General features: G+C 36.4%; 23 protein-coding genes and 1 long non-coding RNA gene across 36 annotated transcripts; 9 read left to right on the forward strand and 15 right to left on the reverse strand.

Annotated features, from left to right (window-relative positions):
* Positions 1–2,184: 2,184 nt before the first annotated feature.
* On the reverse strand, positions 2,185–3,918 carry LOC110379021 (uncharacterized). The gene is made up of 2 exons (XM_021338516.3): positions 3,759–3,918; positions 2,185–2,571 (listed from the first exon to the last, which is right to left on the reverse strand). Exons 1-2 carry the CDS (start codon positions 3,790–3,792, stop codon positions 2,294–2,296), a joined length of 312 nt encoding a protein of 103 aa, XP_021194191.1. The 5' UTR covers positions 3,793–3,918; the 3' UTR covers positions 2,185–2,293.
* An 856-nt stretch (positions 3,919–4,774) lies between these two features.
* On the reverse strand, positions 4,775–8,350 carry LOC110379017 (trypsin, alkaline C). The gene is made up of 4 exons (XM_064040874.1): positions 8,233–8,350; positions 7,234–7,408; positions 5,492–5,747; positions 4,775–5,115 (listed from the first exon to the last, which is right to left on the reverse strand). The coding sequence occupies exons 1-4, from the start codon at positions 8,267–8,269 to the stop codon at positions 4,810–4,812; spliced, it is 774 nt and encodes a 257-aa protein (XP_063896944.1). The 5' UTR covers positions 8,270–8,350; the 3' UTR covers positions 4,775–4,809.
* Positions 8,351–12,652: 4,302 nt separating this feature from the next.
* LOC110379024 (trypsin, alkaline C) lies at positions 12,653–14,815 on the reverse strand. The gene is made up of 4 exons (XM_021338518.3): positions 14,657–14,815; positions 14,073–14,238; positions 13,298–13,553; positions 12,653–13,027 (listed from the first exon to the last, which is right to left on the reverse strand). The coding sequence occupies exons 1-4, from the start codon at positions 14,694–14,696 to the stop codon at positions 12,719–12,721; spliced, it is 771 nt and encodes a 256-aa protein (XP_021194193.3). The 5' UTR covers positions 14,697–14,815; the 3' UTR covers positions 12,653–12,718.
* A 6,415-nt stretch (positions 14,816–21,230) lies between these two features.
* Positions 21,231–25,905, reverse strand: LOC110379025 (trypsin CFT-1). The gene is made up of 4 exons (XM_049837524.2): positions 25,760–25,905; positions 25,082–25,244; positions 22,084–22,339; positions 21,231–21,674 (listed from the first exon to the last, which is right to left on the reverse strand). The coding sequence occupies exons 1-4, from the start codon at positions 25,794–25,796 to the stop codon at positions 21,360–21,362; spliced, it is 771 nt and encodes a 256-aa protein (XP_049693481.1). The 5' UTR covers positions 25,797–25,905; the 3' UTR covers positions 21,231–21,359.
* A 3,204-nt stretch (positions 25,906–29,109) lies between these two features.
* LOC126054009 (trypsin, alkaline C) lies at positions 29,110–31,037 on the reverse strand. The gene is made up of 4 exons (XM_049837521.2): positions 30,879–31,037; positions 30,366–30,549; positions 29,896–30,151; positions 29,110–29,536 (listed from the first exon to the last, which is right to left on the reverse strand). Exons 1-4 carry the CDS (start codon positions 30,916–30,918, stop codon positions 29,231–29,233), a joined length of 786 nt encoding a protein of 261 aa, XP_049693478.1. The 5' UTR covers positions 30,919–31,037; the 3' UTR covers positions 29,110–29,230.
* A 1,594-nt stretch (positions 31,038–32,631) lies between these two features.
* On the reverse strand, positions 32,632–34,720 carry LOC110379016 (trypsin, alkaline C). Its single transcript, XM_021338512.3, has 4 exons — positions 34,562–34,720; positions 33,888–34,068; positions 33,260–33,515; positions 32,632–33,100 (listed from the first exon to the last, which is right to left on the reverse strand). The coding sequence occupies exons 1-4, from the start codon at positions 34,644–34,646 to the stop codon at positions 32,795–32,797; spliced, it is 828 nt and encodes a 275-aa protein (XP_021194187.3). The 5' UTR covers positions 34,647–34,720; the 3' UTR covers positions 32,632–32,794.
* A 590-nt stretch (positions 34,721–35,310) lies between these two features.
* LOC110379026 (trypsin, alkaline C) lies at positions 35,311–37,549 on the reverse strand. Its single transcript, XM_021338520.3, has 4 exons — positions 37,420–37,549; positions 36,702–36,888; positions 35,966–36,221; positions 35,311–35,675 (listed from the first exon to the last, which is right to left on the reverse strand). Exons 1-4 carry the CDS (start codon positions 37,457–37,459, stop codon positions 35,370–35,372), a joined length of 789 nt encoding a protein of 262 aa, XP_021194195.3. The 5' UTR covers positions 37,460–37,549; the 3' UTR covers positions 35,311–35,369.
* Positions 37,550–44,480: 6,931 nt separating this feature from the next.
* On the reverse strand, positions 44,481–48,341 carry LOC110379022 (transient receptor potential channel pyrexia). Its single transcript, XM_021338517.3, has one exon. The coding sequence runs from the start codon at positions 48,135–48,137 to the stop codon at positions 45,093–45,095; it is 3,045 nt and encodes a 1,014-aa protein (XP_021194192.2). The 5' UTR covers positions 48,138–48,341; the 3' UTR covers positions 44,481–45,092.
* Positions 48,342–68,749: 20,408 nt separating this feature from the next.
* LOC110379020 (uncharacterized) lies at positions 68,750–70,501 on the reverse strand. The gene is made up of 2 exons (XM_021338515.3): positions 70,418–70,501; positions 68,750–70,067 (listed from the first exon to the last, which is right to left on the reverse strand). The coding sequence occupies exons 1-2, from the start codon at positions 70,446–70,448 to the stop codon at positions 68,788–68,790; spliced, it is 1,311 nt and encodes a 436-aa protein (XP_021194190.3). The 5' UTR covers positions 70,449–70,501; the 3' UTR covers positions 68,750–68,787.
* Positions 70,502–73,696: 3,195 nt separating this feature from the next.
* On the reverse strand, positions 73,697–75,162 carry LOC126054007 (uncharacterized). Its single transcript, XM_049837519.2, has 2 exons — positions 75,096–75,162; positions 73,697–74,987 (listed from the first exon to the last, which is right to left on the reverse strand). Exons 1-2 carry the CDS (start codon positions 75,124–75,126, stop codon positions 73,738–73,740), a joined length of 1,281 nt encoding a protein of 426 aa, XP_049693476.2. The 5' UTR covers positions 75,127–75,162; the 3' UTR covers positions 73,697–73,737.
* Positions 75,163–87,654: 12,492 nt separating this feature from the next.
* Positions 87,655–276,655, forward strand: Smash (smallish). Of its 6 annotated transcripts, none has more exons than XM_064040792.1 (17): positions 87,655–87,938; positions 116,461–116,503; positions 176,452–176,681; positions 225,861–226,061; positions 233,324–233,475; positions 261,179–261,311; positions 261,412–263,016; positions 265,345–265,629; positions 266,019–266,351; positions 267,383–267,535; positions 269,708–269,764; positions 270,311–270,762; positions 272,040–272,148; positions 273,006–273,119; positions 273,538–273,728; positions 274,155–274,261; positions 274,710–276,655. In XM_064040792.1, the coding sequence occupies exons 3-17, from the start codon at positions 176,577–176,579 to the stop codon at positions 274,895–274,897; spliced, it is 4,185 nt and encodes a 1,394-aa protein (XP_063896862.1). In that variant the 5' UTR covers positions 87,655–87,938; positions 116,461–116,503; positions 176,452–176,576; the 3' UTR covers positions 274,898–276,655. The 6 variants fall into 6 exon arrangements, with proteins under 6 accessions (XP_063896862.1, XP_063896866.1, XP_063896864.1 ...); XM_064040796.1 differs by having other exon boundaries at positions 261,412–262,857; XM_064040794.1 differs by having other exon boundaries at positions 233,324–233,463.
* On the forward strand, positions 155,167–156,439 carry LOC135118579 (uncharacterized). The gene is made up of 3 exons (XR_010277671.1): positions 155,167–155,327; positions 155,599–155,760; positions 156,326–156,439. It is a non-coding gene; the product is annotated as an uncharacterized LOC135118579 (long non-coding RNA).
* On the forward strand, positions 208,005–209,573 carry LOC135118552 (tigger transposable element-derived protein 4-like). The gene has a single exon (XM_064040925.1). The coding sequence runs from the start codon at positions 208,005–208,007 to the stop codon at positions 209,571–209,573; it is 1,569 nt and encodes a 522-aa protein (XP_063896995.1).
* A 3,865-nt stretch (positions 276,656–280,520) lies between the features above and the next one.
* Positions 280,521–284,033, forward strand: Wtrw (water witch). Its single transcript, XM_021338514.3, has one exon. It carries the CDS (start codon positions 280,559–280,561, stop codon positions 283,475–283,477), a length of 2,919 nt encoding a protein of 972 aa, XP_021194189.3. The 5' UTR covers positions 280,521–280,558; the 3' UTR covers positions 283,478–284,033.
* A 1,482-nt stretch (positions 284,034–285,515) lies between these two features.
* Positions 285,516–341,528, forward strand: LOC110379012 (protein unc-79 homolog). The gene is made up of 58 exons (XM_064040956.1): positions 285,516–285,827; positions 285,907–286,012; positions 290,279–290,398; positions 290,711–290,872; positions 291,262–291,432; positions 291,720–291,812; positions 293,001–293,186; positions 293,635–293,794; positions 294,139–294,211; positions 294,284–294,366; positions 295,128–295,259; positions 295,452–295,577; positions 296,312–296,433; positions 296,799–296,988; positions 298,250–298,349; positions 298,833–298,988; positions 299,557–299,662; positions 300,051–300,178; positions 301,286–301,391; positions 301,946–302,055; positions 302,607–302,777; positions 303,762–303,842; positions 304,938–305,075; positions 305,500–305,652; positions 305,969–306,105; positions 307,095–307,277; positions 307,736–307,892; positions 309,477–309,678; positions 310,042–310,230; positions 310,638–310,769; positions 315,948–316,080; positions 316,351–316,482; positions 316,835–316,940; positions 317,455–317,571; positions 317,875–318,013; positions 318,491–318,668; positions 330,448–330,553; positions 330,973–331,062; positions 331,505–331,581; positions 332,048–332,154; positions 332,362–332,469; positions 332,843–332,972; positions 333,261–333,355; positions 333,541–333,655; positions 333,905–333,969; positions 334,284–334,400; positions 334,713–334,851; positions 336,093–336,247; positions 336,575–336,702; positions 336,982–337,194; positions 337,361–337,589; positions 337,883–338,046; positions 338,445–338,635; positions 339,158–339,320; positions 339,675–339,899; positions 340,248–340,370; positions 340,811–340,993; positions 341,378–341,528. The coding sequence occupies exons 2-57, from the start codon at positions 285,952–285,954 to the stop codon at positions 340,982–340,984; spliced, it is 7,647 nt and encodes a 2,548-aa protein (XP_063897026.1). The 5' UTR covers positions 285,516–285,827; positions 285,907–285,951; the 3' UTR covers positions 340,985–340,993; positions 341,378–341,528.
* A 42,626-nt stretch (positions 341,529–384,154) lies between these two features.
* On the reverse strand, positions 384,155–384,565 carry LOC126056930 (uncharacterized). Its single transcript, XM_049851795.2, has one exon. It carries the CDS (start codon positions 384,563–384,565, stop codon positions 384,155–384,157), a length of 411 nt encoding a protein of 136 aa, XP_049707752.2.
* A 1,084-nt stretch (positions 384,566–385,649) lies between these two features.
* LOC110378669 (mucin-2) lies at positions 385,650–446,093 on the forward strand. The gene is made up of 8 exons (XM_049837514.2): positions 385,650–385,777; positions 386,717–386,817; positions 402,547–402,588; positions 433,191–433,267; positions 440,605–440,645; positions 440,780–440,939; positions 441,209–441,324; positions 441,436–446,093. The coding sequence occupies exons 4-8, from the start codon at positions 433,198–433,200 to the stop codon at positions 444,982–444,984; spliced, it is 3,936 nt and encodes a 1,311-aa protein (XP_049693471.2). The 5' UTR covers positions 385,650–385,777; positions 386,717–386,817; positions 402,547–402,588; positions 433,191–433,197; the 3' UTR covers positions 444,985–446,093.
* A 906-nt stretch (positions 446,094–446,999) lies between these two features.
* LOC110378662 (ribosome biogenesis protein NOP53) lies at positions 447,000–451,070 on the reverse strand. Its single transcript, XM_064040856.1, has 8 exons — positions 450,864–451,070; positions 450,334–450,499; positions 449,709–449,922; positions 449,215–449,396; positions 448,774–448,893; positions 448,202–448,422; positions 447,666–447,862; positions 447,000–447,259 (listed from the first exon to the last, which is right to left on the reverse strand). The coding sequence occupies exons 1-8, from the start codon at positions 450,983–450,985 to the stop codon at positions 447,090–447,092; spliced, it is 1,392 nt and encodes a 463-aa protein (XP_063896926.1). The 5' UTR covers positions 450,986–451,070; the 3' UTR covers positions 447,000–447,089.
* Positions 451,071–451,529: 459 nt separating this feature from the next.
* Positions 451,530–461,239, reverse strand: LOC110378656 (uncharacterized). 3 transcript variants are annotated; one of them, XM_049837515.2, is made up of 7 exons: positions 461,102–461,239; positions 460,846–460,895; positions 458,405–458,907; positions 455,230–455,433; positions 454,428–454,521; positions 452,141–452,725; positions 451,715–451,839 (listed from the first exon to the last, which is right to left on the reverse strand). In XM_049837515.2, the coding sequence occupies exons 2-6, from the start codon at positions 460,877–460,879 to the stop codon at positions 452,160–452,162; spliced, it is 1,401 nt and encodes a 466-aa protein (XP_049693472.2). In that variant the 5' UTR covers positions 460,880–460,895; positions 461,102–461,239; the 3' UTR covers positions 451,715–451,839; positions 452,141–452,159. The 3 variants fall into 3 exon arrangements, with proteins under 3 accessions (XP_049693473.2, XP_049693472.2, XP_063896987.1); XM_049837516.2 differs by lacking the exon at positions 452,141–452,725 and having other exon boundaries at positions 451,530–451,839; XM_064040917.1 differs by lacking the exons at positions 451,715–451,839; positions 452,141–452,725 and having other exon boundaries at positions 454,261–454,521.
* Positions 461,240–469,503: 8,264 nt separating this feature from the next.
* Positions 469,504–476,397, reverse strand: LOC110378659 (gamma-taxilin). The gene is made up of 8 exons (XM_021338016.3): positions 476,223–476,397; positions 475,046–475,381; positions 473,957–474,154; positions 473,380–473,557; positions 473,061–473,167; positions 472,367–472,540; positions 471,827–471,964; positions 469,504–471,504 (listed from the first exon to the last, which is right to left on the reverse strand). The coding sequence occupies exons 1-8, from the start codon at positions 476,289–476,291 to the stop codon at positions 470,782–470,784; spliced, it is 1,923 nt and encodes a 640-aa protein (XP_021193691.3). The 5' UTR covers positions 476,292–476,397; the 3' UTR covers positions 469,504–470,781.
* A 1,213-nt stretch (positions 476,398–477,610) lies between these two features.
* Positions 477,611–496,934, forward strand: LOC110378652 (jupiter microtubule associated homolog 1). 2 transcript variants are annotated; one of them, XM_021338000.3, is made up of 4 exons: positions 477,611–477,758; positions 484,556–484,658; positions 495,016–495,188; positions 495,574–496,934. In XM_021338000.3, exons 1-4 carry the CDS (start codon positions 477,704–477,706, stop codon positions 495,771–495,773), a joined length of 531 nt encoding a protein of 176 aa, XP_021193675.1. In that variant the 5' UTR covers positions 477,611–477,703; the 3' UTR covers positions 495,774–496,934. The 2 variants fall into 2 exon arrangements, with proteins under 2 accessions (XP_021193675.1, XP_021193676.1); XM_021338001.3 differs by having other exon boundaries at positions 477,732–477,871.
* An 860-nt stretch (positions 496,935–497,794) lies between these two features.
* Positions 497,795–501,964, forward strand: LOC110378657 (uncharacterized). Of its 4 annotated transcripts, none has more exons than XM_021338011.3 (9): positions 497,795–497,963; positions 498,308–498,450; positions 498,752–499,000; positions 499,269–499,388; positions 499,759–499,922; positions 500,322–500,425; positions 500,802–500,919; positions 501,250–501,392; positions 501,802–501,964. In XM_021338011.3, the coding sequence occupies exons 2-9, from the start codon at positions 498,341–498,343 to the stop codon at positions 501,934–501,936; spliced, it is 1,143 nt and encodes a 380-aa protein (XP_021193686.1). In that variant the 5' UTR covers positions 497,795–497,963; positions 498,308–498,340; the 3' UTR covers positions 501,937–501,964. The 4 variants fall into 4 exon arrangements, 3 of the variants coding, with proteins under 3 accessions (XP_021193686.1, XP_021193683.1, XP_021193687.1); XR_007510608.2 differs by having other exon boundaries at positions 497,796–497,963; positions 500,307–500,425; positions 501,240–501,392; XM_021338008.3 differs by having other exon boundaries at positions 497,796–497,963; positions 500,307–500,425.
* Positions 501,965–504,922: 2,958 nt separating this feature from the next.
* LOC110378658 (outer membrane protein H.8) lies at positions 504,923–507,253 on the reverse strand. The gene is made up of 3 exons (XM_021338014.3): positions 507,093–507,253; positions 505,557–505,673; positions 504,923–505,140 (listed from the first exon to the last, which is right to left on the reverse strand). Exons 1-3 carry the CDS (start codon positions 507,138–507,140, stop codon positions 505,021–505,023), a joined length of 285 nt encoding a protein of 94 aa, XP_021193689.1. The 5' UTR covers positions 507,141–507,253; the 3' UTR covers positions 504,923–505,020.
* Positions 507,254–509,024: 1,771 nt separating this feature from the next.
* LOC110378668 (protein jagunal) lies at positions 509,025–515,903 on the forward strand. 2 transcript variants are annotated; one of them, XM_021338029.3, is made up of 4 exons: positions 509,025–509,285; positions 512,934–513,075; positions 513,435–513,674; positions 514,358–515,903. In XM_021338029.3, exons 1-4 carry the CDS (start codon positions 509,197–509,199, stop codon positions 514,487–514,489), a joined length of 603 nt encoding a protein of 200 aa, XP_021193704.1. In that variant the 5' UTR covers positions 509,025–509,196; the 3' UTR covers positions 514,490–515,903. The 2 variants fall into 2 exon arrangements, with proteins under 2 accessions (XP_021193704.1, XP_021193705.1); XM_021338030.3 differs by having other exon boundaries at positions 509,026–509,285; positions 513,435–513,668.
* The last annotated feature ends 2,664 nt before the right edge of the window (positions 515,904–518,567 follow it).

Genomic DNA, 518,567 nt, shown 5'->3' on the forward strand with positions numbered 1-518,567 from the left:
CATTTGAGTCACCTCCGTTAAATCTTTTAATCATTTTACGGCACCAATCCACACTATGGAGTTTTTGAGCCTCAGTCAAATTATGAGGTATCCACCAGGCGCAAAGCTTCCTGACCGCTTAATGTTCGTGGAGGATTTTATGCACTTGACTCATAACGATGCCTAAGCTTGTCCGAATCTGCTGATAGGTCACTCTTCTATCAGTCTCTATCATACGCCGCACAACACAGATGTTATCTTCAGTCGTCGCCGTAGAAGGCCGTCCCTCACGTAAATCATCAGTGAGATTAGTGCGACCACGTTTAAACTCATTAAACCAGTTGTAAACAGTCGCACGAGATGGGGCTTCATCGTGAAAGGCCAATCGTAGTCTATCACAACTTTCTTGTTGACTTAAATGACATCGAAAGTCATAAAAAATCATTGCACGAAAATTTTCTCGTGTTAAATTCATGTTGACGTGACACAGACAATTTTCAATTTGCCGCCAAATCGTAAAACAAATGTCAAATGAATTAAAATATACTCAGTAATATTGGTAAAGAGTTCTATTTTCGAATTTTCGAATTATTTTTTTATTATATTGTTTATAAGTGGCCAGTTCTAAAAACTTTCAGTGTGACCCTCGTATGTTTAGTTGAGGGAACTTAGTAAAAAAACTTGCAAGTTTTAATAGTTTTCTTTAAGGTCTTTAATATTCTCCAATTCACAATCTCTATCATCTTTACCAGTAATACAAAACAGTTTTCTAAGAATAGTTAATACTCACTTAAAAGACTTTAGATTTATAATTCAATGTCATTGGCAACTTCAGACTTGTTATTCCAGGTCTCCATGCTATAACATTTTCTTCCGAGAGTCTTAAAACTGTTTTTACTATTGCAGGATTGTTCGAAAGAGTAATGCCCTGGTACATAAAGGGAAGAAGAAACATGGTGAGTTTTAGTTAGTAAGAGTTTGATACTACCTCACGCTGCATCGGCAGCGTCTTTTTCCACAAAAAAGACGTGTTAACTGCCTAACCACACTGAAACTTTTCAGGCTTCAAACTTCGAAGTAGTGTTTAGAAAACAATTTTTACAATCACCTAGTCCTATCCTACCTAGGCCTATCTTAACTTTTAAAATAAATTCTTTCGAAAATAGGAATTTCGGAGGAATACTTCGACGCCTGATCGATGTTCTTTTATATATGTTTTATGTTTATATATATTTTGTATATCTATAGTATTTTATTTTTAGATTTGTATAAAACTAAGTAGTTTAAGTTTGTATATATAGTTCGAAAAGCCAAATATCAAAATTGCACACGAAAACCACTGTGCAAAAGTGCTTATACCATACTAAAATGTTTCTGAACGGAACACAAAGTTAAACGCAACACCAACAGTATTCACATCATACTGAAAATTAGACGAATTTGCAATATGCATTATGCATTTATCAGAATAGCTTATTTCAACTTTAGCATCAACATTTACAGTGCAACTCTCAACCTTACCGACTAGACTTTAGAGAACATTTTCGCTTGTGTTGTTACTGTGACTTATGTCATATAGTGGTGCATTCGTATTTAACATCAGAAGCTGAAATAGGTTTTATTCACGACCCTGTTATTACTGAGTTTACAAATGAATGTGGTGTGGCTGTTTGGTTCTCTTCTGCATGAATTTGTTGGTATTGAAGCGAGATATAATTTGCATAAATCGATACATTTGTGTGTATTTATGCGAGCTTATTTATCATGACTAACTACACCTATGTTAACTTAGATGGGGAGCTGGTAGACACTTTTGAATAGGTATTTTAGGCAAGCTCTCTAAGTTCTCTATACTCCTCAGATGTTTTACGGTTGCTCGTTTTTGTAACAGTCCATTATTTTGCAGTTATGCGCTTCGTTTAGTCAACGAGACTGATTAAATACTTACTATCTTGATAACGGATTGCAAGTTTTGTCAAAAAAGTAAATTGAATGACTGTGTAAGGTACAAGCATTTGAGACATTTAAACTTAAATAGTTGGTTATAGTTGGTGGTGTAATAGTGCTAAACTAATTAAAAAAAAACTAGAGACGGGTTATATTCCTAATCTAAAGTAACATTATCTTGCAAGGACTTACGAGGCAGCTCGGCAGTCATTATTACAAAAAAATAACTTCACAATAGATTATAATAAAACAACACCAAAAAGTTACTCATACTTTAATCATTCCGAACTAAGAAAACATATTGTCCGTTCTCACACAATTTACGAGAATCACAAATGAACCTTGTTGCGTTTCAATAGAGTTCAAATTACAACTCCGTGTGGGTCGAGGGGAATTTCTTAAGGACCGCGTGGTATAAATTGTAGAAGGCATATACTGACACACTGATGATCACGAAAAGGGACCCTCCGAAGACAAAACTGAGGAAATTGCCATCAATCATGGTGGTTCCTTGAAGACTGGAAGCCTGGCCTTGGAACAACTCCTTGGTGCCAGTGCCAGCAGCTTTCCTTTCCTCCATCATCTTCTTCATGACTGAGAGTCTTTCTTTTAACTCGTCTATTGATTCCACCATGTCTTCTGAAACTGTCAAAATATATATTTTAGCATCACCTTCAACATAAAAGCCGGCATCATGGAAAATGGGTGAGAGATGTTGGGTATTATCTCTGTGACATAAAATATATAAGTACCTAAAAAATTTCGACTGAAAAACCTATGGTCACTTTTCGGACCCTCTTGTCCGACCTAAAAGAAAATTCTTCATCAAAATTCTACATTTTCATAAGTTAGAGTATCTACAATTACGGTCTAAAATATCCTTTATGTTCACGAAACTCGTCACCAAAAACCTGACAGCGAAAATTCATTTAAAGTTAGTTTAAACCCCAGTTAGTTGCAATTTGTGACCGTCACCAAACCGCTGTAGTTCCCACATTTCTATTATTCTCATTCTATTATTCAAAAGCTTGCGTCAGTCTAAATTAGAAATGTTCCACTAAACTAAGACTAACTTCTAAATCTGATTTAGCTGAGTCTGGATTAGTTCTCAACTTCTGTATTAACTTTGTTGGTTTACCAACTTCGGAAATAAATGATTAGTCCGGTGAACTAATGATTACAAAAAGATCTGGGCTGTAAGAATCATAGATTAATGTAACTTAGTTGATGAGCTAGACAAAAGAAGTACCTATAAATAGACCCTCAAAAAGTTATATGAGATCAAAGTATCTAAATAGCGCATACTAATAAAGGTCTTGTCTCATTAGTAAAAGCAGTTTTGGGCTCGGGAGTACAGTGCTACAAGTAACTCATTACGTTAGCAAGGTAAACTCAATGAAAGAAAATGCCAAGAAGATATACTTACCAACAGAAACAAATAACACATAGAAAAGAAAATATTCATAATGGTACCTATATGTAGCTAGCAAAAATCCCCTTAAGCCAATAATGCCAATAATAATGTAGGTACACTCTGGCCATTCTTAAGCCAATCTCACTTATTAGCTACCTAGGTCAACAACCCTTATGAAACAAACAAAATAACGTACAACACAACGTTCTTGCTTAATATACATAAGTTAACTACATAAAGAAGATATGAAACTAACACAAAAACTAAAGATAGGTTAACTACGGCATCGTAAAAAATGTTCTGCATAGAAAACAACCCCAATCCTGTCAGAAATCACTCAAACACGCCGCAAACACACTTTACGAACACAACTATCGACATATCTATAGAAATAAAGACTAATTAGCTTAAATCTTACCTTCAGGGTCTCTGTCAGAATTAATTTTGCCCATTTTGTGTAATATTTAGCGCGCACCGTGTCAATATTTTGTTTTTACTGTTGCAATGTATCCCGTCGCACCGGGACTGAGGGAAGATGGCCGCCGCGCATGCGTGGTGCGCGTCGGGATAGGCGGGAACTATTGATCGCGCGCCCGGGACGTTTACCTGGAATTTGAGTCTAGATTCCTACTGCCTTTGTTTCATGTTTTTTTGTTTAGGTTATGAATTAGCTTAATTATTTTGGAAACTGTTTTAGAAGAGCTTTTTGCATAGGTATTTTTTTTTCAATCAAACCGTTTAGTAACAAAAATGCTAGAAAAATTCGTAATAGACATTGTTTATAAATTGTGTATAGACAGCATTTATTAATTACCTACATGGGGGAAATGTGGTTTCCCGTTTGTGAAAAACTGGAAAACCCCGAGTTGCAACTTCGTAAATAGACGAAAAATAATATTAAAATGTCACCTTCGGATGCAAAAATAAAAATACAAGGAAACACATTAAGAGTTGGTTTCGAAAATGTGAGTTCCACGAAAATAAGGTTTTGAATTTCATTTTATGCCTCTCCATTCTCCCGTCAATTATATTTCTTTGAAAAATTATCTGTAACGTTATCAACTTTCCATTGAGCAATTATTTTACACTTCACATGAAGCTTTTAAAAATTACTTTGATGATGAACAAAATTATTTTGGTAAAATCATTTATTATGAAAATGAGATTTTTGCTTTCCATATTGTAAATACTTTGGCATTTATTTTGGTAAAATTAAGCCAATTCTATGCATAAGTTACTTAATTTCTCGCATGAATAATAGGTCTAAATTAAAAACAAAACTCATAAAACTAACTCCTTAATTTAAAAAACAATTAACAATGTGGTTTTTGAGGTCCATGTAATGTTGTTTCGTTATTTTCGAAAAATTAAGCCAGTCCTACGTATCACTCGCTTAATTTCTCGTAGTATTGGTGTAAATAAAAACACAGCACATAATACACACTTCTTGTTTTAATCTCAATCAATATTTAGACAGCATTAGACACAATCCAGTCGGTATAGGAAGACACAGCGGTGCTCACTCCCGGATAGTGCGAGTCAGCGCACCCACGACCCCAAGACACCACTCCTATGAGGATATCCTCGTAATACAGGGGCCCTCCCGAGTCTCCTTGGCACGCGTCCTTGCCTCCTACGTCCAGGATACCGGCACAGATCATGTTCTCTGTCACCCTTTGAGGGATGAAGAGGCTGGCGTAGCGAGCAGTGCACAGGTCACGGTTGATGGTGTAGATTTGCACGTCTCGGAGGATTGAGGATGAGACGCCTCCAGCCTGTAAGGACAGAAAAAAAATATAGTATAAAGATGCTTTTTTATTTGATGTGAGCGGATATAAATTAGTACCTAGTTGTGTATGAAGCTTACTGGGAAAAATATAGAGCTGTTAAAATTACTACGAGAAGCAAGCTGAATTTATTGCTTGCGAAGTCCTTGCTTTAAGTTTTTAGTATTTATGTCATAATTTAATGACAAATATGTGGAGTGGAGTACATGGAGTTTTGGAAAAAATATACGATAGCACAACCAGGCATTTCATCATTAGTAATCATCTATTCTAGAATGACCCCTTTAGTTTGGGGTTAATTGTCTAGCTTCCTGCGGCATTAAAAATGACAATAACTTATTTAATTTGATAACTAGTCACTCACCTGAGTAGTACCCCACCCAGCATGAACAACTGGCAAGCCATCGGGCATCTGGAAGCCTTGCGGCAAGATCGACACCTGGGCGATGCTGTCACTCCACACGAGGGGAGAGCTCAGCTGCACCAAACTGATGTCTCCGTCATAACCGAGGCTTCCATAGCTGGGGTGGTTGATACGACGAGTGAGGGAGATCACGGTGCCTCCGGAGCCGCGGGTGGAGGTGCCCGCGCGGATACGTCGGTTGTTGATGCTGAAGAGTCTGGAAGAAAAGGGTTTTTAGAAGATAGTTACGTGGTCGGAGTTTTAGTAGACTGTTAATCGGACGGTATTTATGGTAGATTAAAGTAGTATGCTAAATAACAGCAGTGCCAACTATTAACTAATATGTGGCAGTATTTATGTCGAAGAAATGAAGCTACAAAGTTAACCCTACTAATGAAGCTAATTAAAAGTAATATCTATAAGTTTATTTTAGAAATAAAAAATATTTTCATTGATTCATCATCTGCCTTTTCCCTAACTAAGTTGGGGAGGGATCCACATATAACAGAATATCCGACTGAAATAAATTTGATAATGTGTATGAATTTTTTTAATGCCTTGCTTACTTTTAGGAATTTACCTATAAAATTCAGAGGGTTCTTTTTTTCAGCATGATGGTAATAGAGCTATTTTTTTTTTTATAAAAACCCCACCACGCTTTAGTTGTAAAAATTATTTATTCAGTAGAACACCGACAGTCGCGTGCGAACTATCTTATCAGTTATCAATTATCGTCTAAACATAGTCTGACTATCTGCTTACATAACTGGCGTGTTTAAATCCCTTGTTTTTTGGTCATTCTTATCACGTTAATTCCTTGAATTAGGGTTAGTCGAACAATGACAACAAGGAAAGTTTTTAATGCCTAACTAAAATATTGACGTCATTAACACGTAAATCCGTTTTACATATTATTTTCCAAGCTTTTTCCTTACCATGGCTTTCAGTCTAACCAGATGCAGCTGAGTACCAGTGTTTTACATGGATTGACTGCCTATCGGACCTCCCTAACTCTGGCAACCCGATATAACTTGAATATCAAACTTTCTGCCATCTGATTACTAGTAACGAATGTCAAGTGTTCAAATGACAACCAGGAACTACCAATTTAAAGTGCTTTCCGAAACACGGAGAAACTAGTCAAGACAAGATCGTCACCTATTCACGGGCTGACCGCGCCTTAGGGTGCGTCTTCACGGTGCAAGTAGCTTACACGTATTGAGACACATACACAGGTTATATGTATCTTAAAAATGTATATCTAGCGAATCGAGCATGTACCAAAGCAAGATACCTAGCGTGTTCTTTTGCGTGCGCGTATGTCACCTGCGCATGTCAACTTGCTCCAGCTACATTCACCGTGTAGACACACACTTACTTTGTACAACTTTATGATCGACTAGCCGTTTTCCCGCGGTTTTACCCGCGTCCCGTGGGCTATACTGCCCGTACCGGGATAAAATATAGCCTATGTTACTCGTGGATAATGTAGCTTTCGAATGGTGAAAGAATTTTTTAAAACGGTCCAGTAGTTTTTGAGCCTATTCATTACAACCAAACAAACAAACAAACAAACAAAGTTTTCCTCTTTATAATATTAGTATAGATGTACAAAAATTGGCGGACTTGATGCCACAAGGCATTCTTTACCAGTCATTGAAGTAATCATTCTTCTAATGCAGTCTACACTTCTGAATACTCACAATCCCTCAAAGCAATGTGCAGCAGACAGCACATATCTGCTGTTGAGGATGTTGGCAGCGCATGACTGGCTCCACAGGATGCCGGTGCGGAACTCCACTTGCACTATGCTGGGGTACTCCTGGATGGTCGTTGGGTTGCCACCGACGATACGCGCGGCGTCCGTGCAGACCGACGCTGTAAGAGCAAAGGATAATTTTAATGACAATATTAAGGAGTATTATGTCTAGCAGGTAATGGGGAGGAAGTCATATAGGCTGCATGTCTCTAGGTACATGTATAAAATACAGGTGCATCTTGATTCGCGTTGCGTTCTGTTGATTTGCCTACAACAGATATATTTAAGTTTGTAATTAGCCCCACACAGAGAATGTCAAATTCCTATTTCTATTAAGCAAATAGAGAAATAGGTTATAGAAATACGCGCTATATAGACAAATCTTTGTGGTCTTGGTTGCCACCATTATCTTTACTATTTATGGAGCTACTATCGAAAAGGCTTTTGTATGTGGAGTTTTAGCATTCAGCCATTCCTACAAACATGGTACTGGGTCAGAAATCAGAAATATTTATTTGTCAAACATAGGTATGAAATGAGGATCTTATCATTAAAAAAAAAGTGCACTATGTTTTGCCGTGAAGGCGTAGGTACAAATATTAAACAATGTTACAAAACAAACAATGTTACAAAACAAACAAAAAAAAATAGAACACAGTAAAGAAAAACAAAAACTTAGTAAGGCTGATTTTCTTGACGCAAGGGTGAGTTGCACCTTTTTATAGGTACTAACAAATCATAACCAGCCATGAAATTGCTGCCCATTGAACAAACCGGCAATTCAACAACTGACAATTGATCGGTTGTTGTTACAGTCATACGGTGCAACCCACCTTAAGTAAATATGGCATTAACAGTACCTATTAACCGAAGTTAACCCGTGAAAATATACAAACTAAATTACTTGCATGGATGTTAATTAAGAAAACAAATTACTACTAACCTGCTACTAATAACAGTACAAAAGCCAGCTTCGCCATTTTGTTAGAAAACGTAATGAACTAATTAACGCAGATTCCTTTTTATAGTACTATACTACGATTTGTGGGGTTCCGTCGGCGGATATTAATACCATAATGTTATGCTCCATCCTTTAAGATAAAACTATCTATTCATATTGCAGTACAACTAGCTAGGCGTTTTGAAATAGCTTTCAAAGCCTATTTGAAAAAAAGTTGAGTTAAGGCGGGGTCTACGCTAGACGAACCGAGCACGAGCGAAGCACAAGCGGAGCCGTTCTCGGCTTGTCGTTCGCGGCGTCAAGTGTGGACGTACAACGAACCTACAACGATCACTGTTAGCAAAACCCTTTGTGTTCGTCAAAAACCGACAACAAGCGGAACGCAGCCGAGCACGAACGAAATGCTCGCAGCGCGCTCATTAGAGGCTTGTAAGTTGGTCCACACTAAACGAATTGCGTTCTGCTCGTGCTCCGCTCGTGCTCGGCTCTCCTAGCATAGACGCAGCTCTAGGTAGTTTATGTTTATAGAATTTTTAAATCACTTTTGAGTTACAGAGAGGATAGGAAGCAAACGGTCAATAAAATAGTTCGATTTTTGTATGTGTTTAAACGTTTCTTGTAATTGATTAAATACCTAATGTTATTTTTAGAGGCGTAGGTACATATAACGATTTCGTGCATATTGCATTTACATTAGTTATTATAAGTTATTTAGTAATTTGCAATTTTTGTGAAAATTGTCCTTCAATACTTATTTTTTATCGTACGGAACCTTTATTGCTTATCTCACGTTACAATTGACTTTATCTTCGTATCAATACAATTTACCACCAGGATTTGCGGATTATTAGTTTGTTAATTATTTTATTGTATTTTATTACAAGGATTATAATTAACTACCTTACCTATACCTAGAAATTATCGTTAGTATATTGCAACAAAAACTTTGGAATTTAAACTTTGGATTTTGGACTTGATAATTATTATAAAACTAGCTTTTGCCCGCGACTTCATTCGTGTGGAATAGTGACTTCCGGCAGATTTTTGGTTTGACCAATAGATGACGCTATATGTCCAGAATATTTTTATTTTGTTGTAATAAAAACTATCCTATGTCCTTCCTCAAGTTCCAAACTATGTCTGTACCAAAGGACAATGGGCACAAATATATAGGGTCATATATACCATTGGATAGGTCCTTTTAAGTAGAACAATAATTACTATGACAGCTTTGTTGAAATGTTTGTCCGTTCTGAGATATAGATCAAAAACTGTGCAAAAGTTAGAACTAAATAATCTATTGATAACATAAGTTTTTAAAGGAAAATCTAAGTACTACCAAGTGTAAGTCTTGTAAGTGCTACCTGCTGTGCCCGTTAGGGTCCATAATTGTTACTATTAGGTATGTAGCATTTCAACCTTTTATAACGGACAAACAAAAGAACAAAGCTGTCATAGTAAATATTGTTCCAATTAAAAAGACCTATCCAACGATATATATGACTTTGCTATTGGTGCGGTTTCTCATTACGCCCAAAATCCAGTTGATACAATAAAAGGTTGAAATGCTACATAATAGTAACAATTATGGACCCTAACGGGCACAGCAGGTAGCACTTACAAGACTTACACTTGGTAGTACTTAGATTTTCCTTTAAAAACTTGAGTTATCAATAGATTACTTAGTTCTAACTTTTGCACAGTTTTTGATCTATATCTCAGAACGGACAAACATTTCAGCAAAGCTGTCATAGTAAATGTTGTTCTACATAAAAAGGCCTATCCAATGATATATATGACATTGCTATTGGTGGGGTATACCAATCTGCCCATTGTCCTTTCACACAAATCGGTTCAGTAGTTTAGGCGTGAAGAAAAGACAGACAGAGTTACTTACACATTTATAATATTAGTTAGGATGTAACTAATTAAATTACGATATAGGTAAAAATATTTGCATGCCAAGTTGAGCAGAATATAGCTAGAACTTCTAACCACTGTAAAAACTGTTCTATGCAAATGTTTCTTTCTTTCTTAAAAGCTGAAGAGTTCATTTGCTTGAATAATCTAATCCTAGAAACTGATGAACCAATTTGAAAAAATATTTCAGTGCTAGATACCCAGTCTAGCTATCGAGAAAGGTTTGAAGCTACTTTTTGTCCGGGTATGAAAAGTAGTTTCCTTACGTCGCGGGATAAACTGATCGCAAAAGCTAGTTTATTAGTAGGCTCAATAGTAAGAATTCAATACATTGTGTCACAAATTATTCCCTATTTGTTATTATGCTGCTAAAAACGTCAAAAAATGTTCTCTGTATCAAGAGAGTCCAGCATTATTTTTCTTTTATGTAGGTACCTTAGTAGATTCTTGGAAGGGTTTTCCGAAACTGCGTAGTTTCTAGGCCGAATCTCAAGAGAGCATTATTTTTCGTCGGAATTGAACAGGCCGAACAAAATGGCCGATTACTTTAGCGATGCTTCAGTGAATCGGAAAACAAAAGTAAAACGATGATTGTTATTATTCGATTGTTTATCGATGTTGTGTAATGATAAGTTAATATCGATATATAGGGTGTCCCAAAATTAACGCAAGATTTGAATTAAATAGAAAACACAGTTTTTAGTCTTTTGATTGTAATTTTTTTATTGATTCATAAAGTACATAGGATAGGGTTATTTATGGAATAACACATCGGGCAAAATTCAACAAACTCTCTTCGCTGTGCATGGTCATTGGGCTTCAGTAGTTGTGTTAATTGAATTTTGTAAGCATGGAGACACAGATCTTTAGTGAGTATCCGCTGTAGAGAGCTTCTTGAAATTTGCAATTCTTGTCCTCGACGCCGAATTGAGGTTCCTGGATTGTCACCGACACTCGCACGCACTGCCTCTATATTGACATGCTTGTTTTTGGACGACCAGTGTGTTTGGCGTCTCCCACGGATCCTATCTCTCGGAATTTTACAATTAATCGCTTCACAGTTGACGAAGTTAAAACACTATTCCGACCATATTTTGTATGAAATTTTCGAACTACGGCCGCCAAGCATTCATTATTTTTGAAATATTGCTCAACAATGAAGACACGTTGTTCTATTGCGTAACACTCCATTTTTACTAACCCTAAACTGTCAACTGTCGATTTATTTTGTTTTTAGAGTTGGCAAAACTGTACTGCATAAATGGCGGCAAATTCAAATCTTGCGTTAATTTTGGGATACCCTTTATATATATGAAAATAAGATAAATAAGGAAATTGAGGAAAAGTATTGTGTGCTCCAAAACTTCAAATATAAAACTATTGTTGAAATTATTAATAAATTAGAAATGAGAAAATGTATCATTTACGTGCATAAGTACGTGAAGTTTTAGAGTATCAGCAACTGCAAACTTTAAGTCGGCCGATAGTTTTGTCAGACTCATAAATCAGTCTATCGATGAATGGTTATATGCTAAAATGCCTAGCAAAACAAAAAGTGAAAAGTTGCATAACATCACATTGCTTTTATTTTACAGCAGGCATTATTATTTATCTCTAGCTCGCTGGTTTAGTTAGATTGTTCGCAAGAGTTATCGTGACGGTAAAATTGTCTTCATTTTAAGTCGAAGAAAAACCCAAAGCAACCTTACCTTATCTTAGAAAATTATTGTACAAAGAAATATTACAAAAAAATATATTAGTTCAGAATTTAGAATTTAAAAAGGCACCCATCGTCAGGAGCTTTCTCTCTATGCTCTGACTGCTTTTACTTGGCCATATTCCCAAATATTCTATATCAATATGTTTTTAAAGTAATCATTATGTTTATAATGTTGTTTTAATAAACTAATTATTCATAAGGGTAATATATTATAATGTTTTGATAAACGAATGTAAATGGTCGGATAATCTTAATTATATAATATTATTTATTGTTGTCAATTAATTGTTACTAATCAGAAGATTAATTTATAGCAGTTGCCAAGCTGCGCGTATTTTCCAAAATTTTAATGAATGAAATAATGTTAAGATATGTATTGATAATCGCGCGATGTTATTATCAAGGTATTTGGTTGTTTTGCAACACAATTATCTATTTTGACCTGTCTATGAAGGGATTACATATTGGTTCGAGATTTTAAATTGTTTTGATCATGAGATTATAAAGGAAAGGTAGCATTCCTCTGCCCGTATCTCAATTTCTTATTTGTAGTCGGTGCATCATGTCTTTTTGACATTATCCCAGAAGTAACATTCTTCCAGCCATATCGTCTATCACACAATCGTCTTTTTCCTCTATAGTAATGCACATGTATCCTCAAAACCATTACAAACTTAAACAGTTTATATACCCTTCACCTCTTTCAAATCATGAGCGGTCAGATGTCTCATTCAACAAAATGGAAAATTAAAACCAAAAAAATAGAAAACAAATAACCGAAAAATATATTAGTAAATAAAAAATGAGACAATCATTTTAACCAGGACTTTAAACAGCGTTTTCAACGATCCAGTCGGAGTAGGGAGAGACAGCAGTAGCGACCAAGGGGTACTCGGTAGCACTAAGAGGGCTGCCGAAGGACACGAAGCCAACCAGGATTCCGTCATAGAAGACGGGAGAACCACCATCCCTGACACCGAAGTTAGCGCCAGTAGTGCCGAGGGTAGCAGCACAGATCATGTTCTCAGTAACGGCAATGGGAACCTTGAGGTCTCCGTACTTCTCGACGCAGAGGCTGTGGTCGACGGTGTAAAGTTGAGTGCTGTGGAGGTCGCGGTCAGCCCAGAGGTCTTCTTGCTGTTGGTGAAAGAGAATTGAAAATCTTAGTGATGGGAAATAAGTAAGTCAAAAAACGTGCTTAAAGTTGAAGATGTCTGCAATATGTAGAGCCAAGAAACGAGGCAAAGACTACTCACTACTCGTTAGTTTCAATAATATCTCTTTAGTCTATCAGTTAAATTGCACGTAGCTTGCCAAGACAAATGAAATGACAAATGAATGAAACTTAGCTGTACTACTGTTTTCACCAACGAATAAAACTAGATTATTAAAGAAAATACTACTAACCGAGGTGCGGCCCCATCCAGCCAGGGTCACGGGGACATTAGCGGGGAAAGCGACACCAGAAGCGGTGATCCTAGCCTGTTGGATGGCAGCGCCGAACCAGAGGGCGGTCTGCAGACGAACAATGCCGACGTTGCCTTCGAAAGCCTTCAAGCTGTAGTCAGGGTGTCTGATGACGCTGTTGACCTCCCAGACGTCGCCGCCACGGCCGCGCTCGCTGGTGCCGGCGCGGACACGGCTTATGCGGGGAGTGAGGGCGCTGAAATGAAACACATATGTTTGAGCTACAGAATGAATTAAGACTATGTTACTTTAGGTTAGTTACAAGGGTAAGATTGTTTTAACGATGCTTCAGTAGATACTTAAAATGATAATTGACATAATACTGATACTTAAAAAGGTCATATAATTTAAAGCCAGGTTGAATTATCTGTGCAAGACAAGATCGTCATCCGAAGAATTTCCTCTACTTTATGATAACAGTATTATTTAATTGTATTGTGACTAAAAAAAAACCCGATTTATATCAGTGAAGAACTGTTATTTAATTCGGAAAGACTTTTTATAATTGGCACACTCTTAAATTAAGACGGATCAGGTTACTTTAGAATCAATTTTCATCTCAAATGGACCAATTGCTTAAGCATGTCAGCGAAAAACTCGAATTTATAATATTAAATAATATGAAAACATGCTGCGCTGACCCGAAAAAATTGGGATAAGGGCAGGACGATTTTGATGAATATTAAATACATTGTAAGAAAGCAATAGTACTTACGTTCCAATAAGGCAGTGAGCGGCGGTCAGAACATGGCGGGAGGTCAGAACGGAACCAACACAGGTTTGCAGCCAGACACGGCCGATTCCAGTCTCCAGCTGAACGGTGCTGGGGTAGTCCTCAATCCTGGCAGGAGAGCTGCTGGAGAAGGCGCTGGCCAGGAATCCTACATATTGCAAGATGAAATACAGAAGAATTGTATAAATCAGGAAGAATATAGGGGGATAGCTCCATTTTGGCAATGGATGACGTAGTTTGAACACCATTTTGAACCTTTGAGAAAGATTCAAAATGAAATACGAGATGGAGAGTTATTGAAATGGCTGTTGTCTTCGACTTAAGGTCGGAGACAGTAAAATTAGATTTTTCTATAGAACAGTGAGAGAGACTTTGAATAACAATCCAGGCTAATAGACCAAGTTACAAGAGCATTCAATACCTATAAGGAGTAAATTAGAGAATGTATAATATGAATGGCCTGGAATCATGAGTAAGCACATTTCAACCATCAGCCCCTTTTTCAATTCCACAAATATGAGTGAGGTAAGAACTGAAACAGGTCATGAAGATAACTTTATATTTACCAGCGAGGACGAGAAGGGTGAAGGTAGCGTAGGAAGCCATTGTAGTTCTGCAGGTGACAACTCGATGTCTCGAACGAATGTGCCGAAGAAGTCTCAGTGCGATTATTTATACCAATTTCCTTGCAACTCCTATCGCGATTATCTCAAACATCATACCCTATATTTTTATTAATTGTAATTTAAGGCTCATTGTTGGCTTTATCTTTGGTATCATTGACATATTAAATTCGTGTTGCAAGTGGGGTGCATTTTATCAGATCAGAAATAGCATTATATGCTTGTATATTGGCTATATTGTTGTTAATTGCATAATCGTTATGTGGGCTAATAAATATACTGGAATCTTTCTGTTTGGTCGCTTCTTTGGTTAATAAAGTAAAAAATAAATAAGTATAGGTATTGCTTTCTCCGCCTTCTTGTCGTGTTTGCTTACAATCTAACAGGCCTCTCAGGATATCAAAGATTTCTCAAATCTGCCAACTTCCTGCCCTGTTCCCAAGTCATTTGGGATCGGCGCAATATGTTTTATCCTTTCATTTCACTCTGCCTTTTGAACTACGGTGTCTAAACTAAAATCGATTATCGAGATAGCTAGTAGGCACTTATTGGTGGTTGACATCGACGGGGTGTCATTGTAAGTTATTTCGGTCCAAACCATGACATGAATCCGAGACCCCATACCAAGCATTAGTGACCTATAACCTCTTGTATGTGGCTAATTATAAAACAATGAAAAATCAATTGTGTCTCGCGTATATCTGCGCTCCGACATACAACGGGTTACGCTGCGAGTTGATGTGGCTTTCTGAGGATTCTACTTCCCGCAACCAGGTAAAAAGTAGCCTGTATGTTATACTGATGTACCTATTATCTATACTCGAGTTCGTCGTTGTAATCGAGTTCCATCAGAAAAAAAAATCAGAAGTATCTCCGTGATAGAGGCACAAACCATTCGTACATACAAACTTTCACGTTTACAATATCATCATCGTCTGCCTGGCCTTTTACGTTCACAGCATTAGTAGGATTTCTTTATTCGTGACCTAAAAAAAATTTTTTTTGTGTTTCTTTTCTGTTCAAAGAAAACAAAGAAATATACGAGCTTTTATTTATGACCTAATTTCCTTAGCGTTTTCCTCGGTTTTGTAACTTACAACTGAGGTTTTCTGTACTTTCTGCAAGTAAGCAGATTACTTAGTACAAGAAAAATTGTTTTAATATGCCTGGTAAAGAAAAAAGTGTATTTACCTACGTTTATTGTGGTAGAATTGAGTTCTAGATGTTATTCATAGTGTGTCATACCTAATCACGTTAATTAAGTACAACTCAGCATAATGATTTTTTTAAATGAATTTTTGAACAAAGTAAAAAGAATAAAAATGTGCCAGAATTAGAACACCTTTTAAGAGTCAGTCAGTACAAACAACTGTAATTCTCCCTTGAAAACTGACAGCTGTCAACTGGTCAAAAAATTCGATACTCCTAACTTTATCTCTGCTTAACACCATGATTGCAAATAAATTGAATTGATTTGTTGATTGAATCAGGAAAACGAAAAATGACTCCTGTGGCTAAACAACTACGTTATTTTTTTTTGCAATTCGGCGTAGAACATCATACCCGATACGTAAATGATGAAATTGGTAATAACAAAAATGAATGAATAATAAAGGCTAATACGCAGTTTTCTTTTTTATTGCCATATACTTAGTCATCAGTACTCTCTTTTACTGCCGAGGCTAAACCTAATCTGGCAATAACTTCAAATAAGTATTCATTAATGTGCTACCTACATTTTACCTAAACTGCTATCAGTGAACATCTTTGGGAGTCGTACAGATGATCAGAAGCAAGTGTGACAGCCTTATTCTGTTGCCCGGGTAACTGGCTTGAGGAGGTCAGATAGGCAGTCGCTCCTTGTAAAACATTGGTACTCAGCTGCAGCCGGTTAGACTGAGAAGAAGATGATGTCTATACACTCATTGTCCTTAATATACGACCAGTCTATTACACTTTAACATAAATAATTTTATTTTTAAAGTTGTTTTTGCGTTTGTAAAGAATTTTGCACATTCTAGAAAATAGCAAAGTTTTAATTTCAGTTACTTAGGCAGCGTAATGAAGCCTTTATCTGCAATAAACGTCAGATAAATATTAAACTCCCTTTATTACGTTAGGGAATTAAAAGAAAAATATTTTGTTTACTCATTTGAAAATGCTATTTTCCAGCTCTAAGAACCTGTATTTTATAAATGTTAAATATTATAATGTGCAGACCAGACATGAAAAATAAAAGTTTTTTTTTCTGTAATGATTCGAAGGTGTTTATATACGTATCTAGATTCCTTTGCTACCAGACAGTTATGAAAACCGACCCCCAAGAGGTTATTTTTGGAAAAATGTAAATAAATATTAACTGGATATATCAGAAGTATCTTTAGTCACTCTATATGCAGTCTTTATGCAGTAGGCCTATCCAACTTTCTATCTAATATTCGCTTTCGTTATGTCTTGACCACTCTGACAAAATTCACCACCAACGAATGTTTTACAATAATTTATTAGCCTGTTTACCCCACACGCATAAGCCCTTCGATACATCAAACACAGATAATCTCAAAAACAAAATATTAATCAAAAGAAGCACATGACTTTGACGTCATATCAATAATAATGATTGTCAATTATTCCCCTCTGAATCGAAGATAAAAATATTATCATTATATCAAATTGCAGCTGCAGACAAAATTGTGTATCTAAATACATTTATTAGACATTTCCTTTAGGTTCTAGAAGTAGGTAACTTTCCTCAACTTATGTATAAATTATGGCTCCATATAAGTTATCTGTAGATAAACAGTATATTTTTACAACTAGCGCAGTGGGGTAAGTCATCTGTTGAAAACTGCATTGACGTCGGCTTTGAATGTTGAAGAAGTTATATTAATGTTATTTAAAGATTGAGTAGCAATAGCATCTTTGGCAGTGGTTACGGGTAGTCAGAAGCTAAGTAGTAAGTCTGACATCCAGTCTTACCTAGGGGTATTGGGTTAAACGGGGTCCTTGTAAAACACTGATACTCAACTGCATCCGGTAAGACTGAAAGCCAGCCCCAACATGTTGTTCGGCAGATGATGAGTAGCATTACGAGTTGCAATAAAAGTAGGTAATGTAAAGTCAGTGTTTTTTTTCCAACTAAATAAAATAAAAGAAACTCTAGGTAATAATTTGAATGATGAACTAGCAAAAATGACCATTTAATTAGTGGTTAGTAAAATATAAATATTTTTTTTTATTTCCCATCTAAAAAAATATTCATAAACCTACGGATAACAAAATCAGAAGATCAAAAAAAAATACTGAGAGGACGGATGACGATTAAATATAATTGGAACAACGGTGTGAAATGCCACTTTTTATTAACATACAAAACACGTTAGCTACAATGCAACCTATGACATTTTGTGTTCATGTTCCAGGCTCCATAATAGTATGGACGTGTAAATGGACTTTCGGTAATGTGTAAACGGCCTTAATGTCGCATCTAGGCATATGATAATAGGTATGCCACCTCTTGTTGCTTAGCAGATCAAACAAGATATCAATTAAAAACAAACAACAATTATCTCTCAAAGAAAGGCTAAGCATTGCCCAGTTCACAGGATTATTTAATGTTCTTATCATCTGTTATGAAATAGATTTAGTAAGGATAAGCCAGGTGTGCGATTATTTCATTCAAAACTTCGAGAATCTATCTGATATGATTATCTTGATCCAATTAAGAATTATTTGTATTAATGTTCATCGGATGACTCGCATGGTACGAGTGTATCAACCAATTAGAAGCGTTTATAGTCTCAAAATATTTTGAGCTACTTTGTCAGATCTTTAGAATTTATCTGTGAAAATATATTAATCTTTTATTGCTCTTTGCAGCTGGGCAATCAATCTTGCGATAGGCATTTTATTCATAAGTAAATAACTGTGGATGTATATAAGCTTGTTGCTGTCGAGTATTTAATCAGTGGTAAGTTAAATTGCTAAAGCATTCATGTCTCAGTCATTAAATATTATTAAAAAATAAATTTATAGCTCGTACTTAAAAAAATGCGTAAAAAAGAAACTGGCTATAAAAACAATATTTAAATACAATACAATAATAATGGCAATTTAAAAACAATAATAATTAAAATGTTTTAATCAATAGTAGTAATATATTTTAGGCATTAATAAGTGTTCATATATTCTTATTTAGGTACATAGATTATGTAAAAAGTGACAACTTTTTTTTAACGATGTCAGACTTTTACTGTCTAAAAATCTATCGTGTTCCTTCGTAGGCTTTTATGTTATTTTTTTTTTATTAGAACCACCACGACTCCTCCGGTCGCCCATGCGGACCAGCTGGCTAGTTTCTAAATAAAACATGATCAGTGGCAGTATTAGCTTACACAATCCAAAACTAGTGCTGCCTATGAGAGCCCTTCTAGAAAATATCAACCCTATGCGTAAAACTTAGAATTAGTTTTGTAACAATAGAAACTATTACTTATGTGTTTCCTGAAAATTGCTTTTAATATTTATCTCTGTCTAATTTATAAATCTATCCCTTTCATTTCGTGCGTGACGTCATTGACGTGTTTTTTGTTTCATTAAACATTTTTTATAATAAAAGTCGTGGTGGCCTAGTGGCCAAAGAACCAACCTCTCGAGTATGAGGGCGCGGGTTCGATTCCAGGTCAGGCAAGTACCAATGCAACTTTTCTAAGTTTGTATGTACTTTCTAAGTATATCTTAGACACCAATGACTGTGTTTCGGATGGCACGGTAAACTGTAAGTCCCGGCTGTTATTGAACATCCTTAGCAGTCGTTACGGGTAGTCAGGAGCCAGTAAGCCTGACACCAGTCTATCCAAGGGGTGTCGGGTTGCCCGGGTAACTGGGTTGAGGAGGTCAGATAGGCAGTCGCTTCTTGTAAAGCACTGGTACTCAGCTGAATCCGGTTAGACTGGAAGCCGACCCCAACATAGTTGGGAAAAGGCTCGGAGAATGATGAAACATTTTTTTTATCTTTCTCACATCAGTCCATCTCTTTTATTTCGTGCATGACGTCATTGACGTGTCTTTTGTTTCGAATGTAAAAGTCAAGGTTTGAGAACAACTGAAAACCAATGCCAAGGAAAACTTGACTCTCAAACAGACTTTAAGCCGGAGTTATAGCAAATAGAGAACCATTAACATGATGCTAAAAGGAAGACAATTGTGTCTGCAGAACTAAAATTGTGTCTAGTCGATAATCGGGTCGGGAAAACCTGTAGGTCATGGGTATCGGATGATGTTACTTTTGAAAAAGAATGTCCCTACTGCCGTGTGTCCATACTGTAGTTGGCGTTTTCTATCAAATGTGAAAACTGCACTGGACAAGTGTTCATAAATGTATTTTCATCATATACAAGGTGTTGATTTGCATTTGTGCCATAGTTCAGGAGGAGGACATACAATACGTAAATAATCGATTGGAATTACACTAGATGGGAAATAACTAATATGCACTGCTTTTTTTGTCATTGTAATGTCGTGGTATTTCCGAAGTAATCCAATTTTATGAATGAAATTTATGAGTGATCGTTGCGTATGCTTTGTGTTTGCGTTTGTGTGAGGGTGCAGCACGGTTTTAACGCCAGTAACATACGCGCCAAGTTTAAATAAGACTAGATAACATTTACGGAATTCCGAAAAAAATTAAAGAAAAAAAATTACGTACCAATTTTTTTATTGAATTGGGTCGAAAATCATTAGCATAATTACCTCCTTGAATATGGCCCGGATGCAAATCAACAGCTTGTATATCATAAGTGTTTGTATAAAGGGAGTACATAAGGGTGTATACAACGGGAATTTATAAGAGTACGTATAAGGGGAGAACATAAGAGAGTATATAAAAGGAGAACATATGAAGGGGAGTTCATAAGATTAGGTATGTATAAGGGAGTATATAAGAGAGTATATAAAAGAACATATGATTTATATAAGGGGAGTAAATAAGAGTATGTATAAAGGAGTACATAAGAGAGTATATAAGGGGAGTAAATAAGCGTACGTATAAGGGAGTACATAAGAGAGTATATAAGGGGAGTAAATAAGAGAATGTATAAAGGAGTACATAAGAGAGTATATAAGGGGAGTAAATAAGAGTATGCATAAAGGAGTACATAAGAGAGTATATAAGGGGAGTATGAATTAAAAACCAATGGCGATATTGGTTGTTGTGGTCAGAACAACTGATACCTTGGATTAACATAGGTAGACTACTTTTTATCAACACACCACGCGGGCGAAGCCGCTGGCGGAAGCTAGTTATAAAATATAAACATCAAAGTATTTAATACATTACAATCTTACGTGAACACATCTCACAGATTTCTAAACAAAACAAAACAAATTCGTTTCATCATCTCAGCCATAGGACGTCCACTACTGAACATAGGCCTCCCCCTTAAATCTCCACAGATACCTGTTGGAGGCGACCTGCATCCAGCGTCTTCCGGGTTAAATTTAAATTCGTTCCGTTAAATTCGTTCAAAAAAGTTTAATATTCCAAAACTCTATAAACATAAACCTTAAAATTAATCTTAACCAATTCTTGATACCAGTCAAATATTCAGATTAACAGTTCAAAATGAACCATCCTAAAAAGGAAGGTTTAATATCTAGCTGCTTCTACGATCCAGTTACTATAAGTACCGATGTTCGTGCTGACGATGGGTATACTGTCATCTCCTCTTGAGACTCCGAAGGAAACCACTCCTACAGTGACGCCAGAGTAGAAGATAGGAGCTCCCTCATCTCTCGTGTCAAGGTCACGACCCTGGGTGTTCCGCAGACCAGCGCAGATCATGTTTTCTGTGATAGTGTTGTTCTCCAAGTCTAAACCGAGGTAGGTTTCCAGGCAGTCGTCGGTGTTGACTGTGTATAGGTCCAATTCGTAAAGGTTGCTGTTTCCTAGGTTGCCGCCCTCCTGTAACACAATAGAGGTCACTTTAGTTAAAGAAATACTGATTTTGTCCTTCTATCAAGAAGGTGAAAGGTACTGTTACAATATTTGAACTGTTCAGTCTACATTAGTTATACATACGATGTCACATTTCATATATTTCCCCGTACCTATATGTTTCATTTATCAACTCTCTAATCCTAATCATTTTGTTATTGGTTTTTTATCTGGATTCCTACTAGTATATTGTCTAAGCGTCATGTTTTTGTGAATATGTGTAGTTTCACTATTTATTCTGCTATTTATATGTATTTTAGGCAAACAAAGAACCATTATAATTGTCTTTTGAGAAATATTTTTGTTTGTTTTGAATAATACCAATATTTCTAAATCCCGAAAACCGAGTCATAAATATTAGTTTAAAACTACTTACAGCAGTAGTTCCCCATCCCACCAGCTGAATATTCAGTCCATAAGGCAAGTAGATGCCTTCTCCAAGAATGGCCGCCTGCTGGATATTAGCGCCCAGAGTCAGGGCTGTCTCCAATCGAACTACGGCGATGTCCCCATCATTGTCCAGTAGACCCCAGGAGGGGTTGTAGTAGACCCTCTGGACCTCGCGCACGAGGCCATCGGTGCCACGGTAGGAGGTACCTGCTCTGATGCGGCGGTTGCTGTCTGAGTAGTTGCTGGAATGAGATACAGGACATATATAAGTTTTTTTACACTTTTCGGATTGATGTTCTGTCACAGTGCTTAATTGAACCTAACTGAAGATAGGCTAAATGACCAGTTAATCCAAAATATTTTTTTTATCCAGTTATATTTGTCAGTGTGGTCAAGTGGTCTTGTACTTCAAAGATCCATATTTAATTCAGTTCATGTTCGCATTGGTTTCAGCAGATTTTTCTAAAGGACATTGTTCCGGCTCCATACATGTTCTGCCTAAGAACCGTTCGAATTTAAAGTGACTTCTATAAACTCTTAAAATTATATGGAATCCTATGAAATAAGTTTTCACGAACGGACACTTCAGGAAACTAAAATAATTACGAAAAAAGTTAATATTTTGAGGTTATAAATAAAAAATAACCAAGCTTGCGTGAAATATCAGAGTAGTATTATCAAACTACACTATACAAAATATCAACAATACTATGTACAGCTCTATGTTCTCTTCTAGATCTAGGAAAAGACTACTCTATTAGATACTAGGAAAAGAGATACTACCTAGTCAAGTTTAAGATAATTCTTTGACAATTATCATTTTACAAAGTTGCATTTTCTGTCTGTCCCTATGAATGCTTAGATTTGGGTGCGATTTTTTTTAATAGATAGAGTAGGTCAAGAGGAAGGTTTGTACACTAAGGTTTTACATTGCCACCGTGCGAAGACGGGCGTGTGGCTAGTTTTCATAAATGCTTAGAATTTTTATGAAAATCAACTACCTAAACGCTTTTGCTTTCAACGTTACGTTTCTTAATATAACCCGCGGTCCAAGAAGGCACTGAAGGCACTGAAGGTCCGGAACCAAGAAGGCACAGACAGACCATACTAAAAATATCATTACCACACAAAATAATTTAACAGTTAAAGTAAGGTTTACCAATAACAATGAAAGAGGTTTTCGAAGATGTGTAATAAAACAATATTTATATTCAATTAAAGGTTTTTAATCATCAATATTTCTCAATAATATATTATCTAAGAACTGTGCAGGGGGTTCAATTGAATTTTGGTATCTCGCCCAGCTTATCCATTGTTGTATGCAACGAAGTATTTCTTCGTTTTCTAATACCAAAGAACCTCCAGCAGATCCACAATTCACACAATATAAACTATATTCTGCATCCATTGTTGTAATTATAATACAACTAAATTCGATCACAGACAGAGCAATATCCGAAAATGCCAGGAAAATCCTTTTCCTTTACACACAGCCGAGTCTACCAAGTACGCAATCTAATCGGAGTCCGTAATCAAGCCAAAGTTGTTAGAATAAAACCATGAAACGCATAGAAAATCACAAAAGAAACGATAGTTGCAAAGCAATCAAACCATTGACATAATTATATTCTAATCAAACTGACTACTAGCAAACTGACTGAAGTACACCAGTGTTGCCAATTACGAAAGTATAAAGCCCCAGTACACATTGGCCCAAGCGTGGCCAATACACGCCATCACCAATGTGTACACGGGGTATTGGTGCATGTTGGTGGACATTTGTCAAGGTTGGCGCGCATTCGGCGAGGTTTTTTGGGCACACATCAAAGGAATCGTGGCCCAGCTTGGCGTGTGGTGTTTACACATTCGGCCAATGTTTAGTTCGTCACCGACCGCTGAGAATAGTACACTTTTGTGTTGCGTGTAAAATGAATATAGTAGTAAATATAGTAGTGTAGTATAATACGATTAGATTGCGTATTAAAGATAGAAGTGTATGGAAGAAGAAAACATGCTGCGCCGACCCCAAATAAAATTGGGATAAGGGCAGGAGGATGATGATGATAGTAGTGTAGTATAATATAAATATATACATATAGTAGATAGTGTACAGATAAATAGCCGCAGCCTTAATTACTTCGACGTCCATCGCAAGTGGTTTGCCAGGCAGCAATGAGCCATGCTCCAATGTGTTAACACTATTTGATCGTGGCACTACATTTGTGCATCGCAAAGGTTGGCCCAACACAGGCCAATGTGTGCTGGGGGCTTAATACTCGAATGCCAAGCTAGAAATTCGCGATTTCGCTTAAAAAAATATAGAATACTAGTATTTTTCTAGCTAGTCAGTTTAGGTATTTAAATGAATAAAGTGTTACCAACTAATTTTAATAACCGATTTCGGAAAGGAGGTTCTCAATTCGATCCGTATTTACCGAAATTGCGAAATCTTCCGAAACTGGCAGCACTGGCTGACGGAAACATTTTATAAGGCATCAATAATTGTGACCCTACTTTTTATTTGGAATTTATTTATTTGAAGTGTCCGTGGAATACTAAAATATGTTTTAAACAATGTAAAAATAAATAAAAATTATAGTATAATTTATATTCACATCGGTTCTTAGGCCAAAATTGAACAATGTCCTTTGATATTTAACTTGTGTGTTATCGACCAATTCTCTAATTTATTTGCTGCAAACCACACTATCAGCATGACAAATATATTCCAAATTAAAAGATTAGGAATCACCATACCAATGACTGTGTTTGTGGGCAGTGTAGTCAGAAGCCAGTAAGTCGGACACCAGTCTTTCAAGGAATTGAGAAGGTCAGATAGGGCAGTCACTCCTTGTAAAACATTGGTACTCAGCTGCATCCGGTTAGACTGGAAGCCGACCCCAACATAATTGGGAAAAGGCTCGGGTGATGACGATGAAAAGATTAGGATTCTACAGTTACTTGAACATAAGTGAAATACTTACACTCCTGAGAAGCACCTAGCGGTGGACAGAACGTGGTAGGAGGTGAGGACGCTGGAGACGCACTGCTGCAGCCACAGCAGACCAGCTCGGCTCTCCACCTGCGCCAGGCTCGGGTACTTCTCTATTGAGGTCTGAGTACCCAGTTCTGAGGAGTACGCTACTCCTGAAATTTAGAGAATGTTGGTTTGAGAATTTTGGGTAGATATTTCTTTAAGCTTAGTATTGGCAGGATAGAATACTCACACTACATGTCGTGAAAACCTAAATATTAGAGTTGTTTTCTCAGTGAAAGTTAGGAACCAACAGTTGGCCATTATAGTAATTTAAGGGATCACATAACATAGGCATATGAGTAGTTCTCTACTCACGTGCCATTTGTGAATTTGGATAACTACAGAACGCAAATCTATTATCTGTTTCGCCTGCAGCTTGACCTAATTTAATACCACTTGACCTCCAAACTTTAAACGTCCCAGCTATTTGTTGCTAAATCCTGGCTTAACTGGCAAGTAACTGTTGTACGAGTGGTTTAAAGTGTTCTCCAAGGAGGAATGTTGGGTACATCTAACTTTGGAACTAGAGCAATCAGATGTATGCTAAGTTGAGATTCAATCAGATTTCTACTGATCCACGAGCTTTCTTTAACCTCAATGTATGTATATTATTTCTAATTATTACCTGCTAATAGAAGAACAGCCCAGCACAGTGACGCCATCTTTGTTCCACCACGAATGTAACTTTAATCTTTTGCTTGCTCACTTTATATAAGGAATTAACTTGGAACATAAATAATAGTTATCGCTACTGTACTTAGTTTTTGATAAAAAATAAATATCGATTGTAATTTTTGGTTTTGGGGCCCGTACCTCCATGCCAAAGAGAAACAGTAAAGACAAGTTGAAAAATACTTAGAAGTTGTAAAGCAGTCTATCTATTGGATATTGTAGACCCGAGCCAAACTAGTGATAGAAAGTTACAGTAGAAAAGGAAAAACAAGTAAAAAGTCAATAGGTACCTACTTGTAAAATACAGGTTCAAATCTTTGTATCAAGCATTTTGACATTGTAGAGATAGGTACTGTAACTATAACATAATTATCTAACTAGATTACTGAATAGATTATCTTTACATAGACTCATCGGTAGTAGATAAGTAAAGTAGTAAATATAGCTAAAACTAGATTCACTCTAATATACTTCTAGCTATAACTAGATTCAATTTTATTAGGTTTTATGAAATTAAACTAACACCAAAGCAGACCCCTAAAATTATTCAAACTGTGATAACAGCCTACTACACTTCAAAGTTTGATGATAATCATGCACTAGGAGTTTGCACTGATACATAAGTAATGCTGACTGTACAATAATAAAATCTATAGTTGAAGAAGAATATTAAAGTCCAAATAATATAATATTGAAACTAAGAACTTTTCACGTCAATACTTACAAAATAACAGCCCGCAAAACATTTCATCACTTCATAGTGTTATGGCTGGAGAGAAGAATTTTCTTACTTACATATAATGAATATTATCCGTGGCTAGTTTTCTGCTTTCGTGCTGCTGTTACTGTTACAGCCTTTTTATTGTCCCACTGCTGGGTACAGGCCTCCTCTCACACGGAGAAGGATTGAGCATTAAAGCTCTGCCTCACTAGGACGCCATGGCGACGTCGCCAGCGGCTCAGGTCTGGCTACTTTTGGCATCCAAAAGTCGCCAAGTCGAGTGGCCATGGCGTCTCGACAGTCAATTGTTTACGTCGTCGCTGAAGAAATCGCACGCTGACTGGCGACCACACTGGCGACTGAGTGAGGGAGGTGCACGTTACCGTGTACATTTGAATGGCAACCGTGGCAACGTCGCCAAGCTGCCAGAGTAGCCAGAAGCCACGTAGGGAATTGTAGCTCGTGGCCACGCTTCGAATTTGGCGACGTTGCCAAACCGTCGCCAAGTAAGTTAGGTTCCATACATTTCAATACTAACTGCTTGGATACGTAGCCGGCGACGTCGCCACTGGCGTCCTAGTGAGGCAGGGCTCTTAATCACCACGCTTGCTCAATGCGGGTTGGTGATTTCAGATTTTATAGTCCAGGTTTCCTCAAGATGCCTTCACCTTTATGCTTTATGCTGCTTCGTGCTGCTATTAGTACTTTATCGTTCGATACAATAATTCTGTGTTTGACCCCAGGGGGGACCACCAGGGCCAAAGTCAACCTTGGCTGCGGGATTGTTCGAAAGAGTTACCGCGGCCCTGGTACATAAAGGGCTCCAGGAGGAACATTTAGGCACTCCCTCACGCTGCACTCAAAAAATGCCTTGTAGTGAAGTTGCTTAGATATTGTTTTAGTAATCTAACAGCACAAAACAAAGAATGAAGATAGAAGTAAAGAAACTTCCTTCTCTTTGGACGACTTTACAGTGTGCACATACCCTTAAGCTGTTTTCTTTCTGAAGGATTTATTAGGCTTAGTTTACAAGATATGGCCAAGCGTGTTACGCACAACAATCACTCAAGTATTGTACTGATAACAGTAACTCGTCATAATGCGCTACTGAATTAAGTAAATTATCTTTTATCAGCGTTTTATTGTTTATTTATTGCTTAGATTGCCTGATTGTTCGTCATGATAATAATGTAACACGCCTTCGATAATATTATAAGTAGTTTTATGAGCATAGGTGTGTTGGGCCCGTTCAGCATTACCTACCGTAAAGAATCGTTCAATGCAAAAAACAACAACCATTTAAAAGGTTATCAATTTTCTTCTTTATAAGTGGAAAACTCCATGGGCGAAAATCATTCGCAAACCTTTGTGGGAAGTCAGCGAATGACCCATCGATGTGGATGCAGCGGCTGTCAAATAGAGACGAGGTCTTATGTAGCCACTTATTTCAAAATTCTAACCAGCCAGGCAGGCATCTTCTTCCTCCTGCCCTGTTCCCAATTTTATTTGGGGTCGGCGGAATATGTCATCCTCTTCCATTTTCCCCTGTCACTCGTAATACTGACACGCACTCCCTTCCTATTCATGTCATCTTTCAGGCAATCTTTCAGCCAAGCAGGCATCAAACTGTTTAAATCGAAAAATAAGCCAAAAAAACTGAACCCATAGTAGGTACTGCTATCATGTTTATCACTCTTGCCTGAAAGTTTTTAGTAAGAGCCACCTATTAAAAAAACCTGAAAGCTTGTAGTGTATAGGTACAGTTGCCAAAGATTATCATGTAAGTAAGCGTCGTATACAATTCGTTCTGTAATACGCTGCTAGATGGCGTTTTATGAAATCAAAAAACAATTTTTGATAATAAAATTCAATTGTTTTATTAGTGTTTTGTACAAATGTAGATGATAGAGTAGAAAGAGTACTTGCCCAAGTCGTTTCATTATCAATCATAATTTATTATTTAATGATAGCAACGTTTTATTTTAGAATAGTAAATATGAGTACCTAACCTACAATCTAGTACATATCCCATAAATCGGAGAACATACATATGTGATTCTTTTTAACCGGAAACTACATCAATACTAATGGGAACCATAATAACTCGGAACTGGAGAAACATGAATGAAGATTAGATTTATAGAAACAAAGCTTTCAAATAGGATAGCTAATAGGCTCCTTGTAAATAATCTTGATTTATACTTTAAAACTAAACCACCATAAAAAATATCTATTCATGACAAAGTACACGACACGCGCTTATTATTCGTTTACACTGTTTCAGATAATATCAACCTAAACAATTCGATAAACATAGTTAATGCAGGAAATTAATAAGCCTTTGATACCTTCATTTACAAAAAAAACCTTTATCTAGGTACATACCTATGTAGTAGGTAAACATGTTATTGTAATGTAGGTACCTAATTATTTTTAGGCAAGGTGCACGTTTGTATGCTTAGGTAATGGGATGCTATATTCAGGAATGCGTTCTTCATCTTGTTGCGAGCAAAAGTCATTAAACAGTATTACAATCAATCTGGAACATTAATCTAAATCTTTACTCAAGTAAGAAAACACAATTATGTATTAAATAATAATTTATTCACCAAACTCTGCAACTCCATTAAAAACGTCTTCATCTTTCACATACCCTTCAAGACACATCTCATCTTCTTTCCTCATCTATTTACGAAGGCCACTTTAAACAGCAGTATCAATAATCCAGTTGGTATAAGAAGCTACGGCAGTGCTGACTCCAGGCAAAGTCTTGTTAGAACAACCCTCACCCCAGGATAAGACTCCGACAAGGATACCATCATAGTACAAAGGACCTCCAAAGTCACCGGCACAGGCCGTCCTGCCGCCGACATCCAAATGACTAGCGCAGATCATGTTCTCAGTGACACTGCGAGGGATGGATAAGCTAGCATAACGTTCAGCACAGACTTCCCTGGACACTATGTAGGTGGAAGTTTCCAGAAGCTCGTTGGAAGGTAAAGAGCCGAGCTGAAAGAAGAAATAGGTGTTTTATTGTATTGATGAAATTCATTTTGCTGATTGATTCACGGTCAAGGATGTACCTAAGTAACTAAAGTCATAGAGTCATCAAAGAAGAGTAATTTGTTATCTTCCACGACCTTCCGTTTTGTTTCCACTATCTTGATAGGTAGCTAAGTAAAACTGTCAAAGTGCAAATGAGAAATTGACGATAATCTGACTGACAGTATGTTTTGACTTGACTGATAGATACGCTTATATCTTCAAAATAGATGTAATACCTACTTATGTTTATCATTTACGACTAGCCATAATGGTAGATACATTAGCAATATAAATGAATTGTCAAAGATTTAGAAAATACTAACCTCGGTGGCGCCCCAACCAGCCAACACAACAGGTAACCCATCAGGCAAGTTAAAATCAGCAGGAATGATGGGACCCTGTTGGATCACAGGGCTGTATTCCAGAGAACCCAGGAGTCTGACAATGCTGATGTCACCATCCATGTCATTGACGCCATAGGTTGGGTGGTTGATCTCAACATCTACTTGGATGACCACACCGCCGGTGTTGCGCTCTGAGGAACCGGCCCTTATGCGACGGTTCTTGGGCTCGTAGAATCTGTAATGGGCAAAGTAACACATGATAATTTTTGCATAATTATTAACGAATTAATCACACAGCGTATGCGCACATTGTTAATTTCTTATAGGATATCCATTTAAACTGTAATTATATCTAGATCAAGTTTGACTGTGGCATATTTACGTAGCATAACACTTGTAACCTATGATCTATTGCATCTGTATATCATGGATGGCATCGAAGTACTCACATTCCATGGAAACAGTGTGCAGCTGACACAACGTATCTGGCAGTCAGGATGTTGCCTCCACAGGATTGAGCCCAGATACCTGATGCCGATCCCATAGACTCCACTTGGACGATGGAGGGGTGTTTCTCCACCGAGGATGGAGTGCCACCCAGGATCCGGGATGAAGGCGAGGCGCACGCCAGGCCTGGAAAGAAAATATATGTTAGATTAGAGGAAATTTTCTGATGAAGGAACTCTTAATAAAACCAACCAAAAAAGTGATCAAGAAATAAAAACATTGATTAAATACATCATTAGCAGAATAGCGACTTTAATAGCGCCTGCCAAATGTATTGTAGGATAGTGTAAGAGAGAGACTTGCTATAAGAAATCAATGAATGTTCTTTATGGGTAACCAGTACCCACAACAAGTTTACATATTTCAGAGACACAACGTTTCATTTCTCACTTTATCCGATTGCCTCCAACTTGAACTTGTAAGAATAAGGACTTAAAGATTAACATGATAATTACCTGCAAAGAGGGCGAAGACAAGAACTATCTGCGTTGCCATGTCAAACTCAAATGCCACACAGCAAGTCCTCACCCAATTTTATAACCTGATAATAGTCATTGTAAAAATATAAAGATTACCAAAGCCCCAGGAGTCGTAATATTGGAAAACTACTGATTAACGATAAGCGATTCTTTCTAGTACTTTTTTGTCTAAATAGGTGACAATAAAAACAGTAGGTTTGTTAGATTTTGCCACACGGGTTCTTTAAGTGCGGTGTAATAAAGAAGCTATCGTGAGGGGTAATAATTACGTCACGTCAGACAGCTATCCTGATACTCTATAATTGATAATTTCCACGGAGATAATTTCTGAAGACCTATTTCTGTCATGACAACTACTTAATCAGTCAATTGAGAATAGTCATCTACGAAGGGGATTTTAAGATAAGGCGCACTTTATAATTTCAAATAAATTGATAGAAATCAAGGATTCAAAGTTATCTGACTACCTGTAACGACTGCCAAAGATGAAATATGACAGCCGGTACCAATTTATAGTGCCTTCCAAAACACAGAAGAACTCATCATGAAAAGATGTGTCACGGACACCCACGGACCAACCGTTTTGACTTACTCACGAGCTTTTCGCTTATTTTAGAATCATCTTAAGACGAGCAGTGCTGATGGACTCTCACATTTTATGTAAAGGAAAATACATCTCTACTTATTTTTAAGAAAGTCCGCATGGACTACTCCATGCGCTCGGATAAAAAGCAGTTTTCCTCGATAAGTGGTGCTATCTGACCGATATAATTTTCCAAATAAGACCAATAGTTTCTGAGCGCATTCAAACAAACAAAAACATATTTAGCTTTATAACAGTTGTATAGATAGGCGTCATCAGGATAAGATATATTTGAGCTTATGTAACATTTATATATTAATATGGCACTCTAAAAATAGAAGGGAGGCAAGTATTGAACCCTGAAGCACATCCATATCCTGCCGCTTAGGTTTTTGTACAGCAGCTGACTGCTGGGCACAGGCATCCTCTCACAAGGAGAAGGATTGAGCATCAATCACCAAGCTTGCTCAATGCGGGTTGGTGATTTCAGACTATAGTCCAGGTTTCCTCAAGATGTTTTCCTTTACCTTTTTATCAGCCATTGGCGTCCAGGATATACTTAGAAAGTACATACAAACTTAGAAAAGTTGCATTGGTACTTGCCTGACCTGGAATCGAACCCACACCCACATACTCGAGAGGTTCGTTCTTTAGCCACGAGGTTGGTTCTAAGGTAAGACAGAGCTTCAACATTATTGTGTAGTGCCGTACCTAGCACACAAATAATAAATTGCGTGTCATGATCAACGTAATCAAATGCTTAGTCAGCATCGTATGAATCCACACAAATCGTTTAAAATGCTGCTTCGAGAATAGTCTGTTCACCACTGTATTTTCTCTTTTATTTTTTGATTTGGAGATCATTGGAGATAATTCCTTGTAGGTAAGGAGAACATACTCATAAAAACCAATAATCATCCAGTAGGAACTACTGTCGTATTGAGATAAAATACAGCCTTAGTAACCATTACAAAAAAATAAAAAAATACTCTTTTTTAGTAAGTGTAGATAGCATAGATTACTGTGTTGACAGTCGACAGCCTAATTCTAAACCACTTTTTTGGAATGTTCGTCCAGATTTCTGAGACAGACTACTAATATATTTAAAGTGAATTCATTTCACAGGTACATAAACAAATAAAGATAAATGTTTTCAAAGTTTTTATTAAGAAATATCAAAACATCCTTAATCAACTCTTATACAAAAAAAAAAATCTTCCGGCAGCTGGTAATACATATAAATTTAGACGTTCTGTACAAAAAAGTTGGAAGAATAGAATTTAACTTAGACAGGAACATAAAGAATAATTTAGACGGCAGTTTGGATGATCCAGTCGGTGTAAGGACTGACAGCAGTGCTGACTCCAGGGAAGGTAGCGTTAGCGCAGCCGTGACCCCAGGAGACGACACCCACGGTGACATTACCATAGTAGAGAGGACCACCAGAGTCACCCTGGCAGGCGTCCTTGCCACCGACGTCCAAAATACCAGCGCAGATCATGTTCTCAGTCACAATTTGGGGCCATGGCAGGGTCAAGTAACGAGCAGCACATAGCTGGTTGTTGATAGTGAAGATCGTGGTCTCCAAGAGCACTGGAGATAAGGGTCCTCCTTGCTGTAAAAAATAATATTATGAAATTATTAACATGTAACATATCTACGTAGTTATTATTACAATCACATGAGGATTAGTTTGAGATATCGTTACATTCTGTCCCTTTCCACTTTTCGTTCTAATTTGCCACAATATAGCTACAGATGCAATATTGCTTACCGAAATAGCGCCCCAACCGGCGTGGACGACGGGTAGGTTGTCGGGAATCTGGAATCCTTGGTTGACGATAACGGACTGCTGGACGACGGGGCTGTACACCAAGGGAGTCCTCAGCCTGATGACGGAGATGTCACCATCGTATCCATTGAGACCGTAAGTGGGGTGGTTGTAGGCGTGGTCAGCGTCAGCCAAGATGCCTCCGGTGTTGCGGTAAGAAGAGCCAGCGCGAACACGACGGTAGTTGATGTCGAATAAGCTGTAAAGAAATGTCTGTATAGTCATAAGCATTCCAGCGTTCGGAGGCTAAACATTAAGTATGAGTATGCACAGGCATGGATACACTTACATTTCATTTTGGACCGTTTAGAACGCGGGTATGGCCAACGTAAGATACCTTAAGGGAGATCAGGCTCAGGAGGACAATCTTTAAGGCGCAAAAGACCCTTTCACCCACTTCTACGCATTGCAAGCTTATCATTCTGATTGAATGTTATCAGATCTAAAATCCAATACTAGTAGCACTTTCCACATGTTTTGACAGTTTCGTCACATTGTGCAATATTGGTTCAAAGTAAAAAAAAAATCATCACATTATCTTGAAAAATTGGAAATTTTACTTCATACTTACAATCCATCAAAGCAGTGAGCCGCAGACAAAACGTAACGGGCTGTCAGGATGTTAGCAGCGCACGACTGACTCCAGGTGCCTGACCAGATGCTGTAGAACTCCACCGCTACGATGGAGGGGAACTTGTCGATGGAGGTGACTGTTCCTCCAACGATACGGGATGGAGAAGAGTAGGCGGAGCCTGAGAACAATACAATTTGTTTAGATGATGTAACCTCCCAAAGATGAAAAGACTAAAAGAGACCAAAGGGTATAAAATTTGAAATATGAACTTTTTGATCATGATATATATATGTATGTTTGATGCTCCCTCCGTGTAAACAGTGATATTCGGTTTTTCTATATCTTCGGCGATTTATTGGTTTCAAAATAGTATTTTCAATTTATTTGTTAAGAAACTTATTTGTAAACCTAACTTAGCTTTATACTTGAAGTAACTACGTGGATTACGTATTTTTTAGATGATTATTTACAACTTATGAGGTGTGAAAGATATAATAGCAAGGGTATTTAGAGGTATAAAATGAAATGAACTAGAAAGGAATAAAACCACTGGTCGCTTCAAACCCAAAACGTATGACCAGGGAACGTATCAACAAGATGATAATAAAGATGAAGATATTAATTAGAAAAACGATAATCCTGGACTAAAAATAGTTAAAGGACATAAATACCTGCCAAAAGGGCGAGAATCAGAAGGGGTAGCACCGCCATGTTTGTGTCTGTATGAACTGCAAGATTCTTAATCCCCCAACCCATATATATTGACTAGACTAAATCCGTTGTAAATCAATAAAGATAGCTTAAGCTGGCTAGAACTACCGCACTTTGAAGCAAAGATAAAAGATAAGAGTATGTTCAAAGAATTAGATAGCATAACATTTAAGTCTTTTAAATAAATTATCGAATATTATTATCATTATCCTAATATAATTATCTGTATCAGGTTATCCGCTTTTCTAACTCATGTTTTTGTATATCTAGATTTTTCTCTAAGTCATCAACGTTATTTGTCTTTTTTATAATGAGTAAAGTTATTCCTAGTGAAATGTATTATTTCTAAACATACAACCTTATTCACCATCATCAAGCTTTTTATACTAGCTTACTGCGGGTTACGGTCCTCTTCTCATACAAAAAACGAATTAGCCCTTTCGAAGCCTCATCGGATATTCCAGATTTTTTCCTTTACCTTTCCTTAATCATTGGTATGCAAGATAATCGTGATAGGAAATATAGCTTTATTTAATAATTTGACTAGATTCAGTTTTATAATGAATAACCTCTATTGAATCGTGCCCAAAATCGAGAGATATATGAAAAAACAGATTGACGTTAGCTTTTAAAGTTGTTTTTAATTTGTATAAATAATAACCTATCATTACTACATACTATAGGATGATCATTAAATCAACACAAAAACTGATATGTACATAAAATATATTTTTACAAGTTATTAAGTTACACAGTTATTTTAAGACATTAAATAGCTGTGGACAAGATCCAGTTAGTGTAAGGGCTGACAGCAGTGCTGACTCCAGGGAAAGTTTCATTAGCGCAGCCGTGACCCCAGGAGACGACACCCACGAGGACATCACCAAAGTACAGAGGACCTCCAGAGTCACCCTGGCAAGCGTCCTTGCCACCGATGTCCAGGATACCAGCGCAGATCATGTTCGAAGTCACCACTCGAGGGATAGGCAGGGTCAAGTAACGAGCAGCACATAGCTGGTTGTTGATAGTGAAGATCGTGGTCTCCAAGAGCACTTCGGAAGATGATCCTCCTTCCTGAAAAGGTATATTAGTATTTAAATACATAAATAGAAATTGATTTGGAAAACTGCGACTTGGTTTCTGATTACCCAGAACAATAGTCAAAGATGTTCAAATGACTATCTACAATTTAGCGTGTCTTCCGAAGGACGGATATGAACATCTCGTCATGACATGATGATCACCCATTTAAAGAATGACCTTTCCAAGCGTTGTTTAAGGTGGATTTACGTTAGCGACGGACTCCTTAAAATAACATTGCTACCAAAGCTTGTATATTAATAAATAAATTGCTATAAACTTACAGTAGTGTGGCCCCAACCAGCGTGAACGACGGGTAGGTTATCAGGAATCTGGAAGCCCTGAGGGGGGATGGCAGCTTGTTGGATGACGGGGCTGTAGGTCAGTGGCCCCATCAGCCTGACGACAGAGATGTCACCATCGGCACCCAACTGCCCATAGCTAGGGTGGTTGAAGGCCGCTTCAGCGTAGATCACCACACCGCCTTGGTGTCGGATTGAGGAACCGGCACGGAAACGGCGGTAACTGATGTGGTAGAATCTGCAATGAGAAATTATTGTCTGGTTAATTTCTGTGGCAAAATATAATTAAATTCACGCTTTTTATTAAGTAAAAATTGTGATTATGAAGGCAACATTCATTTGACTATTTATAGTCATTAAGTGTATAAGGATATTCAGACTTAAGATTAAGTTGGCGAAGAGTTCCATATTCTATTCTATGATTGTTGTGTGATCAGCTACATTTCACAATGTAAGCAAATTAATATTGTGGTATAAATGACGCCCATCCGAAGATGCTTTAAATATTGAGTAGCCTTGGCATGACTTCGTCCATATCCCAAAGAAACTGCATCCCCACTTTATGAAGCAGCCTATCTCATTCTTCAGTATAAAACCTATCTATGTGACAAAAATATTCTCTCGGTTCAGCTAACTAAGCAACTCCCTAGTACATAAATAGACAAATTAACTCAAACATTTATGATATTAGCAAGAATAACGACAGTTAAATACTTACAATCCAGCGAAGCAATGAGCAGCAGACAGAACATATCTGGAGGTCAGGACATTGGCAGCACAGGACTGGCCCCAGGTCCCAGAGAATATGCTATAGTGTTCTATAGCTACGATGGATGGGAACTTCTCAATGGAAGTCACCGTGCCTCCGACGATACGGGAGGCATTAGGCGAGGAGTAGGCAGATCCTGAAATAGTTATGTTTTGATTAAGCAAGAGTTACTGTGTGGTTTGGGGCAAACGATCACGAAGTTACAAATCAGCATTGACCTTGGTGCGGTTGGTCCGCGGAATAGTGACTTTGTCATGTCGAATTCTACCGTGTTTTAGAAGGCACAATAACTTGGTGGATCCAGGTTGTCATATTATGCATATCTTTGGCAGTTGTTACAACCAGATTTTCTAAGAAGTATTGGGTCGCCCAGGTATCTAGGTTAAGGAGGTCAAAGACAGTCGCTTTACATAAAACACTTATTCTGAGGTGCCTCCGCTTAATCTGGAACCGAACCCAAGCTGTTTATCGGAAAATTCAGACTTGGTACAGTACCTATTAAATGCTCGTGCGGGACTCAAATCAACTTTGTGGTTAAATACGAGTAATACATATAAATATGGATGGAACTCCAATTTTCAAGAGCCTTTTTTCACAAAGCCGTATGATTCTCTACATAAATATAAACAACTTGAAAGCACATAACAAAAACCAAACAAGCACATACCTGCCAAAAGGGCGACCGTGAGAAGGGCTAACACTGCCATTATGTTTGATTCAGAATGAATGTGGGACTACCCCCTACGCTTTTATATTCGTCCTAATATCATAAAATGATTATGATAGCTAAATCCTCATCTAGCTACCCGAAGAAGATAAAGAGCTAGGGTTTCCCATACAACATAAATCTTGTATGTCATAGTAAAGGTATATTTTCAAGTCACGCGGACAATCGCAACCTCCGGACAAATTCATACAGTCGCTGCGCGCTTCAGTCTATTAGTCGCACATGAACATAGTTTAGTTTAAAATATTGGTGCATTTAGAGAGTATTAAAGCTGATACCTATTCTGTCTCATGCATCTTTACGTGCCTTCGATGATCAAGGGTTTACGACTGACTCATGCAGCCTGGTCATCAAGCATGGGAATCTAAGGGTCGATGTCGACTGCGCGAGTCCCTGATTCCTTGGAAATGGCGCTATACATTTCCATATTGCAACTTTTCACGCATAGCTGTCGGCCGTAGGCCGCGCGCGATCGTCGCGTGTTTCGGAATCGCAGCTTTATAGTTTCGTAATTGATCGATAAAGTAATTCAGATTAATATAGAAGAACTATACGTGTGAAATTTTGGGTGAAACCCAGTTAAATGTTGTAAACATCCGTTGGCAAAAAAATATGAAATGTCATTCAATGAAGCTACTATGTAGATGTTAGACGAAGATACATAATTGATTTTAATATTTTATATATCTTATTTATTTTTGAAGCATCTCAATATAATGTCACGTTTACTTGTTGTTTTGGTGAAAACAAAAATTTGGTAAGTAGGGAATGACAGCTACTTGTGAAGAATCAGTGATATCACAGTTTTCATAGTCATTGCATAAAAAGGTGATAGAAAGTGACTGTTTTTGACAGTTCAATGCAAGTATACTGAATTTGACGATTTGTCAACCACCATATTTGTCGATACTGGCAATATGTAGGTACCCTAGTTATGTACATCCCAGAGGGGCCCACCTGGGCCTGCCGGGGCTCCGGGATTGTTCGAGAGAGTTACCGCTACCCTGGTACATAAGGTGCTTCAGAAGAAAGATGATAGGTTTTGAGGTAAGAGTCTGACACTCCCTCATGCTGCTAACCCACAGCGGAGGGGTCATTTGATGATTTCCCATAAAAAAGGGTGTTACCTACACTTTAGGTTAAATGATGATGAATCAGTCGAACGGTACTAAGTACCTATAGTACAAATTACATATAGATTAAATATAATTCCTTACGATAATATTGTAATTACCGTAATTCGTGTTATTAAATGTCACCTGAAACAGATATGGAGTGGAATTCCCTACTTGAGCCTGTTTCCCAGTTTCTTAGACCAGGGTGTTTTCAAGTCAAAAATGTATAGGTTACTGCTAGGCTCCTTCTTTGACCCCATCGTCGTTTACCATGAGATGAAATCGTAAAATGATTTTCTTTCGATTATGTTTTTAGGGTTAATAAAAAAAGGGAATTCTCCTAAAATCTGTTTCATCCATCTTCATCTTTCATGAAATTAGCTCTATCAGTGTTCAATTTGGAAAACATGATTAACCAGATAGACAGACTCATCTTTTCATTTATGCTATCAATATGTTCTGTTAATCCCTTTCTAGTAAACTTAATAATACTTGTGTCTGGGGTGGAATTACGTCAACAGTTAACGTTAATGGGTATGGATTGAATTCACGCCCTCTTGGTCGCCAGCCCAACTCCAAACCCATTGAACTACCGGCACCTCAATTTTTGTTATTTCTAGTTCCGACATTCCCCACCATATTTAACCAAGTGCATTCGATTTATAAACGTATCGTAACGAGTTAGGGACACTAAAATTGGCGCGTGAGTCTGATGCGTACTCGCATCTATTTGTGCCCACTGATTCAGTGTACGCCCCGCTTTATAATTAGACACAACGAGTATGTACCGGCCGATTTATGATCACAACAAATTGCGAAGTACTTTATTAGATCATTTTCATTAATTTTGTGGTTAGGTACATTGTTTTTCGTTGGAAATGTCGCGTCTTATGGTACATTGCGTTGGAACATTTAATTAAATACAGCCGATCTATCATCTGTCTCGTTCTTTCCCAAGCGTATTTCATCACTTATCTCCTAGACTACTGGTTTAAAATTTACAACTTTTCTTCTATTCATCATCATCTTCCTGCCCTGTTCAAAGTCATTTGGGGTCGGCACAACATGTCATTTTCTTCCATTCCTCTCTGTCAGACGGCATACTTACATCCACTCCCTTCTGCTTCATGTCTCATCTTTCAGGCAATCAATCCATCTTTTCTAATACAGCTTTTCTTCTATTATTGCACCTAAAATAACCAGGACTATATAACCTGTGAGGAATGCAAGAAATGTCTCATAATATCTTCAAAAACATTCCGTGATGATGCATAGGTATTAGCACGAGCTATGTATTACCTGTCCCATTAGTTAGCTCAGGAATAGCCCAGGAATGTCTTATTGACGGTCAGACAGAAATATGGCAGTAATAACGTATGAGCTCCTGGTATTTTTGAGGAGAATTGCTAGGAGGAAGCTTTTTGAAGTATGGTTAAAAATTTTTGTTTAAAAAAGTGATTAAATGAAGTAAAAATATATTAATCTTAAGGTAAAAGAGTTGATTAGATAATATATATTATAACTAGGTTCCGCCAGCGGAGTCATCCAGGTCCCGGAATTTCTTAAGTAGATGTATGGAAAAAGTTGTCTATTTGTTACTCTGATATGTAAGCTATATAACTATCAAGTTACAACAAAATCCATCTATTATTTTTAGCGTGAAATAGTGACAATCATACAGTGGCTTATATGCATACCTACTTTCTAATGTGCGTACTGATCCAATGACCTAACTTATGTACCTACTCTGCTAAGGTCAATATTGAAATCTGTTCAGTTCGTCATTTGTAGCTTTATTAAATCTCGCTTAGTACATCTCAGTTAAAAAATCGATTGTTGGCTCGAAAACGAAAACCAGATTCGGAATTTTCAGCTACTTCGAATAGCAATCATACATAGGTTCATCTTTACAAACTTCAGTATTTATAAATTAGTATTGTCGAAGAAAAATCATGTCGGGAAAACCGTCTTTCTGATAAACTGATAATATTTGATAGCTCTAATTAGTGGTAATCCCTTTATCACTTGCAGACTTCCGAAGATAGGTATTATTAATATAAATAACTGAATTTATTTTTAAATCGTTTTTATTTCTTCAGTAAGTCAACGTTAAACACCTGTTTTGGGCGTGATAACAATCGCATGAGTCGATTGATCAAAGGTTAGTAGCCCCAAACTTCTAGGCGGCCAATAGTTTAATTGAACTCATAAATCAGTATGGATATGAAATATTGTGCAGCGCACGGTACAAAGATCAGGTACCAAAATTTCTGGCTTCCTGACTAAGGTAACAGTGGTTTATTACAATTGAACGTTTCTGACTGGTAAAGATATTCAAATAACAGCCGGCAATTTAACGCACTTTCCGAAATCTATGGACCGGGTTGCTTAATCTTCTGATCGATCGACTTGTGTGGTTGTTACTCAGCCACTATTGCTCGTTAGGTTAACAAACCCACAACTACTAAACTAAGAAGGCACAGACCAGCACAGATTAGAATGTCAATTTTACAAAACTAAAACTAAACAACAAACTAATTAACTGAAATAAACCAGCAGTAATTGAAAGTTCCCATACCGTTCCAGGTCAGTATATACTTTGGAGTCAACGCGGTGATTAAATTGAGCATTCATTTGATTAACACACATGCCACCGCGGCTTCAAATAGATTGGCGCCGACTTAAATACCAGGCATAGTGGGCCGGTAATAATATATCATATTTATCATAGATTTCTGTGGCTCGTGGCTAAGTAACAGCAGTCAGTTTGTAGATGGGTTACCAAGGATCTAAGAGAGACAGCACGTTAATGTCGGTCTTGCGTCTGATCTCTCTCCGGTCGTGTCGCATTGCCGTCAAATCGAACTAAGAGAGTGAAGGAGTAGACTAGTAGAGAGTAAACTTTGCGGCATATTGCAGACTAAAATGTCAGCCTATAGTTGGTCCGATGGTCAGTTGAAGGTGACTTAAATCAAACGTAAAGGGGTAGTTGCAGGGGTAGCAAGTGTAAGGGGTACCGAGTTGCCTGGTTACTTGCATAGGTTGAGGAAATAAGAAAGGCACCCAATAAAGAATGGAAGCCAACATATCTTGAAAGAGGCTAACCAGATAATGAAGTCACAATTGCAAAGTTTTTCAGTTAGTCACATTTGTAATCAATTTGTAACAAAACTAACCATTACAGATTTTAACATCACTAAAATACCTCCTCCTCCTTCTCACAAGTCGGTTAAAACGCGCTAAACTCCACCTTAACCGCTTTTCCAGATCGCTAAGTTAATTACTGGCCAGCAGTTTAGTTCAAACAGTTATTATTTAGTTCAAACCGGCAGTAGTACTGGTAGGCATAGGTTATGCGGCGGTGCCTTTGATGTGGTTAATAAAAACATTTAGAATGGAAGCCGACCGTGTTTGTACGAACGATGGTAAACGGTACTGTCGGGTGCTCGAGTGTTCGCTAATTTGTTATATTAGAAAATATGGATATATGTATACTAACATTGTTATATATCTGAGCTAATCATGTTGTATCGTAGGCTCCATATCCCACAGAAAATACCTATTTAAAAGCTTCATAAATATACACAATCGCACTGAAATATAACTGAAAATATTAACATAATACAATACATATTTTATGTAAGGCTTATTGTTATTAAAGTTTTCGTTCATTTGAACTATGGCAACTAATTAAAGCATTTCCACTAACATAAATACCAGTCCTCTCTTACTTATTTTTGACATATCAAATATTGTCTTTAAAGATATGACAATTGTGTTACATATCAGCGATTACTTGCGTGCGCGACTGTGCTGCGTACGCGCAAGGTCGGCGGCGCGCCTGCGACTGCATTGCGTTTTAATTGTTATCGACATAGGCTAAACACACACAGAACGTAATTAGGTACAGTGTTTTGAGGGAATTTGGCAATGTTTTATTTTATTTTGCCACCAAACTATTTCTACATACATATATGTATGTATACACCTCTTTACAACAACAAAAGTATAAACATTTATAGAAACACAAAAAAATATTTATGCACCAGCGAAATATAGTAATAAGATGCCTAGCAATAGTCTACTTGATAGCCAAATTCGTATACTAAACTTATATTACCTCTTTCTTTGGAGAAATCGGTTAAAAAATAAATACCTTGAGCCTTCCAAGGCGGTTTTGAAAACAGGTGGGGATAGTAGCAACTACACCACCTCATGGCATAAATCGCAAATGGCGTAAACCGCACATGTGTACTCAGCCTTACCAAGGCCCGGTTTACTTAGCAAGTACTCGATATTGCTGAGATTCTTTTGATACTATGTATAACGCTGTATTTAAGTAATAATTGAAACCATCGTAAATTAGTTCTATATTATTTTCTTACTAGCTAAAGTAAAGTAGCCTATGGTCCTCTTCTAAACTTTTTATGTACCTACCAAATATCATAAAAATTGGTAAAGTATTACTACTTAGTTATGAAAAAGCATTTTTACGAAATAAAGTAGGGGTTCTGAGGAATTATCCGAAAGGCAGAAAAAAATATTTCAAAGTAGGACGCGGAACAAACTGAAATTAATAAGAATTTTATTCGACATACCTATTTATATAATTATATTTATATATTCGACATACTACTTATTTAAGTGCAAGGATATTCGAAAGTTAGTTATAAATATTAATTAATTGCTTGCTATGCACTTCAATCAACAATCATTATTGTCACAACGCACTCAGGCGCATAAAAATAGCATTTTAATGCAAGCAATGTTTTAGTACCGGTTTTTTTATTTTAATCAGATATAGGAAATAACGGTTCCCGCGTTCCGATATAAATACTTACTTCCAGCACGCGAATAAGCAGTAGCTTATGCCTAGCTTGCTGAACCTTTCTCAGGCTCTAGACTTCAAATTGTTCCAGTTTTGGCATCGAAACGACAGACAGTCAGTGACTTTTAATTTAGAATAATAGTTAAGCTGGTTCGTCATATCACTATCATCGTAATCAATGCTTTACCTAATTAAGGAACAGATTACCTTTTTTACTTTTACAGCCTTTTTATCGTCCCACTGCTGGGCACAGGCCTCCTCTCACGCGGAGAAGGATTGAGCATTAATCACCACGCTTGCTCAATGCGGGTTGGTGATTTCAGACTTTATAGTCCAGGTTTCCTCAAGATGTTTTCCTTCACCTTTTTATCAGCCATTGGCGTCTAAGATATACTTAGAAAGTACATACAAACTTAGAAAAGTTGCATTGGTACTTGCCTGACCACCACCAAAGTTGCCTACCAAAGTTGTTTTTTTTTTTTAATTTTCTGTCATTTTAAGACAAGGAAATACTAACATCCAAATTAAGAACCTCCTCCTTTTTGGGAAGTCGGTTGAAAATATCCGATTTTGGGGCGATATGTATACGAGATAAAGACAATAGAGTCATAATAATAGTAGTGTTTATACTACAGTTTCTAAATATCTTTGTGTTTATAACCGTGATAAATCGAGCCCTTTCGATTAACGTCAACACAAATACAAGGTCAAGTATAGGAACGCGGATAAAGTTGTGCTAATTGATCTTTAAAGCAATTATTGTGCTACCCTAATTGAGTAAATAAGTTACAGTTTTTAGTACATTGATCTTATTTTGTCCATAGACTTTCTACAAAAATGTTTACTATATTGAATTCAAATTATTTTAGGAGAGATGGCAAGACATCAAAAGGCTAAATACCTTAGCTACAGTGACCACCAACAGTGTTGAAAACGGCCACTCTGTAAAGAGTGCTCTACGGCTGAGATGATAGTGACTTTATTTATAAATTCATTGCACTAATTATTGTCAATATGACACCTTCCTAATTTATAAGGAAAATAACAGGAAACAAAACATAAAAAGTAAAATTTTAATGACATACCAACATGACAGCGGACTATAGTTTTATCACGAATTGTATGTAAAGTACATAAGGCACTATTTACTTCTTTATCTTAACATTATCATCTCATCAAAATAAACCAAACAAGTTACTTAATTTTAAGAATGTGACAACTGTTTCCGTGATAAGATATAACAAGCACGTTTCGTGAAACTAGAAAAAATACTTTAAAAAGTATACATAAGATATTATTTTTGGTGCAAACAATTACTGGCTTGGCTACTAAAGAATTAAATTTTAAAGTAAAATAAGTACCTAAAATTTTACATGCTGGCAGTCAATTAAAAATAAATTACATCTACACTTAAGTGTGTGAGATTACAGTCTAAAACAATATTAAATCTATCACAAAAATACCCTGACTTAAATGACAATTTCTCTTCTTTCGAAAACATTAAAAAAATACAATTTTGATCTACACTTTCATTTCACAACTTACAATCATCAGGATAACTTTTATAAGCTTTTTCAAAGCATGCACAGATCTGAAATATTTTCTACCATCCCATCAGACCTGCAAAAAGCTTCCTGCTTCAGTGTTCCAATTGGAAAATGCCCATAAACTCATTTTTCATACTTCATGTTATCAGAGTACTGACTCTGACTTGTATTACTGGAGAAGAATATCGGAGACTCCGGAGAATAAGCTGGAGTAGACACATGAGGAGCTCGATAAGGTATGATATCAGTGTTCTTGAAGAAATTATGCAGAAGAGTCTGTTGGTCCATCAACAGAGTATTCAAGTGCCTTATTTCCTGATCAATCTTCTTCATATTAAACGTAGCCTGATCTATCTTTTCCTGCATTCCTCTTATCTCCAGACTGAAGTTGTGATCCTGGGCAAATTGACCCTCATTCTTCAATTTTGATGTGTACTTATTTTTGTACAAAATTTCCTTTATAGATCTGCCTGACTTCACTTTGTTTAACTGCGCTAATTCGTAGGCAGCCATCATGATGTCAGTAGGCAGTCGCTTTTCACGAGGATTCAGTGGCTTCACACTCAAAATAACTTTCCCAGCTTCAGGAGATACAAGTGCAGTCCTGTATACATACTTGTGAAGACATTTCGGAAGCCAAGCACTGAACATGCCCATTTCCACGAATAGAATCAACTTTGTCTGACGAACTAACTTCGAAAGACCAGCAGTTTTCCGAAGACCTTGAATGTCGTGAACAGCAATACCAACAAGCAAGTTCATTAGAATAATAGTAACGAACATAAGAAAGAGGATGAATATGATTTGTGATGAGAGCTCAAATATCAAAGGCGGGTCATCTTTCGTTGGGTCGTTGATCAGAATATTCAGGTTCAATTCACCGACCATCATGGATAATGTACTAATGAAACCCATCAAAGGATTGGAAAACATCTCCTCGTTAGGAAATACAACACAGAAGCAAATTGTGAACCCGAGTAGAAGACAAATGTATGCCAGAAGTAGTTTTAAGAATTCTGTGAGTACTTTTTGATACATGGCCACATAATCACCGAACATGGGTAGCTGGCCCATCATTAGCATGAGATTAGTCCAGGCTCCTAGGACTGCATACCCTCCAACATGGTTCTGCCAACTGTAATCATTATGTATTTTGTACAGAGAAAACACAGACAGCAAGACAAACCATTCCATCAAATTCTCGAACGTTGTGAAGTACTGATAGAAACTTGAATATCCCGTTATGCCTGTTAATTTCCGAAGAATTTCAAACGCTGTGATGGCCATGAGCACCCATCTTTCAAATTCTATAGGATTGTTAGTGAGAATAAGACCTAGTAGCGACTGTTTTTGACAAAGTTCATTAAGAACACCATATTTTTCAGCATATTTTCCCTTACAAGTCTTGACGACAGCAGTCAACACATAAATAGACAAAAATGACACAAATAGAAAACAAAATATGAGTCTCGCCAAATAAAATTTCCTTATCTTCCTCCATTTCATAAACAAAAATGCGGAGCAAAGCGGATGCAGTAATATATCTTTTTGACCTTCATCTATCAAACTGTTCAAATATGTGATCTCACGGGGATATGAAAATTTCAACATTCTACCGAAGTCAAACTCAATTTGCACTTCTTCATTGGCTTCACTTGGTTGGTTCAGGGATATTCCACAATCTAAATTATGCCTTAGTATCGCTAGAGATTTTGGAGTTTTTCTTGCAATAACACTTAAAGCAGTATGACCCTTTTTAGATTTTGATGTCACATCAGCACCAAGAAATATTAGAGTCTCAACACATTGAGTTAAATTATCCATGGCTGCTAGATGTAATGGTGAATAACCGTATTCATCCTTTTTGTTTACCTGAGCTCCCCAACTTACAAGCATGTCGATGATGTCACAGGCTCGCTCGGCACGACCGATGGCGGCATGCAATGGTGTTCTTTTGTCGTAATCCTCAACGTTGGGATCAGCATTTCCATCTCTGAGTAGAACTTCAACACATTCAATACTTGAACAGCGGGCTGCAAGATGCAAAGCAGTGAATCCTCTGTAATTCTTCGTGTTTGCTTTTGCACCTTCTGCTAAAAGCAGTTCTAAACACTCGGCGTAGCCTCTTGCCGCCGCCAAATGAATAGCCGTACACTCCTTATCTCTTTGTTTGGTAACACCGTTTACACTTATTTTTGTTTCTTTTAGCAAAAATGATAGACATCTTTGAGCACCCAGTTCAGCGGCTAGATGTAAGGCATTCAATCCTCCTGAAGTAACATACGCCGGATCCACACCTCTTTCTATGAAGAGTTCCATACATTCCACTGCATCAGCTCGTACTGCACAATGCACAAGATTATCTTCACAGCCAGCTCTTTGAACAACAGCGTGTAGTGAAGCACCATTGGCTATAAGTAATTCAGCTACTTCAAGTGAATTTCCAAATGCGGCACAGTGGAGGGGTGCGAAGTATTTTGGAGCAAAATCAACGTCAGCACCGCGGGTTAGTAAGAAGACTGCCGCTCTTCCTGCACCACTAAACGCTGCTAGATGTAAGGCCGTCAATCCAGCTGGTTCCGAATAATGGATATCAGCTCCAGCTTCCAAAATAGCTGGTAATAACTCATCTCTAGCTAACAACGCGGCCCACAACAAAGTTAAATTCACAACCACTTCAGGCGCAGAACTTATATGCTCCTCAATATTATCCGTAGTAATCAATCCACATTCGACATCATCAAAAAATCTGGCAGCACCCAGAGTCAACGCTTTTTCACACAAACTTCTTCGTGCTGCGTCTTCTGTTAACCTGGCTTCAGGATCCGGAGCGAGGACATCAAAACTGTGGTACATGTTAGGCGCATCTTCGGCGGGTGGTGATGGACCAACGAAGAGATATTCCTTTGCTTTCCCAGGCTCTCGGGCCGATTCCAACAAATCGATGTTGCGGACATGTTTGTAGTTGGTATTTAGTGGGAACTCCTCAGGTTCTCTCGGTGCTCTGGACCTGATGCTGCTGGCTCGGTAGCGAGACCTCGTGGGCGTGGTTGGCGAGGTCGGGGAGGGCGTCTGGAGGGGAGAAGGCCACCCCATCTCGCGGTACCCGAAGTTGTCCATCGCCTGAGCGTGACTGACGACCGACGCGCGCGTTATCTTATCTGCCATGTTTGAGAGCTCAGACACTGCGAGATGTGCCTGACATCATGATTTATGAAGCTATTTTTATTGCGACGCGCAATTATATTAAGATTAGTTTCTTTGCATGTTTTTGTGGCAGCCTATGTTGTATTATTTAACAAGTGTACTGCATGAGCCATATAAGCTCGTATTCAAATGAAGCAAAGTATTTTTCTGTTTGAAGTGATCATGCGACATTTTATTTATAGTGAGTTCTGCCTCCTCTATTGTTATCGGAAGTGTTAGTTTACTTCACGATATCTCGGCAATAGTTAGAACTTGGAAATATCAGAATCTTGATTTGAATGAAACAGCTAGACAAACGTTTGTCAAACATTTGTGTCGTAACATCTGGGTCGAGTTTTACTTTGCAGAATGTATGGAGGTCATGGTAAGCTTCTGTCTTATCAAAACGTGATCGTCTAGTGATATCCAAAAGGAGAAACAAGAGTAACAATACCTACCTCTGTTTTTTTATATTTCTGGATTGTTGTATTATTCTGACACAGTTGATCCAAGACCCCACGGGAAATGACCTAAGTATAGCAGTAAGCACCAATCATATCTTGTTTTAAAAGGCTAGAATGTACTTAGTTACTCAACACTCTGAACCAAATGATAAAAAGAGGCACCCCAAACCACTAACAAAATACAAGCAAACTAAGAAGAAAAATTTGTATATAAAAATACTCTAGTAATAAGAAAGCAATCTCTGTATATAATTATTTTTCAGGATGTTATCTACTACATGTTTTAACAAAGACACGTGAATTTCATCAACTTATCTTATTTTTTTAGGCTTTTGGGCTTAAAAACATTTGTTCTGTTGGTGTAGATTGCGGATTCGCGTCATTAACTTTATATAATTTAGCTGTAACAGTGAACATGGAAATAATAGTGAAAAACATCACGTTTCTTATACTTGATATGATAAATATGCTATTGTTTTTAGGTTTATTTACTAGGTAGTCATGACAAAAGATTTAAATGAAACTTCCAAAAATACACAAGAGTACTTAAGCCGTTTATAACTGCCTTAACAAAAAAAAAACAATTCGGATGTAACCCATAGTAATGACCACTAAGAAGTAAATTAAATCAACTTTTTGCAAAAACAAATGCGACTGATTATCGCAATATATCACAACTTTTCTGCAACAGCAGCCTGACCCATTTACCGAGGAAACTTCTTCCCGCACCCGAATAAAAAGTAGCCCATCCTATAACATTTTAATGTATAAATAAACCATATTAGGTACCATCTATAAAGTTTAATTGGAATTTTCTTTATTAGCAGTTTCTACGTCGTTTCAAAAAAGTATTTCAATACTTGCATCCAAACATCCAAGTTTTCTAATTTTCTACGAATTCTAAAGGAAAATCACACTAGACATATACTCGTAACAATGAATGACAATAGTTCTCATTTGCCACATTACCTAGAACCGTGACGGTTGTCAGTACATCAACCTCGTGTTGCGATACTGCGCGCGCGCAAATATTTGTTACCATGTTACCTTTGTGTTATCTTGGTAGTTAGGGATGTTTTACATTTGTCTTAATGTTTTTGACATTCTTTATAAGTATAGATATCGGCACGAATCTTGAGCTCTGACCTTCACCTGCACAGAAGTAATTTATTGGGTCCCTTTTGTGGTATGAAGTGAGGCGCGGAGGCGGGCTAAAGCGTAATTGGCCCGCAGTGCATCGCGTCATAGCCGTCACTCAGGATTTGTTCTTTGCTAGTAAATCACTTCTGCGCAGATGTAGGTCAGAGCTCAAGATTCGTGCCGATAACTATATCTATCTTCATTTCAATAATAATAGCTAGTAAGTGTCCGTAGAGTCAAAACAGCCAATGTTGTACACCGGAAAAAAGGGAACAATCATCACTCTATCAACTTTAGGACCATGATCCCATCCACGGATAGACCGCTTCAATCATAGCTTAGCTTCGAGCAAGTCCTGCAATATTACATTTCTAATAGTCAAACATTTGTGCCGACCCGGTACCCCTTTGTAAGACTGGATGTCAAATTTTCTGACTTCTAACTACCTATAACGACTGCCATAGATGTTTAAAAGACAGCCTGGCCAGAGAGCCATCAATTTATCGTGCCTTACGATACACGACGGAACTCGTCATGATTTGGTCACCAATCCATGGACATACCACGCTTAGAATTACCTAAACTCGATCGACTCGTGCGGCTGTCACTTACCTACAAACTCCACGACTAATTATAATAGTATAGTTACAAAATAATTAAAAATCAGCGTCAATTAACTAATTAGTCGTGCGTTAACCGACAACACATACGGGAGTATGCAATGTCTCTTACTACACGCGACGGAGGCATGGCCGTGTGTCAATTATATCACGACTTTGCACTTGTTTGACTAATATCACTTTCTATGCTTATTTACATAAATATACTAAACATAATTGCACCATATTAAGTGCAGTAGCAGTTTGTGAATTGCAGAAACAAATATGTTACGCAAAGAGTACGTCATTAATTCTATCAACCGTCAAAATATTTTTTTTACATCACACTAATATTGTAAACGTGAAGCTTCGATACTGATCATAATATGATGAAACTATTCAGTAATATGTTTACAGTACTCTTTATCCATGTGTGGAAAGAAATTCCCTCGGGGCACAGTTTCAAGTTAAGTATTTAAAAACCATCCTCCGAGCCTTTTTCCCAACTATTGGGGTCGGCTTCCAGTCTAACTGGCTGTACCTAGTATTTAAAAAATACCTACTTAAGACAAACAGTTCCCAAAACGTCTACCAGTTTTCTTGGAAACAAGAGCCTACATTATTTTGACAGGACCTGATTAGGAGCACCCACTTCTCTTCACTTAGTGGTCCATAAATGGGCATAATAAGCAGCTTTAAGCTAAACTGACAAGGACTTAGAAAGCTAGGACGTTATACACCATATTCGATTTTAAGTACATAATTGATTCGATTGATAAGTATAGCTCGATATATCTACTAAGGGATCGTCCACTACTTACGTGAAGCTCATAAAAGAGTGGGATTTAGGGAACATGCATGTATTGTAGTTAGTAACTAGTAACCCCCCTCACCTTAGCACTTTTCAGATTTCCTAATAAGAAAGAAATTGATGGATGCATGGATGTTTGTTCTTCTTTCATGAAAAATTGTAGAATTGATTTTGATCCAACTTGGCAGCTTAAGATATAATACTTATAAGTAGTTGATACATCAGAATAACATATAGACTACTTCTTATTCCGGTGCGAGCAGTAAGTAGGTACCTAGTTCCCGCGGGAATCGGGCGAAACCGTTGGCAGGCTGGCACAAGCCAGTACCATAAATATTCTTAAACAACAATATCGGTATTCATTTTACATATTGATAGGTATTAACGGGGAGGATGATAGGTTAAATATGTAAATCTAATACCTTAATTCATATTTTACTCAACCTGTAGTAACTACTTTCCTATTAGCTTTGGTTAAAAACATCTTGTTAAATGGACAACCCCTAACTAAATAGAAGATTTACCGTAAAAGTATTTACAGCATCATTAAGTGCACTTAATCGTATTTATTTCACTTTATTAAACCACGTCAATAGTCGTAGACTTTTGCGAACAGACCAGTGAATTTAAACTAGTTTTAGAAGTTATTTAGTATAAGCGTTTTGTCGTGATCGTGTCGCTGTCGTGTGTGTTTCGAAGAAAATTATTAGCGCTCAAAGGCCTCTACCTGACCTTACCTAACTCTTAATACCTAACCTATTAATTAATTCTTATCAATTAATATCGTTGCTATTCCGGAATTAGCTGTTATTAAAAAGTAAATAGACATGATTAGTAAATACAAGATGTTGATTTGCATTTGTGCCATACTTCAGGAGGAGGTCATAAAATACGTGAATAATCGATTGGAATTACAGTGGACGGGAAATGCCTAATATGTACTGCTTTTTTTGTTATTGTAATGTCGTAGTATTTCAGAAGTAATCCAATTTTATGAATGAAAATTATGAATAATCGTTGCGTATGCTTTGTGTTTGCGTTTGTGTGAGGGCGCAGCACGGTTTTAAGGCCAGTAACAAACGCGTCAAGTTCAAATACGGCTAGATGACATTGACAAAAAAATTACGTGCCAATTTTCTTATTGATTTGGGTTGAGAATCATTAGCATAAGTATGTCCTTGACTATGACACGGATGCAAATCAACAGCTTGTATAATAAACTAATTTACTATCCCTGGGTGACATGGGCTATATTTTAACCGTTTACGTGAAATAGTTTCCACGGGGCGTGGTCCGTAGGTTCATAATTTAATGATTATTTAAAATCAAAGAATGAAATAATCGTCGCTTCTAAAACGTCCATGAACTTTCTACATTTCGTAGCTAGCAAAATAATATAGATTAAAATAATGTAGATGACCAACACAGACAATGGTTATTGCTGTACATTAAATGTTATGTTTTGGTCATACTGTTTAGTGTACTTTGATTAGACTGTGACATTATTCGAAAGCTGGTATTTGTGACTTCTCAATTTGGTTTGTATAATCTCTAATCCTGGTTTTGTTTGGATGCATTTTGGAACTAAGATCACAGATTACTGAATATTTGTAGCTTTGGTATAATAATAGAGGGTTCGCTTTAGGTTGACAGTTTTACTGTATAAATTAAATTAGTAATAATATAATCTTTATTTATCAGACTATACACAGTCCAGTTAATGAACTGTTTTTGAAGTTGTAATAATTGTGTAGAGTCAGTGTGGTCCTCATCTGCGGTTATAAGATACGCCATTCAACTTCAATCTTTGTGTCATTGTAATATTTACCTCCTTAACAAAGATAATATTTGCAACGTTTTCTCGGAATCACATCTGGATTTCTAAAAATGTAAGTTTGTACGGAGATATCATGATCCTTGTAAATTGTTTCAGTGTGTGTAGTGTGGTAGTGTGATTGGTCGATTTGTAATGTTAAATTCTTAATACTTGCCTCTTCAATGTACAAAACCCCCCTACAACAATGTACAACCTTTCTACACAAAACTTACTCTATGACCTTTCACAAAAATCAAGTTCACAGTACACCCAGTATTTATCAGGTGATCAGCGACAATTAGTCAGACGGCTCACTCGACCGGGAATCGAACCGACGGCCCCGAGGTGACGGGTCCGTTACTGCCGCTATTTTCTGAGGATATTTGATATTGCTTGCTTTGTTTATTAGACTGTGATAAGAGATTAGTGTATGAGGATAATATTTGTGTCTGAGTTTGAGGAAAATAGTGGCAGGAAGCTTCATAACTGTTTGAGAACTTCATGTTTGTCAGTCTTCAAATAAAATATGTAGATAGACAACACTTCTATTCAGCATAAACGAGGCACAAGTATACTTAAAAAGAAATAAGTGGGATTAAAGATTATCGATGACAAATAAAAAAACATACTATAAAACTTGTATTAGAACATACAACTTAAGTGTTTATAAAATAACAAAGACCAAAGCGCAGTAGAAAGATACATATATTAATTTAATGCAACGAACATCCTACAAAAACAACTATACCGTACCTACATAATACTTGAAATACCTATCAAATATCACCTTCATCAATATCGGAATCAAATGTTAAATAAAGAAAAGCAAATACATCCTATTAAACCACAAAACAACTAAAAGTCTACTTATTTATATGTATGTACCTATGTACAAAAATCTATTGCCATGGCGCCAATGTAAATATTCCCCTACATAGATAAGAAAGAAGTTGACCACATTTAAAATGCTCATTTTATATGTTCTACGCGTAATATTTTACTGATAAATCTACTAGCGAAGATTTTGCACACTTTGAAATTGAAATTACTTCAGTATATTTCCATAAACCTAATATGTACCTGTAAACTAACAAACTGCTTGTGTATAGTAATAGAAACCGTTTTCCGCAATTTGACCTCCTTACCGGGACAACTTCTTCCCGCAACTGGGTAAAAAGTAGCTTATGACCCTTTTCAGGCTCTATTTTAGACTATGTCCGAGTAACGATTAAATCGGTCCAGTAGTTTTGGCGTGAAAGTGCCACAGACAGACAGCTTTACTCTTACAATTACAGTCATCATCATCATCATCATCTCAGCCATAGAACGTCCACTGAACATAGGCCTCCCCCTTAGATCTCCACAGATACCTGTTGGAGGCGACCTGCATCCAGCGTCTTCCGGCAACCTTTATAAGGTCGTCTGTCCACCTTGCTGGTGGACGTCCTACGCTGCACTTGCTAGTCCGTGGTCTCCACTCCAGCACTTTACAGTACAAGTATCTATTAGTAAGGATATTAATAGCTCGTATAAAAACTTCTTCCAACACACTTTCTTTAATCAGTACATCCTATCAGCATGCCTTCCAAACATTTTAACGATGACTATAACATACAAAATGGCGTCGATAGCATCCATTTTATCTTGTAATGCACATTAGTATTTACACAAATTTATTTCTGATAACACATTTACATACTAGCTTACTAGACCGGTGAAGTCTATAGATATTACTATTTTATGAGATAGTAAAATAGTTTTAAAATATTTATTGCTTTTTGATTTGTGAAACAAAATACCTAGGACCTTTTATAAATGTGAAAGGTTGTGTATAAGAATATTAATACCTAAGTACATGTCACAACCAATTTGGATGTAATGGAACTATTTCCCGCACCAGGATAAAAAGTACTGTTTGTCCCTTTTCAGGTTCAAATTAGATACTAATTATCTACGAAACTTTCATATCAGTCGGTTCAGTAGTTTTGGTATGAAAATGTCATAGAGGGACATAGTTATTTTTGGCATGCTTAATATTTGTAAGGGTGAGTCCTGCGTGGGCAAAATCAACGAAAACGCGATGCGTAGCGATCCGAAGCCAATTCATACAAATGTATGTAATCTTCACTTCTTCAAAACAAATCGACTTTTTGTTGTTTTCGCTTCGCACGTAAGACGCACCATAAAAAATCAGTTTAAAAAAACGACTTAACCTTTATAAGTACAAAACAACACACAAATTAAAAACAAAGATTAACCTTGTTCCCCCGATACCAGAATTATTAGCTGTCACAAATTGACAGAACGCACAATGCTCAGTTGTTTTATGTCATCACAACTCTTGCGCATGTTTGCTTATGCTGAATTCAGTGGTTAATGAAAGGATTGTTTTGGTTGTAAATCCGTTTGTAAAGAAATGTTTTTTTTTCTCAAAGTTTCTTTTGTCTTTATTGACTCAAAGTTTTTTCAAGAGTGCTTTTTCCCGATTTTGATTGCACTCCTTCATGTATTCGGATTGGGACTACCTGAATACTGGGACTAAATAGGTTTAATTTAGCAGGCAAGCAATGTGAGTCAGAATAAAAGTGAGAAGGCCCATAGGCTAATTTCCTAAAAAATAATAATTAGTCCGTCTTGTAGATTGTCCAAAATTAAGCGATACGTATTTTTTCTTTTTTAAATTGGATCAGAACTTGTTAAGATATAGCGTGTTAAAGTTGAGTGTGACGTCACAAGTTGCTACAATTTTCAGGACACTGTGACGTAAAAGGCCCCCACTCCTAATTTTTGAAGTGTATTATCTTTGTCATTTTATGTTTAATTAAAAAAAGAAAAAATACGTATCCAATATTTTTTGATTATCTAAAAAGCGGACTAAATATTATTTCATTATTTCGACCCTGGACACTACCCTATTGCTTTTTCCCGCACCCGAATAAAAAGTTGACTATAGCATTCCTGGATACATGTACTATCAGTAGTTACTTATCGCTGAAACTTTAGCCTACCAGCTAGTAACTAAGATTACCATTCGACAGATAAAACTCTTCACTTTTAATACCAATTAACTTAGAGATTAATCTGTGTACCATAAATTCAAAGTCATTTATTATTTGCAATATAAATAAATGTTCCATCTGAATCAATATTCCGTTACTTAAAATATCAATAACGAAAATGTCAATGTGTCAGTCACAACAATTAATTAATGCATTGCATTTTATATAAGCTGTGATTGAATTGAATATTCATTAAGGTATTCTATAAACTTGCACGTTGTAGGTACAGATATGCGAGCATTTTTTATATTAAAATCTATTTTTTTTTTGTATTTCCTGAAGAAGAATAGTGAAGAATAGTAGTGAAGTGTCTCAACTGTCACCTCATTGCTGTAATAATATTGAATAAAATAGACGGAAATAAGAATAGATACCTATAGTACAATTGTATAGTTCTTTTCAAATAAATTCTCCTGAGCGCAGTAGGAAGTTAAAAAAAAAGTATTAAACAAATATGTATTTTAATAAAAAAAAACTACTGAAGGCATGTTAAAGGAGTAGTAGGTTCTACGCTTTGCAGATGAATACGCTTACATCTAATATTTATTAGGACACTAAGTAACTGCGACCTCTTATCATAAAACCAAAATATAAAAATTGCAAGATTTTTTTGTCTCACTGTACAACACAGATTAACACTGACATTTGCAAACCAGTTGTTAGGTCACAATTGAAACACGTCTAAAATTCTAGATCCAGATTTATAGCATAATGTGGAATTTTAATAGAAATGTCGTTTGGCCTTGCCCGACACTGTAGAGAGGTATTATGACATTCATATACCACGCCCACCGCTGTGCTTATTTTATTAATAGTATTCTTATTGTATTCATGTATACTGTGGATCAAGATAAGTATTTAAAGGCAGCATATATTTTGTTTCTAACTGATCCGAATACAAAATCATCATCTGCTTAGCCTTTCCTAAATATGTAGGGATGCAGCTGAGTACCAGTGTTTTACATAGAACGACTGGCTATTCGACCTCCTCAACCCAGTTACCCGGGCCACATGATAACCATTTGTAAGACTGGTTGTCAGACTTTCCGGCTTCTGACTGCCAATGACATTCAAAGGACATTTTTGATACTCACCATGCCTTCCAACATGTAGAATGCTTGAACCTATTTTTTAAAATAATACTAAATTCCTGCCAAAGAATGGACTTGTTCTAACTCTTACTTTTCTGTTGGTTTTGTCTGAACGCACCTATAGATACCGATAATACGGCACTGTTCACAAATGTTTATAAGGTCACAAGCTTATTTACCAGTAAATCACGAAAAAAACAGTTTAGGTACCACCTTCCTTCAGCAAAGCTGAAAAACAAAAATACGATCGTAATTCCTGAATTACAAATCCCTGGAACCTTTATATTTACAAAAGCATAAATTACATGAATTCCTCAATGGAGCAAACATAACTTCGTTTTGCGCAGTTGGTTAAGTTCAATGCTCTTTGTAAGGTTAAACGGCTGATCGCTCTCGGTCCAAAATAAACATTGTTTGGGTTTAACCGGGATGTATATAGACATAAATAACTTTATATATAGGTACAATCGTATTAATAGCGTGACGTATACGTATTAATTAGATTGTTCACCACAGTATTGAGAACTACTCGCCGCACCTGGATAAAAAGCTTTTCTACTAGACTGTCTAATTGTCCAAAATTCTGTTAGTTTTGAAAAGAGTGGTTCATAGTAGTTCTTCTTCATAACTTTAAAGTAACTTCTTGTAAATTCTTCTCCATAAAACCCATTCCTTGGAGCTATTGACGTTTCGTACTACTCAACTAGAACTAGGTTTTATGAATTAAAACCTTGTAAGTACTGTGAAAAATATTTATATCAGTTCTGTATAGTTCTGGCGTAAAAGCACGATACACAGAGTTATTTTCGCATTTTTAATATCAGTTAAGATTTAATAGGTTAAAAAACACCTGTATCTATTAATTCCCTTACAATGTAACGTATATAGTTGTAGAGTACAGCATCAATCTATCTCGATGATGAATAGCCTATGTGGACCATCTGCCGCAGATTTTAATTAAACCAGATCGATAAACGTCTGGTTATAGGACTCGCTAATGCTTGTGTTACACTAAAAGCTAGTACAAATATTATCATATCTGCCTACTATGCATGGGAGAAAGTTGCCTACTATAGGCAGATATTCATCATCCTCCGAGCCTTTTTCCCAACTATGTTGGGGTCGGCTTCTAGTCTACCCAGAAACAGCTGAGTATCAGTGTTTTCCAAGGAGCAGTCGCCTATCTGACTTCCTCAACCCAGTAAACCTATCCGAATCGTATTCGATAAAATATAGCGGGCGTACCTTTACTAGCCCGGCGATAGTAAGCTACCCAACTGTGAAATAATTTCTATCTAGGTTCAGTAGTTTCGGAGCTCTTAAGGTACAAAAAGATTTTTTTTATTTGTAATAATTTGCTACACAAGAGGTAGGTATGTAAAATGTAACGTTTTAAACATTTAAGGCTTTCTTCGCATAACGCCTGAGTTGACACAGATAAGGGACTATTGTTATTAAAATAACTTCAGGCGCTTTGTGTTCTATAGTTACGTTTTTGGTTGCAGTTCGTTCTTACCCATGGTTTCATCCACGTCCTATTATCTCTGCTAATCTATCCAGCTAATTATAGCATAGCGTAGCTTTCAGTGGAGCGTCTTAAATTCACACGGGATGTAGTTTTTGCATTTATTACGAACCTAGCATTAAGATGTATGGTATCGTAATTTAAATCTGAATGAATACTATTAATAATATATTTGCTGCTAAGGGACGATTCATACTGAAAGTAGAGTAGCCGACTTTGAGCGCGCTCAATTTGAGTTTTACTAGAGTGTTTAATGATACAACATGTGAAAATAACTTGTTGTGAACATTTTTTATAGCTACAGACACTAGCTTCCGCCGTCCTTTAGAACAAACCAGATAACCACCATAATTCGGGTCAAAATAGCCAAATCCTTCTTCAGGTACGACCTATGCTTAAATATGCCATCTCAATCAGTTCAGCCGTTTAGAGTGATTGCGGAACACACAGACCAAATTACTTTTTTTATAAGTTTTCACTTTAAGTAGGCACTTTTATCGTATGAAAATATACTTAGGCGGAAAGTCATTACTCTATAAATAGGTAATTGATCGCTTAAAGTCAGCAACTTTCCGTAACGTACGTTTGAAGTGCCCTTAACTCGTCAGTTAGCGTGGCTGGCAATTTTCATATGATGTAGATCGACTATCGACTTTTGATCTACTTACGTTTTTATCTTTAAGTATACTAAAAATAGTGTACTAAAATGAAATTGGACTTTTCTATAGATATTAGATTTTTCTAATAGACATGCATGTTCGTAGAATTTATTCTGACAGACGGGATGCGTGTCGGATCAGATCCAGACGGGCAAGTCAATAAGTATTAGGGTCATTAGTGTGCAGTTTTAATTTAGAACATTGATAAAATATAGTGCTTTGTATGCTAAAGTTTATTAGTAGGTAGGTATGTGATTATTATCATTCAGACACCAACCGGATCAGGAAATAACGTAGAAACTAAATCTATTTCATGAAACCATCTGTCATATTCGCACTGATCAAGCAACCAACTCAAATATATTCACGGTCAAGTAAAATCGAATCCAAACCAAAACCCACTCTTAATCCGAGCCCAAAACAAGCTTATTTATACTTCTTCTAAATAAGGACTTAATCAAAAGGTAGAGAGTAAAAACATGAGTTCGAATGCTAGCCGACCGAATCGAAGTCGAAAAATAAACAATTGACTGTAAAACCGAATAGCAATCAAAACCTTACATTCCTACGTTTTGCTCGAAATAAAGTTTGTAGCAAGTAGAGGTAGAATAAGAGTGTCGACTCTGTTACGTTTTCGAACTTAATCTTTGTTCTTTGAGATAATGGGGAATAGTTTCGTTGATTATTGGGCCACTTTTTAACCGACTTAACAAAAGGAGGAGGTTCTCAAGTCGACCGTGTTTGTTTTTTGCGATCCAATGATTTTTACGTATAAAAGAAAAGTTTCTTTAGAAGAAAAACAATAATATATCATTAACATAGCTGACTTTTTATGGGTAAATAACTTTAACCTTTGATAAAAAACCTTTGGATACACACGTTGTAGCAGAGATTTAAATATCTGACATACAAACAGACAACGTCATGATCAGATTATCCTACCATTTCTTCCTCAACTTCCTAAATGAACCTTCTACCCAAAACCCTACACATCGCTACTAACCATTTAGTTATTTACGTATAAAGTGCAAGATTGCCGGTCGTAAAGCATTGTTAGTCGCACGTGCCCACAAATACCAGCCGTCTTGTTTACTGCCGGCCTCAACTTACATGCTCACTTCAACACCCCTTTTCGTTCTACTGGTTAAACTCAATGAAAAAATATTTTTTTTTTTTGTACGGAAGTATATATGTATTATGCTGTTGTACTTTGACCATGTTTGACAGGAACTACAAAATACCAGCAAGAAATATATTGATCTTTTATATCAATTTTCTGAAATGACTTTCGTTTTATTTTTTTTATTCTTAAATGTTCACTGGATCATCATCATCCTTCGAGCCTTTTTCCCAAACTATGTTGGGGTCGGCTTCCAGTCTTATCGGATTCAGCTGAGTACCAGTGCTTTACAAGAAGCGACTGCCTATCTGACCTCCTCAACCCAGTTACCCGGGCAATCCGATACCCCTTGATTAGACAGGTGTCAGACTTACTGGCTTCTGACTACCCGTAACGACTGCCAAGGATGTTCAATGACAGCCGGGACCTACAGTTTAACGTGCCATCCGAAACACAGTCATTTGGTGTCTAAGATATACTTAGAAAGTACATACAAACTTAGAAAAGTTGCATTGGTACTTGCCTGACCTGGAATCGAACCCGCGCCCTCATACTCGATATGTTCACTGGATAGTAAAACCTTAAGTCAAAAACGTTTATTCAAATAGTGCTGCTAAATCAGCAGAATGTAAAAACAAGAGACAGCCTCACTTACTTATGTATGCCGAGAAGAAGAAGAAATGGCTCAACAGATTCTCCAGACACAAAAGGTTAGGCAGATGATGAGTTTTCAAAAATCAAAATCAATTTATTTTAATTCAAATAGGCTTTTGCAGGCTCCTATGAAACGTCACACTATGCACGGTTCCAAAAAGTTGGTCTCATGGAGAAGAGCCAGCAAGAAACTCCATAGAGAAAAAACACTTTTAAAAAGTAATATTTTCACGAACTGTCTATTACATAATTGATTTTAAACATATAGGTACCTTCTTACATATTGTAAAACACGATGAAATGGCAATATTAAGTAAGTTCTTCAAACATGAGATGTGCATGATTCATCAGGGGTCACTGCAGAGAAATGTGGGCGTTAGGATCCATAATACCTAAACAGTTTTGTTGTTCGAGTTATATTATTGCAGAGAAAGACATATTTGCTTAAGTAAATATTTTTGTTTTAACTTTGTATTATCATCATCATCAGCATCATAATCTCAGCCATAGGACGTCCACTGCTAAACATAGGCCTCCTCCTTTGATCTCCACAGATACCTGTTGGAAACGACCTGCATTACTTTGTATTAAACTTATCTTATAATAGGTTCTTTTTAAAGTAAAAGCACGTAAAAGTGTTGCACCATTTTGTCAGCTAGGTTTATATTGCTATCAACCAGAAACAAGCCCTGAATGAGAAGTTGGTAACATATTTTCAATGATGCTTTGTTGACTTGAGAATTAAATCCAACCAGGTCCAACGCATATAGGTCATTAGTTTTGGTTTCATCAATGAAATTTTCCGGTTTTTAACAATGCTAAGTAGCAACCGATAAAATCGATCTCAGTGGCGTGCACTTGGAGAGGCCTATGTCCAGCAGTGGACTGCGATAGGCTGATGATGATGATGATGATGAAGTAGCAACCGCTGGTATCGATAGCCACAGTTGTAGTTACGGATAGTCAGGAGCCAAAGCATGACAATTAGTATTACCAAGACGTACCACGTTGCCGGCTAGTTGAGTTGAGGAGGACAAATGTTTAGTCACTCCATGTAAAATATTGGTACTCATCTGCATCCAATTAAGACAGGAAGCCGACATCAATAAACACAGTTTGGGAAAAAGGCTAGGCGATGAATGGAAATTTCCGATTTCCCTTTCGAATAAAGTTTTACATGCACACTTTTGCAAAAAAGTCGTTTGCATTCATTCAAGGTTGGAATGCAAAAAGTATTAAAAATCCAAGTATATGTATGAGTCACGTGCAAAACTTGCCGCATGACATTTTGTCTCAACCAGCAACATTCTAAATGTCGCTCTTAATATAAATATAATGATATAATTGTCGTAAATCCGCGAATCGGACTTGATGACACTTTTTTGTGGAAAACAAAAGAAGTGCTATAATCACGGTGATAAAATGTATCATGGTTATTATGCCAACTAGTTGACGATCAAATAAACAGCTTGTTTTTGTTACGTTAATTATGATCTCACTACAATTTTGCTAACTAGATTGGACTAGATTGACAGTCTAGTGTTAGTTAGCCATAGGTAGGTTCAGTATTATGTTGACAATCTGCAACGTGTCTTGTAAAAATGACAAAGTTGACAAACCATGCTTATGCCATTGTAAGAATGGCAAAATGGCTTCTTTTTTTTAGATTTGTCTCCAAAAAGTCTGACTCATGAAGGATTTGAACCTCCGCCCTCCGATGGTCAAGAGAATTAGATATCGGTGCTCTCACCTACTGAGCTAACGAGTCTTGTTGCATTGCACCAAAATGTTGATTCGTTTCTGAAAAATGACGCAATTTTCTGGAGTTTTTCCAGTATATCAATCAAACTTATTCGAAAAAAATCCTCTACTTCCTAAAAGATTGCTGGAAAGCAGCCAAGAGGCACGTCATATTCGTGATAGTAACTCTAGATTTGAGCTGCAATGCAACAAGACTCGTTAGCTCAGTAGGTGAGAGCACCGATATACAAATTCTCTTGACCATCGGAGGGCGGAGGTTCAAATCCTTCACGAGTCAGACTTTTGTTATTCTCCTTATATATCTAGAGACATGGTTGTTTTTTGAAAGTTCCGTCTTTAACCCCTCTTAAGAATTTGCCCTCTTAAGAAGAATTTGTCTGTTAATGTGTTGTGACACTCGTAGTGTCTTGTCAGAATCTTTTGAACATAACATGTAGGAATATGATGTCGATTAGAATTTCATATTTCGTGATCATTTTGCTCACAATTTTTGAGATATTGTTATACTTTTTTAAAAAACACTTCACAGAAAATCTGGTTCAGGAGACCTTTGAAAAAAATAAAGACCGGTAATAATCACAGGCTATGTTCAAAAAGTCTGACTCGTGAAGGATTTGAACCTCCGCCCTCCGATGGTCAAGAGAATTTGTATATCGGTGCTCTCACCTACTGAGCTAACGAGTCTTGTTACGATGCACCAGAATTTTGATGCGTTTTCGAAAAATGACGCAATTTTTGGCGATTGTCCAGCAGTACATACTATGGGAATTGATATATACCCAAACTTTTTCTAACATCTGCGTAATTGCTGGAAAGCGACCAACAATCACGTCATATTCATGATAGTAATTCTAGATTTGAGCTGCAGTGCAACAAGACTCATTAGCTCAGTAGGTGAGAGCACCGATATACAAATTCTCTTGACCATCGGAGGGCGGAGGTTCAAATCCTTCACGAGTCAGACTTTTGTTACTCTCCTTATATATCTAGAGCCCTGGTTGTTCTTTGAAAGTTCCGTCTTCAGCCCCTCTTAAGAATTTGCTTCTATTTTACGAGTGTCTTTTCAGAGTCTTTTGAACATAACACGTAAGAATATGATGTCGATTAGAATTTATTATTTCGTGATCTTTTTGTAAACAATTTTTGAGATATTTGGAAACTTTGAAAAAATACTTTACATAAGATCAGATTCAAAGACCTTTGAAAAAAATAAAGACCAGTAACAATCAGAGCCTATGTCCAAAAAGTCTGACTCGTGAAGGATTTGAACCTCCTCCCTCCGATATCGGTGCTCTCACCTACTGAGCTAACGTGAAGCAGTTTTATAAGAAGTGACAATTAGCCTTCGCTATACTGAGAAAGCAATTGTTTATTTAGTGCAGTACCAATCATTGCTTGTCACCAAATGTCATCAAAAAGTCTGACTCGTGAAGGATTTGAACCTCCGCCCTCCGATGGTCAAGAGAATTTGTATATCGGTGCTCTCACCTACTGAGCTAACGAGTCTTGTTGCACTGCAGCTCAAATCTAGAATTACTATCATGAATATGACGTGATTGTTGGTCGCTTTCCAGCAATTACGTAGATGTTAGAAAAAGTTTAGGTTTATATCAATTCCCATAGTATGTACTGCTGGACAATCGCCAAAAATTGCGTCATTTTTCGAAAACGCATCAAAATTCTGGTGCAACGTAACAAGACTCGTTAGCTCAGTAGGTGAGAGCACCGATATACAAATTCTCTTGACCATCGGAGGGCGGAGGTTCAAATCCTTCACGAGTCAGACTTTTTGATACTGTCCTTATCTGACTACAACCTGCATTATTGCCGTAAGGATACTATTTTTCAAACTTCATAAGACTTGCATACTTTGAATGTTAAATATTTCTAAATCCATCTTTTAAAAAAAAATGGTTAGAGATCAAAGTTTTATAGAAACTTGGACAATTGTTGTAACTCGTAGACGTGTACCGAAAAACTTTAATTTGATGAAGCAGTTTTAGAAGAAGTAACGATTGGTGTTCACTATACTGAGAAAGCAATTGTTTATTTAGTGCAGTACCAATCGTTGCCTGTCACCAAAAATCACTAAAAGTCTGACTCGTGAAGGATTTGAACCTCCGCCCTCCGATGGTCAAGAGAATTTGTATATCGGTGCTCTCACCTACTGAGCTAACGAGTCTTGTTGCACTGCAGCTCAAATCTATATGACTATCATGAATATGACGTGATTGTTGGTCGCTTTCCAGCAATTACGCAGATCTTACAAAAAGTTTAGGTTTATATGAATTCCCATGGTATGTACTGCTGGACAATCGCCAAAAATTGCGTCATATTTCAGAAATGCATCCAAATTCTGGGGCAACGTAACAAGACTCGTTAGCTCAGTAGGTGAGAGCACCGATATACAAATTCTCTTGACCATCGGAGGGCGGAGGTTCAAATCCTTCACGAGTCAGACTTTTGTTACTCTCCCTTTCTACCCAGAGCCTTGATTATTCCTTATAGATTTAGCCTTTCTGGGCCGTCTTAATAATCTGCCAAATGTCTTTTCATATTCTTTGAACGCATGTCATAATGGTATTGATTAGTTAAAGTGTCATTTTTCTTGGTTTTGTTGCTATTTTTGAGATCACACCGATACTTGTGCAGCACATCTGTCGCGCTACACTGTAATATAAAGTATAGCAAGGTTAATAACTGAAGTATCATTAGTCATGCCTATTGTAGATAGCTCATTATTGTCTAGAAGATAAACCCTCGTCACTTGAACGTGTTAATTGTCGTACAAGCGAAATTGTTGCGTAATCCCCTGGAGAAACTGATCGGCCTGGGAAAGTGACAACTAAAACAATAGTTACTGAATACCAGCGTTTTTGTAGATGATACGATATATTTCATTTACTGCTTCTGTAAACTATCTATGGATTTGTTTACTAGAGATAGATTATTGAAATGAGCCTCATCCTCAGAGCCTTTTTCCCAACAATGTTCTGGTCGGCTTCCAGTCTAACCGAATGTAGCTGAGTACCAGTGCTTTACAAGGAGCGACTGCCCTATCTGAGCCCCTCAACTCAGTTACCCGGGCAACCCGATATCCCTTTGTTAGACTGATGTCAGACTCACTGGCTTCTGATTAACTGTAACGACTGCCAAGGATGTTCACTGACAGCTGGGAATTACAGTTTAACGTGCCATCTGAAACAGTCATTGGTGAGATTATAATACATAAATCTATCTATATAAATAAAAATGAATTGTTGTTCGTTAGTCTGATTAAAACTCGAGAACGGCTAGGCCGATTGAGCTGATTTTGATTTTAAAATGTTTGTCGTAGTCCAGGGTAGGTCTAAACGGTCAGCAAATAAGGAAAAGGCGGTACGAAGTTCGCCGGGTCAGCTTGTATTCAATAAAAATATACAAACCAACTCTTCAAATAAAGGAGTAAATGGGGGTTTTATATAAGAGAGTTACATGTGGGTGAAGGACTGTACATGGGGAGTTTCCAAAAGGGCATACATACAGATACAGTAGGTGAAATTTATTCATAATAAGTATATAAGGCAGTACATAGGGTTGAATGTAAGGGAGTATGTAAAGGTACATACAAAAAGCATGGTGCAAGTAAACTTACGTAAGAAAGCCTACTGGGGCTACGGGTTTGCCTCAAAGAAAATTATCTAAGCTTGCTCCACAATTACGTAGAAATAAATAATAGCTTGTGTAGATACTTTATTACGACGAGTAACATCAAAAATGTTATGCATCTAAATTATCTATGAAAGGATGAAAATCTTCACCTTTAACATACTTTGACCCGTTCACAAACAAATTCTGAACAAATTTATCATCTTCATCAATTTTTCCCATGATAGCTTGAATTAATATTTTCATTTCTTTCCGTGCGTTTTTAGTCAAGTTAAATTGCATGATTCTGAAGAGATTTTTCGCAAAGTCTTCGTAAATACCATGTATGTTTTGTCGCACGCCGTCCTCCCAACTTCTTAATGCTGATACAGAATTATCAAAGTCAATTGCTAACAGATCTTCATCACCACTCAGAGCTTTATCCACTATGTCCAGAAGAATTCGCGTAGCTAAAGTTCTCGATTTTAAGCTTTTCTCGCTGCTTGAAACGGCTTTAAATCTTTGCGTTATGACTCCTCTGAGTACGGCGAAAAATTCCTTCATTTGAAACAAGTCTGTAGAAAGAGATTCAAGTTTCTTTATTATTAAATACTTTTCTTCATTTTCCATGACTTTTTCAAAGAAACCTTTATTCTCTTTTATAATTATTCTTAATATTTCAATAATTGCAGTAAACTTCTTATCAGTAAGCTTTAATATTTCGGTTATAAGATCTGCGCAGTAATCGGTGAACGCTGGATAATGCCTACAAACCTTATATTTCTCGCAAATGTATTTAACTTTATTCTTTTTCTCTTGAACGCTATGCTTATAAATCTTTTCGTTCATAGTCTCAACGCTGTTATCAAATAAGACATCAGTTCGATTTGCAATAATATCATTCAGCAGTTTTCTCTCTATGCTGTAAAGCAGTGCGTTTGATGTTTCAACTACGTCTAAATATACAAACTCTCTATCTAATGTTGATTTAATATTTTCTTTACTGACGACATCGTTATAGTTTTGCATCGAAGTATAATAGTCACCAGATGCAGTTTTAAGCATTAAGCCGATGTCCATATTAATAGCAAGATCAGTTATAATTTTCTTGCCGATTGCGTAAAGACTCTCGTTTCCTATTTTCTTAAAGTGGTCTATGCAGTCAGTCATAACAAGACTCGTTAGCTCAGTAGGTGAGAGCACCGATATACAAATTCTCTTGACCATCGGAGGGGGGAGGTTCAAATCCTTCACGAGTCAGACTTTTTTTACTCTCCCTATCTACCCAGAGCCTTGATTGTTCCTTATAGTAGCCTTTCTGGGCCGTCTTAAGAATCTGCCTAATGCCTTTTCATATTCTTTGAACGCATGTCATAATGGTATTGTTTAGAGTGTAATTTTTGTTGGTTTTGTTGCTATTTTTGAGATCACACCGATACTTGTGCAGCACATCTGTCGCGCTACACTCTAATATGAAGTATAGCAATGTTAATAACTGAAGTATCATTTGTCATGCCTATTGTAGAGAGCTCATTATTGTCTAGGAGATAAACCCTCGTCACTTGAACGTGTTAATTGTCGTACAAGCGAAATTGTTACGTAAGCCCCTGGAGAGACTGATCGGCCTGGGAAAGTGACAACTAAAACAATAGCAACTGAATACCAGCTTTTTTGTTGATGATACGATATATTCTACGATCCTTCTGTAATCTATCTGTGGATTTGTTTTCTAGAGATAGATTATTGAAATGAGCCTCATCCTTTTTCCCAACTATGTTCGGGTCGGCTTCCAGTCTAACCGGTAGCTGAGTACCAGTGCTTTACAACGAACGACTGCCCTATCTGACCCACTCAACCCAGTTACCCGGGCAACCCAATACCCCTTGGTTAGACTGGTGTCAGACTAACTGGCTTCTGATTACCCGTAACGACTGCCAAGGATGTTCATTGACAGCCGGGACCTACAGTTTAACGTGCCATCTGAAACACAGTCATTGGTGAGATTATGATATATATGTACATTTTCAATAAAAACATACAAACCAACTCTTCAAATAAAGGAGTAAATAGGGGTTTTATATAAGGGAGTTACATGTGGGTGAAGGACTGTACATGGGGAGTATGCAAAAGGGCATACATACAGGTACAGTAGGTGGTGCAGGTGTAAGTAAACCTACGTAAGAAAGCCTACTGGGGTTACGGGTTTGCCTCAAAGAAAATTATCTAAGCTTGCTCCACAATTACGTAGAAAGAAATAAATAATAGCTTGTGTAGATACTTTATTACGACGAGTAACATCAAATATGTTATGCATCTAAATTATCTATGAAAGGATGAAAATCTTCACCTTTAACATACTTTGACCCATTCACAAACAAATTCTGAACAAATTTATCATCTTCATCAATTTTTCCCATGATAGCTTGAATTAATATTTTCATTTCTTTCCGTGCGTTTTTAGTCAAGTTAAATTGCATGATTCTGAAGAGATTTTTTGCGAAGTCTTCGTAAATACCATGTATGTTTTGTCGCACGCCGTCTTCCCAACTTCTTAATGCTGATACAGAATTATCAAAGTCAATTGCTAACAGATCTTCATCACCACTCAGAGCTTTATCCACTATGTCCAGAAGAATTCGCGTAGCTATAGTTCTCGATTTTAAGCTTTTCTCGCTGCTTGAAACGGCTTTAAATCTTTGCGTTATGACTCCTCTGAGTACGGCGAAAAATTCCTTCATTTGAAACAAGTCTGTAGAAAGAGATTCAAGTTTCTTTATTATTAAATATTTTTCTTCATTTTCCATGACTTTTTCAAAGAAACCTTTATTCTCTTTTATAATTATTCTTAATATTTCAATAATTGCAGTAAACTTCTTATCAGTAAGCTTTAATATTTCGGTTATAAGATCTGCGCAGTAATCGGTGAACGCTGGATAATGCCTACAAACCTTATATTTCTCGCAAATGTATTTAACTTTATTCTTTTTCTCTTGAACGCTACGCTTATAAATCTTTTCGTTCATAGCCTCAACGCTGTTATCAAATAAGACATCAGTTCGATTTGCAATAATATCATTCAGCAGTTTTCTCTCTATGCTGTAAAGCAGTGCGTTTGATGTTTCAACTACGTCTAAATATACAAACTCTCTATCTAATGTTGATTTAATATTTTCTTTACTGACGACATCGTTATAGTTTTGCATCGAAGTATAATAGTCATCAGATGCAGTTTTAAGCATTAAGCCGATGTCCATATTTATAGCAAGATCAGTTATAATTTTCTTGCCGATTGCGTAAAGACTCTCGTTTCCTATTTTCTTAAAGTGGTCTATGCATTCTTCAATTTGAATGTCTGGTTGAGTGTTGCTATCAGTCCTAAAATGTTCCTCATTTTGGTTTGCTGTGATAGCTCTCATGACCGCCGAACCTAAGGCCTTCTTTGGTAATTTACCCTTGGACCTGAAGTTAAAAGGTAAATTCATCTTTTTCACAAAGGCTGATCCATCGTCTAAGGCTTTCAGAAAGTCTTGTCCTACTTTCACAACCCCTTCGAGTTCAACATCATAGCAGTAAATCTTTGATGCAGCTGAAAACATACTTTATAATTAGAAAATAAAAAATGAAAAAAGCTTATGAATATAATATTTTTTCTTTCCTGATATTGTGTTAATACTTATGTTTCCATGAGTTTTTTTTTCACTGAAAGATGTCATGATGCTTATGGCTTTTCCCAAATGTTGGCGTGGGCTTCCGGTCAGCCGTCCTAACTGCCTACCTGAAATCTTCAACCTAGCTACTCGGGAAACCCGGTACCGCCTTTTAGACTTTCTGGTTCTTTACTTTTGATAAAGACTGCCAAAGATGTTCAAATGATAACCGTGACCGTATGCATAGTTGTTTAATTTAACCTAACCTAATATGTTTTTAGTAACTCACCTTGCAAAATCAAAAAATAGTAAATTAACATTTTTTATTTTATTCAGTTTCACCCATGAAACCTTTGCTGGTTAAACATAAAACATAAAATATGAAAAATGAATTTAATGGATTCACATCATAAAGAAATTCGATTAGTGGTATTTTAATTTGCACTTTAATTTAATTGTAGCTATAAAAAATAGTGTGAATTTAATGCCTTTCGGAGAATACACATATTAACATAAAAAAATAATTAACTGTCGGCGATTCAGCAAAACCAGCTAAAAACGCACTCATTTATGGTCTATTAGCTTTCCTGCTTCCTGAGGCAACATCTTCTTTCACCTCGGAAGAAGAAGCACATAATATTTATATGTTGTTCTGGTGCATAAATTATATTACTTCTGGTTTCATCACAATTAATGAAAAATTCCAACAAAAGAATTTGATCATCACCACGACAACTGCTGTACAAACTGAGGACGTCCACTACTGAACAAAGGGTTCAACCCCATATGAATATTTAAATCTGTTACTCCACCATTTATAAACGCACTAGCCGCCACCGCTTTCATCAGTATCATAGTCTGGAATTCGGTGATTGATTCACCCGTGCACGTTAATGCGCCTGGGGCCCGATTCTCCTAATTTTACTTAAGCAACATACGATTCACGTTCGACTGCGATCCAATCCCGACTCGATTACGATTGAAACGCATGTGGCATTCCGCTATTTTTTCTTTGAAATAAACGTTTTTATCCTTTTCTGTCATTCAATAATGAATAATTTTGTCTGCAAATGATGATGCAATATGATTGTAGAGCAAACTACCGTATAGACCAAAATCACCAAAATAGTAGAGGAATCGCAAACCAATCAAATGTCATTGGAATACGATTGGTCTTATATTAGTAGCAGAATGCCCAATATGGTTAAAACTGCTATTGCGATCATATTGCGATTCGATTTCTATTCGATTTTGACATTATTAACTTAGGAGAATCGGGCCCCTGATCTCTCTCCGGTCGTGTTGGATTTACGCAAATGCTTGTGCACTATCGGCCTTGGAAGTACATATATTATAGCTAGGAAGAAGAAGTGTGCAACAAACTCCCTAGCAGCAACTACTATAAGATATCCGAATTTTAGGATGCTATCCAAGCTGTCATTGAACATCCTTGGCAGTCGTTACGGGTAGTCAGAAGCCAGTAAGTCTGACACCAGTCTAACCAAGGGGTATCAGGTTGCCCGGGTCACTGGGTTGAGGAGGTCAGATAGGCAGTCGCTTCTTGTAAAGCACTGGTAGTCAGCTGAATCCGGTTAGACTGGAAGCCGACCCCAACATAGTTTGGAAAAAGGCTCGGAGGATGAGGATGATGAGGATGATATCCAAGCCAGCACTAGAAGAATAAACGCGTGACTGACCTGAATATTAATAAGAATCAAATAAAAAGTAAACTGTATTAATGTTGCTTTATTCCTATTCGATAAACGTGATTTCTCTCTTGACCAGATAAATTGTGTCCCACATAATCGGATCCATACTGAAACAAATATGGCAACAGCTTATCGCGTGTCTCGAATCCCCTTAAAAGTGCTCTTATTAATACTTTCATTTCCTTTAAAGCACTTTCTGTTGTCTTTAATGTCAACATTTTTACCCAGGTACTTGCAAATTCCTGACAAATATCATCTATTCTAGGCCTTAAGTCGACTGCCCAACCCTGCATTTCTAATATAGTTCGGTGAAAATGAACAGCAAGGAATCTAGGATCAGATGTTAATGCTTTATCTACAATATCCATAAGAATCTTTTGTAGTTTCGACTTCATGATAGCGTCATTATTTCCATTAAAAATAATCTTGAATTTTTTACTTAGTATTAACATCAAAGAATTAAGCTTTTCTCTCACGGTTTTTACGCAAACCGACGCGTTTTGTAGTATTGCCAATATCAACTCACTATCTTCTTCCCCTGTAAGCTTAAGTAAGAATGTATAATATCTTTGTGAAACTTTTGTAACTATTTCTACAAGCTTAGTTAGTTTTGAGTCAGACAGTTTTAATATTACGGCAAGAAGGTCTGCAACGTAATCGGTAAACGCTGGATATGGTCTGCAGATTTTGTGCTCTTTACAGAGATACTTCATTTCTTTTCCTTTTTCATTAGCTAGGGCCTTTGAAATGTTATTGTGTACGTCCACAACATTCTCATTATTATTGTACAGATTTGTATTTATGGCGATTTTCTTCAACAGCCACGTCAACTCCGTGGCAAGCAGATGATGGGAGGCGTCAATTAGATCTATATAAGCATAGTGCTCGTCTAAGAGTGAGTCACTTCCAACGTTACTGGCAAACTCGTAATAACTTTGTAACATGTTTTGATAATCTTTGACTGCGCTTATAAGCAAGCGAGTAATATGTACGTCAGAATGAAGATTATATTTGATTTGCTTTCCGATTTTCTTGATATTTTCTTCACCTTTTATTTTAAGTCGGTAAATATGACACGTGATTGTAGTTTTGCACACAATTTTACTAGTTTTTGCTATGCTGGAAAGTGGCCTGGTATAATGGCAGTACGTTCCACAGAAAGCTGGAAAAGGATACATTTAATAAAGGCATCGAATCATGTACCTAATCATTGAAGTCTAAATTATAAGTAACAAACAAAATAAATACCATCCAATATAAAATTAAGCAAACCTTTGTTTATCACATTAGGTGTTTCTTTTAAAAATTATATCATATTATGGGGTCCAAGTGGCAGTTTCATTTCAGTACATACATTACAATCATTAAGATATAGCTACAATTGTTAATATACATACCTTGAAAAACAAGCAAATAGAATAGTAGCATAATGTTCACCTGCCTACGGTTAAACAAGGAACTAAAATTGCTAATTTCATTCATAAGATTACTAAGCGAGGAAACAATAAAATTGGTAATTAAACGTGTTTTAAAATCACATTAATTTTTGTATCTTTAATTTGCTGTTTTTCAAAAATAACAATAATTATGGAATCGGGCGTTACTTGAAGGAAATCCATGACATTAAATGTTAGGAAAAATAGATATGTAGCGTTAATTCTGCGAGACGAAAAAAAATCGAACAGATGACCCAAGACGTACTATTTTCATGCATATGCATATGGACATGCAGCAAGGGTATGGTGCACAAAGGATACAGTTGCTAAGCAACCGAACCTAAATTCCATACGTGTTTCATTCCTCTATATCTAACATCTTCAGGGGATGTTGTTCGAGTTTCAGACAACCATTAACCGTTTATAAAAAAAATACTTTGTCTTGTTTTACGAGTATATTTGGTTTACACAAAAACGCCCATGTCTAGAGGCAACTGTTCGTCTTCTACGTACCTAGATCCTCTCATAAGTACATCTATAACCAAATTATCATCATCAGCAACTTCCCTCGTTATAGCCTTGATTAAAACACTCATTTCCGTCCGAGCAGTTCTACTCAAATTATGATTTAATATTTTTATAATCTTCTTCAAAAAAACTTCCCAAATACGGCTAATTACTTTGTCTTCTTCATCATTCATATCTTTTAGAGCAGATAGTGAAAGCTCTAAATCGATAGTAAGAAGATCTTCTTCACTACTTAAAGCTTTGTTTATTATTTCTAGAAGTATCCGAATAGCTTTAGCCTTAATGTTTAGTTTTTCTTCTTCAGCTTTTAAATCACCATTAAAGTTTTGCTCCATAACATCTCTGGCAGTAACGAAATAAACTCTTAGTGCGACTGAATCCTTCAATAATGGTTGAAGTTCATTAATTATGAATTCTCTGTCTTCTTTTTCTATGACACTAGCAAAGAAATCTTCACAATTTTTGGATATACTGACTAATATGTCAACAAATTTGCGAAATTTATCATCGGAAAGTTTAATGATTTCACTCAACAGATTTGCTGCATAATCGGTAAACATAGGACACTCTTTACAAATGTTATATACTTCGCAAACATGTTTCATCCCCTCTTTTTTTCCTTCAACACTCATTTTGAAAATCTTTTCGTTCAATAGTTCGATGCTTTTGTTTTGGCTGGTCATATTCTTATCAGATATTATTTCTTCTACCATCGCCCTTCCTTCACTGTAAAGCAATCGTCCTGATGTGTCAACTAAATCTACGTATATAGAGTATTTGTCGTCAATCGAGTTAATTCGGTCTGAGTTTATGACGTCATAATATTTTTGCATCATCATTGCCAAGTCGTCTGTAACTACTTCAAGTATTGATGTTATGTTCTTCTTTATGTTGAGATCAGTTAATATCTGTGTTCCCATGTTTTCCAGTATACGGTTTGCTTTTCTAATAAGGTCTTTAATGACCTGTTGTTCTGAATTTGGTTTTTGCCTTGCTAGCTGTGCTTCTTTTAGTACTTGTAACACTTCTGGATCTTCAAGCGCTTTCATGTTAGAATCCTTTTCTTGTGATATAAAGTTAATTGATAAAAGCTTCCTTGTGGGATTAAATCCTTTCCCGTATGAATGTAATCCGACTTTCATAGCGCCGTCCGAATCTGGATCATAGCAGTCCAGACTTGATAAAGCTGAAATTATAATCAACCTTATTAAGAGAGGAATACGTCTCTTTTTTACACGAATTATGGTGCGTTGAGCTTACAAAACCTTATTGAAGTAATTTTAGCTTTACTTACCTTGCAGTAAAAATAAACTCAATATTAACATGACAGGTTTATGCCACGTCCTCTCTCAATCCTCAAATAGTAGTCATGAAACAAATGTTTTAATTACAGTAATATCAATTAAAGGCTTAATTTAAATCCAAATGAGCGTGCTGTTGTTAATTTTCTTTTGTGTTTAGTAGATACAGAAAAATACTTACTAGCGTTCTAGAAAAACGATAGAAATCTTGTGTTCAAGACATGGCTGGAAAGATTTTAACTTATGAGCAAATAAGGGCGATAAGGGCAACAGATGGATGGGCAGCAGAATGTTGATGAAGGAAGAAGAAATCCTGGATGTACCTACTGCTTATTTTACTGCAAAAGATAAACAAGACAAAATTACTGAATCTAATATGACCAATATGACAATTGTATGTACGGTTGTCCATTCCTCTTTCATGTGAACAACGGTAGGTGGTATTTGGTAAAACTTGGCTATTTTTTTTTGGGTATAGGTATTTAGAATAACATTTAGGCTTTTTATCCATGTGCGGAAAGAAGTACCTTCGGAAATCGGGTGAAACCGCTTACAGAAGCATTATAACACTCCGTTTCCACGGAAACACAGATTTAGACATTATTCAAGTAACTAACTAGCTACAAACGTTAGATAGCTGCTAGCAGTCATTAATTCTAGCTAGATATTAGCCTAAGGGGATATACACACTGTAAATCATTCACGGTTACGTCTAGACAGCTTTGCGGATAGTTAGCTGCAGCCTTTAGGCTGTGAAGACCAATGAAATATAGGCTTATAATTTTTATTAGTATCAAATTGTAAGCTGTTTAGTCTTTTAAATATATTTTAAGTCAATTATTGCAGACACTGAGCAATTCTCTACTATATATTTGGGACTAATGGCAAACTATTTTTTCAGAGGTCTAAAAAAACATATTTTGAACTTCTGAAAAATTTTCAAACAAAACTTCTACAAGATTTAAAAATCCACCACAAATTGGTTTCAACGCTTCTTTGATTGAAGACCCTAGCTCTTGTGGGTGCAGCTCCTTCCATTTACCCCTATCGAGTGCCAATTCCTGAACTTCCTTAAACGTCACAACCTTCACCTCCTCTTTAAACGCACCTTTAGATAAACATGGAAACACCTATAAACTTGTTGTCAAAATCAAAACGATATCACAGCTTTACCATCACAAATAAACTAACTTATATAATATCTAGGGTCGTCAAAACTATACCAAACGCTAATCTCTAACATGAGAGCTTAAGATTCATTTAAAAGATTTACACTATCTTGCAGCAAAACCGACCACAAATCAAATGTACAACTAGCGCCATCTACCGTTGTCAGCTACACATGCTGGCCTTATCAGGTATCAGCTGTGATGGTCTGATCCTGTTCCTGTGCATCTATCTGACGTTACAGATTTATCTGCAACTTCTTGACATCTGTGCAGGCTTGGATTAGAGGTGTATCCTGTGTGGTACAAAGTGAAGGGGATTGTGGATCGTAGTATTTTGAGGCTGTATTGGTTGCATATTATATTTACTAAAGATAATAAAGTTTGTATAAATAATATGTTAAGATTAACAATAGTAGGTACTTAAAATTTTGAAAACTCCCTACACAAAAATTCTAATTACATACATAAGAAATTCCATAGCGGTAGTATATTACGGCAGTACATAAGGGAGTTCATAGGGGATTATATGAGGGTGTAGGCAGTAGATAGATATATAAGGATGAAAACTTTATCAATCGCTCGCCCTTACACTTTGGGCCATATTTATTTTTCTACATAAAATAAATCAGAAGTATACTCTATAAAACTATTTTAATACGACGTGCAGTCAGTCATGCTCATCCGCTAGAAATAATCAGCTGTAACTACATTTACGATTATATGGGGCTACGTTTTATTAAATACTAATCCATACTAATATAATAAAGAAGAAACATTTCATTTGTTTGGTTGTACCCTGAAAGCTCCAAAATTACTGGAATGATTAGAAAAATCTTTTACTGTTGGTAAGCTACATTCTTCTCGAGATACATAGTCTTTATTTTATCCCGCAGTAGTTCCCATGGGTGAAACTGCCTGAAATCGGTTTTGTACTTACCTACCTACTAGATACAATATCTAACTTGTTATTTGCTTCAAAAAGGGAACCGAAAAACTATTATTGGGCAGCTTATTACTTGGCAAACCAATTAAAGTTAAGTTATTACCGCTATATAATATTTCTAATAAGAACAAACAAAGATTAAGGGTAGATTTTCTATCCCCAGATAACTTTTATTCAGAGAATATATTCAAAAATGTATTCGAAAAATGGTTTCCGTCGTAATATCGTAAGATGACCATTTAATTTGTCAACCAAGTGTAAAAATTAAAACATATTAAAGAAAATCATCGGTCATTGAAATAAGTAGGTCTTTAGGTTCACCTAGATCTAGACTCAGGCAATTTGTCGCCCTAGACTGAACTAATGACTAGAAGTAATCAAACTGCAATAAATTTCCATTAAAAATAAATTATCTTGATAATGATCTTGATGCGTAGCAATTCAATTTAAAATTAAAGTATGTAATTTAAGGGATTTTTCAATAAATACATAAGTAGGTGTCTTAGCCTCTTTATTGGTCCAATGAAGATACTGGCCGAATACCTGATCATTGTTATGTGTTACTACACTACTATTCTTCTCCATACTGATTTATAAGCCTTTTTAAACTATTGGCCGACTAAAAATTTGCAGATAAGAGTATACAGAGCTTTATCTCATTTAACTGCAATTTATCTAAACCAGTAATCCACAATAGGGTTTGTCCCCTAACTTGCTAAGCGCTAAATAACACAGTAGGCAAACCTAATCACACTATTTCCTATTCCCTGACAGTCCAAAATAGGCTTAATTATACTAATTCCTACATAATGCCCTATAATTACAATGTCAATGCGAATATTATACTAACAACAGCTATATAATACAGTGACATGCTAATCGTTTCTAACTATTTCGCAATTATACAGCCTGTGGCGAGTATCGTTTTAATATCGGCAGCCTGGATAACGCTTAGTCCATACAACCAACTGGACACGCCATGGGTGAAGAAAACAGCCAAATTACGCGGGGAGGCCAAGGCAATGCGACAAATATGTAGTGATAGCTGACTCATGCATTTGCTATCACATCCTAAACTATGCACCTTCCAAAATTATAAACTTGACACACAGAGAGAATATGTACGAGCGGCGCGCGGCGTTTTCGTACTTTTGGCAGTTTGAATGGCACTACAAAGGCATGCTCAGATGTTTAGATGATCTTAGGGCTAACCACTTTTAATATTAATCAAACTATTGACTCCAATTAGATCGCAAGGGAGCAATTCAATTAGCGATCGTCCAGTAATTGAAAAGCTTATGAGTTGAATTAAGGCGAATCGAATGGACTTATTGCTGGGACGATTAGTACTAGTCTTCCGTATCCTGTGTTCAGCATGTACGTAAATAGTTACTAAGTTTGTAATCTGGCAATCACATGGCTTATGAAAATATGAAACCATTTCCGCATTAAAAAAAAAAACTATACGTGGGGTTCTCGAACAGACTACCGAAAATTGGGCAAAAGAATAAATGAAGAAGAAGTGCAAACAGATAAATCTCATGAATCCAGTGTCTGTTAATATTATTGCTGTGTGTGTGTGTGTGTTTGTTAATAATTATCATTTACCTACATTTATAAGTCTCAAACGGTTATTTTTACTCACTTGAAGTCAAAAGTCAATTGAATGGATTTAACTGAAAATTAGGAACAAAAAGTACTGACTAAAGGTTAAAGTGGCATATTTTTTCTAATTTTAAGTTCTATACATTTTCCTCTAAAACGGTTCACTTGCATATTGTTATTGGCACGAATCTTGAGCTCTGACCTTCACCTGCGCAGAAGTAATTTATTGGATCCCTTTTGTGGTATGAAGTGAGGCGCGGGGGCGGGCCAAAGCAGTGATTGGCCCGCAGTGCATCGCGTCATAGCCGTCACTCGGGATTGGTCTTTGCTAATAAATCATTTCTGCGCAGATGTAGGTCAGAGCTCAAGATTCGTGCCGATAACTATACATATTCTCCTGCCTACCCCATATCCAGTACAGCATGAAGACCAAGCAATTACCGCCCACACCACCTGTGACGTGAAGGTCATTACCGCACGTTCACTTTAGTCGTGCGTCGCGCATACAGGTGCTGTGATCTGTCACTTGTTTGTACCTATTGGTGGCCTTCCTAGTTAGTCTCGTGAGAAAATCTATTGTGTGTTGTGGTTGGTTATATTATGTCAAAGAGTATGGTAGTAGAAGACTTAGTGGGCCCTTATATATGTATGTCGGAGACTGTCAATAGTACGGACACTAAACGTCACGCAAGCGCGCCCCCTGGTGGCGTTTCCGGTGAAACAACATTTTGGCGCGCTTGGCAGAGTAGTGGTGGTCGGCGTGGCGTCCGCGGAGCTCAGTCTTGGTCGAGTCGTCGTGCTGCGCACATCTCGATACTGCCTTTCGTTACGTGTAGTGTACCTAGTGTTATTGCCTAGTGTTGTAGTACTGTTGTAGATCCATATTGTAAAGTGTGAAAAGTGTCTTTTGAAATTAAAGTGTAAAGGTTCTTCTAACCTAACAGACAGACATGTGTTGCTGGGGAGTTTGTTCCGCCACTTCTTCTCCCCAAGCCAAAACACATAGGAAGTGGCGAAGGGCGGGCGTTTTGGGGGCTGTCTTTTGTTCTGACTAATTTGAATAAACGTTTGACTTTTGAGTTCGTTTGAATTTTGAGTTTCTTTGAGTTATCTCTTTGCTTGATTACCCTAACTGATGTCGGACGATAGTGCCATCCTTGATGTTCGCCTCCGACATCAGAAGTGGGATGTAATCCGAATGCCCACATGTGTTAAGAATTCGCCATGCGAAGATAAAATTCTGCCCATTGACAAAAAAAAAATGTAACGTCGATAATTTGAAATGGAGTTTGTAGTAGAAGAATTATCAAGAATTTCAGCAAAGGTACAAGTATGGTAACCACGGTTATGGTAATGGTATCGTTTTCCATTGCTACATGTCAAGCTAGTTATCGAGGGTATGCTAGAAAATTAACCGAATCTGTCTTTTTTTTCATGTTTCAACAATGACGGTGGTTATTGTGCAATCTGGCGACAAAATTACTGCGGAGCATCCCAGCTGCCAGGAGCCTGACGTGTCATCGTAAGGTCGGAGTGTTGGTGCTCGTGCATCTACGTGGCTTCACGTCCGCGAAAGCCTTGCTGTACTGCGCGCCATAGCGATGTGCGCATCGTCATGCGCGTTGAGGTGTTGAGTGGAAACCCGGTGAGACCGATCCATTTTTGCTTTATTTTGAGGTTATTTGTCTTACGACATTTATAAACTTGAGAGACAGTTTCAGTCTCGTTGATTGCGCTACCACTACGCTTATTAATTGGTGGAATCATAGATAATCAGAAACCTAGGTTCACAGGTTTGATCCCAGAGTTGAAAATTATTAGTTATCTGATCTCATCAATATCCTAAAGTTAGAATATTTCAGTTTTTGCGTCATTTGATTGAATTGTGCATCAGACGATAGATTTTTTGGTAAAGTGTTACGTTCACCTACTCTGTAATTTCGTTGCGCTAAGTTGTACCAATGATGGAGACCGGGGTGACTTGGAAAAGACCCGTTGGCCTGTGTGATGGCATCGGGGTGACCAAGAAGAGACCTATGTAAAGTCTGCGGTACTGTTGTTTTTATTGTGTTAAGCTGTACCTAAGATGGGTATCGGGGTGACCTGGAAGAGACTCGTTGGCCTGTGTGACGGCATCGGGGTGACCAGGAAGAGACCCGTATACATCTGTGGTGCAGTTGGTGTCATGTCACTATAGTTGTGGTTGTGGTCCCTAGGAGGCCAGGATGGGCTGAGAGCTCGGCTAAGGGACACGACGGTTTTGTGAAGCCTATCGAGTAGAAGGCGTTGATGTGAATGACAACCGTAGCTGTAATGATTTTGTAATTTACAAGTTCAGTCTGACTAGCAATTCGATCTTTCTTTGATTTCGTGCTTAAAATTTAATGTAACTAGTTTCTTCATTTAAATGGTGATTGCTATTCTTAAAACCCATAACATGTGTTTAGGTCTTACCATCGAGAAGGTTTGTTGCTGACCCATATGTTGTCAATATTTGATGCCTAAGCACTTTCCATTTCTGACCTAACAGATAACATCTAAGGTGAACCGAGCCTGAAGAACAGGACGAGGTCTACTAGTCAAGCGGCGGGCGAGCTGCGCTGCAGTTGCTGTTTGAAGCGTCATCCTCCCCCAGATTTGTCGTGGAGGCCGTATGAGTTGCGGCAGGCCAGGACATCGCATGTCATCGCACAAGGTGAAAGCATTCTATTGCATTGAAAATGTTTAGATTGATCAGACAAACTTGACAATAACTGGCCTGTGTGGCATGACTAGCCTGTGTGGCAGCTAGGAGCCTGTGTGGCAGCTAGGAGCCTGTGTGGCAGCTAGGAGCCTGTGTGGCAGCTAGGAGCCTGTGTGGCAGCTAGGAGCCTGTGTGGCAGCTAGGAGCCTGTGTGGCAGCTAGGAGCCTGTGTGGCAGCTAGGAGCCTGTGTGGCAGCTAGGAGCCTGTGTGGCAGCTAGGAGCCTGTGTGGCAGCTAGGAGCCTGTGTGGCAGCTAGGAGCCTGTGTGGCAGTTGGTAGCCTGTGTGGCAGTTGGTAGCCTGTGTGGCAGTTGGTAGCCTGTGTGGCAGTTGGTAGCCTGTGTGGCAGTTGGTAGCCTGTGTGGCATTCAAGTGTGAGCGATATTAATAAGCCTGTGTGGCGTAATTATGACCCTATGTGGTTCTGTGGTTCAGATGGATCTGTGTGACTTTTGTTCAGTGTGCTACATAGTGGTCAGGAGTGGCCGAGGTTGTACTGTGCATACTGTGCTGTGTTTGTGTTGTTGCAGATTAACCCACGAGGACGTGGGTCTACGCAGGATGGCCGTGTCGGAGACTGTCAATAGTACGGACACTAAACGTCACGCAAGCGCGCCCCCTGGTGGCGTTTCCGGTGAAACAACATTTTGGCGCGCTTGGCAGAGTAGTGGTGGTCGGCGTGGCGTCCGCGGAGCTCAGTCTTGGTCGAGTCGTCGTGCTGCGCACATCTCGATACTGCCTTTCGTTACGTGTAGTGTACCTAGTGTTATTGCCTAGTGTTGTAGTACTGTTGTAGATCCATATTGTAAAGTGTGAAAAGTGTCTTTTGAAATTAAAGTGTAAAGGTTCTTCTAACCTAACAGACAGACATGTGTTGCTGGGGAGTTTGTTCCGCCACTTCTTCTCCCCAAGCCAAAACACATAGGAAGTGGCGAAGGGCGGGCGTTTTGGGGGCTGTCTTTTGTTCTGACTAATTTGAATAAACGTTTGACTTTTGAGTTCGTTTGAATTTTGAGTTTCTTTGAGTTATCTCTTTGCTTGATTACCCTAACTGATGTCGGACGATAGTGCCATCCTTGATGTTCGCCTCCGACATGTATAACTAGCTGGTGCCCGCGACTTCGTCTGCGCAGGTTTAGTATTTCGAACAATATGTTTACAAATTGTATCTTATGTGTTATTCTGATGTATAAGCTATATTATTGTAAAGTTTCATTAAAATCCATTCAGTAGTTTTTGCGTGAAAGAGTAACAAACATTCATACATCCATACATACAAACTTTCGCGTTTATAATATTAGTAGGATAGGTATTGGGATAAGGGCAGGAGGATGATGTTTAGGTGACAAGAATAAATCCATAACAATTATAGCCTGATGATGATAGAGTGGACACACGATCTTATAAAGGTCGCCGGAAGACTCTGGATGCAGGTCGCCTCCAACAGGTATCTGTGGAGATCTATGGGGGAGGCCTATGTTCAGCAGTGAACGTCTTATGGCTGAGATGATGATGATCTTGTATATACAGACTAATAATATAAAAGGTCGTATATATGTATGGGTGGATGGATGTAGGTATAAATGTTTGTTCTTCTTCCACGCTGAGGCTACTGGGTGGATTTTGATGAAACTGGCAGTAACATAGCTTAGGCATACATCAAAAGCAGATATGCTACTTGTTCCTATATGCTTCAAGTAGTTCTCAGGAACGCTAGTGAAACCGCGGGCAGAAGCTTGTTTGTAATTATTATTATACTTACATAAAACCTCTCAAAATTATTTCCATAACTTCTCAAAGGATTCCATAACTTGCAGACAACCAGCTATCAACAAAACCAACAAATTAATTAACAGCATTATACCACATTATCAGATTAACGATCAACAAAATTCCAATGGCAGCCATCTCTAAAAAGCCACAGTATAAAGATAATACCGTGAGAATACTTTGTTCTAAGTAATGTAATAAGTGAGCAATGTGCATAAACTGTGATTCTTTAGTAATGCGTTTAATTAGTGCTATGGGATCATTCGATGGCCTTGGTTACTTCATTCTGTGTTGATAGAACTGTGTCATTTTCATCATGTTTTGTATAGTGTTCTGGGCTTTGTTTGTGATCATCGTATAAAACTTGATTTGTCTGTTAATGGTTTTGTACATAAATGTGAAATCACTAATCCTCATACACGTCATATTTACAATTGTGAACTTTATGTACAGACCTACCTACCTCAATCTGTGAAATTTCTTAATTAGATTTTTAACCTTATTACATTAGTGGAAGGTTATTTTTTGATTGATAAAAGGCAGACAGACAGCTATATTGCACAGTTGTTTGAACTCATAAATGAGCTATTTTACCGCATTTCTTATGCATCTAAGACTATGTAATGATAGGCACGAAAAATTGACAAAACTTCTTTGCAAAAGTGCCCGATTGAATCCCTTTAACATCTAGTAGTCCTAACATAGTTGTTCAGCTACCAAGCTACCTACTTCATTAACCATTCAAGCGACGATACAGTCAGCAATACAAATTAACTTGTCCAACATTGTGACTGCATAGTTTGAGCAAAATATCCCGTTAGCGACCATCGGATGTTATGGTATTGGTGGCCATTAATATCTGAGTTCTTGGGTGGCGCCGTCCGATCAGATGGAGACGTGAAAATTCTTGTTGCTTTCCAATGGTAGCGGAGTTTGGAATTTTGATGTCATATTTGTATGGGGTTAGGTAACAGCCGGAACGATCTATGACTTATGATCCTTCCTTCCTTAGAAAATAACTTTCCGGAAATGGGTGTCTATCTTGTCATAACGAGATCCGCATAGAAAGAAGCGGTTTCTGTCAATACGCTAGCCTTAATTTTCTGGGACAGAGAGAAGCATCAGTCCAGCGTTGGAGGGTTTTTGAGAAGGTTTCTCACGACACTTACCTTGCAATGATTTTCTCTAAAAAATGGTAGGGTTTAAGTCCAAAAAATTTAAAATGATGACGTTGAAGTACATAAATGTCAATGTCTGTTTTATTCCAAACAGAATAACGACCACGATAAAATTTATCCTGTAGGTACTGCAAAATGCGAACTTACACAAATGTCGTACAAAACGGAAAACACTTTTACAATCCAATCCCAGCAATCTGTATCTAGTAACGAATAAAGGAAACGGCGTGTCCACTGGATTACCGCCATATTTAACTCGTCTAGTGTCCTGCTAACAGTAGCAGATTGCAGATTTTTAGTCGGCCGATAGTTTCGCCACGGAGTAAGGAAAGCAACCGGAGATGCCATAGTGTAGGTAGGTCAGGCGCCTTCTTCTAGCTCAAATTCATACGGAGGGCATGATCAAAATGATCAGTTAAGAGTGAACGAATGAGGCGTTCGGGTTCTTTGGGACATCTGTCAACGATTTTTGGTATTATAAAAAATGATCGAGCCCAAGGGCGAAGACAGTAACGTTCCATCGTCCCCCGCATTTTGCATTTTCTTAGGAGATTTTCCGTTATGGCACCTCTGCTAGTCATTTGTTCTCCATGATTATAGCTCATAAATCACTATGAAAATGAATGAGAGCACGCACATTACAAAGATTGGATACTTAGCCGGTGAAATACAGACTAAAACTTTGATTGGAAAAAAGATTTTCTTTTAAAAAAATTGCCAAGCATCGAGACTGTCGACCGACTGTTTAGTCTGCAGTGTGTTTCTCTAACTGTAATACACGTGGATTTAACTGTATATGTAGTTGTTTATCAGAAGGGTAATATACGCGGCCCTTTGATCGTCGACTGAGCTTTTGACGTTTAGTTTTTAATCTGTGGAACTGATTGTAAGTTTGATGGTTAGGTAAAATTAGTCTCACTAGACAGTTTTTTTAGGCCCGCATCTCCTTGGAATATTTTCGATAAATAGAGAAGGTATCCTATACGTATTTTAATTTGAACACGATCTGTTTCGGGTCTAGCAGCAGAGTGTTCTGATTAATTTGTTGTGTATCGCTTTGCTTGTGTATTTCTTTCACCCATTAAAGTATAATTAAAGATATAAGCTCCAAGCCCATCAAAAAATTTCGATTTAAAGAATCTCTTACATTTTTTAATTCCTTTTCAAAAGCGAGTAAAACCACGTGTTACAGTTAGCTTCATATAAAATAGACATAATTTCCAGTTACAATAGTTTCGCATGCGGGCGCCGGTGTAAACAGGAGCATAAATCATATTAATGTAGTTTTAATACCGCCTCGTAAATTTTATATCGGAATTTATATTTGTAGCTTCCTTTTGGACGTGGGACGAAGCTATTTTTGAAAAAACGTGTGCTTGATAGACATTCTTCCTAGCTACTTGCCTTCAGTTGCCGGTCCAAAGTTGCCTAGTATCGGAAAACTCAAAATGTGAGCCCATTCGACAACTTTCGTTCACAGAGAGACGAAAAGATGACTGTCGCAGAACTGCGGAACTGTATTTTATTCATAAAGTTTTTTCATTTACTGATGAACAATTCTGTGTAAAAATAAGACAACCAAAGGGTATCATGTTGCCCGGGTAACTGGGTTGAGGAGGACAGATAGGCACTCGCTCCTTGTAAAACACAATTTCTCAGCAGCATTCGAAAGCCGACACCAACTTAGTTGGGAAAAGGCTAGGCAAATGATGAATAACAAATAATACAAATACCTAACTAAAAGGTACATACTGATTTACTTGACCTAAAACTTGATTCAAGCAACCAAGAAGCAAATTAACCGCACCTAAGATATCAATGTAAATATCCTTCAAACTGGCAGACCTTTAAAAGTTAATAACCTTCTAGCCTAAATAATAAAGGGGTAGGCGCTTACATAACTAACAAACCACTTAAACTTACCTAACTAAAAGCGCCAATTGCATAACTAAATACAATGCACTTCGAATATCTGAATATATTTAAGTATTTATAAAGCGTAGGCATTATATTCCGCTCCCTCTGCAAGGCAATCCAGGTTATTAACATAGTCGATATTATTTAATTCATAATCTACGTTTACTTGGAAGACCACAGTCGAAGACTAACCGTCTTACCACAAAAACTTTTAAACGTCAGTTTATGCCTTGTCTAAAAAAATGTCAAATTATGACGTTGACATATGGTTCATTTTGCAGCCAAAATTTTATTAGACAAGTGTAAAACAGGGTTTAAAGTTTTTGTAGTAAGACCCAGAATGTTTTGTAGTTCACGTTTCTGCCGGTAGAGGCGCTGCTGATTAAGCAGGTTGTATATTTTCATTTCCCATAAGTATAAAACAATCGGAACATAAATACGATAGGCTTGTTTTAATGAATGATCTAACGAAGTTTCGTCATCTCTTGTTTGTGTCATGTTTTCCGATTTGGTTCCTCTCTAGCACTGGTCATACTAGCATTCACTCCCTTTTTATTAAATCGTCTCACAGACAATCCATCCATTTTTCTTCCTCTCCCTCTCTATGCAACCACGTTCAGCACTTCTTCATTATCGAATTATCTTTATTGATAATTTGAATTATTTTTTACGATGATATGGATTATCATCGTAAAAAATAATTGTACTACTTAGTACTTACCTAGCCTAGGACTTCGATAAGTTAATCTAGTAGCCACCTAGCCACATTCCCAATTTGTTTTAAGAAGGTAGGTATGTAGTTCTTTCATCTTAATTGACCCAGACGTAGACCTACGCCACAGATTACCTACGCTATGTACATAACAAGAAAAAGGGGGTATCTACTCAGAAATGTTTCGTCTCGAAAAGAAAAGGATTAGAAAGGTATTTAAACTGATATTTATCACGAAACGAAGATTATAGAAATGTATTTATTTGAACTTGAAAGTGTAACCTATCAAAATATAGTTATGAAAATGGGCCGGAAATCCGGAAAAAGAAACCTTCGCCATCCCTGAAATATCTGTTTTATTTCAACACAAGTAAACAGTGCATTTTATTTTTCATGTGAATGGAAGGTATGGAATATTCACAAAACACTTTTTCCTGATAAACAAGACTTTTAAACAAAAATATTTTGAAAATAACACAAACCATCTGAGCGTTCGGGCGCTCGGGAGAGTGGGAGATCGCGCGCACTGATGACGTTTGCCTGTGGGCCCGTCAGTTCGCCGCGCCGCGCCGCGTCGTCACCACGCACGTCGGGCGACTGTCGCTCCTCGCCGACCCAAACCGTCAACCGCATATAGAACTCAGCTGTGAATAAACACAAATAACACGTTAAAAAACAAATGAAAACTTTTAGTGCACCAAAACAGTGAACTGGACAATCTGTGTGTCATCAACCAGTGTCTACAAACGTTTGAAAAAACGTAATATTTCTAAGCAACGCCGCGTGCTGTCCGGAGACTCGTGAGTATTTTAGTTATTTTAACTGTACTTTCCATGCTTTGCTGAGGCACGCTTAGATACAGCCATTCGCGGAAAAAAATATCTCGTGTCGTATCACCGGCTGCTATTGTATAATCCGTATCTAGAACTCGAAGTAGGTCGTATGCCGATCTATTACCTGGCTGAATTTAGACGACGGCTGGTCTAAACATTGGTTCTTAAAAAAACATTGCGTTTCAAACCGGTTGGCTGTGGAATTTGCATTTTGTGGTCAAAGGCGTGAGTTTTTTCGCTAATTATAGAGTTTTGGGAGGTTTTTGTCCCCTGTTTTCGACTGTTTTGTGAGATTTTGCTTTTAAGCGTCAACGATCTTTGCTACTGTGAGGTAGGCAGGTAAAAAGTTGCCGGCTACCCTATTACTAGCGAGATAAAAAAGTTACTTATTTTAGGTTTAATGATAGTGCCTACCGTCAGTCAGATATTATTTGACGGTAAACGCAGCTACATTATCTGTGGTAACAATACTGTTGTCACGCATACTGGTGTCTGCATCCCTATAATGTGCATCCTGAATCAAACAATACTCGACATTCCGAAATTCTCTATTGTGATACACGAGCTACGTATAGATACGTCTGTATGTTTGTGTGCGGAATTTAATCTCAATTCGCAGTTGAATAACTCTCAGATATGCCGATGTATGGAGGCTTGAGGTGGGGATAATCTCAACTGTTATGTTATGTAGCTGGGTATAACCTACCTGGATTACTTAGATATTCTATGTTACTGTGTAAAACAGCAAAAACTGAAAAAGCCGTTTCGTCAACATACCTTGGTCATCGAAAAACAACTTTTATCAAAGCTTATAGGTAGCTAGCTAACTTCGTAGTTTCCAAAAACCATAAATACCTAAATAGGCCTACATTGGTGAGTCTATAGCCATTCTAAATTCCAAAACAGAGTCTTAAAGACTCACAGAAAGGCTCACATGAATGGAAAACTATCACAAAACCAATTCAATAAGCATAATCACCCATTAAAACATTGTCAACATACTAAAAACTTCTAAAACACCAAAACCAGATCATTAGCCAGACTGTTTTATAGCGGTTGCTAGATTTTTAGGTAAAACTACTAACATGGAATCTGAGATGAGGTCGATGAACCCTAATCTTACGGCTACCACCGATTCTCCATTCATTATAGCAACTTAAAAAAACCGCATTAATATTATACCTAATTCAATAGTATGCCAATAGCTATTCTTTTCGAAAGAATAATAGCTTAGTCAGACCACATCATCAATAGTCTAAACACAGTTATCTCATCTATATCTGATACTGAATGAGTAACTTACCATCTTGCACAGGATTTACATTAAATTCTCATACTAATATCAATTAAAATAAGGACTGATGATAATGATGAATGACATTTACTGTCTTGACATACACTAACTTTGGGTTGGGAAAATCATCAAATGCGCCCTTCGGCTGTGGGTGCAGTGGGAATGTCAGACTTTTAATAACTGAAACCCATCTTTGCTCCTTTTGGAACCCTTTGAGTACCAGGGCCACACAGTCCGTAGTGCTGGAATTAAGCTTCACAGTTCACTCAGCGCAGCTTCTATTAGGAACTATTGCCCCTCTTCCATCCATGTCTGAACTGAATAATAGAAACTTCCTACACAATATGCTGTAAATCATAATCCCGTTCATCCTTTTCCCCTTCCCTATTAAAACGGCAACAAAACCATAAAGAATGAAATCTCAAAAATTATAGTCGTCAAATAAATTAGCAACTGTCAATGAAAGAATGAATTTATTTTTTAAATGCCCGTTTATACCTCGTAATTCCGTTAAAAGAATAGAAAGAAACAAGACAGTTTTGTAGCAAATAGAATGTTTTTGCCGACGACATTTACGAAATTCTTGCAATGTGCAAAAAACGATTCTAAAATCGCCTTGACATGGCGCTAACTATCCCGCCTAAATTGGTGGTAGCCATTTTGCAATCGCTTGCAACTTTAATTTGTGTTACCGTTATTTGAATGGACTGTAAATAATTTTATTTCGTCTTTGTGAAATAATCTGTGATGTAAGTGTCATCTGCTATGATTTATCTCTGATCATTATTTTTAGTACTTACCTGATATAGATCTCCAGTCCATAACATTCTTCTACAGAAGAAATTACTTTTTAGCGATAAGACAGCCTATAGTGTATAATCAAGAATATTATTATTATATTCCATTGTTTTTTTCTTTAAATTCAGCTGAGTTTTTTTTTTCATATTATGCATACTTCGGGATTTGCATTCTTCAGAATTCTACTTACTTAACGCATGCCGTCAATCAGCTATTTGTTTACAAATCTCCGTCTCACTGATGATGATGTTGACGATAACCACGAATACAATCGTCAATGATTTCCTTTCTTTGTTGAAAACAGAGCAACACGCATTCCGAGTAAACGCCTTACCAAAGGTAAATACATGTGTTGGATGCATCTCCTAAAATAGCCAGGAGTAAACACCAGTGTCAGAGTAGCAGTGGGTACGGAAATAAACGGTGCCACATGGTCGGGCACTGGCGGTTTTCATATAGAACAGTCATTATGTTGGTTGGTAGCCATTAGTAAGCCTTATATGGCATCCGATTCTTCTTTCCTAACACTTTTGAGAACATTTTCGTATCATCCTTTGACATTTAAATTACCATCTTTATCGCCTTAATATCTTCACGAACAACAAACTAATGTTCAGCTGTCAGAAATACATCGATTTCATGTGATTTAATAACTGCAGCTACATTCAAGGCTTCCTTTCTCTTAAACTTATTTATATTAATATTGTAATATCAAGGACAAGAATGCAGTGCCATGAATGTATTTATTAGTGAAACAAAACTGGTTAAGTATTGCATATGTGACGTGATGTATGGTCGGAGTCTTCCTTATTACAAAATTAAGTTTTAATTTTATTGGACCTGCCACGAGTCTAAATGGCAACGTGTTTGTAAGCCTTCTGGCAATCACGAGTCTAGTTCCTTGTATCGTATAAAGGTGAATCTTAAGAAGCCGATCGTACATAAATTCCTTAACATTTCAATAAACGTTGATCTATCATATTTCAGAGTCATTTGAAATTATACTAAATTGAGAGTCCATTTTGAGAATTACCACTTCTCCATTCGGTATGCTTAGTCAGTTTCTAAGATTTCAAGTTGCATAAATGCATCGCGTGTTACGAAATGAGCATAATAATATGCTAAGCACGTGGCAAGTTGGCACTATACAGTAATTAAACTTTAATCGAGGGTAAATCGTGACAAACCTAATTGTATGTAACTAAACGAGTCCTTGAGCCAATTGTTTACGCGTCACTTACTTGTAGCTTTGTTATTAAAAACTATAGTTTTGATACAAGATAAAAATCAATCAATAATAATGAGCTCCAGACACTACCCGTTATGGATAAAAATGTCTATAGAGCAAAAACGTTTAATGACGTCAACCAAATCATTGGAGCAGAAATAGGCAAGTTGCTATAGCGATGGTATAGCAAAGGCCTAAGATTAAGAATATTAAGAAACCTCCGGATTTTATAATAAAAAATGTTGGTAAAGGTAGCAATATACACCACATTTAAGATGAAATAAAATACAAAGATGTGATGCCTTTAAAAACACACGTACAAAGTCAAAGCAATCTATTAGTACAAGAAACTTGAAAGTGATCAGTGACACTATCATAAAACAATGTCTAGGCAAACGATTTAAATGATTTATTCAAGGTGAATAAGGTAATTTGTATTGTGGCTACTGATATAATTATTAGTGTAAGAGTCAAAGCAGCCGGGAGCCTTATTAATATTGATAGCGTAGTTAAATAAGAAGCTGATAATACCACGTGCTAGCAAAGCGATGGCAAATCCCATAAAGAAATAGGGATTAAAGGAGCCTTGACTTCAGAACAGTTCAGTGCAGGGGTTGATCAAACAAATATTAATGCTAACGATTGATCTTTTAATGGATTCCATTATAACTCTAATGTTAAAGGAACTCCTGAAAGGTTTTTGAAGTTTTAATCAAGAACAAAGTAAGGTTAACAAGAATTGTTTAATTATTGTTTAACTGATTGAATTAAACCAAAGAATGTGATTCTTTCCACTTCGAGGTTTGTGCTAAATATTTGCCCGTTTCGCCAGGTTAAGGTCGATATTTTACTTTTTAAACAACTTGGATGTTGTTTTATTGGAAAAGATATTAAATTGACAATCACTTATTTTATGGCTCGTCCTCCAATCACAGTTTATGATCTCGTTATTTTCGTCTTCTTATCTTTTCTGACCATTAATTTTAGCGTTACAATTTTGCTTTTAATGCTAGGAATTTTTGTGTCATTCGCATTTTTTCTGATGATACGATCATTCGTAAATTCACGAGTAGCATTTTAATTTAAACAATTTTCTAAACCATTTCTTACGCTAAATGTCGTCCAACTTTTTCTCACATTCAGAGTTAAATTTGAAAAATAATTCACGTAGCAACATTACATATTCAACGTCGTTCATTGTAATATTACCATGTAACCCAATCTCTCAATCTTGTTCAACCTTAGTTTTTGTGCTATATTCTATCCTACTGTTTTGCTTACGACCTTGCTCGTTCTTGACTTTCATTGTAACAGCACTCATCAAACTCGTGTTTGCCTTTGAGATAATCTGAGCAATGTCGTAGATACATAATACCTGTTTTTGATTGTTTTTCTACAAAATTCTGCTTTACTCTTTTCATATTTTTCTTTATTTAATAAAAGGTTACTTCAATATTATCGTCCAACATGAAATTCATTGCCTGGTCATTCAAGCCCATTACCAAGATTTCCTTGCTTTATTCTAACTTAGGAGTATTATGTTTTTATCTCAATAAATCAGCAATTTCTATTAATGCTACTGTCCTGCTTGTTTAGCTCTTATATTGCCTCTTAAAGGAAGTAGGGCTTATTCTTATCTTTAGGTCATACGGTATTCTAGATTAATGCGGTAATACAAACCTACTTTTTGTTAATCATAAAATCTGCTACAACTGGACTTGCTTCCTTCATAAGTTTTCTACGCTATGTTTAGCTTGGCATTTCCTTTCATTTTAAATTGATATCGGATATTATTATGATTCCATAATGTTTATGGAATTCGCTGCAAAAACACCGTTCTCTGTTGGTGTTGAAAGTGGGCATGAGACAATAATAGCATGAACCTAGCTACAAGCATTTTAATCGATTCTATTATCTAGGTTACATTTCCATTCATTAGGTGTATTGGCTGACTGATATTTATCATTTAACATTTTTGTATCAAGACATGAAACTATGCGTGTACCAAAATGATTCGCTCATACTTTTTATGTATCACCATCCATATGAATCGTTTCCTATGAAATTACAATGCTTTCACCAACAAATGCCACGACAACGATTAAATGCAAATGTAAGTCGATGTTTCTTTCCGTAACGACTAGTTGCCCACACCCAGTGTTTAAGGCAAAAATATTGCCCATACAGGGTGGGGCAATTTTTCCAATGTCAATGGCAAATAAACTTGTCGTTTGTCTTTGTTTTCACTTAATTGTTAGTTGTGTTGATTGCTTAATTGTTGCTGTTGGAATTTTGTAGCTGGGTCGTCTGTTGTCGAATACGATTTAATAGTATTTTATTGGAGACTTGTATCTACACAGAACATAGAGTAGCATTTGTTATTTACGCTAATCCGTCTCTAAGGTCATCGTTAATAATTAATACTACAAAAAAGTTGCTCTTATTATCCCAATTTTCTAAATTGGCAACAGTGCAAGATCAACAGGCGACTTTAATTCGTCTCGATGCCCACTGAATTTCAATTATCCGCAGATTACAAGCTCACGTGTAGCTGTTACTAAACCTGTCCAAGTATTTGGGTCAATCTTTTCAAATGGACTTACTTTTTCTTTGATGCAATTCCAAGAGAAAGGGGTTGACGGCTCTGATAAGTGCAGAGCACTGGAATGCACGCAAAAATAAACCGTAACACCAAGTGACATTGTTTATAATGCCATGAACACATGCAGTATCCATACACGACCATAAGCTATTTAATATACACGAAATTAATCTTTAATCTCCAGTCCTACATATCGTCAACTATTTTTGCATACAATATCTTTCGGCTTTCACTGGCACATAAATCATTAGCTATATCATTTTTAACACTTTCTTTATAAACGGATGCCAGTTCTAGATTCATTATCTTATGGAGACAGAATGCCTACGGTAGCACGATAAATCACTTATGGATCTGTGCCGATTTCATGCTCCATGGCTTTCAAACGAAAGTATTGCCTATTGTCTTGATCTTGAAGTTTATTCTTTTCTAACGCATCTCCTGCGTTCTGAGAAATTTGAATTAGCAGCCATCGTGCCGTTGCGTCGTGAATATTCAAAACAACAAAATATCTATCACTATCTACATCTTCGGCCGCTATCGCTGGTGTTTGAACATTTCTAAGTAATTGCTATTCTGTCATCAGTGAGTGCTTTTTATTGACGTCCGTAAAAGGACGGTGTAAGAATATTAATTGTTCATATTGGAAACAATACAAACTACGTGTTTGGATACCGCTTGTATAGAAATTACCATTTACGTTTGTGGAATTTTATGCGCTTTTAATGATAACATGGCTTTTTGGAAATTATTGTATTCAAATTCGCTCATGTTGCCATCCAGTACTTTTTCAACAACCATTAGTTCTTCCAACCCAAATAGATTAAAAACCGCTGATACATTTAATGTAGTTACCAAAACTTGAGTACAATCATCAGATACATTTTCAATGAGCACGATACCATTTCGAACAACAACTGTTCTATATGATCAGAAATAAATTTGGTGCGTACCTCCTTTCGTTGACCTCTTTCCAGCTTAACCCGTGTCAAGACAACGCCTACGGATCCCAATCGGTGTAAAATATCGACTTGGACCAATTTCGCGGCATATTGTCTTATACGGTACTCTTAGTCATGATTACAGTGTGATGCATCGAAGGCGAGGCTTTGGAAGTTTCTGGACAAGGACTAATGTAAGGTTTGGATTTACTCGCTTATTAGGTATCGTCTTTATTGGGTGTGATTTTTCTTTAACTTCAAAATTGGTAGCGTCATGTGATTTTGGAGAATCTAGCTGTGTATTCTTTCTTTTTCGATCTTCAATTGCTTTTTCTCGAATTGCCTTTTTAATGTGTAGCAAATTGTCTTGTTCTCCAACTTGGTGTAACAAGACGATTTCCTGGTACAATTACCAATCCGAATATTATGACCATACGAGTACAGACCAGCCAGTGAGAAAGGCAATATTTTACCCATAACTTCAGTTTCTGTGTTAACGATGTTTCCATTAAAAAATAAGGTTTTATTTTAACAAGATTGTATTTATGCTGTCTTGTTTTATAAATAACGGTGTGTCTTCAATTCTTCATTTTATTTCAAGGAAATAACTGCTCAGATTGCTATTCATACATACACGTAAATTATTTCGTTATGTTTTTGGATAACCAGTTGTTTGGATACTGATTTCTTTGAATGTTCACTGTCAGAGCCGTTCACAACAGATGTAATAGAATTCCTATCTTCTTAGAACTTTACGTCATAATACCTTTGCGAGTTAAGAAATTTATCTGCGGCCAAACTTGGAGGTATATCGAAACAATCATTATTTGCTGTACCACCATTATCTATCGTATCTTCTTTATTTACAATTGCACTCTCAGTTCCATTAATCCCCGAGCCAGTATCTTCACAGTACATTAGTGTTACTTTATAACCTCCACTGAACAATGACGTAAGTACAGAAGCATTGTTCGTATGTATGTTCGTTACGTTGTGGGAACTTGTCGGTTTCGCCATAGCGAGCCATAATTGTAGGGCATTATGTTAGTTTTGTAAGTCTCGGACTGTGTGGATTGAGCAAATATGTGCTGTTTGATTTTTATGGAGCTAATCTAGCACTTGGAACTTGGAGTATATTGCTGTCTAATGATAATGAATCCTACTTTAAGTTTTGTTTGATAGTAATGTAAGTTCAAATTTTAATGAGCTTTACACCAACTTAAGACAAAATATTGCCATGTATAGCACTAACATATAATTTTGTTAGCCAATTTTATGATCTTCCTATGGCTAAATTCTCCCATAAGTTGAGAATTTCCATTAACTAGTCTTAGTTTCAGTTAAGATGAGATCCTTTACAACAATTTTACCGTGTACAGTAAATACAGGTACTAAAATGAAGCAATAGTTACTGCTTAAAACACCATAAAAGTTAACTTTAACTAAATTATTGGAACATTTGATGTCAGAAATTAATATAATTCTTTATTAGTCCAACGTTTACGATCGCTTCATGTCCGGATTAATTTTTAAGGCGATACCATAAAAGTTATGTTCCTTATAGTTTATAGCTACCTGTATTTTATCACATGAGACATTTTTTTATTAATTCCTTCATAATTTTGTAATGATAAAATATGGAATTCTTGCGTCGCTTGGTTTTGGATCCTAAAAATAAAACCGGTGGTCTATCTACACAATCATATTTTCCTGTCGAAATTGGTTTAGCAAATTTTAAGTAGCAATTTTAAGAGTTGATAAGATTTTTGAGTCTTCATGTATTCATGTTTTGGTGAAGACAATAGGTATTTTTGAACTTTTTCTATATCTCAAACAACAGTAACTCTGTGTTAGTCAATGATGGTGGTCCTACAGGCTAATGACCCCACAAAATCTAAAGATTCAGTGTCAAAGGACCAATAAATATTAACTTTATGTTTCACTTTAGTACGTATTTGCGGTTAATTTGTCACAAACTGAGAGTTATCATACATTTGTGATAATAAATGGCATCCAAGGGTTTAATGTGGATCAATAAAATATTTGGTGAAACCGTTGCTTTATTTTAGAGTCTATAAAATTATTTACATCTGGTCATTATTCGGAAATTATATGAAGTATTCTAGACTTGGTTTTAAGTACCTCTTCAAGCGGTAATCAGATCAGTAAGTACTAAACTTATCAGGTATTGCCAAAGTCTTTGTGAAAACTGAATTAGTACTGAAGGATAATATATGATAATATGAAGCCGATTAAGTTTAACTCTGTCAAACTAAACACTTTCGGAACAAAATCCGTCATTATTAACATCTACATCATCGACTGCTAACAATGATGTAATAGCTTGAAAGAATAGAGACAATAGATCATAAATCTTTTCACGACCATTAATTACCTTAAATAACAGCAAAGCCACATGTGACATCTATTTTATCGACCGACGATCAAGCAATAACGCGCGGTTGCTATGCGTACGCGCATACGTGAAGCCGGAAGGGGTGGGCGCTTTGTTTGTCCGTCTGTTTGTTTGTTCCTCGCAAACCTGGTAACGTGGGTTAAGCTCTAATTTGTTTGTGTCAATAGTGATCAGTTCTTTTGAGACAATTTTGAGTTTTAACTTAGGTATTCATCCTTTCCATCCATATTATTCGCTTTTGTTGCTACATATATAATGCTCAATCATAAAGAACTTTTTACAATGTTAAAATAAGAACTAAAGTTTAAATGCACGTCGCAGAATGCTACACTGCTGTGTGTGATAAAGCGATACCTACTACATAGTTAGTTGGTGTAAGAACTACTAGTCATCCTGAGCCAGTTTACATCAGACGTGAAGTAATTCAAATTACATTTAAACTAAAATACCCGTATCAATAACTGAACTCTGGTGAAGTAAAAACCTTTGCATCAATAATGGAAAATGGAAACTATATTTACCTTCAATAAGCGACTTGTTTTGTGCAAACATGATACCTCCGTCCCGGACGTAATGAATATTTGTACAGGGGATCTGGATACCTTGTGAGTATGTTAAATTGAAAGTCAAGGGCTTTGTGAGTCAGCCAGGATGTGAATATCACTGTTTTATTGATTAAGAGGAAATTATGGCCTCTTTAGAGAGTGTCACAAGTAATGTTGATATTCGTGTGAAGCATGTTTTACCCGAAGGAGATATAAAAATTGCAGAAAGAAGAAGAAACATTTATTTTAAAAAATAATTTATTGACACAAGACCAACACAAATGGAGAATGAGAAGTACAGATAAAAATAGATGATTGTGCCAAAAAGGTCCAGTTGAGCATTATGCTAGACAGCTGACGCTGGTTATATCAACTGGACCTAAGAAAAGTAGCCAACAAATGAAGCAAGACTTTCTAAGGACAAAAGTGTAGTTATATTTCTGATTGGGTAAACGTGAGATTGCTTTGTCTTCCAATATGAACCAAGTCTGCAAAAAAAAGACGCCATCTATTATTTTCCTAATAGGACCTTTTTGCTGCGTTCCATTTTTACCAAAACAATTTTGCGTTTAAACCGGATACAAGCCTAATTTACTGCTGAACAAGAATCCATCATTCACCAAAATATTTCGTCCATTCACCGCCATGTTTACATCCAAACCAGGTGTTGCCAGATTTAGATCGTGCGTGCGCGCATAAACAGAGCTACACTGAACATCCTGCGTGCAAGTTTAGATTTTATTATTTAGTTTGTGTTTACTTTGGATCGTGTGACGGCCTTTTTATTTTCGGTGTTGAGTTTTAAAATGGTTTATTACGAGGTGTCTTTTTCTTGTCTGAGGCTTCTGTCTGTTACATCATTATCCTTTTTCCTAGTTGTATTATTTGATCTTCGCAGGGTGTCTTCTTCTTTCATACCTTCCTATCTGACGTTATCTCAAAGCACTCTTCACATCCATATCGTCTTTCACACAATCCATTCATCGTTTCTTTGTTCCATCGTAACATGGCCATGTAAGGTAAAACAATTTCAAGACTTGGTCTATAGATACCTTTATTTATTAACCTTTCAAATATTTACGATAATTATGTTCTCGAAACCTCTCGAATTCGTTCATCAAAGATTGTGGATCGTAAACAAATATCCTTCATATCCCAATCAGTGCTGAACTAGAATGTTAATGTAGTACATGCAGATATAATTTTATGCCTGCAATCAGTTGTTACGAGTATTACACTTATAAACGACAACCGCATTGCAATAATGAGAACCGTTTTCAAGTGATACCGTTTTTGAGGTACTAAGACCAATAAATTGCTATATAATGTTTTGATGGCTTCAATCAAGGAATGGTGGACTGTGCAACCTCATTTTGGTCGATACGAAACTCTGATTACTTTATAGCGAATATTGAGAGAAGTGTTTTTGGAGCGTGGATACTTAAAATATGTTGTGGCACTAAGACAATTTTAGCTTAATCATCTGGTGCAAGTATATCAACTATCTAAAAAGCTGCTGTGAACTAAATACTGGTTTGCGTATGTCACATTGTGTTCTAATAAGCAGCCAGGCTTTCTCCTAGATACTAGGTATTAGGTATCTTTGGGCGTAGAAAGTGCATATGTAGCCCTGTCATTTGCGAAGTAATGGTGCTCGTATATATGTCTCCAGATCAACCTTCGATAATTATAACTGTGGTATCAGACACTCCCTACTGTGCCGTGTTTAGTAGGCCCTTATTTGTCGAATGGTAGACTGAGATATTTGTTTGTGCAATAATAACTAAGTACTCTTGTGGTGATGTAGGTTTTAGAGGCTTAAGTAAGCAAGATGAGGCAAAATTTTGGGATAGACGAATAAACTAAAGAGAAGGACTGGGTAAAAGAAAAGATTGAAGATATTCCCAAAAATTATCTTATTGCCATTTTAAGATTCTTCTTGCAAATGGAAAATATCAACACCTAAATAACTCGATAAGCATAATTACATGTTCCTCACTATAATTTGTAGGGCGTTGTCCGAGGGTACTCAAGTAACATTTAGACCCGCAATTTCACGAGTACCTACATTTATATTAACAGTCTGAAGTATTTATCACATACCATACCCATTTAAATGGTATTGAAGTGAGAGGTGACCACAAGGCCGCCTTGCTACCTCAAGTGTAAAGCTATGAATACATGATTATTAAACTTGTTTCAATTCAAAGGTTCCGGTTTATTTTCGTCATAGCGGATTATCGTTTAATTTAATTCTGTTGGAAGTTCAAGATCATTAGGTTCAGGTGTTTTTGAGATTGACGGTGATAGTTAGGTTCGCTGTGTTTTTGGTGTTTTATCGATAGATGGCGTGGTAAAGAAGTTTATTGATTGTATTTTCAATGCTTTGATGGATATTGAATAAGCTACTAACTTAGCTAGCCGTATTAAGTAGTTTGTTTTGTAAGGTCATAAGATGATTGTGTGGGCTTGCCTCATACATATTTTAAATCCATCTTTCTCTTGTCATATAGGCAAGTAATTCCTTTCATAAAAAAAAACACCCTAAACCACTAAACTTATTATCTTATTCTCGCTTTTAAAGTCGCGGACACAATCTTCACTGCAAAATTGACACCTCAATAAATTGCCATAAAGATTTTATCAGGCGTGTAACATTACATTAGGAGTTAACTTAACGCCTAGATCTAAGCCAGTGGAACTAGTCCTAAGTATATTTAAGTTATTAGGTAAGTTGGTTGCGTCATCGCTAAGTTATCCAACCTGTCGCGCCCTGTACCACAATAGTAATGTAAGCAATTATTTGTAATTGCCTTAATGTGTTATTTGATAGCTTGAAGCAATTGCTTCGTGTGTGAACATTTGGTCTTGATATTATTTTGGTAATAGGTACCTGCGTGACGTGTGTGAACTGAGGATAGGAAACCTCAAAATTAAAGAAGTTTGTGAGCGAAAAGTGGAAAATAATTGTAGGTAGTATTCAAAAGGCTTGAATGACTAAATGGTCCTTCTGAAAAATACCAGATTTATCTTGTAGCTTACTATAATATAGTAGGTTTGTTGTCAGGTGATAATAATCGATTGATGATTCGGGTTTCAATTGATTTAGGTAACTTTTATGTTACATTAGAAAGTGTAAACAGATATTTGACACTTTTTATGTTCTAAATATTTTCATATTTCCCTTTTTAATGGTTACTGCATCAACAAGTTTTTATCAAAATCCAATTATACAAGGTGTTGATTTGCATTTGTGCCATACTTCAGGAGGAGGTCATAAAATACGTAAATAATCGATTGGAATTACAGTGGACGGGAAGTACCTAATATGTACTGCTTTTTTTGTCATTGTAATGTCGTAGTATTTCAGAATTATTCCAATTTTATGAATGAAAATTATGAATGATCGTTGCGTATGCTTTGTGTTTGCGTTTGTGTGAAGGCACAGCACGGTTTTACGGCCAGTAACACACGCGCCAAGTTCAAATACGGCTAGATAACATTGACGGAATTCCGAAAAAAAAAGTATTAAAAAAAAATACGTACCAATTTTTTTATTGATTTGGGTCGAGAATCATTAGCATAATCACGTCCTTGACTATGGCACGGATGCAAATCAACAGCTTGTATATGAAGAGAAAAAACTTTTTTAAAAATACCTAAAGTGTAAGGTCGTAAGCAGAAAGGAATTTCATTGTTAATTCTTGATATCAATACCTTCAATTATTTACTACAATAGCAGTTATTTCATTTATTGACAGGCATGCAACATTTTATCGGTAACAGTAAATATTTTTTATAGGCTTTTATTGTGAAATCCAATTCCGTATTTATGTAAAAAATGGAAACTTATTGTAATGACTGATTTGGTCTTTTTGACCTATGACTTGCACCTCAAAGGAATAGTACGATTTTATTCACTAACAGCCTTACTTATAAACGTGAATTAAATAATAAGCAATACTTAAGGGCTTTTAAAAAAATTCTTACTTATAAACGTTGCTTAAGCATGTCTTAACTAACATTTAATCACCACATAAGGCTTTAAGTAGGTAGTGATTAGTTAAAATGATATTTAGAAGATGATTAGAGATTTTTATAAGGCTGTTTGCATCTACCAGATATAGCACTATATAATGATTGATGCAGTCTATCTGACAGTCTCGGAGCCAGCTTTCTAAGAAATTTAATTGTAATCATCTCACCTCGATAAAACCATGGAAACAAACAAATATTTTCCATTACAAATTACACCATATCCTATTTATAGTGTTCCCACAGGTTAAAAAGTAATCACGCACGAGAAATGGCCGACTCGCGTGGTATCCATGACCAGAACATCTAGACCTTCTCCTCCCCCCTTTGAACGAACATCTGGACTTGTTTAAGGGGAATTCTCTGAGGTTCTAGAGGTCTTCGTATGCTGGTTAAGTAAAAACGCTGGTCATTAGACCGATGAGCCGTGCCTTCCTGATTTTACTCGTATTGTCTAAGAGTTCTCACATTAACGATACGAGATTAACCCCCTGATAACTTGTTGCATGTTAACTTGCGTAAGAATGTCGTGTTTCAGTTATTTGTGTATGCGTGAAAGCAGTCCATCTGCTTTATATTCCAGAGTAATCTATCGATCATAATTCAATTCACTACCGTCATCTTCATCTCGTTTAAATAGTATACTATCCTCATTAGTTGTAATTTGTACATCACCAGACAAAGTCATACTTTCCAAGAATTCATCCCTAGGTGTATTCGACTCCAGAATACTCCCTTATCTCAACCCTATAGCAGACATCTTTACACCTCCACCCCCACTATCATTACACAGATACTAACACCGCAATTGTTTTTTTCCCTTGTTTAGAGTACTCCAACTCATCTCATTGTTCACAAAGCCCACAAAAGGTCCTTTGTCCGTCCTTGGCGTCGACGAAAAATTGTAAAACAAAGGGCCTAGTCACACAAAACAGCTGTTAGGCACGTATCACCTCTCATTGAGATAACACAACCAATTTTCAACCCTATCTCTACAGCAATACGACTCACTTTACATGGAACTTAGCTGTTGTAACAAGCCAATGAATTGTCATCTGTATTGTATGGAGTCAAGGTTGATATTACTCTGAAACCAGCATGAAGTCACCCTTCCGGAAAGGATAGGTGTCTGGTTTTTGCATTAAAGTGACAATTGTGGAGCAGACAGACGGGTTTGTCACTCGGATGATGGTTATTACAAGTACTTTTGATGGCAAAAATAGCTCGACAGACAGGCCTAATTGTGAGGGTACATGTTTACAATATCAAGTCATGAGACTTGAATGGTGATATGAAGGCAAGACTTGATACTCAAGTGTACCTTTTATACTGAACAACGTCGAGAGGTCACTAGAAGTTACTTTTCTCCGTGACAAAGTCGAGCAGTAAATCACAGCGCACATTTGCGTCCATTATATTATCTTGGGGATCAAAACATTCTACCCAGTCCTAACGGCCTCACAATCAAGACAAGAAAGCTTAGACTTGCCAGAACATTTACCAACGACAATCAGTGTTAAATCACTCAGAATTGTCAACTATATGAATACAAGTGCTAAACATTCTGTGATAAAATTACCCCGTTATTATTTCCACCTTGTCATGCAGAACCATGAGAGTCGAGAAAGATTCCGCAAACTTAGAAGGACCAAATGCATCTCTAAATTGGTCCTTATGTTCTTTGACGTACGTCCTTCGTTACAGTAATTTTAAGTTTGTGTACGCAAGGACATTTTCAAAGCATGCAACGTGAGGAATGCATAATGATGGATCTGCGTGCTGCATCGGTAATGTGGTGCTGAATGCGTCTTATTATATACCTTTTGTGTTTGCCACAGATGACGTTATGAATATTGAACGAACTGTCTGTGGGTTTTATTTTGTGTTGCGATCTTGCGAAATGGTCGCCTGTCAGCGTGGGACATGGGAATTCAATTGGTTAGGTTTAACACTTAATTTTCTATTTGAAACTGTTCACCATTGTCTTCACTGTTAGTGGTAGTGGTCTCATATGCAATTTTCTTACATATCCTGCTTCTTGTTTTCTGTAAGGTTCCTTTCTGTTGCGCTGACATTTTTAGTACAGTAGTCGGGTTTGGAATCCCAAGTATTACCTGTTGGAATGCATTCATATTTTTAATTTCCACTCATATTTTTAATATCTCAACGATGGCATGTAGAGAATAGCATTCATTTACTACACTACTTGGATTTTTATTAAATAAGGCATCAATATTAAAAGTATTTCAGCATAAAAGCCAGGTGCAGGTTTCTTATTATATTCAAAGTATCTACAAGTACATCCCTTTAGAATAAACAACCGGACGGATCCACTTGTCTAGATAATAGCAAGGCTGTGTTGTCCTACTTGTGAAACTACATATTACAAAATTAAATTCCAACATTATAATCTTTATTTTTATCACGTTGGACCTTTATCGCTTGTATGTAACCGTTTATTTTATGTTATTTCTGGATAAGGAGCTAAACTCTTCTAAGGATTGTTTGCATTATGCAAGGTAGTTGCATCTGGTCTTATGAGACGAGTAAACCCATCTGATGTTTTATATCTTCTGTTATCGCTTGATCTCAGTGGTTCAACTACTGTATCGTAAAGTTTTACTCGTCAAATCTAGGTTTATGCTTCAGAAGCCATATTGTTTTCACTTAGCTCCTTCGCACCGTAATCGGATACAGATCAGGTATGTAGATGATCATTTTTATTATCTACTGCCGCTGTTTTACATTCGATAGCGTTAATTTATGTTGTGGTATATTTTCCTACATCGTCGTCGTTAATTAGTCTACTCAAGCGTACATGTGCTGCTTATATTAGTGTAACATTAGCATTGAATACTTCATTGACTTTATATTTAGACGTGAATTTTATTTCTCTTTTACCATTTTCTAGCGTATGTATAACACCTGTTTTTGTTTCGTTTGATTGAGTTTCGATTGCTTTGATATGATCTTTCAGATATGTATGAAGAGGTTTTTGTAGATAAGTAGTGAGAGTTTGCGTAAGATTAATTATGCTGGAGACATTATCTTTGAGTTTATAATCTGTCTTCGTGTGTATATTTTCTAAAGCGAGTACATTCATATTCATTCCTTTAGTCTAGTACAGTTGTTCAGTGACATGCATTTGCTGGGTTTATGGCACTGTATTACTCTTATGATTATTAACACTTTATCTATCTTTATCGTGAATGTAATTCTATTCACGACCTTTCATTACCTCTACTGAACTTACAAACAATTGTCACACACCTCTTCTAAGGATATGAAACACAACATTACCTTAATTGGCAATGGATTAGAAAGATGTTTATTTAAAAGATCTGAATTCATCTTTTATTCATCATTTATTCATCATTTATTGTGGCACATCTCGTAACCAAAAAACAGTTTTATGAAAGAAAACATAAAGATGCAAATAATCCCACGCAATCCTACATTTGCCAATAAATACATTTAACAAAATAACCTCGATGAAGTCACACGTTTTATTTGGAACACACGTAAACGCTTTCATTCATCAATCTGGCGAATGTGTTGCAAAACCCGAGCAAGGTCGTCTGTTAAAAACGGTGTTTTCGCACAAAATATATCGAACGATTACTTAATAGTTCCCACAACCTTCAACTGTCGTTTTTCGGTCGCACGCACGGCTATTGGCAGATTTTCAAATAAAACCCGTTCCACAATGTACCTCGAGTTAACTGCAATAATTCCTTTAATGTACTGAGAATTGGAATGCCCTGGTATGTTCCATTGCCGGGTTTTCAGCAAGATGTTTCTAAGCTTGCAAAGAAATGGCGCAATGGTTGGGAAATGGTGTTCAAACTGTTTTCGGTATTTGTGGGACGCTGATTCACACTGATACCTATTGAATGTCAATTGGTAAGATATGCGAATAGTTCCCTGAAATCCTATTGCAAGAATACTCTAAGGTCGTTTGTAAGAGATTGCTGTCACCTCAAGGCTTTGCGTTAAGTGTTTATGGAAAGGAGCCATGTCTTCGGGGAAAAGAGCATGTGACAGGATTATTATGTCACTCTGATGTATATCGTGGTCACTTAACACACCTAGATTTTCACCATTGGCATGGAATGCATATGGGAAATTGTGACTCAACTGGAGACTATCCAGATGACTCAATAGCAATTCTGACGCCATACTCGCACGTACGTGGTCCTTTTACACAAATTCGTGCGAAGTACAAAAGGACCACAATTTAAATACGCAAACAAGGCAACGCATTCCTGCGTACAGTCGACCCTTTGAGGTAAATGCAAAGTGTTAGAGCCAAAAACATTACGTAACCGAAGCCTCATTCTTAGAAGTGACATTAATATTTCCACAGCATATTACACCTCATTTTGCAGCTGAACGAATTCCTTTATTGAATTAAATGGTTTCGTAACTGTTTGGCACAGTTGCAGACAATGGCCATTGCCGATTGGGCACGACATGTCAATTGTAACCGAATCGCCGGTCAATAGGTACGATGACCTGTTAATCTCTTCAATGTTTTTCCGGACCAGTTTTTTTTTTTGCAATACATTTTAAGGCCCGATATCTTTGAGAAATGGCAACATTTGAGTTGATTGAATAGGCAAGTAGGGTTCCTTTTGGAAATGGTATAGAAAGTTTAACAAATTACATAATTCAACATTTTACATCATGAAGCATGTATGGAAATAAATGCAAGCTTGCAACTAGTTTTTGCAATTAATTCTCTCTCAAAATTAACATAGGACATTAAGGATTGCACACAGGAAGCTATAAAGATATCAACAAATTTTATGACACGTAAATTATCATATATGTTTCCGTAGAGATATGGGAATGGGGAAAAAAGTTTTTTTAATGTATAGAAAGTGGTAAAATATCTATTATACGGATAATTAATGATAAAGCTTATTTATGCATTTTTACAACTTAAGAAAGTATTCTTTTAGATATCTTAAAGTAAAGTATCATCAGCAAGTTTCTAACCTCTTCTACGTATAACCAGACACTATGTCGCTAAGTTGCAACAAACTCACAGTTACACAAGTTTTTCAAAGAACTTAATAGTCCAGTTAAGTCGAGTTAACCGTACTGAACATACTATGACCAGTAATACCGGCTTACAATTCGATACGTTTACACAATTCCACTCCATACTCAAGTAATGCCTGGATAGTTAGGTAATGTGTGGCTTTTCATTGAAATAAAACTTGTTTTTGAGAAACTGGATGATATAAAATGTACTAGAAAATCCTTAGTATGGAACTGGCCCTGTGAGTAAAGGACCAATTTTTTATCTGGTCCTTTTAGACTTACTGCAATATTCTTCAACTGATACTATAGTATAAGATTAAACATGACACTGTTTTCAATGAAGAAAACACATGAGTCCATAAACTGAAAGTAAACAAATAAATTGAACCAGTAATCTTCATTAACAACAAGTAATTGATACAAAATTTATTGTCAATACAATCACCATTCTGAACATTGTCTTACTCGACCAAAGATGCGTCCATTACAAGCGAAGCTACTAAGACTCAGTATAAAATGTGTGAGCAGGTAATCAGGTTCAATGCCGACTCAAGGCCGCTGTTTTGGCATGCGCATGCGACGTTAATGCGGGACATTGACATGTTAACATGTTTTTATTTTTGTTTCTCCGGAATGGGAAGCTGAAGGAATTTATCGGAAGTTTTTGCGGACATATATTTTTCATTGAAGAGTTCTTTAAAGTTGATAAATTATGTCTCAGATTTCTGTGTAATTTATTGTAAGATAAAATTTCGAATACATATTTTAAACGACTTAGTATGTTTTGTCACATTCCAACATTTTATGGAAAGAAATACCCAAACCATCAAAATATTCGCTTAATTAATACCTCACTAATTTACAAACTTAATATGGCGTTTATTATTCATTGCCCACGCAGCATTTAAAAATAAACCATGCATGGGCGTGATTTGACAGTTGCTAACAAACGAATTCAAAATGGCGGCCGTCCGTCACGCTCCGTCCAGCACATTGAGATGGTTATCAATGGAGGACATAAAGGGACAAGCTCTGACCGAGTCACATTCAGGTTCTAGTTCGTAAAACTAATAAATGGAGTATGTATTGCATGGATTAAGTCATAAAGAATTAATGCGGATTGTTGCTCCGACCTTGCTATGTAGAATGAGATTTCATCAAAGGATTCATTTCAGATTCAAAGGACCATTATGAAGGATCTGCATAGTAACTGATGGATACTGGTGCTCAGTTGCATCTGGTTAGACTGGAAGCTACGACTGGACGCGAATCTAGCTGAAAGAAGGCTAGGCAGATGATTTAAAACATATTCCAATTAAATATAAAATCCATATCCTATTAGTAAAGTACTTAAAGTAATACCTAAGAATTTTAATTGAAAGATTATCCTTACCGTAATTATTATTGCCTAAATGTTAACACTTAACTACTGATTGAACCAACACCTAATTAGCGTCATCCGTACAAACTGCAATAAAACCTAAAATATGCAAAATATCAACATTTATATTGAGACATATTTATACACCACAGGACACTGTGAAGTATCCAATTTCTAGTTGCTACACAAGATCATAAAAATTGATCTCCTAACGGTATAGATTTGGAATGGAATTCACGATAATTAACACGTATCCTAATGTCATTAATTAATAAATTAATTGTATTGTGAGCACGTCAAATAGTTCTCATTTCTCGAAATAACGTTTAATGGAAAAAGACTGGTGATATTCTTAGGTTTGAAGGTAGGTTTTGTAGTGCTAAAAATGTCATTGACCTTAATTTGTGTGATCCTGTAGAAAAAATCAGGCTGCTTTTTAGTTAGTAAGAGTCTGACACTCCCTCACCACTGCTAACCCACAGCTGGAGGGGTCATTTGATGATTTTTGACGTCGTTAAAAAAAAAGTACTTCCCTGTACCGTTCTAAATATAAAAAGTATTTTTAATTAAAAATAGGACATCTCAAAAAATAAATTACCACAATTGGAAATCTTAATTGCCAGTCCCAAAACTTAACCACAAGATTTTTAGACGAGCTGTCTTTAAGAAATGTGATCTGTCTTCACGATCCGGGGTGTCCAAAAGTGGTCTGATGTTTTGACTCGATAAGATCTTCAAACGATATCGCTCTTAATAGCATGTCAAAACAATTGGGTTAGCAAAATTTATAGCTAATTTAATTTAATTCGTCTTAGGTGACATCGTTAATTTATTAGTGTAAACAGATTGTGTCGAAAGTCGTTGACATGTAGAACTCTGATCTCAATGTCGCGAAATTTTGACTCGGTTAATTAATTTTCTTTGTGGTCTTTAATTAAACTTAACATTTATAATAAATAAATAACTTAACTTTGAGTAAAAATACATAAAAGACATTTTCTTCAAAAATGTTCTTTATTTAACCATCCGTGAATTTAGGTTGTATTATTTTGTAATTTAGGGTGATTAGCGGTCTATCCTTCCCTTTGTTAGAGGACGCCTATGCCCAGCAGTGGGACGATAAAAAAGCTGTAACGTAACGAATTTAGGGTGTCTATTTATACCTATTTAAGACTCAAGTAGACTGAGCAGCTACAAGGACCAAATTCGAACACAATATCCAATGAAGTGTGTCACATAAAAATTCGATAACATTTTAGTCCTCCAGTCCAGATCACTAAACGTTTCCCACAAACAATATTCATTCTATTAATTCCATATCATATTACAAACTTCGCGAACTTAGCACACATTTCTCCAGATCTTAATCTCTTGTACGTAATGTCACTTTGATTAGGTCTAAACTTTCTCTGTGGCAAAACTGGTTGATCTTCATGCATTAATAATGTGGATACCAATCCGTCAATGTGTCTGTGTGTTTGATATTGGCTGTCAGCGAGTGTGTTGAGACGTTTGCTAACATTCGGACATGGCTGTCGCGAGATTGAGAATTGTAAGACTTGGATAGAAGGACCAATTATGATGACTGATTTTTGTGTGATTGATTTTAGGAAATATTATGAGAAGTTACATAATGGAAGAGGCTGTGTTTTGTTTGCAATTAAACTATGTGTGTATGTAGAAATAACATACTGTTGAAAGGCTATTAAGTGTGGTACATTTTTGGTACTTTGAAATTGCCAAGATCACGCTTTTCGTGGTAAATAGGAAAATATACTGCTTTTATCAAAATTATCAGCCAGAAGTGGACTCTAAAGACCACCATTAGCCATTTATATTTGGACTTGTTACCACACTACTTATTAATGGTGTCACATCCTATAACAAGTAAATAAATCCGTTCACACAATCGATACCCCGTTAGAACTTCAACAGAGCATTATTAATTACCAATTCGGTAGACTAAACAAAAAACTTACAATAAATTAACATAAAATAAATACAATAAACGTTTCCTATAGTTGGAACTCGTTTCCCATTAATATCTATGGCTAGACTGGACTCAATATGTCTAGATCTAATCTCAATGGGATTAGTTTCGAACTGACGGCTAATATTAGTCAGTAGACATGGATATTAGTTAGAGGACAGAGGAATTAAGGTGGACTTACTGATTGAATGTTATCTTAGTTCGAATTGTTTACTGTTAGGTTGATTTATTACGTTTTCATTTTTTCTTGTGAATATTGTATGTTAGTGAAACTATGTGATGGCTTTAGAACCAGAAGGCAGCCAGCATTACTTACCTATCCCAATACTAACCTATGGACATGGGAAAAGAAAACGTGAGGAGGTCAAGATAAGTAGATAATGTTTTGACAATTATCTCACTGAAACTTTCAACCAAACCATTCAACCGTCAAAATGAAGATAGGCGATAAGATAGCTATCCACATTATAAATGTTGATCTTATCCCAATTAGAGCTAGACCCAAATACCTAACAATGGATTTCAATAACCTGTCTATCTTTAGATTCGCTTACAATAGATAGCTGTAAGAGGTTAATACCAAACTCCGTTTTCAAAAAGTCGCATATCTTTATCAAACACAACCCTTCTGTAAATGTCCCTTCTTGGCTTCTTGGTCAACTTATTTACTAATTTATTCAATGTTTCCTACATAAGACAGTAAGTACACATGAGAAGTGAAACTGTGACACATATCACGATTATTCTCGCTCTGATTACACGTGGCCCAGTTAGCACAGATTAACATTATTTAACACATTAGTTCTAATCACACAGTTTGTCGATAGATCGTCCCACGGTCAGGTTTTGAGTTTGTCAGATTTGCATATTGTGCTGTGAATGTCGTTTTGTGTTTGATTTTGATGTGTTTAATTTTGTGGTGTTGCGGATTCTTGTTTATGATATTAAGTAAAGAAGTGTTGTGAGCTTCTCTGGTGTTTTTTTGGTAGAAATTCATCTCTAAAGTTTGCTATGTGGTCTGATAGGTAAATTCATTCGAAGTTTCGTCATTGAAGAGGTTGGTAGGTAGATGTTTTTCTTCTTAGCAAAAATATTAATATAAAAACAATACCTACGTATTACGTATGTACTGTTAGTATGTATTTTCTCCTCATACATAACAGGATATTCCTGCAGTAATGGATTAACACTTTTTTTGACTTAAACCTTGCCCCATTTCTCAAAAGGAACTTCAACACCACAAGAAAACTTGAAACTTGAGCAACAACCATCAAAGTTCGTGATCATCCGTGATACGAAAATGTCAAACGCATTACCTTACTTTCCGCAGTCGGTAAAGACTAACGAGTCACGCGCTGATGTCACGAGTAGCAAAAAACTGCGCTCTTATTAATTAAGAATCGTGACTGGCTCTGATAAGGTGAAGTGGTGTGATGTGTTGGATTAGTTTTTGTAGTGGTATAGAAGTAAACTTACAATACTTTCTTCTGGGTCAACTGCTGGACAAATCTTCAGAAGAAATGGGTCATTTGTGACTTAAACTTATTGATTTTAGAAAGAATTGTCTCTATAAAAACAATGTCTACTTTGTAATCACCAACATGGTTGGATTATAGCAAGCTTGATTAACTCAAACTACGTACATTTCAATTTTTCAAAATTATCGATTCATAAAGACATCTATTTCAACATGAATCTGTAATTCTGGGTTTACTTATTTTCCATTAATAATGTGTTATTTAGGCTCATTAAACATAGTATTCAAAAGACATGTTACTTGCATCTCATACTGAACTATCAATACAAACTACTAGGCTCAAGACGGCAGTCTTCATAACCATATGATAAGGTAACTACGTTAACTAAGCTATCACCAAACGGCTTCCGAAGCCATATATTGCAATTAACTGGAAGATAACCTGCAATTGCATTCATTTCTAAAGATATCAGGCGCATATTAATTATATTTGCTTCAGCTTTGATTGGGTGGGAAACCCATCTTTGGTTTATGTGACTTTCTCTTTCAATATACAGTCAGCAAATTATATTTTGCAAGCATGGCGGTATGGGTTCTCTAGCTAGGCTACTGAAGGAAAAGCAGTTAACAGTTTCTTAGGTCCATGGAAACCTTCCAGAGCTTGGGAGCGTAAAGTCCTAGGTTTGATGTCCAGATTGTGTACATACCGATACCCATGCCTACTAAGCATTTGACACTATACTTTTGAACAATTGAACTACACCTTTGGGACACTTTGAAACTACTGGACTAGACTACACCTTTGGAATTCCTTGGTCTCAACCTCTTATGAACACTGAATGCATATGTGAATGAACATTTGAATTCTCCAATCACATATAACACTACCAACCAAATTCAGGAAAACCCATTGAAAGATTCACTTAACTTCGTCGGAAACCATAGTAAACATTGTTATTACAAGTCTCAATCACAAAACAGTTAGACTACAATCTAATAGTACAGTTTTTGTTGTCGTGACAGACGGACGTAAGGCAGCAATATATATAACTGTTATGCATCAGTCATACGCAGTTATGTCTAATGGAATTTGAATGATTTCTGCCTTGTGGTACAAGGTTTGATGGTCAAGCGGGTACGAAGTGAAAATAGGGAATGAAATTTACAAAAAACCTTACAAGAATACTTTTTATTTGGGAAATAACACAAAAATAGTGGCATTATAAGTATGTTTTTGAGAACACATCAAACTTTCACACTACTCGCAGTCACTTGCTTGTCAAAATTGTATGGGCACATTTTATTTATTTATTTATTTAGGCTTACCAACTAAGACACATACAGACAATCTTAAAAATAAATGAAACAACAGTTAGTGTATGCTCTTAAATTAAAGGTAGGCTCAACATTTTTTAGGTTGTTCAAGTAAAAGAGTTAAAGATTGAAAGTAATCAAAAATAAAAGAAATTAAGAAATTGGGTAAAACATAATAAAACTATAAAAATTAAAAATTAGGCAAACTATTAATGGCATAACATAAGCACCACACATAAGCACCACAGTTGCGAAACACCACAGTTTTACGAAAACATTACAACGAAAATATTTAGTCACATATTGGACACTGCGAACTCGAATAGGAAGATGTCCTGGATAGAGCTAATTGGAAGCAGAAGATACATAAAGCGGGCCCCGTGACAAGACGGGATAAACGCTTAGAAGAAGAAGATATTGGTCGATATTTTGTCTTACCCGCTTCTCGTCGTTTTCGTGGCCAAACCCCATAGAATTCGGTAACCGGGCCTGTGGGCCGCTCGTGTCAGTACATTCGTCACGCGGCTTGACCCACTGCGGCGCGTGCGCAGAAACACTTCACTTTTTATATTTATTGTTATATCGAACAATATTCCGCCTCCTTGAGATTTTTTATTGATCTTGTTAAATGGATGATCGAATTGTATTGTATTTTTTTTTTGGATTTGTAGGTGAAGTGCTAGAAAATCTTCGTTTTGTTAGTTTGTTGGTCTGTTGCAATAGCGTATTGAATTATGTCCAATTTTAAGGCACATCATATTCGTGCATTTCTTGAAGTAACAATCATGAACTCGATAAACAATTGCCCTCTAAACATAGGCTATATATATCTTAAAATTAACATTTTTTTTCACATAAACAATCAGTACAAATAAACCAAGATTAACAAGTTCAAATCAATGAACTCTTCATCTTTATAAATTATTAGGTATATAGATTAACAAACATACAACTAGCTATACATACATACATACATACATACAAACACCATACATTTCCAGTCCACACATTGACCCCATGAGGACACCATTAACGCCATTACCGGGAACCCATCACCGCGTCACTCTCACCTTCAGCCCCGTGGCTCATATTGTGCGCCTGCGCACTTTTTGTCGCAATTGTCGCGTAATTGGTTTAATAGTCGCGTCGTTTGTGGGTTGGCTCCCGGATCTTTGTTGGGTTTATTTAGGTTTTTAAGTTTAAGGGCAGGTTATTGTAATTTGATGTTGAAATACTTATGGTAAACATTATTTAAATATAGCGAAAGCCGAACCATTTTCAGTTTTTCAAGTCGCTTAAGCTTAAAGTTAAACGGTGCAATTGGGTTTAAGTTTACAGACTGGATTGATTGGTTTACATAAGTTTATGATAAACACAGTAAAATAAGGAACAAAAAAGAAGGCTTTAACTTAAATAGAGTTATTCCTAAAGCTTATTTAATTGTGTGAAAAGAAGTAGGTTCCCCCAAGAATCTCTAAATCATTCAACACTCATGGCCACTCTGACAAGAGTGCATAATTAGAAGAGTTTTTATGAGTTTAAATAGTCAATATATCGCTATCTAGATATGAAACAAGTTCCAAAACAATTAAGACAATCATTGCTCTTAACTATGAGTCAATTAGAGTTAGTTTATATTCAACAAATTGCATAATACATATCATCAAGCAATTTCGCTTTTTCTGGTACTAAATTAAATGTCATCACTTAGTAGTCATTTAATATGGCAATGAATTATTTAAGATGGTCGTAAAACTATTAATATTAAATACGGTGCTGGCAAATTAGATTGTTTGCTTGGAGTCTTATGTTATGTATTTTAGAGTTCTGTACTGTAAAAACTGTTTTTTTTTTGTTTGTAAATGGCTGTTTAGTTTAGTATAATCAACTGAAGGTATAAGGTGGTCCGGCTTGACAATTCTAGAAAAGAAACCAAAATCATGAATATACCTACTCTTTCTAATATGTACGACTATACGAATGACAGATATTACGGTGAAGTGTTTGCGGGAGTAATTGAACGTATAATAAGTATCAAAGGAGCCGATAGACCCGTCAGTATCAATAATATCTAAAATAAACATGCATTCAAACAATAACGATGACAGCAAAACCCAGTTTGACATGACGACACGATTGAGACAGATTTTAATTATGATTGAAAGAGCACAATGCTTTGGTAAACTAACATCAATGACATTAAGACAATTACTAGAGCAACGTCCCTGTTAAACAATTGTTTAGATTCTATTGTGCCATAACCAAAGCATTGGCAGAAATTCTTCAACGCTAAAATCATCGCTAAACTCAGTTTTTATGTCTCCTAAATTGTATTGTTTATGATTCTTATCGATTCAGTCTGACTCGATTAGTTGTGAGTCTGCTTCTCTATTAGCTTTTGTTAATTTTATGTGTCTATAAACATGTCCATTTACAACTTTAGTTTTATTATGATTAATGTTTGGATTTAATGATTCTTTTCAAGCTAGACATACTCGTATCTTGTCAGCTAGATCTTTTTGTAATTATTACCCAGCTTCGAGAAGTTGATTAGAAGGTACAACACAACTCTTACTTTCTACACTATCATCGTAAATCAATGTTTTGCTTGCATCTTTAGCCATCGTTTGAAATTCTTTACCAACATCTTTAAATTCAACTTGAACTTTCTGTTTTCTGAAATTACCGTATAATTATGTGGCTACTATTATTTTCCCATTATTTTCATATTTGCCATGACCCTTGGCCATATTTTCTACGGTAGTGACATGGATAGAGGAATCCGGCTTTTTGTTTATTCGACAATTTGCATTTTTGTTTGTCTCATCGTTAAGTAATTGGCCTGACGTTTTTTCGAGAAGAACAGTTTGTGGCTGACCTTTGACTCTACGCATTTATATTTGTGAGTTAGAATGAACTTGTCAGCTTCTTCTCAGCTTCACAGTTAAAAGCTTTTAAATCAACATCGTTAAGAAACGTTAAAAATCGTTAACTGTTTCTTCGTAGGTGTTCTATTGTAATACTCTAGTGTTGTATGTATTTGCAATTATTACCATTATTTCTTTACTTTCTTCCAGCAACCACCTTACAATATAAAATCTAACCCTAAATAGAAACTGTCCTAAACCTAACCATCTCAAGCTTAAGATTAAGCTTTCTAATTGGATTTTCTTCAATAAAGCCTGTAGATTATGGATTCATAAATCGTGACTGCCCATAGCCAGAGGTATTTATTAAACGTTCCTCGATTAATAACGTATTTCCGCGGACATTTCTCAAACGGCCTTGCTCTATTTGTATTTTCAATGGCTGTACTATAATTTCTGCTTCTAGAGCTATGATCTAATCTGTTTCCTTTGATGTGTGTTTGTTTGTATCTGTTTTATGAGTTTCTAATGGTCTGTTTGTATCTTTTTCAGATGTGTCAGCCCCTTCATTGAGATTTGAAACCAGATTTTAGCGGTAAGTGTTGAATCTTATTTGATTATTTAATGTTTTCAATTTTGATGGAAATATTTCTGTGTAAGCCTGGTTATTAAAGCTACTTTAATATCATAACTAAAGCCTTCACCGTTTTACTTCCTTCAATTAAAAATACGCACTACAAATACTTCTACATAATTATAAGACATAAAGCAATGGCCTTTCTGATAAACTGCCACCAATGCCCCACCTAGATCAAACTAGGTTGTTAGGGGACCCCCACCGTCATTCGCTTCAATAAAAACAGCTATGTTCCGCTAAATTAGTGATAACCCACTTGTTTACTCATTATCTAATGAAGTACATACTTTATGTAACTGCTTATGTGTGGCCGTGAAATTAAATGGAGTAATTAAAACAATTGACATTGAATTTTATGAGCCAGCCGTGTGAATACAGTAACTTTGCGGGAGAGATTTGAACCCACGTTCATGATAAACTTGATATGCGTCTAATAGTTTAAGTGGGGCCTGTTTAAAGACGTAAATTGCAACTGTTATTGGTACTGCTACTATTTTTGCCACTAGTGTTGTTTATGTTAATAAACACTCTTGTAATGCTGCTCTTTGCGTCTTTAGATAGAATTATAGTGGGCTGGCAGCCTAGTGGTAGGTCTTTGATTTCATTTGTTTTAGACACTAAGAGGTTTTCTGAACTGCCAAAAATCCCAAGTAGGCTCTGGATGCAGGCCACTTTCCACCTGTCTTTTTGGAAATGTTTAGGGAGACTTATGTATGTTTAGTAGCAGTTACGTCTTAAGGCTGATATGATGATGGTGAATTTTGGAAAAAAATGATTCGTTATAAAATAAGCATGTGTGAAAGATATTATCCTTACCACATTCTGGGTGGACTATAAAATTTCTTCCAGATTTTTTCTAGAAAATTGCAGGCGTCTTCAATGAGTCAGCAGCTAGGGTACATTGACTGGCTGCCCAGCATACCCCACGGCTGGGCAAGTCGTAAAATCGGTAACATTCCGTCACAAACGCTGACATGTCACGTACATAACACATAACATCCTAGATTACTGTTTCTGCGAGTGTGGCGCGTGGCATAAGGTTGTAGCGATTTTTTAAGTAGTCGTAAAGATAATCGGGTTTTTAAAATACAGAAAAATATTGGAAAATTGTAATATTTAGACTAATTAATATTAATTAAACAGGCCATTAGGGAAATTTTAAAAAATCTAGATTAGAGTGAAATTGAGTCAAACAACAAAACCTTCTTAAACTCTTTTTTTTCATATGAAGGACATGGGTATTACTTGTCAGCGTAATTATTTTGAGATTGCATTAATTCTTCTTCTTGAGACTGCTTATCATAATAACAGAATCCAAATGTCAAATAAAACCGCTTTAAAATATACTGTAACTGACCAATGAAATCAACCAAAGGATTTTTTTCTTCAGCAAAAACTTCTACCCGCTACCTCTCATACCGCAACCCTCAGCCAGCGTGGCATACTGTAGCGGGCGCGTGCGCCGACCTAAATACTCGCCTCTAACGGTGCGTGCGGCCACTGCGCGTCGACCTTTATAGCGCGGATCTACAGCCACTAAGCGAATAGCTGACGTAAGCGTCACGGGCACGATGATGCCCGAAAAAGGCCGAAGGCATCCGAAGCTGGGAGAGACTTGAAAAAAATCGAAGGTGTCCGAAGATAGTGGCTACCTAAGCCAACCACAGTTGGAAACGACTCCAAGTAGAATAAGCCAGTCGAGTAGCTGTGCTTGAGTGAGGAGTAAGCAGTGTGTGACATAATCGTCATGGTCAAGTTCTCACACGAAAAACCCTCTTCACAGCCAGGGTAAAGACCAGCTACATTTTAGCTAGGAAAGATTCAACTATAAAAGAAAATGCTTTTGAACAAGCCTCTTTGTTTCTCTTTTTGATGACAGTACTAACAAGCACATCTCGTTGTTTTGTAAATCTGCCCCACCATTGGTGACGACAATGCAAAACAGAGCCATCACGGTTCTACTTTGTCGATCTGACTGAGGCAAATTATAACATATAGACAAGTCCTAATCTATACTAATATTATAAAGCTGAAGAGTTTGTTTGTTTGTTTGTTTGTTTGAACGCGCTAATCTCAGGAACTACTGGTCCGATTTGAAAAATTCTTTCAGTGTTAGATAGCCCATTTATCGAGGAAGGCTATAGGCTACTTTTAATCCCGGTGCGGGAAGTAGTTCCCACGGGATGCGGGTGAAACCGCTAGCAGAAGCTAGTATTCTAATAACTTTAATAGGGTTTCCTATTTAGAAACTACAAGCAACTGAAACATAGCCCCTAGTTAACAAGCAAACATTGATGAATGGCGACCGCGTCGGATCGTCCATAGTTAATCAAATTAGCCTCAACCATATCACGTGGATTTCAGCCTGACTATCACGCCACATTCTAGTTATTCACGTGACTTTCATTTGCGACGTATAAAATAGTTCTCATTTGTTTTCAGAAAGATCTAGAAAAATACGATTTTGGTCTTTAAATGAGTCCCTTTTGGGAGTGTATACTAGTATATTAGAAATCCCCAGAAAGGTCATAAGCAGATTCAATCTATACAATATTATAAAGCTGAAGAGTTTGTTTGTTTGTTTGTTTGAACGCGCTAATCTCAAGAACTACTGGACCGATTTGAAAAATTCTTTCAGTGTTAGATAGCCCATTTATCCGGGTTCGTGCCGTGGTTCCTACGGGATGCGGGTGAAACCGCTGACAGAAGCTAGTATCATATATAAAACTTACAGTAGGCCTTTCGTTGTTAAAATAATTAACAAATATGCACTACCTATTGTTTCTACTTTAACCATTACTCGTTCCTAGCTTCCTTGTACGAGCATGTTTCGAAATAAAATGTACCAAACTATTTGTCTATTCCAAAACCAAATACTTCTGGAGAAAGGAACATTCTAGACCATAAACAAAGTGTATAGACAATACTAAAGCGTGACTAAGGTCGCAGCGATTACCTCGGTGCAAATAATTTAATTGTATGTAAATTATTGGAAAACAAACTGAAATGTCTAGAAATAGTACTGTCCTATTGTTAATGTTTTAGACTACTTTTAAGGTCTAATTCAGAAATCGATGACCGTCTCAAGTTGCAAGACCTATTTATCATGTAACGCCTTTTTAATTATGTTAAAGGATTTCTTAAACAGGACACAAACATCAGACTTCTACAGCGCTATTGTCTGATACCATCTGAATAAAATCACAACTACTTTATATACCATCTCAATAAAATCATCCTCAAATACAGAGAAACGGTAACACAGAACCTGAAACACTGACATCTTTTAATATTTTAACTTATCATGTTGACAATCATAAATAACTTGTAGAAGCTAATACACCAATAACAAGAGCTGCTACAAACAAATAAGTCACTAGTTCAATACCCAATGTAAGAACAACCCAAGCATACATAATAGTTCTAAACTGTGACAATGAACTACCGTCCATAACGGTCAGCATTCGACCAAGTGTAAGCACACGCACTGCAAATTTTAGTCGGCCGATAGTTGTTCGGGCTCATAAATCAGTATGGAGATGAAATGGTAGTACGCACATTGCAACGATCAGGTATCTGGTTAGTAGCAGATGGACTAAAATAGATTTTATGTCAATCCAATATAAAACAACAGATGGATCAGTTATTGAAATCCGAAGTAACTTTCATTGGATTCATATTCCAAGAGAAACATGGAAATAGACTGTCAACCAACTATCGGGCCACAGTTAAATCTGTTGTGTGCGGGGACTCTAATAGTAATAAATTCGATAGTAAATTAGAGCTACTCGATAATTTTGTGAAATTAACTCTATGGTGCTGGTTTTGGCCTAGTAAGAGCCTGATATCTGAAGGAATTGGGTTATTGGAAGAAATATAATACCACTAGGATAAGGTACTCGTATATACTGGTAGATAATGGCTTGTGTTCACTAAGGTAGAAAGTCACAATACGTTATTGGCTATTAATATAGCTATCGAATCCTTCAAAAACCGAAATCAATATGGAAATGTCATAGCAGTTTTGAGTGTTAGTATGTATTTGATTGATGGCAATAATCTTTCGTAACTAATGAACTTATTCTGCGGAGATTTTGAGATAATAGAGACGATCAAGAATTTCGAAAATGAGATCCTAACAGCACAACTTTTGAAAAACTCAGTGAAAGATGAAATAACAAAACTAGGCATAACAGAACTAGAATAGAAACCTTTGAAGCATTCCTAGAAGCCGTACACAGTGACAACGTTTGCCGTGTAATGTTAAGTAGTTCGCACTCAGTAGTAAGATTTCTCTGTCCACCGAATCATTTACATGATAGAAGTCTTTGTAATCCAATTATTATTATTGCCAAAACACTCAAACTGGATTCGCTTAAGCAAATGAGATTTACGTCTATTGACATAGTTCATTGATCTATTGTGTTGAAAATAGAGGACTTACTCTTAGATAATGCCTTCTATTGATTTAAGGCCATAAAAGGATCATCATCATCAAAGGCCATTCAGTGCCCGTTGGAAAAAATGGCCTATGTTCCCCAATTGATTTCCAATAGGGCAAACTGGATGCGGCCTGTGTCCAGTGCCTACCAAGAATTTTGTCAGTCTCGTTCCTGGCCATATGTAAAAAAAACTCAAGCCTAAAAAATACACTTATGCCAAGGTTAACAGAGGCAAATCCAATCTAGCTCTTTTATAACGTTGAAAAAGTCATAAAAGCGAGATGACAACCGTATGTAGAGCATTGATTGGTCAAGCATTCACTAGTCACAAATACACTAAACGTATTTGCGATTCATTATTCTTTGCTATTTATCACGGTTATATTGTAGTGGAACATCTGGTCCAGGCCATAAGCGTAAGCGTTTTATGAATATTCTTAACGTTAACTTTGGAAAAAACAGTAAGATAAAGTCAGTATGTACTATAAAGCGGAATGCCCATATTTTTTTTAACTATGCTCAATCTCTTTCTTGACATTAAATAATATGGTAAATATTAAGCACAGATTAAAATGCTTAGGTAAACTTTGGACACTTTAAGGAATATAAGATAAGTCGAAATTAATATTCCTTAGCAATTCCAGATACCTAAGAGTATAACTCACCATATAATAGAAATAAACTGATCGAATACAACTTTAATTTCAAGTAAATAAATACCTGAATATGGATGAAGTCATTATCTTCAGCATATTAAACGGAAATTTTTTATCAACAAAAATCGCAATTCCTCACAACTTAAACCAAAGCAAAAAGTAAGGAACGCGTGACGGACGCACGGTGCGACCTTGCCGGTAAAATATAACACATATATGTGCAACTTATGTGCACCGTTATACTTAGCCATGGCAGGTCACAGCGATGGCATTCCTAGGCCTCAGGAATTGTAAATGCATCATTACTTTACAAAATGTGACGACTGTTGGTAATAGACCTTGGAGTATGCGAAAGGATTTTCCTTTAGAGAAGAAATTCATCATCTTAGATTTTATCTTTAAAACATTATAAAAATGTGGTAAGTATGTTATGGTATTTAACTTATTTATAGTTAGAACATAACTAGACTGTGTAAGGGTATTGCAAGGTCATGCTAATCTTATCGTCATTGCATTTTTCATTTCACATTCATTCACTTGCTTTTCAATCTATTTCTACCACTTACATTAGGTTAAGGTCATTCAATGCAAAATCGAAGATGATTCAGCTACTGACATTCTCGAAATCAAAGATCATATCTTATCTGAGCTTGATGTATCAATTTATAGAAGCTACATCTTCAAACAATGTCCCAGATGCGTGACTGTGTCCAGTAGAAGCATTTCCTCAATAACTGTCGCCAGTGGCCCTAATTGAGCCCTGAGTTATAGCCTTATGGCCCAAGGGAATTAATATCTCGTTGGGGATATATTGAAAAACACTTTTGTTGCTACTTCTTCTAATACTGTATTATGAGGACAAGTCTTGATTGGAGTTCCTACTTCTGTCGCATTGTCACCTCGTCACTTTTGTGGGGTGAAGTAAAAACTGAACAGTTTCTTTGAGTGTCAATGTTAGAAGCGATAATAGTCATCAATGTCAGGGTTGACCTGATTTAAATTATGTTGGTTTAAGTTGAAATGATCTATTTGTTTTTGTTCATGTGAAAAAGCTGTAGTGTACGGTAGGCTATCAATCCGTTCATTTTAGTTATCGTCTTCCATATCTACATTTCTTGTAATCTTACTACTGTGTATCATATGTATATTTTCTCAATCCCCAATAAGTTTCCTAACCGAATGAGTGCGAGTATGTTACAAGACATTCCAATAGCAGAATGTTTCCACATTATTTACTCTGTAGGTGTTAACCACAGCTGTAACATTTGTATTTCTATGGAAATCTTTACTGCGCAGATTTGCATACACATTGCCCTGATATCATTCGGCGTCTTATCTATATCTTAACGGCTTCGGCTGAAGGTTTTCTTGTATCTTGATATCTTTTACATTCATCCTAGTTAGTTATGCTGATATTGATGAACTTAAGCACACGATTTTGTGTAATACGATTTATATCATTTTTATTGCTATCTTCAGTATTTCCTATAAATATTGTTTGTATACTAACTACGTAACAATACGTACGTAGGATATAAACTACTATTGTGACATCTAAGTTGGCATGATATCATTATGATAACTTCTTCAAAGAACTGTTTTCTCTCCGTTAATAATTGTTCTTACACCTGTCATATCTTCATTGCAATCATTTTTATGTCTGTATTCCCTTTGTTAGTCACTCATTCTTTGCAATAAAACAAGAGCATTTACCTTTTTATCAATCCGTCAGTTTTATTGTCAAAGACAAAATGGCTTCATAGAAATCTGTTCCATCTACATCTTGTTTGATATGAATTAAGTTCTCCAAGTTCCGTAAGGCCCATAAAGTTGGCTACTTCCAGAAGTAATCAAATAACGTAGAGCTTAGCACGCGACGTCTATACGTCTTAGGCCTTCGCCCCCCGGCTATCTAATGGCCGTCTCGAAACTGTCCCGTCGGTTTTGTTGCTCATTCATCTGCATAGATCCAATGATTTGTGTAATGCAACCGCGGTTACGCTTGTGGCTACAGAAACGGCGTTAAAAGGAACAAAAGGCAGCGGTTTTTCTTTGTTGTGTAGATTTCGTGGGTCTTTTGGATTCTTTTTTTTGATCTTGATACATCTACTTTAAATTGTTGTGATTTGGGAAGGAGTTATTGGTATTATCTCAGAGAAACACAGACCTGGTAAAGAACTGATCCACATTTTAACAACGGCCCTATGACAATGCAATGTTATCATTAAAATCTGGAGCATTAGAAATCGTACGCACTCTGATACAATGACCGAGAACAAACACTTAGTAGCTGCCACCAATAAATTGTGTTTGCTTTAACACAATTATTCCTCTCGTGTCTTGGCCCAACGTCATTGATAAACGAGCTAGTACAAGATTACAGTTTCCACAATCTGGGTTAAACTAGTCCTGATTAATGAAGATTTATTGGGCAGTTTTATCATTAGGCCTACGGCATTGATTGTGAATGTTCAAGTTCATTATGCGACGTGATAATACTCTGGGTGTATTCAATTTATTGGATGATTCATTCAATAGTGGTTAGGCGAATTTCAAAAGTGCACTGAGAAAACTAGGTATTAATAAAATCAAGATCCTTCACGTTAGCACAATTTCTGTGTTAGTATTCCACTTTAAGAGCCTAGTCATAATATACTTATGGCTTATTAGTTCAACATCTCCTATTTTAATTTTCGTGTGGTATCGTGGTGTATATCTATATTAGGAGCTTTCATATCTCATTAACTCCCTCATGAGTTCACGAGCCTCTTTCAACCAAAACTATCAGAAAATCATCTGCAACCTTTTCCTTTCCTCCAACTACATAAAACTTTACTCCTCACAGTTTTCCAGAACCATTTTAACATTTTCTAATTACCATCCATCCGTCAAGCTCAGTTGTTCATATGATTGATTCAACAAAAAGACAACCCCTAGTCTTAACCTTTAGAATAAATACTTTAGCAGCATTACCAACTCAATCAATGGTAGTGATTGATTGCACAAGTGTTGCGAAAGATTGATTGAGTGACTTACAGTAAATAACAGAATTTAGATTTGAAATTTGTTTGTTTGGTTTAACTATAAGTTCTATTATATTTGTGTGACTTTGAGTAATGAAGATGAGAGTTGACAGTTTTGGAGCAATTTATTCGGAGTAAACCATTTGGGTTTTTTGTTGTGGTAATAGTTTTTTAATTCTTGTTATTTCCTGTAGTTAATGAATTAATGAATGAGTCAAGGTATAACCACAATATACTTAGCTGTGTGGCAAAACCGATTTAGGCTATTTTTTGCCTTAATTAGATCAGCACACTCTTCTGCTCGTTTTATATCAACAGTTGAGCCAAAGATATCAAATGGTGAATCTAAAATTTGAAATACCTCCTCATTAAGATTGAAAGTCGATCTGATGATCAATACTCTTGTTGCCTCAGTTTCAAGACCGTCATTAATAGCATCTCCATTTAATTTATGATTAATATCGATGTCCATATGTTATTATTAGCTACGATGATTTAGTAATGTTACCACGCTACTTGGAGTCAATTGCAAGAGTTGCTCTTTGTCGGCGCTATGCAATTAATATGCCATTACGTCTGTGTATTGCAATTGTTCAATTAAGCTAATAAAATGTTGCTTTTGTAGACAGATGTGTTGTTATTTATTTCAAATGGTTACATTATATTTTTTCTCTATCTCTTTACTCTTTTTATAAGCTAATCTTTGTCGTGTTTTGACGATACTTAATATGAAATAGCTAGGAGTTTTTACCCGACTGCTAAAACGGGTTCTGTTTCAGAAGATGTTTGTTTTTTTTCTGCATTAATATAAGTTATGTCGTTACTTACACATACTGGTAGTAATTTCACTTGAGTATCAAAGTGATTCCTTTCACTTTCCAAAACTGTTCAATACAGGACATGTTTAAGTGCTTTCATTACAAAATTCCGAGTATTCATTTCCAGGTAGGACGGTACATTCAAATTATATCCTCCTGCAATGTAGAAGATATCACGTATTAATTTCGAGACATTAAAGGCAAATGGCTGTAGCTTTGTGCGTCTCAGTTAAGCGCACCCCGGTGGAAAGAAGTCTATAGCCTTCCTCGATAAATAGGCTATATTGTTAGATAGACGCTTTCAAGCAAGCAAACAAATTTTTCAGCTTTTTAATATCAATATAGTTTTAACGAAAATAAACTTAATACGTTTCACACCACCAAAATTCTTTCTTCTAGAAAGTATTAGGCGCAAAACCACATTTAATATCAAGGTTTTTTTACCATAAAATACTAGGCCAAAATGAGTCAATATCGGTACTTCACCAAGTTTACACAAACAGTATTTAGCGCATAAAGAAACCTCTGTGCTCGAATTAGCGCAAGTGGGCGGCGTTAATGTTTAGAGTTTATTGAACTGTAGGTTTGTTGGTACACTTTTTGGTTGAAATAAGGTGAATTGGGCAGTTTGTGTTTCCGTAGAATCGGTAGAATTAAGTGATAGTGATTCATAGCAGTTTTGTATTGAACGTTTGTTGGTACAGGTTACAGGTAACAGGTATATAAGTGCGTAGGTACGTACTGTTTTTAGGTACGTAGGTAGGTTATATTTACTTCATCTGTTTTTGTTGGAAGGTGTTTTCAAAATCAGCATTGCAAATAATTCTTCTGTATAATCTCTAAATCTGAAATGACCAACTCGCTCTGTGTGTGAGGAGACCTGTGGCCAGTAATGAGACGATTAAAAGGCTGAAGATGGTTTCCAAACAATGTCATCATTTCGCTCAGCTGATGGATCAAAAGTAAAATTGTAGTGGAGTACATTGAAAATGCTTGAATTAAAATTACTGATACTTTTAATGCAGCAGATCAATAAGAAATCAAAGTGATAACAGATAAACTACAAGCATCAAACCAAGAGTATGGGAAATCATTAAAAACCCCTGATTAGCACACGCGATGTACTTCTATAAATAGCAATATTTTACTATTACGCGCCCGCGCAGTTTCTCTGTCATTAAGTGATGTACCTGGCTATTACTAGCTGTTGTTGATTTATTTGAAGAGTTTATTATGGAAGGCGAATTACCTTCTTCCCTGTGGGTAAAACACCAAAAGAAACACAACACCACAAAGTATTCTGTATTTACCCAAAACCGTCATACTTCATTTCATCACCATCACTCTACCCTTATCCCAATTTTAATTTATTTTTCTTTCTTTCCTCCCAATTTGTAGAGTTCCTTCATACTTTGCTGTACGTACAACTATTTATAGTCAAACAACTCTTATACTCCCACAACAACTATGTATTTATACTCCCACTTTAGAAATTTCGCCAAACAACAGGTAACTACAGTACATATTTCCGTTCTCATATTTCTATAAACGGACCAGCTTCTGTTATGACCAGCCAACAGCTATTGGTTGTTAAGCGCAGACGCTAGACTAAACAGTCGGCCGACAGTTGATCAGGTGATCGACAAACATACTTATAAAGAAAATCTTGATCACAATCAAAGTTTTCAATCGGTCTGATACCAGCTAAACACCTGATCTTTGATATGTGCTTACTGCCATCCATCATCGTCTCCCGAGCCTTGTCCCAACTATGTTGAGGTCGGCTTCCAGTCTAACTGGACTCGCGGCGTCCTATCTGACCTCCTCAACCCAGTTACAATACCCCTTAAAACTGGTTCTCTGTCTTAATAGCTTCTGACTACCTGTAACGACTGCTAAAGATGTTCAACGTCAGCCTCCCATTCACCACCAAAAAAACTATCGGCCGACTAAAAGTTTGCGTCTGCCGGTAGTCTAATTAAATATAGCGGCAGTGCGTTGCCCTTGAGTAATTTTGTCTGCTAAATGTAAAGTACTACAGTTCGGTGAACGATAAACTTGATACTTTAACAGCTTTGTTTTGGTCAAGATATTTGTGGAGAACGGTTATAGATTAACGGTTCTGGAAATATAGTGGAAGGGTGATAGGTTAATGCAGAAGTTCAAAGTTTATTTGCCTAGTTCCGTGTTGAATTGAATAGATGGATATATTTTAAGGAAATAGAAAACGAGTAAGATAATCATGAATTTGGGAACTATCAAGAAGGATGCATGAAAGATGCATTCGTGTGTGGAGCAAAAACAATTGACATCATTTGATATGGAGTTTGAAGAAATTTCGATGATGAAGGAATAGGCTGCAATTTTTATTAGTCCACCATGGACTACTAATTTTGTAACACAACCTCTGTACGTACATAAAAAAAACTACAAACTACATTATTAGCTGTTTTGTCCAGTAATGTGACTAATTTAAAATTAGCCTAGTTCTGCTTCACCTTGTTTACAAAAATCTGAATTGAACTTTAGTAACTTACATAACAGTCATAGAGCCACTAATTTCCTTAAGTTTTTAACCGTCGAAATTAAACACGTTCTTTTTAATTCTGCAAACAACCTTAATGTAGCGTAAAATCGAAATTTTACAAAAATCATAAGAAGTGCACCGAATCTGATTGCAATTATGATCACTTTCTCGCAAAATAAAATTACTTTTTATTGAACTTTCACAAATTAAATGTCGTTAATTAGGAAACTGTTATCAACTTCATCTTTGTAATTAACGGGAGGATGTTTTGTACGTGCTCGAATGTATGATATGTTTTACAGTTAAATACATGGTACATTGTAGAATCCATATTTTTCCAAAAATGAAAGGTTTATTGAATCTGCACGAAATTATAATTAGCTAAAATATATGTCAGCACATAAGTATCCTATATACCTTTATAGATTTTATTTCAAGAAATTCTGCTGCCATTACATGCAACACAGGAGGATTCAAATTTAAACTGATCTTTATATTTCATACAGACCTACCGGAGCTCTTTCGAAACCTCAAGCAAGTTGCACTAGATTAGACAACCAAAGATCTCTACTCCTTCTGTTCACATAACCCACGTCTCGACGTCTACAAGTCTGCCCCAATCTAACACAGACACTAAGCCACCTTATCCCCGTAAGGAAATGCCATAAGATCCCTACCAAACCACATGATGTGGTTTTCCGCTCCAACCATGGTGTTGATGATTTCCAAACAGTCCTAAGTGCCATTGCTACATATTAGTGCACTAACTCGTCCCAGTTTCCACAAGCGTTAATAAGCATTACTTAAGCGGATTTGGCTTACGTAAAAGCATTATATTATGGCCTTGGTTTGTCTGGCTTCTGGCTTCCCTGGTGTAGGGTTGACAGCTATAAATTGACGGTTGGAGCAGGACATGACTAATATGATTCTTATTCATTGGTTAACCTTTCAAAAAAAATGGCTGAACCGAATAAACAAGGTGTTGAGGCAGTTACAGGCTATTCTTAAGCTACTATAAATAAACTCTGTCTAACCTGTACCTACATGTAAGTCCTAATTTCCTAAATGATAGCAAGTCAAACTTTAAGTATACCAAAAAGCCAGCTAATTACATGTAAGACTTACATGTAAGACCCATTATAGCAGGAGGGCCTAAGTATTTGGTGGTCGTGGTCAGGCTTATGAGAAATTGCTGACTAAAAACAAAAACACATCGAAACTGTAGGCACTCCAAAGAAATACCATTCCCGTTTCAATATTGTGCCAGCACAACAGTTCTCTCAAACAAGTTTTAATACGTTTGACACTTCCTTTCTTGTAAATTTGACAGGTAGCTAATTTGCTAGAGGAAATGGCATATGTTAAGTGGGCTTGCATCCTGTGAATTCTATGTCTAATTCATCTTAAATGTGTATGTTTGTTTGTCTGTATGTCTGTAATAGTGCTTTGTGTATTGTTTGCAGCAGTTATGGAAGTAGCTGTCGATGAGTTCAGGTAAACTATTCAAGAGATGCATGGAGGTATATAATTATGAGTTTGAAGGCTTGCTTAGCTGACGATAAATTCGGGTTAACTGTTAAAGAGGAATATGGGGTTAAAGTTATGGGTTTGAAGGTTAGGGTTGTTTATGATACTGTACAGTACTGTATGAATTGCCTTGAAGCTGTTATGTACAACGGTATTGTGTGTTATTTTATGATTGGGAAGACTTGGTCATGATATTTTCTTGTCTATCAAAACTACTATTTGACAGTGGCACTTACTAATGTGCGAATTGATCGTACTTAGGAGTTTATTAATGATATGAAATGCAAGCCAATTGCTATCCCTAAATATGCGTGAGTAAAACTCATGAGCTATTTACACTAAGTCTTCAAGAATAAGAATATTAAATGGAGCCTACCCCAACACTCTTCAGCTTAGGGGAATGTTATCTCCCATTTAGAGGATTTCAGAGGGAAAGCAACCCTGAATGTCTGTAATAAAAAATGTACGGAGGGTAGGCACAGCCACTATCGATCTGAACCACCCCTTGTCTGTCGTCTGTCTGGCTCATTCTATCCCTGTTATGTGTAGGGGTGGTAAATGTACTGAAATCGCTTTTTATGAAGCATGACTTTTGTTGAGGAGACAGCTTTTGTCTATAAGAGTAAAGTGTTATTTTGTAAATGAAGAAGAGCATTATCTTGTACGGATTTAGGGCCTACCATTGTTAAACTTAGTTAAACACGGGAGATGATGAGACATGATGAGATAATTTGTTCGAAGTGATAAGTTGTTGTATAATAAGACTCGTTAAATAATAAATCGGAAGTGTATCTAGCATTTGTCTGTTAAAGTTATATTGAGTTATTGTCCCTTGTTGGGTGTTAGTTACTCTTGTCATTAAATCCACAGTGTAAACTGCTACTGAGATGAATGCGATATCATGGATGTCATACTTTTCAGTTAGGTAATACTGCTTGAGGCAATGCTCGCGACGTTCAAAAAAATGCTGTTAAATATATAGAATACTGATAGATAATTTGTACAGGGCCTAAGCCACTATCGGTTCACCGCGAATCCGTCCAGCCACTACATAATACTGAGTGAAATTAACACATTTTCCCCCGCATCATATTTCATGGACAACCCTACCAGATGGAAAGTTCTAGATAGAAAGTTGACATACGATATCAGATACGATAGAATGATATCTTTAGCGATTATATTGAGCGATATGACAGTGTTTGTGTGCATTTTACTTTTCTTCGCCTTTTTATGTAGTGACAAATAAATGAAATTCTTTGGTAACACTTGCATAAGTGATAATTGTTATGTAAAGTGTGAGCAAAGGAATGTAATGTATGTTATAATATTCACTTCGTAAATCCTTTCTTCTGTGCTTATGTTTTACTTTATGTATGTATTACTAAAGCTTTATAATTAGTGAACATATACAATTCACGTCAAATAACTTTGCCTTTCTGAAATCAGCCGTTTGAAGACTTGCGCATGCGCAATACCGGTGTATTCGTACATTTTGACAATTGTTAGTGTTATTATTTGACGGAAAGTACCTATATTTTTTTATTATTATTTTATTATATGAAGTGTAGACTCTTGTTTATTCAAGAAAATCAGTTATGTAGATAAACTTCTAATTTCAAATCCGTTACGGCTCGTAGTAACAACTGTTCAGCCATTAAAAGTCAACCATTACGCTTACTGTTAGATTAAGTGGTAATACCATAACTTGCCTTTTATAATGTCGGTTAACAGTACAGTTGTCGTAATTATGTTATTTATTACCAAGTGCTATTCACACGCTATTTTACCTACTTATTTGTTTACTGTCTTTGCATATTTTTTAAATTATTTACTAATTTTCATAAATCTTAAATGATCTTATCGTATTACATGCATTTGGAATATCATATTTATTTAGGTAGTATGGTACTTATATACTTTTCAGTCATAGACTAATTTTTATTAGCTATAATAATATCACGAGCGTCCTATGGGAACTATTCTGCATACCTGAATAAAAAGTAAAATATAGCCTTCTTCAATTGAAGAACAAGATATCCTGAAGACTACCTTTAAAATTTCCCTTGGTTATGCAAATTTAAAATTGCAAAAAATCTTACTAAGCAATATTGAAATTAGGATTAATTCCACATGATAAACGAGTAATTAGTAAAGTGTTTTTAAACAAATTGTTTACTCAACTCAGTTTCCGCGTCCCTGTTTGAATATTCCCACGTTTGTATACATATAGACAGACGGACAAACAAATGTTGATAATACTATTGTTCTTATTATGTTGTTAATAAACACAAGTGTTGTTGTTTATTTGTCTGACTAGCTTGTGTCTGTTAGTTAGCTAAATGTTGCATAATGATGATGATGAAAGATGAATCAAGAGTTTGAACCTTTGAAAGATATTTCTTAATTAAAGTCAAGATTACTTGGGTTTGTTTGTAAGATACAAATGGTTGAATTCAGTAATCTCAGAGAAACTACTTGGTCTAATTATGAAAATTATTTCAGTTTATAAGCCGTTTATCGTCGAAGGTTATAGGGATTTTATTCAGATTGCAAGTTCATTTAACTTGACGCTGGAAACACGGTGGATGAAGCTCGCCCTTCATTTGTTTAATAAAGTTTACTACCAATATCTAAAAAAAATTGTAACTAATATTTTTTTCTTTATCTTGTGTATCTATATGACCTTTAATAAATTAATCTAAAATGTATATTTTCCTAAAATCGATCTCAGTGGCGTGCACTTGGAGAGGCCTATGTCCAGCAGTGGACTGCGATAGGCTGATGATGATGATGATGATGATGATGTATATTTTCCTTTTGTTGCAGGTACGTTGACCCCGACAATTGGGTTAGAGATAACACAGTTTAACCAACACTGTTTGTACTGCGGTTAAGTTAACTCTGAGTCAGCCTGTCATGATAGTTATTTATGAAAGAAAGACCGCCGAGATAAGTAGTGAGAAAATTTGCTTAATGATGTTCTATAGAAAACTTTTTTGAAAAAAGATATGATGATGATATGTTAGTACACAAATACTTCAAATACACAAATACTACAACTGAACCGATTTGAAAAGTCTTAAATTGATAAACATCGAGGAACGATACACCGTATTAGAAAAAAATGTCCCCTTAATGAAAATCAATATTTACATAAATGATACATCAACTCAGTAGGTCAGTGCTAATAGACTTATAGATGCATATCTATGTAAACCTTAAGTTATCCTTGTTCACCAATTAATTATAAAAGAAAACATTGCAAAAAGTAAACTGAAAATAAATGACTGATAATCACCTATTAATTTTCTAATTAGAAATTTGAAAGATGTTCTGCATATCATAAATATTTATAACAGTATCTTAGCGCCAAAACCGTATTAATTAAACTCGTAACAAAATTCCTCCCACCTGTTTCCTAACACATCTAATAAATATAAAAACAATTATAATGCGATATCTATCAGATTACCGAGTTACATTCGAACTCACGATTTCATTAATTGCGAGACATAGTGTTACATACTTAGAATAGTGAACCAACTAGAAGGGTCTTCAGCACAAATTAATCTCTATGTGAAGCAACTTAACCATTACTGATAGCTAAAAAAGGAATATATCATTTGTTTGCTAATTTGGTTAGTTACACAGTTTCATTAAAAAATATTAACTAAGGAATATTGCACCATTTAACTATGTATAACCATAACCAGCCATCAAATTGCCGATTTGACCAATGGACCGCAATTTCACGACTGCTTATGGTTTGGTTATCGTTCTAGTTACATTATGCAATCCACCCATATTCATGCATTTTTTACCCCTTTTCACAACACAACCAACATAAACTTAACCCACATCATGAACGTACCAACACGACATTCGTCGGCGGTCTTACACCTTTCGCGGAGAGAAGGCACAGCAACAGCGTCCCCAGTTATTTAAATGCTCTAAGCTCACATAAAATTAAACTTAATTTATAGACAACTACGCCCATATACCTGCTTAGATCAGTCGGAATGTTCGCAAGGACGTTTGTTGGAATGTGCATTCGTAATGTCAAATGTTGCTGCGTTGTGTTAGATTTTATCTTCACGCTTCTATTAATTGAAGGGCTAGGCAGATATGTAGCTATTAATGACACAGTTTATTTAGTATTTGTTACAAATAGGTTGCATTAAATGGATGTAAGACTGACATGGAGCTTATACGATTGTGGGTGACAGGTCAACTTAATAATGCCGACATCTTGATAAATCATTGAAATTAGAGCGACTGATAATACAATTGTAGTTAATTTTGCGTAGATGTATAGACCTTTTGGAAAAAGCCTTCTTATGTCTTATTACTTATCATATTCTTGGGTAAAAACCGAGCCTTATTTCCTTCTACTGCGGCTGATTTGTGCCAACAGTCTTAAATGCATATTACCAAAGTTAAGAGCCACTAAGAAGAGTCTAGTAAGTACAGTCTAGAGATTTTCACTTCGCGGAAAATTCTTAACTTACTTAAAATATTACTGTTAATACCAGAACATATTTTTCGCAATAAATAAAACATTCAAAGCAGTTTATCTTGAACTGAAGATTACACCAATTACAGCAATTAACATAATTAATATTACTCGCATTCATTCTAATGTGCTCTCTACAAACAGACTATTTAACTAGATTTTAATTATACTGATAATTACTGGAGAAATAACTGCAAACCCTTCACTTCTACAGTTATAGGAAATTAGTAGTAAATCGTAAAATGTTAAAAACTAAAAGAATACAGTGTAACACGGATGCAGGTGAATGCCAGTGTTTGCATGGAACGACTGCCTATCAGACCTCCTCAACCCAGTTATCCGGGCAACGTAATCTCTCGGTAAGACTGGTTGTCAGGCTTTCTGGCTTCTGACTACCCGTAAGGACTGCCAAAGACGTTCAAATGACAGTCGGGAACCACCAATTTAACGTGCCTTTCAAAACACAGAACAGAACTTCGTTTAAATGGAAATCGTGCCCTAATCATTACATAAACTATGTCTACGTCTCATCAAAAAATCCTAGAAATTCGCGCAATTTATGGGGTCGCCCAGATACATCGAATAGCTATTAATTAACACCTTATCTATAACAGTTATCTGTAGGTTATGTTTCATCACTAGTTTGTCTACAATAGGCATACGTTTTACTTCAGATTTTGTTTGCAAATTCAATAAAATTTACTAGTAGGTAAATAAATCTACGGTGGTGTTACATCCAGTTTTCCAATATTTTCTGCATAAGATTTTGTCTTGTTCAGTAGTTTCTGAGATAATAGCCTTAATAAAAAGTTTATTTTTATAATATGAATAAAAACAAGTCCGAGGAACACAATTCATAATTTACACATCCTTTCATAAAAAAATATACAGTTAAGAAATGATAGAAAATTAGCATTTTGCGACACTAATCCTATATGCCAAGGCTTTATATTATTAGTAAGGCTTCCGCTAATATAATAATGTCTGTCACACGATCCCAATAGTTTTTGGTTACGAATCGCATATTATTATTGAAATATTTCTACTACAAATGTTAATTATGTAGACTTAAACTTCGTTAAGTATGCAAATTGGAACAGAAACTATTAATACGAAGCCGTAAAGATCATTAATGAGAAGAAATGTATACTTCTAAAGAATACTAATTTGATTAAAGTTTTGCATAATTAGTTTGTTAGTTAAAGTTAAATTCAACATCATCTGCCTAGCCTTTTCTCTGTTGTGTTGGGGACTTCTATTCCATCCGGATGAAGCTAACTAAGTATTACCAGTACTTTACAAGGATCTTCTCAACCCAGTTACCCGCGCAACCAAATACCCCTTGGTAAGACTAGATGTCAGACTTTTATGACTACCCGTAACGACTTTTAAAAATGTTCAAGTGACAGCTACATTTTTGAAGTTCAATTCAACAATTGTTGATAACACCTGTCTTTGTGACGTCACGCTGTCCTCTGATTGGTTGTTACGCGGGCGGTGTAGCGAAAGTACAAACGGTCAGAGGTGCCCAACCATTGTCAACTGTCACGGTTGGTGCGTTGCCTAGCAACTGTGACGTGAATTTGATATGCTTTTGTTACAGGGTCCGAGGTCACCTTTTTGTTTAATTTTGTGTGTTGGTGGAAAATATTTATTATATTGCAAAGTTTGGTTAACATTTTTTGCAAGTTTGTACTCTTTTGCACTTGCCTATTTACCCGACTATTACACTGGTCAACAGCATTTTTGGTGCAGAGGTGAAATATATCATTTCTTATAGAATATTTGATACCTAATCGAAGTCCAGAACATAAAGTTGCACTAGCACGTAGGGATTTAGAGATATACCCCTCCTAAAGTACCAAAAACGCGTTTTTTAACGATATTTGACGATTTTTTTGAAGGACAGCAAAATTGTTTTTTGGTTTCTATCTATAGCATTATATAGTACTAGCTTTTGCCCGCGACTTCGTTCGCGTGGTTTAGTGACTTGCGGCAGATTTATGGTTTGACCAATAGATGGCGGTATATGTCCGGAATAAATTTTATTTTTATTTTTGTATTTCTTTGTAATAAAAACTATCCTATGTCCTTTCTCAAGTTCCAGACTATGTCTGTACCAAATTTCACACAAATCAGTCCATTAGTTTAGGCGTGAAGAAAAGACAGACAGACAGACAGAGTTACTTTCACATTTATAATATTAGTTAGGACTACTCTTCCAGATTGAAATTAATTTTTATTTCGAACGCTAAGAGTTTAAATTTTCATGAAATATGTTAACAGCTACGATAGTTCGATCTTCCTTATATTTTATTTGGCCTGTTAGTATGAAAAACTCCACTTTAGATATAAAATGGTATATATTGAGAAAGAAAACTTGCAAAAATATAAATTAAAATGGGGTTAATGCTGGGAAAGTAGTACTATATAATGCTTTAGTTAGAAATTACTAGAAAATTCTGCTGTCCCCAAAAAAAAAACATCAAATTTCATAAAAATACGCGTTTTTGGTACTTTAGGAGGGGTATATCTCTAAATCCCTACGTGCTAGTGCAACTTTATGTTCCGGACTTCGATTACGTATCAAATATTCTACAAGAAATTGTAAATTTCTCGTTTGCACCAAAAAAAAAAATTGTTGACCAGTGTTATTTGTTACTCTTGAGAAATTAAACCCATTTAAATCTCAGTTATATTTTCATGGTATTTAAGACATTTAATCAGTTAATGTTTATAACGCTATTTACCGCTTATTCATCAAGTTTTATGTGAAGGAATTAACCTGTATTACCGAGGGTACTTGAGCTAGTCAATTTGACGTTAATTATTATAACTGCAACTACTTCAGGCATGTTAGTTGTATGTTAATTAACTTCTATGTCTTCTAGTTTACTAACAAGATAACAACACATCTTCTATGATCTTTACAATAACTTAACAAGGTATTTCTCGCGGTTTTATCTGCATTGCATCCATCCTCATCCTCCGAGCCTTTGTCCCAACTATGTAGGGGTCGGCTTCCAGTCTAACCAGATGTAGCGTGTACCTGCGCTTTACAAGGACCGACTGCCCTATCTGACCCCCTCAACTCAGTTACCCGGGCAACCCAATACCCCTTGGTTAGACTGGTGTCAGACTCACTGGCTTCTGACTACCCGTAACGACTGCCAAGGATGTTCAATGACAGCCGGGACCTACAGTTTAACGTGCCATCCGAAACACAGTCATTGGTGTCTAAGATATACTTAGAGAGTATAGATATACAATCTGATGATACGACGATAAAATGCAAAATATGCAATCATCAAAACCTGATATTTTGACATTACAAACCGACATTTAATGCGAATTAATTATATTACCTACCGCTTATTAATTAGAATTAGATTGCTATAAATGCCACTAAGACTAAGATTTCTCATTGAAAATGCAGTAATTATGTGTAATAGGCACAATAACTGTTTCAAAGAAAGGAATTTTACGATCAGAAAGTGAAGTGCGGATACAATGACTAGTACAATTCAATTAATCCACTAGTACAGTACCTACTAGTAGTACTTTATAGATCACTCGCCGTAAATGTCAATTAGTGGAACTGAAATACAACAGCATTTTCACGTATTCTATAGAATTTGATTTAACCCTACAAATTTTTAGTAGGCTGATAGTTTAAACGGGCTCTTAAATCAGTATAGAAATGAACTTTAGTTCGCACATAACAACAACCAGGTATCAGGACGACTGAAAATTTTCATCAATTTTTCAATCATAAAAAAAAGCCTACCATCTTAGCAACTATCGGCTGACTTGTCAGTCTGAAGTTTGTGGGTACTTTTAACATATTCAGATGTCCCTTGGCATGGATCAAGTGAGACGGGTATAGAGTCATTTGCCAAGTTTATTTTTCCTAATTCTTAATCCGAAAATGACCCTGTCTATACCCCAGTTTCGTATGATCCATACTTCGACTAACACCCTTTAGAATCCGGAACAAACATTGTAAAATTTCACTCCAAATATGAAGTACCTATTAAACATCTAAACAACATAAATCATTTGTAAAGCTTATTACAAATAGTAATACTGCAATCGCTAACATTTCCACGCCCCTCGGTTTTGTCTGTGTTACCATAAGCAAACGTGGCCTTTGATACCTTACTTGTAAGGAAGTTAAGGTATCCAGTTGTAGTTTAGAGTTTAGATTTATATCGATGTTGTTAGTTTATGTCTGAATACAAATATTAGAGAAAGAAATCAAATCGTCAAGTAAGTCTTGCCTCGTTTATTTGTATAAAAAAATATCCAATGGTACGAAGGACCAATAGGTACTGGAACGAACGACTAATTCCGAATAGCAACATCATAATGTAGTTCGGTGCAAAGGACCAATACGTAAATATTTTACGTACGAACTACATATGATGATGTTGCTGTTCGGTATTAGTCTTTCGTTTCAGTATTGGTCCTTTGTACCATTGGATATTTTATAAAGTTTTACACTAATGTTTTAAAGCTAAAAAGTGTTTGATTGTTCTCATATCACGACCTAGTCTGATTTGGAAAATTTATACAGTGACGGACGACGGAGACTATATTTTCGCGTGCACGGGACGCGAGTGAAGATGTCGGAAGCTATTTTATAAATAAACTTTCATCAGTTGTTAATTCAAACAATGTTGCACAGTTAATTTGTTGTCGACAAAACATATAAAATGCTTGAATAATTACATTGAACTAAATAGACGCAACGTGCCGCATAATGCTAGTTGAAGAATAAATCTAAGAATTTATTATTCCGCATATATCTGTGCTTAAGGTCAATGAACTGGATAAACTATTGAATTCAGCTGTCATAACTATATGCTTGAATGTCGATCAGGGGAATCAATTGTCTTATTCTACTGATATTAACTATGAATACTTCCTCTTTCACGTAAAAACTTCTTAATGAATTTGGATGAAACGTGGCTATATTACATAGCTTATATATCAAAATAACATATTGGCTGGGTACCTGTTTTTTGTCCTGTTGCTAAAAGCAGTTCCCTCGGAAGCGGGTGAAAATCGAAATAAAATTATGATAGATTTATCCTGAATAAACCATTTCATGCAAGCCAGCTTTCGTGCCACATTTGCATTACGCCCATTTTGTATTTTGAATGTTATCCCAAAATATCACACAGACACGCCTTACAGAACTTTTGGCACACCATTTTCGTAAACCCATGACTGTAAACTCCCGTATTGGCTAATTTGATTGCCTAAGAAGCTATGTAAACTACTTTCAAGTTAATTGTAGGTAACAGCTGCAGAACGCCCCGGGCTTACAAACGCTAAACATTGCTATCATTAAACTAGTGCTAGTATTATAAATGTGCATAGAACCGTCTGTCTGTTTGTCACGCTTTCGCAGGAAAACTGAATCGACTTTAAATTTAATATAATATCAAACTTATATTATAAAGGTGAAAGTTCGTGTGTTTGTTACTTCTTCACGTATAAACGGCTGATCCGATTTTAACTGAAACTTGGCAGTAAGATAGCCTATACATCAGAATAACAGAAAGGCTACATTTTATCCCAGTGCGGGAAATAGTTCCTTCAGGTAGCGAGTTAACTATAAGGATACTTGAGGGTAATAAAAAGGGCTAGAACTAATTGCCTATTACGCATATCTAGATAGATAGAGCCATATTTTGTAAAAATAATGACATAACTCAAGAACAAAGACTTTGTACCTACTAATGAGGTTTCAACCAAAGCGTACCAACAATAAGTGTTGAGTACCATAGACTATAGACATCAGTCAAGTTGCGCCACGGTCCACGGTAGCCGGTAACATTTTGGCGGGAATGTCGTAGGTCAGCGGCGCCATCTTGCGCAACCATAGAGGTAATGGCCGGCCATTTTGATTTTTTGGACTTTTTAGCTGGTTTTTCGCGAAATTGTTTGTTGAGGTGTCTTTATGTGGGCTGCGGAATTGTTCGAGAAGTTACCGCGGTTCTGGTACATCAAAGGCCTACGACGGAACACGACGGTATTTGGTCAGAGTCTGGCACTTCCTCACCGCTGCTAACCCAGTGGTCAATCGATGATTATTGGCGTAGTTAAAAAAAATAATGAAAAAAGGTGTCTTTATGTAATTTTAGAATACAATGGCGTGTTTGGATAATCTTTGACGTCAATTGAGATTGCCTATTATTTCTTTCTTCTGCTTTTGATGGATGACTGAGCGTCACCAATTTATTTTTTATTTTATTGGCTCACCAACAATTGTTTAGTCTATGAGTTTACAAGAAGACTTATGAACTTAATCTAGACTTAAGAATGCTTAGTCTAGTGTTACAATTACTTTTATGGTAAGCACTACATAAGGCTATTAGTAATTCATGACTACCTACTGTAATATTGAGTTGCTTGACAATTTGAGTTACACCGACTTTCTTACTCAATTTTTGTAGGTAACCTCCCCACTCAGAGACATTTAATGGTTACTTAAGCCATTCCTTAGTTGTATGACCTGACATTCCGTCACTAAGGAGCGACTTAAGTAATCATTAAATGTCTCTGAGTGGGGAGGTAAGTGTATGAAGTACAATGATTTGGTCCTTATCACAACTCGAGAGACCAATTTCTATTTCAAACCATCTCCAAGTTAATGTAACAATACATTATTTTGACACTACACCAGTTCAAACACAAACAAGACAAATGTCTTAGCTAATTACACGGCATTGAATAATTGCGTCATAATTCATAATGTGGGCTCGTGAACTCATATTTAGTACAACTGTACTGAAATATGACGTGAATATTAATTAGTAATGTATTTAATTAGTGATATTGTTTTACAGTGTTTAAGAGGGGATTAGATTATGTAAGGTAAGAAAGTTTGACTCAATCAAGGTTTTAAGTTCAATTTTTGGGTATTAATTAGGCCTCTTGTACATGGTACGCAGTGAAAATCTACGGAATATTCGCCGTATGTAGGTCAGTTTTGTGTGGGTCTTACGTCCAAAAAAACGTGCCGGTACATACATAGAAGTCATCATCTTCCTCCGAGCCTTTTTCCCAACTATGTTGGGGTTGGCTTCCAGTCATACATACATAGTCATACATAGGCTTAATTAGAAGTAGTTAGTTTAAGAAACAAGTAATAAAATTATCTCGGAATATGGTAAATGATGACAACAACTGCCATAGTTGTGGTATAGTCATCGTTTTTCTGATAAAAACACTGAGTAGCTAAGTAAATAGAATGACAGACTAAAAATCATAATATTTGCAGAATCTATACACCTAACAAAGGAAAATTATCGCGAAGCTAATTAGGCACATCTCAAGATCTAGATTAACTATATTAATTTAGACCTATGTTTATTTTGTCTCATTCTAGATAAGATAGTAACACAACTATGTATATAGATTAATACATGTATATACATTTGTCAGTATGTAGGTCGGTCATTAACTTCTGGTTACAAAAGTCATGCTGCCAATTTGAGTGAAAAGATTGCTTCATAATATTTAATATTAGAGTCATTAATAACAATTTTTATATCGTGTTAATTGGCGATTCGGGACAAAAGACTAGAATATTGCGAGAAATGGGTCTGTATTGATTGTAGAACATATGTAGCTAGAGATCATTTAAGGCATAATTAGTAATTGAACCAACGGAGGCGACCTTTCTTGAAAGAAAAGAGAACAGTATCCGAATCGGGGCTTCCATTGAAAGAATCCAGATTAAAAAATAAATGAAGCTAACCTGCCCTGGCACCCAATCTAAGACCTCATTCTTAGATCGTTTCTTTCAAAAATATCAACCTAGATTATTATATTTACCTTAGGGAGTTTCGGGCAATACCTTTTCACTTCTACATATTCTGTAAAAATTACCTCATCTCAAACTCGTAAAAGTACCAAATAATAGAGTGGCTAACGACCATGTCTGGACCATGATAATAATAGATTCGCATCGTCTCTTACAAAATCAAAACACCAACACTTAGTTACTATTTAGCGACATATTCAGGTTACGATATACTCAATTGAGAGAAATAGGTCACATTCACATTGTGAACACTATGTAATAGTAAAATATGCACTCTGTCAGTTCTAATCAACAGCTGTGATATGCAAATATTTGGAGAGTACTCGTTAGAATTGTTTGTTTAGTTATTTCCATTTTATTGAACTGTCACTTGTGAATTGGAAGTTATACACGGTAGTTCTTCTAATATTTTATAGAACTTATGAACTCAATCCGTCGTACCACAAAACTCTTTTAAACGTCTATCTGTTGAAGACTTGTCTAGAAAAAAGACAGTTTATGACGTTGAAAATAAAGTCAATTTTGCAGCCACGCTTTTTTTAAGACAAGTGTTCAACAGATGTTTAACTTTTTGTAGTAAGGCTGAATATGTTTTAGGCAATTTAAAGAGATTTACTATAAATGTTATTTACATACGTGCGAGTGCATTTCGTTTAATTTCGATATTTTTTTTGGAAATAAGCAAAACTTTTTGGATGATGATGATCCTTCTAAACGATTATTGGCCACGGTAGCTGTTCTCATATAAGGAGATCAGCCAGCTGCGCAGGACATATTATAGTGCACAAACATTTTGTGCAGAAACAGGATAAAATTCTCGATATAGTTTTAACAAATGACAATCATTTGACAGCTGATGTAATGTCACAAAAAAACCGATATGATTATCACAAGATATCATCATTGTAAGTAGGTATATACAACAGAACGAAATATTATCATTATCAACAAAATATCCAGTGCCCTACATAATGTTTTGTAATCGAATATGAGTACAGTTTTAATAATGTCAGAAATGCAATCGATGATAAGATTCAGATCGAAAGTAATGCGATTGGTAGCAGTACTTGCTAATTACGTATTAACAGGTTTTAATGAGTTTACCTAATTACACAATCTACTTAACTTACTCACCTACTTAATTAGATTTTATTTTTACCAAGGTATTAACATATTAATAAACTTCCGCCAGCGGTTTCATCCACATCTCATAATAATTACTAAACGCTCCCGAATAAAAATGTAGCTTCCTCGATAAATAGGCTATCATTCGAGAAACATTTTATTACCGGACCAATAGTTTCATAGATTAGCACGTTCAAACGAACTGTTAAACTTTATGCATTACTATAGCTCGGTATTGACATGTAACAATTAAACTATTACAGAATCGATTATACAACAATTGACATTCTCAGATCTTCTAAATCGATATCTCAATTATATCTATAGCATTTCATCACGTAAGTATTGACACACTCACACATTGACATAATATGTGTACATACAACAATTTTATTGTGTTATACATGTGTGTGGCATAGGTACATGTACAAAAGTTAACAAGTTTCGCTCTTATAATATAAGTAATGCAATTTGTTTGTGGTACAAGTCATAAGAATTTGCAAGAATATCTCTCATTTCTCATAGATTTTGCTCACAGATATGATGATTATAATACACAAACGTACGAGATGAAAATGTAAACGGTATCCTTATAATGAACAAAAAAATAATTTTCTACACCGCTGTAATTTCAATAAATGCTATAATTTCTCTTTCTAAATTAGCTATGTGCAAGTTAAGAAAACTATCCCACGCTTTTTAAAAAACAAAGCACGCTCTTTACAAAGCTCTCGGAATACTAACACATCGCCTAATTAATTACCCTCATTTAACTTCACACGTTTGTTTTCAGTTAAACGTATGGACTACAAGACAGATACATTTATTATACTGTCACATAGATAACTTCAAATAGTTAATTGAGTACAATTATACGTTTAATTAATTTTAGCGTTGGAATTAAAATTAAGTTTTAACTCATTGCTTAGGTATTTGTACCTTATTTTCGTAAACGTGAATGATTGTTCTTATAACTTATATGATAATTTAGAAAAAGTTCTGATGGATAACCAGGCATCATTGTTCATTCTTCCACAATGCTTTTGCTTCTAGAGCCATAAGTATTAATACATTTTCTTGTCATTCCTTGAACACAACGGCTGTCTTCATTATGACAGATTTCAAATCTAATGGACACACTCAGAGACATTTAATGGTTACTTAAGCCGTTCCTTAGTTTTCTATGAGAATCTATCATCACTAAGGAGTGACTTAAGTAATCATTAAATGTAGAAAAATACATTTTTTTTGAGTACCATACAAGACATCCCGCTACTAACTTACAATACAATCCGAGCATCGAACCCGCATTATGTCACTCGCAATCAACTGTTACACCGCACGATCCTTACGTCAGACTGTCGAAACTCTTGTATTGAACTAAATGAACGAATGAGTACTGAATGTGAGTGCGAATGTGAATTGGTCGGGTCTATTTGTTGATTGCTATTGTTGGTGTAAGGTTAATGCTCAATCCTTCTCCGTGTGAGAGGAGGCCTGTGCCCAGCAGTGGGACGATAAAAAGGATGTAACTGGTATAAGGTTGGTCCTTTTCAGTGCACTCATAGAACATAGAAAGTGTATTTTACGATTTTGCATGTTCTTAACTTAGAAGTAGGATCCTGTACAGTAGGAAAATGGTAACAGGGTTGAGGAGGTCAGTTGGCCGTCGGTCCAAGTAAAATACTGGTATTCAGCTGTATCCGGTGAGACAAGAAGCTGACCCAAACATAGTTGGGAAAACGCTCGGAAGATGATGATCCAAAAGTTTGCAGAGCGGACTTTATACTGTCCTTTTTATTCTTCTCACACAGAGAAGCTACCACATAAAATTACAATACTTATTGTTTAACATTACATTCCCTATCACATGTAAACATGCGTAACTAAAGTATATACTTGTGCGTCGCGAATAGAGGCGATAAAAGGATATTTATAAACGTGTCCCTTTTGATAAAAGTAAAGCTTGCTAAAGTGTTTGTTCGGGACAGTACTACTATAAATACATTGATATAAAAGAGCGAGCGAGTGGTTATATCCGATATTTCAAGGACTGTTTACCTCTCTATATTGCTGAGATATGTATGTAAAACAGTGTAAACTTTTCAAGTAGCTTAAATAATAAAGAGAATTGCTATGCACATTATAATGGTTTGGCCTCTGATCTTCAAAACGGCTTTATCAAAATTCGCCCTGATAGACAGTGCGTCCCTTGGAAGACTAAGGTAACGATTTTCCTCAAACCTACCAGTTAACCACTCCCATTCATTCTCACATATAATACTTACATAACATCCAAACTCATCATAACAATCATAACTCAAAAACACATAACACATTACAAACATTAAGTAAATTCGTAACATGTTACAAAAACATTGTAGATATACCATAACCACACAAATCAAAGCAAACAAAATCGAGATTATTCACGCGGATATGAACACCCGAACATTGAAAATTAGCAAGGCAACCCATTAAATGTACATTTACTTGTCATACTGCGAATTGATAATAATACAAAATGTCGGGTTACGACACTGCGTCTGATGAGCGTCGTGACGAGTATTTGCTTCGAAAGTCAGTAGAACAATTGAAATGTACTGTTCTTGTAGTTTTAGCACTGTGAAGTTGGCTATTAGTGAGTTCACACTGGTCAAAAGTGAATGCGCAAGGTGTCAAATCGCTGACTTCAAACCGGTAGAGTTATTTGATGAGAAGGATGAAAATGTATGATGGATGTTTGTGAAAGATATCTGGTTAATTCTGAAGATAGTTGTTAGTAATTAATGCTCTTTTCTCCTGAAACTCCTCTAGTACGTAGGTACATAGATTAAGTGCATAATTCTGATGAGATTTCATAGACTGTGAAAAATCTTATTAAACATAGCACTGGACTTCTTTACTAGCGTGATACATTTATCTTAAACCCTCTAACGCAATGGTACAATTTTTTTTTTGCAACAATTCGAAAAATCTAGAACCTACTTCTCAAATCTTATCTCAGAGCAAGCCATTTCGAAACCCAGTCTCACTTCATATCTGTACTCCGATCCGTAAGGAGGAAAAGATAAAAATACACAATGCAGGTCACTGACCTCTTGCGTAAATAAGGACTCGGAAAAAGTAAATTGCAGTACATTAATTTTACACATATTTTACATGACAACTCGGATGCATATCCATGTATCTGTCGAGGAAGCAGAATTTTAATTTATTATAAGAAAGCGATTAGAATGCATAAAAATGTCATCGATATTCTAATATAATGCATTATATTTTGTGGCGTGTGTCATAACTTATGTCCATACTTTATTACACGCTTTTTATTAGCTTCACCTGTATGTTTGTATGTTTGTATGTTTGTATGTTTGTATGTTTGTATGTTTGTTTGTAACCGACTTCTTTGGGCGCGATTTTGACCCACTTTAAACGGCCAGATTTCGTTCAAACTTTGTAGATTTATTGAGGACCGATGACAATACACTAATTTGATAAAATTATTCCATTTTAACCGACTTCCCAAAAAGGAGGAGGTTACACATACACATCGATTACTCCGAGGTTTATAGACCGATTTACGTAATTCTTTTTATGTTCGACTTGGAATAGCTGCCAGTTGGTCCCATATTCATCAGGTCAGGATCTGATGATGGAAACCCTGAGAAATCGAGGGCAACCTTCAAAAGTTGTAGGCATACTTAGGGTAAAAACTTGACACTCAGGTGTACGCCTAAAAGCACTATTCAACTGTGAAGATTTGGAGCTGACCTGATGATGGAGACCAGAGAGGGTCGAGGGAACTCGACAACTGAATATGTAAACTACCTCGTGTTTGGGCTTAAATTATTTGTATTGACAAGACCTTTGCAACAGTGAAGGTTTGGAGCTGACCTGATGATGGAGACCAGAGAAAGTCGAGGGAACTCGACAACTGAATATGTAACCTACCTCGTGTTTGGGCTTAAATTATTCGTATTGACAAGACCTTTGCAACAGTGAAGGTTTGGAGCTGACCTGATGATGGAGACCAGAGAAAGTCGAGGGAACTCGACAACTGAATTTGTAAAGTACCTCGTTTGGACTTATATTCTTTGTATTGATGAGAACTTCCCACTTGTATGGATAGTGACAACTATTCGTATCACTGAAAAGCTTTAAATAAATAACCTTTTTACAAAAAAATTAAACCGAGTTCCCAAAACACTAAAAAGCAAAAAAAAACTAATTTTAGGTGCATCGGCCTAGAAGTCGGTGGCAAAATTAACTTAGTAACATCCATTAGACACCGACTTCTAGGCTTTTCAATTTGCAATTCAATTTTTTTGTTAATTTATATAATTTTTTCAATTTTTTTGTTAATTTATATAATTTTCATCTATAGTCGATAAGGTAAGAAAATTAATTAAAATTTTCTAGAATTTTTCCTTACAGTCGATAAGGCAGGACTCGATGTTAATTTTTATTTCCAATAATTATCTTTAGCCGTTTTCTCTAATATTGACAAATTTTTGTATACTAAAGAGAATTTTAATTCTACAAAACAAATAATAGTTTGAAAACAAACTAAAAAGTAGAAAATAAATAATAGTTTAAAAAAACTAAAGACACGCTTTTTATAGAAAAACGAACTAAAAAATAGGAAATAAATTTTAATGAATTTAAATTAAGAAAACAGTGTTAAAAATTTCAATGAATATAAATTAATAATAGTGTGAATACAAAAAAAAATATTTAAAAAAAGCGTGGGGTGCTTTTCAAGATATTATCGAAATGAAAATCACTGTACTCATATCTGTCAATAAAATATTTATAACTATTGACACCATGCACCCCACGCTTTTTTTAAAATATTTTTTTTGTATTCACACTATTATTAATTTATATTCATTGAAATTTTAAACACTGTTTTCTTAATTTAAATTCATTAAAATTTATTTCCTATTTTTTAGTTCGTTTTTCTATAAAAAGCGTGTCTTTAGTTTTTTTAAACTATTATTTTTTTAACAATCTATAAGATTCTTCTGATTTCACTCTGCAGTCGGTCGACAATTGACCCGATGGTTGGCAAACAATAAGAAAATCTTGAATCTATTCAAAGTTTTCAGTCGCTCTGATTCAGTAAAATACCTGACCTTTATAATGTGCGTACTGCATTCTTCTTCATACTGGTTTATGAGCCCATGAAAACAATCGAACGACTAAAAGTTTGCAGTATGAGGGTACTCTAAGCTCATTATAATGCAAAGTAGCTGGATCTTATTGGCAATCAGATATATAGACTTAAAACCGTGTCTTTGTGATCTAATCAAAAGCCTATGATGATGTCATCTTGAACTAGATCGTTGTGAATATCATAAATTAGTCTATCATCATCATCGTCATAAGCAGGTCATAGAGGTGACAAATTGATTTTGACACTGAATAAATATACAGTTAATTTAGTTTCGATTGATTGGTTTTATAATCCTACTAGCTTTCCGCCCGCGGCTTCGCCCGCGTGGAATTCGGTTCACCCCTCCCGCTGTGGGTTAGCAGCGGTGAGGGAGTGTCAAACTCTTACTGACTAAAATCGTCGTGTTCCGTCCTAGGCCTTTTATATACCAGGGCCGCGGTACCTCTTTCGAACAACCCGCAGCCGCGGCTGGCCCTGGCGCTACTGGGCCCCACTGATTTCAAAACACGTTAAGACTAATTCGCGGCGAACCTTAACACCATCAACCTTATCGCCATCTATCGAGCTATCGGGAAGCTCACGATTGAACAATGAGCTACAGGTTAAAGCGCGAGATATCATTGCACTTCTTACGTATCTTTAAAAAAAACAACGTCACCACGTTTTAAAAAGCTATCATTCCACTTCTTACGTATTTTAAAAACACATCGTTACCACGTTTTAAAAACACCCACCGCCATCTATCGCATACCTCAAGAACTAAATAACTTAACTAATACTTATACCAATTAGTAATTCGTTGAATTATAGTTATTTCAGGATAAGTAGATGTAAAAAAAACAGTTAAGACGATAAAACAAATTGTACGTCATCCCTCGGCAATTCCTCATTTTCGAGGATTCATTATCGTATCATTTAGCTTCTAAATTTATGTTCATATTCGTTTGCAATATATAAGTAGATGTAAAAAAAAAAAAACAGTTTAGACGATTAAACAAATTGTACATCATCCCTCGGGAATTCCTCATTTTCGGGGATTCATTATCGTATCATTTAGCTTCTAAATTTACATGTTTATATTCGTTTGCAATATATTACCTTGTTTTAAACGACACACAGCGCCATCTACAATCCATCCATCAAGCAAACAATATTTTTGATTTCCCTCGGGAATATCTATTTTTTTCGGGATAAAAAGTACCTTATTATTTAATCCGGACTTTTAACTTTACGTCTGCTAAATTTCAAAGCAATCGGTTCAGTAGTTACGGCGTGAAAGCGGAACAAACAAACAAACAAACAAACAAACAAACAAACTCACTTTCCGATTTATAATATTAGTAAGGATTTGAGAAACATAATCAGGATAGCTTTACACAATACATAGGGCTTAATAACGAAATCCTATGTATCTAGTCCAACAGGGCAATTTCTTACCCCACCTGCAATAAATTACAAAAGCAATCAAAAATATCTCATTAGCTAAAGTTTTACCAAACAAAGGATATTGCGTTTAAAATGTATGAATAAAGATTATTAATCGCATAATTATGTCGCAATTCGCAAAATTTTGACGACATTTACGCAATATTAAATCCGAAGGCTTGAAGATGAGTTTTGTGAAATTGATTGTGTAAGGATTATAATATTAAACATATGTTATTAAGATATTACATCCTTTTTATGAGAAATCATCAAATTACCCCTCCCGCTGTGGGTGCGACGTGAGGGAGTGTCAGACTCTCTTTTTATACTATGCTCTTACTGACTAAAACCCACCATGTTCTTTCTCAGGCCCTTTATGTACCAGGGCCGCGGTAACTCTTTCGAACAATCCCGCATAAGATATTACATACTTAAATTCGCATATTACAGCTACTTACTTATTCGCATATTACTATAACTCAGCTGAGTCAAACTTCTTAAAAGGTACTCTGACCCTAAATTCCTTAAACGTATTTCCTAGGATTTAATAAAGTCGTTCATTAGGATTTAATAACAAATTCCTAAAACCAATTCCGAGTAAAATATTCAGAAGTTAATTTCTCGGAATTCATCTGATTTCGTTTATTCTGTTAATGAACATACCTAATTATAATAAGAATTCGCTAAAACAAGACATGAGGGACTAGAAAAATCTTGTAATTTAAGCAAATGTATTCAACCTTTAATCCTGAGCAGAATTTGATAATGTCATAAATGTGTATACGTTTTTCCATCGCATATAACATATGCAGGAACTTGAGTGTCGCAATATGTGAGTGCAAAATCTATCTTTTCACGAGCTCGAATCAAATGCTGATGCTGTTGATGCTGATGAAATTTTAATTAGTAAACATTCTTCAGATAATTATGAATAATGAAGTTCACTAATGATCATAAAATGATTTCACGTTTTTATACTAGCCATTGTCATCATCACTAGAGCTTCGATATAAAATCCATTGCATTTCACGAAATCAGTTTTATTTCTGATCGTAGAAAGGTAGGAATTCTTATTTTTTCAATTCCTATTATTATTAATATGTACCTATAACCGAGCCCTTGCCTCAAGTCCTTGACTGGACTTAGGTATACTAAGAAAACATCGCAATTTTTTCCCATGACATTTCCATCTTCATTCCATACTTCCTAACAGTGTTTAAATACCAAACATTGTAAAACTTTAATTAATGAATCACCGGGAACTACGCCACATTCTTACAACAAAGATATTGTCTTGCTATTTATTATAAGGTCAATTTCAGATTTATTGTACATTGTTATCTGGGGCCCGATTCTCCTAAGTTAATAATGTCAAAATCGAATAGAAATCGAATCGCAATATGATCGTAATAGCAGTTTTAACCATATCGTTCATTCTGCTACTAATAAAAGACCAATCGTATTCGATTGACATTTGATTGGTGTGCGATTGGTCTGCTATTTTGGTGATTTTGGTCAATACGGTAGTTTGCTGTACAATCATTTTGCAATCGTAAATAATTTGCAGACAAAATGATTCATTATTGAATGACAGAAAAGGATAAAAACGTTTATTTCAAAGAAAAAATAGCGGAATGCCACATACGCTTCAATCGTAATCGAGTCGGGATTGGATCTCAGTCGAATCGAGTCGAACGTCAATCGAAGGTCGCTTAGGTAAAATTAGGAGAATCTGGCCCCTGTTTTGTAATAAACACAATTATTGTTGGCCTAATCTTGATTGTTACAAATCTGGCGTATCGGTTATGATAAAATGCTGTCTGATTTCCGAACGTGTTTCTTATGCTGATCTAGAAACAATAAATCCAAATATAAATCAAGGCCTTGGAACTTTTGTACATTTTGAAGTAGCTACGATTGAACCAGACTTAAAACAATGAATTGAAATTGAACACCAGTCTTATGCAGACAATTAGGAAAGTTTAAGAGGTGGCAAGCTTCTTTAAATACTTGCTCAATTGCTACTTGTATCATACTACCGTTCACTTCATCTAATTCTAAATTAAATGTTTAACTATTGTCAAAGACATAAAATTCTTCATACATGTCACATTATCCTGATTTACGTTCAGGATCATGAAAACAATCTTCATCATCATTAGTTTCTTAGAAACTGCTTATCCAATAATATTGACATTGTGACAAGATAAGGATATTTAATCTATTAGAATGTTTATTCTTACGAGGTGAAGGCATATGAACCTGTTTATCCACTGACCTCGTTATTACGCGCTGTTATTGTTTTACTTAATAGCAGTTTTGCATTAATGCTCAATGCTTATATAAATGCGTTTATTGAATTCGCTTTAAGTGTAACGTTTATTTTTGGATTCTTGGTATTGGTGCTGCTATATTTGTGTCAGCAGGAAACATTTTAAATAATATACTTGTTTGGTAGTTTTCTATGGACTTTTAAATGATGGTATCCTCTATTTCATATTTCTTAATCTTCGCATCCTCTCGGCAGTCAATAAAATAAATTCAAAATCTTGCATGCCTATATCCTAAAATTGCCTACCCAAATAAACTTAATCCAAAAACATACACAAGAAATTTCCGTATACTTTTAGCAAACATAAAGGATTTTACAATTATTTATGTCACACTTATCTCCATATTAGACAAGTTTATCTTCCTACGCCATCGTTTTATCTTTATTTTTGTATCGAAGTAACTGTCCTACAGTTTTGAGACAGTGTGACTCAGTCCAAGATAAAACTAGCATTTTATAGGTTTCTTACTGTTTATTATAGGAAAGCTACTTAGATTCCGAATCTGATAAAAGAAGTATTGATTGGAATTTGATATCCAATATTATATTATGTAGTAATTTATTGTCGTTTGATAGAATCCGTGTGATATCTTCTGCAGCAACTCGCTATGTCATAGATTAATCAGTTTCACCTGTAGACATTACATGATCAAGTCATAATATTCATCTATCTATCCCTTCAGCTTCTCTCAATTTCAAATGTTCTTTATCCGACCGCACTACATCCCTATACCATGGCAAATGATTTCCATCCGACGCCTCGGTCACTGGCGCCACTTCCAGACTTCCTCTTACATACTCATTTCTAATTTTATCCATTCGCGTAACACCGCAGATCCCTCTTAACATTCCTATTTTAGCCGCGCGCCATTGCGTTTCATTCATCCCTTTTATACTGGCAATAATTTTATCATCAATACCAAATTATACGATATTAGTCATAAATGAAAATAGTCCTACTAATTAAAATCCCCTAAATACTTAAACATCAAAACGAGCCCAACAAAAACACTTAGTTGCATTGACCTATGGAACACCTCGAGTAATATTTCATGCGAACCCGTGGGTGTTTGTATTCGCTTCGCGTTCGTACAGATAAGCAAATGCAACGCCCACTGCCTTTCATAATCCATCCTCGGTAATAAGCCTTAGTGCATAGCGAGTAATGGAACGCACTTATGATTTCGTTGCCGATTAATTATGACGCGAGTGGTTCTCAATGTGTTTGCCAGATTATATCTTTGTAGCCTTAAGATGTTGGTTTTGATTTGTATCTGTTTGCGCCATAAGGATGATTATGGGTACGCGTTTCGAATGTTTTAATTGTTGTTGTAAAATTTTGAATGTTGTTAAAAGTTATTTATAGTGGCTTTTAAGGCTATCTTTTGAGCTGCTAAAAGAGATTTGCAATTCTGGACCTGCAATAGCGTTGTCAACCTACTAGTTACCAACCAATTTTGAATGGCAAACTTTCCAAACTTATCTGGTTTATCAGTTGGCAATCATTCTAATCATGCTCAACTTTTTCAATTGCTGAAGATTCAGGAAGCTTCATAAATTCTTGTTCTCTCTCTCTTTTTACCCTCCATTGCATGTTGGGAAACACCGTTCGCTTCCTTTACAATATGTCATACAGACTTCACTTCATCATACATGCAGGATTATAATACTGGGTGTCCCATAAGTCCTTTGAAATCTAAATTTCGAATAAAATTTAAATGGCGCGCGGAAATAGCATGCGGGGTGCGGGGATAGCATCAACGGTCTTTGGGAATTCATTCACCATGGAAAGTTTTACCGGAGCGGACCGTGGTTTTTGTGTGCGGGAGTTTTATCACAACAATGATTCGGCCACCATTGCGCGGCGTATCTTTTAATTCCTGTATTAACTGAATTTTTTATGGATGGTAATTTCTTATCTTTCTTTAAAATGAACTGTAACGTCGATCTGGGTGTATTTAATGCATTGGAACGCTTACGAATGGATTGAGTGGGATTTTCACGAACTGACTCTTGCACTACGTCGATGTTGTCTTCCGTCCGTGATGTCCTTAGGCGGCCCGATCGTTGTTTATTCAACAAATTAAAATTGTAGATCCAGTCACCTCGAACTGCTGAACCCAATTTTTAACCGTTTGAACACTGGGACAGTCATTAAACGTGCGCAAATTGCAATACTCTCTAAATTTACGCCGCGCAATGGTGGCCGAATCATTGTTGTGATAAAACTCAAGCACACAAAAACCACGGTCTGCTCCGATAAAACTTTCCATGGTGAATGAATTCCGAAAGACCGTTGATGCTATCCCCGCACCCCGCATGCCATTCCCGCGCGCCATTTAAATTTTATTCGAAATTTAGATTTCAAAGGACTTATGGGACACCCAGTATATGAAGCCATTACAGACTGTACGAACGACCTTTGAATTTTGTAGTCTTTGCATGTAAATGATATGTCTGCTTTGCATTTCCAAATAAATACATAACATATTAAATGGAAATCTATTTGCACATGTACATTTGAATGCGTAAATCAACGATTTTGGAATTAAATTTCAAAGCTTGCATCATTTTGTCAAATAAATTCATAATATTTATTTGTGTAATAATATTTCAGAGTATTTTAATGGAATTCCAAGCGCATCTCACAATGTTGCTTGCTAGATTGGAAGTTGTGTAGCGATCTTCAATCTATTACGAATATGGTTGCATTTCTACATAATTGCAGTATCTAAGATCTCTACCTGATAGTATGCAAATTGAGGACTAGAAAGGATATGCACAAGCATATGTTGCGTGACTCAGAGCAAAAAATACCATGAAAGCAAGTTCTTGCAGTATTCTTACTAAATGTATGCTAATTAGAGGCCTTGCTTTAACCGTCGATTCCGATAGCTAAATAACAAAAACTATCATTAAAGTTCCTTTGAGGCATGAAATAGAATTCAATAAGTATATCCAAACACAAAAGCTACTGCCACCTCAGCATGGCGATTCTATCTCTATTCTTCCAAGAAACGACAAAGCTCTTTCTTTCCCACTCGACATGTCTTCTACCCGAGCATGGCGCGAGCTGTAGACTCGCGTTTCTATCAAGAGAAAGACTTTCCATAGCAACGGATAAGTAGCTAGTGATGGGTCGTTCTGCGATGAATTTACGTTTAGTTAGCCAAAAAAAATGTGTCAATGCACTATTTTTCACGCATGAACCTATACATAAACTCATGTAACTCAAAGTAACAACAAAACGTATTCATCGAACTTATTTTTTATCTGTGGAACTAAAATGGTTCATGTTTGTTTGTTTACAAAAAACGATTATTGTTGTTGATTTTAAGTATTTAAATATTGGTGATTACTGCGTGCGGCAAGGAAAAAGTAAGTAGATTTTGTGATTAAATAAATAAAGTACTGATTATTCCAATAGTTGTGTGTAATTAACCCAAACGAACATAATAATTATCCATACATACGATGAAAAGAACAAAGGAAAATAACATAATAATCTCAATAAATGGTGATTGGTGGCATTGTCTGATGAAAACTTTGCCATGCACAGTTCAATGCGTTCCTCACTGTTATCTTGCTTCCCTATATTATTGTCCGAAGTGTTTTTATTTTCGTCGTTACAAAACCTGTTTATTTACAGCGTACGAAGTCCCATCCAATAAACAGAGAAGATAGTATCCCGATCCATTGGGAAAAGAAGGCCACGATAAAGAAGAATAGGTCCGTATTCAAACGCTGCTGAAAAAATATGGAAAAGAACGAGTTCTTGGCATACAATGTTGACACGAGAATCATTCTTTTAGTAAGTGTCTTTAAATAATATTCATTTACTAGTAATAGTTCTCCAGACTTGTTGGTTTCATTCTAGCAAAACTCTCATGCTTTGTTTTCAAAGTATAATTATGGCAATAATAATTATAGTACCTATTTGTTGCTTGTGTGATATAAGCAACAACTCTTAAGATAAAAAATAAAATGAGACAATCATTTACACAGAGGTAAAGGTTTATTTACATAAAATTAAGGCTACAGATAAAGTCATTTATTCAAAATAGGCTGAAAATCAGCAGCAGAAGCGGTGGAACAAACTCCCCAGCAACTCAATTCTGTCTGTATGGTTTGAAGAACTGTTGATATACAAAGATATTCATAATAGTTGCTCTTCTGTGAGTTTCAGGCACCCTGCAAAAAGAAATAACTGTTTCGTAAAGAGTTTTTACAAGAATTATTTTACAGTATAATAAAAGAATAACATACTGATAGTGACACATTATCAGCATCAATAAGATGTAATGAGTCAAGACCCTAACGCATGACTAGAATCCCCTGAAAATGAATGTTAATTTAATTTTGTGTTCTTGTTTCAGATTACAAAAAAAGGATGCTAAATGACAACTGGGTCGTCAGTTTACAAATTATAAATTATTGAAATGATATCATTTAATAAAGAATGTGAATATTAAAATCATAATGGTTGTTTATTTAAAATGTCGTTTTTTTCTTAGCATATAAAACTGTCCAATTCTAGAGTCATATAGCCTGCGCAGTTTGTTCTTAATGAGAGAACTATTGAAAACTGATTGTTTATGAACTCTGTCAGGATAATTGGCATTTATGTTCAGTATTTTGCACTCAGTATCTACAATCTCAAATAGAGGTTATATCTAATATTAGGTATCATCATCATCATCATCATCTCAGCCATAGGACGTCCACTGCTGAACATAGGCCTCCCCCTTTGATCTCCACAGATACCTGTTGGAATATATTAGGTATACTAACCTTGTATTCACTGCAAAAACAAATTGCTTAAAAAATTTGCTAACAGTGGTTAGTAATGTTGTTAACGACCTAAGCAGGACCCGAGCAAAGAACCTGCAACAATTAAGCTTTGTTAAATATTTTTCTTCTGTTTAATTATTTTCTTGCAATGAAGGGCAATACCTACATAATAGACAAAATAATCTTAGAAACAATAATAAAAGAATAGATCTTTCTATATTTAACTTATCTATAAGGACGAAAACTTTGTCATATTTTTGGTTGGAAAGCACAACGAAATAAAATAGACTGTAGGTAGGTACTTACATTGATATGAACAGGCAGACCCTAAGATATCCTAGGAGACAGATTCCGCACAAATACTGCACCATCTCTGCACATTTACGTTTTCAATGTCGAGAGACTTAACACTCGTATAGCTCGTTCTTTGAGCTTTACACTGATTCTTCTCAGCATAAAAACTGACCACATGACGACGGTAGGACCCCGACATACTTTGTAAATGCTTTTTGAGATCTTGAAATTATAATAATATTCTTGTCTACTCTTGTCTAGGTCCGATGAGATGTAGAGTATTTGACATTTCATATAGAAAGTTATATCTACTCCCAAATGTCAAAAGTAGAGAAAATATAGTCGTCATGCTCGACGCGATAGACACATGTCGACGAAGAAAAGAAACATTTCTTTTCTCGATGTCAAACATCGCCATGCTCGGGTCGATAGAAATCTTTCTTCAATCTGTCATTTTGTCGATTCTCCGGTAGACAAAAGCTGTTTCTATGGCGGTCATGCTAGGCCCGCTGGAGCCAATTGAAGTCAAGATTAAAAGCTTGGTCATGGAATGTACTGACCGTGCCATGAACATTTCTATTAATGCTGATATACGGACAAAAGAACCGATAAAGCATTTTCTACTTCACATCTCTATTGGTAAGCTCAAATTAATATTCATGGAAATAACATAGTAATGGCATGAAATATAAGTGGACCGTAGCGCAATGACGTCTTAAATTTGATTTATAACTGCCAGTACCGACGGTGACCTAGTGAAATCATTTGATATGGTAATTGGTAATGCCTCTAATTCCATATAACTTAGAGAGGTAAATGAAGCTGTTATTATGGAACTAGCAAATAGGCCGAACCCTATACGCTCGATTATCTTGATGTATAAGTTTAACAAGATCACATTTACAAGCAATAAGACAAGTATGAGTAATACCATCGGATCTCTAGCCCTTAAAATAAATCTGAGTAGGATCGTGGGTTGGTTTCAGAATTAGAAATAGACTGAAGATATCTCGTCTTCAGAATCTATTAACTGTTTGGTTAGTGTGCCTAATCTCGTGATCGTGTTCTTAATCGATGCTAAATATAGCGTGCGGTCATGTTAACGCAATTATTATTGGCACAGCATCCCGCGTCGGAAAGGACAACGAACGAGATTCAGATGAAAACACATTGATCTTAGAAGATTAACCTGACAGTCCCGCATTCCCTGATGGAGACTGTAGTAAATATCAATATGTTGCAGCTTTAGAACATGTTAGTGATATTACTGAAATTAATAACTTTTCAATTTCTATTTATGTTGGTTTCAGACAATCAGCCACCAATTTCATAGACATTATTAGTATTCAAATAGAGATAAAAGACAAAGCAGCATTTATATGGCTACAGGAAAACGTACCAGTAAAATTATAATTATAAACTACCATTAGCTGAATAGGTCCATTAGCTTTCCTAATACTATCAATTCTTTATCGAAGTCTCTGATTGTTCTCATTGTTCCTATTGAAAATATTTAATCATTGTCAGATGTTATTAGTTTCGCCAGGTGTGAAATGTACTTCAATGCCTTTATTGAATCATCAACGAAAATATACCTACTAAAAGTCCTTCTCTTAAAATGCCATCATCTGTTTTATTATGAACACTTGGATTATTTTCTTCCAAAAATATGTCATGACTGTTGAGATATCCATGTTTGATCCTTCAAAGATTATTTTCTGTCTATTTAAATTTAAATTGCATAATAGCTGCAAGCATTCTCCAAGATTTCATCTGAGGACCGGTTCTTATCACTCGCTACAGTTACAATTCCAGAGAAATTGCTTTGACATTATCGACCCAGGTTATCTGGAGGTCAAATGTCAGAAATTCTAGTCCAAAATCACCTTGATCGTTCCAATTTAATCTTTGAAACCACTGTTAATTAATATTGATTCAGATTGTTTTACTTTCATAAATTGTTAGATAAATGTCCAAACGAACAGGAAATTAAATCAAAACACTTTTTAATTGAGAGATAAAATCAACATAATTATTCTATTTCATCAGGAGAATTTTTATTGACAGAGAGATTGAGCTGATTAAGTCTTAACACCTCGATATAATTATATGTATCTGTTTTACAAATTCTCTTGGATACAATATTTCTCAATACTAATATTAATTTTGCTATATCGGGTTGTCGATCAATCAGATCGAATGATTGCAGTTCCCGATACGATCTTATTTCAAAACGTGTTATTTCTTACGAGTTTCTTGTAAATAATGTAAAAAAACTACACGATGTGGTTACCACTCTCGTTTGTTACTTTACTACAAATATATATTTCATCATAATGTGTGGCTTGAAACGGTTTGTAAGTAACAATGATTACAACTTTATCTTAATCATTTGCAGACCTCAAAATTGTGAGAACTATATTACTGCTAGCCTTGTACTATTGTGTCTGCGCTTAGTAAACTATGTCAAATCTGCTAGCGTTTTGTTTAAGACTACGAACATAAAATTCGAATTAATAGCACCTCTCCTGTGATGTTTTACACTTGTAGACTGGTAGAAAGTTATGCCAAGGTAGGGTATAATTTAGGCGATCACCAAAAATATTTTTAAGACTCTAAGCTGAGGCACCAAATAAAATAAACAACTCCAAAAAAAATAAATTGACTTTATTAAAAGGGCACTAAAGTATATAATATTATGATCCAAAAAAAATAAAATAACATCAGAAAAATCGCAAATCTCGCATAAATATTATTTTTGGTTCCCAAAATGGATTAATGGTCACCAAATTCTATCCAACTAAAAGATAAATATTACTACCAAAATCAAAGTTAGTCACGAAAACGAATCGCTGCAAAACCGACTCCACGTAGTCTTGTCTGCCCTACCCCTAGAGTGCAATTCAAAACCGCGTAGGCGCGAAGGGGCGAGGCGGCCTGCGAGCTGAGGCGCAGGTAGTTTCAGCGCTCGCTGCCGCGGCTGAGGCTGGCCGGCTCTGCCGGCCAGCAAGGCGAAGCTGCGGTGGTGAGCGTGAAAACCATCTGCGACGATAAGCTCGCATGGGACCGCCGGAGCCCCGCAGCGCCGGAGCCGTGACAGAAGCCATGCTTGCTGCATGTTGCGTGCTTACATTTTACTACTGAGTTACACACAAATTCATATAAAAATAAATAAGCGACGTACGTTTGGGAACCCCAGTATATTAATTGGTATTTGGGAAATATTCTAGCGATCGTTAAATTAGGAGTCATGGTATTACATAATTGGTAACATCTAAGTAGTGACAATATATAATATTTGGTCTAAAGTGTATTTTAAAGGCGTCCATATATTTTTTTAGTAGTCAATAATACGAAAAAATGGTTTTACCTAATAATATTTTTGGAAACGTTATTTGGTGACCATTTATCCATTTTGGTAACCATTTAGAATTTTTTTGGTAGTAAAATAGGTACTTTTTTGGGTGGTGTTTAAACACAAGCCTATAAGGTAAAATTATAAAATGTAGGTATGAAGACTAGGTACATTAAACATGTCTGAACAATTTACGATACCAAAAACAAAATCACTGAATGCAAAATAAAAAGTCGGTGATGCGTCACAAAACTCACTAACAGGCAAATAGGAGGCTTTTGTAATTTATGGTCATGCTCTGTTAACCGACAACACTACTCCGTAGTCTATGGTCAAATATGGCGGACGAAGGGCAACGAACTCGGACAACCGTACACGGCGAAAATTAACATTCACTATAGTTATTTTAACGTCATTAGCGTAGATCAAATATGAGTTTCAAATTACCAAGCTTTTCTTCTTTAGTGCTTTATTGAAATTTACTTTTGAACTTCGGAGCTGCGGTTGTCTAAATATCATTGAGTCAAAGATCGCCTATTATATTCTTTATGTCAGCCACGCTTCTATCTGCAGCCGCATTCATTTGTCTGCCGCGATTACTGATAGATTCGTATTGTCAAATATTCGGTCCATTGAATTAATTTAATTTGATGTATTGTCCATCGATTGCATTTACGTAAGCCAGTTGCATTCTAATACATTATATCATTTGATACGAATGAATTATGACGGCTGTAACTTTTCATCAGCTCCCGTGCAACATTAAGTTGTATTTGGTGGAACCAGTTCTTGGTATCTAGTATAATTTAGTGGCTGACACGCCATAATCACGATGCATTGTACGTACAATTCTAATCTGACAAAAAACTGGCGGACCGTTACAAAATGCTACCGTAATGGTAGAATTGTGCCAGTTGCTATACCATGGCTGGGTCGACGGTATGATTATTTCACACCATCGCTGATCGTTCCCTTTCGCTGTCCAGCCTTCATCTGTTATTTCAAATTTGTTATTTCATAGCTAATTAACTATTGCAATCTTGTATGATTCTCTTTCTACGATTGCGTTTATTATTGTTGGACGTGAATCTGATTTGTAATATTATTTTACGCCGACTTGGGATGTTGTCTTTATAAAATTGTGTCAGTAGATTGACCCTAAAAAAACACCAACTTAATACACAGGCCGATACACCTAATTTGTATTTTATTGCTCCGATAACCTCATGGTTATCACGGTTTCAATTATGTGAGATTGGTAATTATTCAATCATTTTTGATTGGTGTATTAGCGCAGCTTGAAGCAATATTTGTTTTTGCGAATGTAGTTTAATTGCCACTAGAATTTAAACATTGAGTGTATCATAATAATTAGCTATAGTTACAATTATATCGATATGATGTTGCGTACCAATTATTTTGGCTCGAATTATCTCAGCTGTTGCGTAAGCCTCGCATCACTTACAAAAGCTCTGTATGAAATATTCAACAATAGCGGAGGCTTCACTTAGTATTCAGGCTACGTTTGTGTATCAACTGACGCAACACGAGATACCAGGGGACAGGCACTTACAAAATTGTTTCAAACCCTTTGTACAACGATTTTATCTAAGTCATGAAATAGAAACTTATTTTTTTTGAAATGGTCATGTTTTGTCTATTTAAATTGTAACGAGACATGCTTTTGAGGAGTTTGTGTGTCAACTGCAGTCAATTACTTAGCATTCTGTACATGTTTGTGGATTGAAGGAATTGGATTATTCAGATGTCTGTCAGCGATAACCTGGCATGTTATCGTCTTTGGCTTTTGCAATCTTTGGTTTCCTTGCATCGATGTTTTATGTGTTGTTGTGTTACGTTTCCGATTTGAGAGCAGATTAAATATCTATCTGTTGTGAAGCAGAAAACAGACCTTCTAGTAACATTTTATCATCAGTGTCTTATACATTAGCTATGTATTTGTCATTATAAGTTTTGGAAAGGAATGTAGAATAATATTTTGGTGCTCATCGCTTTCAATTTCCTGCTTCAATGTAATTTGCATAAACGCGTGTTTTGCCTTTAATGGTTTTTCTTGCTCTAAATGGTCTTGGTGGTATTAATTGACACCCACGTCCAATCATTTTTAAGGAATTTGTTTTTTTCAAATTAGTGCCATGCGTGTATATTGTGGGTTTCTGTGACAAATAACTAGAAAGTTCAAAACCAATTGTCATACACCAGTATTAATTCTACATACTGATGAATTTTGATAGCAGTTTCTGCTGTATTAGCCCCACTCTTTTCCCACAAAGAATTTATCATAAACTGCCGTCAAATGAACCGTTTTCGTACCTTCAACAACGTTTTCAAGCTGGACCACTTTCTTAATCGATTTATAGGAACCATAAGGTTTCAGTCAAAGCATCAATACAGCTAATGTGGCATGTTTAAGACATTTCACTTCATTAAAGAGCATTGTTTATTGGTATTTACTGCCTTTATTGTGTGAGATATTGCCACCAGCTGAGGCTAAATTGAAACCTCGGCCATGGAGGATTGAATATCAGAAAATCCAGTATCAATGACGATTGGCCATTTCTCAACTTTCTTATGATCTTCAGTGTTATTTTTTATTGTTTTGACATTATCTTTCTTGACACTTTTTTCATTTCTATGATCATGCAATACGTCATTTGCATGCATCTCTGCCAGTTGAGCAGTTTTTTGAGGAACAATATAGTTTTCTGCCACATTTGTCATTTGTAGAACTTCTGAATTCTCTTTCATGTTAGTCGATAGTGTTAAAGGTCTTTCTTATCATGTCTATCGTTTCTGCGTTTGCAGTAAAAATTATTGTGTGCTGTATCGCGTAGGTTTCTTGGGTTTCTATTAATATTTCAAAAGGGCAACTATCAGGTGTTAGTTGTTTCCAGTCGGGATTGACTTTCTGATTCGGAGTGAGATTGACAACTTTAAGGCTTGTTAAACCTTTTGTTTGGTAACTGGTTTGTTTGTTTGTGTTTTGTCTGTAAGCGGGGTAAAGGATAGATTTGCTTTCCTCATAAAACTTGTGTCATAATTAATATGGTCTCTCAAAGTTGTTCATTGTGAAATCTAAAGAATTTGCTCTTCAATTTGAAAGAAAAATTTCGAGTGGCTGCAATAAACACATGGGAACACTTGTAATTTCTGTATCACTAGGACCAACTTCGTTACGTGTTGAATATTTCTTACACAAACGTAAATTTTTAACCGTCTAAAATTGTAGCATGATAAACACCCAGAACACAATAGGAGATCAGGCTAGGAAATGTATGATAAAACAACGAAACCATCTACATATTAAAATAAGTTTCAGTGCAAGAGATTATAAAACTAACACTAATGTATGCACTACGGAGTCACTTACCTCGACTAGCTTATCATACGTAGCTGTAATAAGTTTTCCTTCTTCAAAGGTAATGATTATCAAAATTATAATTTAGTTACATGCATACACCGGTAACGTTTACGCTCTAGTTGTGTAATTATACAATTTGGTGAACGTGGCGATTCACGCCTGATGGCTATGGTACTGACCTGACAAGATATAGCTGTACTCTGTGAAGGTAGTGATTTTGATCAGACTGAACACGGAATATTTAAACTGAAGCTAAAAATGATGAGATAAATGAAATTCTGGTTGAGATGATAAGATGTCACATCGTCATATCCCGAGCCTTTGCCTAACTATTTTAGGGTCAGACACCAGTGATAAGTTGTCACAATTAGGGATATATTATGATGAATGAAATGATTTAATCTAATTCATATGTAATTGGCACAGAATATATCTATATACAATCGCAGCATCAGCTAAACCTTCGAATTATTAAAATTAAAATGTACGATGCATCTCGTTCGTGGTGAACTTGACACTGGATGCATCTGTTAATCTATTTAATGCACTTTACAGCGTAACCTTTACGGGAACTGATTTATCAAGGTTAACAGCTCAAATTGAATATATTTTTCCTACCTTTTGTTATATTTTAAATACAGTCGATAATATAAATTATCTTGCGGATGTTGAATCTTGTGATGACATTATAGATATCGTCGTAAATCGTCTTTCACCACTAGGTGCGTCATCTCAAGGCCGCCCTTTTAATGAATTCAAAGGGCCATATTCACAACCAACACATAATAACAACTAACTATTAACATTAGATGCTAATCAAAATACAGCCACAAATTTCACCGCCTACCTTCCCAGAACTTTCTATAATCGCATTTGCATCGAAACCAAAGAAAAAAATCACGAAAGAAAGTAAAAGTGAATAATTGCATAGATGCGCCGAACTGGACAGACAAGGTACAGGGAGAGACATAAGTATGCCAACTCCGATAGTTGTGGAAAATGAAAGTTTTTGCCTAAAAATGTATAATCAAGTTAATTTATTCGATAATGTTACGACTTTTGAAGCTAATAAATTTCGCTCCGAGGTAGCTACAGAACTGGTAGATAAAGCATAAAACAACCTTATGGCTATGCTTTGTGAAGGACTTAATAATAAAGTCAAACTTGAAATTTTTAAATGAATTGACACATATGTTGAGATTGCTACCAAACTATCACTTATAGAGAAGCCAAAAATAATTCGCACAGCTTATTATAAAGTAATCAATGTTTAAGCAGCAGACATTTTAGGCTCTTAAGACATAATTTGAATGAAAGTAGATGCATGTAGCTTAATGCTTCATCCGTAAGGGGGTAAGTAGACCTCAAAACGGTACCACCATGAGTAGTACTAACGTAAATTGTACAACGGTTTGAATATAACCGTAAGTTAAATCGAGCTTCGAAGCAATATGAATATGGTTTTACAATTACTTGAGCAATTCATTAAAGTACAGTTCTTTGGAATTTTGGAAGATGTATAGAAAGTTGATAAGTTAATCCAAGACGGATTATCAACGTTAGGATAGATACTGGAGAACTTCTGAGTTAAGGGTAAAAAGTGCAGCGAATAAAGACAAAATATTAAAACCTGACAAAAAATGCAAAAGAAACACAACATTCGCTAAAGACAAGCCCATATCCCTAACACAAACTGAATACCACTTCAAACCGAGTACCCCAAAAACCCATCGATCAAACTCGACCCAAAAGTGGTTCTACAAAAACGCAACCGGCTCCGAACCCGGCGGAGCAACAGTCGATATGCGGCCTACAGTAATCCAAGGTCGTTGGGGTACCGCTTCACAATTCTCTTCCTCTTTTTGTACTACCTTTCTTCCCTACTAAACCAAAACATCATAAAACAAATCATCTCCCATTGCAACATCAACTTCAACTTCTTTAACTTAAAGTGCATTTTCGTTTGAGTCAATCCCTTTAATGGAATTTCAAAGGTCGTCCAGGCCATGTGTTGTGTTCGTTTTTGCAAAAGTTTTTTCGTTTGGACTTCTAAATGATAGGTTGTGATGTCTGTACCAAACAGCTCGGCTGTATTTGAATTTGTTTCGATCGCTATCTCTCTGATTGTATCTGTATTAGTTTTTAATACACCGAGCTGTTCTTTTAAGTCTTGACTGGTTGTAATGCTTTCATAATGATTAGAAATGTCTTTGTTAAGTCTGCAAACTTTGGCTTTTATGTCCGTTAGTTTCATTATTGAGACGAATCGTGTAATTTCTTCCGTTCAATCATTCTTAATTTCTAGACTGGAACGAAAAATACTTTAGACGAATACATGCAAATTACAGAATTTTAAAAGGGATCGATTTGTTTAATAGATTGGTGAAATGATTGCTCAGGAAATATCGTTACAACATTCCTATTGTTTGAAGTTTCCCTATGTGGTGGTTGAAGCTCATTCTTAGCGGTTTGTCTAACTCATAAAATTGAATACATTTCCGTAATCTTCGATTTGTTTGCTTTCGTAATTGATTATTGCACATTCATCTATCTACATAGATCGGAAATAATTTCGCTCGGAGAAATTATTATCTTACGCGTGCAGCATATGCATACCGACATACTTCAGTTGTTATTGTTCGGGAATCCCGCCCTGGAAGTAAACAAGCAACTATCACAAAGGAAACCCAACACTGAAGAGTCACAATCTTTCCTCATTCCTCCACGCTTGGCTAGTTCGCATAAAGTTACAGTTTTACAATCTCACTGGCTTGTTATACAACCGGCCATCTGTCGAGGCTCTAGTTTCGACAGACATGTGTCTTATGGCGACTACAGATTCGCTCCATTTTGTAAAAAACGTATGAGATTAAGCTGTAGAAGGTAATTAGCGGAAATCTCACCATTTCGTTGTTAGAGTCCATATTTTTGGAAGTGGTAACTTAGTGGAATAGATATAGCTAAAGCAAGATCAAGATATACATAAAGGTTTAGTCGAAGACAGATTTAGTGGACCACTCTATTCATTGAGTCTCCTGAACTTAATTGATAAAAACTATATAAAATTAATGCTAAGAATGAAAAATGAAATGAATGAGAATGCTAATGCTGCAGAAGTGCATTCTATCAACGAATCACTCGACAAGAACGTAATGAATTACAATCCCTAGAGCAAAAGACACACAGGTGCAACCACACAAATAAACAGACTAATAATCAGCAATAATCAAGCGACAATATCCAAAATAGTTGTACTAAATCGAGCAGTTCTGCAAGCCCCGCTAGCCGGACGGCAGGACATGTGCTAACACCATTTAAGGCACATAAATGCAACTTGTTTGTTTTGCAAGTTCCCCGGAATGTGGGCACGGCTGGTGTTTTTAGATGCGATGGTAATGAGATGGATGCTTGCATGTTGCTGGCTTTCTGTGTAATTAAAGCTGGTTAATTTTACTGATGGTTTGAAGGTGGTTGATTTGCTGTCAACTTCTGATTCATCTTAGACATCCTTAGGAACTGGTGAATCTGAATATTTTAAAGTAAGGGTCATTGATGCGCCCATTAATGAAGAATACAGCTGCATTAAGCTATTTATGAAGACTATACATAAGCCTACTTTTCTTGCCTTTAAATAAATTGTATTGTGAATTCAAAAGACCATTATTATCATTTCGTTCTCTTAAAAGACCAAATAGTTTATACTGAATCTCATAAACCGTTTTGCGTCAGCAGATTGCTTAATTGCTTGCATTTTACTTTTATTGCTTTTATAAAAAAAAAAAACGAGATTCAATTTTACTTAAAATGTTACTTGTCGAACTAGTGTGTTCTTTTTTCATTTCAAAAACTTTAAGAAATAACAGTTGACCATCTAAGGCATGCTACCGAAAGATTTCAAAAGATGTGCTTTAGTTTCTAGGCGATCTGTCTTCATAGTATGATGAGGTAACAAGTCATCAGCAACCCGTATTGTAAGAGTGTGTTCAAGTAAAAACTTGCTATGTATAACCGTGACCAATTTCGGACAAGTAACATTGGACAGTTTTTTTTAGTGAACTAATTTCAGTAACTGCAACTTTGTTGTTAGTTGATGGCTTGACTTCTATTGCAGTTAGTTCAACTGTTACTGCTTCAATTGTGTAATATGTTGTTTGTTCTATGAATAGTGCGTTCAAAGTTATATGTTCATCATCTTTTTTGACAAGCATATCTATTACTACGAATAATTATATTGAGATCCTGTAATATAGAGACGGTAAATCATTTGGGGACAGACATTTGACATCTAACAACTACATTAACATTACAATAACTAACAATTTGTTAAGGCTATGTTTAAGACTGCTTCATGTTTTAGTTAACGACTAGTTACATAATCGGGATTGTCTATATTCCTTGGTAACAAGGGTTCTCAAAATAAAGTCTAAAACAGTGTAGCAATCAGTTCTATCAAGTGTAATCTACCCACAACTTCCACCTCGTAAGACAAATCAATACATGAACGCTATTTAATCGTCTAACGCAAGATAAATTCTTTAGGAAATGACTTTCAATATTGCTCAGCTATGTATAAGCAATTTCATATTATGACACGTTTACTTGATTGCTGTTTATTTGTGGTATGTCAGTTATATTGACATTCTTTTGTTTGTAAGCATTTATTTTCATAAAATTGTTCTTCTGTAGATGCTTCAAAGTTTTATTGCACCGGTTGGCAGGAACGTACTCAATAATGTCTTCTTCCATGTCTACTACGACTCATTCTTCACTTCAGTCGAAAGACGTCCACTGGATGGACGGACGTCCATGGAGATAAAGGTCTCCTCCAATGTTTGCCATCCTTCGCGGTTCTTAGCAACACACAACCGACTGCTTCCCGGCGACATTGGCCAGCTCATCCGTCCATTTTGTGAGGGGTCTGCCCACGCTGCGTCTTCAGCATTCATTGTGCGTCTTACTATATACAAAATAACGTACTATAATAAGATCAGCAATAAAAACAAAGGTTCAAAAACTGTAAAATAAACGTAAAAGACCAATGTTACACAACAAGGTAGCGAATTTACCATGCGTATCGCTCTCACCATTATTTAACAATTAATTCGTAAAATTACCCACTTACCCACATGTTACGTGTACGAATTTGCAAATTAACTTGCATACCTAGAATAAGTAAGTCGTAACTGAAATATGTAAAAAGGAAACTGTACCAGTTATGTTTCATTCACAGTTTTCAATTCACCTTTTTTCGCTATCGAGACTAACTAACATCTTTTAGTTACAAAGTCCTAGATCACTCGTAGGTGATAGTCTTGACGACCTAATGATAGAAGCATCTGCCTCTCAAGTACCAGTGTGTGGGTTTGATACCAGGTCAGACAAGTACATATATAACTTTTCGAAGTTAGGTATTACTTCCTAAGTATATTTTCGACACCTATGACGGTTAAAGGTGAAGGTTAAAAACATCTTGAAGAATCCTGCACTACAAACTAGTCTATCTTCTATTATTAGGTACTAAACAATCATGATTTTACAAAACAAGCCGTAAAACTGCACCCAGACATAACACGGACTGGAATTTTATAAGTCAAGCAAACTTTAAATTGTATTTTACGACCAACATGACCTATGCATATGCTAAATAACTTGTGAGTCTTAAATTATCCTTGCACAATATAACGTCTTCTGCATTTTAAACGCGAAAGTGTAAGCCACGCATTTTAATATCGCCCTGAAAACCTTTAGGATATTATGTACGTATAAATTGGGATGCGTTTCCGTGAACCGCAGTTTTGTAAACATCCTCATGTATTTTATGACTGGTACGTCTGGTATAGACCTGACATATTTAAAAATATTGTCTAGAGTCTACTGTTCCATTATTATGGTGAGCATTGTCATTTTGAGGTTAGTATTTTTAACCGACTTCCCAAAAAAACAGGACTCGGAAACAGGAGGTTCTCGACTCGGTAGGCCAGTAGTATATCTCAAGATAAAGATATATATATATATATATATATAAAGATATATAGATAGGTAGTATATCTAGGTAAGGAAATCGGCCTTTTGTCACAATTTGTAAGATCGGCCACGGTAACATAGTAACTAGCGATTGTAATTAATGAACCTTAACATAAGTAATTAACAAAGACTTTTATACTTTAACGCGAAACATCCTCTTGCTTCATAGGTACTAATATTATACTTAGAGCTAAATAGTTTGTTTAGGTACCTCCGTATCTTGTAAAACACCTTTAGTAGATCATGGTAGATTTTTTCTACCACAAAATCGAATTAGGTACTTCACCAATCGAATAAAGTCGTTCGATCGCCGAACATTATGTAAAGTTAGAGCGGGACAGCATAGCTGCTCGTGTAATGGCAAAAACGTCGGTAACGGTGCGCCTGCGCATCCGACCGGCTGATTGTAAATGTTCTCTGTGGTCAGTGTCACTATGTAGGCCTTCGGGTTTTTTGTTGCCAGTCGTTGGAATATCAAAACTTTCCGTCAAGGAAAGGTTTTTAATTCTTTATGATATTGATTCAAAGGAATCAAAGAAATTGTGGTTTTGACCAAAATAAAGTTCGAAATTCGGATTTTCTGAGAACTTTGGTCTTCACAATAAAAAAGATACATTTCGAAATCTCTTTCTGCTAAAGATGCAGCAGTCATTTTATAAAGAAAAAAAATTGGATAAGTGCATTTTGGAGGTTATTACCTACTCATTCACGCTAAACTTCTGAACATGAATCTGTCCAGTATTATAGCTCACACGTTAGAATATAAAGTTTTTACTCGGATACAGGAACTAAGTAGTCCCCCAAGGAAACCCGCTAAACCACGGGCATCAGCTACTTAATAAAAGAATCTCTTCAATTAATATACTAACAACACCTCAGGAAACAGCTACCTACCATATCATATCAAACAAATAAAAACAACATCTTACACAATTTATATCCTTCACGTAACTTTACCAACCAATAAATATACTTACCAATTACTTTCACAAACCTTCACTTAGGGAAACAAGCCTCCCTTTTAGGGGACAAGAGTTAATTTCCGTATCCTTGTACAAAGGGATAGTTCGTTTGTATGTCACTGGACGACCTTCAGTCTTCAGCCTTCCTGTTCAGCTGAGATTCTTTTAAATGCCAGCTGTTGTTAATTGATCTGCTATGCGTAATCAGTGTTCTTAGGGCTGGCAGGGCAAAGTTTATAACCGACTTCTCGAAAGGAAGAGGTTCTCAATTCTGCAGTTTGCTTTTTTTTCTGTCTATATTTTAATTATTATACAATAACTTACAGGTATATTTTCTCATTTTATGTAAATACCACCTTAGACTAAAATAAAAAACGAAGAAAAAGTAACCTACGAGTATATATGTTATGGACCATGTGATTAATTCGGGCATTATTTATAATGCCCGAGCATTATGAATAATGTCTAGCTTTATCGGGCCAAGTGATTAATAACTATCTTAACTTCATTATTTATCACATTGCACGGGCATTATTATATTGCTACATGATAGTTGGGCAATTTGATAATAAAGCTATATTTTTTGCGGTGCGAGGGTGGCAGTTGTTCTAATAAATAAATCCTGTTACTTGCTACATATTTTATGATTATTGTTTTAAATTATATGTTCTATTTTAGCCACAAAATTATGAATTGGACAATTGTCATCTAATTTACTAACTCGGCTTCGTTTTTCTTGATCTCATTTTTCTTGGCTCGTTTTTTTATGGTAGAATTGAATTTGGATTCAAAACATTGTATTAAAAACTGAACTTAGCGACGAAAACGAATCGCTGCAAAACCGACTCCACGTAGTCTTGTCTGCCCTACCCCTAGAGTGCAATTCAAAACCGCGTAGGCACGGAGGGGCGAGGCGGCCTGCGAGCTGAGGCGCAGGTGGTTGAAGCGCTCGCCGCCGCGGCTGAGGCTGGCCGGCTGAGCCGGCCAGCAAGCCGAAGCTGTGGTGGTGAGCGTGAAAACCATCTGCGACGATAAGCTCGCATGGGACCGCCGGAGCCCCGCAGCGCCGGAGCCGTGACAGAAGCCATGCTTGCTGCATGTTGCATGCTTACTTCTATGCTCTGTCAATTGATATGGGATGTGTTATATTTAGTTTATTTTAAGTTAAATGTCAATAACAATAACAAAAATTAAATTAAGTATGTTTGTATTACTTTGCCCAAAAGGTCACGGGCAATATGTATAGTGCCCGGTCAATTTGATTATTTGAATAATTATTATCAAATTGCACTCTCATATTGGGCATTATTCATAATGACCGGGCATTATGTATACTGCCCAATTTATCACTTGGTCCATAACATATATAAGCCTCCCTCAGATGACCCGCCTACCGCCTTACTTTATAAGTGGGCTATCTGAGATTGAAAGACCCTTTCAAATCAGTCCTGTAGTTCCAGTGATTACAGCACGTTATAGCAAACTCTTCAGCTTTTTCCCCTTTGACAACCTACCTCATCTGGTTTTCTATATCAACTTCAGCAATACATGGTCATTAATATGTTTAACAACAATAAAACACAATAAACAGATGTTCTGTCGTGTTAATGTCGTATTGTATAATTACACGAGTGTTTCATTAATTTATTGATTCAACTAGAAATATGGCACTGTTGAGATATTAATGCGCAATACAAGATACTGCCGATTAACGCAACGTAAACCGTTTAATACAAGACAGTTTTGATTTAAAGAACTGGTAAATTACTTTTTGAAAACTTTATTATTAATCCTCACTACATAATAGCATGAATGCAAAGTTGTATGTATGTCGCGCTTTCATGCTAAAACTGCTGAACAGATTTCGTAAACAGAAGATAGATATGTAGTCTAAAGTCTCAGAAAGGACATAATCTACTTTTTATATACAGGTGCAGGAAGCTAGTATCTAATATACCACTGTATTTCACAAAATGCTGTAATAAACATTATCTCCGATATCAATGAAGTGTTCACAGAATAAAATAACAAAAGGCTAACAGCTACTAATCTTCATTTTTATTATCAACAAAGATTAGATCATATGCTGACATCTCAGTCATTGATAAGGTAGAGATAACCCATCTTTAGTACCAATGCAACTGAAAAAGTTATAAATTCAATAATAAGTGTGTTTTATTTATCTTTTGCAAAACAATAAAAATTCATCTTTTATGCAAGAGTAGTGGGCCACTCGTTACTGGCCATTTTGTTGAAGTATCAAGTATTTTATGACATACCTAGCTAATTATATTTTTCAAAAGATCATTCGTCAACGTTGCACTTAATGTAAGTACTTAGATATTATGTTATTCACAGTCATACGAAACCTCAAGCCAAATATATCGTCGCACTAAAAGGTAAAAATCTCCTTATTGGAAAGAACAGTCAAACCAATCAACTAGGTATAGGTATAAATTACTCATCAAATAATTTATAAGACACTCAAATAATCAAGTATTAACCTCAGCCAAAATATAGCCATAGACCTCCAGGAAGGGACCTTAAAACAGGCTGACCAAGAAACTGCAACAAAATATTTCATAAGACAACAGAACCCCATAAGTCCTGCTAATATACGCTATTACATAAATCTATGAATAAGGCCAGGTCAGGCGATTTCTCTTGTTAGCCCTTTGTCTGTACTTACAATGACCCAAAGTGCCCTTTAGTTGCGAACTTGAACCTTATGATCCAAGGAATAAGACTGTGTCCGTACATTGTGTTCCGCGAGACAATTTCGCCGTTATCTTAGCACGGTGTGTAAGCGAGAAAGTGTCCCATTGTAGGGTGGCCATGAATTTTGCATGTTTTAGGAATAAGAAAGAAAATACTAAACATGGTATTATGTTGGTCAAAGTATTATTAAATAGTTAATAGGTGACGTTTGTGAAAATAATTAATAAAAGTTTCTCTGTAATGTCTTTCATTTGTTGTGTTTCATTTAATTTGATTTCCAATTAAATGACAATAAGTATACAATTAACTCTCTAAACAAATATACTAGCGGAAACATTGTCATAACTTTTACTGCTTTTCACCACTAATATCATTAATGAAAGGCTTGCAATAAACAATTGCAAAATTCGCAGAAAAGCGATTTCATTGCACTTGACACTATTTCAGTGAAAAGTTACTTTCTTTTAAACAATACGGTTTTTCTAAGTACTAAAAACGTTCGTACATTAGCAACACATAGCGAAAATATTTATAGCTCCATCAGAATATAACTACTTCAGCGCCATCTTGAAAGTTCAAGGTCAAAACTATTCATCTAAAACCTACAATGAATCACTCTACCAGAAATGCCACTAAAATGACGCAATTAGCAGGATCGTCCTTCTTGACACATCATGACCGGTTCGCCGGGTAACACCATTTTAGGTGCCTGGTGATAATTTGGCTAATCAAAGTTTGGTGTAGACAAAAAAAAGTGTTTTCGTGAAAATATTTGCATATTCAACATAAAAGTGTCTTGTTTTGTTATTTAGGAGTTCTGTTTGTTCTTTTGACTCGAAGAATTAATAATTTGAACTTAACTATTTCGTAGATGATATAAAAACGGTTTTTTTTTTTCGTATAAACAACTACAAAGCTATTTAAAATGACCTCTGCCCGTAACGGTATTTTAATGATGGCTCGCATTTTTTGTGTGTTCGTTTTAATCTAGTGATTATATAATAAAAAGTATTATAAGAAACACTAGCTACAATAAATTCTTTACTTTATGACTAACTGAATAATAACAATAATGCAGTTCCCAGAAGAAATATTAATAAAAAATGTAAGACACGACAATAATGCAAGGAACAATTAAATTAACCCATTACGTATAATTATCATTATTTACCAGCGTTAAATAATTAACTGGAAACCTTAACCATTATTCATAATTATATAAAAATGCATACATTTAAGTATTTGAGCATTGTTCAATAATTCAATGTATTTCATGATTTTTTAAATTAAATAAGTACTACTTTTTGTAGACAAGAGGAAGCATACTAAATACCAATTCACTTATCTGTAAGTTTATAAAAAAACAATAGACGTCTGGAGAAGGATAACCTCGTAAACTCCTGAACCAATTTTGTTGCGGTTTTCCCCATTCGATAATATAATTAACGACGATAGAGGCCTCTGATTTAGCACGCCAGTGTATTATTAAATGCATCGTTTAGTTTTTTATGTCGTATTTTAGTCGATAAACTTATTTTTTGAGAAGATGAAGTTTTTGCATTAAATGCCTTGGCCTTTGAACACTAAAATATATCCTTAACATTTAAAAATGTCGATTGATAAATATGTAACTTTGCAACACTAAATGCTCCTCTGAATGATTTTTATTTGGCGTATCATCACTGTTAATTATTCAAATGCCATTAAATCTGCATCTTATTAAAATATTTCCACACTGAAGAAAAAATCTAGAAGTCTAGTAGAACTAGATAAAGCCATTCCAACTATTTTGACATTATTAATACATATTTAAAGTAAGTTTTGCATAGATATGCAGCATTTAACCATGACATACTGTGAGCTTCATTGAATAAACATAACATCATCTACAATATATGACAGACGTAAATTAAAATGAAAATTATTATTTCTAGATCTCAACCAATAAAAAACACGATTCTATACTAAATTTTTTTTATACATAAATATTTTTTTAGCAGGAATGTCTCTCTAAATCCCGTTAACATGGTGTCCCTACAAGTACAATGCCTCCCATTTCGTTGCGCCCGCGCCGATCCGATAGATCGTCATGTGTGCACCGTGTCATTTGAATGGGTAATTGATCGCATGTCAACAAATGCGAACCGATCAGATATATGAAGTATTCAGGCCATATTGTACGCCATATTTAAATGTAGTTCAAGTTTCATCGGTATTTCGTGTCGAGTTTTTTTACGAAGAAAGTATCGTGTGACAGCCGTTTGTAAATTGCTCGAAACGGCATTGTTAACATCGCCATTCATAGCTACAGAAATTCTATTAAGAACTTTGAAATAAGACGTGGGTTTAAGCGTGAATTGAAATACTCAAAAATATTCGTAAAAATTCTTAACGCAGCATCAAAACCTGAATTTGGCAATACAAATATTGGTCATTGCATTTGCGATTTAGTAATACAAGCATTGTTATGTAAAGAATACAATGTAATAGCATTAATAGTACATTTCTTTAATTGCCCTTAATGCATTCACGCATCAGAACTAATAATCCAACAAAAACATTAAATAACGTTGTGCAAAATAAAATAGTTTTATTACAATAACTGGTTATAGGTTAAGAAATAATATAATTTATCTGTGTTGTCGCGCAAGCGCGCTCGCGTCGCCAGTGCTCCGCCGCGCGCGCGACCGAACGGACGTCAGTTAACAATAACGGTTATTTCCGAAATAACCGAGCGATTGTAAACTTACTACTGTTAACGTTATACGAACATTCGTGTTATACTTCCAGTTATTGTGTAAGTTTTTCTCATGCCGAGGTATTCGTGATTATTTTGAAGTGCTTTATCTCCAGGGATCTAACACATGTTTTTGTTATCGCCCGTCCGATTTTATGTTTTATCTAGTATATTCTACAACAGATAGTGAATAGACATTGTATCATAAAAAATCTAAAGGAATATTTTTTCTTCCGCAGGTAAACGGGACAAGTAAAATGGACCGCGGAACACCGATAGTGATGTGCTAGTGTTGTGAATAACGGTTAATAACGAGTTAATAGTGGTTGATAGCTATGATGTGAGACAGTTTGTGCTTGTCAAGATGCCGTCAGACAGTGGATCGGCGTGGTCGCCGCCAGCGTCCAACAGTGAGAGAAGGTTGAGCAACTCGTCAGATGGGAGCGCCGGGAGCGGATATTCTAAAGCTGTAAGTTTATGTTTATTTTATACAACACTACTACAAAACTGCCTCACGTGCTCCGAGCTTTCAAAAGCGTTGTTTGTGCAATACTTTTGTATTACATGCGAGATTTTAATAGTCTGTACTCGTGCTTGTAATCTCATGTTATAAAACGCGAGGTCAATGTGCGTCTGGTCAAATGGTAATGCATGACCACACTTACATATGAGAAAATAAGCTTGCTTTCTTTTTTAGAAATAATGATTTCCTTACACTATTATTGTTTAAGTATTATTAATGTGATGCAGCAAAAACGATAGTAGATATCTAAGACATACACATAGGAAAATAGGTAGGTAGATACCTACCTAAGAATATTTCATTCGCCTTCAGTGAGATATAAAGTATGTATGTCAAGCTAAGGTTGGAGTGTAGCAAAGGGTGTGCAAGGTTTTTGGGACTTAGAAAATTTTTCACAAAAAATTAAAATTTCTGAAAATGCCTAGTTTTTCATTTCCATCGTATAGAATACCTAAAAGTAAGGCGAAAACCACTTGTATTATACCATATGTATTCAGAACTACCGATGTTACTCAAAACTTGCTTTGTCTGATAACACTGCAAGCTAACTGATAAAAGTCGTAAACACCAAAATAATGAAACATCGATCAACATACTGAATACCAACCTAGGTATGTAGGTATATTTAGTGCTATTATGTAGATATAATGTAGATAGGTACCTACATGTAACGTTTTTCTTTGCTCACGTAAGTCGCATTACGCAGATTCACTAGTTTTTCCTTCATAGGTAGGTAGGTATTATGTAAAATTATGATCTTAGGAAAATCATTTGTAAAACATACTTAGAATACTCCTTTGACACAATCTTTCAAGTGGGTAAACTCTGGAATAGCGTCTTCAGGTAATTAAAAAGAAAGTGCTATGTTTATTTAAGCAGTAAAATCATAAATCACTATCAACAACCAATGAGAACTATTGCCTAAGAAACCGGTTTCACTCAATTAATTTATTCCGCAAACTAGGTATTTGCACACACTTTATTTAAAAACGGGTAAAAAATCGTGACAAAAAAAACGTAATTTTTCACATTTAATATCACATTTGCCTTACGCCAGAGTTTTTTTGTCAGCTGTCAATTGATTAGTAATGGCGGACTAAGCTAATATTTAATTTAAAAAATAACTTTTAGCTAAAGTAAATAGCGAGCGGTGATGCGTTACGATAACTTTCACTGTCGTTATTCGCCGTGAATAACTTGTTATTTTTTACGTTTTTTTATTTATTTTTATTATTTATAAATAATCCGTTATCCGCTCTCTTGTTACGCACTATTCGGTGGAATAATACAATAGCAGTTTGCTTTGATATTCGTTTTATTTTCCATCTTTTTTGTGAGCTAAATAACAGTTACATGACAGTTATCAATAAGACTGTAAAACTACACGCTTTGTCCGAGATGAATTAAGACAATTAGTAAGCGAATACCCTTCACAAAAAATAGCATAAAACAGTGACTAGTATGTCCATTTAAAAATACCTAAAATCCGAAATGACACATGTAGTAACAGCCTTGAAAATGAATGAGCAAGTGAAATTCCGATTACGAAACTGAACAGGCGTCATGTTTCAAACGAATGTTTTGCAATAACTTATGCAAAATACGAGAAAAAAACACCATTTACTGTAAGAAAACTTGCCATTTTTATTAGGAGTGGTTTTCCATTGATTTGTTTAAAAAATCTATCTTTAACTTTGCAGTAATTCTGCAACTATATACAATTTAATTAAATGGAGTGCCCTGTCAATCCGATTTTTGGCAGACATGACTAAATACTGTCTGACCGATTCTGTTTACAAACATTTTCAATACAAAATACGGAAATATAGAAAGAATGCATGAATGTCACTTTAGTTATAATAATGAAATTATGTATGTGTGTGTAGTTTTATTGTTTTCATAATATTGTTGTTACTGTTTGTGTGGCAAATAGTTTAGATTACGTGTTTATTTCGTTCTAGACTTGATGGGAAGATTGTTCTGGCAATTTGCTGTGTGGAACTTTCTAGAATTGCTAGATATGAGTTTAAAGCTAGGTGTTATACTGTACAATTAATTATTATTTACGTACCTATATGTTAAACGTATTATATACTTGCTCGCTTTTCTAAGATTCCCAAGATACTAGGTACTTCATATGAATGTTATTCCGATGTATAAACTATCTATATAACCGCCAAGACTCATGAAAATCATTTCAGTAGTTGCGCGAGAAAGAATACCAGTGACTCTTTTATAATTAAAACAAAAAACTATTTGTAATAGAAGTATTGCTAATTAGGGGCATTATTAACAACCAGATTTTACGCAAATGTTATAAGGTTTCTAATGATACTTACTAGACCAAGTGCTTATCAAGTTTAACACTCGTTTGTTGTCCAATTGCATGCTTAAGCAATGTGTTATGTGGACTTGTAGGCATTCTTTAATTTTAATGAAGCACAGGCTACTTACGGGTCTTCTTAAATTAACTACGTCTTAAAAGAGTTTAAGTTGTATTATAGATACTTATGAATGTATTCATCTCTTGCAAGGTCCTAGTAGAAGGTTAACTTTCATATAATATCCTTAAAACTAAAAGATATTTTTTACTGACCCGGATAAAGCATCCAATTCAGTATCATATGAATACAGTTTCCTTCGACACACCTTCATAGAACCACCGTTGTTTTTCTATAACAAGATATTCAACTAAATAGCATTAATTATGTATAGACTTGCCACTGGTTTCCCCATAGCATTATGCACGAGACAGACCCGGCTTATCGTGCCACTGTGTCGCCCTCTGCAAAAATAACCCGCCGGTTCTCGATACGAGAATCGAGAGACATCGATAATCGTTCATAATCGTAGTATCATCGCAGCGAATTATATCGAGAATCGAGGATGTTCGCGATCAATCACAATTAGACCACCACTCTCCCTTGCATTTCCCACGGTTTGTGAAGTTGAATGATAATTACTCTTAACACTTTGTGAATTAGGTTGGATTTTATGTGGCAGTGTTTTATGAAGAAGTAGTGAGTAACTTATTTACTTTATGTGTGAATTATTTTATGAAGAATAATTTGTTTTATAGAACTAATAATGTACCTATTGTCGTCTACCATTGATTTGCCTATAACGATGTTCAAGTAATTGTATTCAAATTAGTTACTTATAAAGTTATAATAATGAAAAGGAAATGAGCTTCTGTTTGATTATATGCGAAAACTATTAATAAGTCGACATAAAAATAATAATTTATTAGTTGAGTGATTTTATGAATTGATTGATGAGTTTCACAAAAACTATTAAACGTAGACATTAACGACAAAATCATTAGAAATAATTATTGTCGATTAAATATTGGAAATACTAAAAACAGTCCATCAAGCATGGCCTTGTAATCACCTAAAAAAATACGGAACAACATATAGAACTAGTTCTTAAAAACCAAGTCATATACCAAAAACTAAATTAAAAACGTGACCTAAGAATAATCTGACATACAAACAAACATCGCCTATTTAGGACAAGATCTTTTGAAGAGGTCATCGAGTTTGAATGCGCAAGCGCAGGTCCTTTCTACACGCAAGGGCAAAATACCGGTCCTATTATCACTGATTACTGATACTGTATCAAGGTTGTGTGTTACATAAACAGGTGTGTGTGTGTGTGCATTAGTATCACATGCCTTTGGTAGTGAAACAATATTTGTCTTTTGTTTTAGAGCTCTTAGATTTGAAATAGGGATCATTCGAGACATCTCCTGCATTAGTTCGGAAGGTGTTATTCCAAAGCGTTTTACTTCTTCCATATGGAAATACTTCCCATCCCCAGATAAAAGTAGCCTATATGTTGTTCTAATGTATAAGCTTTATTAGGTACTACGGTAACAAGCATCATTAAAATCTTTTCATCCGTTTGCATTTGAAGAAGAAACATACACACTCGCTTTCTCTCTCTATAGTGTTATAATAAGGTATCTGAAGGTGGAATTCTGGAATTATGTATGTTATGGACCAAGTGATAAATTGGGCAGTATACATAATGCCCGGTCATTATGAATAATGCCAAATATGAGAGTGCAATTTGATAATAATTATTCAAACAATCAAATTGACCGGGCACTATACATATTGCCCGTGACCTTTTGGGCAAAGTAATACAAACATATTTAATTTCATTTTTATTGTTATTGACATTTAACTTAAAATAAACTAAATATAACACATCCCAGATCAATTGACAGAGCATAGAAGTAAGCATGCAACATGCAGCAAGCATGGCTTCTGTCACGGCTCCGGCGCTGCGGGGCTCCGGCGGTCCCATGCGAGCTTCGACATGCTGGCCGGCTCCGCCGGCCAGCCTCAGCCGCGGCGGCGAGCGCTTCAACTACCTGCGCCTCAGCTCGCAGGCCGCCTCGCCCCTCCGCACCTACGCGGTTTTGAATTGCACTCTAGGGGTAGGGCAGACAAGACTACGTGGAGTCGGTTTTGCAGCGATTCGTTTTCGTCACTAAGTTCGGTTTTTAATACAATGTTTTGAATCCAAATTAAATTCTACCATAAAAAAAACGAGCCAAGAAAAATGAGATCAAGAAAAAGGAGGCCGAGTTAGTAAATTAGATGACAATTGTCCAATTAATAATTTTGTGGCTAGACTTATAATTTCCCATTAAAATAGAACATATAATTTAAAACAATAATCATAAAATGTGTAGCAAGTAACAGGATTTATTTTTTAGAACAACTGCCACCCTCGCACCGCATAAAATATAGCTTTATTATCAAATTGCCCAACTGTCATGTAGCAATATAATAATGCCCGTGCAATGTGATAAATAATGAAGTTAAGATAGTTATTAATCACTTGGCCCGATAAAGCTAGACATTATTCATAATGCTCGGGCATTATAAATAATGCCCGAATTAATCACATGGTCCATAACATGTATACGTGGTTCTTGGCACACTGTAATGGCAACCCTGTATCTTGTTTTATCTTTCAAAGAAATCAATTTACAAATTCATGATCATGAAAACAGACCGCTTATAAACTAAATTATTATAAACGAAATGGAATTGGTGACATCTAGTAATAGGAGATTTAGTTAATAACCATCGCGCCCAGTCGTAAAGTCGTGACAGATTTCTATTCGATCTGCGACTGAACAACATTTAAGCCACACCTGTTAATACCAGCTTCGTGGGAAAATTATAGTCCAACTAAAATTCGATTATAATTGAAGTTCTAGGTCTAAAGCTATTGCTAAGTTCCGCGTTGCGGGTGAAAAACTAGTCCTATTATCCAAAGCGTGAAGAGTTTATGCCTCAGTTAAAAGGTCAGAATTTTGATTGAAAGAATATTTAACATAGTTTATCATGAAATGTATTAAACTAGCTTCTCTAAGTATTTTCAAACCGTTCAAATTCGTTTCAAAATCGTTTCAAATGTTCGTCCCGTAGAAATTTGCCCCCATAAGTGGGCTTTCCAACGCCGAAATAATATTTCAAATCTTTTTTAAACAAACTAATTCTTCAGCTATAATATTAGTATAGATTTCATCTCTTTCACATAGTATATGCTTGCCAACCCAAGACACAATTCCCCAAAAGAACCCAAAAATATCCTTACAGCAAAACCGAAGCAAACAGGTTGCATTTTTCCTTATAGCAAACCAATCCCATTCATGGAGCAATCAGGTAGATCTCTGGACATAGTAAGCAGGCTCCACGGCCAATCTCGGCCCGTAGCAATGTGCGGGCGCATCTGTTATTTTTGTGGGGTAGTATTTAAACGCAAATCAAAAAATATCCTTTTTCTATGCAATAAGATTCCGAATTCCCATCAAAATTACTGATTGCACAGCAAAATATTCAACACAAAATATCACTAAACACACTGCAATTTATTTTCGCAGCGTACAGCGATTTTTCCTAAAGCAAAAGCTTTTTCATCAATGCACAGCTAATAATCTTAATGCACATTATACATGTTAACTCTTTTCTTTTAAATATTGCTTCTATTTTTATATTATTTATAGCAGTTTTTCTGAATAAAACAGCTTTTTATTAGTCACAGTCATCTTATTATTTATTAATTATGCATAATGAGATCAGCAAAAAAATATAAAATTAAATACAAAATTGTAATTTATTGAATTATTTATAAGCGTCCACGCTTCCTTTTCTGCCCAATAGGCAAAATTTTTAGCTTCTGCAGGTGGCGCCACGTACTTGAGTCGGATCACAAGTCCGATGATATTGTCAGTATGTCCTTTTGGCATACATTTCATATAAGTAGTCATTAAAAGGCTACTACTATAATATCATATTTCAGAATGTTTATAGTCAGAATCATCTTTTGGCATAGTTTTGGAATTTTTATTTTTCTGTAAGAAGCATGCAAACAAGCCTGAAGCATGCAAGCAGGCATGCAGCAGGCATGCAACATGGAAGTAAGCATGCAACATGCAGCAAGCATGGCTTCTGTCACGGCTCCGGCGCTTCGTGGCTCTGGCGGTCCCATGCGAGCCTATCGTCGCAGATGATTTTCACGCTCACCACCGCAGCTTCGGCTTACTGGCCGGCAAAGCCGGCCAGCCTCAACCGCGTCGGCGAGCGTTAAAACTACCTGCGCCTCAGCTCGCAGGCCGCCTCGCCCCTCCGCGCCTACGCGGTTTTGAATTGCACTCTAGGGGTAGGGCAAACAAGACTACGTGGAGTCGGTTTTGCAGCGATTCGTTTTCGTTACTAGCTTCAATTTTTAATACAATGTTTTTTAATCGAACTCTATCTTACTCGCTCACGCCACTCTGCACCCCAGTGACGAAAAAGCGCGCGAAGCCGCGAACCTTTTTCAGTTAATTTGTTCTGTTTTTAGAAATAATGCAATGTGACAGGATTTTTTTGTTATAATAATCATTAAATTTGCCGAGCATGGCTTCTTGAAAATTAAGACAAATATGATGAATAGGTTTTGTTGTACTTACTGGTTAATATGCGACTGGGATAGTTATTTTGCTATGAAATATGGAAAATTTGCTGTGCAGTCAGTATTAATGCTATGTATGTAGTATTTTTGTACAAGAATAAATTTAACTGTATTGCATTATAATAAAAAAAGCAATGTCATATTGATGTATAATTTCGAATTATCTGCAGTTTGAGTTTTGTTAAACATTTAGTTTATTTGTAGTGAAGTAAGTTATTTGATGTAAAAAAGAATATAAATGATGAGTATTTATTGATAGGCGATTATTTATTTGATATGCAATTTATAATATCCCATTTTTGTGCACCTGTCGCCCGGACTAGGGTAGGGCTGTCAGAGAAAATTTGGAAAAAAAAATTGTAAATTTTTGGGAGAAAGCACCCAAAAATGTATGCTTCGTATGATCAAGGTACTAGTTCGGTAATATGTTTTAGCTTCTTAAACTCCTGAAATGGTTTAAAAAGTATGACTGCAATAGAATACCCTCTCTTACTCTCTTCTAACCAATGGTCAATATTGACGGAACACGTAGCTACCTATGAATACCATTGTGATTATTTTCTGTTGCAAAGTAAACTTCGTATCATTCTCCAACTGCAGTAAATATTTACTCAGCTGCTATTCAATTAATTAAATTGGCATTTCCATGCAATGACGCGATAGATTTATGCAAATTAATTGAAATAATCTCTGACCTCAGAGAGAATATTCATGATAAGGATATGAAGGTGTTTAATTAGTCGTAAAGTCGCACTTAATTGGTAATTAAATTATAATAATCGGATGCAACGGAAAGTTATGATACGCTTTTTCCATAATTAAACTGCAGGTGTCAGATATGTGTAGCTATATTTTTGATGCGCATCGTCGATAATTCTAAAAGGATTAGTATACAATTTTTTATACAGCTACATTCAACCAGTATTTTATCAAAAAACGCTTACTCACAATTCAAAAGCTATTAAATAACAACCGTAGTCCCAATCTTCATAACTCCACGTTTCACGATGGGTCAGCCCTATCGCATCTGACATTTTGCTGCGCCCGCGCCGGTCGGCCTTCGAATGTATTCGTTCGATTCGATTCGTTCCAAAATGCTAAGGGTCATGACTTGGGAACCATCTGGTGTACCTTCAGGCCACATTCGTAAGACTGATATGCCTTCAATACTAAGTACTACGATAATATCACGAGTTTGATCTTATGGGATAGGCAGATTACAAACGGCCTTCCGTCCTACATTCTTTCGTAGATAAGTTAAGAATTAATTTATGGAATTATATTTTAATCTGTTTCAAGATCTTAGACATTGTATTTTTAAACTGAATGGCATGGTATTATTTCTTTATAGTTCTGAGAAAAATGGCTGATACAATCAGAGGTCGGACACAAATTATAAAGTTCATACAGTATTATGGTACTAGCATTTAATATGATCGTGTAATTTATTAAATGAAATAAACGTTGTTTGTTCGTATTTTTATATGTATATGTAGGAAATACTAACGGAATTCCTATTTAATATCGGAAATATCGAGCCGAATTCGCGTGATCTGATTTCGCCGTAGTAAGCAAGAGTGAACAGTAAAGTAATAATCAGTTCCATTAATTTATGACATTTTAATCGATCGTAAAAAGAACAGTCTTCCGTGACGGTAAAATTTATAGTTACAATCATACTAATTGTTTGTAATTAGATATAGGTAGGTTCAGCTAAGTACCACAAACACAACAACTTTCGCTAAATCATTGTATTAAAAACTAATTCCGATACAATCTAGATACATACCTACTTGGCCACAATAATCAGTAATGTTCCTCCAAGCTTACAAAAATACATATTTCCTAAACTTACTCTTTCAATTGTAGTATTTACACTTTCTTTTATTTAACTCCCAGTATAGAGATTTAAATGATATTTCACAATACTCCCACACATACATATTGCCAATATTTTCCTTAATTGATTGAGTTACTGCCATTACCGTGGGAGCATAAAGTGTGACTAATGTGTCAGTATTAAATCAAGTAATAAGTTGTCAATATTAAAGTTAAGATGAGATCATACTTCAAGGTCTTAAACCTTATTACATTTTGCCCAAGATATTGTTTGGCCCTAATCAGAAACCCTTCTCCTCGTATATTAAATGTGACCGTATTAAGTAACAGCAAAACTTTACCGTAACGAGAACCAAATTCAAATTTCGAAAACAGAATGTGTATCGTCAAATTGTATTCCGATATGCGAATCCTCTTCTTTGGAAGATACGAAATACTCACAAAAATACTACCAATTTATTTCAATACTCATAAAAAAACTATAATATATTATGCTTGAATACGTATTATAACCGTGGTATAACTAGTTTGTCTTGAAAGAAAGTTGCGTGTCATCTCGCGAGGCGTGTGTGAATGAACTTTTTTGTTAATAACTTTTAGATATTTGCAATGCTAATCTTAATGGAGAGTGAATAAAATCGCTTGGTTATCGAGTTATTATTTTATGCCTATTTAGTAGTATTTTATCGTATACGTGAGAATTTGTGTTTGGTAAGCGTAATAATTGATTAAAGAATTTCAGAACGAATAAAAACGTGGATATTTTACTAGGCGAAAGAATCATTAGAAATATAAAAAGTTTACATCTTTTGGCTTAAATACTAATTAAATCTTAAGACCAAATAAAATATTCTTCTTAGATTTGTCAATCTGGCAAAAACAGTAGCCTTAATCCTTATACCTAAGTTTTTTCTACAGGTAGTGCAAAATTCTTTACAGAAAAAACTAAGCTAACCTTTTTCATAACAATATCAGATCAAATTATAAGCATTGACCTCGTCCATTGCAACCTTTAGAAGTTATTACCTGTCAGGCTAGGCGTAACCAATCATTGCATATTAGGCTCTAGTAAATCATAAATTATTGCTAATACTTTACAATTTAATACCTATTGCAAAATATCGAATGAAGATGCAATATTACTAAGTTCAATGCGAAAATAACTTTAAAAATTAAATGTTTATTGATTATATTTGTGGTTATTTGAAGTTATTTTGGCATGTTTATGTGTGTATGCATAGGCATCATCCATCTATCAAACGTCTGTACCGGACATAGGCATTTAGAAATCATGGTCATAACTTTTGACCTGCCTCTACACCTACACTCTCTCGAAATTAGTAGAAAAAGTATATGCAAAAATATCATATGATCATTTGAAACGTTTTAACATGACAGACAGGTACTAGGCGATTTCCCATGGTTTCTCCCGCATCTCGTGACGACTGCCCGAAAAAATCTTTCAATTTCAGATAGCCCATTTATCGTTTAAGGCAATAGGCTGGTTTTAAACTGAGGCTTATTAAAAATATAGTAACCTTAAACATTTCTTTCACCACCTCAAAACATCATACCATTCAAGCCTAAATTACAACATTCACAAACGCTTAACTAGAACCATTTTAATTGCACATTGTGAAAGCCTCGGAATAGATAAGAGTACAATCATTTCCGTGCCACTCTCGAGATACCGAAACCGGGTGACCGGTACCGATACCGATACCCAATCGATCAGGAAGTAACAATGAAATGTCGCACTTGACCTTAAAACCAACCGGTATCGATACCAGACTTGTACCAAAACGCTCCTTAGGCCAACACTATTATTATTATACAACAATATATTTGCATTCATAAAGTCTTTATTGTTATGCACTGCTATGCGAGATTGAACTCTAAATTGGTATGTGTAAGGTCGGAAATAACATTGGGTGTTTTTTTTATTAAACGGTTTTATTTAGCTCACCCCGTTTGTTTTATTATTATTAAACGGTTTTATTTAGCTCACCCAGTTTGTTTTATTATTTATTCATTCTTTTTTCTTGGGTCAAATTTAGTAATTCAAATTTCACACTCTTCCTGTCAACCGATTAATCTGAAATTTTGTATACACTTTTAATTCCGATGACAATACAATATAGTAATGTCAATAACATTGTAAATCCAATATGGCCGCCGGCACAAAATGGCGGATAACGTAGATTTTATCAATCCCATCAATATGGGTATCAAATGAAAGGGCTCAACAAGCAGAATACAATATACTATAAAAAATTGAAATCCAAGATGGCGGCCGCTACAAAATGGCGGATAACGTAGGTTTTATCAATCCCATCAATATGGGTATCAAATGAAAGTTCTCAACCAGTAGAATACAATGTACTATATAAAATTAAAATCCAAGATGGCGGCCTCTACAAAATGGCGGATAACTTAGGTTTTATAAATCCCATCAACATGGGTATCAAATGAAAGGTCTCAACAAGTAGAATACAATTTACTATGCAAAATTGAAATCTAAGATGGCCGCCGCTACCAAATGGCTGATAACAATTTTTTATCAATCCCACCAATATGGGTATCAAATAAAGGGCTTCACAAGTAGAAAACTGTCAGTAACTCCAGCGGGGCCCAACAGGGCCAAGGCCTGCCTGGGCTGCGAGATTGTTCGAAAGAGTTACCACGGCCCTGGTACATTAAAGGCCTACGACGGAACAAAACGGTTCTTAGTCAAGAGTCTGGCACTCCCTCACCGCTGCTGACCCACAGCAGGAGAGGTCATGTGATGATTTTTGGGGTCGTTAAAAAAAAAGTATCTGGAAGGGCTATGTATTGAGGAATTAGATTGTAATAAATTTTCAGGTAACAGACCGTGTAATAATGATGCACTAAATGAATTAGATAGAATGAGGAATATTCGGTAGGCATTTTCATTAAATACTAAAAACTAGAAAATAAAAAATCGGTAAAAAAACTTTTAAGTTAAACGGTTTTATCTTATGTGCACTGAAAACTAGAAAATAAAAAAATAGTTACTTACCTGTCAACCTACGTAGGTGGTCCCGGTCATATTAGACTAAAATAAAAACGTGGGGCCCCTGTGAAATCCTACCTATGGCAAAGCATATCTTTATACTTTGGTAGATCATGAGCTACGGCTGATTATTGATTGTCAAAATCTCCAGTTACGATTATAGTAAGTCGATGCAATCCACACCTATTATACCTCTAGAAGAGAGTACTACAGCAATAGTTAATGGGCCCAACGTTTTTATTTTAGTCTAATATGACCGGGACCACCTACGTAGGTTGACAGGTAAGTAACTATTTTTTTATTTAATATTAATGTTAAATGTTCGCGAGACGCGCGCACAGAGCGGACGTGTTACTGCTTATTTTAATAAATTCAAAAAGTTTCCTTAGTCAATAACGAACCTTACGGCAACCAAATATAACAACATCTTGCAAAACCCAGCGCGAGTGATATACGCCGTAACTGATTTGAGCTACGAGTAAAGATCACGGCATCGACGCGGTAACCGCTCTTCACCCCCTCGAGTGACAAGGATAGATTTACAACCACTGTATTTCCTCACCGTACGCACCTGACGGCGGCGCACAGGCAACTCAAGCGTGAGTAATATCATACATAGATCTACAATGAGCACACCACGCTCGCCGCCTGGAGGTGGCATGTATGCGGGACATAGTGGATCTCATCCGAATTTGTCCGATTCGCATAGGGAAGGTCCAGCACAGATTACATTTCGTAATAATAAACGAAAATTACTCAGCGATGACGAAGCGACCAAATCTGATATTGCTGAAATAAATAAGCAGTTGTTAGAAATTACGGAATTGTTAAAATCCTCTAAGAAGGAGCAAACTGAAAATATAAATAAGCTCTCATTAGATGTTTCTGCGATAAAAGCTGAGGTCAGTAATATTAGCTGTACTATGCAAAACATTATCCTGGAAAATAAAAATTTAAAAGACGAACTCTCAAAATTATCTGTTGTTGCTGAAAATACGGAAAAGAAAGTGGAGAGCCTTGAAGCTGATGTCAATAACCTAAAAAATATGCCACCCCCTTCTATTCCAACAACCACCACACATGATGAAATATTTAATGAAATCGAAGAACGAACTTTCCGAGCAAAAAATATTATAGTTGTGGGAATTCCTGAAGCCCAAAATGGTACTGCTACTAATCGGCAATATCATGAAAAAACAGAAATAATGCGAATAACTAGACTAATATTTAATGGCTGCCCAGAACCTACTGGAATATTTCGTCTTGGAAAATATAAATCGGAGAAAGCTCGTGCAATAAAAGTATGTTTCTCGTCTGAAGACACTGCAAAAAATATACTACGACATAGGAATAAGATTAACGAAGATCACATCAAAATATTTTCGGATCAAACTCCTTATCAACGTAAATACCTCCAAAACCTAAAAGAAGAGATTCAACAACGCACCTCAAATGGAGAAACTGGTCTAAGCATCAAGTATATCAAGGGCATACCGAAAATAGTTACATCTAAAAACAGGCAAAGTACAGCAATAGAGGCTCCAAAAAACTAACGTGCTCCAAAGAGAAAATAACTTACCAAACCACCAACAATTACTCAGATATTAAAATTACAAAAAAATCTCTAAGATGTTTCTATGCTAACGCTCGCAGTATTGTCAAACCGGGAAAATTTGATGAACTTAGATGTATTTTAGCTTCCCTACAAGTAACTGTACATATAATCGTACTCTCGGAAACATGGATTAAGAGTGAAGACGAAGCAAAAATGCTCCAAATACCCTCCTACACCCATTATTATAATTTCAGACAAAATAAAAGGGGAGGCGGAGTATCAATATTTGTGCACAACAATCTTAAACACCACCTTGTTGAGGAACTCTGCGTGGATGATACACATTATCTCTGGGTATACGTCAAAAAATTCTCTTTAAATATTGGTGCTATCTATAAACCCAACAAAATGAATGTGGATAACTTTCTCGAGATATATTCGCAACAACTACACAAAATGAAACGATCAATAGTCTTTGGCGATTACAACCTAGACTTACTCAAACCAGATTTAGCGACACGCAAATATAAGAATACTTTAAAGGAGAACAACTACAAAATCCTCAACAAAATAAGTCCAAAATACTGCACTCGCGAAACAACCTCAACCAAGACCATCTTAGATCATGTTTCAAGTAACTTAAATGAAAATAATTTTAATTTTGTCATTGTGGAATCATCAATGTCCGACCACAAGCAAATACTCTTAGAGGTAAAACAATATCAACCACCACCAATCATAAAACATAAATACTACTCAGTTGACTACAATAAATTATATCGATGCCTGGAAGAATATCCCAAAACATATGAAGACGCAGAGTATGATAAATTAGCTGACAAATTACAATTTTGTTTAAATAAGTGCAGAATTACAAAGTTTAAACTCTCAAATCCTCCACGGCAAGACTGGATTAAAAAGGAACTATTGGAAGAGATAAATAACAAAAACATACTATGGCAAAAATATAAAACAAATGCAGAGGACACTGTATTAAAAGAAAATTATGAACATATCAAAGATAGAGTATCACGCAACATAACAAAAGCTAAAAGAGACTACTACCTAAAAAGATTTGATGAAAACTCAAGTAAACCACGAAAAATGTGGCAACTTATAAACGACTTGTCGAAAAATAAACTGCATTTTAGAACTGGACCTGACAAACTTGAAACTGCAACAGGCACTATTACGGACCAAAAAGAAATATGTGAAAGCTTTAACTCATACTTCTCAACCATTGGCTCAACCTTAGCAAATATGATTCCTGAAAAATTTAAAGAAAATCAAACCTTAGAAGAGAATAGACCAACCGATAAAACGAAATTACAGTATTTGAAACCAGCAACAAGGAACGAAGTTATAACTATAATTAATAATTTGGACTGTAACACTGCATCGGGCATTGATGGTATAAGTACAAAATCAATCAAATGCGTAAAGGACATTATTGCCACAGAACTAACTACCTGCATTAACTATTACATGGCACATGGAATTTTTCCCAACGAGTTAAAAGTTGCAAAAGTAGTACCAATTCATAAGTCTGGATGTAAACTCGACCCGTGCAATTATCGCCCTATATCAGTCCTCCCGGTGATTTCTAAAGTCTTTGAGAAAATTCTTTATAACCGATTAGATTCATTCCTAAATTCGAAAGGCTTCTTTTACAGTAAACAGTATGGATTTAGAGCACAATCAAATACACTAGCGGCTACAATTGACCTCGTTACCAAAATGAAAACTAAAATTGATCAAAAACATGTTGTCCTAGGTATATTCATCGATCTTAAAAAAGCCTTTGACACCATTAGTCATGTCAAATTATTACAAAAACTGGAACTATGCGGTGTCACAGGCAGTGCACTAGAGATTTTTAAGTCATATATGGAAAACCGTAAACAAATAGTAAAAATTGGTAACTACGAAAGCAATCCATGTGTCCTGAATTTTGGTGTCCCCCAGGGATCAATACTCGGTCCCCTAATGTTCCTTATTTATATTAACAGTATTAGTGGATTGGGTCTCAAAGGAGATATCTCCCTATATGCAGATGATACGAGTCTCTTTTACTTTGGATGCTCAGTCGAAGCCATGATAGCCGACGCTCAAAATGACCTTAATCTATTAAATGAGTGGTTTCAGTCAAATCTTTTAACTATTAATATTTCAAAAACTAATTATGTTATCTTTGCGGCAAAAAATAAAAAGATAAATAATAATTTCGAACTTAAAATTAATGACCAACTACTTGAACAAAAACCTAAAGAAAAATATCTTGGACTAATCTTAGATAGTAACCTAACCTGGAAGCCACATCTAGAAAAATTCAACTGAAACTAAGAACACTAACAGGGTCCTACGCAATATAACAAATTGTCTTCCTCGAAAAGTACGATATCTTATCTATAACTCTCTGGTGAAGCCTCATATCGATTATCTCGTCGAAATTTGGGGTACTGCAACGAAAACTAATTTGGATCCAATTCAACTAGGTCAAAATAAATTGATTAAAATTTTATTCAACTATAAATTTCGGACATCTACTAAAAAGGTATACGAAGAAACAAAAATAATGAATATTAAACAAACGTACATATACTACACGTGTATTCTAATACGTAAAATATTAAATAAGGAAATCCACTCTAACATAAAATTCGTTACTAAACAACAAACCCGAAAGATCAACCTAAGACGTGCTAGTTATTTAGTTACCCGTCCACCTAGAACTAACTATGGGAAAAGAAACTTGGAGTTTGAGGGTGTTACAATTTATAATAAATTACCATCAGAAATAAAAAAGAAAAAAATATGTCCGATTTAAAAACTACTAAAAGTCACATAGTTAATTCATACAAATAATTTACATAAACTAGATAAAAAATGAAACACACATGTAAAGATACATAGATTACTTATTACTACATATATAGATAATATATTATATCACTAAATATTATTTGTAATTACTTAATTAAACCAATCAAGAAACTAATAACTCAAAAAAAAAAAAAAAAAAAAGGGAAACATAAATATATATATATATATATACATAAAATATTAAGTAAACTAAAAAGACTTAATAAAACCATACTATACAAACATAAGAGAAAAATAACTTAATACTAATATGCCATCAATGCCACATCCAGTGTCTGCAAACCTGCTTCATGCATCTATGTTGTGATTTGGTTCAAAAAGTTGTGTGTTGAGTTTACTGTCAATCTACCCACATTTTTGTATTTATTTCTTTTTGTTTGTGTTATTTCTTTATAGAAGTACCTACCTTTGTGCGCTCGAATCATTTATGTTAGTTTAAAATATTGTTTCTCAGTAAGTGAATTATGTAATTCTTTATGAGAAATAAAGTTGTTCTTAAACCTAACCTAATATCAATAACATTGTAAATCCAATATGGCCGCCGGCACAAAATGGCGGATAACGTAGATTTTATCAATCCCATCAATATGGGTATCAAATGAAAGGGCTCAACAAGCAGAATACAATATACTATAAAAAATTTAAATCCAAGATGGCGGCCGCTACAAATCGGCGTTCGCTGGTGAAGCCGCTACGGCTGATTATTGATTGTCAAAATCTCCAGTTACGATTATAGTAAGTCGATGCAATCCACACCTATTATACCTCTAGAAGAAAGTACTACAGCAATAGTTAATGGGCCCCACGTTTTTATTTTAGTTTGATATGACCGGGACCACCTACGTAGGTTGACAGGTAAGTAACTATTTTTTTATTTTCTAGTTTTCAGTACACATAAGATAAAACCGTATAACTTAAAAGCTTTTTTACCGATTTTTTATTAATTGATTCATGTCGATTGAATTTTTTTCTTTTGTATCCGTTTGTTTTAAGTGTGCTGATTTAAATTGATGATTAAAAGATAATCTGTTTCTTGCGGAAGCATTTAAATAATTCTTTCTAATAAAATTGGAACTAAAATTGAGTCTGTCAAGTTATCGGTAACAGAACAATTTGATGGTTTTTTGATATTTTAAAAATAAAATTGTCTTTTCCATAAGTATGTATAAAGGAAGTAAATATTTAGTACCAAATAAACTGTACAGTAAAACGGTTTATAAGCAAACACAACGTTGCAAATAAAACGGGCCAGTTCCTACAAAAAGTATTAAAGTCGTGTCATTTCAATTTAGTGTTTCCTTTCACGCCACGTTACTTGCGCCTTCCACTTTCATTCTTTTTCTTCAGTTATTGAAAAAGTCAATATCGCCCTTACCTTTCTAATACTTTCTTTAATCAGTTCCGAATAAATATCAGCTGTTGACTAAACAGTTTAGTTATACCATCATTTTTTATCTAGACAAAACATCATTTTCGTTTTTAAAAAAATAACCACTATTTAAATAATTAAACTTAAATACTTAGTAACTTTTGTCACTTAATCAAATGCTATGATATAATATTCGCCATATTGTGACCCAATATTGAATAGAAACGATTATTATCGATAAGTATCGATATTGTGTTAACAGCGTGTAGCCAACTCTACGATGCAATATGTACTAGAAACTGTCGATCAATTAGTTTGAATATGCGGAAGTAGTTCAAGTCGCGTTCTTGAATTGAACGTAATAACGTAGTTTAGTTAATTATCTGATAACAGTTAGAATGACATCCTTAGGTCTAGTAATATTTCCTTGAACGTTGTATTAATGTACGAAAGCGGATGACCCATACTCGTGTGTGTAAACGCTCATGCGTACTGTCTTTGTATGACTCGCCGACTTGACCACTATTGTGTACCTAGCTTCCGACAATATACATGCACCATATATGTACGTACACACACAAGTATGGAACACTCGCTTTCGTGAAATAAAACGTCTTTACCCTAACCATTGCATCTCGCACTTTCTAAGTGCATCTTTCAGCAAACTTGGATCGCTACAAAACCAAAATAAACATGAACTGGATTTTTTAAACTGACCTCTTCCTCCTTTGACATCTAAGTATCATCTAACTACTACCTGGTTGTGACGTCACAAAATGGTTTTCCAACACCGTCCGAGACTCGGGGCGTGCCCTACTTACGCCTTTGTGACCGTGCTAAATACCAGCCCGTGTGTACTAAGGCTTCTGTTTGCTCAACGAGTGGTGCCTGGTTGTATACTTGTATGTCTAGTTTAGAATGGGCAGTGCTTAGAATGTTGAGGTGGTCGGTTTTTGTGGCTTTGAGTGTAGTAAAGATGCATTTGAATGAAATTGATCGGTAGAAGATGAGTAAAAGGTATCATGCTTATCATTTAGTGGCTTCTGGCAGCGGTAACATCCGAGTCCCTTGGGAATAAACTACTCCGCGCATCTGGATGAAAAGCCTTGAATGGTAAATTCCTATTATTATTGGTCAACAATGTAAAGAAATGGAATTAGAATCGTATGACTTTGTTTGGCAAATTATTTCGTTATGGTTCACTTGTCCTTTATACATATACGGCATTCCAAACATCAGAAATCATACTAAATACTTTTTTCTCAAAACTCACGTTACCGTTCATAATTAATAATGCATTGAAACATTTGCTTGTCATCCGTTTTTACAAATGCATTTATTCATTGAAGAGGTCAAAGAGCTACCTTAGCAATACGAATGTTCAATCGTTTTGCATTCAAAAACTGCTTGTAATGTTCCCAAATTGTAGAGCATTATCAGATTTTCTCTTAGAGCATGTAACCTGCCGGATACGTTATAAACACAAATCTCTATGCATGCTCCGAGCCTTTTTCCCAATCATGTTGGGGTCGGCTTCCGTAAACACAAATCTCTATGCATCATCCTCCGAGCCTTTTCCCAATCCTGTTGGGGTCGGCTTCCAGTCTAACCGGATTCAGCTGAGTACCAGTGCTTTACAAGAAGCGACTGCCTATCTGACCTCCTCAACCCAGTTACCCAGGCAACCTGATACCCCTTGGTTAGACTGGTGTCAGACTTACTGGCTTCTGACTACCCGTAACGACTGCCAAGGATGTTCAATGACAGCCGGGACCTACAGTTTAATGTGCCATCCGAAACACAGCCAATGGTGTCTAAGATATACTTAGAAAGTACATACCAACTTAGAAAAGTTGCATTGGTACTTGCCTGACCTGGGATCGAACCCGCGCCCTCATACTTGAGAGGTTGGTCCTTTACCCACTAGGCCACCACGACTCTCGATCTATGTAATCTCACTCATGTATTTGATCATGTGCCTGATTGGTAAAATTTGTCAAATCCGGGTAGGTTGACCTGCTGACGTCTATATCTTGCACGATGAAATTGACAAACACGGGCATAAACTTGATGCAAACATACGAGTATACCTAAGCTACTTCTTGTCCCATTGGCTGTAGGAAGGCACGGCAATGGCGTCTCCAGCCATTTAAATGATCTAAGGATTTTCTCTAAAGAATATTGAACTTAAAATTTCTCTTGAAAATGAACTCGGAAGATACCTTAGCGATATCGATGATAAACCGCAAAATGAAATTGAAATTGATACTCCAAGAATCAGAGTCACGTTTTCGACTTTTTTCTTTACGTGACCTTGTCGAAGATTATCCAAATTATCTCCAAGTTGTATTGTGGTCCAATTCCAACTGTTTTTTTTTGTTTTAAGCTCTGTGGTTTGGGTAGAAAAGGATATAGGTTAGAGTTACGTTTTGCTGACTCGATTTTGACGAGGAGAAGGTTTTAAGCATATTATTGTTGTTATTGTATTTATGTCACACTTATTAATATCTGTTATATAAGTAGCAATATTGATACCACTTGAGTTAGCATTAGAAATAACAACATGCCTATTCTTAAGTATTATGCCCATTTATCATTATCTCACAATGCCACGTGTTTTTTGCAACAATATCAACTATCCAGGTTATGTTGTAAAACAATAATAACATATACTAAATACTTTAATTGAAGCATTAGCATTATATGTAATAAATAATGATCGATCACGAAGAAAACATGCTAAGAATTGACGTTACCAATTTCTATGTCATCATCATCATCATCATCATCAGCCTATCGCAGTCCACTGCTGGACATAGGCCTCTCCAAGTGCACGCCACTGAGATCGATTTTCGGCTTCTCGCATCCAGTATGTAATTTCTATGTAATTCTAGCTTATTAACAAACACCATGTGCTATATTTGACGAGTTAAACAGATACAGCAGACTAGGGATCTCCATAATTAATAAATTAATTATAATCAATTCAACTAAGCACTGTTCATAACTACACACTACACGCCGTGTGTTGTCAACACGATAATAAAATTTAATTACACACACTATATCTCGATAAACATAAGTTATTGTGTTCAGCGAAATTATTTTGCGTCTCAGATGCTTAATTAACTGTAACTACAAATTAATAACATTAAACTGATTGTTTGTAAAGTCAGAATGGCTCTTTTATCGTCCTCTCCTAAATTATCAAATAACCATTAATAAAGCCATTACATTACATTATTTCCATGGTTGGTACCTACTTACATAAGTATAATAAAGCCTGACAGACACCCTTTTCAAGGAGTATCGGATGAAGGAGATCAGATAGCCAGTAGCTGCCAAAACTGTAAAGAACTGAAAAAGTTACTATTCAGGTGCTCCCAAGCTGAAGCAAATGTTGTTGGGAAGAGGCTAGGCAGATGATTTTTATAACTTATCACTAAAATATCTTAACTAATTTTGTCTGCAATCCACAAATTTTCAGAGAAGGTAAATCAAAGAGAAAATTAGTGTACCTACCAATCTTTAAACATCCAAATTGTAAAACGCAAGCGATGCCGTGGGAGACAACTTACGTTGCATCCTGCAATGATTCACTGTTTGCAGTGCGTCGTGATGACTGATAGGTTCACCTTGAAAACACCTGAGACTAGAATGTGCAACCAGGCTTATGACTAAACCTACGAAGGTGTTATAGATGGTCAAAAACGTGGGCTGAAATGTCTGGTAGGACTTGAAATAATGTAACAGTGCAATGTCGCTCTAGAGGTCTTTTTGTGGCTATTGACAAATATAAAATTGAAGACGATTTCAAAAATGTAAGTGAACAAACTCAAGTGGTAAGGACATAAAATTAATGATGTCTTATGATATACCAAATTACAAAATTGCACCGTACATTGCAAGCGACTGGTTTGTCATTTGGTGAGTGTAGAATTAATAGCTATATTATATACCTGAAGATGCATAAAGGTTTATTGAATGATTATCATCGCCTCTAGCTCTAGCTGTGTGCTCCATCTGTGTATTTGGAAATATGTAGTATATTTCTGTAAGGATTAATAATATCTCAATTTTTCCTTATTCCAGAATAAAGCACACATGACATATAAAACCACATTTTCACTTACCTACAAGCAACGTGATCGTGTGAGATAATTGACACAAGACAAAGAACTGGCGTTATATTGTGCAATCGTGAGATCACTGCGGTTTACTCATTACGGCATACCGATTGATTTATTTAACTGCCGTTCAATAAAATGCGACACACATTTGCTGGCTGTTGAGGAAATAAAAACTGTTTTATGTTCTTTTTCGTCCATTACTTTCTTAAATTATAAATTCAAAATATTTAACTCAGACAATAGTCAATAGAATCTCTAAAAATTACTTAGAAACTAGAGTTAGTAGTACCAAATCAATTGGTGTGGATCCTTAGGCAGTGGCGCAGCAAAGGGGAGTTCCACCAATCACAAAACACGCATAGGATACTATTACACAAAACCAACAAGTTAACTGTCTTAATTGCAAAGTCGATAGATAGATTTCGACATACAGAGTCAAAATCTCAACATCTTAACTACCTACAATCTCACCAAAGATGCACCATTCGACGCAGCTCATTGTACAAACAAAAAAACAAAAGTGAATCATAAAATGAAACTAATTCCCAACCAGACTTGCGTAAGTGAGACAAATGAAGCTAATTATGAGACAAAGCCAGGTCTGCTTAAATTAACTCGCTTTGTAACTGGCCATGGGATTGTTTATGCAATAAACTGGGACATCAATATTATTGATAGCTGATTTGTGTAATGTTAGTCTATCTTAAGCAAGGTTGTTAACGCGGTGTCCTGCGTGAGCGACGAACGCGACGCGACGCGACGCTGCGAACGCGACGAACGCGATCAACTCAAAGGAATTCCCTACATGAGGCCTATGTGACAGTCTGCGGCGAGACGCGACGTAACGCGTACTTGTTTTGAGGGCGACCAGATGCGACACCGCGAACTATTCAGAAGCGTTGATTGTTGTGGGACAAAAAAAACATAAATATTAAAGAAATCGTTTATTAGTACAAACAAGTTGGAAGATTGTTGCTGTCTGTACTTTAAATATGAACTTTCAAGCAAAATTGTAACACAACTTCTCCATGATTTGAGAAGTAATGACCAAAATCACGTAGGACATCTGTCGCGTATAGCATCGCGTCGCATTACGTCGCGTCGTGTTGCGTCGCGTCGCGTCGCGTTCGTCGCTCACGCAGGACACCGCGTAACTGTGGGATTGAGATTAATAAATAATACTTAAGAAGTAAAGGCTGTAAATGAATGTACATATCAGAGAACACTTAATTATGAATTAAGAACCAGTCTTACTTAAGTAATAGCCCAATCATCACAACGCGTAAATACACACCTCTGTTTAAATGAACTGAGGATAGAATATCAACTAGATCTACTTGTAAGGCAACAAAATATCCTGAAATAACGCTATACTATACGTAACGAAGACGACTATAAGAGATAATGAGTAGCCGCTATATAATATCTTAATCTTCAATTTCAAGGCTATCGAAGTATAACAAGGATAAAACTGAAATGAAGATGTAATCACAGCTTCGAACACGCAAGGGAAATATCTCGCTCAAACAGCGATTTCCCTGCGTTAATAAACAGTGGAGAAGAATTCTAGTATGTTCTAATCCATAGACCTCATAGTTGTAGGTATTGGACAAGAAACAAAAGACTGAGAAATGATAAATACTTGATTAAGACTTTCAACAGCACGATTAAGATAGCTATATTTGTTATTCGCAAGGCAAGAATGATGACAGGTCAAAGCAAAACTTCTAAACCTTGTCCAACAAAATTGCAATTATCATAACAAAACCCATGCTCATGTCACATCTGTCAAGCACCAAAACAAAATGACCAATTGCTTGCACCTCTTGACTCTCAACCACTCGTTCTATGTATAATTTGTTATAACAATCTATTAGCTAATGTTGCAGCCTTGTGAACGTCATCCTCATCTTCTCTACGTGACAAATCTGCAGCTTTTGTACGTGACCCGTCAATGTCGCAACTTGTCTTTCTATCATGTCTTCATTATTCGTCTAATATTTTGTTTTAGTATTTTATTCTGCGTTGTCTTCGTTTATCATTGGCATGTTATTTACTTTAATATCGTCTTTTGTAGTTAATTTCTTTGTGTAGGGTTTTTCTGTTCGTTAAGTTCGTTTTCAAACATGGGTGCCTTTTATTCAGCCTGGTAATACTCCTCTCTTATTCGTAGTTTCTTTAGCCTTATGCATTCCTTTCAGATTTTCTATGAATAAGAGTCCGTTGACTCGGCCTGTGACTTCACCTTATTAATCTTCATCTCGAGGATCATATATGAAACAATCTGAAACAATAATAGGCATCATCTTTTAACGAAGTTTTACATTAGGAAGACTTATTTGCAATTAAATGGTCCCTAAGCCTAAGATTTATCCTTTACTGTATTCTACTAACTTGCTGTACTTGGAATCTACGTTCACACAAGGCCTAGTTGCTAGTAATGCTTCGATGACCACTGAACCCGACGGTCAAGCGTGATCGTAATTACGCTAATTACTATCTTATTTGGTTACAATAGAAACAGGTTTGTAAGCAAATCGCGTGTTTGCCTACAATTAGTGTCCAGTTAGTTTTTAGACTAACCATTCGTTATGCAGGGCTTGTTTCTGTGTTAGGAAGTTCCTTGTATGGGGGAATACTCATTAAGTTAAAGTTAATTATGATAGGAGCATTAAGTGAAAGTTCTGTATTTGCATTTGGTGTTTACTTGGAACGGAACTGGTCATTAATTTCTTAGTTTCTGTTGAATTATTTACGACTGTAATGGAGGCTTGTAATTACAGATTTTAGTTCGCTGTTGCTCTTGTAGGTGAATGATAAATATTTAGGTACACTACGATATTCGCAGCTAATTCATTACAAACTAATCATAGTAACAAACAGTATATAGGCGTGGCTCTCAGAAATACACAAACAGAAATATCTGAATGTCAGACAATTGCCATTACAGTACAAGTTATTACAAAGCTTAAATACCAAGGCTATGGCTATCAACTCTATTGCTATTGATAAACGTAATTAAGACGTCGTTCCAACCTTATTGTCTGTCCTAATAAATCAATCAAAAACGCTAATTGGTAGCTTTTGTAAGTTTTGAAGCGACTTTTTTAATGTTTGCAAGAAGTATGCGCAAGCGCCGTAGGGTGGAGCGCGCACACGATTTGTCGTGAGTCGCGTATCGTCGTAAATATACTTATCATTATGAATTTATGATTTTCGTAATCGTTTGACGACTTGTATTGTTTGTTTTAAGCTTCTTTTGTATTGGGGAATGAGATATCAAAGACTGGTATTGTTTTATGGATTGTAATAAATCTGTTGTGACTGGAATGATAAACTTCAGGACATATGTACTGTACTTACCATTTCTGTAGTGATAAACTGCGTTCTCTTTACACCTATTAAATAATAGTTTTAATCGGGTACATTCCTATGAAGAGAACCTATGTAAAGTACATAACTATGAAGAAAGCTAGATGGAACTCTATAAAATTAAAGCAACAATGTAACTTGGCTTATCATTTTCCCAAAATAGTGCGTCCATCACCGAACAACAGACAAGAAAGTCTGCCTTGAAAGGCCCTTCAAAACTTCAAAGAAACTAAGATAAAGAAAGATAGCCATATTTCTAAACACATATGTAAGTATGTATGTATGTTTTAGATGTAGATAGCGATATGGCGAAGGAAGTACCACTTGCTGTATTGTGTAACTGCCCGTGTTACGGTTATATGCAATCTCTTTAGTCATAGACTGAAACAGAATTATATGAATGGCATCCTGAATCCCTGCATTACAATGTAGTAAGTCAGTAAGAAAAAGTCGTGGGTTCCATTCAAAGAGATTCCGTACAGAACTTGTCATAAAGGTTTAATAGTTCAATTAACAGGAAAAGTGGCTCATAAATCAGTATGAAGATGAATGGGTAGTTCGTACGATCTCAGACTGACTGAAAACTACTATTGGTATGACGATTTTCTTAAAAAAATCTAACCATCAGGTCAATTACTGTCGGCTGACTGTTAATAGTAATGTTAGTAAACCTTAGAAGAGTAGTAGGTAAATAAGACTACTATGTTCAATGTATGTATCTATCCCAATCCTACTTTTATAGTACCTAGAATGGGCTATATTTTCTGTAAAAGACAGTTGAATAATAGTATTTCCAGACTAATGACTTAACGTGTTTGCGACAAATTGTCTCATAAAACCGCCATATTTAATGAAAAATGACCATAGACACTTGTTCAAAGAGTCTTTTACGCAATCGCAGTTGTCTATGCTTTTAAGTTATTGTAAATTGTTTTTGTAGAATGTGTTAGACGTTTAATTACATATTTGTATTTTATTTAATGTTCAGTTGTTATGTTTTTGTCTTTCTGTGTTTGAAGAATGCCAATGGCCTGTCTAAATTCCTACATTTTGTCTGTTCTCACCTTTATGTCAAGGTAATTTCAGACTGTTAAATGAGTCATTTATTTATATGTTTTTGTTTGTCATTTTATATTTTCATATCACCTTTGAATAGTGATTTTTTGGCGTGAATATCAGTTGAAGGTTGAAGGAATTTGATATGTAATATGTAATTAAAAATATGACAGTAAAAAATTGTAAATGATATTTTTAATGGACGTGGAAACTTTGATACTTGAATAGATACAATTATGAAGAGAAGTAAACATATTTTTATGTAAATGATACTATCTCGAGAGCCTCATTATACCTTTCAATCTAATATCCTTATTTTTACTATAAAAAACAAATTACAGACTATACATACTCTTACAAATACATCTGATTGTTTAACTCAACAATCATTATTATATCTGTACACATAGAAAACCTTGGCACACCTATTCAATGATTAACCACACTATAAACAGTGAAACCGATCTAAATACATTATATTTGACCTTGAATACACTATTGTAAAGAGCTACAAATCGCAAGAAAAACCAACGAAGTACAAAGGAGCAGTACATACAACTTTTAATAGCCAATCAATGTAATCTAGATACTATCTATATCTATACTGATATAATAAAGAGGAAACATTTTCTGTTTGTTTGTGCCCTAAAGGCTCCGGACTACTGCACCGATTTGAAAAATTCTTTCACTGTTGTAAAGCTACACTCTTCCCGAGTAAGCATAGGCTATATTTATCCCGGTACGGGCAGTAGTTTCCACGGGACGCGGGTGAAATCGCGGGAAAACACCTACTAAATTATATTTAACCTTGAATATACCATTATAGAGCTATGAATCTCAAGAAAAAACAAACATATGTCTGTAGTATTAATTGCCAGTGAACGTAATTTATTTATAAACCATTGAATAAAGGTGTAACTAAGTATTTTTTAAGATAAGTCGTGAGATATGTATCATGGTAAATGAATGAATGAAGAAGGTCGTTCGTGGACATTCAACAAAAAATTGTGTATTATATTGCGGACTTATTTTGTACCTAAAGCTGTTTTATATTCGGAATAAGGTCCATTGTTTGTTTGGGACGGTTTTTGTGAAACTACGTAGATACTATAGAGGTAGTTGTAATGAAGGCTGCTGTCCAAATTGTGTTTTAATATGCAGGTTTTTAAATATGACCGTAAGTACTTAACGTCAGAAATTCTTGAACACGCAAGATGAATTTTGGAATAACCCCTCTTGATCTGTATTAAAAGTTAGGAACAAAAGAGACCTATTATTACGGCTGCATCTTCTTCCTCCTCCTGCCCTGTTCCCAATTTTACTTGGGGTCGGCGCAATACGTCATCCTCTTCCATTTTCCCCTGTCACTCGTCATACTGACACTCACTCCCTTCCTATTCATGTCTTCTATTCAGACAATCCATCCATCTTTTCTTAGGTCTTCGTCTTCCTCTCCATCAAGGGTGTCTATATCTACAATTGTTTCTTGCGGTAATAATTTATTAATATGTAGCTGTAGCTCATGATTAAATAGGTATCTAGGCACAAATTGTAGTTATGTAGAAACATGTTAGCTTACAAACCAGCTCACAAACGAACAATAAGTCGTTAATGTCAATTAGTAACTAATATTCACTAATTAATGGAACTTAATTGTTGATCGATTTATAATTGAAAGTCGAACCTAATTTCCTCGATAGTAATTTCGATTGCACAATAGTGTGTAATTAATTCAGTGAAGATTAATAACACTGGTCAGTATATTTAGAGTTATGTTGCAAGATAAGGTACGATTTCGATACTAAACAAACCGTATTCAATGAATTATTTCATCATTATTTCATCAACAGTAATCTCTCCATAGTTTAATGTTTAGACTATTATATTACTTATGAACCGAAAAAGAAGGTTCTCATTTACACACTCATTTACACTTCATATCTGCATATCTGTCGTCAGTGGCCATGTTGTTCCCTCTAAAAAAATACCACGCGGTTGCACCCGAAATAGTCAAAACAAAATCCTAAAACAATAGAACCTGCAAACCATTTAGTTTCCCTCACTACCATAGTCTGATGGGGGTGCAATAAAAACTCCATAGTTAAGTATAAAGCGACAACAGATTGGGCACGGCATTAGCAAACAATGCAATCGTGACGTGTACTGAGGTCGTCTGTAATGGCCTTTTTGTTGCAGCCTGCACTTTTTGTACGCGTTTGCGTAGAAACGTAGATTTTGTTAAAGAACGTTGTAGGTACTATGACTATCTAAGATTGATTTTTATTTAAATGAAGTATGAAGTTATACTACGAAGTTTTGTGAATTCAGTTTTTACATGGTCAATTGTAGATTCCATTATCGTGCGTTATCCTGATGAATTTTGGTATTCAATATCAGTCTCATTCAAAACTTATTAATTCCCGAAATGATTGAAGTTTCTGTCTAATTTTGCCATGGTGGAAAATGGTGACTAGGGCTTTCAATACCGGTATTACGGGATCCCGTAATACCGTGATCACGGATATATTTTGGTCTTTTTTCAATACCGGTATTGAGGAGCCAATACCGTGATTACGGTATTACAATCTTTTTTATAATTTTAATTATTTTGGTTTGAGGAAGTTGTATTAAATAAGATAGATAACTACGTACTCGTAAGATGTACTCGTAATATTATTCTCACACTTCACACTTGTGTATTAAGCGCCAACTTTTATCTCCAGCATACCTCCACCTTTCTTAAACAACTGGTTTCTTAATCGATCGAGCGAGCGAAACGACGTTATTGTTTTGTTAGTGGTAGTAAAGAGACATCTCATCACTAGGATGTATCGCCAATCTACTTGGCAACACTGCAGGGACTCCAGAACAGAGTAGATTTCAACCGAGTCAAAGGCCTTTTCATAGTCCACAAATGCTAGACACAGTTGAAGTTGAAGAACAGGACGACAACAGTCCTACTCCACGTCTCTGGAGTTCTCCCTTCAAACAGGACATCGTTAAAAAGCTTCTGGAGCTCCCCCAGTATGGGCTTACCTCCTGCTTTTAGTAGCTCTGTTGTAATGCCATCCTCGCCAGGTGCTTTTCCAATTGAGCTGTCTCAGAGCGATCTCGATTTCGCTGACTTCTGGCAGGCGGTGAAATGGCGTGTTAATGTGGCTCTAGAATCCTCATTTCCGGGATCAGGTCGAGATGCATGCGATGCGTATAACCGGCCATAGAAGTTTTCCACTTCCGAAAGGACTGTCGGCACCGAAGAAATGACTTCTCCACATGTTGTGGTCAGCTTCGTCAAGTGGCTTCTTCCAAGAGATTTTACGAACACCTTTGACCCCCGATTCAGCTCAATTGCTCTTTCAATGTCTAGAGTATTGGAGCACCGGAGGTCGCGTCGTACGTGCTTGTTGATCTCTTGGTTTAGAGCCCGCTTAGCTGACGAAGTGACAGGCGGGTTTTCACGTCGTTTCTTCATAAGCCCTAATGTCTCTTCCGAAAGCTTTGATTTCTTGCCCTTACGCTGCATGTTACAGAATCTCGAACCTTCCTCCCTGAGGATCCGAACCACATATTCGTGGTTCTGGTTAACGTCTGTTGTGGTTTCCACGGCGGCAAATCGGTTCTCCAAATTTGACTGGAACGTTTCAGATCCTGAAATGGTTTGGAGCAGTGTTGGTCGGAGCTTGGCCTTCATCAGACGGAAACGTTCGGCCTTGAAGTTACCGTCTTGTCAGAGAGCCTCGGACAAGTTGGTAATCGCTACCGGTATTAAACCTATTGATCACGGAGACGTTTCTATGTGCTTCTTGTTCGTCGTGATGTAGTCAATCTCATTTTTAGTCATAGTGTCGGATTCATAGCGTGATTGGACGCTTTTTGAAACTAAAGGATTGTGTTTTAAAAGTTTTAATCGATCTAAAATTAAACTCCGATTTCGAATTAGACGAAATCGATTTGACAATATTAAAAAATATTTACAACAGCCTTTCTGTAGTAAAAGTAACTGTATTAGAAATTTGTAAACGGGATGCCAATTTACTAAAAGCGGATATTGCGCTAAAATGTATGTTGACGAAGTTAGGTGGTCAAGCTACTATCTTATACTTAAGCCTAAATCTTGCAAAAGCACTTCGAAGACGCATAAAGGAGCGACGACTTTTAATATCTGGAGTATTGCAATATTTACATGACCGACAATACCGTGATCACGTGATCACGGTATTGAAATTTTTAATACCGGTATTGATACCGGAATTGAAAAAATCCGGTATTTGAAAGCCCTAATGGTGACCCATTTTTGTTTTAGGTAATAATTTGATAACTACATCAAGGTCAAGATATAAAAGTCCCATTAACTCCATCATTAACATGGTATTTGCAAAAACTAAACAAAACTTACGCAACACGTTCCCATAACATCCTTCCTCCGATATTATCCAGTTATTGTTTCAATAACATCTGCCCCCGTTCACGGAAGCTCTCAATTCATCCAATTGACATCGGCCATCTTCAAACGTGCGCAGGAGTCAATTGACTTTCTTTTTGTGCTTATTAAGAGCGCTTGTTTGCAAAGGTCATTGCGTGAATTGATCTGATGTTTTTTTTTTTTGTGTTGGAGGATATTTTTCTCACAAGTCCTTTAGATAGGGAAAAGGAACCTAATTTTTAATCATGTATTTTGTAATTCTAAGTTTCACAAAATAGCTCACCAAAGAGGAACACAGTGCGGTGTTATCTATGTACAGTAGAATTCATATATAACGACTTCGCTTATAACAACTAATCGGTTTTAGCGACGATAATCTTTACTCAAGTTAGGTTTCGTATATAGGTACTAAGACAATATAACCGTTTAGTGCGACTCCGGTTTAAGCGACCAACTGCTTATAGCGACCAATATTTTTTATAATACGTCCGGTTAAAACGACACACGCGCAATGTTTTGTTTACCTATGCACTCGCACCCCCACCCCGCGCGCTTCTAATCCTTATTGGCGCGCGTTAATCACAGTTCGTGTTTATCACCTGTTATGACAAGTTCATAAAGTTCGACAAAATGAGTTCAGTGAAGCGAAAGTGTTTTACAATCGAGGAAAAAAGTGCTATATTACATCGATTGGAAGCCGGTGAATCAAATGCAACCCTCGCAAAGGAGTTTGGCGTATCTCATTCTACAATATCCACCATAAAAAAGAATAAAGATAAGATTGAGCCGCTATTTAATGCCAATGTTTTGAAATGCAAACGTATAAGGACGTCTACTCATGAGCAGGTGGATAAGGCATTGTTACAGTGGTTCAAACTTCAGCGCGACCGGGGAATACCTATTAATGGACCCTTGCTACAAGAGAAAGCAAACTTTTTTGCTAGACAGTTAGACATACAAAATTTCACGTGTTCCATGAGTTGGATAAACCGTTTTAAAGTAAGACACAACATCGTTGGTGGTAAGATTGCTGGCGAATGTTTGTCAGTTCACCAAAGTGATGTAACCGATTGGCTAGAAAAAGTTTGGCCTACCCTACGTGCACAATTTACAGATGATGAAATTTTTAATGCAGATGAGACCGGGCTGTTTTATAAATTAACCCCGGACAAGACGTTGAAATTTAGAGGTGAAAAATGTAAAGGAGGAAAATTATCAAAGGAGAGAATAACTGTGATGGTGGCAGCCAACATGAGTGGTACAGTTAAAAAAAAGCTTCTCGTAATAGGAAAATCTCAACGCCCCAGATGTTTTAAAAATGTACGACATTTGCCAGTGGATTATGAAAGCAATCGAAGAGCCTGGATGACTGCTGACATTTTTACTAAATGGGTTCGTGCTTGGGATCGTGAACTTACAAAAAAGAATAAGAAAATCCTGCTATTAGTTGACAACTGTCCTGCGCATCCTCACATAGCCGACTTAAAAAGCATAACTCTGGTGTTTCTGCCTCCAAACACGACATCAGTGTTGCAACCCATGGATCAAGGAATTATTCGAGCTTTGAAAACACATTTTCGTAAAAACCTTGTCCTGAAAATGATCCAGCTTCTTGATGGCTGCCGAAGCACTAGTTTTGAGTACCCAAAGATTACTGTTCTTGATGGTATACTAATGATTCAAGATGCCTGGACCCAACTCAAGCAAATCACGATTTTTAACTGTTACAAACACGCTGGTTTTGTACAAAGCAACGTAGAATGTACCATTACTTCTTCAAATGCAGATGATTTTAACGAAGAAGACGACGTTCCGCTGAGTGTTTGGGCAAGGGCTATTAATGGGCATCAGTTACCCATAACAAATGAGGACTTTGAACAATATGCGTTTGTCGATGATGCTGTCGCCACTTGTGAAGAACCGACTGATGAAAACATTGTGGAAAATATCATCGCCACTGACTCGAATACCATAGATAGCGACGGTGATGATGGCGAATCAGAGGAGATTCATCCGACTGTGAGTGTGTCTGAGGCGTTGAAAGCAGCAGAAACACTCAGTGTATTCGTTCAGACTAACCTTGATGACGATCTGATGAAAACAATGATGTCACGAATACATAATGCCGTAAGAAGTTCGTACTACCGAACAAAAGTTTGTCAAAAACAAACTCAAATAACAGACTTTCTACGTAATTAACACACAGCTTTGTCTCTAGTGATTGTGTATTTTATTTACGATTTGTTCCTATTATAGTACTTTATGTACCTATGTTTGTAATTTGTAATGTTTAAGAAAATAAAGCATTTTGATTTCTATGAAATGTTTTATTTAACTAAACAGGAAAACCAAAATTATATGCATTATAATAATATGTGTAGGTACATTAAGAAATAATCTGTCCGTTTTGTGCGTCGTCCGGTTAGTACGACATAGTATCGTCGGTCCCTTGAAGGTCGTTATATCCGGATTCTACTGTATTTTGAAAAAAAAAAAAACCTTTGGTGCGAAGATAATTTAATTTAGTTCTAGAAACGATGACCACTCGATAAAAACTTGATAGAATGTTGAATCCCGATAACGACCTAAGAAAGAAATAAATAACTGCATTCAACCACACCCAAGACAACAATTTACAAACAAAACAATCACACATATGAATGGTGCCCAAAAAACGCATCCAATTAGCAGCTACCAAACTTTCATACAACACAATTTCGCACAAAAAACTGCCAGTTAAAAGCAACAGTTACTGAGAGTGAAATGAACCGGATCCCGTCTTGCGCCCGCGCCGGCCCAATTGCAGGCCTTATCGAGACCTAGGGCACTGGGACTGGTCACATACCACTTTTACCAGCACTCATTGAGATTATTTTAGGGTCTTTTGGTCCCAATATAAAAGCTATCCGTTCTTTTGCTTACTGCAGAAGTGCAGATAGGAATTTTGACATTACATGTTTGGGCCTAATGTCAAAACTTCTATCCCTGTAAGCAAATGGACAGATAGAATATTGGATATGGTCGTGGATCGATACAGTTTATAAAAACAAAACAAAATAACATCTACTATCATTGTAAAGGATGGTTGATTTTTGAAACGGGATATTGCGGATCGCTAAAACGTAGTTACCAAAATATGATTCTTGGTGCAGGCATTTGTTTCCTCTAAAAATCGGTGTCTTCTTTCCTACTTATCTATATTTTTATCTTCCCTACTAATTAGTGGCCTATAACATAATAAAACATGCATTAACTTTACAACAGTATTGCATTTATTGCCTCCTTTAACGAGTTACATAAAACGCTTGTACAATTAATATTCAGAGCACTCATAACAAATCCTCTAGAACCGGTTGTAATACAAAATTATAAATTGGGTCGTTCGGTTTAGTTGCTACCGGCTCGAAGCTTTTAATATTGATTTTTAATTGAATCGACGGTTTTTTACGGTTGGAGGTACATTTAAGTAGTTGTGATTTTGCACAATCATACTTTATTGATGTTAGTTTTTGTGTATGTTGTGTGTGTCGGAATATGATTACAAATTTAACCATTTAATCTTATCTATTGTTCCACAAAATATATTTCGCATTTTAGAGTTCTACATATATCGGTTCATAGGTTTTTCACTACGTACTATTTTTATATTGCACACGTAGGGCCATATATAAAAGACGTTTATCAAATCTGAATGAACCCAAAATTTAGTCAATCATTGACCGATTAAATTAATACGACAATCACAATGTTCAAGGACAATCAAACTCGATATCAATTCGAATGCTAGGTCTACATATAAAAAACAACATCCTGCATGACGGAACCAAAAAAAATCGCTTCGAATTTAAAAACCAAATGAACTACTCGATATAATCGTGTCGCGAGCATTGCTATAAAATTAATCATTTAATTGCAATCATCGGAATTCTTAAGCGATGGAGTACTAAGGCCATCGATTAGGTAATCGATACAAAACGATTAACTGCGAATAACTTGAAGAATAGACTATTCTCTGTTAAGGCCGACTCGATCACGGAGTTACTGACCTGCTTTAAGATTAGTTGTAGTGTATGAAAGAGATTTCTAATATGAGTTCACGAATTCCAATTCCAATGATAAGAGTAACAAGGATTTAGATAAACTAAGCTCGGGTCAAATATCTTTGAAACAAACTGGTCCCTGCGGTTTCACCTAGTCCCCGGAAAACCACTTTTCGCAACCAAATAAAAATAAAATTATGTCCCTTCTAAATGTCTAAACTGTATACCTATACCAAACATTTTGTGGTAAAGCCGGACAGACAGAGTTACTTTAGCATTTATAATATTCAGGTAAGAATGATATGAACATTTTACTTGCCGCTTACTCACTAAACAAATATTGACTGCCAGCACATTGACCTACAGCCTACATTCAAATACTTTGCCAAAATATTTAGACTAACCGATAAGAAAGATGAAGATAATGCTTTAATAACGTCTGTAGTGAGTGAAGCCAGCTGTTTATACATGTCTCGAGGAATTAGTTCATCGGGTCAAGGGACTTATAGATGTTTGATTAGATGTTTCTGTAATTTAATCGACGTCTATACTTAATGTGGTAGGTATTATAAAGGGGTATTTCATTGAGAGGTTAGCCTTTGAAACTACAGATCTCATTAATGGTAATCTCTTTATCAATGCCTTAGTAGATAGACACTCCTATGGCTTTTGAAGTATTTTATTATTTACTTCCTATAAACAATTTTATATGTGGTTGATCGAATGCCACTTAGCACAACATAAAATATGCTGAAGAAACTGTCCGTTACCTGACAAACTTCAGTGTCCTGAATGTATAAGGAAACTGAAGTTTGTTGTTTTGACCCTGGTCAAACGATTTAAGAACTACCAAACACTTTCTGAATGAGACTAGAATCTCTGGAATATAATCCACTACCTAAGACTTATCACCTGTTTTTATCCCATTTTTTTTGGGATTCAGGACGTAGTCTTCTTCTTCAATACCAACCTATATCATCTTTCATCAATTTTACCTACAGCACTTGCTACATAAAAAAACCCCATAGATTCCCCTCACCATATGACACAAACGCCATATTTGTTTTGATTGTCGACTTTCTCCCGCCAAGGTCGGTCGTGTGTCACCATTGTTCATTGTGCATTGTTGCCTATGGGAATCTGTGGGAACTCTTGGTTATCAACTGTTCATGGTGTTGAAGGTTATCAAGTAATGAAGATGAAGGAAGGGAAGTGGTTTATGGGGATGTAATGGTGATGTTCTGTTTTGTATAAGCGCTTTTCCCAGTGGCTCCTCTAAAAATTCTTGTTTCTATGGTTTCTTATACCAAAAGTAATATTTATGACCAACAATTACATCACGTAAGGTTGATTTAATTTCTAATTTTATATGTCTCTGGTTTGATATTTATCTACGAAAATTTCTTTAGCATTTGTCGGTGCACAAGTTCACGAATGTCAATCAATAAGTTGCCTTCTTGAGTATCTACTTTCAAGGACCACAATCACCGTATTCCATTACCACTAATCCTAACTTTCCTCAAGTTCTGACTAAAAGGCTTCACTACACTATATCCTTAAACTGTTTTAATCTCATTACGGAGTAGAAAGTTGGCTCATGACTATTAACTCGATGCTAGTTATAAATCGTCCAGGGATTAGACCCGAGGTCTCAATTCCCTCTAAATCCCTGAGCGAAAGTCGAGTGATACACGAGTGAAGACCTGACAGTTGCCACAGAGCGAGGAAAGGATAGAATCCGCAGTTTTTTTTTGTTAATTGATTTAAACAAATTATAAAGTAAAGGGTATGTTTACTACAACCTATAACGATGATTGATCGAATGAGTCTGGATGAATGATTCTGGTGTAGATTTTATATTGACATTTGTCTGTCAAATCATGTAAACCTTAGCAATAAGTTATTTTTAAAATGAAATTCAGTCTAGATAGAAATTCAGTCTGAGTATAGATATATGTATACTTAAAAATTCCAACTTTGCGAAGAATTGATGCACAAAACATCCATAATTGAAAACGACTGCTCCAAAAACGTCACGTTATTCAACAACAAAACGCACAATGCACACTTGACTCGACAAACGAACCTTCTGCCCAAGCGTCAGCTGTCACTTGTCAGTAAAAGTTAGCAAGTAGGGCACATGCGTGTGCGCCGAAACTGTTACACAAATACCATACAATGTACTTAATAGTTGTCATTTTGTCAGCGTTTAGTGAATTGTGAATGTGTGCTATCATTTTTTATGTCATGTTTTTGCGTTTTCCTTTTTGTTGGTTAGCGAAAGCGGTGTTGAATGGGCTTTATTTGAGATGTAGATACGCCCTTTTGGTGCGTGTTGGTAGGTTTAGTAACGTTTAGTAATCTGTGGTAACTTGACGGTAGTTGTGGGTGTTTGTTTTTGTGTTTATTGGTCTGCGTAGCCTAATATGTATTTTAATAGAGAACCTTCTCTTAATTGAAATAGGTATAGTATGTTCGTATGAATACGTCTGGATTTTAAGAATTAGGCTGTTATTACGGTAAAGCTATCATTATATAATTGAAGTTTTCTTTATTCGTTGTAATGCATCTGAAAATCTCGATACCCCTAATACAGAACGCATATTCATATCATAATACCTCCCACAGATGCGTCTTTGATTCCACATTAAATCTGATTCAGGCGGTGACTGTATGTAGTCATTCATAACTGCATGATAAGATGTGATTAGTTAAACAGATGTTAGTTAGCGTCGGCTTGTTAGAACTTAAGGTTCAAGGGTTTAAGGAATGCGGAGGTAAACATGTGGATGTGATAACGTGAGGTACTGGTTAGATGGAGTTTGTTACCTATAGTGGTGTTTTTGTGAGGAAAATTAGGGTTATTTTGTTTCATGTGTTAGGGCTATTTTGTTTCATGTGGTATTCTGTTCGCTGTTCTGTTCAAAAGCCCTTATGATATGTAGTCTTGTATATCGACAATAATATGCTAATTTACTGTCATTTAGATTCCCAAAAGAGTCCAAAATCATAGGCTTAACTATAGGAGCAGAAAAGAGTTTAGCTACCGGTAAAGATAGCTTACATCCTTTATTGGCTATCTAAAGCTAAAAATCATCGAATCCCACTACCTATTAGTTAATGAGATTTTTTAACTCTTTGGCTTTATAATACCTACTACATACTATAACTTCCTTTGTAAATAAACATTATTACCCGTCCACTATACATTATCACGCGACATTGTCTACTACACAAGTCATTTACGACAAACAGTCAAGTCATTGTCTTTCACATACATATCTAATACCGTGACTGCTAATCACTGTGTTTCCCACACTCAATTGTGGGTACTTGTGTTTCTTTGCACTTCTGGGAAATAGAGATATTATAAAAACTGCGTGTCAATTGCATGTCATTTTGTTTGGATTTTTATCTGAAATCTGAATGTTAGTGGTGATGAGTTTTACGTTGTGTATGGTGTTTTGTGTTGTTGTAACCTGAAGAACTATTTGATCAGCCCGAAAGAAAAAGTAGTTATTTAAGTTTCCCTTTTCGTAGTTTCCTTAGAACATTTGTTAGGAAGTTGCATTAATAAGAATCGGTGACCATTTCACCAAGAGCCTTCATTAGATCAAATTCTTCATACGGTCCTCCTGCGCTTATTCCAATATTATTTGGCTATCACGCAGTCTTCTTCTTTAATACTACTCTGTTGTACTGTTTGACGGCATATCACAAATTACATTCTTTCTAACCATGTCTTTCCCCTAATCCATCGTTTTACTCATTCCCTTACACTAAATTCATCTATCCATTCTTTGGTCTGCCTCCCTTTATCTACGAATTTCTTGAATGACCGCTAAATATGTCAAGTCTAGCTAGTACCCTAGCTGGCTGCACAATCTCAGGAGCTGGTTATCGCGACAATCATGCTGCACAGCAAATATTGTCTGACCGATAGCGAGGTCGGTGACCCCGCACCCACTCTCGTTGTGTCGTGTAGTGGGTGATGCAGTAGTGTAAGTTGGGTTGGCCTTTGAAATGCTAGTAAAATCATTCAATATGATGATGTCTTATTTAAAATATATTTTTTATAAGTTTCCCGGAGCGAGTAGTCTGAGCCTAATTTTTTTAAGCAGTCTTAACAGTATTCATTAAAAGTTTTTGGCTGTCAAAATAAACCGTAAGAATGTAAACCATAGAAAACCACTGCCTATGCGCAATTTACCTTAGCACAAAAGGGATTAATCAAAGGCCTTGGCCGCTTGGCTGGCCAGTTTGATTGATTTCCAAAAATATAACGAAAGCAAACAGCACGTCTATCTTTGAAATAAAAAATTCTAAACAATATCATCCATTACGAAACTCTCTACAAACAAATCCCAAGAATAGAATTGATTGATAGAATCGCCGTGTAATCAATAATATGAACTTGTTATCAAACAGAGAAATGCTGCAGGTCAACGACCTGCCACTGTCTTGCGCGTGAGTTGAATAACTTCGTCCTAGTGTAGGTAGTTGTAAGTAGGTGAAGTTAGCGGTGTCATTCGATCATGTGGTCGGTTATCGATGATCGGAATAATCGATTAATGTGTGGTATTAAAGAGGTCAGGCAAAAAGGTTTGAATTTAAGGTTGAGCATGATGCATAAAAAGTCACCTTTACCCAACCCAACTACTTCCAAGCTACTGCACGTTTTTATAATTTCCTATACTGATATAATGAAGAGGACCTCTGTTTTGTTTTTTTTTTTATTATTATTCTGAAGGTTCAGGAACTAGTGAACCGTTTTGAAAAATTCTGGCTCGAGAAGAATTCATTAAATTAGGAGGCTATAGAAGCTTTCATCTACGGAACACCTATAGAGCTGTATTTTCAAAGTCTACAATTTTTACATACTTGTTTTACTGCACAACACACTACGTAGAAAACTGTTATTGTAATAACGTGGTGCATAGCAAAATGTGACCGCTTGATCGCTGCCACCTCGCGGCAACGAAAGGTCATAAGTAGCTCTATGTGTTTTTGTAAAATACTACCTTCTTGTGTGGTTGTCTCTTACTAATGTAGTTTTGGTTTGGCAATTTGAAGTTACTGATTGTAGAAGATTAATATAGTTCTTTATTTAGAATTATATTTACATTTTCATATTTACAAAAATATAAAAGGGGGGAAAATTAAAACTAAGTAGGTATCAAAATATTCATCCGCATCGCTATCAGCGGGGATCGTGCTCAAAATGCTGGCTGCATATTGTTTAGGATTATATTGATTGAATAAAATAGTGCGCAAACTGATATTAGAAATCGGAAAGTTCGTTTCTGTATCATGCATAATGAAACTACAGCAATAATATAAAATATGGTCTACTTTTATCCGGGTGCGTGAAATAGTTTTCATGCAGCGTGGAAACCGCTGGCGGAAGCTTGTATGAAATATTAATTTAACTAGTTATGCATGCTTTTGTTATAATAATAAACAATATTGTATGCCTATGAAAATATTCAAACATCGAGGTAATTAATACCACATTTCCTTGCTCAGGAAATTTAAGTTCATAGGTTCACAAACTTCCTGCATCCTTAAACATATCCATAATATCTGAATATTACATCAAAATTATCGTAAAGTATCAAATTCTGTTGCAAGTATCAAATAGCTGTAGTTTCCAATAGCCTGCACTTTCTCAGCTGGTGAACTTTGACCCCCAAAGTGATGTGGGGTCATCATTCATATATGTATGTACGATCATAGGTATATTTATGTAGTTGTATTGTTTGGCATAATGTGTTTATATGGTGTATTGAGTGTATAATAAATATTACATAATATAGCTGTAATGTTTTAACATCTTAGAACTTGTCAGGTAAAGGAAAATTCAACATTGTCTTGAATGATTTTCATATGGTGATCATCAATATGGGCAGTAACGTTATAACTCGGCACTGATCAAAATCTGACATATTTCTGCAAAAAAGGCTTAAAAAACAGCAATTTCTGTACATCAAATCTTAGAAGATTACCCTTCAAAACAGTCACTCCTTTTTAACCTTTCAACCGGTTTCATCACCTTTTACCTAGTTTTGCTAGAAAGAAGTGTCGCAACAAACTACCCAGCCAATAGATAGCTCTCTAAACTTCTTGAACAAACACTAATAGGTATATAGAAACTATTATCTAACAATTATGATCTAATAATTAATTTCCCTTTCAACCGTCCAAATATATCCCCTCTCAAAATAGCCAGCACATATCGCAGCTATCTCCGTGCATCGGCTCATTAATACCGGGCGCTATGCGCGTGCGCCCACGCCGTGACATCGCTTGCGTAACGCACGGGTCAGGAGTCGGAGTTACTGACCCTGACATGGTAGGTATATAGATAGATATTATTGTACACCAAGAAAATTAGCACAGGAACTCACAAGACACAAAGAAAGTGTGAAATCAAAATATTTTTTGGTCTGGCAATATAAAAACAATATTTTCATGTAAGTAAAAGAAGTTGCTGTCTGCCTGATTTTTTGTCACTACTTTAATAAACTACCCCGCACATAAATAAAAAGTCTAATATGGTTACCCAGATGCATAAGCTAAATTACTTCCAAGTTTCATAAAAATTAATCCAGTAGATTTAGCATAAAAAGTAGTAAATATACAAACGTACTAGTACAACACTACAATTCAGATTTTTAAGTTTTCTTTTTGAACCAGACAACTTTTTTTATAGCAGCAACACAATTTTCTCAAACTGCGCCTCTAACTACAATAATCATTTCGTGTGTCTGTATGTAATTTCTCTTACTCACAAGATTTCTCAAAATATCTCCATAATAATGTTTAATCAGCTAATAAGCAATAAACATGGTTTATCTTCGGTTCTCGAGTGAATCAATGTAATCAATATGTTTGTTATTACAAAAATTACGCGGTGAGAGTTGTCGCATGGCCCATGGGTGCGTATGCGCACGTAAATTTTATTGTGTGTTTGATGAGTTTTAAGAACATTAGTTGGGTTTTTATAGTGAATGAAGTTTTGAATATTTTAATTGAATATTTTTGTGAAGTAAGTAACTCTTTGACAGTTGTAATATTTTATCCCTTTTGAACGTTAACGTAAAAAAACTTTTAGTACTTATAATGATTTGAATGCTACTTATAATGTCATTAATCTTCATTTCTCACCCAATAAATCTAGGACAACTTTACAACCTACTTAAAATTTAATTCCCATATTATGCGCTAACGCCACTTCAAATTCAGATCGACCAATAAGTCGATACATAACAGTCGTTTGTAAGTAAAGCCACGTTCACAATACACGATACGAAAATGCCTCGTACATGTACATTACGTGCGGCCTTTAACAAAACACTCACGATTTTGGAGAAAGTGCACGCAGTGGGTAGCGGTAATACCACCAGTATGAGTGTGCACTAGGCTTAGGACAGACCTTTTTTGAATTAAAGGATTTGAACGTTTAAAGGAGGGCGGTTGTACTAAATTTCGAAGAAATTTAAATTTTCAATTGTTTTAAATTTTCGAAGGATTTGAATATTTGAATTTAGAGTCGATATTTGAAGAAGATTTGCTAGTGTTGTGTCGCTGTTGTCTATTGGTAAGAGATTTTTATTCATTTGAGTAGTTAGTTATGGTTTGGGCCACGTAATTTTCCATACTTTATAGCTACTGACGCAATGTTTTACATAAACATATTACAGCCACAATGAGACACGGTTACGCTAGATTTTACAGGCTTTTCCGTCACAAATATTCATAAGTAGTAAACAATGGTACCAACTTTACTAGAACATAAAATATGAGTAGACAAACTAACAAGGCTATATATAAATCTGTCAATATGTCGTCTATAACAATACGACTGGTCTAACAAGATATAAAGTATCATAAGAACTAGTCTACGGACTTGAACAATGAGGTTTTCTGTCGCGTAGGAATTCAATTGTTTTGTACAAGTAATTATAAACTTGTTTGTTTTGTGCTGAAAGAGAGCTGGCTGGTTAGAATGCTGTTTGCTATTTTAGAAGAAAAATTTTGATGATGCATTTTCTAATCACACAGTTTTCCAAAATAATGAATTTAAAAAATACTTTAGTCATCTCAAAACTGCCAAAGATGAGGTATTTTGTTAGTGACATTTTTAGTTGTTACAGAAGTCAAAGTTTTTTGCTATTTTTTTAGGTTTGAATACTGTTATAGCGAATAATAATAATTTACGAGACATTTCTAGTGCGTTATGTTTATTAAGTATCATTTTATGGTAATTAAAAACGGAATGCGGAAGAAAAACTAGGGAGAGGCCTATGACCAGTAGAATGCGAAAACCTGATTAAGATAAACTGATTGAAGTCAGATGTCGATTTAATTGAATAATTGCATTCATTAAGATAGTCAAGGCGCTGCGTTGATTGACAACAGAAAACTCAACAAGTACGCACGCAATCTCTAATTATTACATCATTACGAAAAAATATAGTTGACAGCATCAATATTTTTCTTAAATACCTACACCAATAATTCGAACTAAATTCGTTCATAAAACAATTTAACGTTATCATAAACCATCAACGTAAAGCCACTCAGTCAAAATGAACAAAACGTTACAAATTATGATGTGAAAACACGCAAGATTAGCCACGTATCAATTAAAGTGCGCTTGTTTCCACAGCTAAAATAATGCATTAATTATCACAACACGTTACTTTCCCCTCTCTCGGTAGCTTGGAAAACCGCGAAAGTCACTTCTCAACGCAGTTTACGCTCAACCATCGCACCCGATACATGAAACAAAACGATCCACTGAAAATCGATTTAATAATTCGATTGATTATTTAAAAATAGAACGAGCGAGTGACAAACGACAGTGTCGAACAGTGAACTAAGTCTGGTTCTAAATTTAAACACGCATACCGAACGGAAATATAGAACGCCCAACGGATTGCATGTTCTAAATTTAAAACCCCCAATGCAGCTGCCAGTGTGAACTTTGTCACGGGATTCCGCTTTCTTTTTAAAAGTAAGTTAAAAGTTCCGCGTATGATTTAAATCGATATTATCGAACGTGATCTAGGGGCGTGATCGAAGCGATATCGATTGTTTTGTAATTGCCATTGATAGTGAAAGTGTCGTGTTTGACGGCCGTCGTCAGATTGTTGGTAAATATTTTCTAACATTTTATGGACTTTCACTGTTCTTAGTACTGCGGTATCCAAACAGTTGTTTCAAAGAAATTGTTTTGTTACGCAATGGTAGCGTGCACTGCCGGCGTTTGTCTGTGGCCTAAGACCGCAAATGGGATGATGAGCAGTGACTAACAACCGATCTAATATCGATAATATTCCACCAAAAACATAACTATTCTTTACAATCGGTTAAAAAATTAATTAAAATGACTTATTCTGGAGACAGGCAAATGATTAGGTACCTAGGTTGATATATAGGCTTAAATCACGCATCAATCTGCAAGTTAAATGGGCCGTGGAAGACATAACATGTTTTATGAGACGCGCCAACCATATCACTGCCTTTTGTGGATGGATTTGTTTATGAAATCATTAGACTTAATCTTGTTGTATGCAGCCTCGAAATTTCTAAATTAGTAATCCATGGTATAGTAAAGAAAATGTATTTAAGGCGAGGAATTGGTCAACAATAATTCCATAACCGGCACGCGCATCTAAGGCGCCAAAAGGGGTCGGAGCGTCTGAGCGGGGCGAGGATAACAATACGCGCGCTAGCTTATAACTAAAAGTCGTAAGCGACAAAATGGTTTTGTAATTTTAATATTTAGAAATGATAATTTAATAAAAATTCCTACGACAATTTTAAAGAGTATGTATATACTCAACTACTAAAAAAGTTAAGAGGCTTAAATCGGTCCCGTTTGCCCATAATATGTGAATCTCTTTTTAAAAAGAGGTATGTTTGATATATTTTTCTCTGTTATAAAAGTTACCTAATCATGTTTCTACAACTAACAAAATAAGGCTTATATCATGAACTTTCAGGTAACCAAGTTGTATTTTGATCCGTTTTGTATTTACTGAGAAAAATTGACATCCTTGGCGCCAAAAATTCCAATTCGTCCTCTTAAGTTGATGCTCACTTGTATAATCGTATTCTATAGTTATTAATATACTGATAGATTGAGTAACACTGAAGCATATATCAATATGCGAGTCCTTAAGAAGACTGATTAGCACCTATAAGGTTGTAAAATACACATATTTTTCAACGCAATACGTTATCTAGGAAAAAAAATACATGTGTAACTCCCACACAATAATCAATTACAGAAGAGGTCAACAAGTAAACAATTAATCACCAAACTGACAGTAATAAATATTTATTAGCAACATAAAATAAATAAATAAGAACATCGTAAAGTTTTATCGAGTCGACCCTCTTACTACTCGCGTGATAAGAATGTTTAGTTACTATACCTACGTATTTGTTTTACTGTTTTATGTAATACAAGTAAAGGACGATTTACATAATATACTAAGCTTTGGATGCCAATTTTGAGCTGACTCATTTTGAGTCGAGTCATGATATATCTACTATTTTGAACAATGTGAACTTGAAAACATTTAGAAAGAATACTTACAGTTTACTCCTTTGCGAATTAACGTAATGATGTTTACAATGAAATAGCTTCCGCTAGCGGCTTGGCCCTCGTCACGTAGAAATTACTTCGCACACTCAAGCAAAAAACTATAGCTTTTCTCGATATAGTCAAAAATTTCAAGTTTCAATATTAATCCATCAATTTTTTTATCGATTCAAAAGCTCTAGAGATTACCGCTCTCAAAGCAATAAACTCATTAGCTCTTTAATATTAAATCTAATAGACAAGACACATTGCGAATTTTTCTAACTCCTCCACAGTATGTACCACACCTAAGCCTATTATTACGCTATCCTCCACTCGGGGTAAGCAGTTACGTCACTGCACTTAAAATGCAATAACTTGTATTCATCCGCTGTAGGAAGTTGCGGTTGTAGCATAAACTAAACATGGCGGAGATTTGGACTACCTATTGTTGCCTGTTTGATATTCCACACATACGCGAATTGTGACTTTAACAACGTGGTAACATGCTGTAATTCGTGGTGGTGTTATGCCACCTTATTATAAATTGTGGTCTTAAAAAGCACTTTTTTTAGTACTGAGCTTAGACCGTTAACTTTGTTCTGGACGATGGTTTAAGCGTAGTCCTAAATTTGGCCCTTTTCTAAGAACATGTTTCATAATGAAGTGGAAAGAGCGTACAATTACATATATGCAAGAAATACACATAGTGGTATAATAACTTGTACTGTAAGAAAACTATTGTAAACAAGTATTTTTAGAAAAGAGTGTATATGGAATTTGTCGCCAGTTGTTCTCCTTGAGACCCATTGCCTGGAACTGCGCAACTAGCTTAACGTAGGCATAAAAAATCTATTAATAGACGTAATAAAATACTCAATAACACGTTGGACACTTTAAAAGATATCACCACACAATATCGCGTATCAAAAATATTATTGACAGCTAGTCAGCATAGACATTTCTAAGACTTTCCCATTTGTTAAATAAAGGTAGCTTCGTGATGACTCTTAAATGCATGTACCATGTTTTGCCACTCAACAGAAAGTTAAAGAAATATAAAAACATGCATTTTTTATGCTTTGACAAATGGTGGTCAGTTTTCTAGGTGCGGTGATACAATACAGACACTTTTCATTGGATCTTTGACCTAACACGTTATATTGGACGTGATTTGAAAATCGTGCAATTTGTATGACATCATTTTTGAGAAATCATTCGGTTTGTGTAGGTATTAAATTGTCTGATTGGAATACTAGTGTTACCTCAGTCGTTACTTTACTTTCTTTCAATGTGAATTCATACTTAGCACAAAAATAGATTTTGATGATGATTGATGTCGCGAAAAAACCACATTGCTTACTTGAATTAAAGTTAACCTTACGTATTATATTTATACATACAGGTGTATTAAAAAATTGTTCTGCAGGTCTGACAAGCCAACTTAGAAACGCAGTAGAAACTTCATTAAAAAAATCTCAAGATTCTTAAAGAAATTCTTCCTCATACGGAAAATAATAATATAGATTACAGCTCATAAAAACTAGGCCAGTTCCTGTCATTAGTTTACGTAAGTACACATAGAAAGTAATGTGCAATAATTGAAGGAAGCTCGTGTCATTTATAACGCCGCCATGACAGTTTCGCGTTCTTACGCGACATGTAAGAAAATACTGTAATCGATATTATTATATCGATATTGATTGACATCTTGCGATGTTAATAGTTACATAAAGGTGTTAAATGAAGATTTTGTAACTGAACATCTTTAACTCGATCCATCTGAAATAAATAATCAGAAATTGCAAACTGTCGACTTTACGATACCCTTCACTATTGCAATCGATTCATGCAAATTACGATGCATTTAAATGAAAATTAAAAACAACTAATTACTTTCATAAAATACCAATTTAACGCTATTTATCATTATTTTTGTTTTACCGTTATCAAATTCAGAATTTTACTAATTAACTACGGTCCAGACGTTACGAATCGAGATAAAAAATTACAAGAAAACCCGTTGTCTTGATCTTATGATAATATCGAAATAATTATGTCCGAATTTCGTGTCTACATGCTTGTTAACTCTGTGGCGTACCGTAAAATTGTTGAGTAATAATTACGAGGTTTTACATAATTGTTCCGAGTGCAACTACGTAGGTATATAAGAAGACTAGAGATGGTCCAGTTATGAATTTCAGCCAGTGGTGATATCATCATAGTTCTTTTTCCTAAGTTTAGTCAGGAACGCTTTCCAGTCGAAAAGTATGGTTCTGAGTTACATTGTCTTACGTAGTATGATTGCCTATTTGACCCTCCAACACAGTTAAGAACCTGGACCTGGACCCAATTAGCTATCAAAATGTCTAGCAAATAAAAGTTGGTATACAAAAATTAATTAACATATTAAAGTAAATATGGACAAACAAACAACCTAAAATAAATTTTGCAGCATTAAACTGCCCATTCACTGCACCTATTGCAAAATCTTCACAAGTACAGCTTTGCCTCCATATCTCCCCATTCAGAGACTAAGTTCACTAATACCAAACTAAGATTACATACTACCAAAAATAGAATGTCTAAGCAAATATCATGAGCAATCATTAAGAAATAGCTTTGCAAAACTATTAACATTCTTCAAAGTAACCTTTAGTTAGAAATATAATCATCTAGTCAATGATGCTAGACTCCATTAAAATACCTTCGTTTCCTCATGATTCAGATCCTGTTTTATCCTCCTATCGGAAATGTCTGACATATTTTTCTAACTCCCTAATATTATTCGTCAGACTTGCGTGATTATTTTTATCAGGACGCGTGGTAATGATGCATTGTAATAACCGGTTAGACTGATTGTCGACCATTTAAAATGTGTTGTTAAAGGTTCAAACATATTGTTCTTATCTGACTTCCAAAGAGTTAAAGTTAGTGACTTCATAAGGGCAGAGGGTAACGTACGAATTTAGGTAACCAATTTTGAAAATACCCCGTTATATTTTGTATGTCATAGGCAACAAGAAGTATTTTCCCGGAACGCGTGTAAAACCGCGAGAAACATGTGGTTATCAATACATTTGCCATCTCTGTCCATAAACGCATAAGCAGCTATTTTCAAAAATATTTCCTTACTTTCTTCACCATTACTTGTCTTCCTACATTCGTACACACGTATGTAGGTATAATTTTGAATAATATAAAGTACTTTAGAAGTGAGATGAGTGAATTACGTAAAACACGGTACTTTCGATTTCTTTCCGTACGAATAGAATCTCAACGTTAAAATGTTAGTATTAGCATCAGGTGTTCTTAGCCGGCCATTTCTCTTAGTTGTCATGTAAAACTTGTGTCGCAGCATCTTCTGACTAAACACACATTTCTCTTATTCAAATTGTTTGTAATAATCTGCGCAGTATTGCTTAGTAAAATGTTACATGTATCTACTGTATGATATTTTGTGCTAATCGCTGTTAGGCAACTGCTATTCAAATTGAAAGATCAACTAGATAATCTGAGCTTAGGTTACATAATATTAGTGACCGTTTTCTTCATACGAAACTGTTTAAATCAAATTAATTCGCGAATAATCCCGTCTGAACCTTACTTGAATTAGACACTCAAAATTCCTCAGGAGGATATCTCTCAATTCCAAAAACATTAACTAAAAGAGGATCCTAAGTGGAATATACCCCCTTCAAAGTTCAGATTGTTAATGTAAGAGCCAAGCTTTGTCTTCGCATTTTCAGTTTGAGCATTATTTGCTCGTATAGTTCATTTTATTTAAGTCAAATATCCAATAATAATACTTTTAATTGTTGCTTAAATTAATATTATTTTTTTTATTTCCAGACAACAGACAGCGCAGACTTCCTGGCGACACGGCCGCACACGGCAGCCGTCATCCCGGGCAAGCCAGCTGGCAACCCGCTGCAGTTCGTGCGCGTGGGGCCGGCTGACCTGGGCAGCAGGGCTCGGGAGCAGCTGCGGAGAGCAGAGCTCGCCAAGCGGACTGACCCTGCCCGCATTGAGAGGCAGGAGGATTGGCAGTCGGTGAGTGGATCTTATATTGACAGTATCAATATTCTAAAAAGACGGGAGTGGAATTTTCTATCATTACAACAGTATTACCAAGGGGTATTATTTATTGGGTTGCCCAGGTAACAGGTAAGGGGGTCAGTTAGGCAGGTGCTCCATGTAAAACACTGTTACTCAGCAGCATCTGGTGAGACTAGAAGCCTCCCCCAACAGAGTTGAGAAAAGGATAGGCAGATGATGAGTAAGACAAAATAATAAAATTTATAATTTTCTTTAAGTAAGAAACCAATTTATATCATTAACTCCCACCGGACCTATTTTGGCACTGTTCGATTATATCTTTATAAATGAATGAGTCTAAGTAGACATGCAACAAGTGACCTTGATGCCTAAAAATACAATATCCGTATCTACGGAATGCATGACTACAAGTTTGAAAAACATTGCAGATATGCACGCTCAGGATGACTTTGAGTTTAACCGAACCAAAATATTAGTTTAGTATTACGTGATTGCAACTTCTTCATCACCTTAAGACCCTAGGAAACCTACACTAGGGTCTACCTCTGTCCTTTAGGAAATTCCAAGTTTCTAACATCCAATACTAACTGCACCATTTACCTACAAAGGAAAATCACCATGACTAAGATGATGACAAATCCATTATATTCGAAGCATGGGAACGTATTGGGTATGCATGCATGCATGCCAGCATATCTCAGTAACATCGAATGACCATAAAAATTCTCCACAGTTTTATTTCTGCCGACAGTTTTAGTGAATCAATAAGGAAGCGAGATTTTCGTGCCAATCTTAGGGCTGTCCAAACGTGTAGGAACCAATTATTGTAAGAAATAAAAATTGAATTTGGCACTTATGGTGACCTTTCAGAACCAAACTACCCTTACTGATTAACATGGTGCTTTGAAATTTAAAAAATGGCAACCTTCTGTCGAGCTCAACAAAATATATCAAACAATACTCTCAAATAAAACACAGATATTGTGATAGGCCACTTCATCTTCTCCACAAACGTTAGGAAGTAGGGCAAGACCATTGGTAATCCTCATTTGCATAAATGCTGATTCATGGTCCAAATTATTCCAAACATCAAATTCATTCAATACACCCGTAATCATTATATTATCAGAAGATACCAGTTTAATTCACTTATCTCGGTCTACATACATTAGTCTTGAAAGCTCAACATTTTCCTAGCACAAATACTCAGAAAACTCATCGTTCAACCATTTTGTTTACCAGTAGTATGTAATTATAACTACTGGGTTAAGTATCACTTGCTTACGGCCTGGCTGTGCTTGAGTCGTCGCGGTCATTTGCTACAAGTTTACTTACTGTTTGTGTTGGTCACTGTGGTTATTGATTTACGTAATTCACTTGTTTTGTGTGTAGGTAGGTTATTGATGTAAGACATGTGGACTATAAACTACGATGTCCTCTCATTGATCCTTCTCTGTTAAATTTAATTACACATATCTCTAGCACTTCAATTTTGCCTATGGGCACCATATAAAAACTTTAGCCTTAGTCAGCTTTCCACAATAAATGGGCTATCTATCACTAAAATATTTTTTCAAATCTTGTGATTAGCGGGTTCAACTTTTAAAAACTTTACAATAGAAATAAAAATCCTTTTTGGACAGCCCTACGGATTCATGGATGCAGTTAAAATAATTCAGTGTTCCCTTTGAGTGAAGTTTTTCACTTTTTTCCTAATGCCGGTTAATTGGTCGGCTTCCGATGAAGTTGGAAAGCGCCCAATCCAGGTTAATCGCCATACTTACAGTTTTTACTTCAACTCCAAGTTTTCTGCAAATATTATTCCCTTGTAGGTAGTATGTTGAGCGTGTCTCCTTGTTGACTGAGCTAGGAAAATAAGATTCTGCATTAGACCTACGATAGGTATCATTATTAATACATATGTTCATTTCTCAATCTATGTACGAAAACTATCCAGTCCTAATATTACAAGGTTAAATAGTTTGCTCAAACGAACTATACTCAGGAACAGACTGGTCCAATTTGAAATATTCTTTCAGTGTTCGGTAGCCTTTTCAGCCTTCTTCCATCCCACTCCTCCGGTAAAACCGTGCCTCATAAAAATATAATTTGTATCAGTAGAAATAGCCGGGTTTAGGTATTGACATTTCAAAATCTGAATAGCAAGCTTTTTCCGCCATATTGTCAGATCCAGAATCAAGCGCCCGCGCAGTTTCAAAAACCTATTTAGTTCGACATGTAGCGATTTCAAAATCCTTAGTTAATAGCTCTGTGGGTATTGATTTATGTCTCGTAAATCCTCTAAAGTACCGTGTTTTTGTTTGTTGTGTATTTTGACATTAATGCTTCAAATATTTTACACGTTTTCCGTTAGTTTAAAAGTTACTACAGTATTGGGGAACTAAGTTCTGTCTTGATTGAATGTACGGTTTATCCAAGTATCTGGTGATGTAGCATCAAAATGAGGGTTGTATAAAATTTTAAATAGCCATTTTCGTTCCAAAGATCAACATCACCTTCCGGTTATTTTAAAAGGTTTCGTTCACTTCCTGAGTCGACAGGGTATTAAATACAAGGTATTTAATATTTTATCCGGTTCAGTTAGTAATATCCTGCCTTCGATTTCAATGTATCTCAATACCAAACATACCATTCAAATTAGTAACTCAGAGCTACAATGATTCTTTAATAATCACACTTTGGTTAATCCCCTAACCATTATGACGCCACAACGCCTGGGGATTTCTGTAATTATTATTTCCTTTTTAATAACGGGATAGCCGAATGCTGAAACGCCACTCTTTAAGGACTGCTCAAAAATCATTCTATTTCTGTCACACCTCAAAATAATTCATCATCATCTGCAAAATAATTGTAGTCAAATATTTCTTAAGTTTCACGTATTAAACCATACTTACTTGTTTACAAGTCCACCTGTACTTTATATTTAGGTACCTACTTATAGTTATTTTTGTCCCACGTATCTCGAAAACTGCTCGGCCGTATTTTGGTACATTTTATGACCTACAGATATGGCTAGGTTGTAAAATGTTCTGATGCATTCGCTGGTGGGAGTACCTAAAGTGAATGTACATTATGTAGGTTCATACATTAATTGTATACACCCATGCTTGTTGTAATAATTACTGTCCTACTACTTAACGCCCTCTTACGTTACGACGATAATTATCTAACATACAATGTGTAACGTCTGTGGTTAGATTATTTTAAATGAAGCCCCAAATTTTTCGGCTGAAAAAATATAAATTGCATTGTTCAAAAACAAATTCAATAAACTAGTTTTCAAAGTCAATTAGTAAAGTACTTTATATCAGACTCAACGCGAGAACAAAACACACATCACTTTTTATACCCCATGTTGAGCGGACTCAATATTTCATTCATAAGTACAGAATCTCTTTTTCCAAATCAGTGCGCAAACAAACAACTCTTGCTACAAAAAATATCCATCTCACCTGGCCGGCATAGTTTATTTTTTCCTCCATTACCATTCAGCAGACAATTATTAAGTTGACAGATTGTTTCGACATGTGAGGCATGTCATAATTGGCGGGAATGTCGCCGCCATCTTGCCGACAGCTATGGAGGGTGGAGGTTATTCGATCTATGGAGGGTGGAGGTTGGGAGTTAGGGAGAATCCTGAAGAGTAATTTAAAAATGTCCAGCTGTTAGCAAAGTGGAAGTAAAAATATGCACCAAAATAAATAGTTGAAATGACTTTTCTTTTATATTAAGATACTGTCTCCTTATCTCTTCCCTCAATCGTCGCAACAAAACAATAACAGGGCTCGCTGGCTCCGGTGGGAGGAAGTTGTGCGCATACGCATGCAAGGCGACGACTTCCGCCGGACTAACGAGCCGCCCTTTGTCGGATGTGCAAGGGATTCTTATTTTAAACCTTTTTGTTTGTTTGTTGGTAATTGATGCTGCTTTTTTGCTTCGTTGTTTTTAAGAAATCTGCTCTTGGATGCAGTGGAAAAAAGAAACATACAATAACTGTCCCACATGTTAATAAACACGTAGTAAAATTAATACAAGGTTGCTGATACTTTCTTATATCCTGGTGTATGTTTAATCCGTGTTTATTAATTAGAGGGTGTAGATTAATTTTGCAATTTTATTGGTCTATTCAATAAAAAAACTTGGGTAAATATTTGCAATTAAGTACTTCTTTTTATCCCAACATTCAACATTTTAATTGACCATCAGATATTTTCTAAACCATCCTTAACAGCGAGATAAAAATAAACCACCGCTTAACATACCAAATACCGATAGAACTCATCTTCTGAACATTCCCTAGAATACCAAACTACAACTTAACATTTTCTTACATTTTATCTTTTTTCACTTTGACCATTATTTGCGGTCATTACATAGATTAGCCGAGATTAGCCGTCGTTAGGTAAGACGACTGTTGCGCAACTGGTGAGCGATTTAAAAATATCTGTATTTCCTAGCGGCTACTCAATAATAGGTCTATTAAGTTCTGAGAGGCTGGTTGATTGGTTTAAGTTATAAGCTGAAGGAGTTGCTAGATTGATGTCATACGTTATTATTAGCTGTCGTTACAGTTAGACAGTATAGTATAATACATAGGTATATAAATAATACCCGTGGTTTTTTCACCAGAGGCCTGTATCGTGAACACGAATTAAAGATACCTTACAGTCTTTATCCATAAATGGTCTATCTAACGTTCAAATATTTTTCAAATTGGAAGGAGAAAATATGCTCCACCGACCCCAAATAAAATTGGGATAAGAGCAGAAGGATAAGAAAATATACTCGTACATTTTCAAATAATTATCATCATTACAATCTCCGCTACCGCCTATAACTCAAGTCACACAAAACAGCAGCGTTTAACTTGTAGCAAGCGAAATTGTATAAAAAAAAACCGATTCTACCGTCGCACGCGATGTTTGACATGCCAGCCAGAACGATACACTCTCTCGATGTATCGAGAACTGTAACGATTATCGATAACTCGACTGCTAAAATAAATAGACAAGTATGCTATGAAGTTTGATGAGGTCAGACTGAAAGTCTACTTCCTTGTTTTAACACTAAAACCGACTTTGGTTTCGGTGGTTGTTTACAGAGGCCTATTTAGAAATTAGAATATAGAAGTAGATCTAGCGTTTGTAGACCTATTTGAAATTCCTGCAGTGTTGTTAATAATAACTTATTTCAATGAAGAGAGGATATATCTTAGGTTTTTTAACTGGTTATAACTGCTTTAAACATTTGTCAATGATGGCTGACGTTGGTGCTTGCGATTTGATGCTGATTGTACCATAGATTAAAACAACACCTTTTAAAGTCAAAAAAGTTTTTTCGTTTTGTCTCCTAGTATTTAAGTATATTTATTTACTGTCAAGAAATTAGCAACGCCACATCTTCAACACCTGATCACTCCACATAAGACAAAGCGAGAAGGTACAATCTCGATTGTAATTAAGAACAGACTATCGAAGTTTTCTCCCGCGCCCATAAATGAAGAGAGCGTGACCGCCACACGTAATATGTATAGTAATTGCAGAGAAAACTATTTCTATATAGATTTACGGGTATACAATATATTATTTGCATTGGAATTTATGTTGTATTGCGATCAAATGTGAAGAGAATGTACACAAACTCGTCTTGATGCGAGTCTTGTGTGCTATGCCGTAAAATATAATAATTTTCGATATTCTATCGATATTAACACTGTAAAATAAACAACTAACATTTTTTTTTTCAAATAAATAACGAAAAGATACTAAAAAGAAAAGATCATGAAGAGTTGCCAAAAAGAGAGAGAAAAAAGAAGAGAAACCAATCATATTTCAGTTCATAACTGTGACGCTAGGGCTTGTTAGGTGATTAAAAACTGCTGTTTATAGAGCAAAAAGTCGTGGTGGCCTAGTGGGTAAAGGACCAACCTCAAGTATGAGGGCGCGGGGTCGATCCCAGGTCAGGCAAGTACCAATGCAACTTTTCTAAGTTTGTATGTACTTTCTAAGTATATCTTAGACACCATTGACTGTGTTTCGGATGGCACGTTAAACTGTAGGTCCCGGCTGTCAGTGAACATCCTTGGCAGTCGTTACGGGTAGTCAGAAGCCAGAAAGTCGGACACCAGTCTAACCAAGGGGTATCGGGTTGCCCGGGTTACTGGGTTGAGGAGGTCAGATAGGCAGTCGCTTCTTGTAAAGCACTGGTACTCAGCTGAATCCGGTTAGACTGGAAGCCGACCCCAACGTGATTGGGAAAAGGCTCGGAGGATGATGTTTATAGAGCAAAAAGAGAATGCAGTGTAAACAGTGGAAATCTTTCTCTACGTCTACAGAATTAATACCACGGAAATACATGATTCATAATCCAATCAATCGATCAATAACTGGAATATTTATCCCAAGGTCTAAAGTAAACCTACATCCGCAAAGTTACATAGCAAGCAATTAATCTAGAATATCTAGATCCATCATTAATTTATCTAGACTAGCATCCCTACTAATATTATAAATGCGAAAGTAACTCTGTCTGTCACGTCATGTCACGTCTAAACCACTGAACTGATTTTAATAAAATTTGGTACAGAGCTAGAGTTGCAACACCTTGAGAAAGAACATAGGATAGTTTTTATCCCGGACTTTTGAAGAATTCTCTTGTAAACGCGATATAACCGAACTTTACGCTAGTAAAGCCGCGGGCGGAAGCTAGTTTATTTATATAAATAAGTAGTCGTCATTCGTCTCCGTCCCTAACCTAGGTTCACCTCTAGTTCAGGGGTGAGATACATCAGTAAACAAGATGATGTGGTCAGTTGAATCATAACTAGTGGACCAATAAGTTAAGTGTTGAGTTATTTATCTTGATTCTGGATTTTGAGAGTCAAAATGGAGGAAAGGATCCAAAAGTTAAAAGACAGGCTTTTGAATGTGAGTTTTTAGTTTATGACGATAACATTTATCAGAGGGGTTTCATAAATTCTGCTCTGAAAAGTCTGAAAAAATTTATATTTTAGCCTGATTATACAACTTCGTAGATTGACGATAGATTATATCCAGCGTGTATACTATACTAGTTACCATATCAACTCATTACTTTCCAAATTCTAAGCAGGAGTTTTCCCTGGAGACCTAATTTGCTTTTGTGACCATATATGACATAGTCAACATCAGTTACTGTTCAATTTACTGTACATAAATTTATCATATGCCTAATCAACCAATGTCTTGTTCCAGAACCTGGACAACTGGAAGTCGTCCCGACGGAAGAGGGTGGAACACATCATCGAGCGCTGCGTGGAGGTGCGTCGCATGGAGCACGAGCCGAGCCAGCCCCGAGCCAAGTCCAAGACCTTCAACGAGATGCTGGAGGAACGGTCAGTACATAGGTACTAACCAACACTTACTCTTTACACTTTATATTTTGACCATTGATCTCTCTCCAGTTGTGTCGGGTTGCCGACCCATCGGGCTATGGGTTAAGGCAATAGGGAATGCACCTGTGTCTGCACAAATGCGTGTGCAGCATAATATGTCGCGCGTTTGTAGATTTTTTTTTGTGGTAATACAGACGCAATAGTGACGCGGTGTGTACAAAATTGCACTCTAGGATAAATCGTGGTGCAAAACAGATTGGTGAGATCAGATAATAGTCAGATAAATCAAATCTCTAATCCGATGAAACTTAAACAGAATCGGTTTACCCGACTCCGAGTAATTGGTGAACAAACGTAGGTACATTGATTATGAGGGACATGAAGATATCATAGATCAAAAACCCCTTATATTTGCAGTAAGTTTCCAAAATAAGAAATTATCCATTAAATGAGACAAGAAATCCCTTCATTAGAAGGTGGAGACACTTACGCATTGTCCTTTCTCCACACTTAACACTGCAGTTAACTTATTTATAGTCCTCTTCTCGTAGTAAACAAAGGCGTAGAACCCATTAGCATTACTTGACACACTCGGGTTCAACTACCAGTTAAATATGTATATATGTACAAATGTATATGTATGTACGTCTGTGTGTCTTAGCGCGAAACGAAAGAGAAACATAATGTATGGATAGATTCTTGTCTCGTGTTGGCTGTGACTGGGGGATTGATTTAGTGGTGTTAAAATAAATAATTAGGTACAAAAACATATTATTTTAGTTAGATTTTTTAAAAACCATCCATGGTAACATATAAAACATCGAAAACCATAAGCAATACCAACACATATTTTCTTGACCCTAATTGACACATCATGTAAATCAATGTTTTTTTCTAATATGGTGCAACATACCCGTGTTTCAATCAGCCCCATTTGCTCTTTATTCTTTCATTAACCTTTACATCCATGATTTATTTGATCGTTTTAATGGCTTCGCGATCATCCTTCAACCTAATAGTTCCCACAGATGATCCTATAATCTCATTACGCCACAGATAAATAAAATTATAGACATTAATAATCCAATTATTAGCCAATATATTGCTTTACTATTACTACTGCCCTTGCCTAAGTTTGAAATAATGTTATTAACGAACTCTCTATTACTTTTTATGCAATAGTGAGACAAACGTGATTATACAGCAATTAGTTATACATTGTTATTATTATACAATTTTACTTAATTAGTTATTTGTTTAAAGAAATAGTTCGCCTTTTTACTTGAGAATTTAATTTTACTTATTGACTGCTAAAGTCTGTCATCGGTTTGATATCGTAATAAATACGTTTCACAAAATAAAACTGTTATTTCAAGGAAAATCAATCATTAGGGTTCGGTAGCCAAAATGGCAAAAACGGAACCCTTATAGTTTCGTCATGTCCGTCTGTCCGTCTGTCCGTCTGTCCGTCTGTCACAGCCGATTTACTCGGAAACTATAAGTACTACAGTGATGAAATTTGATGGGAATATGTGTTGTATGAACCGCTACAAAAATATGACACTAAATAGTAAAAAAAAGAATTGGGGGTGGGGCCCCCCATACATATAACTGAGGGATGAAATTTTTTTTTTCGATGTACATACCCGTGTGGGGTATCAATGGAAAGGTCTTTTAAAATGATATAAAGTTTTCTAAAAAACATTTTTCTTAAAGTGAACGGTTTTTGAGATATCAGCTCTCAAAGTCGTAAAAAGTATGTCCCCCCCCCTCTATTTTTATAACTACGGGGTATAAAATTCTAAAAAAATAGAGGTGATGCATGCTAATTAACTCTTTCAACGATTTTTGGTTTGATCAAAGTATCTCTTATAGTTTTTGAGATAGGTTGATTTAACTGTAATTTACGGAACCCTTCGTGCACGAGTCCGACTCGCACTTGGCCGGTTTTTTTTTTTTGTATGAAACATGACAATTTCAAGCACGTATTAGTGTCGTTAAAATACTAGTACAAAAAACTTGATATTTGGTAATACTACATGAATTACATAATGTAGTTCTTACGGCCACATAATAAGTTTGAAATTACAGTAACACAATTTTTGACATTCGATTTTCTTTTATTTTCATTTCATTTTCGACCTTATTGCACGAAATTTAAGGTTGGTTTTCTAAAGTTTGGTTGAACATATGTGGAGGTTTCTTACATACTAGTGTTGCGGTGGAATAGTAAAGTTATCGATTCGCAATGCTTGTAATGTAATATCGATGTCATTGACTCGATATACGGTGTCGTATTGCTCGGGTTTATTTTAAATCGAGTAGTTACTGACTTTGATTTCGATATACCTAGTTACTTACCGAGTAGATTGTTAGTGTTTTTACTTCATATTTTATGTGCTAAAAGACGAAAGAAGAAGTGACAAAATATGCAGATCATTTTTTAAATGTTTGATAGGTATTGAATACTTGAGGTTAAGTTATCATAAATACTTTTTATCAGAAGCTAAACGTGAAAACACATTTGTCTAGCTTGTTTTTATTTGTCTAAGACTGAAAATAGAAAGTGTAACCAATCAATCTGCCACAATTAAACTGTTAATTTGTCGAATTAACTTACGTTAAAATGCTAAGTTTACAAAGCTCACTCTAAATCCGTTATAACGAAGAATTTTTTTTGAGAAGTCGGTACATAGATATGTACTATGGTACTAACAAATGGAACTTCTACCAAGTATCTTTTTCATTGTAAAGTTAAGACAGACTGATGTTTGCTGATGATCATTACACAAATAGAGGTCAGTTCAAATCGATTGTTTCGCCAGTTATATAAAATCGATTGCGAGCGGTCACGGGTTACAAGAATCGAGTTAACTTAACTATGAGAATATATGCTTTAACGTCTTTTACTGTTTTGTGAAGTAACATGGGAACTAGTTTCGTAATAAATCGATTAAAAAATAAGAAGTTCAACCCGTAATCTGATAAGTATATTATAGAGAAAACTCTTCTATTACTGTCTTAAGGAGCAAGATTACTTCATCAGTAATTTGAAACTAATGAACAAATCTAATCTTAATTTCCCCCAAAGGAAATCGACTTTCGTGTGACGAAGGCGGGTGTGTATTACACGCCCGTTTCGGTTGGCGGGCAGGGCGCGACTGATCATGTTTCGAGTGCACGCGAGTACATGCGCGAGCGCAGCAAGGCGTGGCGCTATGCGTTTACATTTTAGGCTAGATTTTGTTATTACGTAAGTTGGAGTAAATAATTGTACAAAAACTGTTATACAAATTGGCAGAGATATTACGGTATAGTCAGATAATGAATTTATTTATTAAGAGACTAAGTGCATTGCTATTTTGCTGCATTCATTCTATAGACGGACATAATTAGTTCTTGTACTGAAGTTAATAATACCAATATTATAGGTTGTGTATAAATATCATTTAGTTAACAACCACTTAGCAATTATGAAGACATTACACAGCAATTTTGACGCAACACAAATATTCTGTCTTGTCATTTATCGGTCAACGGAGCATAAATATCTTTTAATCAAACTCATCGGTATGACGGTCGAGTTGTAATTACAGTTCAAACAAACCAATTAATTAATATTACATAATGGTTGTAATAGTAAAATCGATTATTGTTCGATGATCGACTTTCGTTGTAATTACGATGCTTTGGATGAACCGGATTTCCGCTACGCTTGAGGCTTGGTTGCAATTTAGTGGAAGCAAAGGCTGTTATACTGCATGGTGCAGGTTCGATTCGAGAATGACAACGTGACAAATATTTAGCTTTAAAACTGTTTACCCTTCTCACTGTCAACAATCTACATCTATTCCTTTTCATTTGTAGAAAACATTAATTGGCCTGAAAGTCTGACAACCAGTCTTACTTAGGAGTGACGGGTAGCCCAGGTAAAAGGTTGAGGAGGGTAGATAGGCAGTCACTCTTTGTAAAACACTGGTACTCATCTTCATTCGCTAGGACTGGAAGCCGACATAGTTGGTAAAAGGCTACACATATCTGTACCTTTAGATCTGATGAACTGTAGAAATTCTTATTTACTACCAATATTTTTCTATTTACTAGAGAATTCACATAATGTAGCTTCGTGTTTGAATGACGTTAATTACGTACGATGGTATTCGATAAGCTTGCGTAAGTTAAATAATATCCAAAAATAATAGCCCACATTGTTTGTTATCGCTACAGCCAATACAATGCGTTTAGTTGTTATTTAGTTAAACAGGCACAAGTAACGCTTTGTTGAGTATTTATTGAATAACTTGTATATAAACAGAGGTTGTTCCCCGAAATTGTGGGTACAGTTGCCATAGTCATTCTCTCTTTGTTATATTGCGTATTTTTTTACTTTTGGATTCAATTTTCACGTTTCATATACAATTTAATCCATACCGATAAAATAAATCTGAACTTACGATTAATTCTCCATTGAAAGCATATCATCATCCATACTTATACATCATGTCTTCTTCTTCCATACTTTTCTGTCTGCCGTCATCTCACAAGTAACATTCTTTCTAAACATATCGACTTTCACACAATTCATCCATCTTTCCTTTGGCTGTCCTCTTCCACATTGACAGCAAACATTACACATAAATAGTGTACTGTGCAAGACTTCTTTTTAACCGACTTCCAAAAAAGAGAAGATTCTCAACTTAGGGTATGAGGTAGTATGAGGTATCAATTCTCAATGTATATGACCTATGCATATGCATACATGCACGTAGCTACATACTAAACACGAGTGTATTGTTAGCATGGAGCACATAATTGGCGATATTTTTGAAAAACAGAGGATGTTTGCTCATTATTCAGAGAACAGCTACATTGTACTGCATTTAGTTTGGCACTGTTGGGAAATAACTGCATGCTTGTGCTGAATTAAACTATTGAGTAAATTAATCTTCTCCATAGGTACTGGGTACTGGAGTATTACATTAGATTAGATGGAAGAAAATTCCTTTGCCTTAAATCACCCTGAAAGTTAGAATTAGGTAGTACAATTCTCTACAAATACTCTGTCTCTGGGCTAGTAGTTATACAATAGTCAAGAGGGTTCCACCCTCAACCCCCGACCTGGTAACATATGGGAACAACTCGGCAGCCTACCCTTCCAATTAAAAAAAATAATCATCATAAACTACGAAATTATCTGTGATGTAATGGAGAAATTCCACCTTCTTCAGAGGCTCCAAATTATTTGACTAAAACTTTATTAAGCTTAAGGATAACACAATAAAAATAAATACATAAGTATATTCAATTAATTAGTAGGTAATATTCAGTGTTCGTGGCCTACTTATCATGAGGTTATAGCAACCATTCGGAGAAGCCATTTGTAATTATACGTAACAGTAGTGTTTGTATGTAGTGTGACCAATCGGTGATTGTGACGAAAGGACTATACCGATACTTATGTGTTTTGTAATGGAGAGCTATAGATATGCACTACTCACCAGAAATAAATAAGAAATACGCTAGCTTCTGAACGTCGTTTCACCCAGTTTCCGAGGGAACTTCTTCGCGTACCTATCTTGAAAAAAATATGCCTATGTTACTCGGGGATGGTCTAGCTTCCCGGTCCACAAAGAATTTTTTTAGTCGGTTCAGTAGTTTTAGAGCCTTTAAGGGTGCAAACAAACGAAAAAAAAACTGTTTCCTCTGTGAATATGCGAGTAAGTTTTACTGTAAGTAAATGTGAATGCTCGCGAATCGTGGTGACCTTGATGACCTTTACCTCTTATTTTTATACAAAAACTATGCACTATACTGTAGCTACCTTTCAGCTCACATTTGCAGAATTCGATCGTTCAATTACATAAATGTAGGCTCATTTTAATCAGCTTGTATCTAATTAATAAATTCTTCGTAAAGATAAAAGATGACCTAACTGCAGTCAACATTAACGTTAGATTAAACAAGCCGGTGACATCATAACTTAACTCTGATGTTATCAAACATGAACAGGCAAATACCAATTTAACTGAATTGCCTTGATTTTTATTACGTCATCCAGACATTCTTGGTATACACTAAAAGTATATCTGTCTGTATGTTAAGCTATTACTTTAAAACACATGAACTGATTCAGATGAAATTAGACGCAGAGATAGGTAGTACACAAGAGACGGGCTAGTTTTATTCAGGTGATGAGCGTAGTTACCCCTTGATGTGGTAGGTTGAAACCGCAGTCGAAAGATATCATTATTTTTTATTTCGTTTCTCACAAGTATACAATTAGGTATTTACATCTACATGATCAAATTCTATCGTATTGATTACTTAGATATTCATAAACTGTCCAACACCCCTCAAACACCTCTGGAACATCATCCAAAATAAAACTACAGTTAACATCTTCATGCCGTCAGTTAAAATGACGTGTGTTAGTTTAAACCTCGGTTCAAACACGTAATGACAAAGAGACCGCAACTACACGTAACACGATCTTAACTGGGCCTTTTTATTGTCACCCTAACCGCATCCTTTCCGCTTTTAGAGATTTACGTTTAATGTGGGATAATTTTGTGAAAAAAAAAGAAAAAAGAAAAAAAAAGTTGACCAAAAAATTGTTTTAAAAATATTCACAAAAAAAAATTACGAACTTTCAAATTGAGAACCTCCTCCTTTTTGGGAACTCGGTTAAAAAGAATAATAATATTAAATTCACAGACCACATGTTATAATAGAGTTTTTGGTTGTCATAAGGACAATCCGTCTCAGTCGGCTGGTCACCCTAATTGTAACCACAATCGGGTCGTAGAACCCAGTGAGTATCAGTTACATGTATTTATGTCACATTTTAATGTGATCAAGAGGTGAGAAAGTTATTTATTTACGTTTAATGAGTTGTTATTGAAAAGTTTAATTATTGAGTAATACGTTCTGTCTTATTTTTATCGAACACTCCTGCCATTAACACAAGAATGTCTTCTTTAATATATATTATCTTAAGTACCAAAATACTTGAGTGATAATATGTAGGTACTACATTGAATAAGTGCCTAGCTAAACGCTTATAATGTAAAATCTCATCATCATCACCAACATTTTCTTTCAAAGACGACATTACTTCAAGTATTGCGCTAAAATCGAGAATATTCCATCATTATCTATCTAGATCTACCTATCGGTAATATCTAAGTTTTTCACAAACACGACACTTCAAGTAAAAATTGTGAAATGCAACTGTCGTGCGCCTGATGACACGGTTAGCGCTATCAAATTCCTTCCATCACTTGCATGACCAATATAATCAGATCTATGCCCCAACACTTCTTACACAACGCGAGAGATCATGACAAACTGGCTATCATAAGTCAGATTGACAGGTACGACAAACGATTACCATCTCTAAACTGTTGTAATAGAGTCACTTTTGAAACGATCATCAAAATAATTGGTTTAACGAAATTAGAATTGCAACAGTTTGCGATATTTCTCCAAAGATTATGTGTTATTCGTAATGAACGTTTATTTAACTGCCAGTCTGAGTTTACGTCAATTTTCATGCTTGTCTTACTATGAAATGTTATTATTGATCTACATTCAAAACGTTCGCTTAAATAATAATGAGGGAAGGTAATTACTTGCCAATCTAATTTTAATGTTTTCATAATACTGAATTTTGGATTCTACTATTAAATCAAGCTCATTATTTACTGCAAGACAGCTGTCTGTTTATGTAAAATTATGTTATTTATGTAAAATGGATTTAGTTTCTAATATACTGCATATTAAAATCCTCGAGGACATTGTACCAATTTGAACTTACTTAGCTATTAATGACAACTTCAAATGTAACCTTTGTCGATAGTACCTTCTTTTGATAGATCACAGCACCCAGGTTATTCTTCCAATCTATCTGCAAATACACTAAAATAAACCATTTCCATTCCCATAATTACAGCTTTACACAATCCCACGGAAACGCTGAACTCTAACAAGTATACAGCTAATTGTTTAGTAGAAAGTTGTACGATGCACGACCACGATGGACGGGCTAAGCACTGCCTGACTGACGGCCACTGGGGCTTTACATTTAAATGGACCTCTATTAGGTTGGGATTGATCGAGAAACCTTTTTTATTGGAAAGGCTATCGATGGAAATTGTCGATAAAAATTTCGCTGTACATCACGCTTAGGATTTTCCACCACAGTCTTTATAATTTGCAGTAAAACCATAAGTATTTTCGAAACTATTACTGAAGAGTTATACCGGAAAAGGAGAATGTCAACAATCCAATTCAAATATCACCTTCACTAATCCATTCATCTAATTAGCCAATCAAAACAAGTGCATCGAATTTCACTTAACATTCTTGCAAAAAAATATTTGTGTAAGCGATATCTTACCCTCTGAGAGGACTTTCTAAACAAACACTATTATTACGGTTTGCTCGGGGGTAGGCACTGTAATTGTGATGCCTGATAGCCGTACCCGCCACTTTCTCGCCCGATACCCTGTTGCCATGGTTACGGGGACTCTAGTTGAGGCAGGTCATTGTTTACTTCGCCAGAATTTATGGGGACCCTGCAGGTGTGTCTAAGAAGAGATAATTTTGTGAACTTAGATTTTCTTGCTATGCTTTATGATGATGTAAGGTGCTAAGAAAATCTTAAACAATGCAGACATTGTTTTCGATATCTCAGCTATTGAGGAAGAAGAAAAATAAACTAAAAAATAGACGGTATCACATCTCAATTATAAGCCACAGATTCCTAAAGCTACAAACATGTAACAAAACAAACCATGCGATGTTACCATAAGTTATCCATTTCTCCGACATCCCACGTTCCGAGGCAAAACACGGGAATGTTCAGGACATTACACAGCCAGTTCTTACGTGCTATCCCCCCATAAACCATGGCATTGCACTCCGTGGCCAGCATGGTGTTATGATAGTACGCCTTATACGAACTCGAGAACACCCTATTTGGTACAACTTTAATGGCACAAGTCAAGAGAAGACGCGAGTTCTCAATAGCTATGAAGATGACGCACTGGAAGGAAACAGAGATATCATCAATAATAGTAATAGCTAAAATCACGAAACAAGCAATAAAAGATACCAAAGTCACTATTAAATCAATTAAGATTGAAACATCTCGTAAAACGGTACTTAAAATCTTACAAATAGACGTTCAGTTCACCCTTGCGAAAATGTCAAGCTATAAAGTAGCTTATTGTATAAGTTCTGTAAATAAAGGCAATAACTTAAATAATGTTTCCTCTTGACAGTAGAACATAAACTTTATTAAATGAGTTGTCACTTGCATGCTCGGTAACAGCCACGTTTGAACCAATCTTTGGTCCTTGGATACGCAATAGGGTCTTACGATTCTGCAAACCGCTGTAGTCTATACTTTGAGCAGCTGTAATTAATTCCATATTTGTCTTACACAACAGTCTATGTTCCTAGATCGTGTACACCATACGCCATGGGGAATGAGTTTACGTCATTTTTGTTACAGCCGACTTGATATTTTTGCCTCACGCAATCGTAAATGCTTGTATCCATTTCAGGGAGATTGTTGTAATAGTTCGGATTCGATGGAGATAGTTGCAGACGGACTGAGACGATTCCTTGTACGTAATTTAAGAAATGGTGTTAGTTTGTTTTATTTACCATTTGATTTGGATTCGTTACTGTTTCTGTAAAGTTGTAGAATTGAGTTCAGCTATTTATTCGTCGTGCTGTGTCTGTTAGAACTTCTATCAAAATACCTGCTAATTTATTTTAAATGATACTTATACTTAAGCTAAATGTAAAAGTGTGATCGAAGTGAGAGTTCGTTCTAAGATATTTTCTAGCTCATAACCGATCGGTAGCCACTAGTTCATTACACGTACGTTTTAACTGCACGCAAATACGAGTATATTTTCCAAGAATGTTAGTGCCTACGTGTCTTGTAATTGTGCCTTCTAACACCACGTACCTATTACTTACGTCTGTCGGGAAATTAGAAGTAGCTAAGTATCCATCGGTGACTTTGTACTGAAGGTGGGCAGGCCATTAAGAACATACCGAGAAATGTTTAGGTGGAAATAATTTGAGTAATTGTGAGGTCGTCTTTAAGCAGCCAGGATTTTTATCTTGATGCTAAATTGCGTAGTAAGATGTACTTAAACAACACATTTAGTCACATCTTCTTGCTCAGGTTTTTCCATTTATATTTTTATGAAGACTAAGTGGCGTATTGTCATCATTAAAATTCTTTGGATATGACGAAATCAACATTACAAAAGACAATAAATCTGAAGTGCTAGTTTCAAAACATGCACTAAAACACCTAACCTTCGCCTGCTAAAGTGAGCATAAAACCAAAATATTTAGGCGTAGGCGCATGTTTGCAGTTGATTGATTAGCGGACGATAGCGTCACATGTTTTGAAACCTAAACACTGGTCTGTTTGTTGTTTGATTAATACCCCGATTGTTTGGTTCGTGTTGTTCTCAATGCTTTGGTCTTTGTAGTCTCAAAGTTTGGTCCTTTTGCGTTCCCCGAATTTATATACAAACTGCGTCTGACTGGGTTGTTTAGCCTATACCTCTTTGACTTGGCCAAACTTTCCTTTATTTCCTTTAAGATTTTTCTTTTTACTTGTCAGTCTATTCCCAGGGTTATCGCTTTGTACAAACTTCCACACTTGTCATGATAACAGCTGCTTGCTTGACAAACATCGCTTGCGTGGGTATTGATGAATGACTATCGAAGTCCCTCCTTCAAGCTCAGTACCTACTTTGTGCCATTAAACATTAAGTTACGACACGAGTTCAGTTCATTCAAGGCAATTTAATTCTTGACTATCATTAGGTACTTCATTATTATGAATCATGTTACTTTTGCTTGTGTCTTTGATTAACATCATGACGAAATGTCATGTTGATTTTTCTAGAAAGTTTTGGCAGAGATATCTTTCGGTAGATCCTTATTAAGTGATTTTCCAGCATTATCTTTTACTCTAAAAGCATTATTAGTATCTACGCCGAACAAATTAATTTACAATGCCCCATATCACTTCGACTACAATTCTAACGATTTAATTCCTGTTTGAAACAGTTTATTGTTTTGTACTCGTACTATCTAATCCGAGAACATTAACAGTAGTGGCTTTAGAGTTGGTTCCGATAGAACCGTCACTTTCTCAGCCGTATCTTGTAGCTTCGAGATTAGGACGTATTGTATTTCAATCCTTGAGATAAACGCGTTCCTTTTGCGGTAATCGTGGAAGAAAGCTTTGTAAATAGTAAAGTAGATTGTTCTTGGAGTACTTAACATACTTAGATATTTAGGAAGACCAGGTGTTTGAGTAGAATTTGAAAAAGAAAGTCTGTTAGGTAGAATTGTTTTTGACATGAAATTCACATTGCAGGAAAAGTAACTAGGCTAAATTTTGATCTTTAAACCAGTGTACATCAATGAAAATGTTACATATTCTTTGTCCACAGTGTCCTGGTAATTCCCCAACTTACAAAAGATTGCATGTAAACTTTGCAAATCGTATCAACACATTAATCCTCTTACATGTCCAAACTAGGCCTCACGAGTGGGCGTGGCCTTAGTATTGAGCTTTGCGTAGGCGCATGCTCTTATGCTTGTTTTTACAATCATTAAGTCATATTGTACATGATTTGTTGTTGTTCTTTTGTTTTTTTGCCAACGCACTTTTGGAAGACGTACGTCTTTTAATGTTTGGCTGTTCGCTTGATAAGTTTCGAGTTCGCCGATAGCAAAAACTCAGGTTCTTTCTAAAACGATTGTTGATTTTGTAACTTGAACGTGAAAATTCATAGTAGTCAGTTGTTTTAAGAAAACTGACGTTTATGTTGTCGGTGAACGTGGGCCTGAAAGCGGTATTTTTAATGTGGAGTTCCCTTAGTCTTGATTAAGACGACAAGTACCAACTAGACAGTCCTGTAACTTGATTAAAGATCTCGTTAACCGATACGGTTAAATAAAACGGTATTACATTAAAAGTGTCCACAGATTAGCATTCCAAATTGGTCCTGAAGTGTTGCCATGTTGGTAATTAAATGAATGATTTTATTTAAATTACTTGATTGGTCGTTTACTTCCTAGAACATCGGTTACATTTTCTCCTTGGTTGACAACTGCAAACTCCCTAGATACTTCAATTAAAAAGGAGAGAACGATAATGAATAATGAGACATTACGACTTTTACATAACTTTGCTTATAAAAGGTCCATGTTTTTTCATGATGTAGGTACTCACTATTTTGACATTTAAAAGATCAAAAGGACCAAAACCCCATGTACCAAGTGTTAAGCCTCAGCCCCCAGGCAGTTCTAATTACACCACTATAATTACTAGGTACTGAATTACACCCACATATCGTATTCCGACCTGTCTCCTGAATGCTCACAACTGTTACCTGTCCATACGATATGTTGGTTAAGGCCGAAATACTTGACAAACTAATTTGTACTCTACACTCCTTACATAGGAATGAAAATCGCATACACATGTCAGGTTTTCACAGTAGTTCATTTGTTTGACAGACGAATTTGTACTTTATGACCTTAAATATAGGGTTGGTTTTGTAATGAGTGTGGTGTTGTTTAGTAGGTAGTGTCGTTTTACGTAGAAAATAGGTTTTAGTGAAAATTTATTGTTTATCTGTTAGGTAAAACAGATGTTAACTCCATGTAGGTTACCCGGTAATGTTACGATAAGTGTTAAGGCTCCTTGTCTTGTCAAAATCGACAACCTGAGGGGGTGAGGTACGAGCCCACTTCGGGGCGCCGCTCACCTTTTCGCCGATACGAAAACAGTCGACAACTGATTTTTGACATAACTCGTATCCTTGCCTGTGTTCACTGGATGGAATAAGGTAGTCAGTAGGAAACTAAACTTTTTTAACAAATAATAATCTTGCAATAATTTTCTTTAGATTTTTTAGAAATCGCAAACAAATGATTCACATTAATATGTTCCCAAACAGACGTCTCATTTATAATTTTGATTAATATTCCTACGAAGGTCAAAATAGAATATGGTATGAGATAAGAGTTTTTATAGATTACAGGTAATTTTGGATTTTGAATAAAAACTACTTAAAGGACAATGGGCAAATCTCTATGGAGCCCGGGCTATCAGCGGCCAGCGATGATTTTGGTACTAACGAATGTAGTGTGGTCATAAGTGTGGTCCTATAATTACTGTTATGAAGTTCTATCTCCGTGACACCGAAAACCGAAGAACTTTGAACTTTTTTGCCACCTATTGTCACACAACCCAGTTAAAAGGTACGCCTCAAACGGGTTCTGATTACTCATAACAACTGTCCAAGGTGAATAAACATAGCTGGGACGGGTTATTCCCGTTCGGTAACACCCTTTCGTGAACACTGTTGACCATCGGGAAAAAGAAGTTTCGTTCACAGTGTTGACGAACGCTACTTATTATTTCGGGAAATTCCCGTTCGGTAACACCTTTCGTTCTTATCGTCAACACTGTTGACGATCAGGAAAAAAAAGTTTCGTTCGTTCACAGTGTCCATGAATGCTGGTTTTTACCTATATTTGGATTTTTTAAATGTTTTAATGGATTATGTTAGATCTTTTAAAACACAATTAACTAGAAAATAAAAAAATAGCCTTATCATGTTCATAATAACCATTTTACACTTTAAAAATCCATGACGTTTTATTTTTATTTCTATATTTTAAAAATAAAAACCAGCATTCATGGATACTGTGAACGAACGAAACTTTTTTTTCCCGATCGTCAACAGTGTTGACGACGGTGTTACCGAATGGGAATTACCCGAAATAATAAGTAGCGTTCGACAACACTGTGAACGAACGAAACTTTTTTTCCCGATCGTCCACAGTGTCGACGAAAGGGTGTTACCGGGAATAACCCGCCGGGACCACATAAGCATAGCTAGAAGTGCTTTCTGTAACATTGAAGAAATCGCTACTTAGCGACGAGCTACTTTTCATACAAGAACAAAAAAATACTTTAATAGAAACCTATATTAGATGATCAGGATTGATTGATATAACAAAACAATTACCTACGAAATAACAGAATTAAGTTAATTTTATATCAAAAACTGCGAAAAAATGGATGTCTCAGCTCATACATTTCATCCTCCGAGCCTTTTTCCCAACTATGTTGGGGTCGGCTTCCTGTCTCACCGGATGTAGCTGAGTATCAGTGCTTTACAAGAAGCGACTGCCCTGCCTGACCTCCTCAACCCAGTTACCCGGGCAACCCAATACCCCTTGGTTAGACTGGTGTCAGATTTACTGGCTTCTGACTACCCGTAACGACTGCCAAGGATGTTCAATGACAGCCGGGACCTACAGTTTAACGTGCCATCCGAAACACAGTCATTGGTGTCTAAGATATACTTAGAAAGTACATACAAACTTAGAAAAGTTGCATTGGTACTTGCCTGACTTGGAATCGAACCCGCGCCCTCATACTTGAGAGGTTGGTTCTTTGCCCACTAGACCACCACGACTTTCTCATACAATTCAATTTTCAATTTCAGCTCATACATTTCTGATGCAAAAATAACCGAATATCTTTTTTCCTAAATGTCCCGCGGGATAGCGCCCATAGTAAAAGTTATTTCTAATTACTACTAGAGCTATCGTTTGATACCAATTTCATGGCTGGCCGCCGTAAGCCCAGGAACGCCCAAACTCCAAAGGACTTTTCGTTGTAATGATTTTCCCTGCCAAATATTGTTTGCATAGGCATACAAGGCATAGAGACCATTTCCACGCCTTGTATAACTGACAGACTGAAAACAGTTGTGTACTGCACAAAACATTCACAATATTGAGAAATAGGCACATCGTTAGCTTCATTACAGAAGTGTGGTTGTAAAACTGCCTCCAAGCAATCTTATAAAAAAGGTCGCGAAAAATACATCGTAATTTTAAGACATGAACCCAGGAAATTAGAGAAAATGCTCTTTAAAATAGTCATATCTTCACAAACCCGTTACTTTCTGAATGGCAACATAGCAACATTTTGCTATACATTTTTATTAGTTCTTTGTTTCACCGCTTCCAATGAAGCTCTATTTGGCTTTTTTGATCAGGTTTATTTTTAATTTCGGGTCCAACTGCTTTTACGAGTAGTCTTGAACTGAAGAATGATCCCCTAGGTAGAAATTCAAATAAGTGGTTTTGTATCATAATAATATATAAATTTTATAAATCGTTTTTTCTATCATCCGAAATGGTTGATATGATATCCTAAACAAAACTTCTATGTTTACTTCATATTTTACTCATTACGGAATAATTAATTATTTTCGACGTTCTCACGTAAATTATTATTTTTCGCTATCGTAAATAAATCATTTTTAATTTCCTTATTAGTCAGATTCCAAAATAAATTACTACAAACACAAACCTCCTTGCGCGTCAAGCAATGACAGTTTAAATTCGGCTACCATGACAACTACGTTTTGCAATAAACAACCTAACAATCTAATACAAATAAATATTTGGAAAATAAATAAATTTTGTGAATGGAATCACATATTTACCTGAGTTTAACGGTCATTATCTTAATGTTCCTATTTTTTAAGACCGGTGGAAGGCGTCTAATACTGTAATCTCACATCATACGCTTGAAAACATTTTTTTGTAAGAGTAAAGCATCCACAACACTCATGATCATCTTCCATGGAGCTAATTATATGTAGTACATTAAAATAAATCCACTTTCAGTCATAAAAAAAGAACTTATAGGATGTTATTACAAATATATTTTTTTATATTATTTTTGGGAATACGAAGGATGAACTGTCATTGGATGACAAAGCGACATGACCATTCGTCTTCACGGCGGAACGCCGTCTGGCAGAAGGCAAAATTCATGAAATGAAAATTGTCATTGAATTTTATACGTTTTTTTAATATTTCTCCTTATGTGCTTTATAAAGCCATACAATATGTGGTATTTTTCTTTAGCTTAGGAAATATTCTATCGTTTAGTGATAAAACATGTGTAGGTTACCATTGAATATTTTGAGAATTAGCTGACGAAAAATTTTTTCGAGAGGCATTTTCAAGCCTTTTTTTTTCTATGTGTGAGACTATTTTTTTAGTAGGTTTTTTTCATATTCTCTGGACAATATCCTCGACTACTCACTGTTAAATTTTCTGATCTATAGAATGTATCCAGGCCTCATACTACCCGACGAAAAAACTGATGTTTTCGAAGTGCGGAGCCTTAACCAACATAAACATCTAGGTATACAGTCTATACAAACGTATCAGTATCATCGTACTAAGAATTATACTTGATCTTTTTATTTATTTGCTGTACCAGCAGTTAGAACCTACTTTGTGCTAAGTGCTAAATAGAAAGAAAGAAAAAAATGATTTAATTTGCACACTATAAAAATAAAACAAGAAACGACACAGATGATAAAATAAAAATAAGAACTAAAAAACTAATAAATACTTCTGAAGGTATCTTACGGATTAAACCAGCGAGATGTTCTAAAGTTATGCCTTACCGTCATAAAGTAGGTAATTTCAACAAACACAACCATAACACCATCTAAAACGCCACACTTTCATCAACTTTCTTAACCCTTCAAATCCTATTCACAGACCACTTACATAAATTAACATTAGTAATATTTCTATCTGGCAATTCATTTGCTATTCAAATATAAGTTAACTGGCAGTTAAGTTATCGACGTTTGTCTACCACTTTAAGTCCTGTTTTTATCACCAAGATAAACGGATGATAACAATGTAAGTACTGGAGCACCGAATGAAATGTACTAGAAGTTTATAGGTGCATTCCATGCAAATGTGTTGGTACTAAACACTGGAAAGTTTATAGCTTTGTGTGTTTTCTTAAGTACTACAATTGTATTGAGTGTTCACTTGAGAGAAATAATGGGTCACCTCAGATTTTTTTTTATGATCGGATCGGACCGAAATCTCGTTAAAGTAATTATATGACAAACCTTATCAAAAGACCACCATTTTAGCAGTCCAATCTACGGACTTTGTAGATTGTATAAAAAGTTTTAATAGATCAACTAAATAGCTTTTAAATGTCCACCTTTTATTACTACCTACAAAAAATCCATTCATAATTCAAACCGTCATAAAGCATATTTCTCTCAGTCATTTCATAGAGAAAGATCTTGTACGCATTTGTAGTGGTGACTAAAAACGTTATGAATAATGAAACTGCCGTTAACGCGAAGTATAGACAAAACGACTGGTAACATTTGCGTTAAGGACTGCTCATATTAGACGGGGTAGCGTCGCGGTGACTGGTCGCGACGATGGACGCTGGCATGCGGTCTAGGGCTGACAGAAATATGAAAAAATATAATCTTGCTATTTGTCAGATTTCAGTGAATAATGTAAAAAATCACGGGACACGTTTTAAAAAGCCTCTCGCTATTAATGGCTTCATTAGGAGACCCTTTGGTACTACATATCGACAGGTTTTGTGACCCAAGTCGGAGTCATGTCGTATAAAAACAAAATCTGCTCGTATAAATAAAAATATAATCGTCAATGTAATCTCCTTTCATCAAGAAGGATGTATTAAAACAGATATAAATAGCACTTAAATTCTTAAGCCTTATTCAAATGCGTGGATGACTCGTCATAAAGTCATAATCCTGAAAGTATTCGCGTCAATACGGCTTATCGATAAACTGACGCATATCTCGATATCGATAAAAAGATGCAACTTTACAGACGTCAGCACATTCTTGTGAATCGATTGATCGAATAACAATGTTCAGCGAAATGTACTTACAAAGCAAAATATAAGATCATTGAAAGAACTGAGTTGTCGTGATCAAGCGTTTTATTTATTTTGTTTTCTAGACGAAATTGTATCTTTGAATGTTGAGACAATGTCACGTTTGTTATTTAAATACTATGAAAGTATTAAATATTAATTTAGTAACCAGCTGATGAGCTCAAAATTAATGCACAAATCCGTTCATAATAGATTCCTTAGTTACTGAATGTAATACTTTATAGATCAGGCAATCTAAGTTACCCTAGGACCTACACGAAGCTATACTCCGTGGCAACCCTACGGCCACAAGTCCTAGCCCACAGCGACGCATGTGTCTTACTGGAATAGTGATGGCAAAAAACCCCATCGTCTTCCCATAGCGAGCCACACCGGTTCCTTGCCAATTAAAGAGTGGGGTGCGGCTCGAAAGCCAATGTCTCCTCTGATAAGGCACGTATATGTATACTCTATGGTGGTGATGCTACTCAAAAGTAGGCCTCGGGTCTATGGGTAAAAAATTGCGTAGTTATCATATTAAGTATGAATGGGCCCACCTTGTAGTTGGCTGGATGGTTAAGGCTTTAATAGTAATTTTAATTGATTGCTTTTGACATATAAGTCAATTTGGATATTAATACTGTAGGTATAAGGTATTCTTCAAAAACAGGTCAGAGAGAGTAGGAGAAAAATTTGGCGATAAAATTATTCGAATTATTTCGGTGATAAAATTAAGTCTCTTAACGGCAAAATGCAAAATCTCTTAACATGATTGAACGATAAAACACGTAAAAAGTCTCACGATCAGAATGTAAAAAATGTACGAACACATACACGTACAAACAGACAAGTACATGAAGTTGTAAGTTGTGACATGCGCGCACGTCGCCTCTTGCGACATAATCGCAGAATGCTGACAATACTCGACAATGCTCATGTTTCGAGACATTCCCACTCGGTTTGGACATGTTGCCGTTGACAAGTGGCTTGGTATTATTTAAACTTGAGATTATACGGTTAAATGAGTATTTTCGATATCACAATTTCAATAAAGTGAATGCTATGTTCAATACATAAAAGAGTTATAGCGCTTTTCGTATCCGAAGTGAAGACAATTGAAAGACCGAGAATGGCTATAGGCAAGTCAGATGCTGACGCAGGGACTTCCCTACGACTTCCGAGGAAAAGTATCTTCAAATAATTGTACCCATTGGAAAGAGCAACACTGAATAGAAGGTTTAATTAGTAGCCAGATATTGTAAATGAGCTCTATCATTACCTAAGGTGAGCAATTCCTAGATTACCGTAGGTTCTCAAACATAGCTTCAACATCGCACTTGCTCTGATTTACGACTTAGGAAGCAATATTTCCTGTGCCTCTTATTAACACTTGCCATAACCAAGCCCCAAAACCTCCCGGAATGCGCACAAATGGCATATCGTGCATAAATCCACGAATAACTGAGGATCGTGCGCCGGCGCACCGTCACGTGATCGTACGTGCGTCGTTACGTTTTATGAACGACTTGGACATAGCTAATTGACTGTTGTTTGCATATTTGAGGCTTAAACAGAAGTTTGAAGTAATAGGGGCCTTTTGTGAGCATTGCCGAAACTGGTTTCTGTATAAATAGCTGCAGATTTATGTGGTAAATAATGTGTATGTGAGTCATTTGTTTGATGAAAACATCTTTGGTTTCTTAATTCTGTGGAACTAGAAGTTAACTTAGATATATTCTCTAAATTGAGTGTTGATTGAAATCTGTAGAAGGCTTTTATATAATTTATAAAAGGCTGTATAAACTAGGATCTAGTATAGTCGCGTGATACCGCAGAACAAAACCACTTCAAATCCCATAAATCGATAAAAAGATTTAAACACGCGGAAGTTGAGCGTTATCGATTGAAACCTTACAATATGGCGGCACCAATACCACAATATCGGGTTAACTCCTCTAATGTTACATAACTTCACCTCATATAAGCTTTATTAAGAACATAAGAACTCGCCTTACACGTTCTTGCCATGGAATAAGGCACAACACGTTTTTTTCAAATACATTTGAAGTAAATCGATTCGTGATTCGGTGCACGCGCATCGTGAGCCGCAGGACTCGATCCTGTGGAAATTATCCCCTCTCATGTGGGAACTGGAGGGGAAATCAGAGAGGAATAAATACAGGATTATTGTAAAACTATCTTGGGCCCAGTTTCTTAGCTGAAAATCCAAATAAATATTGTTAATGTCGTTTGTCTAGAGATTAAAGGTCTGCAAAAACTAAAACCGTTTCTATAGAGTCTATAAAAATGGTTATATTGTCTATAGTATAAACAATATAACCATTTTTGGCAAATTATACAACTTGAACGACTACCTATGGTAAACCTTTTTTTATGTTAAATCACCTATCAGAACCAACTTTCCTTCCCCTAAGATTGTAAGAATATCATGTATGTATTTTAGTAATAATACTGAACATGTTTTCTCTTCAATTTCTAATAATAAAGGGCTGATAGGAGTTTTATTACTTCGGAAGCTATACCGGGATTCCATTACGAATTTACGCTTTGTTCTCCCTACAAGTAGCTAAGACTGAAATGAGGAATTCAATTGCTATCGTAAATAAGATACTTATTCTCAAATACAAATATGTGTTTATGAGCAAAAAGTCATCTAATCTATACACAAAGTAATATTTTGCAGTACCTTTTGTTTGAATCCAAGTCAATAACAGCTTTAGTTACCTAGCGAGTGTTTTTGTTAAAAGTAAAGTTGATTTATTCATAAATTACATAGATTTCCACCAATAACTGAATTCACTTTTCAAATCAATGTTTTTTAGAAGGCCTAATATAGCTTACTACCTACTGTCTTAAATGTAAAACTTAAACATTACCCTACGCAAGCCAACAGAGATTAAGAAAACGCTATACGCATATGACATAAGTAATAATAACACCACATCAAGTTTACCAAGAAATAATAACAGTAATAGAAATGAATGTCCAAGAGCAGGGTTATCAAATTAAACCATTATTTCGCCAAAGTAATTTACTCTCTGATGTAATGCCGACATTACTGTCATATGTGAGTTCACACCTCGGGGTCAGTTGACACAACATGGCCGACGACCTCTGGGTAATTTGAAACACGGAATTATTTCTCCGACATCAAAAATTTGTCGGAATTTTCTAATTAGTATCAATGTTTCTTTACTGCTCATGGGAAAAGGCTAGGCAGATAATGAGGTATATGAACTTCACTTTTGTGAAAGTCTTTAAAATATACCCGTATTTTGGGATAAGTCTGTGGATAGTATTTTACGGATGTTGAAAAGTGATTTATTGGTACAAGAAGAAATTGGTCGTTTGATTTATGGCTGACGTAGAATACCAGTTTAAAGTTTAGGAAAATAAATCTTCGAATGTTAAATACGCTTTCGCGTCATTTAACCTTTGGTAATAACCTTACTATTTTTAGAAAAAAAGCAAAGAAAGCTGCGATACTGGTTAAAAGTTACGACACTTAAAACGATCAATATATCCTTGTTTTAACTACTAGATAATTAAGTTCCAAAAAAGAATTTAACAAACAGCGAAATACTCTTTAAAGTAAATAACAATAGGCGCTTTTCATTAAGGAATAACTACTTGAAAGTTAACAAACGCGGCCCCATAAGCTATCGCCTACGACTACAATACGCTCGGTTTTCCTACGATCTCGCCTAGCAGGCAACGGCAGCTGGTAGGCGTAATTACAGCAATTAAGATGAAATCTAGATATAAAGTCAACTTTTGCTGTGATTAAGAACGCAGTAAAGTGCTTTAAAGAAAAACTGTCGCCGGTCATTAGGCTTGATTGCGTCGTTTTTTTTCTTGTGTTTTTAACTAGAATTTAGAAAAGCAATTGTATTTTGATGTTTCAATTTGGTTTGGAAGTTTATCAAAATTCATAGCTAAAAAGGCTGCATAAAATGGAGGTTTAGGAACATAAACATATGTGCATAGATCATTAACAAGTATGTAAAAGTCTTGTATAAATCAGATACTGTAAATAAAACAAGCTTAAAACATGCAACACTGGCAATATCTTCTAAACAATTTAATCAATCGCGCAGATTACGGCATCACCCGATCAGATTCCCATGCTCCTCAATGTCAATGTCCGCTAACACGACACGTCAAACGGATTCATTAACAAATGAGAAAACAAACTATATCTCACGCGAATCTGTCGTAAATCATAACACTATCAGTGGCGGCCATTTTAACTGCTTTCTATTCAAATGTGCATAAGTGTTACGAAGAAAGTTAACTCCGTCATGTTTTCACTTTTCATACGTTATATCATGAGTTGTAATGATGTGATCAGTACGGTTGCGTCATGCTCACCTTGAATTTGAACGGGTTTCAAAAAATAATATTTGTGTGTAATTTTTTTTTCGTTGAATTTGTTTTTCTTAACGCTGGTTGTCGGTTCTTAGTTTTTGGCGAACTGTGATTTCGTTTGCATAAGTAAATGGATTTTAGTCATAACAAAATGTTTGCTTATTTTTCTGATATTTACATAAATCAAACACATGCTCATCTTAGATCTAAAAGTAAATAAAAACTAAACAAATAATTCTATGTTAAGCATATTCAATGCTGCATCCTCAACGACACCATTGACCCATGACATGACCTTTTAACGAAGCGTAACACTTATAGGACCCACGATCTCACGCTACATTTGCCTTCCACATTATGCACTAATTTAAATATTATCTCAGAACCCAGACTATCAATAAACAAACAGACGAGCTCTAAAATACCAGGCTGAAATCATAACACAAACATGTCCCACCTCTATTCTGGGAACATATGTTTTAGTCACAACACTATCTAGGAGCTCAATGACTAACAGATCTGACTAATAGCCGCGAATAGGCGAGAAGTGCCGACGGACGGGATAGTAGGACCCATTATAAATACACGTGCACTGAAATATACTGGATGGATATTGAGAAAGATGGTACAGTTCTCGCAAAACCATAGTGTAACTAAATTCCGAATAATAGCATTCCCCCACCTCACCACACGTTAATTCGTTTCTGCATAGTAAATAAAATAAATAAATAAAATAAATAAATAAATAAATAGTTTATTTCACACAAAGTTTACAATGTTGAACTATGACTATAAAAGCTTAAGGTTTGTTTAGGTCAACAATATGAGGTACCCTGACTCCTAAACTAGGTGTAGGCCTGTAACTTAGAAGTCAGTGATTCTCCGTAAAAAAAAGTCATGTCATATTAATAAGAGGACAATGAAGAAATAACAAATTAACAAAATAGTGTGACTAAACTATATAAACAGTTAAAAAAAAAAAATGAATGAAAGAATTAAGTAGGCCAATGTGCAATGTAAATACAAAAACAAGGTGGTGAGTGTGTGTGAGTGTATGTGTAGAAAGTGTGTGTGTTTGTAGTGTGTAAATGTAGATGTGTATGTATGTGTGATGATAGGGAACTAAGTCATGGGGGACTATGAACAGATACCCTGCAGAAGATCCTCAGTCTTTTCATAATTCAAAGTTTGAAGGTAGTCTCTAATTAAAGTTTTGCACTGACGTTTAAGGCATGGATATATTTTAATTTTTTTATTTAGTAGGTTATATATTATAGTGCTAATCACATAGTATTGACGTTTGGCAAAAGCAGTTCTGTGTCGTACGGGTGGAAAAACATTATGCTTGAGGCGGCCAGTAGGCTCCTCAGAGGGACGCGTTGAATGCTTACGCAAGGTACACAGGAGCACAAAGAGTTGCCTGACAGTGAGAACCTTGCAGTCAGAGTAGAGCTGTACAGTGGAATATCTTCGTGGACGAGAAAACATTACTTTCAAGACAGCTCTCTGGGCTCTCTCAAGGCGAATAAATACATTTTGCGTGGCACCACCCCAAACAGGAAGGCAATACGTTAGCACAGATCTACAGAGTGCAAAGTAAACAAGTTTTAGTGTTTCACTATCAGCTGAGTTACGCAGCTTCTTGAACACGTATATGAGTTTACGTATACGTGACGTGACCTTGGTTATATGTGGGTGCCAGTTAAGGTGTTGGTCAATGAGTACTCCCAAGTACCTTACGCAAGAGGATCTAGTAAGGGGGAGGCAACAACAAAGCGTTGAGGAATTACAGGCGTGAGCATGCAAGATAAGGGAATTTGGGGGACAGAGATTTGACCTAATGGCAAAAGGAACATGTACCGATTTCTCAACGTTCAAGGTAAGTAAATTATCGGACAAACATTTCACAACAGAGGAGAGCGCAACCTCGGCGTTATGGTATGTCTGGGGCCAGTCTTCGCCATCTACGACAAGGGCTGTATCATCCGCGTAAGTAAAGATCTTACAATTACCAAGAGTTAGTTTGCAGAGATCGTTGATGTAGATAAGGAAGAGAGTGGGCCCCAGGATACTGCCTTGCGGAACGCCGTATGTGATTGGGAGCTCATCACTTTCGTGCTTGCCGATCTTTACCTTTTGGGTGCGATTGCTGAGGTAATCCGCGAAGATTTTCAGTGCGACACCGCGTATTCCTATACTTTCCATTTTACCCAGTAAGGCTGGGGCAGAAACGGTGTCAAAAGCCTTTGACAGATCCAAGAATATACCCAGGCACTTGCGTTTACTATCCAACATCCTGGCTACGCAATCAGTCAAATCCATAACCGCGTCCTCGGTGCTCACTCCATTTCTGAACCCATATTGGTTGTTGGCTAATATATTGTTTGCACCCAGAAAGCTAGTCAGGCTCTTGTTAAGGATTCGCTCCAGGATCTTGGACATGGCTGTTAAAATCGATATTGGGCGGTAGTTGTTGACATCGTCTCTGCGCCCAGACTTATGAATGGGATGAACAAGTGCTTTTTTAAACGCCGTGGGGAAGACCCCAGCACCGATACATAAATTGCAAACGTGAGTGATAATCGGAACCAGTACACATCTCGCGGCCTTTATTAATTTTGACGGGATCGAGTCTAAGCCGGTGGCGCAGTTTGTCCGAAGACCTAAAATGATTGAGTCGACATCGTTTTCAGATACTTCGAGGAGTGCCATAGATCTAAGCGACACTGAGTCTGATGCAGATTTGGACACAATCGATGTAGGTTTAAATTTTGACGCTAAACTGCTTCCTACATTAGAAAAAAAGTTGTTAACGTGATTAAGCGAAGACTTAGGGTTATCCATTAAATGCAATAGATCAACAGAGGGAGAGGACTGAGTTTGAAGATCTGATATTTTTTTGATCACGTTCCAGGTAGCCTTTACATTATTTTTTGCATTGTGGAACTGTTCTTTTTCATGTAACCGTTTAAGTTTTCTTAGAAGAGAATTGCAAAAATTGCGATATCGAGTGTAGGTGATTTTTAATATTTCATTATTTTGTGACTTTTTGAGTTTGGTATGCATGCGGTCACGGTGCCTAATACAACGAAGAAGCCCAGGAGTAATCCAGGGCTTCAAGTTGCGTTCTCTTTTTGGAACCGAAAGTTCACGTGTGTGCTGTGTAACAATGGAGGAAAGTTGACTTACTAAAGCATCAGCAGCATCATTGGGATCAGTAACCGTCAATAAAGGAGACCAGTCATAGGATTTGATATCATCAACAGCCGACTCGTGGTCTATTTTTGACATAGTACGATTACCAATTCTGTTCGTTGTTTTGGTTTCCAGAAATAGTAGTAGCGGTTCATGGTCAGTTATGGATGACTCAATAACGAAAGTAGTAGCGGATTTTTTGGTTTTTAGTAAAATGTGATCCAGACAGTTAGCGAGTCGTGTTGGAAACAGATGGGCTGGGAGAAGTCCGTTAGAAGCAGCGCAAGTTAAGTACTCATCCGAGCGACTATCACTATTGTCGACTTTGATATCAATGTTCATGTCACCAATCAAAACAACGGTAGGAGAGGTTATTTTGAGTACGTTATCGAGGCTATCAATAAATTTGTTAATGTTTATAAAGGAAGGAGGGCGATAGATGGCTACTATTGCAATATCTTTTATGCAGCACACAAGACAATTTGCGTCATCAAAATAAGGTTCTTTTACGTCAACTTTTATAGACGATTTGACATAGATAGCACAGCCATCGTTTTGGTTAAATGTTCTTTTAGTTGAGTATGACGTAAATCCATCCAATGTCGGAAGGTGTGATAGTTTGCTTAGCCAGCACTCGGTGAGCACGAGCACGTCGCACTGGAAACCCAATAACCGCATCAGAACAGGAACCTCGTCAAAATTTTTAGTAATACTTCGAATGTTTAAGTGTAATATTTTTAAACCATTTGTTGGATCCTTTAAAAACTGTGCACAGCTCTCAGGTTGACACTTGAGTGATTTAGAAATATGCAGAGCGTCAATCTCGCTATTAATATTATCATGGTTAGCCATTTATAATAATTAAAATATTATGCAGAATAAGAAAAGCTTTGAAAGTCGTTATAATCGTGAGCACAGATGTGGTAATAAGTATTTCGAACAAAGTTGGAAAGTTATGGACCAATACACGACGAGCACAGTATATATCAGTTCTATGGGTATATGTTATATTCATGCGTATATTGCAGGAATAAAGTATTTTGTAGTTGGGTATGCGTGTGTGTGTGAATATAGCTTGTTTGTGTTGTTTTGTTGTATGTGAAGTAAATGGTGTGAATGCAGGTAATGATGTATGAATTGATGTGGCCATTAATTTGGAAATACTAATACTAATTGACAGATTAACAAAAAAATACATAAGAGAAAAAGTACAAACAATAATAGCTTTATGAAATAGTCAGAGAACGGCAACTTGGTTCACAGGTGGGCTAAGGCACTTTGCTGAGCGAATAAGGATCTGTTTGTCTCCATCTATTTTGCGCAAAAAAATATTCCCGTTTGCTATCCAGCAATACTTAAAGGAATATTTGGCAGCGAACTCCCTAGCTTGGTAGAAAAGCTTCTTGGTGCATGCTGGAAGATGATCAGAAATGTACACCGGGAGACGATCACCAGACAAACCCATGACTGTGGTGTTCAATTTATCGTCTTTTCCTCTTCCTTTGTTGAAGGCACGCACAGCAGATAGTAATGTCTGCTTGGTTTGCACAGTAGTGAACTCCGCAACAATTGGCCGCGGGGAAGTTGAGGTAGCAGACTTGTTTGGAAGGCGGTAGATATCGCGCAGCTCAGATTCGTTAATGTGCACGCCAACAGCCGCACCTGCCTGACACACCGTTTTTGTTAGTGTGGTGCTAGATTCAGCAGTTGCTTGCGGGATGTTACGCAGTTCTATGGCAGATGACCTCGACTTGTGCTGGAGATCGACTATTCTCTGCTCGAGACATTCAATATAAGTCTGCTGTTCACGGCGCTCTTTCCTCAATAATTCCACCTCCATCTTCAGGTCTTCGAACTTTTTATTAAAGAATTCAATTGACTGGACAATACCAACATTCGACTTACATATTTCTGAGTTAGATGCTTGAATTTTACTGTTTTGGGTTTTAATATCTCTAATATCCGAAGACAGCTGAGCCATAAACTTTTTTTGGTCTGCCAGTAATTCTGCGACACGAGCGTCTTGCTCCTTCTTCCACTTATCGAGTATGTCTTGGATCTCTTCTGGCTCCTGCGAACTCGTATAGTAAAGTTTGGTGACGAGAACTGCAAGAATAAGAATGACAAAATATTTTTTTCTGTCTATTGTAATACGCAATACCTACTTCATCATAAATGACTTGTTTCCAATTTAAATTCCAACATTACGTATGTTTTATGAAATACTTGCAGACGACATCTCTCACTAAGCACTTCTATGTATGTATGTTATTTAAGGATGTTAACTAAACTCTTCTTTACCTTCTGTTACAGCGCGGGCCGCAGAAGGCGGAACCCCCTGGCACTATACACAGAAGACGACGGTCACGACCTGAGCGACCTTGGTATCGGCACCTCCAGCACCAAGAGTAGTCTCAGCGAAGACTGCGATACACACAGCCTCGCTGTAAGTATACAATCACTTTAACAAATCCTTAAGTTGCTATAATAATGACAAATAAAAATTAGACAGAAATATGTACTAATGATTTTTTCTGACTTTCCAGAGTGACGGTATCGACCTGGATAAGAACCATTCAGATGTCGACAACCTGTCTAACTGCGACACAAACCGCAAGCTTGGCTCCAGCGCCAACGAATACGACACGTGCACGACTACCACCATCAGCTCCCCTGAGCCCGAGGAGTACACATACGAGGGAGCCATCGAGGGCTACAAGTCCAGGATCATATCACAGACAAACAGCACTATCGTTAAAACTGTCGTCAACAACAACTTCAAAGAGAAATCACCAGAGAAAAATGGTGACCTCAACAGAATCAGGACGAACGTCAGCAACAAAATTGAGGAGAAACTTTCCTCCTTCCAAGAGAGAGCCAACGACGCGAAGAACAACAACCAACAGAAAGACCTGCCCAAAGTTGACATCCACAAGAGGAGGGAACAGTTCGAGAGAGAAAACTCTCAAGAACCACAGACGAATAAACCGAAATTGCCCGAAATTGCGAACAAAAAATCTATTAAGGAAAGACTGTCTAGTTTAGAAAAGTTCACAGAAGAGACGCACGTTCAAAAGTCTACAAGCGACCTGACCAAGTTACCCACTGAAGTGAAGCCACTAAAAGAGCGTCTATCTTCACTCGAAAAAGTAAAGTCTACAGAACCTGAGAAGATGAAGAGGCTATCTAACGGAGACCTGACCAACACACGGTCTCTGAAGGAACGCCTATCCAGCCTAAAATCACAAACTTCAGAAGAAGAAACAAAGGCGACTAAAACAGAAGTCAAAGAAGTTTCCATGAGCCTCAAAGAGCGCCTGTCTTGCCTCGACGCGGCCAAGAACAAAGACATACCAAAAATATCAGTTGAGGAAGAGATGGCACACAACAAAGATGTTGAAATCAAGATTGAAGAAACTAAAGAGTCAATGATGGACAACTCATTAAAGTCAAGTTTGTCCGGAATTGAAAGCCAAATGCAAAGTTTCTGCCGCTCTTTAGACAGTCTGGATATCAACGGACAATCGTCCCCCAATTCATTTGACAGAGTGCAAAGCTTAGAAGACTTTGATTGCGCTGAAATGCAGAACAACACAGTTCCAAGTGATATTGAAACGGAAGACAGCGGTATTCACACAGCTAGAGATTCTTGCGTTCCTGCTGACGACATAGCTGATCTGACCCAAGTGGCGTCACCTGTCGGAGAGCCAATGGTTGAAATCTCTGAATACGAGTCTTCAAACGAAGATGGAACGGGTATGGACGCGAAGATTGAAGAGATGGACAAGATGCCCGAGCCTGTTCAACTGATCCAAGACATCATAGTTGAAGAAACTGAAGAACAAGACATAAAAACTGACGACGACAGCGCAAGCAATTACCTTCAAGCCGTCTCTCAGCCCGAAGAACTGAGTGTCACAGAAGTTACTGAGATACAACTCGACAAAGATGACGAAGACACTCTTAAAAGTTTGGAAAACCAGGACACCAGTGTAAGTTTGAATGAGCCTGTCTCCACCGGGTCGGAAAGCGACACAGTGGTGTTCGAGGGGAAAATGACCATACATCTTAATCTGAACGAAATTTGCAACAATATGAACGCCGGTGCCGGGACTACTAACAATGTTAACACAACTAACAGCATGCCAATGGTAACTGTCTCTAATATCACAACTATTACTAACATTTCACCTAAAAACTCAGTTAAATCGCTAAAGAATAACGAGATTCCCGACTTATCTTGTACATCAGAGTGCTCACTTGTAAAATTAGATCCATCTAATCATAATATATGTAAAGATATACATGAACCTCGTGATATTACAGCTAACAGTGGCGAAGTAGCGGTAAGTAGCTCGCAGGACGAGAACCCGTTTTGGGAGAAGCGGACTAAGCGTAGGATAGAGCCGAATAGACGGAAAACTATACTGTTCATTAACAATAAGATAACAACAACGAAAACAATGACTAATTCCGTTGTCAACGAAGAGGTTTAGCTTTAATGTTGCAACTTCATCATCTTCTTACTGAGTGCATGAATAGATAATGACTGCTACACATCGGAATATTAAAGTCATAATAATTTTGAGCTAGCAAACTCTTTAATCTAACGTCAATTTGAAATTGCGTAGATTGCATAAGAACTAGATCGATCTTTTATTTGATTTAACTTGATGGGTAGGATTGATAACGTTAGTAATGACGGGACGTGACGAATCTATAACATAAATAATGCTGCGTTCACAACACGATTTTGCAAAATACGACATGTCACAAGACAGTCTACAAAAAAGTCGTAATGTGAAAACAATAAGGCCTAAGTTAGGTACATATTCATGTCAAAAATCATATCCATATCATTCTCATAGATTGCTTAGCAAGTTTAGATGAGAATCACCATGGATGTCTGTGTCTTGTACATTTATGATCTACTGATCTCACCCAGTCAGTCATCACTAATACCACCCGTGTTAAGTAGAACCATTGATTAAAACATTAAACTATCTCCACTGTGCTAAAACCAAAGAATTCCGCCGAATTTAGGATTCCTGCAAACGTAAGTCATGAGTCATTAGAGTAATGTCGATGTTGATCAATTACCTCTCGTCGCACATTGCAGACCGAATTAAATAAATGTCTAATTATAAAATTTTATAGTCGGATATATTTTTAGCAATTATTATACCGCATGTCACAAAGTCTTCAATGTGCGATTTATTTTAACGGTACTAAGGGCTGCGACAAATAGTCGTCGCACAATTAGTAGCTCGTGTAGACGAGCCCTTAGATATACAGGGTTATGTACTTTGTCACACATTTCTGTATAGTTACCATATTCATATACTTAAACGTAGAACCCCAGTATTTATTCATTTTAATTAACGTGATATGTAAATGTCATTATATCAAAATACATGTTACATAGTTATTTGTATGAGTTTTATTTATTTACGTAGTTTTAGTAATCATTTATTGTCCTTATGAAATAAGCATTTTCTCTTTGAATTACACTATGTACCAATATTTTAAGAAAAAAAAAATCAAGCCTGTATTAGATTTATTATGTCTATAAATATTAGTTTCGAATGTATGTTTCACTTGCAAACTGACAAACACAAGTCCTAAACTATTCACCAATCTTTTTATCCAAACATATATTTTTATTTGTGTATTCCAATCCATATTATAACTATCTGTTACATTATATATGTAATATATACCTACTTATCATAATTCCCTCGCAATCATTAATGAAAATGGTATTATATTTAAATAGTTATAAAATCAGTACAATGTTATCTGCTTGTTCATATCTTAGACAAACAATTTTATCTTACATGATGACAGTTTGATAAAATCCTTCTCAGAGAGTAGGCGAGCTAAAAGATATTAATATTTGAAAATGGTGATGGGCTAATAAGGTAAGAACTGATTTCAAGTGGTGGGTGTCGCTTCATTTCCATTGCATCTAACCAATTACGCTTTTGCATGTATCTTTTTGCACGTTCCTGTGATAAATATTTGGCCTTCTTTTCGTCTTGTTTTTTTTTATATGATAGTTTTTTTTAATAAAAATATTTATGTTTTAGTTCAACTATAAAATTACAAAAAGTGTTGTTAATTTTTTTTTTAATAATGATTAATTTTTATTTTAGTGTCGACCTAAAAATAATAGTTACAAATTAATTTCTTTTTAAATGTGTTGTCGTTTGTTTTGATTGGAATTAGCTTCCTATAAATTAAAGCCTTTTTTTATAATGTGTTAATTTTCTTTACATGCACTGTAGAAGCACTTCAAATCAATCAACTTAAAAAATACGCAGTTTATTACACACTGCTTTATAAACTCGCAAAAAAACATTAAGCTTCCACGAAAATAAAATCACTTGCAGCATGCTTCTACAATGCAACAAATTAAATAATAATCACTGTTATATTTCACTCCAAAACTAGTGTTACAACTATAACTAAATCTCCAGGTGTTGGACGCTCTAGAACTGGCATTTAAGGAGCTGGATTCAGAAGACAGCGCAGCCATGGATGACACTGACGAAGTACAGAAGAAAGATGAGGAGTTCTTAAACAAGAAGGTTGACGTGACTCCTCTGTATGAGAACATGGATCTGTTCTATCAGAACCCAGCGGACTTCCCAGCTGAGAGTGCCTTCCCTCTGGATATGCCGTCGAATGTTCTGGAACCGCCTAAGGAGAAACCTCCTCCACCACCCACTGATGACAGTCCTGAGGATGAGCTTCTTGGCAATGTGAGTAAAAAAATATTATCATGACTTTACATCATGCGTTTTAGGCCCAGGCCTAAAAAGTGTATTTCTATGTGTTTGTCACGATGATATAGTAGCTTTTATCTCGATATGATGAAATTCTGTGTTTATATTACCTTCGTCTTTATTTGGTCGTTATATGTTGGTTCTCTTCTATTCTGATATGTTAGCTATATTACTGTAAAGTTTCATCAAAATCTTTCCAGTTTTTGGGTAAAAGAGTTCATCCAAACTCACGTTTGTAATATTAAGTACTATCATTATTCTTTGTAATACCTACTACTGGCTTTCAAAGCACAACCAAAATAAATAGAACAACATGGAAACAGATAAAATTGTAGTACCCCTAAAACTAAATCCCCAATCTCCAGGGCAACTTCAAACACACGAGCTCAGCGCGTCGCATCAAGAAAGAAATCCGGAACAAACGCACCAGCTTCCTCGGCATCGAAGGTCAGGACGACAGCTACCTCGACGTGGACCTCACCCTGGCTCCCAGACCTGACATCACCTCCTTCCTACAAGAGGAGACGAAGATTGAGAAGCTTCTTTACAAGAAGACCCTGTCACATGATATGGATGCTAAGCTGAGAGAGAGTAGGGACTCGGGAGTGGATGTGGACAGGGGACCGTCGGCTGAGGCCTGGTACAAGGGACATTCGTCTCCTGATACCCCTAATCAGCATAGCAGACAGAATAGTGAGGTATGTTTTTGTTTTCTTTTTTTTGTTATGAGTGAGAAATGCCTAATTTGGTTCATGAGTCCTGAACTTTTGATGACCTTTGGTTCGATCCCCAGGTCAGGCAATAAAACGTATTTAATTTTGTTGTCTATTAAAGTTGTTTTGAATTGACTAATATCGTCCTTTAATTATATTAATCTAGGTGTTTAACACTCAGAGGATACAAGATTATTAGTCAGAAGATTATATTTTTGAGGGCACACTTAGGTCATTGACCAAACAATACGGTCGTTATCTCATTGTAAACACTAAGATACCTAGATAGAGCCTCACAGCCTTGTACACAAATACTAAACGTGGTCAAGGCGCATCTTGCGGAGATAAAATATAAGCGAAAATATTTGATTACTCATAATCACCAACAGTTTAGTATTGTTAGACCAAAACAAGAGAAGTCTAGGTATTCTAAAAGGTTGGTTTCAAGACGTTTGTTCAAATAATGACCAATATTACAAATTCTTATGTGACTAACTGTTTTTAGTTACTTACTAGATAACTAAATGTGTTAATCATCTACATAGATAAGTATTTCCTTAAAACCTTGCCCTTTATAACTCATCGTAAACTTCCATAGAAAAACACAAGCCTACCGTGTATAGATAAACGTGTTTATCTAACTAGATAAAGCTGAAGATAGTACTGTAAATAAATTTTACTATTAGCTATGTTTTATGCTGTAAACATCCATAAGACCGGTGCCTTAGACCGTCTTCATAAAATAATATGGTTTAATGACTTTACAATTATCCTTGACATACATTACAAACATGTAGTAGTTTAGTAATTGTAACATAAGATACTGTTCTGGAATGTAATTCAATGAAGAAAGAAAGACCAATACTTAAAATGGTTTTGGAAACACCAGATAAAAGGCAAAATCTTAGACCTTCTTTAAACTTGTGATATTTTCTAGTACCTAAGCAATATATGAAACAAGAAAAAATATGTATCGCAAATAAATAAAGTACTTATACCTAACTTCTCCATTCCAGCCCTACACACACGTAACAGTGACATCAGACGAGGAAGAAACAGTAAAGAAGCAGGAAGCCTTCTCCAATAACCTGAGCTCCAAGTTGAGCGAGCTGACCGAGGCTCCGGGAGACAAGATCGACAACCTTGACAAGACTATACAACAGCAACAGGTATCATAAACTGTTATTGTAGAAAAGCGAGGGAAAGAACAACTAGAAAAAGGTTTTTTTTGAAAAGTACAATATGTAATATTCTAATATTTTTTTTATAAAAATATCACAGGTTTAAAAATAACAGCCTGTATAATCAGAATTAGAGATATAGAGAACATACCTACATAAAAATATAAATAACTAATCTATGGGTGATAAAATCATAGACAAGATTTGTTAATGTTAAAGATTAAGATTAGTTTTGCAAAGATAATTTCTGACACACATTTTCCTTACGCATAACAAGATAAATAATTACAGTTTAATTTGTGTGACAAAAAAAAATCAGACATTCCTAATTTTGTACTTTTCAAAAACCTTTTGGTATACATTTTTGATTTGGCACTACATCTCATCAATTGCACATTTAGATTTCATAGAACATCTGTGGTGGTGGTAATAAGGTTTTGGAATGTTAAAAACTTCATTTTACCTAACCAAATCAGTTTCGCAGAGATTTCTAGTGTCAAAACAAAATTATAATCTAAAATAGTCTTCTTCATTTCATCCTTATGAAATGCTATTTAGAAGAGTATATTTATTAGTCAATTATTTATTTAATTAAGCACTGTTTCCTATTTCCATTTTGTAGCGCGACTGAATACATGCTGAAAACATTTTTTTAAACCAACCTTATGAATTGAGAAATAAGGTTGAGTTTCAACATGTATGATAATGTCGCACTGTACAAATTGTAGATCTCTTTAATATATTCTTTATAAGTTATTTTATTATGTTAAGTATATGGGAAAATATTTGGTTGTTTCTCGAATTATCCGCTTCGGTTATTGCGGACAATTTACTTTAGCTGCTTTTGCTTTGGTTGATTCAAATTATAAAAGAAATTGGTTTACCTACTTACCGACGATACTTATGGGTAAATATGATATGCCATTGTTTATATAAATATTGCAATAAAAAGTAAAAGCAGCTATGATTCTTGCACTTATATAGAGCTAAGTTCACGCCTGTGGCAATAGGGGGCTAGCACAGATTATGCTTTGCAAGCACTTTAGTTCTAAGGTTGATTATAATATATGTGATTAATTTACGTCGTTTTCAATACCACTAGAGGCATAATAAGTCATCAAAAAGATAGGTGGTAGGTATAAGCTATAAGGATTATTTATTAAAAGTAATTAAACTAAGAAATGTCTAAGTTATAGTTGATTCAAAAGTACATGATTTATAATTAAGGGTTGAGTAATATTTTTTGGATTGATCAAAATTTTGTTTTGAAATTGGTAATTAATATTATTTTTGTAAAAGAATGTGGTATTCAAAACATAACTGCTGCTATTAACACTTTGGCTTTTTTAACGCTTTTGCCGGTCCAAATGATAAAAAGTTAAACTATCAAAATCTTTATAAATAAATGCAGAAATACCTAAATTAGTCACGAAAGTAGTTATTGATTATGTATGTACTTTATTCCTTTAATAAATACTATTTATTTAAAATTATTTTCTTGCCTTTTATTTTCTACACTGCAATATTTTAGTTAGAATTTAGAATGCACTGGCATGATGCACTTTTATCTATTTTATCCCAGTACTGGGCAAACCTTTTTAGTATACTTTAAAAGGGGTCAATGCATGATTCTCATTTCAAACTTGAATATGTTCTAGGTTTTTATTTCAAAAAGATTTTTTAAAACATGCATTTTTTTCATAATTTTGTGACAAACATTTTTATTATTCCCACATTTATGAAAAACTGATGTTATCAAACGCTCAGGAAATTAACTCCATCTAACATTGGAACCATGATATTTGAATCAAGGAAATATATTTTCTCTTACATTAGATAGCATGCCTAAAGAGACTTCTACTGAACATTAAAAAAAATACTCAAATATGTTTAAAATATCAAAATGCCCAATTATTATCTAGCTAATGCTTGTTTTCAATTAAAAATGTATATATTACGGCTTACAAAGCCATAAAAATACAGCATCATCTTCCTTTATGGCAAAAAACAAATGAAAAAAAAAGAACCAAAACATATATTGGAGTTTTTTTAATAGTTTCTTGGATGTGAAATAAATTACTGCATATAAATTAAAAGTAAAATATGATGGTTTCAAGCCTATGTGTTGTAAATAACAAGCGCGGCGTGGCGACTTTTCAGGCGCGAACCACTAACGAGGACTGGCCTGACGGCGCGTCTGATGACGCTCATACCAAGGTGAATGATATTTTAAACTTACATACCTACCTTGTGAGAGAAAACCTCTGTTTACAGCAACTTTTAATAAGTAATATTAAAAAAAAAGAAAGACATTAAACAACTCAATAAAAAATTATAAAGAAGAAATAGCAAAATTGTATGAGTTTTTGTGAAACCGAACTTTTCTCTCATTGTGTCAAAAATTCTCTCCAATTTGTGTTATAATTTTGTTAATCCACGCTAGCTTAAAGCCTTGCACTCCATGCTATCGTCACTAAAATTAAATGTTTAAGAAACTAATTTAATTTCTTAAGTTATCACTTAAAACTCAAACCCCTAAGTTGTAAGGTCCTATATTGTTCTTAAGACTTCATTACTAACCTTGGGTTCATCATTAAGTTATGAATAAGCTAACAATAATAAATTAAGTTACAATAAAATTAAATCTAATTTCTATAACCTTGTACATTTACCTAACTTATATAGGACTTTACACCAAACGCTAAACTTCACAAACTCTCCTCACAAAAACCTATAAACTAACATCTTTTAAACCAAAAATAGGAAGTACTCCGCTTCGAAAGAGAACTGCTCCAACTAGAACAAGAGGAACTCCGCAGACAGAGAGAAAACCTCCTTCGAGACCAGACCCGGATCATCCAGAAATCCGTACAGGACATTTCTACTATACCTTCATCGCCTGAGAAACCTCCATTGACGAGACCTAAAGTCAATCCTCATTATAGGCATTCAATGCCGAATTTGCTGCTAAATGAGAATTTCCCATCAATTCCTCCTGCGGTTCCTGAGAGGCAGGTGGAAGAGAGAGTGGTGGATGAGAAACGTAAGCCGTTCGTGTCAGAAGAACATATGCAGAGGCATTTTGGAGTGGAGGAAAGCCGCAGGGTGTTGTATGAGAGGAAGGAGATCAGAGCTCAGCCAATGAGGGTCCCACAGCCCGTCCTGCCTCCGAAACCTAAGAGTCGGGAGTCCATTGAGAGGGAAATTACTATGAGGTCAGTTTAATATCATTTTTTTTAAGCAATTGGATGAACATGGTCCTGTAAGCTAACAATTATTATATTTCAAATTCGGTTAAACAAAAAAATCCAACTACGCATTTATTGAACTATGAATAATTTATAAAATAGATAAACTAGTTACCGCAGTAGCTAATAGATAACTATTACCAAGAAATTAGATTAAAAATGGAATCAATAACACTTTTAAGTAGAATATTACATTATTACGTGACATAATGAAGATTTTTCTTATCACAACTCCATGTTAATAACGAAATATTGAAATTAATAAAAAAGGAATGTTTTTTGTCTATAAAAAAAATCAGTTGAATCGTGCGTTAGTTCAAATCTATAAATTGTGATGAATACAAAAGTAGTGACCTGTCAACCTGACTGTCTTTTGTTCACGAGCAAACCAGTGAAAAGATATTTCATGGAGAAATCTCGCTATGCCTGGTTGTCTAGTTTTCATCCCAGTCCTACAGTATCACCGAGGTAAAAAATAATAACATCACTAAAATCACTCGCTGTGCCCCGCGATTTTACTAGCAGAACAGCTATACTCCATTTAGAAGTATTCAAGATTAGTAGTTCGGCAGTAACCTTGAGACGACTTTCGTTGATAAATACAGTTTTAAAAAGTGCAACTAAACCTATTTTTGGTCACCTCCTTTCTCTTAACTCGCCCAAGTGGATGCAAATCATTAAAATCAAGCTTAATGAGGGTTTTTGAAATTTTTTCTGCCACCGGGTGGCGCCACGTATGCGTCTGGTCCAAACAGCTGTCAAATAGTATGGAATTGTAGGTGCCGAACTTATTGTTTATTGAAATTCTGTTATATTGGAAGTGTTATTGATTTTATTATGGACTACGGTCAGGATAAGGTTTCCGAACTAAAAATTGAGCTAAGAGAGAAGGTGCAAAAGTCACTGGTACTAAGGAAAAGCTTGTTGAAAAATTTGTTAACACAATATGATTTAGTTTTTTTATTTACTCAACCGCAATAGTAAAACAATAATGCAGTGCTTTAATTATAAAATAAAAAAAACACTAAAATCGTTCACTATTCATAGTAAAGATAAGCACTTTGACAGTTATTGGACCTGACGACTCGGTGCTGCCACCCTCATTAGAACATCAAAATAATAAAACAGTCCCCAAAACGCCCCTCTCCACCGCACTCACAATAAAATTAAGTCTCACACTCACCTAAAACCTTCTTACAATATAGCTTATATAGTAATCAACACGTCACAACTGATATTTCCAGGAGCAGTCGCGTGCCTTCAGCCGTGGAGTACGCGAACGTGCAGCTGAGACAGAAGCCCGTCCCTAATGGCAACGCGAATTACCATCCCATGACCAGGCATACGCTGCAGGTGAGACGATGTTATAAGTATTTATATTTCATTAAATAATGCTTAAATATTTCAGTAGTAAAAAGACAAACTATAAGAGAAACAGGACTCGTCCCTGTAGAAGTTATGCGAATAAAGAATTGAAAATTAAAAATTAAGACAAAAAACACTCACTCAAAATAAAGCAAAGTGAAAGTGTATCTATGCGTAAATATGTTTTATTTGGAAAGGAATTTGTAGTAGATAAATTATTTAGCCTTTAAAGAATAGATGGTAGTGGTAGTAAGGATGCGTCTATGCGTCTTCCCTGGCAATTAAACGACTTTTTCTTCTCCCTTTGCATTGTATAGATTTACAGTTTAACTTTCTTGCATTGTATAATTCTGTGAGCTTACTATTGTTATGTAATAGACTGTTTGTACTGTGACCATATTACTTTTTAAAAAGAGTGTCTATGGAGTTTCTTGCCGGTTCTTCTCCATGAGACCAACTTTTTGGAACCGTGCAACTAATGTGACGTTTCATAGGTGCCTGCAAAGGCCTATGTGAAATAAAAAGATTTTGATTTTGATTTCTACACGGTGCAAGAAGCTGGAGCAAGTTAACATGCGCAAGTGACATTTGACAAGTGACAAGAGCACGCGGGTGGGTGTTTTGCTTTGGTACATGCGCGAGTCGCAGGATTCGCACGTTTTTTAAATGCATGTTACCATCGCACCCTAAGTACGTATGTATTATAAGAAATTTCGGAAAAACAGAAATGGTCAGAAAATTAAGAATATTCAATTTCTGCAAGGTCGGGTTCTTGATAGATAAAGCTAGTTATCTGCATATAAAAAATATCTTAATTAACATCGTCTTTGATAAAATAATTTCAGGCTCTGAGCGCTGCACCGACGCCGAAGCTGATCTCCAACACGGACTGGATGCAGGCGCGGAATATGTCTAGAAAACCTGCTAACTACAATTATAATCAACACTGGCTTATACAGGTAATTATATCTATAAATTAATAATGATTCTGGAAAGCTAAAATATTGGGAGAATCGTAGAAATAATTTTAAGTATAACGATAATGATTTTCGAGAATTAAAATCAGGTAACTGAGGCCCAAGTTCACCATCATCATTAACGTCAGTTTTCACAGAAACCACTGATCAATATGAATTTTCACGTTATATTGACAAAGTTAACAGTAATGTTGACGATAAATATGGGTATAAACTAAAGGAAATTCTGGAGGCTATACTTCTTGATACTTTTCAAAAACCCAGATTTAATGTTTTAATTGTTATGTATTATCATTTGAATTTATGTATTGTTATGTATTTCATTTGAAACAATAAATAGTGTGTACCTACATAATTATTCCCTTAGCTTTCTAATAACCAACTCCACTTACTATTCTAGGAAGCAGAGCAGCGTCGCGTAGAAGAGCAGCGCAGTAAAGCACGAGCGGCGCAGCGACACTCCTACCACGACGCGCCCCACCCCGCGCCCCACCCGCCCCACGCACCCCCCGCGCCACTCGCGCCCCACCTGCCGCCCGCTCCACTCGCCCCGCCGCACACTCTGCATGCCATGCACGCGCTTAGTACCAGGTGAGGAACATTATAAAACAATACTTAGAAAACAAAAAAATAAACATCATATGAAACCTATGTAATAAATGATTCTGCAAAAATAGCGCAGTATTTCTCAGTTGTATCTAAGAAAACGATGTAACCTAAACATTAAACCTGGTGTAGCCATAGTGGAAAGCAAAAATCAGCCAAGTGCAACTCGGACACGTCTGTGCACCATTATGCAGAAAAAATCACGTTTGTATTAATTTTTTGTTATAGCAGCAACAGAAATACCTACATCTTTCAAAATGTCTACTATCTACCTAGTTATCATAGCTTATGAAATACAACCAGCAAAGTTATAGTGACATTTTATCCCTTAGGCAAGGAACCCTAAAACTGACACCAATTTAAAAATACTATAGGTAGGTATACTAACCTTATAACCCCTGTATGTTCCAGCCAACAGCAGCTATCGGAGGTGAAGCGCGGCGTCCGCACGGAGCGCGAGGACAAGCTGCTGAGCGTGTCCGGCCGACGCAAGTGCTCGCACTGCGGGGACGAACTAGGTACTATACCAGCTATACAAAATGTTTCATACCTAATCATATGAAATTTTATCACATATACTTTATGATATTCTATGGCGAATTGTAAAAAAATAACCTAATCCATTCAGTGGTTTAGTCATTTTTCGTTTTCATAATTTACAACATCACGTGTAAAGCACAGATGAAGTAAGGAGTATTGAATGTTTTGACCAGTTGACAGCTGTCATTTATCAAGGGAGAATTTCTGTTGTTTGTAATGACTGACTCTTAAATGGTGTTCTAATTATCGTACATTTTTATTCTATTTACTTTGTTTGAAAAAATGCATTTCTTTTTTTTTGGCGTATATTATTTTTTTCTTTGTGCTATTCGACAATGTTAACCAGTATATTAATGTATTTAACTAAATGTGATTATTAGGTACGACACATCCGATATAACCAACATAATATTATCTTACCCTCAGGTCGCGGCGCCGCCATGATCATCGAGTCTCTAGGCCTGTGCTTCCACGTGTGGTGCTTCACATGCGCGGTGTGCGGCGCGGCGCTGGGCGACGGCCGCGCGGGCGCCGACGTGCGCGTGCGGGCGCGGCGCCTGCACTGCCAGCACTGCTACTCCTCGGATGATGGCAGGAAGTACTCCGCCGTGTAGGGGGACATCCTGTATGTTAGAAAAGGGAATAACATCAACCTGTATGTTATAAGGAAGGTTCTAGTTTGGATGGACAAGTAAATAAGCAAAAACTTCGTTACAACAACCTGTATCATAGAAAGAGGAATAACAACAACCTGTATTTTGCAAAGGAGGTTACAGAAGGGATGAAAAAATCCGTCTAAGGGACACAACAACCTGTATGTTATAAGGAGATTACAGTTGGTATGGAAAAGTACATAAGTAAGAACATCCTTGAATTGAATGTACCTCTAGAATGGTCTATGAGAAAATGAATGGTGATATTCGTAAAGAGAAATAAATCTTTGAGAGAGAACTACGTAAAAGTAATTTGTGAATACAAAGATTGTTCGTTAGAGTACTAGCTTGTACTATGTAATGGAATGTATCTCATCTCTCTATATGGGCAGCTGGAAATTCGATGACATTGGAAAAACTTGGAAAAGACTTTTGTAAAGTGTTGTCAAAAATTACAATGAAATTTCAAATCTTGTAAATTGAGATAGCAGTGGTTGGACAAAAAGTGAAAGAAAACTGTTTTACGTTTTATTTTCGGTTTCGTGTAAAATAAAGTACATAACTGGGGCTGGTCCAAAGACTTTGAAAAAAGAGTGAGTCGACAAGTTATTCTTAACAATTTGATATTTGTTAACGATCCACAATTTATTTTATACTGTTATTCAAATATATTTGTTTTCCCATAAAGTATGTAATGTACAACTATTGTTAAACCTCTCATCTTAATATATCTCATATAAATATACTTTAACTATGGTGGGTTAATTTCTATATGACGAGTGTGCCTGAGTGATTCATTTTAACATAACGTAAGAATAAAATGGCCAAATAATTATACTTTAGTATCGAGTGGTTGACTCTAGGACAACTAGACAGTCTCCAGACTCGTCGCGGTGAAGGAAATTGATATAACCTACATAAGTGCGAGCTCCTATTGGCATAGGCGTGATAGTCACCTACCACGCTGTCTGTCAATATGTGTATGCGCAACCTCCAAAACGTCTAAGCGGCTCAGCTGAGTTCTGAGTCGGCTACTGCACGCTTTTGTTTAACTTCCACATGTTTGAACATTTCGACATTGTCACAGTATTATACGTTTGTCACATAATTTCGGACTATTTTGTGCCATGTCATATTTTTGTCTTGTGTTCCCAACAAGTACATTAACAGAAACAATATATTTAAGAATACCATTGATTTAATATTTTTTTACTAATAAACAAAATAATGTTTTGTGTAATGAAAATAAACATTTGTAATATTTTGTAAATAGTTTTTAATTTATACTTTAGTACGTTTTAATGGTTAGCTTTAATAGTTATTATTTTAGTTAAAATGAAGAACATAATCCATCCAAAAATGTGTATGATTAATAAAAATATTATTATCGTTTGATTCAATGTGAAATGGCTTAAGTAGCGTGACTGTGAAATCTCAAATTTTATACTAACAGATCTCTTACGATTCTCATTATATAAAATCATGGCAGCTTCGAAACTGGCCTGAGCCCTTTATCCTAATATTATTTAAGCCATTTCATGTAGTGATGTTATGTAAATCTAAATATGTTTGCGTCACTATGTAACAGTCGTATCTTCGCGTTGAATATAACTTGGATTGCACCTACTTGTAATTATGTTAACTATATTGATACATATGTACATTCTCTATGTGTATAAGCTGCAAATTGTATAACATTAAATATTTGAATTATACAAACCGTTTTGTTTTTATTTTACACTGACTATCATTAGACAAGGACAGAATTGGTATCTATCCCTAACAGACTGGGTTTCAAGAGTCAAATTCGGCTTCAAGTATGTATGTTTGTAGGACAAACGAAAACGACATTATTACTTTAAGCTCTTTTATACAAATCACCCGTTCCGACGATTGTATGGAATCTGCATTCATTCATACTTAAGCATACCTGTCCATATCAATAGAATTCTGAAAAGGCCCATACAATTAATTGAATATACGAGCAAAAAAACATTCGGCCAAAAATTGTTGAACATGACGGACCTATCTCCGTGCTGGGAATTATTACCAGCCTATTGTATTTTTTACAGAGGACTACCCTAATGGGATTTACATCTGCCATGACCTTTATTGAAAGAGCTAAAACCCCTAGTGACAAAGGAATAAAGATTACATACACTTCATGATCCCACGATCAAACTTAAAAATTTACTAGGTACTTCATAGTAAATATTAAATGTATGAAGCTAATTACACGTAGGAAAATATGGAGAATTATTTAATGGTCACGATTTTAATTATCTTTCGGTTACCTACGTGCCGTAAGGATGTGACAAATCGTTAAAATATTTAAGAGGACGTACGCAATGCTGTGGCGTGCCGTGAATTATACCTACCTTTGACAGTGCCTGTATCTATAACACTGAACGACGATGTCTAGGGGTCAACGGAGATACATATTTATCTAATTAACCCTACTAATTATCCTACAGATTATTGAAGGTTTATCTACCTGTCCTCTGACTTCGGGAGGCAGGCGCAAATGGCCGCTACACGGTTTTCACAAACTAATGTGGCTGTCGAAATATCTGAGCTTTGTTCTTATAAATAGTTGGAATTTTAACGCATTCATGAGGTCTATCACGAATTGCTGACGACTGCCCCTTCCCAATCTATGCTTACAACTGCAGTGACAGACGACAGTTGGAATTTGCATCCCAATTAATGTTATAATTGCACCCTCTATGTAACTGGCTTACTTCAAATGTCTGTCAAGTTAAAGAATACATTCCCCTATTTGTTCTCCATGCCTTAAATAAACATGGTGCGGGGCTAGAGATGCTCGCCATCTCAATGGACTGGTACAGAAGTTTTATGGATAAGGTTACGGATAGCTATTGATATTGTAATTCAATTGAAATGGCCAATGAATATTAAATCTTTTTATATTTTTTTATGATGGTTAACTGTTTCACCAGTGACAAATGACAAAATACGAAGATTGATCATCTCATGTCGGTTGAAGTTCCTCCAATGTTTCACCATCTTTGTACACTAGGTGAATGTAAACGTAAATTATACAGTCTATAGTGATTTTAAAGCATATTATGAAGATTACAAGTCTCTTTTTGTTTAATAAACAGTATTCATAATATTTACCCTCTATATTGTTAGGTGGCGTCTCATTTGAATCAAAGATGATCTAACAAGAATCGTAAGTTGTAGCCAGTGCCTAATTTTGTTTGTATTTACAATCTGCAATAGCTTAGCGTTGTTCTACAAAACAATACACTATTGCGTGAGACGCATCAACGGTCTCTGCTTGCCCATACAAACATTACAGAACTACCTCTCCAACTTGGCGGCGCAAATCCTGCACTCATTTGTTATGTTAATACCTAATTGGGAACTTACTTTTTGCTTCCATAAACATGTTCTTGAATATCAAAGAAACTTAACACATGTTCAATTAAGACGGTTGTTGGAACCAGCTAGGTAGGTAGGTACCTACTATTTATATGACATAGTTCTTGTGTAGGTAAGTACAGGTAATTCAGGTAGGTAAGTAATCTTCATTATGCTAACATCCTCGTGTCCGCTTGTACTTTGACCTCTATTGTGGTCACCATGAGAAGTCCAGTTCTTCACAGCCATCAGTCACAATGCCATGGTGCTTTGTGCGAAGCCGGTCTACTGGAAATCCGGCCGGTAATCAATTGGAACGGCTAATCGAATTCCCTGAAAGAATTCGTTCCATGCAATTTTATGAATGGGCTGCACTAGTTGGTTGCTGTGGCTTTGGCTTAATTTTATGGTTTTACTGACTTAATTTTATGGTTCTGATAACCAGAACAATATCCACACATCGATCTGCAGACGAGAGAGAGAGACTTGGAATCCTCTAGATCCGATACTCAGCAGCCACGTTTTATACTTCTGAATTTCGTAAGGCAGTGTTAAAGAGTGCTTCTACTCTGGCACAAAAACCAATGAGGCACAAAAATGCAGTTTGCAAAACATAGGCAGGTTAGGTAACCAAAGGGTTTTGCCGTTTCGTCCCATTGTCTTCTCAACCTAGGTATAACATTAAATGCTGTTACATAGCATTTTAACTATTCACATTGCATATAATATGCATAATTATCTCTGTTCTTAGTCCCATTGTTTATGAAGAACTTTGATTGTTTCCGTTCTCACGCGCTGAGTGGTGCGAATTTTTACTGGATTGTTAATTAGTCTAGGTACTAGTTAGAGGATATTTGACGTCATAATATAAACATACACTGTCATAGCTGAAGGTATTGTTCTCATTGAGAAAGGGTTTCCTGTTTGGGCTACATCTGCTCCTTACGTAAAAACCGGCTAAGAGCGATTCAGACTTGCGCGCGAAGTGTTCCTTACTGCTTTCTTTAAACGAGCAAAAAATCATGTTTGTGGTATGGAAGCACCCTAAAATCCTTTTTTTTTTCCTAGTCTTCAAGAAATACATAATCTGTGACAAATGCAACTGCCTAGCAGCCTGGTGACAGACGAACGGACGAAACGATAGCGAAGTCTTTGTCTAGGGTCCAAGTCTAGGGTACCGTTGTACCCTTTGGGTACATCCGAACTCTAAACAGCAATCCCTACTACATTTTAGAATTTGGTCCGTTGGGAAAACCCCCTGGCGAGTTCGCACGAAAATAATATTGCCAGTTCTATGAACCTGTTGGATTATTGTTGGATAAATAATTGTATATCCGCGAAGTGACACCTCATGAATTGCTTGCATTTCATTTAAAAGCAATGTGTTCAGTACTATTTTTGTACATGGTAAGATGATCGGTATTGAGATAGGCCACTCTTGAAACCAATCACATGTCAGTAGTTCACTCCCGCCACGTGCCGAATAGGGATCATCATGGACAACAAAGAGATCCTCAAGCCTCAAGTGACTCAGTTGATTCCTGTTGATCCAAAGTGACCTGACTCACGCAACTCCAAATACTGATCATAATCTCCAATGGCGTCTAACTGGTTGAGCAAAAACGTGCCATTTGGAGTAAGTAGCGATAATGACCGCGATCTTGCGAGATGCCAGATATCAAGTCTTGGCCACAATGATATCACCGCGGGAAATGTTAGTAAATACACACATTTGTCAGTGGCATTGTTGATGTTCGGTAGGCTGGTTGCGCGATGGACAACTTTTGGCCACTAAGTAGTGCCTTTGACATCTGTCATTAAAAACGGACCTAGATGGAAGAGTTTTACTGAAGATCAGGCATCGTATATCTCTTCAGATCAGAAAGTCTGCTAGATTCGAGTTGAAAATGTGTCCATGCGTGTGCGCATCGTAGTAGTTTTTTGAAATGTCATCACAAGATGTTTGTTTTATGTAATCATGACCGGAAATTAAGTAAGCAATCCTTTTTATAATACCAAAGGGTTGCTGACTTTAGATCACACATAAAAACACTGATGTAAAAATTGTAGGTATCGGCAATGAAATATAAATACTATCATCGTGCGTCGGCGCAGTTGAGTGATAGTTGCTAGTCTGCAACCAGCCTAACATCGAAAAGGTGCGCGCGATTCATGTGCGGTCACAATTGGCGCATAATAGCGGCGTTCGGCGCTCAGTGCCGCGTCGCCGCCCGCATGCCCGCCACGCGCCGCCTGCTGACCGCGCGCTGGTTCGCGCGCCGCCGACAGCCCGACGAAGATGACGCCCGCCCCAGGACCCTCCCGCGCTCCGACATGGACCGCAGACCTCGCGTCTCCCGCGTCCTCTCCTCCCCCGCCAGAACGCAGCACCAGACGCATCCCCCGCTCGACGAAGAGTCCCTCGAACGAGCCTACCCCTCCATGGGACACCTCGAGTACGTCAACGCCGGCTCCTCGCCCCCCGCCGAGAGCGCCCCTAACATGTACGACAGCTTCGAAGAACCTCCCCTCGACCTAACTGCGCACATCTGCGAGGACTCGTTACGTCAGAGCGCGCACGAGCAGATGCGCGCCTTCGGCGGACGTCTGCGATTACTGGATGAGCTAGAGACCGGGGTCATTACCGCAGAATCCGCCGCCACCACTTTCTCGACGGCATCGGAGGCTGAGAAGAACATATGCCTGTTCTGGGCGGCATTCCTGAAACTCACCAACTACCTACAGCCTCTGATAGACGTCGGAGCCGACCCACTATACTTTGATGCCTTGGGCCTGACCCCTCTTCACGTAGCTGCTTTCAGCGGCTCCACGGAATGCGCCAATTACCTGCTGTCATGCGGCTCAGACCCTAATTACATGCCGAGATGCTTCGCCCCGCTCCATTGTGCCGCATTCGGGAACTCAGTGCAAGTGGCTAATTTGCTAATCAGTCGCGGTGCATCCGTACATTGCGCAGTGAAATATGTCAACTGTGAAGGTGGCCTGCTCCATTGTGCAGTGCGAGCTAACTCCGTGGAATGCCTTAAATTGTTTATATCCCACGGTGTCGACGTGAATCAAATTGAACCGGGCGGTACCAATGCTATACATCTCGCTGCCGATTTAGGAATGTTCCAGTGTCTGAGTATACTGCTCGAGACGCCCGGCGCGGACCCTAACGTGCGGACGCGCGTCGGCGACAGGGAGTCCACTGCCTTGCATCTGGCGGCTGACGGAGGATTCGTTGAATGTGTAGATTTATTGCTGTCAAAGGGGGCCGAGGCCAGTCTAAAGAATCACAGAGGTTTCACTGCATTGCATCTGGCGGCGCGATCATCGAGCTTGGAGTGTGTGGAATCATTGCTAAGAAAAGGAAACGCTGAACCGAACGCTAACGACTTCGACATGAGGACCCCATTACACGCCGCTATCGGCAAGTCCGACAGCGCTTGCGATATAATAGAAACTTTGATAAGCTGGGGAGCGAATGTGAACCAAAAAGATGAGTACGGCTTCACGCCGCTGCACCTTGCCGCCCTCGACGGCCTGTCTGCGTGCGTAGAGACATTAATCTACCACGGTGCTGACGTCACGACAAGGTCTAAAAAAGGAAACTCGGCGCTTAATGTAATAGCTAGAAAAACGCCGGCGTCTCTGGCGATGGTAACTCGAAAATTGGACTGTGCGATCACTCTGCGACACTCACAGACGAGCAACAGGGAGGTTGAATTGGAGCTAGACTTTCGTAGCATACTTCATCATTGTTATCCGCGTGAGATTAGTTATTTGAATACGTTTGTCGACGAAGGGCAAAAAGAGGTTCTCCTACATCCACTCTGTTCAGCATTTCTATACATAAAGTGGGAAAAAATACGTAAATATTACGTAGCTCGTTTGTTTCTAAGCTTCATTTTTGTATTATGCCTGACATTGTACGTGTTAACTGCTCTGGCGCATAATTGTTATAACGGTAGTAAAGATATGGAAGAAACAATACAAGAGCAAGAACTTTGTCAGAAACAGTCCATTCTTGGCGATTTGTTACGGAAAAATCCATTTGTAATTGAAATGCAATGGTGGGTGCTAGCCGGAATCACGATATTTGAGATATTCAGAAAAGTTTACGGAATAGCTGGCTACTCCACTGTGAAACAATATTTGATGCAATCGGAGAATATTATCGAATGGTTCGTGATTGTGAGCGTGTTTCTCATATCGTATATCTACACCAACATCACGTACACCTGGCAGAATCACGTAGGCGCGTTCGCGGTGCTCGCCGGCTGGACTAACTTAATGATGATGATCGGACAGCTACCAGTTTTCGGGACTTATGTGGCAATGTACCAAAAAGTTCAAAAGGAATTTGCCAAATTACTGATGGCCTACTCCTGTATCTTAATCGGTTTTACTATAAGTTTCTGTGTAATATTTCCTGACTCATCTTCTTTCGCAAACCCTTTCATGGGCTTTATAACGGTCTTGACCATGATGATTGGCGAACTGAACCTCGATTTGCTGCTTAACGAGCCGGATGGGAACGATCCCCCTGTCCTGTTGGAGTTCTCAGCGCAAATCACTTACGTGCTGTTTCTAATGTTCGTGACAGTAGTACTTATGAACCTTTTAGTAGGTATAGCTGTCCATGACATACAAGGCTTGAGGAAAACTGCGGGGCTTTCAAAACTTGTCAGGCAAACAAAGTTAATATCTTACATGGAGCTAGCCCTATTCAATGGCTATCTGCCCAAATGTCTGTTAAAAATCCTTCATTCCTCAGCGTTAGTATCGCCGCAAGCTTACAGAGTAGTTTTGAGCGTCAAACCATTAAACCCGAGCGAGAAGCGACTGCCGCGAGACATAATGATGGCTGCTTACGACATCGCGAAAATGAGGAAGCAATACGGTCACACGATATCCTCGAGCGGCTCGACGACGGGCGCGTATTCCTGCTTCAAGAAATACGAGAACAACAATGACTCAGGGTACAGAGAGTACGGCTACTCCTCAGGATTGGGCAGTCTGCAGGCGAGGCTGGACGAGACGTCAGAAAACGTGCGCCAGTTGACTCAGGAAGTAAGGGAATTAAAGAAACTGATAAACGCACAGCAGCTTGTGTTACAGCAGGCGTTGTCCGGCGCGATGGACCGTTGATGATATAATGGCTGCCGTTTACTTTCAATGCCACTGTACACAAGTCAATAAACTACAGTGTGTTTGTACCACATAGCTCGGTGTACTGGCTGACTTAAATTATTATTGAGTGGTGATATATTTTATTTCGTTTGTTTTACCTAGATAATCCACTGTTACACCGTCATACATTTTAATTAGGGTAGATGGTAGTTGTAATAATATTGAGAGTTTTTGTTGTTATTTTCGGTGTAATTACGGTAGAGTAGGGAGTCGAGGGCTTCGTTCAAGAACAGTAGTGTTGTTTCGCAAAAAAAAACTAAATTTAAGGGCTGGTCCCAAATTATTTACTAAGTTTTAAATACCTTATTCTTTTCAGATTATTAACTTGAGTTTAGGCCTACCTTGTAAGCGGTATTAGGTATTGTAAAGTAATATTTAAACTGTAAATGAAAGGAGTCTTAAAAAGACATATTTAAATTGTTTGCTGCAAAACGCACTGGACACTGTGATTGTAGGTATTATAGATTTTATTGTGATATTAATCGTGTCAATAAAAATATTTTTCCATTTATAACGCTGTTTTCCTCATAATGTTTACATAAACCAACTCTTGCAGCGTACAAAATTAACATAATTTATCGTAATGCAAGATAAAATCTCACCACTACCTAAGGTCATAATAAAACAACAAAGTTATTTATCTATTTCTGCAATAAACAAAACAATAAGAATTTCTTACTCTTGGCTCAGCACGTAGAATGAGAATCTCACATTTAAGTTAAAACAAAACAAAAACAATGAGCTCACGCACAGCCTTTGTCACTTTGTCATAACTAACTAATAGTTATTTGTTATACAAGAGTGCAAAGTTGCTTTTTAACCGCGGGCTCAATTTTGATGACCGAGCAAGCGAAGGATTCTAAAATTGAGACACGAGCGTAGCGAGTGTTTCAATAATTAGAATCCTGAACGATAGCGAGGGAATCAAAAGAGCACAAGGTGAAAAATCTTTGCACTCGAGTGCAACACGTAACTTTTCATCCCACCTCATCGAGGAAATTACTAAATGCAAAAAAACAAAATGGCGCGCACATACGAGTATCAAATTATAAAGAAGTACCTATTAAAGTTCATTTATTTGAAAACTCAGTTTAAAAATGAAACGAGGTTGAAAAACTATGTAAAAACAAAAATAAAAATTACTTAATTAATTGAATAATTAATTTAAGCAGTATTCTATTTGTTTAATAGGTATGTATTTGTTTGAAAAGTCTTATCAAGATTGTCACAAATGGAGTATTGCACACGATGTTCTAAATTCAAATCACTTTGCCGCTCTAGAGGATAAAAACGGCTTTTGCGCTCAGATATCAAAGGGTAAAACTACTCTTTCCGAGATGGTGGGATGAAAATAAATATGTGTCATATTTAGATAAGAGGTGAATACTAATTTCGCACACTTTTCCACTCGCAACTAAATATACATGGAAACCCAGAAACTTAAGTAGGCATTCTTATGTTTACATTCATCAAAATAGAGGTGTTAGTAAGTCTTTCATAAGACAGTCGAGTAGAGTAAGCAAACAAACTTGAAACAAAAGAAACTCAACACAGAATCGTTTCGCTGTAATTTGCAATTTTCAAATTGCGCGCCATTCATCAGACACCCCTAACCCCTTGCCACTTCCCACCCCAATGTTTCGCGCGCAGCCTCAATGACAGCTGAGAACGAATCAAATAAGATTCTTATTTGTCAAAAACATACGCCTTAGCTTGGAAATTGACCTTTCTAGGACGAAAAAACATCTCAATCAGTGTAATATGCAAATTGGTGGTTTTAATTAACATAAACATCAACCTACCCCTTACTTGTTTCAGTGATTTTATTGTTTTCTGCTTGTTGTTATCAAAAAAAGATAAATATAACCTGCAAGTTTTGGAATTTTATTAATTTTAATGGTTTTGTTTTACATATTTATTTGAATAATTAGATAATGTTATAAAACACAAAAGAAAAAGTACTAAATCGATTCCGGATGCACTAGACTTGCATTAATCTAGACCGGACATCATCAATTTGACGTAACGTGTACATAACAATAACAATGTTGACGTGAATTACCCATGCGCGGACCGCCATAAACCGGTCGATAATCAATTGCCTGAAGAGCACAGGATATCTAGATTCAGGTCTTGTCTCTGTCGAACTACCCCTTCCTAGTGCCCCTACCCTTGGGCGTGCATCTCGCGGCCCGGCCGGCTCTATTGATTTGAGTGCAGTTTGGCGAGCGGGTCATTCTACCCGGCACTCCAATGCAGGGCAGTTTCAAGATCCAGCTCATCAACATGGGAACTCGGGCGGCGGCATGTGAGTATTAGCCCTGATTAGCGCTTTACATTCAATTCAGTGAACGCCTTGCATGGAAATTAACGCGTTTGTTTTTCAGAGCTGTATGAGGGGCGTCGTTGAGTAGTGCTTTATATGTGTCCAAATGCAGGGACCACAGGATACCATGCAGTATTCGGTTTCGGACTCTGAGCTGAGCTTGAAAGGTGAGCTCGTACAAGCGAGCTATTCATTTTGTGGCACTTTTTGTTCCGGCACGTTAGCTTGCCTTGCCCCCTCAACTGTTAGGGTTGCCATCTGTGTCTCTTAGTCTTTGTCATATAATAATTATCTATAATTTTAGTGACTTTCCAAACCTGCAATTTACTTAAACTCGCTTTCTCTGAAGCTACTCGGAGAAGCTGTGCGCTAGTGAACTATTTTAGTATTGCCATTGCAGTTGTAGGTTTTTATATGTTTTTCACAGTTGTGTTAGTAATAGTATTTCTAATTACCATTATTTAAATCTATATAATTCAATTAAATTATTTCTAGAGCTTCCTTTATAATTAAATTCTAATTATTAAAAAAAAAATAATTAAATATTAATGGGTGGGGCTTGCGAATAATTAGAGTAAGTAATTAAATAAGTGCATACTATTATTACAGCTTCCTGATAAAAACCTGAATTCTTTCACTGAACAGTTCTGAAAAAATTGCTCGCAGCAGAACTTAATATTTTTTTTTGCTCATCCAGTTGCAACTTTTTAATATTTTTAATACAAATATTGGCTACTATATTGTTTTTCTGTTGATGATATCAAATGCAAATTTCAATTAAATTGTTAAAACTTTGCATCGGGTAAAAACTTCAATTGAGCGACCATCTCGGAATGGATCACTTTCTTGCACTGTGTTGAATATTAAAGATGAATAATGACCAGATTAATTAGGTCATACTTTTTAATATTTCCTCTCAATATGCATGCAATTAGAAATAAAATTTTATATTTATAGTAATTTTATTTTTAGGTGCTAGGGTAATTTCCATATAGCAAGACATAATACTTCAAGATGGTAACCCTGTCCCTTCTAGGTTTCATGTGTGCATTTCCTAGGTATTTGGTGTTGGTATCTCCGCTCTGCCCAGTTGTATCCTAGAATGTTCTCTATACAATGCGTGTTTAGTTCTACAGAGACAAGTATCCTGCTGTTGTTTCAATGTTATATGTATTCTTGATTCTGTTAATTTCTGGTCAAACTGTATTCTGTTGGGTTAGAGTAGTGGGATAATATCTTTGAAAATGGGCCCTAGATATATGGCTTACAAAATGGCGGGCGGGTGGAAACAAAATGGCGGATGGTTACGCAACGTGGCACATCCGGCTTTGTTCCGGAAAATTCGGGCCACGCCCATGACGCAGTCGAGAAGTACGCATGCGCGCAGGTAAGCAGTCCGCCATTTTGTGATACCCCTGGATGGCCTCAGACTCCGCTCAGCCTTTGTGTAAGCAAGACGTGTTACCTGCCGTGGGACATCATGAACTGAGGAGCAGTCAGCATCCATTGCAGCCGTAGCTGGGATTCTGCCTAGGTACTTATTAACTTCATTGAGCTTCAACTCTTCTTGTTCAATTATGATATTTTTTGATATTTAACTAAAATTTATTAAATGCAGTTTGACCTTTTAATTAATTTAGCAGAATCAGGTTCCCTGTTTGTGTGGCTCACCTTTCTGAAATGTTGGCTTAACCAGTATGTCTGTCCGTACCATCCCGCTGCTTATCCTAATGTGGCGGCTTTGTCTATCATACCTTTCATATTAATATATATACTCTATTTATCTGATCTTACCCTTCTGTGTATGTCTATGTATGTAAATGTTCTAAATGTGTGTATTTGTTCTCTATGTACTGTGCCTATAAAAATATTTTCTCTAAACTTATTTTTAATTTTTCTGACTTGGAATTTAACGGTAATCGACTAAAATTGTATTAAATTAATCCTATCCTTTGTTAATTATTACCTCGTATTATTTTTATTTATTATGTAATAAAAAAATCGGATTTAATATAATGTAACTTTTTCAAATTAAATTAAAATATTATTTTTTGTACTTTGTAAACTAAATTTTCAAGTTAAGATTTTCCTACTTATAATTTATTAAAATGCTTACAAAGACTGAATTGTCTTCAATCCATTTGCTGACTTTCTCAAATTATTTTTTTGCCTAAAATATATAACAATACAATGTGTAACATGATAAGCCCAAATTCCTTTGTCACTTTCGTGGGAATACTGGAATTTTTCCGAATTTTCTTCCATTCAGCAGAGTTACTAAAATTGAGCCTTATGCTCAAGAGAATGAGGTTCATTTTCTAACAAAGTAATATTGAACCAGTCTTATTCCCTTATTTGGAGTTATCTATTGTTACACATTATATTCTTGATTGTGTGTCTGTCGTAGAATTTGTTTCTAAACTGTTAGACTAGTTTGATGTTTGTTTTAGTTATATGTACTAGCGTTTTATTTTTAAAATGTAGTCAATGTACTTTATGGTAGATTGTATGGATATTTGCATGATGTATCTTTGTTTAGTCAATGAATATATTAATAAACAATATGTATTCAATGCTTTTTTATTTATGGTTACCTGTACTATGAAAATGTGTTATTTGCCTATTTTATGGCAAGCTCTATTTTTGAATTATGTGATGATTACCACTCCAAAACTATTTAAAAATTATAATAAAAACTATGTCATTATTGTTTAGCAAAAATTTAAACATAATTCAAGCAATTAAAAATCCTATAATCGAACAAAGGAAAAAACAGAAAATTCTTTTTTGAACATTCCAAAAATCTAAATCGGTATTGGCTAAAAAACCAAAAACCAAAATTTAAATCAAATCCGGAAAATGAAGAAAATCGATAAAAAAATCTATTTAAAGGAGCAAAAATGGAAGGTTCTGGCACATTGGCACAAGGCGCGGGACGCATGCGCGGCCTCCCCGCTCCCCTTACAGCATCCCCCTTGGTACTTGGGTCGCCGATCGATTGACCCGGCTGCTGCACATGCGTCCCGCGTCCTTAAAATCCGTGCCAAGCCAAGATGGCGGCCCGGCCGGAGCCTGAGGCCACGCCCAGGACGCGTCGAGGGTCACGCATGCGCCCCGCGCACCTACTTAAATGTGCCATACTCCGATTATTATTACAACTTCATTTGAAATTGGAAACCATTTTTGATATCAGCTAGTTCAATGGTTAATTTCTAGTTCTTTAATAATCATCAATGACTTACCTATTGAAGAAGATATTGAAGAGAATCCGGTTCTTGGTTTCATTTCGAACTCAACGCTTTTTCGTTTGACATTTTGGTAAGAAACACGCATGCGTCTTTTCTTCGCGCGATATTTAAGAAGATCTCTTTAACGTTTTCCTTTGTACTGACTTAAGGTTTGTTTAAAACACAATCACTTAATAACATTTTGATCAAGCACAATATTCTTTTAAATGGAAGAAACCTGTCAATAAACTTTCTCACTAGTCACTATGTTTCGACGATGCTGCGTTTGAGCATGACATTATACTACCTACTTTATATTTTTTTGTATGATTTCCGTTTGCTATTCTACACACATTATTCTCTTAGTAGGTTACTTTAATATTTTGAGGGTAGTCAGATATTTGGAGCGTTGCCGTCGACAAGGTGGCGGATCATCGTAACGTAATACTCGCGGAGTTTGAAATAAGTTCAAACATTTTAATCTGGTAGCAATTCTGGAGAGATTTTTGATGATGACTAATTAAACAATATATTGGCACGATTAAAAACAAGTAATATGAACACATTTGAGATGGCTAAATATTTACCAAAATAATAATAAGGGTTGATATATTTGCGATTGCCCCTCGCCATTAGGGTGACTTTATATACGAATTCTTCAAACATTGTTTTTATGTAGGTACTAGGTGTTAAATAAGATCAGACATAGGGGCACTTAATTCATTGGATCCTTTGAGGGTTGCATTTTGGAATTAAATGTTGAAGGGCGCCTAGCCCCAATCATCCTTTGTACTTGATTTTAAGCCATATAGTCTCATATACGGTTAGTTATTTTGACTGGTCTTTCGTTTCAGACTGAATTATTTGATTTTAAACTCACGATAAAATGGTTCTTGAGAAGTTTTCTGTTTAATAGTCCATCCGTGTTAAACTGAATTGCTTAACGGAATAACTCATGAACGTGACAACTGCTAAGCCGATATAGTATAGTCCAGATTTGGAGTCTGAACGTGAGCTCTAAAATAAGGATGAACGTGTTCAGCAGTTAGGAGCAATAGGAACCTACATATTTACTTATGTTTTAGACGTAAACAGTAATGACATAGCAACCTTCCTTTCTAAGAATATATCAAGCATCTAAAGCATCTTCGCTAGCCACTTCTCATACAATATAACAGGATACATATAAAGAGCCGTGTCATACAGTTACAGCAAAAATCCGCAGCCTTTACGACGCCCAGCTGCGGCTGCAACACAACATTCAGCCCTTACCACTCGGCACTGACATTGCCAACACCGTCAAGTACTTCTCACAGACCCTTCTCAGTAAGTACATCTACATTTTGGAATACTAGGTCTTTAGGGAGATCACCATTTGGGGATACAGCATGCAGTCTTTCCATGATATAGAATTGGTCTCTCACAAATAATACTTTTGTTACAAAACGAATGTTGAATAAGCCTGATTAATCAGTACCCTAACTGTTCTGCCATTATCAGATGAAAGAAGTCTTTGACTTAGCAGTTGCATGTTATTTAGCCTTCCACTAATTCATCTAGAAAACCCCAGTAACTAGTCACGCCTATTAGCTATCGATTTTTGGAAAACATATACTGATGTTTCCAAAATTTCTGTAGGCGTCCTCAAAGATGTCCCACGGTCACCACTTGAGATGTTGCGGGATGCTGACAATGATAGCGAGAGAATGGGTCTGTACCCCAACCTGGACTATAAGAGCCTGTTCAACGCGCTCTCAGGGCTCGTCGACTCCACACCACATCTGCAGTATGGGACATTACGTAAGTTCTTCTTCTGGTGAAGTTGTAAAGCCTAACATGGGTAACAATGACTGCAATTGATAAGCGTTAGCTTTACGTGCTCGGCACGGGACTTTGTGACCTTTGTGCAATAATTAATAATGTTATAAATTGTCAGGTGGCTTTAAGAAAACTGACAAGTAGTTCGGTCAGTAAACTAATTTCACGATGAGAAGTTCCATGAATATTTTTATAGAAGCTGTTATATAGTGCCAAAGTTTTCATGCAGGATATTTGTGAAGGTTGTCAAACCATAATGTTTGCCTAAAAATAAAAATATACTTACGAGAAAGAGTAGAAAAAGTTATAGACTCTTCAATTATCATCGTGACCTGATAAAATTCAAATTACAATTACAACTTCACCTCCAGCATTCGGGCAAGCCATCCTCCAATGCCTGGGCTGCCTACTCCCGTTCTTGGAGTACGACATGATCGACAACCTGCCGTTCCTGGTGGCGTACTGTGTCGCCATGTTCCCGGTGGCGCTGCATCAGGAGATACTCCACCTGCTGTCCTATTACATCTTGCCGTTTACCATCAGTGAGTATTCTTCTTCCTTTGATATGGGAGAGCAAAAGAAGATAAGATTATTGGGGAAAATAGGGCTTCTTTATCAGATTATACGTAGTAGTAGACACTGTGGGTCATAAAGTTCTTTAAAATCGTTTTACTCAGATCATAATCTTTAAACTTACGTTGCTCTCTGAAGTTACTCGCCTGAAACCCATTTTTTCATGTAATAGATCGAAATACAAAAGCAGTGTCATTTAAAATGAGATTTTATTTACTAAGTACAAAACAGTAGATAATATTCCGTCTTGCTTCAGCACGCAAATACGCGGGTATGGAGGAAGAGAGCCAGGCCTCGCAGTCAGTCGCCGCTATCATCATGATGGTGTTCCAGCACTCAAGCAATCCAGGTATGTGCCCTTCATGAAACCTTTATGGGTCAATAGGTCGTGCCAAACTTAATGGCGGCTGGGCAACATAGCACCATTCGCTGCGCAGGAACTAGTTTAAGTTGGGTTTTAGAGTTTTATGTGTATGCGCCATTAAGTTTGGCGTGAACTATATCAAACGTTACATTATGAATTCCTTCAGTGTAACTAGACGTGAAAAGCACATCATCATCATCTCATCACAGCACCAACGCAACCCCTCGGTTTTGTAAGCGTGTGTACGCTCGTATACGCGTGACATTTACATTTGTCGTGCGTATACGCGGGTACAAGCGCTATGCTATGCGACGAATCAGCCTGTCACGCATCGAAACGACCAGAAATCTCTGAAACGAAAAGCAAATGGCGTCCGTACAAGTTAGCGCAAGACTATCGTTAGATGGCGCTACCTACTAGTTTAGTCGCATTGAAACAGCTTTCTGCGCTCAAAAGTGACATAATACTACTGCATTGCACAATTTTTCCAGTAACGCCACCTAGCTGACAGAAGAGAAAACTACGCAATTCTGTAATATGTAAATCTACCACTAGATGGCGCTACAAGTTTTTCATTTTGCATATAGCGCCACCTAGTGCCATAAAGAGTACATTTTAAGTGTCTGGTATAAGAGTGGCGATCACGTTCAATAGATGGCAGCACTTTAGAGGCACTGTCGCATTGCGGCAGTGTTTCTCTAGTGGCGCCGTCTGGCGGTGACAAGCGCGGTCGTAAAAATGATTTATGAGTTTGTTCACCCTTCAGGAACTTAGCCGTTTGGGTCAATTGTGTTGTACCTACCTTTGTTGAGAACATAATTTCACTTGTTGGCTTAGTTGAGTGACAATGGTAAATTATTCAATTCATGTTTATAGGTTTTGTGAATTTATAATTTGAAATTGAAAAGTTTTCCTTGTCTAATTTTGGAATTTGTCTTGATTCTTTGATTTGTCGTGTACCTTCATAAGTGTTAAGTATACTTCAGTATTTTAATTTTTTATTTACATTATTTTAAACTGATATACTTAGTGTAAACTTGAATAACATTCATTTATTCTGATGCATGTCAATTTAAACCATCATTGTAAATAAGCATGACTTCATACCTTTACTTTAAGCTATCAAGTCCAAAACCAACATTACTACAAATAGGTAATCTGGTTATCTCCCAGCACACCACTGCCAGCTCCTAGAATGCCTGATGTCAATGAAGCAGTCAGTAGTCAAAGACATACTATGTGTCATCGCTTACGGCACATGGGGGGCACGGCTGTCAGCCGCCAAGTTGCTGTTCTACTACTGGCCGCCTTTTGATGCCAAGCTCTTTGATCGGAAGGGGTTGCTGTGCAAGTTTTCTAGTAAGTATCATTTTGTGAAGGAAAGAAGAAGAAATGAAATGAAATCGACCGAAATGAAATGAAACGAAACAAACTCAAGGGTCATAGTCTCTTTTAAAGTCCAAACATATTATAAATCAAAAAATATTTTGTGTGTGTGTGTCACCATGTAGCAGGATAGATGCATTTTGCAGAAGTGTGCCTTTATTAAATCAATGTTGAGTGATTTGCCTTTAACTTTAATGAGATCGGGATGAGCTCACTGTCTCTACGTACTGAGCAAAATAATACTGAGTTCAGCGCCTTTTTACATTGACTGAAGTTAGTAGCATTAAAGATTTGAATCTTTGGGCCGTTAAAGAATATTGCTTGTCAACTAAACCTTGCAACGATTGCCGGTAATAGGGGAGCTCTTCTTTTGTCTCTGTAACGCTCCTGAAGTGAGTTCTCAATAATCTGCAATTTGCAGATGACCTGGTCCCGTTCCTCTGCCAGCGCGACATGTGCCCCAACGCTGGTAGTGCTGAAGCAGCCAAGGTGTGCTACGACCACTGCATCAGCGTGACCTTCGCGTCTGACAGTCCACCGCCGCTGTACCTCTGCATTGAATGCGCTAATGAGATACACAGGTGTGGGATTATCAAGTTTGCTAATTAAAGTTATCAACAAATAAAGTACCTTTTTGGGATTTTCATCCTATTGAAACCTACATTATTATTAGTAAAGGTTTCCTGTGTAAAAAGATTTTCACCCCCAGATTACAATCCCCGCTCTTTGCTATCGAAAATACATTTACACACATAACACACTGGTTAAATAACTTTACACACTTGTGTCATTTCATATTACCCTTGTGATTACAAATTACATATTACACTTTTATTACATTCTACCCTTTTTTTCATAAAATTACACACTAATGTCATTACATAACACATTTATGCCAATATCACAAGTTTTATTGAAATTCCAGAGAGCACCCGAATCAGCGCTTCTTCGACATTCTTCACCCACAACAGCAGGTGTCCATGGTTTGTGAGAACAAGGTAATGAGAAAACTTGTTCTAAAAATGTATTCTTTTCATAAAGAGTTTTTTAAGTAAGTTATTTTATTTCAGAACTGCCGGTCTACAGATAAGGCCGCATATTCGATATGCTTTTCCAACGAATGCGCGAGTTACAATGGGAACCATCCTATCAGGTAGATTTTATATTAAATGTATTAAAGTATTCTATATATTGTACTAACATCAAAACCAAATGTCCAAATCTTCGCGTGTAGCAACCAGTTTTCCCAACCAAGTAAAGAGTTCATCGTAGGTTTTGGGGGCTTTTTGACTCCCAAAAAGTGCTGTTTTGCAGCCAAATCTGACTGACCCACCATCTTGGAAAGAGTATTCTTACCCTTTGATATCTGAGCGCAAAAGGCGTTTTTATCCTCTAGAGCGGCAAAGTGATTTGAATTTAGAACATCGTGTGCAATACTCCATTTGTGACAATCTTGATAAGACTTTTCAAACAAATACATATTCAACAAATAAAATACTGCTTAAAATAATTATTCAATTAATTAAGTAATTTTTATCATTGTTTTTACGTAGATTTTTGACCTCGTTTAATTTAAAACTGAGTTTTCAAATAAATGAACTTTAATAGGTACTTCTTTTTAATTTGATACTCATATGTGCGCGCCATTTTGTTTTTAAATTTCCTCGATGAGGTGGGATGAAAAGTTACGAGTGCAAGATTTTCAGTGCTCTTTTGATTCCCTCGCTATCGCTCAGGATTCTAATTATTGATTTTAGAATCCTTCGCTTGCTCGGTCATCAAATTGAGCCCGCGGTTAAAAAGCAACTTTGCACTCTTGTATAACAAATAACTATTGAGTTTTTTTGTTTTGGGGTTGGTTTCCAGTCTTATTGAATGCATATTGGAGGTTAAATAACGATATTCTGCCACTAGATACTGCCAGCAGTGCCATGGAAACCGGCACAACAGCCGACGAGGTGGTGACCACGTGGTTCATACTCGCCTGCCGCTCGCCTGGCAGATGGACAGCGACATGCAGACCAACCTCGTCGAGGCCATCATCAGGTACTGTCACACTGATGCTGCACTGGCACCAGCTAATGCCAGCAGTGCCATGGCAATCGACCCAACGAACCTACGGTCAAAGGAATCCAGGTTGTCTAGGATGACCCGCAAATGTCTATTTGGAATGAAGTTCTTATAAAATTCGGACACCAAACATATGTTGATGACTGAATTTATCTCTTTTTTCCACAGCCTCCTGAAAGAAGCCAAGCCCATCAATATGGAAGACCCTGACAGTTCCACCGAGCAGTTGAAGCCTCCACTCAGCGTTGATTTGCCAGACCCCATCTCAGTTGAAGACCGACAGCTTTTGGGCAGGTTAGTTGCATCATCCGATTTACTTGAAGGAAAGGCAGAAGTGACCCTTCATTTAGCATTATAGTTGTTTCTTGCGGTGGGACTCTAGTCCCTTGGAAACTACTATGTAGTATAGTTAAAATGGAATGGAAAATATACCCTATGTCACCCTGTGATAGTGTATCTTCGCTATAGGGAAAGAATTGAGTATTGAGTACTAATTTTTCAAATTAATTTAGTATTTTCATAACCTCATCATCCTCCGAGCCTTTTTCCCAAACTACGTTGGGGTCGGCTTCCAGTCTAACCGGATGTAGCTGAGTACCGGTGCTTTACAAGGAGCGACTGCCCTATCTGACCCCCTCAACCCAGTTACCCGGGCAACTCAATACCCCTTGGTTAGACTGGTGTCAGACTTACTGGCTTCTGACTACCCGTAACGACTGCCAAGGATGTTCAATGACAGCCGGGACCTACAATTTAACGTGCCATCCGAAACACAGTCATTGGCGTCTAAGATATACTTAGAAAGTATATACAAACTTAGAAAAGTTGCATTGGTACTTGCCTGACCTGGAATCGAACCCGCGCCCTCATACTCGAGAGGTTGGTTCTTTGCCCACTAGGCCACCACGACTTTTTTGACTTATTTTCATAACCTTTAGGGTACAAATAAGCAAGAGGAAGTAAGCATGAGAATACATTGCCAACTGCCGTTGAAAATGATGATAAATCGAATTGTGCTTTCGTTTAAGGTATGGTGTGTGGTTGATGGTCGGGCTGTGTACTCCCAACCCTGACACTCCTGACGAGATCCTGGGACGTCTGCTGTCCGTGCTGTTCCACTGGTTCCATGTCACATCCTTCTCTTATACAGGTAAGACTGAAGTTTGACAATACTATCATGTTTCCTTTTTTAAGTTTCGTTAATCTTTTCCTTTTAGCCATCCTAACTTTATATAGTTGGAAGTGCCCTCATGATTTATTGAGTATTTTTACAATTTTGCCGGATGCCTCTTGCCTCATGCCGGGTCATTCACACAATCCGTCTGGACAAAATACCGGACAAAACTGGATCGACTGCATTATTGTTTCTCGCTATGCCGCACGATATCTGAGCGCGAAGGAACGTCCAGTGTCCACCTTGGTAGTCGTCTGTACCCCTAAATATACAGCTGCACAAGAAGATTTGAACGTATCCGTTATGTGAATACATCTATCCATGTGTTTATTTTTTTTCAGGCGAAACAGCAAACACTGTAGAAAAACTAAAATGGTCTCACGTATGTGGATGGGTGCGAGGTATAGCGGAGACACACCGCTCGGTACTAGTGGCGTGTCTACTGCCCCATCCGCCGCACTACACGCGCCAGGCCGGACACTGGGACAACCTCGCTTCCAAGACGCATCATCTCAAGGACGGACTGAACAGGTACAGTAGTGTATACACCGCTCGGTACTAGTGGCCTGCCTGCTGCCGCACCCGCCGCACTACACGCGCCAGGCCGGACACTGGGACAACCTCGCTTCCAAGACGCATCATCTCAAGGACGGACTGAACAGGTACAGTAGTGTATACACCGCTCGGTACTAGTGGCCTGCCTGCTGCCGCACCCGCCGCACTACACGCGCCAGGCCGGACACTGGGACAACCTCGCTTCCAAGACGCATCATCTCAAGGACGGACTGAACAGGTACAGTAGTGTATACACCGCTCGGTACTAGTGGCCTGCCTGCTGCCGCACCCGCCGCACTACACGCGCCAGGCCGGACACTGGGACAACCTCGCTTCCAAGACGCATCATCTCAAGGACGGACTGAACAGGTACAGTAGTGTATACACCGCTCGGTACTAGTGGCCTGCCTGCTGCCGCACCCGCCGCACTACACGCGCCAGGCCGGACACTGGGACAACCTCGCTTCCAAGACGCATCATCTCAAGGACGGACTGAACAGGTACAGTAGTGTATACACCGCTCGGTACTAGTGGCCTGCCTGCTGCCGCACCCGCCGCACTACACGCGCCAGGCCGGACACTGGGACAACCTCGCTTCCAAGACGCATCATCTCAAGGACGGACTGAACAGGTACAGTAGTGTATACACCGCTCGGTACTAGTGGCCTGCCTGCTGCCGCACCCGCCGCACTACACGCGCCAGGCCGGACACTGGGACAACCTCGCTTCCAAGACGCATCATCTCAAGGACGGACTGAACAGGTACAGTAGTGTATACACCGCTCGGGCTCAACAGGTACAATGTACATTAAACAAGTGCATTAGATCTAAACCTTTAGGCAGGTCCCTCAGTTAAGTGAATAATCCAATAAGGAGGACCACTAAAATCATAAAGAAAAGTACACAGGCCATTACAAAAATACCCATAAAGATGATCGCTGTCGTCAGACCTTTTGTAGGACAGATAAAATCGGACCAATTTTTTGTAGGTTATTCTGGCTATTCGACCGACGTTTTGTAGGATGTACCTTCTTGTTCTATTTTTCTCCTACAAAAATTTGGGCGCCGATTATCGGACGTGGGCAACCAGCCTCAAGCCGAAAAGAAGTTAAATGACCCCTTATAAAAGTCTCCTTAGGTAACATTCAAATCTCTACATAACAGATTACACTAAGGTATAGGTATTTTTAACTACAAGACAACACCTTAAATGATTAGTTTACTTTATTATCCACAGATTATACTGCTTGATCCCGTACGGTATCATCACCCAGTCCATCTGGGACTACATCATGCCGGCCTGGATGGAAGCCATCTGCACTGATGTGCCGGAGAAGGTATGATATCATCACAATAGTATTATAGAGTCGACAGTTTGTGTGTGTGTGTGAGGGTGTGTGTGTGATTGATACCTCTTCCACACGCAAACGGCTGGCATGCAAGCTTAAAACGTATAATATGTGGAATGCTAATAAAGAATTGAATATTGAGTATGAAGGAAGCTAAATGACTACATGTTGGGTACTTTTTATCCGAGTGCGGGAAGTAATTCCCTAGGGACACGGAAATCCGCTTGTTCAAGCCAGTATCCAGTAATACATATGTCACTTGCCACTTGCTTCAATCTGTCACTTTCCTTTTCCAAAACAAATTTTTAGCGGTTGTAAACAATTCGGTAACCCGTATAGGGTTTTGTGCAGTTCACAGCTGTAAGTTTTCAAGGGAAAATGCTTTTGTTTGTACTAATTGACAGCAACTGTCAAATGTACCAAAAAATGGCCAGACTATTATGTATTTTACCTTTTGATTTCTTATTCCAGGAGTTGATGGAGTTGAAAGTACCTCTGGGCAAGATCCTGGAGCCAGAAGGCGCGATGGTGGGCGTTGATGAGAAGAATCTCTACAAGTTTGCTGTACTGAAAGTTACCAATACACCGACTCCTGATACTGTGCTGCCTGTGCTTGAGTGGTTCCAGGTATGTGCAGAATTCTTTTTTATTTATTTGACGTGATGACGCAAGTAACTTAGGAGTCGGCCGGTTTAAACACACCTAATTGCTCATTGTCACTATCAGATATAACTACTTATGTAAGGGAGTAGGGGAACATTGACAAACACATCTGATTCTTTTTGTTGCAAATTAACTTTAGGGTTCAGTAATAGTTGAAGACCTTATTCTAATGTGATTTTCGAAAAGGTAGGTGCAGACGCTAGCGCTTCAAACTACTACAATCTGTCTTTCTTTAATACATTTTAAAGTTGCTTGGGAAAAATTGCAAATTGGAGTCGCTTGATGTGCTGGCGTCTGTGCCTTAGGGTGTGTCTACACGTTGCAAGTAGCTGGAGCAAGTTAACATGCGCAATTGCGCGGGTGGGTATCTAGCTTTGGTAAATGCGCGAGTCGCTGGACCCGCGCGTTTTTTAAATGCATGTAACATGCGCATGTGCCCCAACATGCGCATGCTACAGTACATGCATCTAGTAGATGTTCCCTTGCTTTAAACTATGTAAGTGGGTATATAACATAGTATATTTTTTGTCAGACGATATCGATGCTAGAGGTGCGCATCCCGCTGTCGCAGCTGTTTGACCTGTTCAGCCACTGCGTCGTCAACCTGCCCGAGAAAATATTCAAACCGCCTACGCTAGGTAAGATTTATGTACATAATACTACAATGCTAATGTGTCATGTATATTAATAAAAATAAAAAAATACCTTCGGAAACTTTAACGGTTGCGCCGATTTTAATGTGACATATCTAGGAACCTTCGCTGGCATACCAGCTTTCAACAAAAAAAAACATCTCAATCGATTCATCCTTTTAAGAGTTATGGTGCCACTGATGGGGGCTCATAAAATAACATTACCTGCCTTTTAATGAACCTTAGAAAAAACTCAGTTCCTACAAAATTATGCAATATTTTATTTTACGCTCAAAGATCTCTTTTTCCAATTACAGACTGCAATCTTAAGCCTATGTATTTTCTCTTTAAGTCTAAGAACAGCATAATTATTAAGCTCTGCAATATCCCCCAGATGGCTCCAAACCCAAGGACTCGAAGGATTCTCCGAACAACGACAAGGAGAAGAAGGACAAGGATGACCAGGTCAAGCCCCAGAACCTCACCTGCTGCATACTCATGCTCGACATACTCCTCAAACAGGTGCGTTATATCTGCTGTTTATATCGGGTGTTTCGTTCATAATCACATTAAATTCTATCACCTGTACTTCATGATATTCTATAGCGAATTGTAAAAAAAATAACATAATCCATTCAGTGGTTTAGCCACAGGACTCATTTTTCGTTTTCATAATTTACAACATCATGTGTAAAGCAGAGATAAAGTTAGGAATATCGAATGTTTTGATCAGTTGACAGCTGTCAGTTTTCAAGGGAGAATTTCACCTGTTTGTAATGACTGACTTCTATATGGTGTTCTAATTTTCGTACATTTTTATTCTATTTACTTTGTTTGAAAAATGCATTTTTTTATTTTTACGTATTTTTCTTTTTTCTTTGTGTTAATCGACATATATCAACCAGTATATTAACGCATTTCATTTCATGTGATTATGAACGACACACCCGATATGTATATACTTGTCGGAGACTGTCAATAGTACAGACACTAAACGTCACGCAAGCGCGCCCTCTAGCGGCGTTTCCGGTGATGGCGCGCTTGGCAGAGTAGTGGCGGTCAGCGTGGCGTCCGCTGAGCTCAGTCTTGATCGAGTCTTCGTTGAGTCGTCGTGTTGCACACATCTCGAAACTGCCTTGCGTCACGTCTAGTGTACCTAGTGTTGTAGTGCCGTTGTAGATCCATATTGTAAAGTGTCTTTTGAAATTAAAGTGTAAAGGTTCTTCTAACCTAACAGACAGACATGTTGCTGGGGAGTTTGTTCCGCCACTTCTTCTCCCCAAGCCGAACATAGGAAGTGGCGAAGGGCGGGCGTTTTGGGGGCTGTCTTTTGTTCTGACTAATCTGAATAAACGTTTGAGTTTTGAGTTTGTTTGAGTTTTGAGTTTCTTTGAGTTATCTCTTTGCTTGATTACCCTAACTGATGTCGGACGATAGTGCCATCCTAATGACGCCCTCCGACATACTAATATTATAAAGCTGAAGAGTTTGTTTGTTTGTTTGAACGCGCTAATCTCAGGGACCTACAGTTCTGATTTGAAAAATTCTTTCAGTTATAGTGTTATAGTTATAGTATAAATGTGTGTAAATAAAAATGAATGTTTCCTCACCATACTATTATTGTACCAGATGGAGCTGCAACAGCGACGCATCAACAGTCAGAACGTGAGCAGCGAGGCCACCAAGCTGCTGCGGCTGATGCTCAAGTCCAACCAGACCAACACTATTGAGCATGGTAAGTTCTAAGTTCTTAATCGTGCATCTACACGGTGCAAGTTACAAGTTGAAGCACATGCGCAGGTTACATGCACTTTAACAACGTGTGGGTCCAGTGACTCACGCATGTACCAAAGGAAGCTATCGATCCGCGTGCTCTTGCATGTTAACTTGCTCCAGCTACATGCACCGTGAAGACGCACCCACGTTCTTTATTATGAGATGCAGTTAGAAATACCTTATTTATTTTCTGATGTAGGTATTCGAAAATAGGAAAAGGTCTGCTCTTTTAAGTTCTTGTCTATTCTGAGAGGTTCAAATTGCCTAAAGCTTCCCAGAGAATTGTGCATTTCCTTGGTATTTACAGTATCGTTTAATTCTCGATAGTTTCTAAATATGTGCACAAGTCGCGGAAGTTTAAAAACGTTTGATGCAGTAGACATTTTCGAATATTTGTTGCACATATATTTTAGTTTCATTTACATTTGTAAAAATTTAGTTTTTGAATATAATATTTTAGTCTTTTGCTTTACATTTGTAAAAATTGACCATACCTACTGAATATAATTTCAGCGGTGTGCCTAGCGGAGGGCGCATGTTCGTACTGCGAGGCGGCGGCGCTGTGGCACCAGCTCGCCGTGCTGCTAGTGAGGGCGCTGGTTCCTGACAAACCCGTCCCTGAGGTTAGTGCAATACTGCTTTTATTAACAGGGGATAGGGTGCTATTTACCTTGGCAGGTGACCATGATGTTGATGAGTTTTGTTAGAGATGTTGATAAAATTTATATGAACTTGGATTACGAGAGCTGCTAGATAATGTAGATGACCATGTGTCATCATCTCTCGACTCTTTTCCCAACTATGTTGGAGTCGAATTCCAGTCTAACCGGATACCACTGACTGAGTTGATACTCACATCATCTACTGATGTAGATGACCGTGTTAATGATGATGAAAATATGTTGTTAAAACTATGAAAAGTCTAATACTTCATCTTCACCCCACAGAGAGTTGCTTAATAATTTTCCATCACAAAAAAAAAACTTATTATATTATATCGTTTATTGCATTCCATAATGTACATTAGATGGAAAATATAAAATGATTATCACAATTATGGACCCTGATGGGCATAGCAAAATAGTTGGAAAAGAAGAAGGCGTTTAATTTAAGATAGCTTCATCTTAGTTCGTATAACATTTAATTAATGGCATTTTACATCCATATCCCTCAGCCATCACTAGAAGACATGTGGTCCGAACCCTCCTGTCACAAGAAAGCCCCCGAGGAAGACCGCAGCAAGGCTGGGCCTGCCGGTGGCGGCGGCGTGGAGGCGCTGATGTCCATCGCGCACCCCGCGCTGCCCGACCGCACCGTGGGCGGCGTGCTCGTGCACATGCCGCATGTACGTACCACATGTACTAGTCGTCGCCACGCCGCCTGTTAGCGTCGGTCAATAGCTGACATAGATTTGGGATCACAAGTTTGATAGGTTGGCAATGCGTGGTTCAAAAAAACTGTCAATTTCTTAGTCTTTCTGTATGTATCAAGCGCAAATGCTTACAGCAAGCGCCTTACACCCGCGATGTTGAAAAAATATTTTCAACATAACCTTATAGGTCCTATACTGATGTCGATATTGAGGACAGCAGCGCATATTAACTCACACATAAAAAATCACTCAACTGATTTATTTCATTTCAATAAAACCACTTTTACGGATTCTATTGCGGTTATATTAATACTATTTAATCCAGACGTTTCGGATCCTATACAGCATACATGGTCACGAACAGACTAAGGTGTTGGTCGTCTTGATAAAAACCGCGATATAATCTGTAAAAGTACTTTTATTTAAATTTCTAATATTCGCGTAAATGTCAGAAATCAATATCATGTATTTCAGTTTTGGCTCCACTAAAATCACTCAATTGCCAATCTACCTACTATTCTATATCTATGGCCATTAAAAAACCTAAAACATAAACTAAACTAAAATTGTTGTAGTAGTATATCGATGTTTTTACTGTGAATCAATTTGGTGTTACAGAGTAGGGTTTTAAAAGTAATTTAAACATAAAACTTCGCTTTTATTTTTTCCTTTTTTAATTAAAATTTCTGCATGGGCTAAATTAGTTTGATGGGTATTTATTGTGTGTGTTTTCACTGAACAGTCTTGATACTTTTTACTAGATCAATGGCTTTTTAACATCTATAAGAGATAATTTAAGCTGCATCAATGTCAAGTTGCTTGGTTTTAGCACTTGACACAAGGATTTTTAAATTTTCCACAATAAGTTACCATCGTTTTAAGTTCTAAAGTTACCGACGAATGACAGGCGGCGTGTGAGTCCGTGTCTAGCGACTATATCGTAACGTAGTTGTATAGTTTGTTCATTTCATGCAACTCTCTCTCATAAGCGACGTCGGCTCGGATGCCACGATCACTAAATCTTCGGGCGACACACAAGTATGTCACTGGATATTATTTTAGCTTTCTGAAGAGGTTTTTGACATTGATTACCACAAGATTATCATCACTTTCAAAAGTGAAACTTTGAAATTTACACAAAAATGGATAAAAGTTACACTTAAGATTGTAAAAGTTACACTTAAGACTGGCAACATTGCCAAAGGCTATTTAAAATACAAAGGTTCAGTTATTGCACAAAAAAATAAATAAATCTCATACAGCTCAGCTTGTGCAAAAATGTTCTGACCTTACTAAAGGATTTTGTTTAATATGGCGTTGCTAGCTGTTACGAAAAAAATTGTGGGTGTCGCTAATATCACATGAATTTTTGGTTGAATATGAAGTTCAGTGTCAGAAATCTCGGAAGCAAAGCGTCTGTCTTACCTAACTCTTGTGCTTTTTCATATGTGGACGTGTTTTGTTTTATTGGTGTTAGATATACGCCGATGGTATACTGTTTCTAAAAGCAATGCCAATATTTTAAATTTTTCAATGGTGGCAAATTATTGAAAATTTAAACGATAACTGTTTAATGACAGACTAGATTTTTTGTATATTTTTTACAGTATAAAACCGGCCTCTAGTTAGGACTTCACTGTGTTTACACAAAATAGCTGAAGTAGTTATAGACAATAATTAATATTTTAGCTTGCAATGTTGTACTACACAGTGTAGTCTGTAGTTTGATGTTGTGCTGTAGTTTAGTGACCTTGATTATGGTAACACAGTTGAAGGTCAAAACTTGATTACAAATACATACGTCACAAAATTGATTAGAAAACGCTGAGTTTTTGTTGAGATATCACTGTTATTACGTTATGTATTTTCAATCAAGTTGTACTTAATTAGCCATCCCATGAAAAAAATAAACTCTTTACTAAGGTAGTATTATAAAACCCTGTACTAACGGCAATATAACAGCCTGCCTGCTAAACCCTATAGCTACCTCAAAATAAAACCCAAAAAAAGTATAACCAACAACAAAAACAACTGTATTTAGCAGTAGCATTCACGCAGTATAACTAGTACTAGCTGTAGAGCACACTAACATTTAGCAATGGTGATGAGTGTGTGATGACGTGGTGATGACAGATAATGACGGCGACGGTGGAGACGATCACGGAGCAACTGGACATGGCGGTGTCTCTGCCGCCCCCTGACGCGCCTACCATGGCGACCGCCCATACTGTCACGCTGACTGATACTGATGTGGCTACTGCTACTGCTGATGTAAGTAATGAAGATAGGTTTTGATAAAACATATATTTAAATTCGATATTTATATGTCGAGGCTTGTCATTAAGAAATTAACTTGTTTTTGTTACCTATTCTTTTATTAGTCTGTAAGCCTTCTTAAAATGAATAAAATAAAAATTATGATGTTAATTTTGATGAGTAGTTGAGGAAATTTTTCTAATGATAAGTTTCAATGAAAAAATGATTTTACCCTTCAAAATAATTGTATCACAAAAAAACTTGATGATCGGTTATTCGCAATATTTCAAATATTTTTGAATGTTATCCTAACGTGGTGTTAAGACTTTCTTCTCCAATATGATTTAGTGCTTTCTTAATTCTTCGTAGAAAAATGCCTCTCGCATGTTAATGCTATGGGTACAGAGTTAATTTATTTTAATAAAATGACTCGGTACAGGTATCAACACCAAACTTACTTGGAGACCACGAGAACATGGCGGAATCAGTAGAAGATGATATGACTAACTTCTGGCCGACTTCTGCGGGGAAGTTCCACTTCTGCATCGATGAGCTGCCTCAGGAGTTGCAGTACATACATCAGCTGCTACAGGTATGGTGCTACGAGTGCTACGGCGTAGCACTTTGCTACGATTCTTGAACTTAGTATGCATCTACACGGTGCATGTAACTGGAGCAAGTTAATATGCGCAAGTGACGATTGACAAATGACAAGACACGCTTGTATATAAAATGCATGTAATCTGCGTATATGCCTCAACATACGCAAGCTACTTGCACCGTGTCACCATATTACCTTTTATTTATTATATTGAATTGTTTCCCATATTTGTATTATTCCAAACACGCGATTTTTCTAAATTCGATTTTATTGAGTCTGCTGTATATCTGCACTCTTGTACTTCTAGGAACTCAAGAGCACCTCTCGTCCCGACGTGCTGTACCACTTACTGCAGTGCCTGCAAGTCCTAGTTCTGAGCACGGACGCGCTGGCTGACCACCGCGGCTTCCTCATCTGGTGCCAGGAGAACCTCCTCATTGACAAGTCAGTATACCCACAGGAACCCATCCCTTCATTGAGAACTAGCGACTCGTCCCGGCTTCGCACAGGATAACAGCATTTCCCCACTATTTAATGGATGTTATTATACACATAAACCTTCCTCTTGAAACGCCCTATCTGTTAAAAATACCGCATGAAAATCAATTGCGTAGTTTTGAAGATTTAACGTACAAAAGGATATAGGTGCCGAAAAAGCGACTTTGAATATGGGCAAGATTTTCGGCAATGCAGCAATTGATTGAGTGATGCTGCGACAGAGATAGAAGAGAGAGCCCTAAGCTGATGCCTCGCCCAGAGCTCTCTTTTCGATTGCTGTGGCCGCATCCTTCCTCGCTACAGTTGGAAGCAGTAATATAAAGCCTTATCACAATGTATGAAGCGAAACACCTTTGCTGACAGTGGCAGCGATCTGTGCTGCAGCGCTGTGCATCATATGTGAACGTCGCAGTATAAATAGCACACCACCAGAAATAATGTCGCTAACTGATCAAACCACTAAAGATGCTGTCCAGATTTCTGAAAGTTATTTTAGTACTATCAACCAATCACAATGTAGGCATGACCCACTTTGTGGAAAACTCTTGTTTTTTTTACAAAACAATAAACTTTACCGCATTCGTGTCCGTTGAATTTCGCTAAGGATGGTCATACATATGTCGGCGTCAGGGTCCGAACATTGTTAAATGAAACAAAGGTGTCTACACACAATCACTTGGTTTATTCCAATTAACACAATATTAGTCACTACCATTAATATTAACGAAATAAATGATCACGCGGGAGGTGTGCACTCCGCAACGCTCGGTGAACGAATGACCCGAGTCGTGCGCGCGCGCCGCTTTATATAAGGTTCACCGCTGACTCATCGACGGTGGCGCCGTCACATACATATCATTGGTTGTGTTTCATGTTTGTTTTTTTTTTATATATTTTTATTTGATTATTAATGTTAATCAATCTTCCTCTTTCAGCCTATGGAACGTGTGCAACGCCTGTCATTCCCACATCTGCTCAGTAGCCGTGCCAGTGCTGCTCCATTGCGTGACCCTGGCCGGAGGAGCAGACGTGTTCTGCAACCTCATCCGCGACCAGTTCCATCATCACGACTATCATGTGCGCTTCACTGCTGTTGAGAGAGTCACTATTATCATCAGGTATGTACTATGTAGGTAGTTATAGGAGAAAAAGCATTTTCATTGTGTCACAAGTTTTTTTTTTATTAAAGTATCATTTTGTTTTATTTTTTGTCCTGTTCCCAAATCTTCTCTTTGTTCACTCATGATGTTTATCGCTTTCCCTTTTCTCTGCTGTCTGTCGCATTTATCATACACTCCACTTTTTATTTATATAATTTTCAAGCTATCCATTTATCTTGTTCTCTTTATTCTCCCTCTTCTTTTTTATTCTCTTTATATCATTAGGCCGATATCTAGTACACATTTATTTAGTCTTCAACAACATCCACAGAGACTTATATAAGACTGAATAGTATGCTATGAAAGCAACTACATCTTCGTAGTTCTATATGTGTGATTACATACTTATGCGCTTTACTCTTCTGTAACTCTTGACGGCCTCTTCTTAATCCTCCATCTTTTCCAATATCTTCTAGATTCATGGACGGTTCTCCAGTGAAGACCAGCCTGCCGCTACAAACAGCCCTCGCTACTGCCTTCTGCTACCTGATCTCCAGCATGGATGACATCAATGTGTACGTGGCACAGCGAGCCACGCTATACATCGGCACTGTGCATGACAATGCTATTGATGTAAGTGTACTTTGACGGCCTTTCCCACTCCTACTTATAATATTATTAACACGCTTATATTAGCTTCACTTGTAACTAGGTCATCATCCTCCAAGCCTTTTTCCCAACTATGTTGAGGTATAACCGGAGGCAGCTGGGTACCAGTGCTTTACAAGGAGCGACTGCCTATCTGACCCGCACAACCCGGGCAACCCAATACCACTTTGTTCGACTGGTGTCAGACTTAGTGGCTTCTGACTACCCGTAACGACGCAAATACTTTTCACCTACAGAATTTCTATATAGGTATATGATTTGATAAATGTAATAGTGTAAATACTAAATTTATAATAAACTCTTTTGCAAAAAAACGGGCACCTATGCGAAACCTTGGGTTTAACGATTTTATGTATGTTTCAAAAGGTTTTAATGACTGGAGTAAATTACTAGCACCAAAAGAGTTAGAAAAACATGCGTAAGAGTGTATTCTAAGTTTAAATTTTGGAGAATTGCTAAGAAACTGATTAAAGCTTTTTCTTGTCCCACTCTTGGTAGAAAGCTCGTTGGCAGTTTGAAAAGTTTTCGATGTGATTTTCATAAAACTGACTGTGCGGTTTACGAAAGTTAAAGAAAGGGATATTTTAAACCGCCGAACTTTCTACCAGGAATTGGGCAATAAAAAGCTTTAATAAGTTTCTTAGCAATTCTCCAAAATTCAAATTTAGAATACACTCTCTGACGCATGTTTGGCTAGCCCTTTTGGTGCTTGTAACATATGTCAGTCATCAGAACCCGTTGAAGTAAACATAAAAGTCGTTCAACCCAGGAAATCACATAGGTGCCCGTTTCTTTGCAAAAGAGTGTATTATTGAAGCGACTCGAAGCTGGATTTGTCAAGCATTTACGTCTTCAAAAGCGGCCATCATCATTAAAACCTATATGACGTTGTATATGTCACCGTAAAATTACAAACATCGTTAGATTACAATCTATCTCGAGAGATTGTAAACTGTCGAATTATTGTGAACCGTAACATCTGATTGCAATTTAACGTATTATTTTTCGCTCGAGATAGATTGTATTCTAACGATGTCTGTAATCTTACGGTGACATATATATAGCCTGAACTAGTAAAAAAACTACAAAGAAGAATTGAAGAAGGATCTAGAAGAACTGGAAGTGCCCTGGTACTCCCTGTACTATGTTATCAGTATTCAAAAAGGTGACACTGTCGCCTCCATGGATATTGATAACGTGGTACAGTGGGTAACCGCTTACCGCAATCAGAAGACAGAAGACTTCTATCAACAATCATGCCGCTTAGGTGACTTTGATCATATGTTTTTGTGTAATTTTCTGATCTTCTGCCCTCTCTGTTTTGCGTATAATATTTCCGTCACACAGATACCAATCATTAAAAAAAATACATAGTGCCCCTTATATTTTTGACTATCCATTGGCCTTAAAATTGTCTCCTCCTGCCTCTAGCTATCTACTGTTATAATTAAACATCCCTTCAATAGACTGCATCCAGTTTTTTCACTGCCGCCCATCGAAGGTCCCTTCTTCAATATACCACAGATTAAACAATCTCCTTACTTGCAGCTACTCCTCTATTGCTTGGAGACGCAGTTCGACCTGGTGATAGTAGACCGGCCGATGATCTTGCAGTCCATTTACCAGCTCCACAACACCCTCAGTGACCGCAAGATCCTCACGTGGGAGTTCTTCCTCAATAGGTTCGAAGCTCTCTTCTTGGAGGCGCAGATCAATTCTAATAAGACTATCGACTTCTCTAATTTGAGGGGTGAGTTATTTTGTCTCCTAACTGACTTATTAAAAAATGTTTGGTTCTATTTTCGAAGACAACTGTCTGATTAACTAGTAACTTTGATAATGATGTAGGTAAAATATATTTTGTGTTCTGGAAATAAACATACAAGAATAGTCCTGCGATGCGCATGTGTCGAGTAAGCTGGAGCGGGGTCTGAGAGCGCGTGGCCGCAGGTTCGCTGATGGCCTGTTTTCACTTCAGGTGCCGAAGCTGTGTCCACGCTCTTTCATTCGCGTTCGCGTTCATCGTTCTTTCAAGCACTCCTTGCATTGCGCAGACCTCTTTCTTGTTATTTGAAAGAGAGAGTCTTTAATGTTTTTTTCTTTATTTCCACAGAGCTAGTAAGCAGCGAGACGAGCTCGGAGTGGTTCCTGTACAAGGTGCGTCGTGCCCACGAGGCGCTGAGCGTATCAGCTCGCTCACACAACGTGAACACGCTGAGCGCCTCCTTCGGCACCAAGTGGCCCTACAAGCGCACCATCTCCGCGCCCGCCACCATGCCGCCGCATCCCGACACCAGGCATGGTAACTACACGACAGTGGCCTTCGGCTTCCGACTTACCGGATTCAGCCGGGTACCAGTGCTTTACAAGGAGCGACTACCTATCTAACCTCTTCTACTCGGGTAACCCATACCTTTTGGTAAGACTGGTGTCAGACTTACTGGCTTCTGACTACCCATAACAACTGCTAAGGGTGTACAATGACAGCCGTGACTTACAGTTTAACGTGCCATCCAAAACACAGTAATTGGTGTCTAAGATGTACTTGGAAAGTATATACTAACTTAAAACAGTTACATTGGTACTTCCCTGACCTGGAATCGAACCCTTGAACGTTGGTTCTTTACCCACTGGGCCACCACGACTTCTCGTATCGATCTTTAGTTATTCACCAAGTTAAATACTACACATCATATCTTCCTCCCTCAGAGCGTGAGAAGGTGTACTCCCGTCAGTACTCGGCGCCTCTGCTAAAGCGCAAGACGTCCCGCTTCGGGCTGGGGCAACTGCTGGCCGCGCCGCAGCCGCTCGCAAGCGCGCAGAGGTCCAATAACTCGCATGGTGAGTTTGTTAAAAGTTAAAAGTGCTGATTTTCAGCTCACATTGAATAAATGATTTTGTAGCATTTAAGCGAGATGCTCACAAGCATACTACACAGGATTCTAACTCGTGCAGAACAGCAAATAATAAGCAAGGCCTGAATAGGACTGCGTATTAATAAAAATGCTTCATTAAAATTTTATGTTATTTTAAGCCCTTACTGGATGATAATATTTTCAGTTAATTATAACATATTATGTAATCTTAATCTTGGACGACTGTGGATACATGTATTAAGAAAATGATTTGTAATGAATAAACATTATTTAAGGTTTAACTTCACTATTTATTTAATAAAAGAATTACAAAATTATTTTATATAGAACCTACAATGTGCAAGCCCGGTGACAGAGAGAGAGAGATGTTGCCAGTAAAAATAAAATATTTAAATGTATACCATATCTCAACACGCCTCCTTACATTTATATTTTATTTTCATACATATTTTAAAACCTTTAGACTTTAAATAATAATTTACTTTAACAAATACCTACTAGGCAACATTTATTACAGTTATCCTTTTACACACACATACTATGTACCTGTTTATCTTACCTCACATTACTTTAGTTTAACTCACATAATATTTAATAATACCTAGCTTGCACACTCTTTCTTTACATAACAGTACTTTTATTTTAAACACTTACAAACAAAATTTAAAAATAAACTTAAAAACTTTACTTAAAAATTTATAAACTTTACTTTCTTATGTATTTAGGTTTTACAGTAAATCAACATTTTATTCTAATTTCAACATTTCTCTAAACTTAAGAAATTTTAATTTTCCCAAAGATTTAGTAAGTATATCTGCAACATTTGAATTTGAGTCAATCTTTACAATTTCAATAACTTTATTTTTATAATTTTCATGAACATAATGATATTGTACTTCTATGTGTTTAGAGTTTTTAGTAAAATTACCATATTTGGCTATAGACAGTGCTCCTGAGTTATCTTCATAAATTCTAATAGGCTTACAAATTTTAATGAACATATCACTAATTAAATTTTTTAAGAAATTTATCTCAGTTACAGCATCAGATAATGCAACATATTCTGCAAAGGTAGATGACTTGGTTACACAACTTTGTTTCCTAGACTTCCAATAAATTGGGTTTCCAAACAATTCAATGACAAAACCTGTTGTTGACTTCCTATCCGTGATATCTCCTGCCCAATCGGCATCAACATAACAATTTACAATATTATCAATTTTAAGACTTTGTCGGTAAGTTAATTTTAAATCTTTTGTTAGATACAAATACTTTAAAACTCTTAATGCATATTTAAAATGTGTTTCATCATAACAATTTTGGAATCTACTTAAATAGTTTACACTATAAGATATGTCAGGCCTAGTACCATGACTGATATACAAGAGTGCACCTATCAAGTTTCTGTATTTAACATCCTCATTTACATCAGATTTGTTTAGTTTTAAATTGAGTTCCATTGGAGTTTTGTACAATTTCGAATTTTTTATGTTATATTTTTCTGCTAAAGAATCTATGTAATTTTTCTGACATAAAGTTAAGACATTTATAGAATCATTATAATCATACTCAATATCGATTCCAATATAGCTTTTCACTCTATTTAGATCTTTCATTTTAAATTTATTATGCAGCTGTTTCTTAATATCTTTTATAATGTTAACATCTCTACAACAAATTAATAAGTCATCGACAAACAAAAGTATATAAACTGTTACATTGTTTTCTCTTTTTACATACAGACAATAATCATGCTTGCTTCTATAAAAACCAAGATTTTTAATAAAATCATTAAAACATTCATACCAAGCTCTTGGACTTTCTTTTAAACCATACAAAGCTTTATTTAACTTATAAACTTTATTAGAACCATCATTATAACCTTGTGGCTGCTTTACATAAACTTCTGATATTACACTACCATTTAAAAAGGCTGTTTCCACATCCATTTGATGAATGTGTAAACTATACTGACAAGAATAAGATAATAACAATTTTAATGTTTGCATTTTGGCAACAGGTGAATATGTATCATCAATATTATCCTTTTGTTGAAAACCTCTAACTACTAAGCGAGCTTTATAAATGTTACCTGGTTTTCTCTTGTACACCCACTTCACATCTAGAATTTCCTTGTCCTCTGGTCTACTCACTAATGTCCATGTATTGTTTTAATAAGGCTGCTCATCTCACGGTCCATTGCATCTTTCCATTGATTGGTCTCATCACTTTGTATCGCCTCCTGAAATGTACCTGGAATCATAGCGTCACAAAAATTTGCACAAATACAGTAATATCCAAATTCTTCATCAAATCTGACTGGACGTTTGATGTGTCTCTTTGTTCTTCCTTGTCTATTATCATAATTGTCATCGTCATTCTGTAGATTATCATCATCACTTGCATCTATTGTTTGAGTCTCTTCCGGTAAGTTATTTTCTATTATTTCCTTTACTACTTCTTGTTTTTCTTCTTCTGAATCCGTATCTTCACTGTTGTCTATAAACTTTACATCTTCTTCTATAATATCAACATGTCTGGCAACTATTATTCTATTATTTATCAATACTTTATAACCAACTTCAACATATCCAAGTAGTATTCCTAATTCTGCCTTTTATCCCACTTTGATCTTCTCTTTTCTTCTGGTATTCTGACATAAACTCTGCTTCCATATAATTTCAATTCTTTGATTGATGGTTTCTTATTGAAGAATATCTCATAGGGTGTTTTCCTTACTACAGTATTTGCCAAACTCCTATTTTTCAGATAAGCTGCTGCTTTAATAACTTCTGGCCAATAGCATCTATTTACTCTTGCTTCTGCTAGTAAACATCTAGCCATATCCATTATAGTCCTGTTATATCTCTCCGCAGTTCCATTCAACTCGTGTACATATGCTGGGCATGTCTTTATTAATATTCCTTTTTCTCTTGCAAAACTATACATTTTACTGTTCATATATTCTTTACCGTTATCACATCTTAATTCTTTTATCATTTTTCCAGTTAAGTTTTGAACTACATTTACATATTCTATAAAGCAATCTGCGACTTGATCTTTTGACTTGATACAATAAACTTTTGCCAATTTGCTGTAGTCGTCTATGAAGGTCACAAAGTATTTTTCACCACCATATCCTGTTGTATTATGTGGCCCATTTACATCTGTATGAATAATTTCTAATATATCTTCAGCTCTTCTTCTATTATTATTAAATGGTAAGTTGTGCATTTTGTTTTCAATACATGTAGCACACTTCATATACTCTAATTCTATTTCTTTAGGTATTCCTTCAAGTAACTGATCTTTACACATAATTTCCAAATATTTAAAGTTGACATGTCCAAGTGTACGATGTAATTTTTCCTTCACTGTCAATGTACTCTTACTCACATTAGCTTGTATTTTACTATATTCAACATAACTGATCACTTTGTATAAACTTTCTTCCTTTTTTGCTATTGCCATTACTTTGCCATAAGAATCATAAATTTTTGCCCAATGTCCTTTTGATACTACTGTGTTACTCTTATCTGTGATCCTTGCATAACTCAATAAGTTTGCCTTCATTTCTCTCACGTAGAATACATTTCTTACTGTCACATATGTTCTTGAACCATACACAAGAAAATATAGCTTAATGTCACCAACCTTTGTAGCTTCTAGTATTCTGCCATCACCAACTTTGACTTTAACTGGATTCTTCAATATAACTGACTTTTCAAAGTACTCATCACTATTTATAATGTGATCTGTGCATCCACTGTCCAGTAACCATGTTATCTGATACTTATTCGGCTTATTTTCACTTACACTTGAGGTCATATGATTTTGAATAACTGAAGTATGGAAATTACTTTGTTCACTCTGTGTATTTGATGCACTATAATTTCTCCCTCGACCACGATTAAATCCACGACCACGATTGAATCCTCGACCACGAGCACGATATGTAGACTGACCTCTTCCTCTTATATTTTGTCCTCTATTGTACCAGCAATTTTTCTTTATATGACCTGGTTTTCCACACACAAAGCACAGATTTGAGTTAGGGGCCGCCTTTGTTTCCGCTTTAAAAGCATTTGATTTGTCTGGAACTTCTGTCTTTTCTTGTGGTGTTTGTGCCAAATATTTTATTTTTATTTTGTTCATTAAGTAATCCACAGTTCTTTCTTCTTTTGGCAGGACATCTAATAGGTCGCCTATATGGCTATATTCATTTGGCAATGCTCTAAGCATGTAATTTAATTTCTCACTTTCCGATATTTTTGCACCAGCCTGTTTAAGCTCATTGACAGACTTTTCAAACTCATCGAAGAAGGAATCTAAGTCAGTGTAGTTTTTTAGTTTCAAATTTTCAAGCTTATTTCTATAAACGATTTGTAGTGATGTCGAGCCCTTTAAATACATCGAGTCAAATTTTGTAATGATATCGTATGCCGTTTCACATTCAGAAATGTATTCTAATTGTTTATTTGTAATGGCCCCATAGATATAATTCGTGGCTTGCACATCCTTTTCCATCCATTTGTCTTTGTCATCTGTACTTCGGAGTTTTCGCATTATAACCTCTTGGCACTTTTTATACTGTAAATACTTCGTTAATCTGATCTTCCAATTGGCGTATTCTTTACCATCGAATATCGGTATCATTATTTGATTTGAGGCATGCTCCATTTTGATTTGGTTTCACACTTCACGTTGTACGGAACTTTTCTTAATCTGACGAAACTTTTGTAATCTTTTTGTATTTTTTATTAACCACGCATCAGCTACCATATTAAGAAAATGATTTGTAATGAATAAACATTATTTAAGGTTTAACTTCACTATTTATTTAATAAAAGAATTACAAAATTATTTTATATAGAACCTACAATGTGCAAGCCCGGTGACAGAGAGAGAGAGATGTTGCCAGTAAAAATAAAATATTTAAATGTATACCATATCTCAACAACATGTAAGGATGAAATAGTAAAAAATATATTTCCAAAATCATTTCCTTCCAAAAGAAATATTTTTAGCCCTTTGATTTTACTTTACTTACTTTTATTCAAATCTCTTTAGCCCATTACAATCTCTCACTAAAATAACTTGGGTGTTAGTGAAAAACGTGTAAAGAGTTTTGTTTTCTTCCTAGATGGATTCCACTCCCTATCTGGTCGTTCAGAAGACACCCTGACCACTATACTACCGAAGGCAGTTGATCTTGAGGAGGCAGACAGAGAGACCACTAACTTGCTGGTGTTTTTGCTCATGCAGTTCTTGTCCAGGTAACTTAACCCAACATTCTTTTTATGAATGTTACACAAGAATATTTATGAAATGTTCCCCAGCATATAAACTATATAACTATATCATATAACTTACTATAAAACTATATAATATATAACTTTTGATAATGTATGTACTTTCAAACTTGTCCGAAATTGATGTCAACCATTCTCAAAGTCGTGTCAAACATTTGCATTAATATTATTTAATTAATCTTAAACTGGGCAAGGAATACATACATATACATAAATACATTAATTTTTCCTTAGGTCTGATCAAGCGCACCCGTTAGAAGATAAGCAGTCATCCAAAACGCAAGAATTGGTGTTGAAACATCTATTTCTATTATTAGGATATAACTGTGTGGAGAAGTACTTTCATATATCACCATTTACGTTAAGGTAAGTTTCTAAGAATTTTAACATAATTTTATTTATTTATTTTTTGAATATTTTTTGCCATATCTTTTCTGGTCAGATACCATTTTATTGTTTACTCTATTGTAAAAGATAATTCTTATATACATTGTCAAGTTCTTCTAAGCAAACAATTTGTATGTACATATACCTACCATTTTTCATTTGACAATTCATAGTAAATTACGTTGGATATTCGCTACTTTCAATGTCAACAATAAAGTTAGGTTTTATCATATTTCTGTGCCCCTTAAATATCTATCGGGCAGACTGTAAAGTAACTGACCATTAACAAACTGAAAGTTAATGAAGTTACTTTCCTGTCCTATCCGTGAAGGCAATCGTCCATCTTCAACGCGTTCATGGCGAATCTGCCGCAAGTGCTGGATCAGAACCATGTCATGGGAGCCAGTATTGCTGAACCTACGCTGCTACTTTTACAGGTGCGTATCCATTTTTAAAGGTATTTGATTTATTACGCGAATTTCCAATTTAATATTTATATTTGGGTATAGCTTCAGGGCATATTGCATCAAGATCATCAGATGTGATTGTATGTTGTCGTTTTTGAATTGTGTGCCCCTAATGTTTCAATTACTTAGTAGAATTCTTACCGTCAGTTGCACAATGCTCCATTAAAGTTAAATCTCCTTTAAATCCATTGCTGACTCTTTCTTTGTCAACAAGATAAAATGTGTCAGCAATAGATTTAATGAAGCTTTAACTTTAATGGAGCTTTGTGCAACTGACACTAAGTCTCGTGTCGGTAAGTCGTTTGACCTCCAATCTTGTCCGCCATGCCGTTAGGCTTTCAAATTGTCATGCCTGTAATATTAAATATTCTCGAGCTTCATTGGGCGGGATATTCATCGGTTTGGTCACGCCTACCATTCTTTACTTACAAACACGCGCCTGACCTACCTGCCTCATGCATTTCCTTTGTCCATGGTTGTGCAGTACTGTTGCGGCGCGGGCAGCAGCGCCTGCAGCCCCGCTAGCACGCACTCGCTGGCGGCCCTCGAGCCCCACGTTAGGCGCCACTGGCTTATGGCGTTACTCGTCGTGTTGTATAAGGTAATCATCAAACTCATGATATGTTCTATAGAACCAGCCCATTATTTTCAAAATGTAACCTCCAACCAATCAAGATATTTGATTGGGTTTGATTTGACAAGGAAAACGAATGCCTCGATAGTTCTAGTTACTGATAGTTTTTATCTCGCCTGCCTTAAAGTTACATTGACTTACAAGACTTAGTTGCTTACCATCCTTATGCCATCTCCCCTATCCTTCCTCAATCCATGCCCCCACGGGTCGTCTATTGTGGTCTTATGGGGGTACTCCTGTGACATATGAGTGCAGTAAGACATGTTGCAGTACCACTACGGCGCAGGCAGTGTGTGTGCGATGGTACAGTCACTGGTCCGCGTGGTGCTCAACACGGTGGAGGCGCAGTACCACCAGTGCAAGCGCATCCCGCCCATGATCGTCATGCCGCACTCCGCTAGAGCTAGAGGTAGCTATATACTCATCATCATTTCATCTCCCAAGCCCCAACTGTGTTGGTGTCGGCTTCCAGTCTAACCGGATTCAGCTGAGTACCAGTGTTTTACAGGGAGCGACTGCCTATCTGACCTCCTCAACCCAGTTACCCAGGCAACTCGATACCCCTTAGTTAGACTGGCGTCAGACTTACTGGCTTCTGACTACCCGTAACGACTGCCAAGGTTACAATGTTCAATGACAGCCGTTTTTTAGGGTTTCGTACCCATCTGTCACTAGGCTGTATCTCATGAACGGTGATAGTTAGAGAGTTGACATGTTTACAGATGATGTATTTTTGTTGCCGCTATAACAACAAATACTGAAAACTAGAATACAATAAATATTTTGGGGGGCTCCCATACAACAAACGTGTTTTTTCCGTTTTATAAATAATGGTACTTGACCGGTTTTTTATGGTATGAAACTAACACAGCCACTCCTTCCCCAGACCTGAGCCAGCCGTCTCTAAAGACGGAGCACGAGGCGGGCCCGGCGCCGGGCAGCGCGGGCAGCGGCGGCGAGCGCGGCAGCAGCCCGCAGCCGCCCGACCGCGCCAAGCCCAAGCTGCACCACAAGTCGCCCGCGCACATGCACACGCACTGGGAGGAGCCCGCCAAGACTAACAAGTTAGTACTACTGCTTTATTTAGCATTTTTAGGTACTGACGGATATATATGTGAATAAATTACATTTGATAAAAATATTCTTTGAGCTCTTTGATACGTGAAATGTTAAATATTAATAATTTTGCGGCTTCATTTAACTAATGACCAATTGCGTGTTTATTAAAAATATTTTTTTTGACTCTGTGTTAATGTGAAGATACCTGGTTCTCAATGTATGACAATGTTTATTTATGTCATCAAAAGTGGGATCAAAATATTGTCCTTTACTGCATACTTCATCATTTCCCGAAATGTGTAACTACATTCCAGGATAAGTTTCAATCCATGGGATATTTATGACTATACCAAGCTTTTTATCATTTGAAGCATACGCTTTCAAGTGTACCTATGTCTTTATGACTAACCACCCTGTACTAAACAGGACTTATAGTGGGAGAGCCACGCTGTGCTAAGCCCTGGTACTTGTCACAGCACACTCGGGGCAGGCTCGACCGGGGAAGTACCACGCTCTCACGCGCAGCGCCCGATGCCGACGCTCTGTCGCTGCCAACCGCTGCCGTGACGAGTTCCGACTGCCCAACCTGCCCGGAATATCCAACATGTTCCGGGGAGGGTTACAGGTGACAAGCCATCAGCCACTCTGTGAGTGGCTGATCTGATTGGTCACTTGTCACGTTTGTCACCTGTTTATTTTGTCCACGGAAGCAAATGGCAAGCTTGGATTTTCTGTTGTAAGTCAGTAACGATAATTAGGCGCTTATGGTCTTACGACAATAACATATTGGTGTAGGGGTCCAATCTTTGAGTTGTTTCTATTCGTGTCAAGATTTTATACACAGGATATTTTTTACACAGTGCGCAAAAAAACGTGTGTTTCAGAATCAGAAACAGAACATCTGCATTATTAGTTTCTTTTCCGCGCTAAAATCTTTCGAGTGAGACCCATGTACTATGTATGTATGTGTATATGTATGTTTAGTCGCTGCACGGGAGGTCAGCAGTTGGTAGTGACCAGCTTGCTTCCAAAAGCTGCCTTGAAGAATTACGTGTTATGACGCAATCGCGATGACCGGTCGCTTCATCATTATGACCATAAAATCGATTCAAAATAAACATCTTTCTTTACCTATAACTTTTTTATGTACCTAAACTTCAAAGTAAATGTATGCGTATCTTTAAACTTGTTTAACTATAATTTGTCAAAGTTTGCGCACTGGTTAAAAAATATTCTAGTATATAAAAGACAACCGTGTTCGTTATACAACTTATTATTTACGAAGGGCTGAATTGTTTAACCGGAAAATGAGAGGGTAGGGTGGTTTGTCTCACTATCCGGGTTCGGGAAACAGTTATCTCGGGACACGGGTGATAAATGGGGCGGAAGCTGGTTTGTTATACCTCTACAACTTACACATATGTCTATGTGACATTCTTCTTCCTGCCCTGTTCCTAAGTTATTTATTATCAGCGCAGTATGTTGTTTTTCGCTTCCATTTCCCTCTGGCAACCGTCATACCATCCAGCGTCTTCTTATTCGTGTCTTGTTTGAGGCAGTAGGTCTTTATTTTTGTGTCTAAAGGACATTATACCTGTTATAGTGGTAGAGCCACGCTGTGCTAAGCACTGGTACTTGTCACAGCACACTTGGGGCAGGCTCGACCGGGGAAGTACCACGCTCTCATGCGCAGTGCCTGATGCCGACGCTCTGTCGCTGCCAACCGCTGCCGTGACGAGTTCCGAGTGCCCAACCTGCCCGGAATATCACACATGTTCCGGGGAGGGTTACAGGTGACAAACCAACCAATTCGGTCCAGGATTTGCTATATGTTTTACCCCATGTCTATGTATATGACATACTTCTTTTTCCTGCCCTGTTCCCAAGTTAGGTGTTTAGGGTCCGCGTAGTGTGTTTTTCGCTTCCATTTCTCTCTGTCAGCCGTCATACTATTCAGCCTTTCCTTATTCGATTCGTGTCCGCTTTGAGGCAGTGAATCTATCTTTGTAGGTCTATATGACATTTTACCTATTATAGTGGGAGAGCCACGCTGTGCTAAGCCCTGGCACTTGTCACAGCACACTCGGGGCAGGCTCGACCGGGGAAGTACCACGCTCTCACGCGCAGCGCCTGATGCCGACGCTCTGTCGCTGCCAACCGCTGCCGTGACGAGTTCCGAGTGCCCAACCTGCCCGGAATATCACACATGTTCCGGGGAGGGTTACAGGTGACAAACCAACCAATTCGGTCCAGGATTTGCTATATGTTTTACCCCATGTCTATGTATATGACATACTTCTTTTTCCTGCCCTGTTCCCAAGTTAGGTGTTTAGGGTCCGCGTAGTGTGTTTTTCGCTTCCATTTCTCTCTGTCAGCCGTCATACTATTCAGCCTTTCCTTATTCGATTCGTGTCCGCTTTGAGGCAGTGAATCTATCTTTGTAGGTCTATATGACATTTTACCTATTATAGTGGGAGAGCCACGCTGTGCTAAGCCCTGGCACTTGTCACAGCACACTCGGGGCAGGCTCGACCGGGGAAGTACCACGCTCTCACGCGCAGCGCCCGATGCCGACGCTCTGTCGCTGCCAACCGCTGCCGTGACGAGTTCCGAGTGCCCAACCTGCCCGGAATATCACACATGTTCCGGGGAGGGTTATTAGCCAATCTGTCATTGGATCTACGGATTGGTTATTTATATGTTTTTTTGTCAAATGTACCTTGTCCATACAAGCGGACGACATAAGCATAGGTTTTGACGTAGATCCAAATCAAGTTTTATCTTCGAGTGGATTCATTTCGGTTTAGTATTTGCCATACATCTTGCCCTACGCCTTACCTTGCGTCTATGTATATGATATTCTGCTTTTTCCTGCCTTGTTCCCGAATTAGGTATTTAGGGTCCTCGGGGTATGTTTTTCGCTTCCATTTCTATCTGCCAGCCGTCATATCATCCAGCCTTTTCGTATTCAATTCGTGTTCGCTTTGAGGCAGTGAATCTATCTTTGTGTGTCTGTATGACATTATACATATTATAGTGGTAGAGCCACGCTGTGCTAAGCCCTGGTACTTGTCACAGCACACTCGGGGCAGGCTCGACCGGGGAAGTACCACGCTCTCACGCGCAGCGCCCGATGCCGACGCTCTGTCGCTGCCAACCGCTGCCGTGACGAGTTCCGACTGCCCAACCTGCCCGGAATATCTAACATGTTCCGGGGAGGGTTACAGGTGACACAAGACTAGACACGGCAACTGTATTTGGTGGTCATTGACACATTAATTCCTTCGTATCATTAATTTGAATGAATGAATTAATGAATTAAAGACCAACAAGATCATCTGTGGTTCACATGGAAAGTGTCTATTTTTTATTACCTATTTGGAAGCAGGTTCAAGGTGAAGGTTCTATGTTCAATTCTTTTGTTAGATCCGACTTTTACTAATACATATTTGAAAACCATTGTAATCACTGTGATGATGGGAATGAACCCAGTCTTTAATCCCATCACATACTCTTTTCTTTTTCCGAAGGTTGGAAGTCGATGTATTGTCATGAAGAACAATAAAGAAGTTTCAGCGCACCAGGTCTTCTTCCGTCCAGGTTACAGGTGTATGAGGGAATATCGGGTAGACAAGTCTGATTTAGAAGTACTATTGATGTCTATTTCGCCATAGCTTCTCGAGTCGCTTTATCGCGGATTTTGTCAATTTTTCTCTTCTCACTAATTAGTGTTCGATCAGTACACAAAACGTTGGCTTATTTTTTAGGGTCTCTGGGTAGCTCGTTCTGTCTACAATCATCAAGTTAGTTTTTACGCCTATTCTGCTAAATTGTTCGGCTCGTTAGTTTTCCTAATGTTGTGGTGTCATTTGCAAGGTGTAGGCTGGTCATTATATAAACTCAAGCGAATAAATCCTCAATTTTCCAAGATCCTTTATCAGTGTTTAACTCCAAATGCCTCTTTACTAGCTGAAGAGGACATTAAAAAGGCAAAGTTTGACTCTTTCTCTTCTCTTGATAGCTGTTTGACCAACAGGTTAATATTATTGGCATACTTACATTAATTCTACATTGACATACTAATTATATACGTATACAAGATATAAATATGTATATATTCCTGCATGAGACAATTCAACTCTGGCATACTTTCTCATCTCTTCCATTCCTAAAATATTTAATTGCATGGAAATGGTTGGTAAGCGTTATTTTTTATCAATTTCATTCTTCCTATCAGTACCTATTGCAACATCTACGATAATTCGGCATTATTTATTCATAAGTAGGTATATCGGGTGTGTCAAACCTAATCATATTAAATCCTATATCTGTTTATTATACTTCATGGTAAAATTACAACATTATATGTAAAGGGGTCTACACACCAAAGCCGCTGACCCGGCGGCACAGCCCGGCGGCACGACTGCCGCGGCATGTGGTGTTCTAGTAATTGTCAAATACTCTATGAAAGCCGGCGGCATGATTGTACAAAATACGGCCGGCGGGTTGGGCCGCCGGGCTGTGCCGCCGGCATCAGCGGCTTTGGTGTGTAGACACCTTAAAGCAGAGATAAAGTATAAAGGTACCCACCGAGTATTATAAATATACCAACGAGTGTTATGAGCCGCTGACAGCTGTTAGTTACCAATTGGAAATACCCTTGTTTGTATAGTAAATACAAACAAGTATTTTGGACTCATGAATGGTGTTCTACGGTATGGTATGGTATCATGGCAATGGTCGACAGCAAGAATCCAAAACGTACCTTTATTCTATTCGCTTTGTTCAAAACATGTTTTTTCTTTTCATACTTTTTTTTTTCGTTAATTGGTGCCTTTGATGTAGGCTTGTATAATACAGTATTTATTTTAGTGTGATTAGGTTTGAGACACTTTGTACAAATATGTATATTTCCTTAAAACACATACACCACAAGTATACACAATAAAGTATTCTCTCACTGCGTGTACAATAAATATATGCAATACCTGTCAAATGTCAAGTTACCTCACTTTTTTCTAAATTATGGCACCATCGTTGAACCAATAGTTTCAACGGTGGCAAAGTCTGCCTATTTTGAAAGCTTAAATAAACTTAATAGGTATGTATAATCTGTAAAAACACGGCACTTTTGAGTACAAGCCACTGGTTATTATTCTTCAAGTTTATAGTTGTATGGTGTATGTATGTATGTATGTATGGCGTTTAACAACCACATTTCGAAGTACAACTATGAGACCATTATCCAGCAGCCAAATAGTTTTTCTATAAAAGTTTTAGCACTACGTACTTACCCTTTGAGACATAGTTTATTGTCACTCTCACTGACACTGTCAACCAACACCTATTTACATATACATTTCATTCACAATCTTCTCATTTTATTCACTTCATCTTCCTATTGTAAAATTGTTCACGTATTGTTTATGTATCTTTATGACAATATCACTACAAGCTACACACAAATGTATGATATGAATGTCGATAAAGCAAAAGAGTAGGTTGTTTGTATTTTCTTCAGGACTTTCATCGTGATAATGTCTCTAAAGGATTGTCTTGTAAAACACTGATACTGCTGCATCCGGTTAGACTGGAAGCCGTTCCCAACATAGTTGGGAAAAGGCACGGAAGATGAATGTGTCTAAAGGAACCAGATTTGTATTAGGAATGTTAGGATGCAGGAATACATTTTAGTTCTACAGTCGCAATAAATCGAATCTTGAATACATCCTTGCCAGTCGTTACGGGTAGTCAGAAGCCAGTAAGTCTGACACCAGTCTAACCAAGGGGTATTGGCTTGCCGGGTTGGTTGAGGAGGTCAGATAGGCAGTCGCTTCTTGTAAGGCACTGGTATTCAGCTGAATTCGGTTAGACTGGAAGCCGACCCTAACATAGTTGGAAAAAAGGCTCGGAAGATGAAAGTCTAACTACATTTTAGTTCTACAGTCGCGATAAATCGAAAGACGAGTTTCTTCCTCTGCGCCAAAGTTCATTTTTTGTTGTATAGGATGTGCGCTGTTCCCTGTGATAGGTGCAATAGGTTCTATTGTCTCATTGTATTTCTTCGACGTGGTACATCATTTTCTTTACAGGTTTTAATTCGATTTTGTTTTAGGACGTTAATTTCAGTTTATCAATAAGAAGTATATACTGGGTGAGTTATTTCAACATTCATTCAATTATGCTTCATAATGTTTTAGCTTAATAAGCACATTTCAGAATAAATACTGGAAAAGGGAAGACTAAAAAGAATGAATTTTATATTCAAGATATTTTTATTTATTTTACAAACAATATTTAAAAAATATGTATATTTCAAATTAATCTTGTAAAATATTTTATTCAATTCAAATTATTTATTGCATGTCTTCAAATCTGCATACTTAGCCCGTGTCACTGATGTGGGTACAGTCGCGTACACTAGTACAAGTTTTCTTCATCCATTCGTAACAAATGTTGATTTTCAATTTGAAATCCGGATTGCTCAACCTGAACAGCATCGAAATATTTATGGCAATATCGAAATAATGACAGTATATGTAAACTTGCATTACTTCTACTGAATTTCTCTCTACAGTGCATAGAAATGTTTTTAAAATAATGTTTACAAGAATCGTTGAAATATTAGTATACAATTTGTTTCAGTATTGCACAACAATTTAAATATTTTGTTCCGTTTTTCTAACTTATCTTAAAATGTATACAAGCTTTACGGCAACGTTATACGTGTATGTATTTGAGTTAAATATAAAACAAAGTTAACTTAAAATTATTTTAAACAGAACTGTTTTTGTTTAAAATTATTTTAAGTTCTGCATTGTTTTATATTTTTACAAATATATTTTCTTTAAACGTGTGTTGTAAGTTTGTTACATTTTTGGATAATTTAGAAAAAAACGATGCAGATTGTGCTAATACAGACAGTAGGTTATATTTCAAAGTATACTCCTTTTCACTAAAAATGTTACGGACATATGTTAATTTTAGGTGTCAATTTTGCAATTAAGTTCTTCTAAAGATAGATACCTACTATTTATTGTATTATTTACTATAAAATGTTTACAATATGGAAAGAATATCCTGATCCCCAAAGATATTGAAGTTTTTGTAGTACTAGTTCTTTGAGTTGAATGCATGCAATTTTTTTTTCAATTTTTTAAAATTCAATTCCGTCCGATCCTTCAGATCTCAGAGAAATATTGAATAATAAGAATATAGTAGTATGGGTTTCTTTCCACATTGTATTTATGACTGAGTATGTCACTCACATGTTTTAAGGAAAGGGAAGGAAGATTGAAAATACTCTACATGTCTGTATTTGTCTACACGTGGCCGTTCCTTATTCTATCTTTGCTTCGCTTACTTTTAAATTTGAGATTACTTGTATGGGGCAATGTCAAATCTAATTGTGGTAAGCAAATCAATATATAGACAGAATATTCGGAGCGGCTATAAACAAATATTGAATTTGCTGCGCAATTAAAGAAACATAATTGAATACATATTTCCGAAGCTATGAAATCTGTATGTTACAGTGAAAGCCTGGATGGCTTACAGTTTTTCAAGTAAGAGCGCGCGCACATTACAAAGGTTTAGTCGGCTGATAGTTGATTCTTGCTTGTAAATCAGTATGAAGATGAATAAAAGTACAGTAACAACAATTATTTACTTGACTGAAAAATCCTTTTTCCTTACAAGGGCCGACTAAATATTCTGCAGTGTGCACGCGTTCTAAGAGTCAAATAATAAAATTACAAAGTAAATATAAAAATTAAATTCTGTCCCTTTGACATGACAATATTTTAATGCATGCTCGATTTTACATATTGGTCATGATTAATTTCAACTATCCCCCAAGCCTTGAGACAAATTCTAAAACTTACCAACGAGATTAATGGGATAAGTTCGAGATAAACGATACTCATCGAATAGCTCGGACTTCTACCATTAAGAATTGGAAAATCTTAGGATTTATCTTACTCGAGGTTTTTATTGTAACATATAGCATTTGTTGGCGAAAAACATAATTTTACCAACATTTACTATCGCTGGGTCAAATTGAGAGAAATTGTAGAAGGCCCATTGTTTACATTTTACTGTTATTTGCTATCAAATTATTTCATGATTTTTATAATTGACATTAATATATTATGTAACGTGTACCAGTAATCATTAATCAAATGTACACATATTTACATGAGCCTAAAATTAATCTCGAATAAATTTAAAATTAAAGTAAATATTTTGTTATAAATAAGAATAAAAAAATAATCTCAAATATATACCTACCTACCTACCTACACAGCTTAAAACTAATAAAGAGCATTAAAAAATTGGTCCTGTTGCTGTCAATCCGTAATGCATCCAAAAGGCTTCCAGCTAAGTGCGAATCGTGTGGAAAGTGGAAATCACGAAGGGTTCCGTACCATTATTTATAAAACCACATCTACCTGTTGCCGTTATCGATATCGAACAAAAATATCACGTTTGTTGTATAGGAGTATAGGAGCCATATTTATTTTATTCTAGTTTTCAGTATTTGTTGTTATAGCGGCAACAGAAATACATCATCTGTGAAAATTTCAACTCTCTAACTATCACGATTATGAGATACAGTCTGGCGACAGACAGACGGACGGACAGAAGAGCGAAAACAATAGGTTACAGTTTTACGGAACCCTAATAAAAACAAGCCCTTCATTATTAAATTTTGTAAATATTGTCATCTTCTTCTTTCGTGTCGATAACATAATGATATTGTCATAAATATTTTGTTTGTTCATTACGCTATTCTTTGTTTCTTGCTCATTAAGGCCTAAGTTCACCGACAACATAAACGTCAGTTTTCTTATAGCAACCGTTTACTATGAATTTTCACGTTCCGTTTTCAAAGTAAGATTTCCTTTTTAACACCCTTATATTAGCTTCACTTGTAATAATTTAACCCCTTTCCCGGTTTTGATTAAGATGAAATTTTGCACACGCTTTGAGTTCTGATGAAAATACATGACAAGAGCGTGTTTTTTCAACTATTAATTTTTAAATAATAGAACATGTCGGTGAAATTGGGTCTTAAAAGTGTTAACTAAGGCGCATTTTACATACGAAGAGTATACAAAATAGAATGATGTTATACGAAAAGCCATATTGTTCAAATGTACTATTTGTATAATATCGGTTTTAAATGACTCTTCTATTTTGATATAACTTTTTTCGTATATTTAATGTCCCCTTCTGTTTACACGGCAGAGCTTTGAAAGAGTATAGTTTAATGGGTTCAGGGTACTTACATATATTTACCACTAAGTAATTAACTAACCTTCTTTCTGTTTTATGGTAAAAATCGTATATAAATGACTTAAAATCTCTTCTCATTAAATATTTTTTTGTCCGTCATTTGTTTACATGAATTAAAAAAAAAAAAACATGTAAAAATGATCGTGACTGTACACCGCATCTCTCTACTTTGGCACTTCAAAGAATTTTGGTGGGATTTAAACTAGCTTACATCGGTGAGTATCTCAAGCTAATAACAAAATAACATCAAAATACTTTTATAGTATACTAACTGAGATGACATTTTGAGCATTTGCAATAAATAGTTTGAATAACGAATTTTATGAATACAAATAAAATAATACTCGTTTTATTTAGTTTTCACCACACTTTCACTTACCCAATTCTCTTATCCCTTCCCTATTTGACTTTAAGAAAATTATGTGATTCAGGTTTTATGTTGACAGAAGATTCTTGTTGAAGACTTTTTAGTGATCAAAATAATCAGTGAAAATTAAATACGTCAATATAAAATGTCGGTTAAACCTAATCCAATCTTTGAGAATCAAACAGAGCAAACAATAGTTTCTGGAGCCTACGATATCAAAAGGGAATTTAACCGACTGCACAAAAAGGAAGTTTTCAATCCGCGTGTGTATATTAGTGATTATCAACGACCAGACACTTAAAAACATACAAATTTTTGCATCATCTGTGATTTTTTTGTAACACACATTACATACAACATTTTTCGGAAATAGGAAATGTGTATGACTTGACAATATCATATTTGACAATACCATGTTTGACTGATGTTTATTCTACCTCTAGCTAGGTTCCTTTCTTCCTTCGGCCCCGTCCCATAGCCTTGTAAAACTGTCTAACTAGCTACCAGTGCTACTTAGGCGAAAAGTTTTGCAGTGCTTCACGTCAAGTCCACCATATTATTTCTATTAGCTAGGCATTTTAATTATTATGACTACCGACTTACAATTTTAGTTATTTTGACTAAAGTACCGACTTACAATTTTAGTAATCATGACTAAAGTACCGACTAACAATATTCGCGCGTTTTCCTGTTGTTTAATCGAATGTTTTTAATACTTGACGGTAAAATAAACCAACATCCCGACTGGTAGTGTATACGTGTAATGTACTAGCATAAAGGGGTCTACACACCAAAGCCGCTGACCCGGCGGCACAGCCCGGCGGCACGACTGCCGCGGCATGTGGTGTTCTAGTAATTGTCAAATACTCTATGAAAGCCGGCGGCATGATTGTACAAAATACGGCCGGCGGGTTGGGCCGCCGGGCTGTGCCGCCGGCATCAGCGGCTTTGGTGTGTAGACACCTTAAAGTGTATTACTGTTCCTTCGAACAGTCCCCAACTCTGATTCCCCAAATGTTTCTGATTTTCAAATCTTTTATCAAAATGTTGATTTTTTTAACCTTAGTACTTAAGATTTTAGATAAGTAACGTAACCGTTAAGTACGGAGAAAACAAAAAGAAGGTTCTTTAGTATAAGGTGTTAACGGAATTAATTATATAATTATTAATTACTTACCTGAGTATTTACACTTATCTATGCTGTGTTTGAAAGATGATTATTCTGATAATTTTATACTGAATTCACGGATCAACAGTTTTACTTTAAATGGGTTTACAGCAGACTTTTGGGTACCTACTTTTACGGTTTTTATCGCGGTTATATTAATATTCCCGACGTTTCGGATCCTTTACAGCAGCCATGGTCACGGGCAGACCTTAGATACTGGGTATTTTCTACGGTTTATTGATTAGTGACAGAACGTTTTACGATTGGAAATTTAATTTTTAAATTGAAACGGGTTTGTTTTCATAATCGTTGTTAAAAAAACTACCATTATAAATATTAATTTCAATTTTCAATTTCAATTTATTTTTTTTGCAGAAAACACTGTTACAATGGTGTTAAGAAATATATGTTCATGTTTCAAGTGATTCTACCTAGTTACTTAATGATTACTTTAAAGTGAAATGTTTACTCTTCGCATTATACCCTGATATGCTCGGCCAGCATGTTGGTGTACAATGCGATCAAACTCGATTCGATGTATCGATTATTGAAATCGAGTCGAGTTCTTATTGACATCAATTCAAGTTCTAACTTCACCACTTAGCTATAGGTAAGTATGCTTGGTACTTACCTTTTGTGTCAACTAAGATATTTCAAAAGGTAGGTATCAAGATATTTACAATGTTTTATCTCTAACGGTGGTTTTCTATAACCTATCTATCAATTGTTTTCCGATTAGACATTCAATTTTTACATGACCTCAACCTCCTATCGCAAAGCAACGGATAGATATTAGTATGTAAATGTTCTTGCATATTGTCTTTGTGTAACTCTGAGCTTGCGCATACAAAGGCAACGTGCACGAACACTTACACACACAGGTATGGTTGATCCGCTGTAGCGAGATAAGACATGTGTACAGGTAAAGGTAAACAAAGGGTTATGCTATCAGGTACCAGCAGTGGAGTTTGGAGCAGGAGTCTTCGGAGAGCGAGCTGATCGCCATCCCGGAGACCAGCGACAAGTCCGACACTACCGTCCACGGGAGCACGGCACCGGTGAGTGAAGTTACAAAACTGTAAATAAAAAACCAGCGAATGTTCTACAAACAATATCTGCAAGAAAGTTTTAATTTAAGTAGGTTCTTATTGGAGCATTAATGACTAGGTACATACCCGTAAACTAAAGTCAGTTTTTTGAATCTGATACCAGACATATTCCGTCTTGTTATTAAAAGTGCTATTAAATAGTACCTGTATTGTTATTGCTGGATTTTAACCATCATCTTTAAAGTAAATGGTTTTCAAAAACCACATTTTCTATGTAGTATGAGGTGTATAAAGTGTTTTCTAAATAAACCATGTTTTTAATAAAATCCTTGCCGGGCAAAAATCCATCTAAAGTTTGCTATGTCATTGTCCAGCTGCTTCAATGAACGTCAAAAATATAAATAAGGAAACTAACCTGATAATTGCAGGGTTCATTCGACGAGCCGTCACATTACGAGGACCCCCCAAAGGTAGAGACGCCCGCCACTACTAGCGCTTACCCGCAGCTCAGTAAAATCGTAAGCCTTAGAATATTTGTTTTGCATGACAATTATTATTTCTTACTAGATTTAACTCTTAGAATAGACGCTGACAGCTTCGCCTAGAGGTTTCGTGATAGAAATAGAGTAAAGGTGTTAGAAGTAGCTCATCGACCACATTTAATTCAAATTTTGTTATTAATCGAGCCCCATTGTATAGTCCATAGAAATCAACTTGCTTGTTCAGGATCGTACCAATTTTGTTAATGATGTAAAAATCTCCTGGATAGAAGGGCTGATGGCGACCAGCTGTTTCCCGCGATTTCATACTTGATTTTTTTAAATATAGCGTATCTGACCCAGGGATAGTGAAACATTTTTAAATCGGTTCTTAAGTGTTTTTCAACAAACCTCTTTATAATATGTGTATAGACTATTCTATCAAGGTTTTTAAAAGAGAATATTGTAAACCTTTACCTAGCCTACCCTGGGATCCCGTTCGGCACACCAGCTGTCAACTAGCTCATCGGTATCTATAGGCAGTGACTCCTCTAACCTGTAAGTGATTTTGGACCTTAATTTGTGGATTATAAGGTATAGTCTCACTTGTTTGTTTGTCCGTGTGTCGTGTTGTGTGTAGAGCAATGTCAGATCATATTGTGAATCATTCAGTGTCATCTAAATGGTTTTTGTGTCACCTTAAATATTATTTCACACCCCTAGCAGTACAAACCATATAAAACTAAATATTTTTTTACCTATTTTGTTACTTTGTGTTTATCATATTTTGTGTGTGTTTTTTGTTTTTCACAGACCATGTTACCATCCACAAATGCATTCCGAATAAGGTATGCCTCATCGTTCTAATTGTTTGCTTTAATTGTGTACTTTCTACGAAATAAGGTCTCTTGTAGCTTTTTGCTTATTCATCCATTTGCTATGCAGAATTCTAGCTTTATCAATCTTCATGAATATGCTACGATTCCGAATGTTTTTTTATGTTTAAAGTATTTTTTACTTACAGCAAGTCGACGCCGATGAGCGGTCAGTCAGTAGAGATCTGGCCAGATCAGATCCACCAGCAAACGTCTCCACGAGCCAAGATTCTCGGCAAACAGAAAAGAATCATTGGTAAGGACTTTTCCAATTTTCTGTTTCATGACTTGCCGACTATGTAATTTTAACAAAGTTTAAGCTTGATAGGGAAATAATAGTTGTGGTCCAAATAACTTGTAAAAACCGTCATAATTCTTCAGTCCTTTAATTCTCTTTTTCCCTTACTATAGTTAGGCTGTTGCCTTTTCGTGATAATAACTTATCAAAATTATATTATTTCAGTGGGAAGCAGTACCTCCCCAGACACGGCTCCATCATCTAATGGCGACGGTCAGTTCGGACAGTGGCCCAATGCGCGCTCGCCTCCACAACACCACATCAAGAGTCCAGGTTAGTTCCATGGAGTGTAGTGTTGCCATCAATATTATGTATCTTATCTCTTCTTCCTCTCCCCTGGGTGTTTAACTTATTGACATTATTATGTGGTCAGGAGTATTTAAATCTCTGCGTTGTTTACGAATTAATATAATTCAGCTCATAATGTAAATGGTTTCAACATTCCTTTTTGTATCTGAGAGAATCACACATTCCTTAGGATAGAAAGTGGATAATTTATTTCAGTTTTTCCTCGTTATATACTCTTTCAAATCTTCGGTATATTATATAATATGTTAGGTATATAATAAGTAATTTTAACACTCTTTTACCACAATAGACAATTTGACTTTCTCATTACTGAACGCAGGCGTAACCTCGTTCCCAGCCAAGACCGTGGGGTATGCGTACGCGTCGCCCGAGTCGCCGCTGTCCAAGATGGAGGTCGCGTGGAACAACCCGCCGCCGGCCTTGCAGCAGCACTCGCATCAGCCCTTCAATATACCGCCGCCTGAGAGGTAAGATAATATAGAATAAGGGAACAACCCGTCCTGTCTGGGAGGTAATAGATGAAGAATTAGTCACCTGTCAAGGGCCACTTAGATTCGTTTAGAAAAGCTTCTGTTGAGACCGCGCCAGGGGGGTCTCTGTACGAAATTGTCCACAAATTTGATGTTGAGACGTCCTCATGGCGATGTCGTAAGGCATAGTATTAGAGTCACACCTCTAATAAAAATAAGTCAGTATAAATTATTGCTTGAGTAGATATAGGTGTCTGTGCTCTTAACTGACATTTTTATGTCCAGATTATTGCCCATCGGTCCGAAACCCAACAAGGAGCAGTATCCAGTCTTCAACGCCCTGGTGGATCGAGTGAGAGAGGCGTTGAGTCTGCCACCAGGTAAGCCCTAATATTAGCTTTTTTTTATTTATAACAACCATTTTTTTTTTATAAATATGACCGACAATACCATTTACACGGTATATCTGCAGAATTTTTGAGATTTGAAAAACCGCATTCGAGCTTACAATTTGCTGTTTCTATTCGCTCACACTTCATAGTATAGAAAAAAACATAATATGCAGATGACTCTACGGACAATACGCCTTCGTCCCGGTCGGAGGGTGACGTTACCCCCACTCCAACCCCTTCGAGCAGGCCTCACGACTTGAATAAGAAACCTTCTACTGAGACTAACAGGTATATTTATCATATCTTATAACCAGGTTTTGTCTGTGGTTGTACCCATGTTCTGAGGGAACTATTGCGTGCAGCCGGATAAACAGCCTTTTGCTTTCCTCTATTAAAGGACTTATTATACTTAAAGAATCTGTCCAGTAATTCTTATGATTCAAGCAAATAATATTTAGCTTTTATTTGGCTTTAGTTTTATTATATGAACCATAGATCTTTAGGTATGTGAAGATAAAATAATAATATATTTTACAGGTCACCACGGCGTTTAGCGCGACAAGTTGCACAGACTGGCTCCCCTCCGCATCAACACAATACTGGTCAGTTTACACTTATACATGCCGTAGGTCGCATATGTGTTGTTATGTTGAGTCCACATACATCGGAGTAGAAGTCCTGTACACTGTTAACTATGTGTAGTTATCGATGGTTTTGATCAGGCTATAAATCAGTATGAAGAAGACCAGTGTCTGACCGACAAAATAGTTTGGCACAATTCACCAAAATTGGCCAAATAATTGTCAACCAGTAATTGGATCATTATATGCCGACAGCTAAATCTGTATCATTCGGGGGCTCTAAGATGTTCTTCATAATAAGTTTTAATGTTATGCTATAAAAGACACTCTTACAGAGTGTGTGGGTTGCGGCGGGTGCGGCGGCTGGTGGGAGGGCGAGTCTCGCGCCGGCAAGCGAGCCGCGCATGCGCACTCTACCCCTCATAGACCTGACGCTGAGCTCTGCTATCGATGTAAGTGATCACTAGTTACAATAGCTTAAATGAAGCTGATGAATGCAAATACTTTTAGACTGTCTTGTCCAAAAGACGCACCTGACTTTGATGGACTAGACATTAATCTTACATTTAATGCTAAACAAGCTATTCATCGCGGCTTCACTCAAGGAAATTACTCATTTACATTCTCATTTATCAGGCCCTACAGTTTTGGCGTAAACACAACAGATAGACATTCAGAGTTACCTTCGAAAGTTTGTTTCCATATTGTCTTTAAAATTATAACTACAAACAAATCCTGAAGATATCCCAAACCTCATAAACCAGGTGCAGAATGTGGCACAGCAGTGGAGCAGTACAGTGACGAGGAGTTGGGGCTGTGCATCATAGTGCTGGCCACGTTCGTGCACCGGGAGCCGGCGGCCGCGGCCGGCATGCTGCCAGCACTGCTGCATAATGTTAGCAGGTCAGTGCTGATGAGGGACTGGTAATGCAGAATGTGGCACAGCAGTGGAGCAGTACAGTGACGAGGAGTTGGGGCTGTGCATCATAGTGCTGGCCACGTTCGTGCACCGGGAGCCGGCGGCCGCGGCCGGCATGCTGCCAGCACTGCTGCATAATGTTAGCAGGTCAGTGCTGATGAGGGACTGGTAATGCAGAATGTGGCACAGCAGTGGAGCAGTACAGTGACGAGGAGTTGGGGCTGTGCATCATAGTGCTGGCCACGTTCGTGCACCGGGAGCCGGCGGCCGCGGCCGGCATGCTGCCAGCACTGCTGCATAATGTTAGCAGGTCAGTGCTGATGAGGGACTGGTAATGCAGAATGTGGCACAGCAGTGGAGCAGTACAGTGACGAGGAGTTGGGGCTGTGCATCATAGTGCTGGCCACGTTCGTGCACCGGGAGCCGGCGGCCGCGGCCGGCATGCTGCCAGCACTGCTGCATAATGTTAGCAGGTCAGTGCTGATGAGGGACTGGTAATGCAGAATGTGGCACAGCAGTGGAGCAGTACAGTGACGAGGAGTTGGGGCTGTGCATCATAGTGCTGGCCACGTTCGTGCACCGGGAGCCGGCGGCCGCGGCCGGCATGCTGCCAGCACTGCTGCATAATGTTAGCAGGTCAGTGCTGATGAGGGACTGGTAATGCAGAATGTGGCACAGCAGTGGAGCAGTACAGTGACGAGGAGTTGGGGCTGTGCATCATAGTGCTGGCCACGTTCGTGCACCGGGAGCCGGCGGCCGCGGCCGGCATGCTGCCAGCACTGCTGCATAATGTTAGCAGGTCGGTGCTGATGAGGGTCTTGAATAGCATCCAAGATTTATAAAAAAAACTGTTGTAATACTTTTGCAGAACTTTTTGAGTGTCGTAACCAAATATAATAATAAATAGGATTGGTTCTTTGCAGCCGTATCGTCTTCCTTTCACACAATCCGTTCATCGTTTCTTTGATCATTCACTTTCCTTGTACCCACCTTTATGCTCAAATACCTTCTCCTCCACATAATATGGCCGTACCATGATAATTTATGTCCTAGCTTTTTCGTTAACGGTGCCACTTTCAAACTTCCTTTCCTCATAACACCACAGTTCAAAGTTTCCATCATCGTACGGTGGAAACTTTGAACTATGGTCCAGAAACTATCAAAGACTTTCCATCTTAGTGTTTTGCCATGATCCAAAACTTCATACATCTTTTCTTTTGTCCAGGGTGGTCCAACTAGGGAACTACTCGTGGCAGGCGGAGACGAACACCCGGCTGCCCGGCAGCGCGGTGTTCGTGGCGCATCAGTTCCTGCGCTGTGTGCTGCACCAGCTCGCGCCCAACAACGTCTTCCTGCAGATATTCCTGCAGAGAACTCCAGGTCAGTCAGCTGTGCCCGATGCTGTCAGGGGTAGCAGAGACGAACACCAACTCCAGATTCGTCAGCTATTCCGTCAGCTGTCAGAAAAGCCTGCCAGAGAAGCCTGCCAGAGCTGCAGGGTTATTCGAAAGAGCTACTCTGATACACAATAGGCTCCAGAAGGATCTTCTACTAATTTACCATCTCCTCTAAGAAAGATTAGAGAGCTGTTGACAAAGTTATTTGTAACATAGGTGACATTATTTTGACATTACTTTGAGTTGCTCCATGACCTACAAACATTTTTTTGACTTCATGCAGTCTTAAAAACTTCGTTTTGTTGAACAGAGAAACAGCGTCAAATGTTCTTCAAGAGCATAGCGCAGGCGTTCGTGGACTTCAACGAGCTGTACCCGTGCGGGCCTCTGCAGCTGGTCGTCGAACATCTCAACTCGAAGAAGACATTGCCGGTTGATGTAAGTACCACCTTTTTCACTTTCCTTATGTTCTCCGTTGTATATCCCCTTCTATACTGTTTTATATACTCTTATCCCGCTATGTACTTCTTCATTTCCTCCCATATTTGGTCCATTATGTGTTTCCTTATGTACATACGGTTAGTCCTCTATGTACACTTGCCCCATTCTGTAATTCCTTCCCTTATGTACTTCCTTATATACTACCTTCATCTAGTACTCCTATGTACTACCCCTATTTTCTCCAACGTTAAGTCTAAAGACAAATACTTGTTACAGCAAATAACAGTGATAGCTGGCAACATAGCGATGTACCTCGAGTGCTTAGCTCCCGAAGCGCTGGGTCCTCTCTCAGCATGTGCAGCGCTCGTACAGCAGCTAGAAGCGCTACTACGTTCAGCTGCACTGCTGCTGCCGCAGATAGATGACGTGCTGCCGCTGCTACGAGCTGCCACTGCCGCGCTCAAGATACCTGCTGCTGCACAACATAAGGTAAGCTTAGCTTCCGAAGCGCTGGGTCCACTCTGGGTTGGCGTCGAGTGACAGAAGCCTGCTTGTATCCCTTGTATAATTAACTTTACCAACACGGGAAGAGTCGACTTATTCTGTCGTTTGCTTTTTTCTTCCACTAGGATTGAAAATATCGTTTTTTCCCCAGAGCATCCTGGAACCGATCACGAAGATCATCAGCTACGGCGTCCAGAACTTCGTGCTGAAGCTGTCGGTGATCTCCGAGCTGAGCGCAGCTTGCACGCGCGTGTTCGGACGGGACAGGGACAAGCTGCTCGTGTGCCGCGTGCTGGTGTTCGAGCTGGTGCAGGCGCTGCGGACCAAGACCACCATCCCTGATGATAACCTCTTCATACTGATACAGTTCGTGCTGCAAGGTAAGCTGGGTGGTCTGCTAGGTCGAATTTGTACAGTGGGCAGGACTAAAACGATCAGTTACGAATGAACAAATGAGGCTTTCAGGTTCTTTGAGACATCTGGCAACGATTTTTGATGTGTCTAAGAAAAGATCGGCTCCAAGGAAGGCGTATAAGAGCGAAGACAATAACATTCCTCGTTCCCGCACACCCGTATTTAGGCGCGCTACTTTCTTAGGCCTTTTCCGTTATGGCACCTCCGCTAGTAATTTTGTTTTCCGTGCCTGACTATACGAATATTACCCATCCCTCAGGTCACGGCTGTCGCCTAGTGCTACCAGGAGCCCTATGCGGCGGCGAGCTGTCCGCTAGCGGTGATGCACGCGACGTGGCGGCCGGCGCTGTGGACTGCATGCGCCCGCACCTGCCCGATATGATTGATCTGCTACATGACCCGCATCTGCTTAATAAGATCAAGGTATACTACACATCTTCTGGCTAGCCTTTTCCCAACTATGTTGGGGACAGCTTCCAGTCTGGGTGCCGCAAAGCATGAAACGACTGATCATTTTCAATTGGCAAGACTGGGTGTCAAACTTTCTGGCTTCTGATTACTCCCAACTACATTGAGGTCGGCATTCAATCCCAACGACTGCTAAATATGTTCATACGACAACTGAGACCCACTAATGCAGCTTGAGAACTTATCACAACATAGAAATTCGTTTGTTATGCCATCAATTTCCCAAAAAAATATCGCCTGGGTCATGAAACACCACCATACTATCCTTCTTTACCGTGAATACTTTATGGTGCAATTTGACCACCTTCTAGAATTTTTCCTTTTAACCATTTTCAAATTCCATTTGTCCCCAGGGTTCAGTCTCCAAGTCAATCGTGAACCGCAACCTGATCTGTTTGAATGAAGACACACTCGGCGCCATCGTGAAGGGCGGCATAGCTCAGTACGTCGCTATGGAGCTGGCGCTGGAACATGCTCGAGCTCGCCAGGACAGGCCGCAGCCGCCACGGCATATGACTCCGTGGCTTAGTGCTTCATTACCCGGGTATGTATACTACTATCAGGGTTTATGTGGCTTTTTCTATCCGTACCTCCGTTTTATTTGCTAATGTCCTATTTTGTCTTTTTAAGCTTATTTTATTCCTCGGCTCCATTTTCTGTTGAATTAAGGTCACTATTCACTTTGTCAGTTGAAGTACAGTACCGACGGCATGGCTGCTAGTTTTACTCTCCGAACTGCCGGTGGTTTTTCCTGGTGTAAATTTCCTGTATATGCAGTACAGCCGCTCGACAAAAACCTAGTGGTATGCCGTCGGCACTGTGTGTAGAAGAATTAAAATAGCCCAACCCCAGGATACTGCTTGCAAGAAACAATAAGTCTTGCTTTATTTTGTTGTAATTTAAATTTTTCTGCCTATAAGTATTACCCCACTTTCTCCCTTCGAATTTTTTATCAAATTCCTACCTCTATCTACATATTTCATGTTTTACATGCACAATTATATGGTACCTACAATTAACGACAGCCCTTTACACATCGTTATTAACATACTCTACTCCTACTCAGTTCCCGCGAAGTATGCGAGTGTGTGACCCGCGTGCGGCTCATCTCGTGGCTGGTGATGGGCGCGCTGTGCAACAGCCGCACGCACCAGCTGCAGCCGCATGCTCCGCACATGCACCAGCCTGTACCTCAAGATGCCACTTGTCACATCACTGATTATATACAGGTAATATTTTATTTCAATAATTTCTGGTAGGTGGAGGAATAAGTAAGATACTTTCTACTACTGAATTATAAAACTCACTTATTAATCAAAAATATCGCCGCCGCAAATTGCCTCGACGAGGACACGGCGGTGCCCTTGCCACTCAGGGCATACCTGGACTGTGTGGTCCACCTGGAGTCACCACTTAGCACTTCTGTAACCTGTCACTTACATACTAACAACTTTTCCCTTCTAAAGACATTTTATGCCCTGCGCATGCATATTATTGTATTCGTACGTTTGACTTTAACACACTAGTAACAAAATTATTTGTCACATTTAATTATATTGTCTCATTATCTAACTTACTTGCAGACTATAATGTCATCATACGTGGAACAGTCAAAGCCGGCAGCCCTGCGCATGTCTGCCCTCCTACATGCCTTCGTACTCTGTCAGCTGTGGACCTTGTACCTGGAGCAGCTGGCAGCAGCCGCCCCCCCCTGCAGCGAGCCTCACAACACCACCACCTGCATCCTGCTGGACTTCTGGTGTAAACTCGTGCCTAGCATACTGCAGGTCACCGTGCAGTCAAAAGTGGTGAGTTTATAATCTTCCTGCCAACTATCTTGGGGTTCCAGACTAACCGTGTTTAGCTGACTATTTATATGGAGCAACTGTCCTCCCCAATCCAGTTATTTGGGCATCACCATACCCTTTAGTTCTGAGAGTACCTTATTTATGTATAAATATGTAGATATGGCAGTCGGTACACAGTGTATACGTGTACTTATTATTACATAGATGGTCCAAAAACAGACCTCATTTAGCACATTGGTCGATCTGTGCATTTGTTAAATATTTATTTAGGTGCTCTTCCTTCCATTATGTTAAGTTAAAATTGAAGGTATTATCATGACTAACCAAAGTTATGTTTTATGTGTTTAGTTAGCGGAGACAGTGAACCTACATTTCCTGAGCTTATTGGAGTCGCTGCTGGAGTGCAACTCCACCGTGCTCAATAAACTGCTGCCGCTCTGGACTCCTATACTGCACTCGCCACTGTTCAATGTAAGTCATAGTACATCATCTTCTGCATAGCCTTTTCCCAACTATCATCATCATTAGCTGCTTACCGTTTTCCCAACAAAATGTGTGTTGGGGTCGGCTTCTAGTCTAACTGGAAGCAGCCGAGGACTAGTTTTTTGCATGCAGCGACTGCCTATATGACCTTCTCAACTCAGATACCCGGGAAACGCAATACGCACAGGTAAGATTAGTTGTCAGACTTTCTGGCTTCTGATTAACGACTGCCAAAGATGTTCAAACGATAAACCAGTAGGCATGCACCGAATTAAACAAAATGAATATTGTAAGGGCGTGTGCCCTCGGTACGGCAAACGATGTCGCGGTAGTTGTACACTTCTGGGTGCGAGTACGACCATACTGATGTTTTCAACAACATTATTTTACTAATTTTCTATCCTACTACAAGTCAACCTTCCCCATAGATGCCGCGTCACGTCTCCCAACGCCTGGCCACATGTCGTGCTCTCGCGCCAGCGTGGGGAGCTCGCGGCGACGCGCACAGCGCGGCGGGCGCGGCGGCGCAGCGGCGCCTGCACCGCTTGCTGGCTAAGATGGCACAGCTAGAACTACAGCCACACTCCTTCTACTTCATATAAGCTGTTAATGTAAGTATCGTACTACTAGCTATGTTAACGCGCGTCTTGGAGACACTCCTTGTCCTGTTGTCGTGACATTTTAAAAACGTCCGCAGTTAAACGTCAAAATCATGTATTGAAACTAGACTAATTAGATGAGCACCTTTTCACCTGATAATTACGAATGGAAAGGACCCCCTAATGTTGCGGTTGGAAATAAGAAACAGTAAGGAACAATCTTTCCAGCAACACATACATATAACTTTCAAACAATTAAATAATTTTTCAAATCAATTCATTAATTTTGAAGCTTTTAGACTACAAACATACAAATGCTCCTTATAATGAATGTTAATCTATTAGTGCAGAAAAAAAATAAAAGTCACTTGAACTAATAACAATGTATTTTCGTAGGTACATTTGTCATCTACAACGTTCAGAGCAACGCAAATGCATCTCTACGTCACATCTACTGGTTCCTGTATACGTACGTACTAATATTAATTTATATATAACTATTAACGTCTAACAGTTATCTTATATTTTCGAATTATATGTTTTATTAGGTAATGCTGACGAACTAAACTCAATGATAATTAAACTAAGTATAACACAACTATGTTTAAAACTGATACTTCAATAAAACAAACATTATCGTGTTAAATACATAGGTATTTAGAATAGGAATAATATAATATGTACTTTATGTACACCTAGTTTTAATCAGTATCGTTAATGTGTACATAATAAGGTACGTCAATAATATTGACTACTGAAACAGTTCCGAAAGTGGCACGATATGTAGATGATTAGTTAATAGTATTTAAGATGTAATAAATAATAAACACCTCGTGTGCGCTGAGTTTAATAATTAGTAAAAATGTAGTGTGTATATATATAGGAAATCTAAGTATTTAGGAATAAGGTTTATCTTATTTTCTCAAATCTTTGCAGCTATTTTATGTGCCAATATTTTGCGCGAAAAATCTTCCAATATCATCTTCAGAATATTTGCAAAACGTGACATATTTGTTTAAATGTTGTATTTTGTGTTCTAACTTTATGAGTTGCCGAACGCCCACAGATAAAATCGTAATGTTAGGTTTAAGCGATATGAGCAAAATATTGATTAATTGTGTAGGTAGTTATTTACTAGGTACTATTTAAGAACTAAAATAATTAGGCTAATCTTTCGATATTTCTTTGTTTTTCGGTTTTATAACTTTAGGAGTAACGCACACTAATGTGTACGTTAATAAATCCGACTGCTGACAGGAAAAATCGTAGTGTTAGGGTTAAGCGTAGGTATTTCTATGGAAAAAAAATAGGTACATAAATAGTTTATACTTAGGTAGATACTATTTTAATGATAAATAATTAAGTAGGTATACGTTTCATTTTTCTCCTTCGTTATTTCGCGTCTTTATTTCACCAATATCCTAATTTTAGACTTATTGTCTTTTTTTTCATTCTACTTGGAAGAGTCAAGCTACAAAAAGAAGATCAGATAGGCAGTCGCTCCTTGTAAAACACTGGAAAGTCGGCTGCATCCGGTTAGACTGGAAGCCGACCCCAACTATGGCTCGAGAAAAAGAAAAAGAAAAAGGCTCGAGAGATGATGATTTTCGATATTTTTAGCTTCTTAGATGATACCATTACACAGATAAATAAATACTTCTGAGCAAAAAGTCATTCAGTATTTACGTGGTAGAGCCAAGCTATATATAACATCAGCTAGCTAGCTATTACTATGACGGGCCGGCTCGACCGGGGAAGTACCACGCTCTCACAAGCCGGCGGCGTGTAACTATTGTAGTTATTTACTGTCGTTTGGTACGTGATGGGGACCGGAGGCCCGGGCAGACTGATCAAAGTGCCATACTTTTATGCGCAAATTTTGCATTAAAAAGAAAACAGCTTCGGCAACATAATCATCTGCCAATGGACATAATTAAGCACCTCATCTTTGCCAGTTGAAAGTATCTATTATTGCATGGTTAAGTTTATTAATCAAAAATATATGAAACAGAATTTTGAATCTAAATAAATTATGAAAGGCGTACTTCTCCCAAGCTCCTGGGCTCACAGTAGCCAAGATAAATGTTTTTAAAGTTTCGGGATTCAAATAAGTATCTTCACAAGTAATAATATTGAGTTTTTAAGTAAAACATAAAGATGTTGCATGTATAAAACAGCAATGGCACTTTGATTAGGCTGCCATGTACTTATTATTTTTTAAACACCCTAAAACTTCGTTACTTTGATACCTTTATTGATTTTTCAATAAATTTTTTTTACTAGCTCTTTCCCACTAAGCAAAGGGCGCCCCGAATATATGCTTTTTAAATTTTTAGTCTTCATACGCACAAGGCGCACTGAATTAGGAATAAGTATTAACATAAAATGTATCATTATAAGCCTTATAATATGAGGTATCGACAGATCTCGTAAATCGCTACATATTGAAATAAAAATAATTAGGTGTTCTACATAAATTACTTTATAGATAGCCACTAGTGAAAAACGGTAAATAAGAACTAAAATAACATACATGCATTTACTAAATTAGAATTAGTCTATTACATTAAAAATTATTTGGGTGGCGGGACATATAACATATATTTAAGTCAAATTAATGTTTGGGTAAAGTTAAATATACTTAGGACTAAATACTAATCTTACATATTAGGTTTATAACAATATAAGGAGTTAACATCCGAGAAAAAAAACGTAATCAATAAATACAAATTAAAGCATACCATACGATGACATATATATAAATGATTAAGGAAAAATATAACCTGTAATATATGTGTAGGCATACATAACCTCCTAGCTACTCAGAAGTACCCATACAGTAGATATCGGTGAAAACCGAGTTAGTTTCATAGTTAAATTACCAATAGGTATGTATTAAGTTACGTATCTTTCACAATACAATATTCATGACCCCGGGCAAGCACTTTAAACCATAGATTCCAACGCTCAATTTACTTTTTCATAGCTATAAAAATATTCTTAACGCGTGAAGTTATAAAGCCTCGCAGATAGAATTCGGTCCTGCACATATGTAATCTCTGCTTAGTCCCATCAGACTAAGTGAATGAGGGAATAGATAGTACACCTGCGTCTGCGCAGACAATTGTGCAGCATAACATCTTGCGCAGATGTCATGATCTACCGAATCTTAAAAATCATTATGTTATTATCTTGTCTCGTCCTTCGAAAATATAAACTTTATTTCAATAACAAATTCAAGCCATGTAGAAAGATCACTTAGGAATTCAAAACATAAAAAAAAACAGAAAATCATTTTAAACAAGAGGTTAACTTACACACACAACCATTTTCAACACTTCCATTTAGTTTATTTTGATAGGCAATAAGTAAGGAAAACAATGTACATATATGAGAAAACAAAAACGCATGTTGTGCACCACAGTAGTTTAACTTAGAAATAATAATTAATGTGCTATAAAGCAGCCACTAAGCTAACGTGAAAAACACTGCCATTGGATAAACAATAATAATCAGAGGCACACTTTTAATTAGGCGCAATAACTTAACGGGGTAAAGTAAAATGTAAAAAATAAGTTAAAATAACATTTTTAATGGTTCTCGCCAAACTTTTTGTTGTCATGGAACATTGCGCAAGTCGCTGCGCAGAAATCATTTTTAGGTATCACCGGGTGACGGAAGTGCGGGAGGGGAATGGGTCAATTGCGTGTTCCTGTGATCTGAATATACAAGCTGTTGATTTGTATCCGTGCAAAATCCAAGGATTCTCGCCCCCAATATTTTAAAATAATATTTTTTTTAACGGAAATCCGTCAGTGTAACCCAGGCGTATAAACTTGACACGTGTGTTACTCGCCTTACAACCGCGCTGCGCTCTCACACAAATGTAAACACAAAGCATATGCAACGGTCATTCATAAAATTGGGTTAATTCTGAAATACTGTTAAATTACAAGAACAAAAAGAGCAGCACATATCAGCTAATTCCCGTATACCGTACTTTCAATTGATTTATTTACGTATTTTATGTCAACCTACTGAAATTTTGCACCAGCTTGTAGCGGCGATCCGCCATTAACTTTGGCGAGAACTGTATCTAGAAAGTGATTAGTCTCATCTATCTGTGGAGTCTGTGATTTGAGTATAGTTAGGGTGCTGCGACCAATCAAAAGTGTGACTATGATTATAAAATGCTGTTTTTGATTAGTTGGCATGAACATTTAATACAATCAATATTGTTTTAGCCTAAAAATTACAAAAGCATACATAATTATGTTGTGAGAATAAAAAAATAACACAGAATAGATATGACTATAAAAAATAATACTCGGAATAACTCCTCAGTCAATGATAAATGATATTTATTCTAAACATTTGAAGAAATCAATTTGATACTTTAAACTTGAAACATGTTTCTAAAACAAGATTACCGGTATTTCCCTGCTTTACCTTAAAAAACGCCAAAACAAATTCAAAAAATGATATTTAGAACAAACGACAACAAAAATTGATATTTAGAACGAAATAAAAATACATGCCAACTAATTAGAAGCAATCTAGTTTTAATCACTTAGATTATACTTTAGGACTTAAAATTAAGACACAAAAACCAGCAGAATATATTAAATAAATAGTTAAGCCATAGTATTAGCAATTAAGTTTAAGATTAATTAATATAGTTATAGTAAATAAAGTCTATTCTATAAGCTTAGCGATAATGTACTTTATAATTAGCTACATAAGATTCAATGGAGCCTGTACTTACGGATGCGTAGATTATTAGGTTATAAACGTCGATACCGCGTTGGTACTAAAGCGACAATAGAATGTAATTTTTAGGCTAGGAAATTAATATAAAAAAATCCAAAATATCTGCACTATGCATTAGAAGAAACGAGCCGGTTATATTACCGAGACATTTTTGCACGAACAAGCTCTTAAACTTAATTTTAGTGTACAACGTACGTAATATACCTACAATCTTAAAAGTAATTCCTGAATGAAGAAAGTACAAACGGTATAAAAATACAACGTGTTAAGAAAATAAAAACATGATTTATTAATTTGCAAACATGAAAATCAATCTATAAAAATCATTAATCACGTTATAAGTAAGCCAAAAAAAAATCTTAATCTGCCCTTATACAAAAAAATACAAACTAAAGGAAAGACGTTTTCAAATATAAATTTTTAAAATCGAAATAAGTAAATCAATAACAATAAGATCCAAACTAAAATTATGTTTATGTCACACAAAAAATTATGATAAATAAATAAAAATATAGGGTCTATTAGCTTGTTGCTGCAATTATGTTTAGAATACTTAATTAATACTAGAAATATAGGACTTCAAAGTGTACATGAAATAGCAACTAATAAAATATTAACAGCCAGTTTCTTCATCAAAAGTAATATCAAAAGTAAAAGTAACGGTCAAATTCGTTTTTTCAAGGCTAAAGTAACAGCAAAATTAATAGATAAAATCGTGAAAAACGAATTTGACCGTTACTTTTACTCTATGACATTACTTTGGCTTTTACATTTGATGAAGAAATTGGCTGTTAGAGACTAGTATAGGTACCTAATTTAAAAGACATTATTATAAGAGTTAATACTACTACTTAAATTCTTACTTTTAAAAATCTCCGTAGTAATTAATATTACTTAATTGCAAAATTGCAATTCTATCAAACTGAGCGCACAACATCTAGTAGTTTTTTTTTAGAAGCCAAATTGTATATTGGAGGTAGTCTATTAATCTGTATCGAAACACATGCTTTGTCTCAGATAAACTCATTCCCATAGGAACAAAATAACGAAAGGGAGAAACTTGGCTAATACTCAACACGTTCGGTTAGTTTTTATTTTAGTTTGTACAATTTTAATTTTAGAAGTGAACAAAAGAAACGCCGAAATATGCACAACAGTAAACAATCTTTTGAAACGAAGTAACATTCGTGGATTGCCAAAAGCAAAAAATCTTTGACCACAAATTATCAACCAAACAACTAAAAATTAAAGAGAAAATAAACGTTAAAAGTATATTCTTACTTACACAAATTAGAAGACAAGCAATACATTTTTTGTAATTCAGTACTGAAAGGTACTCTACTCATTTTTTGTTGTAATAAACAAGTATACCTTTGGTTGCATTTTGGCCACACAGTCATCTGAATGCACACTATAATTATATTGTTTTACGAACCCTACATATACGTAGACTACAAGGGTAAAGACCACATTCAGTCTCCTATTATTTTCTTCAAAGTAGATTTTTTCTAAATTCTTGGTAATATGTAAATACAACGTGGTCAAAGCATACCTATGAGTTCCTATTATATTTGAGTCAACTGCTTACCAGATCAAAAATTATTATATTCTGGTCATTAACTTTGAGAAACTTTTCAGTTAGCACACAAAACTCGTCATTAATTAACGTAACAATTGTACATATATTGTGGCTTTAAAGTCACTTCACCGTGAAAAATGCACTAAACAAGTAGTTTAGATTAAGCGAAGGTCCATAGAGACCTCTAGTGGTAAGTATTACATTAAGTTTAAATAAATTACAATTTCATTATGGTCAAATAGTTTACGGGTTGCGTACTAACATATTCTACATAGCTGTAAAAAGATGCAGACATAAATTCATTATTACTAGCCTCAGAAATTGACTTTGTCGAAATCAACCGGTCCAACTGGTCATGAATTACTTTTGTTTTTTGTACATATATCGAAGTTGTATCAATTACTTTACCTGATTTATCTAACTCCGAGTAATCAGTAGACATACTAAGTTAGGATTATAATCGTCAAGAGTTGATTGGGTCCCCACGATGTATGTATATGTATGTCGAGTCGAGAAACCTCATTTTATCATTGAACTTTTTCCTGCAGTTTTTGTCTGCAGATTTTTTTCCTGCGAGTTTGGATAGAATTATTACGCGACTATTTGTCGCTTACTTTAAAATTCACGGTGATTGTTGTCTAGTGAGATACTATGAACCCTAGATTTTTTCTCGCCATGATATTTTCACTTTTCTAAAGACGTTTCAATATGAGAATCGTTAAGGGCTTTTATATTTGCACTGACATGGTCAGTTTTTTGCAAATTTTCCGCGTTTACAAATTTTTCAATGCAATAAAACAGTGCTGTTGTCACAATTTTCATATGTTAATATGATAATATCTTAGTACGCCGACTGACGTACTATTTTTCATTTATCATGGTCACGCGATGGTTTTCACAAGCAACATAATTTATTATAATGTTGTATTGTAATGGAGGAGTGATTTGTTATGAAGGGTAAAATATCTGTGCCGATTGTTTTTGCATTAGCAACTTGGTCTTCTGGGAACACGTATGGTACTTCTTTTACAATGTTGTCTTGTAATAAAGGAGTGATTTGTTGTGAAGGGTGAAAAGAAGTAGGTAAGCAGTATTTGTATCGATGTTGCTACTTGGCTGGCAGCGATGCTGATTTCGTTTTTTGCCGCTAACTGTGACTATGTCCGAGTTAGATTGACAGTTGTATTCGTACGTCATTTACGCAGTACGAAGATTTTGACGTCAGCTATTGTCATTTTCCTTTATGTCCGTTGGCATGCAATAGTGCGTTTACTATTGACAATTTTCACGTGCTTAATATATTTTCATTTACCACGGTCACGTGATGGTTTTTCACAAGCAACATATTTATCATGTTGTATTGTAATAGAGGAGTGATTTGTTGTGAAGGGTAGAATACCTGTGCCATTTTATAAACGTAGGCATAGGCATGAATGCGGGAGGGCTGTTATATTGGTCCGTCATTAATGCAATACGGAGATTTTAACGCCAGCTATTGTTACACTTGTAATTTTCAGTATTTCGATCCCGTTTGTCTGTCGGCAAGCAATAGTGCGTTTGTCACAATTTTCCTGTGTTGAATATTAGTACGCGGACGAGTGTATTAGTACGCGGACGTACGGTATTTTCATTCATCGCGGTCACGTGATGGTTTTTCACAAGCAACATATTTATAATGTTGTCTTGTCATGAAGGAGCGATTTGTTGTAAAGGGTGAAATATCTGTGCTTGGTACCTCGGTCCAGGTGCATGGGCATTTGCTGCTCTTCCGTATTTCAACCTCATTGGATTATATCCAGCGTTTCATTTCAGAAACATCGATTACTGTTTACTTTTTCCTATATGTAAATGCAATGCGACAGTGAATTTGTCAAAATCTTCACTTAGTACGCGAACTGACGTAAGTACTATTTCTCATTTCGTGTCCATCTTGTGATAGTTTTCACAAGCAATATAAATATAATGTTCTATTGTTATAGAGGAGTTATTTTTTGCAAAGTGTGAAATACGTCGTGTAGGAGATAGCTTATCTCCTTACATGAGACAAGCGACTCCACTATTCATGATGATGATTTCATCATTTCCATTTACGCGGAGCGCGTCGTCGCTCGCTGTTTTCATATCGCTGTCGTGTCATATACCTACATATGCACAGTAGACATAAGTGTTGGCAGTGGGTATGATGAACACAGCGGTATGCAAGTGAAATATCTGTGCAGGTTTCTCTGTCTTTACACTGGCTACCTTTTCTTGCTAGATGAAATGTTCAAGTTTGATTGACTTATATTGGTACGTCATTTACGCAATACGGAGATTTTAACGTCAGCTATTGTTATATTTGTCATTTCCAGACTTTCAATCCAGTATGTCTGTAGGCATGTAATAGCGCGTTTGTCACAGTTTACACGTGTAATATCTTGGCGCCGACTAGACACTTTTTGAACGTCAGAAATTCACAAAAGACAGTCCTCGAAACGCCCACTTCCTATGTGTTTTTTTGCTGGGAAGAAGAAGTGGCGCAACAAACTCCCCAGCAATAGATAAAGATAGATAAAGATATTTATTATATTTGTTTGTCTGTAAGTTAGAAGAACCTTTCAACAATTTATTATATAGAGGTATACATTTGTATGCAATATGTATTGCATTATACAATATGCAGCCACCACATGGTAGCTAGCACTGAACCTACATACCATAACTGTTTACCCTACATAACATAACTGTTTTTCACAAGCAACATATTTAAAATGTTGTCTTGTCATGAAGGAGTGATTTGTTGTAAAGGGTGAAATATCTGTGCCTGGTACCTTTGTCCAGGTGCATGGGCATTTGCTGCTCTTCCGTGTTTCAATCTCATTGGATTATATCCAGCGTTTCACTTGAGGAACATCGATTACTGTTTACTTTTTTTCCTATATATGTAAATGCAATGCGACAGTGCATTTGTCAAAAATTTTCACTTAGTACGCCTAAGAGGTCCGCTTTGGTGCCGCGTTGGGCCCCCGAGAACTCGAAGATACGAGCCCCCGTTTGGGTCTTCCGGCACGTGATTCTGCCAGCCCCAAGTTCCGCAGGGTCGACGTTTGTACTAGCTCGCCGCAGTACGGACTCATACGTCTCCCCTCGTTCCGCTGCCTCTGGGGTCAAAGTGACTACCACGGTTTCGGTTGTTGGAGGAGGAGCGAGCTTCCTCCTCTTGTCCTCCTTTTAAACTGCAGGCTTGGCTGCAGGAGGCTCAGGAGCTGACTTTTTCCCCTTCCGCTTCCTCGATACCCCTTAATCCAAGGCTGGTTGGAAGGAGTGGTTAGTGCCCCCGCATTGAATTACTTTACAGTAATATTAATTCTTAATGCATTTGAAGTTATCAATTGAAAGTTGAAGTTTGAAGTATCAACATTATTACAGGAGAGAGTAATAAAGGAGTTATTTTTTGTAAAGTGTGAAATACGTCGTGCGGGGAGATAGCTTATCTCCTTACATGAGACAACCGACTCCACTATTGATGATGATGATTTCACGATTTTCCATTTACGCGGAGCTCGAGGTCGCTCGTTTTGTTCATATTGCTGTCGTGTCATATACCTACATATGCACAGTAGACATAAGTATTGGCAGTAGGTATGATGAACACAGCGGTATCGAAGCTGGTGCTGTGTCCCGCCGGGTCAGCGCGTCATTAGTTCAGTGTTATGTCACACATACATGTGTCAACGTGAAGAGCATAACACTGAATGCCATAGTTTGTCCTTATGTAGATATGTAACTTCATAGCGATAAAATATGTGCTAATAAGACAAATTTTGAAGTATCGGTCTCAGTGCCCCTGCATTGAATTACTTAACAGTAATATTAATTCTTCTTAATGCATTTGAAGTTATCAATTATTGAAAGTTGAAGGTTGAAGTATCAACATTGTAACATATAATGTTGTCTTTTAATAAAGGAGTGTTTTTTGTAAAGGGTGAAATATATAGCGTGAAGGTGTCTTTTATAAACGTAGGTGTGCCTTCCCATGAGGGAGAGACAGTGGAAGTCTACTCGTTATTTCTTTCGTGGGTATAACGAAATGCAGTGTCAGCGAATGCAGTTGTGAGCTTTTTAATTAAAATTGAAGAAGGCATTTGTCTGAGTCGTCTCTCTGCGTACAATCAGACTTTGCTGTAATTTTATACTTTCCCCATTTCATTTACCATATGTTTTACTCATCACGACTACGTGATGATTTTTCACAAGCAACATTTAAAATGTTGTCTTGTAATGAAGGAGTGATTTGTTGTAAAGGGTGAAATAACCGTGTACGTTTCTATCTCGTTACTACTACTACCACCTATTCTTGCAAGATGAAATGTCCAAGTTTGGTTGACTGTTATATTTGTTCGTCGTTTACGCAATACGGAGATTTTAACGTCAGCATTGTTATATTAGTAATTTTCAGTCTTTAGATTTCTATGTATTATAGTGCGTTTGTCACAATTTTTCTGTACTGACGTATAGTGTGTGTGAATTTAAAAGGAGCTCAAGCACATTTTATGACATGTTTTAAATACATGAAGTATATTTTCCTGCTATTTCATATTCCATTGTGCATTTTCCTGAACATGGACGTGATCGATTTCCGTTTGCAGAGTGAAGTATCTGTAGAGATGCTTCTGTTTTCATTCATCGCGGTCATTTGATGGTTTTCCCAAGCAACATACCTAATTATAATGTTGTTATGATGGAGTGGTATGTGTAAAGGGGGAATTACCTGTAGCGGTGTCTCCGTCCTTGTTTGGTATGAACGCTTGAATATTTGATAAACTATCTTTGCAGTTTTTTTTTTCACTAATACTAGTAGATACTAAAACTAGTAATTTCTTGGGAGTGTTTTGTTTAAAGGGGGAAGTATCTATGCTTTTGGTGTCTCTGCCCTGGTGTTGTATAACAATACATAGAAGGGATGAGATGGAACCTTATATTTTTTCTCCTCTATATAATATTTCTTCGGAGTGATTTGTGGTAAAGGGCGCGTAGTTTCTCAAGGAGAAGGATAGGTAAGAAACTCTTTGAACAGTTTCTTACAATAGGCACACGACTCGGAGTTCGAGCAAAGAATTAAACCAATTTTAATTAATGCTGTTAAGCCCAGTTGGTGAATAACTGTACTCCCACTGAAAGTGATGTAAACAAAGGCAGTAGGAGGTACATACGTGTTGTGTTTGTACATGTTTTTAATAAAGACTGGTTAGTTTCAGTCTGACGTTTCATACTCATAGTTGCCGTATCATTGAGTATTGTTGATACAAGCACTTGATTGAGACTTTCGACGCAATTTTCGCTTGCGCTTGATCATTTTGTTAGACTTTGTAAGACGTGTTTGACATATATCGTGGAAAACAAGGATAACGGTAAGTAACAATATTATTTTAAAACTTACTGGTATTTAATGAAAAATAACAATTACTTTTACATGTTTTACATTACATCTCGGTCTGCATCTTTTTACAACAGTGTAGTGTTGTTAGGTTTCAAAACAGGTTTTATTTAATTTAAATTTTTAAAAATTTTTAGGTTTTTGATTCATAAATTATATCGTTTTGTATGATATTTGTAAACGCGTTGCGTTATAAGATGTATAATATGAACACAAATGCGGCTGATTCTCATACTCGTAGTGTGTACAGTAGTTATTTAGGAAACAGTAACTATAGGTAATAAAATACTTATATAAATATATTTTTTTGACAGATTTATTTAAAAAAAAAATTAAAAAAATATTTGTTTTATTCTCAATTTCCAGTTTTTTTTTAGGTTTGAACATTAATTCCCTTTTAGTTTTGAGTTCTCGGATTTGCTATTTTTATTCAAGTTTTGCCTTTTTTTATTCAATATCTCATTGTCTCATTTATTTTTTTCGATAGGTAGTACTCAAAAAAAGAATAAAACAAAAAAAAAGCAAAAAAAATAATAATAATTGGATAGGTAGATAAAAATTATTTTATAAATAGGTAAGGTAATACTTAAGCTTAATTAAAGTGACCACGGTTGCACTCAATATTAAAATCCATATATTTTGAAAAATTATTAAAATAAATAAAAATCGCTCTAAATAAATAATATAGGTTAGCCAGGCATTTCATACGGATGTCTTTAAAAGTGAGTTACAGCAATGAGAGTATATAGTTAAGGACATACACCACGGTGATTGTACATACATACATCCGTGTTAGGTTAAGACTGTACTTACACTTACACTTGAGGGCAAAAAAATTGGGCCAGACAAAAACACTTGATTAGAATCATATACAGCATTTATTTAACGCTTGATTTACTTTTAAGCGTTAGTCTATCGTTTAACATGAACACTCAATGATATTTTCCAAAAAAAAAAACACAATGATAAATGATATTTTTGACAATAGTTGAGCGTGAATTCATATTCGTGTTATTCAGAACAGCTATTAAAATAATAATAGTCCCGAGGTCTGGAAGAGACATACATTTATAATAATGTCTGGACAATAATGTCTGGACACATTTTCACACACGGTCGGTTAGCCCCATGGAGAGTTATTAGTTAACTTGTGTTATGGGTGCTAACATAACTGATAAACTACATATAGCTACATATATACATATTGATAAATACATATTGTAACACCCAGACCACGGCCAACAAACATGCTCATCACACACATGTCGACCGAACCGGGAATCGAACCCGGGACCTCAGGCTCAGAAAAATAGTTTTAAAAACCCTATTAACACGGTCATCAGCATCGGATCTCATGATACCTTTTGCGTTGTAGTTTCAGGCGCATGCTTAACAAAATATAACCGTTTTTTTTCAAAATTATCTCATTTCTTACCGACCCAAGTTATTGCTCCCTAGTGTACACTGATGTTAAAATCTTGCACCGATCTTGTGAATAATCCAACAGAATCACTATTCGCGCAGCGCCCAATTTCATACACTTATGATTATGTACTAACCCTTAAAATATTGTAAACACTACAACCCTTAAAATATTGTAAGCACTTCATACCAAATGTGATACCCATTATGTTTTAAAAAGAGTAACCATGGAGTTTCTTGCCCGTTCTTCTCCATAGGAAGCTACCTACCTACCTACCTACTAAGTTGGAATGGGCAACTAGAATCAACCTTATTTATAATTTTTGACGTTCACAAGTGCTTGTAAAGGCCTAAATGAAATAAATGATTTGATTTTTACTCAATTTTCAAAAATAACATCTTAAAAAAACATCAAGACTAAATAAAAAATAGTTATAGTTACAGCCTATTTATCGTCCCACTGCTGGGCACAGGCCTCCTCTCACACGGAGAAGGATTGAGCATTAATCACCACGCTTGCTCAATGCGGGTTGGTGATTTCAGACTATATAGTCCAGGTTTCCTCAAGATGTTTTCCTTCACCTTTTTATCAGCCACTGGTGTCTAAGATATACTTAGAAAGTACATACAAACTTAGAAAAGTTGCATTGGTACTTGCCTGACCTGGATTCGAACCCGCGCCCTCATACTCGAGAGGTTGGTTCTTTGCCCACTAGGCCACCACGACTTTTAAATAAAAAATACCAAAATTTATTGTTAGTAGACTCATACAAAATAATCAGCATGGTTCTGAATTTTTCGAAAAGAATATGCGCCAATAGCACAAAAAAGTGGTGCAAGATTTTCCTAATCAGTCTTAGTTAAATATAGGTTACCATTAATATATCGTATGTAGTCTAGTCTTTAACATTTTATATTGCCGGCAATCCGTATGTATATTAAAATAAAAAATACTTTAATTATTCCAGTAATATACAAAACTAAAAGCCTTTTTATGAATACATCAATCACATACGTTATTTAAACTTATTAGACACAGTTAAATACAGTGGTGTTTTACTTACAGATTATTTGTATAATTTATGCTACTTTATTTTAAAATACTATTTAGCTTAGGTTGATAATAAAATAAAAAACAGAGCATTTTGTTTTAGATTTTTCAAAAATATCACACACTCGTACATATTGCCGGTAGCATACCCCTTAATAAATAAATATTGAATAAGTTCACAATTTTAAACGAAAGACAAGAATAGTTAAGAGTCAGACATGGCCCCTGTACATATTAGGTCATGCTAGGTTAAGGAAATTAAATCCCGACGATAAACTGGGTATTAAGTAAATATATATATAATAAGTACAACTTTTTAAGCGAAATACACAAAAATAGTTAGGAGTCAGACATGGCCTCTGTACATATCTGGCCATGTTAGGTTAAGAAAAATATATCCCGATGGTACACTGGGTATTAAGTAAATAAATAGATAATAAGTTGTACACTTGTCAAACGAAAAAATCTCATAAATAGTTAAGGAGTCAGGCATGGCCCTTGTACATATCTGGTCATGTTAGGTTAAGAAAAATAAAAATAATAATAATTAAGAAAAATATATCCCGATGGTACACTGGGTATTAAGTAAATAAATAGATAATAAGTTGTACACATGTCAAACGAAACAAGTCTCATAATAGTTAAGAGTCACACATGGCCCCTGTACATATCTGGCCATGTTAGGTTAATAAATAAGGGGGAGTTCATAAAATACGTGAGATATTTTAAGGGGGGAGGGCGTCGAGTCAAATCTTTTCTAATCTTACGTTAGAGATAGGGTCTCGACAAATATCATGCAATTTTTTTTGCACAGTACACCAAAAAAAAGAAGTAGACGTAACAAAATAGAACAAAGTCTGCTTATGTCTAATGAAATCTCGTAATAGGAGAGTTTTTTTTTTAATGAAACAAAAACAAAATTAAAGCTACCACTTTGGTCCATTTAATCCAGATTTAGATTGCTTAAGATCCTAACGCGTTTACGCAAGAAACCCACATTTTAAGAGTCTCACGTAAGATTGGGGAAAGGGGGTGGGGATCGAATAAAATCTCACAACATTTCACCAATGGGGGATACAGGGACACAAACATCTCACGTAATTTATAAACGCCCCATAAATAATAAGTTGGACATTTCAATGAAAACAAGCGACATAAATAGTTAAGAGTCAGACATGGCCCCTGTATATATCTGGCCATGCTAGGGTAAGGAAAATTTATCCCGACGCTAAACTGGGTATTAACTAGTATTTAGATTTAAAATATATTTTATTTATAGGTAAATAATATATTAAGGAGTATCAGTTGATTGCATTATTAAAATGGATTGCATTATCTGAATAAAAATTGATTATAAGTAGTTTAGATTAGTACCGTCTAATAAGATAAGCTAATAATTTTAAAGTTAAGTTAATTTTAGTGGAAACTAGCAAGTTTTATGTGTCAAGTTGTGATGCATGTGTTTAAATACGAAAAAAACACTACATAATATTGAATGTCTTTTAACACCATTTTTCTATTAGCGGTCATCAATTTGTTTTCTCTAAAGAAAAAATATACTTGCAGATAGTACAGCCAACTGGTATCATAAAACTTGCTATACAATAATAATATACTTAGCAATAAATTAAAAATTATTATTTAGCAGCGAAGTGTGATGACATATGCTCGACAATGAACAACTACACAAATGACATAAAAATAAATGATAAGAAAACACACGTAACTTGTAACATATAACCTAACGTGTTAGCTGTAATTTAGAATATCACACACACACACGCACACACACACACGCCATATATAACTCGAAATAATAATTCGTGCTTCGGAGGGCACGTTAAGCCGTCGGTCCCGGCAGGCACGCGAGCACCTGTGCAGCCGTAACTCGGCTCCAAGGATCGGGGACCTTCGGGAACCTCCCTAGAGCCTCGAGTTCTAAACCTGAACCGGACCCCGTTGCTCCCAATAATGGGTATCGGACTGACGACTGTGATTAGTCTGTGTAATGACGGCGATGGGGTCTTTTGATGCCTAAAGCTCCGTGTATGTGGTTCTAATGTTCAAAGGGGATAAAAGTGTTTATTTTTTACAGTTTTTGGTAATTTAAACACGTTGATTTGTTAAGCGATCTTGTATTTTTAATTTCAGGCAGAAAAACTGAGTTTTTTCATTTGAGTGTACACTTATGTTCAACAAAGTTTTGTATTGAAACTTACGTGCTTATTCTTTTGTGGTTTATCTATTTGTTAATTACTTAAGATCGCTTAAAACATTCTATTCAAATTATCCCTAAAATTACATTGTGTGCTCCATATCCGGATATAAGGATATAATTTACACTATCCTATATTTACAGTGTTATCTATTAAGGTTAATATTAGAATAGCTTTATGTAAATCGGATGTTGGCATAAAAAAGGAAATAATGTAGGTACATAACTGCGCGGACAAGACAGTCCAGCGTTAGGGTAAAATAGGTAAGATAGATAGTTCGTTTAATTTCTTCATTTTAAAGTATATTAATTTTAATATGAGTTTAACAGTCCAAATATCGGGCTCAAAGCGACTAATGTAACTTTTACAATATGATTTAGTTTGGTTTTACAATTTATGTATACTCATTTGAAATCAAGGTCCGTAGCCCTATTGCGGAGGCAGAGTGGCAAAGAGTGGCAAACTATGTGTGTGCTGGCAGTAGTAACATCTGAGGGGTGCTGCCGTGCAAATGGTGTGTGTACTGATTGTAAGATCTTGTGTTGCCGTCGTGTGTCATTGCTATCTTCGCACGAGTAGGCGCTACGATACTTGCCACTCTGTACTCACTACATTAAAATCAATAACCATTTCTAAAAGCATTGTAACAATAGTAATCTGATTGAAGAATGCATCTTGGCCCAAAGGGATAATATTTAAAGAAATGGATCCACGCATTTTGTCTGGCTACGTTACCAATACAAACCTAATTCATTAGCTAAACATCGAATTGTTCGAGTATCTAAATTACAAAATAATCAAACAAACTTAAGCTGTTTATTTATTAAACGTTTATTTATTAAACGTTTATTTATTATATTTTAGTTAGGTAAGTAAAATGTACATATAGACAAAACGGGAGTCTATCCGAAACATAACATAACGATCGATGTATAATAATTACAATGGAAGTCACGTGCTAAGTTCTGTATATATAGCGCGCAATAAATAAGTTAGCTTATATTTAGATATGTCTAAAGAGATTCTCATGTCATTAATTAAAACCGGGAAGTACTTCTACCATACTTTTTTAACCGTGAAGCTTTGCAAACTGTTCGGAAAGTAGGGTAGCCGGTGAAATAACCAGTACACGAGACATTTCAGCTTTGTCTCAAAAAGGCAATGCCTTCAAACGGTGGTTTGACTATCTGATCCACCATCGAGACCTTATTTCCTAAGGTCTTGTTGTCGTCGAAAGATCTTCGTGCTTCGGAGGGCACGTTAAGCCGTCGGTCCCAGCTGTTTTTGAACATCTGACAGCTGTCTCCAATAGTTTCCTCAATATAGAAACTTGGTACTGATTATAATAGTCACACAGGAGTCCGGAAAATGTCCTCAAGATATCCTGACGAGTGTGTTGAATAATTGAAATACACGCAGTCAAGTGCGAATTAATCATTAATATGTCGTGTATTGTCAGCCGTTGAAAAGCTTGAAAGCCACGTATAAACTGCATGTTAAACTTAGAATATAGTAAAAGTAAATTAGTCTTCCAAAAATATAATATTTTGTTGCCCATTCTTTCGAAATATTCAAATATTCGACGTCACATATACTATATTTTTTAACGTTCTAATTGATTTCGAAAATAAGTCACGGAGTTTAACAAAATGATTCGTCGTGCTTCGGAGGGCACGTTAAGCCGTCGGTCCCGGCTGGCATACGAGCACCTTTGTCAGTCGTCAATAGGTTCTGAGGTCACAAGACTTCAGACACTCGAAAAACTAGTCTGACTCAGATACCGGTACTCCTACTAGCTGGGTTACGAAGACCTGGTGTCGGTATCAATACTGGACTCTGAGAACAGGCTAACCAGACATCACATAACAGTCAGGGAAATGCTTTCAAAGGCATACTGATTGTATGTAGGTCGCCTAAATGTAAACACGGTATTTAGGTAATTAAGGTTAACAACAGGATAACATTCCCAAAGTGGGTCTCAGGGGTAACTAAACAGGTCTTTAAATGGCGTTCTTAAAGCTTAGAAGAACTAAGGAAGTAATATAATTCAATACATTTTCATTACCAAATATTCGTGTTTATGACAATCCTGCGTGTGTATGCATTTGCTTCGTATAAGTATAGGTAGGATTAGGAACAATTAGTTATGTATTAGTCTGTCGGTCGGCAAATTAGGTGTATTATAAAGGTGGATTCAGAAATTGCCAGGCAAGCGCCACAAACGAAATACCCTGGCTTTGAAAAATTTTACCAATATATGCTCAGGTCAATGTTTGAATCCATCTTTACGTGCTTCGGAGGGCACGGTAAGCCGTCGGTCCCGGCTGTCACACTAACACCAGACAGTCGTAAGGTAGGCGCGTACTACCCACAACTAGGCTGACTGGGACAACGGTACTCCCACTAAATGGGGATTTCTGTCCTCGCTGGAGGGTTACGGAGGGCAGACGACGGCTCGCGACAGTCGCTTCGTGTAAAACACTGGAGTCCTAAGTTACCTAGTTATTAGTCACATGCGAATCAGGGAAATGTTAAAAATACTGACTCGCATGCAGGCTACACTTTATACACAATATTAATGCGATTAATGAACACGTTGACATTCATTTGTTAATAGTAATTAATTCATTAGTACTTGTGTATAGAGATTGAGAACGTAAAGCCGTAAGAAAGCTAGTTTTGCAAGTTTCCAATGTTAATGACTGCATTAGTTTAGTAGGTAGGTAAGTTTTCAGTTTATTTACATTACAAAATTGAAGGTTTTAAGAGGTGTTTGGGCGTAATTTGTAATTTTAACCTTTGGTATTTTAAAATATTTTTTGTTAATAATTTTTGTGATTTTATTTTTTTACTCATTAATTGCAAAAACAGCTTCTTTATCTTTACATTACGTTCACTTCGATGAAACATGTTCACATAAAAAGGTTGCTGTCGCTGTATTGGACTAACGTTCTAGCGACAGCACATAAATGTAGTCTTGGGCGTCATCATCACGTTTGTTTACAATGAGTTGAGTGGAACGATGTGTAAACGTCTTAGTACATCAACACAAACGTAATCAATGTATTTTGATGCTTTCGAATACAATTTGCGTCGTGCTTCGGAGGGCACGTTAAGCCGTCGGTCCCGGCTGTCTCACGAACATCTGGCAGCTGTATTGGGTAGTTTGGTGGTAAAACTACCCACCTCTAGTCTCACTTGGAAGCTGGTGGTCCTATACAACAGGTTGCGGAGCTGAGCAGCCACACTCCAAAAGCTCCGCGTAAAATACTAAGTTCCGAGCACAGGCTAGGTGACGTGACATATGAGTCAGGGAAATGTCCTCTCGACATACTGATGATTATGAAGTCCAACATATTTATACACGATATTAATGCGATTAATACCTATAGACGAATAGTGATCGGATAGTGAGTACAGTGTGTTGCTACTTCTGTGGTAAAAAAAATACAAATAGGACATCACCACCTCGTCCACAAGTTCGTGTTAATTCGTTACATGTGACGATATTAATTCATTAATATAATAACGTGTGTAAATTAACCGAATGGTACGTTGACCTACAGAAAGTACAGGTGTATAGGTTACTCGATAGTCGTAAAATCAATCAAATAATCGTTTCAAATGAACAACGGATCTATGTGTGTTTGGCTGTCATTAATTCATTAGTGTACGTGTATAGATTTAATTATTGCTATAATTAGTCGTGACGTCGTGCTTCGGAGGGCACGTAAAGCCGTCGGTCCCGGCCGTCACGGACACCTGACAGCCGTCACGGGTAGTTCCGAGTTAACATGTAACTACCCACAACTAGGCTCACTCGTCCGATGCACCGATAAGTCGGGTCTCGGAAGTCGCTCATCTTTATGATTAACGTTATTTACTGGAATCGCGAGTGAAGCCTAGTAACATTCACACACGAGTCAGGGAAATGTCTCGATATACTGACGAGTGTGTTGGAACCCGACCGGGGTAGCTTACCCAGATGGAGATACTTCATTGTATAGAATAAGGCTGTTAATGTGGGACTAGACTTTCTTGTGTAGCTCGTCTAGTCCCATCCTAATAGTTAAAATATAGATATAACATTAGCTATAAGCAAAAATGAAACATGCGAAAGAGCCTTCTCTTACATAGCATAATGGAGCATTTGATTAAAAAAACATTCCGTGCTTAGTGACTTGTATATATTGCACGTGATCAATACTCGTATTATGTAGGTACGTATTCATAGGGATAAATATATATATGACAGGTTTATGAACAGGAGTACACATTTTTCTAGCAGTAAGGTGGCGAAATGAGGTTCGAAAATACGGTACTAGTCTGACTTGGACACCGGTGCACCCACTGGGTTGCGGAGATTAGACGGTAGGCACCTGTCTCTTCGCGTAAAATACCGGAGTCTGAGAACAGGCTAACATACAAGTCAGCTAAACATCTGACAAATAGGTTATAGTATCTACATTAACATTAGTAGTTAGGATAACTAATAACGATTCATTCTAAAATCAACGTTTCTCCAAATAATTTATGTTTAGAGTAGAGATTTGAGATATACTCATTTTAGTGTTAAGGATCTTATTTAATATATGATCAAATTCAATGGTAATATAGAAATAATGGCACTTTAACATCAAATGGCTTGGGCACTATAACAACATTCAGATAAACAATCTACCAATCTCAGTAATTTACTAATTTACGCAATTAATATATAAACTAACCTAGTTTTAATTATCTGATGATATTGGAAGTACTGTAGTACGAAATAAGTAATCCATGATGATTGCATTAATGATTGTGTAAATGATAATCGTGTGACCTACGTAATGGTCTAGAGTAAACCATATGGACTGTAAGAAGTAGTTTAGAATATAAGTTAGCAGTAAGAGTCAATACCACAGCAACCCTGTGATTTTGAATGATGAGTAAGTGACGAGTGGTGTCTGTAATCAATATGTCATAGTTGTGTCCACTGCATGCTGAATTTCATACAATAGTTAATATAACATACTTTGTAGTTTCAGAAAAATAAACTGTAGTAGAACTATGCTTAAATACATTTTGAATGTGAGATCAACATCTAATTAGTTAAGATAATTCAATGGTACTCTTGTATATATCCAGTACCATTGCTAGGTTATAAACGTAGATATATGTTTCAATTTAAATCTGCATTAAAAATGATTGTAGTTTGCACGTGTATGTAGAGAAATACACACACTATTTCCTATATTTACAAGTATTTATTGGAAATAGTGTATTTAGATATTAAGATCTAGTTATACCAATTCTATTCATTAATTAAACCTTTAAATATTAGGAGCTTACTTGATTGAAATAGTTTACATATGTGGTGTTCATAAGGAATATTCGTCAGCATAATATGTTCTTCTTAAACGTAGGATTAACTTTAACGATGATTGATGTAATAGTTAGTAAGAATTGTAGTTAATTCTCAATTAAATAAACTTGGTGTTGTGAACAGATTGTTGTTTTATTTCAGTACCCTTTCTTCGTTTCCAAACGTTCCCTATCGAAATTATCCATCATAGTCGTTCTGGGATAAGATTAAATCAAAGCTCAAAAAATATAAAGTTTGAAAATACCTAGCCTTGAGTGTTGGAGCTTTGCATTACTGCTCCTAGGGGTTTGAATCCCTAGAAGAAATATTTTTACCGTGATAACAATTGAACACTATGAATTGCATCGCACTATTAATTTTCTTTGCATTGAAAGTCGAGCAAGAAATATTTTCTAAAAATATCAGTTTCCGATTTACATCACATCTTCAACCAACACCTTACCATCAATTATTTAGAAAATATTAACAAAGCAATTAGTCGTGGGCTATCGATTACCGCACATACGTAATTGAAGTGGGCACGCGAGCGACGCGGGCGCACTCAATACACCTCAATGCTACCTCTGACCCCACGCTTTGTTTCTTTCTGATGGAAAGTGCGATTGCTTTGATAAGTTTCGACATAACTGTAGGTACTGGATGTTTGAGATCATCAGGTTTTGTGTGGGTGTAAATAACTGTAGAAGGTATAGATAGACCTGTGCTGAAGATGGACTTAATTTGGGTTCCCGTTTCTGCAAAAAACTGTATGTTTTCCTAACAGGTTATTTAGTTTGAGGGTTTCTTACTTCGAAGACAATGGTGGTGAAGCTCATGGTATAATAAATAATTGAATCTGCAGAAAAATAAGTAAGTATCAACACGTGAGTATGTAGAAAACCTTTTACTGGATACAGCTGCAGCTCAATAAAAAATAATTGAGCCCTTAACAACTTTGTCACACTAGAGCTATTTTGTCAAAGTTCAAATGTAATTACTGGTAGAAAGGGCTTCCATTACACAATACAACCCGGACATCAGACATAGGGCATAGGGCTTCAAAACTGTTGACAGATCACGCTACCGTAATTACCATAGGTTGGAGATAATGAAATCGCCAATACGCCTTGAGCTAGTGTGGCCATCGACACTCCTCGAATCTGGTCGGTAAGTATGTTCTGTATGAAATGTTTGTTAAGGAATATTCTACAGGGAAGACAAAAGGAAATTTATGATTTAAAAATATACAAACACTCGAATGAGATCGGTTATAAATGTTTTATCCAATTTTGTTCACGACACCCCAAGAGTCGTTTCATCATCATTTCGATTGCTTTTTGTAGTCGGCATTCGATATTTAAGAACAATTTAGAATTACCTAAAGGATTTGTGCAAATTCTCACGTTAGCCGATGTATGCAATATACGTTAATTGTAAATAAAGCCTACCAATCATAAAGATTTACGCCTATTGCATGGGCTATCACCTCGTGAAACTGATGAGTAATTCTTTATTGCTAATTGAAGAATACAAGCGGAAAACCGCCAAGTAACTATAATATGTGTCCTGACCGGGGAATTTAGTAATTTTAGAAACAAAAAGTTTAACTGTTTCTTGTAGGTCCAAGAGTTTCTTGAAGTTATCCCAAATCTACCTGTCAGATATCAGAATTGGCTAAGCGGCTATACTATACAACAAAAGGTGAGTGTGACAGATTGACTGACAGGTATACTGATAACATCAGCAGGTAAGGATGCGCAGGCAGCATTTTCTAAAGCTTCATTGTCTAAGCCTAGTCTAGACTCAGTCCAAATCAATCAAATCACAAAGCAGGACGGTAGTAACAAAATGCAACATAGCCGTGGGAACCAAAGTTTCTCATCACTCCAAAACACCAATCGAAAGTTAAGCAAAATATCCATAATTTATCTACAAACAAGACCTTTTTCTACCAGCACGAAAAATTGTTCACTTCCTTAACCTTAACGTGAGGGAATAAGATCTATTTTTGCGTGAACAGATTTTTATTTAGCATTTGAAAGTGTAGATCAAGTTGGTTGGTATAACAATCGGCAATTTCATGATGTAAGCTATCGGACATTACTGGGATCAGTTTATAAAGAACTAGTGTTACGATAGTCGGAATTAATTAGAGGAGTATGAATGAGCGCCCGCTGTGAACATAAGGCTTGCAGTGTCAATGGACGAAGTTATAATGTGTTCGATTAAGTAATACTCGTGTATGTGGATGATATCATTTCTTTTGTGGAGATACGTCTGCGAAATTTTAATTGATTAAATTACTAGGTTTCGTCACTAAATAGGTACATTATTAGATAGCTATGGGTACACGGTAGGTATGTATGGGCACCTTTGTTTACAAAGTGAAGAAAATGACAATACTTACCGCTGACAGCTCTGAAGAAAATGGGGTGGTTCTGTGATAGGTACTAGTGGCATAACTGTAATTTATATTTAGCAAAAAGTAGTTTAACATTTCTACAAACCATACATAAAGCTTTAAAAAAATAGAGAAGTAGAATAATAGAAAAGCGCGTATATTTCAGCTCTCACCGACAAGTCACTGAAATGCATGAATGTAAATTAATTTTCCGATTACCTAATTCTAAAGGCAGCCCAAGCTCTGATTCGATGGTCCATAAGTGATCGCCATCTATTACATATACTCAGAAACAACTATAATTAAAAAGAAAACAATAAACAATAATTACCCATCACCCACATAAACTTAAATGGGTGAAATTGGGCGTGGCCCAAACACTGCAGTGACTTAGACTCATTGTGCGAGTTACCCAACTGGTGGTGTTGCGAATTATATCAAGTGTTGGCTATTGTTGGCGCCAAAGTTTTGGCATGCCATGTGTAGATTGCAATATTTTATGGGTCGGTATGTACATAAGTGTTGTCATAACAGGCTTTAGTATGACGCAGGTTCAGAAAATTTCCAATGAATGCTACCTAAGGATTTGTAGTGACCCGAAATCTATCTATGAAATGAGGCATGAACGGCACAAATGAATTTACGAGCTGTTGACAGAGATAAAGCGGTATTTGAAAAAAAGTGACGACAACGTTACCTAGAGTTGCATACGAGTATGATCTCTACATGGCGCAGTCATAGATCGGAATACATACTTAAAAAATAGCTGAGAGAGCTTACCACAGAAACATCTACTCATCAATCTAAGAACACAATAGCAATTAATACATAATGACATAATGGATGTGTATCGATGGCTAACTAATAATAGCCGTGTAATATTTCACTACGAGCAGTCAGTCATACGGCGCGATGACGTCTGACACACATCGATCTACATCGGACTTGTTGCGTATGTACATGTACGGATTCAAACCTTAGGAAAATGGGGTCCAAGTGCCCTCAGACTCGAGCCTTAGTGGAGTCTTCTCGTAACCAAAGGGCTGGCTGGCGACTTCGAAAGAATATACATTGCCAATCTTTTGGGCGTGATCTAAAGCACATATGTATGTCGGAGGCGTCATCAGGATGGCACTATCGTCCGACATCAGTTAGGCTATTTAAGCAAAGAGATAACTCAAAGAAACTCAAACACTCACAACTCAAACGTTTATTCAAATTAGTCAGAACAAAAGACAGCCCCCAAAACGCCCGCCCTTCGCCACTTCCTACGTGTTCTAGCTGGGGAGAAGAAGTGGCGGAACAAACTCCCCAGCAACACATACCAACCATTACCATCATCATCATCCTAGCGTTGTCCCGGTTGCCCTTCCGGGACCGGGGTCCGCTTTCCTGCTTCTTCTCCTCCACTTCGCTCGGTCTTCGGCTTTGGGAGGTCAGACGGCAGTCGCTTCCATAAAGGCCACATTATAGCCACATCAATGGGAAGCAAAAATAGGAAAAGGGTCACATACCAACCATTACCAAACATACAAATACCACAAGAACCATACCATAGACCATAATACCATACCATACCATACCATACCATACCATAGAAATTGAAAAAAAAAAACTTCAAATGACCTCAATTAGGTCTTTAACAAACAATTTAGGTGACAACTAGTTCTCAAAAGCTATACCCTAAGCAACCGAGTACTAAACTCTCACAAGCAACAAAACAAACTACACTTAATTGGGAAATGATCAATGAAAAGAAAGAAAATAATCGTTTCATTACAATTAATTCAGAATCAAAATTAGGAATTTCAAAGTAAAACTGATCACTGCCTCTTACAAGAGACAATAAACTCTAAAATGATAAATTAAAACAAAACATTTAAGCTCTACATGTGACCATGACTACACTTAGCCCAGTAACCTCCAGTTACTCTTTACTGCGAACCTCACATAGGAACGCCGAGTCTACACAAAATTACATTTCATCATAAAGACATAGAATTGAGTACCGGCTCTATATTATTTCTAAAAATCAATCAAATACCAGTTCAGTTCATGTAAAACCCAATTGATCAGGTAACAAAGGCCAGTATCGTAACACAACAAACTTTTAGGTAATCTGTATCCAAGCACATACACCAATTAGACCTATACGGCTCTGCTAGCCCAGCAAAGTTGCTGGGCTAGCAGAGCCGTATTCTAGCAATCACTATTCAAATGAAGAAACTAGATACCTACCTTAAAAGCTAAGCACGTAATCAAAGAAAGATCGAATTGCTAATCAGACTCAACTTGCAAATTACTAAATCGCTAGGCTTCACGTGACCGTTGTCCCTTAGCCGAGCTCTCAGCCCATTCTGGCCTCCTAGGGACCACAACCACAGTGATATGACACCAACTGTACCACTGATGTATACGGGTCTCTTCTTGGTCACCCTGATGCCATCACACAGGCCAACGGGTCTTTTCCAAGTCACCCCGGTATCCACCATTGGCACAAATCAGTACAAATTAACACAATGAAATTACTGAGCAGGTGAACGTAACACCTTACCAAAAATCTATAGTCTGATGCACAATTCAATCAAATGTCGCAAAACTGAGATATTCTAATTTGAAGTTATAGTTAATAAACAGAAACCAGGTAATCCCTGTGACCAAACATAAGATACACACTTCAGCCATCACTGTGACAAGTGCTCAACGGCAGTCATCTCTGTGACTTCCAACTTCAACAGTCAATCAACCCTGTGATTGAAGCGCAACACACAACCCTGTGAACCTAGCTTTCATCATCTACGATTTCATTAATTAAAAAAAACTACCATCATTAATCACACATCAACATCTCAACACATATCGCGATTCTACACAGTGCCTCCATCAAGCACTATATGGTTTGAGACCAAATTCTAAAACCCACAGCGATTTCGTCGCGACCCGGGAATCGAACCCAAGACCTCGTGTATAGCAGTCACGCTTACGACCACTAGGCCAACAAGTCAGTCAAACAGTACAATGTACAATGACAAGCCACAATAAAATTGGATTGATCTCACCATGTTTATCATTCAGGCGTCTCTTAACATCTCTGTGCATAGCGTCTTGTGTATGTTCAGGCTGAAATCCGGCACGCAGTAGAAGCCAGGCGTCGCGCTCGCGGACACCACAGCGACGAACTAGGAGAGGCTCACGGGATTCTCACATGCAAAAGAAATCGGAAATCGGTTAATTTTATCACAACATTTTCATAACAACGATGACAATATTACTATCATGGCATATATCTAATTTCACTGATTGACGATTTTCCCAACCATGCAATTCATGAAGGTCACGTCAACATTATGTTGCTCCTGCTCCTGCTCCTGCTCCTGGACACATTCGGATCAAAACAAACATAACAGCAGTTTTATAAGGACGCTTGTGGTAATGAATGCTCCTTGAACCCAGGCAGTTCATAACCAACACTAATCAGCGAGACTGAAACTGCCTCTCAAGTTTATAAATGTCATATGACAAATAACCACAAAAATAAACCAAAAATGGATCGGTCTCACCGGGTTTCCACTCAACGTGCGTGACGATGCGCACATCGCTATGGCGCGCAGTACAGCAAGGCTTTCGCGGACGTGAAGCCACGGAGATGCACAAGCACCAATACTCCGAACTCACGATAACACGTTGGGCTCCTGGCAGGCAGCTGGGATGCTCCGCAGTAATTTTGTCGCCAGATATCACAATAACCACCGTCATCGTGGAAACATGAAAAAAAGACAGATTCGGTTAATTTTATAGCATACCCTCAATAACTAGCTTGACATGTAAAAATGGAAAACGATACCATTACCATAACCGTGGTTACCATACTTGCACCTTCGCTGAAATTCTTAATAAATCTTCCACCACAAACTCCATTTCAAATTATCGACGTTACATTCCTCCTTTTTTTTTTGCGAGTGGGTAGAAATTTATCTTCACGTGGCGAATTCGAAACGCATGTGGGCATTCGGATTGCATCCCACTTCTGATGTCGGAGGCGTCATCAGGATGGCTCTATCGTCCGACATTAGTTAGGGTATTTAAGCAAAGAGATAACTCAAAGAAACTCAAACACTCACAACTCAACCGTTTATTCAAATTAGTCAGAACAAAAGACAGCCCCCAAAACGCCCGCCCTTCGCCACTTCCTACGTGTTCTAGCTGGGGAGAAGAAGTGGCGGAACAAACTCCCCAGCAACACATACCAACCATTACCAAACATACAAATACCACAAGAACCATACCATAGACCATAATACCATACCATACCATACCATAGAAGAACCATTACAATTAGAAAATCACAAGACTTACAATAAGTTTAGGTACTACCACGCTAGGCAATAACACCAGGTACACTACACGTAACGAAAGGCAGTAACGCGACAACTCCACGAAGACTCGACGAAGCTTCGACCAAGACTGAGCTAAGACTGAGCTCCGCGGACGCCACGCTGACCGCCACCACTCTGCCAAGCGCGCCAAAATGTTGTTTCACCGGAAACGCCGTTAGAGGGCGCGCTTGCGTGACGTTTAGTGTCCGTACTATTGACAGTCTCCGACACGGCCATTCTGACAGGACACACGTCCTCGTGTGATAATCTGCAACAACACAAACACAGCACAGTATACACATACAGCCTCGGCCACTCCTGACCACAACAGTAACTCTCGATCTTCGTTTTACTCTCTTACTTCTCTCAGGGAAATTGAAAAAAAAAAAAAATTCAAATGGCCTCAATTAGGTCTTTAACAAACAATTTAGGTGACAACTAGTTCTCAAAAGCTATACCCTGAGCAACCGAGTACTAAACTCTCACAAGCAACAAAACAAACTCTACATTTAATTGGAAAATAATCGTTTCATTACAATTAATTCAGAATCAAAATTAGGAATTTCAAAGTAAAACTGATCACTGCCTCTTACAAGAGACAATAAACTCTAAATTGATAAATTAAAACAAAACATTTAAGCTCTACATGTGACCATGACTACACTTAGCCCAGTAACCTCCAGTTACTCTTTACTGCGAACCTCACATAGGAACGCCGAGTCTACACAAAATTACATTTCATCATAAAGACATAGAATTGAGTACCGGCTCTATATTATTTCTAAAAATCAATCAAATACCAGTTCAGTTCATGTAAAACCCAATTGATCAGGTAACAAAGGCCAGTATCGTAACACAATAAACTTTTAGGTAATCTGTATCCAAGCACATACACCAATTAGACCTATACGGCTCTGCTAGCCCAGCAACTCATGCTTATGCAATCCATCTACCAGGATCACCGAGTCTTCCCATGACTCTACGGTCTAACCTTTTAGACCCGACCCCCGCCAGTGTTCACTGCAATACCGCGGGCTCACGGTGTACTACCCAGAGGCTGTACATACCGATTTCTATGAACTACGGCTACAATGACACTACTGGTGCGGTCAACACATACGGTCACACTTGACCCGGTCTGCAACTGGAGTATCTAGCTTGGAACAGATTAAATCTCACAATTTGACTCATCCTCATTAACTTCATTTGGTACCTGACCACTTGGCATACGTCTGATCAATCTAAACATTTTCAATGCAATAGAATGCTTTCACCTTGTGCGATGACATGCGATGTCCTGGCCTGCCGTAACTCACACGGCCTCCACGACGAATCTGGGGGAGGATGACGCTCCAAACAGCAACTGCAGCGCACCTCGCCCGCCGCTTGACTAGTAGACCTCGTCCTGTTCTCCAGGCTCCGTTCACCTTAGATGATATCTGTTAAGCCAGAAATAGAAAGTGCTTAGGCATCAAATATTGACAACACATGAGCCAGCAACAAACCTTCTTGTTTCGTAAGATAGTAAGGCCTACCTACACACATGTTACAGATTTAAAGAATAGCAATCACTATTCAAATGAAGAAACTAGATACCTACCTTAAAAGCTAAGCACGTAATCAAAGAAAGATCGAATTGCTAATCAGACTCAACTTGCAAATTACTAAATCGCTAGGCTTCACGTGACCGTTGTCCCTTAGCCGAGCTCTCAGCCCATTCTGGCCTCCTAGGGACCACAACCACAGTGATATGACACCAACTGTACCACTGATGTATACGGGTCTCTTCTTGGTCACCCTGATGCCATCACACAGGCCAACGGGTCTTTTCCAAGTCACCCCGGTATCCACCATTGGCACAAATCAGTACAAATTAACACAATGAAATTACTGAGCAGGTGAACGTAACACCTTACCAAAAATCTATAGTCTGATGCACAATTCAATCAAATGTCGCAAAACTGAGATATTCTAATTTGAAGTTATAGTTAATAAACAGAAACCAGGTAATCCCTGTGACCAAACATAAGATACACACTTCAGCCATCACTGTGACAAGTGCTCAACGGCAGTCATCTCTGTGACTTCCAACTTCAACAGTCAATCAACCCTGTGATTGAAGCGCAACACACAACCCTGTGAACCTAGCTTTCATCATCTACGATTTCATTAATAAAAAAAAACTACCATCATTAATCAGACATCAACATCTCAACACATATCGCGATTCTACACAGTGCCTCCATCAAGCACTATATGGTTTGAGACCAAATTCTAAAACCCACAGCGATTTCGTCGCGACCCGGGAATCGAACCCAAGACCTCGTGTATAGCAGTCACGCTTACGACCACTAGGCCAACAAGTCAGTCAAACAGTACAATGTACAATGACAAGCCACAATAAAATTGGATTGATCTCACCATGTTTATCATTCAGGCGTCTCTTAACATCTCTGTGCATAGCGTCTTGTGTATGTTCAGGCTGAAATCCGGCACGCAGTAGAAGCCAGGCGTCGCGCTCACTCGAAGCAGGAGAGGCTCACGGGATTCTCACATGCAAAAGAAATCGGAAATCGGTTAATTTTATCACAACATTTTCATAACAACGATGACAATATTACTATCATGGCATATATCTAATTTCACTGATTGACGATTTTCCCAACCATGCAATTCATGAAGGTCACGTCAACATTATGTTGCTCCTGCTCCTGCTCCTGGACACATTCGGATCAAAACAAACCTAAAAGCAGTTTTATAAGGACGCTTGTGGCAATGAATGCTCCTTGAACCCAGGCAGTTCATAACCAACACTAATCAGCGAGACTGAAACTGCCTCTCAAGTTTATAAATGTCATATGACAAATAACCACAAAAATAAACCAAAAATGGATCGGTCTCACCGGGTTTCCACTCAACGTGCGTGACGATGCGCACATCGCTATGGCGCGCAGTACAGCAAGGCTTTCGCGGACGTGAAGCCACGGAGATGCACAAGCACCAATACTCCGAACTCACGATAACACGTTGGGCTCCTGGCAGGCAGCTGGGATGCTCCGCAGTAATTTTGTCGCCAGATATCACAATAACCACCGTCATCGTTGAAACATGAAAAAAAGACAGATTCGGTTAATTTTATAGCATACCCTCAATAACTAGCTTGACATGTAAAAATGGAAAACGATACCATTACCATAACCGTGGTTACCATACTTGCACCTTCGCTGAAATTCTTAATAAATCTTCCACCACAAACTCCATTTCAAATTATCGACGTTACATTCCTCCTTTTTTTTTTTTGTTAGTGGGTAGAAATTTATCTTCACGTGGCGAATTCGAAACGCATGTGGGCATTCGGATTGCATCCCACTTCTGATGTCGGAGGCGTCATCAGGATGGCACTATCGTCCGACATCAGTTAGGGTATTTAAGCAAAGAGATAACTCAAAGAAACTCAAACACTCACAACTCAAACGTTTATTCAAATTAGTCAGAAGAAAAGTCAGCCCCCAAAACGCCCGCCCTTCGCCACTACCGCCACTACCTACGTGTTCTAGCTGGGGAGAAGAAGTGGCGGAACAAACTCCCCAGCAACACATACCAACCATTACCAAACATACAAATACCACAAGAACCATACCATAGACCATAATACCATACCATACCATAGAAGAACCATTACAATTCGAAAATCAGAAGACTTACAATAAGTTTAGGTACTACCACGCTAGGCAATAACACCAGGTACACTACACGTAACGAAAGGCAGTAACGCGACAACTCCACGAAGACTCGACGAAGCTTCGACCAAGACTGAGCTAAGACTGAGCTCCGCGGACGCCACGCTGACCGCCACCACTCTGCCAAGCGCGCCAAAATGTTGTTTCACCGGAAACGCCGTTAGAGGGCGCGCTTGCGTGACGTTTAGTGTCCGTACTATTGACAGTCTCCGACATGTATGTATTTGTAGGTCGTCTCTTTTATTTCTTTAAAATTATTCTTGTTAATTTTAGATTTTTTATGCGATACCTAATTTCGTTGTAAGTCACAAGAACACAGTGTCTGGTGCAAAAATCGTGGTTCAATAAATCTTGTGCTTTCTTAACCAAATGCAGCGGTAATATCCGATTGGAAACTGTAATTGTCGCGACAAATCAATTACAATTCACAATTCGTCACGGAGATTTACAATAAATTGTTTATCTTCGTGACGAACTCAATTATTAAGTTCAGCACATTCAACTATTTTTAAAACAGTTGGAGAAATGTTGATCAAGATGAGATATGAGAAAGGTACACCTATTATATGTAAGTATATAGTACTAAATAAAACAATTAAATAATGCGACTGCTGGACAAATTGTGTGTCTTAAGGACTGATAAGTTAGACCAAGAGCTTTGCGGGGCACTTCCGACTAGCACTTATCCATTAGATAAACCTGTCACACACCTGCTTATGTACCTTATGTTATCCAGTTATGTAAACGAGCATATAACCCGCCAATTATCTACGCAAATTAAGACAAAACCCCCGCACTCTCACGCCAAAACAGCATACTTATGTGGATACAAAAATATAATGAATTTAATCAGATTATCGTTCAGCAAAAAGCGTTAAACCGTCTTCCCGCAAGATGGCGCTGTTGCGTCACGATGTCATAATGACGATCATTACGAGATCCGTGTCAACGCAGAGAGGTTTTCGTGTGTAGGGATGTGGCTGATGTATCGATATCTCTATGGTGTTGGCATGCGTCATGTTAAGCTATGCTTCAAAAAGGTGCGCTGTCAAGATACTTTGCATGGTTGGTGCTTTTATGACACCATGGACGGTGACTTAGGAACTGTTGTCGATTCTATTGTCGTACAACTGTCGTTTTCATAGCTGAATAAAATGATGACCCGTTACGCTGCATCCACATCGTTTGCTCATTACCCACATCATTTGATGCTCTCTGGCTCTAGAAGTCTAGACCATCTTTGTACCTTTATTTAAATCGGTTCAGTAGTTTTAGCTTGACAGGGCGACTGACAGCTTGACAGAGTTATTTATAACATGAGAAAGGGTTTTAGTATCGACATCCAAACCATCGACTTCTCCCATCATTACCACAACGTTCCCACATCTGCGCGCGCACAAAAATAACAACGAACACTTTTTTGCGCATAAGAAACCAGAACGTATTCTTTAGTTATCATTTACATAGATCTCAGCACGCGAACACTCGCATTTCTATAATAATATACTTATTAACATAATTATATTATATGATATAAGTATATTCCATTCAGTCGGAAGTTCAGGAAAGTAAGTTCAAGGAAGTAGGTACATACTCACGTGAGAAAATTTTGAAGTCTAGTCTATTACTTAATAGCCTTTATAATGATGTGTTAATTGGTATTTTCATGTGAATTTTCGTAGTAGGTAGTCCCAGATGGTAGTCGGAATTTCTTATTTGTCTGGTTAATAGCGCTAAGTAATTGCCTAAACTAAATAACAGAATCTGATTACTGTCTCGTCCATCGAACGAATCATAATGGCGCGATGTTATAGGTACCTACAGAGTACACAGTTTAATGCACTAAACTTTGCAACAAAAAAACCCTTAAATAACTGTAAAACATAATCAATTCAAATGCAAAGGAAAATAAGAAAGAAATTTCGAAACTTGATATTTCAGCCATTTTATTTAAGTCGCGTAGTAAACAATAATAAACATCCTTTAACCTTTTGAACGCCAATGTCGGCTATAGCCGACATGAGCAAGCGTGCCCTGTGCGCCAACGACGGCTATACTCGACAAAAAACAGGTCGCAGAAAAATACAAAATAAACCTACTAAATCATTACTTTTATGTATTTTTTAGTAGATATTTAATTAAGATTTTCGGGCTTGGCGTACAGGGCATAGGAATACCGATATGGCGTGGCGGTGAAAAGGTTAATGTCATCATGAGTAGACTTTACAAGTAAGCCTACGAACACAAATACCTTTGACGAGTTCCGCTGTCACTATCCACTCTACAGAACCTCCGAGCCTGTCCACATAATACCTGATTCAATAAACATTTCCACCTCATCTTCCTGTATGAATGACAATGAAGATAAATGATGGCTCGTGGCTACTTCCTAGCGTGGCTGCATGATTGAATATCAACAAGGGAGCTAGTAAGGGCGGTCAAAGGGCACGTCAGTTGGTAGGTGGTGCGAGAAAGGCTCAACTTTACTGGTTATTAAAAAGATTGATAGGTTGGAAAGTTAGACAATGGGCGAATGTGTTTTGTTTTTGAAAAGGTTTTATTCAGCAATAGGGACAGTCCAATAAGCTTCTATAGTAATAGTTACAAAAAAATGCTTAGTAAAGACAGCACTTTCTTCAAAATAATATAGAACGATAAACTATGACGATCTTGGTATGTCTCTTTTAAGTTCTAGGAATGAGTAGTAAAGACAGAAAACATTCTTGCTAGTTGGATCAAGCCTACTTGATTATATGACACCAATACCTTGTACTTAATCGTAATTAAAACATAGTTAAATATGTATTGTTCTTGAGATCATCGGCTCAACAAATCGGCGAAGCCTGAGAGAAAATTATTTTTTGTCTTAATAGATATCTGATTGAGCCTGACATTCAATACACATCGGCAAATATTTGAAGTCCAATCCAAAACCTTTTGTTATCAATCACACAAATTACATAATCCTTTGTTTAGGCGTTACGTTACACGCATCGGCCTACTTTTTACGTGTCGTTATTAAAAGTCTATCAATTTGTATCAATCTGTCAATTGGTTAGAGATCATTAATATTTATATGTGGGGTATGGGAGCATGTTCATTATGGACAGTGTGTAATCATTTAATGAAAAGTCACATACTAGAATGTTTCCTAATTATTTTCTCCTATCAGTTTGGAAGTTCCTTCTTTGTTTGAGAAGATGTTTGAGCCCTGCAGTGGGACTACTACCTAAATGGCTGATGATGATAATCAGTTCGGAAGAAAAGCTTTAGATTCTGTAAGCATGTATGGAGCTTTCCTGTGCTTTGTCCCGTTTTTTTTTACAGAATTCTGATATTTTACCCTCTTACTCTTACTGTACTGTCTAATGCTCCTGCTCCACCTGCGTTAGCGTTAACGTTAATGTCAATGGCCAACTACACGTTACTTATAGCATTAAAAATGCGTGTTGGCTACACTTACGCAAAGAGTTAATCCCTCATGAAGTAACGCGTTAACATACATTAAAGAGATTAAACTCAGACACACAAAATAATTCTAAAAACTAAAGCTTTCTCATTTGACCATTCCATTATCGTGCTCGTAAAATGCAGTTCAACTTAAACAAAGTATCTACACTCGTCCTTGCATGCGTGCAATGAGATGGCATTGATGTAGCCAACATCACTTAGCGCTATAAGCTACGCACTAAAACCCTTTGATGCGTCCAAAAAACCGACACCCGAGTTATCGCTTAACGTTTAATGCTATTTATATTGCCATTAGTATAAATTGACATTAAAACGTTGGCCACATCTGCGTAATGCCAAAATTTAACGCGTTAAGACGCAGGTGGAGCAGTAGCATAAGAGTTACTGTTTAGCTACTTTATTTACTAACCTCGGAAAATTCCCAGTTCTATAAAGCTATTCCGTCTACCACGAATGTAAATACGACATAGAGCAGTAGTGGGTAAAACTTTCAGAATTCACAATCACATAACCGCACAATATCATATACATAGGTATCGCCGTTTAAAGAACTTACCACCAAAACTTTCTCCGAACCAAAATCTGTTTATCTTCCGAATTTTCCAAGATGGCGGCGATAGGTAACGGGTCATGGAGAACAAAATGACTAGCGGAGGTGCCATAACGCAAAATCTCCTCAGAAAGAGACAAGAAACGTTATTGTCTTCGACTTTACATGCTTTCCCCGATTGAACCCGATTTTTTTGGTAACACCAAAAATGATTGACAAATCTCTTAAAGAACCGGGGCTGCGGGATTGTTCGAAAGAGTTATCGCGGGCCTGGTACATAAAAGGCCTACGACGGAACATGATGGATTTTTGTCAGTAAAAGTCTGACACTCCCTCATCGCTGCTAGCCCACAGCGCGAGCGGGAGGAGTAATTTGATGATTTTTGCCATAATTGAAAAAAAATCTTAAAGAACCCGAACGCCTCTTCATTCCCTCGTAACTTAATCATTTTGGTCATACCCACCGTACGTATTTGACCTAGAAGTAGGCTCCTGACCTACCTGCATTATGGCATCTCCGTTCTTTCCTTCCTCCGTGTAACGGATGCGTTGCGCAGAGACATTGTTGGAGGATCTCACGTCGCATCGGTGTCGCAACTCCTGCGCAGCCTGTCGGACGATGCGAGATGTGATAGTCGCTAGTTAATGAACTACAGGACGATTTTATGGTAAGATAAATGTACATGAAAAGTTGCGTTGTTTTGGGTGACAGGTTAATTTTAAAGATGTGTGAATATGGATTGTAATTCAATGCAACATAATCCTAGTTTAAATTAGATATTTAAATTCCAATATCCAGATTACCTCTTTCTTGTGACAGAACAGTTGGAACTTTGGAAATTGTTCTACATACCTATAATATGCAATATGATATAAACATGAAGCGTGGGTCATATCATCCATAGCCGCCAATGAGCACATACCATCGTAATCGTACTAAGAGCTAATAAGAAATTGCTTATTTCCTTATACTATAGGGTAAAAACCTATATTTTATAGACTATAATAAAGAATGTAAGTGTTTTTACTCACCCGTGTCTCCACGGCAACACAATTCAAGGTAAGTATTTCCTTTTCCCATTACTGACGTCGCGTTAGACCTATTATTAAAATTCCACAGTTTTTCTGCGTCGACCGCAGCTTGGGGATTACATTTATTTTCATCTTTCCACTAATTTGCGACATCGCTGCGTAATCGCTACGATTTGTCAACTACAATTAAATGTAAACTCTTTTTCAAGTTTTGGAAATTACCAGATAAATATTAAATAAATGCAACGACTTAAATTACATCCGGTTAGACTGGAAGCCGACCCCAGCATAGTTTGGGAAAAACGCTCGGAGGATGATGATGTGTGAAACGACTTAAATTAATGAATCGACTAATTCGCGCTTTAAATATTTCTCAATAACTTTTTAAAACTTTGATGACTTGCGCAAGACGGCTGGCAGGAGCTTTATGCGAGAAGCCGAAAATCAATCTCAGTGGCGTGCACTTGGAGAGGCCTATGTCCAGCAGTGGACTGCGATAGGCTGATGATAAACTTTTTAAAAGTTATAAAAAAGCGAAAATTTATAGCTACCTATGTCTATCACGAATAAGTAGGCCATCGTTCGTTTGTCGAATGTGCTTAAAATTAAAAGCTGTATTAGTTTATTTAAAAATGTACGTGCATAAAATGCAAAATAATAATATTATTTCATTTTTAACACATTCACTGCGTTACGGCAAGTATTTGGCCGTATTTGACTCTCACCCAGTGCGGTAGCTCGTTGTCCTTGTTTTGCGTACTGTGCGGGGGCGATTTATCTAAGTTCCCTTGCGCGTAGGAATGAGATAGTGATATTTTCAATATTGTTGCTTTTAATGTAATAATATTGTACACTAACAATATACGGCAAAATAGTTGCCTTAACGCACAGTAAAATAATTATTTTCATTCAGTGCGGTACGGCGAATATCTTGCCGTACCCCCCCAACCCCGCACCACACTGCATGCGTCCGCGCGGCGGTTCAGTGTGCGCTAGTGCTGGCCGTAAGCAAGCCGTAACAATATTTTTTGTGAAAAATATTACGCGGTTCTGCTACAATGAGACGTTCACATAAAAAACTGGATTTGAGTAGAGAGAGAGAGAGGGGAAATCATCATCTTGATGCCAAAGATGTCAAGTGTGAAAATAATTCAGTGGAATTATTACCTACTTACTAAGTTTCATACACGTCCTTTAATAGTTTTTAGTTTTTTTTAAATTGGTCTGTTGGCGTAGTGGTTGTGGGTTAGATTCCCACACAAATCATACATTCTTTGTCTAGTTGCCTTGGTCTGGGTGTATTTTCTAACTATACTATGCATTATATGTATTTGGGACTAGGTGGCGCTATAGTGTGATTGTGGTAGAATATAAATACATATTATATAATTAGGTTACATAATTATGTTGATTTATATAATAATATAACACTGATAAATATGAATATTTTATCTACAATAAAAAAATATTTTTAAGCTATCGACTATCATTCCAGAAGTAAACCCCATCCCTAGCATTTTTTCACTTCTACGCTGTACGGCATATATATTGCCGCGAATGAAAGATTTTGAAAAGTCTCTGTATCTTTCAAAGTATAACAGAGAACCCGGGGCGACTGCAGCTAGGTGTATACAAGGATATAGTCTATCGATTTGTTGATAAAAACCATTGATATAGGTGGTTTCCACGTCTGTATAGGCTTTGAAAGTCAGGTTCTGGTACGGCAAAATAGAAGCCGTAACGCATATCAGGAAATATAGATACGGGCAGCATTTGTCTCGTATCGCACTAGTAGAAAGTTTAGATTTAACGCTGCCGCAGTGAATGTGTTAATGACAGCTTTTCGAAATAAATAAGAATTTCCAAACAGTTTCAGGAAAAGCTTCTACAAAAGTCACGCTTTCCACCAAGGCCGGCGATGTTTTAATACAATTCGCATAATAACAGTAATTTACGCACGTTTCGCGAGCATCTAACGCGGTGACATTGACGGGCGGTTACCGCAAATTAAAGCGATTTAATTAAGTTTTAGTTAAAGTTGCGTTAAACTGTGTTTAGTTTAATTTCTGCTGGAATTTTAATTCAGTTTGCTATTTGTTGGGTAGGTAGAGCCTAGTGGATGGACTGAAATAATAAATCTAAAGCACAGATGAGCAATTTCAGAGAATATGAAAATAACTACTATACGTTTAATATTAATATTTACGTATTTACATGTTTTGTTAAAAAATACAATCAAATGATTTATTGGCGGTAGCGCTTTTTATTTGTATTTTTAAATTCATCTCTGGATACACTAGCTTAAAAAATTTACATACAGATACCTAATTATTTGTACACCAACTCACCCAAACTTAGTTAACGAAAAAAATAATAGCCACAAAAAACATTAATCTCTATGGAGAAATGCAACCAATTACTCCAACCCACACACATATGTGTAGTTACAAACAATCCTTGACATTCTCATCAACACATAGTCACAAATTAAAACCACACATTACGATGATTAGCCTAGGCGTTTCCTAACGGCGCCCACGACACGCCGTGTCCAATCGGCGACAGATGGACACGTGTCACGTTAGCCCTGAACTATGGGCTCATTAGACAAAGTAAACTACAAACTTTTAGTCGGCCGATTGTTTGTTTTCTTAAAACAGTATGAAGATGAATGGAAGGACACACGTAACATTCAACTTGGTTAGATTGTTGTCAAACTTACTGGCTTCTGACTTCCCGTAACGACTGCCAGGGATGTTCAATGACAGCAGGGACAGTTTAATGCGCCCTCCGAAACACAGTCATTGGTGTCCAAGATATACTTCGAAAATACAAACAAACTTTTGGAAAGTGGCATCGATAGGTACTTGCCTGAACTGGAGACCTCCCTCATACAGAGGTTGATTCTGTACAAACTACCACCACGACACGTAATAACAATCAGGTATTAGTTCGGTACCACCAAAATCTTTGATTAAATTCACAAACTAATTTTCTTTCCCAACGACCGGGCCAACAGTCTGCCGACTGTTTCGTCTGAAGTGTGCTTCAGCTAAGGGTTGCTCAATGAGTTGAGGAGTTGATTGGTGCATCTGCATGAGTCACGGGTCAAGGTTGCGTGTGGCTAATTAGATTTAGATTGTATTGAATATGTAGTTAACAATAGATGCAATTGATTTTCTTTATTTCAGCATGTTTTATGCAGGAGTTTTTTATACCTCAATTTTATGTGGAAAATACACGTTATAAAAAATGCATGAACAAGAACAAATCAATGTCTTCATGTTACACCATTGGCCCGTTGTCCGTTAGTGAATTAAAAAACTTCACGCCCCTGCAGTGTTTTGCAAAGTCTTTCGTGAAAAAGCACTGAAACACTGTCTATTATCTTACAAATGCGAATGTTTGTTTGTTTTGTTTAGCTACTTATTAAGAGAGCTACAGAGTGTGGGAGTCTGAAGATAGTATTTTAAAAATTTATACATAGTTGGAACTCCTACCGGTTCATATAGATCAATATGCACACATTGTAAAGGAAATAAGAAAAAGTTTTCCATCTAACACACGATAGCCACACAAGGGCCACTCTAACTTACGTACCACAGACAGACAAACGTCGACAGCCACTCTTTATAGCGAAACTCAAACAATGGCTTGCTTTATGGAGTTCTATAGTCTATATACACCGTGCAATCTATGGCTCGTTACGTGCGGAGTTTGCACGACCCGGGAACTGAAGCTGAGACCTCATAAATCAGGTGCAGTTAGTGAAGTGGCGTGATAACTGGGCTGTTATCTAACTATTGGCAGGAGGATACCTATTGTTTGCTTAGGTACCTACTAGCAAAAAAATGAGGAGTGGTCTAATGGCTAAATGGCTAAAACATCTGCCGTTCAACTGTAGGTATATTCAAGGTTACTGCGAGTATCGATGTGAGGTCTCTAAGTGATATCTATGTGCTTTCCAAGTGTATCTTTGACATCAATGTAGTGTTTATTATGGGATATAATCTTGGGGAAACCCGGAATTTAAATTCTGAAATCGATAATCCACTTTGAAAAAGCATGATGAGTAACGCTCATTCCTTCTCTGTATAAGAGAGGACTGTATCATTGCCATATTGAATTTTCATTAACGTTTAACTGAATCTTATTTAAAAAAAGATTTTTAAACAAAAAGGCATATTATCTCAATTGTTATTGTTAAATAGCCAATATACCACAATTACATTGACTATTCCATTTTATCATTAACAGTTTTCACTCAATTGACAGCACTGAACTTACTCCTTATCCTATGATATTCCCCGACAATACACAGTCATACATTATGACTCACGTTTAAACTGTACCATAGTAAGTATACTTATTTACTATATACTATAACTGCACTGAATCGATTGATGTTTCCGTCAGCCGTCGAGTGCACACAATTACCACTCATTGTCTGGGAGAGTGAGAGATTTTACTGCACAACTATTGATTTATTTATTTACATGTGTCTGTGTGAAGATAATTAGACAGGTCTGCAATAATTATGTAGAATATCCATCAATGGGATTGCACGATTTTTTACTCTACATTACTGGAAATTATAATATTTTCACTTCGCAGCTTAATACCTCAAGTTAATTAGTAATATAATAAGTTATTTAATGTTGTCTATATACATATAGCACACTAGAGCTTTAAGTTACTCTGATGATATCACGTACAGAATACGTCACTCTTAACTTTTACTTTCATTTCAGGTACCTACAAATTATCAAGAAAATCACACAAATCAAGTCTTACAAAACAACTACTGTACCTACTATTGCTAAAATACTCCAATCTCAAAGTGACCCTTTAATCTTTCAGCCGACATATCCCGCACGTAGATTCATCATTGTTTACCGAGTCAGGAGTTGAACCCGCGACCTCAGGATCGCCACTCGACCCTTCGCCTGCCGGACCATTGTTCTTTATTCAGAGTAGCCGCACACTGCAAACTTTAAGTCGGCCGATAAGTTTGTTCGAGCTTGTAAAACAGCACAGAAAATAATGTTGTTGGCATGTAGGTATCAGACTGTCTAAAAACTTTAATTGAATTCACGGTATTATAAGAATAATAACGAGTGCGAGTCGGGCTCGCGCACGAAGGGTTCCGTACCATTATTTAAAATCACGTTTGTTTGTACGGGAACCCCCCAAAATATTTATTTGATTCTAGTTTTCAGTATTTGTTGTTATAGCGTCAACAGAAATACATCATCTGTGAAAATTTGGCCTGGTGACGGAGGGTCGGATAGACGGGCGGACAGAGGAGCGAAAACAATAGGGTCCTGTTTTACCCTTTGGATACGGAACCCTAAAAACTACAACCATCGCATCGGGCGAACTGTCAGCCGACCTTTAGTCTCCCGTGTGCGTTTAATCTTATTCAGATTTGCAAAGAAACTTATTGTGTGCCTTCTGTGGGAACCGAAAGCAATTAGTGCCTGAAAAATGTGCTTCCAATACAAAAATCTTGCTAATTGTTGCCTAATGAATAAGTGGGATTTTGTTTTAATTGGTATTTTATTTGCATGTTAGATTTATTGTGTTATGTCGTAGAATGGGCACGCAAATTAGCTGACTTTTGTTGATCACGGGAATCGAACAAGCTATACAATGTTTTAAGCTATTAATAGGTCTATGTAAAGTGTCTAGTTATGTTTTTTTGTTCCGTCTGTCTGTCCAGCCATCTGCCGTCAGGCTGTGTCTCATCATCTGCCTAGCCGTTTTCTAGGCTATTTTGCCAAAGCTGTATCTCATGAACCTTTAATGGTGGGTTTCGTTATTTACTCGTCCCCTGGCTAGGTCTTGCATTTTTCTTAGTAATTGTGATGATTTCTGGTCGCCTAATTCCATTTCGCCAATGAGTTTTTTTACTTGCCGCTCTTCGGATTCTTGATATATAAATATCAGCTTATTCTTCAAGGTCTCATATTTATTTTTCTCAGGGGGCTCCACAAGGATCTGTGTAACTTGCTCAACTACGTCCGGGGATAATTTTGAAATAAGGACCTGGTACTTTGATTCGTCGGACATCTTCTGAGGATTTAGAACTGCTTCTGCTTGGATAAACCATGTTCTAGGCGACTTCTTCCAAAATTCCGGAATTCTAGCTGTGATGGAGATGGACGACAGTTGATGTTCTTCAATAACGACCTTCTTGTCTTCAGACGACATTATAATTTCTTAATTTGACGCGCACTAATATTAAGCCGACACTACGGTACACTTGTGTGAGTTGCCCCGGTCGTCCGATTCACTGAGTTACTAGTCCAAATTCACTGGTTACAGTTCACACTTTCTCCACACGGGGTCACCAATTTAGATGGTGGGGTGTCGTGTTCAGAGATAAGTAAATAAACCGAATACTAATTAATACACTTTTATTATCTGACTCCAATTAGGTTACATACGATTTGGTACGGTCACAATATTTAGTAGCGTGCGTTGGTAGTGCGATATACGGGACAACTGGGGAGGCGAACACAATGCAAGTACAGTATGAACAATATTGATGCGTCAACAATTAGTGTAGGTCCCACTACAAACCATTAGAACGTTGATATATTCACAGATTTTGCCTCTGTACATACCAAGTGTACAATACAATACTGTAAAGTAGCATAAAATAAATACTAGTAGTAGGTACGGAACCCCCCCCCCGTTAGTCCGACTCGCACTTGGCTATTTTTTTATGCAAGCATTAAATAAATTACAAAGTGTGATGACATATCTTCATAAATCGATACATAATAGTAATTTAGTGCATTCAATCGTTGAAGTTTGGACGACTTATCGTAGTTAATGCAATAAAGTAGAACCACAGATATCGAGAATTAATAGATTGTGCTTACTCTCACTTCTTGAATGTTAGTATTCTATATAAAGCAAGCTTCATACATTTTATAAAAAAAATGAATAAAAATAGCATCAGTTTATTTTAAATTTCATTATCATGAAAATTCAAATAACTAACAGATAGGTATAGCTACACTGTACTGTGTGGTTTCAGTTTTTTTTCAACTACCGAAATTTCTGCGTCATAAACGATACAATATACATTTATGATCTATGTAATGTTCATACATATTATGGGAGAAGCTTATAAATCACCAAACCAGCGTTTGAGCTCTTGACAGGAAAGTTCGCATCACAGGCAAACCCGCACGTCATCGCTAGCTAAAAAGCCTAAAATTTTGCAACATCAGCGTTCTCGAGCGTTAGTACATCTGTGTATAAAGTTTGAGTAATAAGGAGAACAATCGCGGATGGTCGGGCCGCCTCCGACGCCCCTCCGAGCCAGCTGCGCGCGCGCACACTCGCAGTCTTCGTCGACGGCCGACCGTCGCGAGCGCATCCTTACGCGTCGCTAAAGCTACCACATATTCGGTATTTTTTAATTTTAATTTTATTTTTTATATCTCATATTTTAGTTTGCGTATTTTTTTTCGTTGGCGTTTCGACTGCTTTTAATTTGTTTTATTTTTTATTTAAATTTTCTGTAGGGTTGTTTTTGTTTTTAAATATTTAGGGGTGTTGTTTTAATAGTGCTGTTAAATTGTTTGTTTTTCGGATTTTATGTTGAGTTTATGAAGTATAAACCAACATTCAAATTCGTGATAAGATCTCATAAAACATGAGCGAAAGTAAAACTTTTCGAAACAATAAAATTATACTAATTGCCGGTTAGATTACAGTTTACAGTATTTTTTATCTTCTTCTATAGTTAGTTATTTGACGTAACTTTCTTAAAAATGTGCATTGCATAAAATATTTGAATCATATAGGTAGGACAGCGAGGTTATGAGTTCAGGCGAAAACTCACAAGAAACACAGCGGCATTGCATTGTATACAGAATATCATTTTCAAAGATCTTGTGTATACTTTGACCGAGTTTTTACATAACCTTTATAATAATCTTCTCACCTCTCGCTTGACAATAGGTCAATGTTTAATTTTTTCACAAAGACTAGTAACATTGCTTTGACGAATATGTTAGACAATGTCCAAATGTTTTGATGTAAAAAAACGAACCTAATTACGTGTTTGCGTAAGCGTAGGACTGGCAGCGCCGTGGGAAGCATTGTGCGCAGACGGCACTTCTTGCCGACACACGTTATGCCTCCGTTATACAATCTAGGAACTGTGCTATAATATCTATTAGGTGTTACCAATTAACATATCGTTAGAAGAAATGCCGATTCAACCTCTCGATTTAATTTGAGAACCAAGTTTTCTTTGGCGTAGTCTTAACAACAATATTTGCGTATTATTTTCTCATGGCGTATGTTTGTCTGAAATGCGTATTTTTCTTGTCTTATATTTAGTTTTTCCCGCAAATTGAAAGCAGTCTGAAAGTCGAAGTGCTTGCAAGTGACAGTGACATAACTTGTGATAATATTTGTAACGTGTGAAGATCTCGATTCTGGTAAGTGTTTGTTTAATTAGCACTCATTATATTAATTAGCTTACTTCTAAATAAAGATAGGAAGTTGTCAATTGATTTCGTTGGGGATATTTTCTCACGACTATTTAACGGTTGCACAATTAATTTTTATGCTCTTGTTAATAGCCATGTTTTCATATTTATGTTTATTTATGTATGTTCAAATAAACAAAACAATGTCTAATGAATAATATCACGCTATGTGTTTAATGGAGAAAGCAGCGGTACTTAAGCAGTGTATCGAACTCAGTTGGGATTTTCCGTTTAGATGCACTTAAACTATTTCGTCTATTTTGTAATATTAAAGATTTCTTAATGACAAAGTACACAAAATTAATATTAGTATGTTTCTGAGTCATTTACCTGAACATCAGTCTGTTCCAATGTAAATAATTATCTAATTAAATCCCAAGATGTTTTTACTTCAGTTTTTTGTTACTTTGTTAGGATTATAAAATGGATCCATTAAGAAATGACAATACAAACGCATAGCTAACAGTTTTCACTGCCAGCGTAATGTAGTAAAAATGTAATATTACGCTCGTGTGCGCATGCGCAGCGCCAATTAATCTAGGCCGCTCGGTGACACTCCCCGCTTGATGCAACTTGGACTAGGTATGAATAGAAGTTGGCACCGAAATCTATTTTCCATAAAAACATATTTTTGTAAAGGTTTTAGTAAGTTTATGGTTTTGGGAAAAGTAGGACAAATTACCTTCGATATCGACGAGGTCTGATAGATTCAGATTTATATTTTCATATATGAATTAATGTCCGATTCAGTCCGATCTTAGAATTACTCCGTTTTTGTATTAAAATGCTTTTACAGTAAGGATGTTGAAGCAATTTCAATTTAATTTTGGAGAAATACAACATAGATTTCTGTCCAAATACGTGACGCTGTCTCTTTATCTCCAGTAAAAATAGTTTTATCGATAGAAAGCTACGTTATTTGGGAGTATGTTGGGTAATAATGCACGGGAAGTAGTTTGCCTGAACGCAGATGATACTCCGGGATACAGCAACACTGACAGTGTGTACCTAGATTTAAGTATATATGATAGGCCTATATGAAATACTACTTTGACTTCAAGGGATGTTCGAGGATGAATAATAATTATATCGGTTGTAGTACCTACGGAAATACAAAATGGGATGAAAAGCCGAAAATGTACTTTTTATCTTAGTGCGAAAGTAATTCCAGAAAGTGTTCAAAAATCATACCAAGAATCATTAATTTAAATATAAACATTAATCGTACCCACAATCAAAACAGATTATTAATAACATTGTTGATAAACATCAAAAAAATACCTTTTTAATTGTACCAACATCAGTTCCTAGTGGCATTACGCGTTATCCTTGACGACGCGCCTGCGTACGCGCATTCGATCGACGCTCACTGCGCATGTCCTTTGTATAGGCTTTAAGGCTTTATTGGAGCTGTTTAAAGAGTGAAGAGAATGTTTCCTGTTGTTCTAGTGTATGTTTTAAATACCTATAACCAAATGTAGTAATGTGCTTGCTAAAAATCAGGATACAAATATTGTAAATATTTGTATGTCAAAAACAAACTTAAAAAAAACCGACCAAGTGCGAGTCGGACTCGCGCACGTAGGGTTCCGTACCATCCGTGAGATACAAGCCTGGTGACAGACGGACAGACGGACGGACGGACAGAGGAGCGAAAACAATAGGGTCCCGTTTTACCCTTTGGGTACGGAACCCTAATAAAAAACAGTCATTTTTATAAGAAGGTACAGGAAGTTAATGTAAAAATATAGGAACAATATAAAATATTTAAATCGGTTCAATCAATAACGAAAAGTACAAGCGCGTTGATGTCTTTTGTATGACAGGAACTTGATGTAATAAATTGATACATTTTGCGTGGCAGACAGTGTAAACAAGTACTTATAAATGTTATTTATGCTATAAGTACTCATGATACTTTATTTGGGTGTACAGCAGTGAACTTAAAAATATTTTTACAAGGATTCCTTTATTGGTTTAGTGGTTGCACTATGACTATGTTGTAAGCATTAAGTGTCAGGTTCGATTCATGGTTCATGAATACTGCTAATTTAAAAGTTTGTTCTTCCATCACACTTTTAATGGCTGGACGTATTATGATGAAACTTGGCAGTAATTTATATTCTAGAGCGAGAAGTAGTTCCCTCGAGATGCGACGCCGGGTCTAGTTACCTTTATTATAAACAAACCCCATAACATTTATTTGACCTAGAATTTGCGCTAACGACCACAACAACTTAATCACAAAAAGTAATAAATCAACATATTAACTACAAAATCGCACATCTTTACAGCTAAAACCAACTTGAACTTTGTACAAAATACTTCGTTTTATTATCTTAACACTTACTTCACGAATAAAGTTCAGCCGGGAACTGAACCTGCGACCTTTGAGCTCGCATGTCCACACCGACCGTGGTGAATAGATGCACACTTTATATTATATGTTCGTGTATATATGTATGTTAATGTCTTTGGTAAACATGTGTTTTATGTTCATGTTGCATGTTTTTCATTATTTACAAGATTGTACTTTGAAAATTATAATAGTTTATGACTTATATTATGAGACCTGAGTCTCTATTCGTAGATCGCTAAACAGTTAATTTATCTGATTAATTATCTATCAGCAATAACCAATACAGTATCTTTGAGATATTTGTCAATTATAAATTAAATAAATCAGATCGAAATAACTGAAAAATATGGCGTTAGCAATTATATTATACTGTATAAATACGTACCTTTATTACGCACAAGAAGTATGTAGTTCGAAAATACCCTAATTCTACATTACATAAAACCCAGCAATTTACATTTACATCAAAACGACATAACTTTCAAACGCGAACTAAATACAACATAATTACTCACCCAAATCATTAACCGACAATACAGAGCGAGGGCTCATCAAAGTACCCTCATCAAAATCATCTAGACAACATTGACAAGATCATCAATAACTTGCAAGACTCATACAAGACTCATGCAAGACTCATACAAGACTAATGCAAGACTAATACAAGGCTTACAAGACTCAAAGGCTGGTAATGATGACTGCCATTCAAGGCGTACAAAGCGATGGCAATTTCCCTAAAGGTCGCTTCTGTGCGCTAAATAAACATAATTATTGCAAAACATCATGATATTTGAATGTTGTAAGGTGTGAGAGGTGAGCGGGGATTAGAATTATTTTGATATTTTTAGAAAAAAAGGAAAAATTACAAGTGATTTTGGAGTCATTAAACGTTTAATTAAATGAGATAGATTATGAATCGCTATCATATCTTGTGACTCAAAAAGTCTATAAGTCATTCGGTCAGCGTCTGTTTAGGCAACTTTGTTACTATCAAAAGTGGCAAACCTATCAGCCCATTAGTCATTTTGCTCATTGTTAAATGGGATGACAGACAATGGAAGGACTTTTTGGAAGCCTTTTCGTTTATATATAAAAATGTCTCATTTCTGAAATTACTTTACTGTAGATTTATATTTTATAAGCGGCTTGCGCTTGTACCATGGATAATTTCAGTGATTGAGATGTCAAACGCATTCATATAACCCGCTACCGCTTACACTTTAACCCTTTACAATAATATACGCACATCGGAACATATCGCAACGCGTCTCAGTTCCCACAGCGCATTACGTTCCACACATTATCCCGCCGCTTACGGGTAACACTGGAGATTTACATACTATCTTGTGCTTTCCTAAAAACTTCCAGTTAACTTTACCAGTTGTGTTTTAAAAGTAGCCGCACAATGCAGGCTAAACAGTCAACAATGTTTTAAAGAAAATCTTCATTCCCATCAAAGTTTTCAGTCGGTCTGATACCAGCTAATTACCTTTGTCATGTGCGTACTACCATTTATCTTCATACTGATTTATGAGCCCAAAAAAGCTGATTAAAAGTTTGAGCTCTTGATACCTATATTTTCACACGAATTACCTAGTTAAAAACAGAGTTTTCAAGAGTGTTATCGCATGTAATTCTAAGCTTTCCGATTCTTTAGTCGAACTTAATTTATTTTAATTTTTTGTGGTCTTATGAATAACGGATTTCTATACAAAAAGCTTACACACGGTCTATTAAACTTTATTTCTTTCAAAATTGCACTTTCGAACATCTCTTAAAAAGGCATAACTATAAATAAATTCAGACATAATAATAGACTCTTGCTAACGACTTCAGAACTGCGGAACTGGCTGAAATGAGATATTTATTCATGACATGCAAAAACATGTGTTTATTACGCAATGACTGCCTTACTGCATGTTATGAGCTTATTTTATTGCTAGCGGGTTTTGTAAAACATTCGTAAATTTTAAGTAGGTATATTAAATAATCGGCAGCCCGTTTTATTCCATGCGCGCTTCATAGAAGCGTACACAAAGGACTTCATTAGAAAGATGTCATTGCTTCATTAGAAATATGAATTACTAGCTTTCGCCCGCGGTTTCACCCGCGTCCCGTAGCCGGATGGTGACAAAAACTATCCTAAAACCTTCTGCCGGGTCTAAGTTACCTCCCCTCTAATTTTCTGCCAAATCGGTCAAGCCGTTTTCATGTTACGTCGTGACAACGGAAAGCGGGTTTCATTTTTATATATAAAGATGATAAATTTAATCCACAGTAAGTCAGTAAATGTCTAACACTAACGCTGTCATCTGATGGTTTGATTTCCACCTCAAAAAAGTATAATTTTATAATAGTCCATTTCCTTAGCATAGCCTTGGTGAACGCGTAGGTAAACAGTGATATAAGGAAATGTATTTTGGACTCAATCTCATTACCTATAAATATTGTATGTTTTCTAGAACAATTAATAATAACAGTTAACTTGTAAAAAACGATCAGACAGACACAATTACTTTTGTAGATATATCTGATAGGTATAACGATATCGTGGCTTTGCATAAACAAGTAATACTTACTTATGTAAATTCATAAAACACTTACAATGATTTAGCTAATATCTTTCACAACAATACGTGTTGTATGATACCCATAGATAGTCTATTATGATTGGACCTCCTAAACTTTATTATTCATTATATAAAAGCTTGTCGTTAAACTTTAGAATTAATAACTCTATATTTTATATCTACATAAAGTTTATACTCTCAATAGTAACAATATACATATTACTGTATCGTAACATGCATATCTCTATTGGCTTTATAAAAAAGTATAAACTTTATAACAATATTGGATCCATTACTTTATGTTTTTATTCTTTGACCATCTTCTCATTTAAGATAGCAATCATAGATGATATTCTTTTAAAAAATAAAACGATAAAAATGAAGATGCGTTGTAAAATATATGAAATATTGTTATCAAATAATAAACCTATCTATATACATATGTTATAACACAATTTTGTAACTATTAACATAAGTTAAATAAAGAGAAATATTACCTATATTTATATAAGAAGAAAACTTAAAAGTAATGTTAAATAATAAATTAATATTTATGAGCTTCCAATACGTACGAGCGAAGTCGTGTACAAAAACAATCTTTTCAAAATAAGTATTGCAACTACAAATCTAAAATTAAGAAGATAATGACAATATAGTAACAAGCAGCTCTCAACAACTTCAACTAGACTATAAATAAATCTAATTTAAAACTAATCGATTTTAAATAACTGCTAACTACCGGTGGCGCCACAGTTGCGCAACGTTGCCGCCACAGTGAACTACGACCCGCGCATGCGTGCTAATAATTGCTAACTTAGATGAAGCTTTTTCGTAATGTTGGTGAAATTCCGTTGAGCAATTTTTTTACCTTTCAACCAAATTAAGATATACATAGGACATAGGTACAACTAATTTTTCTTTTGATTTAAGATATCATAAGAAAACCAGGACCACTGAAATCACCATAATTATATTGTAAAATATCGTAACTCTTCTTATGGAACAGTTGGGTAAATAACCCTTTTTGTAGTTATATAAAAATAAAAATAGACAAATATGTTTAGACACAAGGTAGATACATAAATACAGTCAAACTAAGATATGTCTAATGATATAAACTGCACCAAAATACACATCTACACATTTTGCAAATTAACAACTTTCAAACAACACAAATTACAAGCAAGTCCTGTGATTACACGTCAATTACTGAAATAATTTAATGTGTAATGCATTCGAGTGTGCTAGCGAACATCAGCGTTATGTAACATAATGCTAGATGCATCTAAATGCGGATTAGTGAGACAGACGTGAATGTGAAAGCATTCCGTAATTAAGTTTATTTCTTACCTTTCTCGTGTATTTACTAACTTAAATACCTAAAGAAAAGGCTAGGCAGATAATGTTGACTTCTGTAGTAATGTTATGTCATATTGGAAAATTATTCCTAACGTCTGAAAAATTATGCTCCATATTCAGTAAATCGTTATTAGATAAAAAGCTATTTGCTACACAGACATTTTATCTTTATTTTAAGCATGAACAAAAAAATTGCTATTAAATTATAAAGAATATGTAATAATTTATAAAAGCAGTATAGGTATATGTAAGTAATTAAAAATGTAAATAACTACAGTGTAGTACTTATTTGGGCTGCAACGAAGCTTTGAGTCAAAAGCTATTTATATTTCGTGGACTTTAAGCAACATTCTAAAATTGTCAATGACTGGGTCTCGGTGCGATTATGTAAATTATATTATTGTCTGTTTGTCAGTGAATGTTTATTCATTCAGTGCTTTGCATGGGCACTCGAAACGACAGATATTTATGCAGTACGTCGAAATATTGGCATAGCATTTCGAATTAATTCAAATACTAATGACAACTTGGCTTGGTTTTGCATTGCTATTTCTTTAAAGATAAACCAGGGGAGTCCATCTTTTTTCAAAATATCTTTGATTATTTACCCAATAGTTCAATGTGAACATTTTAAATCATTAAGTATTTATGTAACTTACTCCAACATGCCTACTTGTGTAAATGTGATAGTACTTTTAACGATGTATAATGATAATGTGACCTACCTACTATTTAGGTACTCTAATTTCTTAAAAATAGTAACAAAGTAGCTCATACTTTTAACAAACATAAAGCAACCTTACTACACTATTTTAAGGTTTAATATCTTACATTTTCCTACAGTAATCTTTTCTGACCTTTAACAATTGGCAATGCGTCTTGTGAATCAGTTTCTTTCATAAATAGCTTTTGTCAGCAACATCGTACAAATAACTAAATAACTAGGTATTTGCCAATTTGACTGTAATTGTACAATGCTTGCTACACGCGAGTTTTACTAACTTTGAAGAATGTCAAATGAATTGACGTAGGTATGTGTGTGGTAAGCCGCGTTATAAAGCAGACACAAAAAGCACAAAATAGCTACTACATAGAAAACAGTTACAACAAGTCTAAAGCTACCTGGAAAGTAATAAATAATTTGAAAAGCAACGTACCTAAAACCCATATCAATGCTATTGAGGTAAAAAACACATATATCACAAACCCTCAAAGTATTGCACAATATTTCAATGATTATTTCATAGACCTAGTGCAATCCAATGTAGATTGTCAAACTTATGATAATGCAAATGTTTTAAAATCCCACAACTCTATGTTTATGGAACCAATAGTCCCAAAAGAAATGCTAACTATAATAAATAACCTCAAAAATACAAATAGTACCGGGTATGATGACATCAAGACTAGCGTGATCAAATCAGTAGGACCCATTGTAGCACCAGTATTATGTGATACAGTAAATGCTTGTATACACAACGGAGTTTTTCCAGAAGCTCTAAAAATCTCGATTATCAAGCCAATGCACAAAAAGGACGAAAAAACAAAAATGTGCAACTATAGACCTGTAGCCCTGATTCCAATATTTGCAAAAATTTTTGAGAAAGTAATTTATAATAGACTTAATAATTATTTTGAAAAAAACAACATTTTTTGTCAAGAACAAATGGGATTTAGACAGAATAAAACTATTAATATGGCAGTGTACAATTTCCTTAAAAATATACATCACAACATGGACAACAGAAAACCGGTTGCAGCAATGTATATGGACATGACACGTGCTTTTGACTATGTTGATCATAAAATACTACTGAAAAAGCTCTATAGCTACGGTATTAGAGGTAATGTAGTTAAGCTCATACAATCATATTTAGAAGGTAGGAAACAGTTTACTCAGATCAGCCAAGTCAACATTAAGACAAAAACTGAAACAACATACTCCTCAAGTACTCGGACGATTCTGTATGGCGTTCCACAGGGGTCTGTGTTAGGTCCATTACTTTTTATCTGCTATATAAATGACTTCCCCAATGTAACAAATCATCAGATGTGCTTATTTGCAGATGATAGCACTATTGTTTTTGACAAGGGTAATTTTAAAGAAATAGAATTAGAGATAAATACAAACCTTGTGTCAGTCATAGAATGGCTTAATGCCAACAATTTAAAAATTAATTTGACTAAAACTAAAGTGATGGATTTCAAACTTCGGCAAAAAACACCGACGCAATACCAAGTCAGGTACAAAGGAGACGCAGTACTAGAAACAAAAACCACAAAGTTTTTGGGGTTGCACATTGACAATGATATGTCATGGCAATCTCAAATTGATAGTGTTTGTTTAAAACTATACCGTTTCTCTTATGCCCTATACATGTTAGGCAAAATTGCAAACAAAACTGCCCTCCTAACGGCATACCACGGGTATGTAGCTTCCACACTAAGGTATGGGCTTATATTTTGGGGTAATGCTGCAAATATTTCGTCCGTACTTCTGGCACAAAAACGATGCATACGATCAATCTGTAAACTAAAAACAACAGATACATGTAAGCCGCACTTTCGGGATTTAAATATCTTGACAGTACCGTCGCTGTATATCTATGAGGTTCTGATGTTTGTGAAAAACAATATGCACTTGTTTAGTCATGTAGAAAGTCAACGTCGCTCAGATAAGTTACAAACAATAGCTACTAAGACTGCTTTTGCTCATAAAAGTGTTTATGCAATGGCACCTAAATTGTATAATAAATTACCTTGTGATATTAGAAATAGTAAGAATAATAATGAATTTAAAAATAAGCTCTTCAAGCTACTAAATGACAAAGTATATTATTCAGTTAAAGAGTATTTGGATGACAAATTCTGATGACGATGATGAATTTATATATATATATTTTTTTTAAATACTTATGACATTAGTAACACAACTTTATTGACACAATTTTTTTTATTTTTTATTTTCCTTTATCTTGACATTCATATACTCGGACATTTTATATTATATTATTGTAATCTCTTAAATAATTTTGTATGCCTATCGGCGGGACATGGCTTGTACATAAATCTAGAAAACACCTGTAATCACCCCTGTTTCACAAAATGAATAAATTGATTTGATTTGATTTGATTTGATTTGAAAAGCTTTTGATGGGGAAACTGTAATTTTTTACTGTTAATAAAAGCTCGTTTAAAGCTTTTGAATTGTGACGTCGACGCATAGTACATAATGGTTTGAATAATAAAATAGTGCTTTAAAGTTTTTTTTGGTTACTGTTTCTCTCGCGTACCGAGGAAAAGTTTCAAGGTTTCGGAAAAAAAAAACTAGCCTATATTTATCCTCAAGTTCTAGACTATGAACCAAACATTGACGTTGGTTTATTGTTTTTGACGGAAAAGCGTATCAGACAAACAGAGTTATTTTAGCATTTAAAGCATTAAGTAAAGATTTATTTCAATATAGTGAGAGACATTTTAATTTTGATTTATAATTCGATAAAAAAGGCATATAATAAAAAAATACGCATAGTACCTACTGCGGTCTACAACTGCTTTCGCGTTAAGTAAGGTCAGGGTACGAGTACCTACATACGTTCTTACAACTTCATATAGTATGTAGTTCATACATAATATAATACACTGGTTCCAATCATTACGACCGTTACTGATCACAAGGCTGTTGCATTATTTGAATCGGTACGTAAACAAACTGACACTCAATTTGTTGTTGTCAATGCAACTATTGTGAATGCATTTATTAGGTTTAACTATAAAGTAGGTCTTATTTGGACAGCCTTGTTGGTTTGTCAAAATGTCATAATGCCATTTTCTTGATGCCTTGTCTTGTTTTGTCTTTCGTCTATACGGCCTAGTCTTTCGTAGTTTATATTTCCTAAGTAGTTTTGTTTTTTTTATATCAATAGTTTTAGGTCCTGTATTTTTGTGTAAATCCAGTTTTTTTCTAATTCGTTCTAATGCCCTTCGGCATATGTATACAGCTACAGCTATTTTCAAAATGTGGGTATTTAAAATTGTCTCACTGAAGTTATGTGAGAAAACAGTTAAGTCAACTAACTTAATATAAGTAGTTTAAAGCTTTAGGAGCTTTAGCTCGTTCAAATAGACACAATCGTCACCTTAAAACTATATATACGAAACGAATTGATTTATAAAGCAAGTAGTACTACACATAGAGCTATTGGGGTCATCTTCAAACTATAACTTCATCGTCGCATGCGCAGGGTGATGGGGTACTCGGCCAGCTCGCAAGGTTACTCTAGAATGTGCGGGTTACGTAACCCGTGGTGAATTGAGAGCGCCCCGAGTAACCCAAAGAGAGATTCACTTATATTTGTGAGAATTCTAATGATGCTTACATACCTTTTTGTACTGTACTATAGTTCAATTACTCCCAACTTTTTTGCATACAAAATAGATTACTTAATTTTTTATTATACGTCTTGTACCTACGTGGAAGTGAGCAATTTTTTTTATATACAATACTAGCTATCTTTTAATGGTTTTACCCGCGTCCCGGGGGAATTTCTCCCGTTCCTGGTTAAAACGTAGCCCATACCAACCGAGGGCATAAACATATTTTTTAAATCGGTTCAGAAGTTTCACAGCCTTTAAAAAAGTGTCTTATTGAAGAAACAAACAAGTATATTTCGAACATTGACTGCAAAAAGTTCGAAAGATTTATCACCACTTAATCTCCTCGATGCACACAAGAATAATAGTTATTAATCTGCTGCACATGATAGCACGCATGTACTCACAACTTATGATGCGTCACGCCTCGATGCGCCCGCGCCGATCGGTAAAAGTCACGGTCAGAACGCACGTGGAAAGGGGATCGATTTGGCGATGGGATTGCTTGATGATCTACTTTACAAGAGAATAATACTTTACTGATAAATGGAGCTTTAACATCCGAAATTCATTTTTATTTAAATCCGAAATTCAGTAAACTTGAAATATTTTTGTCTCCAAAAGTTTGATGGATAGTAAAAAGAAACAAATTGTTCCACTTTTCCCTTGTCCCTTCAGTTTTAAACTTTATTTGTTTATATAATTAGGCAAAAACACTAGCACGCTGTTTTGACGCTTGATCTGTATTTGTTATTGAAAATTCTGACCTATACTTGTAGAGTCACACCTACAGGCCGTTTGGAAATTCAACAAAAAACCCCTATCAAAACATGAATCATAATGCATCCCACTTTAAGCAAAGCCCACTAGAAACAATTACCACATCACACAAAAACAAAGTTACCACTAACATCTAGTTACACCTAAGTAACTCAAGTTAATCACTATAATACCACGAGCTATGTCCACGAATGTCCCATACTTAGTGCATTATGTCCCATTACAACAATTGCCCAACAGTTGTCCAACAATTAGACACGTGTTCGGCAAACTTGTGTTGGTGTTCAACAGTGGCAAACTTGTGTCAAACCACGGAGGTAGGAAAGATAGCAGAGATGCCAGGAAGGTAGGTCATTCGGTTCCTTGTAGGTCAAAGTAACTTACGGTAGGCTACTGAAACTAGAACGAGATGTTCGGGTTATTTGTCAAATCCAAACTAATCTGCCAAAGATCGGTATTGATTGATTGGTGATTTTATTTTGAATATAATGGGCGAGTTCCATAGAAGGCGTATAAGGGCGGAGCTAGTAACGTTGCTCGTCTCCCGAACACCCGCATTTTGGCGCGCTACTTTCTTAAGATATTTTGCATAATGACATCTCCACTATTTATTTTATTCTCCATGTGTCCGACGAACACAATCTTGTGCAATACCTCGTTAGGTTCTAAGTTAAAGTTTGTTTAGAACTTAAGAGCTTAATGCATCTAAAGTTGTGTTATGAAAATTGCGTTGTTGAGTGTTGCATATGTTATGAAATGTCGCGGGTATTTGTGACAAGATTCTCTAGGTGTTTGTTAAGAGCTTGTGAATAGTAAATAAAATATATGTACATTTCCATGTAAACATGTTTATAGTATTCTAATTACCCATAAAACTTTACTAAAATATTTTTCTTTTTATGTAAGCCACACAGTGGTATTTAGGTATTATTTACATTTCTGATCTCATTCCATTTTAATATAATACGGTTTAAAGGGTGAAAATTGTTAAAGTTTTAGAACCACTGTTACACAGTTGCAGACACATCTTAATCTACAATAATAATGTGTATATTATTCAACATTAACATCCATAAAACTGTTAACATGAATTTACAGCAATTTACAGTCATAAACAACATATTACTCCTTACATAAACGTTACGGGTCATAATTTTTCAAAATGGCTGACCACCCATCCGTCAATGGGTTTAATGAATATTTTTTTTGAGTATTTCTTGCACAACTATTGTCTAATAGCTAGCTATCAAGTTAAAATGCGGCGAAAGCATCGCATGCGCAGTTGAAGTGGTATGCGCAGACGCAGATGAAAGTATGGATTACTACAATTCATTGTGACGGTTTGTTGTTTTCAAATTGTAGTTTTATAATGTTTAATTTGCTGATATTAGTGTTTCTAGTCGTAATGGAAAAGGATTAAATAAATATGTATTGTTTAAATCACTCCATCTTAAAAAAAATAACCCACATTAAAACATATTGCGCAGTTTTAAATATCTAAGTATAAACCGGAACTCGAAAACTTCTTAATTCGGCTCATAAATCATCACAAAAGACAACTCCCAGAATCCTTTAACTATGTACTTCCTATGTGATTTTATTGGGAAGAAGAAATGGCACAATAAACTCCCCAGCAACACAAGTCTGCTCGTTAGTTCTGAAGAACTATAATTCGTAGGACTGAGCAAACAGCGGGTTTAGCTATGTAGTATATAGACATATGTCACAGTCATCTGGTAGAAGCTGCTAGTAGATGCACCTTTATTGAAGAAGTGTACATTTAACATGTACCTACAGTTACCAACAGGTCAAAATCCGCACACAATTTAACATTGAAAGCCTCAAACGCGTCCACATTCAGGGCACGAGACACGCATTTCTACAGACAAACAACCATTTACTCAAATCGATGTGGTTTGTGCGAAATATCGATAAACTTGTATTTACGGCCCTTTGTCGCTCTATGGGACATTGTTATGGTGGCGACAGACTGTCGTTTGTTTTATGGGGTTTTTAACTTACTCGTAGTTTTGAAGTCCACTTTGTACTGGTGATTGATGGGATAGCTTCTAGGAATTGGAATAAGTATGTTATTTTACTCTGGTTTCTATAATTCGTTCTGAAGATAACGCGTCTAAATAAAAAGTAGCTGTCAATATGGTGTTCATAACCGTATATATGCTAAGCAATGTATATATTAGTAGTATTAGTTAGCAATTTTGCGATAGAAAGATAGGTAGTAAGGTGATTCAATCAATTAATCATTTATTTCTCATCATCAAGTACAAGAATATGGTAGATTAAATTAACTTTACTACTACTTAAAACTGTATCATACTTAGGTCAGAATTTCATATATGGCACGGTTTACTTTTCTTGTTAGAGTTATCACAAAATATCTGCAAACATGATTACCACAATTTCCTTAATATTATCAAAACACATGTATGGAGTCAGACTTCAGTAGTTCTGACAAAAAAGGTGTCAAGTCAGAGTTGCGTGCTGACAAGTAAGATACGAGTGTGCATTTCAATGGACAATGGCGGCTCGCAGATAATATTTATAACCATGTAGATGAGAGATAAAAAGAAAAACATCCACTACGCTGTACTCTGTTGCAATTTGAAAGAAATCCTACATTTGTTAAAGACTTTGTTACTACCGAACCAGGTAAAGGTTAAGTTAAAATTGGTGGTAAATTGATGGTTAAGTTAAACCATTAATCCCAGTGCCATTTAGGTACTTATAGGTCTTTCAGTCACTAAAGATATTCTAAAAGCTGGTTAATCTTTTATCAGATCTAATCTTCCCTACCTATAGATTTTAAAGACATAGTTAACATAAGTAATTTCCGCATATCCAAAAAAGATTCATCTATTATAACTGGTGGCAAAATAGTGTCAGCCCTGCTTCCCCCTTTACTGAATCATAAAAATCATAAGCACGTATATACTCACTCTAAGCTTGGTAGGCCATTTTTAGACGGTCACACACGAAAGTCGTCTTTGGTCCTGGTGGTCTCTAAAAGGCAAAAGACGGCACACAAGCCGAGGTCTCCCCGGGCGGTGTGTGTATGCATCAGGCATTTTCCTCAGCTGAAACAAAAAAAAGGCCATATTTTAAACCTACTGTACTGCATACCCTTCTCAGACAAACAAGCGTGATATAACCGCCTCTATTAGCCGACAATACAACAGTATTTAAGTATCACTTTCAGGCAGTTATCGACATAATGTCATAATAGCGAACAATTCAATATGGCGACGTAACAGCGTCGCAGGCGCAAGTGATCGTTTGTTACTTCATCTCGTACGCATCTCGGTTTCTATGGCAACCGAGCGTGAAGGAAAATGCTGAGCGAATGCGCTAAGTAAATGCTGTGATTTTACGATCATACACACTAAGTTTATTTCCTTTAATTGTGTTTTAATTGGCACTAAAACTCTTTAGGCGTTGTTTTTTTTTACAAAGCTTCGTTTTGACTAAGTATTTGCGAAAAAGTAGGTATATAATTTAGCTTAAAAAATATTTTGAACGGTAGACCGCACATCAGTGGTAACTGTCATGCACGTTAACCCAAAAGTAATAAGTACGATTTTCCTATAAAACTGTTACCACTGACCTGAAGTTGACTGTACCTTCTTGCAACTTTTTTAACAACAAGCATCGGTTAAAACTGGTTGAATCTGGAAATTCCTTTTTATGAGTTCAGTTAAAAATAAAATCATAAGTCTGTCATGAAGGCCGTATCAAAGTAAACTATAGCAACTAAATCCTTGCAATTTTTCGTCACATACATAAGTATAGCATTCCCATCTGGGTTAAACTTCACTTTTAAAATGAAAATAAATTAAGCAACAAAGAAACGTGCTCACGAAGATGCTCCTCATGGAATGTATCGTTTGACAAGCTTCGACATTTGATTTGTTGCATGTCAAAACAATAAATGTTAAAGAAATCATCTTTCTGTATTCTCGAAGCACTTCATAGCATTGAATTGAAAAAGACACACTATGTATTTGAAAAAATATATAACATACGTTTTAAGTCTTGTGTAACTTAAAAAAACATTTTTGGCAGGGGTGTACCTATTAAATATTTTTTTGATGGAAAACATGATAATTTCATCCAGAAAGTAGTTAGTATCTCTAGCAAGCACACTACGTAGTTAACTTTTAAAGTTAGTGTAAAATTTAAACTTATTTATTTTTTAACAAAAAGTTTGTTTTGTTGCAGAAACTGATTCCAGATCAACAGAACGAAAATTCAATTAAACTGGTAAGTTTTATTACTTCGTTTATATTTAATTATGAATATTTCTTACGTCATATAGGTGTACAATGTTCTAAAATTACTATGACCTTATGAGGTAAAATGATTATAATTAAGGGTCAAATAGTTTTACAGTGCAGGACATTTTAATTGCAAGCTGTAATTTTGTTAATAGTTATAATTATAATTAAACTGTTAACAGCCAATCTTCTCCTTGTTTACTACATTTCAACACGGGTCAAAATAATTGTTTGCTATATGGGGAATTCATGCTAAAATTGTAGTTAATATTCCTAAGTATTAATGAATTATGGTTACCTACCATTTTGACTTAAAGCAACAAGTTACTTTGCCATAAAAAAGAGAGTGGAGCTAGTTAAGTTAATTTGATTACCCTCAAAGCAATATTTAATTTCATAGCCATATGTAAATGAATACTAAAAACAATTGCCACTAGTCTGTCCCTTTCACTTGGTCTCCCTTCATCAATCTTATCATTAAAATTAATTCCCAACTCAACGTAATTATACAAGATAATTATAATTACTAAATAATTTAGTAGCCGCGTCATTTAACGTATTTAGTAACAAATTCTTCCCTAGTAATTGCCGCAAATTCATATATTTATGAAATCCGCACGCAGTGACTTTGTATGAACGCAACGCCCAATTAAAATTTTATAATAAAATCCTAAGTTTTTCGCGTGGCGTTCCCATACTATTGTGTGAGCGGCTTATGTAAATAATGACGATTAATGATGGTTCTGTTAAGCCACATTGTGTTACATGTAACATAGCTCGAATTCGCGAAAGAACGCTTTGGTAGGAACAGTGATGTGCGTTTTTTATGGAAGCCAGGAAATTAGATGATAAGTAGTTTTAAGTAGCTCAGTGCAGTAAGTATAAACAATCAAAAAAAACTGATCAAAATGTATTTTTATTGAAGTTGAACTAAATAAAGCATTATTAGAATCACAGAGAATATGTTAATTGAACATGATTTGAAAATAAAAACAAACACAATCTGGGTCAAATTACATGTTGGTCATGAGACTATCATAAACACAGAACCTAATAAATCATAAACAAATAAAATCTCATAGATATTGAAACAACTTTTTATTTTTACAACACACAGTTAAATTCTCAATGATAAAAATAAAAATTACAAAACATGTCTTAGCATTTAGCTAAAAGCTTCTAGTTAATAGTCTAAGATTACCAAACGTCTAGACATTACATTAAGCACTAATAAATACCTAGGTACATGTACGCCATTTTAAATTAAGACATTGACATTCAAGTCTAAAGAGGTTGATTAATAGAAATAAATAAATAAAAAATGTCAGCACGTCGTTACAAGATCATGTCGTGATGTTTGTTGATCTGTTATTGATATTGGTTTAATATATAATTGTAATGAACTTATGATCATTGAAATCAATAGATATTGTATTATGTACGTATGCATGATGTGAATAAGTGATTTCTTAGTTTCGTATGGTGAAAAATCTTCAGTAATATAAATCAGTTTTTTTTTTTATCTATCTGTCCAGTTTTCATGCTGAAAATACATAACCGATTATGATGTTATTCAGTATACAGATAATCAAAAGAACCACCATAGGCCACATTTTTTTTCGTGACGCAGTTGGAAGCGTCTAAGTAGTCTGTTAATAATGGAAAACTATAACACTAAAAAATAACTTCCATTTTAAAGAAACCGTCCGTAAAGACAGTAAAAGCGATTACTTTGTAACTGTTGGAATACAGTTATAAATCTGCTAACACCGATACCATCTTGAAATATAGACAATCACACACATTATGCCTATTGTGGAATGCTGTGAAAGTGTGTGTGTGCATGTGTGTTTGTGTGCGTGGTCGTTAACATGTCATGGTGTGTTATGGGCGTTTTCCTCGCCATTGGTGTAGTGGTTTATGTGATGTCTTATAACGACATAAAATAATATTATTAAAATAAGATATGTTCTTAACTTATTTGGGGCTGGGAAAATTCTAGGAAAAACAAGTTTCTTGTGCTTTTTTTTCAAATTGAGAATTTTTCTAACTAGTTGCTTAATTTATTTCTAATTGATTAATTTATTCGAAGTATTTGCATTGAACTACAGGAGAGCGAAATGTCACTTGACACCTACTTGGTTTGCATGTCACACGCATAATACTTTACCAATGAACCGACACTAAAAAACCTTCAAGCATTAAAAAAATAAAATATTCCGACAAATACATAATAAAAACCGCCAAATATGAACCTCCTTCTATCTGGGAAGTCGGTTAAAAGCTACAGCATCATAGACAGATGTAACATCTGTCAAAAGTGTACTTAAAGATGAACCCAAAATCCTTCTTAGTGTGCGTGCAATCGTGACAGCTGTATGCATGTGTGTGTGTAAGGCTCGGTGCACACGAGCGTTGCTTCACGCGAAAGTTCAAGGACAAAACAGTTTGGTACATTAAGTACGGTCAGCAGAACAATCGACTGTAATTGTCGTATTTAGTTTTATTTCTTTTGTTTTAACACTTTAACAAGTGTTCCTTTGAAATGATGTGTGGTGTGAGATTTTGTAATTGTGTGTCTTGTGATTGAGAAAATGTTTAGTAATAGCATTTTTTTAAATTGTTGTTGCTTGTGTGTGGTCAAAGGTTGACATTTTAATGAAGGTTTTGTGTGAACAAAGAAATTAAATTAGAATTGAATAGCGCTTTTGAGTAGGTACTTAGGTTTTTAATACCTTGAAACGATAACTTTAGATTTTTTCATTATTGTTATACACGAGCCCACGTTGAGCGCAGATAGTGTAGCTTTCTAACGGTAAAAGAACTATTCAAATAGTAGTAAGTACAAGTAGTTCCTAAGCATATTCGACATAGATACATATTGGTATAATAAATACATATAACAGGTAAAATCAGCATTGCAACTCATAATTCATATAGATCCTTTAATAATTAAGCAAAAAAAGTTTATAAATGAATTGATACACTTTGCTTGCGGACGCTACAGCCCCGGGTCTCAGTACGCATGCTATAACGATCGCGTAAAGGCCACCTTCCCATCGACTCGAGTATTAGTGAGTAGGTACAACTATCTCAAACTCAAGTCCCACTATGAAAGTTGAACCGCTGCTTTACTAATCATATTGGTCTAGCTTGGACGAAAAGATCCTTCTCCGTGTGAGAGGAGGCCTAGCTGTGCCCAGAAGTAGGACGATAAAAAGGCTGTAACTGTAACAGGACGAAAAGATGACATAGTTATTATAGGACTTAGTCAATAGAGTGTTTAATTTTGGATAGGTACTGAAATGTGTGAAATCACGACTTTAGAACAATGCTCAACAGAAACTGAGAAAGGACAGCTATGACAAGAGACAATCTAGGAATAGACTGATATCTCTTGATAGTAGATCGAACCCAAGAATCTACTAATGACATTTAAATTGACACCTATGCATAAAGCTACGTCAGTCTACCCTTTAAAACTTTTACCTTTCACAAAAGTCCTTGGCTACTGACTTGAAACCCAATGACTCAGTGACCTTGATCTTATGAAGCCATTACTGCAAAGCTTCCGGTATTACCGGCTGTCGGTAATCGTTACCGAATGCGTTACCGGTTTATTATTTGTTTGTTTTTGTTATTAGCGGGTTATTCTGAATACGAGCTTTCGTGAATGTAGGTAAATGTGATTGTGAATGGGCTCGGGTTTTTCGATGCGATTAACATTTAAACATACCGATCTACCTAAATCTATCCAAAGTTGTAAGTCTTGTACATTTTTATTAGAACGAAAAGGTAATAGGGAATTTTAAGTCTCATATAGGGTGATCATTTATTACCACCACACCTTTCAGACGAAATTCTGTTAGAGATTGGTTCAGCCAGGTTGTTAGAATGTAAGATATTAACCAATGGATATCAAGACGACTGGCTGGTGTATCGCCTCTGTGTGGAGTAAAAGATGCTTGCAACAAAAGATTGAAAAGATGCGATAAATCTGAACACAAAGTGTAGCCGTCTTCAGAAAGCTCAATGAGGAATTCTAATTAAGTACCCACATAAAGTAATCATTCCCTATTTAAAGTATAACAAGTAGTGTGTCAATAACTTAATCACCACGACACACGGTTCTCACGGCAAATGCATAATTGTAACACTTATATAACTGATCGCGTGATGCTGCGCCCGCGCATACAATCCGAAACAGTTCTTATGCGATGCGAGATAAGAGCGATTTTGGGACGTGGGAACATTAATCTAATTTGTGATTTGGGACGTTTCAAAATTGGGTGTTTTGTTTTGTAATTTGGGTGATTGTTGGAAATTGTTGTGTTTTGTGGAAAATATTAAGTGACTGTATAAGTGTATACAGAGGCCAAAGTATCATGACAAGAAATAAGCCGGTTAACTACTCTGTGCTTTTAGTACCAAGACCTTCTAAAGCTGTAGGTGCGAAGATGAAGAGAAGAAGCTGTAAAGATCTAAAATCTAAATTGTTAAAACTAAATTGAAATTACACACTAAGAAAACTAACTTCAGACTTGTCAAAACATATTTAAGAAATGTTCTTCATAAAGCATTGACATATAAATAGAAGCATTAAAATTATAAATCAAACTGCTGAAAGATATTATATGAACCTCTAAACTGTTCTAGACTGGACCAATATAATACCTACGTAAAGTCTACTTTACCACACAAGCCCCGTTTTTCATTAATGTCGAAACTAAAATGACGAAGCTAAGTGAATCGAGAATGATGCAAAAATCTTCTACAAATAACGTTTACTCTGCAATGCAGATATTACTAAACTATTCCACTTATAGTTAATTGACAGCGAGCAAATGATTAACGATGTAGGTACGTACAGATTTAATACAAAGCCGATTGGTTAACTATTGGGATTGTACAGTCAACTTCAGGTCAGTGGTGACAGTTTTATAGGAAAATCGTATTTATTACTATTGAGTTAAGGTGCATGACAGTTACCATGGATGTGCAGTCCACCGTACCTCTTTGGAGTTCGCTATGTTGACCAATTAAGTTCAGAAGAGAGTTAATAACAGGAGTATATGAGAGGAGTACATAAGATAGTACATAAGAGGAGTACATGAGAGGAGTACATAAGATAGTACATGAGAGGAGTATATGAGAGAGTACATAAGAGAGTATATAAGAGGAGTACATAAGAGAGTACATAAGAGAGTATATAAGAGGAGTACATAAGAGAGTACTACATAAGAGAGTAACTACACAAGAGAGTACATAAGAGAGTACTATATAAAAGAGTATATAAGAGGAGTACATAAGAGGAGTACATAAGAGGAGTACATACACTCGCTACGCTCGTGTTTCAATTTTAGAATCCTTCGCTTGCTCGGCCGTCAAAATTGAGCACGCGGTTAAATAGCGACTTTGCACTCTTGTATAACAAATAACTATTATAAACAAATCAATACGGAACCAACACAACTATGACACGCACTTTAAACCACAATAGCAAATTGTGATCTTAATCTTAGAACATCCTACGACCCATAACTTTATATAACTTTGGCAATCTTTAATGACATCTAAGCTACTAACATAAGTAACAACATCAAACAATGAATATTACTTTCACGCCAAATAAGGCTTGTACAGACGATCAATAATATTGATCTGGATTTTTCATACAATGTATTGAAATCGCCATATTTTTATCTGATGTGGAAGAACCATTACTTTGTGTATCAATATTTAATGTCAAGAGGTCAGTTATGCCTCTGTAGAGGTCTTTTATGTAATAGTCTCGTTACTGGCTTTTTAAACGTTCAATATATTATATGGCTACGTTATCTAGATGTTATATAGTCATTTGTTATATTATCTGCTTCTAGTGTCAGCGAAATATTAAACTTAGCAATTGCTTATCTGATTTCTACAACTATGAAGTCGAGTTGTCAATACTTTTTACATGCTGACTATACTCATAAAAGGTCACTCGAAGATTCGAAATTGGCCATACACTTTGAAAATGCTTTTAGTATTATATGATATAAAATAAATATAGGTACTAATTAATGCTTGATTGTTTGAACTGTCTTGAGATTTTAAGAGTATTACCTAGTAAGTTTAGCTATTGGCTCTATTAGCAGACTTCGCATACATATACATTTACATAGTCTGAAAGAATGTGAACGCATTTCAATTTGACAAATATCCACACCTACGAAGCTATTACTTACGCACATACACATATAAATCACACTTCACTGTGCACACACGTAATTTATGCAGTGTCTACTGAATAATTGAAATCATGAAGTCGACGCGGCGCCGGCGCAGGGGTTAATGACCTGCAGCCGTAAATTAATTAATTTTCACTCATTTTGCGCGCACGGAATGTCTGTCAGCTGTTTTTCTTTCTGTTTACTCTGTATTTATCATGCGCTTTCCATCATATTAATTCGTAAAACTAAAACATACGCAAAACTGCATGTAGGCATATAAGTTTACTAAAAATATTTTTTACTTCGGTATAATAGGATATGCAATCAATGCAATCAACTGGAATAAAGATTTAATACTGGAAATAAAACAGAAATTCCAGGTAACAAATCTCAATTACCACTTTTTTCGACCCAGGCATCGAACGTCAGCAGTCAGCAGTCATCATTTCAAAAACTAGACCAATTAGATAGTCAAAGCTATGACAAAAACATTGCAACGAATTAAAAACCTCATCTTTTCTGTCAAGTAGGTTGAAAACTAAAAAAAAAGACCGCACAAACACCCGAAAAAATGAACAAAAAGACAGTAAGTAAATACATACATATTACTTAAAACAATTAAACCAGAAAATTCTTCCATCAAATCTTAACGAGGGTCCTTGACATAATCGTCATACATTTGAAACAGTACACATTTGCCAACGGGTCTCACACTCTGACCTCCACGGTAGATATAACTGCTAATTAGTCTTTATCATATGAAAACTATTTTAATTCACGTCATTATGCGGTCAAGAACGCTTTGTGGATGATTAGTTAATGAAAACATACCGTTATGGTGGGATCGGGCTGTTCTTGTAACTCGACATTTTGAAGATTTTTGGCAGTAGGTTTGATACTAAAGTTTTAATGAGTTAAAACTGGGAGCTTCGAGTAAAATAAAGCATATTTAAAAAAAAATCTGACTAGTCAAGATTTTTGATTCAGTAAATTCTTACGCACATAAAAAGATATCATTTTATTCCAAGAAATAGGCCTATAATTTTCTCCAGTATCAAACCATTCGCTAAAAATATTCAAAATTCAGTTCACTGGTAGCAGTGTAACAAAAAGACTTACTTACCTGATCGAAAGAAACAAATGCCCATCGTTACACATTTATTTAACCTTATCGACAGCTCACGAGCCCAAAGCAAACAAATAAAAACATTTATCCGAACCATCCATTACATTGTTCAGCATCCATTAACTCTCGCATCCTTGGCATCGACACAAATCGACTCGAATAGACAATCGATCGACATTTACTTAAATCGATACATCCTTTTTATGTAGGCTTCGGTGCAAAGGTTGTGTGCAGCACGAAGGGTCATGGAACTTACATAATTTATTTAGAATCTTCTTGATTTTACACCTAGGAATTTATATTATATAAATAGGAAAAAAAAAGAATTTTAAACTGTTTAGATATGTATAAGTTGGACATCTCATGAAAAAATATGGCGAGAAAAGAAAGGAGAACAAATCTAGGTAAATACTATAAATAGTCATATGAAAATATAAGTAAATATTTTACCCTAATTGGGAACTTCAACCTAAATAATTTTAAAAGTAAGTTCAACAATCAGATCAGACATGCAATAGGTAGTAACGAGATAAAATTACACAAAGGTACTTAACCACTCATCAATTGGTCTGTTACAATTTATTTCATCACTTCCCTTATTTCGTTCGGCTCACTATGATAATGACGATAATTTCAAACAGATAGACAACGTACACGAATCTTTTGATCTATAAGATAAAACTACAAGGCCATTGACATTCAAAAACTAATTGAAATATAAAAACTCTAATTTGTATTGTTTCAAAAAGGTTTTTTAATGATCCAGATCAAAGTTTCGCAAAGAGTAAATTTCTATCAACACCAAACATTCAAATTAACAGTAACAAATCAACATAATTGAGAGTGACTTTCGCGTTCACAATAATATTCTAGCATTTACCAAAGACACATTAAACTCCAGTTATACATAAATCTAAATAAATACCGACACAGACAGACAACATAACTTATAAATGCATTAGTAAATAAATAGAAACATCACTGTCATACTTAACAACGTACAAATGGACAAATGGACAACGTCATTATTATATTTTATTACTCGATGGACAAAAAGTTAATCTCATTCACGCGAAACACACGATAGACTGTATTGTTTTCTTTACTATATACAGTCATGGACACATAATTAAAGACACTGTTGGAATCTTAAATTGCTGCCGCATTTCATCTGTATTTCTTTTTTCTGATTGCTACTGGAACTTTATTTTCTATTTTAAAATATTTAAGAGGGCATTGTGAAATATTAAAACTAAAGACTATCTTCAGTGATCCTTCGCGACAAGTTTTTTTTCGCCTTATCCGAATCTCGAGCGGTATGAACCATAACGTAGCCTGGCCATATAATTAAAGACACTCCATTTGTTCAGAGGAAGAAATGCAAATTATTAATATTATTGATGGTACTTTTCTATAACAACATTCCCTACACTGTAACTAAGCATACTAATGAGTACTAATATTTGGTTTATTTCCTTTTACCTCAATGACAGCACGACATCCCTAAGCGTGCAAGCGGTCAGTTTTGTTTTAAGTTGCTACGGGAATTTTCTTCCATGCTTCATAAAAATCTGTGTAAAATTGATCAATGTTTCATGTATGACTTATCGCCATTGTGTTTTCTGGCCGATCACCAGTTTTTTTTCTATTAAATTTGCGATGGGCCAAACCAAAACCGTCATAAGTTGCTCGATCAAAGAGTCCTTTTTACTACTCTTACAGTGTTTTTTACAGAACTTTTCTAATTTGGAAAGCGCTAAGGACCGGTAAATTATGCTTAGCATATAACAAAATGCTATTTCTAAAATATTAAAGTACTTGAATTTGCCTATTTTTAATAATATCTTTCTAAAAGATCACCACACCAAGTAGTGGAGAGAAGCCCCACACTATTACTTTTTCGCCTCCTATGTTTCAGAACTTTCTTAGTGTATTTTGGTTCCATCTCATGTTTTGGAGGCGACTAATTTCGATACATTATTTTAGAATTATTCGTATCCCTTTGTTTAATGAGAAAAAAAATACATTTTTGAACACTTGTTAACTGCACCTTTCACATTTGATAGAAATAGCCAACTACAGTATGGGCACGCGATGCTTTTCCAAAAGTAACATCTTCCGATACCCATGCCTTACAGCTTTTCCCGACCCGGTTGTAGTCTTAAAGTTCTGCAGACACAATTTTCGTCCTTTTAGCATCAGATGACTCCCAAAAAAACCAGTACCGAATCATGTAAATGGTTCACTATTTGCCTATAGCACCGCCTTAAAGTCTGTTTGCGGACAAGTTTTCCTTGGGGTCGGTTTTGAGTTGTTCTCAAACCATGCCTTTTTTAGTGCCATTGATAAGAAATCTTTAATAATAAATTTATCACCGTGTCCTTACTATAGATCAAGTGGTATGAATAAATCCGTATGTCAAAATATAATATTAAAAAGCCTAAAACATTTTACTTACCAGAATTTTTGTTCTAGTCTTATTGATAGGACTAAAATGAAAATTTTTAATGAAATAAACCTAAATTATTACCTAATTCGAATTTTCACTTATAATACCACAAGAGCTTCAAAATTATCGGGTATTTTCCGATAGGTTCGTTGCAAACAAATGAAGGAGTCAAGTTTTTCAGGTTAAAAAATAACGAGCGCGAAGCGCGAGTGATTTTTCCTGAAAAACTTGACGACTTTATTTGTTTGCAGGGAACCTTGAGGGAAATGCCAGATAATTTTGAAGCTCGTGTGGTATTCGGGGGATTATTTTTCCGTCCCAAATGTCGGCCACAACCTGTCAGTTTGACGTAGCAACGACCAGAGAAAATATTCAAAAAAAATAATCAGTATAATACCATGTAGGTTGTACCACGTGACGTCGAATGGTGCAATTCTATTGGTCGATATTTGGGTCGGAAAAATAATCAGTATAATACCATGTAGGTTGTACCACGTGACGTCGAATGGTGCAATTCTATTGGTCGATATTTGGGTCGGAAAAATAATCATAAGTATTTTACTCACTTCTAAAAAAAAGTATGGCAACTATTTGTATCTTTCGTTTTTTTTTCTTAACTGGGCTTTAACTGTCTTTAATTAGCTGACCAGCCAAGTATCAGCTACAAAGGTTAGTGTTCATTTCCCATAGAGCTTTATATCTAAAGTATTAAAGAAAGAAAATATTTTTTGTCCTTAATTTAAAGAACACAATGTAATGTTTGTTTTAAAAATTATTACACTACATTATACCGTGCTTAAGCTCATGTCAGTACCATAACTATTTATTTCACTTCGAGTCGGGGGGTGTCTTTAATTATGTGTCCATGACTGTATATGTATGTATGTAGAGGATGATTTAAAGTGTTATGTAAAGATGCTTTCAATAGAAAGGACAAATTTATATTACTGACTCAGCTGATCAAGGCATGAGCGATAAGCGGAAATCTAAATTGAGACTTAAACGGGACGACAAAGTTCTTAGTTATCTTTTACTAAATGGCAAAGTCGTCATCAATATCCCCTTCGTACCTTTTCTCATACATAGAGGTATTTGATCACCACGCTTGCTCAAAACAGATTTCAAACTTTCAGATTCACCTGTAAACATAAAGTTACAAGATACAGTTAAAAAGTCGTGGGAGCATAGTGGTTCAAGCTCTTGCCTCTCAATTACGAGTGTTGTTCGATTTCAAGTTATCCTCAAAGCAAATATCATTCTAAATTACATTACGTCCTTTCTAAGTGTATCTTTCATCGTCCCCTCCGTAACCGCACCAAGGTCTCATTTAATTAGTCATCAAAATGAATTACGGTCAATCTAACCTACGTAGCCTATACCTATTTACGTACCTATTTACGTCAATATATTGAAACCACCTACAAATCGTTATCACTTGCACCACCGCCGAGCGCTGCATACCGCTGCAAGTGAGCGCATTATCGCAGGCAGACGAGACATGTTCTATCGCGCACTTTCTATCTAACGATCATCAGCGTTTATTACAATTCATTTCGTCTACAATGTTATAGAACTGTACCGTTCAGATAGATATTTTATAGAACTTAACAGTTCTAACTTTCGATAATTCAAAGGCATGAACAACTGCGCATTCAAGTGCGAATCAAATGGCTGAGTTCGGAGAAGCAAAGTCATTTGAAGGGAACTGTACTTATTCATATGAAGGAAAAACATATTTTTTATAATTATTTCTGTTTTCACTAAACATGGCAAAGAAATGACAGCTTATACGTCGACTAGATAACTCGGTCTATACTATACCCAAGCCGACCACAGCTTTGGCAGATATAACTAGCTATTGCATTTTGCTGTATAATTCTGCGGCTTATTTTTATATTTTTGTGTTGAATTTTTTAAGGGCCTCAGTTGCCTGAAATAACGGTCTAAATAAATAAAAATATTAAATATAGTAATTTGCGTTACCAACAATGAATCTAACAAATCCCAAAAAAGCACACATTACCAAAAAGAACAGAAACATAATGTTTCCGCCTGGGAACCGAACCGGCGACCTTCCCATCCGAGCCGATCACAGATACATAACATTTCGCAACGTAAGGTTAGCGGGACCAACGCGGTCGAAAGCAAGGCCGCACTATTGATTACTTTGATGCTGTGCTCGGCTTCGAAAATAATCTTCTTTGGACTTGTATTTCCACAAATACTCGTATTTGAAAACATTATATCTAAACTAAGTAATATTATAAAGCTGAGGAGTTTGTTTGAACGCACTAATCTCAGGTACTAGTGGATCGACCTGAAAAATCATCTCAGGGGTACATAGCCCATTTATCGAGGAAGGCTTATCCTGGTGCGCGGAGTAGTTCCCATGAACTGCCCATGTAGTGCCGACTGGAAACTGATCCCAACATAGTTTGGGAAGGACTAAGCCTATTACATGACAGACCCTTATTAAAAAGTACATATCTACTCAGTTAAAAAACATTCAAACAAGAATCCGAACCTCCAAAGTCAAAGTTCGTTAAAACCGTAACTAACAATTAAACGCATTAACAATTAAAACAAACACACCACGCGGCCTTTGTTTTTTTAATTACCAAATACACTGGAGAGCAAATAAAACGTCACAGTCTATTTAGTTGAGTTGTAAACAATATCGCTAGGAGGATGTTGTCGATCGTATCTTTCAAACGAGCGTGAAACAAGATAGAAAACTTCGGCCTTTCATTGTGTGGATACAATTATTTGCAATGCAGTGTACGCTAATGCTGCCTCTTCCGCCCACTGTACTGTAATGTGATATAGTTAATTTGTCTGTTCGGCTGTGTACACTTTCATCATCATAATGGTTTGTAAATGAGTTGGGAACTGACTTATTATTACTCTGCGCACATTTTAAGAGCTTTATCTATTACCGAATATGATTGTAGATAATAACATAATCTCGTACGTGTTATTGCTTTATGATGTTTGTACTTATGTCATGGGTTTGTTCTTAATGTTTATCGAATAACATCATTATTGTGTGCGGTTGTCCCTCTCGAATACTTTGGCATAACACGAACATGAAATTATTTTCAAGCATAATTCAAACTGTTAAAACTGTGTTGAGTTATAATATTGCTGTTAATGTTGTTAATAGCGGATCATAAAATCAATCGTTTTGAAAAATTCTACTATTATCATAAAGGTGAAACGTCATGATTTATGTCTGTGCCTATGATTGTTACTCTTTCAGGCATGAACTACTGACTGATTTTATTTTGATGAAACTTACCACTAATATTAGGTACTTATACATAAGAATAACTACTTTTACCTTTAATGAAAAAATCTATTACCAAGATTTAAAACCTCGAACTTCTAACAGTACGTTTTAAATCCATGACAGCCTACAGCAAGGACACACCTATTAACCTAAAGAGGTTTAGTAAGCAGAGACACAATAAGCGTCTATTCTTCTACAAACTAGTTTAACATAAAGTGTAATAGCTTGAAAGTGTAAATAATTGTATTGTGTGACCACGTAGGCTTTGTTGTTGCGACATATTGTTTGGAGGAAGATAGGCCTGTGTAGTTTTTTAAACACTAACCTCAAAGAAGCATTTAAAAAAATGAACTTAATAAAAGAGATGTTTCTTTTTAAAGTATTAAGGCGATGGCTACGTTCTTATAAGTCAAAGTGATATGCCAAATAGTGGAACTATCATCGTCCAATTATGTTTGGAATCGGTGTAACCTCTCTCCTTCTCTATACTTTATTCATTCCTTCTGATGCCATCTCATAACTAAGTACTTATCAAGATAATTACTCTAATAAATTTTTAAATATACTCTAAAATATTTCTCTTAAATAAATCGTTATAATGTACCCAAGATTACTTACTAAAATAGACTAACCCGAGATGTTTACTACAGAGAAAGGAACGACATTGTCTAAAGAAAGTCCTCTACCTATAAGAAATGTCGTGCGACAGATATAAATATCAGCGTGGGAATATTGTATGTATGTTTGTACGCTTGTGTGATCTTTCCGACAAACATTTCCTTCGCGATCTGCAATAACTTTTCAGTCATATATTTGTCCTAATGTCTGAGAAAGAAGTAATATTTTAACAAACCTTAAGTCTACGTTAATCTTTTAGGAAATACAATAAGATCTCAATATGATTAAAATAGCTCTAGACGTAAAAAAATAAACAAATTATGTAAACACATTTACTATTTTGTTCTTCGCTCTATCTATCAGAAATGTTAAAAAACATAGGCACCTTTTGTGCCATTATCACCTGCATACTACATTTTCTAGACTCAATCCAAAAAGTTTAATTAGGATAAATATTTATCTGTTTTTACCAATTTAAGATGCAGAAAAATCTCTTTCCTGAAGCAATAATTGCTCCTCAGCCTAAAGTCTCCTACCCAATTGCCTACTTCTATAGGTAGTTCATAGGTTAACCAGATTGCATGACAGATGTAAAACGTGGGAAGATGACAATCTACCGATATCACTCACGCTTCTACCCGACTGCGACAAAACATGTTACTTATGATTAGCGCTATAGCTTGTATGTGTTAGATAGAGATTGTGCCTTGTATGTGTTTTCAAGACAAGAATTATAGATGACCTATATATGAATGAATATGAAATATGGCCTCATGTTACATAAAGGTTACATTATTTCACAAAAGTTCGTCTCTATTAATCTAAACCTTATGTAGGGCTTGCTTAACATATATCGATAGGTAAATAAATATTGTACATATTATGACTCTCAGAATGCCGGCAAATACTTCTTTAAATATTTCAACTATGTGGGTGCTAAGAGAATTCATACAATAAATAGGCGCAGTTTTTTTTCGAATATATAAAAGTAACATTAGCATAAAAAGTGGAGCTGAACTAAACGTTACTATAACGTATAAATAAACGTATGTTAATTAGTTGATCAGTGAGACGGATAGTGAAGACGCTGGTTTGTTTTCATTACTGAGAATACAATGAGCACTCGCTTGAATTACTTTAAATGCTCATAAGAGAATAAATTATTTATTTGATGAATATCTTTATTATAAAGAAAATTTATAAGTGTGTGGCAAAGAATTAGTTTAGCATGTGGCATAGTGCTTTTCTTTGCTTATAGGATAAAATTAGATTAAAAATTACAGAACTTTGATTATTTTTAGACTAACTTAAATTTCTCCGAATAAAAAAAACATAGTCAATGATTTTTAATTCATATGCACATGTAGGTAGGTTGCATAAAATGTAAATGTAAAATTGCATATGTTGCATAGGATAAAACGACATACGATAAAACAAGTCCAAAGGGAAGTACTTTATCAATCAGTCTATGATACAGATAAACGTTGTCATAATTTAATCACAAGTTGGTAACTTAAACCACACTTAAGTTAGTCTCACGCCACGTAAACTGGTGCAAACAACTTTTTATTTGACTTCATGTATGCCGCGGCTTCCCTCGCTATTTGCAATGTTTAACTAGCGAATATGACTGAATGGAGTAAAATTTAAAATGTCTAGATTTAGTGAAAAATATAGTTTTCTAAATATATAATCACAATCAATAGATAGTAAGATTAAGGTCAAAATAATTATGCGAAAACCATCTAATTACACTATTTTCAAAACCAATCATCAAAACAGAATTATCACGAATTCATAACATGTAACTAATTTTATCTGTCTACTCAACTTTTCTAATACACATATTACTAACTTACCTTATCAGACTGGTTATAATATTTCCTCTACACATACATGAAGACACATTCACCCACATATGTAGGTATATTAACATTTACGTCACTTCCCGTGTTCACGACACCTATGCACTAATGCACCTATGTATACCATGGAGTAAGGAAAGATGAGCGGAGATGCCATAATACAGGTAGGTCATTCGCATTTTTCATGACCAAAATTATTAACTACGAGTGAACTAACGAGGCGTTCGGATTCTTTGAGACATCTGTCAGAGATTGTTGGTATTACAAAAATTGGTCGGGTCCAAAGAAGGCGTATAAGGGCGGTAACAGTAACGTTCCTCGTCCCCCGCACACCCGTATTTTGGCGCGCTACTTTCTTAGGCGATTTTCCGTTATGGCACCTCCGCTTGTCATTTTGTTCTCCATGATATACACGCATACATTGACTTTTTGTACCGACGACATGAGCTGATTATCTCGTTTTACTAGTACCTATTCATATAAGTGACAGTTCCTACTGTGGGTCTGTAAAAACTAGGGGTAGTAGACCGGCAACTTTTCTACAACTAAAAGCTATTGACACTGGAGTGGCAAAAAGCCAGGGGATTAGTACCAAAGTCCACCAAGAAAAAAACACTGCCAAAAAATTAATAGTGTTAGTACTCAGTTTTGCTAAAACAATTGGTCTTAAAAGTGGAATGGTTGAAAGGTTTTTAAATAAAACAATAATATTGAAACTGTTAGGCAGTATATCTCCATATCATAAACTTTATTTTCCATTTTTCTACTACTACCATCATATTATCCATATTTGTAAGTTGATTTACAGATGTAGGTAGCTAAACATCAACCTGTGCCTTTGCGCTTTCTAGCACAGAACAACATGAAAACGAAAGTAGTCTTTTTAATTTGAAATACATTTAATTATGACATTTACATAATCCCATCATAATTGTTGGTAAATACTATATAAAATACATGGCACATAAAATAGTTAACTACATTGTGTAACCCGTTTACGAATCTATAGTACTTTCTAGAACCATTAGGATTTGACAAAAATTATAACGTAGTCGGTATTGTGTGGTTAGGTACTTACGAAGATCGTAAAAGCGAACACCTGAATACTTTAAGACTTTAGCTATAACTTAACTTAACTTTGACACATTATAAATAAACTGGAGTGCGAATTTGACATTGTGTTGCAAACGGGCAACAGACTCGCCACTATTTGTTGCCTAGACACACAAAGCACATAACTTGTAAGTAATATTTAAAAAATATAACTTTATTTAAAGATTGTTTTGATAGTTATTGTAATATTTTTAACCCTTTTACATGACACACCCTTATAAACTGTTTGTACTTACATACAAGATGACTAAGTAAGTGAAGTAACCCCAAAATTCCAAGTATTGTTAGTGACCAAAATCTCCCAACACACAGTAATTACCTAAAAGACACAGTTAATCATCGGAGACGTGTAAATGTGGAGAACGTTCGCCGATACCATCTGCGTTACGTCGGCGTCGACCCGAAGTTATGGGAACATACCTTTATTGTGCCAGATACATTGTTGTGGCGGCTTCCGGGGTGAGCACAGAGCTGGCTTTATTAACTAATGGATGTTTGTAATTAAGGTTAAATTGGGCTAAAGATGAGGCCAGAAAAAAGTATTTTCAAAGGACGGTAGATGATTGATGCTAACTGTCAAAGATTGGCATGTCAAAAGCTGTTTCGAAAAAAGGAATATGAATGAATAGTCTTGTGGGTATGTTTTCAAAAACGAAAAGCAAACACACTTACGTTTAATAAATTAGAAGTTTAGCGTAGCCTTATTGTCTGTTATAAGATAGTGTGCTTATAAAATAAAATCTATGTATTATTATATGGGTATTAATAGATGATAAAAAAAGATCCTTAATTTAATATAAATCTAATACGAGATACCACAAAGTGAATGCATTCAGTCGTTTAATTAGAATGCACCAACGTGTAAGAAGCTCGGTATAAATAACTCAATCTTCCTGTCACAGTTAATTTACTACCAGTTAGCGATGCATTCCTTTTTAGATGGTCTGTGTATGTCAACGTCAGTGGTTTTCCTTAAAAGTATGCATTCATTACTCTCAAATGCGTAACTCGTCACGTAATTGCTACAATTGAAAAGATACTAAAAACTTATTTGTAGCCTGTTACGGTCCGGACTGCAGGTTTTTTAACCGACTTTGTAAAATTAAAGGAAGTTCTCAATTAGACAAACAAAAATAAAAAAATATTTTTGTTGTAAAATAATCGTCTATGAGAATTAATAAAGAGAGTGATAGTCTTAATTCAAAGTTCAATATACAATAGTTTTCACAAAACGCTCAATGTATAAGTAAATGGAATTTCTCTCATACTATGTCCGATGTTCCCCAAAGTCACCCAAGAAACCCCTGACACACTATATGAAGACCGATCACTCAATCAAAATAATTAAACCTTCATTCAATATACCCACTATAAACATAAGAGAAAACTCCATTCAATAATAAACAAAAGATCTAACCTCTAACCTGATCCCTAACTAATAGTTTATAGTTAGTAACTATAAAACAAAACACATTCCGAAAGCTAGGCTCAAGAACCTCCCATTAACCGATAGGAACCTACGCTTGGTCACAACTCGAAAGTGTGACCCTAAGGTCAGGGAACAGCTTTTACTAAGACTTGATAGGGTCATATTTCGTCCCAGTAACAATTCACACGATATTTTGCCAACTTTCAGATGGGACTGAGATATAACATGCCATTTCTAAAGCTTTTAGTACGTGGGCGTGGAGTCACGATATTTCAGATTCAATTGATGTCAATTTATTTCAACTTCAAACTTGATATATAAGATATATTTAACTATTACCTATTGCCAGATTGTCAATTCCACGTCAGAGGCCGGCGGATTTGAAAAAAAGTCTGACAGGGCTTGCTAGGTGATTAAAACCTGCAGCTCACTCGATAAAAAGAAAATGGAAAAAAAAAAAACATCTAGACCTGCAATTGTTTAAGCAACTGCATTCATTTCTAAAACAAAATACGACCAATAAAACAATCAAAGAGATCGAAAAAAACAATGTTCAAATCGATACATTATGAATCGTAACAGCGACATAACTAGATTACGATCTATATCGATGATGTTGATATTACGGCACGAGAGCAAAGCAATTAAATGATTTCTGAATCGATTACTCGGTCGGCAACTCCTGCGCATCCCGACTTAGCGGTGAAAGTGAATTAGTGGTGCGAATTGTAAGCTAATAGCGAGTTGATAAATAGAAATGATTCTTCGGTACGTAAATAAGAAACATAGTGACGTTAATTATTTTATGATTACATGATAAGATTATTTTTTGTACTTAATTACCTAATTGAAATTATTAATATACTTAATTTAATAATAATAAATTATAATTTTAATTTAAAAAACAACATCAACGTCAATTATGGACTGGATGGGACAAGAAATGCCTTTATTTAAAATCTAAGGCGACTAAATCTGCTAGTGCTCATGATAATATATTGTCAGTTATCTATTAATTACATACGCAGTTATCTACAGTTTAGACAGCTAAATATTGAACGATTTTACAATAAAACGATATTTTCTTTTTTATACAACTTCCCAAAAAGGGAAGACATTCTCAATTCGGATGTTTGGATATATATTTTTTTCTTTAAAAACTAGCCCTCTCTCTCATGCTTTGTACCACACAAACCGCAGGGTAACCGCCCGCCGCGGCATGCATACGTCACAGCCGAACAATTATCGACAGATCATCTCTTGCGTAACTAGAGATGTACCACTATCGACATTAATTGGTGATCTTGCAATTATCTATCTACCTTCTTACTTCTTGGCTAGAGATGACGACTACTGTCGACTCATCATCTTCCGAGCCTTTACCGACCCCTATGTTGGGGTCGGCTTCCAGTCTAACCCGATGTAGCTGAGTACCAGTGTTTTGCAAGGAGCGACTGCCCTATCTGACCTCCTCAGCCCAGTTACCCGGGCAACCCAATACCCCTTGGTTAGACTGGTGACTACCCGTAACGACTGCCAAGCATGTTCAATGACAGCCGGGACCTACTCCGAAGCTGAGAGATGTACCATTATCGACTATCAACATTAATTAATGATCTCTTTGCTATTATTTACCTTCTTACTTCTTAGGTTGTTCTATTATTGTCAAGCCGTTTCTGGTTGTGCATTTCCCACGATACTCATTATTATGCACGGGTTAATGTCTTTATTAAGTGTCGTGATAGTGTGCGTGTTGCATTGGTAAATGCATATTTGTACCTACATATATGCATTTACAGTCCTATGCATATAAATGCATATATGTACCTACATATATATGCATTTACAATCCAATGCATTTGCTATAATTTGATAGTTGCTGTAGATAATTCATTCCAAACTGTGTATGGGTCCGCTTCCAGTCTTAACTGGATGCAGCTGAGTAGGTAGCTACTAGTGTTTTAAATGGAGTAACTGCCTATCTGGACTCCCCAACTCAGACAATCCGATGCCGCTTGGTAAGCCTGGCTGTCAGATTTTCTGCCTTCTGTTGTTCAAATGACTGTGGACTCACTGACTTACCGTGCGTTTCGAAACAGGCTTGATTTTAAATAGGAACATATTTACATATATTCTATTCGGTTGACGAGTAACTGAGTTGAGGAGGTCAGATAGGCAGTCGCGACTTGAAAAACACTGGTACTCAGCTACATCCGTATAGACTGGAAGCCGATCCCTACATAGTTACGTTTATTCTAAAATATCCTTCACCCAGTTCATCTGCATACCAAATCTTCTTCACACTACTGAAGCATCATTAATCATTGCTCAGAACAAATGAAAACAACGCAATAATGTTTCTTATTAGAAGGACGTTAATACAGATTGAAGCATGGCCGACTCAATGCCACAGTGAAACAATGAAATGAGACGGTTTATCTAAAATAATAGACGAGCTTGTACATCCGGAGTCTGTAATGTTCCGATGTTCCGTTTTGTTTCGGAAATAAGGTTGAGGAAATTGAAGGTTGGATTTTACTGTCTAATTATCTTAAAACCTCATATAACAATGTAGGATTTTTAATAGTGGCTCGTTTTGAAAAAAAATTGTGCATATCCCTCTAGAGTTACCTTTATCTAAGTGTGGGCATGATCAGTCTCAAGCTTACTATTGCCCTAGTTGTAAGAGAATATATTTGTTTGCTAGAGCACTACTATCTTAGGAACTACTGGTTCGATTTTTTTGTTAAATCTTTCAGTTTAAGATATCTCATTTATCGAGGAATACTTTAAGCTTTATTTCATCAGGGTGGTTCTTAGCTAGAATTTTCGTGAAATTAATTTTCACATGGAGTTAAAGATCTATTAAAACTTATCCATTACACGTGTAATTGATTTGGTCTGTTCAATACAGTACGATTATTAATGGCCGCCTCGGAAGCACAATGGTGGCTACATTATAATGTTCACACAAATTACTCTAATCCAAGCATTATTCATTGTTCAAGTATTTATGCGCCTTTGTTAATTTGTTCTGATGCCTGTTAATGATACTGCAGATCTAATATTATGAAAAAAACTTTAAAGATAATGTAATTATGTTATTAAGCAAGTCTGGTTTTTTGTTTGCAAAATCGCCTTTAATAACGAAGACTTTCTGTCTAGTCATCTGACTAGTCTGTCTATAACTTCACTTAAGTCACGCCAGTCCTGCATCTGGCTGAGCATCTGCTCGCGATAAACTTAAACCGTCGTACCACATAAACTTTTAAACGTCTGGTGAACACTTGTCCAAAAAAATGACAGATTATGACGTTGAAATAAGGTCCATTTTGCAGCCACACTTTTTTTTGACAAGTGTTCAACAGATGTTTAAGGTTTTAAAACTTAGCACGAATTTTCAAGCGGTTTTCACTACTAGAAAGTTATTCATGGAAGGTCTATTTTAAAGAAAAATATCCGTACAGCGTAACCGCGTAGTCTGTGTAATAATTAGGTCTATGTTTTATTGTTCTCAAAACTTAATGTTTTCTGTCTAGCCTCTAAAATGAAATAATAAGTATGAAGATAAATCAACAGATAACATAATTCCATAACGAAACCACTTTCACGGCTTATTTCACGGCTAACTATCCGTAACTCACGGTTTCTGCTTTATATTAGCTTTGATAACATTATCAGATATAATATGCCTTATTATTTAGTTGGCTAAACATAATGAGATTGCAATTAGATTGCAGTTCAAGGATAGGATGAAGGACAATCTATATTATGTAACTTACTTTATTTAGCTTCGATTTTTATATTTTAAAATGTGTATTTGTTCATCTCTGATTCGATAGTAGTGCATAGTAATATTTTAAGATTAAAACAAAATAAGAGGAACTTTATAAAGAGCCTAATTGTTGCAATATTATATTTAATTGAATGACTGCAAAAAAACCAATTCAAAAAATTCTTGCATAGTGAAGTAGTATGATATTCTTTTTTGAGATTTCAAGTAGGCAAAGACTAGTACACTTTTTACAGCATTTCAATTTCATTGCGGGCTAAAACAGCTAGGTATTGTATAGAATCAAAAAGCTCGATAAATACGAAGGGAGCGGTAGCAATCTGTTATCGCAAATAAGCGGGTACATAGCGGCCGGCATTATTCATTGTTCTGACTGTCTGTCTGTTTGTTACTTAGTTTAGGTATGGAGTCCTGTGGTAGATATACTGAAAATATGTTGCATGAAGAAGCTAATCAATGTACCTACAGAGAAAATCTAAGTAGAATGATAGGGTAAACTTTCAGCGAAATTAGTATTCTATAGAATCTACTTTAATAGAGAAAAAAAACATATTTATCTACCAAAAATGTACAGGGGCTTAATGTATGTCTAATACTGCAGAAAAACACTGGTAGTAGATACTGATAGCCGACCGTAACATAGTTGAGAAAAGGATCGGGAGATGATGATGAGAGTGAAAAAAATATCGAGAAAAGTATGATCATGCTCTATGAGCATATTCTGAGCGTTATCTTTCAGAATATACGTTATATTGTTTCAAAGTTATTTCAGCGATATTTCCACTCAGTACTTCAATATCTCATCTCTTTCAGTGCATACTGCACCTGCCACATTGCGAAGGCGTGTACAATTTCACGCTCCTCTACACTCGCTAGTGTTGTACCTCTACTCACGCAGACAACTTGATCGCCGCCTTGCGTGTGCGCAGCACCGCAAATATTTTGAAACTGAACGCGGGGCAATACGCTGAAATAAATCATGTTTCATTTCAGTTTTATTACCGTCTTTAGTTCTTTTTTTGTGGATAGATGTGACTGATAGTTAGATAAGTTAACAAACTAGCTATTAAAATAATTAATGAGTAAAAATGGTTACAAATACCAATGAAAAACAGTACATACGGCTGTTCTGTTTTTCATTAGGTATATATCATAAGGAAATGTGTAACGCTGATACCTATCTGGATCAATTAATAGACTTGGAACTAAAACTATTTTGTAGTTAAAAAATACTACAGATACAGTAGGTCTCTCAATCTAATAACTTTTAGCCAGAATTGAGAGGCAAACTTAAAAGCACAAAACTCAGAACTTGAGCTCTTTCATTTTTATATCCTAAACACCCAAATGGAATAGAAAAGAATTGACTGCCGTCACGTGGGAAATACCGCACGTACCGGGATTAAATATAGGTATCCTATGTTGCTCCGAAAGAGTAAAGCTCTCAAAATTGTTTTTTTTTCCTGAGCCTTTTGTTTGGGTACAAACTAACTTTTCCTCTTCATTACATTAGTATAGAAGACAAGCCAACAGCAATAAGATCGTCTTCCATGGTATACTTACAGCAACGTATAATAAGTGTTGCGATATCTGACTGCGCGAGCGCGGGACATCAGCCGGACGCCATGTTTTTATTTGCAGACCTCATTGCAAATTATATAGTGCAAAGTTGAAAATTTCGACTAGTTGTACTGCTAAATTATCATATTTTCTAAAGAGAATAAGGAGAAATAAAGTCGTTTTGAAAATAATTTAAGATAAATTAATAATCTTGTTCGTTTAAAATCATGCTGCTGTTTTCACAATAGTCCTGATTTTTTCTAACTATTTTTGAGCTTTTTATGAAGCAATTTCCAAGATAATTCTTCTAAGTTTTAGATCTTATGTTTCAAAAGACTAGACCTTAAAAAAGTGTTTTCTCATTGCCCCTAACCGATTTCGGCTACTTAGTTTACAAAGTTCACAGCTTAAGTTTAACTCCACTAAAATCTCAATTAATAGATAGTAATACCAAAACTTAGAGCAACATTTTGATTAGATTCTATAATAACGAATGTTTAGCCAGTTCATGTCGAAACACTGGCGTGCAATTAACTCGGAGACATTTATGTAGGAGCTTGCAACGTCCCATTTATTTTGCTCGCCAGTGTAATTGTCCAAAATGTCGTAAACGTATTTTAGTTAGTTATTTAACGGAGTAATGAGTGCTCAGATTATAATGTGCCTAGCCATTTAGAATACCATGTTAAAGTGAAGTAATTCCATGAAAATGAAATTGCTCTACACTATCTCATCATCACCCATCGTAAAAATGTAACCTTGTACCAAATTTCATCAAAATTAGTGCAGTAATTTAGTCGGTAAAACTAACATATGGTCGGTGCAACTATCACGTATTTAATTTGCAGTACGTTTGATTATATCAAGGTTGCTTTGATTGATAGATTGATGCTAATTATAATTAGTCCAACAATGCCGTTAATATGTTTGTTACGCTTTCGTAGTTAAACCACTGAACTGATTTACATGAAACTTGTTAAACTTGCTGAAAATATAGAAACTGTACTTCATAAAAGTAAAACAATTGAATAGTGACTGACTTTCAAACCTTCAAGAAAAGAGCAAAAATCCTTTTATAACCTAACTACTTCCCAAAAATGATGAGCTTCCCAATTCAGATCTGTGTATGTGTATTATCTCTCGCTTGATAACCCTCACGTAAAAAAAGTTAAATTCCTAGCTAATAATATTTACTTTCAACCTGCAAATTCTTAAACAAATCTGCATTACTAAGCAAAAATTCACTAGATCAAAATCTAGCCAGAGAAATCAGTTCTGTCTATGTGATTAGCAGCAAATTGTAGCGACCGCAGGAATGCACTGATATGCATCTAAGATTTGTCAATCGTGGGGTCATCGCTGTGGAAATGTAATTATATAGACAACGAAAGAGGAAATAACTTGGCATTTTGAATGTAAGTTAGACCAATATTACGTTGTTTTAGAATGTTTGTGAGATGTATTGATGACTAGCAGAATTCTTACTTCCTTACTGGTATTGTGAATGTGAGCTTGTTCATTGAGCTTAGATGCTGAAACGGCAGAACCAGTTGAGATAAATTTTGATTTAGTGATAGTGACTCTGGAAATGGAGACGGTTTTTTTTTGGGTGAGGAACGAAGGTTAGGGGCATGTCAATTAAGTGTTAGATAAATGTTAATTTAGAGTCTAACTTAATTCATATATCCATTACGTTGAATCTGACGAGCTAATAAGCATTTACCAACTAAGGTACGACTTTCAGAACAAATGACAAGCAATATAACATACATTTGCAAGAAGCAAAATCTCCCATCCATAGACAGACACTATCTTCTAACATTGCCAATTTCAAAACCGACACAATTCCAATATAAATAAAAAGGAAATCGCTAATGATTACCATATTTGACCTTTGGAATGACCTTTCAGTCAATTTGAGTGAGTAGTCATATCCTCTTATTTTGAGCCGTATATGGTTAATTAAGTAGCCCAACAATGGGCTTGGTTGATGGGAAAATATACGCTCCACTATCGGTAATAATAGTGCAGTTATCATCAAATGTGTAGGGGAATAAGTATCAAGTTAAGTGTGATATCGTTGTATTGGTTTAGAGGTGTTTATGAATGTGGAGATTTATTGACCAAAACAAAAATGTGAAAGACTGCCAAGTTCGATAATATGGGAATGCTTCGCCTATAAAAGAAGTGAGATCTGAATAAGTACCAAGTTCCATACACATACCTCAGTTAAAAATAGTTACTTTTTAATGATGTTACTTGGCAAGTTTTCATACACCTTGTTATAAACCTACTAAACGCAATGAATCAAGTATTTAATTTTCTATTAAAACTTGCCAAGTAATCATCATTAAAAAGTAACTATTTTTAACTGAGGTATGTGTATGGAACTTGGTACTTATTCAGATCTCACTTCTTTTATAGGCGAAGCATTCCCATATTATCGAACTTGGCAGTCTTTCACATTTTTGTTTTGGGTGGGATTTCATTTATTTTTGTAAGGTTGTTTATTTTATTTTTTTCTTATGATGAAGTTAGTTAAAGAAATGTCTCATTTATACTATCTTTTAGATTTTTTAATATGCACTATGTTTCTTACAAAGAAATGAACTAGATTAACTATGACTAGATTTACCAACTGACTGACATGACATGTTATCATAGGTATATTATGTTCGTGGATCAAAGTTACACATTCGTTATTTTCGAAAGTGATTCACACTTGGCCGTTTTCAGATTTTTACTTTACTTTGACTAAATACAAACCTTTGTACCATTCGAAGATATATTATATAAATATAGATAAATTTAGTTCGTTTTAGTTCCTTAGGGGTATAAATTTACACCGGGTATAAAACACCTTCATTATTTTGAAACCGACTCACACTTGGCCATTTTCAGATTTTTCCCTTTACCTTGACATAAAGACCTACCTCCATGCCAAATTTCAAGTCAATACGACCATTGGAAGTGGTCTAGGTTTTTTTGATGAGTGAGTCAGTGAATAAGTGAATAAGTGAATCAGTGAATCAGTGAATCAGTGTATAGTAAAAATAGCGATTTTCTGACGTCAATATCTCAAGACCTACAATAGATATATTAATGAAATTTTGTATTTTAGATAAGTGAGAGGGTCTCAACAGATACTAGAAATTTGATATGCGTAAATAAAATAGATTTTGAGTTACAGGGGGGTCGAATTTGGCCCGAAATGGTTCGTGTAATATAACCCACGGCCGGTGTGTCGCCTTTTTTGCTCGAACTTGGCGGACACACTGCCGTGTGTCTAGATATTGTATATGTATACGTTAAAGAAAGCATCATCAGAAAGTAGGCATCAGACTATATTTTCTTAACTATTTTAACTAATTTTAAATTACTAGCTTACATCGGTGGTTTTCCCGGCCACTACAGGTGAAATATTTAGCCTATGACACTCACAAATAAGCTACATATATTACCCCGTTGGTCAAATACTTTCATAAAATCAATGTAGCTTATCCTAGGAATATACCCTACAATGTCACAAACATACAAACTGGTTACATACTAATGGATTATTCGTCGTAACGAAACGGTAAAAAACAAAAGCACCCACGACCTTACACAACACAACAGTTTACGGAACCATCTTCCTGTTTATTTAACCCTTCCGACCTCAATTACTACTCATAACGAACCTTAACCCCTACTATCTTCGGGCACGATCGGCCGTAATCGGGCGCAATCGGCTCGTGACGTACGCCGCAACTAATGCATGGGAAAAGCAGACGAAAACGCGGTATTTCGCAAGAGATCCAGAGATATGAAATAGGAAGTCACCCGTGCAAGCGATAAGATGTAGCGATAAGTTATTGAAAGTGTGTTGTGACCTTTTTAGGAAGTTTAGAAATTATGATTTGCAAACTTCATGTGAATGATTAATAAAATTTTACGTTGTGTTGCGGAAATCACGTTTATTTTGTGGGCCGGGCCAAGATTAGCATCTTCATGTCTCTTTTTCATCTTTGGCAGTCGTCACGTGTCGGAAGCCAGATAGTCTAACAATCAGTCTTACCATAGAAGTCTATTTATGAGTCTTATTAAGGGGTATCGAGTTCTCTATGTAAGTGGAGGAAGTGAGGTAGGCAGTATAACGTGTAAAAGAAATGTAAAAGCTAGCCATTATTCATATTCATTCATTATCAGGATTTTAGTAAATAAAAAAGCCTGTAAAATGGTCTCATATCTGTCCAGGTTAACGAAATAAATAATATGACTCATACCACTTTTGTGCACCTTTTATGTACAAATAAATAATTTGAATGTTGTTTACATTGCAATGCTACATTATAATTATGTAAACAGACTACACGCGAGTCGTGTGAAAGTATTTCAACTAACAAGGTAAAAGTCACTTCGTTTAGACATTTATCTAGATCGAGACTGCACGACTTATTAGATCAACCATATTTTAATACTGTTCTGTTTGTACGTTTCAGTTTTACAATGTCGTATAACAACAAGATATGAGTTGAAAAAAATTGTAGAATGTACCATTTAATTGTACCTACAATCATAGCGATTAAATACTCATTTCATTGCATCTTTTCATAAAGATAACCCAAAAGCATATCATAGTAACACTAGCTTCCACCAACTATTTCACCTGCATCCCGCAGGAATTACTCCGCGCACCTGGATAAAAATTAATGTTCAAATAATTGCTCCCGAGATTTGTACTTTTTAACAAATAAAAGAACTCTTCAGTTTTATTATACAAACTAAAGATTTCGTCAATAAGGTTCATATATTTTCAACATCACTGAACAATTTTACGTAACATATCATACTTCCCACAACGCTACAAGTTCATACCTTGGACCGCCGGCCGCGGTCCGCTCAGCACAATTATTCAGTAGTCATCATAGTTTTTACGAGCTCGGGTCATCTGCTCTCCCTTACTGTACTATCGAGAGTAGAAGTCAGTTACATTTTGTTTGAAGTTAGGGCTACTTAATATTATGGTTCAAGTTATGTAATGAGTTAAGAGATAGGTATCGTGATAAATCTTATAATTTATAGGGGTACCTACTATAGTTAAATGCTAGGGAGAAAATTACACAATTACGCAACAATAATGTTTTTTGCTATATCGCCCCTAGCTTACTTTTATCAAAAATACCTGACTTTAACAAAAGATTGGGCTATCAAAAAGCACAAAAAGGTTTTCCGAGCAGCTCAAGTGAAGAAAACTTTTTGATACTTTCGTGTTAGTTAGTGTACAAAACCAATAAGATAACATCTTTGAACCCTAAGGTTTCAGCGTATCTTGGGCACAGCACCTCAAAAAGTGGGTTCTAGTTAATATTATCTTGGTAATCTATGTGTACCGAATATCTGGCTAAACTTTAAATTCTAATTAGCAATTCAAACCAGAGACTGCATTATTCACATAAACGGTATGTTCAAACACAAAACATTTATAACCACTTTTACTATCACCAAGTTTATAGTCGGCATTACAAACGAGATGGTACTTATTTACATACTTTCCGCATCTTCAGGAAGTGATGTAGGTTCATAAGTCGTTTGAAAGTGACCTGAGCTATAAATTGGCAACTGCGGTGGCCGGAAGGGCGGCCATCTTGTGTCACGACGGTTGACGTGCGCATTGGTAGGGTTCACTTTTCTCCCCTTTTTTTGTTTTACGGTATGATTTTTAGGTGATTGTTTTGCACCGGCATTAAGACTCATTTTTTATGGAAATCAGTGCTGCATGTGTCTTATTTACATATACAACTTTGGTCTGCTTGTCTAAAAATATTTTTTGATCTAAATAAATGAGGTAACAGCACCTTGTATTGTAGATGTCAGATTAATTTATTGTTGTTGAACAATTTGCAATTAGTAAAGAGTTATGAAGATTTTTAATACGACAATGTTTGTTTTTAGCGTTTTGTATAAGATTATAATTTTACTTTAATTTGCGACTACTTTTCTACATTTTTTAAATAATAAAGTATCAACGGATTTATCTGCCATCACAACTGTTCAAGTACAAGTAATTTCAATATGATATAAGTTATGCAAGTGTCATCAGCAGTGAGATAACTTGCAATTAACTGTCAGTAAACGTATTGGAATGTGACTTATGGAAATGTTAGATAACGACAGATATATACTACCTTGTAAGTAATGGGTACTTCTTCTTCAGTTCGTGAAAGTTGTTTTCATTTCAGCGCACAAGGTGTATGACTTTAACAGGCTTTGCAACTGCAAAAATATTATATTGATCAACCTAGCCACGCGTACTGCAGGCTAAATTGTTGACCGATATTTTATATATTAAATCAGTATGGAAATGAAATTACAACGATCAGATATCACTATCTTTTGGCCTATAAGTATACTCAATACTTTATTATGCAAAAAAACAAAAAAAATGGTGAAGGGGGCTGTCTTTTGTTTATGTTTTTGACGTTCGCAAAGTGCTGATTTATCAGCCTACTTAAAAATAAACGTTTTTTAATTTTGAGTTGAGCATTCCTATGTTATACAGGTGGTACATTTTACAGTCTAGAAACAAAATGGACCCTACAGGGCACAGCTTAAAGAAATTGGATAATATTTTAATCCATAGTGTACGGAGGTTCTAAAAGTCAACATCCGTGTTCATATCAGCACTATACCAGTGGTCTATTAAATCACAGATGTGTCTTAACATCGTGACTCCGTGACAGCGCGCGCGCAGGTTTCAGCTCAAAGCTTACACGTTGTGCTGTAGTTCCTGCTCGAGTCGTGGAAATGTGATGCTGATTGTCTTGTTGATCTTGGAGGTGATAAGAGATAGTGTGGGTGGAGTGTGTGAATCATAGGTTGACATATCGTTAGGGGCAGAGATGAAGGTACATAAGACATACTACATATTACATAGTAAAAACTTATAGGTTAATAAAACAGTACTCTACCTACATACGTGATTCGTTAATAGTAGACAGGCAAGTTCTTAATCGTGTGAGGGACGTAAACTTTCGAGACGCAGACAAAATTATAAAGACACCAGTAGTTGACGTGTCACAAACAAGCTTTATTTATTCAGTTGCAAGAAAATGCAAAGCGACGATATTTACGATATTTTTCTTTTTGTTTCAGAACTGTGATGCGGTGGAGACGGAGTAGTTTAGGAGCCGACATGATGAAGACGATATTATTTACCCTGCTTATGATATGTAAGTAAATACGTTATAATATACTTAACTAATGATGTTCGAATTTTCCATGTAAGAGGAAAATATAACTGTAACAAAATAATGTAACTGGGTTCAGGATCTCAAACAGGTAGTCGCTACAATTAAAACACTGGTTCTCGCGTAGACTAGAAGCCAACACCAATATAGTTAAGAAAAGGCTAAACAGATGATGAGGTGTGAGCGGAAATATATAAAATTGGCTTATGTTTAACTGATCACCAGATATAGTAACAAACAGCAGACAAAAATAGAAATGATCACCAAAATGAAACTCGCATTTTAATGTAAAACTATCACCAAAGTTTTAACACTTTGCTATCCTATGTAAGTGAAATTACTCCAAAATAAATCATGCGTAAGCCAAAAATAGTAAATGATCACCAAAATTAAACCACCATTTTAAAGTAAGATTATAACCAAAGTTTTTAAATTCTGCTATCCTATTTAAGCAAAATGAGTCCAAAAAAATCATTGTTATCCCAAAAGTAGTAAATGATCACCAAAAGTAGCAAATGATCATCAAAAAAGTTTTTACATCTTGCTATCCTGTTTAAGTAAACTGACTCCAAAAAAATAAGTTCGGCCTGATAAAATAAATGTAATAACATTATGGGGGCCCTTTTCCTGCACTAGCGTGGAAAATTGTCTATTGCATGCCTCTAAACAGTGCGATAAGAGTGTATTGAGAAACACATTCTTCTTCTTCTTTCTCCTGCCCTGTTCCCAATTTTACTTGGCGTCGGCGCAATATGTCATTTTCTTCCATTTTCCCCTGTCACTCGTCATACTGACACTCACGCATGCATTGCAAGCCGGACACATAACTTAATATGGCATCATAATACTTTATTTGGTAATAAGCCTACATTTTATGGCAATCACAGTGACTTATTTAGGCAACAATATTACATTAATTTGGTCGTCAAGGGTTGGTGATCATTTACTAAATTTGGTGGTCGAATACAATTTAAAGTGAAGTCGTGACTAAAATAGCTGGTACTATTACATTTTTAGACTTTATTTTTCTGGTGTTCATTAAATATTTCTGGTTGAAAAACTTAGGGTATCAAAGCATTTTATGGTGGTCATTATATTTGTTCCCTATAAAATTGCAGGAGGAACAAACACCTATTGTTATTTAGACCTACACTATGACGTTGCGTACTTAATCGTGGTAATTAAAAGCTTATAAAAATGACAATGAATTGGTCAGTGTAGTTCCATTGTACATACTTCACGGTGCTGCCTCGACCAATATATTGGGCTAACAATGAAAATATGCAAAAACTACCAATTAAATTCCCAGCCTTATCTCAATAAATATCTTTAAATTTTATTGGCTTACAAACTCACGCAATACTCCCTAAGTACCTACTTGCATTATTATCAAGTTTATATTTTGAAATTCAAAAATTAATTTCTAGTCTCTATTTTACCGAGAACAATCGCAAAACTTTATCTAAAGCGAAAATAACGGTTATCGTCGAAAATATCGATCGCTAAAGATCGATAATGCTGTTTTCGAAGCTCGATCGATGCGTTTGAGCATAATTACTATGATCTAGACTTGTTTCATAAGATCCGTTGTAGCAACATCTTTGAAACTTGGTTGTTTGTTATAGTTGTGTCGACATTTTGTACAATAATTATGTTATTTATTAAACTTCGATTTGTTTTAAGATAAGTACCCTTGTAATTTTGAGCGGTGGTTTTAGCTACTGAATTGTTTTAAGCGCTAGATAAATATAGGTTTAAGTTAGTTTTTGTAACTATGTTCCTAGGTATTTTGTGCTCTAAAAAAGGTATCTAGATTATGTGAGCTTTTAGGTGTAAATGCATAATTCTATGATCTAGCAATAATTTAATAAGTAATCCAAATTCTCATTCCTTGAATTTTGAGTTACATTTAATGTACATTGCTCCATATATCCAAAGATTTATCTAATCAACACCTTTGCCCAATTAATGTAAATCATTTAACTGTCAAAATGAAAAATATCACATTAGGCGTGAAACCTATCTTACACAACTAGATCACAATAATAAACAATGATACAAATCCATATGATTCATAAATCCCACATGATATTTAACCTTATTACAAAGTGACAGCTGTAAATTAAAGTTCTGGGCAGCCATTTTAAAATGTCGAGCGTTGTGTGATGCGCACTCGACGATAGGGGTCGAGGCTATCTTCTCGTGTAGACTGTAGACTGTCGAAGTGTAGACTGTCGACAAGTAAACCATGTGTTAAGAGATTGTTTTATTATTTTATTGTTCTGTTGATCCGCGTGTATGTTTGGAGGTTAACTTAAATTGTTATTGAAGATGATTAGGTTATTGAGTGTAGATTAGTTACTTAATGGGATGCTCTTGAAATACATGTACCTAATTATTAGTTTGTGATTCAAATTATGTTTTGACTGTAGATTACTGTTTGATGGGCTACTATCAGGTGGGTGTTTTAACAACATCCACCAGATTTACATTAGTTTAAATCATATTAAGTAAGTAATGACCAGGATTTCTCTCAAATTTCTCTATTTTGCTCACTAGCGTGCCTTTAATTCACTTATTTAGTGGTGTATAATTTCTGAAAAATACTAATGATCCCTTTATTTTCTGCCTATGCTTTGTAATATTCAACACTCGTGCACCAAATATTATACTTATTGAGCAGACATAAAACCAATCTAAACACAACACAAATCCGCAATTCCATACAAACCCAAGAAAGAGGACCCGGAACCATACTACCCATTATTGAAAACACCTATTGATTTCAGTCCACTCCTACGCAAGCCTGGTCTAGATTTAAGCCTAATGTTGTAAAAGATTACAGGTTACTGTGTTCTATTGTAACAATCAATATGGCTGCTTTTAGCATTATGCTCGTTTAACTGCTCAGACAGATATTATTTTGTTATACAACTCTGCTAATACACTCTCTTCGTAATAGTTTAGGGTTGTTGCATCTAAATTAATCTGAGTATTTGCGACACAGTGGTTTTCCGAAAATGAAGGAAAAGGTCTGTTTTTTTTTATATTGATGCAACTGATGTGATAATGCTATAATTAAAAGTGTATTTTTCGTATTAATTACAGAGCACTTTAAATTATTTATATTCTAATTTACACATCAATATTTCAGTGCTCTATCCTTATTTTTATACAGCTTTTCAGCTACTGAATTAAGAAGCTCTGTAACAATTAGCATACGATCTGAGTACCTAAAATGTTGATAACTATGTCTCACTTCTTAAAGCCATGTAATTGACACATAAGGCAAGTCAAAGCCATTTCTTTATTTTTATTTCATTTTAGTAGCAACCCTATAAAAAGTACTACCTCCATGTAATATAGGAACTGTGACATTTATGCGCATGCGGTCTGCGGTATTGTCAAGTTATGGTCGATCGCGATGTAACCGCGTCTGTCTGTCTGTCTGTTGCCTCTAGGAAGTAACATCGCTAACTCTGAAACCTATCTGTGTGCTTTATGTCAGGTTGACTGGAACTATGACCTTTGTAGGATGTGTGTGGTGGTTGAAGTGTAAACAGCGGTTAGGGTTGCACATGTTGTGAATTCTTGGAACGTGTATTTATTTTGGTACAGGGTTGTTAAAGGTTGACTCTGTTCTTTCTTAACCGGCCTAGTTAGGTCACACACAATCTCGAGTTAATTAGTCAAGTTAGATGCGGTCTAAAATTCACAGTTAGAATTAGTTTCGTATTAATAGAAACTGGACTCATGGGTAAGTTCCTGAAAATTGCATTGCATATCTATTTATCTCTGGCTGATTTATAAATCCATCCTTCCCATTTCTCGCGCGACATCATTGACTTATCTTTTGTTTCATAACAATTATAAGGTTATAAAGGAAGCAAGAGAATAATAAATAAACAATATCCATATGTACTTAATCTCAATCTAAACAACAAATAATTGTATGAATTGCCGAACAGAAGCTAGTGCGAGGTTGTGAACTCAAATATTAACCGTTTCATCGTGGTCATATCATCATCATCATTATTATAATGATAACACAACACAAAACATTACATCTACTCATAAAATTGCACATAATAGAGCTTAAAAATTTACATACATATACTTTAAATCACCTTCAAATATGACCCAGAATTCAAACTCAAAATCATCTTATTCCCATGCATCGAACAAAGATTGACAATACGTACGATCGACAGGTACGTTCTTGATATACATAACATTAGTAATATCTACTGATATACATTTATTTCAAATGTTAACCCGTTCACACCGCTTCGTATTAAGGAATCATCCGATAATCATTAACAAAACCTCAGCAGAACATAATCATTAAACTTGAGTTCAAGGTGGAAACTGTACAGCATTGGACTGCCTATGTAACTGTAATATAACATACACCTATGTATATTATAGACTGTATTATTTCCCGCAGTCTCACCCACATCCCTTGAAAACTATACATATAAAATGAAAGCTACAAATAAAATATAGCCTAGGTATGTCACCCAGGGATAGAGTGAAAATGTGGAAAGATTTTTCAAATCGGTTTAGCCGTTTCATAGCCTTTGGGTTTATCCAAACAAATATTTTTTATAAGTATAAATATAGAAGTTATAGAGGTCGAAGAGGTGCACGATAACATATAAAACAATCGATGAACAGCTTAAGGGTCTAATTGCATTTGGCGATCAGATCGGCGCTTCTTCTCACGACTAGTTATAAGGCTTGGTTCAGACTTCAGATCTATTAACATAGTACATAATGGGATACAGAGTACTCAGAAAAGTTTTTTTTCAGTAATTCAGACGGAAAGAAACTGAAAATAAAATGCTTTATTGTTATGCTTCAGAGTTGCATAAACGAGATTGCAGTAACGTTATTGATTTAAAATTCACAATGCAATATTCTTTCTTCGATCAAATTGCTAACTATGACAAGATATTACATTTTTTATTTAAACAAAAAAAAAAAACAAAGAATAGTTATGTAGACAAAATTCTAAAATTTCAAGACCTTCCACCGCGTAAATTAAATCCGCTAATGTGCACCCATCCCACGGTGACCTAGCGAAAGCGTGCGCTTGCGCAAGTGGTCATAAATCGTGCAGTTATCTGTATCGGATGCTGTCGGCACATCGTTACACTGCGGAGGTGGAACATCATGATTCATTGCCGATTTAATTGCCAGCAATTGGAGTAGATAACGTATGAAATAGTTGTAATAGTACCTACCTACCTACTTAAATATGATAGTGGAGTGTAGAAACACATTTTTACATATAGGTACGAGTATTTTGGTCTAGCTACGAGAATTTTAGCTCAGCTGTAGGTATAGGTAACTGAAAGATAAGTAGGATTATTAATAGACCTTTCTCTAGCTTTCTCTCTATAGGTATTCACCTTTCTATCCAATAACAACCCTAAACCAAAATACAGTTGATACCGTAAAGGTGTAGATAATACACATAATAGAGACATTGATAGACTGACATCGGTCTACACCACCACCATAAATATTACCATTGTTGACCTCAGAACAGAGGTCACGGTACTTACACCTTTCATGGCTATCATCATACACTATGATAAATATACTGTTTTTTCCTATTGCGAAGCCAGATATTTAAAACACATTGTTTTTTTTCTGAGCGGATTACTAAAATTTTTTCCTGATCTGAAATCATCAAAATAAAGCCCTCTTCCAAAAATATGGAAGGCTTAAAACAACTTTAAGAACGCTACCTATTTAATTATGTATCTCTTTAGCTATGACTTAACATACCTACTCCGGCTAAGCTGGATTACCTCTCTAAGGAAAGAGATTATGTATGGTGCAGCTAAATCCAGCTTAAGGACAATTGTAAGGCAACTAAAGTAGTTTCGATAAGTTTAGAACTAACTGAAACTAAAATACACCTGCAGTCCGTGAAGGATTATGCACAGCTGTGTGTAAGCAAGTTTCTAGAAAACGAATTAGTTGGTAACGTAATAAGTATAAGCTCCCAATAAAAAGCAAAAATTCGCACCAATCGAAATTCAGCAAAAACTTTGAAAAAAAACTGCCGAAAGGGTTTAGATTAGCCCTTGTTGAAGTTAATAACATTTACTAGCTAAACGTACCATACGTGATCATCATTCATTCAACAAGATTTCCTTCAGTCATTATTTAGCACTGGCCTTCACAAAAGGATTATTTTTTTTCGACGTAGGTATAGGCCCTACACATTAGAAAACCTCTTTTATTAAACGTATCTAAAATCCTTTTGTATCTAAAACAAACGAACGCCCACAATAACGTGACGGTATTGTGTGTATCGATAACTGGTACATCTCTATTCACGTGTTCTGCGAGTCATCGATCACATCGATACTTTCACTCTCTATTTCGTGGGCTATGCGAGCTGAGTAGCGGTTATAGTGAGGGTAGAATAGCGGGCTTATAAGCGGTAGCGGCTGAAAAATACATTTTGAAGTAAACAAAATAATATTGGGTATCACCTTATTAATTGAGCCCTACTAAAGATAACTCTGTCATAAAAAAAACATTATTTCAGATCATTTAATTTTATGAAATTAGTAGTAAATTATAAAGATGAAGTTTTAACCAATAGGTACTTGGTTTGCACAATCACTAATTACTCATTACGACAATTAATTATTAAATTAATAATTAGAGTTGATTTTTTTCTACCCAAGCTGTTACCCACATTCTTCAGCTGGGTATAGTCTTTGAATATTAATCGCCATTCCACCATCACCATACCCACTACATACAATGTTACCGTGAATCGTGAATCACCGCGGGATCCCGGAGACCGCGGCTGCCATTAGAAAGCAGGTCCTATTGTGTTACCCTCATTATTCATACTCGCACTTGCTCTGAACTCCTGCTAAACGATCGAAGCGATTAAACTTCATTGTATTACTGTGTAGGTGGGGGATTTTGCATCGATTTGGGCATGAAATGTTACGTTCAACATGTTATATGTATCATCATCTACCTAGCGTTTTCCAACTATATTAGGGTTGGCTTTCAGTCTAACCGGATGCCGCTTTTATATATTGGACTGCCGTTCTAACGTCCTAAGCCCTTAGATAACCCTTGGGCAAAACGACTTGGTAAGACTAGATGTCAGAATTTCTGGCTTCTCACTATCCTTATTGACTACCAAAGATATAATATGAGTGTAGTGTATGCGTTTTGTTTCCAGTTATTTATTAGGTAGAATGTTAACTATGGTCTTATAGAACGAGCTTTGTTACTCGAACACATACGATTTATTTATGACAATAATATTGTTTCAGGCGCCTGTGATGGGGCTCGCCGCACAGCGCAACGGCGACAGGTGAATACCATTGCACTCGATCATTGCTAATACGGCAACCCTTCTAATCCAATGTGCCAAATTTTTGCCCAACATTAACCACATGAGGAATAGTTCTTATTTATATGCTCATCATTATAACTTGGTGTTTCCAGGATACGGAGCTATATGCGCCAGCTCCAAGCGTGGAGAGCCTGCAGGAGATCGCCCAGGCCATGGGAGCCGCCGGCTTCGAGGCCTACACCGAGGGCAAGGCGCTGGTCAAGAGGCTCATCCCTCCAGACAACCAGCCTGAGGACATCGTCGAGTATCAAGGTATTTAATATAGCATTCGCAAAAACACCTACTAAAAGAGACCACAAAGTCACAGAAAACGCTTACGTTTTTTTAAGAGAGTTCGCTATGGAAAGTTACGATGTTTGAATAAGGGCTACCCCAGCACACACTTATGGGTGCGATTCCCGTGGAACAAGTTTTTCCTTGTGATTGTCTTATGATCTTAAAGAAACCTGATTATTTATAAGGCACGCAACAAACAAGAAGCTATTAAATTCTACTAAGCACTTTAACAACTTTGTTTCCAGGTGTAATCGGCAGGTCTGGCGTGGACTTCCCGGCGTACCCCAACATCCCGCACACGGGCTTCAACTGCAAGAACGTGCCAACCGGATACTACGCCGACTTGGAGACCGATTGCCAGGTATAATCACCATTATTTCAGCCTTTCACAGAGAGAAAAAAATCTTAAAAGAATCCACGCAATAAATACATATCTCCATGAATATTAATCACCACATCATTTTGATTCCAGGTATTCCACATTTGCGACACATCCCGCAAGATCTCGTTCCTTTGTCCCAACGGCACCATCTTCAGCCAGTCGCACCTCATATGTGACTGGTGGTTCAAGGTGGACTGCGCCTCCGCCCCCGCCCTCTACGAGTCCAGCGCCGAGTACTACTCCAACGAACAGAAGAAAACCCAGAAGATCACCCAAAGCCTTAGCAAGAACCCTGACCTTCAGCAAATCGGCGCGGATAGCAACATCAGGGCGGAGACCAGACGTACGCCAGTCAACGTGCCCAGCACGACTGAACGACTGCTCCGAAGCAGACAGAGACAGACCGAGATCCCCAAAGCTACTGTGAAGACCTACCAAGCCTTGTTTACTGACAACTTCAACCCCACCCAGAGGACTGCAGCCACAACCGCTTTTGAGCAGAGAAGGAAGAGTTTGGTGCAACTGATCTCCACAAACTTCGGTAACATTCCTGCGAGGACCACGCAAGCTACTTACACGGAGTCACCAGTTTACAGAAGTACTCCTGACTACAGTTTAAGAGAGATGCAGGTTGCTGCTGAAACCGCTGCATTCGCCAACAATAACAACAGGCAGTATCTTCAAGATTTCCATAACAAGAACTACAGGCCATACCCGGTGTACACACCAAACCTCCCTAAACCTAAAGCAAAGAGCAATCCCAACTTGACGACACTTTACGATATTCGTGACAAGAACTCGCCCTCATCGACCCCTGAACCTACGACCAAACGGCCAACATTGGTGCCATACACTAAGAGTTACTCTACAATTATTGAAAAACAAGAACCTTATACAAGACCAGGAGTATCTCTACTGAAAAACTTCGTTCAAAAGGAGAAAAATAAGACACTGACTACAACTACAACGACGACAACGACCACTGAGAAAATTCCACAAGTAACCGCAAGGAGCGATAATCTTGAAAAACAAAATAAAGTCACTATAGACACTAAGGACAGTTTCGAATCAGCAACGAAGATTCCTCACACGACCAGAGCTGATGCTTACACACAAACTGCATCTTCTGATAGATACGATGTCTACTCCACTACCAATCAAGCTACCCAAACAACTACTGAACCCTCCTACCAAGAACGTCGCGAAAGACTCATGAGGAAGCTGAACTTAGACAGGTTCGGACCCACTGGACCCACGGAACCTACTGTGCAAACGACCATGACCGACAGATATTTCGGAGATCAGCCCAACAGGCCAGGATTGGTTGTACCACCATCGCTCACGCCGAAGACACTGCATAGCTTGGCCATTTACTACGCTACTGCTTTAGACAATTTATCGACAACTCCGAACCCAGAAGAAACTGAAACAGTGACGCCGCCGTTCGATGAATACGAAGCTATGGAAGAAGTACTTCCAGCCCTGTTCAGTAGACAGACGATAAACAAATACACCAACCTCTTCGGACATCAAATGACCAACGCTGAATTATTGGAAGAAATAAGAGAAGATCCCAATGGTACTTACAATGAATTAGCGGAAGATTTGAGTGTTCAGCAAAGTCAAAATCCGATCGCCACTTCTCCGCAAATTAGAGAGCTTGCCCAAGTGTTCACACACGCATTGTCAGCCTATTTACAAGATCCGGTACAATTTAGAAAAGTTTTGTCTGACATCAGGCCTACACATCCATCATTTGGCGATTTGCTGACTACGACTGAAGAATCCATTAACACTGAACCAACCACTACTGTCAACGAAGAAGATGACGAAATATTAGGCTTTTCGGATGACCACAAGGCAGTACCACAGTTATCGAATGCACGAGAACCGAAAGCTTTGGGTATACCTACAGTTTACCCGGTAACAGAAGCACCAACAACGACACCAAGACCAGTCACTGAATACGTGCCATCCTCTTCATATAGTTCACTTTCAACTACGGCCAGAAATCCGTTCAGGTGTTGCGGAAGGATATCAGCTTCGTATACGTCACCTTCAACCACTCCTGCGCCTACAACTCCTACATACACAAACACAGTGGCAGTGAATGTTAATACTCTCAGAAACAGAAACGCTGAACCCACAACTACAACCGAAAGTGATTACTCAGTCCACAAATACGGAGGATTCCAGAACAATGCTTTAACTCTGAACGATTCACCTTACGGAACGAACGTTGTCTCTACTGAAGGGAAACCTCTAAGCGAATACATTGAAGCTACGAACTTGCCAACGGCTTGGGGCATTGATCCATCTGTATCAACGACCAGCGACTTCGAAAGCAAGAAGATAAGAACAACTACGGCAATCCCATCTACCACATCAGTTTACTTCACAGAGACAGAAAGTGTTGAATTAGAAAACGAAGAAGAATTGCAAAGGGCTCACAGTCAATCATTTGCCGCGCCACAAGGTAACAGCATTCGTCACGGAAAACAGTTGAACTATGAAGCAGAACCGATTAAGAAACCTGCTGAAGATCTTGAAGCTCCTACTATTCCTGATGAAGATTTAACGACTGTACAAACTACAACGCAACCTACCACAACTGCCAGAGTAACCGAAACAGAAACTCTAACACCCACACCGACGGTACCCGATAATTTATTTACATCCCCTGAGGACAAGACGACAAACCAATTCGCCTGGTCGAGCACCTACGGAAACTGGCAGAGCACAGTCATAGATCCTATCACACTGAACGATGGCTTGAGTCCTACAGCACCTGAACAGAATCAAGGACTTTCAGACAACACTTACATTCCTAATACAGCCACTACTCCCACCGAGTACACTCCTACAGAACAAACAGCTTCAACAACAACAGTCAGCTATGAAATAACTACACACGAACCTAAAGATTCCGATAGACAAGGAAGGTTGCTAAGAGATTCTTCAACAGAATCAATTCAAGATCTAACCACGATAACCGACACTGTTGTAGAAAAAGCTAAAGAAATCATGAACGCAACTACCACTGAGAAACTTATGAACGTCATGATGAAAACGAAATCAAAAACTGTGAAGAGATTGATACTGTTGCTGATACAAACATGTGATGATGATCATAACACGACTGCTGAGGCATCGAAGAAGGCGTTACTTGAAGCTTTAATGGCTGTATCTCAAAAGGATATGGAAGATATCGCTAAGGAAGGAATCACTGAAACACCGACCGCCGAGGCAGGGTCTAATACTAATAGAAGAACAGATAGGATAGAAAGGCCAAGAGGTGACAGAAGAGGAAAGAGCTTAAACTTCGACCCGAGCGCAATAAACTCGCTATCAAACGCTATACAAACGAGTACAACAGAGAATATAAAAACGACTGAAGATTTAGATACAGCAGCTACAACGTTCAGTCCTCTTAGAACTAATACGGCTAGTCGAAGAGGGGTTAAGAAATTCCATGTTAGAACGACTCCTGTCGAACCTAAGACGACAACGAAGGCGCCTTTCGTTGATACGCCGATAGCTGAAGCTAGAGTGGCGCCCCCTAGCGACAAAGCGACGTCGGACACAAGAGCCTTAGAGTTATTAAGGTCGCTGTACTCTATTGCAGCACGGTGGGGTTGACACCACTCTAGTTGAATAAGGAATCTGTTTTTATATTTAGGGTTGAGTCCAGTGCGACATTTTTTATTATTTTCTAGATCAAATTCGATATTTTTTTAGGTAAACGTACGTGCCGATTTGTAACTTTCTTTATTAGTTGAAAGAAATGTTATGAATAAAAAAATACATATAACCATCTGAAGAAAGTTAGCTTAAAGAAAACAAAAAAGGAATATTACGCGTTATGAACACATACAAGTACACGAACAATAGTCGCAGAAATGTAAATAAAATTTTTCTTTGAAAATGCTTATTAAGTCAGATATTTTTCTAAATAAAGAGAGTTACAAACGGCATGATTCAACTATAAATAATTTCAGACCCTAAATATAAACGTGTAAATGTGATTATGTAGATAGAATTGATTCGTTTTCAGCCGACATTGTCCATCAGTATTTTCAATAAATGAAAATTATGATGAATACAGGGCTGTTCGGTCAATATGCACATAACTTGTTGCCAGAAAACAATAAATAAATGTTATTTGTGATTTGGTCAATGTGACCAAAATATTAATTTACAAGCTTTTTAAGGAAAGAAATAACAGTGATGGAACTAAAGCTATCATTTAGCCAGTTTTCAGTTCACAGAAGTAATACCATAAATGCAGTTTTTCTGAAATATTTCTTCTATTTGCATAAGTAAATAGAAAGAGGCGTAATTAATTTTCTAAGTAGCTTAAATATCAATTAACTTGTAAATATCCAGTACAGTAGGTACCTGCAACGCTGCAGTTTTAAACCATGATAAAAGATATTATCTACTACATATTATGTGCATATTGCTCAAAACAGCCTCTCTAGTTGATAACCTAGTTAACTTATTACTTTTTGTTATTGAAAAAATTCGACTACATAGAATTAAGCATAGTATTCTATTTATAAGAAGCTGTATTTTTTAATTTTCCTAATTTTAGGAACGATCCTAGGCTAGATACTGAGTTACCTACATAGCTATGTTTACTTTAGGTATTATAATCGTCGTTCACTGCCACGAAATCACTGTAATATATTCTATACTGTTAATGGACTATTTTTAGTTGTATTATATGTTAGATATTTTTTAGTAAATTTTTTTGTACGAAAATAATTTTGGTGTTTTCTTTTTGCAACCCCAAAGTAATCTATTAAGGCTAATCTACATATCAAAAAAATAAAAAATCAACTTAAATCTTTAAATTACTCTTTGATGAGGCGTGTAAATAGCCTCATCGGGGAAAAATAATAAAAAATTAATGGATTTAATTGGGACAAATTTAAAAGGTAGAATGAAGAAAGAAAAGAGAAGTGCGGGATGCGGGAGCGGTGATTTCAAATCTTGAAAATCGAATGCGGGAAAAACAATATGGCGGTGAAACTCAAATCGTAATTCAATTAAATCCCTGCCGATGATATTCCGTTAGACACCAATACCCACTACAACTATTTGCAGCAATAAAGCCCACGTACCTTGTGAATCCAGGGACCTCACTTAGAACCAGCGAAATGTGAAGATGCCTCGTTCCAGGGCGCGTGGTCGCGGTAAGGGCTGCCGGCCGGCGAGCTAAATCTAGGTTCATCCACCGGTGCACTGGTTAAAACTCGTGAAATCAGCACTGCACTATAAGTCCACAATGTCTTCTAGCAGCAGGTTCAATTATTACACGAGAATCTTCAGGAAATCACATATAGGGAAATAATGACGCGGAGCGGTGTGTATTCGACACAATGCGAATGGCGGCGGGAGAAGTACTACGTCCGTCCTTGGCGGTGGCCAGACGCAACACTGCTAGCTTGTTGCGAGTATCCTCTAGAACACTCGATACGAACCAATGGGCGCTGCGGTAGCTAGTATTGTCGTTCGGATATCATCACCAGAGACTCAATTGGGTTATTATAAATATGAAAATGATCGAAATAAAGTTTTAAGTTGCGGGAAAAATAACTTATGTATTTAATTTATTATTGAATAAATATTTGCATTGAAAAAAAAAGACATTGACGCTTCACCACTCTTTATTAACGTACTAACGCACATTACACTTTACAATACAATACAAACTGTACCTTACACCGTACAGTTTAAGATCACTTTTTGCCCGCACTCCTGGTGACATATTTCTCTATGTCTTTGTCAGTGACCTTATGTCCTGGCTTGAAGTAACTCTTGAGCTTGCGTTTCTTCTTCATCATGACCTTGGAGGCTGCGAGGGCGCCGCGACGCTGGAGAGACTCGAAACGGTCGCGGAGGAGGTTCGCTGGAAAATGGGTTTTATTGTTAGAGGAACAGGGGTTAGATTCGTATAAGTTGTTGTGATTGTTTTATATTAGCATCGACAATGTACTTGTAGCTTCTGGATGTTTTTTCTTATAAATTATTGGACTTTTTAATTATCAAATCACTAACAATATTGGAATTGAACATGATTTTAGATTTATTAAAGGCTGGAAAAATTCTATTAGAAGCGACAAATATTTTTTTAATGACGATATTTTAGGAGACTAGGAGAACAACAATCAACCTCCTTTAAAATTATGTTTGTCGTGAAATTAAAGTAGGTACCTAACATAAAAACTTTTCAGCCACATATTCGAATACCTACCAAAAAACAGACATTCATTATTTCCTATCAGAGACTTTTAAAGTATAAAATAGACACTTACTAGTAGACTTAATATTCCTCAGATCTCCACTCAACTCCTTCGGGTCTACGAAGTCAGGTTCCTTCACCGGCGTCTTGTGTGCACTGAGCGTGGGCAGCGCGGTGGCGTCGGCGACGGCTCGCTTCTCCGCACGCTTAGCTCGCTCCTCTACCTGTTGCTGTTCACGGGTCTTGATGGAAGACTGGAGTTTGCGGAGCCTGGAGTTGGGAATTTTTATTAGAGATACATATAGGAAAATGCATATTGTGAATTCGAAAATGGTTTGTCCTCTTTACTAAATAATAAATAGAAAACGACTGAACCGATTTCATTGTAAGGAAGCTACACGATCCCCGACACATAGGCTGTATTTTTTTGTGGGTATGCGAAGAAACGGCTTGTAAATAATATGAAATTTATCTGGTTTGCTATTATTTTTTTGCAATTTTCGGCAGAGTCATCCACCCAGTATGCACCCTATGTATATGCTATGTTCCCAGTTCACTCCTAAATAGACATATTAGTTACATAATTGCTCAACAGAAATTAACACTCACTTATAAAGATCAGTGATCTTCTTCTTATCAATCTTCTCTCGTTTCAGGTGTTCCTTCTCTTCTAATCTCTCTTTCTGCTTCCTCCTCGCCTTGTGGTCTTTCTTCTTGTTCTTCACGGGCGGGTTGATGGCTTTGTACTCATTGTCTGATGGTGGATCTGAGTCTTCTGCAGGGTTGTGGGGCTGGGGTAAACCGGAGCTCATCTCTTCCAGCCATTGGTTCTGGAAGCGTGAAAATTCGAATTAATGTTGTATTCATTCAACACTTTACTCTTGGGGGACTATAACATTTGACCTGTAGGCAAGCAGATAAACCAACTAGGTACTATGCCATCTGGTAGACTGGTATTAGTAGACTGGTAATATGGAAATTGCAGATGCATTATGTAGTTGGACTTGAGCTGTTAGGTTCATAGATCATATTTGTTAGGTGAAGTTGTAGGATTCTGAAGTTTAATTCTATTAGATTTAATTCTATTCTGTTTTAGTCCCCATAGAAAAAATGATAAGACATTTATTTTTCAAATTATTTAACTCTTTAATAAGCTAGCTAGAGAAACAACACAAACATACCTCCTTCTGCTGCTGAGTAACCTTCCGGAACATGCCTGTGGTGACTCTGTTGAGGTGAGCCTCTCGCTTCATCATCTTCTGCTCATGCTGGCCCACTTGTTGGAGGAGGTCTTGATGCTCCTGGAAAATTAGAAGACAAAGAATTAGTTGTTTGTTGGTTTGTAAGTGACCAAGATACGATAGACTATGATAACTCATAAACTTGAAATTGGTTGATACAAAACACTTAAGTCTGTGTAACTGTTATTATACTCAAAAAGATCAGAACAATAGTACAGACAGCCGAATCAATTGGAGTTAATAATAATTTGTGCCAGGTTTAGGACACTTTGATTTTGACAGATAAACCACAGGAAACTGCTAGTGTAAAGCAATCATGAGTAGATTATTGAATAAAAAAATCAGAGCCATCAAATCTTTCCAACATAAAAAACTACTAACCTGGTATGACGGGTTATAACTGACTCCCGGATGTGGAGTCTCCACGGCAGCCCTGGTGACCACCGTCTTAGCGAGTGGCGGCTTAGGCCTGAGCCTCTGTGTGGGTAACACATTGTGTAACTGTGCTTCTGGCGAGATGAACTCGTCTACTAACGTTTCTGGTATACCCTTAGATTCTGGTACTGGAAAGAAAAACAAAAAACATTTTACTTAAAGGCTATTTTTCACCAACAAGATAAAGTATTTAAAAGTTAATTTAGAATTTATATTTCTAGAAAGATAGATTCCTTAAGCAAGGTTAGACAAGAAGTTGGTTTGACAAAAAAACCTTGCTTTTAATACAGATATAAAAGAGAGTTGTGATTTTATTGATAAGCCTTTCACAATAAATGAACTTTTTAACACTGAGATATACTTTAAATTGCACCAGTACCATGATTAAAGAGATAAACTTCTTCAAACTGTTGGTTTGATTCATAATAATTGTTACTTACAATCCTTTCCCCATAAATCCAAGTTGAAGTTCTGTCTAACTTGCTTAGCTTTCCTCTTCTTATCTATAGCTAACTTCCTATTTTTCTTAGCTTCAGCTAGTTTCTTCTCAAACACTCCCTTCTTGGCGAGACGTTTTTCTCTCAGCTTGCTCAATGCTGATGGCTTGGAGCCTATTGGGTTTACATGGTTACGTTTTGCATTTGGATCTTGAACCTGAAATGTTTCATAATTATAATAAGTAAAAGAATATGGCAGAATACTAAAAGATCAAACGTCAGTCTAACAATATCACACTTATGTTGCTGAAACAGAAAAATCTTAAGGCAATGTTTATATATTTCAGGAATGCTTATTTAGGCCTTAAATACATTTGTAATAAAAATCACTATGATACCAGAAATAAATAACATATTTTTTATTAAAACTATGAGTCATTGAAAAATAATACTTTGATTCAAAAGTATCATTAAATTGTGCATTATAAACAGAGGTAAATACAGGCTGTTTATAGTTTACACAGTTCCTCTATTTGCGATTATTTATTTCAGGAAGAGTTGGGAGATAATAAATCTCCCAACTCTTCCTGGCAAATAGGTTAATATTCTATTAACAAAACTAACAAACCTTAGAAGTAGGCAGCAGTACTTCGAAGCATTTCGGCACTTCTTTAAGTTTAGCTCTCTTCTGTAGTTTGTGGGATACTGGTGGCTTCTTGTCCTCAGCCTCATCTTTATTGTCCCCGGCTGTATCGACCACGAACAACTCACTGTCGGGCTTGGTCTCAAACTTACTGAAAGTTAAGGTTTCTGATAAATATTGTGAAATATTAAATGATGTTGTTTGATAAAGTAGAATTGGTGGATATATTTGTTTGTTGGCCTTAAAACTTTAAGCTTGGAAAGTACAATATACGTTCAAGGTACTGCGTGGGTTTTTTTGGAAATAAAACTAAGTCTTACCAATATTTTCCAATGGTAAATGTTTATACGATTTTTGTAACATTTACAACGGATTTAATTATCTTTTTTCATATATTAATGAAGCCATATAGCTTTCCTTGGTATATACAACTGATTTTAATGTAGTTTTAGTAAAACAGAGTGAAAATAAATACAAAATAGTTGCGCACATGATGTCAACATAACCTAACTTACCCCAAACGTTCTTCTAATCTCTGGTCTTCAAGAAACTCCTCTACATCGCGAATATCACAGTATTTTCCCCACGCCTTCTTATTTTTTTTAGAAACACGCTTTTTCTTCTTAACAACCGACATTTTGTGTATTTATTTTAATATTTTTCTATAAACATGTGTAGCACATCAATGTCGAGTTTTCAAAGGAACGTTCCGTTTTGCTGTTTCTCTTTGCTTCACAACCTTTGACGTTTCTAGTTAATATTATTAAACTTCTTTGATCAAATAATTACAAAACCAATTTTTTTACATGTTACATAAAACATGATGTAAACTTATGTAAAATAATATTCGTGTATGAATATATTTTGTTTCTGAACTGTTTAATTTAGTTCCCTGACTCGTAAATACTGCTTATCAAGGAAGGTAGCTAAACTTGACAGTATATGATTCATTCAGAAACGTACTTTTCTTTCTGTTCAGAAATATTGTTTATAAAATATACCGAATTTATCATTATAGGTTTATGTTAATTTATCATGAAGAAGGGATTGTGTTTCTTAGCATCGGTATTCTGGATTTTAATGGCTTTTGCTGTAATAGGGTCATAAATTCATCGAAGAGTAATTCAGTTATGTATATCATAAAGTCAATTAAATAAAACACGTGTAAAACATTACCATCTCCACTTTTATTTCCAACACGCCCAAAAAACATTGTCATCCATATCTCTTCAATAAATTAGGTCCCGTTCAATGTAAAATAAATACCTAAAAATGATTTTTATTATTTTATTACTACAACGTCCTTAAAACTAAGTAACAAAATTAAAAACTAGGTATGTAGACATCGAACTAATAAATGGCATTTAACTATTTGGTTTTTCTATTTCTTCTTTTTCTCTTCTTCGCAATCCTCCTCTTCTTCTTCTTCTTCTTCCTCGGCCTCCTCTTCTTCCTCGGGCTCAGCCGCCTTCTGCTCTTCTTTCGCTGGTGCTACAGAAACAAGTTACGGCTTAATATTCTTTAAAAAATGGCGTGCATATGTTAGTGTGATTGTTTGTTACTTACAGTAAAATATTAGAGAGTTCTATAAAATAATCAGGGTTTCTTAATTTTAATGTGCTGCTGATAAATAAACATATAAAATAGCAATATAAATAAAAATATTATGTTTTGAAATTATTGCAGTTACTTTGGGCTCTAGGTACAGCAATAAAAAAAAATATTTTCAAGGGGCTTTTGTGTATGTGGTGTAATGGGAAAAAGCGATGAGCTACTTACAAGGTGAACCTACCTCTTATAATTTTCTTCTACTACCATCCATAAAATCCAAATTGCTTCGCATAAGTCTGACTGTTGGCCTTGTTAAAACTATCTAAATTAACGTAAGCATCTTGGAATATATTTCCTTTCGATTTCGTAAGAACTACCTTAGTTGGCTTATTTACTAACTGGGTAGGCTTACTTACTAACTGGGTAAGCTTACTCACTACTTGGGTAGGTTTAGCAACTACTTTAGTAGGCTTAGCAATGGCGGGCTTAACGGCTAATTTTACATTATTAGCTGCATAATTATTAACTTGTTTAGCGACTAGCTTTGCAGGCTTAGTCGAAATAGGTTTGAACGTAAACTGGCTGACAGCGGATTGGAATGGCTGGTACTGGAATTCTACGGATTTATCTAGTTCGATCTGGTTTGGTTTCGTATGCGGTGATTGGCTGAATGAGGGCGGTTTTGGTGTGAATGCGTTGGTTTCAATGGTTTCAATGATAGCGTGAGATGGTTCGGGTTCTGGGATGAACTGTTCGGGTTCTTCATGGATGTGCAAGGGTTGGTCGCTGGTCACTTGAATAGGGTCCTGGTCGGAGCTGGCCCACTCTGAAATATAGGAAACATCTCGCTTAACGAATCTTCTGGATTCGTTGACGAGCCATGAAACAAAGCCATAGGTTTAGGCGGTTTAGCGAATTTGGTCTTCTCCTTCAGCTACAGTATCTATCATCAATTACCTGCTTTTGAAGTAGATTTGAAAGAAAAAGAAGCATGAAGTTTGAGGAGTATTGAAGCATAAAGTAAATGAGCGGAGAAGAGCTTTGTGTTCAAATAAAGTAAGAATGGATGTGCCAAGCTTAGATAGGTGATAGTTACTTACCAGTTAGTAATTATTTTATAAGGTGCTCCGGCTAAGGTGCTATATTTAAAGTGAGCAATTGTCAGGTGCGTAAAATTATTCGTTAAAGGAATCTTTATCCTAAAGTGGCCACATAATGTTACTTGAAATCAACCTTTAATTGTTGTCATATTAAAATTATTTAATCTCCATATTTTTCCTGGTATTAAGGAGAATCAATACCTATGTATTTCGGTGGATCTATGGATCTTTCTTTGTTATTCTAGAATGTGTATGTTATGGTGAAACAAGTTCAATAACTAATACGGCTTATAAGTGAAGAATTTCATGCATTGGTACAATTATATGAGAGAAGCAGGGTGGGTCAAGTGTTAATCAAGTCAACTATATTAAGTGAGATGTCAAGTAAAGTAGTCAGAAGTCACAGTCAGATAGTCATCAGTCAAGATTATTGAAAGAACAGAAATAACAAAAACAATATTTTATTTTCCACACTTTCTGTCGACACTCTATGGCTTTGAGACATCGCACTTAATTTTGTATGTTAGTATCAAAGGAAACTGTAGTGTAACATGCAACGAAACAAGCAACAGGACATGCAACATGTTGCGGTAACTGTAGTGAGAGAATAAGATAGTATTGTTGCTCTGTTGCGTTGCACTGTTACAAGGTTCGTTCGCCATACGGCATTATTACCTCTAACATTTTTTGTAGTGTAACCATCATGTTACACATATACAAAACCGAGAACACTTGGGACCTCTTGTATAAAAGTAAAAAATAGTAAGAAAACATAACAGATATCACATAATACTCGATCTTGAAGCACTCCTAACTATAAAAAAATATATTTATTTACATCTTAGTAGAAGTAATTCTACTTGGTGTTAAAATTAGAATAGGATATGCAAAGTGGTGAAATAAATATTTTAATGCTAAAGTATCCTATGCTAATAATAACGTATTAACTTTAGTTCTCGGATCCTCAAACATTTTCGTTTTGTTGATTTTATGTGGCAATAGGTTTATAGAAGCAATAAACACACAAGGATGAGAAGGAACATAATTTATCTGGATAGATTGACGAAGGAGAAGGAATTGAAATGGAATGAAGCGATATATAGACAATAGGGAAGGAGGGGAAATTCGAAATTGATTTTAATGATAATGAAGGTATGGATTTTGAAATGGAACATTACGAACATGAACTTTTAAATGCAACTAATGAAGAAGAACAGAAAGAAAATCAAATGGAATAAGCAAAAGAAAAGGATCATAGGTGTACCAACAAAAATCAACAAACCAACGATGTGAAACGAACCCCAGAACTTAGACACCTAAAACCTTAATGTTACTAGTGGTGGTAGTCCGACTGTAGCTGATAGTACTGCTCCTGACTGCCCTGTTCCTGGCTCTGAGGAGCCGCCTGGTACTGCTCGGGCGCCGTACCTTCGTGAGACGAGTCCTTCTGTCCCCCGAGGCCGGCGGCTGCTGCCTTCGCTGCAGCAGCCGCTGCGTTAGCCTGGGCTTGCTGTGCTGCCGCCTGGAAGAGAGAAAGGATTTGATATAGTTAGTTGGTAAGCATTTTTCAGGCCATGATTTGATCCTCATTAGGTTTAATGGGAATGCTTCAGTGTGAGATTCTGAAAGATGACAGCTGATTCTCCAGGCTTCTAAAAGTATGTAGCTCTATCTAAAGATGAACACGTTACTTCCAATAAGATACCAATGCATACAATCCTCAGCACCTTGGTGAAATATTTATGAGCAAAAAAAACCTGTCAGGACAATAAGGCTGTTATAGGACATCCATTCAAAAGAAAGAAAGAGAGGACTGAGATCAACAACATTTATTATAAGAACAACAATGAACAGGGAATAAATTAATGCCATTTGCCATTTCTTCCTTCTCATCATCTCAGTAGAACATGGAAATGGTAATGTCCTCAATAATGTACGCCTTTGAGTTCCTCTGCGCTTCCTGTTCAGGAAAACGACAGTCGTTATTATTTCAAACTACTGAAAGCCTTTCAAATCTATCTTTCTAAAACTCCTAAATTCAGGTCTCTAAGCTTCTCCAAAAAAACTTCGAGATTGTAAACAAGCGAGGTGGTCTCAAACTAAACACCATCACTTTTATCGAAAACTTTCAGTCTATCCCACTTCCAAACTTTTTTATCCTAGAACTGTTTTCCAGAATGTACAAAATCAAGTTAGGATAGCTATTCAAGACTTTATTTTCCAAACATACCTGAGCCTTTCTTGCCGCCGCCTGAGTAGCCTCGAAGTCGATCCTGACTCCATGGAGCTGCTCCTGGAGTGCGTGCAGCCTCTGTCTGGCGGCTCCCACCATGGCGGTCTGCGCTCCGAGCTCACCTGCAGCCTGGGAGGCGGCCTCGTTGGCGTTTTCTGATGTCGCTTGCGCAGCGTTCAAGGCGGCTTGGATTACGTTCACCTGGAAGAGTTGATGGGTTAATTAGAAAAATGAGATGCTATGATTGTAAGTAATGGAATGAATAGTTTTGTGGACGGTTTCTATGTTTCCAAATCTGAAGACGGAAGACGTCAAAAACCCTGTTATGAAAGGTAAGTGTGAGTCATGTAGATTAGATTCCTATGTTTTTCGGCAAATGATATAGATAGGTCAGAATTTTCACGGCAGAATTTACTTTTGTTACGAATAACAACGGAGTATTCGTAGTCATAAAAAATAAGGCAGAAGTCCTAAAAAGCATTTATCATCAGCTCGGCAAAAACTAGATCAGGTAGCAACCCACACAATAACAAAGTCATGTCGTACTGAGAGCGAAAGTTTCAAGTTCAATAAACAATTTTACTCTCTAACCATGAATTAGTAGGAAGGTGAGTATTGGTTACAATGTTAAGATCAAGTTGCATCACGTGGGGCGTCTGGTTTCAATACTAGTTTTCTACATTATGAAATAATAATAGATACACTGTTATATCAAAACAACATTGGTGTGACTCATTCATTCAATAACCGTGATACAAGATCCGTTAACTTTTATAATAAACAGCCACTTATAGAGTCACTAGAGAAATAACAATCCCATCAACATTAAGAAAAAAACTGCAACAAATCAAAATGCTGAACATAACATTTAAAAGAAAATCATTGACATTAATTCCTCAAAACAAAATTATGATAACCATACTGTATCCAATGACAGACCTTGTGCTGTAAACGCCAATTTAAATAATATCTAAGATACAATAAAGTCACAAAATGGACCGGAACGTGTTTATAATTAAAATGTGTCGCAAGCTGAACTTCGATCAACGCTTGCAAAATGTTTCGCTCGATACCATTACATTACGACGATTGCCTGATTGGCTTTTTTAAATTTTGTTGAATCTTATTTTTGATCACTTTTTGTGGTTATTGTTGCACTGTAATGCAATTGTCGTCCAAATTATAGCTGCAATTATAAAAAAGAATTCAGTTCTTTTAAAAACTTTGTCACTCTTCGGAAAGTTGATAGTTTGTATGATTGTAAATTACGAACAGCTATTAGTAAAGTACTGGCACTCTTACAAGAGATGACTAGAAGCAAGATTTTTTTTCGAAACTACATACTTTGAAGATTTGAAACCTTTTGGTCAGAGAATGGGTCTATATTTGATTGTACAACAGGGCAACAAGATCATATTAAAATCAGGGTCATGAAGATCGATTATCTAAGAATTGATCATCAATGGACTAATGAAAGAAATTATAACAGACGGTAATAGAATTATAAATAAAATATGCAATAGGAAACCTTTGACAAATTATTACAAATGAAGTTGCAACTGCAATGTAACAGTTATATAATGATTAGGTTATAGTAATCGGTCACTGTGACTAACTAGACCTAATTCTTCCAAAAGTAGGCTTTACTGAAACAACTATGACTGACAAAGAGATCATATTTCTCATAGGGCTTATGAATGGCACTGATTATTACGAGATGGTGATGTATCGATGATCCAAATAATCAAAACGTTAGCAAACAAATCAATCTTAATCCAGATCAAGAGATCCAATTCGGACAACAAGCAAACTGGTTGACAAAATTGAACGGAATGATTTTGAAACTGTGACCTACTTTGAGAAACCTTTTTCATCCAGTGCTTCTATTTTCAAACACTCAATTATCTGCAGTGCCCGCCTCAAGTGCTACCTAATACTCGGTCAATATTACAACAACTTTAGCTACGGCTGACAAAAGATCTCTTTCTCAAGATCAATCAGTTGCGACAAAAGTTTTTCGTACTTTACTTAGTTACTAAACACCATAACATAAAGCAAATCAATTACATGCGATTGCAATTTATTTCAAATTAATATGTTTTTGTTCGTTATCACGTAATATTTGGAAATTGGAATTGCATTTTCGCGATGGAGTGCAGTTGCGTTTGTGTTGCAAATTAGAATAGTGCGAAATTAGTCTTGGGTAAAGCCGTAAAAGGTACAGTATAAAATTAGGTAAGGTATGAATGGTTTTTGGGAATAGTGCTCTCTTCGAGAAAGTTACATATAGCAGCACACCGTCTTAAATAAGATCAGCCAAGATGATACACAAATTATGGCAATAATAATGGAAAATCCTAACAAAGCTAAGATCGCTATGATTCGTATATCATCATATTTGTGACACAAATAAAATGCACACTGCACATTTTGTTGCATTTCTTTTTCAAAATATTTTGCTCTAAATTACTTAACAGCAATTTTACGTTCCAGTTTATTTACTTACGTAACATATAGACCAATTGTTATATTATCTACAATGTTAACAGTAAAGTTACCGGCATTAGGCATTTCTATATTATGTCATATAGCATTGGTATTACCACTTACTTACACTGTTATAACAAATGGAGTAAAAAGATCTATAAACTAGTAAACGATCGATTCATTTCCCAAAGCAAGTGGACCGCAGTGTTGCGTAACTGAGTAATTTTAATTGACTTTCCGATATCTTTCTTCAATGTTTTATTATCTTGTTCGTAAAACTCATTTGCACCGATTTGCACAACGAGTTTTTTGTATGTTTCGCTGTTTGTAGCGTTGTTTTTATTGTTATCTTTAAAAGTAACTTTAAGTCTTAACGTTGCGTTATTTTTGCTGTAAAAAGCTGACAGCGGGTCTCCGGTTTTTTTAATTAGTTCATTGCCAAAATTATTGTGAATTGAAACTGGACGAGTTTGTGCAATTGTTTGGAATTCAATTTTTTTGAGTAACTCTGTACGGCCGTGGACATAAAGTGCGTTTCACTTGTTCATGACAGTTTTATTGCATGCGAAATATTTGATTGTAAAGATAAAAAAACTCGACATGAGATAAGATCAAATTTTTCCTAGCTTTTTTCTCTGGCCAAGAGCTTATTAATTTTAATGAGTTAAGTAATGTTGTAACATACCTGATGCATAGCTTGCTGGGCAGCGTTCGCGGCAGCCTGAGCCGCTCTCTTAGCCTGCTGCAGCTGCATCTCTTCACCCTGGAGTCCAACCTTCGCATCTCTGACCTGCTGCTCCAAGCCCGACAGGATCACCTGTTTACCGGCTAAAGCTGCCTGAGCAGTCGCACTGGCTTGGGCAGCAGATTGAGCAAGGGTATTCTTGGCGACGTAAGCAGCTTGGTAACCAGCGGCGGCCTGGTTTCCTAGAGCAGTTTTAGCTTGGTTGGCTGATCCTTGAGCGATGGTTCTGAGACCACTGCCTTGACTGAAGCCCTTCTTGCCGCCGTTGCCGCCGCTGGCTGCTGCTTTAACGTCCTGGATGTATGCGTCGTAGTGGCTGGCTGACTCCTGTGGTTCCTGAGCTGGTTGTTGCTGCTGCTGAGCTGAGTGGTCGTAGTCGTATTCATATTCGACGGGGGAGCTGTCGCGGGCGACGGGCGCTGCTGCGGCGAGGGAGAGTGTGCCTGCAAAGGATGCCGTTTTAGTCTTCCAGTTGATTGTTTTGGAGTAGGCGGTAAATTATGTAGTGTCTGACCTACGTAACGAATATCTTAAGAACAATTTTATATAAGAAAACTTTTCTGTTTCTCAAAAATATTAATTGATCTTAGAGCTAGTGATAACACTCACTTTCATTGCATGAAATGAAATATTCGTAATTATCTCAAAAACATGTTTACGCAAAATTTTGGGACAAGGATAACAAATAAGTTATTAAGAAACACTTGCTGAAACATACAGCGTAAACCAGATTTTCGAAACATAGTACTTTTTTATTAGCCATTTAGCCAATTATCACTTATAATACCACAAGAGCTTCAAAATTATCGGGTATTTCCCGATAGGTTCGTTGCAAACAAATGAAGGAGTCAAGTTTTTCAGGTTAAAAAATCACGAGCGCGAAGCGCGAGTGATTTTTCCTGGAAAACTTGACGACTATTTGTTTGCAGGAACCTGAGGGAAATGCAGAAATTTGAAGCTCGTGGTATTCGGGATTATTTTTCCGTCCCAAATGTCGGCCACAACCTGTCAGTTTGACATAGCAACGACCAGAGAAAATATTCAAAAAATTATCAGTATAATACCATGTAGGTTGTACCACGTGACGTCGAATGGTGCAATTCTATTGGTCGATATTTGGGTCGGAAAAATAATCATAATTATCCAACGCAAATACACCATTAATGATTGATTTTACTGATCAGCGATTTATTTTCCATTGCGTTTAAAAAGCTCATTAAACATTCTAGGACGAACACGTGAAGTCCCAATCTTATTATTTAGTTAATTTATTTTTTCACATAGCGAATGAGCGCAAACAGACATTGTTATCCATGTGTGTATAGACATAGGAAAATGGATCAGCAGGTATTCCAAGAGAATTTTTACCAAGATTTTGAGACAAAAATAGCTGTAAAAAGCTTTGAAAGAAATCTGGTTTCTCTTTCCCAGATAACAGTGGATGTTTTTCCTCCATCGTAACAGACTACTTAAATAGTAGTAAAGTTAACTAATAGAGTATTTAACGTGGTCATGCGTTACGGAAACAAAGCGAATCTTGCGTGAGGAACCAACTTCCTATCCCGAATTATTTACATTCCGCCGTTATATAAACCCGATAACGTGATATAATTCTATGTAATTATTTACTTTTTATTTAATAGTTTAGTTGAGGAATTGAAATTGGCTGAAACTTATGAACTTTAGAGGCTTTTATAGTTTTTCTTCAGAGATGTCGAACTCCAAAGTATTTGAATTTGAAAAAGGCCTTATTGAACTAGTTTAAAAAATGCAACTATAATCTGATGACTAAATAGGTAACTAGGTACTTCGTGTAATTGATAAACCTTTTCGTTTGTAGAAAAGTGTAATATTGACGTAAGAGTGAGTTGCGGCAGAGATATGTAAAGTTCTCAGTTAATATACTCATGCGCATACGAAATGATCGCATCGCTCGCACTGTAAATAATTTTCATTAAGTAGTGGGAAAAGCTGAACGGAAACGGATGTGATTCTAGTTTTTATTGTGTTACGTATTGTTTGTAGGGCGAGTGAATTCTAAGCACATGCACTGCACACTTTAATTATATGCTTTTATTTAGTTCCTGATTGGTTAAGAAAAATTTAATTTGTGAATGAAGAAATGTAACGTTTAATAAATGTTTTATTTAAATTGATGTCAAATAATGAATAGTTTGCGTGTCCAAGTCAATCATATAAAATTGTCTTCATTTAAAAGTAGCTACAGAGAAGATGTTGGTAAAACTTTTTTAATAAAAAAAATATTTTTTGTTCAAGATTGATAAACTGTTTTTTGATGATGCTAATGATTGAATTATATTATTAGTGGTAAATTAATTTAATTAAATATTTTTTATTGTTATTAATGTTAATTCACTTACCCATACATAATAATACAGCTGAAAAGGTCTTCATTTTGGCTACAGTCGAACTGAAATTACACCGTTATTACAATTAACACTTATTCGCAAAGAAAAAAAAAGAAGCAATTTATTTTAAGCGACAAATTAACAAAAAATCTAAAGATTTTTTAAAGATAAAATATTACACAAAAATTAAGAAAAAATTAAAAAAAATTTTTGCGAAAAAATTACACATTTTTTTTTAAATTTTGAATTAAGCACTAAAATTCACTACCTTCCAATACTTTCACAAATGTTTGATATATTTTGGTTTAGGCGAGGGGTAGGTAGGCCCCGCTGAGCGGACTGTGAGGCAATGTAAACTCGAACAAAAATCACTTGTATTTATAGTGATTACTCTACGGAGCGAAAGAACTACGGCCAGCACGGATTTGTATAGAGCTGTTAGTAACAATTGAAGAAAGGAGTTCTTTTGTGTTGGTGAATAGCTCTTTATTTGTTGGGTTAAAGGAAATTTTGAGTTTTATTGTTGTTTGGATATAGATCCGGGAGCTGTATGAAATTAGTAATGAAGTATCTTTGACACTGTTAAGATTTACCACGCGTGAGGCCCGCTCTAACTGAAAAAATCATAAAGACTCCATATTGTACTTCAGTAGGTCTATCTGTAAAGCTTGATTTGTGTGGTGGTTGGAGGCTAGGTATTCTTAGACTTCATAACCTTCTAGGTATATTATTTGTATTTAAGAAAGAAGATGTAAAAAAATTAACAGTTAGCAGCAGAGCCGTCACTGCATCTTTTTTCTGAAAGCATAATGACGTATATGTAATCAAATTCTATAAAATATGTTAAATTGATCGTTGTCCTATGTAATAAAATAAAAAAATAGCACTAGTATGCAAAAAAAGACATTTGGATTATGTGTCACAGAACCTTTGTTATCTCTATATAGTATGACATCGTCATCAGTTCACTAGTCCTTGAGTTTTGGCAAAAATATAAAAAATTAACAAATTAACTTTTAACTTTATTTTGTAATCAAAATCCCTACAGCTAAAATGTTCAAAACCTAAAGCTACCGGGTATTATCAGCTCTATACATATCTGTAACAGTCACCCACGCTATTGGGGTGCAAAGTGGAGAAAAATAAATAAATTATATCATTGTGCACCAGCGCCCGTCACCATGTCATAACGTTTGGTCAATCACATGCTCAATCACCGTCAATCACCACGGCGCTGCCTGCATTCTTTCAGGAGTTTTAATGCAATGCTGTGGCTGTGGTAATCGTAAGGGTTTGTCTAATTTAATAATGTCTTTTGTGTTTGTTTGCAGATTTGTAATTTGGTAGGTACAAGCAGTAGAGATATGTATGGGTGCAATTATGAATGCTAATTCCAGATCGCTGGGTCTGTAGATGATGTATGGAATTATACACAACTAGGATAGAGATAGGTACATGCGTACAATTTACCACATCCAAACTATCTTCTTTATGTCTTCTTCTATTACTATCCCATATGATAGTGGGGATAGCTGTTCTTATAACTCTCCTCCACTTCGCTCTGTATCACCTAAGATGTCGTGAAGCATTCACAGAGCTAAGCTTTTTATTTTCAGGAAAACATCACATTACCTACAAAATGCATTAAGTTCTGTAGTAAGGATCGTAAACCTATCCAATACATTAAACTTACCTATTCACCTATACACCGGTTTATTTACCGGCGTCGAACTGCACAAGTGCACATGTGCATTTATATTTGCATAACGCGTTGCAGTTTTTCATTGCGTTCCGTTGCGTGCAGCTAGGCGATCAGTAACATCCAGTAGTTTTTGTTAAACACTAAAAACACGATGTAGTTAACTATTACTAATTCTCTTAATCGATCTTTGTTAGGTTCACAGGGTTACCTAAATTAATAAGCTTTACTTAGACTACCGCAGTTGGCCGACAGTTGTATTTTTTTTAAGGAAAGCTTGATTCCAATACCATTAAATATTCGTCTTCATGCTAATTTATGAACCCAAACAAACAATCTGCCGAATAAAATTTTGCATAGTGCTGAAATTGGTCTTTATTGTTTCCGAAATATTTTCTAACAGAGATTCTAATCAATCAGTTATTGTAACCTTACCATAAAATGTGACCTTATTGATAACAAAACACCATAGAAGGTCCCACTCCCTTCATCTACACTTTCAGATTTGTAAACAAGATAAGTTATACTTATGGGGTTAATTATAATTTTGTTTATATAATACATTCTTGTTACTTTGAGATAAGGGCAGGGGCATGATAACATACTTGTTACGAAAATTCCCGACAAGTATTTGAGAAGGTGTCATTAATACCTAAATCAAAGTAAATTAATAAGATTAATTTCGTGATTTTATTTAACTTATCTAATAAAAAGATAAAAGCTACTAAATAAAACGAGACGTAGCACCTACTCGTATAAATTAGTAGCTTCAAATAAATATCCCTGCAATTATTTTAAACAGATATCACATACTTTCGTAAGGTCCGATGAGACGTCATAGCCATTCCTAAATAATTCGTTTCGATGCGTCTGCCCCGCAATTACAACTGAAAGCATGAAGAAACAAATACAAGTAAATAGTTTAATTTTATATAACTGTATTACAGGCTTATTTTCAGCAACACGCCCAGCCTTCACAATTTGAAAGACGAAAAGAGACACAAAAGAAAATACATTCGTTACGACAGTTCTTTCTATTTATTTTTTGGATTTTAATTGAAGAACTCGACGACCATTGACTATTTCAGCAAACGTAGTGAAGGCAGTTGAAATGTGTCAAGCCAAGAAAAGATCTACCAAGACAAAGGCGGGTTCTCTGCGGTTGGCTTATACAGTTTCCTGAATTTCCAATTTTTTTTACAAGTAATATGAAAATTCAAAAAGCTTAACTTGCTAAATAAAATCTTTCGTTTATGGAAAATTATATACAAGAGTCAGAATAATTCGCAACTGATAAGAAAGTTGACCTAATTTTTGTCACAACTTTTGGACTATTAACTTAATCCAAACTTTCATAGTTTGGGGATGCATCTAAAGTGCAAAAATTAAATAGGAAGAACAATAATGAATGACTGTAGTAATTCCTATTTATTTAAAGACGAGGCGGAGTTTTGTCTGTTGCGTATCAATTACCGCATCGAAATATTACAGCTGTAGTAATAACTACATGAATAACGCTAATTATTCCTGTCATAGTGATAAATTATTATAGTGTAACATAAGAAAATTATACTTATGTATTTAATAATATAAGATAAGTAGCTGACTATTGAATAATTTTCTTATGTAAACCTGTATTTCTTTTATGCATGCATACTTAGGTACATGGTGTGTGTTTCTATTTATTCTGTAAGTATCTATTTCAACACCATCATTCCCTGCCCTTACCTACCCCAATTATTTATTTCAGATTAGTAAAGTAAGTCTTCATCTTACATTCTCTGTCCGTCATCTCACAACTACCTAAGTCACGCTCTTTTCAGTTTTCATGCATCACCTTTGCCATCCCTGAGTATGAAAGGCTACATAGAGGCAGACTAAAAAAGTGTTGGTGAGAAGACCTGAACCCTTTTCTCGAAGATTGGACTCATTAAGTTTCTGACAGAAACGAAAAAAAGCTTACTTTAGCTTTTATTCAGGTGCATAAAGCAATTAACTATCACGATGAAGTTACCGATCACTGAAAAGCGGTAGGATTTTTTTCTTTCTGTTCGTTTTTTTTCAGTATAATCTATCATCCGTATAAATCGTCAAATAATATAATAATCAGTCCGTGAATAATCATGATTGTTCACAAACTGCCGCCGTGACTGCGCAGGAGTGTCCGGAGATTCGAAAGGCTCTCTTTGTGTCATCGCATCGTCGTGCTAACAAGACATCATGATAATTGTTCAGATCGTGAATAAAATCGTTTTAATAATGGAAATAGAAATTGCTTCTAATAATATCTTGGTGTGATGTAAAGCTTTTATTTGTAGGTATTTTAAACGCGTTGGATTAGGAAGATTTTTTGTCGCCCTAATACTGAATAGCATAAAAGAGGTAGTAGCACTCTCTACAGATTTGTCACAAGAACAGTGCTGATGGTTCATCATTTGCCTAGCTTTTTCTCAAGCAAACCAAAAACCAGAGTTGGGGCAACAGTCTAACAGACAGATAAGTTGTTGTGTGTATGGACCTCCTCAACTTAGCTACCCGGGCCACCCTATACCCCTTGGTAAGGGTCAGATCTAGTCTTCTGTCCTCCGTGGGTCAGATGGTTATTTTTGTTCAAAAACATCGTTCGGTATATCAGCACTTAGGTACTTGATATAGTAAGGTCATCATCACCATCACTTTATGAACAGGTTGTATGAAAATAAGATACTTAGGTACACCTGCTTCCATTATTTAATTTCGCTCGATAAGTTTTAGTGGTCAAGCAATTACGATCTGAATGAAAGCACATTGTTTGTTACCTTGGTGCACTTAATTATTTAGGAACTTGTACAAAAGACCTGTCGTTTTGGAAACCTGATTGTATTTCGAAAGCTTTACGAGTTTTTGCAAAATTATTGAGACAAAGAGAGTTTTGCTCAATGTCATGTAAGTAGTTAATAAAAATACAACAATCAAGAGGACTATATATGCGGGTTTTCTGGTCTACCTATGAGGTATCGAGTTGCACAGATCACTGGATATAAAAGGTAATATAAAGATTGGTACCTACCTACTCAGTTGCATCTGGCTAAGACTGGAAGTCAATACCTATAGTTTGGGAAAAAGACTGAATAGATGATGAATAGGTACGACATGCATTAGAGATGAAAAAATGGATAGTTTCTAAATCCTATTCATCCAAAATATTGACACTAGGTACTTCCTTTGCTAAAGAAAATTCTCCCAAAACACTTCTCTGGAAAACTGAAAGGTTGCTTTAAGTAGGTAGTACTTACATTCTGAATTTCATTATTTTTTGCCGGGAAAACTTCCACTTAAGTAACGCTTTTCAAGATCAACGCACGCAATTTCCCTAACCTTGTTCGTACATCTGTCAATCTATTAATATCGTATCTGTATAAAAACCGCCAAAATACAGCAAAGCGTGACAATGCGTCGTACAGTTTTTACCGCGCCGAAAGGAAAGTACGCACGCCTAGACCTTGACACAGCGTTACTGCGCTATGTGACCGTTACGTGGACTTAATGTAGATCAATATGATTTGACGGTTTATTTGACGTTTAATTTTTTTATGTTAGGTAGGTACTGATTATTGTTATACGATTGTTTGATTTAATTAGATTTTGGAAATATAAATTATTTAGTAAGAATTAATAAAACACAGCTACGTGTCGCTATTAAATAAGTTTATACTGTTGCTATTAAATAAGTTTAAGAATTAAAAAAGTTATGCGTCACTCTTAATAAGTAGTAGTTTCTTATTGAATAACCTCCACCACTGATGTACACTGTAAGTTAATAGTTAACCTTTTGGAACGCGAGTAAACCCGTCGGAAGAAGCTAGCAACATATAACTTGTCGAGTCGATATGAAAAGACATTGTTATATACCGTGTCTACCATGATCTCAATATTTTATTCGGCAAACTGAAACTTATGACAAATAACTTTTTTTTAATGCCCGCCTCGCTTTCTGAACCGAGGTGAAACCCGAAAAAACTGAAGTTAACTACTAAAACTGTGAATAAAACTAAATACTAGATAATTTATGAGCTACTGAATGTGAGCTTGACTATTATCTAACATGATCAATAATCATAAAAAGCCGAAGAGTTTCTTTATTTGGTTAAACGCTTTTAATCTTACAGAAACTATTGGTCGGATTTGAAAAATCGAGAGACATTTTTCTGGCTGAAAACTTAGGTGTACTTTTACCAATTTTTAAAACTTAAGTTTTTACAGATGAACATTTATAAGTTGTTTTTTCAAAAACAAAACTGAAAATGAATCGAAATACTAGGAATTGAATGCGACGGTTTCACAACATTAAAAGTCTGATATAATTAATTTTGACAAAACTGTTAAATATTTTACGGTCACGTTTCATCTGAAAATTACCACAGAATAGGTGCCTAGTAGGTCACTAGTACGTACCGACTGACAAAATCTTGCTATTTCTGTAAGTAATATCTAGTCCTGAAGTAAAGGAGAAAAAATCTTTATCAACACTTCTACAGATTTCCCGAGCAAAAATTCGAAAGCGCTATGACGCTAAAAGAACTTTCAGTGGTGTTCCACAGTTTTTTATTGCACAAATATTAAGGAATAAATGAAATCAAGAAATTACATTATTTTATGTGCTTACTTACAGTGGGGAATCTCATAGGTGTGCCATAGAAATACAATGTGAAAGGTTCCTAACTGTTTATCGAATTTTCCAACAGCATAACTCTACAATTCAACCCTTGACAGTAATTTGAGTACCTATATTTAGTTTTCTACATAGGTTCCATACATCGTAGTCGAAAAAGAGGCTACTTGTGGTTTTTCTGCTTTTCATAACTACCTATAGCTTCCTCATGTACCGTTTACTATGCGCTCACGCATTCCAATTCCCTGATCTACTGACCTATCTGAAAGTTGAACTATGTAATAGACCAGACCTTACTTCATCCCACTGCCAAGGGATCACGCGCGCAACATGAAACATCAGTTTCATAAACAAATTGACTAACAAATCGTCACGTGATTGACAAACGCCGTCTCCAAACATTGCTAAAGAATTATCTGTTTATCTGCGGTCTATAACCACCTTATTACAACGCAATAGAGATGGTTTTCTAATGGCGTACCAAATGGTAAGTTTGTAAAGACACCAAACGTGCTCGCAAAAGCATTGTTTAGTTATTTCGCACGTTTGGGAAAGGCGTTAGGATTTTCCTCCTGCCTGAGGCATGATTGAAAGTTACGCAAATAACTAAGTATCAATTAAAATAAAGTGGCAGGTGTTTTATTTTTCAGTACCTACCTACCTAAATATGTATATCTACAGTTCTTTATTCAATTGATTGAGTGAGTGTGGCTTCTACGGCAAATTCGCATTTATGGCATTCAGGTAGGGTAGTTACGCCTAATCCCACTTCTCTCGTATTCACCACTGGGAATTAATGCAGAATTTCCAAAAATATCGACCAATATTGTAACAGTGACTCGCAGGCTGCAAGATCGTTATTATAAGTCAGGCTAGAAGACATCTTCAAAAAAATATTCTTCGGTAATTTGAATTACAACGTCTAAATTTTTTTCTCGACCTTTTTCTGTCGGCGTCTGTAAGTAGATAATTAAATAACAATAACACTTTTTAACCCCAGTTTAATCTCGAAACTAATATAATTTTATTTTTAATTCAAAAAGTGTTTAGGCGATAAAAAAATAAATTAAAGACGTTCTAAAAAAGTTGATCCGTGCTTCTTCGCCAATGACTTAGTTTTCTTTTAGGCTTTGAAAAGCGATTGGAAAGAGAAGAAATAGATTTTTCCAATTGTATTGGAAGATCGATAACTTAATAATGCAATGTGCAATGGATGAACGCATCTGTGTGGGGCCATTAAATCTTGCTACCGACTTTTAAAAAGTATTGTCTGTAACAAAACACCTTTATTTTAATTACCACCCAATCTTGTTCAAAATGTGACCTAAGTCCTTAATTCTAAGTCTTCATTACATCTATAACCAAGACCTACTGAACTTCAATAATGGAAACACCTTGAACCGAGCATGACCTGCTTTTAATACTTGTATGAAAAAAAACTATTGTAACGCAAACTCGTAGGCTTAGGAGCACAGCTATGCTAGTAGGTACTAGTACAAAATCATCATCTGCATCCACGAACGAGTAAAAAAGTATCATGGATTCTGGATCTAGTCTGTTCTCAACAATGTTGGTGCAGTTCAGTCTGAAAGGAATCAAATGATGATCTTTTAATTCGAACGCAGGTATGAGTAAGCTCGAGAGCTCTCAAGTGGCGGAGTCATACAAGAAAATATGCATGTAGGTACCACCTATATACAGTTATTTACACTCTCAAGATGGTCATCCCCGTTCGTCAAATAAAAACCTGTCTACCGAAAAAGGTTCACCTGGGTAAGATTACTTGACTGACTGTCTGACTTCTGATCACCAGCTCCTACCGCACGGCTGTCAAAGGTCTGCATTGTAACAAGTTTCTTTCCAATGCGTATGCGCAACCAATCGCTGATCTAATGGCCTCTGCACCTGCAACCGGTAAATGCTATAACTAAAATAAGAAGTACTCGCTAACTGCAATATTTTTGTGCAATAAGTAACAAAGTCTAGATAATATTTTTTAATTCTGCGTGTTTTGGTCAACGTTCCTTTCTCTTCCGCGTGACGTAAGAGGGTGAAAAAGTCATTTTTGGATTATACAAGACTATCTCTACTAGTTTATCTCTTTTGATCACAGGTTTTTCTGAATTAGTCGCTTTTATATTGATTCTTTTGATTTTAATTAATTTTGTTGCGGATTTTAAGATTGTGGATCTTTTTGTATTGTTTTCGATTGGGAGACATTAGATAATTGTTATTAATAATCTAAACAAAGGAGAGGACAATACTACACTGTTTGTGTTTAGTATACCTAAAAATCGGGTTAGAAGTAAAATGCAAAATATTGATAGTTACAAAATCTAACTTTATTTAGAAAAACAGAAATTCTTGGTCTAACACAACACATTACAGTATAAAAATTAAACAAAACGTCAACACGTTCAGAATCAAAACATTTTCTTAACAATACGGATCACTGCGTTCATAAGGTTAACAGTTAATACTTACCACATTTTGTACATACACATTTACTTTAACAAGTTCATTTCGAAATCAGAAAGAAAGAAAAATAACTTTTATAAGAAAAATATTAAGAAAAAAAACCATGTTTTATAAATGGCATAATGCGTTAAACACTTCGGTTCCTATAACTTAGTAAAAAACATATTTTTTTAAATCATAAGCGAAAATATTATGGTGTTCAAGATAAACTCAAGAAAGATTCACTTGGCTTCCATACTCGAACATTTCATACAGATACACTATTATTATTAGTTTGTGCGTTATCTAAAGAAAAAAACGTATGTATTTCAACAGCATATTATACAACGTAAATCAAAGTTTACGATGTTAATATTACATTAAAAATGCACATTAATGAAAAAAAAACAATAAATCAGGATTAATCAAATTATTGTAATCAAAACCATGTAAGTAGCTATAAATTTCGAAAAGTCTTAAGTTCAAAATGTAGACCGCAACCTGACTAGATTTTTAGGCACTTTTTGACTGTTACTCAAGAAATAATTAGTTTAACTGGCATTTTTTATTGAAATTAAGAATATAACCTGAATTAGTATACAAAGAAATTGAAACTTACATTAATTTTTAAATTCGTATTGTATCTTTGTCACGTATAAACTTAGGAAAAAGAAAGCTTCACTTTTAAAAAATTAATAAAAAAGATCATAAGTTGTTTATTACAAAATTATTGAATCACACACATTTAGTAGGTATATTACGAAGTTTTCGTACAGACAGACAAATAAGTGTATTTAAACTCGATTCTAGCAAAAAGTTTTGACTGTATTGCTTGCTCATCAGCTACAAAGACATCTTCAAATATCAAACTATATGTTTTGCGTATTTTTGTAAAGACTAGTAAATGATAAGCAGCATAATTTATGTATTATTTTATTGAAACAATAAATATAATGTAGACATACACTGCAGTTTTGATATTCTATTTATTAATACTGGCAATTTTATATAAATAGTAACAGACTTATAGGCCAACCAAATGTGTATGATACAACATCAAAATATGTTCCAAAACGTATTAATTGTCTAAAACAACGTAGAAAAGTCCAAAACACTAAAATTTATGTACACAATTGACTGTTTACGCGTCGCTTACGATCGGTTTCACTTCGTTTAAGTGCGAAACTTCTTCGTTCGACGATTCTACAACTGATACATTTGCGTCCTCACACCCATTCACATTTGATACTTCCGTAACTTCATTTAAAAACTTAGAAATAACTTCGTTGACGTCATTGAGGTTAGTGTCTATGATTTCATTAACTTTTGTGACTTCATCTTTGTTTACAGTTTCATCTACAGGGGACGCGGAAGGACTTTCATTTGATGTTGATTCCTTGACTTCGACATTTTCAGGTTTAACTTCATTAATTTCTACTTTCTCAGAGTTTTCTTGTGACGTTTCTTCTGAAACCTCGTCATTAACTACTTCTAAATCGCAGAGGTTGATATTGGCGTTGTTGATAGCTTGTAATAGGTTTTCTATTGTTTTTTCATCAACCTTCTCAGTTTCACTTGACTCTTGGACCGTATCTTCACTGGCACTGGGTGTGATTTCTTCTACTATATCTTTTGCGTTGGACTCATCACTTTCAGGTTCTTTAACTACGGCTGCTTTTTCAGCCTCTGCTTTAGCTTTCTCAGCTTTACTCTTCTTAGATTTGGACTTTTTCTTCTCAGTTTTTTCAGGCTTCTCTGGCGCGGGTGATTCTTCCTTCTGTTTGTTTGTGAGAGTGTTTAATTGACTTTGTAAGTGTGCAAGACTTTGGCGAAGTTGTGCGCAATTTGCCGCCATGGCATCCACCTGGAAGACAATTACATACGATTAGATTTAAACTTAGCGCATAGTAGATGTTCTGTTAGTACATTTTTATGTTCCATTAAATATGTGCTACAAAAAAAAATCATCGGCGTTATCATTAAACATGCAACATAAATCCTATGTGTATTGGCAAACTGCGGAACATTATACAATACATCAACGCTGACATCAGAAGATCGATGACGATGATGATCGGTGACGATGATGATCGGTGACGATCGTCATATTTTTTGTCAAGAGACAGTTGGAACACTGGAACCTGTTTACTATATAGACCACACAAAACAAAGGTGGAAGTACAAACCTTAGCATTAGAAGCAGGCTGGTGCGCGACGGACACAGGTGCAGGCGCAGGTGCTGGCGGTGCGGGCGGCGCGGGCGGGAGGGGAGGCCGCTCGATGTTGTTGTCCTTCAGCGTCGCCAGCAGCGACGTGCGCTCCGCCTGCGACCACAAGGCTTTATAAATCCTCCATACAAAACAGGGGTGGACTTTATATAGGACCTTGGGGAACCTCTAGATTTCCTTTCAATTTACCGTGAATGAAGTCAAAATTCATCAATAAGACTAATTTTCATGCCTTGTGTTAAATGTGAATGTACAAGGAACAGATGCAAATGTACTAAGTAAGTAAGGCAAATTGTCACAATGAGTACTTGCGATGATTGATCGTGTCGAAAGGCTTGTTGAAGTCCTTGTTGTTATAGTTATCGGCACGGATAATGAGCTCCCGGCGTAAGAGTGAGGATCGCTTTGCGCACTGCACACTTAAGGCAATAAACCAATAAATCGCTTCTGCGTAGGTGAAGGTCAGGGCTCAATATCGTTGCCGATGATGATATGTACCTGCAGCGTGCGGCAGAGCCCCTGCATGTGCGCGAGCTGGCGGGCGGCGGCGGCGCAGCGCTCCTCGCTGGCCTGCCGCTCGCCGCACATGTCCAGCAGGGCCGTCTGTGACGTCTCCCACCGCGTCTTCCACGACAGGGACTCTTTCTCCAGCTTCTTAATCTTCTTTGACATCTGGAAATAACATATTTAGTTTAGTTTAATTTAGCTTTTGGGCATTTTGAAGTTTCACTTCAGACACACACGCTTGTCGCTCATGACCGTCATTTGTCTATAGTCACCGAATGGAAATGAATGGGCTAACTTCTGTCGTCAGCCGAGTTCATCTTTCTCATGTCTCTTAGGCTAAGTTCAAGCGAACGCGCGACTCGGCGTTCTCATCATCAACGTTGAACGTTGTTGTGTATCATGCACCGCGCGCGACGTGCGTTCGTATGAACTTAGCCTTAATCGTCACCATTCACACTTCGACCATTGAAGCGCCGACTGGGCCGACATCTGCCTTTGTCCGAAGGGAAGCATAACAAATGCAAATAAAATACCGAAGGCCTTATTCTCTTATCAGGATTAAAGTGGATAGACCAAAACAGAGAAATAGCCAAAAAGGCAGGCAAGTTTTAAGATTTAAACAGAAGAATTTCATATATATAATTGTTCAGTCACTGAAAATGATTCTAAGAACAGAAAAACTGACCTTCTCCATTTGTTCCTTGAAACCACCGAACATCTGATTGCTCTTGACCAACGCGTTTTGGAATTCGTCGTATTTGTCCGTGTACACTGCGAGCTGACCGCGCAGACCTAGAAAGGAACCAAACATAGTCATTTTCAATACCATACCATTTGGAAGAAGCGCCTGTGGCTGAAAAGTTAAAAAGCTATATCATCTGACCTACACATGAAGCAAATATACGAAAAAACTGATAAAAAACATATTCCTTTTTGGCAGTCAGTTAATTAATTAAAACTACATTATATAGTTAGGCATACACAGCTAAGTTTTCTTTACTCACTTGTCTCCGTGCCCTGCAGTTCCATGATCTTGGCTCTGTACTGCGCGAGCGTGACCTTCAGTTGTTCCATCTCGGCCAGCAAGCGTTCCTTGTCAGCCTGATGCTCCAAGCTAGCCTTCTGCATCTTCGCGTCTGACAGCTGAGATTCTAACGCCATCTGTTTCGCCATTTTGTCAACCTGGGGAGCGGTGTTGAAGGTTTTAGATTTTAGATGAATGTTGAATGTGGAGAGGGAACTAATTAGATACGAAAAGATAACTTTAGAAGAGGCGAGGAAAACACTCCATTTGAGGATTTTTTTATAGATCTTTGCATTATTCTATTTTACCTTAATACGGTTTTACTATGTAGGTAGAGTTATGCAAAAAAATAAAATCACAATTATTATTTAATTATTGTCTCATCAGATTTAGGGCCAATTCTTCAAATTATCAGTTAACTTCTATCTGAGAAATAAATGTGTCTGTCTGACACTTTTTCTACACAAAAGCTGTTGAAACTTCACATATACTCTTCAGCTAAAAGCTACCAGGCGATTGAAAAATCGACACTTATTTTCATGTCAGTGTCCACAAACCTGCTGCTCCCTCAACTGGTACTGCTGCACAACAGACTTGAACTTCTCGCTCATGCTGATATTATCATCCCTCAGCTTGGCATTCTTCTCATTATTCTGCTGTAACATGGCGGTGATCTCTGACAGGGTGTTCTGAAACTTGGCCTGCGTCTCCTTACGGCGTTCTTCTTCCTCGCGGATTTTTAGCAGAGATTCTTCCTGTGGAGAAATGATTTATTGGTCTACTAATAAAATAAAATCAAAGCTATATATTTCAATTTTTAGATAAATACGTAGTTTCATAGTTACGTAAATGGCGTGAAGGTGTAAGTAATGTTGGTGAAATAACATTCTCGTTTAGCTTAGAAGTTTTTGCTAAAACTAAAATCATATTATGCTTTCAAGATTTAGCATACTTAAAAACCACAGCATTTACCTGTCGTCTTTGATAGTCTGCATTATATTTCCCTAACTATTCTATCATATTTAACAGAAGGTACAGCATACATACTATGTACAGTAAAGTGCTATGTATTTTGGAAATGTGTATTTCAATATAGTCATCAGAGTTTTCTATAAACACCTGTTTATCTTTACCTAACATCTGAGTATTTTTCTAAAGAGTCTCTGTTGAGCTATTACAAGGAGAAAGGCTCCTTATCATAAAGCATGTAATTGTTATGAAAACATTTTAATCAACAGAATTCTCCTGACTTTAGTCATAATGGCATGGAGAGTTGTATAAAATCTATTACATAACAGTAAGCAATACAGATTTATGAAACACAGAGTTTGTCAAAGAAAACTAAATCATTTCATAATGCTGCTCTTTTATAATCAATATTACTTTGTACTTTGTTAAAGAAAATAACAAAGTAATATTGTTCATTACAAAGTAATTTATTTCTGATGATTATAACATTCAACCCCATCTTTCATACAACCACTTTCTGTGTTATACTCTGATTTAGCACTTATAACATGAGTGCCAAGATAAAACTATAATTGCAATAAGTTTGAAGGCTCAATGCATGATTATCTGTAGCATCATAGCTCCTGAATGAATAAACCAATTTTGTTTTCTTTTTTATTTATATAACAAAAACTTACCTTAATAGCCTTATTTTGTTTCTGAAGCTCCCTGCAAAGATTCTCTAACTTAGATTTAACAAGGATAGTCTTATTAAATTCTAGCTGTAATTGTTCTTTTTCTTTCAACAACATGGCGTGACGTTTGTCTGACTGTTTGATGTAAAATTGCATCTTCTTGTTATCGTCAGCTGTCTGTACGTATTTCTTACAAACTAGAGACAACTTCTCTTCCAACGTTGGTACGGAGTTCAGGGATTTCATGAACTGTTCTACGTTTTTGTCATCTCTCTTGGTTCGGTCATCCCTTTTTCCTTTTTTGACTTCTAACGGCGGTGTTGGTTCTGGGGTTTTTTCCTGGAATTTAGAGAGAATGTTTTCTGGATTTTCTTAGTGTATACGATTTTCTATTGATGAAACACATCTTAGGTCATTTTATGAGTAACTAATACAAAAAAGCTGTTTTTGATTAATGCATGCATTGTTGAGTTTTATAAAATTATTGTGATTAAATGTATACATTTAATGTATACATTTTTAATTTCTTACATATCACTTTGGCTGTTTGTGTAATTTTAGTGCTACAGACAGAGATGTCCTGTCATGAACTTAAAAATACAGGTAGCAGTGAGCTATTAATAGAAACCCCCACCTAAGTAATAATTTGACCTAAATCATAATGAGACCCTTCCCTACATACATGTAACAGCTTAATTCTTTCTCAAATGTCAAAATAATACGAAATTTGACTCTGACAAGTGAAAAGTCCAAGCATACATTTATGGTAAATACATTTCAAAGAGTTGTTGAAGTGCTCCTTGTAACTTTGCAACTTAATAAAAGGTATCCCAGGAATCACGGGAGCTAACTTATAGGTCAGCTGCTCATTCCCTTCGACCATAAAAGCAGAAAGCATGTGAAACGTGCTTCCGAACAAAAATATCAAAAACATTAGGGGAATTGGCAAAATGCCAACAAACTTTAAGGTTAACTATTTCTCCCATTTTCGACTTAATTTAAACATTTTACAAGCATAGCTTAGCCTAAATCTTATTCAAATATTTGTTAATTACTTGAATACAAGTAGAAATCTTGCTAAATACAGGTAATTTGTATGAAAAAGGGAGAAAATCGTTTACCGACATCCGATAGCATTCTATTTATAAACCGCTTGGAATTATGAAAAATTAACACTTACGGTAGCGGTTTTATTTGATTGCACATTTTCTGTACTTTCTTTTTGAGTTTCTTCCGTAGCTGCTTCCATTTTAAAACAATTTAGCTCTTCTGAAAATTTTCTAAACAAAACGGAACAAGACGTTTCTCATAGGGTTGTCGGCCGTTTTCAAATAGAGAAAGAATCGAATCATTCGAATACGCCTAACAATAGCACCACAGAATCGATTTACTAACCGAGTAAAATGAAAAGAAGTGAATGGAATAATACGTAATACTATTATTTTTGTTTTTTACTCTGTATTTTTATGAAACTCTTGTTTTGAAATCCTCAAATTAAAGAATTACAAGATCCTGAGATTTTGTATAATTTTCCTGGTAATAATTGATCACAACCATGCCCAACTACGATTTAATATACTTTTGTGACGGCTAATTCAGATGAGTAGGTAATGAAAGCTTAAAAAGGTAAATCACAGTGCTCGATTAATTTAGTACCAATGCTAAGATCACCCGATAATCGATTTAATATTAGTGATGTGATTAGTATCGTAGCAACACTGTGACTAAACGTTTAGAAATACCAAAACATAATGTTTAAGCTAATAAAATTTGTTTATTTCTTACTCGAAGCTAAAATATTACATTTGATTATATTTTTGCTAACCGAGTAATAAAAAAACTGATTAAATGAAAACAAATAAGTTTTTGAACGTCCAATCCGGTTGAAACTGGATATTTTCAGTACATAAAATAAAGTTGCCAAATTCGAATAATTCTTCTGTTTTAGAAAAAAAAATCTTAGAGTTTATTCTAATGTTATAAAAAATACCTCAGGTATTTACATTACCTATGTTCAATAGTTTTACAAATGATCTTTTTTTTTTTTTCTTAGCCCTTATTGTCCCACTGCTGGGCAAAGGCCTCCCCATTTTGTTTCCACACCTCTCGATCCTTAGAGTGCTCCCACCAGTCAGGGTTGTAGGCGTCCAGATCGTCACGCCACCTCTTCCGGGGCCTACCACGTCTGCGGTGGCCATCACAAATGATCTTATGATAGGGAAATATTAAAACTAAGTATCAAAATATTCATCCGCATCGCTCAGGTATTTTGTATTATATTTGTACAAAAACCTCACATTATTCAAAATTACGTAATTAATATAAATTACTATTTTAAAAGCTAAGTAACAAACAATTCAGTATTAAGAGATGTTATTGAGGTTCAGCTTGTGGACTTAATCACATTACCCATTGCGAAAAACAATCCTTTACGTAAAAGTAAACAGTTTTTGCTATTCTTGTCACTTAGTAGTAGATATAAGATATCAAAATTATTTACAAATGCAAGATTTTATTTAGTTTTTCCCAATATATTATGTAAAAACATATTCAATTACTGAATTTATTTAAAGGTTTAGAGGTTTTGTGTTAAAATAATTTATTTAGCTGGTGCAGGTGGGACGGATAGTAGATTCCTATGCCATTCAACTACAACACTAGATGATTCTGTCTCACTCACACGCATTCCGTCAAAAAGAAGAGAAGCGACCAGTCGGTGAGTAATCTTTTCTCTGATAAAAATTATTTAAAAACGCTTCTAGACCGTATTCATTTCCGTTATAGTTCAGAAACATTTATTGTGAAATATTTGAGTGTGTTATTACCTTGGTGAGTACGTTTATTGTACAAGTAAAAAATTGACACCGGCCGCCAGACGTTGGACGCGAGCCGTTATTTTTCAAGATTTTTGTAAAGGTCAATGCGCCTTGATGCCGCAGGACGAGATATCCAAGTCTCTAGGCACGGGCGTGTGGATTACACTCCATATTTGCATACGGAATCGCGTTAAAAATCGGATTTTACCGGATTTAATCACACGCTATCGCTCGGAACGTTGGAACAAAAGAATCAACCGTTATATTTTGTTTGCCGCATGAATGGAGTGACCGCACTACATGTACGATAGATTCATTATCTTTACAGTTAGAGATCTAAAATAACTCATAATTGGCGTGTTTTATGTGCTCTCTCATGGTTTTTTGCCGTGTGGATGTGGGTGCACTTCATTTTGTGCCGTTATGAACTGAATGTGCTTTGGTTTTGTACATTTTTCCTTGTCTGGAATGTCGCTAGCATTTGTATTCTAAAAATAAAACATATTTCGTTGTTACCTGCAAAGGTTTTTTAATCTTTTTGGTCAAGGCATAAAGATGGCTAGGTCCATGAACTTTGTTGGGTGATTTTACACTGCATAGTGTTTAGTCAAGATGTATGAAGTTGAAGCAATATACCAGTGTGTTATCACTAAGTTGCTACCTAATTATTAATGTTTATAAAACAAGCAGTAATATTCGTAACATTTTCTCACAACACTTAGAATTAGCTGCAACTCTTAGGTTAGCAGACTATAACAAAAGTATATCTTAATACCCAAATAAAAAAACGATTTTACATTATTTAAAATTACAATAAAACTGCCAGGGTAGACAGGTAGAGATGGTTTTGAGATTCACTGCAGGTAAACCTTCTAAATAAGTTGCTTTAGGTACAATATAATTAAATATTTCCCTATATACAACTGTCCTATCAGTCAATGACCTTAATTATCACTTCTCATAGTTTATCGTTATTTACATCATGCTAATGACCTCTAGTGATTGTCGCTGAAAACAGTGCAATTTCAAATAAACCGTTAGAATACTTTTGTTTATTATGACTCATCATTATCATCTAAAAGATATTGCCGTTAAAAGTAACTCTTGTGGTAGTCTGCCTTGCATTTTAATTACTTATTGTTTCCTGAGGTTTCGCCCACAATCCCACATTTTGATAGGACATAATTTGAATTGCCTCAATCAGATTTTTCTGATGTGTTTCTCTAAATTGGTTGTATCCCTGTGATCTGGTAATAGACACACTTCTCATAGTACTCAATTCATTTAGTCAGATGTAACAAGTCAAACCGTAATGTTATTTTTTAAGGCAGCAATAATTTTATAAATGCGACTCATTGAGTCTTATCAATATCATAATATTCAACTCAAACAATTGGTTCTATTTCCGTCATATAGTCTCTGATGTTTTATGTACTTTCTATGGCCTCTGTAGATAAGTTTTATTTTGAAGATTATAAATGATAGATATTATGAAACTTAGGTATATCTTTGTCATAAAACTTACTTGGATAATCATAAAAATATTCAATTTTTTTAGGTTAAGGAAGAAAATTATTCAAACACATTTGATTGTAACATCCCAAATATATCCTGTTATTAACATTTATTTGCACTGAATAATTTCCCTGAAATTATTTATCCTGTTATTTTGAAGTTGTTAGGTGGACACATTGATAGACTACCTATGTAAGTAGGTATTATGTTTCTCAGTTTATCATTAGTATTTACTAGCTGGTGCCCGCGACTTCGTCTGCGCAGGTTTAGTATTTCGAACAATATGTTTACAAATTGTAGCCTATGTGTTATTCTGATGTATAAGCTATATTATTGTAAAGTTTCATTAAAATCCATTCAGTAGTTTTTGCGTGAAAGAGTGACAAACATCCATACATCCAAACTTTCGCGTTTATAATATTAGTAGGATTTACCAAATATATTCAAATCTCTAATATCTTGACTCTATCTTGACTATAATAAATACTAAACAGCCTGAAATGGGCCTCCATACCATCTTTTTGGATGGTGTATAACTGTTCAATGAGGGTTTTTGAAATTTTTTCTGCCACCGGGTGGCGCCACGTATGCGTCTGGTCCAAACAGCTGTCAAATAGTATGGAATTGTAGGTGCCGAACTTATTGTTTATTGAAATTCTGTTATATTGGAAGTGTTATTGATTTTATTATGGACTACGGTCAGAATAAGGTTTCCGAACTAAAAATTGAGCTAAGAGAGAGGGTGCAAAAGTCACTGGTACTAAGGAAAAGCTTGTTGAAAAATTTGTTAACACAATATGATTTAGTTTTTTTTATTTACTCAACCGCAATAGTAAAACAATAATGCAGTGCTTTAATTATAAAATAAAAAAACACTAAAATCGTTCACTATTCATAGTAAAGATAAGCACTTTGACAGTTATTAGACCTGACGACTCGGTGCTGCCACCTCGTGGATTGCCATTTTAGAAAACCCTCATTGATTTCGTACCTACTAGTATTTCAATAACCATTTTTGTGCTACCAACCTACTCTTCAAGTAATTCGATAGAGCATAATTTTGACCACAAACATTCCTTCATCCTAAGTCCGTACACCCAGCCTCAGAAGTATCAAATCTCATATTTAATCAGTATAATATTTCCGATTGCACAGAGGCCTTATATCTTGTCCACCACAAAGGACGACCGCACCATTCCTGGAGGTTCGTGCTCCGTCACTGCTTCATATTTGCATGTACGTCCATGTACATGCCTGTGCTTATGTATGGCGCAGAAACTTGGTGCCTGTACAAGTCAGATATTAAAAAACTCGACACATTCCATCTCAGGTGTCTGAGGTCCATCCTTAGAATTAAGTGGCAGGATCGCATCCCCAACACAGAGGTGCTCCGTCGGTCCAATATGTATGGAATGGAGGCGTTGCTAATGCAGCGACAACTCAGGTGGTGTGGACACGTCCTTCGAATGGACAACCACCGTCTACCTAAAGCGGTCTTTTACTCAGAGATGGCTGAAGGTAAACGGAAGCGAGGAGGACAATATCTACGCTACAAGGACGTGTTCAAAAGACATCTGAAGGCTTGCGGTATTGACCCTAATGATTGGGAGAGGCTTGCTTCAAATAGGTCATCTTGGCGCAAAAACATCTACCAAAATGTCAAGCTATTCGAAGCAAAAAGACTCGAGGCTCTAGACGAAAAGCGCCAATTACAAAAAGAGAGACCTAAGCCTTCGTACACCTACACTCTCAATGCTGCGGGTCAGTTGTACTGCAGCGCTTGCGACCGAGTCTTCAAATCAAAGCTCGGTTTAGCCAGTCACATCAGGGCTCACGCTAGGAGGTGAATTTGCCATGGGTCGCCGTTATCGAAATCGATAAGGAGGACTATATATTGGCACCTACTTCCTCGGTGCGTGCATCAACATTCCGATCTAATGAACCTTCGTTTACGAGTTTTTGTTCTTTCGTGATTATCGATTGGTAATTAGATTTGCCCTCATTCGTAACAGGTAACTGTATTGAACAAAGACGCTGAACGGCTATTTCGGCAATCATAAATAAGTTAGGACTAATTAGATAAACTACTTAATCTTGTGTTTGGTGGCGTATTGCCAAGACACGTTTTGCTTGAAGGCACTGCTCGAGATTTTATTTATTTATTTTTATTTATATACTTTTTGCACAAACAGTACAATGGCGGACTTAACGCCTTAGGCGTTTTCTCCCAGTCTACCTAGAGATTTTGTTGGCAAGTAGGAAATCCTGCTTGAATCCCTGAAGCGAAATTTCGGCTTAGGTTTCGGTTCGGGTTTGGTTGGTACCCATTTGAGGACGAATTAAATAATGCTTTTCTCTGGAACAGTGAAGAATGCCAAAGAAAGACAAGACTTTCTTGCTGGCTAGTCAAACAGCTAATTATTATTCTCGTTATCACCTATATTCCCTTGTGATGAGAAACCAGAGATACAACGTTGATTGTCAATCAGCAATAGTGAAAGGTTGGCTTATCGCGTACGTATGGATTCTAAGTTTCTCTTAGATTTCTCAGCGCTAGATGATTAGTATTTTATCTCGCGTTTTCTTTAGTTTTATCTGAAGTCTTACCTCTGAAGCTGCCAATTCCTGTTTTCTACTCAGCGAAAAATGTTTTGGCACAAACAAGACCTTTATTTTGTACAGGAAAATATCTCTTAGCTCAATATTTCTTATTAAGATAAAGGATAAAGTTACTTTTTTCATTAGGAAGTTATGTAAAAATTTCATTACAGACTATCCAAGGCTTCGTTGGGCAACAGTAGGCTATTGTAGCAGTTGAGCTGTAACAGCTCATATTTTCTGATTACATTTTGGATTTCGTATTTGATTTACAGAACTTTTAGTTAGTAAGTTTGGGTGCTGGTCTTCTGCTTCTTCCATTTCTTCTCCTTCTCTCTCTATCATTCTATTCCTGTTGCTTTGGTGGTTTTAGTGGTTAGAAGGTTTGAAAGCAACATTCATCAATGGTACATTCATTGGTCAAGTATCATCATCATTTTATAAGCCCATCATCCTCCTGCCAAATTTGGATTCATCGGTGGTCGGCGTTTTAATACCATTTTGTCAAAGATCGTTATTGCCGGAACAAAAATAGTACCTATCAAAGTTTCAAGTATTCACTTCCAAATCATTCCAAAAACAGACATTCACTTTAGATAATGAACTAGATCAGAAATATCGCTCGGTCGTCGTTAGTTATGCACAAATCTGTAGAATTTGTAAACGTGATGAAATGTAGTTTCACTTGACTAGGAACAAGTAGACAGCAATGCTTCCGAGGTTCGTTAGGTAACCGGGTTACCCTCGCTTCATTACAAGCTGCCTCGATAACCAACAGATACTCTTGTACTCACGGCTGATTATTTATTAATCCATAATTAGTTATAGAGTAGACCATTCAAAAATAGAAATGCGGTACACTAGCCATTCGAAGGCCGGAATAAGTACTAGTTCTTTCTAAGAATTTTATGTGAAGGTGAAGTTTCGGTTCGAATTCCGGGAATCCCTATTTTTGTAATGCTGATAATACACAAACCTTCTAGCAGATATAATTGGCGGACGTAGGTTAATCCGATTAGCGGTTACGGTCACGTTTATAGTTCATGTTGTTTGTGATAGATTAATGGCAAACAGTATTCCTTGTATAGACTGGATACATGATTATAGGCCGCCATAACAAGAACGTTGAGGCTGCGCGGGGAGATAGAGATAGCACAGGAAACTTGGCGCCAGTCAGGATAGTATTGATTTTAGGTTGACCTCAGGTAGAATTGGTTTGACACCAAAAAGCCGGTATAGCTAGAGCCCTAAATTCAACTGGGCGAACGTGGGCGACTAAAGCCGACGAAACATGCCCAAGGAGCAATAAAACCCAAATTATGAGGCACTCGAGGTTTATCGGCGAACCGTTTCGCTTATTGGTCACTACAACGCCCCAATTTTGCCCAGCCGACCTTCCCTATAAGGTCTAAATTCATTTATTTAAATTCGTCGCGTTTGTCTGCGTCTGCGCCATCAAAGGAGTATTTAATGCGATCTGCGCAGTTATCTCGTACGCCCTCTACGCACTTAGCTTGTTTAATGTACAAGTTTATAAGTGGTTTACATACGGACTTGTTGCCATGCTGCTCAATATGGATGTCTGACGCTTGTTGTATAGCCTCTAGAACTTTTAGATAGGATATAGTAATAGTATCCAAACGCTATGTAAAATAATGATGGCAATTCGCAACAGACATTGAAAATGAATTGATAGGAAATGAAGAATTTTAAAATCGAACCTCTGCAGCATAAAGGGACCATTGTTACTTTGATTTTCTAGCTTGATTAGGATTCTCATCGCGTATCGTTTCACCCAATAATAACAAACTCACGCTCCTGTGCCGTGACTCAAACATTTATATTATCGATCGTAATGTAGCCATACCTTCCGGCTGGCTTCCTAGATCGAATGACCGGTTGTAGTCCTTACTAAGTACTCAGCAGGCGTAGCTTAGGTAATGAATAGTTTTATGACTTAGGGTGCGAACTAAGACGAGGATTGGTAATTTGAATTTCGCGTACAGTTCTTGGAGAAATTCTGTGGCCATCATAAGTTACTGTCTTTATGCTTGCATCATCTGTTATCAAAAGCAAATTCATTATCGGTAAAACTCGACTACAATTAAAGATCTAGTGCGACTCTAGAACATGCGTAATACAAATGAAATTAATATGCACCACGTGTGCTTGCTCGCTCACTCGACGCGCCCTAGCCAGTGTGTCCGCACCCTAAAACGGCTGGGTATTGAGTGAATCATCGGGTAAACCTACGTTCGTATTGTCTTTGCGTCTAGGTTGAAGCCCCCGGTGCCCCCGGCCCCTAGACAGGTAATGTAATGACGGTACATTGGGTTTCAACACTGCCTGATGGATTTATTGCTCTTTGAATGGATATTCCAAATTGATTTTACTTGAACGCCATAGACGCAAAGTATCTAGAATCTAGAAATAAAATAATCTCGGAAGTAGTACTACTATTTGTAAATGCTTTTTAATGTTTTAAATTTTTATGTTCTGTGTGAATTATCTTTGACTAAACATGAACTAACCAGCATGTATAACATTTTTCTATTTCCATGAATGCATCGCTTTTTCGTTACAGTGTTAAAAGAACTCACACATTACGTAAAGACATCTCAATATCTCGTCCACTCTGCTAGACTGACTGGTAGGATGGCTGCCAATCGAGAGGCTTTAGAGAATTGGTAAGTTTAATATTATCCCTTAGCTGAATAAATTGTTTTGTTGCCGTGTTATTGCAATGAGGTAAGGGCGGAAGCACATTGACAACACGCGATGTCACGCGATTGCGTTGGTCGCGTGATGGCCGCCGCGAGTTGGCGCCAATCCACGCGGTGACAGATGTGTGCAGCATGGCGGTTTGTCACATGTGAATCTACCTTAGAAGTTTTGATTTGGTAGTGCTCTTTCTTACGTAGATCCAAATAAGAGCAATATCAAGTTGAAACGGTAATTTGCAGCCTATTTGTTTTAGTCCTGGTTCAGATGACAAGTGTTAGACGCACGGTTGGCAAACGTGTTTTAGCTGAGAGATTTTATACTCACGTTTGCAAATCGCGTGTTAATTACATTTGTTATGTGACGGTCGTTTTCAGTAACCATTGTTTGATTTTCTGAAAAGATTAGAAAGTATTTTGCTTTGTATCAATCTGTAGATGATTTCTTGTAGAAAAGCAAAAAATGGTCATTGGAAACTGCGGTAAACTAGACTTGCACAAGTCTGCAGATTGGGTGCGGTATTGTGACGTTTGTAGATTTAGGTTTCTTTTTAAACCGAATGTAACTAGTTACTGATTACCACAAAAACTTCAGTAGGTATTTAGTGCCTTAATCATGTTTTATTTTTACATCATTTATTTCTCTCACGGAAATGACAGAGATTTATTTATATTTCTGACAAGTAAACTAAAGTCATTCATTTTTATGGTGAGTAATTATCATAAAAACCGATAAAATTGCATGGGGTTGTACCTATATCGGTTTTTAATCACGGGGTGGTAAATGAAATAGTTTGGTACTAGGAAAGCATGACGGATAATAGGTGCGTCGCACGCTCACACATTATTCACTATTTTTATAAAGTTTTTGGTTATCATGTCAACACGCTAGGTAAGCGCACGACATTCTGTTTTGTCTACATTTCTACAGGTACCTGTTCTGGAAATTGTTTTTTGCATGGTTTGGGTAGTGTGTTGTCTTTGTCTTGCTTTTTGCCTGATTTCGTTATTGTGTGTAGTTTGTCAAAATCTTGTACAAATATGTATTGAAGAGCTCTTGTTTTCAGATTCAAATTATTGGTTGTTTAGAATTTTTGGACTAATGTATGTCTTTCACAATTTCTCTAAAAACAAAGATGCCCATTTTAAGGATAGGTAGAAATTGCACGTCAATTTCATATGTATTCTTTCAAATTATACCGTTCTACTTATGTGTGACGCATAGTTTCTAAAGTTAATTAAACCTCTACATTACTTACGACAGTCGTAATTTAACTTCTGCTACCCCAAACTAGCTCCGAAGTCTGTTATTATTTAATTTGGCAGCCATGTTTGTGCAAAAATAATTGTTTTTGCGAAAAACAACTGTCGACTCGGCGCCATCTGCCAGCCATATCGTTTTAACCTTATGTTCAATGCTGTATGAGATAGCATGCGGTTTTGCTTGGAACTTGTATTCATATTGTTTGTTAATAATGTAGCAATATTACCTATATGTTAGTTGTTGTTAATCCACCCGTGAGTGAGTACCGATAGTAACCTCGTGATGAAAAACGTGAAACTATAAAATCAATATATAATATTAATGTTAGTAAGTTACTGTAAATATTGTATTTTCTAATGCAATTTAAAAATATCCATATTTATTATTTCTTCCATAAAATGTCACTGGAAAGTGGCAAATGTAGTCATTTCCGACAGCTTATTTTGCAGCAATCATCTTCGTAGATAGCATAAAAACATTAATCACTTCACAAGTAACAGTATTATTTTGATAACATTACCGAGAAACTGTAAGTTAGTCACAGTACGGCTGCTATTCGTCAGTCGTGAATCAAAATTAACAACTGTAACGAATTTAGTGACGCATTTGCTGAAAATCTTTTAAATATAAGTGTAGCTTACTCATTGATAATCACTTATCTAGTTGCTCAAGTCTGACAATTTACCTCAAATTAGATTTGAACTGCACTGGTTTATACAAGATCTTTGTATCGAACATTTATCACGCTCATTCCCCAATCTCATCCACTTTGTAGTGTATTTCGCTGATGGAAACACTTAAAAGGCTCCTCATAACTGAGAGAATCTTGCGTTCGCGCAGCAACCAATATTGTTGTTTGCAAATGAGATGGGCAGGCACATCTACAATCAACATTATCATTCGCTAAGCCGTGAAGCCGGTCTAGCCGGATCTCAATTGACAACAACATTCCTAACTAATCTCAGCCTTTCTTAAAATAAATGCCATACCTGCAGGTGGAGTGTTTGTTGAGAAATACTTAGCCTTTAAAGCATTCCCTACAGACTTATTATGAAAAAGTCTTCTTTGTACCTTATGGGACTTCTCAACTAAAGTCCGTATGGCCCCTTTGTGCCCCTTGACCCCTCTATGATCCACTACATTATGTCTCGGAGTGTTCAGAAAAAACAGTAAAAAATTCCCATCAACTCTGCGGAACAAGATCAAATAAATCGACAGCTTTGATTTTTTTTAGGCTGATTCATATCTACTGAAACAAATACTAGTTTAATGGACTCACTGATTATTCATAGTTTATCTTGATTTCGATAAAGCAGTTCAACGGACAGTAGTTTTAATACTTTATTGTATTTTCGTATTTATTGGAGTGAGGAGGTGTCAGTTTTTTCAGTCCTACGTGAGATAGTTGGTAATTTCAACACAAATTCGAATTGAAGTTTTTATTCAGTTGAGCGAAACCACAATTAGGTAAGTGGTTAATCATTAGCTATTTTTGCGAACTCTATCTTGCTTATAAAACATTCAGCGTACATATTGGAATTCCCCTTTGGACTTTTAGTAGACATTTAAGATTGCTAACTTCCAGTTTTCAGTTTGGCCGAATTGGCACCTTTCCAACAGGGAAGGTAGCTTTGTGGATTCTGAAAAGACATCTAATAAAGTAACTTCAGTATAACATTTTTCGACATTTATACATTATCCGTTCATGATCTTGCAAGAATACTGCTAACATTAATCAATGGGCATTTTACTGTTAAAAGTGAGAGACTGTCAGCGTTTACGGTGTCAGGTCACTAAACCCGGATTATCAGTCTGAACAGTGTTCTGTACACGTCTCCATATTTTAGTACAGTGCTTCTTTGTTTACGCCCTTTGACTGACAAGTATATTTCCTCTTTGTGTTTAATTTAGTCACAATGTATATCGTGTGTTCTGAATTTTTGTTGATGTTAGTTATATTCTTGCCTTTCATGAAACTGATTAGAATTTCCATGAAAAAAGTTAACGTTCCATAACAATGTAACTAAAATGTACAGATAGGGCGTTCCCCCTTCCCCTATCGAAGAATATAGATAAGATAATGAGATATCAGTTGCAGTTTAAACAATAGACCCTTTATTGAAGGGTCGGAAAGTGAGCGGAATAAAAGTTTTGTCAATAATGTGGATCGTTACCAGTTAAACTGTTTTGAAATGAACAAAACAAAAGTTTGATCGTTTTTGAGAAAGCTGTATGCCAGAGAGGAGCTCCTCAACAATATCTGGCCAAACTAATACTAATGCACGAGGATTCACAAGCCTTCTTAGAATTGCTAAGTTATTTGTAAATGAACTGTAAGATAAGATATCTTCCAAGTTAAGGTATAAACATGGGTACAGTTTGTGTAGGTACTTGGTAAACAAGTAGAAGAAACAAGTGATGAATATGCTGATATGTTCAGCGGTTTTAATGCACATTTACATGTCATTTGCCGCGCCGCTGATTTACATCCATTCCCGACTTGTTTCAATGTCACATTCAAATTGGAATGTTTGCAGGGTTGTTCAGCTCTTTTGAATATATAATGTGGATATATTTTTTTTAATGTAACTCCTCTTTTCTAAGTGATCGATTAAATGAGTTAAGCTACCCAAAATAGGTGCATGACGGGTCCCTTTCCGATAGTTCTATCCATTACGGGGGCACAAAGCATTAATTTCCATTTATCACAAAATACAGTATTCAGGCAGTTCAATTACCGACTAAATATCTAGCTCGACCTCAAAGCTTTAACCCCATAATTTACCAAGGGATGTTTGTCCAAAACAGCTAACCAGGTCACAACAATTTAAGAGTCATTTAGAGCATGTAACCCTAATTCCTAGGTCACATTCACATGAAAATTGTATAAAAATTACCTTTGGAAGTATGTCTCTGCCATTAGACAGGTAATTTATGACAAAGTATTGTTTTTCTAGACAATGATAGAGGTCGTTAAATTAAAATGCTCCAGTGACTGGCTTGAGATGATGCAGTAATTAATTGTGCCTTGATTTGTTACGGAAACAATTGATTGGTTGCTATTTATTGCTGAGTTTTATTAGTTTCTTCTGAAGAATTGAAATGATGCTACTAGAACCTCCTTTAGTGTTGGAAATCGATTTAAAGAATCTTGCAAATTGTTTGAGCTCATCCGTCTATAAGCCACATTGACGCATTCAGGCCATTGGAGATTTTTCTGAATCTAGAGGAGTTCATCAAATCATGCCATAGTTTTCGTCCAAAAAATTCAGTGAAGTTAAAACAATATTCTACGTTCATATAAAAAGTTGTCATCAATTCAATAGGTATATCGCAAAAACGATTGACGCACATTATAAACTGCGCCATTGCATTGTTTAACCTATAAGGATGTACCATATGAATTAATTGAATCGGTATATTAATGAGCTTTCTATCTGAATTTTAATTGATTACTCACAGTCGATATGATTAAACTACATAAACAATGACTGTTTATAATTCCTATCGCGTTGTACTGAAATATCCTTTTACGTAGAGATATTATTAAATGAGACAAGCCGTCTATAGATAGAGATTATCAAATCGCCAGGAAATAAACGTCATAACATTACGATGTATTATCGTAAATGATTAAGCTGTGAATGACGCTGTACTGCATACTTAATTATCACCTATAGTACCAAAAATTGTATAAGATAGGTATTGAATTTTATTCTAGAAGGGTAGGTATAAAAGCACGCGTTTCATTATGCTTGTTGCATGCTTGTGTTTGCCAGGTGACTTTGAACTGTTATTTTCGCAAATAACTATTTTTGATTGCATTCAAACTTGGATATGGATTAATGACATTGTCCTCGATTATTTAGCTAATTCCAATTATAATATTGAAATTCCGTAAAAGGAGATTGCCACGGGGCAGGTCCCTTTTGTGGTATCGTGTGCCTGAATGGAATAATAACCTAAAAATATTGTTTATTTTTTTGTTTCCAAATTATTTTTTATACAATTTCTTTCACCCTGGGAATAAAGTTAAAATTAATTAATAGTTAAACATTACGTCGACATCCGTTTGATTGGTAAACAAAAAAAAGTTGCCAGATATCAAATAACTATTGAAAATTACGTATTTTAATCAATAGAGTAATCGATATCAAAACAAAACAGTTATTAAAAATAAAAAAATACAATTATTTTTAATTATTATTCTAACTATATTCATGATAAGTCTATATTGTTGAACAGATAAGATAAGATAGATAAGATAAGAGCGATTTTAAATTAAAATAAAAGCCTTACGTAATTTAAAAACTTAAATCGATTTATTAATGATTAAATATAATTGCTCTGGCAACATTTACTTGCGCATGTCACATCACTTTGACGTTCGTTCGTTGTGTGTTCGTGATTGCTTTGTATAATACGTTGAGTTTTGAATTCCGTATTTACTTAGTTATTATTTACGATACGTGCCTTTCTGCTACCACCGAGTTGAGCTAATAAGTTCCTCGCGTACTTACTTTATGTTTTGTGAGATAATTGACTCCTCTTTGTGAGATATTGACTCTAAGTGCTTGACTCTTGTTTGTGCTGTTCTTTGTGAGATAAAGTGCTATTCTTGGAGAACAATTTGACTCTTAGTGAAATCCTTGTGTGATATTGAACTCCCGAACTGTTTTGTCAGAACTATGTCTACCCCAGCCAGAAGTCGGGCACACCGCCTGTCTTACCGACGCTGTATTAACTGTTCCCTTTACTAGCGTCTAATTTACGCCGGTATACAGTTGAGGAGTTGAACGAGCAAATGACAGTTCTTCTACGAACTTGGACAACGCCTACACCTGTAAGTTATCGTGTGCATAAACAATAATAATTATTGTGGACAATATAAATATAGTGGTTAAATGCATTATGCAAACTCAAAATAACATTTGATTAGAGTAAACTTAGCACTGTAAACTTAGTTCTTTATGAGAGTTTATGTATTTACAAGTTTAAGCAGTTATAAATATAGAATAGTATAGAATATAATCTTTTCCAGGTAACGTCAGATGATATCCTATGTATTGAATGTTATTTGCTGTTGCAAGAAAGGATATTGTCAAATATAACTGGATCCCACGAGGATATATCACCTGCATATGGTCACTTAAATGTTTGTTATGGATGTGGTATCTCTGTTGCAAGTCGGAGAACCCACAGAGTTGAGTTAGACTGTCCACAACGTAGCATGATTTTAAGATGGACTTTAGCACATCTGGTGAGTATTATTTAATAACATTCTGTATCATCACGCCTATAATCCCCAATCACAAGCGTGACGACGATTAGGCAGAGGTGTACCTAACAGTACACAATACATTTTGTCAGTTATGTTCTAAGTAATAACGGTGAGACCATGCAATCAACCAGGCACAAACCCAGTATTCCAGGCTCTTCTGGTTACTACTCATGAAATCTTAATGGAAATACCCAGAAACCCAATCCTGGAACTGAACCTGAGATCTCATACCCTGCAATTGTGTTTAACATTTTCTAAATAATGTTTCAGAAAAATGCTGCATAGTTTATTTCTAATTGATGCTATTTTTATTCATATGCTTGCACAATAACAATATAGGGTTTGGTACCTATTCTGATATTCACTAATACCAACTATTTCATTTTAGGTTCCACATTTACAAAAAGTGTGCATTCCTTGCTGGTTAGCAGCAACTCGGAGACGAGACGTTTGGAGGTTCAAGATTCAAACAGACCTGCAAGGGTCATGGATGCAGCTCTATCTTCATTAGAAGACCCGAGATACCTGAACCACCTCCAATGCCAGCTCCAACATCTCAACCACAACAAGCATTACGAGTTCAATCTAAGATTAACTCACAAAAGTATAAACGAGTTGCTGCAGCTTCTCGTCACTGTATGTTTGTAGGCTGTGATAATGATGAACGTCTTTTAGTACCTATGACTATAAAGGAACTGTTGTTATTGCAGTACAATATATATATACCTTTAAATGCTAGAATCTGTCATCACCATTTATATAGCAATCAGTGGGATGAACTGACTACCAACCTAAATGACTTTACTAGCTTTCAAGTTGATGATATATTTTCCATACTGGAAAGAGCTTCTCAAAGAAGTTTAGATTTTAATAATATTGCAGCAATGGATGCACATTTACGCCATTATTGGCTGGGACTTACAGAGATGCAGTTTAATGAAATATTAAATAGCCTTCCTACTTTACATAATAAGGTTAGAAATCCTAGCCTTGCATTAAGCACATTTCTTGTTAAACTTAGGACAGGGGACAGCAACCAAAGACTGGCAACTCTTTTCAATTGCCACGATCTACATTAGAAAAAAATGAACATTGTTAGGGAATGTTTAAAAGAACATTTTGTACCAATGCATTTGGGAGTTAATCACACTAATATACAAAATGTGGCCTCACGTAACAGGACTATTCCTGAAGGTCTATTCGGAGACAGTAGCATGGCTCCAGATTCTAAACCTGCTATTGTCATATGTGATGGTACATATGTTTATGTACAGAGTAGTAGTAACTACAAATATCAGAAACAGACATATAGTCTACACAAATATAATAATTTGGTTAAACCCTTTTAATCACATGTTGTGATGGATATATTTTAGAGTGCATTGGACCATATGAAGCAACAAAAATGACTCGACAATCATGAGTGATCTATTTCGTAATGAAAGTGGTCCAATGCGCTCATTTTTAGACAGGGGATGTCTTTATATTGGATAGGGATTTAGAGACGTGATCCCTGAACTCCAAAGCTATAATTATAAAACATACATGCCTGAGTCATTATTGGAAGGTGAATTTCAATTGACCACTGACCAAGCAAACAAGTCTAGGTGTGTGACTATGTGTAGATGGGTAGTTGAAATTGTAAATGGTCGCATCAAAAGAGACTACAAACTGTTTCGACAAGAATATTTTAACAGAGCATCAACACACCTTATGGATGATTTTAAAATTGTTTGTGCCTTTTGAATAAATTCCACCCAACAATTGAAGATAGACCTGACGCTGCAGAGTATGTGCAAATTGCTCAGGCGAGATTAAACAGTAGTAATTATTTGGGGGAATTTATTCGAAGGGATAACATCAATAGGAGACGTACGGTTTTCCAAAACATAGACAGCAATGCTCCCCATTTAGATCATTTTCCAAGATTAACTTTAGATGATTTAAGAAGATTTGCATTGGGATCTTACCAATTAAAACAGGCTAGATCCTATTATGGGGAGCACATAAGAAGTAATGGTACTTATAATGTTGAAGTAAGCAATGATGTCTTGGAAGAGGATTTGCCCTTAATATTGGGTCAAAATAATTATTTAATTAGGACTAGAATTAAGTCCCGCCATGTGAGCCATAAAACATATTACTCTTATTTGTTGATAAGTAGAGATGAAGATCGGGCAAATTCTTTAGAAAGTATCATTGCTTACTATTGTAACTGTCTAGTGGGTAACCGTACGGTAGGGTGTTGTGCTCATACTATGACAGTATTGTGGTATTTAAGCTGGGGCCGCTTCAACAATGTGAGTGCTCCAGCTCAATCTTTGGACGAAATATTTTATGAAGAATAAATAGTTTATTCATGTTTTGTTTTTTTTTTATTTCCCTTGCTATTACTAAAATAATAATAACTATCAATAACGGTAATTATGAGTCTATACTAATATTATAAAGAGGAAAGATTTGATTAGGTAGGCTATAATTTATCCGGGTATGGAAAGGTGTTCCCGGGGACGCGGGTGTAACCGCGGGAAACACATAATAACAATTCCATTACTTTATGCATAAATAGAGACATAATTCCATGGTACTGCTATTTACAGTACATATTTCTATGCTCATAGTGATCTATAGTCCATGTCAATTTCTAATTATAACCTATATTCTTAAAACAGAAAAATAATGATATCTCTTGAACCAGGGTGAATAAATGAAAAAAGGTTTCTGATTATGAAAATGCAATGTTTTTCCTATTAGTTAAAATAAAAATCTTCAGGGCACAAACATTTTTCACTGGGACCCAACTTCCCTTACAAAACGGGCAATCTCCTTTGTTTTTTCCTTTAAAAACTAGAGCGCATCATAAATATTTATCTGAACCATAATTAAACGGTTTTCCTAAATCAAGATTTTTGAAAGTCTCTAAATCTAATTTATTATGATTAGACTTATGTTTTAGCAGAATTAATGATTTGTAAACGGTACATAACTGTCACCTACGCTCTCCTAAAACGGAAACCAAACAGTTATTCACAAAATAGTTTTTGAACAAACACGTGCCTATCAATCAATCAACTGTTACCAAAACGGTCCATTTGTTTGACATTTTCATGTAATAAAAGTTATATTTCCAAAAAATAGCTCTCTACTTAACTCCAAAAATATGTTGTGATGTAATATGCTCGTCTAGAATCAATAGTTTGTAAAGGAATCTTTCAACATTGGGTCAAGGACGGTTAAAGGATCTTAGTTATTCCGGAACGTTCCAAATGCGTACGACACATACTAAGTAGGTAGTATGCTAAATATTTATAAGAGCGGTGCCAAAATATTTTTATATTGCGTACGATATTTAATTTCTTTAGCCCAAAGAGAAAGCCCATTGTTATCCAAAGCCTTGTTAAAATAAATTAACCCTAAATACGGCGTCTCATAAAAACAGCCTAAAGTGGCCTGAGAAAATAATGACACGTATTATTGTCTTCCCACGCGAAATGCGAGCTATGTCAGTGGGTGAAAAATGAAAGTGAAATTGTAATATGTATTTTGCATCTCTTGGAGTTGGGGCACGGGTACAAAGTCCTTTTTGTGTGTATTTACTTACGAACAACCGCAATGAATCATGTTTCCTCGCTTTGTTCTACATACAGTGCACGACTTATTTTTTACCACAAAAGTGCCTGATTTCAGTTATCCTTGAAGTTGTTTTAACCAGAAATGGGTAAAGTTACAATGATCCACATGTTTGTCACGAACTGACCATGTCTTTTCCTATTTTCCAGTGCAAGGATGACGTCCACATCATTCAACGTTGGTCTGAACGACAACACGCGGCTGTCCAGCCGGGTGCTCCGCCCCCCTGGTGGCGGACACACTGACATCTTCGGAGGGGAGCCCGAGCCGCAGCAGATCACCCGCCGTGGTCCACCGGCCTCAACTATCGGATCCACTATTGGTGAGTACAGATTTGTTAGAAGGGTCTGGAATACTTCATGCTTTTCCTTCCTGCATAAACATATGACAAAAAAAAAAAACATAGAAAGAGTATTGTAAAATATGTAAATGTACGTGAGAATTTCTATTCATGTTTATAACACTTTCATCTGTCAGTGCTTGTAATAAATTATTGTGTTTCAATGAAATATGTATGATACATAATAAATAATCATTAAGATTATTTATTGCAGTCGCAGTGTATTTAATTAATAATTAAGATAATTGGATGAGTCACAGCTCATGTGATCTTTGTTCAGTAATAGCATTATATACAATCTCTTGACGCGAGAAGCGGCAATATTCTCCAACGAGAGTTTTTTCTAAATATCAATTTGTAATTTCAGGCCAAGAAGAGCCAAGGCCAGCTAACGGCACAGAGGCTCCCAGCCAGAACGGGCAGAAGAGCCCTCCGGAGGCGGCACCCGCGCCCGCGCCTGCGCCGGTGGCGGCGGCCGCGCCGGCGGCGGCGCCCGAGCCCAAGGCGGCGGAGCCCCCGAAGCGCGTGCGCGTGCCGCCCGGCGGCTTCTCGTCAGGCCTGTGGTAAGGCCACTCTCGCAAGCTTAGTTTCGTCGCGCTGAAGATTCCCGGTGGGACCAGTTCCGTTCGTTTACATTGGACGCTCATCTGCACATTTTATAATCGGATTTTAGGGATTTAGGGATGACATTAGTGGTGTTCGAACTTCAGCATTTTAATCGTAAAGTCCTACTCTAGGATATAAATTTTGATATATGTCGCCGTAAGATTGTAAATACCGTTAGTTATGGTAAGTAAACGGTCGAAATATTGTAAACCGCATCATTGTTTATAATTTTACGTATAATAATTCCATAAATTGTAAAAAATCTGATGCGGTTCACAATATTTTGACAGTTTACAATCGCGAGACAGATTATAATGTAACGGTGTTTACAATCGGCGACATATACAAGTCTAAAGCCAAATTGTAACCAAATTGGGCTCATCCATGCAGAAAGACATAATAGTCCGGTGTAAACGCTTCGTTAGGTTTATTTAGGGTATGCTGTGCCTTTGTTTTTTTTCTAAAGTTGCGTTGGTTATAGATCGTTTCGTTGAACATGTGATCGCTGCCTGGTCCCCTGTCGGGCGTCTGAATGTTTGCTTGATAATATAACGATGGTTCTTTTACAATCCTCGCAGAAAGGAAATCTTTAATATTTACTGAACAGGAACACTTTTCAATACTAGTATTATTTACCTATATAGTTAGGAAATTATTTTTCGTATATTTTAGTGTTACAATACATATACCCAGCTTCCGTGTCAAAACTAAGCGATTGCTCGCCAAACTCTCCATTAGGAATCGAAAGGTCACAATTTGGTTAAGATTTCCTTCAAGGCCAAAGTAATTTAACACTTTGAACTATTTAAATTTTTTATTCAAACTTCGACTCGATGTCTAGCTGTTTAGAGATTATTATCGTGTAAGGCTTGAAATTGATATGTATCGATTGTACGTTAGCGTTTCGATGATTTTGATACTTTTTATAACAGACTGATCTGTGCCTATTTCGTGTTGATGTTGTACTTAAAATTTGTCTCAATTTAGCATTTCATGTTTTGCAAATATTGTGGTTTTTATTACAAAATAACTATGGTATGCCTTCGCTGGCAAATGCGATTATGTATAATATTGATAATGATAATTGTATTTTTATATGAATTACAAAATGTGAAAAACACATTCAGATGTTTTATTTTTGCTTAGATATAAAACCCGACATTTACCTAACACAAACTGGAATTATATAGAAATATTCTTTAGATTTTTAATAAGTGATACACATCCATCAGTTTGATATTTAATTTTCTAAATACTTTGATCAGTCAATATGTTCATCTGACGATATGCATTATTAAAATCTAGCAACATCCTTCAACCTTTAGTACTCCAGGGTGTTAGTTGATAGTTGAGTGCTTTTATAGACACAGAAAATAGGCATATCTGTGTATTATTCCAGAGAGACTACAATAAGCTGATATTGGTAACATGCTTATTGACCTATCCACAGGCCATAGTAGGTACACCTAGGACACTGACCTCTATATTTACACACGTGGTAAATATAGAGGTCAGTGACCTAGGAGCAATACACATCATGAAAGTTCAGGGGCCCGATTCTACTAATTTTACTTAATCGTATGTCGATTCACATTCGACTGCGATCCAATCACGACTCGATTACGTTTGAAGCGTATATGGCATTCCGAATAGCAGACCAATCGAATGTCGATGGAATACGATTGGTCTTACATTAGTAGCAGAATGCCCGATATGGTTTAAACTGCTATTGCGATCATATTGCGATTTGATTTCTATTCAATTTTGACTTTATTAACTTAGGAGAATCGGGCCCCAGGTTAAGTTGTCAGATACAGGAGATAAGAAGAGACGACACGGTCGGAGACCAACCAACTCCAAGTAAAATTGGGAAAAGGTCAAGAAGATGTACCTACATGATAGGTACTTCATGAAATGTTTAAGTATCAAAACCTATTTCGTATTTATGTATCTATGGTTGAATCATCCTTTGTCTTACGATTTAAAAATAAAATAACAATGGGCGCTTCGCCGTCAGACAACATGCACCAGTCAAAATGTTAACATTTTATAAATAAAATATGAAATAATATTTCGAAACATGGCATATTCTGCAACCAATAACATACATTTAAAACTTCTATATTTTCAAACTGCATAACGATCCAATATGTAAGTAATTTTAAGCAAAAAAAAAAACTGGTAGTTGTGCCTAAGGGTTTGAAGTACTTACTAAAAAATCTTACGGATTTCTTTCCTCTGCCTAAAATAATTATCAAGATAGTGTATGTATATTGCCTGCCTGTATCTATAACACAGACATGCATGCCCACAGTACCAAATTACTTGCGTTAATTCTTTTGGATGTTTCACTACTCTGGGTCTGTCGTCTGGCTCGAAACTTGTTGAGCAATAAGACATTTAATTCGCGCCTGTTTGCAAATACGAGTGGACCCTAAGAAAGTGCCTAAAGTAGGTACCATAGTGAGATCTTATTGTATACGTGTGAGTTGTAGTGGCAGTGTAACACTCGGGCCCGAAGGCGCGGCATGGAGGGCGGGGGGCGACAATCGCGGCTGCTCAGCAGATTGCTCGGGAAACTGCGAGGTGACCACCACAAGTATACTCTGGACAAACGATACTCACTCACTTCTACCGTGTAAGTACTGCCTCCTTCACATTATCTTGGTAAAAAATCAGTGACATGTGCTCGAGTTCATTAGGAATTCTTGCAGACGACTATGGTAGCTGCTTTCCCACTTACTAGCCCGAGGCTCTAGCAAATATCTGCTCAAAACAATGGTGCCTACCACTTAATTTTTAACTTCTCACTGCTTTATCAAAACGAGGCTTTACTACATACAATTCTACACAGTAGATACTGCATAGTTACTTACTTAAAATAATGATGAGACATCTCTTCGTCTATCCAAATGTTAACGTTAAGCGCACATCCGCAGCAACGACTCCAAAGAGGTTCAGCACTACGCTTCGTCGGCACGCGGCGGATCCAACAGCGTTTTTTACTTTAATATAAAGCCGTCGACTAACGAAGCCCTTCACGTGTCCAGCATGAGCGAGAGTACAGGCTGCAGCACCACCAATGAGGACGAAGACCTGGCCGAGGAGCCGCAGGTCTGCTGCCAACCCTCACAGAACGCCTCATCAGCTATCGATGATGACCAGTTCGGTGCTAACATTGATTTGAGGTAGGACTTGTGAAATGTGAAGTATTGGGACTCTTTGGGAGTTCAGTCAGTGATAAATATCTTAAGATAGGCCAAAAATAATTTGCGAAAATCACTAGAATTCGAATTTGCCTCGTGAGACCAACGATGAGAAACGGATTTTCCGTCAGATCCAGACTTTAAAGCGATAAAGAGATAGGTAACCTTTTAGAAAACTTGACAGTAATTATTTTACCTAACTATAGCAGATCATAAGATAGATTCGTCACATTCTGCTTTTCCTTTACAGATATGGCGGACAATATTTAACACCAGAACAGCTGCCTGAGTTCTGTGATCAATTGCATCACTTGGTTGAAGTGATAAGAAATATACAGTCATACGCTAAAGTCACTGGAGAATACCCAAGGTGAATAAGCTTATATAAAACTTCCCACATCACATGTAATGTCTTTCGTGGGGAATACTTACATTAAGAAAATTAACTAGCTAGGTGCTACATGAGGTACAGGCGTTAGTAAGGCTGTGATATTCACATCACAAATTAAAAATCATCTCTTAGCAGACTGACAAAGATAAAGATTTATTTATTGCACCTTTTACTATGGGATATCATCAAATGACTTGAAATGACCCCTTCTGCTGCGGGTTTAGCGATGATTTTATTGACTAAAATCCACTATGGTCTTCCTGAAGTCATTTGTGTACCGGGGCCACGGTAACTCTTTCAAACAATTCCGCAATAATAGACCGATCTTACCTTGTCCTTCAAATCCCAGTGAACTGGAACGCCGACTAGAACAAGAAGCGCGCGAGGTGGCCGCTCTGGCAGCAGAAGCCCGCAACGCGCGCGAGGTGGTGGCGCGCGCGCGGGCGCAGCGTCGAGCTGTGCGCGCGCACAAGAAGCATCTCGTGTCGCATCTCGCCAGTTTGAGGGAATCTGGTTAGTTTACACGGTGAACTATGTAGACAAGCTTAGGTATAGGCCATCAATTTCAATGATAGACTGAAGATCACCTTGATAATGATAACATTTAATAGTCTTAATAAGGTTTTTGCTTTTGGGATAAGGTACAATTATTTGGCCACAGCACGACATGAGATATTAAATTATTGTAGCGATCCTATCCTATTATATTATACGTACTGCTTTTACACCAATACGCTAGCACAGCGTGGTGAGTTTGGGCACAACCTACCAAGTTTGGGAGGACTTCTATTCGAACCCATCACCATCATTGGTTGTGTTCCGATAACTTGGCCCAGCCAGCCCATAACAGGCCATAGTTCACCATCCTTCCAAAGTTAAGTGAGCTACATATCGCAGAGGTGCGGGAGCTAGAGAGCACGGTGCGCCTGTCCGACAGGAAACTCTTCAAGAGCTGGGAGGCGCTCAAGGACTCCACCGACCCAGCGGCCTTTGAGCCTCTGCTTGATGAAATAAAGGTTAGTTACGTTGGACCTTTTGTGCCTTCTCAAAAACACTAACAGTGTCAAGTAATGTTCTGCTACTATTAGGAAAATTGAGGCTTGAATGACAAATATTTTAACAGAATTTGGCATGATTATGTACGGCACCAAAGCTAAAATAGTTGAAGAATTGTTAAGAACAAGACGCAGTGAGCTTTAGAATTCTCCCTAATCCAAGTTACAAACAGTTGGAAGTTTTGATCAACAGACCAGTCTGAAGACCTAGCTAAGTTTTGAGTAGATTTCCTTTCGAGAGTGGCGAGAGAAAATGCATTTTTGCACCGTCTTGCAAAGCATTATTGCATAGGCATTTAAGGCGTTTAGCTTGCTGAAAATGACCACTATTGCGTAGAACAAACAAGCAGCGTTGGAGTGCCTGGTCCGTCTGGTGGACAGCAAACAGGCAGCACTGTCCCGCGCCGCGCCTCTGCCAACCCCCCTCCCGCCGCCCGAGACACATGATAATGATGGTTTGTATATTGCTAATTGGTGTTTTTGGGTCTTTAAAGTTTAGAACCAGTTACGTTAAAAGTTATGAAAGACTTAAGTACCATTTTTGTGGAAAAATTTAAATATGGGTGCACTTAGAATAATTGGCAATTCATTCCTTAAAAGGATGTAACTAACATTGTCAACATCCTATCATTCGAAGAAGAGTGTTCACGCTGCAGCCAAAAACTTCTTGCACTTTCGGCCATCATGAAGTTTCCCGGCTCCGTTAGCTAGCAGGCCCTTCAGTCTAGCACATTAGGGTAGCATTTATCGTAAAGGGGAAGTATAGCCAATCTAGTGGGGTGCAGAGTCCGGAACAACTGGTGCTTCGGGCGGTTCGGGCGCACGTAAGCGGCACGAGGGACCACGCCGGCCTTCGAAGCGGCGGCGCCGGGAGCCGCGCTCCGTGCCACTGTCCGGCGAGCCCAGTAGACACGCACCGCCGCCACAGGTGATCACACTTACAGCCTGGGATCTCGCCTTTGTAAAACATACATCATCATCGCCCTCCTACTCTTATCCCTGACGTAGCGTGTCTTCGTTCTAATCATTGTTGAAGTCAGGACAGCTTGCCTTCAACGAATTAGCTCCTTTAATTCGCGCTTGCCTTCTACACCCCTTAGTTGCTCTCAAATATGGATTTCCGTGTTACCTACATCATCTACATGTCTCCAAAGCTTACTTACGATCCGGTAAAACGGTTGTTTCCCAATTTCTGTTAGATTAGAGGTTACAATAATCATTGTAGTTAACTTGGTAGCCTGGTTTTACCTACACACCATTATCATAAAACCTTCGATGTACAGCTAGAACTAGTTACAGCTGGAATACTTAAATCTAACTGTCTTCTCTCCAACCAGGTTACCCTATACATCCAAGGAACAGAGAGCACATCACGCTACAGAGTCGGCAGCGCCGGCGCAGTCGCGCTCACGCCTCTGGAACTCCCCTCCGGAGGCAGCGTCAGAGACATACTGTTCTTCACCACTAACTGACTGTCTGACAATAAATATGTATGTATCGGATGGTGGCTGCTTTTATTTATAGTATTTTTTGGTGTTTTCCATCATTTTGACCTCGGTCAATCTAAGAAAATGTTGTTAAGAAGAATACATAGAGGTAGAACTTGGGGGAAGACAGAGGGGGAGTAGAAAAAGAGAGTATTTAGGAGAGAATTTACATAAGGGAGTTTGTAGAGGAGAGTAGATAGGGGCAGTACATAAGGGAGCATATCAACGTCGGTATCAACCTGTCGATCACTCAATAGATCGTGAAATAAGTGTGATGTCACAAGTAAAATCTTGTTCCTAAGGAGAAATTCAGAAAAAAATACCCAATGCAGTTAATTAAGAATTCCAACAATTAATTGAAATCCTTATCTTTTGATTCGCTTGTAATTTACCAATTGAATTACTGAGATTGTACAGTCGTACAGCGAATTAAGTGATTTTCTGGTGTAGAAATTAACTGAGCATGAAATGTGAATTTATGTTCTTTGATTAACCTTGCGACAAGCATGACATATGGCTAGTTCTCATAATTAAGGAATTTTGGTTGGCTCGAATCATAGCTCATTAGTTTTTGAATATTTTTGATTTATTTTAAATCTAGAATAACAAAGCAATTGGATTTTATATGGGCACTGAAATTCAGATAGATTCGAAAATATCTTTTTGTAGAAAAATGCCTCAACATGAGCAAAAATGTCACTTTCCTGTGGGGCGATTTTCCAAAACGCAAGTTTTCTACCGACATAATGCGTAAAGTAAATACATAAATAAATCAATCAATACCTAATCACAGTAACAATTAGTAAAACTTTACTAAAACTTAAAAAATAGTTTTGTAGCTCCCTATTTTTTGACGATTTTTAATCATAGAATAGGGGCGACAAGAATTGTGTATCACATTCCTGTCAGCTAAAAACATGTCAAGAATACCTATAAATTGAATTTAGATAGCTGTTGATAGATTTCTATGACAAAGTAGGTAGTTAGGTAAGCTCATTGCCGTTCATAGTTCCGCGTAACAACCAATCAGATAGTCTTAACGAAGCTCTGATCGACCGCAGACGCGTTCGGGACAGACAACTTCTCACTTGTATGGTAAGTATTTACGTAAACAATATTTAGATTTCATATATAATTTTTATTATTTTAAATAATACACCAAGGATAAATATTCAATGAAGTAGTGAAATGTCATTCAAAGACAACGTTTTTGTGTTTTTTGTGAATAACATCAAAATTATCATTTTTCTGTATATCACTTGTCTGGATATGGGTACACAGGAAAGTGATAACATTACAGGATAGTGATGGATTTCCTTGGATTCCTATTTTTTTTCTTAACATTTTATATTTTTATCCGTTGAGGCCTTGTTTTCACAGAAACCAAAATGTCACAACCTAAGAAAAAAAAAGACCAGGGAAGAAGTACTAGCACAAAAGCAAAAAAATAAAGAAAACTTTATGACAGAATGAAAAATGATCCAGAGAAGTTAGGTACTTTGAAAGAAAAGAAAAAAACAGTATTAGGTAATTAAAGTCAAGCAGTACGTACAGGAAAGATAAAAACAATATCTGAGATGACTGAAAGATGAAGAAAGACACGAAACTGATTCTGATGATTGTTATTGTATTATCAGGGGATTGTTATACAAAGAAAACACAACAGGTCAAGATTGGATCAAATGCATCATATGCCATCAATGGATGCAATGTAACTGCATCAAAACGGATATAGTATTGTTCAAGTGTCCTGCCTGGTTATCGGATAAAGACTGTGCAATGCAAACTTAAACTGACCTATGTATTTAGAGAATTTTCGATTGATTATTATTAAAAACAACACTGAAATTACATATGCCCTTCTAATAATTAAGTTTCTTTAAAGTTAGTACCTGAAAAAAGGCATCTGATTATTTTGTGTAACGTATTCATTTCATAGAATGAGTTGATTTTATTGAACTCTTTAAGACAAATTAAGACTATTAAGTTGCAGACTTGTATAAAACAGACTATCATTATTTATTGTGACTTGCTATTAAAATTTTGTAATTCATTGTTTTTAAATAAAAAATAAATCGGGTAATTTGTGTTTAATAATCTCACTTTCCTGGTTATTTCTCACTTTTCAGGCAGTTAAATAACATTCACATCTTAAAATTGTTAACGGTTTTTAATAAATATATAAAATATTATATAGTGAATAATTTACATGTCACTTATTGTGCATTTTTATACATATTTCATGTTTATTTTCATTTTCCTGTGTCATATATCATTTGCCTGCCTTATTATTTTTTTGAAAGACCTATAATTTAATTATTTACCAATATTTTGTCTGACCCGCAAAACTTGTGCTTATTTATGTAACAATCTTGACTTCTAGCCACTTAGAATACTCAATTTTAGAAAAAAAGCATGGGTCTAATAATGTTCCGTTAAAATTCCTTCATAATGAGAACTACCCATATGTTGCTTTAATTAGTGTTATGTAATTAGTCCTTTGTTCTGACCCATTGTTATTGCTAGGTGTAGGAAGGTATTGTACGGATTGCTTACAAACTTGGCTCTGCCCTAGATTAAATAAGATTAATTAGTTATACGACATCCTGGCAACCGAGTGTAAACCAGTTGTCGTGGAATGGAGAGGATTGTGTTTAAGTAAGGTCTTGAGTATGTACTTGGATTGAAATAGTTTAAAGAAATGGGACCAAAGAATGTTACTTGTAAGATGAATTTAGAAGTTTACTCGTCCGTACTGGCACGTCTTCTTAAAGGGCATGTTGTGCCGATCCCTAATGAAGTTGGGAAAACTTCAGGAGGGTGATGATTTAGATAAACCTACTGCATTCTATACATCAGTGACTGGTAGCATTTAGGATGTTGCTAGTTTAACAAGAAAGCTAGAAGCTGAAGATAATATCTGGTCTTGATCCAGACACACAAAAGTACGAAAATCTCAATCACAAACACATTTACTTCCAAGTGTTTATTTTACAAAGATCACAATACGTTACGGACGTACGGTTTGTTACATTCGCACCCTGTCCTCGGTGTTACGCTAATACAAAACTAGGCCTTCTTTTCCTCTGCGGGCGCCGGGGTTTCGGCGGCCGGGGCTGCTGGGGCGGCGGCGGCGGCCACGGCTGCGGGGGCAGCAGGCGCGTCCGAACTCGGCGCTTCAGACTTCACCTGGAAGGGGAAATACTTTTACCATAATTTTACTTAATTGTTTGTGTGGTGCTTGTACTGTGTCTGTGGTGAGGTGAGGTGACGAGGTATGGTAATTGGTGGTAATCTTGTGTCTTATGGATGATCGTATTAATTGTGCCTTTTTGAGGAGTTTCTTATGCATTTGTCAAGTGAATATAGTGTGGAGTTCATTCGAAAGTTCAGACCTTTTTGTGATATAGGTTCGTCTCTGCGCATCACTTGCCTAAACAGCATTAGCTCATCCCTAGAAAAATAGGTAAAGGGCGTCTGCGATTTTTGCCCAATGCTTGTGTGATGATGATGATGGGATTAGTGATGAAGCTCATGTCTAAAGACATCTGGAATGTATCGGGCAGTATTTAAAATGTTTGTTTGTAACTTGTCTTCAAACTAACCTCAGCGGCTGCAGCGGCCGCTTCAGAGGTGGCTTCGGCGGGGGCTGCTGCAGGGGAGGACACGGCTGCAGGATCTTCCTTCTTCTCCTCCTCCGGCGCGGGCGCACCGTGGCTCATCTGCAATAAAACACGATGTTATCGTGGGTGTTCTTGCGTGTAGGTACAGGCCTAGTAGGTTCCTTGAAGACCCGCAGACGTCTGGTTTCGAATATCAGAATCTCGAGGAGTGACGTTAAAACTCACTTTGATTCTAACAAACAGGAATAGGTTCTCCTTGAGATGTGTCGGTAGTATTATCTAGCTATGTACCTATGTAATTTTTAGTAAAATCTACCAAGAGAGTAGAGGGATCAAGTTTCGCGAATAAAATGTGAGGAAGGGAATTCGGTTTAAAATTGTTGAGACTCAACCCAATTGGATCAAAATTCACCAAAAGTCACCAGCTAGGTTCCCTAGCCTAGAATTGAAGAAGTGAGATTTGATACTCGACAGCAAATGAGATGCGCAAACCCAAGTGAGGCTGTGGTCTCGTTTAGAGGGTTTCAGCCTGAAGTACAACCAGGAATAGTTCCTTTAGTACTCACTTCTGCAGCCCCTAGCTTGCCCCCCGAAAGTACCTCAGCTAAAGCCTCGTTATTGTAACCAGTTTCAAGTTCATTTAGACCCTGGGTCGGTTGAATTGGTCCGCAAACAGAAAGGGGCAATTTAGATTCAAATATACTTAGATACCTACACTTCTTAGTTTTTTGGGATTGATTTATTTTTAATTGGGTAGACATTTTGAAGCGGTCTCATGAATATTTGTAAGAATGGCAAGAACGAAATAATTGTGCATTGCGGCAACAGAAATATTCGCTTAAACCTTAACTAAACTAATGAGAATCTTATATATAAAAATCAATTGCTGTTCGTTAGTCTCACTAAAACTCGCGAATGGCTGAACCGATTTGGCTTTTTTTGGTTTTAAAATGTTTGTAGAGTTCCAGGGAAGGTTTAAACGATACGAAGTTCGCGGGATGAGCTAGTTAGATATAAATTACACTTGATTCTACTGATTGTAAATATACGATCCTTGTGGGCCAATCTTCGGCGGATTCTGCATTTGCAGGGAAACTGCAGCTCCCCTACACAAGAAGACCATCAAATACTTATTAATTAAAACGATTAAATACGAATTTTATTCTTTACGTTATATAAATTAATTTAATTTTGAGAATGTGGTCCAAGTTACGGAAAAAACTAAGGTGACAATACTTTAATATTTTTTTTGAATTAGATGCGATCGACGCCTATATTAGTTTCATGAGATACAATACAACTGCCTATCCCTATGGAAATAAAACTGATTAGATTAGACTAGTGGGATCCTAAATCTACGATCGGAACACATTATATCCCCCTGATCTGCAAATTCACTAAGATTCGATGCACTTGTTTTTTGGAGAACGCGACGCGGTAAAATTTTCAAAAACCTGATGATTTCTGTCCGAACACAAACTATATTAAAACAATTAAGGACTCGTAAATAAATCCTACCTGGACTGCCACGAAGGCGAACAAAGCGACAGCCACTAGAACCTTCATATTCACAAGCGTCCAACTTTATGTCAATAAAACTTGAAAAGTGTACGGCTTTAATTTATAACAGTGGCCGCGTAATCGCCGGGAAGATTGTAACCAAAATAACTATTATGATTCGTTCAATAATGAGCTCTGTTTATAAAACAAAGCTTGGCGGAACAATTAAAATCGTTATCGTTTTATGAGCTTGTTTCTAATTTGCCGCGCGTTCATGTTCAATATTGCTTTAGCCATGACGTGGCACTGAAGGGCCTCCATGATTCCTTAGTTTCGGAGACTTTTAGGGATATTTTTTGACTCTCTTGGACTTAATATACTTGTTCATCCCAAGCATCCCTATCACTTTAATCATAAATTGGGTAATCTAACAACTCATCCATTCCCACTGTTCCTGTACCTTAACTCTTTTACAGTTCTGGATGCCTTAGTGTTTCGGGACCGTAGGAACTCAATTCTCGAACAGTCCCACAGCCTCGGGTGTTTCCAATTTTGAAGCGATGTTAGGTATCATTGCTACCACAGCACTTAAGTATTATAGGATGAGTGGCATAGCTACTTGCTAGGGGATTAGGGTTAGATTTGTATCTGTGGGACTTTGCAGACTCATCAACTGCTTACCTTTCTGCTGAATTGGGGCCGAATTTTGGGTTTTAGTGTGTTTTACATGGAGCGTTTATGCGTCAGATTTCCTGGATTTAAGATCCCAGATTTTAACTTAATGCTATGACTGGACTGTCTGCAAATGTCAGCCACGTTGCTTAACTTTATCAGTCTACCTGTGTGGCTGTTCTGTTAACCACTTAGCTACGGGCTCTCCGCTCTTTTGACATTCTTTGAGGAAAATTACCGGCTCTCATAGAAAATTGTTGGTCGCTTTAGTATAAAAGGTACGATATTACAGATTCCATTATGCATGTAATAATACAATAATAGTTGTAAATTAAACAATAATATGGAAGGTATCGTGTGATACCTATCTATCCATGACACATGTTAGAAGAATGCAGGTTTCATTTATCCATATTTTGAAATAATAATAGCCATCCTACAAATCAATGAAAACTCAAGATTTTTCCATGCACACCATAGTGATTAGATGTACGACAATCTTACACGTGTTTTAATTTTACCTTTATCAATTTCATGGCTACCTGACTTGTAATTTCTTGGTTAATTCATTAATGGAACTAGCTCCAAGATCATCGGCGTCGTCTTCAGTTATGCGTGCTCTCGAAAGATAATGTTGCAGTTTCTACTGATTAAATAATGTCCTGCTTTTGTTTATTTTATTTGGTTCTAATATTGCTTTTTACAGAAAGATATCTCTGTTCTCAGGCATTACATAGACCCCATGGATGCAGTAACGGACTACCAGCTAAATAAGTGTTAGTTTATCGTATTTATTTGTACAAAACAGTTTCAAAAAAGTAAATTAGCTAAATAATATTTAATATTATTTAATAAGGCTATTGAATGTTTTATAATTGCGTAACTGTGTATTAAAATAAAGCAGTCGTCTGGTGTATGCCTATTTTACATGTTAATTTATACTTTTAGTAGATTTACTTAAAAAACTGAAATAAATTAAGCAAATATAAAAAGTAGAAATAGTTTATCGCTGCGTATGGTGCGTGTATCCGAATGTACATCTAAATGTCAGTCTACGTTCCGTTCACATCACACCATACGAGTTATATACATTTAGCTTTTCAATCTCCCAACATATTATTCATTTTGTATATGAAAGGGGAAATTATCATAATTTAGATAAGCTGACTAAAGAAAACCTGCACTATTATTCTCTTTATATAACCGAACTATCAAGTGCATGAAGCTTCCTTATTGTAGAGTGACTATTGTGACATTCGGAACGTAGACGAAAACCTTGAGACGTTGGCATTTCTGGCATTTCGTTGGCTCTCGTTTGGCAGATGGGAAAAATGAATTGATCGAAAAGAAAAATCTTTGCCAGGATTATTCTGAATGATGTCATTTGAGTGATCTGCGATCGATAAAAAGTATTAGTTTTGTTTGTTTGTAATATATTTTAGTTAGAAAAATGGCTTCGCGTGGTGGTGTTATGGTGACTGGTACGAACGGTGCCGATTTCGAACACAGAGAGAAAATAGCAGCACAATATCAGATTAGGTACGTAATTTGGCTTATTTACAAGTATTTAAGGCCGTACGGAAGAATTTAATTGTGTGTCGAATGTAAGCTTGATCTGCAGTTGATATATTTTTTCGACCAAGTTCCGTCAAATTATTTTTAGACAAAAGCAGTCGATAGCGAATTATGTTTCGCGCCAATTATTTAAAAGGCTCGCACATTAGTCAATTACATATAAATAACTCGTATGTTTATCTTGCCATGTGGGATAACAACAAAAATTGGAGATAATTCAACTTTATGTTCACCTCAGTCAAATCAAAACATTGCAAGTTTCTGAGTTTGGACACTAATTATGTTGTATCAATCCTATATCTGATAATGATAATCTTATTGTACTCAATTTTCTCTATCAAGAATTACCATATGGAACCATCTGATGTGTCAATTAGCATTCTGTATATAAGTAGAGAAAGTAGTTACCCTTGAAAACATAAAAGGTTGTGCAACTATGCAGCTGCCTCATTAAATTTTACAGCTTCCATTTCCTAATAACATTAGCCAAAAACCAAGGAGAAATTTTATGTGGTTATAAAGCAAGATTAATGTTTCAATCAGTGTAACTTATGGTTATTTGGTATTTTCTGACATTCATAACTTTTAAATATAAATCTGAGTTAGTTAATGATTTATAGTTATACCAAAATATCCCTAAGTTAGAGCAGAAGATATATTAAATAAAATACAGAAACATCAATTTTTTTTATTAACCATTTAAACTCCATAACAATTTTTTAAAATATTTTTTATTTAATTTATCAAACTTTCTGGTTTGACATCTACATTTAACTGAACAGCCAAAATCAATGGTTAAAAAACCATTTCCCGTACATACAAATCTTCAAACCAACCTATATGGTGACCAAATACATAAACCATTATTAATATAAAGGACTAGCTTTTACTTCAAATGAAGCTACCTATGAGTTTCACAGGAGTCTTGCTAGCTTTATAAGCAAACATACGTCCCAAAAGCGGATAAGCCGTTCTAAGTACATATGGAAGCCATGGATTACACCTGGGCTAATAAAATGTATGAATCACAGGGACAAACTGCATAAAGATTTGAAAAAGCACCCAAAGGATGAAGTAAAAAGACTTGTTTATACTCGATATCGGAATTTTTTTACTGATCTGGTTCATAAGCTTAAACGAGAACACGACAGTAATAAGTTAGAAGAAAACAAACACACCACTAAAGGTTTATGGAATACTATAAAAACAATCACTGAAAAAAACAACAATAGTAGTAGTTCTAGTGAAATCCTTCTATGTAAATCCACGGCACAAGAATCGGTTGATTTTTGCAACGACTATTTTTCCTCGGTTGGCAAGAATCTCGCAAGCCAAATTTTAGCTGACATAGACGAAACTGAGGAGTCAGTAATCTCAAAGCAACGATTGACTGAGTCTTCAGCAGTTAACTTCTTCATGCAACCTACTGATATCTATGAAATTAACAATTTAATTGGTAACCTCAACAACGAGAGCGCAGCTGGCTTAGATGGTCTCACGCCAAAAATTATAAAAAAGATAAGAAATGAAATAGTGAGCCCGCTTACTTACATTATTAACCTCAGCCTAAGTTCCGGTGTATTTCCCGATAAATGGAAAGAAGCTCGGGTCACCCCTATTTATAAAAAGGGATCGAAACAGGACCCGGCCAACTACAGGCCTATATCATTGTTGGGGGTATTTTCCAAAATACTAGAAAAGATAGTGAACAGGCGTCTCATAGCATTTCTAGAAAAAAACAAGCTTATATCCAATAAGCAGTTTGGTTTCAGAAAGGGATTATCCACAGAAGATGCTGTCAGTCTCTTGACAAAACTGGTCACATCACACCTAGATAATAATAAAAAATGCTTGGGGGTCTTTTTAGATCTCGCGAAGGCATTCGACACTGTCGCAATTCCCATACTATTGAAAAAACTAGAATTCATTGGAATTAGGGGATTACCGTTAAGTTGGTTTAAAACCTACCTTACCAACAGACGACAGTGTGTGAAATTGGATGACCAAGTTAGCTCGTTTAATAAATTGACATTTGGAGTCCCACAGGGAAGCGTTCTCGGTCCCACGTTATTCATCATATACATTAATGACATACAACGAGCAATAGAGCAGAATTCTGATGTCATATGCTACGCAGACGACACGGTCATTATTTTCCATGGAAAATCCTGGGAATCGGTGCACACAAAAGCCCAGAAGGGCCTTTCTAAAATCAATCACTGGCTGAAGTATAATCTCCTCTCCTTAAATATAGACAAAACGAACTATTTGTGTTTCCACAAAACCCAAGCATCGGCACCCAAGCCTGGACTCAATATCAAAATTCACTCTGCTAACTGCAATGTTCCCCAGTGCACCTGCGAGAAAATAAAAAAAGTAGAATCAATTAAATACTTGGGGGTCATAATAGACCAAAACCTCTCATTCAAACCCCACATAGACTTGGTGGCTAAACGTACCAGGAAATTGATTCACATAATGAAACTCTTACAAGGTGTTGCTAACAAAAAGACACTACGAATGGTGTATGTAGCATTATGTGAGTCAATTCTCTGTTACTGTATAACAATATGGGGTGGAGTTGGAATAACCGCCATGATTCAAGTCGAAAGAGCCCAACGGTCGGTCCTGAAAGTCATGTTCAAAAAACCGTACAGATATTCAACTGAACTTCTATACCAAGACGCCGCAGTACTTAGTGTCCGACAGTTGTACATACTTAAAATAGTATTGAAACAACATAAAATTGTTACTCGGACACAAGAATATCCAAAACTACTCAATCGTCGAGTATTCAGATGTGCATCGGTTAGGGTGAAAACTACTTTTGCCCAACGTATGCAAGAATTCCTGCTCAGTCACATTTATAACAAGGTTTTGAAGATATGTGACATAAAATGCTGTAGAACTAGTCAAGCCAAAAAGATCGTTCACAAATGGCTGTTATCCCTAACATACAAGGAATCCGAATCTCTTACAAAAATAGTTTCATAGTACACTCGCATGCACGCACTTACACACACACACACAAACACACACACACACACACACACACACTCACCACACCCACACACACACACACGCACACACTCACCACACCCACACACACACACTCACACGCACACACACACACTCACCACACACATACACACACACAAGCATGCCCATATCAAACTACCAACAAAAATAGTTATGCATTGTATAAAATCATCTTGTACAATACCACTCAGGACTCCACGAGACAGGCTTGACCTAGTGTGGAGTCCAGCAGTAAAGAGTTTCCTCACTTACTTTAAATACTGTTAAGTACAATAAATAGGAAGTGATTATGCTAAATAGATTTATGTAATGTGTTAAGGAAATGGAAACACTGTATAACTTTTGTTTTGGTAAATAAATCATTATTATTATTATTACTTATACTTCATACCATTAACCAAGATGTCCAGATAAAATATGACTTAGTTATTGGTGAAGCACCACACTATCTCTGAACCATACTACAGCTCAACAGTTAAAATATTTTACCTTGAAAGCATAAAAAGCCAGAAATATTTTGAGACTGCAATATAATTAAGGATAATAATAAAAGGCAATTGTAATATTTTCCAGTGCTTTAAACAAGTCTCGTCTGAAGTACTGTGTGTTCTTCCACCACATCATGTTCCTGGTGATGCTGGCCAAGCTCTCCGCAGACATACTGGACAAACTCGACATATTTATACTGGAGATTGAAGAACTGCAGATTCCACAGGTAACCATTCAGCTTTACTTTACTGTAACCTCTTGAATGTTGTGTATGAGATGTTGAAACATGGTGGTCAAAAATAGAGTGATTTTTTTTTACATACACATTTGAATATGACCACCAAAGAGATGGCCAAACAATATGATAAAGGTAGTAGGCACTGGGTGCAGGCTGCTTCCAATGAATCCTTATATTTTAGCCTCAAAAGATTGGATAATTATGTCAAGAGAAAAAAAAATATTCAGTAACTAAAATCCTATGGCAAGTATGAGTCCCATTCTACATTTTGAGTATTCCTTCTGCATACTAAAAGTTGCCTAGAGAATCTTGTAACAGCTGCTTATAATTCTTTTCGAAAATTTCAGCCTCTCTGGTGGGAATACATATGGTGCCTATCCCTGCTACTCTCGTTCCTGGGCCTATCAGCGATCAAACGCAACAACATCCGTCAGCTCAGACGGTACATATACGGTATCACAGCGCTCGGCTTCGGCCCATTACTTTACTGTGTGCTATACTACTGTGGGGATGTGTGGAGGTACCTGACGATGGACGAGGATGAGGATGACAGCAGCGAGGTGGACATTGAGCTCTGGCAGGTAGGTGTAAGTTGGATTTTTAATTCGTTTCTGTGTTTTATGTGTGCTTTATTATGTTGCTTAATGGACTTTGCGCCTTTAAAAATGAATTAAAAAGAATTAAATTATTTATTGAGGATTTATTGAAAATTTATTGAGGATTGAGATTCCGGTTAAATGCTAAAACTGACATTGTCAATGTGTTTGCTTTCTAACATGGATGCTCAAGTTTTTATAAATAAATAAATACTGCAAAAAGCTGCTTGAGGAAGTCAAAGAAGAAGAAAGTCAGAAGTGTAGAGATGGCATTATTATATCTTTCCCAGTTTTGAGATGAAGATGGTAAAATATATCTGCTTTATTATGATTCCTATATATTATGAAAATATTTTTGCCTGGTTAATTTATTCTAAAAATGACAAAGACTTTTATGTAGTACTAGCTTCTGCCAGCGGTTTCACCCGCATCCCGTGGGAACTACTTCTCGTAGCGGGATAAAAAGTAGCCTATAGCCTTCCTCGATAAATGGGCTATCTAACACTGAAAGAAATTTTCAAATCGCACCAGTAGTTCCTGAGATTAGCCCGTTCAAACAAACAAACTCTTCAGCTTTATAATATTAGTATAGATTAAAACTGTCAAAGAAGTTAGCTACACATACAAACACAATAAATTGTGATCAAGGTTCATTTCATTGTTCTACTTTCCAGGGCTACCCCTACGGTCTGCTGTGGTACGCATTCGTGCTGCTGGCATCACAGATCCACTTCTTCCAGCTGTACTTCTCCTACAACCTGCTGAAGGCGTGGCGCGCCAGGGGGGCGCTGAGGAAAGCCGACTAGAACACACACACATAAGGTCCACTTTCCCCTGACCACTGCCCGAGTGAATGTCAGCGGCTATGGAAATAGTTGTGAGGTGAAACTGAAATAGTTATATTGTTAAGAACTGAATTTTAGAGGGATTTGTTACATGACAAACTGGGGTTAAACTTGTTGTAAATCATTTGACGTTTTTATAGCACAAAAAATTATGTTGATGTTCTTGTTGGTTAATTTTGCTAATCTGAAGTTGGCCTTTTGACGCCTCGAGCCTCACGCTTTAGTGTATTTTGACTGTCATGAAGTCACTATTGGCCAACTTCAGATAAGTAATATTACTGCTAGGTAGTGTGATTCTTTGAGAGAGTCTAATATTATAGATCCGTGTAGCTAAAACATTCACCTAAATTGCCGTAAAATTAAAAATGTCGTAATCTAGTCGACATTGAATGATTTTTGGCCGTCCGTTTATAATACTCTAAATAATTTAAGCCTTTGACTATATTTTACTTGACAAGTTATGTTTTGTAGTATTTATTCAGTTCACCTATAATTAGATAATATATTCGATAATACTACACTCTAAAAATGTCTCATTTGTGTTCCGATATGTAAATGTACTTAAATACTTTTAAATTGGTTATCATTAAAAGACAATAGCCTATTGTTTAGATAGATTGACGTTTCAACGTTCTCGTCTTTTAAATAAATAATTCATTTCATTAACATAACATTATATAAATACACGACATAATGTAGGCTTATTATGTCATCCAAGTAGATAATTTTGTGAAATATACGTTGAAAAAATTACTTTCTGATTAATTGATCAAAAAATCAACAAAGTGATGCATTTTTCAACGCAGCATTTCATTTTACGCAATAACGATTGTGCAATGTATTAAGTATTTAAGGAAAGAAAATGTAATTCAATGTCTATTTTAGATACATATGTGGTAGTTTTTTTATAGTCAATATTCATAGATTTGAAGCGCAAATGACATTTTGATGACGACTGGGTTTTACTCAATTTTTGTACGGTTGTGTTTTAAATGCCCCAATAATAATAGTAGAAAATAAATGCAACATAAAATTAAGTGTAATCCAGTCGAAAATATATTTTTCAATCCATATTTAACATACTTAGCACTGTAAATAAATACTTACATTGATGTTCTAGATTCTAGAACGTAATTTGAAATTAAATGAACCGTTTGGTGTATTCAAAATGGCGGCTTTTATCAAGATGGCGGGTAAAAAGCTAAATAAAAGTAGTGCAAAAATTTGACTGAATACATAGTTGAATTTTACATAGTTTTAAACAAAGTTACTTATGCTAAGAGTAAGTGTGAAGCGACGTTATTTATTAGTTACAATATTATTTTGTAACTAAGATTGTAGACACTTGGAGGTGCCACGATAGAATGAGTTTTTTTTAAATAAAATATTTAAACGAATGTTACCATATAATATGCATATTCTAAATTATTAATAGTCTTGAACTTTGCGTTTAAAATGCATTACGTTTGCCTAGTATCTGATAAAATTAACTTAAGATATTTATCCTTTAATGGGTGATTATTATCTTCTGTTATCAATGGCACCAATAATTATGGCACGACAATTAATCTAAATAATAATTACGATTTTTTCTGGAAAATAGATTTTCGTGGTCCTTAGATAACTAAAGATTAATTTTAATCGCAAAGTATCGACAATCGGCCTACCAAACACAATGTATAAGTGTAAGGATGTAAATAAACAATATTATTACGTTTCAGTTCAATTTATAATAGATTTAAGTGTTTGTTTGTTTTCAAAGTTTTCCCTTGGTCTATTTGTTTTTTAATAATAAAACATTTTGTAAAATTATTGTGTATCTTTTTACGGTTAGGTATCATTGCCCTTCTGTTTTCATCCTAATTTTATTCGGGTCGACACAGCATGTTTTCTTCTTTCATACACTATCTGCCATCATCCCACAAGTGAAAACTTTTTCACGCTTATTTGATGTACTTTTTTTGATATTATTATTTTTTATACATCATCAATCACTATCAATAATGCTTCGATTCAAAATGTTATCTTGTTTTTAACATTTCATGCTCAACACTAGGCTGTCGAATGTTTTAATTGATTAAACATAATTAGCACCTACACAAATAATATGGTATTTAGACCTCAATATAACCGATAAAATAAGCTCGATATCGCTTCAGTAATCTGTCATTTCATTCACTCAATTATTTAAGTATAATAAATAACATAATTATGTGATTAGAACTAGGGATTATGTACATTAATTGGAAATAGTTTAGATCTTATCAGTTTATCTCAAACGTCTGGTGGAATATTACTTTTTCACTTCAGTAGCTCAAAGATGCAGGTTTTTTCTGATTTAAAACAGAAAAATTACCTTGTTAGTTCACAAGTTCATGTCAAAACCCGGTAGTTACGAGTGGGTTATACAAACAAAGGCTTGTTAGGTTTGTAAATAAAATAACATGATAAGAATTATTCGGGATAGGTTTCTAAAGATATAAATATCCATAGTTTATGTATCCGCATTCCAGAAGAAAGCCAACCAACCTAAACTAATTATTCCCGCAAACCTCAAAAAAAATAATTGAGTCATAAAATATCCGAAGGAAATACTAGACAAGGGACGTTTTTCAAGTAGGTTCTGGCTACCCTATACCTACCACATGTTATGCCCTCGGCCCTCGGTCACATCTCTTCATAACCAGCGCAGGTCTGTGTTGGCAGTTATTCAGGTAGCTACATATTGATTCCCAAACCCCTTCGTCTTCACCGGGGAGTCTTCACACTTCGAACGTCTTTACCGGGGAGTCCCACATACCCCTCTCCCGTCCCCCGACGGGAAGCCCAGCGACAACAAAAAAAAGGTAGGTGCAGTTCTATACTCTGCTCTGTACCTGTTCTTGTCGAGATAGATAATTGAGAAACTCTGCCGCTTACAGCTCAGAACTCTTCGATTGCAGTATACCAATAAATTGCAAATACCAGGTACCAGGTAGCAATTGCTGGGGATTAGAGAATAACGATATTCGATTGTTTTCTCAAAAATATCCTCGATAAATGTCTCCACTTTTCGGACGCCGTGCCACACACAGCATGCGTGCTCATGTTCCGCTGCAATCATAATAGATGTTAGCTACAATCAGCACTTAGGTAGGTAATGATACTTACCGATACCTTCACAGCCACTTGGATTATATTCACCGATGCGTGAAGCTCACTCAATCGTAATCCCCTTAATCAGATGTCTCGTAAGCTTTTATTCAATTTAATCAAAATTCCTACTTAGTGACGTCACAACACTAGAATTAACTTGTTTTTCTCGCAGAATGAAACAGCATGATTAAACTTATCAATCAAGTTAAAACATAATTATTTTGGAGAATTTGAAGATGTTTTGTTTCCTATAAGCAATTATCTGCTAGATTATAGATCAATCAATCAAGAATGATCGTTGATAATGCTGGCTAATCAGTGTCACATGACTTTGGCATGAAAGCAATGGATGGGTGTGGAACAGTAAATATTAATCTTCAAATAAAAGTAGGTAGATAGGCTGCTATAATCCGATCAACTCATTACCGGTGGGGTCATGATAAGGATCCCCGATTGATAAAATGAGCCTACCCCAATTGGCCAAACTTTTTACATATTTTTCTTATGACACAAACAATAGTCCGTATTTGAATTGTAAAATTAAGTAGGTATATGTTTGATTTCGGGGTGCCTACTATGGTATCGTGGAGCGACCCGAGAGCTGACAGGTGAATAGTTTTAGAGTTTCAGCTTAATATAGATATTTAAAAGGGCACTAAGGTAGGGATGTACCTATGGTACTTTCAGTATTATCATGAGTTGTGTATCAAAATAAGGCTTTCGATATTTGTAAAAATAAGGCTATAGACAAGAATTCTGTTTCAATAAGGCACGTGCCACTTAGGAACATAATTCCTCTATGTGCTAATTGTTGATACCTAATACATAGTAGGTAGTTACCTAATGGTGTGAATCAATTTTGAAGAATTGATCACTTAATGATCAATTCATTAGATATAATTAG

This window comes from Helicoverpa armigera, chromosome 23, assembly GCF_030705265.1.
Source record: "Helicoverpa armigera isolate CAAS_96S chromosome 23, ASM3070526v1, whole genome shotgun sequence".
Classification (NCBI taxonomy): Eukaryota; Metazoa; Arthropoda; class Insecta; order Lepidoptera; family Noctuidae; genus Helicoverpa; species Helicoverpa armigera.

Bases quoted from the DNA above. Each gene is read 5' to 3' on its own strand.
- LOC126056930 (XM_049851795.2), bottom strand. From the start codon at position 384,565: ATGTCGTCTGAAGACAAGAAGGTCGTTATTGAAGAACATCAACTGTCG.
- LOC135118552 (XM_064040925.1), top strand. From the start codon at position 208,005: ATGAGTTCAGTGAAGCGAAAGTGTTTTACAATCGAGGAAAAAAGTGCT.
- LOC126054007 (XM_049837519.2), bottom strand. From the start codon at position 75,126: ATGTTAATATTGAGTTTATTTTTACTGCAAG. The intron at 74,988-75,095 runs GTAAGTAAAGCT...TTATAATTTCAG, and splicing joins GAGTTTATTTTTACTGCAAG to CTTTATCAAGTCTGGACTGC.
- Wtrw (XM_021338514.3), top strand. From the start codon at position 280,559: ATGCCCGCCACGCGCCGCCTGCTGACCGCGCGCTGGTTCGCGCGCCGC.
- LOC110378659 (XM_021338016.3), bottom strand. From the start codon at position 476,291: ATGGAAGCAGCTACGGAAGAAACTCAAAAAGAAAGTACAGAAAATGTG. The intron at 473,558-473,956 runs GTTTGTGGACAC...ACCGCTCCCCAG, and splicing joins ACCAGTTGAGGGAGCAGCAG to GTTGACAAAATGGCGAAACA. The intron at 471,505-471,826 runs GTTTGTACTTCC...ATTGTCTTCCAG, and splicing joins AGCCTGCTTCTAATGCTAAG to GTGGATGCCATGGCGGCAAA.
- Smash (XM_064040792.1), top strand. From the start codon at position 176,577: ATGCCGTCAGACAGTGGATCGGCGTGGTCGCCGCCAGCGTCCAACAGT. The intron at 270,763-272,039 runs GTCAGTTTAATA...TGATATTTCCAG, and splicing joins GAGAGGGAAATTACTATGAG to GAGCAGTCGCGTGCCTTCAG. The intron at 274,262-274,709 runs GTACTATACCAG...TCTTACCCTCAG, and splicing joins GCACTGCGGGGACGAACTAG to GTCGCGGCGCCGCCATGATC.
- LOC110379024 (XM_021338518.3), bottom strand. From the start codon at position 14,696: ATGGCTTCCTACGCTACCTTCACCCTTCTCGTCCTCGCTG. The intron at 14,239-14,656 runs GTAAATATAAAG...TGCAATATGTAG, and splicing joins CACCCTTCTCGTCCTCGCTG to GATTCCTGGCCAGCGCCTTC. The intron at 13,554-14,072 runs GTAAGTACTATT...GTTTCATTTCAG, and splicing joins GCTCACTGCCTTATTGGAAC to CGCCCTCACTCCCCGCATAA.
- LOC110378656 (XM_049837515.2), bottom strand. From the start codon at position 460,879: ATGAAGACCTTTTCAGCTGTATTATTATGTATGG. The intron at 458,908-460,845 runs GTAAGTGAATTA...CATCCTTTGCAG, and splicing joins AGCTGTATTATTATGTATGG to GCACACTCTCCCTCGCCGCA. The intron at 454,522-455,229 runs GTATGTTTGGAA...TCTCTCTTCCAG, and splicing joins CGGCGGCAAGAAAGGCTCAG to GCGGCAGCACAGCAAGCCCA.
- LOC110378669 (XM_049837514.2), top strand. From the start codon at position 433,198: ATGCGGTGGAGACGGAGTAGTTTAGGAGCCGACATGATGAAGACGATA. The intron at 433,268-440,604 runs GTAAGTAAATAC...ATATTGTTTCAG, and splicing joins ATTTACCCTGCTTATGATAT to GCGCCTGTGATGGGGCTCGC. The intron at 441,325-441,435 runs GTATAATCACCA...TTTTGATTCCAG, and splicing joins ACTTGGAGACCGATTGCCAG to GTATTCCACATTTGCGACAC.
- LOC110379017 (XM_064040874.1), bottom strand. From the start codon at position 8,269: ATGGCGAAGCTGGCTTTTGTACTGTTATTAGTAGCAG. The intron at 7,409-8,232 runs GTTAGTAGTAAT...TTGCTCTTACAG, and splicing joins TGTACTGTTATTAGTAGCAG to CGTCGGTCTGCACGGACGCC. The intron at 5,116-5,491 runs GTGAGTGACTAG...CTGTCCTTACAG, and splicing joins CTGGGTGGGGTACTACTCAG to GCTGGAGGCGTCTCATCCTC.
- LOC110378658 (XM_021338014.3), bottom strand. From the start codon at position 507,140: ATGAAGGTTCTAGTGGCTGTCGCTTTGTTCGCCTTCGTGGCAGTCCAG. The intron at 505,674-507,092 runs GTAGGATTTATT...GTTTTATTGCAG, and splicing joins TCGCCTTCGTGGCAGTCCAG to ATGAGCCACGGTGCGCCCGC. The intron at 505,141-505,556 runs GTTAGTTTGAAG...TTCCCCTTCCAG, and splicing joins CGGCCGCTGCAGCCGCTGAG to GTGAAGTCTGAAGCGCCGAG.
- LOC110379016 (XM_021338512.3), bottom strand. From the start codon at position 34,646: ATGGGTTGGGGGATTAAGAATCTTGCAGTTCATACAGACACAAACATG. The intron at 34,069-34,561 runs GTATTTATGTCC...TATTGTTCTCAG, and splicing joins GATTCTCGCCCTTTTGGCAG to GCTCCGCCTACTCTTCTCCA. The intron at 33,516-33,887 runs GTAAGTATGAAG...ATTTCTTTACAG, and splicing joins GCTCACTGCTTTGATGGATT to CTTATTCGACATCAACTACC.
- LOC110378652 (XM_021338000.3), top strand. From the start codon at position 477,704: ATGATTCTGTCTCACTCACACGCATTCCGTCAAAAAGAAGAGAAGCGA. The intron at 484,659-495,015 runs GTAAGTTTAATA...CCTATTTTCCAG, and splicing joins CGAGAGGCTTTAGAGAATTG to TGCAAGGATGACGTCCACAT. The intron at 495,189-495,573 runs GTGAGTACAGAT...TTGTAATTTCAG, and splicing joins AACTATCGGATCCACTATTG to GCCAAGAAGAGCCAAGGCCA.
- LOC110379020 (XM_021338515.3), bottom strand. From the start codon at position 70,448: ATGTTAATTTACTATTTTTTGATTTTGCAAG. The intron at 70,068-70,417 runs GTGAGTTACTAA...GTATGTTTTCAG, and splicing joins CTATTTTTTGATTTTGCAAG to CTGCATCAAAGATTTACTGC.
- LOC110379026 (XM_021338520.3), bottom strand. From the start codon at position 37,459: ATGGCAGTGTTAGCCCTTCTCACGGTCGCCCTTTTGGCAG. The intron at 36,222-36,701 runs GTAAGTATTTAA...TTCTCATTGCAG, and splicing joins GCTCATTGCTTCGCTGGATT to ATTCTACCACATCAGTTACC. The intron at 35,676-35,965 runs GTAAGTTTATAG...ATACCTTTTCAG, and splicing joins CTGGTTGGGGCCACACTACT to GAAGGAGGATCATCTTCCGA.
- LOC110379021 (XM_021338516.3), bottom strand. From the start codon at position 3,792: ATGGGCAAAATTAATTCTGACAGAGACCCTGAAG. The intron at 2,572-3,758 runs GTAAGATTTAAG...ATATTTTGACAG, and splicing joins TTCTGACAGAGACCCTGAAG to TTTCAGAAGACATGGTGGAA.
- LOC126054009 (XM_049837521.2), bottom strand. From the start codon at position 30,918: ATGGCAACGCAGATAGTTCTTGTCTTCGCCCTCTTTGCAG. The intron at 30,152-30,365 runs GTGAGTACTTCG...TGCCCATTACAG, and splicing joins GCACACTGTTTCCATGGAAT to ATTCTACGAGCCCAAGAACC. The intron at 29,537-29,895 runs GTTAGTATTTTC...TTCTTCTTTCAG, and splicing joins CTGGTTGGGGCGCCACCGAG to CTCGGCTCTTTACCTTCCAA.
- LOC110379012 (XM_064040956.1), top strand. From the start codon at position 285,952: ATGCAGGGACCACAGGATACCATGCAGTATTCGGTTTCGGACTCTGAG. The intron at 316,941-317,454 runs GTGCGTATCCAT...ATGGTTGTGCAG, and splicing joins CTACGCTGCTACTTTTACAG to TACTGTTGCGGCGCGGGCAG. The intron at 318,669-330,447 runs GTTAGTACTACT...TTATGCTATCAG, and splicing joins GAGCCCGCCAAGACTAACAA to GTACCAGCAGTGGAGTTTGG.
- LOC110378662 (XM_064040856.1), bottom strand. From the start codon at position 450,985: ATGTCGGTTGTTAAGAAGAAAAAGCGTGTTTCTAAAAAAAATAAGAAG. The intron at 447,863-448,201 runs GTGAGTGTTAAT...TCCCAACTCCAG, and splicing joins AAGATCACTGATCTTTATAA to GCTCCGCAAACTCCAGTCTT. The intron at 447,260-447,665 runs GTAAGTGTCTAT...CCCATTTTCCAG, and splicing joins GAGGAATATTAAGTCTACTA to CGAACCTCCTCCGCGACCGT.
- LOC110378657 (XM_021338008.3), top strand. From the start codon at position 498,341: ATGGAGGGCGGGGGGCGACAATCGCGGCTGCTCAGCAGATTGCTCGGG. The intron at 499,389-499,758 runs GTGAATAAGCTT...TTCAAATCCCAG, and splicing joins GTCACTGGAGAATACCCAAG to TGAACTGGAACGCCGACTAG. The intron at 500,426-500,801 runs GTTAGTTACGTT...ACTATTGCGTAG, and splicing joins CTCTGCTTGATGAAATAAAG to AACAAACAAGCAGCGTTGGA.
- LOC110378668 (XM_021338029.3), top strand. From the start codon at position 509,197: ATGGCTTCGCGTGGTGGTGTTATGGTGACTGGTACGAACGGTGCCGAT. The intron at 513,076-513,434 runs GTAACCATTCAG...CGAAAATTTCAG, and splicing joins AAGAACTGCAGATTCCACAG to CCTCTCTGGTGGGAATACAT. The intron at 513,675-514,357 runs GTAAGTTGGATT...TCTACTTTCCAG, and splicing joins TTGAGCTCTGGCAGGTAGGT to GGCTACCCCTACGGTCTGCT.
- LOC110379025 (XM_049837524.2), bottom strand. From the start codon at position 25,796: ATGGCGTCACTGTGCTGGGCTGTTCTTCTATTAGCAG. The intron at 22,340-25,081 runs GTAAGTATTTCA...ATCTCATTCCAG, and splicing joins GCTAGGTGCTTCTCAGGAGT to CAACTACTCAGACAGCAACC. The intron at 21,675-22,083 runs GTAAGTAGTTTT...ATTGTGTTACAG, and splicing joins TGGGATGGGGAACTACTGCT to GAGGGCGGCAACCTAGGAAA.
- LOC110379022 (XM_021338517.3), bottom strand. From the start codon at position 48,137: ATGGCAGATAAGATAACGCGCGCGTCGGTCGTCAGTCACGCTCAGGCG.